We start from the raw sequence: 533098 nt of genomic DNA, 5'->3' as shown, positions 1-533098 counted from the left end.
TTTAAGTAGTGCTCACACAAATGAGGGCCATAGTTGGACCCAGTTTGCATTTTGTTTAGTCAGTATTTCCCACAGAATATTCATATTTTTAAGGGTAGGGTGAGATGACTACTCTTGGTGGCTGGTACACCGCTGATTCAGTGGGTGTGCTGCCTATCTGCGTGTCAGTCAATGCCAGCGAGTGGGTGCGCCGGGAGGAGATTTTAGTGCCTAGCCAATGCAACACTTCCTCTGATGTTGCTTATGGCACCTGCCATAGCGATCAAGCTTAGTATATATATCAGATAAAAATACAAATAATGTTGTAGTCCCAGTCTAGACAGGGTAGATCAACCCCCACACCTAGGAACTGCAGGTTCGATTTGGAATTGCCTTTATTTGCTGTCACCTCTGGGCATTTTGTCCAGTTTTACTTTGCCTGCAGACTTCTACCAGGTGTCACTCGTCCGGATTTCGGCAGCGGCGGTTCCCTTTCACACACCGCCTTTCGGGCTGCTTTTTGGCTGGGCTACGCAGTCCAAGCCCGGAGCTGCTGCTGCAGGAAAACTTCTTGTGACGCGGCCGTCCAGGCTGGAGCAGCGTGCCTGCTAACGGCCCGGGAAACAGGCTTTTGTAAGGGCTCATCCTGAGCACAGGGCAACATCTATTTTTATATTTTTAATAGAAATGGAGCAGCCCTAAAGGGGCATGGCAAATGAGCTTCTCTTTTCACTAAAGGGAATGGCAAAAGGTACAAACACCCGTTTACTGACCACTTCTCTGGTTTTGGTTCCTGAAGCTTTTTTTTTTTAAATAGAAAAGCATGTCAAGTTCACTTACCCTGTTTTGTTTGTGATGGGAGAAGTTTGTTTCTGTCTTTTTGCAAAAAAACAAACATGGACAAGACAAACACTGTCCCTAGCATTTTTCCTGGAAACTGTAGAACCATCTTGGCTGAAGTTAAGGGGGCAAAAAAAAAAAAAAATAACAGGTAATAGTTAATACAGAAGATGAAAACTGTAGCCTGCTCTGAAAAACCTGACAATATTAGAAGCAATGGGAAAGCCAGGGTCTTAAGATCAGCACTTCTCACTGTACACATTGCTAACCTTTGGCAAGGCAGCACACATCTGCAGTCAGAAAACAATAAAGGATCACCTCAAAAGAGTAAACCCTTGGATCCTTACCTGCAGTTCTCTTCACATCTATGCGGCTGGATACAAGATTTTTCATGCTGGTTCTAGAAATCAGTACTTTTTATGTCTTGGTAAGTTTTTTCACAACATTAATGAAATCTTCCAGTCCATTGATAATGCCTATATGAATGGCTGTCTTTTTTTTTTTTTTTTTAATAGCAGAGTCAACGGTGCAGAACTGAATCACAGGTGAAGCAAGAAGCCAGAATTCTTGCTCTTCTCTACTGAAACAGAACAAGGTCTTAAAATAAAAAGATTAGTCAGGATGAGTTTGGTAGAATGCTCTGGATGATGCTCTGTTTGTGTTAGGAAAGGAATGTACTCTGAATAATTAGGAAAGGTTCGACTGAATGTACTCTGAATAATTAGAAAAGTTAAGGCGGGCAGCTGAAGGAGATGAGACCATCAAGTCAGGAAATCGTTGAACAAAGAAAATTGAAAGGTCTGCTCCACCTGGATCCCACCTATTGTGAATGGAATGATTAGGTGTCAAAATCAAATGAGTGTGTATATAAAGATGTTGTGTAACCTCTCACGAAAACTGTATAAAATACCTAACTTTTCACTGAAAACTTTCGAGCTAGTTTGTCCGGTGTGAATTGGATAGCTCCCCAATGTTGCACGAAATAAATACCTTTGCTTCTTAAAGACAAAATTAGTCTCTGAGCAGTTACTCTGTACCATTTTGGCATCACTACTTACGACAATTATTCCCCATTTTAAAGGAGGTGAGCAAATAAAAAGGAGAGAAAAAAATCTGCCCAACAGAGAATTGTACTGGAACTTAAACCTGATATATTTCCTCTTGTGCTGGGAAGTGAAACTCACCTGAAGTAACTGATAAGGAATAATCCAGATGTACTGTATCACTGAAGCTGGGAAGTAACTTTTGGTGGAAAGAACAATGATGACTGGCAAAACTAAGTTACCTACCCAATCAAGTGACCATGGTGTCTTTAAACTTGTAATACAGATCCCACTCCATACCTCAAATGCTGGAAACAACGTGCTCTGCTAGCTTAAAAGAGATAAAATATTGATGAAAAATAATACTCTGCATGTTAAAAAATGACGAGAAATTTTGCTTCATGCCCTCACCCCTTCCAACCCCAGCACTGGCATAAATGACAAAATTCCTAATTCTTAAGTGGTGCAGCTACAATGTGCTATCACACCTTGTTATGTATAGCAATAAATTTTATATGTGGCAACAAAGACTGCATGAGCATACCCAAGAAAAAGTGAACTGGGCTAACCTGGCATTTGGGTTGATAAACATACATGTTCTTGTAGCATCAATGACTGCAAGCTGTCATTTTGCTCTAGTTCCACTGCCCTTGGTCCCACTGGGTATTTGTGTAAAGAGAAAGGCAGAAACACAGAAATTCACTCGTGAAGCTCATTAGCAGCATGCACAGCACCACGCCAGCTGTCGCCCTTACCGGCGCTCTTCTCGGCTGAACCCTCACACTGTCACCTCAACATCTTCATCCCCTGCAAGGAAATATATTCACTGTGTCTCTGTAGGCAGAGGTAGATGTTTCTCTAGGGATACTGGCTGGATTTGGAAAACAGTAACAAAGCTTTCTGCGATTTTTACAATAACTTACGCCAGTATAAAAGAATTTTACAAGCACAATACTAGTTTTGATTTTCAGAGTATTTTTTATTACTGTTTCAGTTGTACAATTTCAAGATTAGGAACAATACATAATGTACAGTACATGGCTTGCGTTGTTCCCAGGGTTTAAAGTCCTGTGTCAAGGTTCAGGCTGCAGAGTAGAGTTTGCCATTCCTAAAATGAAAGCAGGCACATACAATACTATCTTGCTGCAGTACTAGTGCAATCACGTTTTGGCATATGCATCATTAGGAGCACCAGCTGCCATTAGATACTGCATGTACCAAAGGATTACTGACGTGGATCCTTCACACTCTGCACTTCTGCCCCTGTAACATTTGTCGACATCAAAGTGACATCACTAGAAAAACACATTGTTAAGCAGTTCACTCCTTGGTTTTAAAAGTGTTAGCAAAAGAGTACAGCTAGAGAAACACCTCACAAAGTTGAACTACAAATCTGATAAACATTTTGCATAGTTAAATTTACGTCAGGATAGACTTGGGTCTCTCGTTTTTTTTTCCTCTAGCCTTTGAACTGAACAGTTATTCACAACACACTCTCATTCAGTGTTTAGACCACCCAGCCGCTCCAGATACCTTTCAATTTCTTTGGCTACTTTCTTTTCCTTAACACCCCTTAACCTGTTTTTTTATTCCTCCTACAGCAATACACTGTTCCAGACATCCACTCCCTCCCCTTTGGCTACTCCTATTTATTTTCTTCCGCTTTTCCCTCCTCCCTCTTCAGTCACTTCCACTCTCTTCTGTTATCCTTCTCAACACATCTGGGCTCTTTCTCATCTTCAACCATTGTGATTTTCTCTTGATAATGAGAAAATGCCACAGCCTTCTCCTTGTTGCATCCAAATCCAAAATTGCTATTTGCAATACCACTTCTACATCCTTTAAAAGCATTCACCTCTAAGGGCCTGATTCTTTCCATATTTAGACATGGATGTAACCCAAATAATTCCAATGGTTTTACATGCAAAGTGAGAGATTGAAATCCAACCCACTGCCTTGAAAGATAGCTGGAAAGAGGAGAGAGCTAGTAGAGGGAAACAATGAAAAACTAAAATCTCGCTGTAATAGTGCACATTCCCTCTGTTGAACTCCTCAGCACCCCCTGCCCCGTACAGAGCTAAACATCTTCACAGTGTGTCAACTTACTGTCACACTTTAATATTAAACACGTTTGATCACATTTGATTCTTTAATCTGTTGATATGGGTTGTTCTAAATTCCCACTGTTCTCTGCTAAATGCTTTTTAACTAATGCCTAGCATCAGGAAAAATCTGCCTCCTACCTGTTGACGCCAAAATGGGGGAGGGAAAAAATTCTCATGCATCCCATGTAATGCAGAGGCTGCTGAGATAAGCACACTTTAAAAAAATATTATAGGGCAGCCTGGATCACTGATTGCTTATAGCACGAGCAGTTGTGCAAGCAAGTTTTGCACACCTGCTGGGTACAAAATGAAAGCTGTTCTTTCTTCACAGTCTCTTGGACTTTTTATTCGAAGTAAAAAATCAAGTAAGTTATATTTCAGATTGTCTGCAAATCATTTTACACCTGTAATTAAAACTTTCATCTGTGTTACAGGTTTAGGTTTGTTTGGTTTTGGGGTGGTTTTTTTTTTTTTTGGTTGATCAAAACAAGCCCAGTGTTCAGTAGCACAGGGACCCGAGCCACGTTTTGCTCTTTTACCCCAGTCCTGGCATCGGCAGCAGGTGGGAACGTTACTACAAACAGCCAGAGACCTCCTGCTTTCCCACAGCACTGCTGATCACAGGATCCCATTCAGATTTTAACTGCACACAAGCTCATTACTCGCATACATCAAGAACCAATTCAAGTATTTAAGCACATGGATTTTTTCAGTATGGCCTTCGGCTTATTTTTCTGTAAGTTAAAACGCTGCAAAAGAAAATACTTCATCAAAAAACCACTAGACATTTTGAGATAAGCTAGTGCTTGTGAAAAGTGCTATGTTAATAACTTTGGAAAGTGCAGTCCTCCACAGAGCCAAAGAATACAGACAGCAACAGTGTGGGCACCTCTGACCTGCCTGCAGCAGCCGAGGTGCCAGCGCGGGGAAGCACGGGAAGGGTGATGAGCGCCTAGTTTGATTCTCTGCTGACATCTACAAGGGTACCAGCTCTGGAGCTGATGGCTGCTGTCTGAGCACCTGTCAGTCACAGCATGACTGTGAACACTCACTTCACCTGACATATTCTACAAAACAGCTATCGGTTTAAACAACTTTATTTCTCCCCTTCTCAGTCAACTTTGAATCATCATCCTTGAGGTAGACGACCAGATATTCCAACACACTTTCCCTGCACCTTTCAGTATCACATATTTCAAGTAAAAAATAATCTATTTTCAAACACTGTAGCTAGCAATTTCACTTTTGCCTACAACGTCATCTATACTGTATCATGTCTGGAAAGAGCTCTTTTGTATTACATTTGATGCTTTACATTTTCAAAGCACACCCAAAAATCAGCTAAATAAGGATTGCATTAAACCCTACAATTTAATCATAGTACATGATTATATATAGTGTATATATATTATATCTGTATAGTTTTACGGCCAAGTTACAAGCCCCTGAGAACAGAGTTTATGCAGAAACACTGGCACCAGTGACACTAATGGATGCAGCTTTATTTAGACGTAATTAGTATAGAAAGCACCTGAAATTATTTATATTTTCTATTTATAATAGATTAACTCTTTGGATATTTTCATAACTATATTAAGAATACATTTGTTAATCCTAAACATCCATTGTGGAAAGATTATATTTACACAAAAATACATGAAGACTTGATGCTGAAAGACCAAGAAGGGAAGAAAAGAAGGTGCCTGATCCTCTGCCCTTATATACATGGGTAGTGCCTTTAAATCAGCTCACACGAGCTGGGTCCCGTGTCTGAATAAAAGTGACAGGTTCAGGTCCGTAATGCTTTATGCATAGATGATTTTGACAAACTACTATTCAAACCGTTTTTACAAATACATTCTACAGTAACTGTGTCTACGGGCTCAGGCATCCAGCCCTGAGAGAAAGATGAAGTCTGCTCCCTGCTTCTGTAAAATCTACCAGATGGGGCACATGTCTAGAAGTAGTTGCTTTTACAACTCTGCAGTGAAATGCACCCGTCTGCCCAGCACAGGATACAACCCCTCGAGCATCCCGTCACGAAGAGCTGCTCCTCCACTGATCCTAAGATTTGGACAAGTGAGTCTTGGTGAAACAGTAACAGCTTGCTTAAAATGCCAAACAAGCCAATCCCCAATTCAAAACAAAGTAGATTCCAACCTGTTGCCCAACTTGTTTGTATTTTTCTATCTACCTACAGATGTTGCTGTCCAAAAAAAGAAAGAGACCTCAGCTCAAGATAACAGGGTTGTATCACCTGTGAAAATGAAAGCGTACACTTCTCCGGAGTACAGGAACTTCTTGCATTGGCTACATTCTTCATTAAAGTTGTTCTCTCCAATGCTGTGAATACAATCTTGGTTTGCAACATATTTTAGAAGACAAACTGAACATGTTTGCGATACTTCTGACAGGAAAATGGAATTCTTTCCATATGGAAGGAATATGAATTTTGAAAAGTTAATAATGACAAAATTTTTATAGGTAAAAAGTGCAAATTTTTGTATATTACCTCCAAGCATTTTACACTGCTACCTACAGGGAATTTCAAAGCATCCTTCATTTTGTTGTGATTTACCAGTTGAATAGTACGTTTTGACCAAGAGTCATAAAGTATATTTGACTGCTGCCTCCTGACTGTACAGATGCAAAGAACACCTTGGAAGGGGAAAAAAAAAAAAAAAAAAAGAAGCTACTGTCAGTTTACATTTATGAGAATATTTTTACTCATACAAAAAATCTGATAGAATGCCAGTCCCAAATACAAGGATATTTATATCCCAATTCAGTTTTAATCCCATGAGAATCTTTAAAGTGAAACTGTGCTTGTGGTATATATACAACTGGGATATATTTTTTTGGTATATTTCTTTTCCTATTTGGAAAGACACGAGAACATTTTAAATTAATTCATCTAAACAGTTTTGGGGCCCCAGTTTTCTAAATATGTCAGTGGGACTAAGCAGGTTTCACAGAACATGCAAGAACTGCTACATGCAACAAATCATACGTGATTATACACATTCTAGTGTCTGCAATATCTCAAATATTAGAGCACTGGGTTTTTTCCATGATGGCTGCTTTGAACTGCCTGTATTTGTTGTCACCTCTGATACCCGGTAAGGCTGGGTGGAACAGGAGTTATAACAGGGCTGACTAAAGCAGGGTGGTGTGAAAGTGCGGAATATCCATAATGAGTGCTCTGTGGGGTCAGTGACTACGTTTGCTTTGAATAAGGAAGTGATAACTAAGTGATAACCAATGTAAAAATAAAGTTAAAAAATTAAATGGTTTTAGTGCCATAGTCAACTATTGCTCATTTTTGCTAAATCACCACACTGTACTTATCTCTGTACCTTGTCATTTCTTTCACATAGGAATTTTAGCTTCTGTGCTTTCTTGTGCATGAATACTCCTTCCAGATTTCCTGTGTCCACAGAGCGCAGTTCGATCGCCTTCTCTCCCCAGCCCATGACCTGGTTAGACTGAAGGTAAGCTAAAAGGGGGAGAAAAAAAGAAAATATACATTTGATACCATTTAGCAGGTGAAAAGACTGATTCTTGCCTCATTTATGTTAATATGGATCTGAAGCGTTTCTCTTTGATAACAATACATTCTGCATTATTTGTGTTTTAAGTTTACACAAAAAGCCTTGGGAACAGCAACTAAATTTCAGTTTCTCCTCTCAGACTTATTTTGGACTCTAGACATAAATCTTAAGTATGCTGGTATTGCGTATTTTAGAATCACAATAGGTTGGGGGAAACCTCTGAAGGGCATCTTGTTTAATCCCTGTCCCTGAAGCAGGGCCAAATCAGACAAGGCTACCGGGACCTTGTCCAGACATGTTCTGATGGGTATTTCACAACCTCGCTGTGCCCCAGCTGCAATGTGTCACTGCCATAAAGGTTAAAGATTGCTTCCTAATACCTAATGGGAATTTCTCTTGATGCAACTTGTGCCCATTTTTGCCTCTCGTCCTTTCACTGTACACATCCAAGAAAAGCCTCGACTCTGTCTTCTCTATATCCTCCCATTGGGAGTTTGGGTTTGTACGTGCTATGGAGTTCAGCTCAGTCTGAAACCTAAATACTTTTTGACGTGATACTATGGCATGATTAGTTTGGTGTCCTTAGCTATTGTCAACCCATCACTGTGGTTACGTGCCGTATCTCCAAAACCAACAGAAGATACTCCAGCACTGTGGAAGCTTATGGCTACTCCCTTTAAACGTGGCAATTAGATGAGAAATTGGAATAGTTATGAAGGAGTTAGCACCACAGATTTCAAATTAGGCACGGTTTCAATGAAAGCACTCTGATTAGTACATGTATGGGCTTCCAAGGTAGAAACACATTAGTTATGCTCTGTTGATAGTCAATGCTCAGAAATTGTTCTTCTTGCTCAACTATGAACTGCTATTTCATTAGTCTGAGAATTCTGGTGCTCTGAAATGATGTAGAGAGAATGTGTGCATTTGACTGGTTTTTAGCTTCAGTGGACAGTGCTTGGCTGTCCTACATCATTAGTGTGAGCAATGTCTGTTTCTTAAAACCATCCATGTTGGTTCAGGTTTTAGTCTAAAAATTGAACTTTCAGTACACATGGCTATAGGAAGCAATGCCCTGCAATTCTACTTTACAAGGACAGCAGAAAATAAAGGCGATATGCCTGACGGACTGTATATCCTTCTAGCAGTTGATTTAATATTAACTTGGAATCCTCGCTTTGTAATTCTTGTCAGAACAAGTGTATGAATATTATACCTCCTTGGAAACATGCGGTTTGGCTGCGATGTTGTGATTTTAGTTCCCTCAGAGTCTACAAATTTCCCCTAAATCTGTTTAGTATCCTTTCAGTTATTCCTTGTGCGCACTGAAGGCTTCCCTGCCACTAGAGCTGAGAGCAAGAACATTCTTTCCCAGTATCCCAACCATGTAGAAAGTGGAAGAAACCATCCTGTCTGGAAAGCAAAAGAGCAGTGAACATCTGAGTGGAAGAAGAGAAGGGACAAGGGTATTTTCTAAAAATCAAGCACCTGAAATCAATACATTTTACAATCTGTTCTTTACGCTTCAGTTCCGAGGTTGCACGACAGGGCACTGCTGCGGCAGGCTGCAAGGAAGGCGGCCATCAACACTGCTGAGCCACTGTGGCAGCGGCGTGATGCACGCCAGGGCAGCGCCTGTGCAATGTGCAGGCTGTAGCTACAAAGGCAGTCCCAGACCACACAGAAACTGAAGAAGCGATGCAATAGTCAGACATTTGCTATTTTTGGTAACAACTGACATCATATTAACTTTTTCAAACTTCGCTTTTGAACGCAACAGAAAGGGGCACACTGGATTTGGGGGGTGGGACAGCAAGGCAGGTGCATATATACAAACAGCATGAAAGCATTCTGTGGTTATGCCATTTAATTAAAAAAAAAAAAAAAAGGCAACAAAGACCTAATCCACTCGGAAGTCTTCCTATCTTTTCCACTACATGAAATCTGCACTCAAGTTGTCAGTAGGCTGCCTGTATCAGCTGTGCCCGTGCCTTTGGCAGATTTCAGTTTGATAGCATCTTGCAGCTCTCAGTAACAGCTTAATTCAGCTCCGGTACAACCTCTAGGTCATCTGCGATAGAAAGCCCTGGATGACAGGACCACTGCTGCTATGTTCAGAGGAGACCTGATCTCCAAGCAGTACTACACTAGGAACACGATAACACAGATCTGCCAAGTTCAGCCACCGGCGCTCTGCTGGCCAGCCTGTATACTGAGAACTGTCAACTGACAATGGCAAATTTCAGTCAAGTGCAAGTGGCACAAAACCTCATTCTTGTAGCAGAATCGAAACATTCTTTCCCAAATTGCAGCTGTGGAATAACATGCCAACAAAAAGGCCTCATTATACCATTTCTGGGCTTGTCCAGTTACGAGGATTTATCTATACATGGAAATTAATTTGGAGGATAACAGGCTGTGAATTCAAAGGTCAGTACTGAGTCTTGATAATCTTCCCACGCAGGAGCACTGAACGGAGAGCCAATTAGATACTCAGAATAAAGTTGTCATATTCTGGAACAAAAGCTGCTATACCACGAGCAACTTAGGAATACTCATTTTGAGTCCACTTGCCACCTCAACAAGCTTTAGCTAAAAATATCCTATGCTTCCAACTGGCAACATATAAGGGTGTTTATATTACACCCAGTGCAAGACTGTACTGGTTTCTAGCAACCCTAGACTTGGACAGCCACTCTAGTCCTTTGGACAGTAGCTCAGCAGAAAAGGCACATACTGACTCACACTGATGTGCCAATATTGCTTAATGTGCTGGAACAACGTTATTCAGTTAGCTGAAGTTCCCCTGCTTCGCCCCGATTACTGCCTATCTTAAGAGACCTACAGCTGTGCATGAGCTGTGGTTCTTGTTACACCATTTATAGCAGCGTTACCCCCTGGACATCAAAGAATATATGCCATAAAGTTAGTAAGCAAAGTGAGCTCAAAATCAGTTTCTTAGCATCATGAAAGTATTAGGAGCAACACTCTAAACTTGGGGGGGAGACTTGGTATTTCCTGTTTACACTGTGGATTAGCATGAAGTTGAGCAGAGCCCCCACGCAGGGAAGTGACTGCTTCCAAGGGGAAATCGTTGAGGGAGACAGGAAAGGTGAAAGAAATAACTGAGCCATATTGCATCCATTAACTTCTACGAAGTGTCACCGACATGAGCTAATGATCTCAGTCTTACACCAGCAGCAAACTCACACCCTGAATGAGACAAGGACACTGGTACCACAGAAATCAGGTACTGCCACCATCTCATGTTCCTTCTTAACCTTTCTTCTTTTTTTAAAACTGTTTCCCTTCAAAAATCCCCTTCTGATCTCATCTGCTGAATCTGGCTCAGTGCCCTAAGCAGTTATTCCCAATTGACCTCTGCATGAGAGCAGAAGCCAGCCTGCTTTTAGCAAACTATCATAAAATTGGGCTTTTCCGACTAGTGTTACAGAAATAGGGCAGGAAAGGACCTCAGTGCACCTTCCACCCGTATCTCTGTGCCACATCAGTATCACTTCTGACAGTTGTTTGTCTAAGTCGACCTTAAAGACCTCTCTAGTGATGGACACTCCAAAAATTCCCCAGGCAACTGATTCCAGATAAACCAAGAACTTTGAAATGAACAAACGGAACATGAATTAAAAGAGCCTGACCCACTTTTGCATGCCTGAGTCACGGTATCAAACTCTGTTTCACAGGGTAAAAGCGAAGTGTTTGCTGCGTTACTGAATTCCTTTTTTTTTTTTTTGAGACAGTATGTGCGTAGGTGAAATTCAATGCCAAAAAAGCTACTGCATTTTGCTTTTGTGTACACGTTTGAGACAATTGCCTCAGGTAAGTATGCAGCTGGGCACAAACATGAAAACAATATCCACTGATGGCTTTGCTGACAGGAAAAGATAGCAGCTATTGCAGACCACAGAGATCTTAAAACTGAGCACACTTCCACAGAGCCCTGCTTTGGCCCTTCAGTCAAACCCAGTATGCTTTATGAAATCACAACCTTTACTGGTTCTCCACTCTTTGGGGAAAGCATGTTTGATTATTTTTAGACAAATGGAAGGGAATACATGTTGACAATCGGGAATGGAAATAACCTACGGAGATACCAACAGTGTCCTGTAATGTAGCAAGGCTTGTTTCCACTGAAATCCAGCCTTGAGCTCTCCAGGGATGCTGCTGATCACTGATTAGGGATTGATGAGCTATCTGCATGTACTTCTACCTGTTACCCATGCTTTAAAACTTAACTGCCCCCAAGTTAAGCAATTTTGGGTAGGAAAGCTGAGGAAGGAGCTGGTAACTTCTCTAGTGCAATTCTGTTAAACAGTATTACTGCTATTATTTATGTTACCTGGATAAAAGTGGGTATTTTCTTTCTCCAGTCACAGCTGCGGAGAACTTTCACCAAATGAGAGAGGTTAGAGAGTCAAAATCAAGAAGGAAAAAAACCCCCTAAGGCTTAATAAGCTCACAAATGGACAAATTAAGGAATTGGCCATGGAAGGCAGGTGTTCTTCTCCTGTATGTTTTGGTTAGGCTGTACTGGACAAAGGGCTAACACATACAGTTCCCTAACCACCCTAAGCAAGTTAGGAATAAATTTATTATGACTGTCTTTCTTTTTTTCCCCTCCCCCCCTGCCCCCAAACATGCATGTGTCTGTGCACCTCTGTTCCAAAGCTGCTCTGTTCCAAGTTGTTATTCACTCCTTTGTAATTATTCCAGTAGAACTGGTAACCCAACCCGGAAATGTATCTGGGGTGACTGTCTGCTTGTTTGAATGGTTTTTGCTGTTTCCTGAAGAAAAAGCGTGCAGGAGACCTGGCTAACAAGAACCCTTCAGATACGAGCCAGCATTCTCTGTGCACGAGCAGGACACCAACCGCTGCAAGAACCAGTGAGTGTGTTGATAGAGCACTGAGGCAGGGATTCAACCCCCTCTTGGTAATACCGTCTGTTTCTCTACATAACATCCTTTTTGCTTCTAATACATACATGGCAAAGGAAATCAGGACTTCTATTGGTTCCCCACTCTGGGAAAATCCAGTTGTGTGACAACCCTCTAAGATTACATAGATTCATTACTCACACAAAAGGGCAAAAGTGCTCCCCAATCTTATTAACTTAATGTTACTTAAACCCTTTTTAAATCCTGTTTTATAGAAAGAAAATATTACAGCTATATTTGTATTTAGCCCTCCATATGTGAAATATCTTTCAGATTAAACATAGATAAAGTACTTCTACAATTTTAATTTCCCACAGGATTTGAGTTTCCTCTCTCCAATTTCTTATTAACAGATCGGTCACGGAGGTTCTAACTTAAAGACTATGAGAGTAAGCTATATTTAGATACCCTTGCCCTAAATCCATCAATTATAATAATACAAACTATTTTTTATTTTTTGTAGTCAAGATATTCTCACCAACTACAAAAGTTTTCTTTCAAAGTAATTGTTTAAAGAAATCAAGAAGTGAGCAAAGGATGACTAGAGAGCACCCTGAAGTTAACAAAAGACCCTTCTATCTCTGAAACACAGAGTGAAAACTTTAAAATGAGCTCATACAGACTTTAGGAGGTCTGAAATGTGTCTGGAAATTCCAGGAAAAGGGGATGTCTTATGAAACTTTCAAGTTCCGCCCCCCCTAAGTTTGACCGTGCAAACAACACAAGTTATTCACACTTCTGTTACAATAGTTAAAGTTTTTGTCTGAGGCCAAGAATTTCAAAGGATCAAGAAAATTAATAGGAGCTAGTAGGAAACATTAAAATAATAGTTAAGACAGCTCTTTGTTTAAAGTTTGTGTGTTGAATTGGAGGTTGGTTTAATTTGGTTTTAGTGGAAATGGGATTCCAGTCAGAAGTCAAATTAATCTTGTACCACATCTCACAAAGACTGACAGTTTCTGTTCCAAAGAAATCAATTTCTGAGATATCAGGAGTGCTGCAGTAGCAGCAGAAACGCAAGGGTTCTCAAGCTAATGTATTGGAAATTTTTCCAATGACAACTGAGAACTGAGAGGGGCTGTTTGGAGTCTGCCTCCCTTCAGTTCTGGAATCTGCAGAAGTATAAAAAACAAGTGAGACGGATGGATGGAGACAGACACCTTTCCTTCCAGACAAAACTGCAGTCCTGCTTTCTGAGCCCTGGGAGAAGTTCTACAAAGAACTGGCTGTTTAGTCAGCTCCCCTAACCTTACTATCCAAACCATTTCATCTCTCTCCCTCCCTCCCTGCCTCCTGAGCAGGATGTTTCATTATACCTGGATGGGCACCACCTTCCCACGGTGATGCCCATTTCTCTAGACTGACTACAGAGAAAATCTGAACTATTCACATAGACAAAACTCTTCAACTTCTGTACAGTACAATTCACCAGACAGGCTGCCACCCACCCTCAGAAGCATCTTCTCCATCCTCTTCCTATTTTATGCCCTAAAATACTGTAACAAAAACACGTAGGCAATTTTGTACTGATAGCTTTCCATGCAATTGATTATCATCGTGGTGTGCAGAAGAACAGGAGAAACAGCTGTATGAGCACATGGAAAGGCAAACGTCCAAATGGCATTCCTTCTATTAAGATGTAATCAACCTTGAGGAATTGAGAGTATTATGACTAGCCAGAAGTATACCGAAGGCTGTTTTAAATTAATTAACTAGCACAGAAGATCACATATTCACCTGGTCCAAAGTGGTGAAGTTTTATTCACTTAAATGCTAGCTGCATACACGCAAGGGAGTTTTTACTGAAGTCAAGACAGTGTGATTTCCAGGCTACAAGAATGCTTTACAAACCTCTCCCTCGTATCTGTCGGTTTGATGATTCAGTACTTTCAACAGCCCTAGGGAGAAGGACTCAAGCTCTCTCTGCTGTGCTTCTGAGGCACACCTGCAAACTCTGTCTAGAGTAAGTGAAAAAGCTTTGAGACGAATCAGTGCCCAGTGACACAAACTGCAAATTTCCAAGTAGGAGTCATAGATCTGTGACCCTTCTTGCAATATCCCCCCTTTCTAAAGCAGGATGCAAGGAAGCCCCTCGTCCCCTATATATCATCCATCTTTGAAACACTATCTAGTAACAGTGACTCTTTAGGACATAGCTTATAGTAATAATACAACTAGAAAAGCCTGTAATAGTTTAAAATAACATCCATGGTTTAAAAAGTAGTAAACATGGGATTAGGGTTAATCTCTTGCAGGATGCTTATATAAATCCACGGATTTCAAAATTGATTCTTCCCAAGGGAGGGAAAAACGAGTTCTAACTGATGGAAGTACATGTGGGAAAACAAAGGAGAGTTTAAATAGTTATGAAAATCATATACCATCTATGCACATCATCAGATGGATGAGACATTACAGTTTAAAGAAAACATTCACATTAGTAAGCTTGCTACTTTTAGTAATGTCTAAGGAAGCGCGTCCCATAACGCCATGCTTCTTGCAAGCTTCAGTCTCCTTCAGATAGCATCTGTCAGTGCAGCTCCCAGTTATGTTCAGTATTTCTCATTAGAGCTCTTCTTACCTTGGCTGACTAATTGCTTTTTGATTATTGACTATTTCTTACAGTGTTTCTAAGGGGGATGTAAAATTTCAACATATCAAAGACCATTAGATATTCCTATGAAAAATGGAGAATGGGCTTGAAACATTTTAATTATGCTCAGTAGCTCTGAATATGGGCTGAGAATTGGGGATAAGGCTGCTCAGTGAAGGGAAGGAAACACTGTCTAGTTAGCTCATAACTTTCTACCTGCCTGTTGAAACTGAACCCATTTTGCTGCTGAATTTTATTGAAAAAGTGCAAAAGATAAGTTGTCATGTCACGATTTGTGTTCCAGAGGTGGGTTTCTTGCCCTCAATACTGTGGAAACCCTCTACAAATGTTAAACCCAGCATTTACTCAAGGGTGTTATTCTCCTGATTTTAACTTTTCCTAAAACTACCCAGATGGAAGTGAAAGGAGAAAGGTGAGCATCCTTGATTTTGCACTGTGGCATCCAGTTTCTGCCAAGCAAATACTATGCTTTTGTACAACCTAAGCATCTTGGGCTTTGTTTGTTGGTATGTTTGTTTTAAGATGCAGGAGACCAGGAGTGAACCAGGAAAGAAATTAAAAGCAACCAATAGTAAAACCAAAAAAATCTGCCTGTCTTGTTCTTGGTTTTCCCCACACTGTTAACTTGAAGTCCTCTGGGGAAGGTGAAACAAAAAGCTGGCCTGGCTACAATACCATCGGAATCTCCTGCACAGCCACCCGCAAGCATGGAGAGACTGAGAATCTATTAGAAACACGCTGGGCTGGCAGCCCCATGAATCTAAAGTGGTAAAATTAAGGGGCCATTTGACAGCAGTTACAGATCTCTTCAGTAAACTGACCTCTCCACAGCTGTGAATTTTTACATAAAACGCTATGGGCTATGAACAATCGGAGTAGGAAACAAGAACACCTTTCCCCCCCGCCCCTGTAAGTCACACAATTCTCTCTGTGAAAGCTGGTAGTAAGCTGTATCCTCAGTGAATATACACCCTGGCTGTATAGCCAAGGTATGATGCCATAAAGAGTGCGACAAGAATACAAACGCTACGATCCAAATGTGAAGACCCTATTGCAATCATTGGCTGTCTTAACACAAACATACATAAATCTGTTTACACATCTGGTTTGCTCAGAAGCTCCTTTATGTGCCATACCCCTTTCATACGGATACAAACCTCATAAAGAAGTCAGGCTTCACGCAGCAGTCTTATATTTAATAAAGTGCTATTTTTCATACCTACCTACAGATGCTGGCATTTCTCCCCACTGTAAAACCGTCTCCTTTGTGAAATGCCCATATATATCAATGTAGATGCCTTCATCTTCATAGGTGAGTAAAAGCTCCATTCCGCTGGTATTCGGGAGGATGATAATGGCATGTGGGCGAATAGTCCCCTGGATCTAGAATCATATTTTACTAAGATTTATATCAGAAAATGGACTGCAATTTTAGTGACTACATCAATCCAACTAGCTTGGCAGAGCGATAAAAAAAACTAGCTCATGGCTCATGGAAAGTGAAAGAAACGCCTGTTTTCAGGAAGGCTGCGTATTTTGCTAGCTAGCCTCTGAAACAGGCTTTCTCCCCTCCTCCCCCTTTGAATATCACAGTAGGTTTGCAAACAAATCAATGTTCCATATTTCACTATACATTTACCGGTATTAATTGGTTTCAAGAAGCCATGGAGCCGCTGAGACACAATAATATTTACTTACTCACAAAACAATTGCATTCTTTAAGTAGAAGAAAGATGAAACAAATTTGAATTCACAATTATTTCAGAAGATGGAGGAAGGACAAACACTTTCACGTTCCAGGAAATCAGTGCTTTCACTTTCCATGCTATTTCCCTATCCCCACTCACAAGCTATAACAATATTTACAGCCAGTTGAAAAGCTACCTGGACCTTTCAAATACAAGCCATCCTAACCCTAACCCTTCCCACATCCTTCACTAAAAAGAGTTCCCCATTTAAACGCTGTTCTGTACACATTTTCTGCATGCCACAGGAACGCTGCATGTCACTCACACAAATTATTTTAATAGCTGTTCAATGCACTAGAATCTCTCCCAGAAGCCAACATGTCCCAAGTGGAGAAAAAAAAAAAGTCTGAAGTACACAACAGTGAAGATGGGGTTTGATGAAATCATTCTTGAAAGGAAAAGAGGACAGCTTTAAAAAACAATAACAAAACACTTCCCTGTTTAAAGCACTACTCAAAACAGGATGCTAAATAGTAAAGCGCTAGAATTAATATTTTAATAGGAAGCGTATGACTGGAGTTTTACATCATTCGCACAAGCCAGCAACACACAGATTATTTTTTTTTTCCTTCAAGCACATACATTTATGCACACTGTAAGGGCACAAGGAACAGTAAAAGAAGCACTGAAGCTGTACTTGCCAAACTGAGCACACTCAGGCCAACCACTTGACTCCGTGCCTCCGCAACAACTATCCGTAACACTAGAACGGGGATCCAGAGTCGCAGAGCAATTTTAATGCGTTGCCTTGGTACTCGCATGAGCGATCGAAGCAGGTAAGAGATGAAGAAAGAGATGGGGAACCAGGAAAAGAGGCTACCAGAAAGCAAGAGTATCTAGAGTCAGCCTGTTAACGTCGGGTCTGTTGCCACCACAAAGCTCCTTGAGAGAATTACCCAATTCTAACAGATGTTCTTTAAAATAATAAAATACTGAAAAAGATACAGCCACTGTAGCAGCAGATTTATTTCAGGTCTAAGACTCTAAAGGGAAAATATATTTTTAGTACGTTCTAACTTTTGGTTGAAGAGCACACACAAGCGGAGTCAGTCTTAAAGGTGCCCCACATATTCAGGACAGTCACCTGGGAAATCTCTTTCATCAGGTACATAATTATATCTGCAGCCTGTTGAAAAACTAAAGCCTCTGAGAAGGTTCACTTTTGTCTTTGCCTTTCTCATCTTGGGCAATTATGCTAATGATCTTTTTCATAAGTCATTATTCACCTTGCTTAGCAACCAGCTTCCAGGGATGGCATGCGGGCACCATGCTCAGAGTTATAAACTGATGTGACTGTTTCATGTTGCATGGTTAACAAAGCCATTAATTGTCAGATTAAATAAACCCTCTAACAAAACAGATACGAAGTCTCTTACCAAACCCAGCACAGAAACAAACAGTGCAAGCTTTTATCAGGTGATCCAACGGTTTCTTCTGAACCGCTAGAAAAGATTTTGGTTTTGTTTTGTTTTTTTAAATTTTTAATAGTTTTTAATTGAAGAGAAGTTTATAAAGCTTAACAGCCATCCTCAAACACCGTGTCCATGAGGAGCTCAGGCCTGACAGCATCTGAAGACTGTACTTGCCAGGGCAGCAAGGGATCAAGTGGCTTGCACGGGAGGTGTGGGTTTTCACTGGGTTTGAAAACGTGGGGCTGAGAGTGGAGAAGAAGAAGTTAAAAAATAAAAGGGTTCAAGGCACACGCTGCAACATGCAGATCTGGGATGAGACTTCTTCAGATCTCCTGAGCGTAACTTCGCGACATGTTGCCTTGGGATGCAGGGAGGCCATGGCACCCAGATGAGCTAACCCCCTGCCCCTCGGGAGAGCTGTTGACTTCAGGGAGGTTCTCAAGTGTGCACAGAAGTTTCCTTGCCAGGAGCCTCCCATCAAACTGGAGCCCTGGGAACCTGCTGAAAACCGAAGCCCTCAGGTTTCTCTAGCTTTTAGTACTCACAGCTTTGAGAACAACTATCTAGAACAGCTAAAAAATAAGCGAACCAACCAACAAAAAAGATTTAAACCATAGCACAGACTTCATATTGGGCAGCCCCATGACAGTCATTCACTCTGCATGGGAATTTTCCATGATCTGAGTTTAAGCAGGAATTTAGCGATCACCATCACCTCAATGAATGGATGCACAATGCAATATGCATGCATCAACCAGAAATCAACACCTTCATGCCAATTTCTTGACAAATCTAATGGGAAAATCCTGAGGAAAATGTAAAAATTCTTTTGGATTTAAGGACTGATTTCATGGGCAACTGAACGGTAAGACAATCAGCAAATTTATTTAGTCTGGAAGTTGGGTTTCTGCAAAGTTGTGACTGAAAGGCAAATCACATTTTGCACACATAGCCTGGATCTTTAATCACGTGAAAGAAATGCAACTTTGCTCCACGGTGAAGAGACTGGGATTGTTCACGGGTGCACATGTACACCTGGATCCTCTAGCTACAGGCACTCACTGGTGCAAAGGTAACATGCTTGCAGTGGATCGAGACTAAAATATGTGGCAACGGCTTTTGTAACCCAGGCCAAATTCCAGCCCAATTCAGCAATAGGTTAATCAGCTTGTTAGTAAGATTGAAAAGCATGGTGATAGATTGTAAAAGTCACCTAAACTCACACAGATATTGTTGTGTCTTTGATTGCTTAAGGAGTCCTGAATTTCCCGGATAAATCAATTAAAAATAGCACTGTCCATACAACAGGATTTCTGACATCATGCCATTAAAACTGTTATTCTAAATGTGATAAAAGCCTCTTAACAGAGCTTCAGTGTTATAAAAGTATATGAAAAGTGGTTTTCTATTAGCTGATATACGGTAATTTTATCTCCTAACCCTGTCTTCTGAAATATAGCACAACTCTTAACCTGATCATCATACATATACAGGCCAAAGAACAGAGGCATTTACATAACTTTTTGGAGTATCTTACGTGTGTTGGAAGGTACAGGTCATATACAGATCCAGAGTCCACATCAATAGCATGAAAGCCTACTAGGGAGCCATATATGACTTTTAATCTTTGTCCATTTTCAACGGTCAGGTCAACTGACAGCGGTTTGTGATGAAGTGCGGTAAAGGACTGGAAAAGGAAAAATACACTGTAAAACACAATAAAGCTGTTGGTTTACAGATCTACACATACGACCTTAAGAATTTTCAAAACTCCAAAGTTAGACAGCTACTTTTGTTAAATAGTATGTTGCATTTATAGAGCTAAATATCCACCATCCACCAAGTTGCAAGGAGAGTTCAGTTGTATTTTGAAAAAAATCCAGATTATAGAAATGCACTAGGCGAAAATTAGGCTAAGTACCATTCATGTTCAAACCATTCATGTTCAATTTCCTCCTCTTTTGAGGGAAATCAGCATCAACTTTGTGAACTCAAATGTACTTTTTGGCACAGCCCTGAAACAAGTTATTCACAGCTAACAGAATCCTGACTGTGGTGGTTTTATGACTGCCATCTCCAATGTATGTCAAACGTGCTACATTTTATTTGAAAGAATGTTATACAAAGCAACAAAAAACAAAAGCAAAGAGTAGATGAGGGACAGCAATACATCTGAACCAGAGTGAAGTTTCACTTACCTTAAAAGCCATGAATTTGTGATAAGGCTTTGGAGCCCAAGCATAAACCTCCACTGAGTTTTTCAAAGCAATTACAAGGAATTTGATTCTCTCATATTTTACTGTAATACAAGAAGAACAATTCCTTAGGCACCAGACAGACACTGGCAAGACCATCTCATCACATGAAATAATTTCAACGGACTGCTTTTAGAGGTAGACATTACCCAACAAAGGAGACTAATGAATTCTGGATATCAATGTTTAACACTTTGTGTAAGTGACAATACCTTGACTGAAAACATATAGTTCATTTATTCTCAATAAAGCCAGATGACTGTTAAGAACTTTTACATATTGCTTTTCATGTACCTATGAAAACAAATAATACATATCTTACTGGTCAGGAAAAAAGGTCTTGACCCTGCAGCTAAGCCCACCTACCTTATTTTTCAAGTGTGAACACACCCCAGCATAGCTGGTTGTGAATAAGCTGCTGTGGGAGGAATGGTGCTGTTAGCTGAACAATTCTGTTACACTCTGCAGGATTAATTTTCATTTCACTGTTCATGCACAGGGTTAAATCCCCATGTGCTAGCGTGGGCAAAGGACTTCCATGTTTCCGAGATGAGTAAGCATTTAAGAGATGAGTAATTTTTCTAAGATGATTAAGGTCATGTTGGGTCCATCGAGAATAAATGAAGAATCATGCACTGAAAATTAAGGCTTCTTGGTACATTGTGTTTTCACCCTGCCAGAGACAAGCATTTGCTTTGGAAACAGAACACCAGGGTATTGCATCCAAAAGCATTTACCCTTCATTTCATATTCAGCATCTGCTTGGCAGGGATTTTTAAAAGATGCAGGTGTTACACTACTGAAGTGAGGGTTGTTTTCTGTGGGAGGAGGGCTTCATCAGCCCTTGTGGCTTACAAAAGGAGCAGTTCACACCAGCCAAACAGTATAGCAGAGGCATGAAGAGTGGCTAAGGATAAGACACTGGTCAGGAAAATCTCACATAGGCAGAGAAAAAAAACCCCACAAACCCACAAAAATCACCCAACAAACCAAACTCCACTAAAATGTGGAAGAGTTCAACCTTTTCCTCTTCTACCTGGAAAAATGGCTGTAAAACCAAAGGTCAAGATACAAGAAGATTCACCAAGAGAAAAACAACAGCAGCTGTTTAGTCAAGGAAGTAAGAGTGGCTTGTCGTATGTAAACACGGAAGCTCCTGTCAAATGTTTGCCTAATTTTAGGATGACTATTTCTATTTATTTTATTTTTTAAAAAAACCACACCAAACCCAAAGATGAGCAACTGAAGTGGAATATGTGGGTGCTCTAGCTATAATCAACCACAAAGTAACAATGCACATCTGTTTCACATTCTTTCTTGGATTTAACCCTTGCCACTTTTAAAACCATGAGATATAAAAGCAGGAAAAAAAAAAGTCAAACAAAATATTTATGAGTCAGCCACCTCTCCGTCTCCTGCATTCCTCTATATCATTTCTCTATTTGACTTTGAAAAAAGTGCCACTTTCACATACCATCTTTCACCAAAGCAAAATTTGTGCTATATATCACACCCCTCACTCAGTTAAATGACAGGAACTACCACAACACTGATGTTGACCTTCAAGAATGAACTGCCTGAAAGCCAAATAAAAGCAAGACGGCTTTTCAGCTGCTACAGTACCATTCCCAGTGTGTAAGTTTAAACAAAGGTATATTTAGTTCTTTTATGATCTCAAGACAGGAATGATCTGTAGCACATCCAATCTGATCTACCTACGGACATCGCACAAATGTGATTTACTAGTACTTTACTAGTCCAGTTTCTTAGCAGTTACTCCGGGCCAGGAGGGAAGCACAGAGGTGGAAAAGATCAGCCTAATTAAAACCTTAAATAACTACAGATTTTCTAAACCACTAACTGAACAACAGACCAGGGCTGGCACTCCCTTCTTTCAGCCATCATAGGGAATACCCGTAACATCACCTGCTAACTGCTGCAAAAAGAGATGCTACCTGGAATGACAGGAGCAAAGCACCTGCCACGTCAAACAAGGAGGTTTGAAAGAACCCGGAGGTATTCAGCCCAATACAATCCTGAAACAGAGCTGAAGAAAAAGGTTGGTGTCCCGAAATGCAAAAGGATGATTAAACAACTCTCTGAGGAAAAAAACCAAAAAGTCCTTACCGACTTTGTAGTGTACGCAGCCTTCCAGGTCACCCACAGACACCCAGCCTTGCCGCTTCTCCACCTCTGGATCATTGCGCAAAATTTTATTTCTCAGCCATGACAAGTAATATACCCTCAACTTATTCTTCTTCCCTAGGATTTGCAAGATAAGACAGACATAACGCTTTAACTCACTGAAGCACAAACGCTCCCACGCTCACAAAAAGCCAGTTTGGTGACTTTGGGTAGAGCGGGTGTTTGTGCCTCGCGGATGGCGACGCGCAGGAGGCACCTGGAACACCAGCAGCCCTATGGCCTGTGGCACACGCAATTACTTCGTGACTCAAGCTGCATGCAAGCTTTTCACACCTGACTAAAATTCTTCCCTCAGGCCAAAGAATAGGTCTCTACAGAGGCATGTGTTATCAGAAATAATCACGTTATCTGGCATTCACTCTTTGATGTGAAGGAAGGAACACAGCCATGGCCTACAATGGCCATTTTGCATGACTCATTTAGTGCTAATTAACTGACTATCTTCATTAAAGGCAGCTATTTTCTTTTGGATGCCTTTCCAGGTGAGAAAGACTTTGTCATCTTTCATCTCAGTCTGTCTTTCTGTCACTTTAGTGCTTAAGTACATATGATTAACATCAGCCTGGGATCACAGGTTGGTCTAAAGAGAAGGACTGTGTCACATAACCAACTGGACCTGGCCACATGGTCCAGCTCTTGCCGTCATCTACCATGGGAAGTCTGGACGGAAGACAAGGAGCTGCAATTCCTTGCTGGACCTACATCTCTGACCTTGTTATGTACTAAGCATCCTTTGAGGCCGCTCTCATCCACGGGGAATACAGGCCCCAGTACCCTGCAGGGCAGAGTCCAAGCTGTTTGTCAGCAGTCGTTGGAGGTGCTACTCCATTTAATGTTACTGATGCTTTCACAGTACAGATCACTCTCATGTTACCACTCGTACATCTTGTTGAACACAGATTGAGGCTACTTAATGATATTTTAATAGAATTGCACTTTGATAAATGCTCACCCATCACAGAAACAAGCAAAAAGAGTGACAAACTGTAACTTGCTGAGAGCCAGTTCATTTTAAGGATATGAAACACTTCGTACTTCCCCCAAACCATTTTAAACATTACCCAGGTAATGAAACATCCCAAAGCCTCTCTGAAATGAGAATGTAAATGTTTAAAAATTCAAGAGAGTTTTCCTATTAACAAGAATAACTGTCCTGTGTTTTTCTGTAAGAGGAAATTCCTCAACCTAGTTTATAACCCAATTCTTCTTTTTAATTGCTTCCAACCCCAGTGCAGGTCAGATACTTTTAGACACTGAACTAACCTGATATAGTAATTAGCACATTGAGTCCTTCCAGAACATCCATTTGCTGGAATCGCCTCCTTGTAATCAGCGAATAAACTCTGCCTTGCCCACTTCTGTCCAGCAGCCACAATCCAGTCTCTGTTCCCACCAGTAAATTTACTCCTGTTGATACATGGAAAAAAAATCCTGCATAAATCACCTAACGATTCAGAGGCCACCAAGTGTTCACTGTTTTGAGAGCTGATTCTTATTTAGTCTCACTTAATGGTACCCGATAATTTCTTTGTTGCTCTGTGGATGACCTCCCAGAAAAATGAATAGAAGAAAAAAGGATTTCACCATTACAGTTTTTACCTAGCAGAACATTTATATGCCCATGTAACTTGAAGGATATTCAAGGATAGTTCCGCTGAGGTCAATGTTGATGTAAACAAAAAGGAAAATGCTTTGTGAACTCCAGCTCCTCAGGTGACCTTGGGAAGTGCCTGTGAGCACTGCAAAAGTCCCAGTCCAGATCCACTCCACTGGCAACACAGGAGATCCAACTAAATGATCTAAAAGTGTCTACCAATTAAGAGACAAAAATAACAATAAAATTTCCCTCTTTCTCCAAATACAACACTCAAAACACTGGAGGACCAAACTTGTGGGAAAAAGGGCTGCTGTTATGAGGAAGCACAGTGCGTGTTTACGAAAAGTCTGTTTTGCAAGAATGTTTTCAAATGCCAAATTCAAGGAGCAAATCCCTCTGAAATCCACCTGCTCCCAAGGAAGTGAAAGCTTTAGTGGATTGCTAACATCAGAGGATGTCAAAAACATGTTCGGCTGGCATGACAGCTATGTTTCCTAATCAGCAGGTTCTAAAGAAACCACATGAGGTACCCCGCTATAACAAGCAACCTCCTCTACTGGCGATGCTCTGACAAGTAGCTGGTGCTCTTCAACCTCAAGGCACATCTACAGTCCTTGCCACACAGCTCCATTCTTAATTTGAAATCCTGGACTCCTACAAACATACATTACACAAAATCTGTGAAGCTGTAAACTGGAAATCTATATTTCCTTCGGATAATGTTGCGTCTGCTTGACTTATTTGCCATTCCAGACTCAAAAACTGAGTAGTAGTAAAAGGCTGGGTGAGCCCCATAGAATACATCTGTTCTTCCAAAGTAGGAAGATGGTTAAAATAAGTCAAGAGCTTAGCCAGAGACTGGGACAAGGACTACATTCATCTTGGTTTTACGCTATATGAAGCCAACCCTGTAAAAGGGGTGATCCAGCGAGGTTCTGAGTAAGCACTGACAGCAGGACCTAAGGAAGCCAAGCTTCGGGGAACACTGGTGCCTGCCCTGCTTCAGAGTCTTGGAATACCTCACACACACGAGAGCAAACAGCTTCAGGTTTGGATTATTTCCACTGGGTCAGGGCTTAGTGTGACCAGCTGTACTGCTCTGCAGCTCAGCCAGGAGTAAGCATCATGAGCTGCATAAGCTACTAAAACATTTGCAACTTCTGGTTCTTTCAACGAACGCAGTTTCAGTTTGGTGCCCAACCAAAACATTTTCTCATTCTGAGGCACAAAATCCTTTGCGACTGTGAGTCATCTGTTTGCCACCTTCTACCAGGAAGGCAGCGCCACGTGAGTGACTCGGGTATCTGCTTGGCGATCCGCTCCAGGGTTTTCTGATGGGAGAAGCTCAATACAACTGTGAAATCCGCCTGGCACATACTGCCAGCCTCTCCAGCTGCTGCCTTCCCTCCACACACATGCCCAAGTACTTCTGAGCTTACCCCACAACGCAGCACAAAGGACCTCCGAGTTGAATTTCTTCTTATATTTACGAATTTCTGGACTGTCGCTCTGCGGGCGGATATTCGTCGGGTTGACATTGACAACGGAGCCCTTCCTGGCATTTTCTCTCCTGCCAGGCTCAGGCTTTGCACTGGATGCTAGAATGAAAGACACAGGCGATCATGAAAAACGTAAGCATTTGGCTACAGCTCACATTTGACCTGTTTATGGCTGAATGAAAGAAACCCCAGAGGCATGAGAAAACACCTTGGGAGCATTATGTAGCCAGAGGGGAAAAAAAAACAAAAACCAAATACACATCTGGAAAATTCCTCAGGCATTCCTGAGTAAGCACTGTGGTAGCACAGCAGCAGAGCAGAGCACATCTGGAAGAAGGGCAGAAGCAGTGCATTGAACATTCATAGCTATGTGCAGGTTCGGTTTCTGGAGATGTTACTGTCAGTCTCCATTTCCAAGCAATAGGCCCTCCCCACTCCCCCCCAAAAAAGAAACCAGGAGTGACGCTTTATGAGAAGGGTGAAGCATACTCACGAGAGCTACAAGAAGGTCCTACTGGACTGGTGGGAGGGGTGATGGGCAGAAGTCTAGGATCTATGAATGAAGTAAACGATGTTGTAGACGAGGTGCTGCTCTTTGACGGCGTGCTTTCAGTGCACGGGGTCTGCAATGAAAAACAAGAGCTGCTTCAGGAGGGCCATTCTAGGGGAGCGGGCAGCGCACAGCAGTGGGGTGCCTCCGAGGTTCAGAAGAATGGGGATGCAGCACACTCAGCCATGATAAAGAGTCTTAAAGCAGCAGACCCACGGTACAAACTCAGTAACAGGTGGCCTGAGCAGTTGTGCTGGGATGCTCAGCCAGGCTGCACTGCACTGAGATCACCGGTTCCTCCGACCAGCCCGCCCGTGACTCCCCGCTGCCCCGTCTGCCCCAACCCCCTTGCAGCAAGGGGATGCTGGTGCCTCAGATAAGGCAGTTCAGGATGTGACCCCCTGACAGAGCTGTCACTCACCTCCAGGGACACACTTCTCCCCCAGAGCTGCCTGTGCCTACAGCAGTGCTGGGGTCCCTTCAGGGCTGCTGCGTCACGCTGCCCCAGCCCCTGCCCACCCCGCCGGGCACCGGGATGGGGAGAGCCAGGGACAACGCACAGAGGCAGGCGAGAGCGCTGCGTTGCTGATGTGACAGGTACAGGAGCTGAGGGTACAAGCCCTTCTAGCTCAGGTAAAAGGGGAGGAAAAAACTGAAGGAAAGAACAGGGAGCAGCAAGGGAGATGGGGGTAAACAAGTGGAACAAGAAAATCTCGTTAGGGATTGCAAGATTTCTTACCCATCCCCTAGATAATTTTTTTCAGGAAAAGAAGGGATGTGGTGAAAAATCTCATAATAAAAAAAGGCAGGATAGATGAAGTTAAAATGCTCTCAGCCTCAGCTCTTAACGGTTGCGGAAAATGATGGTACAAACTCATTCAACCTGTAGTTTACCTCTTACCTTATTCAGAGGTTTGTTTTGAGGTTCCTGGCTAGTCAGTGGCACTTTTGGTGGGTTCACAGGCGAGTCTGAAATTTGGCTTTGCTGGAGGAGATCTGGCAGGAGATAGTTCTGGTTGTTCACGCTCCAGAGGCCTTCTGGGGTGCCAGAGATTTGTTTCCCTAAAATCTGATCCTGCACATGAGAACATAGAGTTAAACTCCCAATTTAGCATACGTCCAATGCACTATGCAACTCCTGTTAGTTAGGACAAGAGATAATGAGCATATGGGGCGGAGTGCTCTGCGTGACGCATCATGTAAAGACAAACCCTATGGAAAGATTAAAATAAATAATTAAACACAAAAAAGCGTGTGGCAAACACCTGAGAAACCAACACTGGCTTCCACTCCTGAAGTGCTCCACAAACGTTCCTCATCCACATTTCCTCAACCACAGGTAAAGAAGCAACTTCAACCTCAGACACACTTGAGACAGAATCAAATGGCTTGTCCTAACGTTACAGATCTGACCTCTGCCCACCACACTCAGAGGCAGGTACCTCTCAGTTCTGCACCCTTAGCATTCATTTCATCGCTACTGTCCATTCAGTGAATTAGGAAAGCTTAGTCTAGAATGATGACATTCAGTAGGATCCAGTATCAGCATTTCCAGTGCAATGATGGCTGGTGACCAGCTTCAAGGAAATACTTGTAAACCACGTAAGGTCTGAGGCATGACACATGCTCTCTCCCTGACAGCAGAAAATACAGTCAGAGGTCACTTTCTGGGAATACACGGTTAGAAGCTTTAAGTAGAAGAAAGATGGGACGTGTAAAGCAAGCGGTGTCCCAGATGGGACGGGCAGTGCAGGGGGATCCACCCCTGGCCATGATCGGTCAGGGTACCTGAAAGCCATCGGCACCAGAATGCAGAATATGATGGGAGCCAACCGCTACACCAGAAAATTCCTCCTGATTTACACCGAAGCAAAAAGCACCACCAAACATGAGCAGCTCCTGGCTGGTTGAATTCAAGGTAAGCCTGTGCATCATACAGACTTTGATAAACAACCAACTGAAATCAGATCAGCTTTTTTCAATGCTGGCCAAAATATGAAAAGAAAAATAAAAAAGGTAGATAATTCTAAATAAAATATATTTGCCTTTTAAAAGACAAGTCATTAACTAGAAGTCAAATGGATGGTCTAAGTATTATACATTTTGATTTATATATAAACCCCCAACCCAACCCAAAACACATGTGCCAGTATAAGATTAGGGAATCAAGCCAGCATGGGGCTTTTTTGTCCAGTTTTGAGTCAGATCTAGCTGAACTCAACCGAACGCCCATTCAAATCATTTGGGCCATTCAAACTACCTCAAACCAGTTCGTGCTGATGGGCCAGGGAAAGGGATGTTGGAACAAGTCATGGAGACTCATGACGGCTGTGGTTGGTGAAGCAGAGGTGGGCAGAAGGGACAGGAGTCTGCGTCAGGAGGAGGGAGAAGACTGGAGGCATCAGGGAAGGTTTGTTAGGAGAGGCGGCAGTGATCTGTCCATTCTCACTCCTGCATCGTCCTCCCCAAACCCATCAGAAAATGTGACCTCCACTCTTCTCCATCCTGCCTCATCCTCAGTCTGGGCCTCAAAGACCTCATCCATCTCCTTTCCCTCAAGCAGCCTATTTCCAAAGCCTGGATATCAGGGGAGAGGCAAAGCACTGGGCTGCTTTACCACAAAAGAAATACTGATTTATGCCCCGTTTGTAATTCCTTCTCTGAAGCAGGGTCTTTCCTCCTCGGAGATGGTGTGACAAAGGCGAAGTGGGACTTCCCATTCTCAGTCAAGAAGGATGCCACTCTGGTTTGAAGCTTAGAAATCACACTAGAGGTAATGAAAACTCCTTTTTCTTCCTAGCCCTGCCACAGCTCATACAAGCAGCTCTGGGGAAAACACCAGTTTCACAGCAATTTATTATCCTGATCTGTGAAACAGAAGTACACTCAGTAATACGTGAGAAGTGTTCTGACGCTGAGTGCCAGTCTTATTACTGTGATTTTTTTTTTTTTTTGTTTTTGACCACAAAGAACATTGTTCTGCTTTTTCTGTCTTCATCTTTTCTGCACTGATGTTTATCACAGGGGAAAATCCACATGACAAAGTCTCTACTAGAAACTACAGCCGGGAAGGAACCACAACATGACATGCGAGAAGACGTGTATTTTTGCTAAGCCAGTAGGGAAAGGTAAGGTGGTTTTCCCCTCTTCTGGTAATAATTTAAGTAGTAAGAGGTAGGTTTCTTTAAATTGGAATAAAAAAATGTCAAGATTTTTAAAAACAGCCACAATGCACACCAACAATAATCAACAGTGTTGCTTTTTGCGACCTGCCCAACGCCTTCAAGAAATACGTTGGCATCAGAAACTACTACCAGGTCAATAACAAGGACAAATAAAGAAGCACAATTCCATACCTAAATGTAAGTATTTTTATAGGAAGCACAAACCCTGAAGGTACACATTTTTTCAAGGCTTAGAGCTATAATTTGCAATGACAGAGCAGGACTTCAGAGAGAAAGTGCTGCCGAGAAGAAACGAATACAGCGTTTATCATGCATGTTAACGATCTGGCTCCCCCCCCAACTGTACCCACCCCCTTACAAATGGCCAAATTACCTTCTGTTCTGTGACAGTGCTTTGGGGTTTCAGTTCAATTCCATCTGGTACTCTCGTCCTTGAGAAATCTGCCACTCTGCTGCTTAGCAGTTGCCTGGTAACAAACTCCAATTAATGAACAGAACTAGTTCAGAGGGGAGGGAGGGAGAGAAAAAAAAAAAAAAAAAAAAGAGCCCCAAACCCCAAAAAGACCCCTCCACACACATACACATGTTCAAAGCATAATTAACATTCACTAGTTACTCTTACAGGTTCTTGCACAAAAGCAAGCTGATTAGTCTGTGGATGTGCCTGAATGGACTCGAGCCTGACGACCACTCGCACACAGCAGGGAGCTCTCCCCACCTCGATGCAGAGCATCCCCACCTTGACGCAGAGCATCCCTTCATCTCCCTGCATTTCACTCATCCTTTTTCCAACAACGCATAGCTCAGGCAAGTGGAAGCTGGTCCCTCAAGCTGTCATTTGAGAACTGCCTGCTCCAAAACTGCTCCTGTCTCAACCTTGTACACTACCCGGCACAGTGCAATGATGAGCTACCCTGCTTTCCAGAGAAAGAACATCACCTGCACTTGCCAGGGGGAGAGCCGGGGCTCCACTGTGTCACAGTATCTTTGCCAGTGCCTAAAGACAGGCTACACTGGGATTTCATACTGTGAATCAGTCCCTGAAACACAGACATCCTCACCTTACGTACAAAGAAAGAGAATGTTGCCCAGTGCACACAGAGACAGAAGAACGCGCTGGACTGGCTGGGGCCAAAAGCCCACCTAGCCCAGTATCCTGCCTTCCACAGTGACCAAAAGCAGACACCTGAACAAAGAGCAAGAACAAGGCAAGCACCTGCTGTGATATTCCCTAGCATACTATTGCCTCCCACGCAACCCGTGGTATCTGCATTTTAAACTTCTTCACCCAAGTGGAGCTGCCTCAGACTTCTGTCAGGGAGGCTCTGGCCCCATTTCTGTGCATTTCCACCCACATTATCTATTCCACTTATTTATTTACATACATTTATTACTGCAATCCATTTAAGCCTATTACATGTCTGCCTTTCCAGTATAAATAAAACTGACTGGATTCAGGATGCTGGTGTGAAGAGCCCTACCAGAGCCACATGAGAACTGGTAGATTGTAAGGGTCTGTTTTTTCAAATGCCCAATGTGGTAACAAAGAAGGTCTGGTGAAAAAGCTACCAACTGAAGATCGCAGTGAAGGAGTAGAAGTTTTTGTGGCTTTTTTTTTGTTGTTGTGGTGGTGGTTTTTTTGGTTTGTTTGTTTTTTGTTTTGTTTTGTTTTGTTTCGGGTCATCATATAAATATTTGCATCCTAAACTTAGAAGGAATGGCAAGATATGGAGTAGGATCAATGGTGAGTGCAAGGACCTGTTCTTATCCGGAAAGCAAGCAGCAGCTGATCTTAAATGATGCCAACCTCCCACTTAGTAGAGGGAGAAACTATTTCCTAGCAAAGCACACACCTGCACCCACCTTGTCCAAATTTTGGTAGGGAACAGTATATATAAAGGCAGAGAGAGGCAACTGAACTCTACAGAATGAGTCCCACGAAACTCAGTGTTTTAGGGGGACTGTGACTGCTGCAGGCACTGCAGGAGGAAGCACTCTCAGCAGAGCAGGAGAAATGAGCATCAATGGAACAGATATGCTACGCAAGCAGGTAAGATGCTGGATTCCTTAAAATAAAAATCTGGTGTGTGTGTGAGGAAGAATTCTGGCTCATCTCACTATAAAGAAAAACAAGACCAGAAGTTGTTTTACTGGTGAAAGACAGCTGCCCTTAGTCGTGGCTTCCTCAGAAATAAGCCTGCTCAGGGTGGTTAACAGGATTCATCCAAGAGAATATGAAGTTTTTTATCTTGCACATATGCATGTTCCAAACCCAGTCCTACTGGGCACCTCCATAAAAGCTGGAGCGTGGACATCAAAAGCCATTCCACAGCCCAGGTAAGAACAAGAAAACACAGACTGTTTTCAATAGCCATCTAAAACTTGGACCAAGGTGTTTCAGCCAAAGCCCACAGAGAAACAGCCCTACAGACTGCAAGGGACGTCAGATCCTACACTCACATGTTTTAGACAGCAAGAGAAAGAAAAACCTTCACTTTATCCTAAATATGCAAAGTTTCAGTGCTGGCTGCTCCTTTCACTTTGATCACTATCTTTTTTGCTATTTACTTGGTAATAATCAGGATGTCTTTCCCAAAGTATCTCTCTTTTAATACAAATGACGTTCAGCCAAGGTGAAGGGACTTTGCTAACAGACGACACTATACTTCTGATTCTGCAGTAGTTCTTGCGGTGGCTGTGTGCACGGGAAGGCAAACCTGACAGGGATCATCGCGCTCATTCCACTTTCTCTAGAGGACTGGTGGATCTCACACACAGAGGAGATGCAAATAACACATGCAGATTTTCAAAGGCAGTGATAACACTCCTTCAAATCATTGCAGCATGCAAGGATCACAGCGACCTAACACTTACACAGCAAAGTCATTGCTACAGGGCAAATCCATATTTTTATGTAGAGTCTTTCTGAGGTCTAGGATAAATTCTATGACCTAGAGTGAACGAAACTTTTTACAGACCAGAATAAGGTGGTTTGGAAGAGTAGCAGCAAGAAAATAAAGGCATTACAGTAAAAAGACAGCTCTTTCAGGTGCGCTGAATAGGCTACAAGGTTTTTCAGCTTTGAAAACTGACGTCAGAAATGCAAATTAGGAGCATATGCAGGCACAAAAACTCTACCTTCCTCAGAGCAGCACAGGGGAAAGGACTGGTACCAGGCCAACACAACAGCGTGCCAACAGTGCTACAAATCTGTGCATCTCTTCCCGAGGACTGACAACACTGCATGTGCAATCATGTCAGAAGAGCAAAAGCCCCATCCCAGAGAGCTCTGTGGCCTCGTGGTGCACTTCCAAGTAAATCCTAGAACTTGAATTAAACCAAAGTCTCTTTGCAAGAAAATTAGAAGTTTCATTCATCGATGCTAAAAAATAATTCCGTTTGCTGTTCCACACAGCAGGGCTGGCCAACTGACCCCCTGACTCTCTCTCACTTGGACTAGCAAGCTATTTGCGCTCTGTTATTTCTCAGCACCATACACATTTTGTATGACATGTAAAACACCACAAGATGTCAGTCACAAAATCAACAAGAGGAACTGGAAAGCTAAAGGGAAACAGTTCAGGTGAGATCAGCTTGGTACGAGCCACAGCATCATCTGGCAACCACAGAAATTGTGCAAAATAAAAATGCTAAAAATACTGCAAATTTTACAAAAACATACCCTGCTTATGCTATTCCCTCTTTATAAATAGCCGTGGTGATGGAATCAGCTTTCCAGTGGTAATTATTTCTCCCACAGCGAAGAGACTCTCTGAATACAAGGGTCATGTTTACCTTGCTTTTTTAACTGTAACCTGTATTTAGCATGAATGCGTGCAGTTTTCTTTCCCTCTCCTTTATTCCTTCAAATATTCCATTTACACGTAGATCAATGTGAAGTTATCTCTATAAAAGCACTACTTACTGATATTCAGTTAAAAGAAGACATTTCTTCATTGTCCCAGAGCAGCAAGTCATCAAAGCTTATTACACTGCATACATCTGATGGAGCAAACACTCACCCCTGGGAGTTCATTACAGTGTGATTAAACTGCTTAATTACAACTGACATAAATGACTGATAGTAACTTCTGAGGGAAAGCAGTATTTATGCATGCCAACCTTTTCCAGGTATTTAAAAGTGTGTAATAAAAAGGAAGAAAATAATAGTAATAATGGAAGAGAAATAAAAATCAAGCAAACCTTGTGTGGTTCGTGTCCTCTTCATCACTACTGCCAACTTCATCACTTGAGGAGGAATAGTCTGCTGCTTTTAAGAATGAGTTGGCACCATCCTTCACCTTGGCAAAGGAGCCTGGACTCTGAGTAAAGAAAACTCAGTCGATTTTTTTTCTCTCATGGCAGAGCCCATCGCTAAAGAGCACATGCAGTATTTTACTGACCCAGCACATATAGTTATTGCAACTTCCACACCAAAAATGCTTTATTAGGAAGTTGATGTCTTTGTGACTCGGTCTTCATGATTCAACCTTCACGCTTTGCAAGAGCAGAGAAGTCCTTCCTCGTTTCGCACGAGGAAAGGAGTGCTCTGCACCAGGACTAGAGGACTGCACCAGCCTGAGTCTCGTTCTAGCCCTGGGCTACCTGGAGGCTTGTGGGGCCATGTCTGAGCACGGGCTGTGCCTGGGCCAAGGGGCGCAAAGCACCTTTGGGCTGGGAAAGCAACACCAGCACAGCCATGGCTCACCCCCCCAGGGCAGCGAGACACCCCAGCCCCACAGCAACTCACACCAGCGGCAATGCCCTAAACACAGAGTCTTCTCCAAAGCTCCGGTCCCTGACAAGCCAGGAGGGGCTGGGGACTCTGGTGAGCTGCAGCCATCCCCTGGAGCCACCCAGGCTTTAAAATGCCAAGCATCCCACAAACTTTTAAAATGCCAAGTGTGCCACACAAGAGCTCCTGCAGAAGGCACTGTGAGCTCCAGTTGTCTGCTAGGCATCCCACCCCCAACCCCCCCCAGAGAAAAGGAATGCCTCAGTAAATGAGGGAAAGCAGTAGCCAGCACCCCGCACGTCAGCGAACGGAGAGGCAGCGCAGCCTTGAGTGTCACAGCCTGGCAGCACACCGCTGGGCACTTCCACACTGGATACTTGCACAAGTCACTGGCATAATTTTGACTTTAGGGCTGCACAACAACTGGACCTCCTGAAATATTAGTTTAATCCTTTCTAAAGATTTATCATCAGGTTCAGGAAAATTGAACTCCCCGCTGACGAGCTGAGCTGGACACAAGTCAGACGTGGACCAAAAGCTGATGGGACGACACTAACAGGGCAGCGAGCTCCAGCCAGCCCCTCCGGCAGGCTCCGGCTCCTCAGCCAGCCAAGCACCAGAGCAGCCCCCTGCACAGACAGACCCGTGGTGGGAACTATGAACAAAGCAAAAATACCAGCGGATGTAAAAGAACCTACCACAACCTGGCCTGGATGAGAAACTTTTTCAGGCTTGTTATGCAGTTGCAAGTGGTTTTGGGACAAAGCGTTCTCCGCCTTGGCTGGTCCTGGATTCCCTGATGGGGGGAAAAAAGAATTTCTTCTTTTAAATGCAGGTGCAGCAGAGAGAGAAAGGACACCAGTAAGACAAGCACACATAGTTACCACCCAAAGCAGATACCAGTGTCTGTTGACATACTTCTTTTTCATCTTTGTTGCAATGGGCAACCTTTTTGCTTGTTTCCCAGTGGTTCTGGAGGCCACAATATTATGGATAAAAATTGATACTGGTGCGGTTTAATGCGTCAAGAGTGAGACAAGCAGACCAAAACCTTGGCAACATGCTCCCACTGCGCACCAGCAACTGCTCCATGGACTGGAAGGCAGCTTGCAAGGGAAAAAGGGTGAGAGCATGCTAATTCCTTCTTCTGATCCTCTTCTGGAGGGGAGACAGCTCATCATATCAGCAACTGCTGGCCCTGTTCCAGCACCAAAGGAGGCACCCAGCTCTACTCCTGTGGCTGCAGGTGGGGGGGTCAGGGTGAGGGTACAGGAGCCTGGGCCCCCAACACACGCTTCTATGAGCAGATGTGTTGCCAAGATTTGTCCTTCATAAAACTATTGCACAAGAACAGTCTAAAGGGTCCGAATTTCTAAACCCAGCTGGACTGTGGGCAAACAGCTGCGCTAAACTCCACTCAGGAGCACGGGGTCAAGCTAAAAGCAGAAGAGGATTCACCGTTTCCCACAGTGGCACCGGGAGAACCATTTTCCAGTCCCTGCTTCCCCTGGGGCACACGGAGCGTCACTTCTCAGCTCCCACTTCCACTTTGTGCCGTGGGGAAGCAGTTAACAGCAGCCCTCACTTTTGCAGAGAGCTGGCCCCTGCTGCGGGCCAACTCCGAGTCAGGTGGCACCTCGTGACACTGCCCAAGGTCAGGCAGTGGTTACAAGGAAGCTGCTTCGCTCCCAAGTGGCATGGGGACCTACATGTGCCACCACGCTTGCACAGCTACTGAATACCCAAGCAAGTAAGACTAGAGGAGCTGGCGTCCGTCCGCACATGCTGATGCCACGTTAGGAGGGATGCTTGCAAGTAATGAAGCGAATCTTCCCTTTCGGTGCCCACACAGCTGCCTGGGGAAGAACAGAAGCAGCCTTGGAGACCTGCTGTCTTCTGCACACAATTCCTGATGGAGGGGAAGGGAGGGACAGAAAGGCGACGTGCCCTCACCCTGCCCCTGGGACACACGAGCCAGCTCAATGTCTACCTTGTTCAGCAGTCTGTCCCATGGCTGTCCCACTGCTACCAACGGGACACCGTGCAAGCTAAGGGGGCAGAATTCAAGTTCACACAAATTGGGATTTGTATTTGGTAATTTAGATAGTTTTACCGAAATGGCTTCACATATTCATGTATTTTGCAAAGCTTTTAAAATGCAGAATCTCTTATTGGTCAACGAGTACCTAAGCAACTCAGTAGAAGTATTAGCTTTAAAGTATTTATAGTCCTTTCCTGCCCAATTCATTATCCCTGTGGGCTTGGGAAAGCAACAAACTCTTTCTGGAACACCATAAGCCAGAACTAGCTGTAATTTAATGACACTTAAGAACCCAAGGAGACAGTTGAAACCACAAGGGAGGCTTTCTATTCTTTCCATTGCTGGTGAGGTTTTCATTTCCCCATGCCAAAATAGCACAGGATGTACACATCATGCAGACATTGCAAAGTTGAGCTGGGCTGCTGCACGTTGTTCATCTCTATGCTGTTATTCGAACATAAAATGACATAAGAGCAAAAAGAAACAAAACTCAAGCAGTTTAAAGTGTGCTTTGGATTTCTCTTGAAGTAAAGCTTCCCATTCTGTGTGGTTAGTGAAAGCAAAACTGGCTTGATTGTGTAAGTGTAATAAATAAGCTATTTGGTCTTCATTTATCGAGGGCTTGCAAACTAACAATGTGAGCCTCAGTTTAAAAATAAATGACCTCAGCAGTTCACTGGTGTGGTTTCAGAGCATTTTTAGCATCCACCCTGCTGCAAATTGGGCATGATTCCCCATCTTTAGTAGTCAACCTGGATGCAAAGTGTTTAACACACCACTGCTTTGCAAGAAACCGCCCTAAAAGTGACCTTAGGAATCACAATAGAGGAACAAAGCTGTCCACTTCTGCCCCATGCCCCCATCTGCCAGATCACAGGTCATGTCTCAGGAACACAAGTCTGCACTGCAAAAAGTCTGCACCATCATGAGCAAGCCCACTGCATTCCTACACTGCTACCCATGATACCAAAGTAGCTTACAACGTTGCACTTTGCTTAAATTGGATGAGATATCTCTACATTTTAACTACTTACCTCTCCTTTTTTTTTTTTTTTCCCAGTTCTCCTATCTTTCTGCAAATCAAAGCATACTGGAGGAATGTTTTATAAGGTGCTGTACAGAGAATCTCACGCTTCCTTCAGCCGGCACATTATTAGTGTGCAGAAATATTAGTGTACAGCAACTGCTCATCTGTATCATCTTTTCAGTGGGCAATGCAAAAAAGCAGCATAGGGCTATACAGAAAATGCCAGCGGGTGAACATTAGTATTGAATTACGTCTGTATGTCTGTAATGTTGGCTCTGCTGAGTTTCAATGGTGTCAGTAAGTGCAACAGAACTGATTTTTTTTCTTAATTGAGGCAATTCAAATTTTCTATATGGAAATATGCTCACAGTCACTTTTTGACTCAAAAGAGGAAGTGTTTCTATTTTAGGAACATGGAACCATAAAATCAGAGTGCTTTCAAAAGCCGACCACCAGAAGACCTCGTTAAAAACAATATGCCATTTGCAAAGCAGCGCTTGACACCCCGCAGAAGCCCATTGCACATGATCAGAATTTTGCACGTTTCAACTGGTAAAACTTGGACTTAAGAATCACCTGAGGTTGACTGGCTGCTCTGATGAGATCCCATCTCCCACTGCCTGTCACCCGGAGTGCTGCTGCTGCTGCTGTTTAGCTTCAGAGCGTGTCCCCTGGGGGATGGCTGATGAGTGTTACTAAACAGAAAGACAAAAAGCAGATCAGACTATCTTGGGTACAGGAACACAGACTGGAATGGACCTCCCAGGCCACTGAATCGAGTTCCCTGCTGTTACTGGATAATATAATACTGATCAACAAAAATTTTATGTTCATTGCTGCTCCAAACAGGGCCACCCAGTAGTGGGAGAAAAAGATGGAGCGTTTCCTTCGGGCAGTCATTCTGGGAGATTACAGAGATTCCCGAGTCATTACAAAATACCCTACTGTATGTACTTCCCCCCTGGCCTCTTCAGATCTGTGTTGTTCCCAATTCCAGAATCTCACAGCTTTTACAGATAACGAAACCTGCTTCAGTACCCTCCTAGAAGATACATCATCACTGGCTTATCAATGGAGAAAGGAATGCACCGGGCAGTAAAACACCCTGCCAGGCTCTGAAGCTGCTCACTTGTAACACTGTGGTTTACTTACACATTTCTCTTCTGCTTTGCCTCCTATAATTCCTAAGTAGAGAGCATTTAGGGCTTGACTTGACTTGAAAGTTATTTCAGATGATGTTTCTGACCCTGGCTCATCAGAAGTGCCACACATTATCCTGCTATGTCAGCTAAAGCTACTTCCCTTTCGGATCTCTCCAACCCTAGTTTCTCACAGCATTATGTTCCCCGATTAGACATCCAGCGGCAGCTACCCTTTACTGCTGAGCTCTCTGCATCCTTGCTCTTTTCTCCTGGGATATGCAAAACTACACTAGACTTAAGGGCAGACTGCCAAAATAGTCAAGATACATCTACAGGCAGCCTGTTCAAGCTACTACCAAGCAAAACAAAGCTACAGGCACAAGCTTCACAAGCTGTAACTGCAAGTGCCTATACAGGGACTTGGGGCTGGACCCCCACCCTGCCAGTATCCAGGCACCTAAGTCCCCTTTGAAACCAATGGCGCAGGTGCTGATGTAGAGCATCTGCATGAGCATCCAGGCAGCCCTGATGATTACTACTGTCACCTGCCACCACCAGTGTCGACAGGCTAAGATCTCAAGTAAGCTGCACCTTCAGCAGCCACTTACTCTAACCGAAGGGAAAGTAGATCATAACCAGATCACAAGAAGTTAAATGACTGCACAACGTGCTGCCCGTTTACTGGGAAACAGATGCACACTTTGCATGCAAGCCACTGGGCGTGCCAAACAAGCTGAACCAAATGAAACAACCCGTTGCAGGAATTATTACAGCTCTAGCAGCCCTTATATATTAAAAATATGGCTTTCCAGCAGAAGACAGAACTAGCTTGCATGAAAAAGAGAAGGAGATCTACAAGAGGCTTGTTTCTCTTTAGTGATTGACATAACTGATTTAAAGGAAGCTGGCTGAGATACTTCCTTCAGGCTTAAGATCAGGAAGTTTGGTTAGTTATTTTTGTGGACAAACTGACTCAAAAGACAAAATAATTGTTACTGCTATTAAATGAGGTATGAACCCCTGTCAGTTTTGGTGTTACTGAGGTTATGGCTTTGTTTTTAATACATTGGCTTTAGTTTTCCTATTGATGGTAAATCAGCATTAGTATAAGCATAAAACACCGAAGAGCTTACCTTGAAAGGCATCTCTGATGGCCAGGCTGATCCCTGCCGTAAAATTTAGAGGTTGTCCTTTCTGGAACCTTAAGGATTTAATCAAATGCTTTAAGGTTGCTAGTGATATTTTAGATTCAGTTAATAAACCTAATGCTTACCCTGTATTAATGCAAAAATAAGGCTAACCACCACAAATGACTAATGCTTCAGCAGGACCTCTGGAGAGGTCTTCCATGATAGCAACACTGGAAGCTGCAAGTCAGCAGCAGGTACTTCCAGTTTGCTCCAAGCCTGTGCAATCTATCAGGGTGCAGACCACAAGACATTGCACCCTTCCGTAGAGTTGGCGTTATTCTTGGTCAGTATTTAAGGCAGACAGGGAAATATATCTGCGGTCATTTAATGCAGCTTTCCCTGCGTGGTGCATTACCTTACGTTGCTACCAAAGGGCTGGGGGAAGAGACAGACACACACCCCCAGCTGCAAAGCAATGAAATGAATACACGCACACATGCATGTAAACAGCCCCACACAAACATTCTTCTACTTATTCTTAGAAATTAAGTTAAAAAGAAATACACCATCACCTCAATTACACAAACTAATGAGCTCTTCCACAACAAAACACATTTTTCAGAGAAAGGGCATCTACAAATACTTGGTCTAACAAAAGAAGTGTATCGGCATAGGGTCGTAGAATCATTTAGGCTGGAAAAGACCTGCATTCGCAGATCCTGCAGGTATTATATACATACACATATGTATATAATATATGTACATACATATCCCAGCACTGGCCTGCTTATAAATTTCCATCTTCTTTCTAAATTACCGAGACCCAGTTAGTGTACAAGCAATGAGATTTTCACTGAGTTTCATGAAGTCCAGAGGACTGATACTACACAGCGCAGGGGAACTGAGTGGAGTGCTATTAACTACTGATAGTGCCAAACACCCCAAATTTCACGTACCTTTGGGGGTTGTTCTTCGTTTTGACTCATGCTCCAGAATACGTCATCCTGCACAGGGCTGAGTGGTGTCGTCACCATATCTGACAGTGAACTGCTGTGGTACACGTCCTTACTAGCCCGGAAATTTTCACACTTAAAATAAATGAAATACATGTTAATTGTACTTCCCCACCCATGTAACAGGTCCCAGTCTAAACAGACATCAATGGTTCCACTCGTGAGAAAATTTTTAGTAAATGTGCAAGGAGTATGGTGTTTGGATACAGCCCTATTAATCTTGTTCTCTGTGAAGTTATCCATTCTAGCACGTTAGCATATTAGGCACAAATATTTCCAGACAAAGGGCACACTAAAAAGAAACAGCAAAACCATCTCTGCTGTACATATATCTCCCCTTCTTAAATCTATGGAGAAGCTATAGGCCATAGGCAACAAGCAGCGAACTAGTTAACTGGATGATGCAAAAAATACTGTTGAGTAAGTATATTTCATTTCAAACCTGACCAATGCTTCCATTTCAGGATTTAGACAGTATCAGCACTGGGGGAACCCACCTTCCCTAAGTTAGATGCTGACTTCCAAAAGAGACTTAGCAAGCCCACCACCAACCTAGAGTCAATGGAGACAAACTGCCAGCTGGAGGAAGCACTTTCAACTCTCCAGTGGTTATGAGGGTGCCCTGGCCCTCCCCTGGACCAGATTTTCCAATTACTTGAAAAAAAAAATAAAAATCAAGCTTGAGAATGCAGTAAGAAAGAAGTAAGAAACTATGCTCAGATATCACGGGTAGTCATGTCCAGGTGCTCCCATTGCAACTGCCCACGTGTAAAAGGTATCTTCCAAGGTATCAAATGAGAGCATTGGGATTGCAAATGCCCTCATCATGGTGGGGGGCAGCGGGAGGGGAAGAAATCAGATCACTGCCTTACACAGTCTTCACTGTAAGGGACAAATAAGCAGTGTAAAACTCAAGCTCAAACACTCAGTATTTGGTCCTCTGACTCTTTCTGTAATTAAGAGGAGAGGGGTGGGGGGGAAAGAGAGAGACAAGAAGGAAAGGTCCCTTAAATTCTACATCCTAATGATCTATTACACTGGCATCTTCCAAAGGGGAAGAAAGGCAGAAAGCTAAAAATGTCAACTGAATGTACTGATCCTCCCTGAAATGACAAATCCTCTTGGACACAAGACTGAGACAGAACCCGGGAACCGCTGTGTAAGCTGTGCCTGTCTCGAGGGATTGCAATGCTAGAGCCAATCTGACGTTTCAGAAACAGAAAAAAAAAAAAACCCAACCAAACCACATTTGAAAAACGCCTGAAGCTACACCACTCTGTGCTTTATCTTGTCAGACCTCCCATGCAAAGCAAGACCCGGGCTCTCTGGGAGGCACCTCATCCTCAAAGGCACCGCAAGATCAGCACCCCCCCCACCTGCAGGGGTCCGAGAGAGGCCAGCAGGTTTGGGCTTGAGCCAAAGTTCAAACTCTTGTGTCCTGCCTGAGTTACTGCAACTCAGCTCAGAGGCGGCTGCAGCTTGGTTTCCCCAAAGAATGACTCAGATGACTATTTTAACCATTTACAAGCCCAAGTCTATAAAAATTCTCCAGTTCCCCAGTCTTACGAAGTAAAACACAGTGAGAACTGCAGCTTTTCAATAATGTAACACGATTATAAACTCCCTGTAACTCGACATGACTAATTATTTCATGGGAACAATGTTCACAATCATTTAAATACTAACAAGTAATAATTCTAAAACTAGTTAAAGATGCCAAACATCCATCCATATGTCCCATCACAACCTCCCAGACCAGCACAGCACAGTCAGCTCTTAAAAACAGTTCTGTGAGTTTCACCTAGTTAAATATTCAGGTGCTTTTTCTGCCTTTTGTCTGTTGCCTCCCTTTACAGAAAAACAACTTTTTCAGCAGTTATAACATCTCATAATCCATGCCCTTTCTTTTTGTCACAGTAACTTTTGTGTCCAACATGACTGTCACTAATAATAGTTTTCAGTTAACCATAATTATTTCAACAGCAAAGTGCTCCCCTGAAACGAATCACCATGGCTATAGGAATAGGTTTTACAGCAAGTGTATTATTACCAGAGCATAGAGGATTTTTTTCTCCTTGCCACTTTTTCAACAAGATACTTACGTTTCTTCCTAAATTCTAACTTTTGAGCCCTGCAGACTACCAGAAAACTATTTGTGCTTAAAAGCATGGAGGAGCTTTGCTGAATCATGATATAAGTGACTGGGTGAATCCGAACTCTGCAGATGGTGCCCACATACCTTCCCTGGGCAGAGAGAGACCAGTACAGTGGCTCCACGTAAAGCCAAGAAGTGACAACCTGCTTTTGGGATGATTTCTGTATGACCTACAAGACCTTGCAATTCCACAGCAAGCCAAAAATGTCTCAGGGAGACACAGTGTTTAATATTCCCCTTCAGTTTTACAGATACAATAATTTGTGTGTGTGGAAAAAAAATTAAATAAACAAATAACAATGATTCTAAACTACTGAGACTTGAGCCTTAAACAGTTTTTGTTGTAAGTAATACTGAAAGAACAGCAGCTCCTCTCATGCACAGAAAGCACTGGTAGACAAAGTGTTACCTACTACGTGTCTTCAAACCATACAGGCACACCTAACAGAGCTAAGGAAAAGGAACCTTTGCTCCCTGGAATTATAAGATGATAGATACAGTACAAATGGCTGATTACTGGAGTTTTTTAAAAAATATTTAGGAGCACAAAGTTTTAAAAAGACAGGCTGCACTGCTTTTTGGAAGATGCCTGTTCCTACTTTGAACTCGGTCTGCATACAGGGAGTAGAGAAATGCAGCTGTTGTTACAAAACAGCATAAGGAGAAGGATTTTCTTAAACTGCTGAGCAGATCCGCTCTGGGATACTGGGTCAGTCCACGACCTAGTGCATAATCAGCTCTAATAGTGTTAGCTTCTTGTTCTGTTCCAGCCACATCACTCCAGATGATAGAGGAGATCTAGCTAGCAAATCCTACAGGAAAACCCCAGAGTCAATTACAAAATGGAGTTCGTTTCAGATGTGAGCTGAATTCCTCCACAAGTCAGGTGGCAGGTGATGCTGGGCAGAGAAACAGAGTCAGTGACTTTGTTCTGGAAGTCTCTGTGAGATCCTGCATGTATCCCAGAACGGCTTGCCCCGCAGCACCACAACCAGAGCCAGATCTGCTACGGCGCTGCGGCCAGCACAAGGCAGGTGGAGATGGTACACTGATCTGGTATATCTCACGTTTCTTACCAGACAGACAGGCTACAAGACCCTAAGAAATCATGCTCCCTGCCCCTCAGGGGCTGTGTTGAGATTTCCAGTGAAGTAATTTTGAGAGGGATCTGGGCAACCAGCATGTGCCACAAAACCGCACAGAACACAGCCATTTAAAACAAGAAGTCGATTTTGCCTGAGCAGAGCAGTGATGACAGATGATCCTTCTCTGACAAACCTGGCTAGAAGTTCTTCAGCACAGACATCTGTGATGAATTCAGCTTGCATTCTAACTCTGTAGCTCACTTTTATTTTAAATCAACAAGGCACCCACGTACCGAACTTCAGAAGTATATTGCTGTGAGTCTTTCAATCTCCAGGTGACTAACTGGCCCATCACTCATGTTGCCTTAACACTTCCACTTGATACAGTTAATGCAGGCAGCATATCCAAACATCCTACTATTAGCATCAACAGCTACTGCCAACCAGCACAAGGAAACCCGGCCCTTCAGAGGATTTATACATTACCCATTGAAGTTCATCTGGTCTCCATGCTCACACAGCAGGTACCAGTACAGACTGGCTTCTCCCTGTCCACACAGACTCTTACCAGCCGGAGCACTGGTGAGTAGGTAACAGGGCAGCTACCAGCAGGGAGTGAGATCGCACGGTAACAGCTGTGTATCACTTGCTGCTATTACCCTTAAGTAACACCATCGCTTTAAGGAGCATAAAATTTTTACAGCGTAGTTTCGATGAAGGAATGTGAAAGAGGTTGGTAAATACTGCTACATTCCTCACCACTCCCCTCAGCAGCTGGGAGAGGTACTACCCCACAGGGAAGCACTGACAGGGTGCAAAGGAATGAAGCGACTTGTCCTAGGCGATGCAGCCAGCCTAGCACATAGCTCCTTTCATCCTGGAAATGGCATTTTAGCAGGGCAGCGTTACCCTCTGTACAGCCACCGTGCTCCTGCAGAATGCCAAATGCCCTGCAATAAACTACGGACTCTCCTACTGCAAGGCTGAAATATTTGCCTCAAGGCAGCAGCCAGCCTCTGCCCAAGGCTAAGATACAAATGTCCTTCTTGTAGACCTTGCAACAGCTCTCCAGTGATTTGATGCTACAAGCCAGGCCATCAGCTCAGCCCGGTTACAATACTCGTGACCTGAAATGACAAACAGGCTCTGGAAAAAGAGGATTGTGAGAAGACAGACAAATATTTTCCTGGTAAAAGCTATCGGATGAAATGGAGCCATTCCTCTGCCAGCAGCTGTCTGCGGTGATTTTTCCACCATCACCAAGCAGCAACCTAAACAGGAGAGGCACAGGGAGGCTTCGACTTAATGATGCCACCAGCCAGCCTTGACCTGCCCCCCACTGACCCACTGCAGGGCACGAACAGGAGAGGGGAGGGCTGAGCCAGGGAGCCTGATCCCTGAGGACCCTGGCTATGGGGAAGGAGCAGCTGGGGAGCGCTTTGCAAAGCACAGCCTGAGAAAAAGGCAGAACATGAGAACGATGCTATGAGGAGGGCTGCTTCAGGACATGCTGACATGGTTGGTAAACGGAGCTGCTGCTGAGGACATGATTTTTAAGGCACTTCTATATCTTGTTTTTTAAGGCACTATCCAGATCCTGCTGGGGCACTTCAACCACGCCAACACCTGCTGGAAAAGTAGCATGGTGAGCTGCAGGCAAGCCAGGAGACTCCTGGAATGCATCGAGGATAACTTCTTAGAGGCAGGTAACAGACAGCCCTACCAGAGGGGATGCGACACTGGACCTGCTCATCACCAGTGCAAGCAAGCTAACTGGTGACATCACAACTGGAGGCAGCCTGGGCTGCAGGATCGTGCCCTGGGGGAGTTTGCAGTCCTGAGGGATACAGGTCAGGTAAAGAGTAAAGTCAGGACCCTGAATTTTAGGAAAGCAAACTTCCAGCTGCTCAAGGAGTTAGTCAATAGGGTACCCGGGAAACTGCTCTCAGGGACAAGAGAACAACACAGAGCTGGCAGATCTTCTAGGACACTTTACCATAGAGCAGAAGAGCTCCTGATCGCCAGGTATAAAAAATCAGGAAAGGCAAGAGACTGGCATGGCTGACTTGAGACCTGCTGGTCAAACTAAAGGGCAAGAAGGAAATGCACAGGCAGTGGAAGCAGGGACAGGTATCCTGCGAGGAGTACAGGGACACTGCCTGGTTGCGCAGGGATGGGGTCAGGAAGGTCAAGGCAGAGATGGAGCTGAACTTGGCAAGGGGTGCAAAAAAGTAACAAGAAGGGCTTCTATAGGGATGTCAGCCAGAAAAGGAAGGTCAAGGAAAGGGTACCCCTGCTGATGAATGTGACTGGCAAACTGGTAACAATGGACAAGGAGACTATTTGACAGCATTTTTGCCTCAGTCTTCACTGGCAACCTCTCTTCCCACACCTCTTGAGTGGATGGACCTCAAGATTGGGATGGGGGGAGCAAAGTCCTTCCCACTGTAAGAGACGATGAAGTTCAAGACCACCTGAGGCACCTAACAGACATAAATCTACGGGACTTCATGAGCTGCATCCCAGAGTGCTGAGGTACACGCCAAGCCACTCTCCATGACATTTGAAAAGCCACAGCAGTCAGGTGAAGACCCCAGTGACTAAAAAAAAGGGAAACATTGCACCCATTTTTAAAAAGGGTAGATAGTACCCTGGCAACTACCGACCTGTCAGTCTCACCTCTGTGCCTGGGAAGATCATGAAACAGAGCCTCCTAAGAAGCTACATTAAGGCACATGGAGGACAGGGAGGTGATCTGAGGCAGCCAGCACAGCTTCACTAAGGATGAGTCTTGCCTGACCAAACTAGTAGCCTTCTGTGATGGAGTGACTGCATCGGTGGACAGGGGAAGAGCTATGGATGTCATCTGTCTGGAGTTCTGTAAGGCCTTTCACACAGTCCCCCATAACATCCTTGTCTCTAAATTGGGGAGATATGTATTTGATGGGTGGACTGTTCAGTGGATGAAGAATTGGCTGGATGGTCACATCCAGAAAGTAAGTGGTCAATGGCCCAATGTCCAGCTGGAGATCAGTGACATGTGGTGTCCCCCAGGGGTCTGTAGTGGGGACCAGTACTGTTTAATATCTTCATCGATGATGTGATGGAATCAAATGCACCCTCATCAAATTTGCAGATGACACCAAGCTGAGTGGTGCAGTGGACACGCCTGAGGGAAGGGATGCCACCCAGAGGGACTTGGACAAGCTTTTCAAGTGGGACCATGTGAACCTCACGAAGTTCAACAAGGCCAAGTGCAAGGTCCTGCACAAGGGGCAGGGCAACCCTTGGTATCAATACAGGCTGGGGGATGGTGGGTTTGAGAGCAGCCCCGAGGAGAATGACTTGGGCTACTGGTGAATGAAAAACTGCCCATGAGCCAGAAATGTGTAGTCAAAGCCCAGAAAGCCAGCCGTATCCTGGGCTGCATCAAAAGAAATATGGCCAGCAGGCTGAGGGAGTGACTCTGCCCCGCTGCTCTGCTCTTGTGAGACCCCACCTGGAGTGCTGCGTTCAGCTCTGGAGTCCTCAGCACAGGAAAGGCATAGACCTGTTGAACTGAGTCCAGAGCAGGGCCATGAAGATGATCAGACGCTGGAGCACCTCTGCTGTGAAAAAAGGCTGAGAGAGTTGGGGTTGTTCAGCCTGGAGAAGAGAAGGCTCCAGGGAGACCTTATTGTGGCTGTTCAGTACTTAAAGGGGGCTTAAAAGAAAGATGAGGACAAACCTTTTAGCAGGGCCTGTTGCTATAGGACAAGGGGTAATGGTTTTAAACTGAAAGAGGGTAGATTTAGACGAGGTGTAAGGAAGAAGTTTTTTATAATGAGGGTGGTGAAACAGTGGAACAGGGTGCCCAGAGAGGTGGTAAGTGCCCCATCCCTGGAAACATTCAAGGTCAGGTTGGATGGGGCTCCGAGTGACCTGAGGTAGTTGAAAATGTCCCTGCTCATTGCAAGAGGGTTGGACTAGATGGTGTTAAAGGTCCCTTCCAACCCAAGCCATTCTGTGACGCTATGATCTTCCATGTGGGCGTTCACCAGAAGCTCACGCCAAACAAAATTTCAGCAGCCATCAATGAGCTTAAGAAAAGCTTGGGATAATACAACCTAACCTCACAGTAATAACCCATAATTGCAGGTAGCTTCAAAGAAGTCCACAGGCCCACCCTGCTGCCAGGGCTCAGCAGTGAAGCAGCACGACATGCTCTGAAAGCAGCCGAGCTGAAACTAATAATGCATCCTCCTCTGTGGTCCAACCTTCCCCCTTGGATCCAAGATCCAACACACAAGCAAAAGAGGCCACAAGACACCACAGCAGCACACAAACAACGCCCAAGCCTGATCCGAATGCCATTCTGCTGTGAGTACCACCAGCTAAATCCCACAGAAGCAACTGGAGAGATGGATCAGAAGGCGTACATCCATCCATCCAGGAGTCCAGCACAAAGCAGGCTGCCAAGAACACAAGTGCTATGACCTTATATCCTTGTTGAGGGAAGGAATGAACACACAAACAAAGTGCTGTGGGGAACTGTAAAGGCAATAAGATTATTCCAGCCACTGCATGTTTTTAAAGCAAGTGGAGATTTCCAGCTTGAATGAGCTATGCTCACGCTTACAGGAATTTATTCCATTTCTTCTGGCTGTCTTGGTTTTCTTTTGCTCACACATGCTTACAGTCCCTTCACAAGAGGCTGGAGAAAAAAGCAACTGCAGACTAAGCTACTTATTTCACACACTGTCAAAGAGTGGGATGTTGAAAGGGAGCCAAGTTTTTGGGCACACTGTAGGAAGCCTGAATCACCTGTCCCAGAGCTGGCAGAAATAGCAGGAGCTAAAATGTTTTGTGCGAAGGTTTCCAATGCAGAACTTTTATCAGAGTGCTTTTATTGTACAGGTACCACTGCTACCTCCAATACTGAAATTTTTCAAGTCGCAGACCTTCTGGGCTCTTTCCACAGGCAACATCTAGCTCTGCATTGGTCCTTAGTGCATCTCCATATACTTGTAGTTTATTTCGTAAAATCACTAACAGTCTTGCTTGTTTATATGGTCTTCAGGGATAAAAATTCTGGCTTTGGACTTGTTTTTTAAAGTGCCACATGTATTTATGGCGCTATGGAAGTAATACATCATTCAGGGACTGCAACGGCACAGTCCTTCAGGCTTTCTGCGAAACATCTAAAAGGAGTATCATGGAATCGACAATCAAGCATCAAGTACGTAAAAATAACTATTATCTAATCCTGATCTGCAATGCCTAAGTATAATTCCACATATAATTTAGCAGCACGTGGTGGCACTAAAAAAGCCCCTGAGCTGGTTTGCACAGTCCTCATTTGTGCCAGGAGGGAAGCAATCAGATTTCCGATGGACTGTTCTGCTTAGGGACCACCCGTGCGCTCCCCGTTGGGGCAGCAGTACCGTACCTGTACCAACACGGCTCTCTGTGGCGCAGGGGTGCAAGGGCTGGAACTGCTGCCCGAGCCCATCCTGGCGTGCAGCGCGGCATCGTGCCCCAGTGCCGCTGGCCACTGCAGGGAAGGCTGGATGCTGTCACTTTTCTTTTTTCGGTCCTCGGCCTGAGAAGGAGAAAAGCAGCAGCGTGTTGCACACCGAGCCTCAGGCTCTGCAGCCTGGGTGCTCTCCACCAGCAGCACGGTGTGTGTCGGCTCCGACAGACCTCTCCATCAGGGAGCAGACAGCCCTGGCACAACGCAAACCATTACTGCCTCCCCATTTGCAACTTTCCCTTTCCCACCAAGTTTCCATACTGCAGCAAGGAAAAGGGCCTGAATTGCTCCGTTTGCTGCAGGCTGGGATTTTAGCTGGGAGGAATCACCTGTCTGCATCTACTGATCGTTGACAACATGCTGCCTGTTTTGCTGTGCATTTATTACCCCCTTCTACAACGCTGACATTACTGCATGTTGCTTTCTCCTTTAAAACGCTTTTAACACTGTCTTTTGGTATGTTACTTGTATTGGGGAAAGGGCTAAGGAACATGATCTAGAAGGAATAAAAGTCCTTTTATTTCCTGAGGGCATTGCTCATTACAAAAATCTTTATCCTGCGGTTTTGATCCCACTACTTGTTCCAGTTCCATTCAACATGACTAATTGCAATTCTCTAGCGTAAAGCCTTTAGCGTATCCTCTGATTCAGCAGCCCAGAAACAGCTTGGCACAGAAAACTAGAGATTAATGCCATAAACCCACATGGTTATCTGTGTCTGGGTGGGCATTCTTAATGGTATCTCTCACTATATCTGGATGCTTTTGCCTACGTCAGGAAGGTAAGTGTGTTCTTAACACAGCTTAGGAAACTGCTGAAGAGATGGAAGATTATTCCACTTAGTCTCACAGATCTCAACTGGGGGAAAAAAAGAACACCAGAAAAAAACTCCACACACACACCCTCTTATTAAAACAAGCGACCACAGCCAAATACCATGATGTTCTAGCCCCAGTGAACTTGACTGTTTTACTACTCTTGAGGCCAGATTTTTATTACTTGCAACTCCTACTAATGAAAGGCAAATTTCACCATAAGCAAGCAAGAAAATGCAAAAGCTAGATAAGATAATTTACATACTGCCTCTGTGCCCAAAGGGTGCTTGCATGCAATTTGTCATGATCCACACGGAAACCCATGCAGCCGACACTTTGGGCTCCCAGAACCGATACCAGCCCCAACCAGGTGCTGCCCGAGGTAGGAGTTCTTGCCTCTCAGCTCATGAGCTCCGGTGCAGGTGGGACCAGACACAGCCCAGAGCAAGCTCCCATCTGCAGGCACCAGAGGAAACCCACCCTGACCTGCCTGCCACAGGACGAGTGCAATGGCAAAGTCAAGGAACTCCCAAAGAAAGGGTTCTGTGGCCCCAAATACTAAACTTGAGGCTTTGGAGGGCTTTAGGGTTTTTTTGTTTCTTTTTAATGCCTCAATCCAACAGTAATTCTGGGGAGTTTTGGTATATCAATAATTGGTTCTCCAAATGCCAATGAGCCCTAAAAAGTGTGCAATCTCACTCTTGAGCAGGCTATCCCTACCCCCGGTAGATCTCTCCCAACAGAGAAACTAGCATCTCTTTGGCTAATAAACTGGGAAAGACCACTATCAACAAGTTCACTGAATTATCACTGTTAAAAACAGTCAAAACTTGAAAGCATTTTAAAATTGTTGTGAACAATTATGATTGCTGACAAAACTATGAAGTCTCAAACTTCAACCAAAAAATGCAATCCTGTAACACCAATTATGATCTTAGCGGAAGGATCCGTGACTTCCAAGAAGTTCTGAGATTACATAAATTACATTTATGTATGATAAAATAATTTATCCTTTAAAACTGGAGTATATTATGGTGGCCATAATGACAACAGCCTCGTGCTATGAACCTAAAATGCAGGCAGCACTTTACCTGCAACTAGTGTTATTTAATTTCACCACTATGTTAAGCTACCAGGGACTGCACACTGAATTCCATAATACATTTCACTTGCTACAGAGGGGCCATTTACAAACACATGCCAAACCCAGAGATGAGTACTTAAGCTGACATTCTGCAGTTCTTTTGACTTCTAACTACAATGAAGTAGAAAAGAAAGTGAAATTATCTCAATTGAGTTGAATTTTCTTCCCATCCACCGAAAGCCTAGCAAAGGCAAAGCGTTTCTATTGACTTTGATGTTGTGTATTTAGCAAAAGCAGTTTACTTCTCTGTCCATACCCAGTTTACTCCCCAGCTGGAATAAGACCCAGTCCTCCACCATCAAACAAATACTGATTTCAAGAGGAGTTCATTCAGATTTCCTAACAATTTGTTTAATGAGTCAAAGCAATGAAGCCTTTGGAGCTAGGGCATTCGGGTTTTTGACAATGAAGTTGTACTTCAAACAGATTTATTCTTGTTTTTACAAACTGCTGCTCTAACAAGGAGCTTAATATCTTTTGTTTCCCTGATTTCATATTGCTGCTTACCTGCATGCAGACACTATTCAGTTATTAAAATTCATCATTCCAACAATCCTAGCAGTTGCATTTAACTGTTTATCAAAACCGAAAACTTCAGCTAAGGGACCCAGGTGCAACGCGCATGCACACATACACACACAGAGAGGTGACAAAGAGGGCTTTTGCTTAAAGACTGCAGCACAATGCTAAACAGCAGCACTCTGCATTCCTCCTACATACATGTGCATGAGCTCTCCTCACACCTTTCTTTGGGTATTTTGGGAAGATGCTTTGCCATGAATGCAGAGAGTAGTGCACGCACTGGTCTGCTTAAAACGCAGCCACCCAAGGAGGCACCTGTGAGTTGCTGAGATTTTTTAAGTTGACCCAGACTTTAGGAACACAACACAGCACCAGCTGTAGAACAGGGCTCACATGCTGGGATTAACATAAAAAAAAAAGTGTGCTAGGAATGATGAGATAATATATGTGAAACGGATCTGTAGATTTTCACAATATGATAACAGTAAGCATAGCAAGTTGGTGGGCAGAAAAACTTTCAGAGTTAGCAAGAGTGAAATGGATTACAACGCTTAATCAAGGACTGTATGTGCTACCCCGATCCATCATATCTTACCTACCTAAAAGCCTGGGGGACAAAGAACAAGAAAAAGCATCACAGCCTGACATTGGGGTACAGAGATCTGTGCTTGGGAGACACGATGCCATTCTGTATCTGGGTCAATTATGTGAACCCTAACATCAAAGACATCTGTTAAACTGCAGAAAAGTTAGAAACTTCTCTGAACTCCAGTAGAAGTGACAGAGCAACCTTTCCTTTCCCTTATACTCTACATTAATGGAAACCAAGGGCTTTACCATAGTGTAACCGTGTAGTAAAACATAGGTCAAGCTCCAGATTTAGGTTTAAAGATCAGCCTGTCCTCTGCTTCTGTATTACCACAGCATCACAAACTGCAAAGCACCAAAACGCTGCATTGGCCAAGACAGTACCTCTTCGCTTGTGCTGCTTGATGGAGGATGCACTGCTGAATTTGAACTTTTAAAAGGCTCCTTCTTCTTCTGCTTGTGGTCATGCTGGAGAGAGAGCAGCTGTGTCTGATCTTTGGGGAGAGTTCGATGCACCTTCCTGTGTTGCACATCCTCCACCTTCTGAAAGCAGAGTGATGAACCGCAGAGAGAACAGTGCTTTGGAGGACCACTCAGGTGACCACTGGAACTTTGTTTTCAAGGAACAAAGCAAGCATAGTTCCAGCAGGGCTGACAGAAAAGCCACAACTCCAAGCAACAGGAAGCATAAAGTGACCCTAAACACTCTGTGTTTGGCTTTTGAGACAGCACATCAGGAAATCTTAGGTTTTCTTTTTACTTTTCCTAAAACTTGACAATGAGACTTCAGCATTAAAATTAACCTCTGCTCCACTTTTTATTTGTGAAAAAGAAACGGTCCTGGTCACAACCCAAACAGAAACTGGAGATTTAAGCTTAGGTTGAGCTGATGGAGGAAGCTTTCAGGATAAAGATATTTCCAATCTGATTTAAGTGACTGAAGACCATTTCAGTATGGAGAGGTGGCAGGGACAGAAGCGGGAGAGGCAGTGTCATTGCTGTAGATAAGGAGGATGACTCAGTAACATGTAAGTTAACTCAAAAGAAGGCCAAATCTGAGGACAAGAGGCAGTGAATGCATTAAAAAAGTCCCTCTCTGGTCTCTGACTCAGAGGATGGGAACACGCTCAGGGAACAGAGAAAGGCATCAGCTACAGGAATGGGGTGCTGCAAACTGCTGTCAGTAAGCACTTTTCATACCTGCTTCTTTTCTGATTTCGTCTGTCCATCGGCTGTGAACCGTTCATCTTCCACAGCCCTTTTGTCTTCTCTACACCTCTCCTCTTTCCTCTGAAGAGCCTTAGCCTCTGCCCACCTCTGCTCACACTCCTGCTGCCTTCGCAGCTCCTGCTCTCGCCTCTGGTGCTGGAAGAGAGCCAGGGAATAATGTTGCTTATTTTACTCGGGTACCCACCAATTACTTAGGCAGCGCTGGTTAATCACAAGGCCCATTCCGTGCCAGGCACTCACTGACCGGGGATCCCCAACACCGCACAGCAGCAGAGAGCCACAAGCTGCCACCAAAACGACTGCCAAACCTGAAGTGAAACCTTTCCCCTTTCAGGAGCCGAGGGCAGATTTGCCATTTATTTAAGCAAGCATGTGAGATCTCTGTGACAGCTGAGCTAACCTAATAACAAATGTCTTCCTGTCATTTAGAGAAGGAAGGGGGTTTTTTTCAGAGTCCCCCTGTTTTGCTGGAGCAGCACTACGCTTCACAAATGCCAGCTCCGGAGTGTTTGCACAATGCTTGAATTTTGTCAGATGCTCATGAGAAGGAACACTGGTGATTAAGGAATGCCTGCAACACCACAGCGTGCCAGACAGCTGGAAAGGCAGCAGCTATCTTGTAACATCTTAAAGAGAAGCAGGGCCAGGACTGCGGATCAGACAGAGACTCCAAACTGGGCAACGCACATGAGAAAGAATTCAGGATCTCCCATCCCATCTGCCTGGGCTTCCACCACCGAACAAGCAAAATGCCCTTCCTCTTCCACTCCCAAAGCTCCGGGCAGGTTGTCAGCAGGAAAAGGGCAGAGCCCATTTCATAAGTGACACAGTTCTCCAAAGGTGAAAGACTAAATCCAGGTTGTGCCCACAATTTAACACAGCCCCTTCTCGCCTTTCAAAGCCTACTCTACAGGCACATTTTTTATTTGGGATAAGACATGGAACAACGATACAAGGCAGTCCTTACATCCTCCAGCCTCCTCCTCTGCTCTTTCTGTTGCTCGATCCGTTTCTGTCGCTCTGTCTGCAGCTGCTTCTTGTATTTCTCCTGGTCCTTCAGCTGCTGCTGCTGGCGATGCGGGTCAGAACGGTTTTTGTTCTCCTGCTGCAGCCTCAGGAATTCACGGCGGAGAGTTGACTCCCCGGGGAGGTTGACTATGGAGCTGAAACAAAGGGGAGGTTTCTACATGACTAAACATAACATTAAAGAGAGAACACAAGGTGCACTGGGAATTGCTTGTTGTCCCCTGTTAGCAAATGAAGATGTTTTGACAAATCTCCAGCACGTTGACTATACATCCACATTTACTGTGCTACAAAACAGCCTGAAGCTGACTGTCGGGTCCTTCATTTGAGAGTTTCCTCCCTACTGCAGGGAACTAAGCAGCAGCTTATTACAAACATCTTACACTCAGCAGTTACGTTTGATAGCTACAAAACAGGTAAAGCTGCCAGAGGGGACACAGGGAACAGGGGATTCACAGCAAGCTAAAAAGGCCATTCTAGCTGGCGAGGGCTGCCTTCAATCAGAACAGCTGGGGCAGTCACATTTTCTATTCCAGTAATAAAATTAACCTTGGTTCTCCTTCATCTTCATTCAGCTCGTCATCTTCCTCCTCACTTCCACTGTAATCATAGTCCGTTTCTTCTAAAAAAAACCCCAAACAACAAAGAGAACAATAAACAAACCCCAGTGGAGGATGCTGTTATTTAAGATACGATCTTGAACTTCATTTCTGAGCACTCAACCTAAACTGGAGGAATTTAAAAGCCACAGGTTGCACTGGGAGGCTGAGGGGAGACAAGATATCCACGTACATAATTCAAAATCTAGTTCAGCTAATGTTTCAGGGCAGCCCCTTTACACACTCCCACCTTTTCCCTTGACTGACTGTATTGGTTTTGCAAAACTAACCTATTTCCATAATGTGAAATAAATTAGGCTAAACCCACAGAGAAATCTAAGCCCCATAACCACACCAGCAGAGGGGTTCTTCAGAAAGAAATTTAGACAGGACATAAAAGGCTTGGACTGCCCTGCTCTGCTGTTGTATACCTGCTGCACGCTAAAGCTGCAGCCTCCAGTAAATCCAGGTTTCCTTTGGTATTAAAGTGAATAATTAAAAAAAAAAAGAAACAGGGATAATGAATAAATGCTAGTTTTAGCACAGCGATTCAGAAGAAGCTGACCCATACTTTTCCAGTTCTCTTCAAGATAACCTGAAGACAGCTTTTAAGGGATAATTTCAAACTGGTCCCAATCTGCGATGTTGGCTATACGGCACGCTGAAGGGGGACTTCAGGTTTTTTGAAGTCACTATTTTGAAGTGTATAATCTGGCAATTTCACATTGTTCTCCCTTTCAGGGCAGCTTTGATTAAAAACAGCACTTTTCATGTCAAAATATAACTATCTGTCAAGAAGTGATTGTTATCATTGCATCCCCCACCCCCCCACCCTCCCCACGGGCATTTCTGAGAAACCCTGTCCTGCCATTCCAACGTGCTTTGAGATTCTGAGCTGGAAGAGGTGGTGGAATGCGCAGCTACTACTGGGAGTCAGTAAATCTACACCGCAACAGCAATTTCATTTAGACACAAATACTCCTGTTGTCAAATCAATACTTGGAGTTTGTAAGTCACTTTCCAGCTGTACAGTGCTTTCAGAGTTTGCCCTCGCAGTCATTGATCTTCACAGTGCCACGGCCAGGATAAAATACACAGGAAAGGAAGAGGGGAGAGAGGGCAGGGAAAATCCGTGCTCGACAGGCTGCACCTCGTCCCGCACCGTGCACAGCCCTCAGCCTGCTGTGCGCAGGCATTTACACCAACACCATCCCCACTCCAGCACTGCTCCTGCCAGGTTTTGCTCTGGAGAGCAAGGCTAGCGTTTGGATCAAACCCAGATTCCCTCTTCCTCTTCAGCCACCCTGTGAAGCAGATGATTCATTGTACCCATCTGTGTTTTGCAGGAGCTTGGAGGCCTTCTCGAGGTCTCTTCTGTGCACTCCACCGCAAAATGCTTAAAGAGCACTGCTGCCCCCAAAGAACTCACAAGCTAAAATGCTATGGAGATGCAACAGGAAATTAAATGGATCGGGGACAGACAGAGGAACTAGAAGACTGGGAAACACTCGCTGAGCATTACCCGGACCTAGACTTGACTTGGACTCTTTGCTCACGTTAGCATTAGGGTCGCTCTCAGTGAGCCAGGGTCAGTCAGGCTCCAAAGAGTTTAGCACTTAAACACCATTAAGGACCTGGGCTTTGGCAAAGAGACCTTCAAAACAGCCCCACTACAATCAAGGACAAGACTTTTCTCACAGTTCTCTTGGTATTCCTCTAGTACTTCAGTTGCATCTGCTTTGCAAGCTGCTGCCCAAATCTGAAGAGGACCTACTCCCTACCGTGCCTTTTCTTTTGCTATTTTCACGTTACCCTTTTCTCCTTTTTTCTTCCTGGTCCTGTCCAGGTGGTCTTTCAGCATGATGCGTACTTGCCGTTCATTCTGCATGTCTCGGATGAAAGAATGCTTAAGCAAGGTTTCAGTGGATGGACGATGCAAATAATTTTTTACGAGGCAGCTTTCAACAAAGTTTAGGAATTTCTTTGACCTGAAAAAGAAAAGTGGAGAAAACCAATAATCCTTTTCAACTCATGCACCAAACGCTACCCAAGTGGTGGAAACCACTCACTTTGCAAAGTTTCCTTTTACACTGGAACGGCACGAGACAACTTGAGTTTTGCCACTGTTGTGCCTCCTGAGACCAGCACAGCGCTGAGGACGCATGATGGGGACCTCCACCCCGACCACCCTCTCTCAGTGGAGTTATTCTGGATTTACATCCAGATCTACCAAAACACAATGTCACCAACGCAACTCTTTCTTTAGCCTTTTGATATAGTGAAGATTTTCTTTATGCACTTCATTTAAAAGACAAAATAATTCTCTGTAGGCAACAGTGACTGCCGTTAGCCCCACACCGCCTTCGGATGAAGCACTGACCCCATCAGCCCATCTAAGCCTTGCAGCAACTGCAATGTCAGCCACCCACACTGAATTTTAGCAACTGCAATGACTGCTGCAGTCCAAAAGAAAGGTGTTGCTTCCCAAAGGCCTGCACCTCTGTCTTAACCCAGCACTAGAAAGAGCCTAGGAAAGACCTTGTAGATCACTGTAGGATTTAACAAGATCACTGTCTCCAGACAAGAGAGCTCAAAATCCTTCTAAGCCCAGTGCAGCAAAAATACAGTTTTCACACATCTCTTTACCATTTTCTGGATTTCAGCTTTGGGGGTGGGTTCCGTGGGATGAGGAAGAGCGCTCTCATGGGGTGCATGTCACACAGGGCTGCAAAGAAAACCACAGGCTATTGAAGGGTGCATGTCCCCCCGCGTCCCCCCCACAGCCTGGCCGTGCTGACCCAGCCTGGCTCTCCTGACAGAGAGGAGCAGTCCTCCACAAACACTGCCACTTCCAACAGCACAGCATCTGCCACAGATTCACGCCGTTAGTCAACCAAATTCACGCTACAGCCAAGAAATAAAGTCTCTGAGCACACAGAAATCTTTCACAACAATATGCTGTTATTGCCAGTTAGAGAGATTTGTAAGAAGGGCTACATGGCAGGAACAAGTATAACTTTCTTCATGTTTTTTATATATAAGGCTTCAGGAGGATGTGAAAAAAGCTTACCTCTCTAATTCACCAAAGCGCGTTTTTGTATGAACAGAAGTTAAAGTTGGGATTGAAATACTTACCTGTCTGGTTTACGGCTCGGATAAATGATAAACTAAATTTTAAACAAACTCTTAGCTACTTTGTTCATGGCATAAGAGAAAATGCAGGATGAAAGAAATCTGATGCAAAAGGGAGAGCTCCCGAACTGCACCACTGGCACAGAGCGTAATGACTGAGCACACATTTCATCTATCCTGTGTTTCAGGAGTATGAGCACCAGGATTAGACAATCTGCAACAGATTCTAGTCATGCATTCACATGCTGATTTCTCTCCAGCCCAATGTATTTCTCTTCAGTGTTACTGCTGTGGGAAGTTGAAGCTACAACGAACTCTGCAGAAAATAAATACCGTCACATCTCATCTGCCCCAGGCCTTTTGTACGGAATTACGAGTGTGCTCCATCTGTCATGGAGAAATATCGAGGGTCAGAGGTCTTCCTTCACAAAACAGAGCTACTGAATGACAACTGATAGGAACTACATGGAGGCTGATTTCATATGATACACAGATGCTCAGCAGTGATTCTCTTTACAGGAATGGACTTGCAGCATTACAGAACTCGTAAAAGTGAGAAGACTGGTGTCTGGTAAAGCCTTCACTGCTTTCTATTAATTTCTCTGCCCCTGAATCCACCTGCTATAGTTTCTCACATCTGGGTTCTGTTTTTGACTTTTTCCTTTGTATTTTCAATAGCATGATGCAGTGGGGACAGGGGATTGTGTGTGTGTGTGCGTGCGTGCGTGCAGAAGTGCAGTTTCCAGCTATGGGTCCCAAGCACTGTTGCACTACAGTAAACAAAACACAATGCAACAGAACATAAACCATGGCATTTTCCTGAAAAAAGCTAGTGAAATCATCAAATACAGGTTGTCACGAGGAATCAGCATGCAAAGCTACGAAGTCTCTCTCTAAGGAAGCTCCCCATGGACTCGTGTCTCAGGACTCAGCTTCAGCCAGGCTGAAGCACCGTGTCTGAAAGTGCTGCTGAACTCCAGCTGGCTCCTCAGCGCTGCTAAAAACCAAGTCTGATGGGAGAACAGCCAAGAGTGTTTTGTTTGGTTTTTTTTTTTTTTAAATACAGCCTACATGCTCCCAAGCTTAGGCCACACTATAATTTATTTCACCTCCCGTGCTCTCAGCCGTGTCCAGATACCCCATCACACCACATCTGCTCCGTGGGGGCTGGGGTAAGGCAGCCAGTGCTTTGCAGACACCACAAGCACGAGGTCTTTGCATCCAGGCTGCAGCCACCGGTCGCTGCCCGATGGCTATGAGAGGCTGCCCGGGGGGGCAGGGGGCAGCTGGCAGCCGAGGGCAGGCTGTGAAACGATGGCAACCTGCTGCTAGGTTGGGAATGTGGCCAGGGACCGAAGCCATTACACCAGCAAATAGAGCGCTCATCCCAAAACCTGTGAGAATCAAGTCAGTCCCAGAGTAAAAAAACCCCACAAACAAACCAACAACCTTTAGGCCTAGTTTTTCCCACTGCCATTTTTTTTATTTATTTTTTTTTTTAGTGACCTAAACCCAAAGCCACTTTTGTCAATTTTTTCTGCTAACGTGTCAATCACTTTTGCTTAGCTGTACCCACAGGCTGCGATCAAAGTGATGCTAACAAGAGCTCTAAGAATTATTTTTTTTTTCCCTAGGAAATAAAGGCAAGAAAACAAAATATAGACTTAAAGGGTCTGGAAGGAAGAAGAAAGCAAAAAAAGTACAAATGAGGAAAAGTCTAATTATTTTTAAAGATACAGCTGGACCAACAATTTTGCACATCTGTGCATCAGCCAAGCATGAGTTATTTTAACACAGAACATGTTCACAAAGCATAGACACCCCCACCTTTACACTGAATCACTTACGAGGAGCTCCTTCAGCCATTTCAATAGCAGTGATTCCCAGAGACCATAGGTCACTCTGCAGGAAAAGAAACATTGCACATTGCAACTCGCAGCATTCAAGCTTTTTCCTTTATTATTTTCTTTTGGGGTTTTGGTTGGGGTTTTTCTTTGTTTTTACAGTTTCCCTAGATTTCTCCTGGATCAGGTCATTTCAGTTGGACTGACATACATTCTGCTCCCTCCCATTCCCCACTGAGCTTTTAGGAAATGTGCCAAGAGCCAGAAGCTTCCCATTTCCCATGCAACTCTGAACAGCTGATTCATCATTTAAGCAGCCAGCCCCCAAATGCAGACCTTCTGCATTCACAAAACAAGAGCCAGAATATAGCAGGCACCATTTAAATATATGTCTTGAATCTTTTAAAATGTTTCTGTGCGGCAGCGAGACTCAGCAGTGCTTCACCCCCCTGCTCCTGGCCAAAAAACCCTCTTGGTCTTAATGCTTACTTCAGGAGCGTTCATCGCTGAGTTTCTACACTGATGGAACAGAAATTGTAGCCAGAACTTGGGGTCTGACTTTTTCTCTTTACAAAGTCTCCAGTCACATGGTTTTGGGCACACGAAAGGAGACCACATCATGCAGTCAGATTTATGCCACAGTACGTCTTCAGCTCAGTTAATTTCAAGTGGGGTTTCCTTTATCTGCTTACCTGGACGCTCAAGGGACAGGTTTTGATCACGGAAGGTAAGTTGGAGACACTACCAGTGAACCTAAAATCTTCATGGGTTTCCACTTGATTAATCATGTGCATTATTTTACTGTATTTTCTGTCTAAATGTAGCCAAATAAGAGGCACACGACCAAACCGACTTGTAAGGCCTCTCTAAAACTGTCTTTTAAGAAGAGAGCAACAGGAGACAAGCCTTCAGAGATGAGAAGCAATATACCATTACACAAATAGCAGCTCATACCCAGCCTGGCACTCAAAATTTGATTTTATCAATACAGCCAGCTGCTCTGAACTGCTTACACAAGCTGTGGACCAGTTCATATCATCATTGTGGAGGGATTTGACAATAAAACTGGTGGGAACGTAATAAATTCACAATCCTGACCTGTTATTTAAGTAAATGACTGAAAATTAGAAGGGGTCCTAGGGATAGTCCTGCAGGTTTTGGGGACAATGGGAGAAACCACCAGGGTACAAAGAATTTTGGTTTGGAGTTTCCAAGAATGACAGGCAGACAGCTGAAAGGGAGGATGACAGCAATGTCTGGAAAGGTCAATGTGTACATATACCTACTTTTATGCATTTTTTATATTTTCTTTTTTCTTCTTTTTTTTTTTTTTTTAACAGCAAGAAGTTATGGACTGGCTTCCTGCTTCCTGCTGCATTACTCTTCCTATCAGCTATAAATCTCTATAAAAGACCGTCTCCATGCCACCTTCTGAGTCACAGCACTGCTTGTGCAAGTGCTTCCAAAGCCTTCCGCTGACCAGTTCTAAACTACCATCTGCAGAACCTATTCAGAAGCAGACGTAAATGCACACAGATGAACTGTGACTACTACTGAAGGCAAAGAAACCTCAAGAATTAGAGCTGCACGTTCCTAATGCCTGTATCTTCTGAAAAGTACATTCTGAAAAGGAAATCAGCTGGGGACAGGGAATGAAGACAAGAGATTAATTTCTTGAGGTTTCAGTAGAAGATTTCTGTGGTATGAAAAATAAAATCAAGAATATTCTTTGGTCATGACTGACACTCACACAACGTGACCTCACTCTGCCGGTGCAGCACAGAAGGTCCCAACAAGGGAGAATCACAGTCTCTGCATCACTAGAAAAGAGAAGCAGTAACTGGTTCTTCTATTAAGTATTTCTGAAGCCACAATTAGAATGACAGGTGCAAAGTGACAACCAAGAAAGCAGCTGAACCAAGAGAGTGACCAGAGGGTCACTCAGAAGATGGGTGCTCACAAACCATCCCTGGAAAATAGCCTGCATGGTTAAGTGTAGACAGACAAACGACAACACTGCTGGAAACAGGCTGGAGGAGAAAGAATAAGCTTTGTAAGTGTCTAGAACTGCATCAACATATTGTAAGAGTTAGGAGGAGAACCAGAAAAACCGCTTGGTAGCTGTTCTTGGGCTCCCCAGCACAAGGAAGTCATGGACGTGCTGGAGTGGGTGCAGCGAAGGGCCACAAAGATGTTTAAGGGACTGGAGCTGGGAGGCTCTGGGCTGAGAGCGGTGGAACTGTTCAGCCTGGAGAAGGGAAGGCTCAGGGGACCTCATGCATGCATACAAACACCTAATGGGAGGGGAGTAAAGAAGACCAAGTCAAGACTCCTGAGTGGTGCCCAGTGACAGGACAAGAGGCAATGGGCACAGACTGAAATACAAGAAATTCTGTGCCTTCTCACCTCAGCCAGCCTGCGAATGACCAGAAATGATTTTGCAATGGGAAACCTCTTGCATGCTCATAAATGGGTGAAGTAATACTAATTATTGCCAATTAACTGAGGATTTGCAGTTAAGTACACTGTAAAACAGCTCCGTCACAGAGGAGAGCAGTAACTTGTCATATTAGTATCACACTACTTCAAGTGTTCCTTCCAAATTTACCTCTTCCTTTCTTTTCTACCCTGACCTGCAACTTCCATGTATCAGTATTTTTTTATGCAGAAGTTCATGAAAGTGTATTTCATGTATTGAAAATTCACAAAAAGATATTCATAATGAAACCCCACTCTGAAAAAGAGCCACCACCCACGTCACAAACACTCCTACTTGTACAGTTCTAGTATTATTGCGGTTTAAAAGGAGGGAAGTTTGAACTTTTCAAATGCAGTACTTGAGCAAGACTTCAGCAACAACCTGCACATTTTGCTATCTTGTGCAGCCGCAACACTTACTCTGTAATCGTACGTAGAGTCTGGGTTCTCCTCACACGCAATGACCTCAGGCGCCATCCAGTACGGTGTGCCGATAAATGTGTTTCTTCGCCCAATGGTCCTATCCAGTTGAGCGCTTACACCAAAATCCACTGAAAAGCCAAGCAGAAGTAAAGAAATAAAGACTTGTACCCACGTGGCAGAGTGTTTGCTTGGTTACTTTCACACTATTTAGAAAGTCAAACCTTTGGGCTACACTACGTCTGTCAAATTTGAGTTCCTCCAGTACACCTTGGCCAAGAGCTGGAATTTAACTACTTTTTTATTTTCCTTTTTGACAGAAGGATCAAATAAAGAGCATGCTAAATCTGCCAGGCAGGTTACGGCAGACATGAATTGCTCTAGAAAGACATTACAGAATAATTTATGCTTAATCTCAGTGCCACATCGAGTAGGACTTGAGATCTTTAACTAGTATCTGCAAGGAAAAATAGTATCTCCACACAAAGCAAATCTGGATGTGTCAAATATTGCCATTTGCAAAAGCTGGGAAGAACTATCACCTCACTTCACTCTGAGGTGCTCAGAATCACTCCTTCTCCACATTCATAGACTAACTTAGAACAAGCTGGAGAGTCAGACTCATTTATTCTGATCTTAGGCTCATTATAATGAGAGAACCATGTGGTGCTCTTTGTGCTGCAAAGGGTGTTACTTTCATCAGGATTGTATAGCAAAAGGGTTTTGTTCAGAGATGAAGGCAGGCCCACACAACCAATAATTATGTGATTGTACTCTTCTTTGAACAAAGCTCTAAGACACACTAATTGGATCCACTGGGCATAGCAACTGAGTGCTATTCACCAAGAAGACAAAATAAGAGGGAAAAGAAAGGACTGAAAGGAGACAGCCCTATGGTTACCATCAAGGAGCAGATTTTCTCACTTGTGTTACCTCATTGCAGATCATCTGCAAACCACACCCATTTGTACTATATATATTTTGGTGTATATTTGTACTACACATAATTTAACGTGCCAGTTTAGCAAAACTTCTCCAACAAGAAGTTGGACCTGACCTTTTGGGATCATCACGCATCCTGTGCTTCCGATGGGAAGTGAGCACACTTAACACCGAAGTGGAATGGCACTGGACTGAGGACCAGCTTTCTAGCTTCTTCAAAACACATGAGCTAAATCTCTCTGGAAATAACTTTTTTTTTTTTTTTAAATTGTTGTACCTAGTAAATCTGTTTCATCTTTAGCCAGAGCTAGAAAGGTTTAACTTTCTTGTCAATCATATGAAGACTGGTGGGACTAGTAACTATACAAGGCCGTAAACACACACAAATCCCCAACCTTGCCAGTTTTAAGAGGGAACAATTGAAAACTAGTACGTATCTTCTGGGGACAGCAAGCAACATCCTGCCTTCGTTTAACAGAACAGCAAAACTACCTTTGACTTCAGTGAAGCCAGGATTTTGCAATAAAGTTAAACCATAATGAGATGTAAAGTACTGTCACTTGCTCCAGCCAAACATTCCACCCCACATCCAGAGGCTGTGTTTATTATTTTTTGTTCTCCAGCTCTACAGTCAGTTCTTTCAATTAAAGAGAGCGGGAGCGTAAAGATCATCCCAAATAAGAGAAGTGCTCTCCTTAGACTGCTCCTTTAATTTATCGCTATGTGTTCTCTGCGATGTCTTCCCAAAACATGACAGACATCCCCTCCTCAAGAGAGAGATGTACTTAAGTTCATTTTTAGAAAGTCAGAAGTTGTCAACTCTGACAGCTAGAAAAGCAAATAAGCAAACTCTCCAAGACCTTTGGGAGATGACTATTAGGAAGAGCTACTCTTCGGTGGTAGCCCTTACAGATGTGTATACTTCACCTACTGTCAGATTCATGAAAATCTCTAAGACCACTCCCTTAAGGAAATCAAATAGCATAATTTATTCCCCCAAATTTTTCACTTTGAAGTCTTTACACGCTGGGATCTGCTGTGATGGTGTTGTGACTGACTCGACAGGTTCTGTGTGTGGCTGCCCAGAAGTAGCTGTATTCCCCTCAGGCTGTGAGTGACATCCTTGCAGAACATGTCATGTTTTCAGCTCCTTCTATATGACAGCACCTTATAAACATAAGCATGAATGCTACTTGACATATCTGTTGCTCTTAGGTTACTGAGGGTTCTTTCCAAAACAAGATGGAGATCTTAAATTCTTACAGACAGGTTTCGAGCACACATTTCAGGAAACTTACCCAGTTTTACTTCTGCATTTTCTGTCAGAAGAACATTCTGTCCTTTAATATCTCGATGGATGACATGGTGAGCATGAAGATGCGCCAAGCCCTAGAAAGAAAACCAGACTGTCCTTATTCTTTCTTCCTATCACCATGAGTGTGGCACTGCTGCCTTTTTACACTTTTACCCTTCTCAGACTTTATCACAAAGAAAGTCCTTTGGATGTTGTTAGCTGCACGAAGACCCCTGTTTCAGGGAGGAGAGAGGACAGCAACCACAAATTTGATTGTCATCTTCATCCACAGCCCTAATGGCAGCAGAGCATCTCTGAAGCCAAATGTGATGAGAACAACACAGCAGTATTTAAAACTTCTGTCTCAGAATCAAGGGAGCCTCCTTATACCATGTGTTAAAAGCAAGCAAAAGAAGGAAAGAGCAATGCAGGATGCTCTGTATGAGGACCAGAGACAGCAGTTGGCTGCCCACAGCCCCTTAAATTCTGCATTCAGCAAAACCATGTTCAGTGGTATATGGACCACAGAAAGTTGAAAATACCATGTCAGACCTCTTTTTGAATACAGCAAATATTGTTTCCATTCAGCTAACATTTGCAATATTCTGTCTCCTCCTTTGTTCCAAAATTGTCCATGGTTAAACTAGTGTAGATAAAAAGGAACACGCTGAAATAATAGGTTATAGTAAACCAGGGGATGCTTCACTCGAAATGCTTAGCCTCTGTAATATTAATGGCTTCAAATAGAGCTTCCACCCAGCTTCTAAATTTTCTAGAAGGAAACATTGTCAATCCATGTGCAACTGGGCCCCTCTGTTTTGAAACAAGCACAATTAAATCCAATCTTTTGTTTTCCACAGAACGCTGTTATGGTTTTCAGTTGCACGAGCGTAAACCAGATGTTTTAACATCGCTTTAATAGAGAGCATAGCCACACAAAGAGCGACCTGACCAGCTCACCATTAAGATTTTTTTTCTTTTCAGAGAAGAGCTCCCCCCCCCCCCCTGCTGTAGATACTACAATCTGCAGCCTAATACCAAATCCTTGTAAGATGGCCAATGTTCTCTACTGAGCGCACTTCTCAACCCCTCTACTCCAGAAGCAGATTTACTCCTATTCAAGCATTACTTCGGCATGCCATTTGAATTCCAGCTCCCAGAATGCACATTTATCTTACCATTATTTAGGAAAGAAGTAAAACTCCATTACAAGGAAGACGGATCAGTAACTCTGCAATGGGTTTTGAATTTAGAAGAACAGTTTCCAACTTTTTTTTTTCCAGGCTAGTTCACTAGATTACACTTGGGAATTGTTTTATCCTCTGTACTTTCCAGGAACAAAAGAAAAGTAATTTAAAAGGGGAAAAAAAAAAAAAAGCCCTTAGCCTGCATAGAAAGAAGTATAGCCCCAAGAATTGTCATGGGGAATAACGCCCCAGCAGGGCCACCTTTAAGATTTCAGAATGCTGTTTAGTCAACATTGCTTCTAGTAGTGCAGAAAAGAAACCCCTGAGTGCGTGCAGGTAAAGGAATTACGAACAGAAAGATCTTACACAGTGTGAACAGCTGAAGCACTGTGCAGTAAGACCTCCTGATGCAACGGACAGAATTACTGAAAAAAGAAAATGTATTTACTTTTCTAGATACCCAGAATCTGGACTTTCAGAAGACAGCTATTTGCTGGAGGAAACAGGAATTTTCTGTTCTTTATATAGAAAATGAGATTAACTGCTATAATATAGGATGTCAAGTGTATTTACTTTTCTAGATGCCCAGAATCTGGACTTTCAGAAGACGGCTATTTGCTGGAGGGAACAGGAATTTTCTGTTCTTTATATAGAAAATGAGATTAACTGCTATAATACAGCCATCACACTGGCTCTTTGGGCTCTTCCCAACTCAAGGACCACAGCCCACGAGCCCCACGGATAAAAACCTTTAAACAATGATGCTCATTAGCAACCTGTGTTAGTGACCAAAGGCTTGAAAGGCCTTTTTGTTTCAAAGGAGCGACAAAGCTCTGTTGGCCTGACTCACCCTGAGAACCTCTCTGCAGATATATGCAATCCAGTCTTCCTTGAAACAGTTCCCTTTCGTCTTCTTTACCAGGTCGGTGACGGAACCCGCGCCGCAGTACTCCATCACCAGCTGCAGGAAGACAAACGCGATACACCTTCACCACAGCCCTGGCGGGGTGCCAGCAGAGATACCACATGCCAACACCCAGGCCACCACCGCCGAGGGGTGGCAAATAGACACCACCTTCCCAGATGCCACCCAACATCAAATCTAATTTCCTGAATCACACACAATGCTGAATAAATTAAAAAAAAAAACCTCAATAGTGCTCCTCTCCTTCTGCAGGTTATGGGTACTTTTTTTAATATATTTTATTTTTAGAAACTACAAAATAAAATGAGCTAGTAACATTGAAAACCACAGGAATTTCTTCAAAATTTGAAATTTCTCATTTTGCTGCACAGCTTCAAAAATCCTGCGGCAGAAAAAAACGGGAGGATTCATTTTTCTTATTTGCTTTATTGCCAATTCCTCTGTTCCCTTTTTTTATTTTCCAACTGAAAAAAAGGAGAAGAAAAGAACAAGAAAAAGGAGAGGAGGAGAGGAGAATGAGTTCTCTTTCAATTAAAAAAAATAATACAGAAAGGTTTCATTTGGGAAGAAAACCTCAAACAACAAATCAGAATGACAGCATGAGTCACAAATATCCTAACATACTTCATGCCCACCCTCAAAGGCAATCACAGGGGATGGAAGATGTCTAGGGAGGAGCAATTTTTCTCTTTTATGTGTTTTTCTTCAGAACAATGACTTCAGAGCTTCACTGAGACAGAGTCCAAGCCAAGCATACCGGAGCTCTGAAGAAAGGAGCCGTAAATCCGATGGACAGAAATGACACTAAACGCTTACCCAGAGCTGATCATCTTGGCCTGCAGGACTTTTCTTTACAAATGCACCGTAATACGTAGCAATATTCCGGTGATGGGAGTACTTTTTTAGCATGTTTATCTCCAGCTTGATTTCCTCCTCTTCATTCTGCAGCAAGAGAGCAGAGGGCCCCTTAGATGACCAGACATCACCGATCTCCAGAGCTACCCAGAGCTGCAGGGCAACCTCAGTCTTTGGAGGCTTCCAACACCCAGCTGGAACCAGCCCTGAGCAGCCCGGCTTGACCCCATGGCTGACCCTGCTTTGAGCAGGATGCTGGACCAGAGACATCCTCAGGCTCCCTCCAACCCGAGTTACCCTGGGAGATGTGACGGAAGGACAGGCTCTTCAACCGATGACGGAATAAATCCATAGGTCTCAAACAACGGATTGTTACAGTTTGACCCGAGGAATCAAAAAAATCCTGAGTTGGCTATAACAATCACATATTTTTATATATATAAAACATATATATTACATATATAACAATTTCCTCAGGGGGGTTAGACAGGACCTATTTATTACTCCCCCATCTGTGGTTTCTGTATGCAGTAATTTAGTCCTGGAGAAATTAACCAGACTCAAACAAAAACAAAAATATTCCTAACACTCCATTACTTAAATACTTGGAAAAGTACCCGGTGCTCACAGCAGCCACTCTGTCTTCTCAGTTCCGTGGAGGGTCTTGCTGGGAGGAAATCAAAGCCAAGAAGGAGGCGACTTGCCACAAATCAAACGCCACAGCCAGCACAGGGTTAGGATCTGCTCCTTCCTTAAACTTGTGAGGCTACCCCGCCTGGACCATGGAATTTTTTGCCCCCCTCCCAACACCACGCCATTACTTACATCCCTGGCGTGCTGGGAGTAAGCACACCCCTAGATGCCTCCCTCCAGGCACTAGCTCTGTCCCCCCACTATCTTTGTTTCAGTCTCCTCAGGGCAGACATCCTCCTCTGCCCAGCATGGCACCACACGCAACAAGACAACTAACGGGAACACAAGTTTTAATAACCACATTGGGAGGAAATGCCCTTTTTCAGGAAGAACTGCCTGATACGAAGAGGTCCTCTCAGAGCTGGCCCGTCTGCTCTGCTGCCACCAAAAGAAATGGTGCACAATACCCAGTGAAACGCACCAAGATTTTGCTGCCTCTTTTGCTTTAACAGGAGATGAGTGGTGCTGCAAGGTATCCGAGTATCGGTTAAAAGGAGTATGACAAAGCTGAAAATTAATTTACCTTGCTGCAAACCATCCCAGTCAGCACTTACTAGCTGAAGGGAAAAAAAAAAAAAATCAGGCAGCAAGAACAGCTCAGCCCCACAGGACATTTTTATGCGCTTTTCCACTATTTTCCAGTAGCTTTGCCATCGAAGCGTTCCTTCAACCATCACAACAGACTGCTTACAACACCAGCTGCATTGTCCTTTCTACCTGTAGCAAAACATTAAAGCCTGACAGGCTGAAGCCAAACTCCCTCAAGCATGTGAATATGATGTGTCTTATTAAACCCAACCACACAAAAATCATTCCAAACAACAGAAGGGACTGATATGTTTTCCCCAGCAACATCAATCCACAGGAGACACGTTACCAGACCAAAGCCTAATTGTCTTAAGCTTTAGGAAATGGGAAATGTAAAATAACTCCACTTGAAGCAAAATGAGCTATTTCAGGTTTCAGAACAGCCCCTTTGTTGAACACAAGCTCTCAAGCTGCACACATTACATTAGGTATTTAATTTATCTTTTGTTTGCAGCTAAGGAGAAAGGAGGACCCTTAATCCTTGGCTTGATACAGCCCTGGATGTTGTATGGCTTAGATTAGCAAGGGCGAGGAGGAGCCCGGCGCAGCACCTAGAGTCTCCAAGAGAAATCAGAGCTGACTCCCAGACAGCGTGCAGAAAATCCTCCGTGAGCCAGGTCCGGTCCTCCTTCTCTCTGCACGTGGCCAAGGCACAGTCAAAGGGAGCTGAGACCTTGTGCTATGTTTTCTGGGAGTGGAAGCCAGGTCTGGTCCCTTTGGGACTCTAGATCGTGCATGTGAAAGGGTAGAAACAAGGCAGGTGAGGAGGAGGAGGCAGAGAATGACAGGGGAACAGCCATCCTGGACCTGACCACAAAGGTCCTGTCAGTGGTAGGAGTTTCTGCAAGGGCCCTTTAGGGAAGAAGAGCAGAACGCAGGACAAACAGGGAGGACTCCTCTCCTCCCCTTGCTGTCCCTTCTGCATTCTGCCCACTCCTCCTGCCAGGGAGGGGCAGCGTTCACCCTTGGGAAATGCCTTCCTCAAATTACTTCAGGTCTCATCAGATCTTAAAGTTTGGGGTTTTTTTTAACTCTGCCCATCTGCATGAACTTTGCACTGGTGAAGCCCAACTGCAGAAGCTTCCCTGCTGCGCCCTCAGCACCAGCGCAGCTCGCACGGCTCCTCAGGGAGCTGGCAGGTCTCAGCCACTTCCTCGGAGCTGCTGTCTCTTTTTCAGCTCTTCCTTTGCCCAATTAGTTTGCTAGCTGTCGGAACAGTGCTGGCACAGCTCTCATCCAAGCACTTTCTATTCCTCTGCAGTCTCTCCTCCCAAGTTTTTAAAACAAAGATAAGCACGTGCCTGTTTGTGAACACAGCTGGGATGTCAGGTAGGCTCCTTCACAGCCCCTGGCAAGAACAAAGGATAGCTGGACATGTGTAATGCTCCTTTCCCATTACCAGCAAGATGATCCAGTTCCTGCTTTACCTCGTGTCCTTATCTATTTACCCAGAAGGCCGGGACCTGCTCCCTCCCTGCACCTGCCTCTTCTCCCCTTGCCCATCCTTGCCCACAGAGGTGGCTGCCCGTGCACGCTGCTGTGTGTGTCCTGAGGTGCAGGATGAGTGCCTGGGGAAGAAACTGCTTAGACAGGACAGTGAGCTTCACTGTGGTGCAGGAACCCTCTGAGCTAAGCTCTTGCATCCTCCAAAGACAGAGATGTAACTTCAAATACCAGTCAGTCTGTAAGGTAAAGGGCTATACAGGACAGCAGGTGGGCATTTCACAGGCAAGAAGTATACCATCTTCTCAGTGCCTGAGTGAGTTTTGGAAAAATTACTCTATTTTACACACAGAAACCAAGGCAGAAGGGTAAATGTGAGCGATTCTGTCCCAAGGGCCATGTCTGAGGCTCAGCCAGGAACTGAACCTGGACTTGCTAAGTCTCAGGGCTACACACATCCTTCAAGCAGGGCGAGTGGGGCAAAAGCACCCTCAACTTTTCAGTGCATGCACGTGCTCAGGATTTTCACTTTCCACAATCACCCTTTATCAGTGTTACAATCAACCACATCTCCCAGGGGTCTAGAAACCTGTGCATGAATCATGCTGCTTAAGGAAAGGAAACCAGCTCGCAGATGTGCAGGTGCAAAAAGCTGCTTGCTTTCACAAACCAATGTGTTTTTGGGCACAGATGGCTGCACGCACAAAGATGACAGGTTCATGATCAAAGGCTATTTTTGAAGATGTGAGTCTATCTGCAATGACATTAAGAAGCAAAGAACTAGAAAGCACACGCTGCTGACCTCAAACGGAAACAAGATTATCAGCTGATAAATACTTCACCAAGAGACCCCTTAGCACTAGGGTATTTCTAATGACAAGTTTCTCATTTAAGTGTTATTTTGCTATCCAGAAAGACTGAAAGCAAGGGCAGAGAGAGAATGGCCTGCTGCAGAAGAGCTCTTTGATTACCTGCACCGATAGCTGAAGAGAAAAGCAGCAAGAACCCAACCTCTTTGCAAGCACTCTGCTTGCTTGGCACCGTCAGATAAGAGGAAGCAGAGCCTGCATGGATGGAGAGGCACATGAGCACACATTGCCACCAGCTCCCCTTCACCCATTTCAAAGGGCTTCTCCCCGCTCCATGACATGGCAGCACTTCCCAACAGATGTCTCGAGGATCCCGCAATGACCACAGCATGCTGCTGCTGCTGCTCTCAAGAAACCGGCCGGGGGCTGCAGCTCATGACAGCGAAGGGCAGGTTTGGTTAGCTCTTGGCATGCCCCAGACCTTAGAGCTGAACAATCACAGCTGGGGCTGGTCAGGGAATTTCTGATTAAATGGTTTCTTGATGCAAAGAAAACACAGATTTGGTGAAACAGAATCTTTTGGCAGAAATATACTGGTTATGACAAAATGTTAGCTGAAAGACTTCTTAGACTGGATTTTCCAGTGGTGAACACATGATGCTGGGGGAGAGAAACCCACTGCAGAATATCCAAGTAGCAAAGAAGCAGCTCAGACCCTTGGGATATGAGATATCCTTGTTCAATCCTATCCTCTCCCAAGTCAGACAACACTGACCAGTTACTGAGCAGGTTAGTGACCAAGCCACCACCAGCCTGCCCTGGTGTGAGGCTCTGCCACAGCCAGCCACTGGAATCACCCCACTTTGGAAGAGAGATCTACTGGAGGCTTGAACTGGGGAGTCCTCTAAGCAGGTACACAGATCACCAGGCATTCAGCTCTTCTCTGCTTCATTTGGAGACAGGTGAAAGGAAGAAGACCGCATCTGTCTTGATTTTATTTATTTTTTTAACCTTCCTGTTTTCTACCACGTGAAATTTTCACTCCCTAAAAGAAAATTGTTCCCTGTGCAGCACTATCAGATCACATAACCACCTGGAGCTGGAAATGGCCACAGGGGCTACGAGCCTCCTGCCTCACTCAGGCAGGTTTACTGTGACAGCTTCCATTTCTCACAAGCCAAACTCCATGTGAGATGTTGCTCTCAGGTGCAATTTACAGGCAGGACACTGGAGACGAGGATTTCAATATTTTAAAGACTTTATTTAATGCCTCAAGCTGGCTTTTCAAGACCAAAGGATCAGAAAATAACTTAAACCTGAGCAGACTAGCAATGCAAGAGAAATACTGAATCCTTGACAGGCTCTGAATTTATGGCACTGAAATTCTGGAGATTGAAAGGATTTCCGCATCACAGTTAGGACGCACTACAGCTGTGAGAGGCTTCAGTAACCAAATGCTATGAAGAGAGAAAAGGTACTATTTTACAGCAGAACTGAGCTTCAGAGATGTCCTGGACTTGTAGAGCATCAGCCTCAGCCGTACCCGTGCTTGTACCCCCTGCAGCTGCAGGGCAGGAATGCATTGGCTTCAACCAGCCCACCCACCCTGCGCTGCAAGACACCAGCTCGCGGCCCCTGGCCAGGCAGCGCGCTCGGGAGGCCAGCAGTAGCCCATTTCTTGCAGCCACGTGGCTCCCCCCAGGCGCTCTGGGGTTCGCACCAAGGTGTCCGAATGGCTCCAGATGGCATCTGCCCAGCCCACCCTGCCGCTGCACCCAGCCACCCACCGCCCGCTGTGCCGAACGCAGCGGGGATTCACCGCAACGCAGCGAGCTGTGAGAGGGGGCTGGGGGGAGGACAACCCCTGGGCAGAGCAGACAGCCGCAGGAGGAGCCAGCAGCTACTGGCAGCAGCCACCTGAATCACTCCTGCGCTGGTGTCCCAACACCTCGCAGAGGCACCGGAGGAAACCGGTGATAAAGCGGAGCATTGCATCCAGGGCTGCCAGTCTGTGCCCAGCAGCGGGAACGCAGCCAACCCCTCATTAAGAAAGTAGGAGTAACAGCAGAAAGCCTTGCACTCACCCTGCACCAAGGTCAGACAGCAGAAATACTCAAGTACAGCTGAACTGGATTTGTTCAGCGTTTAGGGGGGGGGGAAGGCACCAGGGAAAACCCCTCCAGGTGGCTGCACCAACACGCTCAGCACTCGGCTCTCCAGCTTTCACATAAGTGACTCAGCATGAAACCAGCATGATCTGTTATCACGGCCCCGAGCAATGGGACAGGCTCCCTGGTATGATGCTGGCTCCCTAGCCTGCAAGGAGGCAGAAAATCAGACCTAAACAGCTGGGGTTTGTTCCCAGAATCATGCACGCCTATCAACATGAATTCCTGGAGCTGGACCGCAAGGCTGTCCTCCATTTAGATTTTGTTGCCAAGCGAGCAGGCATTACTGGGCGCTACAGATTGTCGGTTGCATACAAAGCAGACTGTATTATGTATAGCAAAGGGAAGGAAACCTTTCCAAGGTTCCCTTCCTGCAGTTTTTGCTTCAATTGTTTCAAGGCAGGGACTGTCACTGGTACTAACATGACAGCTCACAAGTGACATCTTCGGCCAGCCCTCACGCACTGCTGACCGACCCAGCAAAGCACAAAGCAGTTCAGACTGAAGTGCTGGACAACTTCTGAGCCTGTGCCGGGATCTGTCCTGTCCGCTTCTCTGTCAAAGCATGGAGGTGCTCTGATCTCAGGGGTCTGTCTGCGACCCAGACCCTGCTCCTCTCCATTCCAAGATCCAGCAGCCTCACATTGGGTGACTGCCATTTTTTAAAGCCAAAGCACCTGATGATACACGTACCTACAGAGCTAAAAGAAAGAAACCCATCAATCTAATGTTGCACTCCTTTAAAAAAAGCACTCTCCTCTGTGCACAGAGAAGAGCAAAACTGGCAATTCAACTGCACATGCACATTTGGCAAGGTAGCAGCCACAGCCAAAGCAGCCCTTAGGTATGCTTTCTAAAAGTATTACAGTAGCACCTCAGTCCAAAAACCCAACGTGCAATTCAGACCACGTGCTGCTCCGGCTGGATTCCTGCACCATCAGCGGAGAACTGCCCCGGACCTGCTCTCCATGATGAGACTCACGCAGACACTGCCTTGCTCTGCTGTCTGCCAAGACGATTAGAAGACATACAAACACGCAGGCAAGGCTCGCCTGTGCTTGCCAGAGCACCACGTGTAGACGTGCCACTAGCAGACTTGGCCGAGAGGACTTGGCTCTGGTTTTTATTTCAGGCGATAACCCTTCCACAACATCGCAAGAGGAACCTGTCCTGGAGTTCTGTTCTCCACATCGACACTGCCAGAGCGACAGGATGGGAGGCTGGTCTTCAGTGGTACTAGGTGCATCCTACCAAACCGTGGACTTCCAGCAAACTCTAGGAGGGGAGGCAGGCTGTCTCCCCAACCTGTCTGGGGCTCAGGCTAACACGGTCTCAAGGAGGCAAGCTGCTTCTCTGCCGGCTGCACTCTTAACAGGAGAAACAAAACCCAATACTTAGCAACTTCTTCCGACACCCTATTCCAGCACTGACACCACTTTATAAATGTGATAGCGCCAATTAAACTGTCTCCCTTCTCTCATCTGTCAAACAACAATAAAAAAGTGCTACATTTGCATTTCTAACATGTGCCTGCTTGCTAGCTGTCAGGGTAGCTGCTCTGAGGAATAGCTGGCACGCGAGGGGAGAGGATGTGATGAAACACAGCAGGGGCAGCACAGAGCTACAGGAAATCTTTCTTTTGCTATCTCCGGAGACAGATAATCAACTAGAAATAAGCAGGAGGAGAGTTCTCCTCTTTGTTATTATAGACCTTCAAAATACATGGCAATGCATTCCCTTACCGCTTCGTCACCATGGTCAGGTACAATTGAAAAATCCATCTGTATTGACACCTCTCAATACTTTATAGAACAGAAACCGGTGCTCAGCAACCATAGTTTATACCACTGGATTGTCTTTTATAAGCTATCCACCTTCTCATCATCTGCTTATTTATTTTTCCTTGCACCTTGATAACAACTTTTTTATTTTTGATTTTGCACTCACCTCAGTAACATTCATCACTTTGATGGCTGCTAGCTGCCCAGTCTTCACATGGCGACCCTGTTAAAATGAAAAGGACTGTAAGTAAAACACGTATGCAAACTGCGTGTACAGTAACAAATCAAGCATGTAACAACTGGGCTTGAGTACTTGCTTTCAAACATGTACCAACAACGTAGTGATACATAACTGCCATGGTGCAGTTGGTGATGTGTTATCAGACCCATGCCCTTGCCATGCTGTGAAGTCAACCGAGTTACCTTTGCAGGGTTCAATTTCCCCCTTTAGCACCCAGCAAACAGCAATCCTGGGAGACCTCCGCTGCCAGAACACAACATGGCACGAGTTTATGGGTCTCCATCCAACTCCTGTTCGACAGCTGTTGCCACCCCTAAAGCTTCTCCTTCGAGGAACTCTCAGCACAGACCCAGGATGACCTACCCAGACCAACCTTCTCGCCCTGCGAGCCAGGCTGAGGTGCGCTGGGGAAGCAAGGCGCTGGGTAGCTGGCACTGTCCCCACCTCCCCACCCCACATGTCCTGGCTCACCTCAGTGTAAAGAGAAAACTCTGGGTTTCAGTACATCAATCTGGCAACCTGTATGTGGCTGCCAAGAAACTAAAGTTGTATGTACTTTCTTACCTTTTTTTTTTTTTTTAAAGGCTTTTTAACTGTGAAATGCTTAGTTTTAAAAATCCTTACTGCAGCTGAGTTAACTGCATCTCTGCTACCTCCCTATAAGCATGCAGAGGCTTTGTATTATAAAGAGGTAATTGGGAGGGGGGGGGGGGGGAAGAACTCTCCCAGGGTCTTTGACTCCGTGTGTGTATACGTACGTACACACGCTCCACTAGTGAAATCCCCACACCCCTCAACCATTATTAAGCAACAGATAACTGGTAATTCTGGACTAGGTCAGGAGCCAGTTCTTGAAAACAAAGCTAGGAAAAGGGAGGTAATAAGGTAATAGGGAATAAAGCTATTAAAAGAGCAAACTTGATATCGAGACTGATAAAAAATGGTTCACAAGAACGTGTATTAGAAACACAACCAGGAATCTTGCTGTAAATGGCACAGTTTCTTGGCTTGGTTAGATCAGGTTTCTCAAAAGATGCCACAGATGCAGCCTTTCACCATGATAACCCACACTAATCTCATAGTGGAGGACACTATCAAAACATTTGTATGGACAGTGGATTGGCTACACATCCCAACTTCTCACCTCTATCAAATGTTCAGAAATGGGTCTGAAGCTTTGAGACTGCAATTTTGTTCCTGAAATAGTAGTGCCTGCAAAGCTATATATTGAAATAACTAACTGACATCGGTTAAGTAAGCCATAGGAAATCAGGAAATCAAATATGAAATGCTGCAGTTTGCAGACAAAATGATTTGCAGGTGCAATTTACACCTTCAAAATTAAAAGCTGAATTGATGTCATTTTAAAACCTAGGTCCTATCTGCACAAAATTGCATACGAGTGTTATTTCTAAGACTAAGCAATTCTGCATCAAAGAAAAATGATACCACGTTCTCAGGCGATATGTCACAGTCATGTTTTCTTTTACAGAAAACTAAATCCTGCTGAGTTTTTGTATATTTATAAGTGTCCTCTTTCCGTGGCAGCACTCCTGGGATTGCAAAGCTTTTTCTCATCAACTAGAACGATGGGATTTATGCATTATCACAGCCCTCAGGGGGAAGACAAAGGGGACACACCCTCACCAGGCCCAGAACACACATCCCACCACAGCTGAGCGCAGATGGGCAGTGACCAGTGCTAGCCCAACAGATGCCGGTGTTTGGTCAGCATCCATCCCAGCTGACGTCAATCCCAGCCAGCGAGCTTCCTCTGCACAGCCACAGCTCCTTTGTTGGAGGCCATTGTCTGCAAATGTTTCCAGGCATTGAATGTCTTGGCAGTATAGGGAGAGGGCCTTCCACAAAACACGGTCATGCTAGACATGTTGGCACCCTGACTTAACTCCAGAGTTTGTCTGGAGGCAAGTACGCAGGTAATGCCACGGCTCCAGGCACCACACACAGCAGGCGGCCATCCCATCCCATCCCATTGGAACGATGAGTCTCCCCTGGGCTGTGCACATTCTGCAAAGGATGATGTCAAGAATCAACACCGACTTTCGTAACTACAGTGAAGCACGGAGACATGCTTCTTTACTGAAAAAACACATCAATAAATGCTAGGCTAGCATCACACTTGATACTGAATATTCATCAGAGTAAGGAAGGGGGAAAGGCCTGGCATTCAGTTTTGATTTCAAAGCACATGACTTTGTCCAACTGTCCCTCCGTGTAACAAACACCCATTATTCCTCAGCCACAGCTATTCCTGCTGCACGCAAACCTGCCACTCTCATTCACTTATATTGTTACAAATAAGATTATAAAATCCCCCCCCCAAAGGTATGAAAAATTAGCATTTACAGGAAAGAAAACAGCAAGCCCCTTTGTTTTGGGGTAGTGATTCATCTTTGCACAACAAATGTGCCCCTGTTAACCGAGATGTGCAACTTGATCCAGGCTCTAGCATGCTCCCGTGTCTGCAGCTGGGCTGGCTGCTGGAGGAGAGGAGCCTGGTGTGTGCAGAGGGCAGGATTGTGCCCTGTGACTTGTCTCGCTGCCCCATCGTCCTCACACTGCACAAAGTTACTGCCAGCCTGACGGAAACACACAGGGTTGCATCCAACCATCCCTTCTGCACAGGCTCACCTGCAATAAATACTCTCTCACTGGGCAAAGCAGCCCTTATGTGGAAGTAAATACTGTTAACCACATGCACTTCACACCCTCAGCTTCTTTTAGACCCCTTTAACCTGGAACAAAAGTGCAGTTCAATCCACCAGAGATTCCGAACCCTTCTGGAGAAAGGATCGGTAAAAGCTCATTCCTGTTGGTCTGCTCTAATTCTCTACTCACAATGATTCATTTTCCACAACTGTCATCCCACCTTTTGAAGACTCTTCCATGTTTCTTAGTTGCATGAAACTGAAGCAGCTCATCCTCTCCCACCAGCACAAGCTGGTGCAGGGTAATGCGGAGGGCTGCAGGTTAACCTCGTGAAAAGGTAAACATAGCTATATATTAACATCTGCCTTTCATCAATTATCTAAAAGGGATGAATTAGTTTAAAAGTGCGTATAAAAAAAACCAAACAAACCTTGGAGAGTGTAACTAAATATGTATCTACAGCTATATATCTATGGGAAAACATTTCATTATGAGATACTAATTTTACTGCCATCTTGGCAGATTTATTTTTTATTACAGTTGTACATTTTCCCAAAGTAAAGGACTGATCGTTATCGTAGAGCAATACATCTCAAAAGCCTCTGCACCTGCTAATGTATGCAACAAACAATGTGCCAGAATTACACAGCACACCCCATCATTTCTCCCCACCTCTGACATCATCCCAATACACACAAATAAAAAACCTTTCCTTTAAATATTGCCAAAGGAAAAGGTTCGGTCAGCGGAGACAAAATAATCCAAGAACCCTGGGGACATCCCAAATTTTATCCTTCCTCTTCCCCAGAACATTGCTGTCTATTTAGTTAGTTATGAACAAAAATTGGGCTGAAGCGAGGCCACCCAGCAGCTCACCCGCACACCAGCTGCCCTGTCAGCAGTGGCTGCACACGGGCACCCACGGAACCCAGCACCCGCCCCCCCAAAAGCAAGCGTGCTAGTGCCAGCCCCCACACCGAGAGGGCTGAGGCTTTCAGAGGACAAACGTTCCTGCGAAGACCCACCGATGCCCGTGCAGCTCATCTGAGCAGCGCGACACGCTCCACATCACACCTGCTTTACCGCACAGGCTGTGACTGCGCTGGCAGTTCAGGAAAAAACAAAATCAACCCACAGGTTTCTCTTCTTTACACTGGTTTTTCAAACTGTTTCATTTTCCTGGACATCGCTAAAAGCAGCAAACATCCTGAACCCAGCCCTGGGCTTCTTGTTAAACACTGAGACTAGTGCCTAAGTAAGGAAAGGTTTCAGGGCCTGGCCCCTTGTTTTTTCATTTATCAATAAATCTCAGAGGTGAGCCAGAGCTCATGGGGAACTCACACATTGCTACTTCTGTTGAAGCCACAAGGTCGAGCTTCTTTGAATTGCTTTGAGAAATGTGGTGATGTGATTTTTGTTTAAAGCTTCTAGGAGCAACTGGCTTTTAACTTCTTCCCAGCTAAATGATATCAAAAAAATCCACTTACTTTCAGTGGTGAGACATGCAAAAGTTAATAATTTTTGATTTAATCCAAAATGGGAGGAAGAACACAGGACGTGGCTCTCCCAGCCCTCTGCAATCCACCGCTGCCCATCCTCTGCAGATCTTTGCAGGGAATCAGCCTGCTCTGCAATGGAGGATCTTGAATAACATTTCCCCAGAAACTGGGCAGAGGGCAGGAATGGTCAATGGGCCCGTTTCCCTAATAAAACGTTTCATCTTTCACTCAAATGCTCCATTTGGGAGCAGGTTTCCACTCTGGAGAATGCAGCCACACATCCCACAGCCATCTGGAAGTCACCGATGTTCCTACCCAAGAACACAGCACTCAACACCATCAAGCTCATACAGAGCTTAGACACGAACGATTCTGAAGCTCAATGACTCTCTAAAACTGAATTTCCCTGCCTACATTTTGATGAAGTATCCAAGCTGGAAGAAATTCTCGTATTAGCTTTGAGTCCAGCTAAATTCCTTGTCTCCACCAGAAAATATTTCCGCATACAGTCTGCCGCAGTTGCCAGTCAGTCACTACAGCAACAGCCAGCAAACCTGGAGCCAGCACACACATTTTTCAAATCTGCACAGCGCTCACTGCAGCCACATTTATGCATGATGCTTTATGCCAAAGATCTGGTTCTGATGAGCTCCAAGCATGCATTATCTCTGCAGGGAGATATACATGGAATAGGACAGATTGCTCAGTGTTATGTCCACTGGATGTGTATTTACCTTTTTAGATCACTTAGATAAAGGCATCGCTTATCTATGCCCTCTTGACTGAGGGTCAAGACACGTATTATTTTTCTATTTACATCAAACAAGAGTATCAGCATTAGCGGTCAAGCTATTGGTTGATAAAGGGGTTTTACATGAATTAAGTAAATTTATAAAGCGATGCATTCAGTCACGTACAAAACCTTTCCCAACAAAAACTCCGGGCAGTCCCTGGCTTGGGCCACAATTACAACCAGAGAGCCAAGGTCCCAGTGACACACACCTGGGATGGTAAGGCTGTGAGCCACGTGCAGAGAGCTTGGCTGGACAGCTTCCCTCCCAGATCCTGCAAAGACCTCTCCTCCTGGGGGTGGCAAACAGCTGCCGTCAGCTTCTCTCCCCACTCGTGAACCGACAGATTTGATGTGCATGATTGCAAGTCCAGGCAACATGACCCTGCTGTCCCGTTACAGCGCCGCGCACCAAGCCAAGCCAGCCCACGGCAGTCCCACCACACGCTTCCTTTTTGGCAACAGGCGCTCGTTAACGTCCATGTGTTTCTGGGTCTGTCTGATGTAGCTGTCCCCATTTAACCGCAGCAGGAAAAAGTGCATGTGAAGGGCAGGGACTGCCGTGCTGCAGGATACCCAGGCAGCATGAAGCTGGTGGTTTTGACCATGCAAAAGTCCCTTTTTGTGTCCACGTTCCACCTGCAACCAGAAGCACGACCTCACTTTTCTCTCCCTTAAAAAGCAGCATTTTTGGCGAGGCTGCGATGCCTATGTGCAGGGCTACCCCCCAGATGCTAGACGCCTTGGACACTTGCCAGTTTGCACCTTTGTACCCACAGCAGAGGGCAATTTCACATCGAACACACCCTGCCACCAGGCACGCACACGTGCAGCACACTTATGCTGTGCACAGCCACAAGCAGCTCACAACACCTGCACGAGGCTGAGGGGCTCCTGGGTGCCCCTTCCCATCACTGCCTGCTCGTGGGACCCAGAAAGCTGGTAGCTACCACACACTTCAGTTCTTGGGACTTTCTCTGGATATTGAAGGTTTGTATTTGAAAGCAAGACCTGGCTGTTGGAGGTGGAGACCTTTCAAGGCCAGAGGACTTTCCCACCCAGATGCATTTATTACGGGATAACGGAGGCGTGCTGCCATCTGGGAGCGAGGTGAGCGCACAGCTATTTTTGCTGCAAGCTCTTACCGAAAGCAAACTGCAGCGAGCAGGTTTCCTGTTCAAAACCTACTTATGAAATTTGAAGTTTGAGGCCACCACGGGTAGATCTGTACAGCCCCTGTGGTTGTGGGTAGGCTGCCAGCTCAGCCTTCGGCACCCTGAAGGATGGGACCCCACCCTTTCGCCCCTCTCCTCTCCACCCTTTCCATCCTGGTAACACAAGGAAAGCCTTTACGAGATGATGCATCAAACGAACAATGCTCTGCATAGGGATCCAGGAAGCCCTATGTCCTATTCCACATGACCTTAACAAAGTCATGATCCTTCTGTTTCCCCTTCCACCTACACAGGGATTTTCTGCTTAAGAACCAGTTCTTTAGAAGAGATGAGCAACGTGTGCTATCACCAGCCCGTGAACACCAGCTGTGCCGGCTCATGCTGCCCGTGCAGCTGCAGGGTGCTCCCCGATGGGTGAGCACGGCCGGGAGGAGGACCCCAAGAACATCAAACCTGCAGATGGGCTGCTCTCGCTCTGCAGTTTCGCCACAGCCGCTGTTTCACAGCATATGGCTGCTCACAACAGACATCCTGCTGTCCCTCGGGGTCTTGACTAACGTAAACAAGCGGTCAGGGTTCACACATCTGGGGCTGTAGCGGTTTGGTGCCAAGAAGTGCCACCTGAGAAGATAGTTTACCGGACAGCTCTATCAGGAAGCCCAATCTTGTAAACCTTGTCTCAGCAACCATGTGAGAAAACCCACTGTACTCGTGGTTGGAGCTCTTCAGCTAAAAATACAGCAGTAATGCAAAACTTGAAATGGGACAGGAATGAATTCCAAGTTACTAAGAGTTTGGAAGTTTCTAGCTTGTTTTTGTTAGTTAACGGTCTAAGGCAGAGCTCAGGGTCAGTCATGCACTGAGTACTAGCACTGGATTTCAGAAATGATCCCTTTCATTTAAACTATGACATGCAATCCACACCAATTCTGGTAGTTTAAAAAAAGAAGAAAAAAACCCCACAGAAAACACAAAACCTCCAAACCACCACAAGACAGATACCAGCCTTGGGCAGATAATTACTAGTTTCAGAAAGTTTTTGTTTTTTTTTTTAAAGCCTCCATGAAAAATTCAGGACACCAGCCAGGTGGGAATGCAGCTATAATTTTGATTACAGCTTCATCCTTTTAATCACGCAACTCAGGCTGCAGAAAGCCTACTTTGATTGACATCATAAAGTTTGGTGGCACTTCCGGCATAACGTCCCTGGACATCTGTTGTATTTCGGGGCTGTAAATCACAGAATTGTATTTCCCTAGAGCATTCCTTCTTTGTGATACTGGGAGACGCTGAGATTTGGAAGCCTGGGCCTTGATCCAGGTCACCCCCAGGGTTGCCCTCGGCTCCCTCTCCCAGCTGGAGCACACCCTCCTTCCCTCGTGGCTGCTTTCACGCCAGCAGCGCAGGATGCAGGAACTTCCTAAAACCACAGCCCAGCTGTGCTGCCTGAATGCTGACCGTGTGGATGCAACACGCTCGCCCTTTCACCTCCACATTTGGCACCCAATTTCCAGAGAGTCCTAGGTCTCACCCAAAAACACTTGGCCAGCCCAGCCAAATGTCACGTTTCCCCTTCCCTCCATCAACACCCTCTTTCGACAGCAGCTGGGCAGCTTCCTCTGCTATCGAGGGGAAGAACACACAGCAGGCTGCAGCATCCGAACGAGCTCAGCATCACTGCTTCAGCAACATAAAGGCTTTCCGTTGCTCCCTGACTATCCATCATTAGGGACCGCCAGCCAGTCCCGTAGGTTGTGATGGGACTGTTTGACCTGACTTAGACTTGACACTGCCCTCAGAACTGACCATAGCTGCTTTCCTACCAGGGAAGGCAAAGCATGCCACCTAAACGCTATAAAATATGACCACCCTTGTCCACAGCTGGTCAAAGTAATGCACAACATAAATATTAATACACTTCTACAATTAATTAATAAGCAAGACATGTTCTTTAAGGTTTATGTTTTGGTTTGCGTTTCTTCCCCCCCCCCATGCCAATTCCCACTCTACTTTATGATTAGGTATGTTCCAAGAAGTTAGCTGAGATTTATTACATTCAGTATAGACCATACCATGAAGTCGAACGCGATTTAGCGTGCCCCAGAACTCAGGTTGTAAAACATTAACAGTAAAATCTAACGTGTCTCCACACAGATATAAAAAGAACAAAAGTTAATTTATAACACTCAGTGCACAAAGCATGCAACCTTAATGAAGAAATATTAGAGATATATACTATTTATAAGGAAATGAAAAATATTTTTTAAAAAGTGTTACACTGCATTCCAAATGAAAAAGGATAATTTTGTAGAGGTTAGCACATTTATATAGGAAAAATGACTTGAACATTCAGCAAAAACCAAGTTCCTTTCCTAGCAAACACCACTGCCCTATTCCTGTGCAGAACAGGCCATTCCACTCCTCTCGTTACTTCTTTCTCTCCCCTCCTCATCTTCGAAGTGGGTATTTTGCACTCACTCAGAGTGAAAGTATTGGTTTTATGAGTTTGTTTTGTTTTTTTGGGGAGGTTGTTGTTTTTTTTTAATGAAGTTTTAGTAGTTTCAGGGGCAACATGTTAAAAAAAAAATAATCAGGAATTTCTCTCAGGGACCCTATTTGTGTCACATGCTTAAGCAAACAAGAATATCACTGTAACTCGTAACACTACAGAAGACGACTAAGTTGGCAGCAGTATAGCAGGACTTCCCATATACTAAAATAGCAACACATTAGCCAAGAGAAGAGATTAGAGTGTGTAACTTCTATCACTCACTCAGAATTCTACCCAAGCCCGCACTGTCTAGAAGGCAGGGATGGATAGGGGTCATTTCAATGGTACCAGATCAAACAACCTTGATGTCTGGGGGAAAAGGACAGTTTTGCACCTCTACTGCGAGTGTCTGTACCACAGCCCTCATGAACTGTAAAACCCAAGAGGCACCAGAAGCAGCTTTTCTGTCCAGGTTTTTTTTATCCTTTCAGTTCCTATTTCCTCCCATTGTACAAGTGGAAACGCAGATTGTTTGCTTTGCCTGATGTTTGTCTGTATCTGACTGGAGACCAGTGGGAAAAGAAAATGGAAATAAAAGAAACAAATCCAAGCCCCTTTGCAAACACATGCTTGAGTATCTATGTTTTTGCAATAACAGTATGTGCAGTTGATCAGATTACCACCCAAGGCTACTGCATACTTTAAGACCGGACCTACAGATTGATCTTTTGGGCTTTTGAAACCTGCTCCCAAAAAGGTCATTCACATTGCAATTAGCAAGATCAAGCAAAACACTAAACACTCCTGAAAATGCCATGCTAGTCATAATACAAAGAAAGGAGTTTTGTCAACTATTTATTTGAAATGGGTGGTGTCTGCTGCAGAATATCCCGTGCAATCTTCTGTAGCCCGATGCTTAATGGAGGGAAGTGCCAAACCTGCAGCTTCTCCATATTCAGCTAACTGGCACGCTTGATGCTTTAGATATCCCAGTTATCAATTTGAAGCTTCTGAAAGAGTGGCAGCATTCCTCCTGGGGCAGGTCAAACCAGGGTAGCCCTTGGTGGGCCACAGCGGGTGATGGAGAGCCGCAGCACGGCATGGCGCTCGGAAAGCTAACCTCACCGAGTGCCATGGCTGCCCCGGGACACACGGGGCTCCCGAAGGCCCAACTGCTCTTGGGGAAGGACCAGACTCCCACCAGCTTCGAGCTGGCCTGTTTTGTATCTGGATTTTTGTATTGGTTTTCTATCTGGAGATACTTCAGGAGGTCTGAGGGGAAGACAAACACTGAAGCTCTGGCTTTCCTCTGCTCAGAAAGTCATCCAGGTGCTTTAGAGGTAACCACAAGGCTCCTGAACGGGTGCTGCTACCAGCAAGGAAAGAAAAGCAAAATTTTGGGGCCATATGAGGGTCTGGAGAGCAACTCGGAGAGCAGCACAGTGAATGTGAGGAGAGGTCTGAAAAGCAGAGCAGGCTGGGCACTCTTTTCCTCAACACTCCATTTCTTGCGACGCAAAACCCGATTTCTGCGAGCTTCACTTCAGTATGTGCACAAACAACAGTTTCAACAGCCTTGCCATTCATCCTGGGCTTTGCCATTTGTCACGCCTCTTAACGTCTGTTATGAGCCCCACCACGGCCTGCCGCCCCTGCCAGGTGCACGCAGGCTTCGCAGGACACTGCCAGCCTTCTTCCAGTGGAAGTTCTGCCTTGGGGGTGCCTGGGGGTGCAGGCAGCCCAGAGCAGCAGGGACCCTGCTGCCCAGCGCGGGGCGGCGGGGACGAGGGGCGGTGGGGATGCGGGGATGCGGGGATGCAGGCTGTTTGCAGCCCCACGGCTCCTCTTGCTGCAGGCAGGAGGGTTGCAACAGCCCTGGCACGGAGCCAGTCCCGCTCAGCACCCGGGGAGCCCAGCAGTGATTTATAGCAGCAAAGGTCCGCCGTGCCGAAAGTCTATTCATCCAGAAAAATAAACAGTTTAGGAAAAAAGCCTCAGCCTCTGGAAGGCTCTCACTCTGCAGACCAGGGGCTGTCGAGATGCTAAGTCTAGGGAGAGGTACGAATCCCTCCACCCCGCTGAATTTTCGCTGCCTGACTCATGTGCATCTGTTAAAAGAAATACAGGGCACTGGGGAAAATCTATACGCAGCACATCTCTGCTGGATGAAGTCACAAGCAGTTAAACGTGTCCCACCAGCCCCATCCTGCCGAAAGGACGTCAGGGCTGAACGGCAGGAGGTCAGCTGATGGGTGGCCAGACTTTCAGAGCAGGAATCCCTCAAAGGAAGGTTTTTTGGCTCACCACCACTATGAAGCTCTGAAGGTCAAGCTGCACACAGCATTTACAAACCTCATGTTCAAGAGTCACACTTTAACTTTTTCAGTGACGCAGCCTTCCCAGACACATGCTGATGAAGGAAGGCTTCATTAGCCTGCTATCCCCCATAAACTTAACTGTGTGCACATTAAGCCCCCAGCAATGGTATCACTGAATTTTAGAAAAAAATCCTTCAGCATTCCTATGGACAATAAGTGTAACACAGACTAATTTTCCCTTGCATATAATGCAGAACATAGACAATGTGCCACATGGGTTAAAATTGTGTTGCTGGGTTTTTTTTAAAAAGGCTTTAAGGCAGGCAGGGTACACAGCTCAGACTGCAAGTTCCAGTCTAGATGATAAGAGCTACGAAACCTTAAAGGGGATGGACTTTTTCATTCCAGTTCTGCTGGTGTTTTTCTCACGCAGATTGCAATACCATGCGGGTACGCATCTCTCCACAGATGACTGTGTGACAGGGCACCCCAACACTGACAACTGGCACTAAATGGGGTTCTCCTGAGGTCTCTGAGCCTCTCCTTCAGTACTTCATGGCAAATACCCTCCCTGCAACTCTCTTCACCTGAGGTGAATCCTGAAGTCAAAAACTCCACCGAGTACTGCTGTCGAGTTCAGAAGATCTGAGGTTTGCCTAGGGAAAGGTCATATTTTTCACACACATACAAAAGCCTTCACAGAGCATTTAACCGAGGAAAAAAAGAGAACTCCTCTCAGTGCCTTTTCATTTGGCTCCATTTGACACATCCTCTCTAAAAATTATAAGGGAGTTAATGGACACGATTAGTCTCTGAGAAAATACATCAGTCTCCAGATTTCTGAATGAGCTCTGTAAGAGACGAACTACATGGCACTGATCTCGCAGCAGCAGTCAATTCCTATTTCCTTCCAAAATCCTACTGGCCAGATGGTCCACAAAGCTCAAGGGAAAATTACTTAAATGTTTGGAAAGGCTTTCGGTATTAAGTTGGTCTCCAAAATGAAACCAGACTACGCTTCTAATTATTCTTAAAAGTAAAGTCTACCTTGCTTTTCTAATGAAATTAAGAAGGAGCAGTGTTTCCAAGTTTGCTTTTCTAAAGAAAAAAAAATAAATATCTGAATTCCAGAAGAGCCCTGGTGTTATTTTTTTCTAAACTGATCTAATCAGCTTTGTGCAGCAGAAGCCTGGCTGGCAAAGGTTCTCCTCTCGAGCAAACTACAGGTCAGATGATGTGCAGTAATAGTTCCTGAACAGCTACAAGCAGTTGCTGTTCAGTGCTGGATCTTCCAATTTTCTGTATTATTTGTAGGGATCAAAGTCAATCATGGCAGAGAGACAGAAAGGAACAGTGAACTCTTGAGAAGAAAAAAAGACAAACAACAAACCATCCTTGCAGAGTAACTTCAAGAAAATGGCTAAACACATTACAGCTAAAGAACTGCAGAACCTTAAGCAACGTGGACTAGCATAACTGCCAGCGTTTAAGATGCAAACTAGCAGCTGACTTGGGAAGAACTGGTCACAAAAGGTACCAAGAGTTTCCTGCAATTAACAACTGAACAGCTTTACCAGATTTTGAAATGCTCATCTCTTTGCCTTGCCCTGTTCAAACAAGCCAAGTTCACTTAGTACAGCGTAAGACGAAGCAGTGCACTATACAGGGAACCCTGCATCTGGGCAGCACAAACACAGCGCTGCAGCCCAGGCTGGGGACCCCCTGCCCCCCCACAGCCCAGGCTGGGGACCCCCCAACCCCCTTCCCCCTGTCCCCTATGCTTCTGAGGGGCTCCCTGCAGGGCTTCCCACCGACAGCTTCTCCTAATGCTTGTGTTCCTGCATGCAACTCCGGCTCCACTGATGCCCACAGGAATTTCTGCTGTTGAATTTACTGGATCTGAATTTGCCCTATAAAAGGTCAGATTTCTCAAACAAAACAAATCCCACTTTGCACCAAGTTCTCCACTGAAAAAGTGTGCATATCTAGTGCTTTCTCTGTTGGAGAATCTGCGTTCACACTGATCCCCTCACAGGTTTGGGCCAGAGTCTGTGAAGGAAGAAATTAACCTATGGCTTTGCTGCAGTGTGTCCATTTGTGTAAAATACCTGACAGCCAACGGCACTTCTACTGCCCAAACTTTGCTGCCTGTTGGAAATCAGCCTCTTCACAAAGCTACAGATGAAGGCCAGATGGAAACTGAGAACACTTGCTATTCTGATTGATCACACGTACATTTACATTCACAGGCATATAGATTTAACGGGATTCCTCTCACTCCTGATTTGTTAGTCAGTATGTCACACTCAGCTTTCCCAGGCAGCAATGCCACCTCTGTAAGCTTGTACAACACCAAATACAACGGGGACCACGGGACTATGGACAAAAGTGCATGCACACGTACACAAACACTTATATAAATGTTCAGAACTCTAAGACTGAAATCCACTGGCCCAGCCTATGAAACCGCAGGTGTCAATGAAGGCCCTTCTTCACCAGAGCACCAGAACCCTTCTTGTGATGGTCTCAAACACACTTCTCATTTTCCAAGCCCTGAACCCTGTCTGCTTCCTTTACCTTTGTAATGGCAATAGCTTGTCCAGCCAGCTGCATCACATCACAAAGCAGCTGTCAAGAAAGAAAAAGACACCCAACGAAACAACCTAAACTTCCACAAGGCACCCAGCTAATGCCAGCAGCTTGCTGGAGAAACGTGGAGTAGAAAGCATCTGAAGTCTCGTTTACATGCATAATACAAGTTTTAAAAGTGAGCATCTCTGCTTTAACATCATCTTCTAACTGTATTCACTTCAAAATTTACTCTAAAAGTTTAGCCATCCACAAGTTTCAATATAACTTCCTTTTGCTTCCTTGCATGTTCCGTCATCCACATCCAGATGCCAAAATACACCACCAACAGTTCATTGCTTCTTAGGATAAATCTGGTAATACATCCCAGAGAAAAATTTCGCAGGGTCAGCTAAAACTCCACAACATTGCCAACCCACATATTTAAATAACAGGAATGTATACAACTAGGCCTCTATTTACAACAATAGCATCTTAAAAAAGAAATAATAATCAAAGAGCATATGAAAACACCACACCAGAAAACATGCTTCCCAAGTATTGCCTTCTAGTTTCTGAACGTTTAGGTTCAGGGAGGCACATGGGATTACAGGGAATTTCAAGATTTCCTCCACTATCCAAGACAGAAGCTTAGCCAGGTTGCCTAAGAAAACAAGGTGTATGTGATTGTGCCGCCCTTGCATCCAACCATGTTGTAACCTGTCAGCCCATTCCAACCGAACCGGACAGACAGATATGCCATCATCTCCGAGATGATTCAATCCCCGTGTGCTTTGCGAAAAATCGGGGCTGGAGACAAAGTCCCTCCCTGCAGAAAAGAGGGCTCCAGCCTGGCACCGCCTGCCAGGGCGCAGGTCACACTCCGCAGCCAGCCGAGAGCCGCAGGCAGCAGCCGCTGCTCCAGGGGGTGGCTACAGAGCAAGCAGGGGCCATGGATGTATGCACAAGCAGAGATCCTAAAGGACTCAACGCAGGAATTGGCACTGCAGAGGTCAGAGGTGGAGACAGGATAAGAAAGGACAAATTTGCAAGTGCATTTTGCTAGCTTTACTACTTAGGTTTTCCTCAAAACCCAGGAAAGTTTAAACAACTGCAGAATTTACCTTGACATAGAAACCCATCTCTCATCAGTGCTTGTAGGCTACTTTTCTCTAGTCTTAACATTAACATTGCAGAAATATTTTTATGTTTGCACCACTGAGGCTTACAGAAAATACGTATTTTTGACATGTTTGCACAAGAAAATAACTATATTCAATAACAGAAGGGTAACAGAAAACCAAATGCCTACCAAGAAGGGCTTCTGAAATTAGTCACTGAGCCACCTTTAGAAACTGGCTCCCCAGCCCCAATTCTTGTTTGCTATTTACTCTGTAATCAAATGAGTGCAAGGTGAGCATAAAGCACCAGCATGCCACTGTTAGCATTTTACACCCACTTTGAATAGGTAAAACAGATTACATCATGTGGAAAGGACTGGAAAAAACAAGGATCCCAACCGTGATTTTTAAAGACCTGGTTTGCACACATGGTTTGACCCAGTTTAATTAGAAACGTATTTCCAGCTCGATTTTGTTAGGTGTGGACGTGCTCACTGGCCTGCATTGGTTTTGTTCATCATTTTCTTTTCATTGACCCTACCATGTCGGACATCACTCCCCCAAGCACTCATCTTTTGTGAAAATCCATCTCTGTCCATGCGGTTTCAGGGTGGCTTTGATAGAAGAGGGAGATTAACACAGACTCCTTCGGAAATTCCCATTTATTTCTGTTACCAGCTTTTTCTTCCTTTTAAAAGAATTTGGTTTAGGAAAGTCAGCAATTAACGCTGATTAAAAAGCTGACTGGTGTAAGCTTAATAATCATGTGTCTCATGATCCAGTGAGAACGGGGGTTTTATCACTAACTGGGACAGCAAATGTTGGCCACAGCCAGGGGTGGATCCAGCTAGTGGTTTTGCCTTCGCAGCAGTCATACGCGAGAACATGTTTCTGTGGCAAGGCAACAACCTCCTACCTGCTAAAGCTTCCTTTTGTTTTTGGAAAAAAAAAAAAAAAAGTCAAGAATAATAACGTAAGAAACTATTTTCTGCCAAACCTCAAGAGAGCTGCTGTTCTGCTTCATCACCAGCTGCAGCACACACCCCGTTACCCAAGGGCACCAGCACCCCTGCAACCCCGTCCAGAGCAGCGGGTGAGAAATGTTTGCAGAAACAAATGGCTATGCTGATGGCAAACATGGATATGGCAAACACAATACAGGAGGGGAAAAAAAAACAACCAACACCCCCCCCCCCCAAAAAAAAAAAAAAAAGATGTAAAGCCCTCTGCGTCATCTTACATGTTGAACTGCTGGCTAATGAAGGTTCTTTCAGCAGTGCTGATGCAGACACGTGGACGTCCTCCTTGGCAGCCAGGACACGAGCCAGACATGGCTTATCAGATCCCAACCGTCTCCTGGAAATACACCTAGAGAACCGCACAGTCAGCAGCCTGCTCTGGGGTGGGGAAAAATGCAGAAGCAGCAACCTCCCCGTTTCTCTTTCTGATCACGCTCCCGGTTTTATAAGGGGATCCCTGCAAATGAAAGTGCATCACACAGTCTCTGGGGACATTTCATATCACGCAACAACTATCGACAGTGAATGGCTTACACAACAGGACACCGTATAATGCCATTCATGCTACTTGCTGGGCAATAAAGGAAGGAAAACCCACTCTTGGCGCATACTCTTGCAACCTGAGAACAACCCCTCTGGAAGTCCAGGCAGCGTTTACACACAATAGGATTCAACCAGCCAGGCTCCCCATCCAGCATTTTATCCAGCACAGTGTCATCTCCATCCTGAGCTCCACTGCAGCCACAATCCTCGCCCAGCTCCCACGGGAAGGCTCAGCACTGGCTCTGTCCCAAGGGCAGCAGAGATGCCTGGAGCCCCACAGCCAAGCCTGTCAGACTCAAACTAGAAAACAATCTCTGCAATATAAAGAACTACGCTATTTTAATATTAATAACATCAAAAGGGAAAGGTCTGCCAGAACTCCATAATGTAAACAATGCAGGATACAGCAAAGCCAAGCTGTCTTTAATCTACTCACTATGACATTCAAAACCCATCTGCGTGACAGATAGGGCAAGTGCCACGCAGGCTCTAAGCATCACCACAGCTGATAAGGTCATTTTCTTTCATTCCTGGTCAGAGAACCGTGAATTCGGCAGAAGCAAGACGACAAATGCCATTACACGACCTAAACAGGAATTTGTTGTGACTATTTGAACAGCCCCATGAAGGCACAAGGTGCCTCACAAACATACACGGAAGCCTGAGTGCTCATGCATGTCTGTACACGCTGACCCCTGTACCAACATGAAAATACCCTTAACTCCAACATGCAAGCCAGGCAATACAGGCCATGCAAAGTCTTCCACCAGGTGGGTACCTCCAAATGAACACAATGCAAAGAAAGGAAGAGAGGAACATAGGAAAGGGTGAATCCTAAACCCCTCTAACCTTTACTCTCCAGCCTGTGGGATCAGAGACCTGAGTTTCCAGCCTTTGTTGTATGACTTCCTCTATTCAAAACAGCTCTGACTTAAATCTTTCAAGTGCCCAAAAGAAAGGAAAGCTAGTGCATCTCTTTGCCTCTTCATCCTCTCTCCATTTTCAGGCATATTTATGGAGAGCAGGCAACAATACACGTAGCTCCTCCAGATGCAGCCTCTGTTCTGCCAAGGAGGCTGTTCCAACCAGGCACCCAGCAATCTGCTCTGCCCTATGCGCGCACACACCGACTCCGCTGCATCTGAGCCGAGAGCCCAACACATTTGGGAAATGTCAGACCCGCTTAGGCTGATCTGCACATGCACAAAAAGCCCAATGCATTGCCGGTGCCCCACATTTTCCTGGCACACACCACCTCTGCGATGTCCAAGCTGTCCCAAACCTCAGAACTGCTGGGTTCACTGGGCGCACCCTACGCCTCAAGTGTTGATGTGTCTGCCTGCGAATTTTGGCAGTCTTCCACCCCGAGAGGTGACAAAACACATTCTAACGTCCCCGAAAACAAATCATCCTTCATCAAAAAGGAATCCCACCAGGGGAATAGTCTGGTACACCCAAACCGTGCACCGGTACTGCTTGTTCTCTTCTGCAGGTCCCAATGCACACACGGGACCAGTTCCTGCTGTCAGCCACTGATGAAAAACTGGAAGACTTCACCACAGCAATTTGATTTTCAGAGCAGCAGGGATATGCTGGTCCACAATACCTAACTGTACGCTCGGATATTAACAAAGGGCAACCAGGGAGCTGCTGATATAATCTGGCTTCTGGGGGCAAAACTTTTGGAAGAAGCCTCTTATATATTTCATATTAGCCTGGAAAAAGTAAATATTAAAGAAAAAAACCATTTTTTTCCTGGCTCTTCTCTTTTCCCATATAACAAGACAACATCACAGACAATCTGTGTAAATAAAACATTTGAGAGTCCATTATCTAAACCATATGCATATTTGTTTTATGTTGGTTTTGTTGCATATTTTAGTATAATTGTTCATAGATTTAAATCCAAGAGTAAAACAAGAGTAGACCAATCTACTACAGCAGAAATAATCAGTAAAATGGTTTTCTTTTAAGTACTAGTGAAAATCCATGCTAAAATTTAGCATAACAAAATTCCTCAGGTTCAGTAAAACAAGTATTTTCAGAAGGCCACCACACATTTCTTTTCTGCCCTCTCCCTCAAATTGTTCCCACTTCTAACAACAGAAATACAAGAAAAAAATGCATCAAAAATGCAGATATCAGATGTAGCAACTGCACAACTGTAGAGTCTGAAAATGGGATTTGACTAGTCAGTAAACCTCAAAAAATGTCAGTATTTTGCCAGCTGGTCTCACCTTCAGTTGTAAACACTCCTCGCGAAATGGAAAGTCAGAAGAATTCACATTAATATTCACATATACACTGTGAATGCTGAATTATTTCAGTGTGATAAGTACATTTTTTTTTTGAGTATGCAGTCCTAAAGACAATCTACAAAATATTAAACATCCTGCTAAATTAAAACGTGTGTTCAAACAAGGCAAATGAAATGTGATGTTCTGACGTTTCTGAAACAAAGTTTCAAAATGAAAGCCAAAAGAACAAAGTAATTTCTTGAAATTTTCCCACTAACGTTTCTGTTGCGCTCAACAGGTTTTGATTGGAGTGGAACTGTTGCCAAACAGCATGTTGTTCAGTCAGTGGCTGCTACTCAATTCTCACAAATCACCTCTGTAAGTCACTAATTGCTCTTAACCAGAATCCCAAAGCGCTTTGCAAAAACCAAGGACTGCCTCCACTGTAACAGCTACAGCCATAAGGAAAGCTCCATTTCCAGTGAATTCACGTGGGTTTGAGTAATGACCAGAGCAGAGGCAAGAAGAAAAACTGCATCTCCTGGACTGCAGCTGCCCACATCAACCCCTCTCTCACATTTACAAATGAAGTGGATTTCTTACATGATGGGACCCCCTAAAAGCAGTGCTACCAACCGCACGCTATTACCTATTAGTAATAACACCGCTTGTGCGGGGCACTGGAATAGCTACAGTTTGCTGCAAAGCACGTCCTTAGCATTGTTTGCCCCCTAAAATCTCAGAAGTTACTAAAGTTTCATGTTTTCACAGGGAGAATGAAGGGGATGGGGAAGAAATGACATTTGAAAAGGTGCTTCTAAAGCAAACCTTAAAAACCCTTTGGGAATCCCACAAACTCAGCAGGTTACAAGGGCAGGCTTATAAGATGCAGGGCTTAAAAATTTTTTTTTTAAAAAGTATACTATGAACAGCTGAAAAATAGCTTGTTCTTTAATTTTATTCCCAAGATGGTTACTTACAGATCTATGCGGGCCAAGAAAATTACTGCTGGCCAACAGCCTGAGAACAGCTGAACACCAGGCAGGAGAAGCACAATTTTATCACATTTATGGATTTTACAATTGAAATTGGACATTACAATTTAAAACTACTTATTGGAAATTTCATTATGATGGGACAAGGGGCTGACCTGCACCTCCACCGCCTGACCGAGCCAATTGTTTGACCCCAGCTGACAATAAAAAAATCGGTTTTTAAATTCCATTTCCCCACAAATGCCTTGGAAGGGCAGGATCAACAATTGTCCCACCGGATCCTGCTGCTGTCCACCCAGGCAGCTGCAGTCGGAATAGCTGTGCTACAACCAGGCCCAGCCACGCTCAGCTTTCAAGCCAGTGGGAAGATCATGGCTGGGCCAAACGCCGCTTCCCACTGGAGCTGCCACAGCAGGATGGTTGGGGTTGGAAGGGATGTCCTTTCCAACGTCTCTGGAGCGATGTCCCCCAAGAAAAATCACAGCAGGACTGTCACAGAGCCCTGCGTGAATCCACGTGGCACTGGGAGACACCACAAGACGTGCCCCCTGGAGATGCTCCTCCCGGCAGTAAGCACAGGGACCATGCTGCTGGTGGCACCGGTTCTGCTGCCAGTTGTCCCCACCACCCCTCTCCCAGTGCCCCACACCTCACGCAGCCTCCGATGCTTGTGGGGCGATTCGGAAAGCGTGGAAGAGGAGCTGTGGCAGTGGTCCATGGCAGCCGACAGTGCCAGCGCAGAGCTGTGGGAACATCCCTCGTGTTTCAGCATTCCCAGCCCCAGCGCTGGAAGCCTCACCGCCTGACTCGGCAGATTTCCATGCAACCTTTACACGGGCACAAATCAGTGTGTGGTTTGCAGGACAGCAAAGCTACCAGGCTCATGACTTCAGCGGAATAACAAACCAACCCAATTCTTTAATGCTATTTATTGCAGTTGCTCCAGAAGAGCAACACTACAAAGGGCTCGCGGCTGCCCCATCCCAAGCACTGACCCACGCTCCAGCACTGAGCACACCCAGGACCCCCCTCGCGAGCTTCTAACTGCTCCCAGGTGGCCTTCACAGGGCAGAGGTTACAGCTCTACAGCGACCACTCCGCGGTGGCTGCTACAACGGCTTCTCGCGGTGTTACTTCACCACGTGCCTGCCCCCACGCAAATCGGGCTGACGAGGAGAAGCTAAGGCAAGGTCACCCCTGCCGCAGAATGAACTACAGAGGCATTTCGCAGTTCAAGCAAAGCAATGCCTGTTCTACGTGGAGGAGAAAAACCCACCAGAGAGAGACCCCTCAGGTCCCGGGGAAGACAACAGAAGGTGATGGTGGGGACACTAGGGGTGGGATGGAGCTCAGCCAGGCCTGAGCTCACGCTCCCGGTGCCGACGCACAGGCATCCTGCAGGAGCTTTCACAGCCCAGGTCGCTGAAGGGAACAGGAGCTAAAGCAAACAGCTTTGCAGCAGTCCCACTATGCACGCTGGAAATGCTGTGCTACGTCCAACCCGTGGAAAATACCGATCCATTGCTGACCTCGGCAGAACCGGCCTCCTTGCAGACAGACACTCCTGCTGCTGGATTTTCCAGTGATGCCTGCAACAAAGCATTACTGCTACAGGGGTACTGGAGACCCCACTGAACACACAGGTAAAAAAGCTTCCTTCAGAACAGGATCACAATTTACATTTCTAAAAGATACCCCAGAAACTGTCTTTTGGTCCCCAAGATCTCATCCTGCAGGACTTCACTATCTGGCTCAGCAGAATGAACCTGTCGAAACCTCAAAGAGCACACTATAAAGCATTAGTACGGATTATTCTTGTACAAAATATGGGTTCCTCAGGCATAAACAAGTTCAAACACACTCTTCTGAAAAAACACCTGAAGACCAGACATGAAGCTTAAGAGAATATTTACTGCTGGTGAAGAGAATGGTGACGTCTTGTCTATGCAGCCCATGGGAAAGGACAGAAGAGCAGTACACGCTCCACACAGTTCTTTAGATCATTTCATCACAATGTCAAGTTTAAAGCACCGAATGCTGGATAAGTCTCTGAAATACATATAGCAATAATATTGAGAATAATAATAAAAAAAGACAAGCAGGCTATCAATATTTTTAGGAAACCAACTGATAAGTTCCTTTTATTATGCTCTACTAGCTATAGCCCAGAGGTACCAAAGAGGGACTTTCAAAAAATGTGCATGCATCCCTCAGGTCATTAAAGCAGACCTGGTAAGTACCATTCACTACATATAAAAAAGAACCAGAGCATGGAGATAAGGTGATGTGTGCTTGCAAGACACTGAATTCAGAAAAAGGCACAGTTACTAAAGCTAACATGCAATGGGAATCATCTCAAACATCTGTCAACAACAAGCTAAATTTTCTGCTGTGTAAAATTAAGTAATATCCTATCATTCATTCATCAACCCGATCAGCTCATTACAGGTCTGCGAGGTTTTTTGGACTGCAAACTGACAATTTCTTACAAGTTTTTCCCCCAACTCCATTGATTTATTTTGAAGAAGAAATAACATACACAATGAAGTACTTCTGAGTAGGTCAGATATTGTAAAACTCAGGCGTGCAAAGCGCTGGTCACTCTGAGGCTTATCTTCACGTAGGCATGATTCTGGATGCCACTGAGCAGTCAGGAGTATTGAAATCAATGTCACTAGTGAGGTGCTTAAAGGTAGCAAAGTGCTTGAGTGCGGAATTAAGAGCTTGAACCATTTCCTACTGTGCTCATATTATCACCACTGCATTTTTAGCATGTTCTCTTACCTTCAAATAGCACATCCCAGTGCCAACATCTGAAGTGTTATGCAACATGAGCTCAAAATGCCACCAGTTTAGGATGAAAATGCATTGCACACTCCCATATGAACGTTCAGGTCCAAAACACAGAGGACCTGGGAGCGGCAGGCCTGCCAACAAATTATTTGCAAGGATTTTACTACTCTCTAATGGCTGATATGGCACATCTAATTATTGTACATTGCTCTGCTGAGTCAAAGAGCTTTATTGTATAGAAATGCTCCACAGCTGAGAGTTTTTTTTCACATCCTTACTCTTCTATTTTTGATAAACTAGTGCTACACTGAAGAATCTTAATTGAATTCCTCTGAAATATTCACCAACTAGAACCAGGACTTCAAAATTTGCTAATTAATTTCACATGTATGATCCACTATTTCAAATTTGAGAGCTGAATAGAGTTTTGCATTGCCGTGCAAATGAGCAGGGAAACCAAGATTAAAAAACAACCTCAACAAAACAACCAAACACCAAACCCATAAACCCCACACACACTATGGAAAAAAAAGTGCTCCTGGCTCTGACAACTAAATGCACATGATACACTACCTATTTTATATCTCTCTCTCAAATAAAAGGCATTCCTCCTACTTTTTTTATATTCTCCAAGTCAATCATTCACAATCCAGTAGGCCGGACTGACAGTAGGTATGTCCTGCCCACTGAGATTCATGTGTCCTGTAGTCAATCAAAGTCCTGTATTCAAATCAAGATTGGAAAAGACCCTGGAAACACATGGTCCCACCTTCTGCTGAAAGCAGGGCCTTAAGTTAGGTTACCCAAAACAATGTCAAACAGCCTCGGATATTTCCAGCAAGGGTGACTCCCACCACCCCCCTGGGAAACCTATTCCAATGTGGACTTGCTCTCACCGTAAAGAACTTTTTCCCTACATCCAGATGGAATTTCCCCTGAGAGACCTGTCCCTGGTTCCTCTTGTCCCGTGCATCCCTGTACACGCATCTATCTTGTCCCGTGCATCCCTGTACACGCATCTATCTTGTCCCGTGCATCCCTGTACACGCATCTATCTTGTCCCGTGCATCCCTGTACATGCATCTTCCATACAAACCACCATCGAAGCACACGAAGACTGTGCCTAGACTGCCCCCAGCCTTCTCTTCCCTAGGCTGAAAAAAAACCCAATTCCTTCAGCCTTTCCTTCCTCGTGCATAAAGTTCTTCAGCCCTCTACATGTTTTTGGTGGCCCTCTGTTGGACTCTCTTCAGTTTCCCAGTGTCTCTCTGGAACTGGGGGAACAAAGATGGGCCACAGTATTCCAGGTGTGGCTTAACAAGAGCAGGGGAAGTAATTTTGCTTGCTATTGCTATGCTCGTGCTGCAGCAGCCCGAGGCACGGTCTGCCCTCACTGCTGCAAGGGTGCACTGCCAACTCCACTCCTTTCTGATGGAGGAGGAACAGGACCAACACAGTGGTGTGGAAGCTTTAAGAAAAGCGTGCAGGCGTGTATGAGAGTGTATTTAGGAGCTGCGGGCAACTGAGAGAAGAAACACATGTAGTAGTATGCGGATTTCACAGGTGTCAGTAAAAATCAGTGGCATGAAGTTAAATACTGAAACACCAAATGACACCGCTCTGGCGCATTAATGGTATTACAGTCATCCACACCAAACTTTCCAGGCTTCCCATTCATAAGCACCACGACATTTCAGACTGTACCACAAGGGCAGTAGCACATATTGAGCTCATGCTTATTCCTAAGAATAAGTCCTGTTGCCAGAACTAGCAGAAAAACATTATTTGTTTGCACTACTGATCCAAAGAGCTACGCGATGAGTTGCTGGCTCCATCCAGTCCACTGCAGCAATACTTCTTTATACACTGCTGCCTACAATAATTAACTATTTTTTCATGTGGACAAGATAATCAGCTGTGCTAATAAAAACCCAAATAAAGAAAATTAACAGACAAACAAGCACACATCTACCAACTACTAGTCAAACAGAAATTAGCATCTTGTAATTTCCATAAAGAACAACTGATCTCCCTACTTGACTCATCAAAATCTCAGTGCCTTGAAGGCTACAACTGGCTTGAAAACTGTAACCGACCATAAATGATACCTGAGATAACAAAACATTTTAACATCTCTGCAGCCAGTCTGAAGACTCTGAAATTGCATTTCAGCCCCGAGACACGTTCTTCAGAAGGTGGCTACTTCTGACCCACCCCAGAGGGACGGGTTTTAAGTTTTCAGCTTAGACCTGTTCACCTTCTGGATTGCACTGAACATAAAACTGTGATGTTTCTTACATATAACCTAGTAACTGCCAGAGGTGCTACCATCAATTAAGCTTTTCAATACAATCCACAGACTTTAACGCTTCATAACTTTGCACGGTCTTGTGATTCTGTCCTCCCAGTACCAAGTCTCAAAAAAACCCACGTTGCTTCCCCCTGCTCCTCCCACGATGGTCTCAATTACTTCAGCCAGTTAGTCAATAAAAGGAATTATGAAGAACTTAGAAGACTTTCAAATTGTTTAAGATAAACTGAGAAGTCATATTTACGCTTCACTACGCTCCTGCAAGTGTACATCAACAGCAGAGTAACTCAGAACTCGCATCAACAACTGAAGTACGATTAAATGCCAAGAAACAGCTGCATTTAAAAAAAAAAAAAAAAAAACACCAAAAAACAAAAAAAACCCCAAAAGACCCAAAACACTTCCTTACTCAGATCTGCTTCCTTTTTGTATCCAGAGTCTTATGTGACTACACAGAAATAAAAATATTAGCTGTGCAGAGCCACTGCAGGAAGGCAGGACTGCTTCCACCCTCTACTAAGCCTCAGCCAGAGCACTGCTTGGTCTTCACCGCTTGCATTACCAGGAAGCCACTGCTTCTCTTTTGATTCTTGTAGTCCCAAACCAGAGCATGCATCTCAAGCTCCCTGTGCCCTCAGACTCCACTAACAACACGACCATTTCACACACACGGCAGCTGCAAATCTTTCAAAGTCTATCACCAGCCTGCAAGATCGTACCCCTAAAAACCAGCAGCCCCTGGAACTCACCAAAGACACTGACCTCCCATTCCCTAGGCCACTCAAAAATGCCAGGTGAGGGTAATCCACATCATTAAGACAAAAGAAGTCAAAAGCCCCCAGTCAGGTGCCTCCTGACATCAGAAAACAAGCAGATTGCACAGATGCTGCTGACGACCTCATTTGGTCTGTGAAAACTTTTTTAGAAGGGTGAGGACTCTCAGAGTTGAACGAATAGGATTAGGAGCAATTCCTCTTTAACCTGATAACTCGAAAACCAAAGCAGCTATAAACTCAGAGTCCCACAGCCCCTTCCAAAGCTCAAGAGCAATTGTCTGACCCAAACACTTCAAAAACCACTTCAGTTGCCTCATGTCTCCTTCTTCCCCATTTATCCATTAGAAGAATGACTCTGCACTGAAAATTAAGAGAGAAAATGCATTAACAGGCTCCTACTGGGGACGCACCACTCAGAATACGAAACTAACAGCTGAAGCCTTCAAAAAAAAAAAAAAAATTCTTCACCCACCCCAACCTTACAGTTTAGCTATTAGTAAATGCACCAGCACAAAGATACAACCGTTCTACATCAAGGGGGATCCACGATCGCTGTCCAGCTCTACACAGCAATAGAGTCCAACCATGGAAGGAAAACAAGGCATCCATATAATTACACTTCTAGAGGTAATGGGAGCAGGCAAAGAATTATTCAAATCAGCACTGTCGGGTCTCGACAGCCATACCCACATTGCAAGATACAGCCTCCAGCACGCCAAGAGCAGCCCACTCAGCCACAGACAAAAGCTTCTTCAACGCTTTCAAAGGTATCACCTTTAATGGTACCCCACGTCACAATACAGCGACTCTCAGCAAATAAAAAAAGATGGTGTTTATAAATCCCCTAGATTGTTTTCTGCCATTTTACTACCATCCCTAAGACCACCCAGTTCCAGGTTCCCCAGTCAGCCTGCAAGAGGGGGTTCCAGGGCACCGCAGCAGCCCCGGGAGGAAGCAAAACCCAAGAACTTGCGGATGACACCTCCAGCAGTCTTGCTTCCTCCCAGATGCCACAGATAGTTATGCAATGCAAAACACTGTTCTGCCCTGTCTGAAGGTCCTTACTGATCAGCAGACCTACAAAACTCCCAAAACGCTGGCCCTCACGCTTCAGACAGCAACCCCACGTCCCTCACGCAGCCTTTGTGGTCCCTGGCCTCAAGGATTCCCAGGAAGACGGACAGCCCTTCCAAAAAGCCGTGCATGGGGAGTTCAGAACCTTCTCTTTCTGATATGCATTAAATGCAGATGATGCAGCAACTGGACACAGTCTGACCTTTAGCACTCCAAAGTTCAGGAAACAAAGGCACAGAAGAGCAAATACTCGTACTTCTCCAACCACTGGCAAATGCACAGCTTCCAGCTGCTTTCAGAGACGAGTCTCTGCTACCACCTTCCACCGCGTTATTCAGAATCGCCTCTTCCATAGTATTGTTCTTCAGGTTTCAGCTCCCAGAAGCCAGCAATTAACTTAAAAACTCATCTGTCATTTCAAGAAATAATGAAGCCCAAGTCTCATGGCTTCTGGGTACCATCTGATTTTTAATGTCTAATTCATTCTTTCCAAAAGGCTGAAGTTGCCAATACTGGCATATTTACATCCTACTACCTCGTAAGTTGTCAAAAACTCCGCTAGCTTTTAGTCAGTTATTACATGCAAATCCCAACTTCATAACATTTCTAGACAGCTGCAGCATTACCACGGGTACAATTTATACCTCTTCCATTTCATTTCAAAAGACACTGAACTGGAACTGGTCTGGAATAATTCAGTATGAACAATACTCTCCTTCAGTTATTTTCTTAAACATTGTTTTCCACATCTAATGATGAATCCTCTAAATTTTATTTTCGTTTTTATGGAGCAGCATATAATAAAACATATAGCCCTATGAATCATCTTCACAGCCAACCAAGCAATTTAGTAATCTTGGACATAGTTTATTTAGCCTGAAATAAGGTTTGCTTTGATTATTTGCAAACTACTATGTGTAGTTTCTGAATGTATGGAAGATTCTGACACCTCTGCAAAATAAAAAAATAAAAAGTACTGTAATGACAGGAGTACATTAGTGTATATCTGAGAATACTTTAAATATTTATGACCACTAGCCTAAACTAGACAAACTACAAAACAATTCCAGCATTCCCTAATTCACTCCACCAGTCCTAGCATTGCATAGATCGAAGAATGTATTACACAGCAGTGAAAAAGAAAAGTGAATACTACAGCCTAGCTTTTTGTGGTCACTTCAGAGGCAGCTGTTCCGTTGCAGCTGCCCTCCTCCAGAGGGAAGAACCATTTGCTCTGGTCGCAAGGCCAGCGCCAGAGAGATGCCACCCCAGTACATTCAGCTGGCACTCAGCATCTGCTGCAGATGTACTTCCCCAAACACACTGGAGCTTTGGACCATGTGCAAACTATTCACAACAGACACCAAGCTGACTGCCTGCAGTTTGGAGCACACACTTTGTATCTGCCCACCACTCTGGATCTGTCATCATCTGTCTTCTTCAGCTGCACAGTTCGCTGTCATCCTCCCGCAAAGAGCAGCTCCATCCCCTAAGCAAGCCTCAGCAAAACACCCTACATCCAGTAATCACATGTATTTATACGAACAAAGCCCTTGCTACAGGTGTGCTTGCGCAGAGCCAGGGTTACACACAGTCTACCTTCTCTCCATCGTGTGATGGATGTGCACAGAGCTTCCCCTCAGCACCCTCAGCCTTGCCAGACCCTGTCCCTCTGAGTGTAGAATGAGGCCAGATTCAAATCACCCATCATCCACAGTTGTCGACCCCGGTCTCTTGCATTGTCAGTGGAGAGCAGCCTTTGGGTACAATTTTTAACTGTTATAGTCAATATTTCTTATGCATTTTGGCAACTAACATTCTACTGAACCACACGACAGCTCAAAACATGTTATTTTGCAGCACAGCAGCAAACTATGTCACTCCTTCCTGTTTCTGCCATGACTAAGCAGCTGATTCACTCTCAGCATCCTTAAAGGATGACTAGGCTGAAATTTTTTCTCTCCCAATATAAAATAAATCCAGGCTGGAAAAGAAAGGCAACTATTTCTAAGGCCATTTTGGATCTTCATGATATTTTTACAGCTAGAAAACCCTGTGATTACACTGACAACAGCACCCCGAATATCTCCTGGATTCTATTCTTAATTTAGTAGTGTTGACCTCTGTATCTGAATGACAATCTCAGAAACAACACAGACTTAATCACAGCAACAGTTACATGAGAAACGTCCTGCTTCTGACATAAAAAATAAATTTAAAAAGTGTAGTACGGGAAAGCAGACACTCCCCAAAACTGCTTCAGCAGAGGATTTTCCAGAATCCTTGAAAGAGCACCTATAGCTTCAAGGGGAAACCAAAACGCGATCCCAGCAGATCTGCCACCAGAGGATGGACACCGAAACGTAACATACATTCAACATGCTGAAATCAGAGAAAGAGGAACAGCCCTGCGTTCCTGCAGTGGCCCCCTCGGCAATCCTCCTGCAACACAGATGACGGCAGAGAGCACCTGCACCCACACGGAGCCGTGTGGCACTGGAGCCTGTCGGCAGCAGGATCTGAGGGAGAAGCCAGACCAGACAGCTTCCCCCAGCACAGTTACCTTCCAACGCACCTCCAAGAGTCCAGCAGCACGGCCTTTTCCTTCCTCTGTCTTCTTTCTCCAAATGGGAACAACACAGACTCGGTTCCCGATTTTATCAGGTCTACTTTCTCTTCTTACATCACGCTTAGGAAAGGCTTTACAGTGAAAAACCACTTTTCTAGGCTAGTTCTTACAACTAAACAATGGTGTGCATCGCCCAGCGTACACAGCATGTTATGGCAGACAACATTTAATTGCTGTTGTTCCTTGATGGGTAGTTCTGCTTTGGTATTATGGCGACAAAGGTAATAATGGGCATCACAAAGTTCCCAGCCTGCCTGCAGAGCAGGGTTAATTGGCACCTCTGTCTGGAGAGCACTGCTTTAGTCTCGGCTGAGCTCCCCACTCAATCCAGGCCAAATTCAGCCATCACTGATGTTAATGTGTGCCAGCCACTTATTAAATAATCTTGAAAAAGAGAATATAACCAACAGGACAGAAAAAACAGGGCAGACAGAAGTCAGTACAAAAGCCAGCACGCTCCTCTGACCTGCGGCAGCAGGGACATGGGAACGGGACAGAAGGAAGGGGCACAGAGTTCCACTGGTGACACCATTTTGCGTTATGCAGAAAAGACAGCAAGATAAAGCAGGCTATCACTGGAACAATATTATCCATCTTCTCAAATGGTGTTCATCTCTGTTTTAGGAAAAACAGCTCTATCAAAAACAGCTTCATAAATTAAAGAGGCATCCAAACCTTGTAGACTTGTCCGTATGTCCCATTTCCAACAACCTGCACCAGTTCAAATATTCCCGCAGGGTCCTGCAAAAAGCAGAAGAAATAACATTATTCAGAGCAAAGCAATCACTTCGTAAGGGAGGGTAACCATACACAATCAAAATGAAAACACCTGTGGCACATGTCCTAATGATTGGCATAACACACTGGAAACAGCCAAATGACAATATAAGAAATACATTATTATTAGAGTTTTCAGTCAAGTTGCTGAAAACTCTATACACAAAGCAAGCCAGTGAAGATTTGTAGCACGGCAACATGACAGATACAAAAAATAATGGAGACGCGTGAAGAACACAAGAATTCATCTGATTCAGCTCAGCAGCAGAATAAACTTCAGGCTCCCTAAGCCTTAAAACACTGAGCTAGCCTGGAGGCTGAGCTGCTGTCTTCTGCTATGAAACACTTTGCACTAGCAATGTAACAAAGGAAAGAACCTAAATAATGGAACTGAAAAAATGCTATATAAAGCATCTGAGCCCAATTACCTTACAGAAGGGAAATGTACCATCCCAGGCAATCTTAACACTACAGGGAGCCTGAGAACGCTCAGCCGTCCTGCTCTGCATATGTCACAAGGTGAATTGGACTGATGGATTGAAGTCTTGGCTTTGAACGCCAGCTAGATTGCTGTTCATTTACATGAGAGATTCACGTGTCAGGTGATCAGTGTACCACACCACAAGAACCAACTTTCCCTCTACTGGTTTAGCACCACTTGCTGTAAACCCAACCACGGCAGTAGATGCCCTCCAATAACGAGATGCTGCAGCCTTTCAGATAGAGCAAGGCCATCTTGCTGCAAGGCACGGGCCAGCACATGCTCGCTCCTGCATGACTGAGCGTGTTAAGAAATCTGTTCCTGCAGTTAAAACTCACTTGAGAGATTTATATAAAACCATTAAGAGCCCTAGAGACCAGTTTCTTGGTTTCTGGCTGAGCCATTTATCAGTCCGCTCATTTCTTGGGATGATATCATCGAGAGATTTATATAAAATATTATTAACTCCATGTGTCAGTTTTACATCTGTTTCAGCAATCTGTCATATCAGTTGATGCCTCACACACATCTACGACCCTGGTTGCAAAACATCCCTTTTCTTAATGTATCAAGCTACTTCTCCACTCCACTTATATGTTATGCTTTTAATATATATAAACAATGCTTACTTTATATCTGATATGGAAATGTTTACATCAGCAAAATCCCAGAGGAAACATGCAGGCTTTTTTGTGGGCAGATTCTGCCTTTACTGGCACAACTGTCAGGACAAATGGCAATACCTTTCAGTGTCAGAGCAATACAGCACTGACTTCCACCAACAAGAGTACTCATGGGTTAATTTGGTTTTTGCCTTTAAGTTAAATGAATTTTAATCTTGTACTTCCTGGATTGTCAACCTCACAAGACTTTTTTTTTTAAAAAAACTGATTAACAATGCATAAACCAGATCAAATCACTTTTGACCCATGCACAGGCCACTCTGTCATTTCTTTTCTATCTCATTTTTAAAGACCAGGCAATAAGGCATGGCTTTTTAGATTTAAACCCCAATTCTAAAAGCCCTCACACAAAAGGAAATCAGCAGGGCCACTCGTGTACGGAGCTAAGTGCAGGCATAGGAAAGCTGGCAACACTGGGGTCTTTGTAAGGTGCTTTGCTTCCTCCTCATTTCTTCATTTTGCATTTCTACTCCTCTTGGATATAAACGAGCCTTACCATACACTTCGCTTCAGCACAGCTAAAGCCAGCAGCAATCCGCTGCTGCTGCTAAAGCAACAGGTGAGTGGTGCAAACCTCTGCTTGGCGCACGCCCTTCCCACAGAGCCGTGCTGTCGGTGCACGCAGCCCATGCACTGCTGGACACGGCAGCACCCCGAGGAGCCCTGCCAGAGCCAGGTCCCCGTGCACAGCGCCTGCCGTGCCCCTCCGCAGCAAGCGCGACCAGTGCCCCGCTCCCACGCTTCCCCTGCAGAAAGCAGCGCGGCGGAGTTCAGAGGGATTCATAGCGCGCAGAAACCTAGAGGAACATAAACCGCACTTTCAACTCGGAGTTTGCAACTGTGCCTCTGACTTAAACTCATGCTCTGTCCCCCTTCTTCTTCTCCAAGCTTATTTATTATGGAAATATAATAATGTGCCTCAAAATCAGCTCCTCTCTCTCCCTCCAATCAATTTCATGCCAATTTAGCATACTAACAGCTTCCTTCTAAAGGCTTCACTCTAGGAAAAAAACCCAAACAATTATCTAAATAAATGTTAGCATTAACTTTAATACAGCGAAAATCCTACCCTGTCCTTGCTAGCCAACTGAGCATTTAACGTCTACAGCCCCCACAGCTCTGAGTGCAGCCAAAATACTTGGCCACCTCTCTTCTTTTAATCAGGACACCGTAGTGAACCGAGCCTCATTAAGAGTCATAAAAGATATTAATCTGGGCTCTGACTTCGGTCCTTGGATTGCCCTTGTTTGCTTGGATATCAGCACTGCATTGTTCGCTGGCATTCTTCACAATAGGCCACCTTCTTAATTACCTTGGAGTTGGGTATCATCTTTGATGTAGTGCTTCCTCTCAGCTACCGTGTAAGCCTCGTGGTCCATCCACCCCTTTACCAGCCAGCACCTGCCAAACTGCAAGGTTTGCTTTGACAGATGCCAAAATCCTGGCCTGAACATTCATCACTTTAAGGTTAATTACTGTAATGCACCGTACCATATGGTGGCCTTCTTGCCTTCCTGCAAGTCATGTGCAGAGTACCCAAAAGGCAAGAGCAAGACCACTGACACAGAGGCTCCCAGGGCACATCCATCTCCTCTGCGAGGCAGAATGAAAAACCAGGCATGCTGGAAGAGCCTGACTGAACCACGCTTTTCACAGTCTCTGCAGCTAAACAAAGTACAGGTGTCTGAAGCTCAGGTTCTTCTATAGGGCCTCAGTAACGCAGAAATAGAGGCTTCTAAACCATCTGACTCCCCTGATGAACCCAGGGCAGAAGCATCCCAACAAGATCCTCTGGCCACATCTGGAGACTACAGCCCAAACCACCTCTTTCCAGGAAAAGGGGAAAGCCCTGCTGAGCACCCATGTGGAGGGGAGCAAGGCCAGCCGGTGCAGTTTGGGTACGGCCCCCATCACAGCCGTACCTCCCCGCTGAACCTCCCCGGGGCAGCGAGGCTGGTGGGAGCACAGCACCGGGCACCCGGGACAAGGCAGAGGTACAGCACCCATCTTCCACAGGATTCCTACAGCCCAGCCTCGCCCGCCTCCCGTTTCCCACTAAGCACAAACCCCAAACTAAGGCTGCTGATGTGCCGAAAAGGTCTCCTCTGAGAAGATGTCTGTCCCTTCCCCCGCCAAGGCTGGAACCCACAGCACTTACAGCCCCGGCGAGGTTTCTGCATGGACAGGTTTTGACACAAAACCTGCTCTCGGGTTTGCAGCACTACTCTTTTTCAAACTTAACCTGGTTTCTTATCGTATATTTAAGGAGATAAGGTTCATCTACTAAAGCACTAAAGAAGAACTTCCACTGTTTTGCCTTACTCCCCCCTACAGGGACAAGTTAAATCTGTTTGCCTAGCCAGGAGCTTTGTGCCATCTTCACAAACCTCAGCGTCTCTGCTGCTTTTCTTCTTTCTGGCTCTGGTCTGCAACACCCTCCTCACCATGTGATTATTGCAAAGGCTTCTCCTAGCCCTCTTTTTTGGTTTGTGTGATTTTTGGGTTTGGTTGATTTTTTGTTTTGTTTTTTTTTGTTGTTGTTGTTTGGTTGTTTTGTTGTTTGTTTTTTTTTTTTTCTCTGATATTTTTAGCAAGTAGCTTGCCTTGGTTTCACTGTCTAGGGCTGACTGCTTTTTGCCACAATTGAACTCTTCCCTCTTCTTCTGTGGGGAGTGCTCCAGAAACAAACTGTCTTGGCTGGGCTGGGTATGGGAAGCCACGGGTCTACGGGCATCCTTCACTGCCCGGTTAACTGTCTGTGGACGCAAAACACTAACAGCGTAGCTTTAACCTGGCGAAAAGTTTGGATTGTGTTAAAAACCTAAAACCACAAGAGGATAATGATAAAAATTCACAGGAAACTAGGTGAACGCTTTTTTAGGTTGGGGTGGTTTCTTTTTTAATTGGGGGGGGGGGGGAGCCCAAACCTCAGCAAAACGCACAAAAGCCAAAACTCCCCGCACGTATTTTCTTCTAGAAAATCCTCATTTCTCACGTGTTTTCTCCCCGCAGCGTTCGCGTCACCCTGGAGCACCCCGGGGGGAGCTGTCTGTCAGCCGGGGGGGAGCGCACCTCCGCGGCGGGGAGCGACGTGGGGCCCGGGCCCGGCTCCGCTCACGCCGAACGCGCCTGCCCGGCCCCCCCGCCCCGCAGCCCGCTGAGACACCACACGCACGGCATCGCCCCGCTCCCCCCGGTCCCTCCCTCCCGCACGGCATCGCCCCGCTCCAACACCCGCACGCACGGCATCGCCCCGCTTGCTCCCTCCCTCCCTCCCGCACGGCATCGCCCCGCTCCGACACCCTCCCGGCACGGCATCGCCCCGCTCCCCCCGCTCCGACACCCTCCCGGCACGGCATCGCCCCGCACCCCCCGCTCCGACACCCTCCCGGCACGGCATCGCCCCGCACCCCCCCGCTCCGACACCCGCACGCACGGCATCGCCCCGCACCCCCCGCCCGGCGCGGGTGTCCCAGCCGCGGAGGCAGCCCGCAGCGCCGGCGCCTCTCCACGCACAGCGGCCCCCCCAGACAAGGGGGAGCCCCGGGGTGAAGCCTTCGCACAGCCCTGCGGCGGGGCTGCAGCGGCGGGGAGGGGGCGCGGGCAGCCCCATGCCCGGAGGAAGGGGGGTCTCACCGCCCGCAGGACGGCGGGGAGGAAGGGGGCCCGCCCCCGCCCCTCCTTACCCGCAGGGCCGCCAGGTCGATGCCGTCCAGGCTGCGGGCGGCGCAGTCCCGGGCCATGGCGCTCCGCACCGCGGGCAGCGCTGCGCTGCGCTCCGCCGGCCCCAGCTAACGGTCCCGCGGGCGGCCCGCGGCGGCCCGGCCGTGCCCCGGCGGGCGCAGGGAGGCGGGCATGCCCGCCCGCCCCACGGCCCTCCCCGCCCGCGGAGGCAGCCCCGGGCCGCGCCGCCGCCGGCAACTTTCGCCCAGACGGTTCCTCGGGAAAAAGTTTGCGAGGAAGTGACGTGCCGCGCCGCGCCGGGGGCCGGGGCCACCTGCTGCCGGCGGGGGCGGCCCCCGAGCGGTGAGGGGGGATCCGCGGGTGCTGCCCGGCCCCGCACACCGGCCCCGCCGCGCCTGCCCACGCGCCGCCCCACGCGTGTCCCCGTCCCGCCCCTCCCCCCCTCCCGCCGCCGGAGCCCCGCGGCCGCCTCAGCCTCAGCCCGGGGTGTCGCCGCGGGGCCCCGCAGGCTGGCGCCGGCCCGGGGCAGCACCGGGGGGAGAGCCCGGGGGTCCCCGGGGTGCGGTCGGTGCCACGGGGCTGGCGGAAGGTGCACCAGCCGCTTAAAAAAAAACACCCAAAAAGCCAAAACAAAAACTTTACACCCCCCAACTATATAAAAAAAACCCTTAAACTAACCCCCACCTCCCAAACTACATTAACAAATAATAAAAATAAAGCTAGCGGCCACAAGCACTTCAAGACCCTGTCCCCAAGGGGATGAGCGTGGCACAGACGAGCCCCCCAAGGTGACGGTGACGCTGCCCGCAGCACAGCACTCGCTCCGAGCCATCGTGGTGGCCCCCGCAGCCCCGGCTACGCTGCCCACAAGCCGCTGGGCAAGCCCGGCCCCAGGCCCGCAGCCAGCTCCCCAAAGGCAGCATGCTGCTGTCGGCTCCGCTGCCCCGTACAGCCTCCTTCACCCTGTAATTATGAGTGGGAAAAAGAACATCGCCTGCAACTATTGTAGTGGGGTGGAAGGACATGGATATTTTTGAGTCTGATATTTAGAGAGAGGAAAAAAAAATAAATAAATTGGTGGACATACACATTTCTGAGATGAAGTCCTTAAACATCCCTGAAGGATGCTTAGGGCTGGGACATTGCCGCCTTGCAGGGAGCGAGCAAAGGGGCCCAAATTCTGAAGCGGTATCAAACACAGGCGTGAAATTAAGACAAAGTGGTCTGAGCATCTTTGGTGCCTGTTGGCACAGCATGGCAGACGCGATGCCAGCAGCAGAGTGGCGGTGTTGTAATAAAGGCATTTGGCAATTTCCTTGACAGAAATGCTGATGCATCATTCAGCTTCAGAGTGTTCTTTTAAAGCAGCCCACGCTGGGTACGTTATCTGCTAAAGCGACCCTGGCTTTTGCTCTCCGTCTGCCTGTAGGCCAGCGTAGTGATGCACCGCTAACAGATTTGAGGCCAATTCCTGCAGTAAAGCGTAAGTCTGTTGTAAATGGGCCTAACGCAGCTATGCACGACGGACAGAAATCCACACACAGCAACAGCCCAGCCCAAGCCCCTCTCCATGCCCAGCCCAGCCCCTGCTCTCCCCTGGGCAGTGTTCGGAAAATTCTGGCCCTCACACCACCTTTGAGAAGCTACAGTTTTGCTCCTCATTATAGCCTTCCTGCCTTACATAAATCCATCATTAGCCTTTTTGCTTGCGTTATTTCTCACAATCCCTCTTTATCTCTTCCCTAACCTTTGGGCTGTCCTTTGTCTCCTGCCACTTTCCACTTCCTTCCTGCTTCCCTGGTGAGAACTGGTGTGAAACTCCCGGCTGCTGCCTGCCAAACGCCCTCTCTCTTGCTCCATCTTTTAGATTCTTTGCTGAAATTAATCTTGCTCGCCTCTGGTGAGTGCTCCAACCTGAGGATTAATTTCCACTTGACACAGCTCTATCCAAAAACGATAGGAAAATCTGGTTTTAGAAGTATAATATGGCTTGCAGTACTTCTGCAGGCATGTCTCAGTATCTCTTTGCTATGTGCTTTTACGCCCACCTTTCACCGTCTTGCCTACGCTGGTAGAGCTTCCGTGGATGCTCCAGTCCCACTCGCACCATCATGGGCAGAAGTTTTAAGCGATTCTCCCCTGGCTGCAGAGGCAGGCAGCACATCTTTTCCCCATAAAGGCCTTGCAGATATAACAGAAGCAACAGCTGTTTTGTCACTGATATCCGCAGCAGACCCGTTGAGGGTGACAATGCCACCAGGACAAGGTTACTTATCAGAGTAGAACCAGATTTACAAGCCCCACGTTCCTCATCACCAGCCTGATGTTTGGTCCCTCTTAGAAACTGTGCTCCTTGTGCCCCCTGCGGCCCCGTGCCCTGCTTCTGCTACTGCTGGTTTGCAAGTGGGCTGTCCCACCTTGCTCTTCTGCACGAAGCCACATGGCAGAATAACTCCAGGAATCAGAAAATTCAATGCCTTAGTGCAACCTGGCTGTTTACAAATTAATAAGCTATGCTCATCTTATCAATAATGAAAGTGAACAGGATCCCTTAAGAATAAATTAAATTTTTTTAAAAAAAAACACAACAAACACAAGAAACAATCAAATGCCATCAGTACAGCTTTGCTCTCCAATGGCGTAGTCACACCCCTGCAGCCAAATTCAGCAACCACAGACCTGAACATAAAACCCGTTCAAATGTCTATGTGCATGCAAAGGATGTTTTGTGTTAAAAGGGAAGTGCAAGCACGAAGGGGGAAGAACTTCCTTTGTTTCAGCAAAGGAAATGCCATTGTACCCCAGAAGTACAGGGCTAATCCAGAGCTCCTCTGTCCGCACCCTTACCCCCCACCCCAAACTCAGGTTTGGGTCCATAATAATATTGCTAATAGTAATTGCCCCTGCCAGACGTGACACTCAGCAAAGGAAGGGAGTGTTTAAAGCTGAGGCTCAAATTCACATGCTGCCCTGTTTCCTTTAGCTTTGTTTACGCTGGGGTCTCAGCTACAGGTGTGAAGCTGGCAGAGAAAAAAAACCCAGCAGATAACTCGGACCAGAACAGGATTTCCTGTCTGCGGGAAATAAACAGCTTCTTACAACGTGGTTTCAGTCTGAACTGGAAAAGCTGAGTCTTTTCAGCCTCTCTTAGTTTTCTGAACTGTAAATTCAGAGAAAATACCACTCAGAATAACTCAGTCTTCTCCCTGAAATACCCCCCCCGCCCCACACATCCCCAACAGTGCCCAGGGAATGGACACCCCTGCTGCTTCCACGGCTGCAGGGCCAGCAGCTCACGCCACATCTGCAGCTCCAGAGCCAACCCTCTGCACAGACTTCCCAGCGTTTTCAGGACCCAAGTCCTAGCTCTACAACCCTGAGCCTAGAAATCCCACAGCTCAAGTTCGGTGCTCTGCTGCAGAGGGAGGAGGCAAATCCCTCTGGGAGCTTCGTGGTCCCCTGCTCGCAGCTTCATGGCAGGGAGCCCGAGCCTGACCCCTGTGTGCCAGCCCTCCCCAGGACTCCTCTCTGCAGCAGCTCCCCAGCACTTGCTCCAGAGTCACGCAGGATGCCTGTGAACACCAGCTTTCCTTGGCGCTAAAGCACTCCCCGAGAGATGTATTTTGCTGGAATTTTTCTTACCTCCTGTAAGAGAGCTGCATTCTGCCATTACCAGAGGTGCCTGATCAGACTATCGCCCAGACACGAGCACCTTTCTCCCAGAATAAGAATCCTTTACAAAATTCCCCATGATGTTTGCTTCTTATTCGAACTAGAGATTTTAGACATATCTTTAGAGTTTCTCTAGGGCACAACCCTTAGCCAAGAGGCAGCAAAGTGATACAAAAGCCCATGAAATCTTCTTATGACTACAGACTTCACCCTCCCTTCCAGAAGCTCTCTCTGGATTGCTGGCAGAGGAGGGCCAATCTTTTTGCCTGATGCTTTCAGAAACCATTTTGTCCTCGTTTGGTTGCACCAGAACCAGAAGATTACCAGCTGTTTAACGCTGACTACAGGAGAGTCAACGGGTGGCCAACAGCCTGCATGGTATTAACCCCAACACGCATCCATGAGCAGGGTCTCTTGGCCGCTGCTTGAATTCATTACCATTTACAGCATCATTCTGGAAGTGATTTATTGTTACTAATGCTTTTTATGAAGTCCTGGAGTAGAAAAAAAAAAAACCAACAAAAAAACAACCCTTGATTTATTAAGCCAGCCACTAACTTTAAAGTTGTCCCCTTCCGTTTCAAATTACGGCATGGTTTAGTACCGTGGGTGGCTTTGCTAGACTGTCAGGAACAAAGTTACACATTAAAAAACTGTCTAGGATTGTATACAGCCTGGTGGCAGTCACACAAAGCCATGAGTACTATGTGATGAATACAGAAAAGTCGGGAATACTTTCATCAGGTCACACCTTGGAAAACATCGGTATAACTTAGCACAGCTGCTGCAAAAATTCTTTGGATTACAGGGGAAAGATTTAAGTTTCAGGCCATGGACACCCAGTTACTTAGACTCCAGTTTAGTTAAAAGATGCTAAAGGAGACGAACCACCCAATCCACTTCATAGCTTCAGTATTTCTGTGACCCATCCCTGCAGTGCTTGGAAATCACAGAAAGATGTTTTTGTTTTCAATGGATTGTTGGATCAGGCTCTAAATATTTCTCATGCTTTCTCCTATTTAAACCAAAGAAGATTTCACTTCATTCCAAACACATTAAGGCTGGGCCCAAAAGTCATATTTAAACCTGAACGTCTTCAGATTTGCACTTTGCAGAGGCTGCTGCATTGGGATCGAGAGACAGTTACTACCTCAAGTAAACTGGCAACACCAGAAATCCAGACAAACCAACCAAAACAGTCATTTCCCATACAATACTCGGGAGCACATACAGTAGTTTTCGGCTCTTTAAAAATCAAATAACTTCTTCCAGCTCCTGGCAGCCGTGCTAGTTCAGTTTCACAGGATATCCAAAACGAGACCAAACAGCCTCCTTCCCAAAGGATTCCTGAGCGGACAGGCAAGCTGGAAAAAGCGCCTCTCACTACTGTAATCACAGCCAGGATGTCCACCTCGTTTCCCAGGGTAAAGCTTAAAATACAGGTCTCCCACAAGGCTTGTGTCCAAACGCCGCTCACCGTGACTCTTGCAGAAATTCATCTTCTTCTCAATTGCGCACAAAGCAGCCTGCCGGAGGGAAGCGTGTCCCTACGCATGGCACGTAGAGAGCATGAGGAACCCTCTCCCAGCAGGACTGATAACCCTCCTTCACTGCCTGACCCATGACTTCACAGCATTGTTTCAGCGCGGCACTTTGGATTTCTCAAGCAGGAACGCCGCTGGCAGGGTCCCATTTCCCGTCAGCCCAGCACACAGCCCGGCCAGCCCTGACAGCACCACACAAACGCTTGCAGGGAGAAGAGTCCTATTTTCTGGAATGATGATATTTTGCACTTCTGGCTCTCGGACTCTCAGTTCCAGTGCCAAAGGAACGCTCAATTGTGATTTTATGCAGTAACACACAAACCACACAGATAACTGTTTCCCTGCGTGAAAGCCATTTCTGTTACACCGTCTCCCCATTAAAGTTTTAAAGTTTTTCCTACTGATTTTCTTTTCTTTCCTACGTCACCAGGAATTTCACTGTATGCCTGCTATCAGAACACCAACACGTTATCTGCATGCTACAGCAACACCAGTGCACGAAGGCTGGCTGGCAATTTGGCAAAATTAAAGAGCAAGATGATTTATTGAAACAAACTGAACTCATACATTTGAGATGACCATCGTATATCACTGGTGTGCAACCATCTGCCTAGCTGTGAGTTTTTCTCTTCCCTCCCATCTTCTGCAAAGTGATTTCTTCATTCAAAGCGGCAACCATTTTAAACGCTGTGCAAGGAACAGTAGCTATATGTTACTAGGTCATCAGATCCCAATGGGGTTTGTGAATACCATAAAGAATTTCAGCCCAACATCTGTCTGCTCCCTGAAACAGATGCAATTATGGGAAAAAATAACTGCTGCTTCTTCAGACAGATTTCTCAGTAAAAAGAAACCAAAGAAAACTGACATAGCACAGTTTAATCACTTAATCACATTAAATTTATCAGTCAAAATATCATGTGGCATATGTTGGTTTTTTTTTTTTTTGTGAAAGCAAGTCAAGTTGTGGTAACTTTTCTGGCAGACAGGCAGAGGGTTTTTTTGACTTTTAAAAAATCTTGCAGGCATGGTTTTGGTTTTGCCAACCTAATGCTAACCTTGGATGACTCAGACCACAGTTCCCTTTTATCCAAACCACTGAAGTTTGGTGGTTAGCTAAGAAGGAACTGGTATCTGAATCACCCTTGGCTTAGAGGAATTGTCAGATAAAAGTCTTGGGCACGGGGTTTTGGGGGCAGGGTGTTGGCTGGGTTTCCACACACCCCCCTTCCCCAAAGGAAAGAAAAAAACCCCAGTAACTTTAAAAGCAGGGACACCGTTCAATGTAATTTAAAAAATGAAAAAAAACCCAACCAACCAAACAACTTTATCCTATCTTTTTAACCTTTCCAATGTCACGTGTCAGTCTGTGTATATTCTTAGTAAATGAAACAGATTTTTTTAGTCGTGTTGCAAGCCTAACCTGTGCCTCACAAAATGACACAATTTTAACCTTTTCTTCAGCTACAAAAAAACCACAACATCATTGCTCAAGTCCCAGTTACACATTTGCAGTTCCCAGACCCCCTGCTTCTCCTTTTCTTAGAGGGGGAAAAAAAAAAAAAAAAGTAAAAAAAAATTAAAAAAACCCCAACCACAAAAATTGTCATTTATCCCCCATCCAGCCCACTGGAACAAAACCTGCCCTCTGTGACCTACTAAACATCTTCAGGGAAGCCTCCTCTATTCTCACTCCAATTTCTATTTAGTTCCAAGTTGCTTTTCATCTCAGTAGTTTGTCAACTTTGAACATTTCAAACACACTCGGGCACACACAGTGCCAGAGCCTTTTAAATCCTCTTTTCCTCAAGGGAAATGTATCCCGTCTTTGGGAGGTTGCTTAATGTGTGTGTGTGTGTGTGTGTGTGTGTGTGACTGCAGGATGGGAAAAGCAAGGGGAAGCTCATCTGAGCCTTGAGCAATCGAGTCCTCTTCCAACACTAACTCATGAATAAGTCCTGTATATCCTTGCCAGCCCTGTCTAAACATTCTCTATCTTTGTATATTAATAACCAGCGTATAACTTCCAGCCAAGTTTCAATGATGTCTGTAACACCGTGTTCAGTCTGCTAACCAGCAGCACAGCTCCCGTGAGGGTCTGTCGGGATACTGGCCACGCTGGGAAAGCAGTGGGTAGGGGCGCCCGCCTTGCTGCTGCTGCACAGCGCAGCTGTCAGCTGAGGCTGTAAACATTTTAAAAATTAAATCTGACAAGTTGTTTAGCGGCTTGGGAAGAACGGGAAGTCTCTGCGCAGTCATTCACCGATATGTAGTCTCACTACAGCCTCTGCCAGTTATTCACTGATATTTAGCCATGGAAGTTCTGTGGGCGAGGGATGTGTCTGCGCAGCTCTGAGGCCGGGTGTATTCCCTGCTTTTATTGATAACCTGGAAACAAATCCCAAATCATTGCTGCATAGTTCAGAGAGGGCACAAAGCCGCAGCGTAGCAAGAGGCACAGGGCTACACCTGTATGCGCACATGGCTCAGTGACCTAAACCCATTTAAACATTCACCTCTGCAGCTTGTTCCCGGTTCGTGCAAGCCCAGCTTGTGTGCAGCGGGGTGGAAGGGCCATGGCACAGACCTTTCTCCCCGTGCCAGCCTGGCGCAGCTGGGACACTGCCCACAGCACTGCATCCTGGAGGCAATCACAAACCATGCCAAACACCGCAGATCCGCGGGAACGCCTTGGTGCAGCGCTGTGCCAAAAGGGCTGATGGGCTCACGGCTGCAGCAGCAGAGCAGACCGGGAAAGGGACTTTACATCCCATACGGCTTTGCTGAGGTGGATGCTGGAGCTGCTGTTCCAGCGTCTTTCTAATAATGGGCAGAGCAGAAATGAAGGCTGGGATTCAGCACAAGGAAGCGGCACAAAACCGAATAACTGTGGACAAAATGCCTTACTGTGCCCACCTTGAATAGCTAAAGCTCTTACCTTGCTAAAAAGAGAAGTGACTTTATATTTTCTCCCAAGGAAATAACAGTGGGTATTTTAATAATAAAAGCCCTAATGAGAGCCAGCAGCTGAAGCAGAAACCAGACAAAACCCAAAACAACCCCCAGCCCAACAAAGTAGAAATCAAGGCACCATGTGTTAACAGACCTGTTGGTTTCCATTTCTCATGGATCTCTCACTTTCCAGTTCCCAGGGTAAGTGAAAGAGCGCTCAGACCTCCCCAAACAGCAGCTGCTTTCAGCAGCCTCCCAGACTGTTTCACTAGTCCAAAGCAGCGGGCGAACAAGATGTCCTGACCATGACACCTCCTGTGCCACCCAGGAATCCCATCCCCTCCGAGGGCTGCCTGGCTGCTTTACAGTAGCCAAGCCACAGCCCAGCCCTGACACCCTGTAGCACACTAGGGCTTAGCCTTCCAGCAGGGAGACCCGGGGATTTAAACCAGCTTCCCTTTTTGCAGCAGCTTAAGTTCTTTAAGGAGTTTAGCTCCATAAACCAATTAAACGTCTTTAAGTCCTTGAGCTCTCATACCTTCTCCAAGCAGCCTGCATGCTTACGTTGCTTGAAAGGGTGAAAGCTCATTTCATCTAGGCGAGACCTGAGCATCTCACAAGGTCACGGGGCGAGCAATCCCAAGCAGAGCTGGTGAGGCTGGAATCCTCTGCAGAGCAATTCTGGGGTGCCGCACTCCTGCGGCACCCTTTCTGCAAGCAAATTCTTCCGGGTTTGGAAAAGGCCGACTTTACCTTTAATTCTTTGCTTTCTAGAAGCCCCAGTTCTAGGTTATAAAGTAATAGGCGGCCCACGAGCTCATAAACTTCATGCGCTAAGAGTGGGAGTAAAACAGCCATTATGTGCATTTACACATCCACTGTGGCAGCGCGGGCAGGCGTAACTGTGTCACCCCCTCGAGTCCCATCCCAATGCCTTATCTGCCCTTGCTGCCTTTTTCCTTTGGATTAGTTAACACTAAAAGGAGGAGGAGGCTAATACAGTCATTTGATATTTAAACATGAAAGCTTACAACCAAGTCTCTGAAGTACTGTTTCAGGCTTTTTTGTTTTGTCTTTAAATAGACAAATCAGCAATATCTTGAAAGCCAGAAAACCACATCATAAAGTTTTATGTGAATCTATCACCAGCCTCCTTTGTTTCCTGTAGGACATATCCCACATAGCTAGATGTATTTATATATAAAGTATCTAGATTTCCATTATATATACATAAATAAAATTACTGCATAGCCTCTAAAAGCTGTAATTTTCACAGACGCTCTGTTTTTTTATATATATATATATATATGTCAGTTAATAACCATACATCATTATGTTGTATTAAAATAGACTCTTTAACTCCTGCACAGGAAAAACAACATGCTGTGGTAACAATACGATTCTGTAAACAGTTGTGGATTAACATTCAGTGACCACTGAATCTTTTCTGTGATTGAAAATCCCCACCAGCTGCCTGATCTGCTTTTGTCAGTAAACGCTGCATCATTTTATAGCAATAAAAAACACAGCTCGCCCACTCGCTTGAGGTCAGTCATGTGTTTATGCCTGAAAAGGAGCATTTATACAAGCATTGCGCGAAGGGCAGACCTGCTCCATTGCTCTGGAGCTGCTGCTGTTGCTCACCTACAAGGTCACCATCTCTGTTTCTTCTAAAACAGGACAACTCACCCAGGGAATGCCCCATCCAGCAGCTCTGCTGGCTCAGCACCCAGGTGGTACCCCCTGCATCAGGCTCAGCCGAGGAGCACGTGGTGCTGAGCCCCCGGACCCTGAAGCAGATCCAGGGGTGCTGGATTTTGGCATGGGCTTTCCAAGATGAGCCCTGTCCCAGTAAGGCACTTGGTGCAAGTCACTACCTGAACCCAACTCATCAGCAGGTCCAACTGGAACTCTATCTGTGGAACTTCCCGGCCTACCCCCCCAACCAGGAGGCATCTCGGCGGTTCCTGCCTCCCTGCAAACACCAGCATTTCTTGCAAACACAGATGGCATTTCAAAAAACTTACCTTTGACTCAAAATTTCTCAAGGCCACACAGCTCCTACTGAAGCCTTTCCAGCACAACTGCACCCACCAGCTCGGACCCTGCCTCCCCCATCCCCTGGCCAGCAGCGCTGTCCCAGCGCCTCCAGCTCTCCGCGGGGCAGGGGAGCACACGCCGCCTGCCCAGGGCTGAGCTCCCTCCTCAGGCAGGGAGCCAGGTGCCAGCAGTCCTGGCTGGTAGGGAAGGTGAACACAAGTGTGGGCAGTTTGCCCTGGTTTTATACTCTGTCTCTGATGATACTTCTACATGGGCCCCTTCCTCGCAGGGCCAAAGCGGGGGTGTCTGTACAACTTGGGGATCTGCAGCAGTTGCTTGCATTTTGTGGCGTACCTGGCCTGCTGCGGCGCAACAGGAGTCACAGCCTCGCACAGTGACACCCTCCACCGTGGTCCATCACACTTCCTCCAGAGCTTTCCGCTCCGATAATTTTAGGGCACCCCAGCTGTAACTCAGAGGACAGCCCTTGCCAGATGGTTTCTCTTCCTCCACGTGAGCACGCAGCTCCTGCACCCTGGCCACCCTGTGCAGGCGGCTTGTGCTCACCCTGAGCAACCGGCACAGGATACGGTCCCCAGCAGAGCCTGCCCGATGCCAGGGGCTGTCCGCCTTTCACCTCCGGCCGCCAGCGCAGCTCCCATGGCCCTGTATGTGGCACCTGTCCCCTGCACAGCCCTGGCAGAACCACCCCTTTCACCCACTCGCGTCTCCGAGCAGAGCACCGGCCAGCAGCCCGCACCATCGCCTGCTGCGCTCCCACCCCACGTGGCAAGTTACTTTGCGGTATCAGCCAGCCCAGCACTGCTCCCCTCTGGCCCCGGCCCTAGCCATGCTGAGCTTTGGGATGTGGCGGAGGGTGGCTCAGCAGCCTGGCTGTGCCGGGGGCTTCCCCGGCACAGACCCACACCCGTGCACTGTGCACTTTCTCCTCTTTAATCGGCCCTCCGAACCCAGAGATGTTCCTTGTGGTGACTGAACACACACGCGTGCCCTCACACACCTCTTCTGAGCTGCACGTTCTGCGCCGCCTCCTGCTTTGAAACAGCAACAGTACTTACATTTTTTCCTAGATGTTTTGTTATTGAATTAAAAAAAAAAGACCCAACAACAAAACCCAGAACTTTCAGTTTAACGTGACATACTTGAACCTTTTTGTTCTTTTTGCTGGATTTAGGTTACCCACAGGGATCGATTGTTTTCTTTCTTGTCCAGACATGTCGTCCTGCTTGGCCAGATAACAATTCGCTTTACTTTTGTGTGGCTGGACGGGTTTGTGTTTTCCCTTGACATTTCTGTGAACAATGTAGCGAAGGCTGTTGTTGTGTATCCCCATTCCCTTTCTCTTTCTGGCTTATTTTGATGATTCTCCCGTAACTGATGCTAGCTGTTTTTCCAGTTATATTTAATCCCCTTCGTGGCCACTTCCACTTTTCCAATGCATATACTGGCATTACATTGCCTGGTATCCTGTCCTAATTTCCATGTTACAGTTGCTGGGAGGATAATCACAATTTATCTATTTTTTTTTTTCTCTCTCTTTGCCGTGTCCCTTTGTATTGTTTATTCTTCATCTAGATTGGGAGGGCCTGCAAGTCCTTTCATGACTATTATTTTTTCCACATGTCCAAGCTCAAACTGAGAATTAGAAAGCTTCCAATGCTGATCTTTACTTGGCCAGCATTTCTATCGCATTTTTCTTTTTTAACCTTTTGAGAGCATGTTCTGCAGTTTTGCCTTCCCAGCTGCTCAGGCAGGGCAGCAGAGGCAGCGGGGGGGGGCTCACGGGGGCCAGCCCCCAGGGTGACTCTGCACTGGGGCCCTTGGCAGAGGTGCAGGCTAGGAGAAAGGTAACTGCATTTTAGTCGAGCTGGAACCTGATGGACGTGGGGGTCAGGAGGGACGATTCTGGCCTCTGGGCAATGTTAACTCCACGCTGTGACTGCTGTGGTCTTCTACAGTGCGGCTGACCAGGAGGGTTTGGCTGGTTTGAGTGGGGAGCACGGTTTCAGCTCACTTCTTAAAATCTGGTGCGGTATTTGATGCCTTACCCATGTAAAACTGGGAAGGGGAGAGCATAGTTTTTTACTTCAGATGGCAAACTGAAAATACATCTGGTAACTCGCCTCCACGTTAGGAGGAATCACAAGTTCTGCCAAGCCACATCACGTTAACTAGCCTAGTTACAAAAATGCAGACCCTGTAACTCACAGCTCTTTTTTTGTCCTCGGTAGAAGCCGTTGGATCGATGGAAGCCAAATGCTCAGCGTTATTACAATCTTCCTTTTAAGCCCCTCAGATGAACGGAACAAATTCTCACTTGGAGAAATCAGGTACAGATCCCTAGCAACTGCACTGGTCTGACTGGCTTTTGAGCAGCACAACTTGCAGCAGAATATCATTATTCACTTCAGCTGTCCCCTGTTCTGGCAAATTATCTTTCCTCTCCCAAAATGGATCTCTCAGCTGGAGACCTTTATTTTATCATCTTTGTGTAAAAAATCCCCACTGCTTCCTCCCTCCAAGTTAGCAATCTATGATTTCCATGGGGAAGTCCGCCCTAGGTGTAGAGCTATGACTTATGCTTGACTAATACCACCAAGACTAGACAGGGCACCAGCACATTTTTAGCTTCCAACACCTACCTGAAATCTCTCACCGGGTCCGTGACTGCCTGCTCAGGGGTTAGTCACTTCCTCCACAGCCTGTAGGGAAGACAGCAAAGTTAAGGAAATGTTGCTCTGTTCTAACAAAGCTTGTCGTCCCTGGCTCACCGCTCACACATACACCGAATTCATCGTATTCTGTAAGAAAACTGCCCAGGCTGCAGGCTACGGTCTGATGGAGGTGTCGCTAGAGCCTTCACCCAGTCTCTTGGTGTCACCTGGTAAGCTCCTAAATTAACCAAGCACCACAAGATGTGGTTTCTCAATGTTACAGTGAGCCTCGCTGCCCCAGCGCTGCGCTGCAGGCTGCCCACGAGGAGCTTTTCCCTTCCCGCAGCCTGGGAACTGACGGCGCGGCTCAGTGCAAAGTGCAAGTTAAAAGTGAAATCATCAGCAAGGGTGGCTGGGGTCAGCAGTGATACCCCCAGCACACGCAAACCTGGGGAAAAGCAGAGCAGGCTGGGGCGAGGGAGGTCAGCCCAGCGGGAGGCTTCATTCCCAGAGATGCCAGGCAAAGCTGTAGGGACACGCTGAGGCTGATGATTATCTGAGCTTGTTCTGCTTCAGCTACTTTGTGAAAACATGGCTTCCACATCACAATTTTAAAGCACTATTTAAGAAGCTAATAACTTGCTACCGGTTAAATTGGGTCCTGAGCAGGTTACCTGGTGATACTTCAGTCTTACTCTGACATCGTAGTTCTGCCACCAGCGCTGTTCCTGCGGGTTTTGCTGGCTCTGGTGGACTCGGTATCAGAAATCAGATACCAGCAGGGCCTGGTGGATATGTGTACTCAAGTGCTGTTGCTGAGGAAGTGACAGCACTTGAACCCCTTTGCCCTGGGTGCTGGCCCCAGATGGGCATCCCTGCGCCACCCCTTGCATACCGTATCCCTGTCCTGCTGACACCGAGCAATAATTCGGTCTTTGGGCTTGCTCCGGCCTCAGCCTCTTTGCCCAGCAAAGGGAGAAGCTGCCAAAGGAGAGGTCTAGGCCTGTCCACTAGAAACAGCCCCATGATCAGCAATTAGCATCACTGAGAAGTGACAGTGGGATGGCAGCAGCTGTGGGTGGCAGGGTGATGGGTGCTGCGTCCCCCCATGATAAGGAGGCTGCTGGCTCCACCCCTGCGTGAGATGAGTGTCAGCCATCTCACATGGATACTGATCCCTGCCCTTCTGCACACTCCCACCCCAACTTCTGTCAACGCCCTGCGCAAACCACCACGCTTTTCCCTGGCTCTTTGGGGGAGAGTTTGTGCTTTACAGTCTTACTGTAAAATAACAAGTCAGGCTTTTAAAATCAGGAAGTTTCTCTAACAGGCTTCTGTGCTTTTGCTATAATCGCTCCACATGCTCCTCTGACAATTTCTGTGACCTTATTTCTCAAAAAAAAAAAAAAAAAAAAAAGAAGAAGAAGAAAAGACAACTCCCATCATCCCTCAAGCCTCAGTAAAGCTCTCCACACACTAACAGAGAAGCAGAGGCTGCTAGCTCTCTATCTGGAGCTCTTCTTACACATGTTTGTTAACCCTCAGGGTACAATGGATGCTGAGAATTACTCTTTTGTAACATTTGTTTGGCTGCCAAAAAGGAAAAATGATTAGCAGCTCAAAGGTTACATTGCTGTGTTTTGCAAGAGAAGCCCTTGTCATGGGCTGCCTCTGTTTTGCTGACTGTGGACGTGACACGGCGATGCTCGGCTGCCCGCGGGGTGCCGGGGTACCCTGCTCGTCGGGCTGTGCTGCTCCAGCTCTCTGTCCCAGTGCTTGTGGTGCAGTGCAGGTGATATCCACCGCTGTCCTCTTCTCCTCCCAGGGATGGCAGTGCTCAGACCTCACGGGTGGTACCCAGACCTCGCAAGTGGCCACTTAAGGCCTCATGTCCCACCTAATCCACAAGATCACAACCAGCTTTATACTGCACAGAAAACACTCCCTGCTACCCTCAGTGCTACCTCGATACTCTCTCCAGGGACTTCAATATGTTAAAGACAAGTAAGATGAGTTTACAAGACATAGTCGACGGTTTAAGAAAGGGATTTAAAACAGGTTCCTGAATTAATGACTATTGTTTCCTTTATTAGCCCCTTATCAGCCTGTTTCCTGGAGACAGAGCTGTTTGGACAGGATTTACCTCTCTTTGGACCCTGGGGAGCTCAGGATTTGGGTACCTTAAATAGTTCTGGAAGCCTTCTTGTGGGTCTCAGAGCAGGCTGCAGTGACCACGAGATGTTGACACGCTTGCATCCAAGCAGTGCCCATGCCCTACACACCAGCTGCCAGCACGGGCATGGCTTCAGCGCAGGCCATGGTGGGCTCCAGCCCCTCACCCGCTCAGCTCCTGCCCCTCTCTACCCCACATCGCTGCTCCGAGGCACTTCTCAGATACACTCGCCCAGCTCGGCTGTCCCTGCCACATCACTCTTCTCACTGGGCACTCGTGTTGCTCGCATTTCACAGCCGGGGCAGTCTGCCAAGGACAGGCTAGGTCCATCAAGTTCATGAATGTCCTCCTTTATTTTGCTGTCTCAGGCCCCTCTCCCTTGTTCCCCGATAAAGGGGTTGCTTTGAATTGTCCGTACACTAAGGTACACCCGTACCTGCATTGCATTAGGCATTTTGCAAGGAGAAATTGTTAGGAAAACTTCTGACTGAAGCCTTCCTCACAGTCTGGCACCGTCGTATCACAGATGCTTTCTCTGTTCATTACGTTGATGGGTGTTAGCAATGAAGTTTGAACTTTGTTCAGATTTTCCCTCAGTTTGGCAGTATAAGAGCCAGAGCTCTGACATGGGTTCAGCCTGGTTGTTAGGTACAAATTATCCACAGTCTTATTTTTTCCCCCGCTGTCTCCTTTTGCCAGTAATTTGCTACAGAGCAGAGATCTCCTGCCATCTCATCTTGTCGGTCTGCATCCTTCCAAAGTCGCTTCGCTGCTGCTGATTAGCTTCTGCCTTTTCACCTCTCCGCAGGAGAGCTGCTGATCCATCCCACGAGGAAGCATCACGACTCACTCCGGGAGAGCCCTCCCATGGCCCCCAGGACAGCCGTGGTGTGACCCATGGAGGGCACAGAGGCTGTCCACACAAACTGGAACAATCTTGTTCTGTTGGTTGAGATGATGCGGCCACAGAGCCAGGACAAGGCCATCTGCTGTGAGGTGGCCAGTCTGGTCCAGGGAGCTCTGGAGTGGGAGGCTGTGGGCACGGCCCCAGTTCTGCCTTTGGATTTTGGTAGGATCTTGAGCAAAATGGATCCTAACCCTGTTTTTCATTTGCTAAAGGGAGGATGAAAACATGTCCCCGGTGGAGTTACGTGTTAGATTAATCGTTTCATGATCATAAAGCCTTTGATATCCTTTAATCAAAGAGCCGTTAAGGGTTTTAAAGGTTGTTATAATTCGTGGAATAGATGTTAATTTTCTGTGCAGAGCCTACACAGAATACGGAGCCTCTAATGTTTTTTGGGGACTAAGTATTAAATGCTCCCTTTCAGGTGCTGACAGAAGTTACCTTTAAGCCACATACACACACTGATTAGAGTATATTGTACTTTAAAAGCTTCTTCACATCTCATTAGACCTTCTCTTCTTGAGTCACCTCATAAGAGGCCAATTTACATTGAGTCTAGGCCACGTCAGGGTCTGCATTTCTCATGAAAATATGTCCTGATAGTAAAAGCAAAGCCCCTTGTGCTCTCTGCATGAGAATCACTAATTCTCTCCTTCACATCATAAATCCCAGGGCGTGCTCTGAATCCCAAATAAATTTGATTTAGAAAGAAATGAGGAACACAGTTCTTCCTTTGACAATTTTCATTTCCACCTTGACTTGCCTACATTTCTCCATGAAAAGAGGGCACCAGAGACCTTGCAAACCCTCTGTGCAATAGGAGCACAGCCAGAACTGGTGCTATATTCTCTAGGTGTTGTTCAGCCAAATACGTGAGCCCACCCTGCCATGCATGAGCACGGTGGGCGCCCCACCGCACGCAAACGTAGCCCTGTTGATCTACAACCTCCAACGTGTTCAGCAGTAGCTGTCGGTGCTCTCACTTCAGCAAAATACTTTGTATGCCCATAGTGGAAACTTGCAGGCAGGAAAACATTTGCCACCCACTGCTTTGTACAAAGGAATTATTTTACAGTCCTAAAAGAAATTGCAAAACTCATCTAGTATAAAATACATTGTTTTGTCTTTGTGTTCGTCCTGATGAGAAGAAAGCTCTTAAAACCTTGTAAAGCCAATTATGTTCTATCAAAATGAATTAGAGCAGTTGTTTATAGAATACCTACCGTGAGAATCTGGCTCAGCCTGACAAACTATATTTTTATTATTTTTATTTATTTGCTTTACTGCTTGGTCTGTAGCTGTACAATGATATTGCAATGAAGAGAAAATGCTGACAGGTCATGTTCTGCTTCTATTGGCCGGGCTTCTCTTTTACACTTACATGACAAATATCCTGGCAAAGCTCAGTAACTTTTACTTCATGTTTCCTTTTTCACAGACATTGTTTTATACCTCTTTGGAGCAGCCTTATTAACCTCTGAACTTCTGCAGTGGCATTGAAATGATCAAATGGCTCCTTGCGGTAAGCGTGGCAAAGCTGCCCTTCCTTCACCATCACAAACACTTCATGCCATTTCTTCAGGGAAGCGAAGTACATTTCAGAACATTGTTCTTTGTGTTTGCAAGAATGTGACGTGCCAGTACTTTCCATTTTCACATTTTGCTTCCTACCTGTAACAAAGTATTTCAAAATCCCCTATTTTTAACATTTGCTGTGCTAACTAGTGCAGAAACAGAACAGAACTGTTAATCACTATCCTTTATTAAATTTTAAAACCTTATATACTCTCAAGACCGTGGAGGAAGGTACTTTTATGTATTTTTCATTATTTTATAAGCAAATAGACCAATATTGATTATATTAAATGAAGGTCATTGCAATGTTCAGGTACTCGTTTTCCTCCTGACCTGAACAAGGAAGGGCTCCTTGGTTCACTGCCACCTTGGCGCGGCTCTTCCAGCTTCGCCACCCAGAGCAGTTGTCATTTCTCACAGTCCCAACTAACTAATGCTGCTAATGTAAGAACTGAAGACCAGGACTAATTACCGTGGACTTTTGATAAGATCTGACTCCTGTGTGGCTTAATTGCTTTGGAAAAACAGGCTCTGGCTGTGATTGCACTGCTCAGCAGACTGCAAGACTGAGACCCCCGGGGATGGTACTGATGCAAACTGATACAGCACCCAGCAACTACATGTTGCAAGAGCTGCAGAACTGCTGTTGGGGCAGTTCTAAACAGTGGTATTAACTTTCTTCCTGACTGGACCATGCTTACTGGAAACATACATCTGGTAGAACAGGGCAACGGCAAAAGCAAGCAGTTGGGTTTGCTGGAATGCCAGAGCCAGAAGTCATACCTCCAGCGATGGGATCCACTGTGCTGCAGAAACTGGTCACCTCACCCATCTCACCAGAGGTGATCTAGTAACACTTCTGGCATTAACATGAAAATTTCAAACCCACAGAACCAGCAGAAAATGTGAGTTTTTACCTTGTGGGGAATTTCCACACACGTAAAGAAGCTGTTTTTTCTTTTTCCCCTTTGGAAGAAACCAAGAAAGTTTCCCTACCAACAGAAAACTGAATTTTAATTTTAAAATTATCAAGACAAGGGTTCAGAATCAAGTGAGCTGCAAGAAATGGTATTTTTCTGAGGAACTTTGCACAGCATCCGTTGAATAGTGGACAAACATGACGTGTTCATGCAAGAGCTGTCATTGTGCTATATTGAATCAGTGTTTCTGCTTGGAAGACCCTGGACCCTGACTGCTCTCTTCCTCCTCTCTCTTCTTCTCACTCTCCATATATTTCTTACTGTCCCAGTAACTTTGCAGCCCCCAGCACGAACCTCAAAGCCTGCACAAGAGAAGAGGCATGAAATGCTGCATGGACATAGGGGTTTCTTGCAGATGGTATTTCTAACCTAGCTGTCCTACTGCCCATGGGGTAAGCTACCAGTTGCCCAACTGGGACACAATGAAAAAAGCTACGGTTCTTCTGTCTCTCTCTGAGACAGTTCTCTCACTGAGTTCCCAGGGAGCTGTCACTGCCAGGCTAACAAGCACTGAACATTTATTTCTTGTAACCAGGGCTGTGAGACCTGACAGCTGTTCTGCCATAGTACTCGCATCTATTCAGAGACTGAAATCGGAAAAGCTGCTCAGAGGCTCTCCGTAAGGGCACAGTTCTAACGGCTGCTAAATACTGTGATTTCTGGCACTGAACTACTCTTCCAGGCCCCTGCTCAGTAAAGTATTTCTCACTGAATTAAGAGGAATTTAAGTATGTGCTTACGTGTTTGGATGAACAGAGAAAGCCTGTTGAATTAAAGGAGCTACTGAAAGCAGAGTAGAAGCCCTTAAAAATCACTATTTTTTTTCCCTTAAAAGTATCTGTTATTTATTCCCAAGTCCTTATCTTGTTTATAACAAAGAATGAACAAAATTCCTTTCCCAAGGCTGGACAGTCCTGGAGCATATCCACACCAAACAGGGACAAAAATAAGCTTGATTTTAGGCAGATTAAATAAGCAAATACTTCTTAGTCTGTTGACTTCTTTCTCTCTCTTTTGTCTTTTTTATTCCTCTGTACACAGGAAACCTAAGGTTTTATGGCCTTATCCAAAGTTCTGCTGAATTTGATGGAACTCCTGTTGGCTTGAATGGGTTTTGGAGCAGACCTGTAGGCTGGGTATGGCAATATCTTTATACAGGGTTCTCATCCACTGTCTAGCAAAAGGAATATTAATCATTAAAACACTGGTCCAGCACACAGCCCCCAAGAACCGCCAAGATTCACTCTACTGTTACTCTGTTAATTTAAAATTGCACGGTTTTCTCTCTGAACTTCCTTTAGCAACATAAAATCTGAATAGTTTTCCAATTTCTAGCTCATTTTATATACAACCTACAAACCATAATTGCTTCCGAAGCACATCACACACAAAGGTAAGTACACAAACAGTAGCTTCCAAACCTTGTAACGAACTGCCCTTAAAACGAACATGCCCTGGACCAGAAGCCTCATGTGGCTGCAGTAGGGATGTTTGCTGCTGGGGATGCTGCTGCTGAGGATGCTGCTGCTGGGGATGCTGCTGCTGGGGAAGGCACAGCCGGACCAGCCGGCGGTGCCGAAGGCTGCAGCCGCACAGCGAGATGCAGCACCAAGCACCGTCAGGGCAGTGCCTCTTCCCCGACAAATCCAGCTCAATAAGGACACAGCTTGCGTGAGACAGTGGAAAGCAAACTGGCCTTATGCCCTTCTATTTCACCTAATGAGGTTCACCTGAATGAGCTAGAACGTTTTTGCCACCGAAGCCCTGACCCAGCTGCCACCACGAGGGACCCCGCTGGAGGGTGGCTATGGAGGTAATTTCCACAGTGGGACAAGCTCCCGGTCCCTGTGCCACCCATGTCCCACCGATGGACACGTTGCAGTGTTTGACAGCATTTTTGCAGACCCTTAAGTGCTACCTATGGCAACACTTGGCCTCCAGCATGTCATACTGCTGTCACATGAAAGTGAGCCAACGAGAGGCCTCCTGAGCTCAGGTCCCCACCCCCATCCTAAAAGCAGAGGGGTACAGGCGGTTCCGATTCACGTATATATTGTCGCAGTACTCAATACACACTTTGAAATCTTAAAGCAGATTGTGACTTGTCATCTATAACTAAAAGATACTGATACACAGACACACAATGTGCTTTTGCAAAATGACAGAAAAACTGTTCTTTTCATGTTACCTCAATGCAAACATGACTGCATTTTGCTTTTGAATAGCTACTGCTCTACGAGACATATTATCAACAGGTAAATGAATTTGCTACCCATTGGGAATAAAAAGAAGCAGACCAACCTGCGTATGGGTTATTTTTCTTTTGTTTTTGGAGTTTGCATGCTTAATACAGAACTAGTAGGTTTAAAATCTCACTGAACATTCTATGTGAATTAACCAGATTCTAGAGTAATCCTAGAGTGGAAAGGAAAAATAATGAAAAGTACAGCTTTTCATTTGAACATATGCAGCTCTTTTCATGCAGGGTTTTCTTTTAGGTTTTTTTCCTTTTTTTAAATTACACTTTGCATTAAAGAACATAGCCGGTGTAAACACAGTCTGTAACACTTATAAAACAGTGCAAATTTTGTAAATTTCTGGGAGGAGCTTGAAATACATATATTTATAATGGAGTAAAATCACTTTCTTTCTCAGTAGAAAAATATGTATATTAAACACCTATATGTTTGGAACTTAACTTCACGAAAGAGCAATTTATAATCCTATACTGTGTAATAAATTAATATCTGTTCTAGATTTCCATTTACGGTGTGTGTCAAATGCATAATGATGCTAAAAAAACCCAAGAGAAACATGTATTAGTTAGAACCCAATGAAAATCTTACAGATAATAACTGGTGTAAGAGGGCACAGAATAAAGAACGGGGGAAAGAAGCAATGGAAAAATACTGACCTCTATGAATTATTGCACATTTGAGATCATTCTCATGGCCTTTGGGCCAATTCTGGATACTTTTAAGTCTTAGGTCAGTGTTTGTTTCCATTTAACTGTAGGGTACAATTTAGGAACCACTGCAAAATGTCAAGGAACTTGTTTGCTGATGAAACCACAGGCAGCTGAGTGCAGAGTGCTAACTTTTATTCATGCAATCAAAGAGAACAACACTAAAAACATACGGAAATACAGGCAAGGTTGCCTGCCCTAAAAATGTTTTTTGGAACTTGCTCCAGCAGATCTTACTGAGACAAAACTCTCATGTCCACTGTGTTTCCATTAAAGCTGTGCCAAAACCTGCAAAACTGGCTTCTGCCTTCAATACTTAGAGCTTTTTCCTTGAATACTGTTGTCTCCATGGTCTGACTCTGCAACCCTTAATCAACTGAGTATGGAAATCTCCACGAAATATACTGGTCCGAAGAAAACTCAGCTCACTGAGTAGTAATGCTTGATGCCGAGCACCTGTATAACACATCTCATCCACGAGCAGCAAGAATGCCTTCCATGAAAGATAAACGACAGTATCCTATTTGACTGATGGGAGCACTCATGTAAGTGAGAAATGCAAGACCTTGCCAGCTGCTCAGAAATATCACTTTTCACTAGTTGCACTGACAGCAGAAATATTCCTGCTTCAACTGTATTTAAAAGGTACATAAACTGACAGGTAGGTAAGCAGAGAGAGAACTGTCTCAGGTGATTATCACTGCAATTGAAGTCAGACTACTAGTAAATCTGAATAATTTAGCACTTTGCCTCTGAATATTGCTGTAGTAATTAGTTTCTATTGCTGATGTTCTCACAAAAAGGTTAATTTCAAATTGTAATTACTGATTTTGGGAAAAAAATCCTATGTAAAATGACATTGCCTGTACTACAAATCTTAAAAGAGCTCAAGAGATCTTAAGAAATTTCAAACTAATGAATTGACTAACAGATAGACTTAAATTGTTTAAAAAAAGTCATTAAAAATCTGCAAAAAATTGTGAAATAACCTACAATTGACAGAAAAAGTGTTTAAAATCCTCCTAAACGTCTTCCAGTATTCTAGTAAGTTGTTTAATAAAACCACGTTGCTAACCATTGACTAGGAATACAACATGCCTCAATAATAAAATGAAGAGATGCGGATGTGAGCAGGTGATTTATTCTGCGGTAACTGTTACTATGCACTTTATTGACAAAGCTTCCTCTGCATTGTTTCAGCTGGTCATCTTCTAAAATGTTTTTGCAAGACTATGTTACTGGGAAGGTTTCCTCCTCCTTCCTTTTGAGAATGATTCACCCCTTGTGGTCTATGCAGGAGATAATCATTTTTGTAGCATGATTAGAATTTCAAACCGTACTGAAGTCTATATGAAAAACCCAACAACTTCCATGTATTTCAAATACTATTACTTAAATATGTAAGGATGTTGGAGATCATATACAGTCACCTTTTATCCATCCCAGATTGTAAACCTACTGTAAAAGGATGGGATATGTTTTTTCTATCCCCCCTCCATTTTAAAGAAGCAATAAAACTGTACATTAAAAGACAGGAAGGACATTACTGAGTTACAAAAGAATGCCCCCTTTGTCAATAATTTGTAAATGTAAACAAAAAAGTTCAAGTAGAAAAGCAAACAAGTGTGCCGCCACTTCGAGTACGTTTTCTCACCCCATGGGGTTAGGGCAATGTTCGTTAAAAATGTCTTCATGACGGTCATGAAGCATCTCAAGAGTCCTGATCTTCACTACCAAATATCACTGGTGAAGCTAAGCTCCTTCGCTGATAAAGGTAGCAATGGGTTGTTCCTGTGGAACTCCTGGGGATCCTTCATGGCATTGTTAAGAGGTAGCTGTCCGTTTAGTAGTGTCAAAGGTATGTTACAGTATGTGTGATGGTTGCTTATGGAAGCTACCGGCAACGTTGCTGCTGACACATCGTATTCATATCCTCTGCAATAATGTCTCATATGCACAGAGTCTGCTTGATGGTAATCAGTTAAACCAGCCCGCGATTCTACCAACGTGGCAGAAGTGCCCGTGACAGCAAGCGAGGGTACAGTCTGGAGGTCTCCGAAAAGGCCCTGCTCTGCAGAATCCAGGACCTGATGTCGAGACACCACCTCCTTTTTCTTCCCTGGCATTTCAAAGACTAGGCGCTTCCAAAATTTAGAATTCAGTTTGCTGCTTTTTGGTCCTTTCCACTTGACCACTGAGAGAAGTTTGATGGTGTGCTTTAAAGATTCCACTTCATGATAATTCACTTTCCCTTTTAATTCAGTACACTCAATCAAAATAACTTTGATTTCTCCACTGACTAGCATGTTATGGAGTCTGTTTTCCATCTCAAAAATACTCCATCCTCTCCTGAGAACATAGTCTGGAGTTAACACGATAATGAGTCTTCTGCTTTGTTCAACACATCTTGTGAGATCTTCAATGTAGGCTACAAATTACAGAAAGAGAGAAAGAGTAAAGAATAAAGAAGTCTATTGTATGAAAACATCAGGCTTGCAATCAAGTATAACAAAATCCTACAGCTTACTGATCCACACCATTTAAGATAAGGGGCATTTCACAATATACTCCAACAAAAATAGGATTGTGTACCACACCATATTTCTATTGATGGAGTACATATAGAAAACTCCATAATAATATCCTCTTCCTTTACTGTTTTCCCCTGTTATCTCAACAGAATGCCATTTATATAGTAATCTCACTGTGCAGATGAAGTAGTGACTAAAAAATACACGGTTCACTTACTGAAAAAATATCGGCCAAGATCAATGTAATGTTCGTGTAATTTTTAACATTAACGCTGGTTATGATTAACATCAAATTAAGGGAAGCACACTCTGGGAAGCAGTTCTTGTGTTTTGGATGCAGGGACATGAGGGTGCTGCAGGGTGTGTGAACTGTAACTTGCAAGAGCTCAAAACCAAATCAGCCTTCATCACATGCAGAACTTGTGCTATTGCATAGAAGCATCATGGTAGCTCCTTCTTCTTTATCTATTGACCACAAAGCACAATAACATTCTTTGTGGCCCAAGGGTCTGTTTTAATATCACAAACCTGTGCTTCTATGTACCCCGAAGTATTAACAGAAACTTCACAAGTGACAGGAACAAATGAAAAATTTAAACATATTGGAGGTGTTTATTTGTTGAGACATCAGTGACAAAGAAAATAGTATTCTTCTTTTATTCATGCATGCCAAGTAGTTGCAAATGGTCAGCGTAAGCAGAAATGCCAGCCCCATCGTTAGCTCCATGATGTCAGCTCACAAAATATTCTTGAAGTTGGGCTTGGATCCCTGAGTTTCACTTGTCCCAGGGATGGCAGGGAAGAGAGGACAATTACACTGGTCTGACATGGAACAGGATGGGAAAGAGATCCACTTACAAACCTGATCCAAAACCCATCCAAATGAACAGACTTCAACAAATTTCAATGGGTTTTGGGTCAAGACCAGAAAAATAAAATCACTTGGAAAAAAACCCACTAAGGTCAGAAAACTGTTCATTGGTTGCATAGCATTACGAGTGCAAGCTTAGAGACAGCATATATATATATATATATATATGTATAATCTTTTTTTTTTAAACTACATGAACCTCTTGACCATGCTACTTGGAACGTGCCGCCTGACAACAGAGGAGAAGCATGTGTTATAAATGAAGACTTGGACACAAGAGCTGCACAGAACATATCTTTACTCAGCACAGGGCAGGGCCTCTCTTACACACACTGCCCTCTAGCAGGAACAACAATTACAAATAACATCATTAATCAACAGCTGTTACTGCAAGACTCATTTTTATAGTCCCAGGCACCATACCACAGCATGCTTGTTCACACCACTTCCAGTAAAGTAAATAGCTACAAAATAGGCCAACAGGAACATTCTAAAATAGCTTATTTTCAAGAGATTGAAGGCATAGTTAGCATCAAATCTGCCTTTACTGATGTTTTATTTCACCACTTAGCAGCAAGAAGAATTTCTTTCACAAATGGAAAAAAGAGGCAATTGCAAACATCCCACAGACACACAAAAATTTAAGACATACACATACATTACAAATGTCTATGCAACAATCCTGACTTTTAGTTAATGTCTTATGACTCTTTAATCATGCAGCATTTACAGTTTGCTTTGCTTGGGTTTTTTTCTTCCTTAAAATATTTTATGAGGAAACCCCCCACATTGCTCTGTGTAAAACAGTTACTCATTAATGAAAAAAATTCAACACTAAAATCCATGGGAGAGGCAGCGGAGAGGGGAGAGAGTCAGCAACAATGAGAAAATGATAAGCAGAACTGGTGAAACAAAACTTAAGGAAAGGTAGAAATGTTCAATACAATGGAAAGAGATTATCCCAATGTATCAACAGCTCAGACTCTTCATTTTCTTCCTTTCTTTCTGCTCCCAAAAAGAAAGAATTTAGGTGGGAAGCTTCATCATTAGAGGTTGAATCTGCAAGATACAGTAAAACAACAAACTATCATGCATCTTTCCTGAGACATATTCATCCCTCCTTCAAACAACTCAGAACACTGCTATGTACAGACAGTTCTCTGCAGGACACAATACCGGTCAGTACCAATATCCGGGTTAGTGCTCAGCACAGCCATGCATATCCTATATGAATCCAATTAAAAACAAAACAAAACAGAAACCAACAAAACAAACAAATATTCACTCCACTTTCATCCCTTCAAAGATCCAGCGGCAATAATTTCAATAGCGCCAACCCAGCAATAATCCATTATACCATCTCAATCAAACCCCCCAGACTTTGCTTTAATCAAACAGGGAAGGAGGTGGGAAGACAGGAAGAATTCCCTATTTTCTCAGGTGGATACTTCTCCCCTCCGTGCCTCTCCCATACTTTGGCATGCCCACCTTACTGGATACTGCAGTAAGTTAGAGCTCTGTCTACAGAAGCTAACCAGACACCGTCACAAAATGACACACTAGGTCGCTCCTTCAGATTCCAAATTTGCAGCTGGTTTACTGAGAGACATGGCCAATGTACAGGGTGCCTGTTGGTGCACTGAGGATAAAATACACCATATTATAGGAAAGTGGAAACCCAAATGAAAAGGCAAATGCATTTTCCAGCCATGTGGTCCAGAAGTACTTAGTACTCCCCGTAACTTCAGCTTCAGACTGCTAATAAAGGTAGGTGACAAACTCCCTGGAGCATGTGGATTTCTGTGAGCAAAAGCATGGGATTCCTGTCTTTGGAAATTCAAGTTTTATTTTTCCCAGTGGTACCAGGCTGACTGCATAAACTTGTGAGTTGCTAAATCACCCGCTGTTCTTTCTCTTCTGAATTTGAGACTGCTCAAAATATGGCAGGTTTGGTTGTCTGTCTTATTCAGCCCATTAGAAGGTATTAAATCCGAGCAATCTATATTGCAGTGTAGAATGGAGAAAGGGTTGTTTTCACCTTTCTGGTGAGTTAAGAAGTGATTGTCAGGCATTGACTCTGTTCCACTTTCAAGAAAAAAACTGAGCAGGGATTTCACAAATGGCATCACCAACTAGGATGAACTGTAAGATTCCAGCCCAACGTATTTCCATCAGGTAAACATAATTTTGCTGAAACTTCACTTTTTCTGCAGGAGATGTCAACTTCAATGATGTTTCATTTGGCGGGGGGGCAGGGAAATTGTCTTGACAAGATCAGTATGGAATTATTCATTTTTAATTCCCAAGACTGTGTTTTATCATAAACTCAAATGTAAATATGAAATGTCAGCATTAGAATTAACTGACTTGATTTTATTGAAAACAAAACAAAACAAAACACCATTTTAAATTTTGACCCTTTTTTCCTCCCTTGAAACACCACTTTGCAATATGGCACAAAAACTGTTTGCAAAACATTAGCATTTCCCATAGGTCAAAAAAAATAGAATTTGGGTAGCTCTGTCATTGACTTACTTACATCATGTCCAATGCAATGCCCAAGGAGGTATGCACAGCAAGAACTTTTCAACCCATAAACAAACATAGTTTTTGCATGGTTACCCTTTATAATGAAGACAAATCACCTGACAGCAAATACGTGCTCACCAAACACCGTCAACATGTAACGATGCCGAACTATAGTTTGAAGCACTGAAGAAGAGAAGTCCAAGTTGTGCATCCCACTTGCAATTAAATCAAGCATAACTGCCTATTGAATCTTGAATGAGCTGCACTAACCACAAGCTGGAAGGAAACCCAGACAATCTAATATGTAAGCAGACTAAGAGCAAGGAAATTAATGAACACCATGGACACAGAGTTGCTTACACAAAGAAATGACTGACTAAAGCAGATTCAGATGATTTGCAGAAACAGTTGAGGGAGAGGGAAAGAACACCAGAAATCATATAAAGTCCCGCAGATGTTTTTGGGAACCATGGTCTGCAGCACCACAAGAACCAACGAGCATCTACCATCAACCCCATACTGGCTGGTTCCTGGCACTCTGAAAATAACCAGCCTTTCTGCGTTTGGCAATGTGACCATCACTTGACAAAGTTATTCATAGAAGAGTAACTCAGTCCTGGTTTCCTAACTGAATAGTTCCCAAACCCTAACTGATTACTTTAGTATAACAAAAATGATTGCATGTCTTGTTTTTTCTATTTGTTAAATATCTGTTGGTTCTGTTAGCTCAGACCAGAACGGCAATGTAGCCAGAACTGCCAAAACACCAAGTGGAGTGACGGCCCCTCCCCAGAGAGCTCCCAGTCCCAGTATAAGCTAAGGGACAGCTGAGAAGTTCAACATAAAGAAACAAAGCAGATGAGCTAGGCACACTGCCCTCTCAGCATGGCACTCCCTTGGCCATCACCAGACTTTCTGTATTTGACATCACAAAGGAAGGAGGGATTAAGGAGAAGGAAAAGATGCCAGCTCTGGGGATGTCTCCTAATGGCAGCTCTAGGGATGTCTTGCAGATCAAAGTGTCTGAAGTGGGTGATTTTGGTGAAATTGTTTTAGCAATAGATTTTGGAATAAAAATTCTAAATAGCTAGAAACAAAGATTCAGACTCATACAGGTTAGAAGGGGGCTCTGGTGGTCTCCAGGTCAACACCTCACCCAAAGCAGGACGAGCTAAGATTGCTCAGGGCCTTGCTGAGTTCAGTTTTGAGGACCTCCAAGGTTGGTTGGAAGCTTCTTGTCAGTGTCTCTGGGTTCTGTTCCAGTGTCTGACCACCCTCCCGATGAAGAAAATTTTCCGAATGTTTAAATGGAATTTTCAGTGTTGCAAGTCATACCTGTGGCCTCTTGTTCAACGACTGTGCATCTCTGAGACAAGTCTGTCTCCATCTTTGTGCTTTCCACTGGAAAGACAACAATAAGATTCCTCCCTGGGCTTTGTTCTTGTTGGCCTTTTCTTCAAGAAATATAGTTCTTTTGGGCCCTCCTCTTATACTGTGTGGTCCAGTTCCCTGTTCACCTTGGTGGCCTTCAGCAGGCTGTTACAAGGTAGCCAGCCTTTCTAGCTTTCGTTCATATTTATTCCGCTTTCAACTGCCATTCCTCTGTATCCTTGCTACTCCTGCCAATGCCTGGGATTAAGTCTCAGATTCCTATAGAGTACACAACCAGGGACTTCTGAAAGGAATTTGTGGAGCTGAGTATTGCTGTTCCACATAAATGGTGTCCCATCCCTAACTAATGCTCCTTGGGAACTGCAGGCACACAGTCCAACTGGGTTTTCTTCATCCAGGAACCCAGGGAGCTGGAATTCACCAGGCAAAACCCACACAGATGGGCAGACAAAACTACAAAGTGCCAGAGCTGCAATATTGACTGTTGGGTGCTTTTTATCACATGCCTTAGGTGCTCTCCTGTCGTGCTGACAATCTCTCATTTTTCAGGTAAAAGCAAAGATTTTTATTCCATCGCTGTTGTGACTGATCTCTATAGCCTGGGCTGAGCTGAACTGTTGGTGTTTTTTCAATCCTGTCAAGATCAAATCCACATATGCTTAGAGAGCAACTAGATGATGCTCTAATAGATTTGTATTACTGGTATTAAAAATCCAACTTGACAGTTTTGACCTCTTCACTTTCAGGGTTTAAAATAATTTGCAGTAACCATGTGCAAAAAATATCTTCCTCTGATGTAGTCCCAATTTTAGAAGGGTCAAGTGCAAATAGATCTTTCTCTCTGTAGACACATTGTCCTTAGCAAGACAGAAAGTGGCTCAGGTAAAAACATAACTATTCCTGTTTCCCCCCTACCCCCCGCAACTACTTGGTCTCCTCAGGTGAATCAGAAAGCTCACAGGGCTTGAGCGTGCTTGCTGTGGGAAAGGGCTTGTTAAAAAAGCCCTGGAAACTAATAGGGTGTAAAAAATTCTAACTGCTAAAGAACTTCACTAACAACTGCAACCACGTCTTAGGCATCACAGCTTCATACAGGCTAACATGCTCAATTATGCCTCTAGTTACCTAGGCAGGAAGGTATACGTGCTGTCAGCTTCGATAGAATGAAGAATACTCACTCTGTTAAGACCAAAGAATATTCTTTTAAGAAAGAAGAGCTGCTGTAGCACTTCCTACAACGTGCGACTCAAATCCTGGGTTACAAACTTGGTATTCCTGCTTACCCAGCACACCGCATGACACGTCTCCCTGCTGTGTCGCCCCTCGTCTTCCAGCCTGCATGGCGGCAGGGGCTTCTGCATGAGCAAGAACACAGAAGCGGTGGCTGCTTGAGCCACGTTTCCACCTTGCCATTTCAGGGACCCGGCTCCATCTGTGCTGCTCTCAGGCAGCACCAAGAGAGTCACTTCACGGTGGTTCTCCCACTAGGACAAAACGCTCCACTGGGATAACAGTTCTATCCTGGCAGAGCACAGAAACTACTGCAAAACGTGACTCAGCCCCATCTGACCTGAGCTCTGGATGCCAGGGATCTGTTTCCCAATGGTGAAGAGGTGGCCTCAGTCCCCACAGCCATCACCCCTGTCCTCCTGGGGACAGCAACAATCACTCCATGGGCATCCCTGAATCAGACGGCCCTCAGCGCAGAGCTGGAATGCAGGGCTTGGATGTGCAGTAGGAAGGAGTTCCTCACTGGGTGCGCACGTCCCAGCTAAGGTGCATCTGGCTGCAATCTCTCAGCTGCACAGGACATGCAAAGCCTATCACAGTTTTTCCCCAGATGTTAGAGATGAATCAGCTGGGCAAAACCACAATCAAACCTGCCCCTGAGTTTTTCTGAAATCAGCTTTTTAGTTTGTTCAGAGGCGTGTGCGAGAAAGTTAAAGAAATACTATTTAACAAATCTATTTTTTGCTTGCTCTCAAATCCAAGTAGCAGCTGTACGTACTGCTTCATGCCAGGAAGGAAGCACAATAATACACACCCTCCTGTGGCAGCACCTTAAAATTGCAGAGATTATATAAAACAACCAGCCTTACAACACGCACCTTCTTTGCTGCCCTAGTGGAATGGCACACATTTAAGTACACAAGACACAGAAGAAAACACACGAGAATGGAGAGTGGGAAAGCATTACATTACACCCAGTTATTTACATCAAAAGATGAAGAAATACAGTACGTGTGAGAATAAATATTTCCTACAACAAAAAATAACTGATCAAACCCCCATTTTTCTATAGAAATCTACCTTGAAGAGCCATGTATTTTGTCATATCTGCCGCATTTTGAGAGAGTCACTCTAAAATACATTATGTTTAGCTCTGAAGTTTCTAGCAGGTCCATACCACATCGCACTGCCTGCTCTCTTCAGTAGGCACTGCAAGTCTTTGTAAGACTGGTGAGCATTAGCAGAACACAGCCACTTCTCCAGAGCACACCGAGATATTACAAATACAGAGCCTGAGTCTTCCCTGCTTCCCCATCACCTCTCCCTCCCTCTTGCCCCTCGAAATAAAGTGCCTTCACCCCCATCTTTTTCAAAGCTAAAGCATGAAAATCACATTCATTCCAGTTCCACGTTTTATTCTGCATTGTCATTATGTCTGATTAAGCGTTCTTGAAGCGCCATGTGTTAGCATCAGGCCCTTTCATAATACTGAAGAAGTGAGTTTGAGAGGAAAAAAAAAAAAGCTATTAAATCTGTGAATGTTCATAAATGACAACTGACATTTTCAGGTACCCTACATTTTCAGGAGAGGCTTAATGAATACCCAAAGTGATGACAAGTATTTGCTGAGCGTCTGACTGACAAAAATAGACAAAAATTAAATACCATGATGGCTGGTACAGCAATTGGGAAGAAAAATCTCATTTCAGATTAATCTGTGCTTCAGTATAGTTATCACTGAAGGACTAGCTTTATACTCTTCAATTCACTGGTATAATTGCTATGTATAAGCACTATATTGCTGGATATGAAACAACTATTTACAACAGTTCTGTGATTTTTACTACAAAAAAAAGATGTATTTTCTCCTAACAATATCTAAAAAATCAGTACTACTTGCTTGTACTGTCAGAAATAAGAAGACTGTGAGCCATGTCCCCTTTCTGGAATATGTCACTAAGGGAGTAAAACTCATATCTTGCCGGGGCAGGGCAAAAGGAAGAGGGAAGCAGCTCTAACACAGGAGCTGCAAATGCACATGATAAATTCAAGCCACTACATGGGACTTTGCATGATCTCTGACTCCAGGATTCAGAGCTCTGTTTCCAGCTCCCTTGAATGTCAGAGAAGTAGGCTCCAGCTCCCGGGGCAGGCACGGGGGTTTGGCAGCAGCAAGGCAGCAGTTTCAATTCTTTTGGCAGGCAGGTTGCTAATGCAGCCATGTTCTAGCTGTTTCATGTTTAGGGACATCTGTTCCAGCACAGGCATTGCTTCATTTTCGTGTTCGTATTTCCTATGCAGTAGCATATACAGAGAGAAGTTCATATTCCCTTCTAATGTTTTTCATGGAGGTGATTTGCAGACAGAATTGGTAAAAAAAGCCTATTTTATACAAGGGTAGCATTTCAAATAAATGTGATATTAAAGCAAACATACTGTGCATTCAAAATTCATAAACATGTTGCATATGATTCCTGGTCTCGTTTGACTTCTCCAAAAATAAATCTGGAAGAAGAGATACCATAACTACAGCTAGGAAGGCATTAACTATCGGTACAGACATCCAAAGGTGCTGCTAAATCTTCAGGCATGGCAGCAAAACTGATTTGAAATGGACAACTGTATTTCACCATCAGCATGGAAACCAGCATCAGCTTACTGGGCTGTACATAGTCCTCTGAAGAATTAGTATTACTTACACAATACCAACACTGCTCAGAAATGCAATACTTGATCAAAACTCTAATGAAAAAAATTGCACTTATACCATTAACTGGGAAACTATTGTAGCTGATTTATGAAACTACAAGGTCAGGGAAAAAAACCCCCAAAAGACAAGGGAAAGATGACATTTACTTGTAAAGCTGCTGTGGACAAACATATAATTACCGGGGAAAAAAATAACAATCCCATTTTCAATGTTAAAACAAACACTATAAAATCTGTTTGGGAAGTTTCCTACTTAGCTACCTGTGTCTGACGTAGAGATTTTGGACTACAGTGTTGCTTGCAGTGCTGCAGCATTCCCTGTAGGAAGGTCCAGCTCCTGCCTCCACTGAAATCAATGGCAATTCCCTCTGATTTCAGTGGTGCAGGAACAAGCTCTAACCTAGAGCTCAAATTTGCAGTACTGAGAAAACTTTTCCAGTCCTCACAACCACTTTACAATGACAGGTTTCCCGTATCTACTACTTATCGCACAGTCCAGGTCTTCATGACATATCAGAGGGAATTAAAACTGAAAGGTCAGAAATACTTACTTCCACTAGGGATCAGGTCCCTATCTGGAATGAAGAGCTTATATCCATAGTGCTTTTCTAGAACATCTGGCAGAATTTCAAGTGCAAACTGCTCCTCTTCGTTATTATCACAATCTAACGCATCAGGATCTACTTTGGTGTATGAAAGATATGCATCATACTCCTTGTTGTCTGTAAGAAAACAAATTCACGTTCAGCCTGCTGTTTGCAAGACCATTATAAAGAATACAGGAAAGTACTAGGAAATCGTATTATTCCTTGAAATGATCAAGCATTTCCCAACAAAACTGGGATTTTTCACAGGAACATATAATCTGGCTTCCACAGAGAAATTTTTCAGATCCAGACAAAGGACATCCTTTTAGTTTTCTTCTGCATGTTGAGCTAGTTAGTAGCTCCGCTTCATGTGGTCACTGTATACATTTCACATCTGAAAAGATCGCGGGAAAAATTTTGATACAAATACTAAAGCTGGAACTTTTTATTTTAATCCTTTACATATGGCTAATGGAAATCTTTCAACTCCTATGCCTCGAGAGTGCTATGATTATGTGGAAGTTCTGAGCTTGGAACAGATTTTGACCCTGGAAAGTTTTAAGCAGGGAAAACTTTCTTGCACTAATAATTGTGAGAAAATACATGACTTAACCCAAATTAAAATCAATTACGCAGAAAGCAATGACAAAACAAACAGTCCAAAGCATTTTTTTCCAAAAATCTTGCAGTTTTTTAAACCAATATCTTAATTTCAGAGGTCGCTTGATCCAGGACATTTTTAATACTTGGGGCGCACAGAATGACAAGAGAGAAATAACTCCAAGAGCAAACGGGGCACAGGGGGAGACTTGCCCTGCTTTCTGCCTGCAGCTCAGGGGTGGAGGCGAAGCCTCATCGAAAGGTGGGGGCAGGCGGTGGGTGACAGAGGGTCCCAGGCAACACCACGTGAGGACAGCAGGGCTGCAACACAGTGGTTTAGCTAGAAAGGGCATCACACCTCCTGCTCCCCCTGCACAGCACTGGGGCTTGTCTCCAGCTCTCTGCATCTGAAACATGGAGCGAAGAGCTGGTGACTGTGCCAGGAACAGAAGTGACACCACTATCAAGCTTGGGATCCATGCTGGGATCAGACTTCGTGACATTTCTCTTTACTATTCCTCTACAGTAATGAAAAATAGTATATTGAAAAAGTCAATCTTCAGCAATTCCGTCTCTAGGGAAGAGCACAGCAGCCATAATTTACAGAAAATGAAAAATAAAATAGTTAATGCTGTGAGTTAATAGTTAATGTGCAAAACTGCATGAATGGAGGATTGCTGGGTACCAATTATCTGTAAAGAATAGCACACATGAAAGATAATTAAAGCAGTTAAAAATAATCAATGTAGTCTGATAAAAAGAAAAAATAGCTAATCACAATACAATACATTCCTTGATGACCTTGAAACGATGGTTACTTTCTTTAATTCTTGACACAAAGCCAGGCCCATGAGGGTCAGAGCTACAGACAAAACACATGAATAATTACACGTTTCTAAAAGGCAATTTGCCTAGTGTCACCATAGCTGTATGGGAGGATGTCCACCTGGCTTGCAGATATTTCTCTGAAATCAACAACACACAAAAAATAGTAGTTACTGATAGAAAGATGACAGAAGAACAAACAGCAAGGAAATAAAGGCCAGCCAGCTTTGAAGGCTTGTCCAAAACCTGCTACCCTGTCCGTAATGAAGCCTGCTAAAACCTTTTAAGAGAAGCCAGCTACCAAGCGATCCGGGAGGCAAATATCCCTGCAAACATTTGAGAACTCTGCAAAGGCAGCAGAGCAAAGCCCAGAGCACTGACATGCCTGCTTACGAAGCAGGCTGTGTGCAAGCAGTCCCCGAGCCTCCTGCCCCTTCCAGCTGCCTGCCCACAACGGCCCTCTCCAGTCACCTCTACTCACAGCACGAGCAAGCAAGACACAGGCAGAACCAGTTCCCCTGGGCTCCCCTGAGTCCGTACGCTTGCGTTACATCTCTGCGCTCTCAACTGCCTCTTCGCAAGTTTCACATACACAGAATGAAGCAGAAGGACCTACCCATGCCTGCCCACCGCTTGCTCTGTCTGCTTGGGATGCAGCGCTGTTTGCGGCCATTGTCTAGATGGCTTCCCTTAATCCGCAGTATCATTTTCTCTTGAAAACAATGCTACGCACAACACAGGAAGGGAATGCATCCAACGTTGCTTACACAGGGTATTTTTAGAAATAGGAATACAGCAAATGTGCTGAGTACCAAATCTATTTTAAAGAAATACATGTATAAATGGAAAATGACCCTGCAATTGCATCTATACAGTTAACTGCTCATGGGAGCTCTGTATGTTCCCACTATAGCCTACATAAGTAGAAAGAAACGTCCCTGTATATGCTTTCCCTTCAGCAATATTCTGCCTCCATCTTTCATTCTGCAGGATCAGAATGAGACACGCAGCTGCAATAGTTCTAAAATCATGCACTGGAAAAATAAAAGGTTGTTTTCAGAATTAACAAGCACATAAAATCCCCTATGTACTCATGGGCCTTCATCTAAAGAACTACAAAATAATATTGTTTCATAAATTAAAAAGTGACTGAACCAAGGAATTTACATGAATAAAAATGCAGCAGCTTCACACTGAAAATGCAAGATAAATGAATCAAAGCGATCTGGAGGAAGTTACCCCTTTGGGTCACTTTTTGTTGGTGTGAACAAGGGAGGTTATGTTGCTATAACCCCAAGGTGTTACGAGGTAAATTACTTCCAAAAGCACAACATCTCCCCCTTCACTTTCTCCTAGGTATCAGTATAAATATTGTGCAGTACTGTATAGAATGAAAAAAGCATCATTTTAGGTTTTCCCACTCACAGATGAAGACTGAGAAAAAGGAAGTGCCCTGCCTCCGTTCCTGCCATTTATCATTCCTCATTCTAAAATCCCCTGGATATCGTTCCGCCCATTCTCCAAAACTCCTATGGCTTTCATTGTGGTGAGACATTTTCACACCATATCTCCCCCGTGTTAAACAGAAACATTTTATTATTTTGATAACAGGAATGCTAACTGCCCAAAGTAACATGTCTGTGCAACTGCACACTGTTTTGGCACAGTAGGGGAAATGTGCTCCCTGCTCTTTTTTTTTCAATTACGTTATTTTTTCTAGATGTAATACCATTCCAGACTGCCTACATGACTCATAAGTGTTGCAGTGGGCTACGAAAAGTACCTGTACTCAAACACTGAACTTTAGATCTTTAGCAGATATTAGTTATATGCATACTAATAACATGTTAATTATGCTATAATAGAAGTGTTAAGGATATAATAATGGGATTTAAAGCACTTGGATTTAGTTTAGCAGGGCTTACTCCAGTTTCATAGGAGCAGGAATGTTCTATATTCAGGAGAATTAAAGTTTCAATTTAAAAATACATGTTTAGCTTTAGGCACCAAAAAGAATATATACTAGTGAGGGGGGAAGTGGCGGGGAAGAATGATGAAAACCAGCCTATTTTATTCCGAAACGTTCTCTCCAGGCAAACCGTAAGTTTCCACTAAGTTGTTTACAGTCTGTGAATTAGCTGAGATAACTAGTTAGCCTCAATAATCGCCTCTCACTAGTTACTGGAGTTAGTTGGCAGCCTGAAGACAATTAAATGGAAATATTTAATGAAAAATATCTGGTGAAAGGGCTACCCACATACTGTATGGCTCTCAGGAGAAGTGATCCTGGGCACATGTGGCACCGGGACATGTGAACATGAAGAGTTCTCTCGGGGCATCAACTCACAAATGACATTCGAGCCTTTATAACAGACTCATGAATAATTCTTCCACTCCCATTTGCTTATCACACAGCCCAGTGACATTTCAGTGAAAACAAATCATTGGTTTCAGGCTGCTTTGGGAGGTCTTAGGGCTTTAGACTGTTGGGTACTGTGCTGGTTTTGGCTGGGACAGAGTTAGTTCCCTTCACTGTGGCTGGTACTGGGCTGTGGTTGGATCCTGCTGGAGCAGCGCTGCTGACACAGGGGTGTCTTCGCTATTGCTGAGCAGGGCTGGCACAGAGCCAGCCAGTGGGCTGGGGGGCTCAAGGAGCTGGGAGGGGGCACAGCCGGGGCAGGTGACCCCAGCTGGGGGAAAAAGGAAGAGGAAGGGGGGGGGGACACATTCAGAGTGATGGCTTTTATCTTCCCAAGGCACTATCATGGGTGCTGGAGCCCTGCCTTCCTGGGCATGGCTGAGCACCTGCCTGCCCATGGGAAGTGCTGAATGAACGCCTGGCTTGGCTTTGCTTGCACACACGGCTCTGGCTTTACCTGTTAAACTCTCTTTATCTCAACCCACGAGTTTTCTCACTTTTACTCTTCTGATTCTCTCCCCCATCCCACTGGGGCAGGGGAAGGAGTGAGTGGCTGTGTGGGGCCAGCTGGGGTTAAACCACACCAGATGCTTAGTAGTTTGAACTTAAACTAGCAGCAGGTAACTTTTGGGATTCATTTCAATCTAGAGGCTTCATCACTTCAGGTCTCTGAAATATTTCCATTGCATATATTGAGTTTCCTGAGCAACTGCTTACCATCAGCTGCTTCGTCTCCTCCAAAGTTCTGTCTGTAGAACAGCATTAACTCTATGTTGTAGCACTTATAGATGGTCACAAGTAAAATAAGCAGAAGAAGGATGGCTCCCAGTCCTCCAGCAAGCTCTATTTTGTAGATCAAATCTAAAATTAGCAAGGAAAGACAAAAAGGTTATGATCTTTCCGAGCTTTATTTGCTCTAATCCACTGTACAATTCCACATAAGATTGTGCAGCTTCCAGTTATAACCACTGTTACATTAAGGATGCCTATTTTTTTTGTTGATTACCTATTACTTAACTTTACCCATTTACTCCATCTACTGCTCATCTGAAATAACCATCCAGAATGCATTTGAGGCTATAATCATAATTCTTCTACAAGGGAAATATGTAGTGATTTTACACTCAGGATTAATCAACTTGTAATGAGCTTGTGGAGTTTGAAACTTCTGTATTAGCAGAGTGCATCAAATGCTGTATGAAGCATGTGAGAATAGATATACTAGACATGTCGTACACCATTTGGGAGGCTCTAGTCCCCTCAAAATTATTAAACTTTGGTTTTATATTTGTGAAACCAGTGCATCAGATTTTGTGAGTTGCCAAGCCAGGACTTCAGCTGAATCACTGGAGAGTGAATTGAGCATCTGGAATGCCCAAGATAGTGTGAGGTGCCAGAAGCACAGATCAGGCTGCTAAGAGCCACTTTGTTTGAGTTGTGATGGCTACTAACGGAGTTCTCACATGTTTGTTTAGTACACATTATACTTTAATGGGAACTAGCGCTAGTTAAAATTTCCTACTGGGATGCTTTTGTTAGGAAACATCACAAGCAGTTTGTTTCAAAGAACTTCAGAAATTCATCCAAAGGCGATTATCCATCTTTTACAGCTGGGGAAATAGAGGCGTAGAAAAGTGAAGCAACATGTTCAAGGTCATTCAGCGAACCAGCAACAGAATGGGATAAAACCCCCTGAATACCAGTCCAATGCTCTACCTGATGTAAGACACTAACTTTAACAGCATTGCTCTGTAGCCTGAAATGTCCTCTGAACACAATATTGCTTGCCACACCACTTGGCATATTGCTTAGCCATAAAAGACAAAAGATGACAATTTGACAATAGTTACCTCTAACAGCCTATATTAGTTTAGATAAGACGTCACGAAGATATTTGCTGCTGTTATAAATGCAATGTGAAGATGTAAAAACTGTAATAGAGGCAAGACAGTTTTTGTGATCTTTACGCTTCTAAAACTTAGGTCAGAAAAAATTACTGGTATGTCATTTGCGTCATTTTTCAAGATAAAAGGCAAATTAGTTGTGTATCTTTTGGGGTTATTCTTGCCTTGCCATGCCTTGTGTTTCAGTAATTAACATCAGATGTCAAACTATTCTCAGTTTACAGTATCTCTGATGTCTGTGTGGTAAGAAGTCACGGACTAATAGATGGAAAAAGTCTATCATAATAGCTATTTCATCTCTCTGAGAACCCAGGGAATTCATGGGACTTTTATTACACTGAACAATAAAGTTAGCATATGCTCGGGGGATAAATCTTGTCAAAAGGAGAATAGAGTTGGTTAAAATCACTTTTCAAGGAAAAAAAACTTTTTTTTTTTTTGGTATGAATCTTTTTTTTGCTAGGAAAGTGAGATGATGGCAAAGCTGCCAGCTTGCAAGGACAGAAAATGCTAAGCCTTGATCATCATCATCTGCAGCCCACAAAGGACTTCTGTTCACTTGTACAGTATCGAGCAAAACCATAAAATCCAGCTCAAAAGGCAGAATCAATCTGCTTTTGCATGTCCAGTATTTGTCCTACTGCCCCACAAACTCTCCTAGCATCCAGACATAAGGATGCAGAAAGCCAAGTCTTTTGGGCCCCTTATTTCCATTCCAAGGTAAAGGCAATGAAAAAAAATCCAGAATGTTCAGGTTTTTTGCCTCTTCCAGCTCTTAGTCTCTGCCTCTGATTAATGCCTTACTCCTCATGTGTCCTCGCTGTGGTAAGTAGGGAAGGCAGCACACCCAAGGAAAGGGGTTAAGTCTGGGCTTTATGCTATAATAGTGACAAAAAAGCAGTAAATAGTAATATTCTGATAGTTTCTAATGTAAAATAATATAAAAGGACTTAGCTACAATGCATCACATAGGATTATGGTCTTTAAAATACTAGAAGTCTCATAACACCTAATAAATGAGAGACAAATATATTTTAAAAGGTTCCTCATCATTTAGTACTGTACCAGTATCAACAAAACCCCACAAAAAATTAGTTTCCTGCATGTCTTCAATAAAGGCAGCCTCCTTGAAATAAATGGTGAGGAAACATCATTATAATATTTACTTTTACCTAAATTCTTTCCACTAAAAGCACAGCTTGATTTTATTCTGCAGTTCCTGACGAGTTATTAATGTTCCAGGACAGTTATATTATAGACTGTACAGACTTCAGTCACTAAAATACTGGACTGTTTCCAAATTAATCTGAAGGCAATCCAGAAGTATTTCCACAACTAAGGGACAAGTAGGTGTATGTTGTGCTTCCACGTAATCTGAGCACCAAGCATGCTAGGACAGAATGGAGGAAAAAAACAAAAGCAAATGCAGGATCATCCGGAACTTATTTCTGAACTGCTTGAAAGCAAGTAACAATGTGGTCCTGCATGAAGTCAGTGAGGAAGATAGCAGGCAGTGGTATTCAGATCTCAGGGACATGCCCGATTCTGTCTTTGCATTGGTAGCTTTTGGTGTTCAAAACTGGATTTGGTTCTTTTTCAGTCAAAAAAAACCTTAAAAAAAAAAATCCTAAATGATGATGCGTGCTCTGGGGCTACCAGTACACTGGCACTGTGCAAACTGCACTTCTGTATTCTCCAAAAGCATGTGTAAGGACCATACCACTAATTACAGTAAAAGACTTCAACATATTTTACCTTAATTTTACCTTAAATATTTGAACAGATCCTTTTTCTTCCTTAAAGCAAAGTACGTGCTTAAAAATAACCTCCTGATGTCAAGAACTAACTCTAGAAACTCTTATACAACAGCTATAACTTGGATTTGGGGTTTATTCCTTGGTTTTTTATCCAAGCCTTCCTAGCTTAGCAGACTCATGACTCATGCTGGGTTGTGTAGACCTGATATGCTGCAATCACACCTTTGAAGAGAGGGCAGACATGACCTACAGCACTGTGACAACCTGGAGCCAAACTGGAGCTACAAGCGCCTCTGGCTGAGCAGGGGTAAGGCAGCCCTCTGGAAGGCTTTGGAGGGAGGGAGAGTTCTCTGGCCCAGAGACCCGTGATTCCTCTTTGCCAGGAGCCTCGGCATTTCGAAAGCTGCAGCACATTACAACAGGAATCCACGATCCCTTCTTTGACAGGCACCAAAGATGCTGGTCAACAGCTGTCTATCAGTTCTGCCCTAAAACTTGTCACAGGTCAGTAAAACCAGCAGTATTTCCTGGCTCATAATGCTCCACAGTCAAATCCAAGCTGGAGAAAGCTAGGATGAGAAGTAATTATATCAAGCTGCAGAAAGGAAAGGTTTGGTCAAGTATTTGTAAAAACTTAATAAATAACAAACAGGACAATGGGACAGGCAGTCAAAGGACACAGTAAAAATACTGTGGTTATTTTAAATGACACTTTAATAGTTGAAAATCAACTGTTGAGAATGCCTGAGGGAAATATAAGCTTTCTACAGCCACAGTGCAGAGAGAAATGAAATAGTAGCTGAGAAGTGATCCTTTCCACCTCCAGATTCTGTATTCAGCAGTGCTTCTTCCATAATTTCAGCAGAGCTCTGAAATATCTGCATTTTCTTGTTATAAAACCCCCTAGCTTGTTATTATAATATATGCAACACAGCTGAACATTTAACAGCGTCAACATAGAAACACTATCAGTTGTATATTTATGAGGTTCAGTGGATGGAAAGGTAGAATGCTTTTGCAGTGAAGAGGCTAATCCTTCACCATGATGACCAGATTCCTTAATTAAAGTTGTGACATCCTGTCAGTTTCAATGTTAAATATACGTTTGTGTGTGTTCCACACCACACCTCCAGGCCCTTGTTTCTCAGAGTGGTTTGCACCTTCCGTATTGTGTTTTATCCCATCACTTAGTGTAAAACATAACCTATGCTACGCCCTTCTTTCTGGGAGGATGTAAAACTCTCACATACATAGCAAAGTGTGTAAGTAGGACTTGGTTCCACTGATTTTGACAGGACTGCATACTGTACTTTCACACATATAACCTGTGGGTCACATGAAAGAAGAGCAAAAAGCTCTTCTTTGTCCCGATACCGCCCCTCCCTCACCTTTCGTTTTATACAGATTATAGCCATGAAACGCAGCATTTAGCGTCCAGCATGCCTTTAGGTGAACCGATGACTATAGCTGTTTCCTAGAACGGCGGTGCCCCATCCAGAGGGGCCTTGGCTGGTTCTCCTGTTCCTCTGCCTGGCCCTTAGTTCACTTGTCCCACGGTGATGTCTACCCTAGGCTCAGAGGTCAATCTCAGCAGGCTCAGGTACTAACATTATGTTTAAACCTTCTCCAAATGGTGACGCTTCTGTGGGCTTTGGCTGCAGCTGTGATAATGGAAAACCCTGGCTTTGTTAACCGACACTAACGCTGCAACCCACTACCTGCTGAGAATCACGTCCTTTGCCTTAGTGCTCTGAAAGTACACAAAGGACTGGAGCAGCACCTGCAGGTGTGCCTCATGAAAGCATTTCTTCTTCTCCTCTTTTGGTAAATTAATTTACAGCCAACAATAATGGCAGAGATCTGGGACAGTGGATTAACTCTTCAGTCAGTCTCCTGGGATGAGGGCTCTGTGGTTTCCCCTTACCTCTTTATCCCCAGTGTGTAGCCTTTGTTTTCCCAACAGTTGCTTTTGTACTACTTAACACATGCTATCTTAGAGAGATCACCATCAAACTTAAATGTCACCCTACTTATGAATAGCACAGGTGACTGAACAAATATAAGAACTGTAATGAGATAGTTACACTCCTTATGATAATGACTTCTACAACCAGCAGAGCAGAGTAGCACCTTTTAATCTGGAACATTCAAACCCAAATGGTTTCCTTTCTCCTACAGATAACTTGTCAGTAGTGGTATTCCCAATTCCAGATACAGTACCAAGCAACGCAACCACGACGGAGTAATTTTCCACTGATTTATAGCTCCCATTGCAACATTTTCACTCCCAATGCAGTTAGAAATTAAAATGCATGGCAACTGTTCAAAGATTGCTGTTTAAACAGCAAAGCCAGGAAGTAGAGAAATATGTGAACATCTGACCTCACTGCTGAGGTACCTATTCTAAGAAATGCACATCTTAATTCACACAATTATTTCTGATTTAGTCAGCCAACTCTGGGTCAGACTCATAGGTTGTTCAGACCAGAATACTTCCACTGATTATATTGGTGCTTTGTGGGTGACTGTATTCCAGACAAGTGCATCACCTGCAAGGCTGATTCACTAGAACCTGAAGAAAAAGTCGTGATTTTTTTTCACAAATAGTAAACTGAACCTGTAACAAACATCCTTCAGCTCCAAATAGGCACACAGAAGTCCAGCCTGGCTCAGAGAGGTCTGCAGGACCTTTGCCACTGGCTGACTTGCTGCTGCTCAGGCAGGCGAGAGTACATATGATTAAATAAAGAGAATTACCTTTCTTGCGCAGAAGAACACTGGCGTGTTTCCGTCCATTTCTGTTTTCCACATGACATGTATAGTTAGCCAGGTCTGCCTCCTCTACAGCATCAAAGATCAATGTCAGTTCAACTTCTTTTTCACCGAGATGTTCTCTGAGGAGCCTGAAAGGAAGGAAATAGTCTTTGCTTAACTGAATTTAAACAGCTGGAAGATTCCCAAAAGAACTATGTTTTCTCAGGACAAGATACACGGTGTTCCTGGCCTCCCCCACTCCTGGAGAAGGACTTAGAAGGAGACTCGAGCTGGCTGAAGAAGACTTCACAGAGGTGTCTTCCATGACAACCCAAAGCTTTTTTCTCTGCCACGTTCGTAGTGATGAGCTGAAACAAGTGCAGGAAGAGGGGCTACCAGCACAACCACAGCATGTGGCTTGCTCACCGCCTGCACCAAAATTAGATGCTAAAAACAATGTTTCCTTTAAAAGCAGCAATAAATAGTCACTTTCCAGATAAGTAAATATGCACTACTAAGCTATAGATGAGCAAATCATAAGGCAGTATTTTAAAGGCTGGGTATTGTGATACATTTTAATGCAGTCTGGAAAACCAAAGAAAGGAGCTGTGCTACTCTGGAATTTTCTTCTATTTTTGGGGGCTAGATCCTGACTTTAAAAGGCAATGGTGTCAAGAACAAGAGCTCTCTGCTCCTTTGAGAGGACAGAGACATGCAAAATCCCCACAAAGGGAACAGAAAGTTCTAGCTGACTTTCAGGCCAGAGGTACAGTCTTTTGATGTCATTGTTCCAATGTGAACATTAAAAAGAATGCAAAATAAATGCAAGTGTTTTCTGATGCTGACATTAAGTCTAAAAATACAATGCCCTAGTCTCTCAAAAGGCTTCTTATCAGTTGCTCAAGGAAAAGTTGCTGGTCGTTTGAACAAGGAAATGTAGCATCAAGTAAAATCTACCAGATTCATTTGATGCTGTTAGCGCACTGCTGCACGATGTGTAAGGGGTAAACAGAAAATGTGGGATGCCCTCGCAGTTGCCTGTGAATTCACCACTGCCCAGAGTGCTTCAGTGAGTCTTCTCTCTGAAAAGATAGTGTATGGTACTAAAAAGTAAAGGTATAAATAAGATCCGGGTTCACAAAAAACATAGTTCCTTGGGAGGCTGAAGGGAGGCAATTGGCCACAAAGTAATTAACCAAAGCTCTGTTTGTGCTTGATGGAAACTGGTTCTGGAGAGCTTAAATTTTTAAATAACAACAGCCCCCAAAGTTCTGTATTATGAAGTTGTTTTGGGGTTTCCAATACGCACACACATTTTCTTATGTACATCATTTCCTGTAACAAACACGGAACTCCAAACATGAAAACGCAACAGAAGTGAAGTACAAGGGCGTTGTACTAGACAATCAAGAATGCAAGCCTGACTGCTACAAACCACATATTGCCAGTAAGGCTTCATACAGCCTTTAAAGGCTTGTGTGATCTGACAGAACCCAGATGATGTATCACAGCATCCACCAACAGTTCAGCCTCTTTCCCTATGGCTGCATAACTTGCCGAAAACCAAGTGGAAACATTGGTTTAAGAACTGGCATGTGTGTTGCATTTGGAAACTTGGAATGCATCTTTTTTGCAAATTCACTCTCATTTATTGGTGGGGGTTTTATGATTCTGGCCTTGAGTCCAAGTGCTGAAAATAATGCAAGAAAGACTGTATTTTTGCATTATTTCTGGCCAGAAAAGAAACCTCCCAAGAAAGCCTGATCTGTCTGTAGACACAAATTAGTATACATCATTGCTGGTCAGATAAATAAATTCTCATTTACCTATTAATATTCCATATCTATATATAGTGATATATTTTAAACTCGGGAAAGTATTTTTTCTCTGTTGGTATACAGTATGATCCACAAATTTTGGCCTACAAATGCTGTAAGGAACAAATAAAATCATTAGCAGAGAAGATATCTGGGACACTAACCTGGAGCACGCTGAATGCTCAAATTGTCTTGTGTTTACTATAATTTGTGTATTTTACACAGAAAAATTGAAGACAGATTGCAATTAAGATAAAATAAACTATTATTCTGAATCTATTTAAAATAAAATAATTGATTGACCCTTAACCTAAATTTAAATAATACGTGATCAGCTGAAAAGGAGCTTTCGCAAAAAAAAGAATATGCATATGGACTAAGAATTTTTTTCCACTTATTTTCATGCTAATTGAAATCTTTAGGAAGAAAACTCTTCAGAATGGGATCTATCATGAAAGTGCTGACAGTCACTTAAGCATTATGCTAGTAACAAAGTGTAAAAAGCTCTTAGGGGTCTGAAACCCTTCATTCCTGCTTTTTTTTTTTTCCTTTCTTTTTTTTTTTCTTTTTAACCAGTACTCTACAGCTAATGATTCATTGCTGCCACAGTAATACACAGTTGGCACCTACATTTTTTAATGTGTGTGCGGCCTTTAATTGATTGCATTTTGTGGTTGGTTCAGAGAACCCTGAGCACAATATTTTTGCCTTAGAAAAGGAACACAGTATCAACATGTAAGACCTTAAAGCCACAGCAGTATATGCTGCACACCCAGAAGATGAAGCTCTGTCCCTACCTGAGCTGGGGGAAACTTTGCCAGCAACACTGCCAACAGGTGCCAGCTCCCACAAGCTGAGAAAATAATAGCTCTTTTTTCTGGTTTGATGAACACACTGTAGCAGTAATTACATCATTTAATACATAGGTAAATCAATGGCGCTTGACAACTCACAACAAACAAGATGGAGGGAGACAGAGAAGAGGTGGGTGTAGTAAAAAAACCCCACCAGCTTCTTTTTGTTCAAGCCGAAGCATTTTATTTGATCTGAAACAACACAATTTGTCTACTGATTATTTTTCAGGTAAGATATGAATAAAAAACAAAAGCATAATTTAGAATACAAATGTTTTCTTTGAAAAATATCCAACGTTTCAGATTTTTCAAATCTTTTGTCGTATTTTCCTAATGTATTTATGCACTAAGTTGAATCTGAAGTTAAAATACTTTTCCCTTGAAACCACATTTTCCGGCTTGGTAGGATCACAGATGTAAAGGCCGTGAGAAAGCTTCACTTGTTCTCTTTGCAAGACCAAAGCATTAATTCCAAACCTTTACTAATTTACATGTGAGCTGAAACTTACCAAAAAGGAAATTTTTATTCTTTATATAGTTCAGGTTCTGGACTGTGAACAGGAATAGGAACCGCAGTCCCTTCTTTCCAGTCCTTAACAATAGCCTGCAGATGAAAGGGCAGACCTGCGTGTACATAAGTACCTCTCCAACGAAAAGTAGTTCAACTAACAACATGGCACAGTGATCTTCCCTCTCACTTTCCTGCATCGTGTTTCTCATTCTCTGCTCAGGCACTGCCTACCTGAATAGTGCAAGCTTTTCAGAAGAGGGCTGTCATTGCCATAGTTCTCTGCAAAATGCCCAGCACATTAGCTAGGCAGTGATGGTAATTCTGCCTCGATCCCTCATCATCCCCTCCTAACAGAATACATCATCTTCATCTTTTCTGAGCATTCTGCAACCATGAGTCGACTTTTGTGGGGGATGATCAGTAGGAAGAAACAAGGTTGTAGTTCAAAATGTCTCTGTTCACTTCTTTTCATGTCTCTAGAATGAATTAAACTATTTCCATTTTAAAAATGGAGAGTGAAAAAAAGACAAACATGCTCTACAAGTTGAGCATTATGAAGCACCTGCAAACTGTTCTGCAATGTTGCATGAAGAAGAAAAAGAAATGACTCGTAGGTGGCTGGGAGAGTAATGCCTGAAAATACGTCTTTGCCATGGCAGAGGGACAGTGTTGAAATTTGCTGTGGGCTCCTTTGATAATTAGGTACAACTGACAACTCTGCAGGCAGGCTTAAAGACTCCGATTCCTTCTTTAATAGCCCTGGTTCAATTTAAATGACATGTTTATTACTGCTGTGATAAACCCACCTGGCAAGCAAAGCCTCTTTCTCCTTTTCCCCCTACGTATGTCTTACATTTGGGGATCTTAATTCAAGGGAAGGCAAGGAGGCAGGTTACAGAAGGGGTTCATAGCCTCTAGGTCCTGCAGTGCTGATTAGTTACCTTTTATTATAAGGCTCTGTAACAAGGTCTAATAAATAACGAGAAGCCCAGAGCTACATACATATTACTCATGGTGAAATCTGCTTACCAAAAGAAAACGTTCCACGGGTTTGATTTTAACAGAAATGTTCAAGTCATGTGCATTCTTATTTTAGTGCTTTCATAACAGCACACTAATTGACTGGTAACTATGCATGCTAGAAGATGCAAACTAGGGATGGATGTTTCGTACACCCACACTGCACTGATCTGCAAACCTGAACTCTCATCACATACAGCAAATCCAGTGACGCAATGGATGGGTACAGTCCAGGGTAAAGACAGCACCAAAAATTCGGAGTGCTGCTACATTTATGAACTAATTTAACATAGGGGATGCAGAGTTAAAATGTTACAGTATTTGCCAAAGGAACAATTCATGACATATCTTGGTCTGGTTGTAACAATTCCCCATTACTTGTAGTTTATCAACATCAGCAGAAATGTGCTGATAATACCATATAGAAGCAAACTGATGAGAAAAGCATCTAACCAGAAAGTTCACCATGGCTCATCAAATTTGAAACATACATGACATTTTTTTGAAATACATCAATAAACATGACTGGGTGGAAGGTGTGGGCTGGCTCTGGGCACTGACAGAGAACAGTTGGTGCTGCTTAGTTTCCCTGAAGCAGCATACCTGCAATGGTACACATAAACAAGAGCTGTTACTGTGAAAAAAACATTTGCAAAAAGTTACTACTGTAGTTGCCATAGCTACTTCTAAATGAAAAAAGGTATGGACTGTGGCTCTGCTGGCAATGATGCAGTAGGGTTCGGTAAATGCTGTGTTTTTAACGCTGGGTGTGATGCACAGGATTAGGTACATGTTAAGTAGCTTTGCTGAAAAGAAGATTCACTGAATTGCGTTAAGTCTGTAAACTGAATCAAAGAATTTTAATGGAGTGAGAAAAGGGAGTTGTCACAAAATTAATTTGAAACATGAACGTGTAATGATATGGCACAATGAAGGACAAATAGAGCTTTTTCAAACTCAGTTTCACTAACAAATGCACATAAAAGAAAAGTTTTGAACTGTGCTATAGCTGGAGAGCTCTTTAAATACGAACCTCAAATTGTCCTTCTGATGTAGAGGAAGAACATGGCCAAAAGCACTCTGTTCATATATATATACCAGAGAGGACACAATGTTGTTAAATGCCAATTGCTTGCAGTGGCAGAAGTTTCCAATAATTGTATTTTGTGGTCAGAAGCCCAAAAGAGGATTGCACACTTAAAGCCATTCTAGCAATATATAAATTGAATCTGTATGCAATTAAGGTGCAATGTTAGGTCAGTTATTTTAGTACATCTTAATAACTAGTGGCTAAATGGCTGAACTTCAAATTATTGATCAGGTAATAAAGCAAAGGAGTCTCTCTCTCTGCCTGCGGTCCAAAATCACTTTCACAAGAAACAAACAACTCAGAAATGAAACCAAAAAATTGTGCAATGAAAGGTGCAAAGACCTTGCCTTTCTTTATAATCTATATTCATTGTACCTATAGGAGCTGGGGCAACCTTGTCCGTAGCATAACCATAGCTCAGTCTTTGCTCAAAGAGCTATTAATCAGGTAATTATTAAACAAGGAAGACAAGATGATGCTGTTAGGTGCAAATTCCATGAATGTTCATGGGGATACAAGTGTCTTTTTTCTTTACAACTGGTACAGCAAATGATAACCAGCATCTGGAATCGGCCAAGCACAAGTTGGATATTGAACATTCTCACACAGAGACTTCCTCCTCTTCCTTAAGTGTTAAGAATGGAGGAAAAAATGCTGCTCTTTGAGAGCCCTAGTTAAGGCATACTGAGAGCTGCATCACAAGCAGACATTCAGTAGAAGAGAAAAAGTATGGTGTCTTCCACAGGAGACCATTCATCTTTAAGATTAACACTGATGCTGAAATGAATGTCATCTTGCCAAGGACTGCCACAAGGGGCAGCTGCAGTGGACAGCATCATTTCCACATGGGGCTAAAATCAACCCCCAAACCACTCCAGAGATGCTTCAGCTACCATCAGGGGAATTTCATAACAGATTCTCAGGCACATAGATAGCTGCTATGTCTTTTAAGTTGATTTGCTAGAAGGGAGAAGGAGTAACTCACACTGGCCTGGTTCCAAGTCATTCATCACTCTTCAGACAGAAAACTATTTCCACTTCCAATTAAAAAAACTCTTTCAAAAAACCCCAACGGGATTTTGGGACATACCATGTTTTCAACAGTAAATACTCCAAAAAGTACCTGACTTCGCCTTCTCTAATGTGACCTTCTAATTCTTCTATGAATTTTTCCCCTTTCATCCAGTAGATCATGGGGCCCGATTCTCCACTGAATCCAAAGAAAGCTTTGCAGGCCACGGTCAGCGGGTTTCCTGAGGACAAGAAGAAAAGAGGGGGTGTTAGACACTTTGTCATGGCTACTAGTGAAAGAATGATTAAAAGAAATCTAAACACCTCAGATAAATCTTCCCACTTAAAATCAGAGGGGAAAAAAAAAAAAAAAAAGAGGAGTAACTATAAACCATAGGAAAAAAGGTGATGTTGACTGGTACCTTAGGAAATAGCTGTGAAATGAAACTCTGAGGTTATCGATAATTTCATTTTTCCCTGAAAGATACTACATGAACAATGAGAAGGTATGGAAAAGGTGGCAACATAAGGGGATGTCAGATTGGTTGTTAAAAAGAAAGAGATGACTTCTTTGTCAGACTCCCGGGATCTCTACCAGGACTGGGGAGCGTGCCCTAAGAGGCCAGTAAATCACTGAACTTGCTTACTGCTGCTGATCCACCTGTAAAAAAGACAGAGTAATTTCTTCCTCACTTAGACAGAAATCAAATGTTAATGAAGTCTTGGTAAGCTGTTCAGTGAGCTTTTAAAGATCCCCAAGTAATACATGATGCCAGCGAGCACCAACAACACTCATGTTACTGTCAACAGGCTTTTGGCAAAAGACCAAACTTCAAAGCATTATTCAAGCAATAAATAACTCTTCCTTTCAGCTCTGCACAAATACATCCAAAAGAAAGAAAATAAACCTTGGAAACTAATCAGATTTCTTTTCTCTCCAAGAATTCAACATTTAGATGGGCTTTTGTTTGGCTACAGCTCTAGTTGCACTAGCTAGTTCAGGACTGTGCTTACACTGCCATGACAGATGGTTGTCTGCCTGCAGAAGAAAAAAAAAAAAAAAAGAATAAAAAAACCCCAATCAAGCCAGGAAATTCAGGAAAACCATGCTTGTTCTCTTAGTATGCAAATACAGCTGCTGCAACCACTTCTTTTTCCCTATTTTACCCAGCATAGCCCAGGTTACAAAGCAGCTACAGAGTCACTAACTCACATGGGAGGACAGACCTCATTTAATGTCAAAGGAGACTCCTGCTGAGTCTTCCAGGACTTGGGTCGAGCATGAAAAATCCAAATAATGCATTTTACCATATTTAGAAGAAATGTTTTATTATGCCAGCCATTCTCAGTGCCAGCAGGAGACTCCTTTGATGCTGAAATAGAACAGGCCTACACTTCTCAAAAACAGCTAGTCATTTGGAGCACATTGGTTGCTTGGGCATGGTTTAATAGTTTCACATCAGTTACTCCTTGTCCACTCAGCAGTGATAACTCACTGTGTGCATGCTTGGAGCATATGAGAGCTGTGTGTTAAAGCATCTTTGCCTAAACCCCCAAAGAGCTGTCCTAAGTCAACTGCTTGCAGTTGTCTATCCATTATTTCAGTGCCCAATTTAAGACACATCAAAAGAGTCTGATTAGTCAGGAAGTGCAGCACTCCCAGCCACTGAAAATCAGCCGCCTTTAAATTGTTTCCAAGTCAAGATCCAAAATTACAAGTCCTTTTGAAACATTAGGATACAGCAAGAAAAGGTTTAAAGACTGCACTTCAGTCTGTTTCTCAAATAGCAAAAGACAAAAATAGAAAATGTTTATCCTGAAAATGTTTTACAGACTCTTTGATTATCTCCACATTCGCTATGAACTCTGGTACCACAGCTGGCCACTGAACACGTGCTGACGCTGACAGATTGTATACAACCAGCTCAAACGTCCAAAATACAAGAAGAGGTGGATATTCATCCCACAACACTGACCACCATCATAAGAAAGTTCCAAACTTTATTAACTAATGAAGTCAAAAACACATCTAGGCAGACACTTAACCCCATTACAAGACAATATTGGAGAAGTCTGTTCCCTTCTGCTCCTAACCCGTTCACCCAGCCCTGCGAGGTGCTGTGTGCCCTCCACGGGTGGAGGGGAGGATTGGAGTCCCTGGCTGTATCCATCTCCTGTTTCCCTAACGTGCTGGATGCCTATGAGGTGTGAGGTCTTTTGTGCCGCTTGCCTCGGAGTCATGATACACATCTATTTAAATACCACTTAGTGATTCCTAGCATGTGGCTGTTCAGTCCGTGTTTGATTTTAATAGAGAAAGACAATTGTATCAATGTGAAAAAGAAAAGGGTATCAGCACTGACAGTATATGCCCTTTTCCTGGCACACCATGCCAAGCATTAAGTGTTACAAGGAAAATATATTACAGGGTGTGCTTTTCCTCAAACCAGCAAATTTTTACTTAAAAACAAACCCTGAAGAAAGGAAAATATTCCAAGGTGAGTCTAAGATTTCTATACATGCAGAGTAAATATCCTGAGGTAACACATCTGATCTGAAGAAATAAGACGTTTTCTATACAAATAGGAAAACCTGAAAAACCTAGTGGTTGTTACACAGCTTCTGTAATAAACAAACCCAATATAAAGCATCAGTAGCCTTTACTGTGACAGCCTGCATGCTCTGAACATGCCCAGGCAGATCTATTTCCCAGCTTTGCCATGAGGGAAAACCAGCAGAATAAACTAATACTGTCAACAGCAAACTTTAGAGTGAATTAGTGTTTTCAGCTCCAAGTCTAGGACTGGCCACACCTGAAAAAAACCAGCCCATCTCATCTGCAAACCCATCACCGATGAGAAGGAACTGTAAGCAATGGGTTTCTCATGGAACAACTGATTTTTATCTCAGTAGCAGAATGATGCACATCTAGGTTGAGCTGATCTGTCCTGGGTAGAAAGAGCTTGGAATTTGATGACACTTGAAGGTCCCATCCAAACACAAACTCTCACACACTGTTCTTCTACTCCTCCAGCTGGTAAGGACATCATCTCACTCTTCTCTAGCTATCTGAAGCAGCTTCTGCTTTTTAAGTCTCATCACACCTTTGTGAACTCTGGAAGCAGGACAAAGTCAGAAAAGGTAACAACAGCTCTTCCTTGCAGAAAGTTTATCTACTCAAATAAGCTTCCATAAGGAACGTAAGGGAGGTTTCCCCTCTCCTGCTATGTTAAGGCACAGCTGGCCACAGCAGCAACCTGTTACTACTGGTTTTCAGGGAACTCCAACCAATTCCCACCCAGAAAAGAACATAGCATGTCTCACTGCATTTCTCTCCCAAGTACTGAGATACTAAAATACCCGAATTCCCTGGTTCCTAAATGTACCCTTGAATATGGGGAGAAATGTGCTGAGCATGGAAAGTGCCCTTTGCAGGTCCTGATCTTGGGGCTGGCTTTAAGCCATGTGGTGTCACACTGAGACACAGTTCCAGGCAGAAGGAACTAACAGGCAGTCTGCAACTCCAACAACTCATCTTGTGTAAGGCCCAAACTTTTGCATATCATTACTGCTATTCTGCATGACACTGAGTAGTTCCACAACTAACTGTTCTTATTAAGAAAAAAATCACCTTGCATCACTTAATTAACAACATCAAAGTTCCTAGAATGAATGCTATCCTAAGTTTTCCATTTATAAATGATTTCTGTTTAAATCAGACACATCAGTTGCAATTTTAATTAATAATTTGCTCAGAAACAGAGAAAATTATTAGTAAGATTTTTAAGACTCAACAGTTGAGATAGTATTTTAAGAAACAAGGGAAGAAACTAGAAAATCCTGCTTGTAGACATCACTGAGTCTACTGCTTTGCTGGGGTCACCTTGTTACAGTAAAGCCTCAGGTTCCAGCAGAAGTCTCTGCTTTTGCTTTTTTTCCCTCCTCTGTCAATCAGGCAGGCTTGTTGCAAACTCCCAGCTGATAAGACACAACCACTGGCAATAGAAATTACATTTTTTTCTAAATCTTATTGTACATTTTTCACCTGACCATTTGCATAACAAATCTGCATGAACTCTACCATACATTGTAGCATTTTTTTCTGAAAATAAGAATCCCACAGAAATGCAATTATTCAAGCAAAATAGCTGCCTGATGGCAGTAGGAATACTGGTTAAGGATGGAAAAAGAGTCTGCAAAAGAATGTAGCCAGGCATGATTCTGGATGTGCTTACTGCAGGTCCTACATGCTTTGAAAGAGAATGAAAAATCCTTCAGTACAGTCCCTCTTGAACGAGGAATGCTCCAAGTAACAAGTAAATGAAGCTTAAAATACCTAGAAGTTCTTCAGTCTTTTAAAAATGTAAGTGCCAAGATGAGATGACTGACCAGCATGGAAGACAAAAGCTGTTCACAGATCGTAAGATCTGGCTTATACCAAGGACCTTTTCAGGGATTTTTTTTTAAAACACAGATTGATTGTTTCTTTTTCTTTCACTCGTTTTGCACAAGTAGTTGTATTTTGTGGCTTATTTGTGAGCATCTACTCAAGGCTGCAACACAGAGTTTGTATTCTCCGATGTCCACATTCTGCTGGTTCTTTGTTCTTCCAGCAACTCAGGCTTTCACTCATGGAGCAAATCATCCCAGAGCAACCCCATCAAACTGCCAAAGCCATCTATGAATCCTTAGGTGCATTTTTTGTTTGTTTTGTTTTTCCCCATAGTTTGAAACAGTAGCATTTTTTCCAATTCTTTCACATTTTTGTGCCAGATACACCACTCTCAACAAGCCTGAACTGAAGCAGATGATCCTTCCAAGCTAGTGGCAGAACTGACTAAAAGTGTCAAAGGAAGACCTCCTTGTGTACCAAGGAACATCACAAGTCAATCCTGAACGTGTCGCTAGCTGGATTTACATCTTCAGCTCCAGCTGGGTGTTAATATTATTGACTGTAACATCATTGCTTTTACCTATTTCAGGGCTGGATGCTGTATACACGTCGAAGGGAAAACAAGTGCACTGCTGCCACCAAAAAATTCCATCACTCCAAGTCTCTTATTGATGCATATGCATCATGTAGCTCCTCTCTGATAATGGTGCTTGTGTCTCTTTCCCTACAAGTCTGACAGAGAGAAGTGTTTGCAAAGGAGCAGCTTCCCACTCTTGACACATGCAGATGTTATGCAGGCACTTCACAGGCTTTGTTTCTTCAGTTTGCTGAGACAGAGGACAAGAAAGGCAGGTGACATCACATCTCAGTAACTGTATTCTAGAGGCTGTCTGCAGAATCAGATCTGACTTTGCAGGCTGTGAGGTTTGCAAAGCAAATCTCCATGTCACTGACAAGAACATTATTGTTCTAATGTGCTTTACAAGTGCTAGAAACTGGCCAAATAGCAGCAGAGTGATTTAAATTGCCCTGGCAAGGCAGGCTGGGTTGTATACTACTGTGAAGAACACATTTCCTTTTCCTTCAGAAGGACATCCTGGATAAAAAGATACGGGAGGCAAAGCTTATGCCTGCAATTTATCCACAAAACAAATGCCAGGGGCAACAGAGACCTTGACTCATGAAAAACAATCTCTGTGTGTGGTAGCTTCTATCTAGTTAGCAGAGAATGTCAATTTTATCTAAGTCCCTTGCAAGGACATCTTCTTAGCTGTTCCCTTATGCTCGGCAGTAAGAGGCAGAACCCAGCAGCACACTGAGGTGGTGCAGCCTGAGCCAAACCATGGGTTTTGCTTTGCTGGCTGATGCTGAACGTCAGGCTGAGCTGCCACCAGGGGTGCAAGGATGGCAACAGCAGCAAATGGTGCCCACTCAAGTTGACTCTTGCAATCTGAGTGCCAGACCCTGCGGCTGAGCTGCTGAGCCCTAGACCTCTGCCCAGGGCTCATCCGCAATGGGATGACTTCCTAAAGAAGTCAGGAGGCATTCAGCAAAGGTAGCTGAGGATATGCTTGGGTTTTTCTCCTGTCACCCAGCACAGCTGATCACCTGTGTTTCCCAGTCCCCCTCAGCAGAGATCAAGGCGCTGCTGTACCACTCCATAACATCAGGGTCTTCAGCATCTGTTCTATACCTGGCTAAGGTGGCACCGAAATTGTTCACAGATTTATCTGCTACTGAATTTAGACAAAGCTACAAAAACCCACAAAAACCTCAGGTACATTATCACTTCCCTCCTTTATTTTTTTCCTGGACATCTCCCAGCATTGCTTAATCAAAGATTCCATGTTTTGTTTAGTACAACAAGATTTACCAAGTCAGTGCTAATTACTCTACCTGGGCTTCTTTTACTTGGCTATTCTACAGAATGCAAGCCTAGCTGTGTGCTAAATCACATTAACCCATTTAGGTAAAAGTCTCATGGAGTTCAGTGAGTAGTTTGAGCATTAGTGGATCCAGTGAAAATAAAACATACTCAAACCAAATTATTTTCCCTGACTGAGGAAAAAAAATTAATTACAGAAAGTTCTATAATGTTTCAGCAGCCAGTAGGTTCATGACTGGACATGATCCTTCCAAACATTTGCATAATTAAAGATCAACCAGGAATTAATGAACTGAATGCATTAGGGGAAAAAAAAAAAAAAAAAAAAGAAAGAAAAATAGGGAAATCCAACCTCACTAGCCTCCAGAAATTCAGTTAAAGAACATGTAAAACCACACACACACGTACAGATATATACTTTACTAAGATTGATTTATTCTCCAAGTTTCTACAAAGAAATGGGCTAAAGGAGGTGTTCTTCCCCTAAGTAAGCCCCTGTGTTGTGAACAGCCTATGCTAGCCATACAATGATATTCTGGTAGCTGTATTGATACGTAGGAAAAATGAAAGGTGGCAGTACATGACATACATTAAGTGGGCTCTTCAGTCATGTAAGAACTTTTTGACTAAGGCAAGTCTGGCAATAACAAAGAGCCCAGTAAAAACTTTGACAAGAAAAATGCAAGAGATCTTTAGGTCTTGTTTTGTCCTCTGTAGTTTATGATCTTAATTCTAACCTTCTCTCTTGCTCTGCTCTTATTTCTTATGCCCTGAGACAACACAAAACACATGGCCATGAGATATTTGTGCTTTTCTGTCTCACTCAAGTGAGCAAATGGCATATATAAAAAGTAGCATAAAAATAACACTGACTAACAGCAAGCAGCAAAACTCCAAACATGAAACAAAGCAACTAAGTCTCTAGACAGTTTGTTGCCAAAACCAGAAGTCAACGTGTTTGCTGGCATTCCAGACAGCCCCAAAGCCTTCTAATTTAAACACCACAATCATGACCCACTGCAAGTGCTGCTTGTAGGCTGGGTTATTGACCGTGGCTCTCACAAAAAGGGAAAAAACTAAAACACCCACAAGGCTGAAATGTTGCCGATAAAAAGTTATCGGATGTTCTAAAAATTAATCAATAAAGGCAAAATCTCCTAGAGCAACTTTCTTCCAAAAGCATCCCAGAAAAAAATCCCAAACCCCACCCCTACCAAAGCAAACCTCACCTAAATCCTGCAAAATCCTTTATCCCATTTTCAGAACTGCCTTTGGGTCATAATTTGAAATCTTAGTCATTGAGAGCTCAGGTGTAACTGAGAGTCAAGGATTTCAGTGTTCCAGTTATTCACCTACAATGAAGACAGATGCTTTGTGGGATTTCCAGAAGCAGCTTGACAGCTGCCTTGTGCTGACTATAATTCATGCTCATTGCTGAGGGTCTGAAAATCTCATTTATGTGCATTTTGAGGCACAGAAATATTATTTAAGAGAAACGCCCTGTAGGTACTTAAAAAGCATTCCCTTGGTGGTAGAGTTCCTAGGGCCGGGGGAGCCCACTGGCAACAGAACAGTGACATCCAGACTAAGGTGAAGTAAGCAGGGAGCGAGATGGAACAAACCATCTCACTATGACCAGGGCATGGGTATGGCTTCATGCTGTCACAGCAATCATTTCCCTCTATTCTGGTATCACCTTTTAACATGGCCAAAATAGATGGTGACACACAGGTGGGTTGCTCTAAGAGAAGAGTAGGAAAGGAAAAAATTATTCAGAGGGACACTTGCTTCCTTATATCATTGTCCCATAGCAAGAAGGAGAAACAGCCAACTGTTGGTTTGAGCTACAAAGAGATGGACCACAAAGAGATGCTCCTGTCTCCTCCCAGCAACCTGCTGGTTCAAGGGGAAGGTAGGGTCCTATGCCACAAATGGCTGCTTCTTGCCAGCTTCAGGACTTTCCAACTCTCCAACTTGCCCTGCATAAAATTTTCTATGAACATTCGTGTCTTACGTTCCAGTTTCCTGAGCAAGTACATCTTTGATCTTTTCTCTCAGGGGCAAAAGAGGATGAAATCCAGCATCTCTTTCCAGAGAACAATCTGGCTTCACGCAAAGGAAGTGCATGGAGGAAACAACCTAATCAAGGTCTGCCACCATCAGTGTGGCCAAATGCCAAACCTTACCCACATGAGCATGTAATGGGTATCCAGCTGTACGTCTTAGTGAGTTCCCATTTAGTAGGCAGAGGGTACATTCAAGGTTGCTAAAGAAACCAGCTGCAGGCTGCAAGAGACTGAAGAAATTATGCTAAACTTCTTCCAACTTTCGTGTTAATTTTTAAATAGATGATAAAACTTCTTAAGACAATGACTAAAGAATGGATAATTCTTCTTCGCTTAGAAAGGACAAAGCAAACATGAACTCATGCTTCATGTTATGGATGTCCTGCCCTATAAACAAAGTGACACCCTTTGAAATCAATGCATGCTTCAAACTAGGGAGTCAGCCGGGGTGTTTTAGTACTTAGTTTGTGACTGGTCACTCAACTCCTGCTTAGATTTTGGCTAACCCAGCTCATGCTAAGGCTTGATGTAAGCTGGGAGCAGTGCCACTGGCTCAATGCGAGAGCACCATGTGGGCAGGACAGGCAGCCAGACAGAGCTAAAGGACCACTATGCACCATGATCCCCTGCAAACTGCTGTCTCCAGCAGCCATTACCTTTTGCCTGGAAGTTTCCTCAGAATGCACTAACTTATGGAAATGGTATAGATCAAACCTCCAAGGTGGAGGGTATAAAACATCAGTTTACCCAAAAAACCTTGTGAAGCGAATCGAATAGCAGCTGGACTGCTGAGGCTTTCATGCGTCCTGGTATGATACAAGGGGACACCCACAAGTTGATGGAGGAGGAAGGATGAGCACTCTCACTGTCAGCTAGGTAACTAATTCTTTTCTTTTGCTCATAGGTGCACGATATTGAGAGTTATGGGCTATAACTACTGAAACCTTATGACTTGAGCAGTGAATAAGTGAATCCACATGATACACTAATCTGGGCAAAAGGGGACTGAGCCCCTGTTTGTCATGTTTGTTCATTATATTTCTTCATTAGCTCATGAAATAAAGTTTAAATCACAGAGTACATTGCCCTGTAAATCTGAACGGACTGTGACATCAGCTTTGTACAAGGGCATTAATGGAAAAACTAACTCGCCCTGAACAGCTTGCTAATATCTCCATAGTGCCCTGAGCAGGCATGTAGAGCCAGAAACGTTAATGCGGTTAACAAGGTCCAGAACATCACCTTGATAGACTTATTTAGTCCTTTCCTTTCTCTGCTGTCACGGTCCTGACAGTGCACAGGAATGGGGTAGAAGGGCTAAGAAAAGGGGCCAGACACAAAAGGCAATAACTGCTGCAACCTTCTTACTTCTCCAGCTTTCCTAGCCTTCCTATAATAAATCAAACACAGTGCTGGGTTGTCCTGGTCAGGGGGATGAAGAGAGAGATGCCAATCACCTCTGAAAATGAATGTAACCACAACTGTCACCTCATTTGGCCTCAGTTATGCAGGTGGCCTCTCATCCCCGGGAACAGGGCTTGCTAGAGCCTGTGATAAGATGACACAAGTTCTCACTTCCCCTGCACAATGGGACCAACAGGGACACAGCTACTGAGATCAGCTTGTACTCAGATGAGAATCTACAACTGACTGATGTGCTTAAAGCTCAGCAAATAAACATTTTGCTGAACAGGGAGAGGGTTCCCCGTTGATTAAATTTAGGCACGTGTTTAAGTGCTCTGCTGAGTAAGGGCAACAGTGAGTTCTAAATAGAGGCTGTAGTTATGAAAAAGATTTAAAAAGGAAAACAACAGCCACAGAGCAAAATTTTAACCAAGCTAACTCCAGTAAGTAACTACCATTTATTATTTACTTAAATTTAGAGAAAACATTTAGGGTGTGCAGGAAAATAAAACACAGTTCAATAAATACAACCTGTATTTTCCTTATTGAATGAATCACTATTGTTCATCAGTTGTCCAATAAAGAATTTACAGGGAAGTTTAATCTCTTCTAATTTCTAAAAATTAAAGGACACATTTTTCTTTTCCCTTCTTTTTGTTAAAAAAACCAAAAGTAATGATAAAAAAACCCCAAGTAACATTAAGGTGGATAGTATTTTAATAAAAAGTCAATCACACAGAAAACTCTCACTGGTTTACATCTTTTCTTTCTCTTTTATTTCTTTTTTCCCCAAAACCTTGGGGTAAGAATCTTTTAACCAAGACACAAGACCTAAGCCAGACATTTGTATCTTGGGTGCAACAATTTAGCAAGCATTTAAGAATGAAAGGGTCATGAGAAATTTTATAAATTCGGACAATTTCTCAGAGTTAAAACTACTCCTTCCTAAAGAGAAACAGTGGCAGCCCTTGTGCTCAGTAATTTGAGCCATAACCTATCAGTTCAGGTAAGTGCCAGTTGAAAATGACCTGGGTTTGTTTTGTTGGTTTGTTGTTTTTTTTTTTCTGACAGATGTGATTTACAGAAGTCAATAGACTAATTGCCCTAAACCTATTAGCAGTGCGGACTCAGATTTACCCTAAGCCTCCTGCTTTGCATTCAGTTGACAGCATTCACATTAACCACACAATAAATGTAATTTTAGTTGCACAGGAGTCTAATAATCTAATTTTTCCCTAGGTGAGTGCCAAACAATGAAGTCTGTAACTTAGAACTCCTAAATTCTGTCCCATCACTTTCCCCCCCCTGGATCTTTATACAGTGAATGCACAGCCCGTGGTTTCACCTTACCCAAATCTACTTCACCCTCATTCTCAACATTGCTGATTACTGATGATTAAAAACACTCCAAAAATGAAAAAAAATCCACTTTGCCGGCTCAAGCAGAAACTCCTGCAAAGGGGTTTACATTCATGGTGATGAGACATCACATGCTTGCAGAAAAGAGTGGGAATTTCAAGACATAGCAAGGCAATCATCCCAGGATTGCAAAACTCGATGAACAGGGAAGGGAAGATGTCTCTGCAAGGACTAACTCTGGCCTTCTCTAGATCACAGCAGAGCACCCCTGAAGGAGGATAATACTGTCTTTGGCTCACAGCACCAGAGGAGCAGGGCCCAGCTTTTATAAACTCCTGTTCCAGGTTTGAAAGGAGGCAAAACTGTCAGACTAAGCTATAGACACAGACTGGATGGTACCAGCTTTACCATACTTGCCACCAGCATGGGATGCCGCAAAGCCCACATCTCATGTGCTCATGGGACTACACTGGGAAACAGGAGCATGAATTCACTCTCAGGTGGTCCCATTGTCTTGGGGATTTCCCAGGTGGCCACATCGCCTGGCTGTGGATTCCCCACAGCTAAGGCAAATGGCACAAACAGGTCATACTCTGAGAGGAAAGTGGGCTCAGAGCAAGAGATCCTCTGACCAGGTGTGGCATGCAAAGCAAAGACAAGGATAAGAAACCTTTTTGAAAGAATAAACCCCCCAATAAATAAAAAACCTTTACCTCCACCCAGTCTCCCCACCCCTCTTGGAGAGAGGGATGTCCCGTCTTCTTGAGACTTACAAGAAGATATTATGAATTTGAATCTGAATTATATTGAGAAGAGGGAACCTTTATTACCCTGCTGTGGAGAATTCAGCGTGAACTCTCCATTTAGGAGAGCCATGTTATGAGTGAATTCAGAGCAACCTCCTGAGAATTTAGCATGAACTTAGGCGGCTGATTTTAAAAAGACTATTTGCTATTAAAGAATGAAGGGGAATCAGGAAATACGAGCTCTTCTACACTGTGGTCAGGGCTCTCAGCCCTGTTATGCACAGCAGGCAAAGCACCAGTGAGCTACTGTCTGGCCCAGGTAGGAGTCCAAGCCTGCCCTTCGCTCTGGCAGGCTGTGAGCAGCTGTGCAAAAGCACTGAGCACACAAAGCTGGCTCCCACAGAGAGCAACTTTGATTTCATACAGTCCTGGAGCTTCAGAATACCCCTCCTTGTGTCTTGTCCAGGGTGGTGTTTGGATGTAAGGCAGTATCTTAGGAGCTCAGGATCTCAGAGCAGGATCTTAAAAAAACCCTCCTGAGAGAAAAGCTTTGCTCTTCTTTATTGCTTATCTCTTTTCTTAGCTGTGCTGGTGCTGAGAAGGAAATTAAGCCGCTCCCTGTAAGATCTCATGTGAAACCATGGTCACTTCAGTGCCAAGATTGTTATTTGAGCTTTTTTCTAGTGTCAGAAATCTTTGTGTGGCCTTCACCCGAATTAACCAGAGAAGGTTACAGACTTGCTTTTTCCTCCCTTGGGAAAGCTCCTGCCACCATCCGAAAACTAAGCAAGGACCCAGGTAATTGTGATCATCTGGAAGTGTAACGGTCTAATCACACACAGATGTGTAGGAGCAAGACCAAAGGACTGGCCTTTAGAGATGTGCATCTGCTACCTGGCAGAGCACTAAATGAAGCTGTGTCTGCAGCTGATAACAGGCTAAGGCAAATGCCTGCCCCCAAAGTCTTGTGAATGTTTATTTTAAGGATTTTTTAAAGGGATGCTGCACATGTTCTCAAAAACCTCATGTAACAACACAAAACAGAAACAAATACAACAGAAAAAAACCTTCTGTAGTCCAGAGTGGATTTTCCAACACAGGAAAGTCACCATTGCTCCATGCACAGGGAGTCATAAACATGGCCACGGTTCACTGTTATCCTCCTCCAATGCCCAGAGGAATACGGGGAAATGGTACCTAGCGCTGGGGCATACCTGTGAAGAGTTGTTAGCTGCCCTGAGGGGCTGTTCTGCTTTGCAGTCAGAGAGGTTTTTCTTCAGGTCTTTTTCTGTTGACTCTGCTGAGTATTAGAGACAGAAAAGGCCAGGTGAAATTTCTCCTCTGTTTGGATAATGATCTTCTGTGCTACCTTGTTGAGAACCAATGTGTCTGAACTAATTTCTTTCATTTTTCTGTCAAAACCATAATTATTTCCTTAATCAATCCATTCTTCCTTGGGCTAGGGGTCACAAAAAGACAGTAACTCAAGTCAGTTTGTCAGGAATTGTCTTCACTGAACTTTCCTCAACCCTCAGCTCGAGAGTCAGCCTTCCTTAAAGCTGTCCACCCTGACATCTGTGCCGACTCCGTGATGGATAGAAAGCTTCTTTTCTTGGGTATGGTTGATGTACTCTGGGGATTGCACTGGAGGCCTCTAATATTTTGCCTTATATGCTACCGCTGCTGCATTTCAGCCCAGTATTTCTCAGCAACATTCCCCTCTGCTGCGCTGTGCAGGTAATGGGCAACATGTGCTTCTTTTGCTCTGCCAGGTGGAGTCATCTCCAACAGAAAGCCTGCCTGGAGGGAGATGGGGCTGGGTGTGTGCAGCATCTGAAAAATCTTTCCCACACTGCAAAACTCTAATGGTGGGGGGTGCTGCCTAAAGAGTGGGGCAGTTGGGGCAGTGAGGAAAGAGGCTGAATCTTCACAGGCAAAGGATGCTGTTAGAGGAAAGAGGCTGAATCTTCACAGGCAAAGGATGCTGTCAGCTCTGGTCACGGGGAACAGGGCCCACTGGAGGCTCGTTGAGGGGAGCCTGGAAGCAGCACTCCGTGGGGAAGGCTAGGACAGATTTGTGCTCTGTGCTACCTATACCTGTGTCATTTCTCATTTCCCACTAAGGATAAGCTCACAGCCTGGCTCAGAGAATGAGCACAGACCCCTGCAGAACACTGTACTTTATGCCTCACAGTGTGCTGAAAAACAGGATCCCTTGGGTAATTATCAGTCAGACAGACCAAATAATACTCACTATCCCCAAATGCCTAACAAATCAGCCACACAGACACTCCCACCACTCCCCCTCCAGTCCCCCTATAATGAAACCCACTTTAAAAGTCCATTTTTATGGACATTTAGAAATCCATTTAAAAAAAACCCCAAATACACACACAGAGAAACATAGTCTTGTTTGCTAACAAGTTGGGGTTTTTTCTTTCTTTTCCGATGAATATTTCTCATTTTCCCAACAGACAGAAAATACATTAAATACTTCTGTACTGATTCCTGTAGCACTAGTTTTTCAGCCTTTTTAGATTTATTAACCTCTACAAATTTTCTGTTGGAGCTGTTGACTTTCCCAGAGACCCCCTTGCCCCCAGTGACACGAAGGTACAGCCTAACTCCCTTCCCGAGCCCTAAGGAGCAATCTGCCACACTCCAGTTACCACCCCCTCCCCTGGGAAGTTACCTGGCAGCAGCACACACGTAGTGCTGTGTGTGCTGAGATTACGGAGTGTATGGAGCAGTTGACTGGGGATAGCTGTGGAAGGCAAAGAGCAACCTCCCTTTCAGAAGACTGCTACAGAGAGATGGCTTCAAAGGGGAGAGCAGTAAAAGGGCACGTCAACAAAAGCAGAAACAAAACCTCAGCATAGGCCAACATTTCTTTTGTGTATGGCACAGATATGGAGGGGACAAGGAGTGAGCCTTTTGGGCAGTGAAAGACCCAGCTGGGAGAATACAAGGGACAAGTTGTGGCCTCCCTGAAGATGTGACAGGAGGGCTCCTAGTGCAGCCACCCCGGCACGATGCCTGCCGTGCCTGAGCAGCATTATTGCTGTTCCCAAGGTGTGGGGCTGCTGCAGTGGAGATCCATCCCTGTGCTTTGCCAAAAGCAAAAAAAGCTCAAGTTCAGTTTCAGCAGTGCAAGGGGTAGTATTAATTGAGGCCAAGGTTCTCCAAAGATGCTCCAGGGAAGTTTCCTCAGCTGCTGGGAAAAGGTGACAGCAAGGTGTAGTTACATAGGAGAAAAAGACATGTAAAATCTGCCCTTCTGGCCAATGGGGATGCAAACGCATGGCTGGCAGCGCACTCTCTCTGTGCTGGGCCTGCAGGGGAAGGTACAGCCAGGGGAGCCCAGCTGTCGCTGCCTGGCAGCATGAACCATGCAATGGCAGCAGCGTGTTTGCCCCCACAGGGCTGGCACCCCGGTCTCTGCTGCCCGCAAGCTCAGAGCAGCCTGGGGTGATGGATGGTCCTCAGTCCAGCCAGCACCTCCTGCCTGTCACCCTCACAGCCAGCACTGCCCAGCGCAGGGACACTGGGCCACATGCGCTGCTGCCATGCTCTGCAAGCCCTCAAGCTAGTGCATCTTTTCTTCCAGGGTTAAAGAAACTTCAGTCCCACTGTGAACAACCGCTGCTAAAGTAGGCCTGCCCCACTGGGAGAAGGGGCATGCAGGACCCATGGGGTCCCAGCCAGCCTCACTCCCTGATACTGCCTGGCCCACTTTTTTGGTTGGCTTTTAGATGCAAAGGAGAGGACAATGTGACAGGCAGTTTATGGAAGCTACTGATTGCTGGCACCCTGCACTTTGCTTTTGTCATGTTGAGTCATCTGCAAGCTGCTCAGAGCCTTCGTGGTGGTGCTTTTTGCTTGCTCAAATGGAAATGAAGTAAAAGCCAGGGTGACATGCACTACTGTGCAGAGAAACAAATGCAGAGCCACAGACTAGCACTTCCACCTAATTTGAGGCCCTGAGCTTCACCAGTGCCTGGGGAAAGTCTATTTCACAGAATGGAATTTCATTTTGGACTAAATGAAGACAAGGTTTATGTAACCTAAAATCCAAAAGCAATCAAAGGAGTCTGAATGGTCCCACAGAAGGTTGCTGGCCTGTTTTTTTCTGTGGTTTTCCTTCTTCAGTTCCTGGCCCCCCTGAAGTGTTTCAGGGGGTTGTTTATTACACAGAGTTTACCAACCCTGACGGTCACCTGCCTTTTGTGCGAGCCAGCCCTGGTTTAGAGGCTCTGATCACGGGCAATGAAACCTGAGCATCTGGCAGGGTACAAGCAGGGCTTATCTGCTGGGCTGGCAGCTTTGCCAACCACTGGTGGGCTGCATGAAGCTGCAGCAGGTACCACAGGCACCTGGTGGTGTGTATCCAGCCACACAGACATGCCCAGCCTCTGTCCCTCGGTCTCTGTCTACCCCTGTGAAAAGGGAAGGTGACTTTTTGCATAGTTGTTCTAATACATCCCTCAACCTATGAAATATGGGCTGGGGTAACAGAGAAATGCCAGAAGCACAAGGATACTACAAGTCGTTCCAGAGCATGACGTGATCCATTTTAGCTCAAGCAAAAATATCTTAACACCCCCTCAGCCTCATAATCTTTTGATTTTTAATATGCTAAATTTCTGGAAAAGTCTAGTTTTTCAGTGATTTCATAATGAAATTAAAATATATATTTAGTCCCAAACAGCAAAATACATTGTTTGCACTTCAGGACCACAGCTGAACAGAAAGGAAGAGAAGCCTTATGAGGATGGTTGAGGCAACAAAGCTTTTGGTTGCAAACAGGCTGAATGGTAAGATCTCAAAAGCATGATCACACTTTCAGTGGATTCAACTCCACATAAAAAACTGACTAGTGAGACCTGCTGTGATCACAGGTGACAGATGGAACCACTGTGAGTCACGCTAGTAGTTCACTTCCCATGCACAGATACATAGATGCAGCCAACAGCTGATATTGGGTCCCTCCCAAATGAAAACATGCTCAGACGTCTCCATCTTGAAAAAGAATAATAATAATAATCTCCCAAATACACTCATTTAAAACAGAAATGATTCAATTTTCTTTTGTTTTACACCAGATGTGCTCCAGACATACCAGTTTGGTCTCTAAAGACTTCCCTGCCTACTATAGTCTTCTCTTCGAACTACTCATCAAAGCACACAGGGTAAAAATTTCCTTCCTCCACATCACTAGTCATCAACGTGACCCTGTCATTTCAATTTCTCACACTTCTTCTTTTCCCCTGCCCTATATCTCTGCAAAGTCTCATCACTACAGCTTATTGCCATTGGCTACTGATGTTGAACAAAGTGCTCCCAATTTCAAACATAATGAAAAGAAAAATCAGTAACACAAAAGTGAAAATTAACCATGGAAAGCACTCTCCCAGGGCTGGCCAGGTTCTTTAGGTTCAACATGTGAATCTGCTTTACAGAAGTAGACAGACTCCTCTGCTGCTGCTGTTCTTCATTTTCTCTGGAGTTTGTTCCACTGAACAATCTGCTCCCAGGGAGAGAAGAAAGAGCGTTGGGGTGGGTGCCCACCTGAGAGAGCCTCAGCACCCTCCTGAACATCACAAAGGCACCATTCTGCCCCCAAGATCTTCCTCAGGTATACACACAGGCACAACTCCACACCCCACCAAGCAGCCCAAGATCTGTTTTACAACATGCAATGATTAGGAGACATGAATCTTTCCCTCAATTTTTTTTCTGTTACATGCACATTAGATGCACCTCTTTCCCCTGTTCCTGTTGGAACTCCAGCAAGTGGCTCTCATACCAGATTTTCACTTTAAAAAGCAATTTGTCAGTACAAGTGATGCTTAAATTTTAAAAGGTAGTGACTAGTGCTGGGATTTGCAATCTCAGTCCTTGAGCCAGGCGGAACAAATCGGGCTGCTGCCTTCTCAAATTGAGGGTTGTTAGCCAAAACTCCATTTTGTGCTCATTGCTAGTATTTAAAATTTTAAAGTGTTAAAAATGGCATCTCAGGATGTTGGTCTAAAGACACAGCTTGTGTTCAAGGGCACTTATGAGAAGCACCAAAGCACACAATGTCTGATTCATCCCTACAGCCATTTGGCTATGGGACAGAGAAGGAAGACAAAAGCAAGCTGGCTTTCCTGTGGGACATACTTTACCCAATGTTTCTACATCTCCTCATTTTTCACCAGAGACCTTCCTCCTTCATACTGTTTTGGAAGGGTTCCCCACAGTGTTTCAGCAGACAGGCATGGATTTGCTTACAAGCCACAGCCTGAGGAAATGATTCTTGGAGAGGATTTTGGGGAGGCATCCTAAAGCTGTGAAACAACCAGTCTCCAGGGACAGGACATAACCAGGCTTGGAAGCACATGGAAAATGCTCTTAACCATAAAGCAAGAGGTGACAAAGAGACTTAGGATCAACGACTCTTGTTTAACAATTCTATCAAGAAAGAACAAAGGCAGCCAAGGTACCACAGAAAACAGTGACTAAAAAAGCTATGGAAACAGCTCTTTAAGTCAATGGAAACCAGAGCACATCAAGTAAACTACTGAAGCACCAGTGCAACATCACCACTGCTGGTTCATCTTGTCATATCCTTGATGCCCAAGAAATGATCTGGCGTGCATGTGCATGGCCCACTGTATCAGCAGTCTCACCACGCTGCTCCTTACCCCTCATCCATGCAGGAGAGCAAAGAAGGGGAAACCTCTGGGCTCTGCTTCAGAGACAGAAGTAATTGCCTAGCTCTGTTGGTCCATGGACTGCTTCTGACAGCAGCTTTAAAAGGCAATGCGGAAAAGCAAGCAGCACTGTGGGAGGTTTTGCAACTACTGTCTTTCCAAAGGAACATCCACCTAGTCTGTGAAATGTACTCTCTCCTTAGAGGAGAGGTCCAGGCTCAGAGGACCTAGCCTTGTACTTCTGTCTTAATTTTGCAGAACAATGCACCATTTCTTACTTCTGGTCCCAAGTAAACTCACACTTTTATCCCAGAGTAGTACACACTTAATAGATTCAGCTAGTAAATCCCTCAATTCTTTAAATGATGTCTTGCAGAAAATTATCGTTTCATAAAAAAAAAAAAAATTACATGAGAAAAGTCTCTCCCTGCTGACACTCATAAAGTAGATGCTACTTGCTTCAGAAGATTTGAAGATTACCTTCAAAGACATGCATTTGCCAGATTAGGCTGCTAGATACTATAGTGCTTTATGACTGAAAAAGCAGTGATTTATTTATTCACCTTACATCTTGCAAGAAACACAACTTTGAGCTTTATTCCCCTGAATACTGGATTATTCTGCACATTCCCAATGTCAACAGTGCTAGGACACTCACTGATGTTGCACACTGCCCTTTTTTATTTCCTTGAACAACTACAGATAGAGCAAGCTTGTTACTGCTGCACTTTCTAAGACGTTGACCTGAATTTTCCCCCTTTTTTTTTTTTTTTTTTTTTTTTGTGTGTGTGTGTGGTATAAAGCAGGAACAGCAGCGACAGTCTGTGAAATTACATAGTGGGTAGAGAACAAGAATTCAGCATACTGATGCTCAGGCTGATTCAAGAAAAGAGCTCTTAGAAATCTGCAAGAGTCTACCACATAGTATGCTGCCTCTCTAAAGCCGATATGATTCAAGCTGAAAATTGAACCTCTCTTCTGCTATTCTGTGTTGTTTTACTAACAACCAGAAGTTCACTTATCTAATGCTGGTTTTGCTCTCTGTTAGCTGCACTGGGCTTTCTGCAAGCATCAGATTTTTAAAGGCCAGAATAGGTCATCAAGACCATCTCTCCCTACCCCTGCTGATAATGGTGTTCTTACTGATCCTTACACTGTCCCTATTAATTTGTACTTTGGTGAGAGTGCATTTGGAAAGAGGGTGAGTATCTGTGTGTCTGGGAATGGGAAATGCTCTGTTATCTCTGATCCAGCTCAGAAAAGCTGTGGTGTAAAACTGAAGACACAAAGGGAGAAAAGCGCGCCCTCAGGAGCTCTCCCTCCTCCTCCTCTGTGGACGGGTTTGATAAGCCTTGTGCGGCCCTTGCACCACTGCAGAGATCAGGACCTATTTCCAGCCCCGTGACAACTCATTTCAGGAAGCTTGCAAGTAACGCACCTGTGCCATCCTGTCCAGGCTTTACAGATTTTTTAAGCGCTAGCTGCGTATACACTGAATTTTTTAAGAGAGGAACACCACCCCCACATTACTAAGGTAACAAAGGGCAAGCCTTCTAGCTTATTTTATCTGTTCCTGGACAAAATACTTCTCTGAGAAATTTTTATTTTTGAAGTAGTGATTAGGAAGGTATATGCTATCTGCAGTCCCTGTATTCAACTGTAAATATACTTTGGAAGAGAGGTACAGCTACATATGCGAACACCTAATATCACAAAGACCCTGTCCAGTCCCCAGCAGAGATTTGTAAATCTGGAAAATCTCAGCACAGCTGGCAGGCTTTGCTCAAGAGAGAACACAGTGGTGACAGGAAGGCTTCTGTCAGGATCAATTTACTTTGGCAAAATGTATTTAAGAAGCCTTGCAGAAAATACTGTTCTGTTACAGATAGCTCTGGCTATGCCAGAAAGTCTCTTGCATGGACTTCCCCCAAGGCAAGAAGGGTTTATGGCTTCTTTGTCCTCAGCAAGATACAAATCGTACCAAACATCCTTCTCTTCTCTCCTTTAACACACCGTCCTTCTGTACACTACCCCAACTCACCTTAAAAATAAAACTTTGGCAGAGTCATCTATCACTTCGAATATAAGAGCAGATATTTCATGAAACTTAATAAAAGTAATACCCATATTCTTCACCAAAACATAAAACATGATAGATATGGATTGGTTGCCATTTTTTATGAATCTGCTTAGAGCACTAGTGGATATAAATTATGGTAAAGGGCAAACTGCAAGTTCTACATGACTTGGCTTGTAGTAATGAGAAACCAAACCTGCACATAGCGTGTCACCAGATGACATACCATTTTTCTTAGTTATTGTTAGTATCCATTCACTTCTTCCTGGGGGAATTTTCCATGTATTTAGCTGTTTCTGTTTGTCACAGCCCTTGTTAACAGTTCAAGCAGTTACCACTGTTGAGTCAAAATCAAAGGCCAGCAACCAGTTATAATGATCCTTGGGTTTTTTTAAAACCTAATGTGCTTTTAAGGAAAGAAGAAAAGGAGAAAAGAAAAGGATTTTACTGCTTTTGCAGCATGTGTAATTTCTGTCATTCTAGCACTTCCCAGAGGTAGGTCTTTAAGTTCAGGTGAGCTAGCTTTGTCCTTCTTGATGCATTCATGCCTTCTGTTATATATGGCAGCAACGCTTCTATCATAATGAGGACTCAGAATGCCAGGCTCTGATTCTGTAACTGAGGGCTGGTGTGGGATGTGCAGAAGCCTAATATAGCCTCATCTAGGACTTTAAAAGGCAAGCAGAAAAAATATTCTCATTTAGAGAAAACATGGCCTTATCTGCAAATCACCACTGCTTTGAGAGTTCTTCCTTTTTGCATGAGGTTGTGGAAAACAAGCTATTTCAATAGGTTTTGTCCCATTTTAGCCTTGCCTCCCTATCATGAACACATGGCTGTTACTTAACCACTTCAGGAAGCTAGCAGAGGGTCAATGCACCGCTACCATGTTCTGCATGGCTGGTGCAAAATTTTCACATACACTTTTCTCAGCAAGGACCTTCCACCTAGGGGCAGGTGGGGGTCATTTCTCATACAGGGATTTCAACTTCTGTGATATGGGATTCTTTTTTGGACCCAGATCTCCACTGTGCTGACCCCAAGGGGACAACTGCAAGCAGTATGCTGAGGTAAACTAGACATGATTATTAAATCTGTTGGCTTCAGCAAGGTTATTCAAATGACAGAAGGGATTAAAAAGGATAGCGGCCGTCAGTCAACCAGGCAGTGGTAGTGAAGCGTAGGCTGCTGCTAAGGTTGCTTTGTGACCTCAGGGAGCAGGAGGCTGCTCAGCATACAACTGCCTATTGCTTATCTTAATGATCAGCCAAAATACCCACACTGGCTTCTGATATTTACCGCAAGAAAGACACAAGGCAGTAGAACTTCAAAGGGGACTGAAAAAACCGTGGAGACCAAGAGCCAGGACGCTGTCCTCAGCACAGCCCAAAGCTTGCTTCTCAAACCAGAAGAACTTTCTGCTACAGGAACAGTGTCTGATTGAGTTTATACTATAGTTTTTGATTAATAAGCGCACACAGGGCAGGCTGGAGTCATTATTCAATGGGTGCAAATCTTACGGAACTTTTCTCCCATTAGTTGAAAACCAAACTGTTGCGTCCAAAGCAGAGAACAATGGGAAGAGGCAGGCTGGGACAGCACCGTGCCTAGATCCTCCCTCAGCACTCTTGGGTACCTCAGACATGCACCCCTTCCCTCACTCACCTTACCAACCCAGCCAGAGCTGGGGACAAGCTCAAGCTGAAGGGCAGAAACAATTCTGCTTTAAATCATATTCCCTGCTGAGCAGCTGATGACACTGAAGCTTCAGAAGATGGAAAAGTGCCAATGCCCACTCCTGCAATTCTGTTGTGGAACCCTTCTGTATATGGTGCATAGACTGGTGCTCTAATCCTTTGCCTCCTTGTGGCGTGGATCTAGAGCAGAATGCTAGGGTTTATCCTGATGGTTATAGAGAAAATTGAAGTTCAGTGATCTGATTTAATTATGATGAAATGCCCAACAATGCCTGAAGACCATTCTGGCATTTATATATATTTTAAAACTATCTCATTTATTTTTGGAACCTGACATTCGTTTTCTTTTAACTCTTTGTGTTGGCAATAGAAAAGAATAATACATGTTTCAGCTCTGTTCAAGGAAGTACAGCTGGCAGAGAATCAGATCAGGTACTCTCAACTTGGGGTTGGGGAATGGGTCTAAGGAAGGAATCATGACTGATCCCTCCCTCTTCATTGCCAGAGTGGATGGCTGAGGATGAGGAAGTCCGAGTAGGATTCATGTAAAGACAGCGCTGGTTGGGAAAATTACCACAAACAACCCCCACTGAAGTGTAATGTAATTTAATATCTAAACTGAAATATGTGTTTCTTTGAACATACTTCATTAGAATTCCCAGGAAGCTGTTTTCCAAAAAGACTCTAGTTCTTAAATACAAGAACTGCATTTCTTACAGACCCAGGGAAAAGCAGCAACTCCACAGGGACCAGACGGATACACGTGAGGGTCAGAGAAGGAACAGAGGTCTTTTCTTTCTGCGTTTCAGAAAAGCTCCTGCAGTGCACATAGCTCCTATGAGACATACAGCTTCTTCCAAGAGATATCACTAAAGCCCTATTTGGTAACGTATCGATCAATGGACGTTTGCAATGTTGTCAGTTCCAGACAAGCTGACCTAAGATCAATTATTATACTGGGTACTGCTTACAAACGTCAGAGGCATTACTCAGGAAATTGATCTTGACTTTATGCAATTTAAAGATCAATAGAAACCAGCAAACAATTAGCAGGCTATTAGTAAGGGTGCACTGACACTCTTATTGACAGTTCCCTTGGAATTTATGCACTCACAGATACACATACTGTGTTTACATACCTATCGTCTATGGGCTATCTGTATCCTCAACAGACGCACAAAGCTTGCACTGACTTGCACAGCTGCTCCAGAGTCTCATCCCTTCTGTGATCTGGACCCATCATTACTATTATTATCTCAGTACCATCATAAGCTTGTACATATTCTCCTTGGGATACACCAGCAGCACTCAGCAGCTGCCTTTCTTAACAAGTGCTTCAGCAACCAATTTGTTAAGAAAATCGATGAAGTCAATCACTAGGGCATAGAAGAAAAAGAGAATTCTGAATTACTGTCTTCCAAAACATAAAATAACATCAAATATGTTTGTGTTAGTGTTCTGAATTAATCCTTCTGAAGTATAACACCACCTAGGAAAGCACAGCCTTTCTCATGCAATTGTGTTTGCCTCTTCAGAACTGACCTCTGTGATCAGAACCCTACTACAACCTGTATGAAGGAAAATAGGAGATTTTTGTCACACGACTTGCAAGGGTAATTTTAAACCCCTGTGGCTTCCCTGGCAGGAAGGGTTTGAGTAAGCACAAAGCTGTCCATGAGATTACCTGTATTTTCTTTCAATCTGACTACTTGTTAGATCGTAACTGCTTTCCTATTTCTAAACTACCAGTGCTTTGAAAATTCTGTATTTCATCAGGGTCTTACTCTAAGAACAGAATCCTCAAAAGGATTTAAGAATGTAGAAAATGCAGCTTGATTTCTTTTTCTTCTCTTAAATAAAGAGACTCATTAGCTAGCTTAGCTGCCAGTGTTTTGAAAGCAGATAGTGCCCGTCCAGTTGCAGGTGAACAGAAACCTGATAAGCAAACCCCTCAACTATCTTTAGAACCCGTTGCTTCCATTTTGGTTGTCAAAACTCCACAAGTCCCAAGAGTGATGAATAAGATGAAAGGTTTCCTATGATTATTATAGTTGTGTAAGTCACACCTGCTGTCACCTCATTCCCTCCCTATCTTCTTCCATGTAAGTGCTTCAGTTTTAGTCTGAATAGCCAGGAGGAGATTTGCAAAATAGTGAATGCCCATGGATACTGAAGATCATAAAAAATACTGCCTGGGGTTTAATTGCAAGTGCTCTGCATTGCTAGCTTGAGAGTGGCTTGAAGTGACAGAGATAAGAAGGGATTTACAAAATCTTATTTATTCCCTTTCAGATCCAAAGCAGGATCACAGACAAGCAACTCTTCCATTAGGCCTATTCTCACTTTCAGAGTGATGCTTTAGAGGTATCAAAGAAAGCAAACAGAAAAACAGGTGAGAAGCTCTAGCTGGAGTCAAAACAGGCTAAGGGGAAGAGCAGAGGTGCTTTTTTTGGACAAAGTCTCTGAAAAACAAATGTCAAATCAAGTGACTGAAGCAAAAATACCACTGTTGCCTTACAGGGTATAGAATCTTCCCTTTTCCTTACCGATCTGTCAGCAAAGCACTAATGTTGTAGGAGAGAAGATGATCCTCTAATGTACATGACCCAAATACACAAAGTCATTTTGGGGGTAGAACCTCATTTCCTGGGGTAGAATTGAGAGCTGAAGATTCAAAACTCAACAAGGACTTTCACTTCCTCACTTTCAACTTATTTTTGCAAACCTACAGCCACTTACGCTCTATCCTTGTCATTGACATGGCAACTGTCAAATGAATAAATAGCAAAGTTTCAAAGGAACATCACACATTGGGAAGAGGGCATCAAGGAAATTAGAACGCCGAGCAGGAACCCGACTGTCACAGGAGGCACGTCAAGAAATGACTTTGTAACTTTGCCTGTGAATGCAGCTGTGCGGTCAGTAAATACTGGCACAGCCTTTTCATTTTATTCCTACTGGCACAGCTGCCAAAGGAAGAGCTGTTAATTTAACAGATTCCTGCCAAGTACAGTAAGGGGAGCAGTCTCATTTGTGGTGTCTGAGGACTTTGTTAGCTGGCACCATGTTTTAAAGCCCCCAAAGATCTGTCTAATAATGAAGCCTACACACTCAGATGTTGGTATTGGCAAGTTCTTTGATTTAAGTGTACTTGCCCCTTTGTTGAGCTACAGTAAACAAGCTGTGCTTTTGCATTTTTGATGTGTTTGTAAAAGCAACGTGGTATGACATCAAAGCAGCTCCCATAGCGCTGCCCAAAATCTCTCCTGCAAGAGGAGCAGAAGGCATCATCAGCACCTGGGAATAAATAAGAAAGAATCCTGCTGATGTGATCTACCCTGTGCCGAAAAAGTTAACTTTCCTAGAGATTAAGCACTCAATGACGTGACTCAGTGATTAAATTTCAGCAAGTTGTGCGCAATTTCTTTGTATGCCAAATGTGGACTGGCTGACTGCAGCAAATTTAACTAAACTACTTGGCAGCATCCAGTGCTGAACAACACTTCTCTTTATGCCTGTGTAAAGGCACAGTCCGGCTCCTATCGTATCCGATAGGAATTCACAGTCAATGCTATTTTACCTACTTAGCCAAATCCTTGATTTACCATCTTTGGTCACAATTCTATGAAGATTTCCTTAATTTGCAAGCTAGTTCTGTTACAATCACTGAGTCTTGAGATGTTGGTCTTGCCACCAGCTGAGAAAGGGATGGCAGGCAGAACATCTGGGAGAACCAAGAAGAGGCCTTAAAGGAAGAATTCAAGTACCAGTATATTCAGTTTGTCAATAAGAGGACTGAAAAGTACCTACATTACAGTGTACAAGGATTTCCCTGGGAAGAAATGCAAGACAGCGGAGGATTATTTAGCACAGCAGAAAAGGCATTTCAAGAACTGAAAGGAGAAGCCAGAAAAGTTTTAATTGCAAATAAAACACCAATTTGAAACAGTGAATCTAAACAGCAATCGGAAGAGGAGAGTCTGTGAAACAGTGAATTCTCCAGCTCTCAACACCTTGAGATCAAGGCAAGCTGTCTTCCTGAAATACACAATTTTGTACAATACACTGTGTTGGGCTCAACACAGGGAGTGACTAAAAATTTAATTGCCCATAATGCACACGAGATGAAGTCAGGTGAATTAACAATCCTGTCTCTTGAAGCTCCGTGACTCTGTGGGCTGATGTTGATGGGATTACTTGCATTAAAAACACCCAAATAAATGAGAATTTGCACAACTGGGTCAATTTCTAGTGAAAACTGCTCCCAACAGATAGCATCTATGCCATATACTCATCTCAACAATACAAAATGACCTACATCTTAATTTAGAGGGAAACAGCAAAACTCAGGGGACCTACAAAGACTTTTAGCAAAAAGTTTATTGTCCTCCTCCCCCAGTAATTTCTTAGTTGTTCAGTACCGTTGTTTTTTTGTTTTGTTTTGTTTTCTGTAAACTTGACTACTGAAGTGCTGTTGTCCAAATCTAATCTCAGCACATTTTTCACCTTCAGAATTTCACACGTCTAATGAAATATTCTTTCTCATGACTCTGCAGACTTTGTTTGATTTTGTTCCTGTTTTATGGATAGGAAGAAACCTTATTAGCCCTTAAATGCAGAGGTCACTAATAGGATTTAGGGAAAGGTCATTTAAGCAATTTATCTGCAAAAGAAATGTTATTCAAAATACAAAACATGAAATGCCTTAAATTAGTTTTAGGTTAAGAAGAAAAACAAACAAATACATAAACGGTCCCCAGGCTTGAATGAAAACCTGCTTATCTGTAAATTGGCTCTTTTTCAGAGTTCTCTTGGCAGCTTTGGCCTGAGGGAAGGTCTAGAATGATATGGTTGCTTTCTTAGTAGAGCAATAAGATTAATGGGACAGATATTCATTCACTGTATATAGACAGTTCTCTGGGACTTACACTCTCTAAGGATCTAGCCCAATATAATTTCAGAAATCTGGATTTCACATAGATGAACCAATTCTTAAAGGGAGGGTTACATTTTAAAAGGCTGTCCAAATATTAAAGCACCATTTTGGCTGGTAATTCTAAAAATGGACATTTCCCCATCCTCCTCCTAGCAGCAGAAGGTTGTGGACATTTTGTGATTAATTTCTAATTCTGTAGTTGATCTGAGTCTGCTGTACTGCTCTGAGAATGTCAGCCCAACTTACACTGGCAATTATTCTGAACTGAGAGGACATCTTTAACGAGCCAGGACTCCATTGCTGACCTGTTTCCAACTCATTAATGCTTTTAAATTCTTTGTCATCTTTCAGTTCCACATCAGCTTCTTCACAGATGCACTTGCTAGTACACACGGCACTTTGCTAACAAATGATAATGGCGCACAGCGCTCAGCCTGGAGAGGTCTTACTCTAAAATTAAAGCTACACTTTAAAAGTGTGCTTGGAGTGACAGTGAACTCTGTCAGGTCTTGACTGCTTATTAAGTTAGCAGCACCTCAGTCAAAACCTGTGCAGTTGTCCAAGTCTATTACCATTTTTCACTGATGCCATACTATTCTAAAGACTTTTGTCTTTGCTCTTGAATAATTAACACTATCCTTGCAACGTAAAAACAGCCATACTGGATCAGGCCAGAAGTTCATCTATCCTCCTATCTTATCTCTGACAGTGACTGGGATGAATGCCAAAGGAAAAGGACCTTTTCCCTGAAACTGGTTTCATCCTTTCTGCAATCAGCATTATAAGGACTTCCTGAGCTGCAGGCTGTATTGCCTTTCACAGCTGCTGATGGTCATACCTACCCGCCTCTGTCCCAACCCGTTCCGACATGCTGAGCCTCTCCATTATAGTGTCCAGGAACAGAATACTTCTGTCATTTGTGATTGTGACCAGTCCAATTGCACATAAATGCCAATAACAGCATGTATTATCACACAACTGAAACTGGCTTTGACAATGATCGTTCTCCCTGCTTATATAACGGATGCATAATAATTACCACAATATATTTCTGATCTTGTCACACACGAAACTCAGCTTGTGACAAGACAGAAATAAACTTTTCCTGGTGGTTTAAAATTCATTTACGTGCTAATCTCCCTTGTTATCATCTATTTAATTGTGCTAAAATTTATTAGACTGTAATTATTTGGACAGAGACTAGAAGTCATTCTTTCTCCAGAGCCCCAATCCAGGTATCTTTGATATGTGTTTTGCAGCCTGAAAGAATAGTAAGCTTTGTTTTGTGTTTTTCTTATATTTCATAAACCGGGTATCTCAAGCCTTCTGTAGGACAGGGACTCCTGTAGTTGTGGGCTATTACACAGCTAATTGCTCCTGGACTGAGTAAATGGTGACATACCAGCGGCACTGTTACACTGATGGGGCTGCTGAATTCCTGCCGTGCTGAGCCGAGGCTGCCACAGCTCTGCCTCAGCGTGAACTTGGGGGCTGGGTGGCAACTGCTTAGGCTTCATCCTCTGTAAATGTAGCTTTACAACTAAAGGGTTGTGTCCTGCCTGAACAGACAGTAGTGCTCTAGAAAAACACATCTCTCTTGAGGAATAGTTGGGATGGACACAGCGTCTCTTGCTGGGAGCTCCGTTGCACAAAGTGCCTCCTCAGAGCCTGCCCCAGCGCTGGGGAAGGATGAAGCATCCCAGGCAGCCTCGAATGGGAAAGAACGGCTTGAGGCAAAACCCTGAGATGAAGGGGGGTCAGGTAACCCTGTGCAGTTTATGTGGTTCCTCTAAGTCGTGCCATGAATCTAGGACAACTTCCCCAACAAACCATGGATGAGGGAAGTGAGTGCTGCTTCCCCTCGCCTCCCCTCCTGCTTCCTGCATGCCTGCTCGGGGGAGGGCGAGAGACACGGGGGGCATGCTGAGTGGTGGGGGAATGAGAGGCAGTTCTTCCTTACGGCCTGAACAGATTATATGTAATCAGGGTGCTAAAGGTGTCACAAAGCAAATGTGCTGCATTGGTTAAGATGTAAATTGTCTGCAGAGAGTTACTTACAAACACGATAACAATAACTCACCAAGTAGGCGGGTGCAGCTGAAGGTGGAAACATGCTAGCACCAAAGCTTGCCTGTCTCTCGGAGCTTTTACTGCCTGGATTTTGATGGTATTGTTACACTGACGTGGCTGGTGCTCTACAATAGAGATGTGCTTTGTGGGAAGATAAATAGCATATTTATCCAAGAAGCGTCCTAGTCGCCATCAGTGCGAGTCTCTCATTCATCATGCTGTCCCCTGTCACAAGGGGAAGTTCATCTATCCCACAATATATTCCAATAACCTAGCGGTACTTTAAGCATGCACTCTACCTATTGGAAATAATCAGCAAAAGATAGGTTTGTTGCCCGTTACCTCCATCAGCTGGATCACTTACATCCAAGTTAATCTGCATGTCATTTGCAATACTCGGAGCCTAAGCAACCAAGGACAGAGCAGTGCCCACAGAGAAACACGCTCCCGCTGCTCTCTCTGCAGGCTGACAGCTGCTATGTGTTTAGCTCTGCGTTCTTGACACAGGACGCACTGCTGTGCTAAAGTGGCATCTGTGGAGAGCCCATACAGTCCCAGGTGCTGTTCTTCATTTTCTCCCTTAAATGTAGGCAATTTATTATGTCTATGCTAACACCTAAAATCCTTAAATGTTGTGGCATCCCTAAATGAAGCCCTCCTACCATCAGATAGCAAAAAGTCAGATATACAAAAAGTGTGTCAATTTAAGTGCAAACACCAATGGAGTACCTGCACGCTCATAAGCTCTGCTAGATAGAAGTCTTGCAAGAACAGGTGTCTTTCTACAAGACTTCTGTGTCAGGCCAGTTGCTTCAACATGAATGCTGCTGGTGATATGGTACAGGAATTCTTTCACTACTGTAATGAACTGAGGTCACCTTATTTCTGGACACGGCTATAGCACAACTCTCTGGACTGAGGTAAAAGAAAGCACCAACTCTGGTGGGATTTTGCAGGGACACAACTACAAGTTCCCAACTGCAGCAGGGTTGTGGAGCATCATTCTTTCTTTTTGTGGTGAGAAAGCCCCTCACCAGAGAAACCAGACTGAGTAGCTAAAAATGTCTGTCACTGATTCAACAAGGGAAGGAATGTGCCACAATCAAAAATCTGTCAAAAAGTTTCTCCTCCAGAAATAAAAAATAGGAAATTACTTCTGTAGGGAATGTCACAGATCCTCTCTGTATTATAATAGGATAACAGACAAATATAAAGCAAAGCAAAACAGCAATAAGAAAGAGAAAACAGGGTAAGAAAGTTGGAAGTTCCTGCCTTCCAATCAGAATTAAAATCTTCCCTTAAAATGTAGGTAGAGACGGATGCATTTTCCCCAAGGGAAAAATAAAGCTGAAACTATTAATGAAACCCACCTGAAGTTACCAGTTAGTCATCAGTTGAAATCTAAATAAACCTTATTTTCCTTGGAATCCTGTAGGAGAGAAGTCTTTTTACCAAACAGCAAGGAATGCACATGAGGAGGAAGCACACCATTCACCCTGCAAATCAGTACGGGAGCGAGCCACGGATGCTCGCGGAGGTTTCTGCCATCTTTTATGGACACAAATCCTGAAGCTGCACCCAGCCACCCTGGCTGCTTCACTAACGAGGCCGTGCCTGTGCATCCACCTCCTCCTCACTGCCACTTCTGTAACAGTAAATAGTCTTGTCTGCTGTGCCCCTTCCTTCTCTGTGTACAAACATCTTATTGTCCAAAATAAGATCTCTCATTTAGCCTTTAATATAGCTGCCTGTCAAAGAAGGCTTTCCAAGGGTTTCCTTTTCCCTTCCTTCATGAATCTAAAAAAAAAAATAAATACAGTGACTGAATTTGAGCAGAAACTGTCTTTTGCTTTGACTACTAACCTTAAAAAAAGATTACATTTATTTGGTCAATTCTTTGTGATGGATAGCATCTTCTTATAAAGAAATGTGGACAATTTCTTTTGTAATTGGATCTTGATTCGTTATAGCAGAGCTTCCAGATACTCGCACAACACATACTAAACAATGTCACAGAAAGCATCATCAAGAAGCAAAGGGTACAAAGTCAAGCGCTTGAAAGCGGGGAATCACCTGTGACCTTAACACAGCTGCCTCGTGCAGCGGCAGCACCAGACAGCGTAACCACACGTACACCTATTTTTCCCACAGAGCCGTTGGCTCATGCACTGTGCAGGATGAATGAATGCTGTCCACAGAAAGAGCAGCTATTCAATATTTTGTTTTTTTCCCCTTTGTTTGTTGTGTGGTCCCATGCTTTATTTACTTCACATCATTCAAACACTACTCTGAAGACAGAATTACTAATTTCCTCCTCATCTTTTCTATGGAGTTAATCTCTCTAGTTTCTAATGGCTTCAGAAACAGTAAGAAATCTAATTTTCACAGCAACTCTGAGAAGCAGGGTGTGCGCGCACAGAATCTGGCCCACATAAAACTACCATGCGTTATGCAGAAGATCACTGCATATTGGACTGAAAACTGCCTTGGGCAGTGAATTTTCCTTCCCATGGTAAAGTGCCATGTTTATCAATAAATCCATAAAGAACAGTTGTAACGTTACAACATGTCTTAGTTTTTCTGAACATCATGCCACAAAACCCTGCCTTCATGCTATTTAAAAGACACCTCCTAAAAATGAGAAACTATTTCCTGCTACTTAACGTGGGTACGAACAAGTCGATGGAGACAGGCTAGGTAGTAATGTGCAGCCAAGAAAGGCCAGGGCCAGATCCAAATTCCACTGAAGTGCAAGGAATGCCTACTCTCTGGAGGACTGACTGATCAGGCCCTAAAAGCTAATGGCGCAGTTTTTGCTGAAAACAGACAAACTCTTTTTCAGAAGTATGTTTTCTGCTAGTGGAGGGGTCTAGAGGCTTCTTTATGCAGGCTAGCCTGGTGTTCTCTGTTCTAAAATCTTTTGTGCAAGCCACATAGAAATGATGCTATAGATTGCCAGGGATTTAGAAATATCAGCGGTGTTAGCACAGTTTTAATCACAGGATAAATGTGGTGCAAAATAGGATTTTTAGGTAACAGCCTCTATTCTGGGTGAATGTTACAGCCAAACGTCTCAGCAGGGTGATTTTGTAACCTCTTTGGAGAAAGCATTTACAGTGATATATTTATATATGGTACCTCAGAGAATATTTTTTAGTGTCAAAGGAGAAAATCTTTTGCAGAGGGCTTCAGATACTGGTCAAACCTTGTTAATTAGTCAGGCTGTCAGCTTGTCAGATGAATTATATGGATTTGCAGGTAATAGCTCATTAACAAGAAATAGCTACTGCTAATTATAACAAGGTCATGAAAGCAATATCATTCCAAATTTATGAACGAATTAAAAATAATAAGGCAAGTGTCTTTTCATCTGAATGCAGATTAAATGAGTAGTAAATGTCTTTTCTCAGTATAAAGTAGTTGGTTCTGGTAGTTGAAGTTATAGCTAGGTATCTCTTTTACTGGAAGATGAGATTAAATTAGAAAGGCCCCACTAATTTAACTTTACCCATTATTTAACCATGCATACTGATTCACAACAAGTACTACTCAGCCCTTACCAGTTATCCTCTTCTATGCTAAGATCTTTCTTAAACAACCATGTGTGCAATTACAGAATTTTGTTTTCTAGATTAGCTGGTAAATGGGTTTAAGTGCCACAAAATATCACGTTTGTAATAAATTACGCTGCTCTGCAATGTGGTTTAGCCTAAGGTAATAACAAATGTAACTTCTTTTGAACTAACAATTTACAATTTGCACAAAGGCAAATGTTTGTGTATTTAAATGCTCCTGGAAGTTTCTGTTTGACATTCTGAAACTGGCAATATTGACATAGAACATAAAGGATTAAGCACTAGTATGGGGATGCTCTGCTTTTTGGGGGATGGAAACAAAAGTCATTCCAGTCCCCTTTTCCCCTTGTATGACATACTACTTCTGAATAATATTGAAGCCCACTGCCTAACCACTGTTCCCTTTTGCAGTACAAAATTGTGGGTGACATTAAATCCCATAGGAAATTTACTACTGATTTCGGGAGGGCACAAAACTGTAATTGCATAAACACATTTAATATCTTGCTGAGGCCAGAATCTTAGATAGCCTTCTAAAATCCACAACTCCTGGGCAGTTTAAAAGGTTACAGTACCTAAATGTCTGCCTGGCCATCAGGCAGATTTTATTACCCTGGTAGCAGAGATGATGGAATAGGTGGCAAGTCTGTGAACCTCCATCACATTTTACAGCCTGGCATATATAACTTCCACTTGCCACCAGCTTCCCTTTAATAATACAGGCTGTAAAATGCACGGGCTGTTCTGTCTCATCTTGCTGTGGGCTCTGTCTCCAGCACTGGGGAGCCTTGATTGTCCAGCATCAACAGCCAAAACCACAATTTGACAAACAGAGCTCCAATTCTCACTCTTGAAACAAGAAGCCAGTCATGCCCTGAACCTGCCTGTTGGGAGAAGCAGGGCAGTGAATCAGAAAGACTGATACATAGCATAGAAAATTCTGGTCCCCAAAACAGTCACTAGCTTGCTTTCTTTTCTTTTATTCACAGACCCAGCTGTGGACAGTGGTTTCTTCCTGGTGACTAGTGTGGGAAGAGAGGAAGTTGCTAAAGCATTTTCAGGAGTAGTTTGTAATAATGTCTCAGTGACAAATTCCAGCAGAATTAGCAAAAAAGGCAGTTGTTATACATATTTTCACTACTGAACGTAATACAATGTGAAGCAGCAAATTGGGACTTTCATTTTGCCTCATGGTGAAGGAAATTTCACTGCAATCTCCCATACCTGAAGGTCTTCCGCTATATTGCCAAAACCCAAAGACAACATTTCCTCTATGAAATGTAAACATAAAGCAGTTCAAAATCTGGCCTGAAGTTCCTATCTACAATATTTTTAACTATCCCTACTGAACACAGAATGGTTTCCCTGCCAAGGAATTCTGCAAGGCAAAAAAGGAAAAGAATAGCTTGTTTTGTATAAAAATGGTAACATTTTTGGAATATGGAACCCTACTGGATAGTTTTCCATGAGGATTAAAATTTCTGTTTGGAACATATAAGCCTCTAATATGTTTCTCACAGTAGCTGAGATAATGGTTCATTTCTGTTTCTTTGGTGGGAAGTATTCCCGTTGAATAGAGTCTTAAATGCTAAAACAAAGAAAGCTCATAAGCGCAATAGAAAAACAAGCAGTGTGTGGATTTAAAAACAGAAACAAAACTCATTTTACCTCTTAGGAAAAGCTTTGTAGAAATGTGCTTAGTACAATTGCAAAAAATTACAACTACACCAGCATTACCAGCCAAGAAAGCCTCATTAATTTTAAAGATGAAAAGGCAGAGCCAATTCCAAATTACACTTGTTGCAGTATAACATATATAACATATGAAAAAGCAAGGGATTGAAGTCATCCCTAGACACCACACATGGTTCAAATTTCCAAAGTGCTTTTGTGTGTACAGTAAAACATTCTCCTATTACACATTTGCATTTCAGTTGTTTGAAAGGCTACCTGTTTTTTAAAGTAAATAAAATGGACAACAAGCACTGATGTTCTCTGCCAGTGATGATGATCTCCAGTGCAACTGAGCTCCCAAAGCAAAATGGGAAATGATTGATCCTCCTGGTTAGTACCACGATTCTTAAAGAAAGCCGGTTCTTTACTTAAAAAACTTTGTTACATTTGAAGAATTATTCTCTGGTTAACTTCTTCCATCACTGCCTACCAAAAGTAGTTATATAATCTGAAGCAGTATCAATAAAATAAAAAGACATTCTTTCCCTCTGCACTGCAGACCTACCACGGGGCATACCTTGTCAAAGTTGCACAAACTTCACAAAGCCTTATCACTTATTCTGCTTAAGGATATATCTGCATCATAACTAACAGACGACCACCGCTGCGCTCTAAATGTTCACCAGGGCCTAACTGCCTTTTCTGTAAGTATCCTGAAAGCTGAGGAGCTCAGCTTAAAGGATTTCACCCCAAACTGCTGAGTGCTGGAATCCCACTTTAGGCAAAACACTGTGTGTTTTGGGTTGTGCAACCAACAGCCAAAAGGTAAAAAGAAATACGGAACAATTTCTTTCAACATAAATATTTGAGGCTTTTCCATTTCCTTGAGTACCAGCTTCTTGAGAGTGTACCACTTCTGCCAACCAGCAGTTCACAACCACCCTCCTGCACCCCTCAATGCCCACCCCTCTGCCCCTGCCCTGGGAGGAGCTTGCAATTTATCTATAAGAGGCAGAATTCTGCTCCCAGCCAGAATCCCCCCAAAAGAGGCTTAACAGAGACAGGCTTTCTATATTAGAAGTCACACTAGGACAATGCTCTTGGTTTTTTTATCTAGTCAGTTTTACAGTATAAATAGCAACATTTATCACTGCTTTTATCTCAATCTGTCAAACTACCCCGTACCTACTAAAAACTGCTGTAGCACTATGAAATGGAATGAGTAGAAATAATTCTAGGTTTATTACTGAAGTGAGGGTTTTGTTTACACCTAAAGGCTCTGTCTCAATTTCACCGTAGTCAGAAGCCTGAAGCCATCAAACATGTGGCAATTAAACATTTGGGGGAAAAAAGGCAAATGTAAATCAGAGATTGAAGGAGACATTTGTAGATAACATAGTGAGTTCCTAGGGATTTCTATCTGCTCTGGAATTTTTCATCTTAGCAGGACTATAAGCACCGAAAGTTTTAATGAACATTAACAAACTATAATTCATGTCTCTATTTCGTCTGCACAGCCCTACTTCACATGAGATTTGGCAACTGAGTCCCAGTCTTGGCACCAATCTATCGTGTGCTCTCTGCTCCGTACGCTGCTCACCATCTGCCCAAGCAACAGCCGGGAAAGCTCCCCCGTCACAGCCCTCCAGCCCTCTGAATTATACATGCCGCTTTCAGCTGCCCCCGACATGCTGGGATGAGGCGAGCCAGGCCAGTGCTGACCTGAACCAAATCGCGGGCTGATCCATCTCGCATGTTTCCTACAAGAGTGTGGCTGGACCAAACGGCTGCTGCGTTATTGCTGAGAAGCCGTGACATATTGTTTAACGGCTGATTACTTAAAACATTAAATGTGATGAAAGGAGGACCCGTGCACCCCAAAAGGGAAGTGGGACATAGGACTTTCCATGAAGTTCTAACGAACAACGAGGACCATCTTGCCAATTTTAAGAAACCCCTCACACAGCATTTTTTTTTTCTGGAAAATGCAGCTCCAGTAAAGATTTGTCATTTTCTTTAATTTATAACTATTTTGTACAGATAAATGTATAGATTGTGCTGGTATACCCAAATAAATAGATGTACAATAGATTATGTGGGTACACACTGATACTTAAGGGGCAGGGAGAAGGAAGGGAAACTCAGTCACAAGAGTTACAACCAGTTGCCAAAAGGACCACCAACATATAAATGCAGACTAAATTAGTGGTAAGGATTTATCTAAAATCGCTCTGCCTGTGAAAGGCAGTAATCAGTAACACAAACACCTAAATGTGTGTGTGTGTATGTTTTACCTGGGAAATTCACAATCCACAAACACTGGTGATTCTTTTTCCCACTTAAGAAATGACACAAGCAAAGCACAGAAGGATGATCAATGTTTCTCATGGCCTAATGGATAAAGCAAGACAGAGTGATGGAAATCTGGGTTTTACTCCTAGCTCTGCCACCAGCCTGCTGCGTGTCCTTGGACAAGTCTGTGGGTGCCAGTTTCCCCATCTGTAGAGCACTGGGCCCCTTGGTATCAAGCTTTGAGCTGGAGACACTGTAGCAGATTTACCTTGAGCCAACCTACCTCTAGCGCAGCTGGTGCTGAGCTGGAACTATGACATCCATCTGGATTCTTCTTGCCCTTGCAGAATTGCCTGACTATCCCTGTGCCCTGCTCTGCAAGGCTCCCAGCAGAAGGTGTAGTATTTTGGGCTGAGCCAATACAGAATTGCAGGACCAGCTTGGATTTGGTGCTGCTCCCAAGCTAGAAAGCTCTTCTGAAGCCTGGATGGCTGGGGAGCAAATACATTTACATCCAGATGGGCTTATTAGCTCTAACTCTGCATGGACCTTCCCACAATCTGCAACTACTCCCAGAAGAAGCATTCAGTGCGTCCACCCTAGACCTCCCCAAGCTCTTCCTGAAGGATCACAGCACAGAAAAGCCCCAGGCTGGCTCAGCACATGCTTCAGCTCCATGCTGCACGAAAGCAGAGACTGCACAGGCCAACTAGAGACCCAGCTCCATTCCTCTGCCTTCCTGCCACACAGCTCGATGGCAAGGAGCGCGTTATTATTTACCTCTTCCTGCTGAGCCCTACAAATGCCGTCAGAGAGAAGGTGTGTAGGTTTGAATTATTATGTTGGAGGAAGGAATCTTCCAGTGTCTCAGAACCTGAGTGCTGTACACTACATCTAAATGTGCTCTGTCAAAGCCTTCCTGCTCATTCATACCAGTGGTCCCACTGAAATCAATAAGGCAGGCAAGATTTGGCCTGCTGTTACTAAGCTAGAAGCAAAGAGAACCTAATTTTTCAAGGACTGTATTAACTGATTACAACAAATTAGTCTCTGGTGAACCTGCTTACAATTCGGGTATTTTGTTTTATTGATGGCTTTAGAAGTTGTTAAACACCTGGCTCTTGCTACCGAAAAAGATTTAAACCAGAATATTTATGGAGAAAAATAAATGATCATATGGATGAGTGGGGCCTTTGTGTGCTAGCTAAGTAAAAGTCTGAGCACTTACAGAACTTAGCTGCAAACCTCCTACTAACTTCAGAGCTGAAATCTGCAGGGATATGGCACAGAAACTCAGCATGGCTTTACCAACCGAGTTTTTAATCTCTTAATTTCTTCTTCCTGCCCGTATAGTTTATACCTTGTAGGTGCTGAGTTCCCACTCTGTCTCAATCCTTAATGAACACCACTAACAAAAATAACTACTATACCAATAAAAATGGAGATTTTAAAAAAGATTGTTACATATTCTCATTAATCAATTGATTTTTAAATGACTTTTATTTGGTTTATATTTAGGTGGACTCTCAAAACACATAAAGGGTAGTCAAACCTTCCTTAAAGATCACCATGATTTAGCATCACGTAGAATCATAGAATCATTTAGGTTGGAAAAGACCTTTGAGATCAAGCTCAACTTTAACCCAGGACTGCCAAATCCAACACTAAACCATATCCCTAAGCACAACATCTACACATTTTTTTAAACACTTCCAGGGATGGTGATCCCAATACCACATCTTTTAGATGCATTAAAAGCCACGCTTAATTCTGCATTTTAAATATTCAATAGTATGTCTCTAGGAACATTTTTCACTTTAGTTATATTAACATGTTCTGACAAGTGAACATAATAATGAGATTAACAGCCCAGCTGTGAAACAAAACTCCTGAATACTGTAACTTCTGCCACATGAGCAGTTATGTTTTGACAGGTTTGGTGAGCTGCTTTGACTTGCCCTTTATCCAGTCAGCCTCCTGCAAAAGGAATATGAGGACTCTTCAAAAACCACAATATGTCTGTCTATTCATGTCACTGTGAAGAGCCTGTGCCCCAAACTCATGAGCCTCTGAAGATCTGGACTTTGACTATTTCCTCTCTTCCAGTAAAATGCAAAAGATAAGCACAAATCTTTGATTATGAACAAACTCTTTACTGGTTTACAACATGTAGATAGAGTTGTACAAATCACAAGGCGAGGGGACGCCAACTATGGGCATGAATGCTTTGTCAGCTAGGACTGAACCTTAAAAGTAGGTGCTCCATAGGAAGGGCTGCAAAGTTGAATACTTCTGCTAATCTATATTTTCATCAGTCACCTGCAAATAAACACAAGATCACGTGCTGACATATGTGCAGGTGACAAACTGGCTCAGTGATGCATCATGAGGAGGACAAGCCAGTGAAAATCGTGGGTATCACTGGCAAGCTGTACCCAGTCAAATTAAGTACATTTTAATTTAGTCAAAAGCAAGGCCTTTAGAAATAAGAAATGCAAATCTACTTGGAAGAAAGAGGATGCTTCTGCAACTCCAGAAAGGATCTGCATTGTGAAGAACTATACACAGATATATCTACACATACACATCAGCTCCCAGTATTACCTTAATTTTACAGAAATGCTAATTTATTCCTTAAATTTGAATACTGAAGGGCAACAAGAAGAAGTAGGGAAGTGTATACAGTGCTTGTGAGACTTTGTGTTAGCACACAGGGTGTTCACATCTTGTCTCAGAAAAAAATGGAGAGAATACAGAAAGCAGCCCCAAAACCTTGAGTACACGGACTCTATGGAAAAACCCATACAGTGAGACTGCAGAACTCTCAATACATTTAGTTTATAAAAAAGAAGACTGACAAGTGACTAGTTTATACACTGTAAGCACCTTGCCAGGGAGAAAACAAACACTGGGTACACTTACAGTCTCTCCTGTCTAGCAGGGAAATTACACAAGAACAACTAATGGCTGGGAACTGAAGTCAGACAAATTCATTTGGGAAACAAGGCATTACTTTTGCATGCTGAGCCAAGCAATGTAGTGAGTTCTCCATTTCTTTACTTTTCAGCTGGAAGATGCCTTTGGACAATAAGCATTGCACAGGCACAAGTTCTTGGGCTCAATCTGGGAGTACCAGGGTAAGCTCACATACAGGGGATCAAATACAATGATCTTCCATTTTATTCTGACTTTAAAGTAAATAAATTTACCCATGTACCCAGACCTTTTGCAACTGCCAAAAAGATCTAACACTTTCCTTTAATTATAAAACACTGCAGGGCAGCACTGGGGACCTATTAGCACTAGTGACAAATTTGCAAATAACAGGTAGCAACACCATTCTCAACAACCAGACGTGAAAATGGTCTGCCATCACTGCTGATGAGGGGACAGGCTATGTTAAGGTACTGGGTTTGCATGGCAAATTTTTGGTAGAGAGGGTTCTACAGGGGTGGTTTCCACAAGAAGATTCTAGAAGCTTCCCCTGCATCTGATAGAGCCAAGGCCAGCTGGCTCCAAGAGGGACCTGCCACTGGCCAAGGCCATCAGCGATGGTGGTAGAGCCTCTAAGATAAAGTATTTAAGAAGGGGGAAAAGTTACTGTGCAGCAGCCATTGCAGCTGGAGAGAAGAGTGAGAATATGTGAGAGCAACAACTCTGCAGCCCCCCAGGCCAGGGCAGAAGGAGGTCGGGGGGGGGGGGGGGGGGGGGGGGCTCCGCGCACCAGAGCAGAGATTCCCTGGCAGCCCATGGTGAAGCCGCCAGTGGGACAGGCTGTGCCCCCAGCCCATGGAGGTCCATGGTGGAGCAGACCCCTTCTACAGCCCAGGCAGGGCCCCTCTGGGTCAGAGGGTGCCCACAGGAGGCCATGACCTGTGGAAAGCCCGCACTGGGGCAGCTCCTGGCAGGGCCTGTGGCCCCGTGGGGAGGAGCCCGGGCTGGGGACCCTGCGGGGACCTCCTGGGGCTGTCCTTGTGGCGGGGACTCAGGTTGGAGAAGTTCATGGAGATCTGTCTCCCATGGGAGGGACCCCACGCTGGAGCTGGGAAGAGTGTGAGGAGCCTCCTGCTGAGGAGGATGGAGCAGCAGAGACAAGGTGTGATGAACTGACCGCAGCCCCCATTCCCCATCCCCCTGTGCCACTGATGGGGGAGGAAGCAGAGAACTCTGGAGTGAAGTTGAGCCCAGGAAGAAGGGGGGGGGGGGGGGGTAGGGAAGGTGGTTTTAAGTTTTAGTTTTATTTCTCATTATCTGACTCCAATTTGATTGGTAATAAATTAAACTCGTTTCCCCAAGTTGAGTCTGTTGCCCGTGATGGTAATCAGCGAGTGATCCCTCCCTGTCCTTATCTCAAACCATGAGCTTTTTGTTATGTTTTCTTCCCCCTGTTCGGCTGAGGAGGGGAGTGATCAAGTGTTTTTTGTGGGCACCTGGTATCCAGCCAGGGTCAACTCACCACAATCAGTAAACTTTAATATTATGCGGTGAAGGGAGCTCATTTAGTATTGTTAGTTCCTCCCTGGTGATATTTCCCACAATATCTCATTGGCAGCTTGATGCTCTTCTTTGAACTGGATCTAGTTCTGCCCGTAAGGGGCTTCCCAAGTCTGTTCAGTTCACTTTTAGCATGCCAGAAGACTTACAATACACTTAGATTGGCTCCATTGTCAATCAGCAACAGACACGATACTGCCAAGTGTGGAGAAAATCAACAGCATGCCACCGTAGAAAAGAAGGAAATCCCAAGCCTAAAAGCTCAGCAAATTATATTGGGAAAACCTGCTTCAGCACTTCAGGCTATTTGGGTAGCCTTTCTGCACCAAACATCACAAACGATCCAAAAAAGAAAGACTTGTGTCTGCATGTATATTAGGTAGCACCTCACTGTGCTGGGAGCCCCTTTAGCTTGTATCCATGTTGCTTTTGTAAATGGTTAGAGGTGTCCCTAAATTACCCCTCTTGAACAATGTTAATTTCTCCAATGAAACCCTTATGGACTTAAAGGTGATTTTACATGAGTGAAAAATCCAAGCAGATTTTGGAACAGATCTTGAAATAGGAAACATCCACTCATTTTTAAATGAGGTACTGCAAACAGAGAAAATAAATTAAATGAAACAGCATTGTCTCTGCAACATAAAGCATGGTCTAATGTTCTTGCTCTGGTCATGTCTCCAAAGGCTTGTTAGCTGATTTCACTTGAATTAGCTTCATTTGGAGACAAAAAAAAAAGAAAAAAAAAAAAAAAGAGAGAAAATTAAAAAGAAAGAGAAAAAAGGAATCTTAACAAGCTGGCATGAGAGATCTGTACAACAAACTGAGAGTTTGCTTACTCATTTTGTCTTATTATTATGTATAAAAGCTGAAGAGGGGAGCTGCTCAAACATGTCTTAGACATTTCTCTGTCTACTATGCCCTTACCAGTGCTGGTAAGCAGTCACTGCAGTAATAGCAGTGCGGCATACTTCCCCATCCCGGGATTACTGCAGCATATATTTTGCCATGAAATTCCAGAGGAGTGCCTATGTTCCCCACCTGGGTGAAGTGCCTGAATGAAGCTTAACATGTCACATGTCAACTCCCCAAGCTGCATTTCAGTGATGCATGGGCTCTGGCAGGTCCACAGCATGGGCCAGGTGGAGATCCCTCACACCTTAGTGCATAGGAAGGGTGTCACTGAGGACACCACCGTAGGGCCTGTGACACCATAGGGTTTAGTGTCTCACATCAAGCTTGTCATTGCAGCACCTGCAAAAGATACTGAAGAATTTCCCTATGCCCTGCAGCTCCTGAATCATAAACTCTCCTGATCCTGGTCCTAACTACTACTGGGACAACTGAATCAGATGACAAGAACCAGAACGATGGCGCTCTGTACTAATTTAGCATTTCTTCTTCTCTCCCTCAAGCAGAGCAGAATTAGCCTTTTGTTACAGAAGCCAAAGCTGTAGTTTATTTAACTAAAGAAAGATGACGAGCACTCTACATCAGCCTTGACCTAGCACTCTAAATGGAAAGGCACTCCTTCAATACAAAGTATTATAGGCATCTGCAGACTCTCTCTGTCAAAGAAAATTTTTGCATATGAGTTTTTGGAAAGCAGAAGGCTATTTATTTAAAAAGATAGGTTTCTAGTGAAAGTGTATTTCAAAAATAAAGCCAAGTTTATTAATTTATATACAAATGAATTTCCAAACGAGGTTAGCCTGCAGTTCATTACATGAATTAATAGATTTTTAAGTGCTGAAGCTAGCCATCATTAACATCACCCAGCCTGGCCTCTGGTGTAACATAATGGTGGGATTTGGAAATAGAAAACACATGATCATTAAAGAAACTGCAACAAGGAAAGAGCTACTACATATTTTGGGGACTAAAGCACAAGCAATAGAAGCTCCTCTTGTATCAGGAGAAGGTTGCAGCCCTGAAACTTCCACGCAGTTAATACAGGATTGCCAGGCCAGACTCTTCTGCAGAAAGTTCCTTCCATGTGGGTGCACACGTGTCTCAGTTCCCACCCAGACCTCAAAGATTACAGGCCACTGAAGAATTAGTAGCAGTAGGTGAAATCCTTATGGTTTCTCAAAGCACTGGCCGGAGATGACCATATTTTGTATTTGAGGCCTCAGATTAGCTCTCCAGCTCTATCTGGCAAAGCACAAATGCACAGGTTGGAATAAAAAGAAGCCCCAGATTTGATGCCTACCAGGGGACATAAGCATATGCTCAAGTATTTCACAATGGCCTTCAAGCACAACCTTTGCCAAACTAAGCCCTAAAATTTCAATTTTTTACTGACTGTCATTACAGCAAAAAGCTAACAGATTGCCTAATGCATCTCACACAACCAGCAGTCTGCTTGCTGTCCCGCCTTAGCTCTGTACGCTCTCCCTGTAAATCCGCACAACTGTGATTTCTAGGTGACTGGAAATTATCGGCGCACGGTACTTAAGGTGAAGGGGGGGGGGGGAAAAGGCGGTGGTAGGGGAAGGATTGGTTTTGAAAATAGATGATAATCAGAATTAACATTCCAAGCTAGTTTAACTAGAAGAGGATTTGACCTGAGCTGTCTCACTGGCAGTAACTCTCAGAGCCAGGAGATAAAACAACAGATGTCCCTGCAGAGCTACTAAATGATCGGTACTTCCACCAGCCCCGAGCAACGGTGGGAGGTTATTTTCCCTCTGGAGGAATTAGGGTGGCAAACCAGCATTCAGATGGTTAAAAAGGAGATGGACTAAAGAAAGTGAGTTTCAGAAATTCCTCGAGTAGGCAGATAAATTTAGCAACTACAATTCAAACAGCCATTGATTTCAGCAGGATGAGAATTGAACTCCCTGGTCACTACCATCATATTTTCCTTGTAATTTTCACTGCCCTTTAAAAGCTGAATTTTGCCATGTGTGCAATGGCCAGGACAATAGTGAAAAGTGGTTCAGTGCTGTGACCTCAGATGATCCATTTTGGCAGTGGCAAGAAGGTAGAGCAGATATTCCTCTGACTTCCTTTTAAAACACGTCCCTAAAGCCAAAGAAATTATACTGCTTTAGAGGTAGCAAAGGAAAACTATTTGTTAGATTGACTGCTGCTATTTCATCTATTTAATGTTGCTGGTGTAATGTCTCTACCCATTTTGTGACTTGAGTTCTTATTTATGCTTGTAAATCTGTGCTTAACATTTTACATTATTACAGAAATAAGCTTCTTTTAAATGTTCTGCTATTTTTTATTTATTTTTATTAGAACATGCAAATCCTCACTGGCTTAGCTTCCAAGTGAACACATCAACTCCCAAACCCTTTTTGCTTCTGAAATAATCGTTTTATTGTCTGTGGCATTTTGCAAGTTGTTTTTTTATTACAGTCTGGTCTTTTGGGGTTACTTGTAATGTGCCATCTCGAACTGCCTTACTGGTCACTCAGGAAGATTAATTCGGTAATTACAGGAATCGTCATTAGTGGGCTGAGGCACTTCTGAACCACCTCTTTAATCACATACCAGAGTTACCAGGGCTCTGTCCTCTGCTAAGGTAGAATGTTTGTGCAGAAGATCACAAACAGCACCTGAATTCCTGTTCCTGCATCCTCCTGCAGGGAAAGTCTTACTTGACTTTACCTCATCAGCCCTGATCACATAAGCACGGCACATCGTTCTCCAGCACGCTCTGGTCTGGAGTACACACAAAGGCATCAGAAAAGCATAACCTGGCCCAACAGAATAATTGGTTTAAAATGGATGTGAGTTCCTCTCTAGCAGAGGGAAGCAAACAGAGAATGACTAATCACTCTGGCTGCAGGATTGTGTTCCTGCACCATGTAAAACCAGGGAAAGTTTATTTTAACTGCCATTAGGATCAGATCAAGCCCGCCATGGTCTGTTTTCAGGTCACTTGCTGCTTTTACTTATGCCAAGGCAGCATCAGTGCCTTATTTCCCAAGAACAGTAGGATCTTAATAAACAAGTTCTTGAAAAGACCCTGCATCCAAAGCTACTCTTTTTCTTCTTTTCAGCAACTTCTGAATTAAACATGAGATTTTCAGTCCTCCCTTAAACTCTGGCAACAGGCTACATCCCTCTGTCTCTGAGGAAATGACTTTTGTGTAGCCTTAGCTCCCTTTCTCCTTCTAGCCCTTTGAATAGCAAACCATAGTTAGTGTCTATATAAGAAACATTCTTTCTAGCTGTTGAAGGCTGCAGCTCACCGTTTCTCTTTCTTAGGACTACTTATTTAGCACCTCTCTTCCACCTACACATTTCTTCTTTAAGATTATTCATATTTTTTCTCTAGGGGGAATTATTTCAGAGGAGCTGTTCTTGACAGGAGAACAAATGTTTAAGACCTGAACCCATTGCTTTTACATTCCTGGCAAGAATAAAAATTCATAGTCACCTTTTGTAAAGTAAGAACTTAAATCTGACTTCAAAAAGCAGAAAAGATGTTAGAAAAGACGAAAAAGCCAGGAAGGATGCTTTTTCCTCTTTAGTCTCCTTATTTAACTACAGTGCATCTCAACACTTTCGAGATAAATTTTGGCAGTACCAATACTCAAGCTCCCAGAATCCCCAATTTGCACAACAGTGACGCACTACATGGACAGACTGGAAATATGGAGTGCCACCAGCTAGCATGGTAGGAATTAATTTACATTACTTTAACATGAATTTAAATTAAGCAACACCTGATTATGCACATCCCAGTACACAATATTAATGCCATGCTATTAATAACACTTCTAAAGGTTTGGGCCACCTAATTCTAAGATCCATCATAACAAACCAGAGCATATTGAACAACTCCAGAGTACATTTGTTAAAGTATCCAAGTGAATTAGTACTTGGTGTTCCATTGATTTTTCTCACAGATGTCTAAATCACTAATGTATATTGCCAAACACCATGGGGCTAACACATCCCAACACAGAGTAAAACACCAGGCACCCAGTTAGTCCTTTCAGTTCAAGCAGCTGGGAGTGCCCAATTTTAGAACTGTTCAAGGAGAGAAGTTAAACATGTACTAACAACCATTGCTGAGCAGGGAAGTACATTCCCGCTGTCAGGGAGTTCCTCTGGATATGTTAGAACGAACACATAAAGCAGGAGGGAAGCCAGGTCACACATGCAATCCCAGAGGTGAAACAGTTCATTTGAGGGCAAGGCGGTTTATGGCAAGTTGTTATTTTAATGATATTTTTGTGTATCAATGCATACTCACTTGAGATTGCCTATGTTCTTACCCCCAAAATATGAACTGTGCAAGAATGATAGTGGGTCAAGCACCTGGCTTGATATCTGAAGGTCTTCCAAAACGACAAACGAGGTGCCTGGTGCCTTCCCCTCTGATTCTGTACTGGACAGTAGAGACAAGGGATGCTCCACTATCTTCTCCAAGCTGTCCTGTCTTCTAGGAGCCTGAGCTGAGCGATGGGGTCTGCCCTGGGCGTCGTTTGTGACCGCTGTCAGTCTCTTGTGATTACTGCTTCCCTGCTGACAGGGTATAATGGCAAATGCTTCTAGAGAAGATGCAACTTTTATTTGCAAGAACCCAGTAGTATAAGTACCCAGTATTTTCACATTAAAACCATCCAAAACTGATAAGCTACTCCATAACAGTAAAGGATACTTTTCAGAATAATCAGACCTAGTTTAGGGCTTCCACTAGTACAAAAACACATTGCAGCGCAGTAACCAATCAGTCACTGCTTCACCTCTTCTTCTACCAACATCTTTTCGACCATCAAAATTTTTAGCACGTCTGACTTATTCTGGGCAGCTTTTTTACATAGTATAAATCTGCTACAAGAGATCTTGGACTCAGTACGTCTTTATTTTATTACAGCAGTGGAGAAAGAGCCATCTAAAGTCTCTTCATATCAGCAGTTGTGTCAGTCTGTGTAGTTTTTATCACCCCAGACAACTGCCACCATGAGCAAAAGAGGCTCAGGAAAGATGACATTCATTCTTTAAAGCTGATAGCTGTAAAACAAGGTTCTTAGGACTGCAAAGAGAAAAACATCTCAAAGCTTGGTGCACCCTAGTAATCAAGCGAGTTGCATGTTTCTTTTTAATTCTCAGATGTCTGTAGGCTTTTCCCTTTCACAGCATTGCCTCTGACAGCTGACAGATTAGGTGCCACTCACAATTAAAGCTGCAGGAAAACTAAAAAGATCATGTTTCTTTTGATGTCTATCTCTACACTCTGAGCTTGTAATCGAAAGCTCATTTAGCAGGTTACAAATACCTAGTCAATGATGATAGCTTACCATTGTTGGGATTTAGCATGAGATGAAAGCCTGCAAGTAAGAAGGTTCAGATCTACCTCTATTGTAATTTAGAAAATGCTGGTGTCCTCTGTGTACATGCGCCTCTTGACTCAGAGTCCACCTGGCCCATTTGCTGTACGTTCTCTGTGTCCTTGCCCTTTAAACGGTGACAAGGTATCAGGAACACTGGGCAAAGAGATCCACAATGCCAGGCACCAGCCAGTGACTAAGATGATGGGCAAAGCCTGGACAGGCCTGATGAAACATCCTCCCAGCAAGCTGACCACTGGCTGCCTTTCACTTCACCTTGAAACTTCAAGAGAAGGGAACTGGGAGTCTGCAGACAGGCTGGGGAATGTCAGTGTGGCAGAAAAATGGGGCACTTCAGGGACCTGGTGTGTGGAGGCTGAGCTGTGGGGAAGGAAGATCAAATCAGGACTGGAGTTAACGTTAAAGAGTGGAACAAAACCACTCTGGAGAACTGCAAGGGTATGGAAAGGTACGGCTGTGTGCTCGCTCTAGCTGCTAGGTACACATTTAAGACAGTGGTGGTTGTGCCGTTTCTGGTTTTTTTCCCCCAAGCCCTACAGCTCTCATTTTGAGAGATTCTGACCTCCCCCAAACCCCCACTGCAGCAGCTCCTGCCTCAGCATGCTCATGGGAAAGTACAATCTGCACTTCAAAGTGAAGAGGCTCTGGGAGGCTTAGATGCTCCACAAGCTATTGCAGACTTGGAGACAGCCCCAAGGAGGGAATGAAGAGGAGCAAGGAAAAAGCAGAGACCTAGTCCAGACCCATGTAAACCAAAGGGAGCTTTTTCCATCAGCTTCCTCAAGAGCAGGCTCTGGCGGGGGGAGATGAAGGACAGAGTTGCGAAATTGTTTTGAAAAAATCCTACTTGCACTATTTTCCTAGTTGTGCTGTTTTCAACTACTTTTTTATTAGTCACTCTTGGATGACACATCCAAGTCTATTTTGTTTTATCATTCTCTTGGGATGACCTAATCGCATAAGAAATAGGGAGGTTGTTCATGTCTAATCAGATGGCTGTGTGATTAACTCATTCACAGGCATTTTAAAGGCAATTTTATAAATGCATGTAAAGGCCTTTGTCTCCAAACTTGAAAAGTCTATTTCAGTGTGTGTACACAGTCAGGCTGAGTCACTCCCTTTCTGCTAGTCAGCGAAAAGACATCCTATTATAGGACACTGAACTCTTATCTATTTGCTGGTTACATTTATAGTTCAGAAAGACTCTGATTATTTATTTATTTTTGCCCGCTGCACAGATTTAGTGCCTGGGGACAAACGAGCTAGGTGACACCAGTGTCAGGCCTGCCCAGAAACTATTTTTAAAAAACAACGCTTTTAAACCCAACTTCCTCCTGTATAGAGGAGGCAGCATTGCACAGCAGTACCAAGAACTGGGGAGCCCTTGTTCCAAAGCGGAGGAGCTCGGGAAGAACAGATGCAGAGCCCAGTCATGCCTCGCATCAGAAAATTCTGTGCCTCTCCTACAAAATGGAGAGGGCAGCAGCTTCTCTGCCCTCATCCATGAGTATGTGCCGTACCCTGCATGCTGGCATCCTAGTCCTGCGTGAGCTTTCAGGATATTGGGAGCACGGAAATGATTATTTCCACTGTGGCAGCACTTAGGGGTCCCAATCCACTGTAGAACAGTGAAATATTAAGAATACTGCTTTAACACAGACGTGCCCTTTTTTAAAAAACTAGTAACATAATTCTTCCTCCAGAAGGAAAATGCACGTAGCTATTCACAGCTTTACACTAGGTTTTTCCCCTGGGTTTTATAACATGGCTGAGACCGTGGGTGAATAGCAGCATGCAGATTCCAAAGGGAAAGCTTATAAATCTTAGCAAAAAAAAATTTCCATTATTAGCAGAATGAAAGTACTTCTTCAGTCAATAGCTCTGAGAAGAGCAAAGGTATAATTCTCCCCCAGGTTATGATTAATTTTGTTGTAAGAACAAAGACAAAACTTACAGCCAGTGAGTGAAAGTACTATAACAAAACTTGACACTTAGCAGATTTAATTAAAGTACAGATTTCTTAAATCCATTTCCCATTATTATTCTTCTTTAGAAGCTCATTAGGCAATAGCAGATGTCACCGCTGTACAAATCTAGATACACATGCACAGATATCATAATTAGAAGATTTCTTAGGTCTCAGTAAAAGTTGTCTATTGATGAATGAAAAAGAAGATTTGCTCCAAATACTTTTCAACATTTAAACCTAAACCAAATCAACTTACTACCAGAATTAAATGGTAGCTCTCCACCACAGGGATTACCTGTAGTGAAAAATTCAAAAAGGTCTTGACTTGCAAACATTTTTGGGTGCACGGGAAGCATGCGTACCCTGTGCAGCGCAGTAGCATGCAGAGATCAGCGAAGCACCACTCAGATCAGAACTGAAGGTGGCACAGCTGTCAGCACATGGTTTAATAACTTAGCTAAAGCTGCTTCCCAAATTCATCCTCACTTCTCTAGGTGGTGTTGCTATGACTCTGCCAGACTGCTCAGTACTATCACAGAGGTAGCTTTGCTCTGTGTGGTGGCCGCAGTTACAGCACTAGGCATACTTCTGCACGGTGAAGTACAACGTATGGGACTGACTTGCAGTCCCAGGGTCCCAGGTCCCCCTTTAGGCTGGGCAGAGGAGAGGTGGCCTTCACCTCTCACTCTGGTGAGTTGCTCTCTGTAGGCATTTCCAGGGTACTCCTAGAGAAGACCAATTTTTAGATGAGCTGGGAGGAGACACAACACTGAAAACACCACAGTTCAGGCTTTCTATTAACAACTCACAAGAGCTTGCTAAGGAAAATTAATCTTGACCCATTCTTTCCTCTCCATACTTACATTTCCTTGCAGCTCACTATCCCCCCATGCATACCCAGCTGAACCAATAAGGTCCTACAAAAAGCATCTGCTAACCAGACAGCTCACTTCTTGTACTAACTGTTCTTAACTTATGCTCAGCAAACAGTGCTGTTGAGATCATACAGGGCAGCTCTGTGCTTCAAGTGAAGCATGGGGGCCTAAATAAATAGGGCTTTACCATTAACTCTTCAAAAAGGCCAAGTCTGAAACCCACTGAAGTAAAAAACAAGATCTTATGATTTTAACAGGCTTTGAGTGAGTCACCAAAAGTCTTCGGCCATGTTAGCTACTGTCTCAGCACTTGTACACTGGGGTATGCACAGCAGTAATAATAATATATATTTCAGCTGTATTTGCATTAGCAGCATATCTATTTTGCAATAAAGGAACCTTCAATGTGTAAAAAGACATTAGTAGAAAAGTCAAAGTGTCCCTCTAATAAATGTAAATTTATTTAGCACTGGCAAAATGCAGTTTGTACTATCAATCTTCATGTTGAAGACCAAAGAACGAATTTAAGACCTTTCCTTACATTATTACATTGCAATAAATAAAAAATACAGTATGCAGGGAAGATGCTATTGTGCTCCATGTAAATGGCTTGTGAGAGGATTTTCAAAAAGCACCTATACAATCTGAAGACTCTCTGGTTTCCATTGAAAAATCAGGGATATCTGTACTTCTACAGCATTTGGATTTGCATTGAAAATCCCATCCCTCTGTGAGTTTCTCTGGTAACAGTACCTGATAATTCTTTTTCCACTCTACAACTCCTGTCTTTCCTTTTACTAACATTAGCAAAAACCTAATTCCTGCCGAGTAGTGTACTGTTGCTGACTTCTGATACACAAGCTGAATCAGCTCCTGGATATCTACAGCTATTTTCTTTTTTAATCCATATCTCTTTTTGCTGAGCTGCTTCATGCTGTTATTGTTATTCCTTGCAACAATGGGGGCAGAACTGTCTGTATCAATGCATAATAGATTAGTTGCAATAATAAGTCTTTTCAAGGCATCCCAGCTTCATTCAAATGAAAAGCACCCACTTTGGAAAGATAAAACCCAAAGGTGATTATTACCTGACTTGAAAACAACAAAAAGATGAGAAGCAAACTGCTCACATGGGATTCAACTAATATTTAAAAGGTAAAAATGCAGGAAAGATTGATGCCATTTAACGTTTTACCGGTTGTAAATGAAGTCTTAGACATTTAAATTAAATGATGCATTTGTACACAGGAAATATCTAAGATTAATAACACTATGAAGACATCAGTTCTTGCCACAGCAATAAAAGGAAGTTTCAAATGCAAACCACTGAATGATATTTAGTTACTGTGGAACTGATTTCAGTTTAAAAAGCTGGAGGAAGTATAGCTGCATAGAAGATCTCAACCTGGAGTTTACAGGCAACTCTGACCCAGGATAATGATCAGCATTTACCAGGAAGTGAAAATGGACCACTCTGCTCCAGCCTGCCAGACAGTCTCCTTCCTGCCCTGGGAGGTGTTTCTAAACCAGGCGAGCCTGTGGCACTGCGGTACCCACAGGGGAGTGGAGCCAGGTTCACGATGCAACTGTGAGCAGCAGGCACAAGAGGAATGCTTTTGAAAAAACAGACAATCCAGCTCAGGATTAACAACTACTATGTAGCTGTGGAATTTATTCAACTAAATACAAGGCTTTCTGCCCTCAATCCAGCTTTTAAGCAGTTTTTGGCTTTTGGCCCATTCCCACTTCAAGGCTCCTCTTAAGATGATTTATCTCTCCTTTAATGAAGACAAGCCCATTTCCTCATCACGAAAATTTCATAGCCAGTGGGAACCCTCCACATACTTTCTTAGCACTACCAAAACGTCTCAGAGACTAGTGGGCTTTGGCAAATTCAAAGCGGCAAAGAAGGCAACATCCCCAGGTTTGTCCTTAAAAAAAAAACCCTGATGATCCCAGGTAAGAGGTAACTTGATTTGGCTTAAGACAACAGATCCACCAGCAAAATAAATCACAACTAGCGCTAGCTGTTTTTTATCCTCTTTCCTCTTCATAGGTCAGATGCTAGGAAGAAGTACTTTTCTATAGACAGAGTGAAAGCAAAAGTTGAAACCTGTTCTCTCCTACAGGTGACCTGGACCGGACTAACAGAGCTGTCTGTGCCCCAAACCACAGCTGGTCTCTGCCTGTCCAGATGGATCAGAGAGGCTGGATCCAACTGTTTTGTCCATGTAGGCAAGCCCCAAATAATGACAGCAAACACAACACCTGTGAGAGGCTGGATGTTCATCTGACTGTGAAGGCTTATCATTTGGTCAAATTGAACAGATTTTCTATGGAATGCCAAACGACACATTCCTCTCCATTCCTCTCCATTAACTTTCCTCTCCAAACTAGGAAGTTTTTGTTTACAAAGCCCTAGTTAAACAGAATATTTTATTTTGCTTTGCTCCCAGATACACCTGAGTTGCTTGGATTTAAATTGATTGATTGTCTGGAGCACACTCCCACAGAATGGGAAATATGAGTTCAAAGGTTAAATTTTACCCAAATTAAATGAAAACAAATGAAAACAGTGTTTTATAGTGGAGAGTGTCTGACTATCTTAATTAGACAACAATATGAGAACTGCTTATAAAGCAGAAAGTCTACTACCACTTCTTAGCAACATTTAGTGAACATCCACAAAGCGTATGCCAAATATGCTAGAGTTGGAAAGAACTAGAAACAAAAGTATAAGATTTCATGTTGTTCATTCACGTATTAAAAAACCAAACCAAACCAAACCAAACAAACCCCCACACAGTCCAGGACTTACTCCAGCTCTGGGGTAGGAGGGTGGGATGATATTCATCACTTTGTCAGGTCATGCTGGACAGTCCTTGTTCTGTCAAATGAGCCAGGATACACTCTTGCTCCCAAGGCTGAGAGCTGAGTAAATGAGCCATGTTCCGTAAAACTGGTTGTGCTGCCCTCATAGATTGTAAACAAGTTTAACAAATTTAAAGTAATGAATTTGTCCTGGTTTTCAAATGCCAAATGTGGACTTTAAATCAGACAGCTATGAATGTATGATATGCATTCCTCACTATCAGTGCAAATGGGTTGATAACATCAATTTTACACCAACTGTCCATACCACAGTTGTAGATACCAGAAAAAAAAACCCAAACCCAACAAACTCAAACCATAGAACACGAGGGAAAGCTGTGAAGTGATTGTCATTTCCATTAACAAATTCTGAACCTGGACCGCAGGAGCCACATAGAAGTGGGTTTTAGCATACACAAAAAAGTAGTTCTGAGAGGGGTAAGACATGTTTTGGACTGTTACCTGACAGCACAAGCTATATTCCATTTGCAGTTTTCAGATAAAGGCAGATAGTAAGTGATATAACACTGTATTCATGTGAACATGAACTGAGCTAGTGTTCTGTGAGTAGAAATTAGGGCTCTATGTCAGGCACCCTCAGTATTTCTGAACAGTGTCTTTGTCTTAAATCTTCAAGGCCTGAAGATATTCTTCAGCTATAGTGTTCCCAGTGGTGTCGCAATATATGGAAATAATGTGCCTCTGTGGCATGGAGGTGTTTCAAAATGGAATTTTTAAATGCTTTTAGGCTTTGAAAGTTCTGCCTGAACAAAGTATACCAGTGTTTTCTGTAACAGTCTTGGCATTACCCACAAGGTACAAGGGATACAGAAGAGGAACTTCTGCCGTTGTGAAAAGTAGCAATATGTGAACGTGGAAATACTGATTTCAGTGGACCCTAAGTTAGATCAGCTTTCTGAAATATCTACCCAGAGGCTTGATTTACCTACAGGACTCAGTCCTTAGGCACGCTTTCTGACATCAACCATACATACCTCAGGGGTTTCTTTTGATTGAGAGTAAGCTCACATACATACTGGTCGGATAACTATTGGTTCATCTATAAGCAGTCATTAGATTTACAAATCTAACTTGCAGCATCTAAATCACTAGGGTAAACGATTTGAAAAACAAGCAGACAGTGCCGTAAACCACTGAGCTGACTGGCACATTCTGAAAGCATTTTGCATAACTCTAATTCTTTGAAAGCAGTGACTCCTACAAGAAGCTGCCACTTGGCACAACGTTAAACCCTTCTGCTTTGCCTTGGGCTGTTAGCTGACTAAATGATCATTAATTCTTCGGAAATAACAAATACCTCTGAGATTACCACTTTAAGGTTGAAGGGAACCTATTTTGGTACAAGCAATGCAGAGAAATATGATATGAGGTTTCTGCAGTGTATTAATACTTCTAATTATCTTGGACACACATTTTAATGTGGTGGATATAGCCAGGATTTAAAAAAAAAAAACAAAAATCAGTAATATCTATTTGGGTTGCAATATACTTATTCAAGCATTCGCTGTGGCTAAGGCAGTCTCCAAGCTCAGGTCATTAGTTCTCACAATGTGCCAAGGATCCAACGTGCCAGAGCTCACCCATAAAATTCCATCAATGTGTTCATAAGTTAGGATGTTGGACCTTAGGTCTTCCGTATGCTAGCTATAACCATTACCAGAAAATCAAAGTTGACACCTGCCCACTCCACGAGGACATGAGAAGCACGGAAGCAGGAGAATCCCTCTGACAGAGAAGGCAAAGGTTCTACATGGGGAGGATGGTCCAGGCAGGCTAGGGGTGGTTGATATGCTCCACAGTGCATCATGCTGACTATTTGAAGAGAAGCACTTCCTCTCACACACACGTGTAGGACTGCTTTCATGGTTTCAAGCAGCCAGACTTTACTTCTTGGGTGTAGGATGCTATCTTAACTTGGAGGCTTTGCACAGGGGTGATGGCATGGCAGAGTGCATAGGAAAACTGTCTTTCTCTCAGCCCCTCGTTACAAGGAAGGTCAGGATTTGGCCTCTCCATTTAAATATAGTTCTCAAATACCTAAAAATCAAAATCCCTTTCTGGACTAGATAATTAGAAATCTCTAGCTTTCTCAACTGATGGTACTGATGACTTCCATAATTTTACATTAAAATAAATACTTAAAGACACAATGATTTGTCCAATCTGCAAGCATTTTGCACCCTGTTAAAATGAGATCAAAGTGACACATCAGTAGTTTGCCTTTGTCTTTTCTCATTATAGCCAACATTTTTTGTTACTTGTCACATCAGTTTGCTGGAACATTGATGTCGTCAGTAGCTAATGGTTGATATAGTTGATTCCTTGAAAGTCATTCAGCATTCGTCAGTCTCCTTTGTTCCTTCAGACTAATATAATATGGCAGCTTAGACACAGGCATAATTATCCCATGAGTTGGCTGCGCTTCTATATTCACATAGTCTTTTCTTGCCTTTTCCAAGAAGTCTTTGTCAGACATTGCAGATGATTCAAAGACAGCTTGAGAAAACTATCATCCCCTTCCCCAAGGAATTTCATCATCTTTGGATAAGGCTGTACCAAGTCAGAGCTCTGGGCCCAGGTCCTTAGCAGGAACCTCAGCTCTACCACACTACCCTTGGCAGCAAGGGCACAGCAACCGTGTAGTGGTTAAGTCCTAGTTCCAGTGAAACGCTATGAATAAGTCTGTGTTCAAAGGTTTCCTCATCTTACAGGCATCAAAAGTAACTCTGAGTGAAGGAAACCACCACAACAGGATGTGTTCTTTTGCTACTTGGAGCAACTGCTGAGCTGCAGGTGTTTTGCAACTGACTGAAACTGGAGCTTGTTTCATCAGAGCGGCCTCATCTCACTTATGCTGACACCTTCAGTGCTACTCTGTGATCTTAATGTGTATTTAGCATAAAAAAGAAAATAATCAGAGCCATGAAGCAATTGTTCCCTCCCCCAAAACAACTCCTTAGAGTTTGCAAAGGACTGTTAGAAATTCAACGCTTACATGAAACCTGCAGCAATGTGCTATGAAAGCATAACAAAGATTTTTACCAATGTCATAATCTATTCAAAACAATACGGATTACCACCAAATCGCTTTACAACTCTGCTCTCTGAAGTGCCAAATCTCCAAGGAGACACACATACCATATTATCTACCACTTTAACACAACACACTGGAAAATAGATGCCAGAGAAGAGAACAGGAACTATGTAATTAACAGTCACTGTGAAGTAAATGGGAGAAGTAGTTAAATGGGGCTGGCAGCTGCGCACACTCAAAGTTTCCACTTGATTTTGAAATAATGAGCTTTTTATTTATAGGACATAATTCTGACTCATGTTGCAATAACCTGAGGGCAGACCTTAGCCCCACTGATGTCAAAGGGACTGTCTTGTCTTCAGTAAGTGGCCTGATTTGCAGAAGTAGAGAGGTGCCCAGTGGGAAATCATGTCTGAGCAGGCAAGGCACCTAGCAGGCACCAAAAAAATGCTAACAGTTGGCAGCCTCTTCCATATAGCCACGTATGCTGCATCCATCCACCCTCGAACCTATCTGCATTTTTTGGCACATGCATGACCTTTGTAAGCGTAGCACTGTAGGATTCTGCCAGTGGCAGAATACTGACAGAATCTGACTTACTACACAGTAAAGTAGGGAACTGTGCTGTTTACAAAAGAATGATGCAAACTAGGGTATTGACAAATGACTAACACCCAGGATTTTCCCTAATAATTCTGTGTATTACCAAACACACTAAACAGAAGCAAAACTTCATGAGTTCAACACCACCTCTCCATTAGTGTCCAGAAAAATAATTTAGAAATGCAGTTTACTCTGAATGATGAAGATACAAGAAATATGCCTCTCTCATGATCTGTTCTTGTGTAATATACATGACAAATGATATTGTGTTCATTTATAAAGGGCTTAGAAAAGAGTTAGTGGCTAAGATTATACTGAGGGATTCCAACTTCTGCCTTTATGGAGCATAACAGGGTTAGACACAGTGGCATCTCAGCCAGTCAGAACTATGACAGTAACACAATGTATGGGATGACATCAAACTGGAAGATTTTCAGACAGAATCAAATTGGGACAACTGAAACAAAAGCAAAAAATCAGCAAGTACCTGCAGAAAAGCTGTCTAACTATTCTAAACCGCATGAAACAGATGTGATGAGATTAGATTTTTAAACTATTTGCAGGGAAGACTTCTACATTTAAAAACAATCAAAGTCTTTCATGCAGCAGCCTATAATAATTCCTCTTAGGCACGGAGCAGAATATCTGCAGTAAGTATGAGTATTCACTAGTCCAGAAGAAGAAGTAGTATATAACAATTTTCCAACCATTACCTATAGCAAAGCCTTATTTTAAAAGACAACTATTTTTCTCATGCTGCTATAGCATTAAAATCAGTAATGCAGAGTTATGTAATGAGGGATTGAACAAAACGTAAGTCTCTATTTAGAAATACAGATAATCTATTTAATACACATAATTTAAGGAGTAATAGCCCAATGCTCTAAATCTACATCTCAGAAATATTTAAAAACTTGCAAGAAAATAAAGCCAGTACCACTTTCTTCACCCAGGAGCTGTTCAAAGCACACTCAGAAGGAGATGGCATTCAGAGCAGAGTGCAATGACTTTGCAAATTCCTCTCCTTTCTTCTTCTTCTTCTTCTGTGTATTGATGTGCTGTGGTACAGATCATATGCCAATACTTTTCCAATGCGTTTTTTTTTTATAGTCAGACATTTACTTTTAAAACTCCCTGTCTTTACAGCTGAGAATTGTGTCCTTGTCCAGCTCTGCCTCTGATGTGATGCCTGCAGGGCATGGGAAAGCGGGCGGGCAGGGGGGTCTGTGACCTGAGTTTGCCGCAAGCTTCCCCTGGGGTGCACAGGTGGACTACAGCTTTTGGTTTAAATGAAACAATAGCCTCTGGTTAAAGGCTGAGTCTGGGCTAGGAGTCACCAACACTGAAGGTCAAAAATGAGCAGGCCAGACTCCGCAGGCTCTCCTCCTCCTTTCCCTTAGGCTCTTCTCTGGACTATGAGCTGCTTGGAATTACCTCTTTCTCAAACAAACCTACCCATACAGGAAAAACCAACCAACCAAATATCCCCTTCCCCAAGACTTTTGAAATCTCACAGCTCAAAGCAGAACAGCAACCAGACATCCCCAATGGACCTCTTTTCCCCAGAGCATCACATTTACAAAAGAAATTTAAGAATCCTTCCCCAGCAAAGCTTGTGCAGCAGCAGCCCAGCCCACTTCCAGCTTTGTTACTACAGAACTGAAACGGGGTGAACAGTCCCCAGAAATTTTCATTTCACTGAATATTAATATAATTTGAGAATACCCATGCACTCCTATTGCATGATCCCTGCCCCTTATCTGAGTTGAAGTTAAAGCATTTGCACTTTCCACTTTAAAGAACATGCAAGATGGCTGGGGGAAAGCATGAAGGGGAACTTTCCGATTACTTCTGAGTAAGGATTACACAGATGAGACCATAAATAATATCAAAGCTATTGAAATGACCTGACAGGACAGTACGATTTATTTCATAGTTTATCTGAACGTTTTGTGAGACGATGGAGTGAAGCTTGAGCGTTCAATTTAATCCCTTCCTCCTTTTTTTATTGAGTCAGGAGATGTTTAAAGAAATTTATGTAGCTGTTAGAAAGTCAGAATTTTTAATAAGTGGCAGAGAAAAAGAGATTACAGCGAGGAAAAGACGCAGAGAACACAATACTGTACATAAGAAAAAAAAAGCTTTGTAGTGACTTTTCCTGTGAAGGCAGAGGGACACAAGTTATTTTTCGGGATTTATCCATACAGTTTCCTCAATGACTATCTGCAACCGACTAAAGGAGGAAAAAAATTAATGAAAAAATATAAAAGGACAGGTTGGGAACCTTGCTGTAGAAATGCAATACATGGATGCAGAACCTTCCAGGGGCACAGTGTACGTATGTGAATAATTGCGTGTGAGATAGTGATCAAGTACAGTCAGGCTCTGTATGTTGACTTACTATCTGCCCAAAAGCAGAATTCTGTTCCTCAGCTGTCCATATGCATGGACAGTGGAGTAAAATTTTATTTCCACTAGTACCGGCTTTATCCTTGACTTCTCCAGGGCCAGCATTTCACCTTTAACACTGAATTCTCAGCCTAAATTAAGGTGAGGATAGCAGCTGAGAGAGTTTCATTAACTCTTATGCAAAATGTTTTCAGGGTTGTGGGCATGCCCACTTAGAAAGACATTTCTCTGAATCTTTACCTTTTTTTCTCCAGTTAAGGGATGCTTTTGAAATGGTTAAAAAGCCAAATTCATAGTATCGCCCTCATTCACTTCAGATTTACTGTCGATAGCTAATTAAAAATTCATCTCAGATTTAAACAAATGGAGAATAATTTAGATTTAAATCTCATGTAACTGTAGTTTTAAACACTTTCTTGCAAGCAAAATATCATATATATGCAGAAATCTGTTTCCAAGCTTCTGCATGAAGTATAAACAGCAATAATTCATCTCTAAAGGACAGCTGAAATATGCACTGCTTTGAATTCTTTCAATATTGTGCACAAGGGATTGGTGAAGAGAATCAAGTGCCTTATGCTGCCTGGCTGTATGTATCAGATGGATAACAATAAAACAGAAAACAAAATCATTTAGAACCCTTTTAGGCCCATATGCTCAACTTCACAGGCAATAATCAACAATAACCATAATACTGTGTGATTCAAGGCAAGGAACTGGAGAGAGAATCTGGGCTCATTAGGAGGAGAGTTACGTAACCCAAGTGTACAACCGCTTGCTGCCCTACTTGTGGCACAGCTTTGTGCAATCCTGAAGATACACACGTATGTACAGACCCATCCCTTTACACACACCCAATACAGATTAACTGGAAGACACACATACTTGCCGATAAATAAGTAAGAGAAGAAAAGTCAGGATCTGCGATGAGTTTCAAAGTAACTCTGCCAGTTTTCAGGGAGTGGCAAGCATAGATGCCAGTATTTGAATGTAATTGTAGGAAAATTATTCAGACTTTAATAAAATGTATACATCTGAGTAAATGGTCAGGAGAAGTGATGTAACCTACTTATGCACCTCACTTTTAAGACAGCTCTCCTGGGTTGGATGCTAGGTAGAGCCATTTCTTAATTCTCTCCTTGTTCTTTGCTCTTATTTTTTTTTTCTTTTTTTTAATATCCTCCGTTCCTCACCAGGACCCTTCCATTTTGTTTTTCTTCTCATGATAGGTGATAACCCTTTCTGTAGCTTTCTGTTTCTCTCCTCCTGTCCTTCTGCCATTTCTTTTTTGTCTTTTCTTTTTCTCCCAAACAGCTTTTCCTTTCCTTCCCTCCACCCCCTGCCCCACTTCTTATCGTATCTCCTCATGTCTCTCCCTTTCTCTCCTGCTGTTACATTATTCTCATTTCACTGCCTTTCATAGGCTGTGCATCTCAGAATGGTTAAATTATACCAGAGACCCTGTGCAGGATCCTTGTTGGACTCCCAAGAAAAGGACAAATCTCCCAACCCCATCATTTTCACAATATTTTTTTTTTGAGACATTTAATTTTTTTTAATGCCAGCATTATGAATTCTTCATGCCAATCAAAGCCTACTTACTCTCAGAGTAGCACGTGAAAACATTGACAACTAAGATAGGGAAATGGAGAGTGGCCCTAAAAGAAGTAAACAGAACAGTTCTGAAGGTCGCTGAAGAACATATGGCTGACTAGCCATAGTCTTTATGGTTGGAGCTGCAGGTTATATTTAAATGAAATCCCTTTCATGACTGTTAAACACTTTATTGTACATAATTATTAAGCTTTAATTCCTCGTCACTGGTTCTTCCTTTTTTGGGCTGGGAGAATTCTATTAAGTCATACAATCCATGGCAAATACAGCAATGGATGTAAGATGTTCTGGGTCTATATTACAGCATAATTGCTCTAATTTATTTTTAATAACAATAACTAGGTCATAATTAATTACCCCTTTTGTCTGACTACCCAACAGCAGCATACTGCAGGCAAAGGGACAAGTTATTTGAATAAGGCGATGGCTCTGCTAAAGTTTGCATCATTTTCTCCAACGGATGGGAATGTTGGGAAGCAGTAGAGGGCTGGTTGGAAAAGCAGCAACTCAACTTGGGCAAAGTTCATTTGCAGCCAATGAAACCGGGTCATTAACAGCCCTGTATAAAATGCTAGGTCCAGATTTAACGATTTCTCTGGCAGTTTGCCATACCTTTGAAAATTTGGCTCTTTACCCCTGAGAAATGGGGAAAAAGCATATTGCCTCCAGAGATGTGCAAAACTGATAGCACTACTGTATGTTAAAAAAAGCCACGGCCTAAAATGCAACAACTAAAAGTCAAGGAACTAAATGAAAAAAAAGCAGGTAAAAATCTAAGAGCATCTGTTTTCATTTTATCAGGGTATCTCAGCACCTGAAGTTGCAGACAACTGTAAAACCATCAGGTACACCCATTCCTAGTACAGCTATTTATGAACTCATCTTTCAGGTAATACAGACCAAACTTGAGATTTACTAAATAGGATAAGGCTTTATAGGCCCCTAGGCAAACCACAAAATTTATATATTACTTTTTTTCTTATGAGAAGCAGAATCAGACTATGCTTTTCCATTTCCTTGGGAATAGCTCAAAAATCTTTCTTTTTAGACTCCTTCCTTCATAAAATACCAAATGGAGGAAAAAGGCAGGTTACTCTGAACTCCAGGAACAGCTAACTCCACAGTCTATTTTCCTCTCCTACATTAAAATGATTCAAAATGGAATTTGCTAGCAGAAAATCAGATCTAACTGCATTACAACAACAACTTTTGGAATCAAATCCCTCTTTGCAGGCATTTAGGCATATGTAACTAGAGCTTAGCCCTTATTTATAGAGAAATAAAAACAGAAATAGAGTCGGCACATAAAAAGCAAGCATAATCTGATATTTGTTTTGTGTAAACTCAGACCATCAGAGGAGGTTATTAAAACTATATATTACCTCAGAATCTTCACATACAAGTACAGACAGTCAACACTAAGAACAAGAAACTATCTTGGAATATAAGATACCTTTATATTAGCATAACTACATAGCAGGGAGTGCACTGGCATATCTATTTCCATTTTTTAAAAACCCACTTAATAAATCACATCTTTGCCATGCAGGTGCATCTCCCAGATTTGCAGCTGTTACAAGTTAGCAAGTTTGCAGCAAGCAAACCTGGAGGCCTAGGAGATGTTTTGGGGTGGGAGTCCTATGGTACACGAGCCACCTTTGATTCTGGAGTAAGACAATCATTCGGTCCCTGGGGTCTACATCTCAAAAATACTCTAGTTTGCACAGTTAGTAGAAACAGGACATTTTAGCCTGAATTAGGCCATTTTCTCTCATATACTGTTCCCCTACAGAGTGTACTTGAAAATAACGGAGCATTCCCACAGAATTAACAATTTTAGACCAGAATTTCACTCTGGCTGTGCACCAAGGCCTAGATGCTGTTGATTTTAAGGGGCTACGACCACTCAAAACATTTTGAAATTAAGTCACTTCTATAACTGCAGGCTCAAGAGGTTAACACTGGGCATCCAGCTTCTCTGGAGATGACAGAGGCAGAAGGGCCCACTGATCTCCCACTGGGACCTATCTCATTACACAACTCACAGGATGAGTTCAGGCTGCAGCATATCCTGAATCACGCAAAGCCCAATTCCTGGCTTAAGAATCAACACTAACGGAGAGCCACAGGCTGATGACTTGCTGTACTGCTTTATTATCTTCCCTGGTAAAAGTATGTGCTGTAAGTCTAGCGTACACTCATCTAGTGTCAACACACAGTAATCAGATCTTGTTATACACTTCAGCTTAATAGACACAAGAGCTCTCCATCACCAAATTTCAATTCCCTCTATGTGTAATTCACAGACTAAGGTATGTGGCACTGTGTTAAACACGGCAGAGTTCCTAGACCTTTTACACTTCCCCATTCTTTAGCCTTTCTTACGGGTCTCCCTTGATTTCCCTCCATGTACTCAGCTTCTCTGAAGCGCTAACAACCAGACCTGGAAACTGTATTGCTCTAAGGACCCCATCAAGATGCCAGACACTGAAATATCTCCGGTCCTACATGTGCATACTCCCTAGGGACTGTATTAGTCCTTCTGGTCACAGTAGCACTCCTAAAGTGCTTCCCAAGCAGGCTCCCTCAGTCTGTACTCTTAGAGGCATGACTAATTTAGCTGTACTGAAATGCCTGTTGAATGGTAACTCATAAGCAAAGCCTTCTTCACTATTGGCTTCTGACTTTTTCACTAAAGTGTCCTCTAACTTTTCCCAATTCTTAGCCACAATTTTTATGTCCTACAAATTCATTTGCCACATCATTTCTGTCGACACTGACTGTGGCTCCTTTAAAGCCGCTGTTAGTCATCTGCATTTTGTCACAGGCAATACAACTGAAACTTTTCAACAAAATTGATATAAAAAAAGAATTTCTCAATATAACAAAGCATCCCACCACTAATAACTGTTCAGATGACTACAGATTTGGAAGAGCAGGGACTGGGAGCTCTCTCTTCTATCTTTCTTGCCGCCCTCCTGCCCCTGCCAATCTAATTTCTCTTGGCAGAGCAGCCAGAGTAAGCACAAAATACCACTGGATGCTTCTGTGGAGCTGAGATCCACAGGGAAGGGGAACAGAAGCTACTGAAACAGCGCTGGTGGTTGCTGACACCATCCAAATGTTGCATGACAATCAGACCAAACAACACTATGGAGACTTACTGTAAATTAAGCTCTCTGGGAAATGGGAGTAGAGGGATGGGTACATCAGCAGAGACTGTGGCATAAGATGAAGCATAAGCACCACAACGTTATGATAGTATCAGTGACAAATAAAGCTGATACCATGCAGTATTACTCATATTTAGAAGGGTTTTTTCACCCATTTGGGCATTATAAATATAATGTAGAAACAAAATTGCCAAATCGTAGGCCTTTTACATCTACTTAAACTCAAATAGCTTTTAGCACTCTGGTCTATTCCTCTTTGCCACTCAGGACGAAGCTATCGCATAAATCCCCCGCTAAGGATATAGTACTTTAAGGGAATGCTTTATTGCTGACAAAGTGTGATTTCCAGCTTGCCACAATGGGAATGAGATGCAACATGATGGATCAGCTCCCCCAGCCCTTAACTAACAGGGAAGGGCTTCACAACAGGTCATCCTGTTGCCCAATGCAAAACCATGGTCTGCAGACACCAACCCATTCCCCACCCTGCTCTTTCACGGCTACAGCACCAACTGATATGCATCCATCAGAAAATGCTTCTAGGTTCTCAGAAACAGCAAATGCCACTTCTGACAGATGGCTCCTCCTCCCGTCATATGCTCTTAAATAGGATATAAACATAGATTTTAACACTCCCATCATGCAAATCATTCCCATCAGATTTCTATTCTATCAACTAGGTTGAATTTAAGCCCATAAATGTGCCATTCTCTTTCTTGTTGTTTATTATCCAGGTTTCTTGCATGGGCGTGTAAACATTAAACAACCACAAAAAAATCTTTACATCCCCTGATGGCTTGATTAATTTTATTCTTGACATCTTGATTTTTTGCTAAATGACTGCTCATTTGTTCTCTTTCCACCTTCCTTGTTTGTTGCTATTTAAATGCCTGCTAGACTACTTCATTCATTCATCTTTGACGGGTGCTTATGAAGTCTCTGGATATGAGAAACCCTCAGAGTCTCACATTTCTACTGTTGTGGGTCTGCACTTTGAAAAGAGGTCCCTGGAATTTGTTTTCACAAGGAAAATGCACATCTTTAGAACACAGTTACCACAGGGAACACGTAAGAGCTGCAGAGACAGCTTTTCCCAATGTGCTCAAAGGAATTATGCCAGGACATAACCTCAGAATTAGGCTGCTTGTAATCCAAAAGGCTGCAAGTTAGCATGCCTTAGAAAGTTACACAAATTACTGGAACATGATAACTGACAATATATGCAGTTTCAGCTGTTTACAAATGTGATCGTTTATTTAAACTATCCTAAAGGGAAAAAACCCAAATAAAGAACACCCACACCCCCCAAAAAATACCACCAACGAAACTCAACATTGCAAGAGGAAAACCAAAGGTTTCTACTTACTAAAATTCACTGTCTCTAGAAATGGCCCAGTAAGTCCCCATGCACATAAAAAGGAAAAGGCCAAACACAGAGTTGTGTGGTCCCTTTTTAAAAAACATACAGAATCACAAGACAGGCTGTGGACTTCAAACACCCTTGCTGCACTGAAATCTGCCAGAGACAAGTAATACTAGAAGACACAGAGTTGGGAGGGGGGGAGGGGGGCAGGGGGTGGGGGAATCCAGACTGGGGAATATACAGGGATCATATCATGAAGGAATACTTGCAATTAAGGCCTGACTCTCTGGGCATCAGTCAATGTTTTATTAATGTGCATGTGTCTCTGTTCTCATTTAAAACACAACTGGACAACAAAAATACGTGAGGCTTTACACATCATATCAAAGGGTTTTATTTTCCCAGGGTTAAATGAACTGAGACTGGTTGATTCACAGAACAAGAATGAACAAAACTCAAGGAAAAATGTAAAAAGAAAAATCACTGAGTTTCTGCTGGTGCAATTGTGTTTTCTCTTTTTGAACATATGAGAGGAGCGTTCATTCATATTCTGAATGGAAAAAGGCAACTGAAACAGGTGGTCTATTACTAGATCCATTAAACAAGAGATTTATGCATTACATATCCATCTTGAGGCAATTAGGCTGATCATTTTTTTTCCTCTTTTATGGCTTCATTGAAAACTTCTGGCAATAAAGCAATTAAAAAGTAACTATCCAAGCATTTATCTATGATATCAAAGACAACCAGCCTTTCTTTTATCAGAAAAAAGCTGATTCCCTTTCCATCCTTAGAACGTACAAATATACAGGCAACATTCACCGTTAAGACAGTGACATAATGCTGCCATTGTCCAAAGTCTGAATGGTGAATGATGGGGTACGGACTTGCTAAACCATTGTTTTCTTTCTATTTTGGAAAATGATCCTTTTAAGTTTGACTTTAATCTCAGAAGGCACGGGAACAGCAAGCAAAGAAATGAAGGTGCCAGAGAAGTAATCTTGAAGTAACCTCCTTGCTGCATGTGTTGCAAGGGCACTTGCAGCTTTGGGTTTCTACAGATGCTGTCCTTGTAGGTGAGCACAAAATCTGCAAGGAATAATGACTTTCAAAACTCAGGTTGATGTGACATATGGAGTCAGCCAGACAGTAAAGCATAAAAGTTTGGCTCCAGCAATAAGATGCAGGTGCTACAATGCTGTCTTTTTGGAGGTGTTTCACATGAATGGTGGAAGCCAGTCTGTGATGCAGGTCAAAAGGCCCCACAGCCTCTTCTCTCCCAAGAAGAGTTGACAGTAAAGGGATTTATGGACTGCAGTCCTCATAGTCCTCCCTCCCAAAAATTCAATTTGTAGATTCTTTCCTAAATGTAACCACTGAGTGAATGGAAGTTAGTTCGTCTGTCAATAATTTAGATAATCCAGACACTGGGCACATGCCAATTGAGAGCAGACTACAGAGACCGATACAGTTGCTTCAGCTCTAAGTGCCTGCTGCGGATGCAAGATTGTACCTGAGCATGGCCTGGAAGCAGCTCTTTGGAAGTCACAGGACAAAATATTTCCTCATTCTTTGTAGCAACAACTCTGCCTACTTTACGAAAGATAGAAGGAGACCCTAGTGCACACGATGACTGTGGTGATTCAGGTGCTTGGTCAGGGCAGAGTGGGATCCAGGGTGCCAAGTGGCTGTGTGAAGTCCTCTCCTCCTCCTCTGCAGGAAAGATCTACAACTCAGTGACTTTTCTCCGAAAGTGGCAAGTAAAGAAGGAAAGACTGAAACAAACAGAAGCTTGTTTAAGTGAGATTTTGCTGTTCCTAGGAGCTACCCTTCCCCTGTCCTCTTGCATTACAACAAAAAGAAATGCTCTTTAATGCAGGAGCTCTGAAAAGCAGGCCAGAAACAGTCTGAGGTGAACAGTCCAAATATCACAGTGACAGAAAGGTAAATCTATTTCAGGTAAATCTGGTTCAGTGCGGTTAAAAGCAACATCAACAGTGTTCATTGGGCTTAAGAAACAAATATGAACACCCAAACCAATGAACCCAACCTGCCCCATGTGCCAGTAAGCCTCGCTTGTGCACAGGCATGTGCCACTGAACAGCAGCTTTCTTCAGTTTGCTTTGTCCATCTCCTGTGGATGATTGGAACTGCAATGATGGAAATCCCAAGCATGTGAAAGGTTTTAAGCTCAAAACCCTAGTCTCTAAAGCCCCTATGAGACCAGAAACTATACTTGCCACTTCCTCCAGAGTGGCTTATTCACTAGTAGAAGACAACGCAAAATCACTTAAATCACCCAAAAGGTTGGAAAGTTTCCAGCCATACCTACATGTTTCATGATTTCCTTACATTCCTTATGGATCATAAATCTTTAAGGGACCTGAGGATGGAAATCAAAAAGGCTTCAACTGAACCTGTTAGAGCACGTCCAGAGGAGGCAAGATGATCAGAGGGCTGGAGCACCTTTCCTATGAGGAAAGGCTGAGAGAGTTGGGGTTGCTCAGCCTGGAGAAGAGAAGGCTCCAGGGAGACCTTATTGTGGCTGTTCAGTACTTAAAGGGGGCTTAAAAGAAAGATGAGGACAAACCTTTTAGCAGGGCCTGTTGCTATAGGACAAGGGGTAATGGTTTTAAACTGAAAGAGGGTAGATTTAGACGAGGTGTAAGGAAGAAGTTTTTTATAATGAGGGTGGTGAAACAGTGGAACAGGGTGCCCAGAGTGGTGGTAAGTGCCCCATCCCTGGAAACATTCAAGGTCGGGTTGGATGGGGCTCTGAGCGACCTGATGCAGTTGAAGATGTCCCTGCTCATTGCAGGGCAATTGGACGAGATGACACTTAAGGTCCCTTTAAACCCAAACTGGTCTACAATTCTATGACCTTTGGTGCTACAGATGATAACATCTCTCTAACCACACACATTAATACATGCCAACAGCAAAGATCAGAAGTGAACTTTAGAAGCAGACAAAAGAAAACCATTTTAATAATTGGATTATGGAGTACAAATTAACTGCAATTAAATGGTCCACAGGAAATAGGGAGATAGAAGGTTATGTATACTGCCAAATTCATCAACATCTTAAGATTTTAACATGAGTCTCAATCTTTTTAAAATATCTGGTTTCTTAAATCATAACACAGCGAATACTGAACAAGGAAGGGCCTAGAGAGATCAGCTCCTCCATCCCTAGCTCCCAAGGCTGGTCAAGCCAGCAACACCCAGCTTCATTTTCCTGCTGCCACTCTTGAGTAAACGATTATACAGTCTGTTCTCTATTGTGTGGATAGCGAGGTGTGGGATGACCTGGAAAGCCAAAAATCCATTAACATGGGTACTATGGGATATACTACGGGAAACTGAGAAGCTGGATAGTATTTTTCAAAGCACATTCTAACAATGCTCCTACAGGTAGAGTGCAATCTACAGTCACAAGAAACAAAAGGCAAACCTCCCCTTGAATCTGACAACTCAGTCTTGCGATTTATAGATACCCAACTAATGACTTCTGAAAGCTGGTAATTCTGTGTATCTTAAAAAGCAGCATGCACAGCTACAAAATATTCTATAGGATTAACCCCTCTACTAAATCCAGCAATTACAAACCACCTTACCATATTCAGTTCAGAGGCAGAGTGACAGCAGAGCACACATTGCAAACAGAGCTCTTGGTCTTGTTCCACCCTACATTAGGTAAGTTCAATAAGTTCTGGAAGTACTGCAGCACGTTGTGAATGATGGATGAAATGAAAAATCTCTGTTCAGTGCTCAGCAAGTAGCCAACTCCCTTCTGTGCTGCATCACTTGCTTTCAAGGTACTTAATATGCAACTTTGGTGAGAAACATTCAGAAAATCCCAGTGAGCCCAGATGTCTCAAAAATATAAATAGAACATTGCAATTTTTGTCCCAGGGCCTCAGCTGTTTTTACTCAATTTTACTTTTATTTTTGCCTACCTCTATCCAGTGGCCTCCCTTGTCACAGTACACAGTGCATTATGGACTCAAAACATAAACATCTACCACTGGTAGGTTGCTTCATCTCCCACTCAGTATGCAGAGTTTTCACTGCATGAATACTACTTCTTGAAAATGTACTGTAAGAATGAATAAGTAGTGAATAATCAGCTCCATCCCATTTTTCAATCAGGGTCTGCAGAACCTCATTGTTTTCCTAGCACTTTGTTTCTATGAAACATAAATTAATCCACAAGCAGTTTGGATTGACTGATCTGACTTACCATCAAATATAATCTGCTGGGCAGTATTACCATTGAGGATGAAAGATTTAGGAATTGCATATAGTTAACAAGCAGCACAGGTTGGCTTACAAAAAAATTACAGCAAGGTTTAAGTCACAGCTTCACTTTTGCTGGGTGAGAGGTTTGCTTCTCCCTGGCTATGTTATTATGCCATTTCAGGTTATTGGATTGGGTAGATGGTCAGCTGCTTAACTGCTCCTGAAAGGTCAAAATTGCAAAAATCATACTATTTTATTGCTTTGTCTCTCCAGTCCCTCATTCCTGCCTGCTTGTCTGTATCATCAATTTATTATTACTTGTAATAACTGCATAGCAGACAACATATTACATGTGTGGGCAGAGGTCAGAAGAAGTTGCTTTATTCTTAAGTACAACAGCCTCTAGTTGTAAACCCATTAGGAATGTTTAATAAGAAAAGCAATAAACCAGTTCAATAACTGAATCCACTTCTACTGTACCTCTATAGTTAGTAGTGGAAGGAAGAGAAAAGGATTAGCTCCATCACCACTATTTCTCCCACTAGGCTGTTTCCTTCAAAGGAAAAGGCGGATATTATTTAGAGATTACATAGTGTAATAGCTTTATTTACTCCTTTATTGTCACTGTAAGGCTGTACACACAGCAACAGGCCTTTATACACAGAATTTATTACTAAATCTGGAATTTCAGTGTAAAGATACAAAATTTTCATGAGGAAGAACTGTGAGTGCAGTAAGTCCTAAATGTTGCCCATATGCCAGGCTCTCTTCAAAGCCCATATGCCAACAGTGCAAGGCACACATTTAGTACACTGGAAACACATGGTGCAAGTTTGCATGGATCAGCTGTCCTGGTTCCTTTTAGCTGACAAGGTGGTGCTGACTGCTAGGTGTCAGGAAGGTGTTTGTTTCTCTGTCACCAGCATCCAACTCCACTAAAAACTTTGGGTGCTTTTCTGGGGCTAATATTAAAGCAATATCCACTGTGGGAATGCCCTTGGCGCTACACTGATCCATCACTATTTACCATTCAGCCAATATGGTATTTCACTAACACCTAGCTCTAAAAATGTATTTATTTTTATGTACACATCAAAACCCCAACTGCTTTATTTGCTTGGAAGGCAGTGTGGAACTGTTCCAGCAGGCTTTCTATTTTCCACCAATTCCCTCAAGAAGGATATTAAGGGTAGAGAGCAGAGCGGGTAATTCCCATCTCTGGATGGAAAATGAGGCAGACTAGTTATTCAATAGAGACTTTCACTGATTAAGAAAGATGCTATATTCAGGTAGACAACTGGCCAGAAACAGATGCTGTTTGTGGGCATAACTGAGCATTAGCAAATTGGCTGTTTATTAAAACAGGTGTTTGTGGAGACTCACGTGTCTGACACTGCAGATGTGGCATTCTGCTGAGATCATGTTAGAGAACATCGGATTCCTTCCCCGTTACACTTACGCTTCAACTGAGTTGATGCAGGAACTAAATCAGATTCAACAGAGTCAGCATCAGCTTTGAAAACTAGTGATTTCAATCAGGGATATAGCAAGAAAATACAATATTTTACTCATGCCAGCTGTTCTGTTGCTCACTTTTGATCTCATAATCATTCATTATTGTCTGGTCAAAAAAATCCCACAAACCTGTTTAAAAAGTTTCTCTGGCTTCCATTAAAACAACAACAACAAAAAACCACCAAACAACTTTCCCCCTCTTCCAGAATTGCTAAAGATCTAGACAAAAAATACCCTAATCATACCATCAGAAACAGGAACACAAGGAGAGCAATGGCTTTACAGACTGAAATTTAGCTACAGACTGAAACTCAGAGCAGGAACACTACATTGTCACCATAAGAGCATGCATCCTTTCCTACAGGAGACATCATGCTTATTGATACTTGAGTGCCAGGTCTGCTTAAAGTTTTCATCATTTTATTGACATTGGCAGCAGGCTATGTCGATCAGATATTCTGAGTTTAAATTATGTTCTGACAATTGTTTTCTATTCCAAGTCAAAATGAAAAAAAAAATCTTTAACTTCCAGTGACAAGAAGATGTCATGCTCTTTTCCTGACCTGCCTCTACCTCAAATAAGTCTAAAAAAATAAAATTTTAAAAAAATCTTCTTTTTGGAGGTTTACATCCTTGCATTATTCATTTATTTAAAAGACACGCCACAGTGGCAATAGTGTATCATACCGTGCCAAACATATCGGGTCACGTCATTATTTGACATCACTAAAGACAACAATTATTCCCCATTTTTTGTAAACATTAATGATGGGTGCTTCTTCGCACAACCAACAAAACCTTCTCTAGATAGAAGTACCTTTAGCTCATCTTAGAACACTGTGAACTACACTGGGCCTGGGTTCTCAATGCTGTTTTCGCACTTCTGTTCATAGTTTAGACTCTCAGCTACTCCCATTTGTCACTTAATCTTTGCTGTACCAAAAAGTTGACATACACCAAACTTCTGATAACAGAGCTCCCTAAACATTTAAAGTGATGTTTCTGAATATTATGCACTTTTCAGATCATTATGTAGGATCACAATATCTCTATAACTACTAATTGCAGCGGAAATTCCCCAGAGCTCTCTCAGTCAAGAGATTTTTAAAATTTTAATTAACGTGGTCTTAGAAACAATATGAATGGAAATTCGCTGAAGGGATTTCAGTGTATAAGACTGTAAGGTCTGTGGAACAGGAAACAAGAAAATGATACACACCCATATTTACAAGTTAGTTATAAAGGAGCCTTACATCACACAGGAAAAATGAATCTGCAAGGTCAGCTTGCAGAAACATTGGTAAAACACCTTACTACATAGTTGGCACAGTCTATTGTACAAGACAGGTATGAACCAAGGACCTGATACAAAATTAGCACAGAAACAAGATGCTGGCAAATTCCCAGAAGGGACTTATTGGTATCCCTTCTTAAAAAAGCTATTCTAAAATAATCTAAGACAACCACGCCTGTTATTATACACTTCACATTGTAATTCGCCTGTGGATTTCCTGTATTATTTTTTTTACAGGCAAAACTACAGCTAATAACGCCCAAACGCTTGCTGAAAATTTAGGTGCTTGAAATCACGAGTTTGTTTAAGAGTCCTCTGACTGAAGAGGTATTTCATAAAAGAAAGGTCAGGCTGTGAAGGGATGTACTAGATTGTGAGAAGCTGGGGTTTGATATCCTGAAACTAAGAGTAGTAGGCTTGTCTGCATCTGAGTAACTGCTCAAATGCAACGGATACCTTCTCAGACATGACCACAGTGTGAATAACAATTTGATATCTACACACCGCTCGCTTTGCCAGATGATATTTAGAAAAGCTAAACTGCAATCCTAAATAAAAGCGCTTGGTCAATGATCCTTAGTAAAGCAGAATTCTTACTGCATACAGCACAGTCTCTACAACTTAGTTTCCAAAGTGAGTAAAGCATGAAAGGCAGATAAATTCAGATGAAATTAAGCTACAAATATCCACTGAACTTACAAATGAAACCCTCTGCTTACTCTGTATGCATTCACTTCATTGGGGCAAACAATTTTCCAGAAATGCAGTTTTCTGTCTGCAATGTTTATTAATATAAACAATTTGAATGATACACTGCAGAATATTATCTATAAATTTGATTTCAAATTCATCAATGCATATCAGGAAATCATTAAAAAGAGTTAACACTAATGTAATCAGGAAACAGAAAGCTTGATTTGATCAGTCTGCCCAATCAAAGCAGCTTTACTTTTCAAATCCTGCATATTCAGGGCTTAGCAACAAACTATTCAAAATAGCGTGTCAAGTCCAGAAGCATTTAGAGACTGTATCTGAGGAAGGATCCATATGGACAGTCTTTTCCTTCATAAAAAAAGACAAAATTCACAAAATACGTTACTTGCTATTATTTACCCAGCCTACTAGCAGTGAAAAAGCACACTTATCAGACCAGTTTTAAAAATAAATAAAAACCTGCTGCATCTTAAGTATTTAAATTCTCAACTCAAACCACCGAGCTTGGTCAGAGGAATGTGGAAAATGCTTTGAATTTTAAAAGAATTATGGAACTCTTGGCCAGTAAAGCATGTAGCAGCATTTGTAAACCTCAGCACTGAGATTATAGCGGTGGCATATGCTATCTATAAGCTACATATTAGACTCCGCTAGTTCTAAAACAAAATTTACTTATGCCTTTTAATTAATGCAGTGTGCAAGACCATCACTGAAATTTGTGAGCAATATAAAGCATTGCTCAAAAAATTAGGTGTTTAATCCTATGCCCCTCTGAGCTAAAGTAACTACACACCTGACTGTGCACCAAAGAGATCTCAGTGGGTTTTCATTACTATCATATTCATTTGTTCATGCGACTAGGGCCAAGCATGTTAAAATTAATAAGCCTCCCATATATTATAAGCAGATAACAAAAACTTACTCAGTACTAGAAATTTACAGTAATCATTTACTGTGAGGCTGGTTTGTTAAAATAAAAATGTGTGGTAGAAAACTGTGCCTCTGCTGCCTTTCTACCAATTACTGCTTTCTATACTTTCACTTTCCAGCTGATTAGGGGTACTGAGAAGTCATGTAACATGTGTCTTCAGTAGGTAATAAAGGTATCTCTCTATTTCAAGAGGAGTCTTGCTTTGATTCTCTTTCATTTGGTCTTCATTGGACTGAAATGTCTAACAAGGGTACAGTAAATCAACCTAGTTTTAATGGTCAAAGTTCAATTACCTAATACAAGCTATTTGTTTCTGTAGGATACAGACAAACACAAGGGTATTGAGGATGAAGTTAAGAGCAACATTTATCAAACATGGATTAAATGAAGCAAAGATTTGGCGAGCAGAATTCCATCTCATTTCTTTTGAAGGAGTATGACAGTTTTCATTTTCATGGCCTCTAAGATCATGACATTACGATATTGAAATTTTAAGAAATAAAAATTATACCATCACTCTTCATTTTCTACACTGCTGCCTTTGGAACAGATTACAAAGTAGAATTCTCTATTATTTTTCAGCAAAGAAAGAAAAATCATGAGAACTGTTAGTCTAGATTTTAATCTTCACTGGCCACTGAACAGCAGCACTGTGATGCATGACCCTGACCTTTCGCAGCCCGATATATTTCGACTGTTTGCCCACTCGGCTCCATCCCTACATTTCAGTGAGGCCGTAAACAAGAGATGTGGAATGGCATGCCCAGCAAATCACAGAATGCTGAAAAGGTCAAAATAGTAGTGCCGAATGTTTCTACTCTGTAATTTACAGAATATATGAGGCATTCACAGCCTAATAACTCATTCATATGACAAACACTATAGAGAGAATGTAAAATGGCAGAACATGAATTCCTTCCAGTGACAGTGTTTCTAACAAGCACGGAAAATGGTGCAAACTTTGCCCTGTGGTTCTCTTTTCTGGAACATTAATATTGCCTGACTTTCGATGCACAATAGCATATGTCTGTGGACTGTGCAGTAGAATGTCTCTGTGTTTGCAGTCTGGCTTAGAACCCAAAAGACAAGGTCCCCGAGGAAAAAATCCTGGTCAAGGTCAGGAGAACTATAGCAGAACAAAAAAACCCCCCAGCTCTTATCAACAGCCCTAATCCCTTGCTCTCCACTTAAGATCATCTTTTCTACGTTCTGTCCCATGGGCTGAACTTTATTTCTGCGGAAACAAACTTGTGCCCGTTTCTCAGACACAAGTCAAATGCAGCAAATCTAGAAACCAAGCAAGAGATCCTTTAGCCAAGTTCAGCATAGATGTCTGGCCTTGTATTTCCAAGTCCATTAAAATAAAAGAAAGAAGTGTGCCAATAAACTGTTCTCTACTTCACAGATGTAAATCTGGATTAACCACACAAAAGGCAAAACAACTATGGATTTACACCAGCTCAACAACAGATCCCAGCCACAAGTCTCTCAAGTACAGCATTTTACCATTATCCCTGAGAAAAGCAGGGATATTAACAACGTACCAAATTAGCATCAAAGCATTAGCGGTAATACACTTAAGGTATTTAGGGAACTACTTCTAAACCTAAATGTCAGACAATTTGTCTCTAATATTCCCTGCAGATTAGTACAAAATGATTGTAATAGATGCAAATCCTGCCTCCTTTCATACAGGCACGTATGGCTGAAATAGCTGTGGAGCTGCATCCCTTGCGTTGCAGAGGAAGGCAGGTCCTAAAGAATATACCCCTGGATTCTCTTTATTTCCTAGTGAAAAATGCTCCTTCATGTGTACTTCTGTGCAGGAACATGAAGCTTTTGGTATTACAGCCTGCACTGCTGGGAGAAAATGATTTTCCAGCATCGAGGCCGGGGTTATTTATGCAGTGAGTCTGTAACCTCTTGAAGGAAAGGGAATAGTGTATGAGGTTTGGTCTCCTGTGGGAAGAAAGGGGAACTCCGTGGGTGCAGGGGAAAGCCCTGGATGGCTGGAAGAAGGTGTGGAGCAGACAACAGCGAAGGTACCAGCTTGCTCCTCCAGACAACAGTGCACAGGGGACATCGTTGTGAGAGGAAGGTGCAGTGTGGGGAGAACCGGGGATGGAGAGGATCGAGTTTTTGCTGGCATTGGGGTGGAGAGGACACTAACCACATGCCTTCTCCACCTTTAGTCCCACCTCCCTCTGCTCTGCTATTCAGTGCACACAGACCTAGATCCCTGGTATGGGGGTAGGGGTTCTTCCACCCAGAGAAGGCAGGTCTGGGGCAAGACTGTCACTCATCCCACACTCAGGCCTGGCACAGGGAAAGACCAACTACGTCTCTGTGGACAGCTTTCAGTCTCCTCTCTGCAGGGCACTCCGTGCACAATTTAACCTTGGATGGGGCACCATAAGCCACTACTCAAAGTACTGTCACTTTTAATAATATTTACAGAGCCTTCTGACAGGAAAAGGAGTCGCATCCTGAAAAGTTGGATTCAACAGAAAAAAAAAGTGGTATTGCTGACTCTTATTGTATTTCTCAACCAAAAGAAACACAGCGTACTTACAGGTAATATCACCTCCTGTCGAGGCTGTTCTTCATAAGGCTCTGGTTTCATGTGCTTATAATTTTGTACTGATTGATCTGTTAGGTGAAATCAAAGCTGAGATATTAGTTAATTATCTTAATTAGAGCTTTTTAATTTTGGAAGGCAGGAAGGGGGATCTACATCAAAAATGTCAGACATTCTCACAGAATGACTGAAGAGAATGGGGGGGGGGGGGGGGGGGGGGGAAAGATATTTCCTTCCTTCTGTCTCCTCCTTTTCACCCTAAGAGAAGCAATGTCCCATTTGATGGCAAATAGTCTCTATACAAGACACCCCCAGGAAAATCCTCTAGAGTCTGATCAGGCTATAAGCTTTCAGAAGAGTCAGTCTGAACATATTCTGTGGCCACTCGGACATCAGCTGCCGAAGCCCAGCGCACTGCTTTGCCCACGTCTCGTTCCCACTGGGCTCTGAGAACTCCTTGCAAATGTGTATGTAGTCTGTCACCACATTTCACACAGAGTGACAAGAGCTCCAAATCTCAACGCAAAAAGCAGGGAAGGGAAAATTTTTATTTTTATTTTTTTCAAAAGTATCTGCAGCCCTGTCTCCTCCTTACCCTCTAAGCTTTAATTTTGTCCTCCTCAGACATCACTTCTGGGTCTCAGATCCATCTTTCTCCCAATTCAACCTCTTTGCTTGCTCAGGGGCCATTTGGATCAGGTCACCTCTGATTCCTCAAGCTCTGCCTCTTCTGTGCTGCCCCAGCTGAGCAGAGAGCAGGAGTAGCACAGGGAAAGAGGCGCAGAGTTCTGGATTTGGCCAAGGTCACAGAAACCCAGATCTCCATCTGGGACCCCCTGCTAAGCCCTAGGCTGGAGAATACCTGGTGGGAGCTAAGGCAGGCAGGAGGGCAGCATGTAGCTACCAACATCTAAGATACCTGCTTTGCATATGTACCTGCTACATTCCTCGGTAGTCATCATATGTGACCATTTAATGAAAGAGCAAATCAAAAGGCACATGCACAATAGTCAGAGGCCTGACCATGGGAGAGTATCAGTGTGCTTTTCACTTCCCAAATGACTCCTTCCAGCCAGTGCTTCAAACAAAAAGGCTTTTTTAAAAACTATTTTTATTCTATTCCCATACCTGTCAGCAGATGTAACTTTGTATATTCCCTTGCACTTGTTTTACAGTAGCTCTATTGATCTGCTTAATAACTAGTCCCAAGGAATTGCACTGTTAAATCTTCTAGAAACAAAATCTTTCTGAAGAGGTCAGCTATTAGGAAATATGACAATTCTCATAAACTATGTGCTTCCTTTTCTCAGCATCTTTAGAAGCAGAGAAACTACTATGACAAAAGTGAGTTAAGCCCCTTGACATTTTTCCTGTTCAGTAAATGAATTAACATAGATGTTTCTTGTTTTGTTTTCTAAGACTCCTGCTACATTTCTTATGCAAATGCCTGAAAACAAAACCAGTACTTAGTCGAAAAGCAAATGATACATAAATTATATATTCAATTAATATAGACACAAACATGCAAACATTCATTCCAGTCTCAACTAACTCATTCATAAGGAAAAGACAAACTTAACATTGCAGTCACTGTAATACATGGTACAGAATTAACAGACAGCTACTATTTTGATATTGTATTTTTAGCTTTTTTGATACTCTGTGGAACACACAACTGTAAAATAGCAGCCATGGTGCAAGCTAGACAACTCAGAGCTGCATATACGTAGACTAGGTAGATATAGCTCCTACAAGATCCTTACAGGTCACTGTCCAGCCAAGAATCAGCTGAGCACAACCGTGCTTCCTTTCTTCCGCAAATGCTTATGTTCCTGTCATGCTGCTTTTACATCAGCTAAGAGATGGCAGTGCAGTAACTCACAGTACTGATGTATCAGTCAGATTTTGGCTCGTTGATGCTACCAGAATTGTGTAAAGGAGCTAGTTCAGAGAAGAAACCTACTCTGTAATTATGTAATCAAAACACAAAGGATCAGTTATCTTCCTTTCCATGGTCTCAAAGCACTAAGAGTGAACAAAGTTAGCCAGAGAAGTATTTTAAAAATAAATTAAGAAATCAGCAGAGTGATGTACCAACATGTCATCTTAAAACTTACAGCACAGCATGCTCCACTTACTGTCAGAAGAGCTGTATGTGAAAACAGATAATAGATTTTTAAAACTTACTGCACTACAGCCTCAAGAATTCTGACTAAGGTTTTGATCTTTACTTTTCTAAATCATGGAAGGAGTTCTCTAACTTCAGGGATTTGATATGAACAATCCATATACATGCTTAGGTTTATACGGTCAATGAAGGCAACAGCAAATTCCTGCTCTAAAAAAAAAAAGGGGGTCTTTGAACAACTACTTTGAATGACAGGGGCATAACCTTTAATAAATTCATGTTCAGAGCTTTACGTGGAGACAGTCACATTTTACAAACCGAGTTTGTCATAGTACAGAATTATGGCATAAAATTCTTCAAATGCAATCTTAAAGGCCTCCTGCTAAAGCCACGTCATCTCCTGGGCAGAAGATCTGTATGTATTTTGGCTTATACTATCAGACATGATTTTAATGTCATGAAGACAACTCAGGGATATCTTTTTCCAGGAAGAACATTATCAGATTAATGTCATATATTTGCAAAAACATATACTATATAGTATAAATAAGCATTATTTTTTAAAATCAAGATATAATAAGATTAAATGTGCTGCATTGAAGAACTGTTATTACACTGACCCCAATGCAAAGAGCTACAAAACCAAATTAAAAGGGTGTTTTTTGTTTAGGTTTTTTTTTTTTTTTTTTTTTTATGCTGTGGGTTCTTGTTTCTTTTTCTTTTTTTTTTTTTTTTCTCCATGAAAAGGGAGCAGCAAATGAACAATAAAAAAATCTGTCATCTTCTAGGTAGGCCCAGAGATGAAGTGACTATCTGACTTGGTAAGGCTTCTGAGACAGTGAAATTGTTTTGGACTATTTTTCTAGTCCTCTGGGATGCTCTTTTGTCCTCCTGTCAACCCTCCTCTCTCTGGTTCTGTTTCTCCAGCACAAGCAAATACAGAAAACAAGAAAGAAGCAAATTCCAGTTTCTGCTTCTCTCTAACCTTGACAGGGTTGGTTTTGATCTGTGTCACATTCCAAACAAAAATGGAAAAAGCAAAAAGTACATTCATGCTCCTTGAGAAGAACAAGGCAGGCTCTGGACCATGTTTGAAGCCTGAAGGAACTCTTTTATCTACTGTCAATAAGAACTGTGCATACCTATTTTCATGTGAATCTTCTTATAAAAGCTGAAAGCCAAAAGGTGAATACTGAAGTCTGCAATCAGGTCAAATAAGCTGCTAAACAGTTAGGCCACTGCCTAGTGTTCTAGGAAGATTTTGCATTGCATTGTGCTAATCATTAAGGATAAAGACAGTAAATAATTATTAATCTCCTCTGCTTATAAAGCAAAGACAGCTATTTCTTTAAAGATTAGTTTTCCAATAGAAATCTAGAATAATCTCTGCAGAACAAGTAGATGGATTAAACTCTGTTTCTTTTGTAGTTTAATGGCATGTTCATACTTGCACAACCACTGAAAAAGCATGCATATTGGGTGATTTGAGTCCCTGGGCTAAAGGCCCTGTAAAACACCAAAACTGTGCCTTGATTTCTAATGAAATACTGAAGCATGTCACTTGTTCAAAACTCCTATGAGCTTAGCAAGATTTCAGAAAAGTACTTCAGCAGATGACTTCACATATAACTTTCTCCTCCTTTACTTTGCTGCGATCAAGTGATTCCCTTTCTTGCACAGTGAGGGTCTGCAGCACATTGCAGAGGTCAGCAGAGTCTCCCAGCCCAAAGCTGCAGGTGGCCTCCACAAGATGAAGGCACTCCCTAAGAATTTTCTAGCTCTATTTGCCATTTAAATTGAAGAGGGAAATCAATGAACTTCATTGTACGTTAAAGAAATAAGTTCAGGTTCTTTCATATGCATTAATCTTTTATGCATAATATGAGTATGGTTTAGTGGCAATAACCAAACTCACTAAATAACAGAAAAAAAAAAAAAAGTATCATATGTAAATTCCCTGATCTTAGGGGACAACTAATGGATTACATTCCAGCATATAAAGATGCAAGATTTGTATTTCTCTCTAGAGATATTCCAAAATCCTATTACTGAGCCATACCTCCAAGGAGAAGAGGGGGTTGGTTTGTTTTCATTTTTTTAAAATCAAACCTCTTTTAAATCAGTCAGAACAAAATGTTTTCACACAGAAAAAAGAAGAAATTCAGTGCAAAACCAACAGAGTCCTGATGGAACAGGGGAACTTGGAAGAGAAAATGAAGATGGAATAAAAATTCAGTAAACAAAGACGCGTAGTCTTTGTGTGCCTTTATTACATAGATGTATGCAGGGATAGATTGCTCCCAAAGGAAACCATTAGAAAGTTGAATTTTAAGAAGCTGGACCAGGAGACTGAATTCAGCCTTTTGGGCTGATCCAAACTTCAATGACTGTGTTTTGCTGTTAATTCTGGTGAGCTTTTGACTACAGCTTCAGACCCATTTTGTGTTTCCCCCTTTTACAGCCAGTTTCTGCTCAGCTACAGACATGAGTCCTGTGAAGGGGAACCTGAATACACACATATGCCCCTGTTTGCAGAATTCACCTGGCACTGGCTGCCTCCCAGATCCACTCCCGTCTTCCTTCACACAAGCCCTTACAGACTCCTGAGTCAATTCAGGTATATGAGAGAAAGCTAATCTTTTTGATTAGGTAAGGTCACAAATGATTCCTATTCTCATCACGATCCAATAACCACATTCAAGGATTCAAGCCCCATTTTTGAATACTTCATAGCATCTTAAGTGCTCCACTGAAATTGTTAGGCACCTGGTTTAAGAACAAGGATGTGCCTTTGTACTCAGCTCAAGCAGGACCCTGTAGGCTTTCACAAAACCAAACAGCTTTACCACAATATTATCAGCCCACTTAAAATGCTTCATTCTGAGCCTCCTTGCCTTTAAACACCACTCCGCCACTGAACCCTAGCCAGCTTTGGTATAAAAGGAAGAGAGCGAGGCTCGAGGAGGAGAACGCCACCACTTCAGCACAAAGCAAATAATCCACATCTGCAACATATCTCTTCTAATTTAAGCTCATGGCACCAGAGTCCTCAACAAGAACTCCAATTCTCCCTCTCCAAATTAGAAATCTGTTTCCAAATCATGGAAAAAACCACCTCTGGGACTTCAAAGCCAAAGACTTCTTTCAGCACCAAGATGCCCCACAGTTCCCCAGAGTTAGAAGAACTCTCTAACATTAGTGTTTCTTGACATGAGAGAAAATACAGGCTGCCAGCTGAGATTTGGAGATGTGCATTCACAGAAGAATATATAATAGGAGTGAGAAAAGCATACAAGCATTTTAGTCAAAAACCATTTCCGGTAAACATTCAAAACAACCTGAAAATGCACTGATTTACATTAACTTTTAAATGAATCAGCACTTTATTATGAGAATATTTGTCTTAGATAGGATGAACATCAATTGATCAATACAGCACCCATCTAAACAAATATTAATCTATCAATCATATATTAAAAAGAGCAGCAGTGCTTTTTATCTAACACCCAATCTAACCAATTAGTACTGCCATCCCCTGATGTTACACAAGTTCATTCCTTTAAATTGCCACGGCAGTAAATTCTACAGTTATAAATGAGAAGTTGCAGGTTGATTTGCATGTAATGACAGTACCACTAAACCTTTCTTACCATTTTCAATTTTTCCCATCTGCTACCAGAATGGAAGTTTAGGATCTGTTATTCCCAGAAGGGGACTTACCCAGCTGGACATCGATAACTGTTGGCTGGTTCTCCATGGGGAACAATGGCTTTGGAGGTTTGTCTGTGAGTAAAGCTAGAAAAGAAAATGAGAAAATGTAATGGAAAAATTGAGACCAATGACTGCAAAAGAAAAGCTTTGTAATGTAAGCAATCAAATGTTTGTATACTTGGTGGCATGTAAACATTTATTAGATAAGGTGGCTGTGCACTGCCAATGCATTACCACTTCCTAGTGACTGTGGTGGCCCACTCATTCAAAAGAAGCTATTTCAGGAATTACATTTGTAATACAAAGCAGCAAAACAAACTCCATGTCTCACTTTTTATCTACATATAATAACTAGATCAAGCATTTTAGATTCTCACCTTGCAAAGCTAGTGTACTTAATTAATTTGAAATGCCAACCAAATCATTTCAGTGTGACCAGTCTCAACACATCTTTATGTCTGCCCAAAACAGTATTTAGATGCTCAAAGAAAACTTGTGCATAATTTTATCTAATGAACCCCAGCAGCCTCACACCCAGCTTACACTCCCACCCAACCACGTGGGGCACCTGGACCATTTTCCCGAAGCCTGAGTGGGGACCCTGCCACCGAGTCACAGATAATACTACTACAAAAGCACAGCTACAGATGCAGGCTTCATCACCCAGTTTAAGAGCCGAGTACCAGACAGCATAAAAAGGTTTTGTAAATTGCTTGAAATAAATGACTGAGTATTCCTGGAGATGGGGAGAACTGTTTTTTGATCAAATATATCATCTTGCACTACATGGAATTAAACATTTCAGAATTACTTCAAAACTTTTCCAGTTAAAATTCATCTCCTGAAATTATTTGATCGGAGTTTGCAAAATTAATTTGCATTTTTCAAGAAAAGACTATAGGCAAAATTGCCCTGATCGCCTCAGAAGCCTCAGCACTAACTGATGTGATAGGAAACAAGTCTACCCAGAGGTTTGGTAGCTCAAGCTGAAAGTTGCCCATGGCTGGCGCAGCAGGTCTCCCTGAACCAAGTAGAGAAAGCTTGAGCTCTGCAAGCTCCCAGCCTCTGCTCCCAACTCAGCCTGAGCCATTGGTGTGCTAGGAAGACATCTCTCCCTCAGTCTGCTCCAGCATGAATCAATGTTCAACACACCTTCCATGGGACTTTAAAACAATCTGGCTGAGCAGCTGAAGCAGAGCTGCAGGACTTACATGTTTCACTAATGTAGCTCTGATAACTAGCTATCAAATGACAGCTGCATGAAATTGGAGGCAGCTGAATTATTCTGCTACAAAAATAATAATAAAAAAAAGAAGAGTCAACCTACAAAACATTTTTACATCTACAGAAAATGAAAGCTTGTCTTAAAGAAATACCTACTTGATTTTGCTTTACAGTTGACACCAGTTTTTAAACTCCTTAAGTGATTGTCAGCACAATCCAATTCCCCAGCTCCACTGAAATGAAAATGTCGTTCCTTCCACTGGTGCTACAGCCATGCTTTGCTTATCATTAAACAGGCATTTCAGTAACAAGCCAGCAGTCAATATTTCAGATCAAAATCATGTGTATTTGTAAGAACTCCTTGCACAGTTTACCCACAAGGACAATGCAGGAATCTCCAAAGTGATTGAAACAGCATGCTATTAAATAATAACAGTTTTTATATAAATTTATATATAAATATATTAAAATATATAACAAAAATCACATTAATAAATAATAAATAAACATTAAATATTAAAATACTAAATATAAAAATAAAACCAGAAGCACGGCTCAGAATGAAAGATAAATGGGAAATTCTGTTAATGAGAATTCAGCAGTTCAAAAATGCTCGTCCAATACAAAGTCACAAGATTGACCCAGAAACAACATCAAGACTACCTACCTGTACAATCGCATTATTTGCAGATTAGCCTGTAAGTAGAAAATTTCTGACAGAAACAAATAATTAATTTGCTGTGCTAAGGTACCTAAGTCATCTGAATGTCATTAGAGAATAAGACTAAAATACTGCCAAGCCTATGTGTGTAAGTACAGTCTAACTACTTGCATTTTAAGGAATTTCAATCCTAACTGAAGTTGAAAACTTCTAAGTAGTTTTGGGCATCAAATGCAAGGGACTTTGGAACACATTCCACTGGTGATTTCTTAAGCAACATATGCTTTTAAATTGCTAAAAGCTTTTGAGATGCTCTTCCTTATAAAATCCCACTGCAAGGGGAGACGGATAAGTATTTATCCAGCTTCTCCACAGATTCCACCCTAATTCAAACAGTAAATTTCTCACTTGAAGGTCACACCTTCTTTGAGCAAGGCTCATTCCCAACACTCCAGGAAAAAAGAACATTCCCCAGGAAGTCCCAATATGTTGATAGCCAGAACATTTGGTAAGGTGGAACATGAGAGTGAAAGTACATTTTCAGTACTGACATTTTTCTGTTTAACATGTATAAGGGCTCTGCTTTTCTTAGACTCTTAATTCCTCACATGAAAAACCCCTGTCAATAAATAATAAGTTAGCAAGAAGCAAGAGCCACTAGACTAGAATTACATTAGTTGAACTGTAACCCACTGCCAGCTATAACAACGACCTCTTCATAGGTATTGCTTGCCATTTTCCCTCAACTCATCACAGAAAATTAGAGGTAGTGATGTCTGGCCCTGGCATCTGCTGAGAGGGAACCTCATCACTAGAGTCACAACCTGACAATATTGCTTTTCTGCAGTATTGGTTTTTATACTGCCTAGGCAGACTCCCTCAGAATGCCTGCTGGAAGGAGAGAGGAAAAGGAAGTACTACAAGGGTATTAAAAATTCAACAATGTACTTAACTGCCTCTGTGCAACTGAGGTCAGTAACTTCTTACAAGAATGAGCCAAAAATCTCCAGAAAATGCATTTTGGCCTAGGAAGTGCACAATTCAGATTTCTTAGGAAGGCAAGATGTTGGCCTGTATATCTAATTGCAGAAGTACCCTGGCTGCTCAGCACAGAGAGAAGAGAATGGCTACGGCCAGAGACGTGCAACTATTTGCTGCAGCTTCCACACAGGCCTGCTGCAAAACCTGCTGGTGGCTACAAAGGGGTTTTGGGATTTAACCCCGGTATTAACAGAATCACACCCTTTTTCCAGACTAGGTCAGGACAAGCAACACTCACCAACTCCTTCAGGTTGTTATCAGGTGTTTAAAGCCCAGCACACACACTAAACCTCCTAAGTAAGGGCTGAAAGGAATAAAGTTGAAAGGAAAAAGAATTGCATTCTCAGGCTGATCTCTAAACAACTTGATAAACCAGGTACATTTTGTTCTAGGTGGAAATTTAATGCATCAGGGGGAAGGAAAAAGCCCAAACACTCCAAAACCTTGCATCCCAGTTGAGTGTGGTCTCTTGTACTTTGTGGAGAGCCTCAACAAAGTTTCACTTTCTGGTATACTAGCAACTCTTCTTTTTCTTAGTTTTTCAAACTTTTGTTGCTACCTTTAGGCTTTTCTTGTATTACTATTTTTCACCTCTGGTACTGAATTGTACTCTGTGTGCACTGTAGGATGTGGAGAAAACTTGCTGGGGTAGCTGCATCAGTTCTGTGCCAGTGGGCTCAGAGTTTCCTTGCTTAATGTTCTTTTCATATCTCATTCCCACCTGCACCCCTCACAACCCAGTCTGACCAGGGCTCCCCACTGCTTCCCTTAGCTTTACTTGCAGTCTTCGGATGTTTTCTAAATGTGCTCCTGTATGTCACATTTTAAATGGTTATTATTTTGCCATATTGTTCTTGGAGAATAATCATTATAATGAACTGGCAGACTGTCAAAGCTCTTTACATAAGAACTGAAATGGCCCAAAGGGATTTTGAGTCTAGAAGAGAATAAACTGCTGGCTCTTCAATGTCATATGTGTTTAAAGAAGACAACAGCCATTCTTATTTTAGAGGTCAGACATCAGATCTCTTATTGACCTTATGAAATTCACTTTTGGTCCTTAAACAGTAAGGCAATATAACTACATACAATATTCTCAGCTATAAGGGATTCTAATATTTCATGATCTCTGTACACGACAGAAAAATCCACAAACAACCTTTATTCAAATGCCCATTCCTCTAAGACAAGCTTCTTTAATTCTCAAAATAGTTTTTTTATAGGTGTGCAACACTCTTGATTTCCAGCCTTGATAGAAAGGCACACAAGAAGCCGACATCATCAGTCTGCATCACAAGACAGAGGCTCCCCTACCTACTTGCCACCAGGCATATGGAGGGGTCCTGAGTGACAGGGAGGAATAGAAACAGGTCCCTACTCAGGGAAGCAGGCACATCACCCTCCAACCTACTTCACCTTCCCAGGTCCCCTACACAATAGATGCACAGCTCTGGAACCTGAAGGCCAAGAAAATGATAACAGACAAAAGCTAATCCAGGCTGGAGGCGTTGCCTAGAGAGAGGGGAGAGTCAGCCAGCCCCAGGCATCATGACCAGCTCTGCTAGGAAGAAAAGAAAGGTGGCTGTCATCAGCAACTCTACTCTAGAGGAACAGAGGGCCAGACAGACTGACCAGATCCAACCTATAGGGAAGTCTGCTGCATCCCTGCAGCATGGGTCAGGGATGTTACCAGCAAACACCCTTGTCTGGTATGGTCTCTGATTACTACTCATTACTGGTCTTCCAAGTCCTCACAGTCCAAGAGGAAAAGGTTAGTGACCTGCTGCTCCACTCAGATGTGACAGGACAAGAAGGAACGGCCTCAAGCTGTGCCAGGGGAGGTTTACATTGGATATTAGGATTTATTTTTTTTTCACTGAAAGGGTGGTCAAGCATTGGAACAGGCTGCCCAGGGAAGTGGTGGAATCACCATCCCTGGAAGTATTTAAAAGACACATAGATGTGGTGTTTAGGGACATGGTTTAGTGATGGATTTGGCAATCCTGGGTTAATGGTTGGATTTATGATCTCAAAGGTCTTTTGCAACCTAAATGACTCTGTGATTCTAAGGGGAAGTAGAGCAAAGTTACTGCTGTTACTGTATTATCAACATGCCTTTAATGAAGTTAACAGTATTATGCATTCTCATGTAACACTTCACCTCCCACAAAACCACAACTAAATGCACTGCAAACACTCTTCCTATTATTAAAAGTGCAGAGTACTTCTCAAAAGAAATATGAATATACCTCATTAACTGTCACAGAAAGAGCTGGGATACAGCAGCTGTCTACATTTTTTTTTTTTTTTTGACCCCCGGAAAACACCATGCCCCTGGGCTGCTCTGAGCAGCAATAGTTATATGGTGAAGCCGCTAGAACAAAGACAGTATTAGTTCCCCAAAGCAACAATTCCTGTGGCCTCACAGATAGACCTACCTTTGCAAGACACCAGATCTGACAATGTGGCACACTAAGGGTTTTGCCTTTACTCACTGTTCTAGGATTTCATCCCACGAACAGGCTGGGACAGCTTTGGCTGCATTTGGTTATGCAAGTATCAGCTGATATCACTGCATTACTGAATTAAGATTGAAAGGAAGGTTCACACAGGGCTTCTATGCTTTGTCCCAGGGTAACACTAGGCATGCTACCTGGGGCATCACTTGAAGTCACATGTGCTGGACGGTAAGTTGGAAAGACATTTCTTCACCCAGAGGCACCTGGCAATGCACTTGCCATCCATAAGAGCCTGGGGACATGGCCAGAGGCTGTTTAGCAGCCAGACTGCTAGGAGACTGCTTAAAGTGCTGTTTCCTTCTATGCTTATGTTCACGCTATTAGAAAGTAATAAACTTTAAGACAACAACCAAATTGCTGTGATTCCAACACTCGTCATGGGGTTCTTCCATAAGAGATTTAAAGGCACAGCATTGTACAAATCAATACACTAATCTGATCCTCTGCCACTGTTCATCTAGGTGCATTCTCTTTCCCAAAACACATGATACTTTTATTCTCTCTTTTTCCTAAGTGCAAGGAATATGCTGCCCCAGGAGAAATGCCTCAGAAAAGCAAAGAGACCTGCAAAAGATTTGGTCTCTCCAATTAGATACACACTGACCTTTAGCAGACAAGGGAGAGCACGACTTGCTGCACAGAACAGTGTCTAGCTACCCACAGGACCAACTGAAGAAGAAAACAGTCTTGAAGGAGCAGCTCCTGCTTCTAAGTGCCAACACAGCATAAGAGCTTAGAGGCTCATTTTTTCTCACAACAGTCTATTTCAAAAATCTCTCATTCCATATTCAAACATACATCCAACACACTGATGACTTCTCTTGAAGAAGTACAAAGCAGCTGAAAACATACAGCCTTAGGATATTGTTATTTAGGGATAAGCAATGATAACCAGTTAGAAAAACCACCAGGCATCTCATAAGCACCACTTCCTTCACAGTTTATTATTTGACACAGCCCTCTTTCCCTGCACTGTTTCCTACCTTCCTTCTGCAGCAGCCTTGCAGTACTCTCCCCACTCCAGTCAGACTCACTTTAAAGCAACCATGGTGAGAGACAGACAGCCCAAGCTGTTGCTACAATGAACACAAGTCTCTTACTGCAATTTTTGAGTAGCTCACTAAACAAAACTTTCGAATTTAATGCAGATCACCTTCCCCTTATGCCATGCAAAGGCATGCTCTAAGCCAACAGGCATCACCTGAGCTCCAAGGACCCAAATTGCTGCCAGTGTGAAGTCAGTCAGCACCAGGGTCATGCACTGAAATCCAGCTGCATGTGATTTGATGGGCGCCTTTCTTCTGACTCAGCACAGCTGGAGTGTTTTCCAGACCAGATAACTCTTCGAAGGGAGATGAAGGCAGAAAGCTGAAAATGTTAACACCTGTGGCTAAGAACTGGTCAAATGCTGGGGAAGGGTTTTCTTCTTCCTCAGGATGGATAATGACTTTTCCCCTTCTTGTTACAGGCACCCAAAGTACATTTGCTGTTCTATAATTTTGCTGTTGATGTACCTCCTGGACATTTGTTCATGTAATTCTCAATGATGAAAGGACAAATTATCCAAATATGAATCAGAATACAGGGAATTAACAAAATTGTTTCAAATCTTCTGTGAGACAATTACATGCCAACCTACTTCCTTCAATCAAAGGATCTGGCATTTTCCCACCATTAATTAACACAGAGCCTCTAGTATCATTCAATCAAGAATCTGGCTAACCTTTTGACAGCAGAACCGATCTGTTTGAATAGCATCCTCTGGGGCAAAGAACAGCATGCCAAATCTTTAATCTGAAACTAGCTCACACCCAAAGTTAAGCTTTTGTTCACTCCTAGTTCAAATACGCATGCTTCCAGGCATGGCTGAGATCTACTTTGGCATCTAAAAATCTTGGCAGCGACATTGCAACTTTCACACCATAGATGAAGATGGAACTAACTGTGTGCAAAACGCTACATCAGTATGTTAACCAGAGGGCACATGTTGCTAAGACAAGCTCAGCATTATACCTTTTAAATAATATGCACCTAACTCCCTTTGGCTCATCTGAAATCCCAGCTTGTGCCAACAGATTTCTCCATGGCTGACAGTAAAATGCTTCAGGCCTGACCTGCTACTGCCTTATCTTTTATGTTGCTGCTTACACCTAAGCAAATGTGTGAGCCAATTGTGCAGATGTAAATGTAAATGTAACAGCTAGAGTCTTGGCTGCCAGGACCAAACTGTGCACTTACAGAGTTAAAAGCTTGTCTAAAGAGCCAAGGGCTCCCACCTGGACTTACGTAGCAAGTCTACTTTGTGGACTGAGCCTCTAACACACGTTCCTCAGCAAGTCTTGCTACCAGATCAGAGCGATTGCTTTTCATTTTCTTGGCACAGCAGTAAACTACCACACAAGGTGAAAAGCAGTGGAAAACCACATGAAGCAACTCATTCATAAAAATGTGACTTTGTGAGGCTGTGTTTATATGGGGACGCTGTTCTCCCATTAGCTGTATGTTCTATCAGCCAGTCAAAACAGTTTTTCAGCATTCAGCTGTTGAGGTGCCTTTCCTTCACCAAAGTATCAAGCTGACAAAATTATTGCACCTCCATCCGTCATCTGCTGTAACAGAAATAAAGCCACTGCAACAAAATGTTGTCAAAGGATAAACGTCTCCATCTTTGAAAATAAACACTGAACACTTATTCTCAATAAACTCAGAAACTGTGTGGAAGCCAGGAGTCATTAACCAGTGACAAAGAGTTTTTCTCTATGTATTACTATTTGAGCAGGAAATGCATCTTTTGGGACAATGGGGTGAAATGATACAGCAACCAGATCCCTCCCCCTCTGCCACCACCACCATGAATATCACTTTTTGCAAACTCTACCTAGGATCAAGAGTGCCTTAATGCACTATAGTCTGCCTCTGTGAGACTATTTTCTGCCAGAAGGAGTTTAGCATTTTTATATTAGCAGTAAATAATTGGAATTCATCACATGAATTCTTTTTATGACACAGAAAGAAGGACAACACAATCACAGTTTTAAGGAAGATGCTGTGTCCATGCTGAAACGCAGCTCACAAGGGAAATGAATTTTGAGGCACTGAAATGCTCTTGGATCATTACTGGTGGTTTTGATTCTAACCCATTAAGTCCTCAATGACTTGGAACAGACCCGTGCCTGACAGGTCATACTACTGGCACCAAGAAGCTGGCCATGACTGTAGCCTCCTTGACTTTGAGAGCAGTCAAAATCCTAAACAACTAGCTGTGTCTATACTGTTCTTGCCAGCTGTTCCAACAACTTCTGCTGCAGGCATGACCTTGCAGCCCATGGTAACTGTTTAGAACTAGTGACAGCAGCTGGAAATTCCAGGTGCAAAATCATCTCTGAACAAGAACTCTTGCTGCCAGTCTTCTCACCTAAGCTACTGCACACAGGATGCTATCACAGTACATGGAGGTGGTCAAACTGCTTTGGAGAGAAGAGCAGGAGCATCAGGTACCAGATTAACTCTGTTGAATTCATTGAAATGTTAAGAAAAATGAACTACATTTTGGGTTTGGGATCTTGTAATCTTCAGATTTGTGCAGGACCTTTTCCCCCCTTCTTATAAGGCAATGAAGTCATGTAGGGCTGTAGAAAATGAAATGGTGAGATTCTGGTGGAATTATGCAACGGAATATGACATAGGAGGACTCTGGTGAAGTGGAATAGAAACAATAGCACAGATTGCACATTACTGAAGCACAGATGGCAAAATCCCACAAGGTGCCCATCACAAAGTAATTACAACGGGGCTGAACACTTAACACTACTGCAGTATACATGTTAAATGCCAGTGGCAGCTGACTGTTATGCATCTCCTGATGTGAAACATTCAGTGACACTGATGGTATGGATCACTATCAGCACTATCACTAGAGTCATTGCAAGGTGGGTGCTGGAAAGTAGAAGAAATCTGTGCTAGCAGGGCTCTCACTGTACTCATGCTATCAAGTTTCCTCACTCCTGTGGTTGCCAACATACCTTCCTTTTCACTGCATTTCTAAATTTCACAGATCGGATTAGATTATGTACAATCATTTCATTCCTTTCCTAGATGTGGACCGTGCAGCTTTCTTTTATGAAGCAAGCATGAGTTTCGTCTGAAGTAGAGAAAAAAGTGTAATAAATTGTTACAAAATGTAAATTACATTTCTCTGCAATATAATTCATGAAAATCTCAAATGGAGTGTGCTTTATTTAATGAACAGGGTGTATGTAACACAAAGGACACATCATTTCATCTGCACTCAAAATGTTTCTCTTGGACTCTGAGCAGAAATAAGATGCTTGAAATTACCCTCTATTTCAAGGAGATCTGCAAAGAACATTTTATGACATTTTAACTTTTGGCTTTTTAAATTCTTTTTTCTTTCTGTCTTATAAGAAAGTAAAGAAGTGGTGACGGATGAAGCCAGAACCTATCATCCATCTTGAAGGGACAGCCGGAGACTTTACATGCAAATGAAAGCTATCCTTCTTGTCAACCTGAAGCCAAAGTACCAAAAGCCTGCAGTCCACAATCAATTAATATTCCATGATCAATGTGACCACTCGTGTGCAGTGAACTACTGCACCGCAGCACAACCCCAGCTACATGAATTATCATGGAGTGGGTTTTATGCATCATTTTAATAAAACTCTGTGCAATCCATTATCCTCTGAAACTAAAAAACCCTCATATTAAATATAGATAGTGTATCAAAAGATAATTATTGTAGATGATGAATGCCAGCTGAACTAAGTATTAAGCATGTATGGTACTATCTAGGCAAAACAATGGATGCTCTTTTGGGGGCTGGGAAAAGCCATCTCTAAGCTCAACAGCAGCCTTCAGCCAGCGCACACCATGCTCTGGGGAAGGAGGAGCCGGTGCCATTTTGCCACCTCTCCTAGGCTGCTGTTTTGGGCAACTGGATGGCATGTGCCCTGAGACAGCCCTAAGTCAAAACCTTCGTTACAGACCAAACACTCCAGTTTTTCAAAGAAGAGGACGGAGCTACTGAAGACCAACATTAAAAATGTATTTCACTTGAAGTCTCAAAGGCAGTAGAAACACATTTGTACTCTGGACATGATTAGATGTTGCACAGTGTAACAGCTCAGCCTGCTTTAGTGTTCAGCAGGACCATTACAATTTCAAAGCTGCCATACCGCAAACAATTTTTAGATGGAATTTCAATTTTAAGTTTTTTAGATTAATGACATTCAGAAGTAAGAAACACAAAACTTCTGTTAAGTCATCTCTTGCCAATTGATTTGGCTCCATAGGGAGTTAATGACTAGGTTTCACCCTGCTCCATCCAGCCTATTAATTCAGATGCATTCTTTGGATTAGCACCCTGGCTTCCAGAGCTTGCTACAATGATGAAAAATGTTACTGTACTTGACAAGGAAAACCTTTTCATAAAATGTTTATGCAATATTTATGCAAGCTCTTTGTCTCTAATTTGCCTTCAAAAGCTGAAAAATATATTCCACCAGGTTTTGCTATTACTTTTTTTCATTTTACCACTGAAGAAGTTTTGAATTGTATTATTCACTAAGCATATGTAGTGTCGTTAAAATAAAAATTGGGCCGAAACATGTCATTATTGGTTGGATGAACAGGAAAATGAATAAAACCAGGCATAATATAGGCACGTAAAGAAATCATAGATACACCCGCTACTGTTTATCCTGCCTCATGACCGAAGATCAAGAAAATGTAAATCTTCTGATGAAAGACAACGCTTTAAGAAATGAAGGAGATAGTTATCCCATGAAATTTGTCTTCTCATTTGAGGCAAAGGATTTAAAAGAATTAACAAAAAAAGTAGCATCCATAGAAATCTCTGGCGGGACGACCCATTTTCAGAGTCAGCACTGCTGCCTTTCACCACTTTCATCAGAGTTTATACCAGCTGATAGGAAGCAGAATAGCCCCCAGTAATCAGTGTGGGACCTGAGCCTTTCAGCATCAGCTGCTATCAAACACATGGAAATTTTCTGATCTAAGAATGCAATTTCTTTTTCACCAAAACACACCAAACATGCACAAACCACTACCTCAAAGAAAGATACTACGGGAAACTTCATAGCTTTGATAACACAAGTTCCAGATAAATTATTCACGTTCTAAGTCAGTGGGCACGCTCACCCCTATGCATCAGCTACTCAACAATAAACATGTAATATTTTGAGACAAACATATGACTTGAAAATGTTTAATGGTCAGTGGAGATGCAAAAGAATGGCAAGCAAACCTCCAAGGGGAATGTGATTAAAGGCTGCATAGAGAGCTATACATACAAAAAGCACGAGGACAAATGTCATTCCAGTGCCCACTGGTGCATCTCTGTGCAACCCCATTAACAAGCCCAGTGACATGCAGCACAGTTTACAGGAACAAATTAACTTCCCAGGGAAACAATTCAAAGACCTTGTGGAAACACTAAAAGCAATGGAAAAGAGTGAAGACATGGCCAAAAAATCTGTCTTTGGGACTACACTCATTTTGAATCTATGCGACCATTGCTAAGCAGGCTGCCAAGACACCAGACGTTTATATCAGAGGAGCACGAAATAAACTTGACAGCAGAGTAAGCAATGGATTGTACCTATCCCACATGTCAATTTGGGCACAGGTTATACCGTATGCAGCAGAAACTGCAGGAGGGCCTGGCTTCCAAATCCCCTGAAATGAGAGATTAAACAGTCCCACAGGCTGCAGGTAAGGATTTAATCCTTCAGTGTATTTCCGCCATCCTTTATTAAAAGATGAAGATAATCTTTAAATCAAGGAAAAAATAGGGAAAAAAAAACCCCAACCCACAATGCAAAGAGCCAAAAACATCAAGCAGAAAAAGAGAGGAGAGGGAGAGGGGGAGAGGGAGGGGGAGAAGGGGAAGGAAAGACAAGGTGAGGCGAGGCACCCACCCTATTTTCATTAACAAATCAGTGCTGAGTTCCATCTCAGCCAGGGCCATAAACCCGAGGTGTGTGGGAAGGGGAACTCGTTCCACCCAGCCCTGGTGGACAAGTCCATACAAGCTCTCTGTGAACGGAGCATGGATGTGATAGTGATGGGCTGCCCAAATACACACACACTCTGCCTGCTTCTGCCTGAACTACCTGCGCATACACAGGCTCCCGAGAGGGGTCTTCTGTGTTCCTGCAATTCCTCCATCCAGCTGCCAGGTCAGAAATTGGCACTGCTCCTATCCGTCAGCCACCATGACACTGCTGGTGAAGCAGCTCAAAACACAGATCACCTTCCTCAGCTTCTAAATTTCTCTGCTGTGCTCAGAAGACCATTCATCACCCAGCTTTTACATTTTCTGCTGCTTTTTTTCCAGCAGCCAGATATAAGTTTTGCACCGGGAATGTAATTTCTGAGAAATTTTTCATGAAATTGTGTCAGGTTGTTGTAACGAACCTGCTTGACACTTCATTTTCCTGTTGAAAGTGTCTTCTGTTTGTCGTGTTGAAGCAATTCAAGATTTTGCTTTGACATTTTCAACAAGAGAACAAGATGATTCAATCTGCTCTACGTAGTAACTGCCATTACATTTAAACTACATCATTCAAATGAAACTCAACATACTATTTTGACTGTCGTTTTATATCTTATCTATGATTATGTAGTACTATAGCCCCAGCTCATGGAACCATGTTCAAGCCACAAAGAAAGTAATTTAAAGAAGATCCTTCCCAAAATTTTGCAATAATGCCATCATGAAACTTCCATTTCTTTCTGAAACACTATTTTCAAGTGGCATTCTTCAGATGTGCCTTTATGAGGGGATTTTTGAGAATTTTGGCTTTTGTTCCAATGTAAAATGAAAGCAAAATCCGAGAAAAAAACAAAAACAAAAAACCAAGACAAATTCCCTCCCATATAAAAATTATAATTTCCTGACCATCTAGAATACATCAGTCCCAAAGGATAGGATGACTGGCTGATGGAGAAGCTGAGCAGAACTCAGCAGTGGCAGCATAGGAAACAGTAAAGGCTGCATTACCTGTCATGTTCATCATGCGGTGAGTGTGATAACCTGCCCTGGGTACATGTGATCGTTCTACCTACCACCTACCCCCATTTGAAAATCCTTCTCCGTTTTGTTGTCTGCTTTAAAATTTATTATGCACCACACTCAGTTCTCTCTAATTATCACGTACACGTCCATCAACTCCTTCTGATGTACAAAAGGTATCAATCACGTTTTATTTATTACAGAATAAAAAAGATTATGTCTTGTTCATCAAGTCTTTTACTTCAGTTCTAAGGTCTGTTTTCTAAAAATGTAAGGGAACATTTTAAATTGAAAGATGTGAGATGCATAGCTAAAAAGCACGACAGTTTCTCAGGAGGTGAACAGTATTTGGACTAGCAATTAAGGAATAAAGTATTTTAACAGGGTAATATGGGGATAATCTAAATACGGGATTACAGGTGGGAAATATTATCACTTTCTCTCCTAGATTTTAATTAATAAATAAAGAAAATCTTTGTGTGTTAGCACGCTTGTAAAATAGGCACTATATAAAGATCTCTCACTTATCTACAAACTATATGATACCACTGCTTTTCACAGAACCAGTGGATTAAATAGAGAAAGGAAGGGCTGGGGTTTGTTTAGTTGTTGTCTGGGGGTTTTTTAGTAGCAAAAGCATAGCAGCATCATAAACGGGTTGGATCACAGAAGCAAAACCACAGTGCAGCAGTAATATTAGATACACTTTTAAGGCAGAACGTCTGTCTTAATCTGTTACTATTCTCAGATTGTGTCTAATGACCATTTTGTGTACCACGCTTTTGTTGACTATTACCCATCCAGAGATGGGTCCCTATATGTGTATTACTGGTATCACAACAAAAGGGAGTATTCAAATGCAACTGCAGGATTGGGCTCCATTTCAGCTAATACACCAAAGTAAAAGTCAGAGACCTCTCCCAGCCCTTGGTTTTATTCTGCAAAGACATGCTTCCTTACCAAGGTGCCGTAAAGGGATCTAACAAAATGCACTGTAAATAGGCAATTTTGGCTGAACGCATTGTAACACTATTTTTTAACTGCTCTAGAGCTGACATTTAGGGGATTCTGAGTTGTTTCTGGAATGCTTCTTTTCTCCTCCTACATACTCTCAAGTTGGTGTATCTCTTTCTGTTGGTAAATAAGCACCTCTGTGTTCAAAAGCAGCCTAATCTGGAGCTGCATAAACCAGTTAAATTATCATTAACACCAGAGTTGAAAACTCCAACACAATTTCATATCAAAGCAATGGAGCCTTAAGCTTTTGTGTCTATGAATGATGAGCAACATTACTTCAAATGACATCTTTTGTCAGAGTTGCTTGAGCTAAAGACAGAGTGAATCCATTTGTATAAATTGTGGCTTCGCTGCTGAAAGATTACAAAAATATATGGTGCTATCCTTAAGTCTCAAACCATTAATATAGTTAAAATATGCCATCTTTTCCCACGAAGAACTAGCAGGTCCTTAAAACACTATCATCAATCACGACTAATTCACTAAATATACAATTCCAACAGCAATAGAAAAAGAAAATACAGTATAGTATATCATCTGTCACTACATCAAACATCTCTATTTTTCAGAGGAAACTGCAAGTCAAGATTTCCAAGGTCTGTGATATAGATGGTTCATAACTGAATTCCTGATCCACTGGGGTTAGCCCTTTGTTTTGATTTTGTCTGATAGATCCAAAGCTAGATATTTTTATTTGGAAAAGCAAACAAACATTAATTTCCCCCTCGAGAAAATATATATCTGTACGCCACAGTTTAGTCATTGAAGTACTTTAAAAAGGATCAGCAATCAAATGGATTCTTATAAAAGATAATTTGATTCCTCAAACCTACACACTAACTGATTTATTAGAATTATACAGATTTTATACTGCCAGGGTGTCCAAAACCACTACAAGATATGGGCCAGGAGTCCACTGTACTGTACAAAAACTTCCTGCCCACTGGCACTACCTTGTTTGATTCAGATCATTGCCTTATCAGTTGTATTCCCATCATGTTATGTCATGGTTTGGAGCAATGAGCATTTCACTATGTAAGACTGAAGGTCACACTAACGAAAAGAAACACTAATGGGGTGAAAATGAATATCGTGGGGACAATAAATCATTCTTGGATTCCTATTTAATTGATCATTTTGCAGCTGACCTTGCTTCTGCAGAAGTCAATGGCAAAGCTTCCACTTCTGTGGATATGAACAGGATTGGGTCCTTTAAAGTATGACATGTTTTATGAATGTTGAAGGCAGCGTTTTTTACACTAGACTTTATTACTTCTCAATACAAAACTTCACCAAGAGTGCCAAATTGCTGTATAAACACACCCAATAATACGGTACATTAATTTAATATATGAAACATTTTCCTGCTAGTACTGTTAAATATTGTCACTTTCAATATACAGACATCTAAGCAAATTTTCTCCCCCCTTCTTCCTCCCCAAGATTTTCCTCCCAGTTTTACAAACGTGTATCATAAACTACCATCTCACCATCTTTGGCTGGCAGTCTAATATTTTCTTTAATAATATGAGAACTACCTCCAAGGCAACCAGATTTCTGCCTGAACCCAGCCCCCAGCAGCACAATGCCCACAGCACTATAACAGAGGACTGAGCAATAGAATTTATGCTTACTTGAAATGGAAACGCACAAGGATTATTCTGCAGCCGTATTTTTTAGGTTAAAGAACCTGACTTAACAGAGTCTGATGCGAGTCATGAGAGAAGCAGGCAGCTCGGGGTCAGGAGTCTCTGTGATCGCCTTGACCGTGGTGACTGAGGCAGATGCTCTTTACCATGACTGAGCTGAGCTGGCCAGGGCAAGGCAAACTGGCTTGGTAGGAGCTTAGGCTACATCTGAGGAAACTTGCTCATTCTCCCTTTTTTTTCATGTTACCTTAACTCAAGAAATCTCACTGTCTCTTTTGTACACTGATTGTTGTTAGTCATAACACCAGGATTTGATGAAGTGTTTTCAGAGGAACACTTCTTTCTCTCTGGTGCTCATTTCTGCTGTGTCAGCATACTTGGAAAATCTGGATCAGGGTGAGTGGCATCCACTGCTGAATGCTCAAAATCTCCAAATCGACACTACTGTGGAAGCAACCAGCACAGCACAGTGTGATCCTTCCATCCTAATGGCATGCAAGCCCACTTCCTCCTTTTTCCCATTTCCCTCTACTTCTTAGAAAGATGGTTTACCAATACTTACCAATAACGCACACTGAAATTCCCCCTTTTGGGAAACAAGTATGAGGGATCCTAGGTGGTAACAGAACAGGCATTTACAGTACAAGTACAAGCCATGGGGACTGTCAGAGATGCACTGAGATAAGCATCCAGATTTGGGGATGGAGCACTTCCTTGAGGGACCCTCTGTACAGGAATCTGAGACAGGAGATGTGAGCTTTGACAAGACCCCCTAATGGAAGCAAGCTTTCCACCACCAATGAAACAGTGCTTTCCTCGTGCCCTAGGTAAAGACCTAGTCTTGTGTTAATGAGTCCATTTTGGACTGGTGCAGGGGGAGCACAGTTTTAAGAGCTGGGAAGACCCTTCAGATCAGAAAACTTTCCAGTCTGAATCCCTCTAATGAAGTAAATTTCATCTGGAGATGTTTCCTTTGAGAGATGAGGCTGCAGTTTCACAAGCAAGCATATTCAGGGTAAGCAGAAGCTTTGGGCTGATTATCATCATGCTGCCTATTTATCCTGACCCTTTATAGTTTCATACTCTTGACTTTTGGTAGTGTGAGTGGGATGACTCTGAATGCTGGCACAGTAGTCTGTCATAGAGGACAGTAAATTTGGCACCTGAGTTCCAAGCTCCCAAATTTTGAGCATAATAGCTTGGCAGTAAAGTATCTGATTCTTAGTGTTCATTTTCGCTGGTATTCTTGGTATGCACATTTTTTAATTCATAAATTTCATTGTAAGTTTTGGGTGTATTACATCCATTCCCATATCTTACCCCTCTCAGGATTTAATTCCTTTCTTTTTTCACTTCTACATAATGTTTGTTCTATTTAAAATATGGATAGTGAGAAGCAGCAGAAACTAGGAGAATCCAATTATATTTTCACACTGTTTGAACACTGAGCAGTTCTCAAATATTCAAGGTAGGAGCCCAGATAATTTTTTCAGACAAATGGTTTATGAAGGAAAAGAAATGTGTTATTGGCTGACTGAAACTGTTTGTAAATTAATGTCAAATTCAGGTTTAGATAAAAAAAAAAAAAAAAGAAAAAAGAAAGGAAGAGTAATATACCACTTCTCCCCAAATAGGAACACCCTGGTGTGACATTTATCCTATGTGAAAAATAGTTACATTTCTTTGTTCAGCAAATCAAGACAGTATCTTTGAAGCATATTTAACTTCCTCCAATCTAAAACAAACACGTTCAGGTTTGTAGGAAAAAAAAAATAAATCACATCATGCCTTTTCCCCCAAATATTATATTTAACTATTGTACTCAGAAAATTGTCATACAGCACTTAGCAAAGGCTCATCTTCCCTTTCCAAGACTCTTAAAACCCTACACAGCTGAATTTCTACATAATCTTCCAAATGTGTCCTTTTATACCTAGTCATTAATTTGATTAATCTGGGTGTAGGGTTTCAGGATATTGAATTTCCCCTGGTTTTGCATAATTTCATATGATGCTTTCATTATTTAATTAAGCAACTGAATTGACTGAAATGACTCTTACATTTTCAAGCTTCAGATTCAGGCAGATAAAACTTCCTAATTTAAACTCATGCTAGCTTTGAAAGCTTCTTTCACAGCTGCAGCAGCTACAGCCTTAACTTTTGCTTTTGTTTATTTTTTAAAAACTGTGAAATCCGGGAGGAATCTGGAAAAAGAAAAACAAACTACTATCTGTATCTCCCATGTCACAACTTTCAAAGGAGGAATAACTCAGCTGTAGGTATTCTTTCTTGCACGAACTGTCTGCTCCTGCACAAGTCTGCTTCCTTTGCGTTAGCAGACTAAGGCCTCTAAGAGAATGGAGGAGCTGTTCAAGACTGGGTGTCTTGCAAGATATGATACTTATGCGAATGAGGCTCAAGAAAACCCTACGGTGAAATCCAAACCTATACAACAGACAAACAGATTTGAGGTATTGCCTAAACTGAAAGAGAAGATGGAAAAAATGCACAGAGATGCAGTTTGAGAGTTCCCTGTTCATTTATCCAAATGGTTTATTGGATTATTTATTGGTTTATTTATAACCAGGTTTATACTAACATTTAAGGTAAATGGGTGAACTTCTACACTACTACGCATTAAAGCTGTGTCCAGGGGAAGTGTAAGACAACTGCAGCGGTATTTTGAGACTGGAACAAATGGGAGCACCTCCTGTCTCTACTTAGTGACACCACTCCTGCACGCCATGCACAGGTTGTTCCATACTCATACCTGCTCGAACAAAATTACAGCTGCAACTGCAGCCTCCATGGACTTGGTATAGAAAATAAGCAACAAAATCAGCTTGTGAGCCAATGCCAGCTGAGACTGCCTGCCATCACACAGCCTCTGTGAGAAAGCAGCCATCAGCACACACTGAAGGACACTGCTCCAGCTCTGGCAAGAAAGATTCTGACGGAAGCTCCAGAAGAATGGTCTGTTTTCTTTTGGCAGCCCCTCCTCATCCCCACTCCAACTAGAGCATTAGGCTTTGTCTCTGTTCTAACCCTATCCAAATCCTAAGCCCAGTCTTTGGTTGAGTCTTAGCTCAAAGACCTACCCCCATTGCATATGCTTGACATTTATCATGCGCGCGTAAATCACTTGCTGGGCTGAACACACACTTTACATACTGCTGAAATGTGTGGGCTACCCAAATTGTGACTCTTAGTTTCCTTTAATTCTTTTGTACATTTGAAATTTATAAATCACCAGCTTCCAAAACATAGGCAAGGAAATGATTGCTCCCAGGCTGAAATATGCATGTGCCAAATCTCAGGTCAAGCTATTCTAAGTAGCACATTTATAATAAACCCATACGCAGCAGGAGTTTGACTCTGCCACTAGCATGTCATACTAGCTATACTAGCATGACATACTAGCATAGCATGACTAAAGAAAAACAGACATGTCATTTTCCTCTTAATCAGTGTTATTTCCCTTACGAGATCACACAAAAGGCATATAGCCTATTTCTATGGGGTAAAGGAGGCCACTACTTTGAACAGAACTAGACCCAACAATGCTGTACAACAGTCTGTCAAAGGATCTGGGGACAGGTAGGAAATTAACCCATCCTGGCTCTGCTGTAAATCTGGGTGACAGGCAGGAACACACAAGACAGGGTCATCTGAAAAGATCCACGATCTCTCCCCAGTGTAAGCTATTACTTTCTGTTTGTTGGTTCATCTGTGGACCAAACGGAATGAGCAGAAGCAGAATGAAACGTCAGCTTGTGTCATTCATGAGCTATGAGTGTGTCATAAACCAACTGTCCCTCTCTCACACAGAACTGTAAGGTCACAAGGATGGTCCAAATCATGTTCACCTTCACTAGGACAGGGATCTCAGCATTTTGTTTAAATGTCTATGCCTACTTCCTAAAAGGACACACCTGTGGAACCCTTTTCCACATGGATCTTGACAGAGGGATCCAAAATTCATCAGGGTGCCTGTCATCTCCAGCCTGCACTGGTTTGAATGCTTCCTGAGAAGTGGTATCCAGCCTTGGTGCTAGAAAAGATGGCAGGCAGGTACAAGACCCACACAGCTGAGTGCATTTGCTCTGATGAAAGCCGCATAAATGCCTTCCCTACTGAAAGCTCTGGTCAGCAGCTCTCTATAGTCATCCCAAACACTGAAATACTGCAGGCTGGTTGGGGAATATTTTCAGTGCAATGTTCTTGACTCTGGTGTGCACCAGCTATAATCAATGACATTGGCTTCGGTGCCTGGGGGCTGTGATACTCCAAGTGGTAAATAACGATGATGGACAGGCTCACAAGTGATAAGTAAATACAATCCCACAGTCAGATGAAACTTTTTCAGATGTCCCTTGTATGTCATGCATGCACAGAACACAATATGCCCTTAAACCGTTAACATCTCAAGCCTGGGCTTCGGATGTAGTGGATCTTCATTCTGAAGCCCGGTGCTTCTGGTTGAGCAGCATGGTATGATGCTTGGCTCCTAAATAATCCAAGTTGGCCAGTTTGTATCATGTACTTCCATTCCCCATTCTTTACAATGACTTTGGATGTGAATTTTTCTCCTCCTGCTGCTTTTTTCTTTACAAACAAGGCCTTCTATTCTTCCACTTTCCAGTTAGTCTGACACAATAGCTCATTCTCAATCTCATCAGTACACACTGCCCACTCGTCAAGATCTTGCCCAACATTAAGCCCACTCCTCCAAGTCTCTATAGCATTTTTAATGAAGTGTTACTACACAACTGAAAATTAGCACATTTTCTAGCTATTCAAAACCCACACATCAACACATTGCTAGCTGCTAGGGAAGCCTGGCTAAAAGGTTTCCCTGGTGCCAATTATTGCTGCCTCAATGATCACTGATTCTTTGAAAAAATCATTACATATACACAAAGTCAACAGTCTGTTAGCACAGCAGAGTCAAAGAGCAGCAGCTGGCAAACACCAGTTACTTTGCACTCTTATACTAACAACATTCCTCTTGTGTAAATGATTCCTCTTGTGTAAATGATCCACAATGAAGTCACATTACATGCCTCTAATTTTGCTTCCTGAATGCAGACAAATCAAACAAGTACATCTTAGGACACAATTGCCAGCTTTGTAGGTCAAAATCCTGAGCCAAAGTAAGATGAATTTGGGTTGAATTGAGTTGTTCAGGTGGTACTTTTCAGCTATTTCAAATGAAAATGACAGTTTTGTCTGTGGGAATTCAGGGTACCTCCCTGTGTTTACAATCTAACAGAACATATATAAAACCCAACAACCTGTAAAAATCTTCTTTAAAATGAGTAATTTTGAAAATTGGACAAAATTGATATCGCTGAATAGCAGAATGGGCAAAGATATCACCATTTTCTGAAATTCTCAAAATGAACATACAATATGGTCTAACTTCTATTATTAGTATTATCATTAATTAACAATATCTTCATCATCATTATCATTATTAAACAACTCAAACCATTTAACTTTGCAACTTTGGTTCAAGATCGTCCTGTATTCAAATTTCTGATTCTTCAGGACATCAGCTTTGTAGACCTTGCTCTCAATAAAAGAATATAATTAACTTTGGGCACAGTGAAATCACACAAGCCCCGATGACCTGCTGTTCTGACACTCACGCTGAGCTGCTCTCATACAGCAGATGGAGGTTTCCGTCTTTTAACACAGCCTCATCAGATACCTGTGTGCAAGATCTAACATGTTCCCTAAGTACACCATTACTCAACCGATTTACAAGAAAGATGTAGCTTTCTATCAACTGGTCTTCCAGTCCGCATAGTAAAAAGCCAACGCACTCACACTATCGCCATGTAAGTGCACGTTGCAGATGCCACACCTTGCCAGATCTCTGGGGTTGGCCGTGCTGATTCTTGTCTTCCCCATCCAGCCAGGAAAGGCCAGGGGATGGAGACAACACCGTCACTATCACGTGGACACTTTGCTCCAGTGTTAGAACTACCTACTGTGTCCTGTACGAACCTGTCTGGGTTCACTTGGCACCTTCCAGCTTCTCTTTTGTCTTTTTCAGTGACTGTCAGTGAGCGTTTCTATGTGAAAACACCAAATACACCATCAGAAAGAAACTATGCCAGTACTTCTATTGATAGAGAGATTAATTTCTCTCAATATTAAGCCCTTTTGACAGGTTCTCATCACCAGCCTCCTCCTGCCAACAACTGCCCTTGGAACACACCAAGGAACCACTGTGGCTCCATCAGCACAGCACCACAATGTGCTCTCACCCCTGGGCCCCTGAGAATGCTTTGGGGTTTTGGGTGTGCCTGGCCTCCCTTCTTGCTGGGCACGTCACTTTGTACCTGCTAGTGTTAAAACATATTCTGGTTTAATATATACAGCTTGACAACTGATCCAGATAATGCTCTGAATTCTTCATAAGGCAAGGCCTATTTTGATCAATAGGTGTCTTCTAAGAAAACAGGACCATAAATAACACAAATTTAATTTTTAATAATAGAACTAACATCTAATGGAAACTCTAGAAAGGCAGGAGCAAAACTATTATTATAACCCTTCCTTTGAATTCTTTATTGTCTTGGGAACTTTTAATAAATAATTCCTGCCTGTATAACAAATCTACTGCTTGCCCTTCGATTTTCACATATGTCAACCTCCACTATTTTGGGAGGGTGTCAGAAAGACCCTGCAGTACCTTCGGAGAGGTTACAGTACATTTAGCACAAAATGCCTTGACCCACTTTCAGATCCCCACTAAGGAAAGGACTCCCCCTACAGTGTCACACACTGGAGACATTTTTAAGAAAGAGGCATGTCAACAAAAACCTATTTAGAAAGTCATCTTCACTTAAAAGAACAATGTTTCAGCTAAAGGACATTATTGGCACTGGAACAAGTGGGTGTAATTGACCGTGAATTCACTTAAGCTACGAAGAGATATTTTAACCATCAGAAAAGTGAGCATTTTGAATAGGCTTTGACTAAAGAAAGTAGGGGCGAAAAACCTCAATTTCATTCAAAACAAGACTGACTAGCTTATAATGTAAAATAATTGATGTGGTTGTAAAGGAAATGACTGAAACAGATGACCTTCGAAGTCCCTGCCAAATGGTGCTCTTATTTATATCAATAAAGAGAAATGAGTCTGGCTGTAGGAAAAGAAGAAATTTGCAAACACTGGAAAGCAGCATTTCATACCTTTACCATGCTGCCATTTGAAAGCAGACAAAACTTCTTTCTAAGTAGTAGAATCTCTTTTTCCATTAAAATGCTAATAGGAAGGTTAACTTCAGCTTAAACCACTGCAAAAAAAGCAGCATAAGCAAAAGAGTTTAGCTTGAGGTAATACTTTGGAAAAAAACCCAAGTTTAAGCTAAATGGGATTTCCACTGAGAAAGAAAACTCACTCAAACAGGAAAAAAAACCCCCACAACAAAGTGGGGAACAAATCTAATGCATTTGCTTACATGACACAGACACGGACTAATGTTTTCCTTTAAGAAACACAAATTCTGTGGCAAAAATTAATGCCTCCTGAGTGGAAGTGTATCACATGGTATCCTTGCCTTTTGGATACTGTAATATTTATAAAAACATGTCACGCACATGCATGGCGCAGTCCCTGTGCTGATTTATGTGGGCTTGCAGAGGATGAGTCCTTAAGGTCTGTGCAGGAATCAGCAACACAACAGTATGCAGAAGCTTTTGTACATATTCTGCATATCTCAGAGATAAGGATCAAACTCCGTAATGATATGCGGGTGCGGGTGATGAATGCAAATCTGTCTTCACTCTTTCATCTGAGAATTGGGGCTCTTTCATGCTTGATTATGCTGATGTTTTCACCGGCATATGGGGAACATGCAGGCAAGCAAACATTTTAACTTAGCCAAAATTCAGCTGCGACTACCAAACAACCTCAGCCTTCACTGGTGCACAGACTCAGAAGCTCCCTTCATACAGACAGCTTCATCCATATTAAGCACATGCCCCTTCTTGCCCTTTTGACAATGAACATTGAATGCAATATAATGAGTATCAGGCTATGGAGTTCAGAATCACTAATTGCACACAAGCTGCTGCAATATTCCAAATTAAGTAAGAATTTCAGGCCTGAATACAGTCAAGGGATAGAAGAAGGTAAAGGTGAAAGGAGGAAACACCTTAGCCCCAACAAATTTCCAATGCACAGCTCTGAACTGCACAGCTTTGAACTGCACATCCATACTGGTCAGTAGACAGTGGCTTCCATTTTCATTTCATGAGCAATTACATCAAAGCTATGTGAAAACTTCTTTTTTTTAAGTAAAGCCCAGCCAGCAGCCTCCAACATTCTTGGATTTGCACAAAATTTGAAACCTGCTTGTAATGTGGCCTAAGTTCATTTCCATTTTACATTGAGGTCCCTTTTACAATCCAGCTTTTATTCTGACTAATAAAATGAGTGGAGAAAGGATTTCTTCTGAGTACCGTACCCAGTATTTTCACTGTTTTCTACATCTTTCCAGGAACAGAGGCATCTGCATTCACTGATGTTAATTCTAGTCTGAGGAATCCAAATGGTAAAAGTTTTCTCAAGTTAGAAGATAAGATACATTGATCTACACCGGAGTTGTATAAGCCCAAACCATGAGGAATTTCTTATTTCAAGGATCTACCACAAAAGTGGGTGAGATAACTATGCCATGTTCAGATCTTAGAAAGAGAACAACTGAATCTAGCGTTGAGCAAATATTTTCCATAGCACAAGGAGTGTCATTGTAAAGATGGAACTCATCTTCTTGAGTTCAAAGTATTCCACACGTAGGAGGGAGGAAAACTGGCATATTGTCAATATGAAGGCTACAAAACTAAACTGCATGTCCTGCTTTTGTTCCCATTTTTGTGCAATTGCTGTGTGAGAGGCTGCCTCTTCAACTTGGTTTCTCACCATCATTGTGAGACTCCACAAACACCATCATCCACGAGGGAGGCATTCTCTCAGGCCGTTTAAAATCGCAAGGTTCACGTGCACATTGCAGTATGACAGCTAACCTCCCTGGAGACCAATGGAGTACACAGCTATGTAAGGCAGAGTAAAACTATCCCATGAAAACAGTTTGAGGAGTGGAGCCCACCTTTTCTGGCAGGCTCTTAGGCACACCACAGTAAGTATTAGAGCATGATAAGTAAGCACAAATACAAGATGGGTGGAGAAAGGTTTGAGAGCATCCCTGAAGAGAAGGACTTGGGGTATTCATGGATGACAAGCTCAACATGACCTGGCAATGTGCACTTGCAGCCCAGAAATCCAATCGTATCCCGAGCTGCGTTAAAAGAACCATGACCAGCAGGTCAAGGGAGGTGATTCTCCCCCTCTGCTCCGCTCTTGTGAGACCCCACCTGCAACTCTGTGTTCAGCTCTGGGGTCCCCAACATAAGGAGGACATGGGCCTGTTGGAGCGAGTCCAGAGGAGGCCACGAAGATGGTCAGAGGCTGGAGCATCTCCGCTGTAAAGACAGGCTGGGAGAGCTGGGGTGGTTCAGCCTGGAGAAGAGAAGGCTCCAGGGAGACCTTAGAGCAGCCTGCCAGTACATGAAGGGGGCGACGAGAGAGCTGGGGAGGGGCTGTTTACAAGGACATGCAGCGATAGGACAAGGGGCAATGGCTTTAAAGTTGAAAGAGGGTAGATTTAGATTAGATATAAGGAAGAAATTATTTACTGTGAGGGCAGTGAGGCACTGGCACAGGTTGCCCAGAGAAGTTGTGGGTGCCCCATCCCTGGCAGTGTTCAAGGCCAGGCTGGATGGGGCTGTGAGCAACCTGGGCTAGTGGAAAGGGAACTGGAACTACATGATCTTTACGGTTCCTTCCAATCCAAACCATTCTATGATATGTACCTAATTTGTAGGTGGCTTAGATGCTCTTCAACCCCACAGATGAGAGATGTCACTTGCTGAACTGAGGAGACTTACTTCATACAAATGTATATATTTTAACTTGAAGCATAAGGTGAACATGAATTTCCTCCTTGGCTTTAGTTTAGAATAGCAGAATAGGTGGAAGAATGAAGAAATGTAATACCCAGTAACAGCTGCCTTATTGGCTGTGATAGTGTGCAACTTTATGCCAGTCTATAAAGTGATCTTCCCAACGGCTGGTGAAGTACAACATTACAAACCAGCATAAGACTACAAATATCCAGAAGGCATCATTCTGCTATCTCCAACCATTTCTCACAGACACACGACACATCTCACATTGAAAAAATGCCAGTTTCAGAAGTGCCTTCTTTAAGTGTTGCCTCCTCTAGTGAAACGTCAAATAAATAAATCCCTCTTTAGATATATTTGACTTAAATTCTAAGAAACTATCCTGCACACTACTGTTAAACAATAGCTTCCAAAAGATGATTAATGTATTATCCAGACAAACTCAGACTCATAATCCTTTTGGTTTTGTTTTGAAGGTTCACACAGAGCCTGTCTATTTCCATGAACTTTTTAATATATCATGATTGTCTGAAGGAGAACTGCAGCTGTAAATTTCATAAAATAGTTTCACAGAGTCTGGAATCCAGACATTGATGTAACAATGTTTTTGATTTTCTGCAATACTTTGGGTGCAGGGTCTTTCATACATTTTAAAATCTAATATTTCAAAATGTCATTTGCTTGCCTGAGGACAGCATGGAGAATGACATTATTGACTCTCAAACAAACTGTGCATTGCATTGGGATGTTATTCCTGTTAGTAAAATATTTACAATAAAAAGGTACATTCATCTGCAACTTTTTCCAAAGATTCCATGCTAAACAACTTACAGGATGTCCAAATTCCTAAAAAAACGTACATTAAAATCAGTAGTACAACTGTTGGTCACAATTCTAACTGCCAAATAGTTGGGTAACTCAGTGCACTGAGTACTATGAAGAATTAAATGAGACTGATGTGATCACAGATCGCACACACACACTGCTAAATCTTCAGATACGGTGGAGTTCTTGTGCTTCAGGGTCCTTTAGTGCTCAAAAGAGTCTCAGAACTAATGACAGAGAAATAAAAGCAGCTTGATATATTATCATTGATACATTTTACTGAGGGTTGACAAATCTCTTCAACAGAAAAAGGCAAGGTACCTGTAGAGACCATCTTTACCATTTTCCCAATCCAAGGGAGGATCTGCTCCACCTTCAACAATCCTCTACTACCACTGCTTTCCTGACAAGTGTGGATCAAACCTGTTCTTCAGTGTTACAATGAGACATTCAAGGTGACATGGAGTCACCGTTTGAAATGTGCTTTGAAAGCCTGTTCTTTAATACTTCACGCATTTTATACAAGCAAAGCTCAAGTATTCTCAAACTGAACTCAGATATTTAGCTGAAACTAAAATACCCCAAGTGAGCTAATGCAAGTAAATATACCCAGAATCAGACAGTACACATATTGTTGATCAAAACCAAAAATCCTTAGGTCCGCATTGATTCTCCCACAAGAACAAAGTTGGAATGAACGTGCCTTGACTTCTTCCCTTATCTTCCGACTTTACCCCGGCCAGGGTATCTCGGTGTGTGGTTTGCCTTATTTGCAATCGAACACACTGTTGTCTCATTTTCAACTTGGCATCCACTGTTACCACCAGGCCCTTTCCAGCAGCCTTCTGTGCAGGAGTAAATTGCAATCCCTGAGATTGTTCACACAAGGCTAAGCACTTTCAGCTCCCACTGGCACACAACTACCTAAGTTTTTAGTGAGATGAGCGTCTGGGATGCCTGCAAGTTTGGGTTCACTGCGCGTCAAGTGTTCCCTACCTTCCCTTAGGCACCTCACTGAAATGTCTTAATACTCTAAAATCTGTTTTCCCCTTCACATGTCACTACCGAACAACTGGGAATGGGAGGTTCCCAATTAAGTGCCTTTCTTCACTAGAAATGCTCGAGAAAGTATTTTAACTATTTTTCCAACCATTTAGCCACGATGGGAAATAGCTAAAACTTTTCCCATTATTGAACTTCTAAAAAGTTATCTGGGGGATGCAAACACATAGCTACTACCTCAATTCAGTGATTAAGTACAATAGTTGGGTCAAATTAAAATGGCAAAAAAGAAAGTTGGCTCAAGGCTTTCAAATCTCTGTTCTGTGGTATTATGCCCAAGGCATATTTTTCAGGTCTTATTAAAAAAAAATCCCCTGAAGTATTTCTTGGAGGGCTGCATGCTTATCTTATTCATGACAGTCTCCAGTTCAGAATTCATCATTTTTTAAATGACAGGTGCTAATGTATTCTTTTATCATCTTTTTTTATTATTATTTTACAAGACTGTGGCTTTGCCCTGCACCATGCTTAATTCTTTACTTTCACTGTAAAAAATGTTCTTGTTAAGATAGGCAATCATTAAGATTAGGAGTCTTCCTTTGATAAGATTTGTCCCTTGATGACACCTTTGCTTCAAATGTTAGACTATAACGTTCAGTTTATGCACATACTTCCATGTCCAGAACAGAAAAGAGACTCAGAAGGGATACAGAGGACCAGCTGTCTGTCTATTCTGAAGTTCACCTACTAACTCCTGGATTAAGAGGATTTTCTGGTGACATTTTCTGTTAAACTCTGCAGCAAGATACACAGCAAGACTCAGGAAAAGAACATGCTAAGAATGGAGGCAGGACCCTATTCCAACCACTGCTTGGTTTGCCTTCACAGCATTTTCCATGTTCAGCTGAAGCTGCTTGGTACCAGATGTTTATCTCACTTTGAAAACCAGGTTACTGAAGGCGTCTCACAGAAAATTTCAAAGGAAAGCTTAAAAAGCACAGGTAACATGTACATTTACCCAAGATACTAGGTACCCCACACTGATTGCCCCCTTTTTTTTCCTCTCTTTTTTTTCATTTTATTTGAAATTCTGTGCTCCAACAGCGACAGCACTCACTAGAGCACACGCAATTGGAATATTCAGCACTGGAAAGAGTCAGTATGCCCACACCGGGTTGTATCTTCACTCAGGAACTTCCAACTTACAGCACAGAAATAATCTTTGAGAAACTGTCACAAATTATCCTGTTAATACAAAATTCAAGACCATAAGATTCCCGACTTATTTATCACTATGGGCTAGAGAGTCAGCTGGAGCTAAGCAACTTATCTCACTACACTAACGGGAGCTACAATGATTTTCACCAGCATGGTTTAAGACAATGAACTAAACACAACTATTCAGTTGAGAGTAGGAAGAGTACATGCATCTGCATACAGGTGAGCATTTGTGAACATCATATCTAGACACTCTGATTTATGAGTTCTTTTGCACTAATGGGAATAAATGCATTATTCTCACTCTACTGAGGATAAAGCTCATAACTCACAAACATTCAGTGTATGTCTTAAAAAATATTTCATTGTCAAAATACCTTATGCACTATTTAAATCTGCATCACTCTACATGTAGCATCTCAAAAGCAAAAAATACTTTTTATGTGTACTGTAATTCTTCAGTAATTCAAATACCAAAACTATTTTAGACGTTGGTACATATATTTGAGAAATAAGACAGCATTATTTTGCAGATGAGTTCCAACCACCACACAGTAAAACAGAATGTCCAGAGGTTAGCCTGCTTATAAGCATTTGATTTCTTGTATTACTATTTTTTAAAACCTGTTTGTTGTGACATTATATCGCTTGAAAGAAATGGTAAAACTTATAAACTGTGATGTAAAGCTCCATGACCAGGCCATGGTTAACACAGTATATTAGAGAGATTAGAGATGAAAAGGTAAGATGAAAGACTGATAAATTGGTACAAGCCACGTTATGTACTGTGCAGTGAAAGATTATAATTTTATGATTAAAGTTAGAATGGATTTTGTATCACGAGGCTCTAAAGATTTGTACACAACATGATACAGGTACAGTGGATGCTTTTAAAAACGCCTTGCCATATGAACTAATTGCAAAGGTATTACACAGCCCATACTGCTGCCAACACGCTTGTCTGTGGAAAGGTGTCAGCATCTGGCCGGTATGTGTCCTCCCTCATGAGGATGCACACCAGAAAAATGAGTAGAGTTCAGCATGGCATAGGAATACTGCAGCAACTGTACTGAGGCAAGCACATCCCATGGATGCCAAGATTGATTCCCACACGCCTGTCTTTGAATTTCAATATTTACTTAGATAAATCCTACTATTTAGAGAACAAGCAGCTAGGGGCAATATGGAGAACTGAAGCTGCAGCCCCTTGAAGGTAAAAGTACCACAGGATTTTAGCGAGAGATCTGACCTTTCTGCAAAATTGTAAAGTCCAACTATATAACTTTATAAAGTTAACCTGCTTCAGAATGCCTCTCCACCTTTTCAAAGCAATCTTCAAAATAAATGTGATTCTGGGGAGAGTCACAATAATAATTTTTCTATGGGTGTTATTTGAACAGAAGAATTTTTCTGGTAGCTTTATAAAATTAATGTAGGGCTGGACAATAAAAAGCAAATAATAAAGTATGTATTTGGGGGCATCTCTAGGCTCCATCCATAATGTAAGGAAATAAAAAACAAGCAGTAAGCTAGCTAAACTACCTCAAAATTTATCATTGGGACTGAAATAATTGACTGACTGTTCTGCTCTGCAAAATGTATGTTAATGATATGCAAAACATTACAGTACTTGAGAGGAACATATAACCCAAGGATTTCTTAACCAAGTATAGCTCAAACTGGCACTTCTCTCTCTTACTTTTTTCAGGCTTTTTGCCCCACTTCTCTTTCACGCAGCAAACTACCCTTAATATGTAAGACTACTCATACTATGCTCTGTCTGCTTCTTCTTGGGAAAAGATTCACGCTAAATCAAAGCTCTCACCAAGATATGAGTATCTCCCAGATCAGAATATGCGTATCAAGAATATCCCCAACCCTTCTGCAAAGCAGTAATCTACATAATTATGAGGAGTCCTGCTGAAATGAATGCACTACGGCAAGGCAGAGCGCTGCAAGAGGCTGTGCCTGGCTCCACCAGGGAGATGCACTCAGGGAAATCCCACATTTCCACACAACCCTGCTGACCATGACACAGCAGCAGGGACATCGGGCATCTCACCAAGCCCTGCATGTTACCAAAACAAACAGATAAAAGCTGAAAACTAAATTAGAGGTTACACATACATTCTCCCCTTTTGCTTGTTCCTGTTGCTCGGTTTAATGAGCATACAACAGTTACCTTTCTCTATACAAACCTCCCAGGACAGTGAAGCTCTCTGCAGAGGTGCCCAGTTTTGCCTGAGATGATTCTCCACTAGCAGTGGCTGAAAAACACTCAACTCCTCTACAATTCAGTTCATCACTATATTCCCCAAGGGTGTCTATATTCCCATTTTACAGAGGAGAAAGCGGCACTGCCCAGGTCAATGCATCGGAGCTGTAGCAAAGCAGGGCTGGAACACAGGTCTCAAAACACTCGGTCTCCCAAGGTTTTCTTTGCTTTGATGTGGATCAATGCTGTAAAGCATATCTTCTTTTTCCTCCCAGGAAAAGCACTGTGTCATACTAGAAAGTCAGGCAAAAGGCTTGGTTTGGGTTCAGCCTCATTTCTGGGGGTATGTCCCAGAACTAAGCAAGCACTGAGGGGGTTTACTCCTTACTCTCATTTCCCACGGATACTACCACCTGAGCCAGGAGCAGCAGCTGAGCTAAGCTGTGAGTGATACCACAACACGGGACCTTGGTCATCACCAGCGGGACCAGGTACAGAGCAAGGACTTGGATTTTTGGTGAAAGACAGGAGCATCCCCACTGATTTAAAGTAGTGCTACAACCTTATGTCCCGTTTCCTATTACCAGTTCTCCAGAAAACATTTCAGGTGTTAATGCTCTCCAAAGACCTTATAATATCCAATCCTATGACACAGCAAAACCCAGGACAGAATAAAGACAAGTGTGAAAAGCAATAAAAGTACTTCCTGCCATTTACAGAAGACAATTTTCTGAATAAATAGGTCTCTAGCAACAAAGTAATGAAATCATAGAATGTAATATGGAAAGAAATCTCTTGGAAAGGTAAGCTATGTTCAAACTGGTAACAACTGCAGGACAAAAAAAGAAGTCTTGGGAACAGCAGCTGGAAGGAGTACTGTAGTAAACATATACAAAACCACATAAAATATTAAAGTATCATCACTTATACTGACACGATTTCTTGTTAAGAATTCCTTAGCAGCCAATTATTTATCATCAGAGATACAGCTCGCTTCTTGTGCTACAAATTTCAATTGACTCTAATAAGGAACTAATTAACAAAGATTAGCACTCTTTTTGTGTAACGAGCCACAAAGCCAATCAAGACAAGATGATAACAAGATGCAATCAAGAGGTATTAAAGACAACAAAATAGTGCCTAAGACTAGGGAGAAATATGCTGCAAAAAAAGAAATACACAGCCATAGAGGAGTCTTCTTCCTAATTAATTGCTTCACATGTTTAAATATTCACTCAAAAATGTCGAAGGGAGGGCAAGGTTTGCTCTGATAATTGAGAGCTGTGTGGAGTTACTGAGATTTCTGAACTCTAGTGAAATCTTTGTCCTGTTGTCATGCAACACCAATAAGGGACTTGCTAATTCATTTGCCAGGGGTCATAATACACCTGCCCTGCACTACCAAACACCCAATCTACAGGACATACACAACAGGCTCCTGTATCGGTTCCCAGGGCTACACTGCAATGCACAGCAGAAGGCATTTGCCCCTTTCCACACATCCCTGAGCTGTGCGGGGAGCAGTCAGCTCAGCCATGCAGTGCACTCAAAGATGCACCCAACCCAGAGCAGGGGTGGCATGAAACAATTCCCCTTCCACTGCTGAGAGGCAATAATGAAACACTGCAATGGGAAGATCCTCATGATGTTAATCACTTGTGACAACAGCATTAAATGGAATGATTCTCAGACCTTGAAATGATTTAGGCTATGACACCAAGGGATACCCTAAGGGCTGATCTGTGTACAGTGTGCAAGCCAAGACTGAGAGTTTGGGTCAAACATGATTCATGTCCATTTTCCATTCTTTACAGTTGCAATGATTTAAGGATAATCAGGAAACAGCAATTTAATTTGGCAGGAAAGTAGGAAGAAACAGGTTTTTTCCCAAAACTGCTTCTAATCTGCAAGCAAATCCTGATCTTTCTGTCCCTAAATCCTGAATAAACATCAGAATAGGAGACACTGGAATAGAAGCAGCAGTGGTCTGGTAGAAAGGGCAAATAGCTAATATAACTAATTGCAGATGAGAACTTCAGTCTCCCCGAGGTGGCTGCATGAACAATCAGCCTCCTGGCTGTTCCTGTAACGCACTCACTTTTGCCAGTAGCCTGGCATTTCCACGAATATCCGTGCATTTGCACAGGTCCATGTTGGTGAAACAGCATTTCACAAACCAAAAATAAAAGTTTTACTTAAAAGATTTTGATACATTTTTTTTTTTCTCAATTGTGTATTTTTTTAAAAATTAACTCTGTCTTTTAATCATGTGTAATTGTATGAGGCTGGGTTAAAACACAGATGCTATTGTTAGGAGCTAAACCAATCCCAAGTGTAAAGAGTTCTTGAGTAATACCTAAAGCTTCTATAAAAAGCAACATTTATATTTTATTATAAATGTTAAAATGTAGATGCAATAAAAAAATGGGATAATTTCATGCCTTGTCTGTATGAAAATCTAAATCACCACAAAATAATTCATATTTGAATCTGAAAGTCATTAAATTACTTCTAAATGGAAATAAGATAGGGGGTAAAAGGCACTGTATTGACTTAAAAGCCTGTGATCAGATCTGCTCTCACCAGAACATCTCAATCCTTCAAGTAGTTGCCCTGTAATAGTGTTAACATTCAATTCACAGGACATACTGTATCAGCTTCCTTTGTTTCAATGAAAAGATGCTTCACATTTCCATTCCCCTATCAAAACATGAATGCAGTAAAAGCATGGCTTCTGTAATAAATTCTACAGTAATCTGCTTGCTAAACCTGCATTAAGGCCCAAGTGAGGAAAGATGTCAGATTTGAGATAAACCGTACTGATTGGTAGAAAAATGCAGTGATCACTGACCACTGCCGTACCCTCTTTGCTGTCCTACCTGAGCTTGGTGGGGCAGAAGCAGGCAGCACGGAAGGCAACCTTCACGCACCAAAGATGCAATACTGCTGGAAGGGTCAGGCCAGCGACCGACCGGCATGCAGGAGTGCAAGGTGCCCATGCACGGGTAGGTCGCACACTGGCTATGCACATCACACCCCCTAGCTAGAAAGAATTGCCCCAGTCTCTGTGCCACCCATGCCGTCTGCCCAGGAGCCACCTGCTCTGGCCTCCTGTGCCCCAGCACAGTGTGACCTGCACTCTTGCCAGGCAAACGCAGCCCTTATCTGCTTTGTGGAACCTCCCGCTCAACCTTTAAAGTTAAAAAAAGGGCTTCCTCAAGAAAGAGGCAGCTGTGGATTTTATCATAGGTCTGTCTCAAAATGAATTAATTATACACTATAATTTCATAATTATGCATACACCAAATTGCATAATGAGAGATCACTTCAGTAGTTCTGTAACTACAGAGACAGCCAACGGTCAATGCAAGGTAATGAAAATAAACGCACAGGATAAAAAATAAAAAAATACCTGAAGGGACCATACTGCTAACGGGAACACAGAGCCGCTTACAGTCTAGAACACCTGTAGACCAGAACGAGAGCACAGCAGCCTTTCCAGGCGTGCCACTGCATGCAAGAGCTCATTTTAAAAAGGCTTATACCTGGGCTCAAAAGCCTCTATCCTTATGGCAAATAATGAAGCATTCTGTCCGAGTAAAGTTAGGCAGGTGCCAGAACACGTGTAGGCTGACAGCTTGTATCTGTTGAAATAGTTCCACTGTGGATGCCCGTTTCTGAGCCTGAAGTATTTAGCCACCATTTTTTGCACGCCTATGTCTATGTGTCTGTCTGTACATGTACGCGAAGCTTCCCTCTAGGTAAATACTGGGGATGTGAAGAAATTATGCATGTATTCTCCTTGCTCACACAATCGTAGGAACATCTGGGGAAACTGAAAATGCAAACCACAATCCAGAATTCTGAAAAATACCTGAAAACTATGGGTGGATGATATTGGGTGAGCTCACTCATAAAGACAGTAAAGAAAGTACGCCCTCCTCCTTCTCTTTGCCTTGCCTCCCCATGCCTGAGGCTGTGTGAAGACCCCCCTGCCTGAGATGTTGTTACGCATTTTCACTTCAGAGCTAGAAGTAGATTTGGTGGGATTTGCAGGCAAGCCAGCCTTCTCCAGCTACTGCCAAAACCTGCTGCCACTCCCAATTCCACACTTCTCCTGTTCCTCATCCCCCTCCCAGTTGCAGGAAAGCTCTGTGACAGCTCTAGGCAGACAAAGCTGCTGCTGCAATAAGGCAGGATTGTCTGAGGGTAAGAAGATTTCTGGCACTATAAATGAGCAGCAGCTCTGGTGAGCTGCTGCAGCTACCAATACTCATATTGCCAGGCATCTCATCCTTGGTCTGTTTGACTAGACCAGCCTGTGTACGAAGCAAGAAGAGGCTTCCATGTCTTATTCCCAAGAAAATCAGGTATACGATTTAGTCCTGCATGCACCTGTGACACTGTACCCTGCAAGCAGACAGAAAGCATTACCTCTGTGCATACAACTAGATGACAGGAACACCCCAAAACACAGCACGTGGCACTGCAGAGAATAACAACTTCTTGCATGTTACGGACAGACTGTCAGGACTGACAGGAACTCTCTGGTTGAGCTACACTGTGACGAAGAAAAAACAATCTCACAGTAATCAGAGAAGTGCTGATGGGGAGGCTGCAAAATGGCAGGACCACACTGCTGCCACTTCCAGCACTGAGGAGAGAACAGCAAGAAAAAGAATTTTCTTTGCTAAAGACTGAAAAATAGCTTAATATAAAGTCTAAAGGGCCAGAGGCAAATTTCATATTTCTTGCGGGTTGGGGAGGTAAGTATGCTCTGTCCGGGCAACAGCAAATAACAGTGAGTAAACAGTAGATATTACCTGGGAATGTCTCACCAAATGCAACAGCACTTTCATCAGGAACAGAGAAAAAAAAATGGACTTCACTGAGTGCTTCATTGAGTCCGTACAAGCTTTGGCCTCTTAACTGCGTCAAAGCAAGGCAAAAGCTTTAATTTCACACATCGCCTTTAAGGAAACTATTCTAAATTCCAGTAAATGAAATTAATACAAAAGTAACTCTGGGGCAGGGGGACTCTGCAGAGGTTTGGGATGGCTCTCTTTCATTTTGTGCAATCATGATTAACATCAGATGTTCCCAAAACCAAGATCAAGAGATATGCTAGCTACAGTGCATGTCTCCAAGTCCTCTACAGTTCATTTGTGGCAATTGGGTTAAGCCCATTTTTCACACAGTCTGATTTTCTTGCATTTTCTTATAAATTGCATTTTAAAACAGTTTTAAAAGCACTCAATCTGCAATCTGAAGCAAGCAGGCACAAACGGGGCTTTAACACTGTCTCTTCCATTGAAAAGACAATAATCCAAATGGCTAAAAATCCACAAATATAAAAGGAATTCTTGAAAAGTGGCAATTTCTCCTAGCAGTTACATTCCTCATTCCTCTTCTATTACTTGAACCAGACTTCTTGAAGTTAACAAGAAATAATCACAAAAACAGATAAAGGGCAAACCAATACATTCCCCTCTAGTACACTGCTGACCAGGGGTTTTTAGTAGCTAGAGTATCACGTTATCTCTGAGTTCTTTTAGAAGAGTGGCAAGCTCTACACTAACTAAAGAATGAGCTCAGCAGAAGCACAGTAGCCTTCATAGCTCTTCAGTGTTTCTAGCAAACTGTAAAAGTAACCCCACACCACCCCTTCCACCCCTCAATGTACCACTCTCTACACATCTACTGAGTAATGGATACACAAGCAGTAGGCAGCATTGTACATAAAAAAATAAACCACACCAGACAAACTGATTGCTCTTTGGCAGAAATAAAACAGTAAGGGCAGGCAGCAACACAGGAGATAAATATAGATGTTAGCAAAGTAACTGATATTGCACCTTATAAATGAATTATGAAAATGTATAGAAACATCCCAAGAATTGCATGCTGGCCTGTAAGCAGAAATCCGGCTGCTAAGTGGGACATGAAAGGGGAGTTACAAACTCTTCCCCCTGCCAGAATGAAGAACAGCCCTTACAGATACGGTGTGTGCAGCAGGGCATACAGCACCAGGGAGGCAGGGCTCCTCCAAAGAGAAAAGTAGGGTTGTTTCTGTATTGATTTTGTACTTCCTCTTCTCTAAGTAATTTTAAAAACGACAGCTCAGTCTGTCAGAGGATTGCCTGCAACCTAGTTACTCAGGAAGGGCTTTCAGGGGGTAAACACAAAGGGCAGGATTCTGCAGTCATGCTCGTCCATCCCCACGCACCATTCAGGGAAGGCGAATGAGCCTCCATCAGGGTGAATGTATGCCCAAGTGAAACTGCCAGAGGAAAGAGCTCACTGAGCTAATCCCAAAAAACATCACATTGCTGTGTCCTGAGCAAAACATACTTCTCGCTTAGGAAGTTATTATGCCTTGAAAAGTATGGATACACAAATCATTGGGATTGGATTTGCAAACTCTTACCAGGTGAAGTAAGGTTGAAAGCTTCTAAAAATGAGAAACCTGAGCCATATAAAATCTCCTCAAAAGACCCATTTTTAAAGTATTTCCTATAAATTAATATTTTAACTCAGGAACTGCTTATGTGAGAATTATTTCTTATCTCAAGGCCCTTCAGCATGTCCAAACGGACAAATCCCTTTTGTCAGCTGAGCTCCATTACTCTCTTCTGAATGAACGCCTCTGGGATGAATATAATAGATATAATTTTTAACAGCATATCTAGTCTGATAATAAAATGATGCCAGACACTGTCTGCACAGAGATTTAACACCAGTAGGACTCTCCAGCAAATTTTTGCTCCTGTTGTGGTGGATAACCTCTGAGTAGGTTTGAATCATATGGGGTTTATCCAGATCTTTTTATTCCCTAGGAAGAAAATAGCTAATACAGAAATATCTGAATAGAGCTGCATTTCTAATAAGACTGCTAATGGCACAGACACCATGATGAATGGACTCCTTGCTGTTATTTACCACAGTATACAGCCCTGGGTTTTGTGTTACCAGCTGAGAAGCTGGGGGAGCCCAAGATCAGATGCTTTTCAGCACTGTACCCTTCATTTCTGAACTTGAAGTGACAGGTCAAAACTGGAAGGTCTGCACCAGTCTTCCTCACGCTCTCTCACGCTCAGAGATCTAATGTCTCTGAATCCATTATCATGTTTCTGATTTCAGGAGAGACCTGAATTTGGTACAATCGGTCTTAAAAGTGTTTGGATGCAGGACAAATACTGTAACACTTTACAGCAGTATATGGCCACTGTTCTTCCCCAGCTTCCATTTCCTAGGACTGGCTTGAATCTAAGCTAGTTAATGCCGTCCTGCTGGCATATTACCAATTATATAAGAGTTATTTGCTGGGGCATGGGTTTTCTTGCAATCACCTCCACATTCCCAGCTAAAATACCCTCTGAGATTACATGATGACTTACCCAAACACGTGAAAAGTTTTTAGCTAAAGCCAAGTGCAGGAAGAATTAGGAGTTACAGCCCCAGTAGATAATAACAACTATTATTTTTACTTCTATCTTCTACCTACAGAATATTGCAAGCATGAATTCACCAGTTATCCTACACTCTGCACAAACAGTATATATGCTTGAGCTTTTGTTTGGACAGGAAAAGGACACACTCTGAATTTAATAACTTGTTCAAAGCCATGAGTTGAATAGGGCAAGCAGCAGAGCTGAAACCCTGAAAGTTTAAGTTTTGGTGGCTTCAGATCTCCATGCAGTCACATATCAGCCATGGTAAGAGAGTACTTGCAACCAGCTGTGATATATTTTTACCATCCTGGGTCAACCACTAGTGGGGGACAAAGCCTCATTCTCTACCAGTGTGGATTGCATCTGTTCTAACGTACTGATCACATGTCCACTAAAACCAGAAGCACTTGCACCCGCAGGGAATGTTCATACTCTGGTTTTCATCTTGCTTTTATATTTAAAGTTATTCAAAGAATATTTAGGTAGAAGCAGTGCAGGATTTGTTACTGAAACAGGCCCTTGCATGGAAACTCAGTATGTTTTTTCAAGCTCTGTTTTACAGCACCAAGTGTGTAAACCCTTCACAGCTTTCTGTAGAGTCTGGAATGCAGACTCCCAGCAAAGAAAAAATGTAATAAAATACACAACTGCTGCTATTTCTATGTGAAAAAGCAAAGCTGGCAAGCTTGTATGTTAATTATAGGCTAAAAAGCTATATGATTTTCTTCAGATCAACTAGAATCTTACATAATTATTTTGAACAGACGATTATGGGTCTGCTGTTAAAGGAACTCAGTAAATGACATTGTTATTTAGCAGTCAGCGAATTCACAGGAAGTTGCATGTGTTCTAAGAATGCAACCAATATGGCATGGGAGCAGTGACAGATATTATGTACATATTTACATTAAATTTCTTTCTGCACTAATGCCAGAACTGAGTGATTTAAATTTCAATGACCACTAGAAAAGTTTTATATTTCATTAAGCTTCTTTGTATTTCACTAAAATTATCCCTCTTTAATTAAAGGCCATTGTTTTTCAAGAGCCACAGAACTAAAAATTTTCTTCCTTCTCAATTTGAATGTGAGCTGAGTTATAGCAGCTAGAAAGATTTTTGTTTGAAAGGAATTCTGTTCAGATCATAATGGAAATAATCCCCAAATTATACCAGTGAACATGCAATTTTAATAAAAGTGAACAAAATATTTAACCTGGGTTCTTTCCTTTGCAAAGAGATACTGTGATTTTCCAGATTGAATTCTCCACTACTTGTTCACATCAACACGTAATGGTTTCTATGATGACCTGGACTATTGCCTCCTCCTCTTCTGAACGTATTCTTGGACAGAACTGGTGGGGAGCTTTACAGATAACTGCACTTCCTCCTCTGAGCTCTCACAGGCACTCCTGCAAATTAATAAACTTCTCACTCTTCTTTTCCTACCGAGGAAGTGTGGAATTGCTCCATCCTTCAACCAAGATCTACTTGTGTAAAATCTCCAAAACCTGTAAATGTGAACCGATTTTAGGTACTCACCCTAACCATCTCTTCCTCCCTCCTTCACCTCACACCAAATGACATAGCATCATACAACACTGAGGAACACACTGGTGCTAAGAGAACCATCTCAGGTGATGGAGCCCAAGATCCAAAGGCCCTTTTAACCTCACTTTGCATAATTACAAATGTCATTTATAGTCTGAAAATTATTTCCTCCTCTTATTAACCTTGGGATTATTTTTAACTGGAGTGCACTTAAGTTTCTCATAAATCTTGTACCTAATGCTTCCAAGACATCTCCCATACTCACAATGTGTTGTGTTTTACTTTCAATACAGAAAAGAGACTAATCCCAGGGATCTTGATTTTTACAATTGTCTTCTGAAAGCCATTAGCTCCATGTCTTGTACAGAATTATGCAGTGCCCTATTGCTCCCTTATTTTTTCAAAACCAAAAAAGCTAGCAAATAAACTTTACTTTTTAACAGAAAGCTATTGATTGCAGAAAACAAGTGAAGAACTGCAGGAAGATGCACAGGAGTGTGGGTTATGCTAGGGCATGCTCTGTATCTAATGCAACATTATTTTGCTCCCAAATTGTTGTCAGAGGATATTACCGTACTGGACTGCCACTTCCATGCAGTTTTACGGCACTGCATTTGGCAAGCAGCTTTAAAAAAATTATTTTTAAAAAGAAGAGATACAGTAACCCCAATGCATGTCTGTGCCAGAAGGATGGAAGAGAAGTGCATGAAGTCACAGCCAGATTTTCAATTGGTCTCACTTTTAAAAACCTGACAATTTGAAGAAGAGAACAAGTATTGGAAATCAGAAATAATTTACACCAGATCTGAGCAACGATTTACTCATGTGTACTGTTTTGTTAAGATATCACATTTTCCTTCGAATCCAAGATCATATGCCTTACAATGACAGGAAACTTTCCCGAAATCTTTAGCTATTACATACTCTCAGTGAAGAAAGTGTCTCAGTAGAAAGCAGAATTGAAACTCATTTCATAGCCTTCACATTTCATTGACAGTTGTGGGGCTTATTTCTCCCTTCTCCTTACCCTTGCAGAATTAATTTCTGACAAACTGAACCCAGACTGCATCCACATTACTAAGCAACACTTTGTTCAGGCTGTAGAGTTTTATTCTCAGGTGTCCAAATTAGGCACAACAAGTTAAAGGGCCGAGTATGTAACTGAATTTTATTGTTCTGTTCCTGTGTTTTGTTCCTGCTTTTCTGCTTTTTGAATCAACGGAGAAGTTCTGAGATAAGCATGTTGTAGAAGTGATGGATGCCACCACTGTTAATTATTCCACCCATTACAAGACACAGTATAAATCACTTTTTGTCTGGTAACTGTCGCACCGCATTTGTAGAGCACAAAAGACACTGCAGATCTGTGATATGGCTCTGTTCTTCTCATTACATAAGAGATAAAGATATGCATACTTAATAAATACATTTATTTTAACGAGATGAAGACAGGCCTAATTCAAGTACTAGCACTTTCTGAACAGCTTTTTTTATTATCATTATTACTTGGTACATGAGTACAAGACAAGTTTTATTTTCAATATGGCCTTCATAACAGAGCATGGTTTTTTGCCATTTATGTTTCTAGTAGCTGCAGCTAAAAATGCCATTCAGAGATGAAACTGCTGCACAAGTACACTTTGTTCAATACAAGAGCCAAACATTCTTTTCTGTCATCAGCTCTGTAACAAAAGCTTCCTTATTCATAAGGTATTGAATCAGCATAAGTTTCCCATATACTTTCAAGTGTTTGGGATTAGAGGGCATTAGAGAACGGGAATGGATGTTTTACAACAACAGTGGGAGCCGCAGTGCTGTCACAGCTGGAAAAGCTGCGCTCTGACATGTGCCTGCCTCACCACATAGTCAAGCTGGAGGTGAACAGAGGCAGCCTTGGGAGACAGAAGGGCCCTGCAAAGGTTTCCACATGCACCGCTTCTCTGAAAATCCGTTTCTGTTCTGCCAAAGTCTTATACTATGTGATTGCCCTTAAGCATTGCGCCTAAACCTCATCAGCTTCAAGGAGAATAAAACATCTACGTTTTGCTGAACAGCATCAGACAGCTGGTTACGAGATGGGCAATAGTCTCATGCTTAACCGTGGTCCCACAGAAATAAATTAAGGCCCATGAGTACCCTCCTGACATTTCTAAGGGACTTCGGAGTCAGAGTTGAGACTGGACAGCTCAAGCAGCTCACAAAGTGTTTCTCCACACATGCAGCTAAACCATCAGGATGAGGAGGAGGTAGAGAACGAGGAACTCTGAACAAACTCATGTATGTAGCATCATTTCCACAATATACAGCAAGACATATGTGCATGCCTTTTCCTGGTATCAATGTGTTCCTACCTCTACCTTTATTTTTCTGCAGAGGTGAGAAGACAATCCAAAAGCCAAGTGAATAAATTATTTTGCTGTCAAGAAATAACTGTTTCCTCCTTCCTCCTCTTTGTTTACCTTTTGAATGAACTGTTTAACATAAAATAAGTTTTTTCATCTGTTATATTCTTCAGGGGCGTTTTTAAATGCTTGGGGATTTCACAACTGACTTCAATTTCAAAACTCAAGACTTGATTTGAACTTAGTCCTGGATGAAGGCCTTTGTTGTGATATGCTTCCAAAATTATAACTGTGAAATGAAGCAGCAAAGTCATTTGAGACTAGTTTACCACATGATAATTTTCACAGCTGGAACTGCATATGTTTCTCTTTAGATGGAAACAAAACATGGCTTGAAAAGCTTACTCTCCATGTCAAAGCAAACAACACCCACCAAAAATTCACTCTCTTCCATAGAAATTGAAGCTTTTTTGTTGTTGTTGTTTCCCTCACCTCTTTCTTTTCTAACTCTTTAGCGTATGCATCTGAACAGCTGTTCTCTGGCACTGCCTGGAGCATGTCTCCAACAGACCAAATGCTCAAATCTAAACTGGCAGAAGACCACTGAGTACAACACAAGTTACTTTGATTAACAATAATAGAAGCCAGAGTTTAATTCAGATGGTTTGCCCCTACAGTGACACAGGGAGTGAGCCTAGGAATGGCACACCCATCTAATTACTATTAGAACAAAAAGACTACCCTAGATAAAAACCAGCTTAATATACATGTTTGCTTTTGCATCCTCAGTTTTTGTTAGTGATGCTGTCTAGAGCACAATCACCTTCATCTCAGGAAGCTGGCAAATACTTTCCCTTCAGTTTCATGCTGCAATGGATTTCTTGCAAACCACGTATTATTTACTCTCTTGGTTACTTTTTTTATCTCCTACACTTCTCACCTTAGTTTTGTCATTTTGAGTTTTCCTTGGTAGGCGCACATTAGCCCTTATTACAATAGTTACAGCTATACATGCAAGTATGCAGACAAGGTTGCACTTTCGTGTCAAGTCACTGACTTACAAATCTTCCCCTGACAGGCTGAAATTTCTCAGGCTTGATCAGAGGCCAGAGTTGATTCTGCTGTTGCCATTTTTTTTGCAAGTAAAATATCTGTTCAGATGCTCTTTTTCTCTTTTGAAGGTCAGAAACTCAAAACCAAGGTCAAATTCAGAAAAAATGCTTTGAAAATATTCAAAGCCCAGCACCAGTTTCCCATGAATTTTACACCAATGCAACTATCAATTTAATTGACTTTGTTCTTCAAACAAACCAGCATAAAGGATACCACAGGCCCCTTGCAGATCAGGGCTCCCACGTCAGGCTCCCACCTCTGACAGAGATGACTGCCTTGAGAAAATCAAAATGAGGCTGTAAAATACAACCTGCACTAATATGTTTAATTTTAGCAGCTGCTCAGACAATAAGCACACTGTACGTGTGTCTACACAATGCGATGGACGCAGCACAGAGAGCCTCCAGCAAGCAGTGCCTGCGTTAGCAGGGGAGAAGTGCCCAGGCAGCCAGGCCATGGGAGCTGGGCCAGCCAGCCCACTGCACAGCGCGGCAAGGAGGTGGCACCACGTCAGTATGGTGACATCTGCCCTGTCCCTTGGGACAGTCATCATGCCCTCCAACAGAGATGGAACAGAGCTACGGTTCTCCACCGCTTTACATTACGTGTGCATCTTGCCTCCAGGACAACCCCCCGCGTGATAGAGCACACACGCCATCAGCCCCATCACTACAGCAGTGCAGCTGTTATCTTGACAAATCCACAGAAGAAACCGCAGCCACATACTTTCAAGTGACTCCAGTTCCCCCCCGATCCTTGCTCTGGCTAAAAGGAAAATAGCATTTAATATTTCAAAAGTGCTTCTGCTACAAAAGGGTTTATGACAAACACTTTAAATAATGATTTAAAATAGTAATTGGTACACTAGGTCTTCAGATGAAAGGAGAACAATTGCTCTTGTTGTTACTTGCAATGCCCTCTCCAGTGGCAAGGTCCTCGGCATATATGACAAGCTGCAAGCTGAATCTAAATCAACAGGAGCAACTTTTCAAACCCATCTCCGTAATAAGCAACTGAGAATTAAAATATAAAGGCCTTCGTTCTGTAAAAAACCACACTGTTCTAGATTTTTTTTCTGCTGATTTGTGTCAGTTGAGCCTCTGGATTGCTTTTTGGCACCTGTTTTAGCCTTCTCCTTCCACCTCCCCACCAAGCCTGGACTGATTTGGACTGCTGGTGCTGGGTCACTGATTGCAGCTGCCCTTTGGAGACTCCCTCTTTCTCCCTCCATGACAATATAGCACAGCCTGGTTGTAAGTCCTCAGCTAGACATGAAAGCATGCATTAGAATGAAGGAGAACCTCAAATGCAAACATGGAAACAATCTCCGTTTGGGTTTAACTTTTATTTGATTCAGGTTTAATAGGCAGGGCTATGTCACGGGCTTGAGAATTCAAATTGCCAGTTCCATACTGCAGATGTTTCTCATGTCAGCTTCTGGGATTTGACTACGCCTTATATTTAGCAAACATAAGAACAACAAAAAGATTTGCTCTAATTTAGGCATCTTCAATCGATGATAAGGATCTGCATTTTCATTTCCTTTTCTTATTTTCATAATGTAAACCCAGCAAGCTGTTATGCACCAAGCATGCTACCAACAGCGAAAGCAGAGAAACACAAATGTCTGAATTAAAGCAGAATCAGAGCAGTACAAGAACACTAAGCCAAAACAAATCATATTTAAAGGACAGAAACATGCCATGAGGTGTCCAAATATAATTGATAATATTCTTGAAATGTAGTATTTTTACCAAAATAAGCACTCATCTGTTTTTCTTCATCACCCAGAAAATTCAAACAAAAGAACAGCCTGCAATGTTTAGATGAAAATACATGCATTGCACAGTAACTTATTTTTTAACCCAGACTTTATTATCAATTTTCTAAAATGTCATGTTTTAGCAACACTTTTCTACCCCGCAGCTCAGCTCTTTTCACCCCACATACTTCAAAAGAAATCCTAACAAAAGAAGTTGGTCTTTTGGTAATGTTAGGGGGGGAGGAAAATAAAATCACTCTGATTTTATTTATCATGAGAATGATTCAGTATCAAAGGAAGAAGATGTCATCAAAGGTTCTGGGAGATGATGAATAGCTTCAGGAAGGAAATGGGCTTTTTAATGCACAGTTTAACATTGAGAATGAAAATAAATATCTAGCCTGGTTGTGCAGAAGGATGGAAGAGTTTTGGGGAAGGAGAACAGGAGGAGATATAATGTGCACAGGAGGGTATACAGCAGTACACTGCAGATTTGGGGATGAGTGTTTTCTTCCATGTTTTTTCTTGAATATTGTCTGTCTGTCAAAGTAAACAGCCCCAATTATATTCAGCTCAATTGACACAAACAGAGCTTAAGGCTGGGGAGAAAATATTTCAATAAGCAGTTGAGTTACTGTAGGCATGAGGACATCAAGTTTTAGTCTCCTTTTCTCCTCCCCCTGACATTTTAAAATGTCAAGCTACTGTCCACATTGCTGACTTATTTCCTACCTCGTCTGCAAGCGAGCACAGGAAAGTTACCTGTTTGCTGCATAAAAGGAACCACAGTATCACTGGTGATTTTAAAATGAGAAATACATGACCACAAAGTTGGAGTAATAGCACAACTATAGGTCAGGAACTATAATGTGGTCAATTTAAAATTCTTACTTGAAATACGTTAAGTTTGTGTATACCACAGTCCCAGGACAAATCGGTGAGGACTCAGCACTGGATGGGGACTATCACACAGAACGGCAAGCTCCTAGCTCCATTGATGGCTGCATGACGGTGTCAGGCAGCACTTGCACCGGAGGGAGCTTCACATGCATACCAGGGCAAGTTACAAGTTCCTGTCACCTTCAGCTGAAACCCACGTGTCAGAGGCAGTAAGGAACACCTCACCTTAATGAGCAAAGCTTTTTTCTTATGTCAAAGAAAAGCCGGTGCAGCAATGCAATATTTAAACTCTACAAAGTCCTTATTAAATGTGACAGCAACAGCTGTAGCAGCTAGAGCACTGGCAGAACAAGGAAAAGAATTACAGCCCTTTTGAGGGCTAGAAAAAGAAAACAGGTACCATTTTAAATATTAAAATGAGGTCTGGGCTGATGGGGAATATGGATACAGTGGCACATAGCCAGAGATCTTGGAGGTGCTGAAAGCTGTTGCTCTGATCCTCCCACAACTTAATGAAAAGGAACCATCTTTAATTCTTTCCAGTCAATATCCTCCACATTAAACTAATATATATAATTCCCACTCCTTATCTTCAAAAGTATGATGGATCACATTAACCTCTCCCCCACGTCATGAGCTCCAGCTGAAACAAATCTCTGTATTTGCTTGTGAAATACACAATTCCAGTTGCGATGACAGAACAGTGGATAGTGGGGAACAAAATTATTCATGTTTGGAAGTTGGAGAAAAAGCAGAAATCAAAAATAAAACCCCAAAAAGGGGCATTTTTCCCTACAAGTAGAACAATACAACATGGATATTTTAGATGTGCCCAGCTTCTGTGACTGCTTTTCTGGAATGAATGCATTGATAATTACCCTTGAGGGAATGGCTGGAAATATTTCCATGCTTTACTATACTGCTTCAGTCCTGTTGGCATCATCTATAGGAACCTGAACTGTCTAGTACGGGAAGCCACTAACATGGAAGAGAAATTTCTCTCTAATCCAAGTGAGTTAAGTTTAGTCTATGAGTAAACTATGAAACATTTATTTGCACAGGCTGTATGAAACCTGTTAAAGATGAGGACATAATAGGCTTTGTCATTGCTGGAGGTGTAGGCACCCCAATACTAACCTTTGAGCACCACCATCTTTCCAGACTCAGCTCTCTACCATCTTTTCTTTCCACCTCCAGACTGTGATCACAGTATTTCCTCTGAATGCAGCATTGCCCAAGGCTTCTTTGTCAATTGACAGAAAAAGTCTTTTAATACTAAAGTTCCTCTTTGACAAAACTCATTATTTTTTCCGAAAACAGATTTTTTAATCAACCTGATGCTTTGGTTAGTGTTTTTTTACAAGTTTCAAACAGACTTTTAAATCAGAAAACTTACCCAAGTACCAAAGGTCTTCCTCTCTGCCCATCCAATCCTTCCCAGTGTTTCTGAGGCCCCTTCCTCTCATATTGTCATCCATGCTGAAAAATTTACTGTGTACCTCTCATTCCTATTTTATTTACAATTTAAGTTGCCTGTATTTCTGCAACATCCTGTGTCCCAAGAGAAGCACAAATGAAATGACATCTCTAAATCAGATCACTTTACTGCACAGTCACATGTACATAGACATATTCAGATAACAATATTCTCCTTAAAAACATCTGGCTAAATGTAGTTGTTACAGCCACTTAGAGGTTACAGAGCTGTCGGAGTGCTGGCAGGGTCACACCTCCTTTGTTCCAGACATAATTCTTTTTCCATTTAGGAAGAAAAAGAAGCACGTTAGTGTGTTTCAGAGAAGTTGTAAGGGCATATATAGCTTATGGCAAATTGGTTCCTCCACTGTCAGAAACTATAACCACTCCTGGTCCAGGATGGGCAACGCAACTATCCACAACTGGATTGCTAATGTGATATGTACTCTATACAGATGAAAAACCATCTGGTGCTTGAGTCTAGTCTGCTTTGATATAACCAAAGGCCTTTTATCATCTCAAGCCGTTATGAAATTATCTCAGACCAATTCCTGGCAGACAGGTACCCACACAAGAAAACTGGCACCAGCCAAGACAAAATCAGAGACCACATGGAACACACCGCCCTTTACTAGTTGAAACAGTCCTTTAGGTCCATAGCTGGCTATACCAAAAAAAAAATAGAGGATAAGAACCCAAAGCTGCCTTACAAATTTACAACTATATTGTTTATTAATTTTACTGTTTATTAATTTTGGTTTGCAAATCTGTGCTTTATATTTCCTGCACTTTCTCAAGGTACTCCAGCCCATAGGGCTTGTCATAAACAATACCTTTGAGAGCTTTTCATTTTAACCTAAGAAAAAGATGAAATGCTAAACGACTTACTGTTCCCTTCCCACTGGTTGCAAATTACTAAAACACGCTTGAATTGCAAAAACCACTCAACACATACACTAAATAAGTCAGTACATGAAAGTCTAATGTAACCTAGCAGCTACCTGTCCCTTTGAAATAGTCTGAAGTCATAAACACATAAACACAAATTTAGTTGAATGCTTATTTTTCTCCTGCTTACAAGAGGTCATCAATACTATCAAGACAAAAAATAGCTTGGTTGGTCCTGATAAAAATTAAGAACATATATTCCATGATGCTCCATGGTATTAAAGACAGGCAGGGTACTTAACACAGCTACCATATTTTTGTATGTTCTTTCAACTTTAAAACTGCGAAGCACAGAACAAACATCGGCAAGTTATTAGCTTCAGTCTTCTGGTGAACTTCATATGAGTAACATCAGAGCCTGAAGCAATACTACTACTGTCAGATCTCATAAGCTAAACAGGGTCAGGCCAAACAGGCACTTCAATAAGGCACCTTTGAGGATCACATAAGTGCAGCAAGAAATAATGCTGACAATTCAGTAGTGAGCACTGTTCCTTCCACAGCAGAACTTTTCATCTCAGATACTCACAAGTGCTATGCAGCACAAACCAGCTCTGAAAGGCATCACCATTGTGCTGAGGAAACGTAACACTAATCCCCAGCTAAAGTTACTACAGTTCACCTATTAAAATTCTCGCAGTCATTTCAAAGGAACTAGATAGCCACTGCTTCCTATTCTCACACTCTTCTTAGGAGACAAAACATTAGTCAAGATTTGCAGTGTTTCTCTGGGAGAGTGGGAAGGCTGCATTTTTAGTGGGTAAAGCAATCTGCTCACTCATGTGTATCTATTTTACCATTTGCAAAATAGTTTCAGGGGCAGTGTTACTCTGTGTCTGCGCATCTATCTGCCTATCTATTATTAATAAAGAACAATGAGCATCCAGCCTCCACTTTCATGATGAAGGAAGCCTCTTTTATATAGGAAATGAAAATGTACAGGTTTATTCCAGTGGCTGTGCTTTACCTCACTGTTGTGGGCAAAAAACCCACAATGCTATCATTTATACTAAATCATCTCTACTACTGAAAGCACAATACACTTCGAGAATATGGCTCAGCAGCTCCCAGAATAAAAGGCAATTCTTAAAGTGGGAGCTCATATCTGACATTTACAGTATATAGTAAGTGATTCAGCAAGCTACAGTTGCTGTGCACAATGACAGATCATTGGATAAATGAGTAACTGATAACAAGTGTGGAAGCCTTGGCTGTCCACATCAATAAATTAGACAATACCAAATAATCAATGCTACAAACTGCAAACTGCTGATTTAAGGTTGAAGTAGAAAAACCTAGATGATGTTCAAGAACATGACAGAGAACTAGAGGGCATCACAGGTCAATAAAAGCTAACGCTATTTGCCATTCTAATTACTTTGCACCTTCATGAGCTAGGAAGGCAGTTTGTGAAGCTGTAAGTAAAGCGCCAAGAGTACTGACACTATATATAATTCATAGACAGCAGCATATTGCTACATTTCTCATTGTCCTTAGAACTTGTACTTTCTCCAGGAAATATGGAGGTAATACTTAATGTTTATCTTCCAAACTCATTTTTCACGAGCCCTATATTAACAGGTCACTCTGGTGAATGGAAAAGTCATCCATCTGGATCATTTAAGGGACTGAAAATGAAGGAGCTTTTATCCTTCTGGATATATTGCGTTGTCACTTCAACAGCAACACTGTTCACACAGGAACCATGAATGGGCACGTGCATCCTTCAGATACTGTCCAGATCCTCAGCTTACTGACTTTGATGAGGTGCTCTTGAAACCAGCAGAGTTGGGTCAATTTATTAGGAACTTTCTGGGTGTCAGGTGAAAGGGGGATGTTAAAAGACAGAACGTGACCGGCTGTGTCACTTCTTCCAGGTGAACGGGTACCTGCATTGTATTGATACCTTGCTCTGGACTGAATTTTCCTGTTGACTCTTCGCAGACACAGAAATTGCTGCAGATTTATGCTGGGGATTTTGTGTGGTTGAACAAGGCACAATCTGAAAGAGGCACAGAAATTGCTCAATTTTCCAAATGTGGTCAAAAGCAAATGGCCACATTTCTCTTTCTGGATCACACTGGGTTTGCCTGAGGTAGCTAGAAAAATTGAAGTCACTACAGAAATTAGTGGCTATTAAGTGTGCTTTGACCATAGAAACACACTTAGTTGTCTACAGTTAATGGGATGCTGCTGGCCAGACACATAACAAGTCACAAATTAAAGATTTAAGATAAATACTTTACTGTATGAAACAGAAACCTAATATTTACAAAACAAGGACCTTGATAAAAATTAATACAAATCACATAAAATACAGCAAAATAAATGCCTAATTTTTGGCACTTCCTATATGTAGCTTTAAATAGACAGTTATTTCAGCAATGGTTTGAAACCCAGCTGTGAAATTCATTTCCTGGTCTTTTAGCACTGTATTTGTCAGCACTTAACCCATTTCTGCCTTGGTTGCTGTCATAAAAAGGAAGGTTTCCATTAGAAATTCAAACTACTAGAAGATTCAATGAATCATTTATATGAAAATGCAGCAGAGGAAATGCTAATAACAATATCTCCTACTAAAGGTATTTCAAAGTTTGGGACTCTCAATAAAAACCTAATTTGTAAAAGTAAAAATCTCAATCCATTGCATTTAATGAAAAAATGATTCTCTGGCTGTGCCAAGATATTGCAAAAAAGGAAAAGAGATGAAGTCTTGCTATGGCAATGCGTAAGTTATAGCAGCAAGAAAATGTCAGTTCATATATGACATAACTGTTACATATTTTTTAACATGTCAACATTAGAAGGGAACAGGAAGGATTTTCTGTTCCCAAACAATCTGTAGTATCTTCCCAGAAGTATAGAATTTTTGCAGATTTAACTTGCTCACTTTAAGATTTCTCTTCTGAATTAAAGAAATACATCCTATTCACAGTTATTAGAACCGCAGTCACAAGCAAGCTGCTTTTATCTTTGCCTTTTGTTTTTGTAAATATCTTTCCCCTAATAATAGGTTTCTTGAGATTTTTTTCATTTATTCTCTTTTAGACTCAAATAGTGGTAAAAGTTCTGCTAGAAAAAAAAAATGTTACAAGGTGTTTTCCAGAAGAAAAGAAGGCTCTGCTTCCTCTACCACTATAGATACAGTGCATCGGCTGATGACATGTACTAACAGCACAAATCTAAAAGGAAATGTAAGTCACTACGAAAATCTTACCAGCTTATTATCCACCTTAACTGCTTACGCTATTTTTGATGAAAATATAACAATGCATACTTTATGTATTAATATGAAGAATATGAGCATCCTGGTTGGTACCCAAAACAGTGTGGCCAGCAGGGCCAGGGCAGTGCCCGTCCCCCTGTGCTGGGCCCTGGTGCGGCCGCCCCTCGAGCCCTGGGGGCAGGTTTGGGCCCCTCAGCCCCAGGCAGACCCTGAGGGGCTGGAGCGTGTCCAGAGCTGGGCAGGGGCTGGGGCACAAGGCTCACGGGGGGGGCTGGGGGGGCTGGGGGGCTCAGCCTGGAGAAAAGGAGGCTCAGGGGGAGCCTGATCAATCTCCACAGACACCTGAAAGGAGGGTGTAGCAAGGTGGGCATCAGTCCCAAGTAAGAAGCGATAGGACAAGAGGAAACGACCTCAAGCTGTGCCAGGGGAGGTTTAGATTGGATATTTGGAAAAATTTCTTCACTGAAAGCATTGTCAAGCATTGGAACAGGCTGGAACCTGTTGAACCAGGGAAGTGGTTGAGTCACCAGCCCCGGAGGTGTTTAAAAGACATGTAGATATGGTGCTTAGGGACATGGTTTAGTGGTGGACTTGGCAGTGCTGGGTTAATGGTTGGACTGGATGACCTTAAAGGCCTTTTCCAACCTAAACAATTCCATGATTTTGAGCTCAGCAGCTCTGGTCAGTTAATCTTTATATCTTACCTTCTGACACTATTAAGAGAATGATACTTAAAGGCCAATGCAGCACACAGGAAGATGGAAGCCACAGTGTTAGCCCTCTTCTACCTGCATCCCTCCTGAGGCTGAGATACGACCTCACATCAGCCAAGGAAACAGGGTGCAAACATCTATCACCCCCTTATTCCAGAAGCATTTTGCACAGCGATTTGCTGTCCATATTACTAAGCATGGGAGGGTGTTAGGGCTTACAGATAAAAATAGCTTGTTAAGTACAGAATTGGTCTCTAAATTGGTGCTTTCTACAAAGCACCGATGTTCTCTGACTGTACTCCAGCAGCTCCCCATGAAGTTATGGAGAGCAGAAGTTGGGCTTTCAGCTGGAAACAGTACATTTCCTGCCAAGAGTGAGCTCTAGCTAGAGCACTCCCATGGGATATGGCAGGGGACAGGCACCTTAGGCCATATGTCAAGAGTGGAGAGGACTGCCAAGCCCTGAGAGCGAACTGAACATTGTTCATGCCAGAGAAAGAAGGGCTAAAGATGCCAAACCAGGAGAAAAGGGAAAGAAGGAAAAGCATATATGTTGCTGGTTCCAACAGCTGCTGACAGCTTCAACACCACTTCAGATGCGATACAATTCTGGTGAACCCTAAATAGGGGAAATTTTTCATTTGGAGATGTGGAGCTAAAAAAAAACCTCTCTAGAAGGAGCAGCTGTTTCCAAGAAAAGGAATTCCAAATTGAGCAAACACTTCCCATCCCTGTCAGCAGTGGCCACGCAAGTATGAGATGAGGAGTAAACCCTGAAGGCCAGGCTAACTCCCACCATGCACATGTCACCATGTTTTACCCTGGAGAGCTTTTCAGTCTGTTTCATCAGGAAAATTCACAGGCTGCTTTAGGCTTTCATGGAATCATAAAATTGTTTAGGCTGGAAAAGACCTTTAAGATCATCAAGACCAACTATTAACCCAGCACTGCCAAGTCCACCACTCAACCACGTCCCTAAGCGCCACGTCTGTATGTCTTTTAAGTACTTCCAGAGTCGGTGACTTTACTTGAAATGTTTTCTGCTTTATTTGAGACAACAGACACTGAAAAATGTTTGAAAATACAAATAAATAAGAGAGAGCGGAGCTACCAGCTCTCACCAGATCCACTGGTCAAAATCAGGAATGAAAATATCCCTGCACTCCAATCAACTCACAGATCCCAGGGATTAGGTAAGATGTCTAGTGCTGCCAGGAAGTAGCGTCTGCATCTGGTGAAAATTTTGGCATGTTGTAAGAAAATCCCTGTGAAATATCAATTTAATTTTTTTTAAAAGAAAATCAATTCCAAGAAACTTTTTAATAGGGACTATCAAAACATCTAACTTCAGGAATGCTGGAAGATTCCAGTAATATACATTAGAAGCTATACGTATGATTAAAAATGATACACTCACAAATCAAATTAAAATCTCTTGGCTCGTGAAAAATAAGTAATTTGATGAAACAAAATAACAAATGCAAAATGTTGCAATATGATCTTTGGTGTTACAATCACGTAAACTGAAATGGATGTTATTTCCACACAGTGCTCTAATTGACATGTTACTATCTTATTTGATAAAATGGTGGTAACAACAGCTATTTCATCCTATTCCCCCAAAAAAGGTTCTGGAGTTTAGGCTATGAAGCAATAACGTGAGGGTGAGAGCCATCCAGCTTCCACCAGGAGCCAGAGGCTCTGCCCTCTCTACAGAGCGCAACGCCAGACAGTGCTGTCAGAGTTACTCTGGCTACCAAAAGCCACACAAACATGTTAACTACCTCTGCTGAAAGACTCCAGTTAACTCAGGAATCCCTACAGACCAGAGTTTTGTGCAGCAGGCATGTCCTTAACATAGTACATCTTAATGCAGAAAACTCTGCTGAATATGATCTACTTTTGTTCCTTAGCCACCTGCTTTTTTAACCTGTGTCTTATGTTGGCCCTTCTTTTATGTATATCCAATTCCCGTCTACACAATGACATTCAGAGCTCAGTGACCTTTTAGAGCTAAACTGTTTTTTCAGATAAGTAACTTCTTAGGCAATCCTGAAGCATTTCATAAATTCACTGAAGATTACGAAACTGCTTGTGCCAAAATATAATGCCATTTGCATAGAATCACAATGAAATTTTTTCAGATTTTTGAGCAAATAACAATTCTTATTTTCCATTATAAAAGTAAATCCCTTATAACAGTCTGAATTCCAAAGGACACGTTTCAGTTGAGTTCAAACAAGCTTTTAATTTATCTTAACACTTTTAGCTGTGGTGGTTTGGGAAACTGTCAACAGCCAAAAACGTTGTCAGTCAACATGTCATTTGTATGATTGTGTTGATAATACTTTATCTTCTGTAAACTCATAAGGCTTAGAGTGCACTTACAGATTGCTGCAGGTGTAAATCTGTAATGATCAGCGCCCACTGATTCCTGCCAATGGGCCACTAGACTCCACTACAAATAATGTAAAATAACATACCCAGCTTACAGGATTAAAAATGTGCAGAAAAGCAACTACCACCAAATAGTGGACACACTTTTATCTCATATTCTCACTTACTGTGTGGTAGCTTGTCTCTGTGTGTCCCTAGACCTGCTGCAGACTATGAGTAATCATTTGCATTTTTAAATCTATTTAACCCCTTTGACTTAACAATATCGAATCACCATGAACCACTTGTGCTAATAAAGGGGTCCCAAACACACAAACAAAATCTAGCAACAGCAGCAGGTGTAATTTGAAAAGTGAGCAATGTAATGAGATTTGAAAGAATTTAATTGAAAAACTATGAGCAAAGAGTGAATTCAGGCAGAATCATTCAATTCATGTAGCCATGTGGAATAATTTGTCATTTACGATGGTCAAAACAAATACTGCTGCATAAATGACGTTTAGGAACAGCCAGGCATTTTAGCAGTCTGTGAAGAATATGACAAAGTAGAGGTTGAAGGAAACTTGGAGGACAGGGCTGCTGGACAGAGTGGTTCAGTAACTCCTGCCTGTCACTCCAATCCATCACCAGCAGTTTATGAAGTTGGTCAGATGGCCACCTTCTGCTGTCACACTGGAAAATAATTCACCATTACAAATTCACAAATCACCTCTTTTCGCAGGGAAGAGAAAAAACAATGCAACCTCTCCCACTAGCATAGCTGTCTATGGAAAAGCAGATCCCTACAAGATCGCCCCATCTGCCAGGGGGCACCTGGGCCACCCTACAAGAGCAGGTCTTGCTCCTTTCTCAGGGGGGTTGCCCCTTCCCTAATGTCCAACGTACATCTGCTTACATCTTCTTCTAAGCCTGTCTTCTTACAGACCAGTGTCCCAAAACAACAATGACAATAGAAAAGAGTGCTGAAGCAGCAGGAAAACACAGCAGGTATTTTTCTCAATTGCATCTTTTCATCCCCAAAATTACTGAAACATTGCTATGTATCAAGACAGAGTAAACTGGCTGGTAGGATTCGGGAAAGCAGGAGGTTGTGTAAATTGCCTTTTAAAAACAATATGATTTTATATGTTTGGGTTTTTCTTTTTATCTGGATAGTATAATTGTTCTTCAATAAACACTGGCATTTAACAATACTCATCAAAATGTTTATGATTTCTGATATTCCTGACTATCTGTAATTTTATTAAAAACTAATACATTCTGATACTGTTGATTATCTGTAAATTTACATTACTATGTTCATTTTTTCTATGTGCGTGCACTCTAATTTATTATCTAATTAAAACCTGAGTTTCTGTTATATTATTAGGCTTTAGAACCCTGGATCACAGTTGCTAATCTCACTTGTTTGTCTACAACAAAACTACTAAGAAGCAAAAAGTGCATTTTTATTTTATTTTATTTTTTACATAGACTGAAGGGTGACATGTTACTTGCTAAGATAACGCTGTTGTCACGTTTCTTCAGCAAAAAAGGCTGACAAGACTTGTTTCACATCTGCCTGCATAATATAACAAACCCATGAAGAACTAGTGATGAAAAAGCTGTTTTGTTGACAACTTATGATTGTTAAATGCACCCAAACACCACAATTTAGGCACTGCTCATTAGTGCTGTATTGTAGCTCAGGATTTTGTCCCTATAAATACTTCACATCAAAACATTTTTTTAATATATGCTAGGCTGCAAGCCTTTTCCTTACAACCCCAGAGAGCTATAGCCTTTGAAGCCTTTGATCACCTTAATTGCCCATCTGTACATTACCATCGAAGTCGTACGATAGTGTTGCCCGCCACGTACAGTACTCCATATATAGTCCAAGTACCCCTTTCTACAAATGCCATTTTACCTGTTTGTTTTGTGCTCTGCTCATCTACTAATACTAATAATAACTGAGATCTCTACACCTTTCTTACTTTGGCTGGGCATTACGTTGATGGCTTTCAGTTTCCATCTACGACTCCAGAGATTTTTTTCTTACAAATTACTTCATAGTAGCTAATATCATGACTTAGTCACAGGAAGAAGAAAGGGAGTAGGAACTCCCCTTCTACCTCTAACGGACCCACTGAGATCTTCTGTTTGGACCTGCAATAGTGAGAAGGCAAGGCTGGACCTGAGGAAAGCAGTGCCTGAGGACCAGCACGTGCTGTCCTTGCAGCTCCCTTGCACAGCCACAGCCACTCCGGCAGTTGCCCTGACACTGGCACAGGATGTTAAGGCAGCACCTTCTAATAGCTCTAATGACTTCACTGAAAGTTCACTTAAATAATCACTGGATAACTAACTAATAAGAGCAGGGCTTTGCCCCTAATTAAAAGTCTCACCTAGCAGACTCTACTTGAAATAAATGCTTAAGCAACAGTAATATGAATACCAAATACACAGTCATTCTTCATGCAGTCCACCCCTGCTCTCTTGTCTGCAATTAACTTTGATCAGGCTGCCTTGTGGGATCACGTCTTCAGTAAAGCTGCTGCATTAGTCTCGGATATCATTAACTCTTCTGATTACCTTTACTAACAGCAAGTTAAAATGGTGCTACTGGCTCCTGTCCTTTCAAATTTTCCTGAAGCTGATACATCAGCACTGCATTTATTCTGATTTCAAGTTTCATTCTTCAGATGCTCATACTTCATTTACTATGAATATCAGTTATTTCATATTGCTACTTCCATACCTACCACAATCTCCAAAAAGGACTAAAATCTCAGGTACCAGATTTGATACAACTTTTAAAAAGGAAAGATCCTTGTCTTACAATCAAGTTATAGAGTAAATATGACTTAACTGGCATTTCAAGTATTGTGTACTTTAGCAAATGCCTGAAAGACTAGAGGAAATATAACCCAGCCTCCTCTCCCTCCATGGCAGGGCAGCTCTCTTTGCTTGAGGGAGTTGTGGGGTTGCCCACTTCACTTTCAGAATAACTCTTTCCTCTAATAACAATTTCAGGTTACCATGGCTGCTAGCAGTGGCCAACAGAGTCTTGCTGTTCAAAATCTGTACTGTTAGAGGAACTCAGACACTCGCCAATAAATGTCAATTCAGGCACATAAGTAAGAGAAATAGAAACAGCATTACAAAGTTCCTGCAGAAGAAAACAGTATGCAAGATCCTTTCCTCCACATCTACATTGCAGGCTCTCACAGACGATTCTACCACAGCTTTGCTGGTATGCCTTCATCAGTATTTCCTAACAGTGATTTTAAAGACCAGCTGTCTGTCTTTAAAAGGTTCAGCTGTTGGAGCTCTGGTCTCACCCTAGCTCCTCCTGGTACAGTATTTTGATGAGAACTCAGTTTTCAGACAGGTGAACAATGTGGCCCAGTGCAACACCAATCCCACTACAAGACAGACATGGGCATACTGGAACAAGTCTGTGAAGGGCCACAGATGATTAAGGGACTGAAGTATCCATCATATGAGGAGAGGCTGAGAGGGCTGGGGTGGCTTGGTCGGCAGAAAAGGCGGCTCATGCAAATCTTATCCACATGTGTAAACACCTGGTGGGAAGGTATAAAGAAGGTGGATCCAGGCTGTTCTCAGTGGTATCCAGTGAAAGACAAAGAGGGAACAGGCACACAAACTGAAATAAAAGAAATTCTGTTTAAACCTAAGAATTATTTTTTTTTACTGTGAGGGTGGTTGAACACTGTGACAGCCTTGTCCAGAGGTGTTGTGTAGTCTGTATTCTCAAAGATAATCAAAACGCAACTGGACACAACCCTAGGCAGTCTTCTGTAGCTGATTCTGCTTAAGCTGGGATTTGGATGGGATGATCTCCAGAGACGCATCCATCCTAGACCTGCACTAGCCCCAAGGAAACCAAACTCAGGGCGTGTGTTAACAACTAAACCAGTATGTAGTTTTCTTTCTGCCTCCCACAAGACATATTCTTCAATGAAGTCCCTGAGTACATCATGTACCTGCTCCTACCCTGAGATCTGATCTACCTCAGAACCTTCCACCTGACGCAGCCAGCCACACAACACAAATAATCCTCGGTTGTTTGTTTGACCTCTCCCCCATAAAGATCTAAACCCACATGCATATAATATTCACAAACTGAAACAAAACAGAAACAGGAGAAAGAAACTTTGTCAAGCACCAAGCTATAAGATAATATGCTTAAATGGTTCTATCTATTACATTGGTTGCTCTAATCCATATTTTCAGGCCATCATCTACATAAATTTACTAGCCTATACCAGCCTATTCTCTCTCTAAAGAGATCAAACCAGCAAAATGTAACATCAGATGTCTCCCAACACTTAAATGTGGAAATCGTGTTTACTAACATATGTGCTTTATTAATAAACTAAAGGAAATTTAATGTAATATGGATTTCATACCAAATTACAAGGGGAACAATCTTCTGGTTCTCAAGTATTTTCCAAAAAGAACACTTGCGTATTCCATACGTAATTTTTAATAATTCAGGTCATAAACATTTCAATAAAACAAATAAATTTAATACATACTACAGTTAGTTTAGGGCAAATTAATTAAATTGTGAAGTATGAATATACCACACTGTTCAAACAATGATGAGAACACCTGAATTCTAGCAAGGTCATGATGAGACAGAGAGAACAGAGTATCTGTTACTTAAAGAATATCCATCGTGGGAATTGAATTAAATGCATCTTATTTTCACTTTGTCAGACTTAGTTCATATTCTGGTTGAAGACCAGCATACTACCTAGGATAGCAACTACCCATAAAGCAGGTATTACATCTTCATTTGACAGGTCTGGGATCAGGTAGGTCAAATCAATACTTCAAAGATCTGTTCATGGTCAAAAATGGACAATGAAGAGTCACGATACATGAATCTGGCACACAGGGAAAAGAACTCATTTAAAATGAGGAGCAATGATAAGAATAGAAAAATGGATTTCACTCAAAATAAAGGGAAGAATTGTATTTCAAGAACCTATTAAAAATATCACATGGACTAATTCAGTCTGAAATAAGAAAGTAGAATTCTACTTATCACCACTTCAAGTAGGGCCTCATTTTAATCAGTGTGTTAAAACACAGACAGGAAAATACCTAAACATTTGTTTATAAGGCTTAGTGTGAAAGGCTGAAAAAACTCAACTGTTTTCAGATGCTTGCAAAGTTCCACAGACACAGAACGCAAAACAATAATTATAGATGTCATACTGTACAGTGGAATGGAAAGGGAAAAGGAATATATTGGTAGGAAATACTTTTCCGCTCATTCATTTCTGTTACCGGACAAAAAGGGACAGAAAGTACTGTTGTCTAGTAAGATTACTACATGGACTGAGAACCATGCAACGACCTCCTGATAAGCAGGTTACTATCCCCCTGAAAGTCCAATGTTCTAACTTCATTTTTGGAATATGTTGTGCCACACTTTTTGCTAAAGACAAGCCCCAGACTAGAGAAGTTGATCATCACAAACTAAACCAAAGCTTAAAAATATGAAACTATCACTCGGAGGAAAAAAAAAAAAAAGACTCAAGATGTCTCTTTTGACTGCACAAGCCTGTTTTACAGCTTCAGTCAACCTTTCCTCTGTTCAGCATTGAATACAAAACTGCAGTTTGAATTACTTCCAGTGTATAGGGAGGACACAGGTCTGCTCTACCTTTTGCCTTATAACCAGTATTTCCAGAGAGCAAAAGGTAGAAGTATTCTTCCATGGAATTTTATAAGATCTTGATATAAATCTTCCCTACTTTGGCACTGCTCAGCTACTGAGATTTGGTTTGGACTTAGCTCCCTAAAGGTGGAAAACACTTTTTCTTATTATTTCAAAGCTTTATTTTTTCCATTGGTATAGAACAAAGATTCTTACCAGTAACCTTCAATTCAACTGTTCTTCGTATAAGCTTGCCTTCAAACTTCAGTTCACAGGTATAATTTCCTCCATCTTCTTCCTGGACCTCTTGTATTAAGAGAGTATTTCCCTTCTGAATTACAATGCTTCTCCACATTTTTGGCTTACATTCCTGCAGAAAAAAACCCATTGCCAAAATTACCCAGCTTGTATGAGATAAGACAGTGTTTCCTGATCAGATTTTCAGTATTATACGTAAGTAAACAACCAGCTCAATGTATTTTGCAATTCAAATTCAAACATAATTTCAGAAAGCACAGAGATCTGAAACTGGAATTAAATTGAAGACAGAAATTAAACAGAAATGTTTTTACGGTTCAGTAATTCCTACTGTATCACATGGGCCGTGTTTAATACGTGGTACCCTGAAGCAATGGTGAAGTATCTTCTCTTTTTCATGATAAACAACTGCCAAGACCTCTGCTGTAGGATGGACTATTAAAATGCATATCTGTTTGAAGGGAGTAAGAGCAACATCTGTTAAAAGTTAGCCTGAAGGCAAACTTTACACACAGTCTCAGGCTAGAACTGTTTACCAACAGAATAAAACAGGAAGAACAACAGAACTTTTGGGAGCAAGAGAATTCAGGAAGCCTGGTTTCTCATCACTGGCTTCTCCAGCACCTGATGAGCTTTGATTCAGCCGTCTCCCATCACTGGGCTCTTTGTAGCATCACCCCCATGTTCATGCTCTGATGGAGTACATGGCACTGATGGCCTGCAATTCTCAGTGATTTTGCCAGGCAGACCTTGGCTGTTACTTGGCAGACTTAGGTTCATCACCATGAATTGCGGTCCTACTGGAACAGCATTTGAGTCCCATATGGTGTGTGATAGTGCAGGAAGAGGCTCTGGCTTTTCTAACATACCGTATCCTTGCAGCCAGATCAGTCACCTTCCATGCTAACAGTACTCACCGACTGAATACCTCTTGGAATGCTCTGAACTAAAAGCACAGCACAATCTGATGACTGTCTCTTTAAAATGGTACCTTAAGATTATATATTTATTGTCTCAATAACTTTAATGTCAAGCCTGTTCTGCCTGCAAACAAAATCACGCTTTTCCCAGTTCTCTAAAACGCTCAGTACTCCTGACAGTTCTGGAGGCTCCGGCTACTTCTGTACCCAGAGCACACAAAGCAGCATAGGGCCTGAGTACCTTTAATGCCCCTCTCTCGAGGTGGCAACACAGAATAAGCTCTTGGACTGCAACTAACAATCTCACATCAGTTAGACCAGGTTCAGCAACTTCAGTGGTTTGTGTAAATAGTCCAAACCTATGCCCCATCTTCTGCTCATCTGCAACAGCAGTGTCAGAAACGTAGCAAATAGAACAGAACACTCTCTTAAGAAAACAGTCAAGCAAGAAAATACATTGACATGCAAATATATGGGATAACAGCAAGAGATCAGAATGACACAAACATGATTTTTCCATGGGACTCCATACACATTCCAAATCCATGATGTCAGATTCCAAATTAAAGGATAATAATAAAGAAATAAAAAGATGGGCCTGTGACCTTCTGACCTTGCATGTGAAAACAGAGCACTGAAGCATTCAGCCCTATCCTTAGGAAGCCAAATTCAGTTAAAATGTGGTCAGTTTTCAAATTCTGAAACTGCAGTACAATTGCAGGTAACAGGTGTTCAGGTTATCTTTCTTAACTACAGCTCTAAGGAAAGTGTAATCTTGTCTTGCATGTGAACTTTAGTTAACACTGATAACAGAGACCGATCAGAATCCAGATCCTATCTGCTGTGCTAAGAAGAATCAGAACTTTTTTTTGTTAATAAATTGCACTGACATCGCTTGAGACTCATGCAGGACAGATCTGAGCTGGAAAATGCTATTAAAACCTTTCTGATTTGCACTCAATTTGTTAGTCCTAAGGTACATCGACCACCTACTTGGAATAACTAAATCTGATCACTGGGCAAAGAGTATGATTCAGTTCAATTCTAATTTAGAAGGAATATAATTCCCAGAATACACAAAGTAAGCATATTTCAGATATGCACCCTTTCAGTGTAGCACTGAAAGACTCTATTGTATGTTACCAGTTTAATATTGTCTATTTAATTTTTTACAGTATGGGAACAAAGAGGTCAAACATATATTTTCATATTCTTTTTATGTTTTCATGTATTACGTGATTGTAATAAGAAGGGTGACACCTTTACTACTATAGAGATTAATGATTTAGCACAAATATTGTTTGTGGTTTATGTAGTTTATTGTATATATAATATGGTTTACAGAGAGGAATTGTTCTGTTGGAATTGTACCACTAATTTCCTAATTGTTTCTTTTTCTATCTATTTAAAACACTTCATATTAAGAATGATTTATACGCTTTTCTTTTGCACATCTTAGCTAATTAATTTTTCTTCTACTGACTGTGCAAGCTTTCTAAACATATGTTGCAAATGCTTGTTTTATTCTGCCTGGTTTTCGCAGACCAATTCAACATGGAAAATTGAAAGCAAAAGAAGGGAGATGCTGGAATATCATAACAATTTGTATCTTAAGCAACAAAAATGGCCAAGAAACAAACCAATAAAAAAAAAATCAAACTAGTTTTCATATTGTGAAAAAAATCTAGATTTTACTGTCAGAGGTCTGCTAATTTCTCTAAAAAGGTAAATGGTCAATTGTATGACTGTTGCTATTTTAATCAATTAATTGCTCTTTTCTGCTTTTGCACCATGTTTACCTGCTAGAAGAATCTGCAAGTTTCTTCTTCTAGCCTATTCATTCTCCTTAGGCCTCATAAACGTTTGGGGTTTTTTTCCCTCAGTAATTATTTGTGCACTATTAAGCTTCTATTTCTCGTCTTTAAAATTTAAGTGGCAGCACCTCAACAATTCTGGTTTTTGTGGGGTAGATAACAACCACCTGACACTTTGATTGTTTTCACAACCCTTCCTTCAACCCCGTATTAGAAAAGAGATGGTGGAAATGGATTAAGACTCAGCGTTCTAGACGTAATATACCTTTTTCCTCTGCCAGTTGATTTTTCATGAAACCGTTCTTACTCTTAAATCCCGTTCATTCAATCATGCCTTGACACATACATTTATTTTAAAAAAATCCTTATACTTCTTGTCAAAACATGTGTAACAGAGCTGTGTGTACATCACTGGCATTTAGTTGTGGAAATCTTCAAAAATAAGTATTTCATGCAGTGTAATTTTACCCAGAAGTGAAGTTCATACTACTGTTAAAACAAATCCTCACAGCAAATGTTTTATTACTTATTGGGCATGCATGTGGAAATCTATTCAGGCATAATTGTTTTAAGAGCATGTTTAAATTACAGTTAACTCCCTGTAAACTGATGCAATTATTGCCTCAGATTCATTAATCCCTACACATAGAGAAGCCTTTTGGAAGGCAGGGCACATCCTACACAGGGTGGGCTTCCACCGTTCCTGTCCCATCTGATGGTATTTCATCGGTCTTAAGTCCAAACTCTCCAACTACCAGTAAACTGGCAGGTTCTAGTAAACACAAGGATTTCTCTTTCCAGTCAAAGGTATAAAAAAGGACCCTCCAGGACTCCCTCACATTTATTTAACTATTTTTCTATTTTGTACAACTTATGCTGTCCCCCTGAATGAAAATCTTCTCTAAATATTTCACCATAATGAAAAGGAATTGCCCCCAGTGCCTCTGGAACAGATTTGCACAAGAAGATGGCTGATTACAACTTCATGTACACATCAAACTCAGCCACAAAAGCAGCAGGGAAAAACTTGAGGATCCAGTGTGCTATTACCGAAACAGATGCCTTCTTCAGAAAGCGAGGGTCAGATCCTAAAGTGGAATACCACTTTACACTGTTCTTTGGGAGAATGGACCTGCTTTTTGTTACATACATTGCCCCACACAGCATTATCTTAAGTCCCAGACTGAGGTTTCTAGGATTACCCCAGTACTCATCATATTGTTTTGAAATCCAAGCAATTATACATTTTCTAGAAACTGGACTTAGGCTCTTTTGCATAGGCAGATTTCCATTAACAGTTAGTACCATAATATCCTCTAGAATATTTTTCCAAAACCCTGTTTCAGGAATAAGTTTCAAGTGATATCCTGACATATATACCTTCTGCATAACGTTAATATTGACATTTCACATTACTGAGCTTCCTAACTTGGTGCAGATAACACAGGTGTTGTCTAAGAACTGAACTGATAGCACCTTATTGTTACTTATGGATAAGGAGGTATATGTTGTAGGTTATACTGATAATGTTTCTTCACTATCAAGCCAGACTAAAGGTTGTCAACTTCGATTGTCTCACTGTTACCATCCAACCACATCAATTCTGTTCAATTTCACCATGCTGATGACTTGTCAGTCAGCTGTCACACTCCAGCCTGGTGTCACCCAACCTGTGTGTACAACCCAGATAACACATGGGGGTACATGGAACAAAGACACTTCTGTTCCCTTTCTTGGTCAGCACAAAGCATCATTGATGTGGGGTTGCACATTCATCTTCCTTAGACTGATTTCTGTTCCATGACAGCTGAAGATTATTCCTGCCAGACTATTTTTGCAGTCTGTTCTTGCAAAAAAAAATGAGATCTTCAGTGATCTGTTGTTCAGTAATACCTACATCGATAGGGCAAGAAACAGCTTCTCTATGGTACCCTCTTTTCTCCAAGATCTCAGACTTAACTGAATACATCTATTTTATATATGAACAGCACTGAAGATAACCACTCATATGCTGAGAGAAACAGCTTTAATGGCTGAAGGAGAAACTTTGTTTAATACCAACAGTGGGTTATGGCACACATTTTGTTACTATAAGAAAGAACGTGTGAGATTTCTGTAAAAAATAGAAATAGATGGCAACTTTTATAATTGCTCTTTTCTGATGCAACCTGCTAAGGAGGAAAAAAATCTGCAGCTCTGCACATATTACTTATTTCACACAAAATAACTATCTTTAAAGAATTTTATTAAGGTTGGAAATGAAGCATGCAAAATTCAGGATTTAACTAGATTGTATGTTTCTGTCTTAATTACCTGAACCAAGTTTGTCCTAAACTCATTCTGCCTTTATCCCTACAATCCAAACTCTATTTTCCATGGACCCCACTGAGCTCTTCTTCGTGCCCAGCTATCTCTTCTTCCCTCTGATTCTCAGCCTTTCATTCTTCTCCACTGTTTCTTGCAGCAACTCATATCCAAGGGCTTTTCAAATATCAGTTTGGTCCAAGTCCAGACAACAGGTAAAATTTACCAGACTTTGCTATGGTCTTGGTACCTGATGTCTGCCTAAAAAACCACATTTTAGTCATTATCTTGTTTTCTTGGGGATCTATAGAAATGCAACACCAATACAACTGCTGCTGAAAGTGGTGTGTGATACCTGACCAGCACTGGAGAAGGTACAGCCAGTCAAGTTCCCTGCCAAGCAGTAGAAGTATCTAACAGACCTCAGTTAAAATCAACAGACCTCAGTAAAATCATTCAATGAACGTCAGCAAAAGTAAATGCATCTCTGTGAAATTGTCCAGCAGACTTTGGTAAAAATGAGCAAGTCTTGGTGAAATTACCCAACAGACTTAATAAAAAGTCATTGGAAAGCACTGCTGAAGCTGGCGGTGCTGGTACACCTCTGGTTCCATTGTAGGTTGCCTCCCTTTGTTTCTACTACAGTATCAGGTAGGGAGACATCCCACCAAGGTAGAGACTGGTACAGAGGCACAGTGGCTTGGGAACGTACTGCTGTTAGAGAAGTCATGCGATCCCTTGCACAGAACATCCTCATTAATGCTGATTTCTGTCGGATAATGACTATACTGGGTAGTTTTGCCAGCACTTCAGTAGTACTTTTCTAATACTGGGAGAGCATCCTCCAGACCAGCCACAAACCACTGCAGGCTCAGAAAACCCCATCTCTAAGCCTCACACTCAAAACAGTGGAAGTTTTGTATAGTTTCAGCACAACAGTGATAAGACAGCAATAGTTACCTTGTACCACACCACATCTGGCTCTTGACTGGCTGTTTTGTAATCCTCAATATCAGGACAGAAGATTGTCTTTCTCTTACTGACTTCTGATTTTTCCAGATATCTGATCTTGCTGTTGTAGCACAGACCAGATTCATTCTCAGCTACCGTCAAGGACATGGACACCTTCATGCAATATGTTGAGTTTCTGCAGGGACAGAAAGATATTTTCATTTATCCTACCTCCTTTTCACCATGTTTGTTTCAGCACTGTAAGTTTGTTAGGCTCTTATCTTCACAAACACCTCAGCAACACATCCAAATAGTGACTGTCACGCTGCGTATTTCCAACATAGAGGAATTACTAGAAAAAGTAAAGGCTTGTTTCTGATTTACTATGAAGAACCTTGTAGAAATTTTGTTGACAAGTGATCTGACCCAGCACAGCAGCTTTTTTGAGCTTGCAAGTCTACGAACACAGGAATCTGTTGGCATCTCAAATGTTGGTCAGGATATACTGTCCCGTTTCCTCTGCGTGTCACACGTGCTCCCCGTCTCCCTCTTTCTTTCCCACCTTCAGAAGGTATCACTCCAGTATGCAGCGCTATACATTTGAGAAGAAGGGTTATGTGCTGGATGTTAAAGCACATCATGCATGAAGAATTCCTCCCCCTGACTGAACTGCTATTTAAAAATCTACAGCATGTGATATTGTGGTGGGTTGACCCGGACCGGCTGCCAGCCGCCCACCCAGCTGCTCTCTCACTCCCACTCAACAGGATGGGAAGGAGAAAATAAGATGAAAAAGCTGGTGGGTCAAGCTAAAGAGAAGGAGATCACCTGCCAATTAGTCACAAGCAAAACAGACTTGACTTGGAAAAAATTATTTTGATTAATTGAAAATTAAAATAGTCTGGGATGGTGAGAAAGGCAAAAAAAGCTAAAACACGTTACTCTCACCTCCTTTTTTGACTCCTCTGCCTCTCCCTCCCCAGCTGGTGCAGGGGGTGGGGAATGAGGGGCTGTGGTCAGCCAGTAGCGGCTCCTGCCTGTCACCACCTCACACATGGGCCCCCCAAGGCTGCAGCTGCTGTCAGGGGACCCAGCTCCCCAGGGTCCCCCCATGGCGGCAGGGGGGTCCCTGCTCCCCAGCCCGGTTGTTCCTCACAGGTTTCCCCTCAGCACTTCCCCGAGGCACCGCCAGCCCGGTGGGGCTTGGCTGTGCCCTGAGCTGGGGCCGCTGGAACCGGCTGGAACCGGCCGGCACTGGCCGTGCCTGGCATGGGGCAGCCCCTCCGCTCCCCTCAGAGGGGCCTGGCGACCCCACACACACACAAGAGGTCAGACTGGTAGTTGCACAGATATATTTTGGCCTTAAAAATCTTGGAAAATGTAATTCCTTAGCAATTCAAACCGTTGGCTGTTCTAGCACCAAAAAGCCTTGACAGAGGCAAATCCCGGCAAGCGGATTGCGAGCTACACCTAGTTTCTCTCAATATCAGCGTAGAATAGACATAACCAGCCCAGCTCCTGTGCCTTGCAATTGTGCAAACAGGATTAAATTAAATTCCCTTGGACTTATACCTCAGAGCTATCAGGCATACGCTAAAAAAAAAAAAAAAAAAAAGCAAAAAAAAAAAAACCCAAACTGGTGCCTGCCATGGCATTCCTGTGAGGCGCTCACACTTCACACAGGGTCATTGCAACCCTAAGTGCCAGCTTCTGCCCTTTGCGCAGTGCAGGTGGCAACATAATGGGGCTCTTCCTCCTGTTGTGCATAATTTTGTCATTTTAATTGACTGCGCCACAACCAAAGATTGCCTCAGGTAACACTGCCGTGCCGGCTGGTTGCTCCCGTCAAAGGGAGCTGTAGGGAGCTCTTGCGGGAGACATTGCCACCCTGCCACCGCTCCCCTGGCAGTAAGGGAAGCAAGAGGGTGGCATGGGGCACAAAAAACACCCTATGCACCTGGAAAGTGACCCATCAGCCAAACCCTGACACTAACACTACTGGCTGCTTATTGCCTCCAATTAGACTCACGCCAATGCTTCTAATTTAAAATAAAAAAGCTAAAAAATTCAACGGATTCCATAATGAATCTTTTCTTACTCAATGTTTCAACATGCCACTCTGCCAAGTGAGCTTGCAGTTAGGGAGGAAATAAAAAGGTCTGCAGGGACACTTCATCCTAAACAAGCTTCATGCTAAACAAGCACTGACAAAACTCTGTGCAAATGGCTGTTCGTCGAAGGTGTGCCATGAGCAGGCATTTACATAAAGAAATATTTGCAAGGCAAGTCAACACGCAATCTTCAGAATTGTCCCATTTTCAGCATCATTAGTGTTACACATTCAGTCGAACCACAGACTTCCCCCTCCCTAATCCCTTCTTTTCAAAATGCCACCTGTACCTTTATGTAATAAAATTGGTGGGCATTTTCTCCATCCCTTACCGCAGAGTGGAAAGGCTCACTTTGCACACTGCCATGATGTTTTTCAGTTCAGAGGTTATAAAAAAGTCTCATCCTCAAAACCTGCGCAAAACATCTTATTTTATATGAAACAAAAATTCTCTGGACTGAAAAAAATGCATAATTTTGGGTGAGCTCACCAAAAATTCTTACATGATTTAAGGAACATAAGTCAACTTTCTCCCAAACTACTTGCTTTTGAAAAGGATTACCTTTTTTGTAGGAAGAAAACAGAACATATTTGGGAAGTTTCAGTGCTCCTAATACAGCACAGAAAAGCCACAAAATATGGACACAAACACTCAGTATAATCCATAGTAATTAATCAGTAATGATTGTTTAACTTTCCTGAATGACTACAAGTATTACTGAGTGCAAATAAGGTCACATGTGCTCAGTAACAATGATCCAGGCTAATCAGGAACAGTGACTTTGAACAGTTGTCCATTACTTGGCGTTATTTAATAGTGCTGTATTTTCTGCTAACAATCTTGCATTATTTAGACTGTATTTTGAACAGCGCTGGAGGCTACTTCTATTTAAAATGCTTCCTGGAACCACGACCTAAAAATGTAGTATTCTTTTCATTAGTTACAATTAGAATTGAGTAGATAGAATTCAGAAAACTAAGTGCCTGGTGAGCACTATCACTTTTGTTCACACTCCATGACCAAGACAATAAATCTATTCAGGCTCATGATGAAGAAAGCCCTCACTAAGCCAACAGCAAGAGACTTGAAAGCTTCATGAATGCTTCTTCACCAGCCATTCACGTTAGCGCTACTGCTGGTAATTCAGAAAAGGGCAACTTCTGCAGGAATGCGCATGAATGAAGCAGCAGCCTTCTCTTAGTGTAGTCAGTTTGGAATAACAATCCTATTTCAGGCATGTGCAAAAGGAAACAGCAGTTTGATCAGCCTCACTGTTTTTCTCAGGTTTGAGGCAGAAGACTGCGAGCCGAAGTTTGTACAAGGCGTGAGCCATTCCTCCGTGTGCTAGGCAAGCTGTGCCCCTGTGGGAATGGATTTCATCGCTCAGTCCTCTGAGCTGCTGATGGATCTGTACTGACTTTTTCTTGGAGACTCCCATGGCTACCAGTTTTCTGTGAGCTCAGATGCTATGAGACAGAACTTCCTAAGAAGATACATTCCCTTTGTTTTAACCAGAGTATTGACATGGAATTGACCATGTTCATACTATGCGGGAATTAGTAAATGAACCTGTTAATTTTCCTACACATAAAACGCCCTTGTAATTTGAAATGGAATTTCCAGAAGACCATGCTCTTGTTTCACTGGTACAAGACAACACGCTGTCTTTCCTCCCTTGTGGGGCCTGGCACATAATGGGGCTCTCTAGAAGGTGACAGCTCAAGGGAGAACTCAGGAAGTGGGTCACAAAGCAAACGATGGTCACGACAGCGCTGTTTTTACCACCTGGGTGAACAGACAGGAATATTATGGTGCTGGCCACCACACAGGTCATTGAGTTGATGGGAACTCACCTACAGAGGTCCCTCAGGAAGCCCATATTGCTGCAGTCTGGCAAGGATCCAGTTCTTTCCTTACAATTGTTTTCAGGACCTCTGTGTCCACAAGGGTTCTCCTTGATGAGCTGCATTTAAACTATGTAGCGTAAGGGTCTTTTTTGATTTTTTAGGGTTTTTGTAAAGGTGTGGAGACTGACTACCATGAATCCTTCATTCATTACTTTTCTTCTTTTAAAAGCTAATCAGATGGCCTATGAATTATAAAAAGGAGGATCTACCTTTGTTTTCAGTACATGGTCATGGAGTTTGGTGGGGCAGGTCAGTACTCCCAGCAGTTTGCAGACTGGCAGGAAAGGTTATATGACCACATTTAATGAGGAAGGGTGGAACACAAGAAGAACAGTAGATAACAACAGCAAAGCTGGTAACCTGGGTTTTGCTGTCAGAATTGGTGGCTAAAGGGAATCATCTTCCAGGAGGAAGATGCTGGAGGGCTTCCAGTGGTGATCTCAGTACTGCAAGGCCAGGTAAGAAGAGCTGTGTATAAGCAGAGAATATTGGGACCAAATGAACCTGGCAGACTGCAGACAGCCCACTTTCCACATATAAGGGAAATAAGCTTACGAGTCTGAAAGTGAGTCTTTTAATAATTTGTCTTTTCTGAAAGGTTTCCAAACCATTTATTTTTCGGGGCAGCTGATTTCCAGTAGATTCCATTTCTACAGGAGGTAGCAGTGGTCATATGGGGAGCAGGAAGAGGGAAGAAAAGAATCGCTTCGTCGTACAAAGAAAGAAAGAAGTCTTATATTTTCACACTTAAACTAAGATTTGTAATTCCCTATTTCAAGGGACTAGTTATACAGTGGGCCTACTCTCTCGACTGGAAATGTGAAGAAGGGTTTAGCTTTGCCAGAGTTCACAAAGCACTTTCCTTTGTTCTGGTGGCAAGTCATCTGTAAACCCCAGGCCACCTGGAACTTGCTCTGAACCACAAACTGAAGCCAGCTTCGAGTCCAATAGAAAACCACAGGGAAAACCAAGGGAGTTTAACAGGTCTCAAAACAAAAGCAAGAAAAATTATGAGTTTGGCTTGACTTCGAAGCAAGGACCAGAGGGAAAAAGGGAGGATATAAAGAAACGGATAAGAGGGATGTTTGAAATTGAAGTGTCAATTGTTAAATTATTTTTCATCTTGTTTTGGATTCAAGACAATTCATCAGCCCTAAGGATGAATTCAAATTAGAGGAAATATTCACAACTTTGGAAAAAACTTACTTGGCATTTGTGTTCTTGCTATGTGAGGGTGGTTTGTTAAGAGTCAAGTAAAACAATCTTGTCTCCAGTATGCATAGAACCTTCCTCCTCCATTTACTGATTTTCTTATACAGAGGAAGGAGGCAGCAAAATGGTTGGGTATTTTATATCTACTAGATTTAAAAAAATCCCTAAATTTGAATTGCATATTTATACAAGAGGATTTGCACTTTTTCTTATTTATTTTTCTCTTGCAGGCTCATTTTTCATTAAGTGTTGGGGTTTTTATTACATTCTAAGACTTTGATCTCAGAACTGAGACTGTGTTGGTAGATCCAAGAGCTGAGAAGTGTATTTATCAAAGCAGTGCTCAGGGAACAGCCCAACTCAGACTTAGATCTCTGCCAACACACCTAAACACTCTGGCTGTTTTAATGACATTTTTATTGCCTCACTGAAATACTGATTGCCCAACTGTATAGGTCAACCCTTACATTCACCTTTGCTTGTTCTGAGTTAAAGCAGTAACAGCAATAACTACACCACCAACCGTCTTTGTCCATCTGAAGGTCCACAGCAATTAATGCACTACCAGAGTCACTGCCAGCTGCTATAAAAATGTGCTATGTTATCCTCTTTCAGACTTAATTGAGCATTTGATTGTTTTCCCCTCTCTTCATGAGAATTTTATAGATTTATTCCTGTCTAAATTTTGAACTTCACAGAATGGTTACCAGGCCGTTTCATTGGTATCTGAGTTTGTTTCGCTCAGATCAATAAGATCATGGTCTGGTGATCTAGTTAAAGAAAAATGATTTATTACTTACCATTATGTTTTTTTTTTTTATATTACACAAATGTAACAGCTTTCCTAAAAACAAATGTATTATTCACCTGCTCTAGGTGAACCTGCTTTAAGAGTGGGTTGGATTAAATGACCTCCAGAGATCCCTTCTAACCCTGACCATTCCGTGATTACTTACTCTTCCAAGGTTTCATTCAAGTACTAACTTACATCTCGGTGACTACCACTGCTACATGTTTGGCGTCATCGTCTGGAAAAGATCAGTTTCCCATTTATGATGAGTATCACACTCAGAAGTTACAACAGAGATCCTTCAAAGTTTTTGGATTTTTTTTTTTATCGATTTGTCAAGCGAGAGAGCAATGCCTGAAGAGGAATAATTCAACAGATGGCTGGCACTGCTGTAGTTGGTCCCTGAACCACAGGCCAAGAGGTGCAGCGATTCCATGGCTTGTGTGTGTGGTACCTGCCCTTGGCACAACTTCAAACATTCCTGCCTTGTATTTTCCTTGCTTGTTGCTGTTATAATTGCAATTCTAATACCGATTCCTATGCATGATAAGGAGAAATTCTAACTACATGTTACTTCTCCGTTAATGTCTGAGTGGTTTTCAAGATCTACTAGTAGAAGAAAACAACATCATGGAAATATGATACCAGAAAACGAAGTGCTAAAACAGTACGACGTTACAAATCTAATATGCTTGCATTAGCTCTGCTTCCTTTGATCCTCCAACAGACAACTGCATTGTGAATCCAGACCAAGGTACCATTCAAGTCCCCATTCCCTTCAAGCAGAAAAAGTATTTGTGCTGAGCTAACCTTACATCACTCTGAGAATTTTTATTCTTTCTGTACTTTTTTTCTGCTAAGGTTCAATCACTACACAAGACTCACTGGAAACAAGACAACAATTTGAGCTTGACTAAAACATACTACATGTCCCAGAGGCCCATGTTTTACAATGATGAAAGGCTATACCATCCCTGTTCAAAAGAAACAACTTCTGAGCAAAGTCACTGAAAGGCAGTTTTGAAAGGCTCACATTGATGACAGCTTGAAAAACAGATATTGAGGGATGTCTCCTCAAGTTAATCAGGAATATAGTTCTCACCAGAGGCACTTAAAAGCAAGACCTGTACTCTCTGCTGTGAGTTTAGGCCTATTTAGGGAATTTTCAGGCTTCCTGGATACTGGGACAGAGAAAGAAAAGATGTTTGGATCTGGCAGTTGGGTAGTTTCTCACAGTTGGGTATCCCTCACCAAAGCTTAGATTAAGTTTAATTTAAAGTTGGACTTCACCTACCATCCTTAGGAAGTGGAAAATGTGACACAAAAATGTCAGGATGTGCCTAGTACGGTCACTGATACAGCCCGTAACAGCAAGGCCATGATTTGAAAATTCAGGGATAATCTCAGTATCATGTTTCTTAAGTCTCTCTGAGAATAGTAAGTGACAGCGAGCCTGATTTGCACATGGTGAAGGGTCAGAAGCTATTTCTTTTCTGGTTGCCTTCACACACACATGCACTGGTCCAGCTGACCTCTGCATCATGACAGAAGCAACTGAAAAACAAACAAATCACCAGTCATTCCAACAGGGACTACTCAGGCACAGAGAGAAAATCTCCAAGCATTTAAGTTGAATCATGCAGGTCACCAGTGTTCCTTGGGTTTGTGGGTTGTTTGTTTTTAAGTCTTCAAAAATGTTGGTTATTAGAAGTGAACATATGAAAATATAACGCAGAACACAGAAGAAATGCAGAAACTGAAAGAACACCAAGTTATCTCAGTGTATCACACCTAAGTTCATGAACTATCTGGTCTCCCAGCTTCAGCACATCCTGTGCCAGTAGTAGTCCTGTAATTGGCTGGGTTTGCTCACAGGGAAAATTTATTCCTTGCCCTTAAGAATTACAAAGTAGCAAGTTGCCCTAAAGTTTGCTACTGCAAATGACTAAGCCCTTTTCATTCATTTGCTAATGATTTTCTATTAGAACTCTGGATATTACTGTTAAATTATATTGTCTTACTGAAAAGTCCATTACAAATGACATAAATCTGAGGCACAGGGACGACTGCTCCCTAGAAAGTATTAAGAAATCACCTTCCAATAATCTTGTATTTGCAATACCCTCCTTCTGACAGCACTGAACGCTTTCTCCTTTATTTCTTCCTACCCACACAGTATGTGAATTAGTGTATCTACTCCTCTACACTTTTTATTAGACAGCATGCAAAACGAAAGTTGCATTCAGGACACCCATCAGACTTGTCTGCATTGCTAAACCTCACCAATATTACTGCCTTGGGGAATAAAACCTGTGGAGCACATCCTTCTTCATGCAGATGCAATGAGGAAAGGCAAGCCCCTCCCAGTTTGTATGTGGGCAAGTGAGCATGTAAAACAGTGGATAGTTACCATCTCATAGGGTATTACAAGGAAGGCTATCATGAAGAATCCTGAAGTGAATGTCCTTATGCTGATTTGCAATGAGAGCTGTTTGGGTTCTGCAGCTGAGTCCTCTTGGCTGTGTCTTCCCTTAAAGTGCTTGCCAGAAAAGAAGAAATCAACCTCCAGGATCACTTATCAAATACCAATTTAACTCCCTCTGGTTCTGTCACCTTGTACTTCAGGCATGATGGATTTTCTGAGGAAACCCATTTGTCTGTCCACTCACAGGACACGTAGAACATTGCCTACTGACAATGACATGGTACAGTTACAGCTGGCTTGATGCGGGTTTCCACAGGATGGTACCTGGGGGAGCACATTCTCCTCTATTGTTAAGTGGGGAACCGAAGGGAAATGAAAACTTCCTGACACGTTGGAGAGGAGATGGGGAAGGAGGCCTGAACAGCATCTCAGCTGTAGGTCTCCTGCATGCAGAAGCTGTCACTCCACTTTGCAGCCTTTCTCTCCACCACACAAGGTTTGAAGCCCACTGGGGAAGGCACCTCTTTCACAAGCAACCAGTGACAGTGAGCTAAAAAGTTACTGAGGCACAGCAGCACATGGAGCTTTCGCTATGACTGGCTGTAGGGGCTAGAAAGTAATGCCAGTCATTTAAAGGTCTGGGATTTTACTATTAGGAAAACTGAAGGATACACAATGTTCTCATTCTTGTGCGTGCTGCTGCAACAGGGGAGTCGCTGGATGCTCTCCAGCCACAGAGCAGCACAGCATTTCTGCTCGAAGCCCTGATGGTTCCTGCAGCTTCTCACCAACAGTAAACACTGGCTTTCAGAAAGACAGGGGATGGATATTTCCTCTTTAAAGCTTTAGAGGGTGGTGAGTGAGCAGAAATATACATATCACCAGGGAAAGGAAACAAATCTTTGTTCTTCTGCAAGTGTAAGTGTTCAAAAGAACAGATAGAACTGATTTCTCTCAATAAAGACAATGTCATCAAAATTATTTGCAGGAGCATCATGAGTTTTTACACAGTTTCAGATAGAAAAGTAGAAGCATTCTGATTCCACTTTCTCTTGCATTTTGATAATGCCAAAACCTCAGTAAGTTAAATTTTATTTTATCATGAATCATACTGACTTTATATTGTATCTGCTCTAACAGTGTATTTAAGTATTGAACACTATATATCACAGAGATTTTGTTTATACAGAACCAGTCATTTCTGATGTGGGAAATGTCACACACTTTTAATGCATGACATTTAATGTTAGTGTCATACAGAGCTTGGGAAGCATATGCCATGCTGAATCCATGCACTTGCCCCAAATGTGAAATTCAGCTGGCTTCTACAGACATGCCTGGGACAGTACAGCCACGAAAGGCGATCACATGCCAGTGTGCAAGTCTGAGAGGTAACTATGAGATAACCTAATCCATCAGCTACTTAGATGTGCTCCTCTTGGACATCTTATGATCAAAGACACTGGCCCACTAGAAAGTATCATCTTTGGATCTTTTCAGAGTAAGTCTATGGGAAAAGAAAGCACTTGCCAGTGAAGCATATGGAAGGAGGTATCCCATGACTAAAATGGAATTACAACACTGTATTCAGAGGGATTTGAGATACAAAATCACCTTTGTCATGAGCAGCTGAGCACTGAATAAAGCCAAAACACCTGAAAATGAAACATTCTGTAATGAGAAGATATTGCCACCAACAGAATGAATGACTGTATTAAAACACATATTGTAAGAAACATGAGAGATGCCTGCAGAGAAAGTGGCCTTACCCCTGCACATTTTTGTGTCACAGTTTAGTCCAGTTTTCCTATTTGGCCTCTGTTTGGACCTGAAAAAACCCTCTTCTTTCCTTTCACTTCAAAGCCAGACTTTCAGGGCACAGAAAAGTGGTGCAACTTTTCCTGGGATGATGAGTGCATACCGCAGTCCAGGTTGCAGGCATTTGAAACAAGTTTCTCAGCTCTGCCTCAGACCCACTGAAGTGAGAGCAGAAAGGTTATGCTGCAAATTAAGTTTTACTGGCAGCCCCTCCAGGCTGTCTAAATCTGATTTTGATTTGCTGGTCATGCGCTCCACAGAAATTCAGAAGCTGGAAGGCTTAAAAATCTATTATCGGTCTATTTTATTACTGCTTAGAAAGTAATATCTCAATATTTCACCAGTGGCTCAGCAAAGGCTTGATTCCTCTGTGCATGTCCATAGCAATGCTACTCTCCATTAAGAACTGTGCAGATAGGGACAAAGTAAGGGAAAAAGGATACGCAGATTTCCTAACTTGATTTGTTAGCAGTCCTCTGGCATCAAATGCTGGTATTAAAGATCTGCAGGTTTATTGCCTCATAGGCATTCAAAGCCTTTATTCCTTTGTTATTCTGCATCCTGTACAAAATCTGAGGTTTGGCTCCGTCACCCAGTCTGGCAACAACAAACCTCCACTCCTGCTTTCCCTGCACCCCCTCAAGGCCCAGACTGTCTACCCTCCTGATTCACATTATGGAAATTGAGTCATTTTATTTCACCAACAGTTAATTAACAGCAAAAACGCACTAATGTTTTGCTCTTACTGATCTTGCTTATAAAGCATTTATTCAGTACTTCTTCAGTTTATGTCAAAGCTGGGCCCAGTCTGAGGAAAGGGCTTCAGGAGTGGTCCCTTGCTGAGGGCAAAGGTGCAGCTAAGCTTAGAATCATAGAATCATTTAGGTTGGAAAAGACCTTTAATCTTTGCTGAGTTTTTTTTTTCCCTAGCTCATCTTCTCTTCTTTTACCAGGTTAAAAATATCCAAGTAGGCCCAGTTCTTGTTCCCTCTTCAAAAAACAGAGGCTTTTAACACAGAAAAACAAATGTATTTGTTCAGAGAGCAAAAGCAGTGCATGATATGGCCAATGACTGTCTTATGTAAGCAGAACTTTAGGGCCACCCTATGCATTTAGATCTGTTTTCATTTCCATGTTTGGCTTTGATGTTCTCATCTCTGAATCCTTCAGTGAAGATGCTTCAATCCAGCGTGCTGATGCAAAAATCCCAGAACATCAAACCTCTGTAACAGAAATGCTGACAGCTTGATCTGAAAGTAGCACTGGTGGGTGCTGGAAGATTAATGGCATATCCAGGGCCTGCAGCACATACAGACCTCCAGAACACAGCATTTCCATACTGGGTGGTGAAGTCACAATACAAGTGTCCCAGCATTTATCTGGGAATTGTAAAGAAACATACATCTATCCATTAGTCAGGACCCCTTTTGGTTGTCACTGGATCTTGCTGTAGTAATATCCCTGATTTGGCACAGAAAAGGCATCTAAGAACAAAGCAAATCCATGGAATTCATATGGATTAGATGACACAGCTCAGTTCTGTGTTTTTTTTAAAGTCCCTGCAGAATCAGCACCCCTTAATATGTTACAGCCATGCTTAACACAGGAGAAGAAAAACCACAGTTCCTTTTGCATCTGAATGTCAGTGCAATGTATTGTGAGAAGAGAGAAGTAAGTTTAAACGCAACAATAATTTCTTCCTATTATACACACCACCCCCCCCCCCCATGGAACAATGTCTAATTGGTTAATAAAGGAGAGACAATATTTAAATTATGGTATCCGACCTCTTCAGCCTGAAGAAGCAATCTCTTTCATTAAGGCTGCTCTAATATTCCTTAATTGTATTCAGTATTACGGGTTCATTTATAAAACAGACATTATGATTATTGAAATGACAACTCTGTACAAGAAAGAACTCACTGACACATTTAATTTTTACCCATCTCCAAATAACTGTCATATTAGCCTATCCTTCACCTGCTCACACCCACCCCTTTCAGTCAGCTTCTGAAAAGTTCTTCCCAATTTTTCAAAGATACTTATGCCTCAGTCCTACAAGCACCCATAAGCAACCAGAAAATGCAGCTTCTTGAGAAATGGGGTCTTTTTTAGAATTGTGAAGAACCTTTTCAACAAATAGGAAATCTAGTGAAATGTGCAGTTGCCATTTTTCCCCATACCGTTTTCTTATTTCTCATGTTGTTTTGACTTGGAAAAAAAGAGGTAAGTTGGGGGAGAGTGAATTAGCATAGCTCTCACTATTGCCTGTGACAACCTTTATGTACAACGTGCTAACACCCTTGGTGTTCAATTCCCTTATGTCAGAGAAGATCTTCCCATCCTGAGAATGTGTCCTTCCTTTCAAGCCATAAACTTCTGAGACAGGGACCTCTTGTCCCCACTCAGCCTCAGCCCTGCACCCAAGCATCTCATTCCCTTGCAGCCTTTTGCATAGACAAATACAAGTTTCAGACACAACAGTTCTAAGGCAAGAGACTTCACGTGGTTGAATGCAGCACACCCTAGCCCCTGGGGCACACAAATGTGGGTTTCCATCCTTCGGGCAGCAAAGGGAATTGCACCAGAGCTTCCCACCTCCTTGGTGAGTGGCCCGCAGTTCAGAACGAAATTACTTTTGAATTTCTCTCAGAGAAGGTAAATGAAAACTTCATTGAGAAAAACTTCAGAAGTTTTACATTTATCTTGAATCAAAAGCATTTTCCTCCCCAGTTTTATTCATTCAGCTACCAAACCAAAACAATCGGTTACGCACACAACCCTAAACTCACTGCTGCACACTGACGGACACAGTCACCTCTTCATTTCCACTGCACTGAGTTTTCTCTACCAGTTTCCATTCAGTCTACAAAAGATGACGTTTGTAGCAGAAATTGTTAATGTTTCTAGGAAATAAAAATATATTCTAGAATTTCTGCTCTTATTTGGGACCTCTTAGTTCTCACAAAGCAGAAGATCCTGGTTAATGACTAAAACGCAAAAATTTGCTTATCCCCCTCCAAAAAAATGGATTAATAAAGCTGAAATTACACAGTTAATGGTGTGGACAGTCTACCACAAAAGTGTGATCATATTTCAGAAGGTTACATCTAGCACAATTTTAATTAAATTGAAATAAATTAATATTGCTATTTCTTCAGCTATTTTAAGCCACCTATGATTTCATAAAAAATAACAACAAGGATACATTACCAAATCTTTGGAAGAAAAAGATAATTCAATAAAGTAAGATATATGATCTTTTATGTGTAACCACTATATATAATATTCTGCACTCCACCATAAATTTGAAAAAAGCAAAAATATCGGTAATTATATAAGAAAGTTCTAGCCAAAGCAGGAAAACTGCGTAACTGACAAGGAAGATCTTATTGCTGTGCAATGCCTTCCAAGAAGTATGCCATATAGTTTTTATCTGAAAATGAGGAGAATGCATGAATTATTTAAGAACTTGCCCATTTGTTACCAATACTTTGTCATGTTAATGAGCAGAGAGTTTTGCAATTTCATGCAAAAAATAATACGACCCAGAATTTGATCCAAGATCAGTTCTTCATTGTTCACATAGGATGCAGATTAAAATTTCCAGAGTATTAAACTAGTAACCTGATTATCACAACAGTGACTTCTTATGAAAAAAGTATAGCTCCCTTGAAACATGTAAATCACTATCTTCCCATAACATTTCAAAATTACAAAGTTCACATTACACCAAATCTGTGACAGAGCTGCTAATACAAGAATAACAGACCTAATATTGAGTTTGGCAAATGCAACTGGTATTTAAACTGGATGATGGTCCCCAGTACAAACCACCACGTGCCACAGCACAATCTTTGATTTTAATAGCGCTCTTTAGGATCAGAATCAAGACTTAGCAGAGATGGAGAGACAGACAATTCTGGGCTCTGAACAGTGCTGTTATTTTGCTGCAAATATTTGATAATAAATTCACGAAACTTGTGTATAATTTCAGCATAGAACAGCAGACAAGGATGAAGCAATATTCATTCTCTGAAACGAAATAGTTTAAAACCAAATCATATAATGCATCTGTAAACTTTTCATTTAAAACTGAACCACTTAAGCAATATTTATTCATTCATTCTTGAAGAGTCCTCCTTTTTTATCTTCTCATTTTAGGCATAGAGCTGACATTAACATCCACATGATGGAAATCACAAGCTGCAGCCCATGCTTAATTTAAGGCTCATCCAACAGTTCCAAAATAATTCTGAGACATACATTCCAGTGCCTTACCAAACAAGGTCTGCTTAAACTTATGAGAAATCATAACTGTATATTAAAATAAACATTTCTTCAAAACTAGACAGAACTGTAACTCCCCATGGCCAGCCCCATCAGAATAATTTGAACTGTGTCTAACTCTTGAATAACTCAAAGGATCTGAAAACAGCATTACTTAACCATACTTTATGATTTAAGAGATATCTAGTTTTGAAGGTTTATGGCAAAATGAGAATTTGCAAATGTTGGACTTAAAAAAAAGTGAAAGCACACGTTTAATTACAGCTGTTGCAAGAGGTAACTATAATTACAAGGGAAACAAATTTTGAGACAAAGCATTATGTGACATATATAATCATGAGAATAAAAATAATGAGTATATATTAATGGGAAGAATATCTCAATCCTGAGAGCTAAATCTAAACATATTTTTTTTTAACCAAGACAATCTATACATTCTTAGTTACATTTTAACACAATACCCACCTTAGAACACATGTGTAGAAACCACTGTCTTGCAACTCAACCGAGTGAAACCATATTGAATCTTCATCCTTGCTCATCCTAACTTCAGAAAATATAATGGGTTCTTCTAAATCTCCTTTGTTTTTGTACCACATAAGCCTAAGACCTGTGCTTTGGGCCATGCTATAATTAGTTCTGATATAGCTGTAGAAAAGGGCACATTTCACTCGGACTGGTTCACCTGCCAAAGCCATGTATGTCTTGAGATCCACTGACCAGTCAATGCAACCATCAACTGAAAGCAAAACAATAATAAAGAAATATTAGATACAGATATATTTTTTCAAGATAGTGAAAGGCAGCTTGTGAAATGCAATGCAATTAATTAAAAGAAAAGAACCTTTGTTTTATAGCAATGTGAAAAACCTGAAGCAGCTATTGGCAAATAAAGGAGTTTATGCACCTTTTTTAGTTACATGTAAATGTGAATATGCAGATACTAAATAGAGCGCACTAGGCCTGCTCAACTCCATTTCTTTAGCATATCATTCTTTTAATCCCCAGAACACTAATTCTTTAAAAAATAAACCAAGTGTTTGTTTTAACATTACCTACTTGTCCCCATAAACTAGTTTTGAATTTTTTTAATTCCTTGTTGGAGGAAAAAATACATTGGCATCTGATCCAAATCTCATCCTTAAAAACTTTTCCATCCACCTCTGCTAATTATGCTATGTAAAAATAAAAAATAAACAACAGATGTGACTTTTATCATTTTCTTTTCCAGGCAGTTCCACACAGCTGCTTTTTTTTTTTTTTCCTACAGCCTACTCAAACTGTAGAGATATGTTTTATATACAACAGGATACAACTACAACATGCTACCTATGCAATCAAGCTTAACACAGGAATTGTACAAATACAAAAAGGCATCCTTTGATGTTCTGTTCAATGAAAAATTTTGAAACAGTTTTCTGATATTCTGCTTTAAAAATGAAGATGTCAGCCATAATGACATAATAAAACATTACCTCTCCCTACATTTTTTTCTTCCATTATTTTAAATCATCTTAGTTACAGTATAATCCTAGAATATTCACACATATCAGCACGTACCTCCTTCCTCACATATCAGAGACCTTTTAATACAATCCTTTTTATTTCTGGAAAAAATGAAGCCTGAAAGTCAACCAAGATTATAACCAAAGAAAAACACTGCAAAGGCAGATCATCAATAGGCAAATACATTATCTAAAATTAATAGATTTGATTGAATGTGTAATTTTTAGAATTTATTGATCATATCCAGCTACATGTAAGTGGAACATCTTTACTCTTGATGTAGCTCCCTCAAATTCAACCAAGTAAGGTTAAAGGTTCCTCTTCTGCATTTACACTATCAGTTCTCAAACACTTAAGTGTTACACATTCTCATACATTCTTCATCTCATATACATCTTCAATAGTATTCACTCATTAAGTGTTTTTTTTTATTTATTTCCTAAACAAACGTAGTGAGTCAAAATTTCTACATAAGGTGGAATATCAGTCTAGTCCTTTTTTTTCAGTGTTTTTTACTGACTTTAAATTATGTTTACCATTTTTTCAGGCTTCTCTTTAATCCTTCAAAACTAACCCTGATAAATGGAAGGTTTTAATTTTCCCATTATAGTAAATCAGCTTTAATTGCACTGTGACCACATGAACCATGCAACTGAACCATATTTTAAGCCTGTTGACACTGACTGCTTTCATCCATCTCTAATACATAAACTTCCACGTAACATCTTGTTGTGAAACAAACGTTACTTATAAAACAAACCAACATAGCTCAAGAGAGAAGGGAAACTCATTACTCAAAACTATACTTTTAATGTATCTACTCTCATGACGGCATTGACAGGCGAAGGGAAACCGTTCCATACCCTCACCCCACGTGGTGTGGATCAGACTACCTGCTCCTGCCACCCACCCCCCAGGCCAATGCAAACGCAGCAGCTGGTTGTGCCAACTGACTTCTTACTTCAACAAAAGCCCCAAAACCAAAAACATTCAGCTGAAGTTACGTACACAAAGTTTCAGTTAACTTCAATTTTCATTTCCATTCTCATTTTGCTGAAAACATCCTGATGATTTAAAATGCATTGCTTTTTGCTTTTAGAAGCTCCTGCTAATGACATAAAATAAAAGGCCAGTAGCAACTTACTGACTTTCCTTTTCCTCACTGCTGCAGCGTCACTTCTTCCTCTGTGTTCTCCCTCTCATAGCTTAGTGCCACACAAAACAGGACGAGTTTGGATAACCCTTACTTGAAAATCAGGTACTGAAGTATTTGTTCTCAGTGCAAACCCTCCAGGTTTATAACATCCTTCATCCTGACCAAAGCCAGACACTGTCACTCAAACATTCTCTTGCCAGGACCCCGTGAAACACTGCATTCACCTCTTTCTGTGATGGTGTTATACAGGCACCAGCAACTAGCAGCAGAGCTGGGAACAGAACCCAACTCTCCCAGTCCTACAAACCCATCCAATCCACTATGACATTAAAGCCTGGTTCTGCCATTGTAAGCTGCCAAGCAGGTAACAATGTACTCCATACAGAGCTTCCTCACAAAAGCCATGTACTTTTTTTAAGCCCTGCTGTTCAGGCTGATGCGATTTTACAATTAAAGAGCAGCACAGAGCTCGCAGCCGCCTTTTCTCAGCAAGGGATGTGAAAGGCAGTGCTGAGCTCTCCAGGTGGCTCATCCCCGTTCTCCAGGGCGCACGGGTACTCTCAAAGGCACCCTTCCTCCTGTGCTTTAGCAAAGTCACAAAAGTCTAAGTAGGAGTGTAAACTGAAATGAATAGGGGTGCCCAGAACTGGAATTTAGATCCAAACTAATTCAGCTGATCTAACTAATTCTGTCAATCTAATCCTGTCATGTCATCTAATGCTTTCAAACCTGTGCTGGTTCAACAAAGTTAAACCACAGTGAAGAATAACTGGCATTCAAGCACACATGGAAAGCTTGTGGGTCAAACAGAAAGGTGCCAGTTTTTCATTTATTTCACAGAGCAGAGTCACAATTAGGAAGACTTACGGAGTTACTTACTGACCCAATATGGAAATCCAGCTTTGGAAGCTGAAAACGCCTCTGCTTCCAGTAGAATTTCTCCCACATCCACACCAAACAACTTTTCAAAGTACAGCTCAAACAAACACTGAGCATCCTTCACTGTCATTAGATCTGCCACATCTTCCACTTTCATTTGAAAATTTTTTCTCCTTTCTAGCGTGCACTACTGTACTATTTCATTTTCAAAACTACAACTGCTGGAGTATATAAAGCACAGTGGAGGAAATACATTTGAATGGTCATTTACAACCAGGTCATTAGAGTGCCTAAAAGCCACCTCCAGCTGCCCCCAGTGCAGGGCAAGATGGGCTGGTGCACCGACAGCCATTGCCAGCAAGGCACCGGACACAGTGACCTGACCCCAGCCCAGCACCTGCACCTCAAAAGAAGAAAATGAGATTTACACTAAAGACCTTTTTCCCATTAGCAGTACCCAAATGGAAGAATTTCAGCAGCCGGCAGCAAAGCTGACCCCACCACAGCAGCGCAGCGGAGGGGGAAGGTGCAGGCAGGCTGCCTGCCCATGGCCCCTGCCTGCACCGGCTGCTCCCCTGCAGCAGCTCGCTCCCCGCAGCATGCCAGGAGGTGGTAATTACAGAGAGCAGAGCACACAGGGAACGGAGCAACCGTTCATTATAGGGTTGATGACATCTGCAGAGGGGAGAAGTCTCACAGAGCGCCTTGACTAAATCTTAATTATTGAAGAAAGACTAATCAGACAGGAGACGACTTTTTCCCCTTGGTCTTTTTTTTTTTTTTTTTCTTGTTAAATACACAGTCAAGAATGTTTTCTCTTACAAAGCTGCAGAGGCTAAAATCTAGGTCAGGCTCCCCGCACTCACGTGGAAGCTGGAATTTTTCCTCTTGCTGCACTGTCAGTCATTGGAGCGTGAGCATTGTTATATTCATTTGGAGTATTCTCCGAGCTGTCATTACAAATGACTGGAGCTGCTTAGGTGGAGTTTAGCACTCCATTATCCAGAACAAAGTTTGCTGTCATTTTTGTTGGGCTGGCTCTCAATAAGTAATATAATCAGGGTGGTAAGATGAGAAAAACAATGGCATTAGAGAGAGACATTTATTATATAATAAATGTATATACATCTTTTCTCTGCTACCCAATAATCAGCTGATCCTTAATAAGCGCCTGACTGAAAGCCCATTCAAATTAAATCCTATCTATTGTGGGTGTACTTTAGAAACTTTCAATAAAGACAATGATTTGAAATATTTTGTAAAATTTGGAGCATTGACAGGATATGGAGAATATTGTCCCATTTTTAGCCCAGCTTCCTATGGAAAGAGGCTTGCCCATCTATCTGTCAGTCACCCCCCCCATCCTGTTGGAATAACTTCTGACCCTATTGACAAAACTCAATCCTTTTTTGTAGAGCACGAAAGTGTTCAGGTACACAAGTGCCCTACATGGCTGCAGGAGAGAGTCCCAATGTGTCCCCCATGGGCAAGGGAACACAGCAGCATTTAAACACAGCGGGGCCCCACTTCCCAGTTATTTATCCAAGCTAATGCAACTTGAGGAGACGGTGAATTAAAAATGAAGGTTTCAAAATTACTAAGCAAATTATAGATTAAGTTGGCTGACAATAAGTTAACCTACTTTTATGTTAGCAAACACCCAAAGTATGCACTGCATCTCCTTCCCCAACATTTCCCGGTAATTTCCCATTATTCTTATTTTAAATAAACCTAGTTGTCTAGGGAGTCTAGATGCATTTTAACATGAACCATAATAATTTATGAGCAATTATAGAAGAGCATGTACATAGTCTCTGAGTAATTTGTCTTTCTGCTTGCTGTCATATAAATAATTTTTTGCATTGCGAATCTGCCTGTAATAATTCTTGTAGGGATCTGTCACCTACAGCAATTTATATGATGGCATTGTTACCCATGTTTGCCTGCCTTGTTACCTGAAAATCTCATTTTAAATTGAAATAATCTACAAATAAAAAATTAAAATACTAGCTAATGTATTACATCTATTGCTCCACAAAGCAAGCAAGGCTTGTGACTGTAAATACAGTCAGACAAAACAAAACAAAACAAAACAAAACCCAAAAAAAACCCCACCCCAAAACAAAAAACACCATTCTTCTGATACGGGAGTTCTATTTTTATTTTTATATTACCCATAGAACAGCAGACTAAGAATTTATATTCATCATGCTCAGGGTTTGCAGACATGAAGCAATAATAGATGCACTCCATTAAGGAGGTCCAAGAAAGAATGCCAATTTTTAAAATCTTAAAGGGGTGAAATCAGTTACAGCACATGAATTTTAGGCAACTTGGTATTGTCCGGTCTTAATTCTGGAGAAAAGGGAACACAGCTTACACTTGAGCAGTAATGCCTTTAATAGCTTTGGCTGGATGTGATCTTCACAAAGGGTCAGGGGTTAGATCAGGCTCACCACACATAACTGGTTTCACATCTCTGGCTTTCTGTCTGTGCTATGCTAATTCTGCTAATGGTGTTCGCAGACCCCTTCCAGCATCTCAGCACAGCCCAGTGCTGCCATATGGGACCTGTCTGTGAGCAGAGCCCAGCGTGTGGTCCCCTGCCACCCTGCCGCCTCCCAGAGCTCTTCCTGTTCCTCACACCATGTCGAGCCAAGTCAGGGAGCTGAGCTGCCTAAAAACTGACAGCAAGCATCACCCCCTACCCCTACCCGTGATTCTTTAAATACTCCAGTGTTCAGAGATACATTCGGTGGCCAAAGAACACATTTCAGACAGAAGAGTGTATTGCCACTTTGCGCACTCCTCAGAATCATGGATGTCACCTGCAAAGCAAGGTAACATCTTGCCTGTAGAGCTCCCTCACCTTAGCTGCCCTACCAAACTGCGTGGTCGAAGGCAGACTGTCATAACAAGTAATGAAAAGCCACTCTACCGAAAGACATCTGACCTGGTATCTCTGACAGGAGAGTTAAGTTACCCAGTTCTACACGGAAGAAGGAGCAGGCTACGCTGGCAGTACTTCAGAAGGGAGCGGAGGGTGCCCTTCTCCAGCAGCAAGGGTGTCGATCTCAAACATCAAGCAGGGAGGAAAGCAGAAGGAGGTTCAGGTAAAGAGTCTGTGATGATTCTTTTCTGTGAGTTACAGTTTCACCTTTCTTTGAGTCAAGTGAACACTTTGTTTTTGACTCTGACTATACTCGTATTTCAAACTGCATTTTAGGAAAAAAAATCAAATAGTTGTCCCCTGAGGCATATAGTAAATGAAAAAAAAATCTACCTGTTAGAGACGAAGACCACTTAGAAAACCACCTTTGACGATTTATCATGATTCAAACTGGGTGAATTTTGCAATGTTTCTCCTACTACCCTGTTAACAACTTTAACTAAATAATTCATTTCTATCACAGAAACATCTAGATTCAGCAATGATCAACCAAGCCTACTTTGCCGTAGAAATACCTCATCTAAGAAAAGGATCACTCACAGACTTTGCAGTTTCTCTACTGTGATCTCTGTTTTCTGAATGTCTCCTAGCAAGATTCAGACCATTCAACCTTGAACTTTGCTGGTGAAAACGTTTGGGAATTTCAAGACGCATAAAAGTGCAAATATTCCAAAATCCCTAAACCAATTAATGATGAGTGCAAAAAAAATCTTCATTAGGTTTAGCAACATGCAAATATTTCTCAAAATCTGGCTCATAAATAAGAAAAAATGCATTTACTTATCCTTATACACTGGCTGAATTTTTTCCAAATTTTGATCAAAGCTTCAAATTTCTATAAGATGGGCTAAAAGGTTTTTAAGACTTGTGTATGCTTCATTTTTTTGACCAGATTTTCTTATGAGCCACAGCTAAACAACCCAACTCAAATGTCAAATATTCCAGCTGACCACTCATAATTTCCTTTCAGGTCAAGGAAACTGAATGTATACTGCCAGAGGTCCAAATAACAACGGACTGCTCTGTCCTGACTTACATATTTATAGGGAGCTAGAAGCATTTTAGTCTTGTATTGAAAATGCAAAAGAAAGAACATACTAGTAGATCACCAATCTGTAAAATTCTCCAGGGAGAGAAAAAACAGCTTGAACCCTTAACAAATTCTCAGCTTCCAGAGTGATGGCATATTAATGAGGCTGAGACTTAGAAATTATACTTGAAGAACAAAAACTCTAAAGTCGTGTCAGTAGAAGTTACTGGACAGGGACATTTAATCCTGTAGCATTTGCCAGAGCCAGCTTTTCAGGTGACATCTTATCATGGGGATTTTGGGGAACGCTTGCTGATGGAGAGAAGAGCAAATCACAGCTGGCAGGTCAGATTTTGCCGGAGACAGGGAGCTCTGAAACACATTCTGTGATGGACAGGAAATCTCTGGTCTCATTGTACTCTTTGCTGCTTCTTCCAGGTCTGATGATACTGGAGACAGACGGACCTGAATTGAAGACCCTTCCAAAGCTGTGCTCTTTGCTTCAAGCAGATTGCTCTGCTGAGCGCAAAGAAAAAGGAGGGCACTAGAGCAACTGTTTAAAATGCATCATATTTACCCCCAAAATGAGTGTTTGGTGACTTTGATCTTCTAATGACTTCAGTATCTGGCAGGTTTTTAAGGAGTCTGTGTGGAAGTAAACAGTACAGAAATTGGAACTTACAAAGTGGTTTGGTTTTAAGTATTCAGTGTAATGCCTTGATTCTCCGTGGCTGTCATCACATTAGAAAAAGTAAAAGGCACCTTGAAAATCAACAGCAGTAGAGACAGGACAGCAACAACAAAGAAATCACACTTCATGGCTTTATGCTTTTGTGTATTTTGTGAAGTCCTAGACATGGGTTCAAGCAATGTGCCCCAGCCTGTCCTGCCTTCTCAGCCCCTTCTGCCCTGCCTGGCCCCTGCCCTTCCCAGTGCGGTTCCCTTCCCACACTGGGGCAGGCAGATTTGGAAGAGTTGAGGGGAAAGTTCATTTACAAAGCTCCTGCCTCTGCCCAGCCTGTGCCTTTCCTCCCACAGAAGTAAAGCCAAGGCAGTGATCTGCAGTGAACAAGTTATCCAAACAACTAAACTTCTCTTCTTGTTCGTGGATTTATAACTGAATCCCCATTTCTTTAGAGTCAGCCACAAAATTACCATCATTAAATCAGCAAATATCCCCTTTTTCCTTATCCCACTAGCAAGGGAATTTTATTTTAAGCAAAAGGTATGTTGGTCTAGATTGGAGTGGCCATATCAGTTACATGACATTACACCTGCTTCTTAGACTGAACAAGTAACAAAACTTTCCTGTTAAATACTAAAATTTAAATTCTATAAACAAACATCTCAGGTACCCAACAACTCACTGCAAACATAGGTATGACCTCAGGGCTGTAAACTAGTTTTTCACCCAGCTTTGAAACCCATCTGAACCCAATTTTTTTTTTTCTCATAATGCCCACAAAATCTAGTAAATAAAAAATCCTTCCAGTTTCTAAGCTCCAGAAGGGGGTGGGGGTGGGGGGTGGCATTTGTCTAAAATCTTCCACAATGAATATTGCCATTTTTATTAGCTCTTTGGATTCCTGGGGAAGTCAATGAACGATGGAAAAGCACAGAGATTTGTCACCACCTCTGATACTGTTCTGATGCACAGAACTGCCTTTAGACAAATCAGGTAGAAAACAAGAAGAATCAGTATCTAAAGGAAAGGGAGAATAATAACAGATTTAAGTAATGTGTAAAACAGACTGAAAAAATTTCATTGCATTTGTAAATAAAAAATTTATCTTAAGAAGATTTCGGCTAAGGTGCAACACACTGGAATATGCTTTATACCTGACAGTATATGCAGTTAATATTTTAACCGGTGTTGACTATACATGAGTTCTTTAAGGACACTCTCCGAGATGGTTTTAATATTCTCCAGCCAACCACATTAACCCACGGAGACTGTCACACACTTCTGTTTTCAAGTCTTCAGCACCATGCCAACTTTGGGAACAAAGCTGAATTAATTTCAATAATTGATGAGTCCCTTTTCATTAGTCCCTTTGAATAAAGTTACTGAAGGTAAAGTAAATGGAAACTAGATCCCAGATCAGGTAGTTGCAGCCTCAAGTAATCACACAATTAGGAAACTCTGTATCTACTGCTTGTTATTCCCAGCAGGGAATTGTAGGAAACAGCCGTGAATAATAAGAATTTAAAATTAAAGAGAATGAAACTCTATTAACTTTCTGGTCCCTGTGGGGCAGAGGGACTGGTGTACATTCACAAGATTACTTTATTTTTCATCTGTTATTCAAGCATGTGGACAGTATGAGTTGGATTATCTGCTTTGAGTGGACAGTCCTCTGGAGTGTGGATTAGGTTAGGAGGATGGATTCCCGGTTGAATACGCTGGGCTAAACTTACTTCTTCTGCAGAGGAGAATCCCTGAGTGACACAGGTCTGCTGCAAGGGCTCTTACTGCCTCTCACTTGTAGCAGAGGAAGACTGCTCAACAGAAGAAAGCAAGGAGACCATCAGAAGAGCCTAGGGATAGTATCACACCCCACCACAAGAGGAAAGTAGGACTGTTATTCCTGAGGGTGATCCACATGGTATTTGTGCAAGGTTTAAGCCCTTACGCCCTGGGACACCTCAGCAGGGGCATTTCTCATCGTCCAAATTCCCCATTTACCATGGGCATCTCACACCTGACCGATGGGCCTGCCTCGCCCGCACAGCCAACCATGCCATCGTGCCAGGCTTTGAGCAGGAGCCCAGGTGCCAGAGGCCTCTTCCAGCCTACCTGAGCCCAGTGACTTGGTCCTGCCGCCCCCACAGCCCTTGCTGCTCACAGTCCACAGACACATAAGGGGGCCTTTTGCACAAATGCCCATATCTGGGTGCACACACTCTCTACCCTGCTCATTAATCATTTATTTTCTAGCTTAGAAAGATGTGGTCAGTCCATCAGATTACCAAATGCTTTACAGAACTGGTTGCCCATCATAAACACACTAGGTAGAATGAATGTTTTGGGCCTTGGACATTTGCAAACTACTTTATGAACACATTGCAATGCTAAAAAAAAAAAAGAGAGAGAGAGAATGCACAACTTTTGATCAGGACATGCTCATAAACAGAAAAAAACAAGTCAAGTTCATCTGAATTTACTTGCAAAAATAACCAGCTTTGGTCATTTGCTTTGTCTTTACACATTTACCTTTGGATATCTAGACATACTTACCATTTTACAATTGCTATGCCATTCCTCCTGCTATCTGGCACAGATAATTTCAGCTGCAATGAGCCAATTACCATTTCCACTTGCATGACAGGTGGACCTCCATTTCAAAAGGTTGTGACCCACACTCTAACCTAGGTTGTAATTCCTCCTCTCATTTTAATTCATTAGCTGCATGTATGCAGCATTATTTAAATAGGAAATTCTCCTGACTGCAGAACACTCTGGATTCCCTTTCAGTAAAATGAACACTCACAAATCAAAACAATATTTGCTTTTATAGGACAACCATGAACAGAAGCATTAGAGGGTTATTTGATTAAAACGTGTCTGTAACTGATGAATTATGAAGTGTTTTCAAAGTGAGATATTTTTAAACAGTAAACATTGTTCTTAAGACTTGTTTCTATTTAAATAAACAAACACAGAGCTATCCTCATTGCAAGCTACTACAATTACATGTAAGGAACAAAAATGAAGGATGATTGAAAAATGAACTATTACAAGAGCTACCTGTGTTACAGACGTGTCTCTCTAGGTAAAGCAGCAAGCGGTAACGCAGGGCTGTGCGCTGTAGCACAGCATTGCACATTTGTTTAGGTTCACCTTTACCATTTACACACACATTTTCTAAAACCTGCCTATTGCAACATCCTGCAGCACTGCATCCACCGGCAGCTCCACGCACCCCAGTAATGTATTTGCAGGACCACACGCACTTTCATCGCTCAAACACAGACTGTGAAAAGAGAGCTACAATGGCAGCCCCCCACCCCGACCCCCCCACCACCCCTGTCTGCCAGATCCCCCAAAATCTCAGCCCGCTTCCAGATCAGTTATGCGTGGCAGCCCTGTCACCAGCACCACGACTCCTCTCGGTCCCCTCTTGGCCTCCCATTCCCAGGGCCTCGCTCCTCCCCGGCCCCAGCGCTGGTGCCAGCCCCTCGGTGGGGGAGAGGGGCCATCACTGGGGCTGCACCTCCCCACATGGGCACATTCCTGGGGACTTCATGAGCTTTCTGGGCATTTTCCCAAGTCTTGGCTCAAGACACCCAGACCAGGGCTGACGGCTGATTGAAACCCCACAGAAACCAGCACCACTTCAAGCCGTCCAGAGCACCTACTATTTATCTTTAAATAAGAACTGTCATAAAGCAGACAGAGCCCAAACAGCCTCTTCCTCAAGCTTCCCTGGAACTTCACAAGCCAGAAAAAAAAAACTGGCAGTGGGAACATTTCATATATTAGTAAGCAAAAGCGACTAACTGCAAATACTTCATTACTAATACATTATTTGCTCAGAACGGCACAAAACAAACAGGTCTGTGTTTTATTCATGGGCCTCCTGTCATCCTTGACAGCCCCAACTCACTCTGCAAAACACGCAGCTGCCGTGTGTTTCACCGAGCAGCGCCCAAGAGCGGGACGGGAAGATGGAGAGATGTTGGAGCTCCAGGCTGAGGTCAGGCAAAGATGGGAGCTGGGATCTGGGATGCAGGTGGGGAGCCAGGGAGCCCTTGGCACCTCAGCTCTTTCTTTGGCCAACACCATGTCCTCCACCTGGGACACTGTCCCGCAGCCCCACCATCCATCACCATGTCTTTATTAAATCATCATAGCTCAATGTTAAAGGATGATCCTGAAAAATCATCATAAAAGCCTTCACCTGAGCTACTTGATAAACCAGAAAAATTATCTAACCGGAGTAACACTTTTGATTAATGTCTCTCCACTGGTACTGCCTGGTTACTCAGCATTCAGTAAGCAGTGTAGAGACTGCTCATGTTCTATCCTGCTTCCCTTTCACTCCTCGTTTTTTGACCTAAGCCCCAGCCTTTGTTTACTTTCCCAGCCTCGGGAACTGACTGCCATAACAGCTTGAGGACAAGTGCTTAAGTAGTGTTTTGAAATTACTAATACAACTAAGTGTTGAGGTGACTCCACCTGGATTGGCTTCTGTAGGGATCACCCCAAAGAAAGCCAATATGTTTTCCATTTAGGAAACCATGTTTTAAAATACAGAAAATCAGTACTTAAATTCTTAAACAGAAAAACCTCAAGTGATTAAGGAAGAGAGGACAGAAATCCAAAGCTGGGTAGCTTTTTCTTCCATGTGTCCTCTTCACAGAGAGGGTGCTCGTTTCCAAGCCTGGCTGCAGTTATCTCAATGAGTTTGAGGGGCTCCAGCTGCTCAGTGTCCTGGGGACTCCCTTCCCTGCTTGGCACAGGCAGGCTGTTCCCACTCCTCCAGGCAGGCTTGGGGCGGGCTCCTGGCTCCCAGCTCTGGGCTGGGGGCTCTCCTGCCTCCCTGTCCCCCATCCCTCATTCATCACCTCTGCTAAATGCAAGTTGAAACCAGAAATGGTGTTCAGTGAGGAAGCTGGGTTTGGGGGGGAGGACTAATTCTGACAGTGTTGTGAGTGGATGCATTCCTGATTAAAAATGTTCTATTTAATTCAACCCCGGCAATTTTATTATTATTGTGACTTTATTATTTTTTCAGCTCACAATGACATGCTTCTCAGTTCAGAGGACAGAGCTGTCATCTGTCCAGCTCTACATCTGAAGGAAGAGGAAAACGACTGTTCCCAGCCTGAGGGGAAAAAGCACACAGGAGGCATGTGACCACAGGCTATGGATTTTGGGCTACAGACAGGGAAGTGAAGTGAGCGGTCTCTGACAGTGTAACACGTGTTCCTGGGGCACAAAAAAAAAGCACTTTGAATCGGCTCTCATCAAGGTTAAAGCAGAATTTGATGGCAACAAATGAGTCATGTTTTCATAAGATACAAGGTCCAGCCTCGGAGGTGTTGATGGTGTTCAGCTCCCATGGGGGTCGGCGCGCCCTACACAGCCTCCGCACCCTGCAGCAGTGGGTGCCGATACGACCACATCCCTACAGCAAACCCTCTTTGTGAAAAGGGAGAGAGAATAAAAAAGACTGTGTTAGAACCAGGGGTACGAATCAGATATAGAGGTGTGGATGTCATACAAACTATGCCAAGGGAATCGCTGATAAAGAGAAGTTCTTCAAAGATGAAGACACTTACTGTTGTACTTCTATTAAATATAACAATCACAAACGCAATCGTATTTTTTCATGTGTCACTAGTGAAATAAATGATATTTCACTGTGAGGCTGACAGTGTAAGAAATGCAATTAGAATGATTTGCATATTAAAGACATTATTATGACTTCATTGTAAATATTTCCATCATGATGACTTTGAATAGAATCTTTGCAAACAGAAATATAAATACCCTCATGCCAGATTTCACATAATCTGAAAGCATGCTGTGTCAAGTTGTCAATTTCAAGAATTCTCCTAAGCCATTACAAATCTCATTTTAATCTCTCTAAAGACTCGTCTGATTTTAGGTAATTGAAAATAACCACTGCTTGTAATTTGTTAATTTTGATGTGCAGTAAATAACAGGGTGCCAGAACCCTTCCAGCCAACCACTGTTTAGAAAAGCTGTGCTGAGTTTTCAACCTCCAGACTGCCCAGGGCTGCAAAAACCTCTACAATGCAACTTTTTGCTATTGTTCAATACTGAATAATCCAAAGAACAGCATCAAAATTATGAGAATGGAATTTTTTTTCCTCTTCCCTGGGACTGATCACTGTGTCTTTAGTGAAAAAGATAAGCAAAAACAACCTCATTAATGAGCCACCAACTTGAGATAACAAAAAGCGTCACTAATAGCTCAGTTGCTACTGGACTGCTTCTCTGTGTAGTAGCCTCCTGTTAGAAGAGATGAATCTACTCAGCAGGCATAAAGGACCCTGCACTTCTTTGCCTCTATTTGCATATATTCAAAAAATAGTCTTGGCGCTCTAGAGAGCACAGATAACAAACACACTTGAAGGATGAGAGGAGTGACAGCAGCGTCCCACTAGACCCAAACCAACAGATGTGCAAACACAGGCATGGACAGAGGGGACTCAGGTTACAACTCTGAGTCTCAAGAATACTCACAAACTTTCACTGCACCTACATGTGCATAAATCAAAAAAATATGGTGCTGGAAAGAGTGACTTTCAACCTCTTTTTGCAAACTTTACATTAATTAGGAAAGGATTTCTCAAACGCCCATGCATCTCTAGACTCTGCTGGGAAGACCATTTACTTCTAAATGACAAGCGTAGGCTGCATGCAAAATAATCTGAATTTCTGGTTCTCTAAATTACTGTTAACCCATCATTATTCCTGACTACCTTGGGTTTTTAAATGGAATTACATGTAGCCTGCAGCTTCAAATCTAAATGAAAAATGTATCTCCAATTGAACCTTAGGAAAAAAAAAATGCAAAAGTTAATGAGATTTAAATTAGTAACAGCCAAAACCTTCCCTTAAAGAAAACATTATTGATTTTAAAGAGCTACCTAATGAAAAAGAATGGCGCTCATTTAAGATTTTGCATGAGCTACACTAGAGATTCATTTATAATAATAAATAAGAATGTGCTTTACAGTGCAATGAATCAGCAAAATTTATGTACATATTTTTATGAGTTAACTACACATTCCTTAAGCCTTTAATCACAGTTTTGGGTGAATTGTTTACGGTAGTAAAGAAATTACAGTTTCTAAGGCCCAGACCATCAAAGATAATTAAGTATCCATTCCATGTAAGAGTTCAACACCTACACTGCTCTGGGGTTTAAATCTATCCTTCATTTGTAAAATGGAAATGGATATTGTTTCCCTTTATCCCTTATTAAAAAATGTTTCTATTTTAAGTTCAAGTAGCTAATTATTGGAAAAATTCTCCTCCTATGAGTGCTCTGCAGTTTTTATACAGTAAGTAACAAAAATGAGTATTGCCAGGAGAGGGTGTATATATATGCATTCTTTGTGAATTCCTTAAATAGGTAGGAAATCTGTCAAGCTGCTGGTTTTCATATATTTTCATTCAAACACAATTTTGTACAATCACAAGATACTTCATCATATCAGTACAATTCAGGAATATAATATTGTAACCCTATAACATTTAAATACGGAACACCGGTGACTGTGCACAGGTAATTATCTGGTTGCATTTCCTCAGCTTACCAAATCCGGTTGTTTTCTCTGAGAACTGCTAGGAAAACAGATGAAGTCCAAGGTCCTCCAAGATAGTTTCAAATGACTTTTAAAACTAAACTACTCATACAAAAAGTAAGCATAGCTGGACCCAGTCCAAACAGAATTTCATCTCATAATTAATTAATGCTCCAGACAAAACCCGTAGGAACAAAAGGGACATTCAGCTCATTTGCTGAGATACCTGAAAGTGCTAAAACTTTAAAATCCGTAAGTGGTCGCATTCCCTCTATTTCAGTTGCCGAAACACCAAGCTTGCTTGGGGGAACCCCGAGCCCCCAGCCTTGTTCTCCAGCTCCCATCCTGGTGGGTATCTGCTCAGATTCACTGCCTAAGCTGGAGAGCCGCTTGGAAGCACCTCAGTGGGCTGTCACGGTGCTACATACCTGCAGACTGGCCTTCACGTAGTACTGATGACAAAGACCAGTGTTTGACTCCTCACAAACTCTAAAGACAAAATTTCTCCCACATACAGCAAAACCAGGCAGCAAGATAACTACAGCTCTCTCGATAAAGTAAGCAACACAATCTTATGTCTCGAACTAAGCTTGTCCATGTCAGGATAACAAAGAACATGAAAAGATCCCCCATACAGTACCAACAATACCACAATCCCACTACAGCACCATTTTTGCAATGCAGTTCACCAATACATCATTTCACAGGGGAGACAGTACTTATCAAAGTATGTCTGAACTGCTGGACTTCGTTTTTGCTTTTTTAAAGCAAAAGATAGATTTGCAAAGAGATGCATTTATTTTTAATAAAAAAAAAAACAAAACCACAATAATTTCACCTGCTGCAAGACTGAGCTTTGAAGAGGTTCTTTAAAGTAACTGAATAAAACTTAATTCATCTGTTTAACAGAACTAAGCATTACACCTGACTAATTGTGAGCTGATTTACAGATCCCTGGCAGACCACCTCCCCTACCTGCCGTTGTCCACCTTAACAAGACTTTGGTCATCTTATTCACATTATCGTTACAATTCAGAACAGTAGTGCAGCTTTGAATCAAATCCTACTGCTGTCCTCCCTTCCCTCTCACAGTTCAAGCCACAAGATGGGTTTTGGTGGTGTATAAAAATGACATTTCCTCAGGTGGGTGTTACCCCAGAGGCTCTGCTGCAGGTACCCACACACACGCTCTCCTGCCCCAAATGGAGACAAACAGCTCCAAGGCAATAGCCGATCCTCAGACACCCCGAAGCAGACACGAGGTTGGGAGACACTCAATCCCAGGGATCAGCCGAATCCCAGGATTCAATTCTGGTTTGAATCAAACCCCCACCAACCACATCCCTTTTAGATGTGGATGCCTCTGCCCCAAATCCTTTGTTCTAACGATCTGCTCTTGCTGCACCAAATTATGTGCTAAAATAGATCTAGCCCAGGGTGCCTTAAGATGGGACTTTCTATTCATTTTGAAAGCGATATGCTTCAGACTTCATGCATTAAAAGAAGAGCTCCCAGAGGCAAGGCAACTCCCAAAGATGTAATCTTTGGGAAGAACTTTCGGTAGAAAGAAGAAAATTGTAATTGAAGTGCGCTAGGCTGGTTTTGCACTTTACCCTTCCCTTTCTTTAATTATAAAGTAAATTAATAATTGTGAGTGTTGTGTTTGTTTTAAACTGTGGCATTCCCTAAGGCATAGCACACAAAAAATGAAACCACAGGAACTGCATCCCTGAATGGATCTTAAGGGAAATAATTCACAAAGTCTACCCTATCATTGCTTGTTTCTCTAAACTATATATTTTGGTAATGTTCAATAGAATTCCTTGGAGATCAACATAAGCCAGTCCTTTTCACCCCATGCAAAATGTGACTGGAGTATATTGTACATCAGCAAGATTCACCACAGGAGAACCATGATGGCTTAGGAGAGCGGAGCAGGTGGGAAGTCACTTACAGTCAGAGCTGTAACCCCAGCTCTGGTTTATATCTAAACTGAAGGGACTAAGAATTACCAGTGGACAGAGGGCATCAGCTGGCAGTTGAAACAGTCCTAAATTGAAGAATACCCTAAGCTAGATCTGAGGGAAGCAATAAACAGATGTTACTCACCCTGCTGCTGTAGTGATTTTCACATCAAAATAAGCCTCAACTTTAAAATGTTTCTCTTGCTTTTGTTTGATTCCATTTTATACCACACTGTTTCTTTTCCGTCTTTTCATAGCTGATGCAGGGGTCACTTTCTGATGTGTTATGGAATGACAGCTCAAAAAACCCTGATTTAAAACCTGCTCCCCAGCAAAACCGTTTGTATGCAGCTCAGCCTCCTTTGACAGCATGCAGCCTTGTACTTTTTGTTAAATCCTCTAGATTTTAATTACCATTGCTCACATTCAATGAAGAAAACTTAGCACATCATCTCTGACTTCCAAACCTTTCACAAATAACAGGCTTCCATGAGCTTTTTTTTTTCCCCAGCTTTTTCTTTATTTTTCTTGTGTCTCCTACAGATTGGGGGTTTTTTTTGCATTGTTCCAACCCACAGAGTTTAACTAGGTTCATATTCACCCTGCACGCAAGTAAAAACTTCAAAATTTGGACATTTAAAGTTCGCCTTCCTCCCCAAGAGCCTTCAGATGAGTGTTTGCTCTGCTTTACACATTGTAGTGGGAATTCCTACAAGCACCTTGCCCTTTCCCTTCTGCCTGCAGGAGGATTGCCACTTTCACTGCAGGGAGACAACAATGAAAAATATTCTGGCCATATACACCCAAGCTTCCCTAGTGGAATGGTGTACAAGAGTGATGGTATTTATTTCGGGATGGAAAAGACCGTGTTCACAAGAAGGTGGCTGAATCACTCAAGCATTTATAATGTCTGTAACTTTACCAAGTCTCTTTTGAGCTTTGACAAAAGTTTCGTAGTCAGGTGAGACCAAGCATTATGCTCTTTAAGCTTCAAGCTGCAAATGAACCTACAAAAAATGTCTGAAGAGCATTTCTTCCAGCATTGCTACAGCCAGGCTTTCTCCAGCCTTACATCCCCCCAAATGGCGAAGGCTATCCTAGGATGGTCTTCTCGAGGAGACAAAGTCTGCTCACCACTCAGAGGCAAGATTAGTATGCTAACAAAATCCCTTGACTGTTAAAGATGCAGTTTTAACTCTGGTTTTCCTTTGTTGGAAAAAAATGATCTAGTGCGGAACTTGTCAAAAGAGCTTTGTTAACACTAACACTTGGAAAACAACTATGCTAATATGACATTTTCCATCTGCTTGTTCTGTACTTTTATGCCACTTAGCAATGAACTATAGCAATTCCCTCCCAGCCTCTAATATCTGACCATGTGAGTAGGTGGGAGGCCAGTTTTTTATTATTTTTACTGTGCTAATTTATTATCATTTATTATTTACATAGAGTACACTTGCACTTTAAACCTGACTAAATGTGCCATCTGACCAATAGCCTTGTTGACACAATGTTGGTTTATTAAAAATGGTTATTATACTAGTAAACTAGTACATTAGAGAAAAACACCTGAGGAAAGTTCATTTCTACACATGCAATGCCTCCATGCTTTATACAAAATACGCCCTGGCAGTCATTTGAGCACACAGAGGAACTGTACCTCTTACTCCCAGCGACAGCTTAGAAACCTGAATGATGCTGAAAAGGGTAAGTCTTGGGGAACTCTGACAATTAAAGAAGTATCTTGCTGTGACACTAGAACCACATTTAGAAAGCAAACAAAATGGCCATCCTTTCCTAACTAGCATCTTTAAAATGCACAAGAGTTTTCAAAAAGCCTCAGTTCTGGAATTCAAGCATGCAGGTAAATTGGCACTTGTATGGCCACCAAGGTTTAGCCACACAGCACTCGGTCACCTACTCTGTGTGATTATTATGCACATTCACCACTTAGTGTGCTGAATAAAAATCACAAGCCATGCCTAGATGTTTATCAAACAGACAAAAACAGGCTTATCCCCAGGAATATAAAAGCTTGATAAGAAGAGTAGATAAGAGGAAATACTAACTATCCCCATTTCTTAAAGAAAACAGAAATATTGATGCTTCAAGGCAAGAAAACATTTTCATACACAGTAACTCTTCAAAAAAGACACTATTCAGGCAGTAATGGTAGTGAAGGGATCTGAACACAAATCTGCAGTCCACAGCTTTCACTGCATGAGCATCCTGCTCATGGCTTGCTTGGTCTCCAAGTTAAAAATAGAATAATAATCAAAATTAAACCCAGACTGAAATCACTGAAACCAGCCTTCCACATTATTTTCACTTCAGAGTTGTCAGAGTCCAAGAGCAGAGGTCACGACGTAGACTTACCTCACAGGCATCTCTGCGAAGCCCTAAGCACTGATGGACCCCCAGATTGTGAGAGTCCCCTGCTAGAGCCCTCCTCGGAGCCGTGGGCACCTCGCACCACGCACGGGGCACCTCTCCCCATCAGCATCCCACACGCACCGCCCTCGCGCTCGGAGGTTGGGGGGTTGTGCGGCCGCCCCTCGAGCCCTGGGGGCAGGTTTGGGCCCCTCAGCCCCAGGCAGACCCTGAGGGGCTGGAGCGTGTCCAGAGCCGGGCAGGGGCTGGGGCAGGGGCTGGGGCACAAGGCTCACGGGGGGGCTGGGGGGCTCAGCCTGGAGAAAAGGAGGCTCAGGGGGCACCTGATGGCTCCCCACAGCTCCCTGACAGGGGGGTGTAGTGAGGTGAGGGTCGGTCTCTGCTTCAAGGTAACAAGCAATAGGACATAAAGGAAACGGCCTCAAGCTGTGCCAAAGGAGGTTTAGATTAGATATTAGGAAAATTTCTTCACTGAAAGGGTGGCCAAGCATTGGAACAGGCTGCCCAGGGACGTGGTGGAATCTCCATCCCTGAAGGTGTTTAAAAAACACGTAGATGTGGTGCTTAGGGATGTGGTTTAGTGGTGGGCCTGGCAGTCCTGGGTTAACGGTTGGACTTTATGATCTTAAATGTCTTTTCCAACCTAAATGATTCCATGATCTTATTCTATTGTATATGATGCCCTTGCCATAACCCCTTATAGGGTCAGGGGGGTTTGGCTCCCCACTTTTTCCTCACCAGGTTTTCCTTTTCAGTCTACAAACAAGAATATGCTAGCTGACCTTTCAACACCTCAGTTTGCTTCTGCAGACAGCTGGCTACAAAGTCTGCCTATTTATAACTATTTTTAAAATACAGATTAAAAGAGAATCATTTGGATGTCAGGGGCTGGCTAAGGACTTAAAGTACACTGTTTAACAAAAAAAAAAAACCAAAAACATGAAGCTATAGCTAATCACCTGTGCATCATTTATCTATTTGATTTTGTTAACATCTATTGTGGTTTCTGAATTTATTTTTCCTTTTCGTTTATAAAAGCCTGCTCCTGACTCTATTCAAATGAACATTATTTTCTCCCTGCAAAGACCCAGCGTTGCCTTTCTTGACTTGTAAGTTCCTTTCCACTCAGCCCCAGTATTTACGCAATACCTGCCCCAACAGCTCAGCTGGGAGACCTTGAGCATTTGTATTTCTAAGGAGATAAGGTGGGGACCGCATCAGGAAGTGATGTGACTCAAATACATGGCTCCACACCATTCTGCAGGGTCAGATGTCCGTAACATCATCACCCGAAGAGACACTATGCTGTGGGCTGGACTTCAGCTTCAGCGGCGAGCCAGCCCATACCGAGCTAACGGTGCTGTCACCCACGCGTGAGCCAGCAAGGAACACTCAGTGCCAGATGGCCACATCACGTTGGGAATGATGCTCATTAAGGCGACAGTGTGGCACTTGCTTTTATTCTCTGAACAGACAGAGCCCTAAAATCTCCAGGCTGCCAGTTCAGTAGGAAAGAAGAAACTTAATTATTCGGCCAATTTCTTTGCACTATGTTTTTTATTTGTATTTTAAGGCTTTCATCCCCAAATCACATCAAAGGCCAAGCATCACTGCCTGTCCCTTAAAAAAACAGTAACTGAATTCCACCTGCACCTGCAGCACATTATAGCCATGAAGCTACAGTTCAAAAAAGGTGATGTTTTTCTACAATTGCTATAAAAGAGCCTTCATGCTACCAGTGGAAAATCAGTGATCTGCACATTTCATGCAGCTACTGGGTGAGCCAGCTGAGGTACAAACCTTCCACAGAGCTGGGACACTTTGCAGGACTCCAGACAACTGAGCGTAGATCCCACAGTTTATGGCTCAGGGCAAAGGTTGCCAAAAATTTTACTTGTGGCCACACTGAATGGGTGGCTTCTTCCAAACAGGCTGCTGTAGCTCCACATTTACCATGGTGGAGTTCAAGGGCTGCAAGCCAGGTCTTCACATGTCACAGCAAGCTATTTGCAACACTTTGCTTTCATTTGAGAGTAGAAGGAAACCTAATAACCATCACCAATTGCTCTCACTATCCTATTAGACCGCAGCATCAGCGAGCGTGAAGCGGCGGCTGGGCTGAGCTGGCAGCGGTTCTGGGCCATGCCTGCAGGTTCACCGCTGCCCCTGCAGCTTGCTTCTCCTCCGACCTGGACTGCCCTCCCTCTGCTTCAGGGCAGGCGGGGGGGGGGGGGGAATTAAAAAACCAATCACTTTTTAAAAGGCAATGTATACCTGAAGTGAACTGTAACTCTGATTAAAGTTTAATTGCCCTTTTCCTCACCTTGGCTCAGTTGAATCATACGACAGTGGTCATGCAGTGCCAGGAGCCACTGTAAAGGGACACATAAAAATGGATTCCAGAATATCACAGCAGAATCCTTACTCTTACTCCTACTGTTCCCACTCTTTGTCCTTTACTTCCTGCAAGAATTCGCGAAGAGCAGGAACTCTTGAGATCGCTCCGTCCCAGGATGGGCAGTTGAGCGGCAAGGACCCAGGGGGTCCGGGGCAAGGTCCACTGCAACAGGTTTGGGGGGAATGTGCATCTCCGAGTTGTGCAGGCGGTGAACCCCACTTGGCAGAGTGCCCCAGCTGTGCTGTGTCGGCCTCCACAGCGGGGCACCACGGGGGCAAAAATCCTCCTCTGGAGGACCCGTTCTCCCTAAAGGCACTTCAGAGGACCAGCGCTGGGAAACAACCCATGCAGACAGCCCTCTCTTTAATTGTCTTTTTTTCCAGCACCAGGGTGCATGTATGAGTAGGAGGGCACTCAGCAGGATCTCAAAGCAGCATGGACACACTCCAAATGCATGCTGCCTCTTAGCTGAGCCACCCAGGTCCCGCTGCAGGGCCCTGGCAGCCTGTGGGCACACACAGCAGCAAGGAAGCTGCATGCCCCTGAGCAACGTCCCGAGGGAAGGAGCAGTCTCAAGAGAGACAGGCAGATACTGCGCCTTATAGGAGAGCACCAGACGGCACACAGGCGTTTCAGACCTGCACTGCAAGCTGACAAACCCGCCACAGCTCTGGCTCAACATGCCCGTGCTGCGCTTATGAAGAGCTGAGCCTGGGACTGCTGCCAAGGCACTGTCTGCCCCACGTCCCCGTGCACCTCATCACCATGGGCCCCACTAAGCAAGTGGGAAGGCTGAGGCTTCCCCTCCCCAGGTGCAGAGCCATCTCTTTGCACGGGCTTGATGATTCACAGCTCCAGCACCGTTCAAGGCTGGTCTTGCATAGCGGCACTGACCCATGAGCAGCCAGTGGTTACATGGGCTCCTTCTGCTCACTCAAGCAGAGAAAAGCCTACAGGGACCCTGCTCACTAACCTCCCACAAAGGCCATCACACGGTCCCTCCTGCATGGTCTGATCAATATTTAAATGACAGTGACAGCATTTTAGAGGCCTTCCCCCACACACTGATACGGTGCCTCCAGCCATCCCATCTGGCCAAAGTCTGAACGAAAAAGAAAAGATGAGCCTTGTACTGTATCTTGAAGGTCAGTATGTTCAGGCATGTTTGAAAGTTTAGCTAAGGCTTCGTGGCAGGTCATCTCCCTATTTCCTGATGTGGAAACAATTTTATTTAATACTTCATTGAAATAACAGACCGTTGCATAATACCCCCGACAACAGTCTTCAGTGCAAACCTGCTGCCCCAGACAGGTAAAGCTCCGCTGCAGCGTAATTAACAGACTGTGAATTAAAAGCTTTGTAACATCCACCCCAAGCATCCATCCCTTCCTTATCCACAACAATCCCGAAGCAAAAGCAGACGGACACTGCACCAAGGCACTGCCCTGCTGTCACCAGCCTGTGACCACTCAGCCCTGCAGCCTCCCCCAGAAAGCCTCAGCAGGTCACCCCAGGCACGCACTTCTGCTCACTCCTGCTCACGCCGCTTCATTTGTAGTTACTTAAGAGGTGCAGTACATTACCGATGACACTGCTAATGCAGTTTCCACTGTGAGGCACAATATGGCTTTTCCAAGAGCGGAGGTGGGAAATTGTGTTATGATAAAGTGTTACACTAGCTGCTCCGAGACGCCATGGCTCCAAGGCTCCCCGAGTCATGACAGCAGGGGTAAGGTGCCTTTCCCCTCTCAGCACACAACAAAAGGCAGTGCCAAAAGCGTACCACATCCTGCACATCGCCCTGCCGCAGCAGGAGTGCCACACACCTGTATCCCCTGTGCCAGTGACACCCAGCAGGCAGGCAAGCAGAGAGGAGACCCCCCTCTGGTATTTAAAACAGGAACATGTGAGCAGGTTCCTCACTCCTAATTCTGACTTTCTTGCTGGTCTTTACTCACTGTCTTCTAATTTGCCTGATTTTTGAGGTAGCACACATTTACACACAGAGAATCTCTGTCACCTCTTAAAGAATAAGACCATTTGGGCTGACGAGAAGGTCCCTGCCATGCACCAGAGAGAGCACAGATGCTTTGCGATACGGCAGAGAAGCACAGACTTTGGGATAAAGCCCTCAGAAGAGAGAGCAGGAAAAGCAGAAAACACAAATGAAAAATGTTTCCCAAAGATAGTTTTGTCTAGTAAATCACACCAGAAGTTGAAAAAAACCCCAAAAAAACAACAAAAAAAAAATCCAACTGACCATGCTTCATTCAAATTACATTGCCCAAATTTCACCTTGGAACTGCTCTCAGCTTGAACAAAGCCTTTGGTAAAAGCCCACAGTGTGCAGTGACTTGAAACATCCAACATCAAGCTGCTGACGACTTTGGGAAAAATTCCTCTCTGAGGTGGCAACAGCGGTGACAGGCAGGGAACAGCCTGAGTCACTGCGGCTGTCCCGGCCAGCCGTCCCACAGCCAGCCGCCCCTCTCTCCAGCAAAACCACTGGGACTGGGATACAGCGTAAAAGGCAACGCCAGAGGAATACTGACAGGCAGCAGGGAGGGGAGGACACTCCAGGAAGGCTCAGGTTAAAGACAACTCCTGTTTTAAAAAAGACTTTGAAATAAGGCAGGTGCTAAAAATCTGTGGACGGCTGTTTCTAGGAGAATGGCAACTTCCCGGGATTCTCTGCCCACCAGGCACAGGGGCAGAACCACCAGCCAGACAGGCAACACACAATTAACAGAGTATTCTCAACCACATATATATTTTCACTCTGCTCATCAGATAGAGTCAGAAATCAGATTTTTCCATCAAAGTATTCAGCTACTACTTTTCTTATTGCAGGCCAGCAGAGAGCATACATAAGGAGTTGCATTAGGCTTGTCTATCCTGATCAGTTTTCAGTGATGACAAAGAAGAGTTTGGCAAGCCTTTTCTGTTTCATGGGATTGCAGAAATTGGAGCCAGTCACTACCTACAGAGCGAGACTCCCATTTCTGAGGTGGATGGCTCTACCTTTAAGGAACTGGAGGGCAGGCAGCTTGTGGGAAGCCCTGCTGATTGCCATCAGCTCGAGGCACACCGGCATGGCCAGATATGAAGTCCAGACATGGATCTAAATGTCTCCAAAGACTGGATGTTTGCCTCCAGCTTTAATGCACGGGGTGGGTTTTGAGGTTCCCAGCAGCCTGACTATGCAGATGGAATTATTTTTCCCTCATCAGAAAGTCTAACCTCTTGCCACTGGCAAGCAGGTCCTGCTACCCTTCTGCAGGAATGATTATGACCTTCCAGATACTGCGCTGATTCCAGCACTAACATTTTTCACACTTTGCTGTCACAACAACAACTAAATGCCCGCATTATCTGAATACAGGCACTTGTGGGAGCAAGCATTAAGCAGACTTTCACAAGGTAACGCAGATTCAAACAGATGGACAGACCCTGGTTTTTAAGCTGTACCATTCCACGGGGTTTCCTTTAGCCAATTTGATCACCTCCGAGGAGAGGAAGCTTTATACCTGATGCATCTGTGCTGATCACCTCCGAGGAGAGGAAGCTTTATACCTGATGCATCTGTGCTGAAAGACCCCCTGCCTTTAAAACGACTTTTCTGAGTGTTATTGGAAACAACAACATTAAGATAATGGCAAGACTGGCAGTGAGAAATTCACAGGGGATGCAAAATAAATGAAATCAATTAGTATTATAAATACAGGCTGAGTTTCACGTGTCTCACATGTCAATTATTCATATTGAACTTTTGAGAGTTTATTATTAACAGGTTTGTTTTGGCAAAAGCTATAAAAAATGAACTGAAAACCCAACAGTGCTATTTTAAACTTGTGCTGTCACACTGGAGTTTACATGGCTGCAAATAAAATGGAAGAATATTTTTATGAGCCATCAAATGGCTCAGCTAATACCAAGAGGAATTTACTGAAACAAAAATGTTGAACAAGCCTGCTTCACAGCAAGCCCAATTTTGATTTTTCCAATTAAACAAAGAACAATTTGTACCCATACATGAAAGTGGATGAGCTCCGTTGAAGTCTCACCTCTGGTGGAACGCACATTAACTGAATGCATCAGTTTTGAGGTCAGCTGTCATTCTTTCCAAATTACTCCCTGAGCAGATCACAGAGCAGATGGAAAAGGCCAGTTTGACATGACTCTTTGGCTTAATTATAGCATTACTATGACAGCATATGGAGTTGGTATGTACTGTAGAATTTTATCCAATAACTTTATTTCTCATAAATTCAGTGATCTGCTTCATTTGCTTTTACTTGATCTTCATATGTATATTCACTGTGATTGAATTATTTATACCTGTGCATTACTAGGTCAAGCTTTCTTAGCAAGTACAGGAGCTGTAAATCCACATTAATGTTCAAAGAATCACAGAATTTGAATTTTATATCAAGTACAAGATCCTTTCCAAAACATCAGTATTTAAACCGATTCACTGTTTTCAGCACTAATTGTGTCAGATCCCTTGAGTTATCCTGTGATCGCTCAAAGATGAGATGCCAGACTGGTCTAGTGACAGAAAAAGCTTTGTATTACATAGGCAAACACACCCCAACGACAGCAAAAATAGGTCCAGTTGGAAGAGCAGAACAGATAAAATCCCTAACACACTACCTGGAACCATGGATGTTCAGCATCTTAGCACAGCATCACTCCATTATGATATCCTTCATTTACAGAAATCACTGCAGGGTTCAAATCTGCAAAGTAGCCACCTACCAACAAGAAAATTAAATTCTTGACACTGATCTTCCGCTGGAAATTTTTTAGGAAAGGTGAATACCAAATAAAATTAAAAACAGTTGTTCTGGTCCTCTGCATACTGCAGTTATGTAGGTTTTTGTAACACCTGTGCCAACAGTTCCATTTGCAACACTGATAAATTGTTCATGGTTCAGACAGGGTATCAGGGTATGTTGTAGGTGCTGACATAATAAAATAGGAGAACCACCTGCCATCGCGGAAGGGCATACTTTAACTGGACTGCAACCATCACTAAAATTCCTCCAAGGTCTATGCTCGCATAGACAGTGTTTTGCAGCACCGGGCTGCGCAGAATCCCATATCCCCGCCAAAAGTATAAAAACCAGTAAGCACAAAAAGCCAGTTCCTACTCGATTACTTTAATACCCTTTGCCTGTTTTCCTAAAAGAAGGAAATAGGAAAAGGACAAGGCTGTCAAATTGTGGAAGTGGTTCATTTCCACTGTCCTCTTTCTAAGCAGTTTCTAAGCAGGAATGGAAGGAAGCAGCTGTTTGAAATTAGGAAGCGATAAAAAATCCCTACACCATCAACAAAGAAAACTGTTGGGTTTCTATGATTTCTAAATAGATCTTTCAGGAAAAAGCTTCATTTTGAAATTTCATCATGAAATTAAAAAGAAACCAAGACTTTCTTGTAAAGATGTCACCTTTGAAAACTAATTTTCACACAAAATCACATCATTTTTAAACACCTCTCAGTTCTTAGCTGTAATACAAAAGACTCCTAATGTAGCAACTTGCCCTGACAAGGCAGACCGTCAAACCTCCCACTGAAAACATCTTTCCAAAGCTGACTTAGGACCCCCATAACATCCCTGACACCTTTTGTTCTTCACTTTACCTTTCTTAAAGATAAATCCAACTCAAATTAAAAAGCATGGAGATGGAAAGACAGAACATAGCACCAAAATGTAACAGTTTTAAAAAATTCTCACTGCCTAAAACGTTAAGATGCCTGATTTAAGAGGCTGCTTTCTCACATTAACTGCCACATTAACAAATGATCTCCATCAACCCGCAGTTTAACTACTTGCATTTATAATCTTAGTAAAAATGGATGGATGATGGTTAATGGTTCTTCATTTGTTTCCTGGGCAAGAAACAGACCCTATTTCACCAACTCGCAGGGAGGTACAAGCTCTCTGAGTGCCATAGAGTCTCTCTGCAGATGCCCTCAATTCCTTCTCGGTGTTTTCAGTGCACCTCACCTCTGGGATCCACTGCTGACCAGACAGCGTGTGGCAAGTGATGGGCTCTGAATCCACAGCAAGCACAGCCCTGCTGCAAAGAGCAACCAGGATCAGGCAGCACTGACAGAAGAATATCAAGCAGGGAAATAAAATGAGGAACAAGCGCGGAGGAATAAAAAGGAATCAAATAAGTGCTTATGGATGCTCCTCACAAGGCACTCTGTCTCACTTGATTCTTTCCGCACTGAGCCTCAAATGCAGGTAAGCCTGCAATTTAATATTTTCACCGACCCTGGTAAGAAAAAATAAATTCATCCTGGATGATTAGAATTCAGAAACACAGAAATGTCCCCTCTTAATATTTTTGACAAAGCAGAGGTCGATTTTTTCTGTTCCCTCTGTATCTGCTCTGGTCTCCATGGCATCCATGCATAATGCTGGAGTTACTATCCCACACAACGCAAGCTGGAATTCTTTAAAAGTGTAACAACCAAGGCTAACAGTTACTCCTGGAAATCACAAACACCACGAACTCTGACTTTCATCCTGACACAACCCAAAACTGTAGTTTCAAAACATGTTTTTGTTAGAGAGGGGATGTGGAGCTCCTATCTTCTGGGTCCCCACAGGAGTAGCCTTTGGATTCAGGATGACTGGTATGACTGGTCCTATCTTAGCCACCATCTCAACCCCCAAATCTCGTGACAACAACAAATTCTCTTTAACTCCAGCCAAGCGTGACCGGGTTTTGAAACTCAAATCCAAAGTAGTTCCAACTTTTGAAGGTGCCACCTACTCAGTGTTGTAACTTTGGTGCATTTTTATATTTCCACTAAGATTTACTTGACTTTAACATAGTTAAGATTGACTTACATTGGGGGGGGGCGGGGCAGAGAAATTGAGATATTTATGGCCGGGGTTTTAAAAAGATTAATCAACCAAATGCCACTGGGAATTCTGAGCCTACAAAATCCAGTGCTATATACAGAGAGCTGCACTCCACCCTCACCAAATCATGCATTTCAGCACCCTTACTACATGCATAATTTAGTGATATTTTTAACACTCAGTATTTAATATTATAATATTACTTTATTCTGTAATGCTTGTTGACATAAAAATTGCAATGTTCATGTGAGGATTATCAAACTTTCATATACAAAACTTACAAGGTTTCTCATTCACATTAGTCTTGGAATAATTTTAAATCAGCCTGTTTCTATCCAAACGGCTTTGCACAATGAAGTGGCCGTCTGAAAGACAAATAACAGCCATGCGTTAACACAACAGCAGTAAACCTTTAGTTAGCGGCAAGCACCTCGGGTTAGGAACACACCTTCCAGAAGTAATCCCCCACACTGTTACTCCCCAGGGGCAAATGGAAACTTGAACGAGGTCTCCTAAGAGATGCTTTTACAATCACAGCACAAAAGCACAGGTGAAAGGCAATTTTTCCTGCAGGCGCATCTCCCAAGAAAAAATAATTCCTCCTTCATCTTGGGAACACAGATCAGACTTTTAGATAACCTAAAATAGAAATTATTTGCGGCTATTTAAGCAAGAAAAATATATTGCTCCTACCTAACATCTAGCTGTTACAACTAGAAGCCAGACAGCGTTTTCACTACAACGAAATTTCAAGTCAAAATTGGAATGTTTCAACTTGACAAATATAAAAAGAAATAGGGCAAAAAACCACCCACCTGGGTTTTTAATGATGTTTTAGGTAACTCAGTTTGACACTTTAAAAAACAGAATTTAGTTTGTGCTGCATCCTTCACAACAAGGAAGACAGGCCACACAGGATATAAAAAATGAGGTTATCTGCTCTGCTGCTACAGACAGGACCTGGGTGCTGTTACCGTCTGATGTACGGTCTAAATTGAACTGTCCTACAAGAACTTGGTTATTGGTACAAAAGGCAATGCTGACCCTTACCCCTCAATAGAAATCTCCACACAAGAACTGGGGTCAGCTCTTCCAACCAGGCTGCTGTTTTATGTGGAGCAGCGCGGAGTGGAGTCCCTGGCAGAGGTCAGTGCCTGGTCTGCGGAGGGGTCCTCTCTTGGGGGTGACCTGGGCAGCAGGCAAAAGCAACCTGTAATACCCAGGGTCCACCTTATGGATGCAAGAATAAAGATGTTGCAACTCAGATACTATAGGGTGAAGACCATGCAAAAAAGACACAGGAAAAGATGCCAACACGATGGAACGTGCAGCCGGTGGAGTCACAGCAAGATTCTCCTATGAATCATTGAATGCAATATTCCTGAGGTCTGCAACATTGTCTATTTGAAATAATGTCTATTTGAAAAGTGAATACACAAATAAAGTAACAAAATAGCACCAAGGTGGATTTAATTGACATATAACTGAAGAGACACTTTGTTCAGGTAGAAAAATTTCCAAAGTAATATCCTCAATACGGAAAACTGCACACAGTTCAATAAAACCAAAAGGTGTATTTTTAATGAGATGAAATGTGTAGTCAATAGCCTCATCTTAAGAATCTTTTCTGGGGTGGGGAGAGGGGGGAAAAAAGAAACTTTTTCATCTCTGGCATTTGTCATAGAACCAGTTTAAACATAATAAATGGTTTTCCTGCAGGCAGAGACTCCTGCAGTTATACCATCCACAAACTAATTGACCCTGCTCCAGACTCCAAGAATAACAGAATCCTTGGGTAAAATGCAAAAAGAATTCTGTAACTGTAACATTATCATTCATAAAGAAAAGTTCACGTATACAGTAACTGTATTTCAGATATTTCTTTCTTGTCATAAGCTCTGGCTCACAGGCACTGGAAGTCTACAAAGCAGCATTACCAGCAGGAACCAAGTCTCACACTCCTGGGGAATTCAGAGAAATGGGGTTTCTGAAACTCTCTCTTCCTCTTTAGATACGACGCAATATTCTCAGAGACTACCCACTAATCTATGCAGCTGGGAAAGTAGTGAGCAGAGAAGCATAATGAATAAATAACTCTCTTCAACTTCTTCCACGCTTTCAACAGAGATAAAAATCTTTCTAACTTCAGTTTCTCAGTAAAAAAATGCAGTTTCTTTTGAAGAGTTGTTAGGATAAAAATTTATTTCTGGATTATATTTCAGTCTTTGTTGGGAACAGGAAAAATCTGAACAGTACAACAGTATTACTGCTAGTTAAAATAACAGTCCAAATGTTAAACTTATCCCAAATACAGGCTCAGCGACTCCTTTGGAGTGACTCGACCTGATGCATGTGAACATAGAGATGCCATCAGCTCAGCTCACTCAACATCCATTGAACAAACACTTAATACATCTCCCAGCTGTTCTTTAGAAAAAAGATCATAGTCAAAGCCTCCTAGTAAAAAAGATAAATATCTAGATAACTTCTTACTTAAATGTCTGTCATCAGCTCTCTCGGTTTTCTACTCTTCTCCTGTGGAAGCCAAGGGGAATTTGCTATTGCCACCAAGATGAGGCTTTGCCCAGGCCGAGTGCTTGGGAGCTGCCAGCCCACACGCTCACTCTCAGCTCCCTGTAGTTTATGCAGAAGACAAGCACGTTATTGAGCTCAATATTAGCAAAAAAACCTTCCCAGCTAAAAAAGTTTATTAGGACCTCACATGGCCATTACGTGAATTTTTTAGATAAAGTTTAATTTCCCCCATTTTTATATTATGCAGATTATAGTCTGTGTAGATCTTAAACGATGATAAACAAAGACCAATAATAACTTATAAACCTATCCTAATTAAAATTATATGCCATCTGATTTCTGTCCGTACTAAAGGGTTAAAAAATGCATAGATGTGGTGCTTAGGGACACAGTTTAGTGGATTTGGCATTGTTTGGTTATGGTTGGACTGGATGATCTTTTCCAACCTAAACAATTCCATGACTCCATGATGAGTACCGCTCTGCAAAACTCTAGAATTTTCTATCCATTTTCTTTACAGGTATATTGCCATTTATTGTTGTTTTTAATCAAGCACGGAAAGTCTTCATCTTACACAGTGCAGCCAAATAAAACCATCATTAACTGGAGGAATTCATTCACTTGGGCGGATCTTCAGCATTAACGTTAGACTAACACTAATTGCCTAATTATCATGAAAGGATCACAAGGAAAAAAATCTGTAACAAAATTTATAATAGCTCATGTTAATAGGAACACTGTTGGAGATAACACTCACGTTTCAGGATTTTATATAGTCTGCAATGTTTACGGACCAGGGAGGGAGGAGAGGATAAGCCGTGCTGCCGCCTATAAGATTTTTTGCTTGATCCTTCAAAAGATCTAATGCTGCTCCTTGGGTCTCCAGTTTGAGATGTTGTACCCAAATGTTAATCCAACCTTTCTAAAACTACTGCAGTATTTAGATGCACAGCATAAGTTCATCCAGAGATTTGCCTGGTGAGGACAAGGATGGTCTGCACCTGCCAGCTATTACTCATCTACGACCAGTCTGACTGGGAACTCAGCTCTCCCAGAGCCTTACACACATTTTCACCATCAAAACCCTATTCAGTGGCTTAAAAAAAAAAACAAAAAAAAAAAAAACCCCACCCAAAAAAAAACCCCCACAAACATAAATACCTTTGCTCAAGTTTTGGAAACCCTAACCCAAAACAAAACCAGGACTTCACTTTGGCAGAGTGAGCTGATACAGTGCTGATGAGTAAAGGGTGGGATGTGAAGTGTGAGGAGCAAAATCACAGGCGGATACTCATGCTTGGAAAGGCTGGAAAGCCAAGGTGGAAGAGGACCATCCCAGGGGACTCTCAGGACCACAGTCAGAGCATCCCCATTTCAGACCAAAACCAACTACACCTGAACTACCGAGTTCAAAGTACTCAAGGTTCATTTTCACAAGTAACTACCATGATTTAAAGTGAATAATTTGATCATTGGAGATGTTCTGAAGTTAAGGAGCTACCCAACATCCATTACTTTTACTACGGTGTAGGGAACACAGTGCCTGAAGCTAAAATAATTTTTCTCCACAGCAGCTGGAGTTCAGGGCAGAAAGGCTCGTTACTGATGTGCGGCTTCCATCATTCTGGACTACTTCCAATTTTCAGCTCCTGCTCCAATACCTTCATTCACACTGAATTACTGACAACTGCACGATAATTAGTCCATCATTGCTTGGAGAAACTAGAAGGTTTTCTATATTTCTTTCCAATCACTTAAGCTGGCATACAGTAGTACCTTATACCACAATTTTGCACTTTACTCTTATTAAGGTCTTTCACCTCCTGTTTTTTAACATTGAGATACTGAGCAATTCCTTGGCTTCATTCTGAAATAAAAGTTACACCACAGTTGAGCTGATGCCTTCCAGCCAACCTCTGCCAAATACAATTTGCTTAAAAACCTAAACCTATCTAGCTGAGGTTGGATATGAAACTTGCGGCAAAAGCTGCTTTATAAATAAACCTTGTACTCTTGCACTTGGGGGGGGGGGGCGGGGAATTTCACACAGGAACCAGAGAAAACCTGTTTCTCCACATAGCCAGAGGAGACACTCCACTGTATCAATACACTTATCCAAAAGGTTCTGCCAATTAAAGCCAAATAACTCCTTACAAATGGAGCAGCAGTTTAGCTGGGTTTGAGTAGGCAGCATGTGACTCTCTGCTTTCAGCTCCTGACAATGTGACAGACGTAAGAGGCAGACATTGAGTAAGAACCCACTGCCTCCACAACACGCTGAGGGCCAACCTTCAACTCCCTTGTTAATGCCACTAGGATTCCCAACCAGAGTACAATGGGTTGGAGTTTTTTCTCCTTGAACGTACTTATAGCCACGTTAGAATTATTCTGGTGGCCATCAACTGCAGTCTTGTGATGGAGGAAGCCCTCCATTAGGCTTCTTTCAAAAGCTGCATTTGGACTGTTTTAGCAAAAACTGCAGGTTTTAAACCACAGATCTATCTTAACACGGTCAGGAAGTTCTGAATGTGTTTAGAAGTCTTTCAGAATATTTATCATATGCACAAGGTATTCTTTTTGATGCCGTGAATTGTAAAGAAAAATCAGATCTCCCTCACACATGCTAATCTTACCTGTGAAACCACCTTTGTTTTACCTAAAGCACTGGTCACTAAAATACCGCAAGGATGGCAATCACATGAACTAGTACAGACAGACTTAAAGTGAGGGCAATAACAACACCAGGTACTTACTAGGGTTACATTTTCATAAAAAAATATTGAAATTTCCATATAAATACAATTAACTTCTTAGACATAAGGGAAACTGTTTCCAATCAAAATCATTCTCAAATAATTACACCTCACTAGTGACCATCCCTGGCATATATTCCAGGTATTTGGTGCCTCTCAATATTTGACCTTTAATAAAGATGAGCTCTTGGTGTGCCCTGAAAGCTGTATCGGAAAACATATTAATAGTGATGCAAATAGGAAATAAATCCCCTATTCTCTAAGGTTTAAAAGAGAAAAAGGGAAGAAAGCCAGTTTTAAAAGCAAGCAAACTGAAAAACACTTGAAAATTTAGGAGTTAGGATGGAGAAAATTAAAACTGCCTTTCATAAAGTAATTTTTAATGAAAATTCCAGAGTCATTTAATTTTCTACAAATCCTGACACTATAACAACTGGTTGTTTAAAAAAAATACCAACAAAAAAACCAACCAAAAAAACCCTAACAACAACAACAATTCAAAGCACACCATTCAATTGCACATGCTAATTTATAAAGCTCCAGGTGATCATCACCAGTTCACTTCAGATCCTTACTAAACACTCAGCGTGTTAGATGGAGAGTGCTTTTGTCCTGCCTACTATCAAGTAAAAAGCATAGTTATTTGTTATCATTAGAGGCCTGGCAGAGATGCTTTGAGAGGCTCTTTTCTGTTGATGGAAGCCAATTTGTTAGAAAGAAGGGAAATCTGGGTTCTTGAAGTTCATTGAGATTTTTAAGTAGGCATCTATCTCACTAACTGATGTATTTACAAAATGAGTTCATTAATCTATCATGTATAATTAGTCTGTTGTGTGACTACAGAAAGGAAACAGGATAGCAAGGACAGGAGCACCAGAAGCTTGATGACAAGCTAGTAGTTGCTTTGCCTTCAGGAGTCTCTGGAGAGCGCACACCACCAGCTCTCCTCCCAGAGAAGGGAGTAAAAAGCCTGGAGGTGACCCTGAGGAATAACTCCCATGTCGGTCTAGTTGAAAGTAGGCCAGACTACACGTGTATTTTGGGATGGTGGTGGGTGACTACGCATGAGCGTACGCGCTGAAGAGACCCTGTTTCCCAGGAATGACATCTGAGTCCCAGGGAGAACTGAAGAGATGAGAACCTGCCGACTAGAGCAGGTTTCCAGCAGTAAGGACCTGGCATTGCTGGCCCCCTGGCAGCTCCTTCAGCCCATGACGTGGAGATGTGTGGTACTAGGGGACTATGCAGACCAGAGGCAAGTCACACCAGGCAACACAGAGCATGCATGGGGCAACGCTGGTGGAAAGAGGGCAGAGAGCCTCTATGCGATATGAACTAACCTGCTGCCAACCTGGGGGGCCAGCAAGCAGGGGACCGCTACCCATCACAGCCTGTGGCATCACCCCTGCAGACCCACAGCACCAATCAAGTCTTCTCAAGGGCTACAGTAACTAATTAACTTCTGAATTCAGAGAGGAAAATGGAGATGAGCACAAAGGACACCAAAGCTGCAGATCTGGGTCAGCCTCTTGCACTGTGACACACTGAAAAGGAAGGACTCTTCTGCATGAGCCCAGCATACAGCACACCTCCTCGCCAACAGGTTCTGCTGGGTGCTGAGCTCAACTGCCTCCTTCCCATGACAAGCAAGTTTGCACAGTGTGATTTTCGATCTGCCAGTCCTTCATTCTGGTCCCAACAAATTTCAAAAAAAAAAGCAGAAAACATACCAACAACAAAGACCAAGCTATAATTGAAAAACTGACAACTTCCCAAATCAGACGTGACTGTGACGCCAATCAGGAGGGGAAGAAACAGTAATTCATCCTGGCACGCTAATTAATTATCACACAGATTGCTTATTGATTTTCTTGTGTTCACTCTGACAACTTACAAAGTACACTCATTTCATGCAAACTTCTCATAGAACGGCAGATGCTAGCAGATCAAAAGCAGATGCAAATGCGCAGGTAGGTCAGGTCTCCGCTTCTGCAGAGGGGCAGGGCCGGGGGCAAATCCATCTATCCTCTACAGCACGGAATCTCAGCATCAAGAGGCTCATCTCTAGTCCCACTCATAAAGGCTAAATTTTTCAGTAATGATCTCCCAGTGAAGCGAACCACCCCTCGCTGATGAAAGTAGTCAAATTGCCAAGGTCATCCCCGAGTCACTTCAGCTCCTTAAAGGCCTCCTGCATTGGACAACAGGCTGAGTTCCCAGCGAAGTTATCTAACAGAACATTTTCTAATTATAGAATTAATTACTGCCACAGAATAAACAGCAGAGGCACGTCAGGCTGGAGGTAATGATTTGTACAATTAGCTCTTTCACTTCAAATACACGTTCTTGAACTGGGAATATGTAATATTAGGACACCCAACTGTCATTATCCCTGGAATATCCTGCCACTAAAACCACCAAATGAAAACTGTTTACACCTTATCTCTAAAACAGTACAAGCGCATGCCATTTAAGTTGCATGATTTTCTTTAACATGTTCTGGGTAGTAAGGAAGCATCCTCACTGCAAAGGTTTTATTTAGTCTCCTTGTTCTGTTTTGATTGTGTAACAAAAACCAGTTTCCAATGCATGATCACAGAGAAACTGCCTGTTCTTAAGCCGTGCCTACAGCAGATGTGTTGTAGTGATCAAGGAAAATTCTTGTGGACAGCATCTTGTTTGCTTGTGCACAGGGAAACAGCTACGGTCTCATTTCCAGCTCTTTGTGCAGCCAGTACAACCATCATCATTACAGTGATAAAAGGAGCCTCTGAAGATGTTTCTGTCTAGTGAAAGACCTGTGGCAGGGGAAGTGCGAACAACCTCAGAAAGGGGCTAAGCATATCAAAGGGCTTAATTTTGTAGTCTAAAAAACAATGTGAATGAGCCAGCACAAGCATTTCCAAAGTTGCATATCTTTGAGCACATCACTGCTTGCTGGATTCAGCTACAATTCAACAAAAGATTAACAAAACCTAAGATCAGGATATCCCCCTGGTCTCTCACCATCCCTTGGAAACTGCCAGCACCCTATGCCATGCCACACTTCCCTCCAGATGCTCCAGATTCCCCTTAGGGCCAGGAAAGCCAGTGTCTGGCAGAGCCTGCCAGGTCTGTACACAGTCACAGGCTGGGGCATCCTGTGATGGGCCATGTTCTGGGTAGCTCATATGAAGGGCTCAAACAGCACCAAAGTAAGGCCATTTCCAGTTTAACACGGAACCTGACCAATCTACAAACTGTTGAGGCCTTTGAGCTACAATAAAACTGTGGATATGTGTGAACTTCTCTGTACAAATGAATCAGTACAGACACATGCAAATTCTAGCCATTCGTGCAACAACTTGCTTCAGAAGTTCCCTTGACAAGCTTATTGTCTCTGATGTTACCTTGCTGGCTGCTATAGGAGGGATGTCTCACCTTTGAATTGCTCACTTAGACTGGCTTGTTGAGGCAACATTCCTATTTAAAGCTTACAGAACACGCACCGCTCTGCTGAGGACACCTGACAGGTATTTACAGCTCTATCTCTGATGCTGATACAACGGCGTCTGTAATGAGTGCAATTATAAAACAGGTTTCTTTTGTCAAAAAACCCCACATTAGTCAAAGAAACAAACTGTTTTGGGACCAGCACATCTAACAAATTCTGCTTGCTCCTGAATTTATTTCTGGTGGTTGGACTCCCTCATGTTCCAGAAGGAACAAGCTTGAATCAAAGCTTTTCATGCGGCTGGTGCATCCATAACCTCTCTCTCATTCCAGTTCCCAGAAATCCAATTAACAAGCTTGTTCTCCTCCATATCAGCCATTCATACCTGTACCTGGTACTCATTCTCATAAAATTGTAATTGCCTGTAACACCTCTCTTGTCAAAACGGGGCAACAGTTTATAAGTTGTTTGGCACAGGGGAAGACAGAGCAGCGCGCACACACAGAAGGTGATCATATTATCCTCATTTCTTTGAGCAAGCAGGGTAAAAATGATCAAACAAGCTAAAAATACATTAGCTCATACTTTGTGGCTGAGGTGTTCTGCACCGCGGCAGGGGCAGAAAACCAAGTCAAATCCCCCGTGAAGACAGAATATCTTATGTGAAACACTCTGGTGGAGAGCACAAGTTTTTGAGCCCAGCCCAAAGCCCTCAGGAAGAACCTCTCAACAAGTGAAAAATACAGACACGCTCTGAGCCCAAACCACTCAGACCACAGGGAAGTCACCTATTCACTGGAGACAACCTAAAACCCCTGTGATGAGCCAATGCAAACCCTGGTGCCGAGCCCTGAGGAGCTTGCAGCGCAGTGCTAAGCTCCCACAGAGAACCTACAACCGCTGAACTGCTTACTTGCTGCAAGCCTGGGAACAGCACCTTACCCCAAATCACTTCCACAAACGGATTCTCTAGGGAAGAAGAATTAAATCAGATATCCTAAATTAACATACCAATCAACCATCAAAACGGGAATAACTAAGGTCTCCTGTCTCCTTTTTCTTTTAAATTATTTTGGACGCAATGCCCTCGGATGCAAAGATACGGGTTTCAGGGAGGTTTGAGGTTTACTTGGAGAGAGTGGCTCAGTGCATCTCACAATGGATATCTGGATCAGACTAGTAGGTCTACTTGTGAAAAGCGATGACTATTGGAGTGTGCTTTCCCTGTTCCAGAGGAAAACATAAGTAATCTACTTAAATGAAAATCAATTTTAGATGTTCCTTTATTACACTTTATGGTCTGCAAAGTTCCTTTCTTTTCACGCTGTTATGTGAATGGTATGTAATTCCTACACTGGCGATAGATTTTCCTTTAGAAAAGTAGTGAAGGTCTTAACTTTTTAATACAAATTATTCCCCGGGAATCCTTAGCTGCTATTCAAACAGTTTAATTCAAAGAGTTATATCTCTCATTGAGAAAACTTTAACTGACACTAATCAGACCCAGCTATTTTTATTATTAATGTACAACAATGCTAATCTGGTGTGACTGGAGTCTTTAGCCAGAGTATTAAGGGCTGCTTCTCCCTAAAGTGGTATTTAATAATAAAAAATTAACATTTTTGCATAATCTGCTTACATGTGCTGCAACTGCTGAAGATTAGCTCCAGCATTTTACTCTCTTTTCTGATCCTCAGCGCAGACACGCACATGAGCTGATGGGAATCTGGTTTGGTGTGCTTGTCGCAGATGCATCATGCATGACACGATAACACACAGCCCCTGTGACAATCCATGCACAAGCCTCAGCAGTTACACAATCATAAACCAGCCAACAAGTGACAATTATCACGTCACTTTATAGTTTGAAGGATCCAACAAGGCCTGCACATGACAGGTATGATTCTTTCAAACCATGCTGGTTTCACATCACCTCGCACAGGTCAGGCTGCCAAAATACAGAATCTGGCCTCAGTCCGTAACAGTTTAAGCAGAGGAGGCAGCCAGTCCCGTAGGTAGATGCTTGTACAGAAGGCTGACATAGCAATGCATTGAATTAACCTAGGTATTTATTTTATCACTGACCAAAGCATCACAAATGGTAAACTTTAAACAGACACTCAATACAAATTACAGTCCAAGCATATGCAAGATCCTGTAGGGGCCCAGCCACAAAACCACTGAATTAGGTTGTGGAATACCCTTATTCATCTTAACTGGGCCTTGTTGCTGAAATATAACCAGACTTCTACAGTATCACCCACTCTAATCAGAAATAAGGCACTCCCTTTGCTGTTGATTTTGACTAGTCAAATGTACGAAGCAGGCAACAGAGCTCTTGCGACGTCTACAGGAAATTATGCTTTTTGTACATAAGTTGTTCGCCCCCTACAAGAAGCCCTGATGTCTCTTTTTGTTTCTGATACCTTTTTAGCAGAGTTCAGAGCCACTCACTTCCAAGGGCAGTGAGCAATGCAGCCACCCGTCGTCCGCCCCCCGAGCCACGGCGAAGCACACAGCGAGTCCTCTCTGTAGCTCTTGGAAACCAGCTGAATTGAAAGACAGACAAATTCATCACAGACCAGAAAGAGATCGTGGTCTCTGACACGTGGCTTGACCTCAAATGAACTACATCAAGACCTGTACTACAAAACTATTTAGAAAGCTCCTGGAAACGTATGTTTTCAAGTCTTTTTCCAGATCCTCACTTCAGAGAGGTGCATGCCCTCACCGCAGCACCGCATGCCTGAGGGCTAAGAGAAGCCTCCTTCCCCTGGTCCTTCCCACAGGCTCACTGTGGGTAACGTGGCACAGCTGATGTGGGGAGCTTTCCTCGCATTGGCATTCCAAAAGAAATTACCATTTTGCAAAATAACCACCTCCTCCAGGAAAAAGCAAAACAAAAGAAAAAAAACCACCCCATGGTAACAGCTTTCCTGTAACAGCAGAGGCAGAGCTGGAGCAGGAGCAGGGCCAGCCAGGGGCTTGGCTCATGCAGAGCCGTGTGGGGCAGCTGAGGGATGTCAGGGAGCTACTGGTTCCCCAGTGGGAGAAAAATGCAGATCCCAGTCCCCAGTCCCAGCAATTGGCTCACAGGAGTTTCCATGCAGCAGATTAAGCAGCTTGTAAATTCTTTTCTACTTCACCTGAACCCAGTTCTTACCTAGAAATCTTTCTGCCTTGGGTTTTAAGCCCCCTGACCCCCACCCTCTTTAATTTCAACCTTTTTCTTTTGGTTTTTGTCCAGCTTTGAAATGTGTTTCATTAATACAGTGCATTTCAGGGAAAAGTTTCTGAGCTAAAAACAAACAAGATTTCAGGTCACTGCATTAACATCGATAGCTTCAAAACAATAACTGTGCATCAGGTACAGGACAGGATATTTTGCTGTGCTGCTAATACAGAATAATACTATGTCATTACCACAAAACCTAATTCAAGTTTATAGGATAAACCCAGTTAATGTCATCCAAAGAGGCATGAGATTTCTATGTATAAAACATTTTGGTATTTATTGGCGCATTGCCAAGTGCTGGACAGCTGGCATCCCCAGCCAGGCAGGGAGCGGCAACTGCATTTGAAGTTGCAGTTTCCCTTCTCCAAGCTAGCTTTTAAAAAAGTGGGGTGAAAGGCCAGATATGCTACATAACCACAAGCAGTTTTCTGAGTTTAATTCAGCTCTGGCTTATACTACCCCAGGATGGTTGAAGGGTTTCGTTATTCCCAGCTGTCCCCCTTGCTGTGCCTTAGTCCCCATGTAAGACCCGCTGAACGTCTGCAAACTACAGCATGAAAAAAAAAATTGATGCTGCCCTACATTTAACAAGTCAGGCTGTAAACTGACATGTCAGAAGCTGTAAATGGTAACTACATTCCTACCTTGCATCTTATAAAGTTAAGGTGAACAGCAGTCCAAATCCTGACCGGGCTCCGAAGCCTACTGTCACTTGAGCTCCTCTGGTCAAGTCCTTTCTGCACAGCATTATTAGCATCCTGTGTAAATGGAGCATGGCATTTCATCTCACATCAACAAGCAGGGCAGAGGGAGGAAACACTGGCTTTATGAGAAGAAAGCTTCCCATACTAATAAGATACAACATTTGAAGCACTTACACTTTTTTATCATATTCTTTCAGCATTAATTTTGTTTAATATGGTGTGACAGTCTCTAATATAATCAGTCTTTCACACCCTACTGGTAACAACTAACACTAATTCAATACGATTCTTATATAGCAGGATGGGTGGAAAACTGTTGATGTGGTAAAAGAGCAGAAAGCCTTCTAGTAGACTTTTCAAGGACCAGATTCAGGTCTACTAGCAATTTTCAAATAATGGGATAATATCTCCTCAAATAAATGAATACATGGCCTGATCAAGACACACCTATGTTTTGGGTTGTTGTTTTTCTTGTGCCAAATAAATGCATCAAGATCCTTTAATAACCTTGTCAAAGGCAGCTTTATTCATTTGAAATTATTTTGATAATTCTTCCCAGTTCTTTTCAACCACCAGAATGGGACATATTGCAGTAACTGCTAGTACTGGATACAACAAATAAACTGCTTCTCTCCACTTGGTATTTTAGCGCCTACATATTCATGCTATTTCTCTTAACCACAGCTCTGCTACATCTTGGGATCACATTTAATAGGTTCTGCAACGTGAGCTGTACAGCCTGTTCAGAGCCGCTGCTCCCCAGACGTAGCTCTCCATCCAGTTAAGCACAAGCTACATTCTCATTCCGAGATGCATCACCTCATCTCCAAACTAGTTTAAAAGAAATGAATCCAGTTTACTACATTGACTGACTTCACATCAATCTTTTATTTATCACTTTGCCAACATCTAATCCTTCTAAAAACTCTATCAGAAGATTTTTTTACTTTACTTTCACTGAAAAAACAAGAGTGGTAGGAAAAGCACAGATCTCTGCAGAATATCCCAGCTGATCGTTACTCCCCATTAACTTTTGGTCCATTTGGAGAAAAGCAAAACATTAATACTTTTCTTCATCTCTAAATCATTTCACATAGCCTGTGATCTGAAACCTAGTCCTCCATTAATCTAAAGAATATATTCAAAAGAATTTGAACTTTGCAAATTAACCACAGCGAAGACTCCTCCACTCAGGAAATCACATTGACAAAGATATCATGTTACATTTAATTCAGCGAATACACTGAAGCAAGAGTTCAATATTTTATATATATTCATGGTTTCATCAGAGCAGGATCATTTGTGAAGGTATTGATGTAATATTATTAATCGTGGGAGCATACAGAGCACCAAATTAATAGGCACAAGTATGCAACACTTCACATTTCTAACACTATCAAAACAATTAGCTGGCGTTGATACCTTATTTAGACAAAACACATGAGCATCATAGTAACATCCTTCGTATTCCTTTAGTTTGTTTGTTTGCTTTATGCCATTGCAAAGAAACAGAAAAAAAACCCCACCTAATAGTGGCTATTCTCATAACTTGTTCACAGCTTGGGAAGACAGTAAATACTTATTAGCAATGGGAATAATGTTACTAAAGTAACAGGACCCTTCACTTCAGCAGCTTACAGAATGTTATTTGATTATTTTTTTTGCTGAATAGAGCCCTTGCTGCATGAACAGGATCATTGTTTAGAAATCAACCGGACAAAACTTACATTGTCCGTAATGAGCTTTGGCTCAAATCCTGTGTTGATCTGCTTTAGCCCACAATAAAATTGAGAAAGACAAAGAACTTTTATATCTGTACATGCAACACTGAAGTCAGATTCGAAGCCTCAAGTTTGACTGCTAAATCTGATGTATGCCCCAGTGCTGGGGAGAGATCTACTCGCTGGCACAAACACTGACGAGCTCTTTTTGAAAAGACGCTACTGATTTCTGCCATAGATGAAAATGAGCCGTGCCTTGATAATACAGTTATTAGGAAAGCTGCGAATCACAGCCATGTTTGCCTTGCTCTTCGGGGAATAAAATCATACAACTATTGTGTTTACTTATGAAATATATACATCTCTGCCTGACAGCAGAGAAAGATATTTCCCCTTTGCCTACCAGCCCCCCCAGCGCAGACGGCATGGCCAGGACTGTATTTTTAAATATTTGCAGTAATTAACCAATTACACTGTCCACATGGCCCTCTGTCTGTACATATATGTACATATATATATATGTAGTTTCCATTCTCAAATCTGACAGGCCATCACTCACCGTGGTCGGTCTTATACTGAAACTTACTTCTCCACATCAGTGCCTTCATGTGAATTTATTTAATTCTACCTTGTACTTTCCCCCCCGACAGACAGAGACTTCACATTTGTCTCCATTCCTTGGCCTTGCAGAGCTGTGTATGCCATTTAAAAATTCTTACATGAATTTAACCGATTGTGATCCATGGCAGAAGAACAACAGGAGGTTCAGATAACTAACTGATCAGGCAGGGGATGGCAGCCAGCAAAACAGAACTATTTTTATTATGAAAGCACACAAACACCATGCAGGCACAGCCCAGCTGTTCTAGATGCTACACAGCTGAGAATCTGAATGCATAACCGTGTTCCTCTGGTGGGATGAAATCTAAACCCATCATAGAGACCTTCAGCACAGGCATATGTGAGGAGGGGGGGAAGAAAAAGCAGAGGTGCAGAGAATGAAATCAGATAGGAAAGCAGCACGTACAGACGATCTCGCCAGTCTCCAAACCAGACGTGTCTCCAGGTCCCCTGCTACTCGACAAGGGAAGTCTCTGAGCAATGTCAGATTCTGCATTTTCCTAAATTAACCGCAAAAAGCCAAGTTACATAATTTTTCAGGAGATCCTTTCAATGACACACCTGGGAACCAAGCAGTCCCCTGCTCTAGTCTTCTGGCTCTCTCCTCCAAAGTTATTAGCAGGAGCGAATAGGTTTTTAGGGCAAAAAGCCTTCCATCCCAACGCCTGTTTGGCCACAGCACAGGTAGGAGACTCACCCAGCATGACTACCCCTGACGGCCCTGGGAAGTAAAGGAAATAGTATAAACCAGTAGGGAAAAAATGCCTTTAAAACATTCATTAAGCATAAAAGCCTACAAAAGAAAAGAGCTGAGACTGTCTGGGCATGTTTTTTCACCATAAATTAATGTTAAAATATTGAATGTTCTGAAAAGCAACAAGAAGTTTTCACTCTTGACTTGATTTAACTGAATGTAACAACACATTAGTCACTCGAACACCCACTCTCAGAAATGCTTTTTCACCCTCTGAAAAAAGGTAATGAGAGAAAGTTCCATCTTTTCTTTTCTTTTCTTTTTTTTTTTTTTATTTGTGCAGTTTCACTTAATTGCAATTTTTATTTGTCAACTCTAATCAGTGGGCTTACCGAGTATCTCTCTTGGTATTCTCCAACATTTGGTCCCTTTTCAAAGAATGTTCCAGTGGCATCCTGAGTTGAAGATGGCCCTTCAAGGGGCATCTACAGAGAAGCGTATCCAGCTTCAGAAGATGCTTGCTTTTCTTCACTTCAGTAGGAAACCTCAGACACAATTAAAGGAGGGCAGAACACCATGGTATGCTGGATATGAATTTACACCTGGTCAAGCAGCTGAGAACAGGCACAGGTTGAAATCCGAAGGATTTCAGAACAGACTTTTGCAGCCCAAACAAGCACAACACACCCAGAAGCTCTGGATGGTAGGAAGCCACTCCTGGAAGCACAAAATAAACTTTCTGGGAATACGATATGCTCTGCAACAATAAAGATAAGGGCTCCAAGACAGACGCATCTGAAAACAGTGACAGCTTTCACATTTTGGGGTAGCATCTTTATGTTGTCTATTTTAGCAGATGGCTGCATTCCTGAGCCAAGCTGAAGGTAGTAAGCAAAGCCCACTTCTTAAGGCTTACCAAGACTGAAGAGTAGATGTGTAATTAAGGATATAATTTCCCAAATCTTACAAGCCTGAAAAGATGAAATCATCCATAAGCATGGGCAGATTGGCCTTTCCTACCATTTCTAGAAGGCCTATAATTTGCTTGACAAGAAGATCATGTCTTTAGTAAGACTTGTTGAAACAAGCTGGGAGATGAGCAACTGAAAGCAGGTCATCGTGTGAATTACTGACAGCTTGGAAGTCACTGCGTAGAGTTTAGCCAGTTGTACCCTTCTGTGCTCTACAGGCAGCAAAGGTCAAACTACAGGGGCCTTGGTCCACCTCTGGCTGGCAATGGCTCCTGGCAGAGCAGGTTTCAGGTACTCCACAGAGGTCTAAGAGGGACTGAGCAGCCCCTAATTCTTCTCCTTGAAACTATTTCTACGTACAAGAGCATGCACAGCTGGAGCTCAGCCCTCTCCTACAAAGACGCATTTCAAAGCTGTCCCAGCCAGCGGGCAGGCCCCCGCTGGGGTGAGAGGGCTCTGGATGAGGCCCCACAGGAGAAGGGGCATCTTTGCACAAAAACAGGGAAGAGCTCTGCAAGGGCTAAAGCCAGGTGGCCTCTGGTGAAGACCTCTTCTGCGTTCATAAACTGGCTTTAAAAGTAGGCATCTCCTGGCACTGCCAAGCAGCAGCTACTGCCAGCAGAGCACGTGTCCGTAAGCGCCGCAGCCTCCAAAAAGTCCATTTGACATCGCCTTCCAAAGCCTGTCTGTCCGTGAGTGTTTACAGCAGGTGGTCTTCAGAATTAACAGAATGAAACATAATGGCCTTCCCACAATGTATTTACAAATATTTGTTTCACCATTCTAAAAAGTGTTTTCAGTCACCACCACCAAGACCATAATCTCAGCCTTTAAAGATCAATAAAATATTTACTTCCTTAAGTTAATATATTTTCTATGCAGACTGGCAGTGCTTCATTTACAAGAGTTTCATGTGAATATTGATATTTGAACTATATAGACGTAACTTTATTTACTACAGAAGAGTATATTAATACTGATTTATTTAAACACTTAACCAAAGTGGCAGTTCAATTTAATCAAATACTGAAGTAACTGGGTTATGTTTGATTTTAAACTTTGAAAACCCAACTCCAAGATTTATCAAGGGCTGAATTTAGCACAATTATCATCATTAAAAATTGATATTATGTAGTGGGGCTACGCCGGCTTCACTGGCACATTGCCAAGTGGCAGACCTTTTAAAAGACTAATTGTCCATGCCTGCGTAATTCCCCGAGCACTCAGCACAGCAGGCCACCAGCTCACGAACGCCAAGTCAAACAGTGCCAAAAGCACCAGGAGGGAAATATTCTTCTATTGCTGAAATGGGGAAACACGCTGCTCTTTCACGGTACAGAACCTACGTGCACCCCAGACATTACGGCGATGTCAGCGAGCGCTGTGCCTTCCCTGCTCCTTCCACTCTTCACCCCAAAGGCCAATTCCTTCCTGACAGGGGGAAGGAGAGGGGCAGCCAAATCCCTGCACTGAAGTGCCTGCAGAGAGATGCGGGGATAACCCATCACTCCAAGCAGCTTGCCAAGTCCCTGGTGCATTTACCAGCTCTGATTGCTGTGGGATACAGCAAGGCTATAGCAAGGGGTGCTCCCGCTGCCTCCCTCCAGGAAAAGCTGCAGCGGTCAGTCATTTAAATACTCCAACCTCATGCATCTCAGCTTGACTGCTATGAGGTAGGCAAGCTGCTGGGAGCAGCCCCTAGGGCAGGGACCAGCCGGGAGCCAGGCAGCCCCCCCCCCCCCCCCCCAAGGTGCATCGCCAGCCCCAGCAGCAGGGTCCAAGCACCCCTGCCCATCCATGTGGATGGCCCCAGGAAAGCCAAAGCATGGCAGAGCGTTGCAGTGCAGCTCAGGATCAGTATCAGGGGTGCCATCTCACTGGGGCTGACCACCTCTCGGCTGCGGGCTGCGTGAAGATGGGAACAGAGAAGATGTGCCACCACCCACACACTCCCCAGGAGGCCAGGAGTTCTCGGGGGAACAGCAGCAAAGTTCCATCACAGAGGGGGGAAAGGGTGGATAAAACGATTCCTGAGAATTTAAAGGAAATACTTCTCAACTTATGATACCGCCACTGAAATTTCTGTATTTTTTGCCCTTTGATTTCTGTTTTCCAAATCAGGAAACAGTGAGGAAATCACCTCCATGCTAAGCCCCTACGTTCACCACTGCAGATCCTCTTCCCTGTTGCCTTACAACTCCAAGCCCACGCAGATATTTTTGGTATGAAACACCACACCTCGATAGCTATTAGCTACCCCAAGGAGCAGGTGCCCCCTGTGTGAATTATCAGCCTAAATCCACTATCTTCATGAGGGCCATGGGTGACTCCCCTACGGCCTTGCTGTTGGACACCAGGTCAGGATTTATCCTTACATTTCCAGCACCGCCAGGGAGACAGTTTGCACTACTCATCTGACAATCCCATACGTAGCACTGAAGACTTCATGGTCTGTCTCTAATTATCAGCCCTCCTCTTTGCCTCTCCAAGGCATGCCCCAAGGGTGAGGACTGAATAATAATCCTCCAGCCCATGACCCATGGGGCACAACGTAGTGCAGAGTCTGCGGTTCAGCATGAGGAGCTGCCAAATTTAAATAAACAAAAGCTCTTGCTAGGAAAGGCTGATACAGACGCACTCACACTTAATTATTTTTAAAATCTTTTCTCAAGAGCGTAGGAACAAGAAAGCAGTGACAGCTGGAGGAAAACCACTACATCTAACTAAACATTCAAAATTATCTTCTGGAAGGAAATCTGTCCCATTGAACTGAATTTTTCTCATGTTAAAAAAAAATAAAATCCTCTTGACAGAAGCAACCGAAATAGAAGACATCTAAAAAAGCTGAAATCCTTCTGACAGCTTGTCAAATTATTCTTCACCAATAAATGATCAGATTATTTGGGTTTGTACAGAGAGGTAAGTTTCTACACCTATAAAGCTAATTGTTCCAGAATATGCATTTTAAGTGATACACTGTCCAAAAATAATTTTTTCCCAGAACGTCAACATTTTTTGTAAGTGAAAACCTTTGAAAAACATTAGTAAGGACATGTGGAAATTAAAAAATGCCTACTGTCTTAGCTGAAGCTGAACATATCATTTCACAACATCAATTCAAAATGAAACACTCCCTCCCAATCACCCCCTGGAAGCGAGGAGCTGTGTTCGCACTGCCGGCCCGGCAAGCACACCCACTGTGGGCACCCATGGCTGCGGTACGAGGGCTGCTGAAGACATGATCTGAAATTACATGGTCACCTCTTGCACCTGTGACTTGAGCTTTGCAGTACTCGGACACCCCACAGGAGGAACGTGCTGCCAGCTCGCCGGTCCCCCTTGCTCAGGACCTTGCTCTGCCAGGGACCAGGGGTGGGGGCACAAAGATTGATGCCGTCTACTCCATTTCAGAAATAAGTAGCCTGGGACTCCCTGAAGTGACAGCTTGATTCAGAGTACCATATTTAACAGATTTTGACAGGCTTATCCTCCATTAACTTAGCCAGGGAATCTGTAACCTTTCTATACATTTGGTCTTCATAACACAGTGGCAATGAGTTACACAATTTAATTTCAGGTCTCGTCTAAAACATACTGCTTTTATTTATTTTAAATCTGTTGTCTCAGTCCTCACCAAGTGCCTTCTAGGTTTTGCATCATGGGGAACGATAAATACTTGCTCATGTCACCTTCCCAAGTCTGTTATTCCTAGTGTCAAAGTTACTAGATCTAGAAAAATAATTTAAAGCAAGTAATATTTATAGTTTTTTAGTGTATGAACTACAGATTGCATGCTCATGACAGTGAAGCTAATGAGAATTTTGCTTGAGGAACTACAGATAAGACTACGAGATTTCTTGGCAGAATCAGTTTTGCCTTACTGAAACTTAATTTTAACGAAAAAGCCACATAAGCCCTGGGGAGGTTGTTAGATTTTGACCTGAAGTCCACGATTTTTGCCTACCTTTAATTAAAACTAATTAGCTTTCCTCTTGCAATACGGGTTCCACACCCTACCTTCTTACGAGCTGCCTGTGCTATCCAAGGGCACTGCAAATTTCATGAATCACTGGTATCACAAAACAGATTCCAACTATTAATTTGCAAATGATAATAGTAAGACAAATATGCAAAACGCTTGCTTAAAAATGTGGTCAGCTGAGTCTGTCAAATAGCTGAAGCCAAAAGTTTAAGATTACTAAATGTTTTTGTAAATCTCATATGACAGTTTTAATGAATTTTTTAAATTGTATACATTTTGCTTTCAGTAAGTTTCCTACAGTTTAGGGAACCCACTTCACACTGGCCTGTTTGTACCGGCAAGCTAAATGAGCAATCTTTAGTTATTATTCAGGAAAAATACTTAAAACTTTATGTAGGAAAGGATGATTTCATTTTCCACAAAGTTTCAGTAAAGAAACCTAAACTTACACAAATTTCTTCCTTTATTCTCCTGGCAAACCCAGGACAAAACTGCAACGAGGCTCTGAGATAACCCATTTGCAGAGTTCTCCATCGCTTCTTTTAGCAACACTATCTTGTATTTTATCCAACAGCATCCATCTGCTGCCTGAGACTAACCCAGCAGCGATCCCTCCCAGCCCATCCAGGCCCTCGGTGCTGTACTACCCCAAAGAAATCAGGGTATTTGCACTGTATTTCCCTAACGAAGGCTTAGAGTGGGAGGTGAGGGCTTTGCACACTTCCTCTGTGTCAAGGTGAATTTCAGCACACACAATTAGCCTGACAGTTCACATTTAAGACATATTATTGACCTCGGCAATGCTCGTCTCCCCACAGGAATCATGGCCATTAATGCAGTAACTAAAACGAAGAAGAAGAAAAAAGACTTCTGAAAATCATGCCTCATCTTGTAAACATGAATGGATTTCAGGAGCTTTTAAAGGGTGTAAGTATGAAAGATCAGTTCCAACAGCTTCAAATGATCCAACATAATGTATTTCACAAAAACCTTTCAAGACCTTTTTAAAGTTCCTCCTCTTCCATTGTTATAGCCCGTTGCTCTGAGAGCGCTTTTGACATAAAGTCGAAAACTTTTTATGACCACCTATAGAGGCGTTCAAAAGCAAGTAAAATAGCATTCTTTGAAAGCAGTTATCAATGGTGCCCTGCCCCATACAGGCTGGATGTACTCAGTGTGCTCTGCAGGAGTCTTGTTTTGGAGCCAGTTTTATTCCCTAATCCATTTTTTCTCTCTCTCACACACACCCCCAAAGAAAAAGCAAAAAAAATCCCAGAAAACCCAGAGAAATCAGGATGATAAGCCCTCCCAAACATCTCTGCACAGCAGAGGCTCATCCAACCCCACAGCTGTGAGGGTATGAGCCATGTTGGGGCTGCCCATGTGGCATCTCCACATTCTCTTCCCATCTATGGTTACCAGTCCCCAGCTCCTTCTTCTACCACCCTGCAAGTGTCAGCAGCCACATTTTGGCTTTAAGCACCAGATCGCTGGCAGAAGAGAAGGAAAAGGGCATGGACCAAGCCCAGGGCTCACAGCTGAGTTTACACAGCTCTGACACATGAAACACAACATGTGGGTTCATGGCCTGGGTTATGGACCAGGAGCTCTCTCAATCTCACTGTGCATCTTTGCATCTTTGGACAAATGACTTTGTCTCTCCACATTTGTATCCCAACATTTCCCCTCTCCATGAGACACTGAGCGCTGATGACCCGTTGTGGAATGCTGCAATGCATTAACTTTGAGTGTAACAGTGCCATGTATTAACTTCAAGTATGAAAAGGAAAGTGTAAAATCCTTGCAAATTACTCCTTTTCCCTTGGAAGCGTGAAATTACAGGAATGGGAAATCCTTTCCCAAAAGATCTCTGCACTCTGTTTGCTTTAACGATTCAGTCTTCTGACCACCTTATGGTCCCCAAATAAAATAAAAATAAATGGCCTTAAACTAAGTGCTGTGGGCTTTTTGTGCTAAGTTTCAAAATTATTTTAGCTGTTACAAAGAAGGAAATCCCTCCTTAGATGGGGGGATGATTTAAAAAAATGCTGAAAGCACATCGATGATAATGACACAACTGCTCTAATGGACAATTTATGAGGATTATGGAAAGGTATGTGTTCATAGCTCGCTCTTTTTATGTCTATTTCCTGCTCAAGCAGATTCTGAAGTGCCATGATACCTGCAAGCTGCATTCTTACTGGCACTGGAAAACAAGGAAAGCACCAAAATACAGGCAGGTATAGGCATGGTACTAAAACAGCAAGAGAATTTGTTGCACAGTTCTTCATAGTTTCTTGATTTGGCAGCAATCTTGGAAGTCTTGGCTCTACTGAACACACACTAACACCACTCACATTGAATGATATTCAACATGCACAAAACTCATTAAATTTGGGTGGGAATTTCAAAAACATTTAATATTTCCTAGAACCAGTCTGCAATGACGCCAGGACCCTGAATACTGCCCAGTCACTTCAAAAGCCAAAGGAGCTGGGCAGTGGAGCACTGCTAAAACTTGTCTTCTTCCTTCCCTAGGCTAAAAATTTTCTACCATCCTACAAAGGCTCAGTCCTGCTTCCAGAAAGTATTTTCAACAACCTGACAATGCAGTAACTCCATAAGAATGCACTCAGCAACAAACAGCTTGCTTACAATTAAACAAAATCTGCTGTAAATGCTTTGCACTCGCATGCAAGAATCTCCCAGTGCTTTACAAACAGCACTGCAGACTGTAACTTCTGTACCCTTTGTTTTGCTTTGTTCTCCTTAGGCATCTATCACCGGGATAGTTAAACATCCAACAGTTACAGAAAACACTCAACAAGTCATAAAAGGGAAAACTGAGATAAGAAAAACCAACAATTTGCTTGAGATCTCATAACAAAGATGAAAAATAAAAATCAGCAAGGCAATACTGTGTGACTAGCTCTGCGAAGCATCTCATGTCGCGGTGCTGCTAAGCTGCTGGTACCTGCCTCATGCCTCCAGGATGTCTCCACTGCAAGACAAGGCAGTAATACAGCTAACAGTCCAAAGCAGATCTGTGTGGCTTTAAAGCGGGTCCTCTTGACTTGCTTTTAAAAGTCACCATGTTTTTCCATTTCCAAGACATAAAACCATAAAACTTCTCTGGGTCAGAGAAGTCCACCCTGCCCATGCTGTTGCCCTGGCTTGGGGAAGCTGCACAGCCCCAGCCTTGGCACCGAGCAGGACCAGAGCAGCCCCCGGTGCCACAGCCCTGCCCCTCCAATGTCCCACCAGCTCTGCCCCTCCAGTGTCCCACCAGCTCTGTTTGGCCTTTCTCTCCAGCTTAATGCAGCTACACTGAGAGCTCAAGAGCTCAGGTAAGGCATCTTTAAACAGCTGTAACCAAGATGCAGTTGTGAGCTCCTGGGCTGCCCCTCCTGTGAGCTCTCATTCCAGTTGACAGGTCCAGGCAGCCCTTCCTTAGAGCCGTGCTTCATCAGCGCCTTCTCTGCTAGTATCAACTGCAGCCCCTCCGGCAGCAAAACACAACTGCACAAGTGCATCAAAGCACCTCGTTCTGCAAGTAGCGGGACACACAAACCTACTGGAAAAAAGAGGGGAAAAAAATAAAACCCAAAATGTAGAAAACTTTAGAGCTAATGCTTGGAAAAACCAAACAGCCCTGAACTGCATCTTAATAAATCCCACAAAGCTGATGGGAACAGCTCACCGAGTCTTTTAACACTGTCATCAGGGACAGATTTCCCTGACAGGGGAGGAAACCCTCAGGATCCAAACAAGCGAATCGACAAGGCCACGTTCTCTGCTGCAGACAGCCAGTTTCTCAGAAAAGGCGCTATAAGAGGTGCTTTATATTTGATGCCAGTGACTTGGCACAGTGTGTGCTCAACTGCCAGCTGACCAGCAGAAAGAGGGGTTTTCTAACCACCTCTCCTGCAGACCCAGACCTTGCTCTTCCCCATGCACGTACCAACATCAGGGATGAAGCTTCTGCAGCCTGCCTTACTTAGACTGAGGGATACTCTTAAATGGAAGTAGCAACAAGACACCCCTGGCTCAGCGTAAATACCATGAAGGTTTTTAAAAACAGAACAGTGGTTTTCAATTTTTTTTTTAAGTTTCACATTTTTTTTAGGCTCTAAGCTCTTAATACTTTCCAAGCATAGACTTCCCCACACAATATATGGAAACGGATCATCATTCACAGATCCTTTCCCAAGCTGCCTGTAAGATTACCCCATTGTGCTGAAAACAACGGATCAAAAAAGCATCAACTGTCCCTAGCAATCCTGTACGTGCTGAGCATGAGACCCCATGCCTCAGGCCATGCGGCAGGATGGGGAGACGGCTGGCCGCTGGGATGTGCGGACAGCAGCACCAGAGATGTGTGCCCCCATGAAGGCTCCTCGGTGGCCGTCAGCCCCACAGACCCACTGCCGTGGCCGCCAGGAGCCAGATGTGCCCCCTCCGCAGCATCTGGGCAGCGCCTCCCAGACCCACCCTGGCACAGGATGGGTAAGGCTGACCATGAGGCTGCTCTGTGGCAACCCACAAGCAAAAAGTCCTCATCAGATGGTGGAGCTTGCATGGCACCAACAGTTTAGCTTTCTGTGAAAGGCTACGTGTCGGGGGGCTGGACTGGCACACCTCTCCCCAGCGCTGCCACAGCCCCAGGCTGCCGTTCGCTTCACTCCTCCCTCTTCCCTTCACTTGCAGCAAGATACTTGGCTGATGCTCCTAAATCAAATTTTAAATGGGGAAGACTGGGAGACTGACGGTGGTTCGTAAGAGGAACGTGCAATTAAAACATTCAGAAATAGCGTTATTAAAAGTGCCTAGGAAATTATTCATATTCATTGACTACTTTGATCATTTAGACTTTGGTCAGCCTTATGAATATGCACTTGATTTTAACACTACTATCAGTAGTTTTTAAAACTATGGTTTCCTAAATTGCTAAGAATAAATGAAAAGCTTGGAATGAAAAGCTTGTAAATTAAACATACAGCCATCTAACCCTCCCAGCAAATGTATATAATTTAATATAATAGCACTGAAATAGCATTTCCTTCGCTCAAGTTGGTACTTACAAATCTAGATGGGTATAAAGGTTTCATTATCTAAATGATACGCTAACACTTTTTGAATTTCACAAATTATAAGTTAGCGGTAGCTTCTATTGTACTGCAACTCATTTCAGTATGAAATCACCTTGTACAGAAACCAGTAGTGGGATTTTAAATTATTTCTGGGAAACATTATGTATTTCCTAGAGTATGATTAAGTTTAATTTGACGCATTAAAAATAATCGATATTTAATTTTTGCCTACTAATTCATAAGTGTTCTTCCTGGGGGTTTCCCAAAGAACTTTCATTAGGTAACGAGGCAATTCTACCATAAGCACGTTAGTCATTAAAGCAGTTTAACTAGTAAAGAAGCATCTAAATTCCTACTGATCTCAATAGTCATTTCTGTCAAACAGATCTTCTATTGTTCATGTCTACACTACCCTGACTTTTTAATTGCTAACGTACATGCTACTACTAATTGTACAGTACTACTAACCTCTGTACAGTAATAAATAGGTCAAAGCTTCTTTCAGACCTTAAGAGTTTTGGTTCTTATGGTTTAAGCTTAATGAATCATCTACCAACCACAGCACAGCTTTGTATTACACAACAGACCACAGCAAGCGGAGAAGTAATTTCTTTGTCCTAGCATACAAAAAGGCACAACACTCAGCTCTGCCAGGAGGGAGGCTCTGAATGGGGTCAGGGCCGGGGGGACAGCAGGAGGCTGTCAGTATGCCACTTCAGCTGAACTTTGGGTTTTTCAGGTCCTACACCTTGTTCCTTTGCTCTTCCATGGTGGCAGCGAGGGCTCGTGGCCGTGCATGTCTTCTCCCGCTCCGTTACAGGGGCTGACTGGCCATCTTCGCTTCTCACGACAGAAAGAAAATGAGTTTGTTGGACATGAAGGACTCATCCTTGAGAATAGCGTTGAGCTAGTACTTCACTTTAAACATGTAACATTTGTGAACCAAGCCTCAGAAGAAAAAGCAGTTAAAAAGCTTCCTTGAGAAGACCAAGGAGAGAAACAGAAGAAGCAAGAGAAATAGATGCTAAAAGCAACAAGCCTAATAAGGGTACTCCAGCACACGGGCACCTCATCAGAGATGCCCTTCGCAGGGAACTGTCCTACCTGAGCCACACTGGGCTGCAGAGCGCAGGGCTCCACAACTGCACGCAGTCAGCCACCAGCATCGGGCTGCTGCCAGAACAACTCAGTGGAGTCATTGTTTGCATGGTGCCGGAGCAGCAGTGCTACGTTTAAAAATGTGAGGTACTTTTCAGAGACACATACATTTGCAATTCATGACTTCTTTTCACAGGCCTGGCTGCTTTTCAAAGAGGTTTAAAAACCAGATGTGGAAAATAAGATTGCTAAAATCATTTGGCAACTTAATAAAGGGGTGCTGCATGTTCCCAGGGTAGATTTTCAACAACAGAGCACAACAAACACATGAGAAAATGCTTTCAGGGCAAGGGGGAAAGGCTTTGAAAATTTAGCATTGCAGGAGAATGGAATATAATGTTTCATTTATGTGATTTGGGTTTTCCATAAAGTATTTTTGTCTATCTTCATGTAAACAATTTTGAGAAGTTTAAATTCTTATTTTCAGGGGGGGAAGCATCAATCTCAATTGCATGTGATTTCAATTCTAAGTCCTGTTTACGTTGTCTTGCTCCTAAATGATTAGGTGCCATAATATACATTCATAGTACTACTATATTCTACTACTATAAGAACAATACGAAAAACAATTATTATTAATATAAAATTAATTTGTAAACTGGGAGTAAAATGGGAACAATGCAAATATCAAGAACAGAAATAAAATAGACAGCACTTTAACGCAAAATCCTACTTGGCCAGGCCACCAGTGCTTCAGGTACCGTGAGATCCACCCTTGATTCAACCGTTTGTCTGGACACGCCATGCCACGTTTCTCTGCCTCTATTAGCCACCTCAATACTTTGTCTTATTTTTCTTTCTCCAGATGTTTTTTTCCTGAAACATCAAACACAATGTGGAAACACATTCTACAACATAAAGCAAAAAATAATGGTAAGATATCTGCTGAAGAGCCTGCAAGGTTCCCGAGAGGTAGGCAATCTCCTGACGTATGCAACTACAAAGCACGGTCAGCCCAGGGCAGCAGCTAAGAACAGGTCCCACTTCAGTTCTGGGGATGGGAAAGGCAGAGAGGTGAGAGCTGCACCCATACGCTGCTCGAGCCCGTGGGAAGCTGCATTCCTGCAGCTCTCAGCCGAGGAGAGAGGTGACAACAGTGGAGCCACCGCTTGGGCTCTCCTCCTCTTGGGAAGGGATCCAGCTGAGTGCAAGGAGGGACCCAGGGAAGGGTGCAGGAGCTGCCTGCTCCCTGCTCGGAGCCAGCAGGGATGCTGAGCATCCTCTGTAGGCACAGCTGCTTTCCAGTGCCCTTCGCGAGATGGAAGAGAAAGAGCAGTGGCTCCTTTGAGCAGTTCCCAGCCCACGGCTGAATACAGTGACTCTAAAAAAGAAATTATTACAGGTGACATTTGGGACAAAAGAAGAACACTGGGAAAGATGAAAGCAAACCCAAACCCAAGCTGTAGCTCATAGCCGAGCTACAAAGCCTGCTCTCCCAGACAGCAGTGCAGGTCCCATTACCTGTGTTATGTATGAGAACAGAAGTCACACGCAGAAATGCAGCGTGTGAAATAGTCAAACCCGCTTGGCAAAATAAAGGGTTCAGCCCTCAGAGGGTATAAATTGGCAGGGCATCACCACCACCTCCGTGGCCCCATCTCTTCACGCAGAACCGAAGGCAGAAAACCGCGAAAGCAAACAGACACACGCAAAACGCAAGACGGATAAAATGAAATCCACGTACCGCGGGAGAAGTGCTGTGGTGACCCCGTCAGAGAGCGGGCTTGCCTTGAACTTCGTGGGCAAGGTATAAACACTTGGTATTTAGACACCAGCCTGTAATGCTCATACTCTCCAGAGGTATTTTGCATGCCAATTAAATACTTTAAGTTTATATCAAGATTATTGTCACCTATTTAATGGCTCATTGATTTTTAGAAGCCATAGCAATTTTCTCTTTCCCTTCTGTTGAGTTAGTTACAGTAATGACTAACCATAAAAATTAGATAACATGCTGAAATGTGATTTTAAAACATCTGTGCATTTGATATTCCTACTTTTAAGTAAGAGATGAGTTAATATCCCGCTGTCTCACCCCACGTCACTGCCTTTGGCCTATGTGGCTCTAAAGACAGAGCAAGACAAACTGAATTACACTGAGCATGATTGAAAAAAAAAAAATCCTAGAAACTGTCAGCCATTTCTCCCATGATCCTTTGAAACACCATATAAATACACAATCAAAGAGTCCAGTGTTTTTTGTAGTTGTAGAACTGGTTCCCAGGGAAAGGCTCCAGCGTTCTCTAGAACCATTGCTGAAAGATGCCTCAGGAACATGCATGCTCCAAATCATCTCTGTACCTGTCTCCACACCACTACTTCAGAAAAGGTCAAAAATCACTCCACCATAACATTTTCACGGCATCAGATCCACTCTCACATTTTTATTTATAAAAAAATGGAAAATATCTGGAAAATGCAAACAAAGTACCACTTCTCTGCATTTATCTAGCTGTAGGTTTCAATTTTTCATGTCAAGTAGACATTATTCAATCCACTCCTAAATGAAATATTTTAAAGAAAAATGACAAGTAAATATCTGAACACCACACTGGAAGTTTTTGGAAACCAATTATTCCAATAGAGAAAAAAAATAATTTTATTTAGCAAAGAAAGTTCTTACTGGTTTTTAATTTTATACAGGGCACGAAAAAGTTGAAAATCATAAAAACTTATGCCCCCATAATAGAAAAAATGTCTTTTCAAACCAGGTTAGCAAATTTCACCCCCTTGATCCCAATTTCCCCTTGATCTTGCTGTTGCTTCTACTTGCCTTACAGCATCAGCACTGACTGAAAACTATCAGCCACTGACAACACAAACCCTTCACAACATAACACACAGCCCACCACAGACTTGCACAAAACCCATTTACAAATGAACTACAGGCCAAAACCTACTCATTAAAATAATTTGGTGAATGCTCTTGAACGAAACTTAGAAGAATATGGCTTCATGCTGTCAAGCATTTCACATGCCCTCCAACCAAATCCATTTGATAAATGACTAATTATCCTAAGCTGCATTAAAATTCAATCTTGATTGTGATTATTACTGATTAAGTACTACTCAAAGTCTACACTTCAATTCAGTACAATATCTGTGATTCAGATGACGAGCAAAGTGTCCGCTGCCCATGGCAGCATTAACTCCAGCCACAGCAACAAAAATAGGTTCTAACCTGACACGTAGTTTTTCAAGCAACTGGGATTCATTACTTTCATAAAATTGTTCAGCTATACTCACAATTTCAATGTTATTTTTGAGCCTTTCTCAACCACTCTTTGGTTCTATCCCTTCTACAGCGGTGAGCCAGCTCCTACCCTGTTTTTATGTTCTCCATACACAAACCTCAGTTGTCCTGTTTGACCCTAAACCTCAGTTGTCCTGTTTGACCCTTTCTTTACCCTTCCTTTATCCTTCTGCTGTGACTGGTATGTTCTAACTCCTGGAACTAATATGAGCTTTGAAGCTCTGGAGCCATCCACAGGGAAACCTATGACTTACAATCTCCAAAACGTCTGGAAGGTCAAGGACTGACAACTCCATGTAACCAAGGAACTTCACTGCAGCCAAAAGAGCCAACACAAACGCAAAAGAGCACTTATAAAACATAAAAAAAAAAAACAATGACAAAATTTACAGCAAATAAAACCAGAGGATGTGGTCCCCAGCCCTGCACACATGCCCATGCTCCATGAGGGTGAGCCAGCCCTGCACACATGCCCATGCTCCATGAGGGTGAGGGCCCACAAGAGACACAATTACAGAACAGTTGGGATTGGAAGGGATCTCTGGATCTTATCTGCTCCAAATCCCTGCTCAAGCAGGACCACCTAGAGCAGATTGCCCAGGACAAAGTTTTTGAGCACGTCCAAGGATGGAGACTCCACCACCTCTCTGGGAAGCCTGCGCCGGTGCTCAGTCACCCTCACACTAAAAAAGTGTTTCTTGATGTTCAGAAGGAACCTCCTGTGTCCCAGTTTGTGCCTGTTGCCTCTGGGCACCACTGGAAAGCTCTGTTCTCTTCGCACCTTCCCTTCAGGTATTTATATACATTGATAACATCTCCCTGAGCTTGCTCTCCTCTAGGCTAAACAGTCCCAGCTCCCTCAGACTATCCTCTTGCAAGATGCTCCAGACCCTTCAACATCTTTGTGGCCCTTTGTTTGACTCTCTCCAGTATGTCCATGCCTCTCTCACACTGGGACCAGGACTCTGTTGTGGCCTGACCAGCGCTAAGCAGAGGAGAATGACCACCCCCCTCACCCTGCTGGCAATGCTTATCCTAACGCAGCCCAGAATACCACGGGCCTTCTTTGTGGCAAGGCCACATTTGCTGGCTCGTGGTCAAGTGTCCCACCAGGACCTCCAGGTCCTTTTCTGCAAGGCTGCTTTCCAGCTGGGCAGCACAAAGTGATGGATGATTAAAGCTGGGCTCAAGGCTTTCACACATGAAAGGGTACATACTCTGCACGCTGCAAAGCGTTTAGTTCAAAAGCAAATATTTCATTTTACTCACCGCCCCTGACCCAGATGGTCTGCGTAAGAACAGTCCCAAGTTTACTCAATCACCTGTAACTTTGGTAAGACTTGTAGTAAGCTCTTCATCAGCCACTGTTTGCCTGCCTTTAAAATGTATATGTGGCTGAAATACGTGTTCATGTTGAAGAATGAATACACCTACTGTATTTGGTGGGTATTGGTCTTTATTACCTGTTGTACATCACGTAGATAAAATTTAATCCTCTGTGAACAAACTTCTTTGCAAATGTGAAATCAAAGCAAACAACATTAAGTTGAACCACAGCTGATAATGCAACATTAATTTCATTGCAAGGAAGAGTTTCAATTCTTGGTATTTGATTTTCTCTGTATAACAGATAGTACCTATTTACTAGACGTAGGAGTAAATAATTTTTCCAGTTCTCTACTGGTAAAATACATAATAGCATGATTTTGCTGCATTATTAAAAAGAGGGTCAGTATTTCAGTAACATTCTTGTTATCAATAAGGTTACTCAGCAGTCATGAAGCATAAGCTGAACATCCTGTGACACCAGAATGTTAAAATGTATCATTCCAATCATTTTTCCACTCCTTGCTAAGTACCACTGCAACTCAGATTGCAGTGTCAGCTGCCTAGATAAGGTTTATATAACCCAGGGAAAAAATAGCGTGAACATCTAACTGCAAGTCAGCATGAAAATAAATGACTCAAACATGGAAGAATTCAGATTTTGAGACAGGGACCACAGGTCACATCTGGGTCCATTTCTGTGCAAGAAACACGCATTTATTGCCAAATGAAAAAAATACTGGCATTAGCTTCTGCAAAGAACGGATATATTTCATTGAAATATTCAGCTCCCAGATTGTGGTGTCATCCAAGAAATAGTAGGAATATTATCACCAGAGAATAGAGTTTTGGTAGCTCATAACAAAATTACAGTGCTTACAATTTGTCCAAAAAACAACTGTGACAGGAAAGCAGTCGAGGGACAACCAACACAAGAAATAAAAACTGGAAATCCTGCAGCATGAAGTTTAAAAAAAATGCAGATAAATTTGTTTTGAGAGGAAATTGTTCACAAATGATGAGACATACTCAAGCCACAGTACAGAAAAGACAACAAACGTGGTTGTTTCCTCAGTCATAAAATACTGGACTTTTTCAAACGCATATAAAAAGCAAATTTTAGAGTGAGACAAGGAAGATGATTAAAAAACTCCAAACCGTTAGGATTAACCTGTGAAGCTGGTTATCGATATTGTTGAAAGGTCCAGAATAAAACTTAGGGTAGGGTAGTTACTTGTACTGAAAATAAGACCTCAGGCTCCACAGAGCAATTAAGTGCCACTGTCACAAACAAGTTCAATGCTGAATCATTGACTCATCAAAAAACATTTTGATTTTGCCTCCTCAGTAAATAGATCACTTTCGAGAAGGGAAGGTAGAGTTCCTTGAAAATGTTAGCATTTGTCCCAATATGGTTACCACCAGCACTCAATAAGATTTCTTCCTCAGGGAAACTATGCCATTAAGCAACATGTTTGTCAGTCAAAGTACCACTAATGTTTACATGTTTTCAGAACTGGAGGTTCTAGAGACCAACTGTATCTATAAATAGTTTATTCTGAGCCAGGTGGGCATCACTGCTGAACCTTCCCAACAGCAGTAGAGTAGCCCAAAGCAACAAATCGGCTAGCAACGGAGATCCACAGGAAGGCTGAAAGAGGGAGAGAAGAGAGCCTCAAAACCTCTTTGTCAGGAGCGGAGTAAAAGAAAAAAAAAATGGGACAAGGAAGATGAGATTAAGGTACTGGAATTTAAACAGAGGTGCAGATGGACGGAGAGACAGAGAAGTGTCACCTTTCTGTGGCAATATTTTTTCAGGGAAACAAAGTGTTTACAAAAATTCTAATGGCTTCATTGAGTATTTTGATTAAGCTTCTTCCCCAGAACAGTTTGACACTATCATTTATAGGCTGGTAGTGTTCCTATCCAGACCCACTGAGTCAGACTAAGCTATGCTAAGCTGTAAGCTGGATGGGTAAGCAGGGGTTAACAGGCAGGGTGGGAGAGCAAGGTGAGAAGCAGAGACTTGAGGTAGACCCCGAAGACCAGAGAGCCAGTAAATGGATTTGAGCAAGTCCTCAACTTTGTTATGAGCTAATGAAAATCTAATGTTGGGTTGCTCACTGACAGCAATGTAAATCCTTCCAAGAATGAGGCAGAAACAGAGAAAGAATACTTTGCTCTGAGCTTTAATCAGTGGGGAGTTGTATTTTTCATCTACTGGTATACTGGGAAATCTCCTGCTCTTCTGATCACTGCAGTTGCGTGACAGCTCTCTCAGAGGGCATTAGGGACCTGGGGACTTCCCAACTAGATGTAGGTGGACTAGTCTTTTCAAGACCTTTGGGAGCATATGTGTATGGAGATGCAAAAAAGGCAAAGGCATATTTAGGGAGCATCAATAAATGATGCTTCACCTGAGTGAAGCCAAAACTACTAGACTTTAGAGGCCTAAATGACACGTAATGCTAAATATCTTAAGAGCCTCTCAGAGAGCTGGTAGGTAGGATCTTATCAGACACTGCTCTGAGGGGCTAATAGGAGCTCAAAAGCTAGCTGATCTTCAGGGATTACCTCCTTCGAGTACAAGCACAGCCCATCCCAAAGTGCAGAAGCCAGCACAGCTGAAGAGAAAACTCCAAACTGAGCTGGAAAGCAAAATCCAGCAAGGGCAGGGGAGACACGGGCTGTCCAGGAGCACAGAGGCATTGCTCCAGCAGGCACGGAGGGAATTAGAAAAGCTGGTCTCATGTTCCTTCCTAAACTCTGGGATTGCTTCCCACAGCAGCGTGCCGCAAGTCTAAAAAAATTCGAAAAGAAACTGGACAAATTCATAGAAGAAGAGGTGGTGTAAGGACTGTTACATACAAACTCATCCCTTCTGTTGGGAAGTCCCTAATGCACAAGTTTCCCGTGTCTAGGAGAATGCTCTGGAAAGGCTGTCACACATGACATCTGCCTTCTCACCCTCTTTCACATCCATCCATCACTGGCCATTGTCATGGGCAGGATACTGGGCAAGTCTGACCTGTGCTCTGGCATGGTATAGTCATCCTTATGTTCTCTGGGTTGTGCTCCACTGTGCTCTATCTGTGCATTCCGGATCTGCATTTACTCACATTTGGAGGTCAGCCCCAAATTCCAGCATGAGTATTTTTTACAAAAAAAATGACAGGAATTAGCACAGAAGGGAAAACATCTCTGTTCTCATGTTAAAAAAAATCAAGATCTCCTAAGATAGAGTAGCATGCCATCTGAAACAGTTTTTCCTCTGAAGCTGTTGACCTACTTTGTTAGCTATACAATTTCTTACAAATTTACTATATTATAACAGCTGTGTTCATGCTGTTCTAGTGTCAGCACTTCTATTCTAAACCCCATTTTTTACACACTTCCGTAATAACTCAATTATAAAACTTGGGTAAAACGCGGCTCTCCACCAGCATTTTCTTCTCCAAAGTATACTTGGCCATCCACAAAAACGCACCATTGCAAAATGCCAAATTGCCCACTTGGGGTCTGATTTTTTTTCCCCCAGAAGTGGCAGGACTCTGCCTGGGGGTAGCTAGTGCAGACATCTGAGCCCATCTGTGCCGTCTGAACGCAAAGATCTGCTCTGGTCACGGACAAGCTGATGGCAGACGTGCAGCGTGTGGCCCTGCACTGCTTTTTTTGTGTTCCCTGGGTGGGTTTACCTGGAGCCCCGGGACCCCAGGGTGCAGCACCATGCCGGCGAGGAGTGCTGCTCTACAGCAGGTACCCAGAGTGGCCTGCCAAAATCCTGGTAAAAAGGGAGATCTTGGAAGCGCATAGCACTGAACGAAGGGGAGGGCTGGGCAGGAAAAGAGCCGCAGAGGACAAACCCGTGTGGGAAGGGAAAGAAAAAAAGAAGGGCAGTTTGGTTCCCTGCAAAGAGCCAGTGTGCTGGCAGCAGCATCCTTGCAGCGCAGGAGCTGTGAAGGAGGGAGGAGGACCTGACTTCTACACAGACAAAACAAGAAGAAATCCAGCTCCCAGTTCAGCTACAGCCAAGCTTTGGCTTTTCTGACTCCCTCCCTGCCTGCCCTGTGTTGCCTCTGGGCTCCTCCGGGACAGCCCACCCCTGCCCCAAGCTCACCCATGGCCCTTCTGTAAGTTTTCCCTATTCCGTTCTTTCTGATAAAAGGGCACCAAAACCACATGAGATATTGAAGGTTCTGGAGCAGCACAGATCTATTGACACAATGATGTTTCTCCAGTTTGTTCCCTATTTCTCTCCTAATACCCTGCTTTTCTGCCTGCTACCGAGTCCAACACCTGTTTTCGCGTATCTGTCTGCTACAGACCCAAGTCTCACTCCTGTACAGTAACTGTTTGCTTAGACATGTCACGACAGGTAGCACAGACTCTCAGATGCTACATCCACACAGCCACAGCAGCGATGTCGTGGAAGCAACGCTCCTGTAAATGAGTATCTGCTTTCTCTTTGAGGAGGGCTGTCAGAGCTGCTCACATCCCTGCCCTAAAGCATGGCTGCTGCAGGTTCCCCACGGGTCACAACCCTCCCTAGCTCAGTCCATGGCACTGGCTGGACACATCCTGAACAGGACACAACCACTGGGCAATGGCTTCACATGTGCTTTTTCCCCAGAGCGCTTCCTCTAGCAATTCCCCCACCCGCCAGCACCGAACCCCAAAGGTGCCAAGCTCCAAAACTTCACCAAGGCTGAAATAAAATCTTCCCTCAATACATCCATGACGACTCATCTTCTTGCCCCCCTTGAGTGTAACAGACAAGGCAGTCCCCACACTGGAGAGCCTCTTCTAGACACAGGACTGCTGCCGCTGTTAAAGACTTAGGACTTTTCAGCCCAGACTGTATTTTTCCCTTTCTGGGCTCACTTCTGGAAGTCTCCAAACAGCAGCAGACTGTTTTTAGTAAAACCATCAGAAAATCTTAATTCAGGAAGTGGACAAATACAAAGTAATCACCATCTTTCATATCAAATCCATCTTTAATAGTTTTTCTGTAAAAAGATTGAGTTTTATGCACAAGTGACGTCCTACTGAAATAAATTAAATTCTGTGTCTGCAAAATTAGGCACGACCATGGCATTATGGTCATTGTGCATTACAGTGATTCTCTTTGACTTCTTACAGTAGAAAACCTTGCTATATGTTAATGTTTATAAATTACAGTAGTTAGATTAAATTCTACAGTTCATTGTAAAATGCCAAAGAGAACCTTTTATCTGTTCCTACCTTCTTCAGATGCAATGACCAAGTGAAAGAATTCAAATTTAGTCCATCAGTGAATCTTCCCAACTGCCCACTTGCTACCTAAGCACGTATATGACAGCTGTCAATTCAGAAATCATTCATCACAACAGAAAGATGACAGGAAAACACTGAGTTGATATGACAGCAATGGCAAAAATGTGTTAAAGCAGGCATCCCTGTAGGAAATCTTTCCGCACTACAACAGATGGCCAGTAGTTAGAGGAAACCATTAAAGCTTGAATTGAGGAAATTGGTTAAATTTTTCACAGCAAAGGGTAGCAGATAAAAATAAACAAACTTCACTGACCTTCTGGGGAGAGCCAGTCGTTTTATAGAGTGCAGGTACCTATCAATAGCGCAGGAAAGGCACTAGATTTTACAAGCACGCTGCTACGTTGTATAATGATTTTATAATCATCCTATGATTTCCATATACCGCACAGACAATACAGTCACACAAGTGTCATAATTGCATAATTACTACGTTAATACACACAGGCAGCAATTACGCAAATACGACAGCTCTGAGCTCCAGGAGGGGAAGCTGCTGAGGGTGCAGCCTGCGGGGCTGGCAGCTGGTGCCCCCCAGCCCCTGAGCACTGCCCAGCCCACAGCCCACCCCTGTGCCAGCACGTCGGCCACGGGTCTGCCAGGGAGCCCGGGAGGGTGATGGGGGTGTGAAGGGTCAGGTTTTCCTCCTCTAATGCTTTAACAGGAACTGGAGAGACATTGTACTTTCAGCTGTTCTGGAACACACCGATTCACCTGAGATGAGGTGTGACCCATGTGAAGATAGAGACTTTATATTTTAGAATTTTCTATGTCTCAAGAGAGATATTGGCAATATATACAAATATTGTATTTGTAGAAATAAAATATCAGCAAAGACTCACTCTTAAATTGACCATCTCCAAAGTTTCTATCCTTTCAGACCAGTCCTTTATAAAGATAGCATTCATCAGGTCTGCTTTTTCACATTACTGAAATACATTCTAGCACTGGGCAAAGAAAATGGAGATTTCTTAAGAAAACCTGAAACAAGGAGAAATTCAAGGTGCACAAGCATTGTAGCTCATGTGGGATGTATTCCAAACAACAAGGGCTAAGGCAGGGATTGGGGAACTTTCAAAAGGTAAAACCTCACTGAGCTTTCCTTATGGGACACATTTAAATGTGAAACTCGGGGACTATAAACCTGTGGGAACCAGGAAGCAGATGCCCAAGTCATTCCCGCTTCTGAAGGCCTTTTTTTAAAAGAAAAAATAATAATCCCTTAGGAATCCACAGCAATAGTTGTTTGAGAGCATCTCAACAGCTGCATGTCTGAGCGCTTGCACAAGGCTGACTTGAGCACAGCTTGCCTTACTCACACAGTCCAGGGGATATGGTTGTTATAATAAATGCTGTCAGTCTATGTATATTAAAGTTTTCCTGTCTTTAAGCAGAAAACAGAAGAAGGGATGAAGTAGCAATAGTCCTCATCACCCTAGTGCATACAGCACCCAAGCGGTGGGCATCATGAGCTGACAGCACTGAAAAGCTAACTCGGCATCGGCTCTGAATTTGAACTAAGAAGTCATTTTGATCACTGATAAGAAATAAGGAAACTCTTCAGCCCCTGAAACACAATTTCTACTCTTTGCCTCACAATACAATTCCTATTTTAAGACTGAATTGATTTTTAAAAAGCACAAAAGCTGTTTCCTTAACCTGAACATACATCCCTGTGAAGTGCGTATGATAAGCAAGAGCAACTAAATTAACTTCTTAACACTGCAATGGGATTTCAAGGGAAAGAAAAAACAAACAAACAAACATTGTTATGTGAAGATACATAGTTTTTCATAAGATCTCTGCCCTCTGGGTGCGGATAACCATGCTTCCAGCATACAGTTCTCACTCATTTAATAACAGGATACAATTTTGGATCGTGTATATGCTGACAGAAAGCAGAAGTGACAGAAAGCTCGGGAAGCTCTGCTTTTAGTATTTGCCCGTTGGAATGGAAACACTTGAAGAGAACCTCTAGGCTGATAAAATATGTCACTTGAATATCAAATAAAAAATAAATCAAATCAACTTTATCAGCCACTAGGAAAAAAACATGTATTTCCGTGGTGAATTGCAATAATACCTGGTTTAGGCCTTTTCTGTTTCAGACACTTCATGAGTTCGCTTCTGCTTTGGGGATCCAAATATTCTGAACCTGCCAAGTAGTATAGCAGCATTACCTCAAAGTTGTGTCAAACCACCTGCACAGCTGCAGTTTGAATTCCACAGCCTGACAACAGGGCATGAGCAGGGTTCGATGCCGAGAGTCATGAAAACCCCAGCTAAAGACCATCCCACCAAGAGCGGAGAGCAGGGTCAACACGGGCCCTCCTGACCACGGGCTGTGCTATGGCAATACTCAGCTGGTCTGGAGACAGTTCTGCTGTTTCTCCTATAAAACACGTTTTAGCTCCAAGACCAGCACCAACCCTTAAATCTGCAGGAAGATCTACCCATCTGATGAAACACAATGGATTAATAAGGGTTACAAACTAAACTCCTTACGCGCTGAAACATGCTCTCTTTTTTAAAACCCTACAATCACTAATAGTTACTTTTGACAAACACAGGCTATTTAGGCACTTAACTTTGATCATCTTGACTTTATAAACTTAATTCCATAAATACACAAATGTGTACGTACCTTTTAGACAGAGGTAGTAATTACAGCTGACAGCTGTGAGAGCATTTTATATGTTCCAGTAATAAACCTATCTAACCCTATTAAATATTAATACACAATCTCTCCCTATTACCTATTATGTCATCAGTCACATCAGTTTTAGCAGGAAGGTCAGCAAAAACAAAATAAGAAGAATTTTGTCATTTTTTTAAATATAGACTGAGCAGTTTATAGATGTTAATGAAACCCCTGACAAGTGAAGCACTATTTATTAACAGGATGATATACAAGCAGGAAAAAAATAAATAGAACATTTTCCTGCCTTAAATTTGTTGATCTATTGTATAAATATCAGAGGTCGTATTTCAGCCAGGATAGGAAGGACATGGAAAGGAAGGTGAAATGAAAATATATTGAAAATACATGAAAGGACAATGGTCCTTCTCCATGCTGCTACCTCCCAGCCCCTCCATGGGGACTCGGAGAAGCCTGCACTGAAAGTCAGTGCCGCTCTGCAAGGCAGGACACTGGGGACCCAGGTAGGGCTGCTTGTGTAGGAGAGGGTCGAGATAAGGACTTAGGTACAAACCACAATGCCACTGGTTCCCCCCATCTGTGGTGAGAAGATACGTAACAGGTAGTGTTCCAAATCTGCCATAAGCCTGAGTACCTTCAGCTGTCATGTTTCTCTTAACCTCACCAATTATTTTCATGTTTTCCTAATGAAGAAGGATGACTCTGGCAAGTGTAAGCACATACAATACCCACAGACATTGCGGATGATTTGCAATTATTATTTCCATTTTCTGACTTAATAATACAGTCTGGCACACAGCTCAGAAGGTGACTCACTTGACATTCAGACTTTTCTAAGGAAAAAAAAATGCTGATTTGATAAAAATTGAAACATTTCTTCCCACAGATTATTTCTAAACTTAAACTGAAATGTGTTTTTTTATGTTTGAAAATTGTGAATTATCTACACAAATTTCAAGAAAACTCATACTATTAAGGACACTTCAGTTTCCTTTTCACCATTTGTTTTTACCCAAATAACCTTTGTATTGTTCTTTTGAAAGGTTAAAGCAAGATATGTTTTCAAGTTTCTTTTTGTGGGAATTTTAGTGAACAACTTTTGCATTCCAATTTAGTTGAAAACAAGAAGTTGGGAAACTTGGAATTGTTACTGGAATCTGAATTTTTTTGTTAAAAACTAATCACTGAAGAAACAACCGTTAATTTTTGGTTGCCTAATTTTATTGCTAGTCACAATTTTTTGCTCCAGTTCAGCCTCTCCTCTGCCTCCCTGCCTGCCCCAATAGCCCTTGGAATGTTGGGAAAGGGCAGGCAGTGGGATTATTTTAGGTGCTAGACAGAGAATATGGAAGGCTGAAATTCTCCAGTTGTCTGTGAAACATTTTTGATCTGGTGAAGAGGAAAAACAAATGCATCAACAGGTACTGCTTAAAACCAGAACTTCACCACTACTATCCATAAACACACCAGCTAATCTTTTTCATTAGCTGATTAGGCTCAGCCTTACCTGTTGCTTTCTACTTTCACTGCTTCTGGTAGAAAACTCCTCCAGAACCTCCCACCCAACTAATTACACATTTTCTTTCAGTTTGTGCATAACCAAGTTACCAAGTGCAATAACCAACCTGTTATTCTTACAGCAACCCTACCCTTTTTTCCAAAATAGCATCGAGCACTCCACATTTTTCAGACTGCTCCATTAACTCCAGCTTTTCTTCAGCCAGAATTAACATGCAGCCCACAGTCTTAGAATCATAGAATCACGTAATAGTTTGTGTTGGAAAGGACCTTGAAGATCACCTAGTTCCAGCTCCCTGCCATGGGCAGGGACACCTCCCCCCAGCCCAGGTTGCCCAAAGCCCCATCCAGCCTGGCCTTGGACACTGCCAGGGATGGGGCACCCACAGCTGCTCTGGGCAACCTGTGCCAGTCACACACTGCCCCCACAGTGAGGAATTTCTTCCTAATATTTCATCAAAATCTAACCTCTGTCATTTAAATTCATCGCCCCTTGTCCTATCACTGCATGTCCTTGTAAACAGCCCCTCCCCAGCTGTCTCATCGCCCCCTTCATGTACTGGCAGGCTGCTCTAAGGTCTCCCTGGAGCCTTCTCTCCTCCAGGCTGAATCGCCCCAGGTCTCTCAGCCTGCCTTGACAGCAGAGATGCTCCAGCCTCTGACCATCTTCATGGCCTCCCCTGGACTCCCTCCAACAGGCCCATGTCCTTCTTATGTTGGGGACCCCAGAGCTGAAAGCAGCACTGCAGGTGGGGTCTCATGATGGCAGAGCAGAGGGGGAAAACCACCTCCCTCAGCCTGCTGATCATGCTTCTTCTGATGCAGCCCAGGATTCGGTTGGCTTTCTGGGCTGAAAGTGCACATTGCCAGGTCACGTTGAGCTTCTCCTCCACTAACACCCCAAGTCCTCCTCCTTAGGGCTGCTCTCAATCCATTCTCCACCCATCCTGTATTTGTGCTTGAGATTGCCCTAACCATGTGCAGGACCTTACACTTGGCTTTGTTGAGCTTCATGAGGTTTGCATGGACCCACCTCTCAAGCTTACCAAGGTCCCTCCGGGTGGCGTCCCTTCCTTCCAGCGGGTCAACTGCACCACACAGCTTGGTATCAACATAAAAATTGCTGAGGGTGCACCCAAACCCACTGTCCATGTCACTGACAAAGATGTTAAACAGCACCAGTACCAGGCCCTGAGGAACAGCCCTCATCACTGGTCTCCACTCTGACACCGAGCCATTGACCACAACTCTTTGAGTGAGGCCATCCAGCAAATTCTTTATCCACTAAGTGGTCCATCCATCAGCTCCATGTCTCTCCAGTTTAGAGGCAAGGATGTCATACCGGACAGCGTCAAATGCTTTGCACAAGTCCAGGTAGATGACGTCAGTTGCTCTCATTCCCAGACCTGCAGAACTCAAGCAACAGTACTTATTACATACACTATATCATCCCTTATTTTTTAGGGCTTTCTCAGATCACACCTAAATTTGTCTGCTTTCTCTGCATAATGCTCTGAAGTTCCCTTAGCCCTTCCAAAGCCTCTTAAGCAATCTTCAGATTTCTTCCATATCTCCTTTAAACTCCAGAGACAAACAAACAGGGTTTCACCTTCAACCCCACCATTTCAGGCACATGGTACATGCCATATCTTCCACTAATTGATTAGTAAGTTAGAACTGCAGGAGCTACTTATTTTGGTGCTTATCAGTTGCTTTCTGGGTTTTTTTCCCCTCCTGTGATAACTCCTGCAAGGCACAAAAGAATCCTCTAAATCATAAAAGCCAAAATATAGGGGAAAGTTCACACAGGCACACATATGTATTGTCTACACCATTTTCTTTTTTAGTAATTCAAAAACAGTGTTGACAACAAATTTGAGTCAGCTTCAGTGCTTATTACTGGCTTCAATTCTCTTTTACTAGGGGATACAGTTCCATTAAATCAGTGTCTGCAAGATTGGAGTCCAGGCGAATTCCATCCTATTTCATGCTTCATTATGAAAGATTCATACAGCCCTATTTATCATGTTTCAACAGTCATCTACATCAACTTTAGAGTACTAAAATGTTGTATGTTACAAAGCGACACGTTGAAATGATCAGCCAAGTTCACTGGGCTTAACCACTCTGACAATGATACCTAATCTGACTGGTTAGGGATAAAAAGACATCTTAATCAGCATATAAGAATAATCTTTATTGTGGTAATTGGCATTTACCAAATTGCAACATTAAGCTCAAAATCTTGAAAAGTGCCCTAGAGGCAGAGGTACAGGAGAGAGATCACCTGCAGGCCACAGGGAATGGAATCTGCCTTTGTGCTGGAAGAAGCCCTGCAGTGATGTGAGCACACGTGCCTGAGCTTGTTTTCTACAGGGAATTAGTTTCTACAACATGGCATGTTAATAAACTGTCTCTCACAAACACACACACCCTCCTCAAGAAAAAAAGCCACAAGCCATTCCTGTACAAGATAGACTGAATTATTTAATTCAGCCAATTTCTGAGCTAACTGGAAAGCAACTCTGAAAAGCAAGTTAAACATTTGAACTTCTTGATCAAGTATAAGCTGGTATTTTGGTTCACTTTGGGTTTCCACTGCATGTAAGATACCAAGCAAGAAACACAAAACAGGACTGGAACTAGGAGATAACCAGGGTCTGTCAAACCAGGGTTGTGTCATCAAATTCTTGATCTTCATTTAACATTGTACAGCTGAATGATCTATGTGTGAATATGTGGATATGCACAGGGCAGGTTCAGATTGGATATTAGGAAAAATCTGAAAGGGTGGCCAAGCATTGGAACAGGCTGCCCAAGGAGGTGGTTGAGCCATCATCCCCAGATGTATTTAAAAGACACGAAGATGTGGTGCTTGGGGACATGGATTAGTGGTGGGCTTGGCAGTCCTGGGTTAACGGTTGGACTTAATGATCTTAAGGGTCTCTTCCAACCTAAATGATTCTATGATTCTGTATGTGTGTGTATTAATGTTTTAATCAAGTCTGAGTCAGAAATCATTAGTCTGATGGAAGGGCAGGTGCTACAGAGTTCAAGTCCCACAGCCAGTGTAAATTCCTTCAGCTGCTTTCCATGACACAGACCAGTGAAGACTGGTGAGAAAACCACTCGCAAGACACAAACTGCATAACAGCATGGGATCCTACAGCTTTGGTCTGGCTGCTTTTTTGAAATCTTCATTCTGTCATCTTGTCTGCTACCTGGGGTGGCGCCTACAGCAGAGAAGTCTATACAGAAATGGCATTGGATACCAAAATATTCAAGCATTCTAGGGATGTTCTTACTAGGCTGATACCATCAGAGAAAGCAGATCATTTACCTACCATGACTACTATTTTTATCACTCATACTATTTCTGATTCCTGGTTTTGCTACGTTCCAGCGATCTACATTTTCATTTATACATTTGTGCCATTATTTTACTAGGTGAAAAACTTCAAGAGACTTTACTGGGGCTTCATTTGCATTTGATGGTTACATTTAATAGCCCTGTGGGCTAAAAGCCAACTGATGAACCTTTCTAATTCATGATGGCAGAAGAGAATGTTAACCCCATTAGCATCAAAAAGAAATGACCAAGTGTCAAGACAGTTTTCACAGTTCCATTCCTGTCCTTTCAGACCAGTTAAAGCTCCCAGAATTAGGTTAGTCAATGGTGCAGACTATTTCCTCAGTTAACATGTCCAACAGCGATGTGGGATGCTGCTGAACAGCAGAACTCAGAGAGTTGTGAACAATGGTGCTGTCTAGCTGGAGGCCTGTAGCTACCAGCGTTTCCCTGGGGTCAGTACTAGTACTGGTTCCAGTCCTGTTCAACATCAATGACCTGGATGAAGGGATGGAGCATACCCTCAGCAAGTCTGCAGATGAAACAAAACTGGGAGGAGTAGCTGATACCCCAGAGGCTGCGCTGCCATTCAACAAGGCCGGGACAGGCTGGAGAGGAACCTCATAAAATTCCATAAAGGCCAGTGTAAGGTCCCACACCTGGGGAGGAACAGCCCCATGCACCAGTAAGGCCAGGTGTTGACCTGCTGGGAGGCAGCTCTGCTGAGAAGGACCTGGGAGTCCCGGTGGACAGCAAGTTGCCCATGGGCCAGCAGTGTGCCTGTGTGGCCAAGAAGGCCAGTGGGATCCTGGGGAACGTTGGGAGGCGCAGGGCCAGCAGGTCCAGGGAGGTGGTCCTCCCCCTCTGCTCTGCCCTGGTGAGGCCACATCTGGAGTGCTGGGCCCGGTGCTGGGCTCCCCAGTTCAAGAGGGCCAGGGAACTGCTGGAGAGGGTCCAGTGGAGGGCTGCAAAGACGATGAGGGGGCTGGAGCATCTCCCTTGTGAGGGGCGGCTGAGGGAGCTGGGCCTACATAGCCTGGAGAAGGGAAGGCTGAGAGGGGTCTCATCAGTGCCTACAAACATCTTCAGGGCGAGTGTCAAGAGGATGGGGCTGGGCTCTTCCCAGTGGAGCCCAGCGACAGGACGAGGGGCAGTGGGCACAAACCGCAGCACAGCCGGTTCCAGCTGAACGGGAGGAAGGAGTTCTTCACCCCGAGGGTGGCAGAGCCCTGGGACAGGCTGCCCAGAGAGGGTCTGGGGGCTCCTGCTCTGGAGACGTTCCCAGCCCGCCTGGCCGTGACTGTGCAACCTGCTGTAGGTGACCCTGCTGTAGCAGGGGGCTGCACTGGGTGGTCTCCAGGGGTCTCTCCCAACCCTGACCATTCTGTGATTCTGTGACACTATGCACTGACTGCACCAGTCACGCTGCTGCATCCAGTTACTGGAAATTTAAAAAACAAGCCAACCAAAAGACACACAATTAATTCTTTACACTTAAAAGCTCTTATCGAAAAAAGATAAATTCCCTATCTTTCTTCCATTTAAAAACAAGTGCAACCAAATAAAATGGATGAGATGGGGAGAATACGTATTTTCTGTACTGTATCATTTGTCCTTCTCACTATCAGGAAAATTAAAGCATCTTTGCAATATCCTCAAATTTGACTAGATAAATCACAGGGTAAGCACAGAGTTTTATGATACTCCTCAGAGATCAGTCCCATAAGTTTGGCTGGATCCTCATCTCCTCCTCTGTCTCATTTCGACAAAGACTCTCTGCTGAACAAGAAGTTGTTCCAGGCTGACAGACTCACTGTTGCTGGTCTTAGCAAGACTACTTCAACCTTTTCAGCTCTTCCTAAGTACCTACTCCTCTTCACTTTTCTCTATTAATTTCAATGATATGATTAACCTCCACAAATAGTACAGCCAACCAGCATTGAAAAAAGGTCAACTGAGGACCTCCACAGAACATGCTTCAACATGAAGTGCAGGCCAATATCTAGAAACACAGCAAAATCAGGTACATTTTGCAAGATTGATCTTGCAAGGCATTGCCTGTCCAGTTCTACAAGGTTTCCATTCTGCAGGGGACACAAACTTTTACCTCACGTGGTGGACATTCTTGTGTTGGAAAGAGAGAAAGCCATGTCAGTGGCCAGCCATGGCTAGTTCCAAACACAAAACACAGAGGAAGCACAGAGAATTCTAACTCTGACTTATTCTTTTGTTCATTAAGAAACTAGAACAGTACTTTTGCCAGTCCTCTTGTACGCACTTGCTGTGGCCAATGAGGACATTTAGACTCTAAAAGAAAAAGGAAAGAGAAGAGAAATTATGAACAGTCCTCCTTCACTCCCCAAAATAACTGAAATTCATTTCAGAACAACAACAGAATCCTCAATAATGTGGGTCAAAGAAAATGCACTAAAAAAGTTTCACTCAACAAAAACATTTTCCCTTCCAACCAAATTCCCAACACTCGTCTTAGGCAATCTTAGACTCTTCACTCTATTAATAGCTTAATGCATGAGAAATAATACATTATTCAAAAGGAAGTTGTACTTTCACATTTGGTACAATACTTGCAAGCTACTGGCACTGTCTTCCACTTGATTTCAAGTGACATGCCCAAAGTCTTTGCAAGGAAAAATAAATCTGCCCATTCAAAACGGATACTATCTCTGCCCAGCTGAATGCATCTTTTTCTTGCAACCAAAGAAGGAAGTAATACTAAGTTCAAAATGTACTTCAAAGGGGAGGAGAGCACATGAAAAAGGGTGAGGTGTCCTATTTAATTTGGGTCACATCACTTCCAAAAGGATGCAGCAGAATTATAAAAGTTTCAAAGTTGGACAATAAATGTGATTAAAGTCACACTGAGTCTTCCGTATCAGTAGAGACTGAAGATGTTGGGACTTCTTAGATCAGAGAAGCAAAAGAAAAGGTAGAGACGACATGAAAATAAAGAAGACAATATGATAAAAGGTACAGCAAAGATAAATCAAGGTCTACCATTCAGTTTCTTTCATAAAGAAGATCAAGGATATATTCAACACTATCTGAAGGTTGCAAACTTGACACAATGCATTATCCATCTGTGGAACATAAGAGTACATGATATCATCAATGTCAAGGGTTCAGGCTGAATAAAAAAGCCAGACAGGTTATGCATGCTCAGGTTCCAATGGCATTTTAAGATTTTTTTAATTAATGTTCTAATCTTTCCAAATGAAACTCTTTTCTTAGACTTTTAGAAGTCCCCTGAACTTTAGTGTTGATAGTGTCAAGAATACTTCATTTTCAGTTTATCAGGTGGCCAAAACACATCACTTTTTACACAACAAACTGAAAGAAAACATTCTGATTTTACTGCTGTCAGTAATTCCATGACAAAGTATATGTATCTCATACTGAACTTTTAAACGTCTTCTGACCTACATTGAAAGAAAACAAATTTATAAATATCCAAATTTCAGAAGTGAAGCTTCCCATTTCAGCTGGCACCTTTCCATAAATATTGTAAATACCAATACTTTCAACATGTCTTCAGTATGAAAACAACCCACCTTGCCAAGAACATAGACTGAAATAGTATCAAACATGAATAACCTGCAAACACAAACAAGAAAACAAGAAGGGGCATACTAACAGCACCTGTTTTGGCAGTGTATCTCTATTACAAAGCTAACAAGGCCTCTCTGAGATCACAGCATCATGGAATATCTCATGTCGGAATGGACCGGTAAGGATCAAGATTCGTTCCTTAAGTGAACACAATGCACTCGAAGGTGCAAGCCAATTTTAAACAACATATGGGAGTAAACTTGTCCTATCTTCCACTCTTCTCAGTTTACTGGGGAGTTCAGCACAGTTGTCACCAGGAAAAGAAAGTGCCTCACGCCCACGGTGGCAGGGAAAGACTCATCCTCAGCCTGCAGCTACTTAAACACCGTGTTGTGCGAGCTCCTCTCGGCTCTGGGAACAACGGCTTGTTCCCTTGGTGAGGCTGCAGATACCACCTCACAGTAAAGCAGCTTCAGAAACCAGAGGCACACAGAAACGTGTGACTATCCTGCATCAGCTCTGAGCTAGAGAGGCTTTGAACAGGACAGAAGATACTCGACAGCAGCAGAGAGGAAGAGAAAGTCTCTCCGCAGGGGAAGATAGCGGGAGCGTCACTGATATATCATCACTTTACATCTGTGTTACTATTTTCTCATTGCTATGGGAATACTAGAGAAAGTCGTTATCATTTTGTATTCAAAGACCCATGTAAAGTCTAGGTGTGAACAGTATCATTTGTTTGCAGCCTATAATTTTCTCTTCCAAGCAGTGTTAAATAGTTTTGTTTGGGGGGAGGGTATTAATAATATTCTCTTCTCTATTCACGTGTTAAAATTAGCTAACCTTCTACCTGCTCTGGAGAACATCCAAGAAAATCCAAAGCAATGACAAGCACTAACTTATCAGGGTAAAACAGATCTTTTTTTCCATATAATTAAAATTAACGTACTAACTGGAATACTATTCATAGAGCTGATGTTATCTTGCTTTTTATGACAAGGCCATCCACAAAATTAATTCCATCATATTTGAGTGTCAAGAACCAGGCTTCAAAGCACTTTAGAGGAAACAGCTTTGAAAATTTTAGTAATGATGACAGGGGCAGTCTAGAAGTCCTTCCTTATCCTAATTAAACAACATTGCCTGCATTCTTTGAGACAGGATCAACAATGGAGGTCAAGAGAAGTAAATACTAGATATTTATTATTATTTTTTTTAAGTTGTATCAACAGAGGAGAAGAAAACACACAGGATACACTGGGCTGTGTTTGTATACTTATGTGACGACTCCTCATTTCAACCTGAAAGAAAACACAGTTCCTCACATTTACTCAATCACTGGCAGGAACAAGCAGGTCTTGAAAACAGGCTGAGCACCATGGAATTGCTACCAATACTTTATTTTTGTATTTCAATAAATTGTTTGATGTTCTGTTTGAAGACTTAAGTTGTGCAGGAGTCAGTGTGCATACCTAGCCAGAGACTGCACTCCTGCTCACTTATCTTCAGGATTTAAGCTCCTCCTCATTTTTCTGAGAGCTACCTGTTCAGAGCGTTTTCCACAATTTATGTACAAGGATGACATAACAGACAAAGTAACATACAAAACAAAGAAAATGCCAATTTTCAGTCTTTAGCTTTCCAGCTATTTTCACTGAGCTGTGAATAGAAGTTTGAAACTCAAGCTAAGCATCAACTGGAGATAGTTCCATGGCATCAGGGAAGAGCCGTACAGAAAGGTTCATACTAGCAGGTTTCCCCAAGTAACTACTTAGTTACAAATCCTGAATTATTCCACCCAAAGTACCGTTTCAGTAATTTCTGCTAGATATTGACTGGGTTCAACTGTATTCAGAGAGAGTTAGCATTCCAACTGGCCGGAGTGTGGACAGGGAGTTACTTAGCGTGCTCCCACTGCTATTAATCTTACCCAAGGCTCACAGAGATCAACTGAAAGAGTCCACCTGACCTCAGAAATTTCTGAATCAGTCCTTTAGTGCCTGTTAACAATGCTCCAAAGATGCAGTTTATGTTGAGAATTGATTACTTAGAAGTAAATATATAAAACTGTAAGTAGGCATATAAATATATTGAAGGGATGCTAAAGGGAAAGGCTATTTCCCCAGAAAACCAGAGAAAGAAGACCTCAACAAAAGGCCAGTTCAAAAACAAAAATATTTTACCTCAGCACCATATTCTCTTAGCAAAGATCATTAAATATTATTTCAGATGAGTGAAACGGAGAGGAAAAAAAAAAAAAACCACGTCCTAGATTTAGATGAAGACTGATTCTACTTGTAGAAGGAACTGGAGGTATTTGATGCAGCACCAAAACCTGCAGCAGCAGTTAGAAAGGGCTGATTAAAATTCAGATGCTGTAACCAGAGTGTGTGAAATGTACAGCTACATAATTCATAAATAGAAAGCTACATTAAATAGCATTAAAGATCCTGCATATGCAAAAGCAAAGCCATACAGAAGGAGTGCTAGCATGCTCCATGTACATACCAAGTCCTGGCTTCCCCTCGCAGGCACAGGTACGCATTTCCAGCACACAGAGCACACCATCACCACAAACATTACTTCACTGCTTCAGTAGCACAAGGAGGAGAGGAGCTCTCTTACAGCAACAGTAACAAGGAAGCATCAGCTGGAGGATACCATGCAATTAACCATTGCACATTGTTGGGTGCCTGGAGCTGCTACGGGTGGTGAGAAATTAATTCTTCAGGTATAGCAGCAGATTCCTCTCTGCAGAGACGGCATCCCTTCTGAAGGCTGCATACACCCAAGAGCACAGGGGGCAGCTCGGCACTAAGACAGCTGGTGTTGTACACACTTTTGAACTTGGCAAATCATCCATTGCCATATAATCATTATTGCCAGGCATTTAATTTGGGATTAATGGGGAAAAAAATGGGTGCTAAATCAGAGCCAATACTGTATTATAAAGAAATAACAGGCCAAGTTCTTTATTGCAGTGACTCACCTTCCCTGAGGTCAATGAAACTACATCAGCAGGAAATTTTGTCCCATTACAAGGATCTAAGCAAATAATTCATACTGAATCATTTATCTAATTAATCTCAATTTGCCAGCATGAACACTAACAGGCTCCAAATTCCTCTCTTACTTTTATTTGCAGTTATTCACTGAACAATTCAGGCCCGTGACACTGCTGTGAGGTGCCCAAAGAAGGATGCGAGAATTTCTGACCTGTCCTCAAGGTTACATAGCATGTTTCTGTCCACCAGAAATACACGGTTTGGAAAGCAGAAGTTGTTTCCCATCATTGTTCCATGCCATTTGCTGGAAGGTATAAAAATTTTTGCCAGTGAACTGACTTAGTGAAGTACTCTAAAAACACAGCACTACAAATTCTGTGAAAGAACACAAAACAAAGATCATTTACCACCGTTCATCTGCTGCTTATATTAAAAAACAACTAGGAGAAATAATCCCTTTTAGTTTTCCCTCTCTTAAAATAAATGCAAGGGTTTTGCATGGATATGAATAATTGAATAACCCAGTGATTTATAGCTATTATATATTTATATGTTCTCTCTGGGTTTTTTTAAATGAAAAGAGTCTGCAGAGATGAACTATTCAATGGATCTCCCTGCCCTGCCAAAGGCTCATTTTTTGCCCAACACGCCGTATATGAGCAGCTTATTCATTGTTTCAAAGATGCCCTATCAGTGCTTCCTTTGTTTCCTGGCAGGTCCCTTGTTAAAAATCTTAAGAGCAGGTTCTCTTCATTTCCCCAGACGTCCAATCCCTTATGCTACTACATATTCGTATTTAACATTTGTACAGAGTTAATGTTTAAAGACCAGCTATGGCTGACACCATTCTGCCAGAAACTACACAGATTAGAAAGCTCATCCCTGTCCCAGCTGTGATCGCCACGTGGCAGAGACACAGTAAACAATGCACGACACAGTCAAGGATGGCGCATGCAGCAGCCAAAACAGAATGGGGCAAGCCTTACCCTCGCAGGAGCATTTTGCCACACAGGGCATTTATCAAAGGTACTGCTCAATAGCTGCTGGGTGGCTTGCCCTGGGTAAGCAGAGTAACTGCACTCTCCTCCCGCACGGTCATTAACACAGGAAGGTGCTTCAATCCTTTTAAATTAAAAGGTTCAACAAAACCACAATGTCATTAGGGAGGGCTGAATCAAGAAATGAAAAACATCTCGCCATTTTTGCTGGCTGCCAGTTGCCTGCAAAAGCATTTCGAGAGTTGTTGCTAAAAGCTTCTGAAAACATGAATGTCACTACCAAAAATCACTTAGAGTCAAGCACACGGTCACAAGTGTGCACTATCTGTCATTTGCTCATTTTCAAACCATCATTATTTACACTCTGCAATACTCTAAGCACTTCTGGTTTGTCACAACTGTCCTCTCCCAGTCAATTATCCCACATTCACTGGAGCCGAGGCAGTAGGAGCTGAAGGATCTCTTTGCAAACATTTTGTGCTCTGAAAAAGCAAAGCCCTTCTCTCTCTTTAACAACAATTTGTTGGCTGGAGGAAAACAAAAGAATTAACGGCTCTCATGCTTCCAATTAAATGCTTTGGCCTTCTCTACCTTGCTTTTTAATCAGTGGCTCAGAGGCCCATTCCTTGTATACACTAGCGAATTTAATATTAGCTCTTAATGAACCAGTTACTGACAGCCAGGAATGAAAGCTGCAGAGAATAGAGGAAATTACTATAGAAACATAATTTGCCTTTCAAATTGCACGTAAAAATAATGACAATGGCACAACAGTTTGTTTATTTATGTATGTTTTACCTGTTTTCACCGATTATTACGTAAACCCCTGCTATGTGTTACAAGGCCTGCTGTTTCTAAAGCATAAAGATCACTCTGCTGGGGTCAAACATCTTATTTTAAGCTGCTGAAGTTCCTCTATTTAGCCCCAGAAGCCCTGCTTCCTACCTCCTACTTACTGACCCAAGAGGTCATCAACCAAAAATGTCACGCCCAGCAATGAAAAAATCCCCTCAGCCGTGCCAAGTCCACTCAAAGACAGCTAACGTTTGCATTTTCCTTCAGCATCAGAAGCCAACCAGTGATGGTTTCTTGCTTCACCATTTTCTGGGGCTTTGAAGGCTGTCATCAGGACTGACATAGAATCTCCAGAGTTCCTCATCACCTAACAACTTTGCTTGACAGAGCACTGAGCCCCACACTCTTGAACTGGAAGAATTATTGAGCGTTAAGGAACAGAGCTATCCCAGAGTAACCTTCATCAGCAGCCATGGCATTTGAATTACTCTGGACACTTATTAAATGAAGAAGTGTGTAAGGAAGACAAAGCCATCAAGAACTAACTTACTTTTCTCTTTTTCTCTCCCCTCCCTTTATTGACAGAGAGGAATTCCAACAGCACTACATCAGACACATCTTACAATGCTTCCTTAATTGGCATTAACCAGTATTTCAGGAGGTAACATTTCACTAATTAAAAGAAAATCAGACGCAACTTATTATAGTCAGCTTACAGTAATAGTACCCTTCAGATTTTGGCAGTAATAAAGATAAAGCAATAATGCACTCAAGGTTCCCCACAATTTTGAATCACTTGGATAGCTATTAGCCTAAAGCACAATCATGGCTCATTAGGAGTCTCTGAATAACTTAGAACAAAAAAAGAAAAAGACTCCTCATACACAAACTCACACAGTTTGTCCAAATCACTGAACTACTTGAATGAGATCAGAGTTGTGGCAAGCATCATAGGTTTAAATGATTTAATCCAAAAAGAAACTTTCAGATTCTGTTCATGCTGTGTCTTACTGCATCTCCTCTCTCCCTTCTACAACCTCTCCTTTTCCCCCAGCCTCTGCTTCCAGTTTTGCTTTTTATTTACTCCAACACTCCCATTATTCTTTCAGTGCCCTCTCAGAGGGAAAGTAACAGAGGAAGATGGATATGAAACAAATCTCAAACAGCTCCAGACAAAAGGATGAAGCAAGCAGGTGAGGGAGGCATGGGCAAGGAGCACAGTAAGGCTGTACGAGGGCGAGAAAGCCTCGCCTCATTACTCCCCTTCCTTTCCAAGAAACAGCCTATCTAAGCAAGTAGACAGATACCTTCTTGCAGGCAGAGCAGCAGCATTACTGTTGCTAGTGGGACAAAACCCTTCAACGTGCTGCACAAGCCCAAAGCAGAGAGCAGGATCATTAGCCTGATTATTCCCAGTGCTAAAGATTGAGTACTGCAGCATACAACAGTCGCTGGAAGCAAATTGAAAAGGTAAAGCGAATGTCCAGCTTCATCAAGTCAGGCAACAACCATTAACTCCCAGGACCTAACAGAGATTATACCGATGGGTATCTCTATAAACCTACAAGAAACAGATAGCCTTCCCAGTGGATCAGCAGTAAACGCTCCAAGGGTGACCATCCCACATCATGCACAATTTGCCTGCATCCCACCTTCGGAAACTGCTGTCCTTTCTCTTTATTTGGTGGACAGACAGAGCCTCAGACAGATTAACTCCTTCCACTGAGTATGCAAAAAATTAGAGACACTGGTTGTCCCAGAGGGACAATATAAAAGAAACTCTGAATGGACTAAAAAGAGTAAAATGAGAAAAGTACCCTTAACACCAAATCTGGCTGGGCCATATCATCCAACAACTCATCCACACATCTTTTTCAGCCAGCTCTAATAGAAACAAAGGCAGGAAACTATTGGCTTACAGTGGCAGAAAAGCTGGCAGCGGCGAACACCAGAACAACTTAAAAAATTTAATAGACCCTTTCGTAACCAAAATCAGAATGATGCCTGGGGGGGTCTGTGAAATCAGAAGGGTTGAGCAAAGAACAAAAGCAGTACTGTGGGCTGAAAGTCAGAGACCTGCATGTCACTCCCAGCTCTGATACAGTCTTCCTATGTGATCATGAGCAAAAAAACTTGACCTGTCTGGGTCTCTGGGTCTTGGCTGCTCTTTCTCTACTTGCCCTGCAAGGACCACAGCAGGGGTTCTCTCTGTTTGCCCAGCACATGGCCCAGCTCATGATCTCAGTCAGGGTATTTGCACCGGAATGTAAAAACAATTAACAAGTGACTGACTAATGCCAGCATTTGAATAAATTAGTCAACTAGTGTATAAGGAAATGAAACCTTCCTTTTCAGAAAACACTGGGACCTTCAGCCACCAAGAAAGAGAATTCATGTGAAAGGGCTCACACACAGACAACTCCAGAACAAGTACTGTGATTAAGATTCTCCCAGTCTGGTCTCGGCAAAAATTGATAAAAATAACAGATACACATGTCAAAAAAGATGAAGAATTGCTACACAAAAATCCACACCAGTTAATGTGCCAGAGCAAACAAAACTACCTGGAGTCATATTAGATAAAGACACAGATAAAACACTGTCAACAATAAAAACAGTAATACAAAAATGTTTGGCTGGTGAACAAAAAACATACTTGGATTTGGAAAACATCAGTAGTAAAAACTGACTCGTAAAGACACATATGCCACACCACCTCTGCTCTGGATACCCAACTTGTCCCCCATCACCTCGCAAAGAAGGGCTGCAGCAAAACCCCTTCCACAGCAGGATTTCTCCGCTCGTGCTTGGATCACTCAACATTAGACTACTGGAAGAGGGACGGTAAACTGTAAAGTGCAGTAACCTGACTGATGTGACTGAAGCTATCCCGTAGACATCTTTTCTCCTGGCCTTTGTGGTAACAAAAAGACACATTAACTGATGAATTTTTGGAGAACCTTCCTCCACTACGGTGGAACCAATTGCCACCAACTGCAGCCCCCAACAGAGGACAGATGCAAAACAGTGCCACCTTGCCCACCTCTTCTATCAAGAGAAGATGAAGCCACTAATAACAATTTTAAGGCCACTGCTTTATTCTCCTATATGTCAGACCGATGGCTGTAAGTAATTTTTATGTCTACAGTGGGAGACCTAGATGATCCCTATGTCTGCTACTACACTAAGATAAAGAAGAACACATGGGTGTAGACAGCAAAATCAGCCTTCTGCAGGGTTCAAATTCAGGGGAGATACCAAAGGGATAGGGCGCAGTATGGGGCAGCGCTGCTGAACAACAGAAATGAGTATGGATGGAAGACTGTCAATTACCGTAGCACACTGAAAATTTGTTTACAAGTTACATTTCTGCAAAAATACTTGTGAATATGTACAGGAATATTTTAAAGCAGCCACCACTTTTAGCATGATTTTACATTCCCATTTCCCCCAACTATCAGGGACAAGGAACCCAAACCCTGGTTATTACTCAAACAAAAAAAAAGTGTGGAGGCTGACACATTTCTCTTTCTGGTCAAAAGATGAAACCTTACTGGCTGTTTTGAAAGCCTGGTTGTCAACCCAAATATTTTAGTCTTCTGAGAAACACGAAATTAAATGTAGGGTTTTTTTTTCAGGTACAACTTCTGCAAAACACTCTCTCCTTGCAGGGAAAGATGCAATGGAAACGAAAATTAAAAAGGTCACATAAGCAAAATAAACATGTGTCCCTGTGGAGGACTACAGAAGAGATCGTCTTGTACCTCTCGCTGAGAGCCGGTTTGTGGAAAACGAAGAGCTGAGTTTTGCTGCATTCTTCCTTGCCAAAGGCTATGTTGTATACTTATCTTTGACTATCTCCTTCGCATGACCTTACAGGCAAGAAAAAAGGCCACCTAATACATCTGCCTCGTTTGCTTTAAATCTGTTTACACACAGGACTTGTGTTTTAATGAATCCATTTTGACATTCTGGCCATCAGAGAGAGCACTAGTGGCAATAAAAGGGGTGCGGAAGTGTTACAGACTGTTAAAGGAGTTAATATTCAGGATGATAATAAGACATTTGACCCCTACCAAGAAGCAGCTAACTCCCATCATGTATCAATGAGTAACATACTTGCTCTTTACTTTGCTGCAATAGTAATTGAGTCAAATGGTCTCCCTACTACTAATAAAAAGGAAACGGTACAGATTCATAATTCATACAGATTATTTTTTTGCCTGTGACCCGGCATTTCTGGTGGAAGCACTTGATACACTGAAAATCAATGAGGTACTCAGTGCTGAAGCGCAGGCTTCATCCTGACAGTGTAATTAGCTTGATGCAGTCACTTCCTAACAGCAGAACTCTTTTCCATTGAAAAATAATAAATTCCTTACAGCAACTTGGACTTTAATTAAAATCGGCTACCAAGATATGTCTTACTTTGGGTCCTGTTTCCACGTTAAGTGCAAAACAGACCAGACACCCTCTCTTTATGGGAGGTCAAGCACAGGGACCCATCCAGTATGCCCCACTCCTTGGGTTTACTTCCAAAAAATAAAGGTGGTTGTTTCAAAATAAAAAAGCAACATGAAAACTGCTTAAAACACATGCACACACCCTAAGCTCCAAAGGCAGCTGCAGGGTTCACACCTACGCTCCCACCTGAGCCTGCTAGAGGCAAAATTGAAACGGAGGAACCAACTCACAGCCCCGGTCCCCCACCCGCCTGTGCAAAGAGTAAATTTAAAGCCAGATTTGTGAAGCTTTACAGGCGCCTGATGCCCATTGATTTTATTGGACTGAGAATTCAATGGGAGTTAGACATGTAAATAGCTCTCAGAAGAGATCTGAGAGATTTCTCAACATATTCTGCTCTTAGAAATCAAGTAAGGAAATCAAGTAAGTAATGCATTTAGTTTCCTTAACCTGACACAGAAAGTGTCTTCAAGGAAAACATATTCTATTTAGAGAAATCTATAGTCTGGTTATCAGTCCTAAGGAAGCGATCCATGTTTGATCTAGAAAAGGAGCTGCTGCACCTTGTAGCTTTCTCCTTGGTAGCATTTCCCGAAACACTTAATTAAAAAATTACTCTCAAGAGTTTATTTCTTTGTAAGAATTAATAATCTCTCAGGAATATATATTTTTTGTACTCATTTTCTTATCCTATATCTTATTTCTATGGACTCTTTCAAAATGAAAACAGAATTTTAGCTAAATATTAAAACACTAAGAAAGTGCAGTTTTATGTGTGACAACAAAAGCTTTACAGGCTTTTTTATTTCATGAAAGTATCTCCATCAACTCACATAGTGGAGCAGGTGTCTGTGTACAAGGAAAACAAACTTTAAAGAAATACAGAAGAAAAAAGGCAGGGTGGGAGAGAAAAGAACTATTTTACAGCTACTTCTGTCACAAAGAAGAAAGTTGATTATCGCTCTTTGATAAGGAAGAAGAAAGCTGTCTAATGCTTCTAAAGCTAAGCTGGTATATAATTTCCCTTTAAGTTCTTTGACTTTCCCCTACGAGCTTTTCTTGTGCAAGGTTACCTGCGTAAACAGCAAGTAACTGGGTTTCTGGCTCTTTTCAAAGCACGTATTAAGATCCCTAAACTCCTGCGAGTGTCCTAAAGCACACGTCCTATGAGAAAGCTTGCTAACCACCAGTGTTTCCTTGTAAAGGAGAAAATGGTCAAAGCAAACAACAACGCAGAGGGAAGCCTTGAACAAAACAGGCCAGTTTGGGCAGGCACACCAGTTCTAACGGAGGCGGCATCACCTCCTATGTATTTTCAAAATGCTCCATATAGGCTAACACAATCATTCTCAATTCCAGCGGAACATTTACAAACATACCATTCCCAGCAAGATACCCAGAGAGCTGTTTACAGGAGCGACGATGCGCATGTGTAAAGATTGAAAATGCTGCATTATGGCAGGATCCGATCATTTTCGTCTCAAATTCCCATTCTGTCCTTATTTTACATGTAATTAGTAAATGTTGTGCAAAACAAATTCCCCTTTCCTCTGAAACTCAAGCTTTACATTGCCCAGCTGGTTTTGTGAGTAATCTTTCCCTTAACAATATGCCAGAGCACTGATACACTGACAGGTTATGTTCCACAGCTCATGGTTTTCTGTTTTTCCAGGAACTCCGTGCCAGGTTCAGTGCTGTAGCACAATCACTAATCTTCAATGACCTTCTACCCCCCTAGCCCTCTACTTCTGCGATTAAAATTGATTTTTCTCCTTCTCACCATATTACAATCTCACATGCTGTCCTTGCTTTACTATTAGACAATGTAAAGTTGAACCCGGAGCAGAACATGTGAAACTAGTCTTTTGTATAGCCCTGAAAGCAATTAGTCTCAGCAGCCAGCAAGGACGCAATATGAAAACAGCATACGACTATCTCCTTCTGTCGAAAATGCCCCAAAACAGGCTCCTTTCCATTTACAGCAGCATACAAAGCATGAGGACCTGCCCAGTGGCTGGATGAAACATAAAGGCAATAACTTGTATTAACTGGAGTCAGGAGCATGAAGTGAGTTTTAATAATTGATCCTGCAAGTAGCGAAGATTAAAGAACTATTAAGAACAGAACAAGCTATTAGTAGACTATTGAAGGTACATTTTGTACACCCAAATACCCTGATGATGAGAAGGGACATGGGTCCTTTTCCTTAGATGAAGAAGAAATCACAAACAAGTACTTTCCAAGACCTACATGACTTCATACAGCATGTTCTACAGCCAGCAGCACCAAGAGAGAGCAACAGCAAATGCAGCCATTTCACCTGTGCAGAGGAGATGGTGTTCAAGCAGACCTTGATGGACACAGACAAGAAGGAACTGCTGTCCTCAGCATTCAGCCTGCAAACAGCAAGCTTCTTTGGTCACCTCCAAGGAGGTCCCGCAACACAGGCGTGAAGAACCCCCCCAGCTCTCATGTCTGACCACCTCTCCAGACCCTTCCAACTGGCCACCGCCCAGATGCAAAGCTTTTCCCATTTTCCAGATGTTTCATTAACTGTCTGAGGCTCATCAGCTCTGCCCTTAAGCCGCTCTCCATGCCTGGACAGGCAGTCTCCTGCCTCTGAGACAAAGCATTAACCTCTCTTCTCCACAGCACAAGATTTTATATTCTTGTTACAGTAATGTTTTTTGCTTTGTTTTAAGATAATTAGATGTACAAATCAATACAGTCCTCTGCAAGCAGCAATTACTACCAAAGAAAAATGGCTATCAGTAACGTGGAAAGCCATTCCAGTAGCGGCTGTTACCTTGAAGGCACTTTGTCACTTTTTCAAGCACAGATATTAAATAACGCTGGTTTTGCTTGCCTTGTTAGAAGGCCCCGTTTCCACTCAGAGGAAACACAGTTCAATACTCTGCCACACAAAGAGGTAACAGGCTCAGGAGCAGAGAGCCTTGGAAGCAAGTAATGCTTGTGAGAGAAGCGTGGCACAGGGAGCAAGGAACAGAGGTTAAACTGAAATAAGAGGATTGGCCAGCCTACCAAAGTCATTCGGCTTCTTCCTGCAGACCAGTTAAGAGTGTTATGATAGCTGCTGCATAGATCTGTATTAGGGAAATAAATTAATTCCTTCATCATAATCCATGTTTCTCACATCCTCATAGCCCTGGCTGACAATACGAAGAGATGGGTATAAAAGAACTGAAATACAAACAACGTTCATAATATACTATTTTTTTAAAAGCCTGAAAAAAGTCATCATCTGTGTTTTGGAAGCACTAAGCCATGTGTCTGGAGGGCTTATATTTCAACTGGAAGCAAAAATTAAACATGGTAGGAGTTGAGAATTTTCAATCTTCTTAATATAATACAAAATAATAATAATAGAAAAGAAATGGAAAGCAAGATATACTAAATATATCTTACTATAGTAAAGCAGGAGGGATTAAGGGGGATTCTACCTGTGACCAAGATGTTTCTAAGCACATGCAGTCTAGTTTCACCCAGGGATGGTATCCCTTCTGTGTGTGCAGCGCTCTACAGTTCCTACATCACATCTATTAACTCATGCTTGACCTAAAAAGTCTTTAAAAGAAGACATCTCAATTTGGAAATTCTGGCTGTTGGAACACCGCTCTTCTTATGGTAATGTTTTAACGGTGAATTATCCCACCACCTTTCCCCAGAAAAGTTTCAGCACAGTTGAAGTAACCAACATCAGATAAGACTGTAGGATTCATTACTGGCCTTTGCTGGTCATCAACAAACTGCATAGAAGCCCTCATTGGAGAGCATGAAATTCCAATACAAAATTCACATTTTCAAATGTTCTGTGAATCTTGCATTGAACAAACTCGAATATACGGTCAATGCCCCCAGAACTTTAGAGATTTCTGATGGGTGCTTTACAAACAACTGAATTACCTCTGCAAAGAAAATAATTAGATGAGAACAAAATATCCTCAGGGATAAGAGATAATTTTGTTCACATATTCGTGTACCTGAAGTTAGAGCTTATTTTAACAATGGTTACCAAACAGAAACTATTTTTGGGAAAAAAAAAAAAGAAATCAATTGCAAAACTGTGCTTTTTGTTTTGACAAAAAAAGAGGGGAGCCTTCAAACTACTTTTTTCACTGCCTATTTTGTTCCTGATTTAATAGAAAACCCTTCTTTGGATCTGGGAACTCACTTCCACACTGTCTTGCTCTGCTTTTATGACTCCATTAAGGTCACAACTACCTCTGCTTCACTCACGGAATTATATGATCTCTGCTCCCCTTGGCTAAAATGTCACTCCAGTGGGGCTGACCTTCAAAGCTTTCAGCTTTAAAATACTTGCTCAAGTGGCAGTTTCATTCCCAGTTCATTTCCTATTGACTGACTAAAAGAAGCATCTGGGAGCAGGTTCTCAGATCCGTTACCTTCCTTCATAAACGGTGAATTCAGACTCCAAAGATCAAAGCCTGGTGCCTGTTACAGTCGCACATACACTGTCTACCCACGTTCACCCCACTACACCCCTTTTTTTTTTTTTTTTTTTTTTCCTTCACCCACTCCTTCCAGGAGCTCAGAGGCTCATTTACCTTCAGGCAGGGCTATGTGGATAAATGAGTGAAAAGCCCAGAAGCACTATATATCACAAGACTTTTTAAACCTCTTTTCACAGTATCGGCAACGTTTTTTTCCCCCGAAGTTTTACACTTGAGCTGAAAATTAAGATGGCTCATGCCACAACACACAGAGATGATGATTTTTGGATGCACTGACCATGCTGGTGTCCTCCCACGGGCATCAGATCCTGACTGTTAGTAAGACAAGAGCTACTGGGAGACTCTGACTTTGGCATTGGGCTGCAGAGACCCAACTCCATCCACGGCTCACAGAGACCTTCGCTTTCTGCTCAAGCCTCTCAGCCTGCCAATCTCCCCAACAGATGCCACTGCCCTTATGTAATTATCATAGTTACAAGAGAAACAGCATACAAGAACAAAGACTTCATTACTAGCTCTAATTAGCTTTAAGCTAAAGGGGATTTAACACAATTTTCTCCTCCGATATGGATGTCAAAGGGGAAAAAAATCTTTTTGTAACCATCCACCTAGTTTCAAGACAAGAACATTTTGTAAATAGCCAGGGGTTAGGGGAAAAGAGAGGCCTCTCAGATCAGAAGATAGCTAAAGCTATTTTTAAGTTTATTGGTAAACACTTCTTCAAATAGTTTACGTTAGTTAAGATTTCTTTTTGAACAAAGAGCTTTATGACAGGTTTCAGCATCTGCCAGAGCGCCTCACAGCATCTCACGACTGTCTCTCCCCTAACAAAAGAGGTGGCAGCAGATGCTTCAAAAATAACTCATGCTTCTTCCTTCCTGATATTTTGGGGTTTCACGGTTTAAGGTTGGTTTTGTGTCACTTTGTTTTACTGTTCAAGGGTGTGAAAATGTGAGTGCGCCTAGGCTTGAACTTGAAGATGCTGAATGAATCGGTGAGGAGGGCAGCGAAGGCATGACGCAGCTGGCTGTAGGGTTATGACTTCGGCAGACTGAAGCATGAAGGTTTCTCCCCTGCAGGCCTGCCAAGACTGGTCATGCCATGACTCAACTGAAACCACCAGGGAAGGTCAGTTAAGTATTCCAAGTTCTTAAAAATCCACCATACCTTCCAACTTCTCAAGCACTTCCATGACTTTGAGGGGTAAATGATGATAAACTATGTAAGGAAAAAAAAATCCAAGGGAAGATTATAGCATTGATCAGATTGTAATTCTTTGGGCAGGTATTACAAATTACATTCTCTTTAAACTGAACAGATTGAGCTACTTGAATTTGACTGTTTATTTTCATGACTGATTTTTAGGCTATGTTGTATGTATGCACATAGTGAGTTTGTGTCGCCCGTGTTTTCCTGGAAAAAAGGGAAACAGCAGTTTTTCTAGTAGATCTATATATTTAGAATACTCAGTACTAAGCATTATTTTTATATCAGATTTCTTTTTATAAAATTATTTTGATATTCCTTCAAGGAAAATGGAATGGACTCAGACACCCTTCCAATGTGTGAAGAATACAGATTTTCAGTGTTACTTCATATAAATGTTTATGTTTGCTGTCAACATATGGACATGTGTAAAATGTGTAGTTTGCTAAATATCAAGTATTTCGCCCATGAAAACAGTAAAAAGCTAAATTTCTAGACCACAGCTTTGAAAAGTGACTTGACTCATTTAAGAACAAATTGATTTTCAGATCATAGTGGGTCCACAGACTGTGAACCAGCTCCTCTGAATCAATCTACGCTTAGCACCTGCAAAATGAAGCACCTCCCTCAAAAATCAGTAACAGGTTGCTCCAAAATAGATTGCTCCCAGGACTACAAACTGGCCTGAGATTAAATGGGCATTTGTCACTAATATTTTCTTTATTTTACACCGTCCAAGACTTGTGTAAAACTGCTGGCTCAAAATACTCCCCCTTCTCCAGCATGGCAGATTCCCATATACCCAACATATAATCAAGGAAGATAGAATGAGGTTTGCTGACTTCCAGAACATTGATAATATCCCTTCATAATGTAGACTTCACATTATAATGTCACCAAAAAACACCCTAGCCAGGAGCTGCTCAAAATTTCAGTCAGCATTTAAATCCCCAATTCCCGCACTAAACACCTCTGTGTACACGCAGCACACCAATTAGCATCATTGCGGATGCTTGCGGAGATGCTCGGTTCTTTTTTGTCAGCACCTTAAGCAAAGCCACGCACAAAATATGACCTGCTTTCCAGGTCGGCCCCGGGTTTGAACAGCCCAACTTGAAATCACTTCATTTTTGGCAGCGCTGTGCACACTTGCAACCTAGTAAAAGTCAAAAGGAGCTTTCAAAGTCAGAATGAGAGCATTTCTCAGAGCTTCTCTTGCCCCTTCCTCTCTCCCTACACTTTGTAACGGGACACTGCTTTTCTTTGAGGGCACAGGGAAGTCTTTGCAAAGTCTCCTGCAAAATCACCTTTATCCATACAAAGCTTACTTTGCGCAACTCGCTCTGTGTTCTTCTTTTTCCCCTCTTTCTCTCACTGCTTCTCTTGATAAAGAGTCAAATTAAAGTTCACTTGAGCAAAGATGTGGCAGAGATGGCTGCTAGCCTGAGGCCAGTTTCCACTCCTGAGATTTACAAGGCAGCCACTTGGAGCCGATTATACATTTTCAACAACACATTTCTGACTTGACATGGGGTCGCATAAGAGTTCTAAATTTAAATTCCACTGCGTTATAGTGCAAGCGACGTCTGCCTTGCATGGACCTGCTGTCCCTTCCCTGCCTACAGCCACCTCTGTCCTTCCCACATTGTCCTGAGCATCTCCACAGCCGCGGCACTCCATCCCTTTGTCCCCAGAGCCATGCAGGTATCTCTGAGATCTATGCCATGTATGTAACGCACTATAATTAAAACTCACTTGCCTAAAGAAAAGCACGCTGTGGGTATAAATACAATATATTAATTCATACTATTACCTTACATTTCCTCCCGGCAGGCCACACTATTTTTAAACCCTCTATAGCTCTGATTATAGCTCAGCTAACAATAGTACATAAATACTCCATGCTCAGCATTTCCATAGCAGACACATACAGGTTCCTCTTTACTAATGCCCGAAGTCCATTAGAAAGCCAACCTCAGTTAGGATGCCAAAGAGTTACCAAAGTATAAGCACTCGAGCCTTTCCGTAAGTCATTTCTTCCGATCTATACAGACAGCCCAAACGTTAACCACCCAGAGCAGAGCCCAGCCTTTAACACTGCCCCAACTCCTCACTTACACAGACGGCCCCAGTGTGCCCATGTCACAGCCCTGGCCACCAGGCAGCCCTGCACAGCCCAGCCCGCAGCCGCGGGGGAGCCCTGCGACACAGCAGCCCCGCGATTCCCACCAAGCCCTGCTTGCCTGGTTTGATGCCTGGGGCACCACAAGCTGCTGGAGATTCTTGGCCAATACAGCAGGAAGGAAGGTCCACCTGCCATGTACCCTACTGTATCGCCAGTTCCTCTGGCTACTGCTACAGGCTGCAGCAACACCTGCGACAGTATTAATCAATATTCATTATCTCCTATTAAAATGGAGTGCAATCGTCTGGCCAAGTTCATTCCGGTATGAAGAGACACAGCTTCAGTGAATCCAACACCGATTACATCTGTTGATTGAAATTGGCATAGCATGTCTGATCCTGCTTTACCTCACATCAGCCTTCTCTTTCTTTTTAAAAGACCTGGCAAAACACACGTTGCATGCTCACCTTTATTTTGGAGTTTGGTTTGGTTTGGGTCTTTATTGGGTTTTTTGGTGATTTTGGGGGGGGTTGAAGAGGGCACTGTTTGGTTTTTTTAAACCATGCACATAGAAAAGTTTGAAGAAATTGTGGGCTCTAAACCCAAACCAATTACAGAGGACCGTTCCCTGTCTTGTTTTCATCATGGCAGCTGACTGATCATTCAGTAATGTGGCTTCTCTTTTACAAACAAGCTGACTTGTTTGAAGTTAAGCATCAAATTCAATGGTAGCTTTGAAAGACATTTGTCTTCTCAGCAGTCTGAAATTCTGTAGAAAAATGAGGTCTTTACTATTGGGTCAATTAAATTGTGTTAAACTTGAAAAATAAATTGCTCCTACTGCACTCACCTGTACCTGTGGAACCGAAGTGTGAATGCATTTAAGCCACAGAAGAGACACCAAAAACCCATGGCATATGTACTTATGCCCTAGTCACCTAACAGTTAAGTGCTTTTTGGAACTCAGGTGTCAATGTCAAACCTGAGTTAAACTGAACTCAAATAGGAGCATACCTGTAAATCACCCAGAGGATTTGAGTTTGTTCATAATCAACTTAAATTACTGGTTGTTTATCCTGCAAATATTAACTATATATAACCTCCAGTTCACTTGCATATTGAGCTCTAAGAAATATTTTAAATTACCTAGTTAACCAAGCCAGTTGAGATTTACCACATTCTTTACTTCAAAGAATATGTTTCATCAGAAGCAAATACCTTTTCATCATTACTTTTGGTGACTCCACTAAACATGATGGCATTTTAATTTTTAAAGTTCTTTGGTACGGTTTTGCAGGCTGCCAGGCTGTTGTTTGCACAGTCAATTTTTAAACATCCTAGTCCCCAGCTTTACTGATTTAGTTTACTGCAGTCAAAGATTTTTGCAAATTTAAGCGCACAGCATCCACTTCAACCTTCCTCCCCACTGCTGCAAACCTGCTACCTTGAAATGCCTATCTAGCAACGTGTGTGTTGAACAGGCACCACCTACAAGCTGGGTCTCCAGCCGGCACTGCTTTGTTGAGTTCCTGCAGAACAACGTCAGACTACACAGCAAATTACAAAGCAACACATTTTCAGATCCCTGGGGTGGTTTCCTTGGCTGCTCCATTGCCAAGGGCTCACTTTCAGGTTGTGCAGAGGGCGTGAGCAGAGGGCTTGCAGGGCCTCCCTCCCTGGCGCAGGCACAGGCAGTGCAGGCTGGTGGGACACGAGGACAGAGGCAGCACGCGCTCACACTGCTGGGTGGCACGTCTGGGGCTAGGGGGGATGGGCTCTGAGCCGAGGCCCCAGACCCCATTCTCAGCACAGATCCCCCCTCCTGGTCTGAGTAGGACCTGCCTGCAAACACCCTTCTCCCACGTGCATGAGCCCAGCAGGCTCAGGAACAGAAGGGGACAGGGCTCAGCAGAGCTGACCATTTGCGTATGAAGCTGAAACACAGAAGGCTGCCAAGGGCGCGAAGGTGCAGCCACAGACGGTACGCTGTGTTTGGCCCCTCTGCCATGAGAGCTGACCAGCGCAGTTTAAAATCCAAAGACAAAAAAAGAACAGCTTTTGCTTGATGGCACACGGAGCTTACTTGTGGCCGGCAACATGGGAGGTACAAAAACCGAATCCTGCTCCAGCTTCCTTAGGATTTCTGACCTTGCCATCACAGCCTGATGAGCCCGACAGTTCATCCCCACCAGGAACTGGTTTTCCTTTCCAAGCCCTTGTGCCTGAGCTGCACAGAAATCAAAGCTCAGGTTCAACTTGCTGCTGCGCTCACAGGCTCACCACGTGGGGCTGAGAGACCAGGGATGTGCAGGGCTCAGGTCAGAAAAGCAGATCATGGTGGAAGAAGGGGCCTGGGGAAGTGGGTTAAGGGCGAGCAGCACAGATGGTGGGGCAGGGCGTTGATGCACTGCCTGGTCACACCGCTCCTGGCCTGCTGAACTCCTCTTCCAAGCACCCACCCAACCCCTTCCACAGAGAAGAAAATAACGATTTGGACATCTCTTTGTCACTTAGTCCTAAGCTGATGCTGCAGGACACCTGCATTTTCGTAACTGTAAGTTACACTGAACATACCCAGTGCTACAGGCTCCCTGGGATAAACCCCACTGTCATCACCAAACCACAGCAGGCAAAAAACAGGCACCTCAAATTTCCAGCATGTCATGTCCTGCACAACCTGGGCCAGCACACACTTGATCATCTAATGACTACCAAGCTGGGCTAGGTTGAAACAACCCAAAAGCTGGCACTGTACCTTTGCGGTGTAAGACAGTATGTTTTACAAGTGACCTGCCAGGGGTTAACTCTGCTGAAATCCTGACACACAGCACCTGTGTCACACAGGTCAACGCACATCTTTTTGGCACTGTCACCACTCCCCAAAGCGATAGGAATCTCACTGTAAAACCACTCATTTTTTCACCAGGCGTGAGAAGTCAGTTCTTCATTGCAATACTCTGTGCTCTGTACTTAAATGGAGAAGTGGATGATTAATGCCTGTGCAAGAAATAGCAGGGTGAAAAATTGAAGAACATTTTCAAAACGTGTGTTTGTTTTTAAGCTGTGATTACAGGAAATATATTAAAGATAAGTTTTCTGAAGGGATTGCAGCCCACTCCTGAACTAGGCAATTTCCATTTTGGTAAACAGACAAAAATCTCCTCTGGAGTTAATACCCCAGAGGTCGACCCCGCAAACACTAAAACAAACAGACAGGATGGCTCAACGGGCTGAATCCAGACACACCGCGCTGAGCATAACTCTGATCAGACCCAAGTTCTTTACACCAGCTCTCAGCTGGGCACTCCAGCCTCTGAATCACTGTGCATAAGCTGAGGAGTGAGCTCTGCCCCACCACCCCGATGTCACCTACAATACCCCCTTCACAAGGGCACTCCTCCCACGCTGCCTGCCAATCTCCAGCTATATAAAAACTCTACTACAACACCAACGGGAGGGACAGAGGCAGCAGCAATCTCCCAGGGTAATGAAAATGTGAGTTTACCCTCAAGCCATAGAGAACCTAACTCTTGTGAGCCAAGACCAGCACAGCCAAGCATAAAGTAACCTTGTTCACACATGCCAACAATGAAAAGCAAGAGTGGTAACTTTACGTGCATTACCATAAATCCAGGCAGAAAGCTCCTTGTTTCACACCTGGGATCCCAATCTGCACCTCCTCTACCCAGGGACAAGCTGAACCCTCTGCAGCAAAATCTCACAAATTCCAGCTTGCTGCATTAGTGCTTCATTTAAAAATTAGTAACTTAATTTTTAACCTTTTTTTTTTTTTTTAACTGAATTTAACCTGAAACGCAACAGGGCAATCAGCATGGTTCCTCTTTACTTTTATTTGCAATAATTGCAAGGAAGAGCTGAACAGGAAGACACGTGATGGACCGTCAGAGTCCAGCAGCATCTCTGCTCAAGTGTAGCTTCTGCAGATGAAGGAGGCCAGGGCCAGGTCCTCCTTGGGAGCTGGGTCTCCAAACAGCCACCTTGCTGTCCTGTGTACTTGCATCAGTCCCCACACCTGGCACAGCTCAGCCTCCTGGTACTAGAAAAAGCTGTGGGTCAGCCAGTTTCCCAGCTGAAGGGCCTGAAGCAGTGATGTGCTGGGTGAGTAGCCGCTCAGTCAAACATAATGTCCCTTTTCGCCTTTGCTTGCGCAGTCCCAGCACGTGGAATTCCCTCATCCCCTTTAAAAAGCATTTAGCTGCCAGAACTGCATGTTTTCTACTACCAGGGAGCACCTTGGGGCTGCCCCACACAGCTTTATAGGGTGGACACTTGCTAAGTACTGACATCCCCAAGCCAAAAGCAGGTTAATACAAGTCCCTGCACTGCTGGCACCGAGGACAGGACAGCCCAGACCTGCAGGAGCAACACAAGGACTCTCAACCTCAAGCCTCCAAAGCTAAGGGGTCTGTGCAATTAGCAGTTTTGGTCTGAAGTGGCCCCAAAGGGCCCAGTTTGAGGGCTGGAAGCATCTAAGCCAGTTCGTATTTCGTGACCCAGGCTGGCTGATTACCCTGGCATGTCAAGGAGGAGCTGAAGGGGGCCACTCAGGCAATAACAATTTACATTTTCTCCACATAAGCGCACCGCCGCCTTGCGCATGAGTCAGGCTTGTGGAGGATGCTTCAGAATTGGTCTAACGAACAAGCTGCTGTGCAGAGGATATCAAAACCGAGGGCAACCTCCTGAATATGCAGCCTTTGACAGAGAGCCATAAGAAAAATATTCAGTAGCAATAAACTGCATGTTAAATAAATACCAGTAAAGCTTATAACAGAATTACAGACAAGCAATTCAACTTCTCTCACGAGTCTTGCATATTTCAAGGAAAATATCTCCCAATTATCATAAAAAGCTATCTCCAGTTTTCACAGTTCATCTATAATATGCTGATTGAGAACGTAAAATGTATGGCTCAGGTATTTTTGTATAATCAGCTGTAACCATATCCTCAAGTGTAATGACGAGCAACTGGAGTAGCAAGACTAATACTTTTGCTATTTAAATTCAGATTGCCTGGTGTTTATACTAGTATTCCCAACAGAGAAAGGAAACAAAATATTTGAAACAAACAAGTACCTTCTCTGTAATATTAATCTTCTCTCATAACAGAGTCCTAGTGGAAAAACAGATTAATCAACAACAGAACAGAAACAGACAGCAATGCAATTTTCCACATTGCGTTTTCAAGAACAAGCAAAGGCCAGCGTGTGCAGGGAACAAATATTTCACATCTGGAAAACGTAGCCCTAACCTCCTTAAAGGGTCACTACAGATGCAAGGATATAAGAAGGATTTGGTCAATGAGCGAACACAATCATTGGGGAAGATGCTGTGAGCAAAAGAGAAGTGCCGGTTGGAAGGGCCCAGAGCAGCACCCGTAGCCAGCCATGCCTCAGGGGACCCGCCGTGCCCCGGGGACACCTCCATGCCTGCACAAATCTGACAGCTCCACAGAATGCCGCGGGATGCATGTTTGCTTACACATGTTAATGTGTCTTTATAACAGAGCTGCCCCAGGAGCAAAAAAGGAACAACACTTTCCAGACTACGGTGCTTTCAGGTCTGCACCAAAAAATAGCTAGGGATAGGCAAAGAACCGGCAGTGCATGTGGGATCAGCTGCGTTTCAACACACGGTCCTAAAAACCCAAATGACCTCAACATGCTAAAGCCATCTCCTATATAAGCAGGCACTTTTATTCGTGGAGATTATATGGATGCTTAATAGAGTAGAAAATCTGGCAGAAGAGTGCCGCATTCCCTAGTAACCACGTCTGTGAAAAGATCAGGCTGCAATCAGCTGCTCTGGTGACAAGGAGGTTGTACAAGTGTAAATGACCATTACAAAACAGTAACATTTAAAAAAGAGAGTATCAGCAAATAACAAATGACCGTTTAAACACCAACATGCCTCAGCAACTGCACAACAGTTTTGGGAGCAACCTCATATTCACACACTGCAGCTCTGCGGAAAACCAAGGGTATTCCTCTGTTTCAGCTCTCTGCTACTTAACTGTAAGACAGTGAAGACCCGAAAGACATGCAAGGCTGCAAACAAGTATCATGTAAAAGTGAAAATACATCAACGTAAATTAACCGCTGATGTCAGGAGGTTTTATAGTTCAGCAGGCCCCCAGATGTTCTGTGTGCACACAGCTGTCTTCAGTAACATCAAAAAGCAAATAATGTTGAAAAGCACACAAATAGAGATGTTAAGGAGGCCTGCTCCCAAATACAGTGATGTTCCATGGTGGAATGAACCAAATAACAGCAATATGAACAAGCTGGGAGCTGGGCAGCTTACTGGGTCAAGGCTCAAATCCTCCTCTAAAATTTAAACTGCTTCAGGAGAAGAAAAACCTGGTTTAAAGGGAGAGGATATCATATGTCTGCTTGATTATGCATTTCATTGCTTGGATGCTTTAATTTCTTGCTGGGAAGTCATTTCTTGTTTGATTTTCTGCATGTTTCCACGTGCTTGTACAAGAGGTAAAATAATCTTTCTCTTCTTCCACCCATCGTATCTGTCCCTTTGGGTTGTACTACCTCTCCTCTCAGACTCACACAGTACCAGCCTGTACATGAACTCTGGAAAAGGCAACAATTTTGTTTCTGGAGTAAGCACAAACAAGTGACCACATTTCATCCTGTTCAAAAGTCCAATGTCTCAGTAGTGCAATACTACTTTTAAATGGAAAAAAAGCAGCATTCAAACACTGCCAAAAATTGGTGTTTTATGCCAACGTATTCAGAAAGAAACCATTTTCCAAAGAGAAATTCTAGAGAGAAAAAAGTTGGAGTTTATTTGCACTTGTGCAATGACTTTGCTCCATCCTGTGTCTCTCTAAATACGCAAGTCAAGGAAAAGAAAAGAAAAACTACATCATTTTTTCATGAAGTGAAGAATTTTTCCCTAGAGCTGAAGCTTCTTCCTACTTCTTTGTGTTTTGTCAGCTGGCGTGGGAGGCATATTATCCAGGAGTTAGGCACACATTTCCAAAAAGGAGAGAAAACAGACAGGGTAGACAGTCCATCAAGGAAGGAGATACTTAAAAGTTTCAAATGTATAAGACATGCCAGGTAGAAAAAACACTTTCCTTTACTCCTGCTGAGTGTTGCTCGCCCTGCCCCTCCTCAATAGCCTCATTTCATATTTGTTTATTTGTGAGAGAACGATTACCTCAGAAATCAGAGAGAGTAATTATAATCCTAAAGTTAAACCTGTGCTTAACTATTTCCCTAAGCCAGCCCTTCGGCAGTGAGGGGGGCGAGAGGGCTCCTTGCACCCTGCGTGGAAGAATTGCTGGGGCACAAGGGAAAGTATCTGCCCAGCACAGATACTCCCATCACAGACTCGCAGAATTTGAGAATGTGCACATGGCAGAACCACCTAACGCTAACACACACACACATGTAAACTGCCTTTGGATACGCAGTTTCTGTGCAACCTGAAGTCTAACAATATTAAAAACTTGTAATAAATTGTCAGCCTGATCCTTACATTCCACTACGTAAAAAAACCAAAACATGCAGTACTGTACCAAGCTGCAGAAAGGCAAAGTAAGAACTACAGAAAATACTTCTCTTTGTTCCCTACACAAGAGCATTAATTCAATATTTAATTCTTCAAAAATGGAACATAGCTGGCATAATCAAATAAATTATTAGAAGGCATATAAATCATTACCACCTAATATGACTGCAACAAGACTCAATGCAATTTACAGATAAGTATGAGGAATGACTATTGCATTTTACTGAATTAAAACTGGCAAAAGTTCTAAGAAGACAAATGATGTAAGATGACCCTACATTCATTTGCAAACTAAAAAGGCAGAAGGAAAGCAGCAGACAGATAAGTCTTACTTTTTTCAACTATTTTGCAGCTTGCCCTGAAAACAAGGATTAATCATGAAGTGGCAATTCTTTCATTTAATTAGAAATTGAGTGGGTGGGAATCTGAAGACAGACTAAAGCTGTATGGGAGTTCTTAACACTTTCGAAAATGAGGTGTCCTGAACTGAGACAGGGATGCAGCCTTTCAGAAAGCCCAGATCCAGACTGCTGTCTGGACTGCTTGTGCTGGGTTTCATAAAGTACTGTTTACTCCCAGGACATTTCCTTACCAAACACACCTTCTCTGTTCCCACAGTTGGTCTAGATATCAAAGACTTGTTTGTGTGAGCCCTGCTTTGCTTCCTGCAGGGGCTGGAAGAAAACACAAACAAAAGCTGGTGCTGAAGCAAGGAACCGCAGCAAGCAAGCTGCTCACCCCTTAACCAATGCAGGCAGCTGAGCATGGCCTGGGAGAACTGGCTTCTACCCTCTTCATTGCCCCTAGGTTTCTTCATGATGCTATTTAAGATCCTTAAACCAAGACTTTCACAGACACCCACTCACCTTCTGGGTGTTCCTAATGCACAAGCTCCGTTTGGGACCGCAGGGCCCTGTCTGCCATCTCCAATGATCCCGCACCACCTGCAGGAACGTCACAACAGCTCCTCTGGGACTCAACGTCCCCAGTCTGCTTCCCCCGTTAGGATGGGAAGGGGGCAACTGCAGTAGAGTTTTCTCAGGCTACCAAAGAGCTAAGGAGAAATTAATTACCACTTACGCAGCATTACCCCAGTTACTGGGATTAACACCTTGGAAAAATCTTTGAGAAAATTGTTAATTCTGCCTAAAAGCACACACTGAACAGTGTGCACAGTCCCACACCAAGAAATAAGAATCCATTAACACCCAGAAACTGCTTGTTACATCCAGAATGGTGCACTTTGCATCTATGGGATCTGTTTCTCTGCTCCTCCCCACCTCTGACATGCCCTTTGTTATAGTTCAGATCTTGGAAGGCCTTCTGCATAACTAAGCAGGGATTCAAAATCAATGCAAATCCCAATGCTCTTCTGCAAGTCACTGGCCATTATTTCCTGCTCATCTCACCAAAACATTAATCCTTTGCACTGGAAATCTGAATAGCCTTGAGCACTTTCCTCTTTTTGCTTCAGCTCCATAGTCAAAAAGAGTAGGACAAGAGCAGAGGACGTGTGGGATGAGAGTCTTCAGTTTTCTTCAGTTCCTATCTCTTCTTTTGAGTTTATTATTGCTTTTTAGTTCATTTTGACACTATCAAAAAGCTATCTCCGCTTCTAATCCAGGTTCAATATGGAGTATTTGCATGCTTAAAAGCAAAGCACACCTTTACCTGCTAGGGCAGGTGACAGCATTTCTCATCAGCAGATATGAGGAACGAATTCCCCCAGAAACTGTGACCTTACTGTAAACCCTAATCCCTTCTACTTCAAAGTCCCCTTGTATCCAGCCTTCTCTAATAACAGATACACCTGCAGTGATGCTGCCACACCAAAACAGAGCAGCAACGCCAACCAAAGCGCTCTGCTCCAACCCTCCTCCTCCAGAAGGAATTGAAGGAAAACAGACTAACATAAAACTGGTAGTGGCCATAGTGCTTGCTACAGAAATAAAAGGCACTCCTACATCCTGGCAATGAGCTGTCTGTAAAACCTACACAGAACAGAGGAGATCAATACTTGTTTTAGGGACGATGAATGGCACACAGACTGCCTATCTATTTTAAGGACGTGCATACATACACATACAAACACATGCAACATCTTGTACAAAGAGGACGAGGACATGTACTCTTCTCTTGAATGCGAAAAAGATATATAACCCATCAGCATGGCTTGTTGCCCGCACAGTGTGTAGTAAACTGTCATGATACGCATGATCCACACTTACTGGAGCTTTGCCATTCTCTTCTCAGAGTCCTCCAGCCCTGTTCATATTCAAAGGCCTTAAAAGTTTTATACAATTTTGTGTGCTCTAATCACAAGTTTGCAAACACTGCCAAAGATTTGGCAGTTACCATCACCACCTTTAACTGAAGGGCTGTCTTTTTGGCTTCATTGGTTTAGTTTTACAGGTTATTTCCAGTTCTTTGACTTTATGCCTTACCTGCCATCCCCAATTAAAATATGGGGGAAGACTACCAAGAGACAAGCATGTAATTTCAAACAAAGTTTAAAGTCAAGAGCTGACATGGGCTGGAGGTAGGGGGCTGGAAGAGGCAAAGAGTGGAGATAATTGTTTCCTTTCCCCTGGTTTCAGTCCCTCCGTTTCAAAAGCCCCTTGGTTTCAAAGCAGGGATGCAATCTTTTTAAGCGCCTGTGCTGCTGTGCCGCTTTCCTGTTTGTGACATGTGCAGTCACAGTATTTTAATGGAGCCCAAAGCCCAGATTTTAATGCAGACACTTGTGCTGGGGTCTGGATTTCTGCAGCTGACATGACTCTAGGGAACAGCTCTCATTTCAAATAAAAGCCAGAAAGACGTTTCTTCCCTGCAAAGGATTTTAAGCAAGTATAATCCATTGTAACACAGCACATGCAAATAACTAAGACATAGTTATGAACTAGAAATCATAACAGGTTGATTACAGATTAGTGTGATGTACAGACACCTGCAGTAGGCTCTCTCTCCTGCTAGTGCTTCACAGATTACAACAAACATTTATTGGTAGCGGAATTAACTTCACCTTGACAGCTCTTTGGGGAGAAAGGGATTTATGTACATCTATAACCTGAGCTCCTAAATAACCAAGCTCCAGAGTGTGCCGCTTGCTGCTACTCCACGTCACTGAAGCCCTGGATTAAGCATTTCAGAAAGCAGAATCCAAATCACTGTCAATCCTCTGCCATCCCACAAGAACAAAATTGACAGAGAGAACAGCAGCAATTTGTGATGCCTTTCATGAAAACTTAAGGCACTGGCACAAACATACATCTTGGGGCACAGCATATACCAGCTGCTGGGAGAAAGGTGGTATCTGAGGAGCAAAGTCCTCCCCAGATCATGATCCTCATGTGCAGGCAGAGTTTGTATTCATACTTCCTCCAAACAAGCCCCAAAAATGAGCAGAGAAGACGGACCCATTTCCATTTGCCTTTGTTGAGGCCAGGGAAGGATCAACCAACTATGTATTATTCATCTGTATTTTTATAGCACTTGCTATGTGCGCTTCTTAAACAGAGAGTAAAACTGAAAAGTCTTTCAGTTTATATGTACCTTCTTCCTTACCATTTGCTCACTCGATCGTTGGTTTTGTTCAGTCTTCATCTGTGTGGAACTGACATGCCCCCCTTGCTGCTCACTCACATGCTCCAATAGCAAATTCCCAGGGGGGAGGCTAGTGCAGCCAGCACTGCTGCATCAGCCAAACCAGGAGTAGAAGGATGGATTCCCATCTCAGTGGATAAAAAAAGGTTTAAAAAAAAAAAAAAAAAGAGTCTGGCCAACTCATCCTAGCTAGCCATGGAGAACTTCCAGATAAACATTTTGACATGGTAAGCTACAAGCAGCATGGCAAATCACTGTTAGCAAAGGCAGCAACTTCTCGCAAACTGTGTGCTTTACCAACTCCTGGTTCCATTTGAATGCTCTACCTTCTTCAGGGCCCACATAAACAGCAGCCAGTAGGCTGTCTTAATGTCTAGGGAGCAAAACAACATTTTTGAGCAGCTAGACTCCTGAAGACTGAATTGAAAAACCAGGTGTTCAGTGATACTGTGTCTCATCCTCCCTTCCCATACTGCCAACGGAGACAGAGGCTCCCAGCTAGGTGAGTGGCAGCAAACGACAGTGAAGAACTGTGAGCTAGAAACGGCTCAGATCCACTAGGTTAACAGACCCAGTAAAAGTCATCCTTTTCCAAAGGTTCCAAAAGCCAACTTGGAAACATTCAGTCCAACGTATCCTTCCCAAAGCCTGCAGTGCTCCACCGGGAGCCAAAAAGAGTAATTCAGACCTGACACTGAATGACAAACGTTCCCAGCACAGTTTGCCTGCTTTCACTTCGGAGTATTCAACATAATATCTCAACAACTAATTCCCAAACAGAATGTTTTTAAAATGTGGGTGATCTCAAGCGTGTGGAATCTTCCAAGAACTTCACAACATCCATATGTCAGATTTTTATATATAGGGGCTCCATACGGCATATGGATTGCATCACTCTTCACAGCTGCTGATAATAGTATAAGAAAAGAAGTAAAGAGAGCCTGGCTTTCCTACAGCTGAAGTACCAGGGCTAATTTTTAAATGTTCATCAAGAGCCTACACACCAATATCACAAACAAATTATCCTCTAAGGAACCCAGCTCACAAAATGACTGAAGTGCTTCGGCCACTTGGGAACATGTATAAATTTTCTCCGAAGTCCCCAAGACAAAACCCTGGACTACAGTACAGGGCAGTGATTCCCACCGCCACACTGAGCAGGCCAGGGAAGCAATCCAGAATTTACCACCAGTCACAGTCTCTTCTCTGCATCCTCTTCCACCACAGCTGCACTTCAGTGGGATGTCAGGCATATAGCCCTGTTCTTTAGTCTGCCGTTCCTGAACAGCCTCGAGGAAAGAGCGAGTAAGTCCTTACACCTCCTTGCACTTTCTCACCCTGGCAAACAGGGTCTTCTCTCAGAACTACGACAAAGACCCTGGCCTCTCCCACATGGCCGGGCACATTCTCCTAGCACCGTCTTCTTAGATGTTTCTCCTGACAGATCCCTAACCTGGCACCAGCATCCCTGGCTCACTCCCTTACTGTTTTAAGCTCAGAACTATTTAATCAACAGGAATTGAACATACGTAGGGTTCTGTGCCTGGAGAGAATTTTATTTTTATTATAGACCAAAAGGCATGTTTCTGGTTTGTCAGGCAGGTTTCATTTACACAGGCTTGCAGCACTTGCACACAGCTCATTTTATTCTCAGCTTGCCTCCAGAGTGGCTGTAGGAGTACATCCATATGGTCAGGGCTTTACAGCTAAACTGGAAGTACCAAAACAGAGATGCAACTTTCATGCAATTATATGCACTGCTTCACTTTCTACATTGGGAAGCACACACCATCTCACTCCCACTGCATCCGCAGAGAAGCACATGGTAGCAAAGATGTCTGTGGCAAAGCGGCTCCTCTGCCTGGGAGAGCCAGGAGCTGCCGCTGCTCTGCTGCTCACGCCACACCGGCCTTGTGGGGCTCTTCTGGTGACACAACCTTAACAGAGCTCCCTCAGCCATCACACCCAGAACGGCCACAGAAATACTACCCCCTTCTTTCAGCAACCTAAGTTACATGAGGCAAAATTAAAAATACTGAGCCCTTATGATTTTCTGTCTCTTGAATCTCAGTAAGTGGGCATTTAAACTCTGCTGACCATCCCCCTCCGGTGATGGGTCCTGGGGGAGAAGGAAGAGACCCTGGTGCAGTCATCAGGGTCACCTGTGCAGATGCCCACAGTCCCCAGCTGTGAGGCTCTCCCAGACCAGCATCGATAGGACTCTGCTATAAGCAGATAATGGGACCAGGCACAAACGATGCTAGAAATTTCCTGCACTGAAATGGCAGGAATACATCAGTCTAGCTCCAGCCTCTGTGCTGGATTCCACCTGCAGAGCTCGATTTCTCCAAGTGCTCTGAAAGCAATAAAAGCTTTCCTATTTTTTAATAAGCCTGCACTTTAAATCACTTCATACATATGTGTGTGTGTGTGTATACATCTCAAAACATAAAACCAATTGAGTTTCTCAGCGAAGATTAAAAAATGGAAATACCTAAGTCTATATACCCACATCACAAGTCAGTTCATCTCCTCAGAACTTGAAGTTCAAAAATTCACAGGAAGGAGTTTGATAAGCAAATTTAATGACTTTGCACAGACGCATGCACCTCCTTTTATACCACTTGTGATCAGATGACAGGCACTCACTCCTTGCTAGACTTTTTATGTACTTGCTCATTTGCATGCACTCCAGAATTACCCATTAAAAGCTGCCTTTTCTCAACAAATTTTTGCCTCTGATAAATGGCCAACTCCGCTGGCCTGACTTCATGACAGTCCTTGGTCCTGACAGCTTAACTTAATTAATCTATTTAATTTATTGATCAAGCCCATGGCAAAGGAATATTCCCTATTAAATAGGATTTTTATCATCCTGAGTTATATGACTAAAGGCCTTCCTAAAATCTGAAATTTAGTTAGCAGCTGACATGCTGTCCATCCGAAAAGCCACACATGAAGAGGAAGAGTTGAAGACTAAAAATTACTTGATGATTTTAAATAATGAACAGCAGGTTAGGCTATAAGTTGAACTATAGCTCAGCTGCCTATTTCACAAAAAAAAAAAAAAATGCATTGCAAAGCAATAATAAATCCTTGAAAACCTATTCTGAAGACTGCCTCTACCATTGAACTATGCTCCATTACATTTGTGTCACTTGTGGCAAACCAGACAGTTCTATTTGTGCAAATTGTGACAATTATTTCACTGGGAGAGTGCAGGTTATTTAGTGCTACGATACTTCTTGGATGACTTATTAATATGGGTGTAAAACCTTGCAGTTAAAAATAAAACATACAAGGAAGCAAACTATAGACCTAAGGAGATAAATAAAAGACCAGTATAGTCTTCAAATCTTAAAATGAACAAATCAGTTCCAGATGAAGGACGTTCAGGTAAGTAATTCCCCTGCTGCTGAAGCCCCAAAGTGCTTGCCTTCCCCTTTACAATCAAATAACCAGAGGCCATGATAAACTGGCAGAAAATTATAAGCCTAACGAGCCAGATCAGAAAGCTGACATATCACACACCCTACACGTTAGCCTTACTATCTGTTATACAACAGCTCTCTGTACATCTACATCCGTTTGCAGAAAGATGCAAATGAGGCTTAACTCTTGCAGTAGCCTAGCCACTGGAGGATAATTAGAATAAATACTGTTTCTGTGCTAATTACTATTTGTGGTTTTGCTATAAAACTAATTTGTTCAGGGAAGCTTGGCTGAACAGGTAGGGACAGCTAGACTGGACAAAGGATAAATGGTCTCATAGCTGTATACAGTTTAATTTCTAGATAGGAAATAGAAATCTTTTTATGGGATGCCAGTCGTATCATTTTACCATTAATACGCTGGACACTTTACAACTGTTGCTTCATTTCCTTGCTAATATATTTTTAAACTGGTGACAAGCAGGATGAAAACCTTTTATATAGATCTGTCCAGCATCTGAAATCACTTTAGTTCTGTGGGCAGCAAGTTGGGGGAGAGACAATAATTGGTCAATGTGCGTATTTTCAGGATGTTTTCCACCAGCATGCTTGGATCTACATCTCTGTTTGCTCCAGAAGGGCATCTGTACTCCCACAGGACCCCTTTCCAGTGGCCATGCCTCCTCCTGTGAGGCAGGGAGCACGGCAGCAGTCGCTCCTCTTCGGCCCCCAGAGACAGAGTCTGCAGGCGAACTGAGCAGTCTCATCCAGATGGAAAAATCAGATGACAATCTTTTTTTATCCCAGTCTTGAGTCTGTCTAACGCTGGCAGGTAGCAGTCTAGGCTAACACATTATTATGCTTAATTCCTCTCGCAGAGCAGAAACCAACTGTTTCTATTTACCCTCACTGTGCAAATTTTTTGAAGGACGGGCCCAGAGCCACGCGGCGTTTCATCTCCCACCGCTCAGACATCCTCCAGCCCTTGGGCTGCTGCGCACACGCCTGGTGCACGGGGAGAGCACGGCTTCCCCACCAGAAGGGCTCACCAGTGCCACGGCCCTCAGCTCTGCAATTTTCATCACAAACAGCAGCAGTGGCCTTGCCCGCCCCAGCTGTATCACCCATCCTGGTCCCCAGCATCAGCAGCAATGCGAGGGGATCCTTGGTCCTGCACCTTCAGCCACCCCTACCCCCAGCCCTTGGTGCTGAGGCTCCACAGCTCCTCCAAGCACCAGCACCACAGACAGAGCCAGAGCTGGAGCTCCTGCTCACCATGAGTGAGTCAAGTGTGCTCACAAGCACGTTTAAGAAAAAGGAATGCACACGCAGATTGCAAGCAGTTCTCTTTTCAGTTTTTTGTCTCTGAACAGTTTTCACTTTATCTCCTAATTAAAACCCACACTGTTTTTAGTCTACAGATTCAGATAAAGAGAGAGAGGGTCTGGAAGCGGTCTGTTGCTTTGCAATGAGGTTTTAACACATTGCAAATCACATCACAAACGTCAAAAAGTGCATTTGATTGTCCAGGGGTGGGGGATTCAGGCCACTAAATTACTTCTGACAACAAAGAATATTCTGAAATTAACTTTGAAAGGTGTCTCTGTTTTATTATGACAGAGAAAGCAAAAGGGACAGGTCATGCTTCTTGGCAACATTTCTGTACCTGAGCAATGCGGGATGGATTCCTGCAGGACATTTGCACAGCTCCAGCACGATGCAGCAGTCTGGAATTGGAGACTGCCTCTTTTAAAGTAATTACATGTAAAGGTATAGGTAGCAGGGTGTGATCCGTGACAAATGCAGGAGCAGAAAAACTGGGCGTGACCACATCAGAATCCACGGGAGCTGCTTTTCTGAAGAGAAAATTAATTGCTCCTCTCCACCCCTCCCCATTTCCCCCAACCTCTGCTGAAGCAGCTCTGCATGGACACAAATTATATGGCAGAGAGTGCATCTATATTTGCACACAGCTAACAACAGCCATCAAAATACTGCACTGCACTGTTATTCCAGTGGAACCACAATACATATGCAGTGACAGGCCCTGGCCCACATCTATATTGAAAAAACCTGCCCTGCTCCTCCTCTCAGCACACACTTTACGTTCCCGTGCCTGCTTTCTTTAGATACTCCTGCCCAGCAGCAAGAGGTTGGTATGAGATGCAGAGGGCACTTTGTCTTTCACTACAGGCTCCCTCCTCAGAGCCAGGAGGAAGTTTGCTTGCCTCGTGGCAATGTAGCAAAGTGGGAAAACAGCATCTCTGTTATCACAGCACATACAAAGCACAAGTCACTAATTGGCTCTACTCACACTGCTGTAAACATTGACAATAACCCAGAACTCAAAGGCCACACTGTTAGATGGAGCACAAAGTGATTTGCAAGACCTGAAGCTGTCCCACGGCCAAGGCTTCAGCTTCAACCACAGCCTGCAAGTGCTCCTGTACCAGAACCGATTTCTTGTACCAGCTGAAACATGGGCACAAGTTCATGTCTGTGAGGGGGGAGGGTTGGATGAATCTGCTATTGCAAGTTTCTTCTGCAGTATACAAAGCTCACTTATGCACAAGAGAACATAAAATAACCCAGACCCAGAAATCAGGGAGACATGTCACTTCTTTGATGCTAATAAATGAGATATAAAAATAAAAAGCCGTAAGCAGCTGTAGTCCTGATTCTGCCTCACTGTGTCAAGGGCAAGCCTGGGGCAAAGACTTCATTCCATCGCCACCTGCATCACATACTAACATGGGGGGGACTTCTCCTGTATGAAAACTTCTAACCCAAGGAAAAGGACAGAGGTGCCATCCTTGCAGCATTATTTCAACACCTTCTCATTCATAGTCCGAGCTGCCCAAATATAGATGGTCTTGTTAAGCCGTTTGTTGTGGTTTAACACCTTCTGGCAACTAAGCCCCACACAGCTACTCACTCGCTCCCCATCCCTCGCTGCAGTGGGATGGGGGAAGAGAATTGGGGCTGGGGGGTAAAATACATGGGCTGAGATAAAGACAGTTTAATAGGACAGAAATGGAAGATAATAACAATAACAACAACAACAATAATAATAATAATGAGTGTACAAAACAAGTGATGCACAGTGCAATTTTTCACCACTCGCTGAACAATGCCCAGCCAGTTCCCAAGCAGCAGCCCCTGGCCAGCTTTGCCTTTAGTTTATATGCTGAGCATGACATCGTGCGATGTGGAATAGCCCTCTGGTCACTTGGGATCAGCTGTCTCAGCCATGTCCCCCCCCCCAGACTTCTTGGGTACCCCCAGCCTACTCACTGGTGGGGTGAGGTGAGGAGCTGAAAACTCTTTGACTTAGTGTAAGCCCTGCTCAGCAGCATCTAACACATCAGTGTGTCATCAACATTATTCTCATACTAAATCCAAACTACAGCACTGTACCAGCCACTAGAAGAAAATTAACTCTATCCTCGCTGAAACCAGGACACAGTTCAAAGCTTGGTTCCTCTCCAGTTCTCACAATGAAGTCTCTTTTCTGCACCCAGGCAGCATAAAGAATACTTTTTTACCCCAGGGGTATTTAAAAGCCACCTAGATCCCTACATAAATTAAGTATATGCTAAGTCAGCCAGGTGCTGCTCAGCTGTCAGAAAATCCCCCAGTATTTCATCTACTCAAGATACTTTTGCAAGAGTATTATGAGTTGTTCAAACTTTTGTTATCCTGAATTCACAGCACTGCAGTGTACATAAAATTATTATTTTTAATTAAGATGATAAAACATTCTGAAGCAAGAGAAACATCCAATTTTTGTAATTAAAGTGATGCAGAAAAAACTGCCTAAATTATTCCAAAATTAAATTTCACAATAGTTATGCCATTTAAAAGTTACAGAGCTTGGAAACTAGGTTGCACTTTTAAGAGACTCTTTAATAATTCAAGATCTTTCAAGGTCAGAGAGAAAGCAGTGATACAGTGATTTCTCTTCTTGAAATTTAAGAGCTCTGCTCAGTCCTCTCATATACATGCATATATATTCCAACAGTTACCAGGGGATCTGCAGTGTCAGGGTCAACATGTCAAGTCAGTGTATACAACCCACTACTGCGTACCCACCACTTGACTTCAAAGCATAATCTTTTTTAATACCCAGTTTGGTGCACCCTTGGCAACAGCACCAGGCAAGCTCTTTCCCCTCAAATTCAAGGCAACACACTATCCTGACGTAGTTGGGATGACCAAAATTTTTTGTCCTGGCTCCTCTGAAATGGGTATTCAGTACCACCTTTCTCAAGATTTCTTTTTCACTGTAGAAGTGTAACTTAGCTCTAAAGTCTATGGAACAGGAATCCTCTTTTTCAGTATGTCCAGATGTCATTTAGTGTAGAAGGGACCCAATCTCTAACTGAAGCCTTTAAGTGCTACTCTAAGAAAAATAGTAATAGTACCTACTGACTGTAGAAAAACAGAAATAACACCAAATTAACTGCCACTGAAGCACAGCTCCAGTTTGAGATTTGGTGGATTGAGTACTTGCATGGGAGTGTTCAACTCCCAAGCAATCAATCAGACCATTGCAAAAGTCATTCAGAACAAGTAAAAAACTTTTGAGAATTAGAGAGCAAAAAACTCCACTAGTAAATATGAGCATGAAAAAAAGCTTCTAATACTTCAAGGAGAGATACAGAACAAAGTATTGTTTCTTATAATAGTGGGCAAAAATAAAATGCACAGGTGGGCCACAGATATTAAAATTAACATTCTGACACTTTCACACAAGTGTTGGGCAATGAGACGGGTAAGTGAAACCCTTTTTATCTTGCCACACATTGCAATGTTTGCTTTGACAACTGGGTTTTGATGAAATCTTCCTTCCTTCTGCGCTAATGTACGCTAGCTGATCCCTGTTAGAAAAGGATCATTTTGAGAACAGTTTCTTAAAGTCCAGACATTCAAGCTGATTTTTATGCAATCAAAAACCAGTCCTTCAACTGTGTAGGGACACAGGCAAGAAAAAATGCTGGCATGCCCAAAAACAAGTTCATATTCAAATTTAGACACATACTGATGGCCAATTATTGACACACCACCTTGCTCAATAAGGGAGATCACTCTCTGCTTTCAAGCAGTTCCCTGCATAGTTGGATTCTCTGTTCTGCCTCCAAAGAGCTAAAACCCAGGTTCTCCCCTGCATCCACCTGAGGTTAGGAAAAGCCCACTACCTTTAAGGAGAGAACTACTACAAAGCAATAGCACCAGGTATGTAAAATCAGTGCAAATACAAAAGCACAATTCCAGCAGCTCCCTCTTTCCTGTCTTTTACCACTGAATTAAGAATACTGTTTGCTTGCTGTTAGTTAATTCGGTGTCTTTATAAATTTTTAAAATGTAATTTCTGGTAGGTTTGTTTTTGCACTGATCTGTCACTGTGTTGTGCATAAAATGACAATTCAAGTCTCAAGCTATGAGCCTCTTTCTGCCAAGTAAAAAATTGCAGATTTTTAAAAAAAGTCTCATGGCATTCCAGAGAGCTAAAGAATAATTGATCACCATCTCAGAAAAACATAATATTCTTTTTCTTTCCCCACTTTTTTCTTCTCCCACCCTCCCCCTGGTCGCTCACCAGAGGAGCCTAGGTCACTGGGCTCAAGAAAAGAGAATTTTAATTTTTGAGTTTTAGCGTAGGGTTTTCAAGCACCAGGAAAACCTCATTTTCACTCTGCACATTACATGGGGCTTTGTCATTATTTTGGACAAGATGTCAAAAGACTAGAAAACAGTTAACACCCTCTCCCAAGCTACTTTTTGCTGTTAGATTGAAAAGGCCAGGTTAATAAAGGTGTTAATAAAATGTTAGTGGTGTTTCCCTTCTCTGTGTAAAACAAACTTGCTAGTGTTTAAGAAAAAGAATTCAGTTTTTAGAAGAATTACATCAAACCTACATGTTAAGCTTTATTCTTTGTTTTTAATTGCTTCCTTTGCCACATTCGTTTTTAAAAGGTCTTTTTCAATTTAGGAGTCCTCTCCAATGCTTAGGACAATACAATCTTAGTAAATCCTGCTATAACCACACCTTGAGAAAACAAGTAGCATGTTACACATTTGGGTAATCTCTAGAAGAGCAGAAAGAGAATGAAGCATCTGGCAGCTGTTTATCACATCTCCAAGGCACAGAAGTCTCAAGTACTAAGACTATGCAGATTAATACTGGAACAAAAAAGCAAACCAAATACAGCACAGCAATCTCCCACATGTTAATAAAAATTTAAAAAAAAAATCATCCTTGTCATTCTGTCCTGGCACCTATTTTTACTGCCGTTGTACTCATCACCAATGCACCCACATTAAACAAAAAGTTAGGTAGCATCTTTCATGGGATTTCACCACAGAGCATTTCCAAACCACAGCCTTCCCCATGCTTCACCAAATCTCTCATACTTTACGACAGGAGCATCTTCAGCTGGGACAGAACTCCTAAGTGCTCCAGCTCCATCCCTTCTCCAGCACCCAGCCAGCCCTGGGGGTCTCATCTGCCTTCCTTGGTCAGCCTACATGGGGGACAGGCAGGAGGGCCCACAAAGAAGCCTGAAGTTTCTCAATAGACTGAGTCTACTAAAGCAATAGATGTCTTTCCACTTGTGGTAACACATTTTAAATCCAGCCCTGTATTTTCATCTTTCTGACCTTGCCAGAACAAATAATATATCCAGTTACTGAGACGGGACATCTTCGTCTTCTGAAGTCTGTGCACAATTACATCCAGCTCTTAGAGCCCAGTTCAAGAAAAAAAAAAATCCTTAATTGGGACTGAACATAAACATCAACTTATCAGTCAAATTTGTCCTAAAAAAGAGTACATGTAATCAGATGTTTAAGTGATTCTTTCATCAGGCTCACAAGACCAAAAAACATGTGATGAAGACTGACGACAGACAAGCCACAGAAGTGTTGGAAATACCTGGGATATTGCCTCACTCCATAAATGAAGGCAGTCAGCTATTATCTGGCACCTCTAATGGCTGAAGAAGCAGTCTGGAGAGGAAATGTTTGTAAGTCTCATTTTAGCAAATTCCTGACAGACACGAGAAGGTAAATGTCATGCTGGCAGCCAGACTGCTAAAGGCCCCTTCCCTCGGTGCTTTGAATAAATACATCCTCACTGCTATTGCAGTTCCATAGGAAGGATATAAGATGCTGAAGCAGGGGAAGCCGGCACGGCTAGGACAGGTGAGCAGGCAGGCAGCTTGCTGCAGATGTGGGAGGAGATGGGGGCCCCGCGGCCATGGGGGCTGAGAGCATCTCAAAGCAGACTTAACCTACTGGCATGCGGGGTCACTTGCCCCATCGCTTCAGCACAGAGCCAGCTACTGAGCCAGCTCAGGCACTGGTTTCCAAAGAAGCTGCTGAGCTGGTAAGGAAACAACACAAGAAAGGCTGAAACTGCCACGGGAAGGACAGGAACAGTAATTTCTATTTTTGTTTGAATCACCAACTTCATCAGTGGCACAAGTGCTCCGGGCTGGATGGAGCATATTTAAGTGCCAGCTCACGCAGGTGTCAAACGGAATGAGAGAGAAAGTAACAGAAAAGGAAATGCCCGGGGTGCATGTGCTGGGTGGGGGGGCGGCCGCAGTGAAGCAGGCTCCTGGCCCCTCACCCGCATAATGCGTATCAGCACATACATGGGGACATGTGCAGTCAGCCAGGGAGCCACACACAAGCAGTGACCAACCAGCAGGCACTTCTAGGAGGAAAATAAAACCTGGCCCACAGAAAACAGTTTTTTAACACACTGTTGCTTGCAAGCATGCTGGTAGTTAACCGTAAAGGTCTAGCATCAGGTGGACCAAGACTGAAAAGGGAAAGCTCACCTTTCCTTCAGCACTTGTGTACTCCTCCAGTGCGCTTCTCATACTGCCTGAGCTTTCCCTGATGTTGCTCAGTCTCCCATGTTAATGAAAGACTCTGTATATGAATTAAAGCTACCTTATAAGAACAGGGTCCTGGTGTATACATTCAGTCAGGGAAGTTATAGGTGAGGATAAAAACCACTTGGCATTTCCCAACTAACCAAGCGTGTAACAAGTGGTCAGCACAGCACTTCTGTCACTCAGCTAACAGCTTAATATCGACAGTCTTGCTTTTAAGGCACTTCACCTCAAGAGGTTTGACAGCACAGAAAAGCAGCGTGGTAGTATGCAGTTCCCTACAGGCTTTTGCCCTTCACATTACAACAGCATGAAACGGAGCACTAAAAACAACAAAGAAAGGAAAGAACATGCAGATCACGCTGCAGCTTGGTTTAGAAAAAAAAAAACAGGTGTTGTACAATAAAACCTCTGAAATGGCAAATAATTCAGATGTGATCAAAAAAAAGTACTCCATGTGCCTGTGCCAATATGGGTGAGCACTATTAGCAGCAGCAAAGGAACATGAGCATCTACTCACAGCAGGATCTGTACTACTCCGAGAGGGAGCCCAGCTGCACCAAGGTCCCTGCCTACAGCACAAGCAATTTTTGCCACGAGCTCTATAAGACTGCGTGCGCTCCATGTAAGAACTTCAAACTCTAGGGTGAAGGGCAGATATTTCACAGAAATTGCCTTTCCTAAAAGAACAACAAAAATTATCCTTCACCTCCCACTGATGACTCTGAAGGGTGACTTGCAAAGCTCCTCTGCAGATTTTGCCAGTCATCTTCCAGGAGAGTGGGAAAACCTGAAGTGAAACGGAGAGATCTCACCCTTGTGTAAGCTGACATGTGTTTTCTGTTTTAAACTTCCTAATTCATAGAATCACAGAGCACTGATTCAAGACTACACCTTAGCCACCATGAATGACCGCAGCATCTTAAGCAAAGACCCAAGAGCAGCCCTGTCTGTGCCATCACAGCCTCCCAGGAGAGACCCAGTTCTGCCAGTGGGAATTCCCAGCCTGCCAGACCCCAGCCCACAGGGCTGAGCCACACCTGCCCGGAGCCCAGGGGCTTCCCACCTTCACCTCCAAGCCAGGATTTAGGTCTCTCCTACATCCAACTCAGAAAGAAAAAAAGTGACTGAAGCAGTGAGATGACAGAGTGCCTGGATACAGGGAAGAAAAGCGCTGAGGGAATTCAAGAGGGAAAAGAAATCAGATCAAGGGAAGGGGAGAAGAAGAGAAAAAAGGTTATTGCTGGCAATTTCATTGCAAATGTAGAGGTCAAAAAATGTTTTCTTCACCATTTCAAAAAGCATCAAACTCTGTTGTACTTGAACTTCATGATGAATAAAATATTAGCAGTTAACGGGTGAATCTGTTTGGGAGGCAAGAGCAACCTAAGCATTCTTACAATAATAAATTACTGTGATGGCTTCACATTTTCTGTGACATGGTTCCACTAAATGAACAGCCCGTATGCACATGTACTCAGCAGAGAAAGCAAATCCCTAATCTTTTGAAAATTGAAGTTCTAAATGGAAATAGTTTTTACTAGTTAGATAAAAACAAAAAAGGGAGACAATGAAAATTTCAAGGGAGTCAAATTAACCTTTTTTGATCAATGACTCGTTTGTAGGGATAGGCACATTTTTAAGTTGTGAAACTTCTGATCTATGCAAGCCACCAAGGTTAGAATCAATAAAAAGTGAAAATGAAGTGGGTTTGTGTAGTCTGATATTTAAAGCAAAACCATGCATTATTCATACAGAAATCTGTCTATAATGACTGGAAGGGAGATTGAAAAATCTAAAGGTTTAGACCCAGTTGAAAATTTAAGACAAATCACATTATTAAAATGAGCTTTGATTAGTTCTGCAGAATACAGAAATCAAATCTTGCTCATCTATAGATGAATTTCTAATGTGCGCATTTCTAGCTCGCAGCATACATACAAGAAACAAGATGCTCTTAAAGCAAGATAGAGCAAAGTTTCAGAGAAAGAAAAAACAACCTCACAGGAAAAACAACAAAATAATTCCACAAGTAATTGAGATGTTAAACATTTACAGCACCCATTTTTTCATACAAGGCACCTTCTGAGACATTCATAACAGCTGCTTTTAATAACCAGACCCCTACTTGTCAAAACCTGTAGGATGCTGCAAGTGGTTATACGACTTTTCTGAGCAGAGCACTCTCTATGTCTGGGATGCAATTTCCAGAAGGTACGGAAACACTGGTTCTCTATTTATCCCATGTCAAAGCAAAGTCCATGCCTTCAATGGAACACATTACCCAACTGCAGCTTGGTCTTCATTACCAAGCAGTACAGCTCAACAGGGCAGGTCTGCAGAGTGAAACCAATGGTGCTGAGGACCAAACCCCCACCTTTTGTGCATTCTGACCAACATTATCATTCCGATCAGCAAGAATCTGGTCATGCAGACTGAATACCTGCCAGCAGTTAGTGTGAATCAAGCGATCAATGGGAGCCCATCTTCACCTTTACCTTCACTGGAAAGGAATTCAGCCTGTGCACTGAGACCACCCTACAGGGCAGATGAAGCCTGGCAAGCAGGATCATGCAAGATTCACTTAAAAATACACTCCAGATCCAAACTAAAAATGCTGACGGAAGGAATGTGTTTTTATTAAACACTAGTTTCTAAAGATTACTTCACTGTAACAACCAGGCCGTGTCCAACATTACCCCATAAGCTTAAATATAAAGCATTTATTACTCTTTCCTCTTGACCTGTACTTTGCCAGAAGACCAGCTGATGCAGCTCCACACAACAAAGTCAACTCACTTCACTCATAATTTGGTTGTCAATTACTACTCTCACATTTTCTCAATCTCTATTTAAGGAGCAAAACAAAAAAAGCAACACAGATTAGAAAAAAAAAGTCTTCAAAACCTGCAGATAATACAAGATTTCATAGGGAAGAGGAAAAGAGCAAGAGGAAACCGAAATATAAAAAATGTCAAGAAGAGAGCTTGTACAATTTCAACAACATCCAGCTGCAATTCAACCCCTGCTTCAGCTGTAATCTCTAAATCGAAACAGATCTGCCTAGAAATGTTTGATTAGCTCTATGGGCCTATAGTTATATATGACAAGTACAGAAAATAGCAGTTTCTATCTTTTTACAATACCATTACTGTGGTTCAACTTATAAAACTTACTTACCTTGAAAGTACTTCAGGGATTGCAGTATTAATTATTTTTAAAGGACACTCAATGCAATTGGTGGCCCAAAATTGATGAGTATATAAAAAACATAATAAGAAGGAGAATTAATTGGGGATCTTGGGACCTTATTAAAATCCAGTCTTGATTGAAAATTCTTTGACTTTTTATTGCTACACTTCTCGTGATGAGGTAACTGCACTTTTACTTTAAGATTACCATTTGGTAGAGGAAAATAACCAAAATCTAAAATAGTATGCAAACACATCTACAATACAAATCAGCAGTTTTCCAAGGAAAAAAATTAGCAATACTGAAAAACTTTCCACCAAATGCTGAAAACAGGGTCTGGTTCTAGCATGTCTTAGAGGCAAACCTCTCAAAGTGCCACACTTTAGCAGAGAATCTCAGGAGACAAAGAATACATTCTCAAGGCTGCATTCGCAAAAGAAGCATCAAATTTTCCAGGACAATGGAAACCTGCACCCTTGCAGGTAATTTTGCAGTACTACCCATCTCTCCTGCACGTCCTGTGCATGGCCTGAAAGGAGGAAAACCTCACTAGTCCAAACAGCCTCGTCCCCACAGATAAAGGACTGCTCCCACGCTGGATGAAAGATACAGGCAGGCTTAATGGGACGCCAGAGCTCAGCTTTTTCTCCTACAATGAGCAGAGATGGACACAAGTAGAGCCATGCTGGACAGGACATTCCTCCCAGAGACAGATGCAGGGGCTATACCGGTGCAGGGCCATCCATACAGGTGATGTCTTGCACTAGCTGCCTTAAATCTGAGCAAGCTTCTTAAAAGCCTGCGCCAACCCTACATCTTCAAATAGCAAAACTCAATGGGCAAAAGAAATGGGTAAATCTTCAACAGCATTGAGGAAAAATGGCTTTGACCGCAAACAATAGCAAGAGCTGTCTTTTTATCTCATCACCAGCCAACTTCAACAGTTGTTTGGCCACAAAGTCCCAAGTACCTTCTCAGTTTCTTGACATTAAAGCCCCTGTTCATATTTCATTCAAGGTTTAGGTTTATTGGGGCTTTTTCCTCCCCACTGGTGCCACACAATGAACTTCACAAGTTTCACAGCACAGCAAAACATTTATCAAACCCACCCCTTACTACCATTTTGTCTGTCCTCTGTGTTATTTCCAAGGCCTCTGCCTTTGACTACACCAAATCACTTTGCTCCTTTGTGGAAATCTCAATTACACCGCTCACACCGAGTGAATTAAGCAGAAGACCAAAGAACTGGGAAGGGCTAACAGCCACGCCTGCCAGTGAGGGAGAAGGGCAGGCTTCATTGCGGCACCACAGGCTTTTTGATGCTATTGCTGGTTTTTACAGCTTCTTTGAACAAACTTCTGGTCTTTTAAGGGAGTGAGAAAGCACCCCCTTTCACAGCTACACTCCAATCTCCCCAGTATTTGCATTTTTATTAGGAAACTTTGGCCATTTTCCTTGCTTCAACTACAGGCACTACTTTATAGTAGTTAAGATAGCATCTCTTTTAACAGTAAACATCTCAAATTAAATCAAAAGTCTAGAGCCCTGCTGCTTACTAGAAACTCCTCAGACCCACATCACAGGTCAGAGCTCCCATCTCTCGCAACATTCACACAGCTTTGTTTATTGCAGGGTTTTTTTGAGTCTCTCTGCTCCAGGACCTCTCTACTTCCCTGAGGAAACACTTCAGACATTCCCCAGTATTTCTTCCTCACAGTGTTTTTCCCTAGTATACATTTATCTCCCTTGAACATCCACTAAGTCTGACCTCCATGCCAGCAGCCACCTGTTTGTCCTCTCCTCCATCCCCAGTGCAAATGCAGGACACATGGCATCAGCTTCTTATGGCCTTCCACATCCTGGTGCCTGGGCAGACAGAAACGCAGGAAATCTCAATTTCCTCAAGGCATTTGTCTGTTCCTGCCATTCCCTAGTAACAGCTGACTAGACTTTTCACAGCCTTCATTCAAACCCTTCATACATTCCCCAGCAATTTGTCCCTTTCGCTCTCCATGCAGATTCTTCTCTTAAGTGAACAACCTATCTTCACCACATCTTTATCTTCTCTTCTTTTAACCTTTCCTTCCAAATACAGGCAATATGTTTGCTGTCATTTTACACAGTGCATATCCTTCAATATCTTCAGAGATAATACTCTTTTGGAAGTCTCCCTGCATTTCCCACCTATCACTAGAAAGAGAGGGAAGAGTGGGTCCCTAACCTATAAAAGGTGCAAGGATCTTTTTTTCCTTTCACTGTATTCGTAACGGGAATAAAACACTTATATCTGAAAGCAGAATATACATTTCATAAGCAAAATATTTCTGCTCTGGATTAATGCCAGAGTTGATAACGGGGGAAGCTGAATAATTTACCCTCAGCAGCTCAAAAAAATGATTTTTTTCTAACAAAAGATTTAACTGAATTCTTTCTCCAGGTCGATCTTCAAATCTGTTTCAAGTTTTCACCCATCCCAACAGCTTTTTTTTATTGTTGTTTTTTAAATAAGACTCTTACAGACAGCAAAGGTAGATAATTCATGATGAGACACACTGGACAAGCGTGTGTGTTTGCTTGTTTGTTTTTTAATAAAGAGATATAAGACGGGGCTGTGTTGATGGAGAACCCTACACCTCTAGGCCAGGTTTTAAGCTAGTTTCTATAGCAGACAACAGCTGGAAGCCATTCCCCACCAGGGACTCTGCTGATGCTTCACATAGAGTTGCCCTTCTTAAGTGCACTGAATAAACTCTTCCCTTTCAGCTGCTGCTGAGGAGCTTGTCCTTCATCCTGTTGCTTATCTTCTGCCAAGGAGGAAAGGCTACATGGCAAGGCAAGAGGTACCCTTCCACAAAATTTTCCTGAATGTTTTAATAGAAAAACAAAGCAAAGTCCTTGAAATACCTGGGGTTAAAAAGCGGGGGGGGGGGGAAGGGACAACACAACACCCACACTTTCATTTTGATGGGGGGGGGGGGCGGGGACCCACACTTTCATTTTGATCAAAAAACGAAGTTTAAGTTTTGCCTAGATTCTACATGGGAAACAGACCAAAAACCCAATCATTTTCTTACAGCACCTGAGAGTCTACCAGAGCTGAATAGCTTTAATAAACACACATTGTATATGGTTAGAATAAGATCATCTTCCAGCAGGCTTCTTCCCCTGAGACCAGCCTTGTATTTTCACTTGAGCTAGAGTTATATTTCAAACCATGAAGGAAGCAAGCAGAGACCATCCTCCAAAACCCCTGCTAAGGGAAAGCGGGGGCAAATGGAGATAAATCAGGATGAAAATAAAGAGGGAAATAAGAAACTGAGTTGCCCTCTGGGAAATGCATAATTATGTCTCTGAGCCCCTCTCTAAGCATAAACCCAAGGGAGACAGTTCAGGCAAAGCATTTGTAGCTTCCACACAAGGCAGCTAACCCTAAAGTTTTCAGATTTAGCATTGGCAAGAAAAAAATCAGGCATGTGGGGTGGATAAAAAAAAGAAGCCAATCCTGCTGCAGCAGCACTCCCCTCAGGATCTCCATGCAGCCAAAGGTTTCAGCAGCATTTATAGTGGAGCTCAGAGAACAATGACTGCACTGCTCCCTCAGACCAGGTGTAGCAACGGAGGAAGGATGGGATGGCAGCAGAATTGACATCATGCCAGACTTCAGCCTGAATGGTTACCAAGAGCAGTAGGAGGAGAACCTGCTCAGAGAGAAGACAAATCTCCTTGGGCTTGCAGGGGCAGGAACTGCTAAAATCGAAGATACGTCCCAGAGAAGCTGCACCTGAGACTGACGAAGTAACTGAAGAAGGGACAGAAGTACGACTAAAGCACACACATTGCAGCCAAGCAAAGGCAACAATCCTTCCAGCCCTGGGCCTTTGCCAGTCTGGCACAAGGCTTCACCTCGGGGTATGCTCAGCCCACAGCTTTCACAGCAAAGGGAGAAGACCTGCGAATAACACCAACTACGTGCCGCTGAGTCTAGCTGGCACATCCCTGACAGATCCGTAACCAGCTCCACAGCTTGTTCATGTCAGTCACTGGCTATTCACCCATCCCGAACAAGTAGGTGACGCTGGCTTGGCCAGGATGCTCAGGCAATGGATACAGCCCAGCTCCTCAGGTTGGCTCCACCAGCTCCCATCATGGCAGCACCTGACTAAATAAAAGCAACCTGACGCAGGAAAAGAGTTCCTCCAGAACACAACCGCCAAAATACTATGGGAGGGCCAACAGGGCAGACATGAATCTATATGGCGATATGAATCCTGGCCAACAGCAGAGTCCCAGGACGACTGAGGCTGGAGGGATTTGTACAGCCATGCCCCAGGCAGCACCATTTGCCTTGGAGTGCTGAGAATATCACAGCGGTAAGTAAAATCAGAGCAAGCAAAGGAGTTTGTCATGCTTTAACTTCAGATCCTCATTTTAACCTGAGAAAATTCAATTAGTTTCTACCCAGAAGCAGTTTAGCTGCCATTGTTGGCAATCAATGGTCCCTAAATGCTGAGAAACTGGCAACTGTTCAATGTGCTGGCAGAGAGGCTTTCCTAATTAAAGATGTCACTTTTCCAGCTAATTTAAGTCTGCCATCTCTTTAAAGTACCAATTGCCACAACAAAATACGAATAGGAAATTGACTTTCTGTGCATCTGTTTTTGCAAAATACTTCCTCCAAGTCATATGTTTCAGCTTAAATGGTTTAGGTCACTTGCTGGGAGGCGATAGCAGAGCTTTGTTCTGCCTCCTGAATACATCTTAAATAAAGAAAAATAAGCAGAAGTTCAGTCATGTACAGAAATGAAAAAGGTATTTGTTGGCTTTCCCATCGTCAGTGAGTTGTACTGTATTCCAATACTGATTTTGTTAGGATAAAAGAACAACAAAGAAATCCTTACTGAATCAGTCTGCTTATCTAAAGGGCTTCCACTGCATTACATACTTATCCCCACAACCCTGGGGATAGGGAAGTGCTGTTATTCTTGCTGGAAGGAAATGTGGAGGTATAAGGCTGAGGCACAAAGATTTTAGATGTCTAACTTGCACCAAAGTCAAAGTTCCAATTCATGCTATTTAGCTCCTTTCCACAATAGCTAAATAAAATACCATTTTTTTCTGAATCCAGCTATGCCAAGACCTTAGCCAACAGCACAATGTTAAGACCATTCATGCTCTTTGGCAACAAATGGAAAGCAACTGCTATGCACCTGTGAACAGAATTCCAAAGTTCAATAAAGAAGCAGTTTCATAATTTCAGCACAGAATCTAATGCAGTCCCAGCTATGCTCACACCAGTCCTTTCTGCCACGGCCCCAAACTCCACAGCCCCTCAATCTGTGCCATTCTGGGGCAGCCAAGGGAGGGGGCATGAGTCATAGCAGAGCTGCCTTCATCAGAATGGCTTTTGCCCTCCCTCACTCCTCCTAAGCTCTTCTTATTTTATGGTCCATTTCTGATTCTCCATGGAGCGAACCATATTACATACACTGCTAATTCGGATAGCATTAACAGAGCCCATGTCAAAACTAGATTCCTTTATTCTCCAAGCTTCCGAGCAATGAAGCAGTTAAAAGCAGGATTTGAAATCTTCCCCTTCCCTCCCATCCAAAGAATGGAAAGGTCACTGAATTTGGGGTTTGCAGAATGCCTGATACAGCTAGATAAGAGCCATCATCTGCTGAGTACCAAGAACATAAAACCCTGATCTTCAACTGGGACTTTAGGTCTTATTGTTGTACACTAAAGTTGAGTTCAACATGGATGAGATACATTCAACAATCACTGTAGCTACTCACATGAGTATTACTGACACGATGCTGCGTTTCATAAGTTTGGAAATACTGGCTGGCTAGATACAGTTGGTTAAACAGAAGCAAGTCATACATTATTTATAATTTATTAAAATTTATTTTAAACAGTTCCTCTCCCACACCATCATTTGATCAGCTCTGTTTACAGTCTACAACTGGAGCAGAGGCGTGTAGCATTAATTAAGCCACCAGGCTCTCCCACCCCCAGGTATGACAGAGCCGACCCACATTTCCTTCCTGAAATGGAAACCTCCTAATCTTGGGTAGGAAAGGGGGAACATTTTATACTTAGACGTTTTTTCTCTGCCAATGCAAGTTCAGCTGTTCCCAATGCAGTATGCCCCTCCGTCTCTTCCTAGAGCTCAGGAAGGATTTCTGGCAGTGACAAAGTGTCTGGGAGCTGAAATAAGGAAATACATGCCACACTAAGGAAAAAGCATGGATATATCCTTTCCTCATATCTAGTTGCCAAGAAGGGAATTTCCTGGGACTCTACCTCCTCTTCTAACCTCAAAATCTGTTGGTTAAATTCTGTAACATCAGGAGAGAACCACAGAATGGGCCGGGTTGGAAAGGACCTTTAAAGATCATTCAGTCCCAAACCCCCTGCCATGGGCAGGGACACGTTCCAGTAGATCAGGTTGCTCATCCAACCTGGCCTTGAACACTTGCAGAGCGCAACTGCAAAGCCAACCCCAAATTATTTGCAAATAGTTCCTCCCAACTGTAAGAACAGTGAGATTTTCCAAGCCTGGTTCAGCAATGTTGCCATTGTGCCCAGCTCCAGCCCCGGGGCTGGATGTGAACTCCATACCACACAACCCAAGGTCAATGAGGCTTTCTTTTTTTCAAGTTAAGTCACAGAGCACTGGAATGAACACTATGCAGAACTAATTTGTAAGCCCAGTTACAGTGTCTATCTGTCTGCATATTTGTTGGTGAATTCCCTCCCCCACCCCCCCGTCCGCATCCTCCCATCCTGCATGGGCACACCATGGCTGGAGTCAATACACGGACTGTCTGCCCCTGCTCTGCTCCTCCCGAAGGAACAGTGCACTTTCCACTTTCAGCTCTCCCTCCAGAAACACATAATTATTCTTATGAGCCACTGTGTAATTGCAATGTCATGCTGAGGAAGGAAAAGTTACCAGCACACTGGGGCACCTCCAGCCCTCACCCGCAGTACCTACAGCTGCTGCTCAAGCCAGCATCCCCTGGTTACCTTCCCAGGTGAGGCGAAGGGCAGAGCTCACATGCACCCTTTCAGCTGGCACAGACCCGATGTGGGACACACACAGCAGCTCTAAGGGTGCCTCACCAATCATGTGGGGGGCTGCAGTGCAGGAAGGATAAATCAGAGGGTGGCCCATAGCTCCTGCAGCCTCTGCCTTCCCTGGCACCACACACCACAGCAGTCACAGCCCACGCACACCCGTCAGATGATACTAGTATCTGCAGGCATCCAAACTCACAAACAAAAACGATCCCATCAACAGTTTACTGCAGGACAACATCCAAAGGCAAAGCCTTTCCCAAGCTCTCCGAGAAGGTTGTTGTGCAGACGAGGAGCCCAAAAGCCCCACTCAGCCCACGGCTCCAGGGCAGAGCACTAAGGTACTCAAGCTGCACAGGAAAAGGTGTGCTAGAAATCAGGAATACAGCTATAAAAAATAGAAAATCAGGAATCTCAGCTCCTTATCAGACCTCCTAATTCTAGTAACACAAATGCACTATGGAAACACCTCCAAGAAAACAAAAACAACAAAAAAAATGTTTACAACTTTATATACATATGTGCACATACAGTTTACAAAAATAACACGGTTAACTGTATATTTTACATAACTACATTTCATTATAACTCAAGGATATATCATACTTACTCTGGGTCATTTGATGTACATAGCAGCTGCGCACCAACACCTCCACCAGGAAACACGTGGGGTACTGCTGCCTCCATCTACCTAAGCACTAATGGAAAAATAGCCTGCACAAATACATCTGTCAACAGGAAAAAAGCTTTATCCCTTGGGGCAATAACCACATTGCATTTGGCTTTCCATGAATACATACAACCCTCTTCCATTAGACAGATTCCTTCTGTGTAGGTCCACACTTGAGACAGTAACACATCCAAACACATGTGCATCCATGTCTGTTCCTCTCTTCAGTGGCAAAGCAATGCGTGCTTACTGGTTCTCATTATTCCCTTCCATCTCTTTCCACACACCAGCACAGGTCTTCCGCTCACAAATCTGCTCTCCTAGTTCCCATCAGGTGGAAAAAGTCTGAGCTGTGTCTTTTTTTAATGCTACCTTATGCCTTGTGCCATGACAACAGCCTTTGGGGAAGGAGAGGGGGTCTATGCAGTCTCTGGAAAGATTAAGGTAACCTCCGCACTTTTATACTTGCCAGGCTATAAATTACAACAACAATAAAAAGCAGCAAGAACAACATCCACAGCTATACGGAAAACCCCAAAGGACCTGACATGCCATTGCTCAGGACAGAGCTGCTCCCTGTTCTCTGGATACAGGGAAAAACCAGAGTATCCCTCCTTTGACAAAACACCGCCCGGCTTTGCTGCTGTACCCAGGGAGCACACGCACCTGCAGACCCCTGGAAGCAACCAGAGGGACCAGATTACTTCAGTTTAAACTATTCCTTGTTTACAAGTGTGATTTGAAAACAAACAAACAAAAAAAAAGAAAACAAAACCCAAACCAAAACAAACAACAAAACCCCAAAACTAACAACAATAAACCAAAACCCACAAAACAAAACAAACACAAAACCCTCAGCATGGCTGCAGAGGGTGGCTTGTTCTCCAACCATCTGTGCTCCTGGCAGGAGCTATTCTGCTCCTACACACCCTCCAGCACCTTCTGCTCCCTGAAGTGTTACACAACTGTACAGTGAAAGAAAATCAACAGAATTAACAAGTGGCCAAGTACAGAATTACCAGTGGAGCAGAGTATGCCCGCTGGTCTCTCGTGACTCCTGCCCGGCGCAGGGTGTTTGCTCCTTAATACGATGCAGGAGAACCCCAACGCACATCTCCCTTCTTCCACCTCTCTCTCCCATCCAAATTGCAGTTCACCTTCCAGAGCCATGAACGACTCATTCTCATGACCAGAATAAGTGAGCTGCAGCTCCAGAGACTCCAGCAGCAGCACGGCACTCCTGCCCTCCCGCTGGCTCTGCCGCAGCTCTCCTCCATCCCACCGCGCTGGCTGCCCAGCTGCACTCAGTCGCCCATGTGCTGCACCACCTCAGGCAAAAGACTTCGCATTTTTTTATCTTCCTTGCTCCTTCACCTTTTCATCATAAGACTGCAAACTCTAGGAAAAAATAGTTGATCTCAGCTGTAGCCTGTGGCTACTAATCTAATAAATAATTACTAATTAATTAGGACAGCAGCGAAGACCAACAGCATAAAGTGATACTGTTGCTCCTAGCTCCCTCTCATTTCTACAGCTTATTTTCTGCAGTTGCACACTGTTTTCCACTACCACCAGTGACCATCATTTCAGCCATTCTCCATTCTTGTGGATGAGCTTCTCTCCATCATTGCCTTTGGTATTTTTGTTGTGCGAAGCTCATTGTAAGCCCAAGTCTGGATCCATAACTTCCATATGTTCCATCATTTGGATTCAGGATTTAAAATTACCTTGGTTGCCACAAAAATAGGAGCTTACAATTCCCCTTTGCCTTGCAATTAAGTCTCTAAATCACTTAATTGTGGGAGCCAGATTTTCTAGCAGAGCTCATTCACAAGCAGAGTGAGCCAGCTGCAAAATATTTATCACTGTCCAAATTCTCACAAATTTTCAGCATTTGGATCACAGGATTCTGTTCTGATCCAGGTCTAGGAGTAATCACAGAAAAATCATAGGAAGCCAGATAAATCAGAAATAATTTTAATCGGAAAGCTCAGTTTCTCCTTCAGGAAGTATTACACTCTGCCAATTCTTGCACTGAAACTGTAATTTAATCTTTTGAGCCTCTTCCCCTTCTGCAAATTGCAAGACTTTATTTGAATGATGCTGAACAATTATTCTAACAATGATTTATGCTTTTTTTGCCAATTAGCTAGCTGAAAATTTCATTAGCATGAAATTTATCTGTTTGATTATTTAAGCACCTTCTTTGAAAGCTGAAAATTAGGACCACCTTCTGCAGAAACCCTCTAATATACCAATTACATCAGTTCTAGCAAAAAATGCATGTACACAGTTGCCGAGTAAAAAAGCCTCAAAATACTGTAGAACAAGGAATATTTGATGTAAATTACTTTCCCCCTCCAATATTCACCAATCAATAGTAATCTACATTAATTAAAATTACAAACCAACAAAGCATTACCAGGAGTACATACCTCATGAAAGGTGCTCAACAAGTAGTAAAATAAGCAGTTCTGTATTCATACTAAGTGCTTATATTGTCAACAGTGCTCTTTTAATAAATGGTTGCATTTGTTATGCTTTTGAAATAATTATTTTCTAGATGATTATAATCATCTAATAAAAATGTGTTTGTTTTTGAACTGGACCTAATTATCAGTTTTAATAGTGACAATATATGTACTGGAATCCCTTAGCAAGTTCTGCATTGAAAAGGTGACAGAGTAAAATATCAAAAATTACTTCAGTGATTTATGAGATCATGTTCCACAGGAAATCAATGGGATTTAACTGCTTGAAACCTAACTCTATTTTCAAAATGAGATTCATATAATTATCTTTTTTAATTATTGGGATACTGCAAAGAACACTGCAATCATCCCAACAAATCCCTCTTGCACTCGTGCCAAAGCTTTTTTTCCTCTTCCATATGCAGAAGATACAAGTTAATATTCTGAAATACATTCCAAATTTCAGCAGCTCCAAATGCTACAGTGAATTTCTGGGCAGGTGCAGAAATCAAACCATGCACAATGCACTGCAGGGCTGAGAAAGAGAACTATTATTTACTCACAGATCACTATCTTCTAGTCTACCTGGGAAGATCAAGGATTTTTAGGATCAACTCTTAGTCATCAGCACTAACTTCTCTTTTGTCGATGTGTGCCAAAGATTTAACATCTTTTAAACATCAATTCTTCATATTTATGACTGAATTACAGTTCATAAGGCACCCCACTGAATTATCACACCGCTTCAGGATAAAAATTCTACAGGTTAACAGCATTTCCCTCCCCAAACGTCCTTCAGGCAGCAGTGAAAAATGAAGATGGCTGCAGTGTGCTTATCGTGGTGACACGAACTACCTCTCTGAATAGTTCTCAGTGCAAAGCAGGACAAGAGTCGCACAGAAAAGAAAAAAAAAAAAAAGGAAAAAACATGTCAATTACTGTGTAATGCACAGTAATGACTTGCTTGGCTGTGTCAAAGAAATCATCTGAGTTTCCAAGTATCAATATCCATAGCAATAAGAAATAAAACTTCAGTAGACAAGGGAAACCTTGATTCACAAGACAGTATTTGGAGACTTTCAAAGACTTTCTGTGTGTAACTGAACATTCACTTTAAATTAATAATCCTTTTTCAACTGCACAGCAGATCGGTTTCTGGCTACACAACACAGCTTTCCAAAAATGCTGGTTATTGTAGTAATGCTTCAAGAAATGAATATGCTAACTGGTATTAGAAATTATAGAGGCATTATTTACCTCTATTGAATACTGATCTAGATGCTTAGCAAATAGAATGCAGCTTAATTAAGTGATTTTATCTAAGGAACTTTGATTTGATAATAAGTAGTTTAAGTATCAGCTAGTGTTTTCTTATTTCAAGCATTTCAATTATTATTAACAATAGAATGGGTGTTATTGCAATAGCAATTTCTCATGCCAGTGGAAAGGACTTTTAATATAAATTCATAACACCACCATTGTATGGACCTGATTCTAATCTGGAAAGCACACCGTGCATCTGAAATTGGTGTTCATGAATCACAACCTGGCTTCCTACTGCGGATACTGCTCCCATTTCTGACATTTCTTCCAAAAGCAACCAGTAGTGCTAACTGCACGCTGCCAGCAGAGCTAGCGGTACACAAGTGCAAGCAAGGGCTGAAGTTTAAGCACTTTCATTTGTTGCATTAAGAGGTGAATCTATTTATTCATTTGTTTTGCTAGATCAAAGTCCATCTTTCCAGCAATCAAAATCACACATTTTCCGTGAGTTACATGAAAGGCAAATGTAGGGTACTGGCAGTATATGTGGATAACCCACTGCTAGCCTGTCCTGCAAAGCCAGACCCTTACGGGGTACGGGCACCTCCTATGCACACTGTTTTCACTTGCTGGTATGTGACTGGAGCAAGGCAGGACACAACTACAGCTTAACTCAGAATAGTAACAGCTACACTTTGGACGCATGCTTTGAACACAGGCTGGGCAAATTCCTCAAGAGGTATTTAGCCAAAAGTACAGAGTGGTATGTCCTATATCCACACCACAGCTGATGGGGGAAACACAGATGGTTGCTCAAAACATAGCGGAGCTGGAGGAAGAACATCTGAATTCACAGTTCCACCACTGGAGATGGCAAGCAAGAGAGGAACTCCGGCCAGCACCACTCTCTTGGATTTTCTGGTGAAGCTTCACAAATAGCTCCTCTCCTAGAAGAGTCAAGCACAGCCCCGGCCAGTGGTGCCTACAGGACTTCTAGACCTCCCCGGAGTTCAATACTTTGCAGAAAAGGTGTCTGCATGCAGGAGGCAGGAGCAGGTTGCGTAGGTGCTGGATGCTGTAGAATAGAGCCTTTGCACATGACTCACAAAGCAGTTCTTCACAGCTATTTCCAAATCACAGATCTGCAGGGCAGACCCCCTTTGGCTAACAACCCAGCTAACTGGGAAAAAAGAAATTCCACACCTCTCATCTTGAGTGTTGAAGTAGCAAATGCTCTCTGAGCATTATTTGCAGAAACGGGACAATTATGGCAGTTCTTCTACTTTTAGAACAAAATCTCCATATAAAAATACCATGGCAAATCACTATTGTAGTACTTCTGCTTTCTCAGACACAGAGCTGTCCGAGAGCACCTGCCTAAAGAGCTGTCCTGGCATGTTCCAGGGTTTAGCCCATAGTCTGCAAATAAGAATTATTCTGCATGTTGAATATATACACTCTGCACATGCGTGTGTGTGTGTCTAGGCACATGCGTATTTCCATGCTGATACATCTGTATAATCCATCCTTTCTACATGAATTAAGCCAAACTGTGATCACAACATTTTATTCAAATATCACCAGGGATTAGAAGGTTCAGAAAGACTCCAAACCCCACAAAGTGATGCTAAGCAGGATTACTTCCTGGCAGCGTGTGGATACAAGTGTAAGCTGATTATACATTTTCATGACCTACATCGGCACATAAGGAAGAGCCATGGTCCTCCCCCCTCCTCAGACAGAATCAAATCAAATTGTATACTTTGCAGTGACGGATTCCAACTCACCTTCTTCCTTCCTTTCCCTTTAATGAACAAAACAGGAGAGAAAGATGAGAGAGAAAGATGCAGCTGAAACAAGGTGGAACTGCTGAGCTATAGAAATAACCACAGTGTTGAGTCAATGGCATTCAAAGTGCTAACAGTGGGGATCAACTGGAAAAAAAAGGTAATAAGAAGTGGGAATTTCAAGGTAGATACAAGGTCAAAGCAGCTGGTGGGAGAAAGCCGAGCAATGCGGGGCTGGGGGTGGGAGAAAAAACCCACCAGGGACTAGTCACATTCACCACATTCCTAGAATACTTGTTACCTACCTACTTACTGGTAATTTATATTATACTGCTTACAACTGAAGAACGAAGAAACACTGCTAATTATAACAAGGTGCTACACACAGAGAGTAATGCCATTGCTATTCCTTACAGGTCAAGGGCAGCATCCTGTGTTATGCTGCTCAAAAGAGGCTAAATAATGCAGTAACTCTGTTTGCAAAATCATACAAGCAAAACAAATGTCATTTTTCATGCACAGAGCAGTTACATTTCTTCACGCGTATAATCTTCAATTATTAAAGAAACTGTGATGTCAAAAATAAAGCTGCCAAAACAATAAGGGGCTGAAGACAGCTTCTATCTTCAGACGCACAACTCTTGTTCTACATGAAGGCTGTAATACAGGAATGCAGCAGAAGAGCTGAAAGCAATATTAAGTGCCCTGTGTACTATACCCAGACAAAGACCTTCAATTAATGCCAGTGCTAGTTTTCATTCAGACTCAGGTATGCTTGGGAGTGACAGAAACCGCTACCTCCAGCATTTACAGGGTTGGGGGGGGGGGTGGTGTGTTAGAGACAGAACTGGTGTTGGAGTATTTGTAACACAATGTCCAACCCTGCCAAAAGAGTTCTAACACTAAAGGCAAAGGATAAAACGTGCTGGTTGCAGCATGTTTTCCTCTGCCCAGATTAACTGTTCAATAGAAGCATAATAGAATCTGTAAATCTACTCTGACTCAAGAGCAGCGTATCTGACATTGAAGATACAGAGCTGTCATAGTGGAGATAACCTACACAGTGAACAGTAGGCATCTAGGTATGTATAATAAATCATCTGACAGCATTAAAGTTTAAAAAATAAATAAATACAAATTAAACCAATATAAAATAAAAACAGGTGATACCACAGACTACCTTAAGCTTTGCACTAAATAGGCACTGGTGTGTATTATCTGCTCCTTCAAAAGCACGCTGTAAGCAATTTGTTTTAAAAATCTAATGTGTAATTAACACTCTCAGCCAGTGCCTAGCCCTGCCCTGGCAGACAAGCCCATTGCCTCGGCACTCACACCGATATACGCAGGGGATGGCTCCGGCTGCGGCCATGCCAGCAGAGACCATGCACTCACTGTGCAGTGAGTATCTGCAGTGCACAGCGCTGCATCTGTGAAGAGCCACATGCTGCTGTTCCGGCTGGACGAGATGCAGTAACTGCTAGAATCCTGTATTTTTCAAGGTTTTTTTCTTTTCTTCAGTGAGTCTGCGAAAACATCCCAGGAGCATGATTTGGGGGCTTTAGATCTTTTCTCTCTAGAAAAGCCTCCAAGACTGTTCTGTACATCCTCCCACCTTTAGCCCTCTTAGCCCTGATACTTCCCACTGAAACGCAATCCCCTGCACCTCATCAGGGGCCTTCACCCTATTTCTTCTGCTAAAAGAGCTGACCTTCCTCCAAAGCTGAAGGCCCCAAGGAAGTAACACACCCCTGGATTTGAGCAGCTACTATATATTTCCACAACATCAAACGATTTCCCCCCCTCTACAGCCTTGGGCTACCATTGCAGTTGAATATCCCAAGATGTTTTAGGGCCAGATCCTGCAATCCTAAATGCAGGCAAGACTCCTGCTACTGTTTAGGCAAGTTTTACATTACTAAGAAATGAGCCTCAAAGCGGTTTGAATTTCAACAATGCAGATGGACCGCAGATCCCTGCCCTCAGGTACCTCCTTATGGTACTGATGATTTGTAAGCTCAGACAAGTCTAGCACTAGTCTAGCTCTAGCACAAAGCATGGCAACACTGAACCAGACCCAGTCCTGCAGCTCCTTCCAAATTCAGGCAGCATGCTGAGAAAATCAACAGAAGAAACCAGCCAGAAAATGCAACACACCGATACAGGAAGAGGCTAAAATTTCAGTGCACCAGTAGTCCAGACCCAAAACCAAAAACCTATAGCTGGATTTTATCATTAAATAGGATGTAAATGCATGCAATTACTACCTCAATTTTTATAGCTCCTTTAGCAGTCCAGTCCTATTCAGCATTAGCTGCAGGTTCATTAAAACAGACTAATGTTACAGGTCTAACTTTCGCAGTGCCTTGTAGAAGGAAAAGGTAGAGATTGAGCTGATTAAGATAGCATTTAACCCAGTAAGTAGCATAAAAAGGGACTGAAGGTTTGATAAACTGAATTAACGACTTCACTTTTGATCTAGCAGACAGAAAACCACAAACATCAAAAGCCGGTTTTACTCAGCCCCTTAGTATCTGCAACTTGCCTTAAGACATCAGCTCTTCTCACATATATTGGACATGAATCACAAATCCTATGATTACACCTGCCAAGACTCCTCTGAAGAGGAAGATGATTTCCTCCCCCCCACACCTCTTTTCTAGGGAAAGGTGGTTCCTGCTGAATACACTTAACAGAACAAATCAGCAAGGTATTGACCTGTTTGGATGTCAAGTCATTAGTACAAATAGATGACTTCAGAAACATTGGAGGAAAGAAAGAACAAGATGCTTTGTAATAAGGGCAAGAATGATCTGCATCTTAAAAGGTCACGCTGTTGTCAGAACAAGAAAATTTATGGAATATATGTAAGTGACAGGATATTCAGATGCATCTCAAGAACAAACAGGATAAAAGGTTTTCAAACAACGTTTGAAGTGGCAGGGGAAAATGCCAAGGGTCTCACCAAGCGCCAGGGCCACACCGGCAGCCCGACTGCTCACACAACGCTAGTGCAGAGGCAAAGCCGACCCACGCGCTCACCTGCTCGGGCCAACCTCTGGTGACAGGGCACCATCGCTGCCGTGCCTCAATACCGGCTGAAAAAGCCACAAAAAAACAACGATTGCCGAGGCGTCAGCAACAGCACAGCACTGCCAGCCATGGCGGTGGCTTGACAGCATTGGCGGAGGTAGTAATTGGCAACCGTGGGGCCTGCCGGATGGCCAGAGAGCTCTCGCAGGGAGCCAAACCCTCAGCTAGCTAATTTAGAAGACAGGCAGGTGGACTCACAAATACCTCCCCCACCACAAGCATAAGCACACACACTCCACGGATCTCAAGATGTGCATGCAAGAGACTGCTTCTCCCAGGATTTCTATTATTTTAGCTTTATAAAATTATTGCTTTAAGTTAGTTTACGGCCTGCCAGTTGGCTGCATTTCAGAGCTCTTTCAGCTCACACAGCTAGATTTTTTTTTTAAAAGCACAAAAAAGAGTGGGAGGGGGGGGAAAGCCTAAACAATGCCATAATCTTGATGAAATTTAAATAATCCTAATCCTTTTCTATTAGGAAAGAACTGGTGTGCTAGTCCCATCATTCTAAGAGGTGGCAAATTTTGAAGGGAGACTTCAAGATGCCTTTATCTACCTCTCACCCTTAATTGATTTTATGCAACTTGAACATCTGCTAGACTGGCACCAGCAGACAGTCACTACCCTTCTTTTCATCGCGAAGCTCGTTTCCCCAAACCACCTTTCCCTCTCTAGCCCTTCAGCTACAACTTTGACCCTCTGTTGACTAAACTGAAGGTTGATCCATTTTTTGTACTTGAGGTATGGGCAGAGGATACAACGACAAGCACTTTGCAAGGAAGGGAATTGCAGTTCAGAACAGTAACACTGACGTTACTTAGAAATGGCAGACCCCAGTCCTCTCCTGTGGAAAGAATAGAATACACAAAAGCGCTACACACTTGAATGTGGCCATCAAACACCAAACACCTGCACACACACTGCACATGCCGTTTTTCAGTCAACACCACTGCCCCAGAAGGTTACAAAATACACAAGGCAAAAGTTACCTCGTCTTAAAAATAGCCCAGTGTCGACATGCGTGCTCTTTGTTGCAGATGAAAAGCATGTGTGCTGCATCTTCATCACCAGAGTAGCCTGACCATGGCCCAGCTGACAGATGCAATCCGCAGAGTGCCCAGTGGGGTTGAGACTTTTCCCTGCATCTGACTTATGCTGAGATCAGTCACGAAACCCAGGGCACAGCGGCAGCCCCAGCCCCTCTTCTAACACAACTTGCCCCACCTTACCTGATCTCTTCCATTTAATGACATTCCTCTCACTACATAGAGAAAATTGGATTAAATCTTCACCCCACCCCCTAGTTTTCTCCTTCCTGAACACCTCAATATTTTTCAGGACTGAGGTACGTTCTTCCAGCCACCCCCTCAGACCCAATACTTGCTGCTCCCCAACACACACCTTGGCTCTGACACCTAACGGGATCTGTCCTCTCCCCTCTTGGCTCAAGGCAATCCCAGACTCCCATGTTCCTACCACCACACACCTCCGTGTTACAGTTTGATGTTCAGTGCCTGCCTTGCTTAAAACCCTATTTCCAAGCCAAGCTAATTGAAAATAGAAGCAAACAAGCAGAAACGGTGTTCAAATAGGCAGCCTGTACAGAGCGTCACTGTCATCCTCCTCCTGAGTCTAAGCACGTCACTTCCCCTGGATCTGCACTGGATCTGCTCACTGAAATCTGTGCCATGCAAAGCCCTCCTGGTAACTCTGGCATCTCTTGGAGGCAATCCACAGTCCCCTGAGCCCACTTGGTCCCAACTTAGCTAACTGCTGGCAGATCTTAGCCCTCATGTGCACCTAGAGATGAACCACCTCCAGCTGTGACTGAGTTCTGTCCGTTAAGCATTGCAAAGCAGCAGGCAAAGGCTCGCCCCACCACCTTCATCCTTCGTTCCTTCCCATCCTTCTCGACAACACATCTGATACTCTAAGCGCTGGCTCTCATTAGCCCAGCCAAGAGTTCTACACATAAACCTTGCAGCCCACACTGCCAGACTGCAGCTCCCAGCCCGCCCCTCTTCCCGGCACGATAGCCGGCATGGCACAGCAGGCTCACCGTGATGCTCAGCGAGCGCAGCTCTCCGTGCCTGTTCCTCTCCACTGAGCGTCAAGGCCGTATCACAGGGGCTTGAGATAACATCATCAAAACTGCATCTTCATATATGCAATGAAGTGCAGGCTCTTACCTCTCTTTTTATTAGATAAAAATCCTTTCAAAATTGGTAAAGTAATGGCTATTTGCCAGCCGTAGGACTCTACCAACAGGAGTAGAAATCCTAACAGGGTTTATTCCAAATTTGTTTTGCCAGTAATAACCCTAAAGAAACAGCCAAATGGACACGAATGTCATACTATATTCCTACTGTGGATTTTTACTTCTCGTTTTCATTTTATTGTAGGATATTTAGTTTCTAAAGAAATATGAAATTCAGTGACAGGGAAGATTTTTAAAACATATAGTAGTAACAGTTCTTAAACTTTATTTTTATGGAGTAATTTTAGAATCCTCTTCAAAACAACAGATCTCCAGCTCCCATGGTTGCCATTAAATGTTAGCATTTGACAGTTTCCATACAGTTATCCCTCAGACTACAGTTTCTGTCTGTAATTAGGACAATAACTGTTGTAAATCTGAGGTGGCTGTTGGTAAACAGTGATATTTTAAAGGCTGATTACTGAAGAGACCAAGATCTGGAAGAGCAAGGTTTCAGAGTGGCCTCCCAGGTCTGCTCAAAACCAGAACACTGCGGCCAAGTCCAGCCTCTTTTGGTTTTTTTTTTTTTTTAACAGAAATAGGAAATCAGTGAAATAGAAATGACTGTGAATCAGTTAACTGATTCACGATCAAAATCAGATTTTTATTTGTATTGTTCACACAAGGCAAATTTTGCCAAAAAATTATTTACCCATTTAAGTTACTTTTGTGCAAAGGAATCTCACAGAGCCAAATGAAGATACTTCCCTCTTACTGCAGAATTTGGCAGTTGGTCACATATTTCCTCAGCAACATTCATGGAGGAGCAAAGTCAGAGGAATCATGGTTTTTTCCCTGCTCCATCCTTTCTCCTTTTCTGGTCAGAATAATCCCAGTAAATTCTCACCAGCAGACATTTTTCTTAGCCTGCAAAATCAGTGTGCTACCATTTCTCATTAGAACAAAAAGAAACACTTTTTTTCTGTCTCAGCAAGGAATGAACATACATCCACATACGAGCATGAGCCAGCAGACAAGACAACTGATATGGGATGTGTGGGAAAAGGACATATAGCCCTTGATCTTACCACTGCCTTGCAGCTCTCCAACATCCCAGGGAAGTTGCCAGTCATCTCTAGTAGGGAAAACTGTCTCAGTATATTCATGTAGACCTGCATACACAGTCATATGTAAACCTGAAACTGTATGCCCCTCACATTTTGTTCTTTTTTCCTCACATGCAGCCTTCACCCAGGTAGCCAGATTGCAGTGTAGGCTGGCTCTGTTGTTATTCAGAAGTGGCAAGGTGCTAGAAATCAAATGCTGGTAAACTTTAAAGGGCAATGCAAATTGTTTTCCATACCCTATGAAATCCTACCTAAAGTTTAACACATAAACATCCTCCATCATCCACCTATAAGCTTCTCAAGCCCTGCCTGAAAGACAAATTGAGGGCTGACATTTGTCCTTTGGTATAAGCTCCTAGTCTCAAGAGCTTTGCAGAGGTATCTTTAAAGTTTTTGGTGTACTTCAATAGGATTTTGAACTTGCACTTGTGACACCACAACTGAATTCAAATATACCAACAGAGCAGCAGCTGGGGCAAGCAATTTCTTCTGATGCTCAGAAAGCAAAGGTATTCTACAATATCAGAAGCAAGTCCCAATTTAATGACTCGTCGGTGTTCCTAAAAGAATTGCAATTTTGAGAATGTATAAAAGAAAATATGCTGGACATGCTAATTGCATCTTCTGTCCTCAAAGACCAAAAGGGAAACCAATTATCACATACACTCAACAGGCTACAGCACCAAAATATCCATCAGCATAAGGCAGCAGCTCCAGCAGCACATTAGCTTATGTCTGTTCTCTTTGTGCAATCAGCAGCTGAAAAAAGTTCACTTGAAGAGATAGCACAGGAGGGAAAATACAAGTGAATACAGCTGGCATTTCAACCAGAGTTCATCATACACTGCAGCTGATGACAGGAAAAAGAAAAAAAAATTAAGAAATACAGAAGAGGGAAAAGAAAGTTGTCTTTTCCTGAGCTACACCCACTCCCTACAGACCACAAACCCATTCAAGAACTTCTCCAAGTCATGGCCTGAATCTGCACTTTCCCTGAGCAAAGGCACCCAGAGCAATCACATTAAAGTGGAGGCAGAAGAAAGAACTAGCTTTTTCACATGCTTCAATGGCTGACAGCACTTTCATTTCCATTTGGCCACCCGGTATTCAGCCCAACTCCTCTCCTGAAACTGTCTAGAAAAATTAAAATGGAGGAACAGTATACTTTTGTGAGAAAGCGAGGACAAGGGATTGCAGTCTTGCATAGATTCTAATGAAGTTCCTTTTGAATGTGGTTGTGCTTCACAAGACATCACAATTAAGCAGCACTTGCAAAGCGCCTCCTTTTCCAGCCCACACCAGCACCGGGGAAAGCAGCATCTGCCACATCACCCCTACTCAAGGTCTCCAGTCGTGCAGGCAAAATTGAATTTTGCTGCCCATGGATCAAGTCTGGGTTGCTCCAGCTGGTGGGAGACACATGAGGAGTCAGACTTGCTGTTCCTGCTACCAGGGACGGGATAGCCCAGAGACAGTCAACAACAGCTGGTGCTGGGACCAAGCCATCTCTTCCATCAGACGTGTGCCTTGCCCCATCCCTCAGACGCAGCCTGGCTCTCCAGGGCTCTGGCACCAACAAGGAGGCAGCAGAGCAGCAGCTGCCAGGACTGCCCCTGCCTGAGCACCCTTCTGCTTTGCCCAGAGCTGCTCTGGTTTTCACACCTTAATCTCACAGACATGTAACTCCGAAGAGGTACAGGAGATGTGGAAAACAAAGGTGGAAAAGAAAACAAGAGGATCTCTCGTGTCAAGTTAGGAATGTTCTCAAAGCAGTATTTTACTAGCCTTCCTAAAAAAATGAGAAATAATTGCTATTAATACAGTGTAAGCAAAGCAGGCAGAAGCTGGATCTGTTACAAGTAGGAGCTTAAAAAATTACAGCCAGCTCTTTAGGTCAAGAAACATAGCTAATTTTGGGGAGGAAAATGAAGTGTCCAGCTTGCTTTTGGATAAATCATGTCTTTCATGAGAAGCATTACAGTCCATTTGCTTTTAACTTATTCCAATGACTTGTAAAAACATATTTGGGGTTTTTTTATACTAAAAACTGAAAGATCTTGCCAGTGACAAACACATACAGAAGAAAATCTATGAGAGCTGGTAAAGGGAGGAAGATACAGAAATAATCGTATGAAGAACCAAGCACAACAGAAGTTAGTCGCCATGCAAACCAGCTACCCCAGTTTCAGAAAACATACCCAAAGGAGGAAGCAAAGGGATGCAAAGTTGCCCTGGCCTGACAGGACACGCATCCCTTGGGCACACTTCGCAAACCCTGCCTGAGGGAAGGCTGTGGAGAACCAAGCAAGGGGCATTCTGCTCCTGCGGACAGCTACATGCACATGGACTTCAAGCTAAATTCCGCACCAGCATCTCTGAGTTCAGACAAGTTAATAGGTGGGCAGATTTTGTCCTGCTGACATTAATGTTAACATTTTTCTTAAGCTAAAGTTTCCAGAGACTCCTGTACCGCTCTGCTTACATGCTACCTAATGGATGCAACAACCCAGTCGAGGTGCCAGCACCACTATGCTTTGTTCACAGGGAGGCAGATCTCAACATATTCCACCCACTTATAAAATCTTCCAAAGGCAATGCTTTTTCTTTTTTTTTTTCTTCCTTTTTTTTTTCCAAATCTGTCATCACAGAGGGACACTTGCAGAGCAGATGTGCTTAGAAAGCATCAGCATGCAAAGCAATTTTTCACTACTACTGTGCCACTTTTGGACAGTGCAATGAATTCTGTAACTTCCACGTCAAGCTGAGTTTCTCTTCTTTCAGAGATTTAAACTACCTGCTACTTGCAACCACGTGAAGACTTAGCAGTCTCAAGCAACTTAGATTAGCTGACTCATTGAAGTACAATTTTATTTTCTAGAAACCAATAGACCCAAACATCCTTCATCCTTAAATCTAACACAGGGCTTAAAAGATTATAACATCTCCAGAACATATAAAAACATGAGAGGCAGCCCACTGCCTGGAGTGAAAAGGCTCATTTCAGTGGGTTTCTTATCAGATAGCCACTGAAGTCCTGAAGCTGGCTGGCAGTGACCGAGCCTGCCATACAAGGCAGCTACCTGACAAAGCTGGTGCAGAGCTCACCTAGGCAGGACATACTGGCTCATCCCCAGCACAGTCCCCTGCACCCTTGCCAGCAGTGAGATCTGGTCTTGAGATTTTACCCCCAAGTCACCCACCTCTTGTAGGGTCCAGATTTCTCTCTCTCTCTCTCTTTCCTGGAGGTGAGCTATTCAGTATCTGGCTGGAGATTGTTTTAAAACCTGCAGTACCTGAAGCTCTGTTACATAAAGCAAAACATTTCCTGTAAAATTGGCACAAAAAGCACAAGCATAAGCTAGGTCTTTTTCTGCCAGGATGGATCCCATCACCTGTTTTATGATCAGAAATAACACAGCAATAGCTTTCTCTCTAATGAGCACCTTCTGGATTCCTATCAGTGCTACAACTACCTGGAACGACAGTTACCCCAAGCACACATCTGCTGTCCTCGGTTAACTCAGACACATCCATATTTTGAACGCTTGCCAGAGTATGGTCTAAGCAAATTAAAACATGAGAGGCTTCTCAGTTGAGTCCAACCGGTTCTGACACAGATCACCTTTGCAACCAGGTGGTACTTCTCAGAAAAAGCATCTTTATTTAGGTCCTAATACAAGAAGTTTCATCAAAATTAATAGGTTTCTCTTTAAGAACAGTAAAAGCAGTTTCACATTAGAGAAAGAGCCCTGGGTAGGAGAAAAACGTGAAGGTTTACACTTTCCTATCTGGCAGCCAGGTTTAAAGGATTACCTTTTACCTTGAGGGTAATTTTTCAAGACAAAGCTGCCTCTCATTTTTTTTGATCACAGAAGAGATGCTAAATTGCCACAGATGGTCATTTGTTTTCATTTTGTGTGTTTTACAGAGTACACTTTATAGATTATAATAGTTAATTAAATGTAACAAATAAAATTAATTTCAAATTCAAATGCTGAGCCTGCTTAATCTTCACAATATGCCATTACTGTCAGGGTAGCACAGTTTGAATATAATGGGGGGAAGAAGGTCCTTTGGCAGTCCTGTCACAGACCAGCTGCTGACTGGCAAGTCGCTTTATAACTTGAAATTCAGAGGAGCTGACTGCCACCAATGTACAGGGTGCTCAACATCCGATAATATCAGGCCCCTGGCTTCTTTCTAGTAAGAATAGTATTGCCTATTTATTTTGCAAGGGCTTTTTCAGAATTGTTCATATTCATATATTGTTCTCGTCTTCCTAAGCTGTATTTGCAGATTGTGTTATTCAGATGCACTTTCATGAAGGTGAAAGATAACAAATAGAGCCAGGCATGTGGTACTTCACAGGATAGAAATACAATTCACCTCACTATGAGAGGACTGCAATAGCATTTTAAAATGCCCGATTTGCAGAGCCAGCAAAACTGCAGTTCTAAAGAAAACTTTTTTTAAAAAAAAAGAGCGCTTAACCCACTCTCCCCACAAGAGTGTTACTTGAGGGAAATAATGGAAATAAATGGAAAATAGAAGCGCTGGCCATAATGTACTGCACGACGTATTTCAGTTAGTGCTCTTCATATGTGCATCTCTGATCTCTTTAAGCTCACAACCCAGTAATATTTCCAAGCACTATTCCAACAACTAAATTGGGTTGCAGACCTGCCACAATACCTTTTGTAGAGGCTGTGGCAGGGGTGGAATATAGGACATTAGGAGTGACAAAAGTGGGGGGAAATACAACTGCCATATCTATTGCTCCTGGACAGCTGTGCAAGCCCAGGCTGCTACAGCACTACCTAAGATCCAAGATTGCAACAACTCACAAACTTATTCCCCCTCCCCAAGTGGGAGAAGATAAAAAACACCATATAGGGAAGGGTTTTTTAAATGTTAAGAAAGCAGTTTGCACATTATTAGAAAGCAAGAAGTAACAAAAAAACACTAAAAAAAACCCCCAAAAAACAACAGGTTAGCTGACATACTTGTCTTTGTCTGTCTCCCCACTGTGAATAAATACATTTCAAGATGAACATGCATTAAGTAGGAAAGAAATGTTGAAGGCACCACCCCTCAAGCCAATTGGAAAGAACCTTGCCTTTTGCATTTTCCCAGAAACTAACGAGGACTGATGGAAGGTGATGAGAAACACCCTATCTTCAGTAATGCACAGAGGTTTCTCTACCAGGCTAAGATGAAATCATTTATCATCCAAGATTTAACATCCATACTTGCCCATTCCTTGCTAACATGCCCTTTTTCCCTTAATACAATCATAACTGGTGTGACCTTTCAAGTTCCCCATACAATCTGTTCTTAGTTCTTCTCTTAATGTTATCTTTTTCAAAACGTCCTACAGTTAAATCTTTTGCTATAGAGCTGCTTTGCCTATACATTAAAATAAAACTACACTTTTCATTGGTGTTATTACTACATACATGAACTGTTAGCAAGGTTTATAAAACACAATGGGTTTCTCTTGGAGAAGGCTAGAAAGGCTTTTGTAAATTGATGGATTGCTGGAAACTGGAAGCTGGTATTTGGAAAAAATAGCTTGGTTGAACTGGGGAGGCAATCTGTGCTTGTTTGCTTTTGTCTGTTGTATAATTTTTCCATTAGACTAAAAGCTCAGTAGCCCACAGGTTTTAAGGTACTATTTTGTTTTCAACAGGACCAGAGCAAACAGTGAAGTGTTTAATGAAACTAAACCTATTCATCTGCCCAGGCATTCCAGTACTTCACTTTCATTGCAGATCCTGATCTTGAAACATCTCAACAGAGACTAACTTTCAGAAAAAACAAGCCCAAGCACCTTAGCACCAGCTGCTTTTAAAAAGCTTCAAGACAGAAGCTTCCCCCTCCCAGAAAAACTGCATTCAATGGTGACTGAAACAGTCCCAGGCTCCACCAGTACCTGGACAGACAAACATTAAGATGAACATGTTTGTAGAGAAGAGAGGAGCACCATCAAAGCAAGATTCGGTCTGGATTGTGTTCAAATTCTGGAGCAAAAGGGGAGTGAGCACTTTAACTACACCATTATGACCTTCCATGGATATAGCATCACCACAACCTTACATTTTTCTCTTTCTTGACAGAAAGAAGATGCATACATGCAGAAAGCCAACCTTCTTGAAACAGTAGTATGTACAACACCACCGGTGGAGTGCTACAAAGGCAACCATGAGCTCCTCGCATGTGCCTTTCCCAAGACCATCCAATAGCTATTGAGGCATGTGGGACAATCACCTTGCTTCTGAAACACCCCTCACCAATTTTATCACACCTTACTCATTCCTGCAACCTCTGCATTCAGCTGGACTTTCCAAATAACCTGTTGTGAATTTATTTTCCACTGAACAAATACATAATATTTGATGACTATTTTTTCCTTATTCATTAATTGTGATGAAACATCATAAAATTCTCTAACGTATTCATTATTCAATATTATTCAAACATTTTGTCAGCAAATAATTCTCAGTTTATAGGTCATTCAAATTGCAAATTATAACTATTATTGTCATGGTTTGCCATTTATTTTTTAACATATGTAATTTATTTAAGTAATGCATACAGCCAATTTAATCAATGTGCAATGAATTTCAATTGTGCATTTGGCTTTAATATTCCTGCATACATAAATCATGCACTCAGGAAACTGAAAATAATAATATGGGACTTAAGTGAATAATTGGAACCACATGAACTAGTTCCACAGAAAACATGAAAATAGTCACATACACAAGCAAATCTAAATTCACTTTCCAAATCATATGAACATTTGCAACTCTTTTTTTTCCCTTTCTAATTCACACTGATACAGTTAATTTGTAACAAAACCATGCCAGCAACTACAGCAGACATTGCCAGATTGCTTTCCACTTCCTCCTCTGTATCCTTATTTAGGATATTAAATAACCCTGGTCGCCATTAACTTTTCTTCATGCAATATCTCAGAAAATATCTGACCACCACAAACAGCAAAAGACCTTCAACTTCCACAGCATTTGGGAGGCAAACTGCAATTAGTGGTTATCCAGATCGATCATAAATAGCCTAGGACAGCTCTAGTTACTTAATGCTTTTGATTTTATTATAAGACCAGAGATAAAACTATAATGAGGTTCAGTGATAATAGGAAGTTGGTCCTCTGGGACTTAAAATTCAAGTAAGTAGGCAGAAATTAAATGTTTATCTAGCAGATTCCTGTTTGTCCATGCTTTAATGTATACCTCCACCCATGCCTTCCACTGCAATTAGGGAACAGCCTGAATTAGTCTGAACATCCTCCCTCAAGAAGGAGGATTATAAAAAATAATAAAGAAATAGGAAATAAATAAAGAAAAAAAAAAGTTAAGCTGACAGTCAACATCTATTACCAGCACAACTTTTCCTAGTGAAGTGACCTTCCTTGGAATGGGCAATGGACCAAAAACTCCACTACCTCCACAGCTCTGAGACTTCCTCCTATAACTGAATCCAAGGCAGAAAACACAGCACAGCTATGCACAAGCAATCTGGAATAAGCTTACATGTGCTCACCCATATCAATACACTGTATGGTCTACAAACGAGCAGATGATCTGGAAGCAAGAGCAAAGACATTCTGTGTTATATCATTGAAGTCAAGTTCCAACAAAATACACAGTCTTTGCCCTCTCTAGGCAAGTCTAGAAAGGGGTTTCAGACACATAAAATTGGTGCTCAGATTCAAAGAGCAATCAAAGAGATTCAATCATGAGAAAATAATCAGCCACATAAAGTGGCTGATCAAAAAAATTGCATTCCCTCCCCTGTGCAGGGTTTTGCTTCAGGCTGCTCTCCAGTTATTAGAGGATGCATGTTTCACAGATGTCACATCACACCCCAGATAGACCAACAAGTAAAAAGCTGTAACCATCACTGAACTGTTGAACCAGCATTTACATGGACAGAAAGGTGGTTACGCACATGAATCAAAATGGGATTTTTTTGAGTGAAGAGACAAAATAAAAGCAACTTCTGCATTCAGGTTTTGTGTATATTCATAGAGATGCTGTTCTGTCTTGTGATGATGCCAAACAGTAACGACATAAGACTTCCACACTGGTGTAGAATATACAAATGGTAAGCCCCAGAAGCAACATCCATTAGAAAGACTGATCCTCATGGCCAAATTCTTCTGATGGCAATTACAGAAGAGTTTGGGGATTGCCCTGACACTGGGATCTTGAGTCTGAGAAGGCAGAGCAGGGAAGTTGAAGGGCCCTTCCAAGGAATTACAGGGGCAGTCAAGCCTGAAGAAGATTAGATGGGAAATGGCATGATCTGAGTACTCCGCTTATTTGGGTTATAAACTAGAGTTCTTCAAAGAGTTCCAGACCACTACATCCGAGGTGGATTTGCCCAAATGGTAACCCACCCAGGCATTCAGACCTACTGTGTGAATGAGGTACATCATTGCACAGAACTAACTCCGCTTCAAGGGGATACAGAACTCACTAAACTCATACCTAGATTTTAACACCCTAAATTGCTGACCCTTTTCCAGGTGGTAGCATCAATCTGCTTAGCTCATGCAGGTGGGTGAACGCCAAGGTGAGAAACACAGCCTGCACCTATCACTTCCCACCCACAGCACCCTGTTTGCAAAACAGGGAAGGAAGAAGACAATTTTTGTGAGTTGTTTGTACAAGGGGTTTTACACAAGAGCTCAGAAACCCTTCAGCACATGCCATTTCATGCAGCAACGGCCAGTTGTACTGACAAATGCAAACTGGCCCTGCCTAATTCCCTCCACCAAGCTCTCTACTAATATAGCCCCATTTTAAGGGCAGGCAGACAGGCAGGTGGCACAGAGGCAACGCAACCAGAACCACCCTCTCCTCATTCTGTGCAACTGGACTTTAAATTGCAGTCCCTGCAAGCCTCTCCAAGGGTGATAGCAGCCTACTAGCTGTACAGAAAAAACCCGTAACACTCATTGCAAAGCCTTTCTTCCTTTTCCACTTGAATCTTCCCCTCATTCTACATGACAAAATCTGAAATCCTTACTAAACGCCATGACACACTGAATTGTTATTAACAAGCTTATTAGAGCTGTGAAACAGGATTTCCATTACATAAATCTCTTACTTTCCCCACAGTACAACAGGATGCTATCCTAAGTATCTTAAAATGCCCAGTGACCTACCTATTGCCTTGTAACAGAAGCAATCGTATCTGATTTGCCCTTTATGAATTCTCCAGCTGTCTTGATTCATTAACATACTGTTAAGTGTTCCTTGTCTAGCAGTGAAAATGTCCTGCTCTCCCATCTCCTAAGTAGCCTCTCTTCATTCAGCTCCTTTTTTAATCAATGCTAATTACATAGTCCTGTGATCATCTCCTGAAATTAGCTCAAATGGTAACAAGTTCTTTGATTGCCAATGTTTTTGTAAATGTTATATTAAAAAATAGCACTAAAATAAGAGCACAGACAAAATCTGTATTGGAACCACGCGTGCTGTTTCAAAATTCACAAGAATGGCATGCAGAGTGGGAGCCCACTGCCACTCACTTCAACTGATTCAATTAAAGAGTGCACAAAGAAACCCACCTACTCCCAGTTTGGAAAAGTGCTGATGAAGGAAAACACAATCTGCAGTGAGTATTAGCAATAAGAGAATATAACATTACAGCTGCAAATTCTCAATGTGTCACTTTTAAGAAAAAAACCTGATTTAGTTATCAACTCATTAATTTAGCAATATTTGAGGATGGGGAAGGGAAAAAAACAACGCAAACAAATTTCAGAATGTTGTTCAGAGAGTGCTCAAAACCAATGCATGTGATGAAGATTGCTTTACATTCCTAATTGTGCAGCATCATGTAGTGCCAGGCCCTGTAAAATAACTAAGCCATTACCAAACAACTCCCATGAGAACTTACAGAAATACCAGAACACGTCTGTTTGGTACTGAAAGTCAAACCTCTACAAACTCCCATTACCCAACAGCAGCTAAAGAACTAAAAATATATAGGACAGGTCATTTCGATATACAATGAGATGAGAAATACATGACTATCCAAGGTACTAAGAAAAATGAATGAGGAATGAATTGTGTAACTGGGTCAAGCCATTAATTGTGAAACTGGGAGCCTGGTAGATAATTTAGAGTGATTGTCCAAGACAAGAAGCAGCTTATTGGAGAGAGTTTTTATGAAAATGGTGTCTTAAACATTTTATTGTGAAATAATAAAGCAAATTCCTGGAGGATGACCAGCTCCAAAGACAGGGCCATGATCAGATGAGCGATTAACACACCTCAACCATAGGCCCTGCAGGACCCTACACTGATCATGTTTAAAAAAAAAAAAAAAAAAAAAAGGATGAAATCTCAATGCCTCTGAAGTCAGAGGCAAAATCTCAACCAACTTCATCCTAGCATAATTCTCACTCACCAATCACCCAGTCAGATGTTTCCAGCTGAGGACTAGATCTGAGACACAGCACCATTAAGATCATCCCCTGGGATATGGATGGAAATTCATGACAAATTCATTCAGTTTCCTAACTTGACACTGACCACAATTTCTGTATGGTCATTCTTCTGCTCATTGCAGGAGTTAAGAAAATAATATGCCCTTTCTCCCATCAGCTCTTATGCTTCCTTAATTTCTCTGTAAAGCTCTATGAGATATGAAACATCTTAGCAGATATGAGAAAAACCAAACACCATGAACCTTCGATCTAATTTGGGTCCTCCATTTCCTATGACAGCACACTTGCATGTTTCTTACACACAGGGACTTACTTTTGTTGAATTTGCGAAAGGAATACAGAACACTTTTAGAACACAAAAATACTGCAGTACCAGAAAGCAGAACTAAAACCAAGCAATCATCCTCATCTTCACAACATTATTTGTAGCACACGTGCCTGACATTCATCATTAGAAATCCTTCTGCAAAGGCACTTAAACATCAGCGCAGTACAGGTTATCTAAAACTAAGGAATTTGCTCTTAAATTTTTGTAAGAACATGTTGGATTACCTTCTGTTAGGGCTAGTCCAAGTGATACTTGTTCACCACTCAGCTGAGAACCATTCTTTCTACCCTGTGGTGAAGACTCATTACTGTCAACAGAACTTTAGAAGTGTGCTGTTACAAATATATATAATCAATTACTAAAAAACCAACACTGACCAAATGTGCCTTCTGAATCAGGTACAAAGCTTCTTTGTCTCCACATATTATCTAACAGGAAGGCCAATCAATGGTTACTGCCATAGTATCCTATTTCACTTCCATTCACAACATTATTATAGGTGAAAGCAGAAGCCTCAGAAAGGCCCATTGCTCCATCAGCCTGAGTACAGCAAAGAACTTCTGGAAGCTTTGAACTCCTCATTTGTGCTCCAAGCACCTACCAGAGCTTCCAGATGTCCTGGTGAGCCAACCATGCGCAGCAGTGCCAAAAGCACACACAAAGCAGTTGTCATGTGCAAATGACATCCAAGGGCTCTTTCTCCTAGTTACCTATTCTTCCGAAACGTCATGAAGACAGACAGAGGCAAAAAACAACATTTAACTGGAGAAACTGCCAGTGAGCAAGAGGTTATTTGTTGTGCGAGGAAGAACTGTCATGTGAATTTTAAACAGATGTAATAGTCAATTAATGCTCAATATTCCCTCGCAGCATTAGAGATGTGAACTAATAACAATTCTGACTTCTTGTAGAAGACAATTTAGCGTCCGACAATGCAATCATTTTACAAGAAACTCAAATACAAACCACCTTGATGCTTTTGCTAAAGGGAAATGTATCCTTTGCCCCTGGACATGCCCACTGCAAGACTTCATGCATCTGTGAGACATAACAAGCTGATGGGAAGAAGCGTCCACAGAAATGCACAGTTGCAGTCACCCATGACTGAGAAATTCATACTGAAAGGAGTGCTGAGAAGGATAATCTTGGAGACCAGACAAACTGTGATTCAATTTTACAAGACAAAGGTAGCTAAATAATTGACTCCTAAGTACATCAGGGGAAAGCACCAGGGAGGCAGAAAAGCTATTTACACAGCCCCAAGTAACCACGGGTACCTTTCGGGTAGTAATGAGAAGACGGCCTCCAGTCATCAGAGCCCAGCGGTTCTGAGGGAGCAGCAGTACTGGAAGCATGAATCCAACTGCTTTCACAATAAATCTTGATGAAATTAAGGGGAGTATGTGACATGTTTTCCCACTACAGCAGAGGATTTGACCAAAAGCATCCTCATCCCTCCATACACCCAGGCATCTGAGTGTCTAATACTCTGAAACTCCCCATTTTGATCAATTAGTTGCACTTCACTATTTCTGAAAAGTATCAGCCTTTAAAGCCTCAGGAAGTATCCACAGAAACAATTCTGTCATATTCTCAACACATGAATGTTTCTATGGTGACTTTCTAGCACTTCACTGGGTTCCCTTTCCTAAATGTTCAGGGTACTCCCACATCACTCTGCAATCCCAAACCCTAGGTAAACCAAAATGGAAAACTCAGTTTTTCTATACCCACGTGTAAAATCAAGCTCTAAATACACATTTGCTGTATACCCACACATCACACCTCCATGGCCTGAACAATTTCTAGGGCAATGCCAAATGATGCCACGTCATCCAACCAGTGGCAGCGACACAGTCAAAGCTATCTTTTGCTATATATACACATGAGCTCACTTGAGCCTGGAATATCAGAGTATTTTGTCTTGAAATATCACCTTCTCCTGCAGCATTTATACTCACAGGCTGTTTGCAGATACTAGAGCACAGAGTCCACCTAAATATGGAATAACTACAAAAAACAAGCTTTCTCACTGCCTTCTCCCTTTTTTTCCCCCCCCTCACTATATTTTCTCCTCCTTGTCTATTAAGAAACTCCTTCATCCTTCCCAAGGTCTCGTTAGAAAATCATTCTGACACTAGCAAATGCCTTCTGAAAGGGCTGGTGCTGTCAGCGCAACCTGAGACCCCACAAACACTCTCAGAACACTGACCTCTCAGAAGCCTATTCACCTACAACACTTGCGCATCCTCATTTGTCTGCTTTTAAGTCATTTAGTCATTTGTTGATAAGCAATCATCAGATCTTCCAGGGCCTGTGGAACAATTTATCCTTGTCTTCAGCTCAGTATTAGCTCTGAAACCTTGTGGATGGTAGTGCAGGGTAAAACCCTTTCCCGTCTGCCTGATCGAACAAATCTTGGTTGATAACCAAGATTTATCACGGCATTGGTAAAGCCAGCACTGTGCATGATAGTGTATAAACAGGCCAGGTGGATGCTTCACTGTATTATTTTCTTAAGAGTCTAGAACATGAAGATAGTTCTTGGAAACTCAGTACAGCCCCAAGACTCACAAAGCTTTCACAGGTGCTGGTGAGCATTGCCAAACCAGGCCATCCTTTCTTCCTAGGGCTCCTCTTTTTGCACATTAAAGATTAATACCTTATTTGCTACAGAATTTTGTTATTCTGTCTCCTTCCATCCTGGCACCAATGCAGCTTCCTGCTGAACTGAACACACCGCTACAGATACTTTAATTTCAGTTTTGAATATTTCTGGCAAAGGTAATATTAGCAAAACAAACATTCTTGCAAGCAGCAGATGTTGTGAGTAGCATATATCCTGTATATCTGCTTAAAGGAAATAAAATGGACTGTTTCCTCCGGGAAATATGTATAAATGGAGAGGTCTCGGATGCGTAACTTCAAGAATCTGAACCTAAGGTTCCCCCTTACAGTCACTTGGGGATATTCTTATTAAACAAGGGTACGCTCCACCCAGCAAGGCTCCAGTAACAAACCCTCTCCAGTGCACACAGCCTTTGACAAGCACGGAGGTCATTACAGCAAATAACCCCAGCTGCTCCTCCTACACAGCGCTCCACTTCAAGCCTTCCATACAAGACACATTTAAGGAGTTTACCTTTTCAAGGGCTTGATCATTTGTATAAAAAAAAAAAAAACACTCCTCTGTTAAAAACAACATGGGTTAAAGGCCAACCCCACAGTGTCACAGCCACCCAGAGGAAACCCTGATGCTCCGCGATTAACCCAAGCCACAGTGCTGGTCATTCTTCTATCTACTAATCCACAGGACAGATTGTCAACATTAATTTTGAAATTCTGTGATGCTGTCACTTTGTGTCACACAGTTAAGTGTTTTTGATTATTTGATGTCAGCTCAGTTTACTTAAAGCATTCCCACTACTGGCATTTGCTTTCCATCAAAACATGTCAGAAATTTCTTAGTAAGAACCATTCTCAACCCAAAGTTGTCACCAGGACCCAGCTGCAACTGCTGGTGGTGTGTACATACAACGTGTAACGTTTTCTTGGTAGGTTCTCCAAGAACAGCTGTTGTCATCACAGCATCATTCCCACCAGAACGAGTCTGGTCCTCAAGAAAACCATTTTGTATAGCTTTTATGTGGAAGCATTTCCAATGACCAGGATTGCCCACACTATGCTTGAGGCAGGCCAGCTGGCCATGTTGTTGGCTGCCCAGGCCTCCTCGGCCAGGCAGAGGGTTTACTTTCCCAGAACTGTACCCTTTACAAGGGAAATACTTTGCTTCAGTGTGTGATGAAACCTCACTGAAGCGTTGCCAGCTCTTCAGTACAGTAATGGTACCAGGCAGCAATACTTTCCTTTCACTTGCTTCATTATAAAAATGACATGGGGTTTTGTGTGAAGATGGGTACTACAAGGGCTGGAGTCTCCCCTCAGATACATGCCATAAGAATGAGAAGGAAGTGATGGTAATTGACTTTCAGCTTTTCTTCCCATTACTCATTCAGTTCTACAACCTGCATTCACTCTCCTCTGCTCAATGGAACATTAACAGCCTTCTCAGAGCTTCTGGAAGCAAGAAACGTCAGGTAAAACGCACTCCCACTGACATCCAACTTCCCTGGACCATGAAAAACTTCACAGCCAAGTGATATGCTCTAGTACTGAACGTTAACACAAGCTGCAGGGTTAGATGAATGAATCACTGAACACCCACCAAAATCATTATGAAAATGCGTAATAATGCGCTCTTTAAAGCTCTCCTGACTTTAGGTCCTGACCTCCCAGTGCACTGTTAGCATCGATAGTTTCCTTGACATAAAGGAATTTTATGTAAATCATTGTAAACTGATTCACACATGATCAGAATCAATCACCTGTGTTTTCAGAGTGATCCTGGACACAAACTGAATGCCATTAGAACAGGATAGCTAAAGGAAGTCAACAATGAAAAGCTTGCAGAAAGTAGGATTATTTTTTTTTAAATGAAGTCAAAGTTAATTAAAGAATAACAGTGTTCTTAAATTATTGAAAGATTTAATTTACCCCGGAAACACCTGAATCATCATTAACACTATAAAGATCTCCTTTCATTAATTCATACCCAAATTCAAGGCTGCGCATTTTGTTCAGCTTCTTTCTTCCTGTTCATATTTGTACCCGATTAAACTTCAGTACAGGTGCATATGGGTTAGTAATCACATTTTTATATTTTGCATGCAGATTAGTCCTATTCGAATCTGCATAAATTTGTTATGCATCACTGCAAAAGTGAATGCTCAAGCAACTTTTATTTTTATCTAATCAAATCACTGCCTAATGAAAAATGAGCAACTGTGCACAAAGGTGCACTCGGGCAGACTCCAGGGAACCCTGGGAATAGGAACATTTACTACTCAGTAGGGCTACCAGGTACAGGTCACTCCAGCCTCATGGTCCAAGCCTAATCAGGATCAGCCACATCCAAAATGCCAGTTACCTTCTGCAGAACGATTACATCCAAGTTCCCACCACAGGATGGACCCAGAAGGGGTTTCTACAGAACTTCTCACCTAAACCTTACCACACTCAGTTGAGACTTGGTAGACTACAATCAAAATCTTTCCTCCAGTACCAAAATGGACAAGCCTCCTTGCTTCCCTACACCTGAATTTTCTGGCTAGGCAACAAGCACCACATCTTTTCTTCTAAGGTAAGTACTTGCAACAAGAGGAGCTGAACCTCAGGCAGAAAAATAGTTTATTTAATTAAACTGCCAGCAGTCACATTACACAGTGGTAGGTAATACTAAGCAGTTTACTCTGCAAGTAACAAGACAAAGCACACACCTTCCACTGCTGAAATTGTATTAAACCATTTTAAAAGAGACTCTACAATGAAAAAAATATGCACAAACTGTCACAACTTCTTAGTACAATTGGCAGGATCTAGTCCAGAAACAAGTCTGCTGGTGGAGACAAGGGAGTTTTTTAAAGCAAAATGTAAAAGACACAACCACTTGAAAATGTCATCCTGAAGCAGGCAACAGTTTCCTCACGACTTACAATCCATCTACTCCTTCATGTGTGCTCCTGTCCATGCCCTCACCTTTCAGCCAGCACAGACTTCAGAGCAGCTATGGGTACAGCCCCATGTCAAAAAGCATCATGGATAATAGCGAGAAAGTAATAACGGAGGCAAGGAGTTAAAAATTTACGCAAAGTGATTTCAGACCTAAAGTTGAATAGAAAGCTTGATCCCCTCCAGAGTCCACCCCTCCATACAGCAAGGGCCAGTGGCTGAGGGAGGAGATGGATACGGAGCGCTTGAGGAGTGCCTGGAGGGGACAAGGCACTCTACTCACCCATCCCACCCCCAGCTACCATGCCATACCCAGCCATCTCACAGCTCTAGGCAAATCTATCTTGCCTCATCCCAGGAGCTAAAGGAACACATGTACTGGGATCCGCAAAATCTGTGTAAATTACCACGGGGTGGGGTAAAGGAACCGTAGTGCATTCACCTGAACAGCTGCAGCAGAAGCAACAAAGGCTTGAATGGATATGAACACTATACCACATGCAGATCATTTTAACATCTGCTTCACCACGTAAGAGAACATTGTGCACCATCTCATCTTCAGACTCACAAAAACGTTACAAGCATGCTCCCATCTCGGAAGCACGCTCTGCTCCTTTCCTATTATGCAGCACAAACAGCGATGCTGCATGGCTGCACCCTATTTCAAGTTCAAATCAGCAAGAGAGATGCTTAAGTAAAATAACTACAGCAAAATTAACACATAGCTATGCTTTCCATTCAGCTCCACTACTGGTACCTCCTTTCCATGACAGGAAGGGAAAGGAGGTCCCCACAGACCCATCTTCCCACAGCAGCAGCGTGGGGTCCATAGGGCTCCCTACAGGAGCAAAGCCCTGTGGACACCCTGCTAACAGGGCTCTCTCCTCCTCTATACTGCTCCCCCACAGGCAAGTGCCCACCACCCCACCGATCCTTAATTGCCATTTCTCCTTGTTCCACGTTAATTTTTTTAAGCGATTTTGAAAAGGGGAGTTTGAAAGGAATTATATTAAGGCTTAGGAACAAGGAGCAACTGGCAATAAACAAGTTCCCCAAAGTGTGAGAGTGTTTGTCCTCTGCACTCACAGCACATTTCAAGGTCAATTAAACTCCCTAACGAACCACTTAGCCACAGCCAGGCTGCAGGAGTTACACCAGGCTGAAGAAAAGCACAAATAACTTGCATCTGTGCTTCTGCCAGGCTGAAATCAGAACTCATGCCTCTCCAGCAAGGAAGGCTCTGGACCTGCAATGGAAACTAAAACTCTGCACCTCAACCCTTGCCTCAACAGCATAGCCCTAGCCCTCCTGCTTCACCCAACAGATCCTTCCAGAAACACTTTTTTCCTTTAATTTGTATTTTTTTAATTACATGTCTATTTGCAATTTCTTTAAAAAGCATATTATAACCCTATCCTGACTTTCCCATCTGCCACTCTCCTCCTACCCACATCCTCCCAAGAAACACAGACATCGCCACCAACCTTCCTAAAAAATCCATACATTGAGGTAACTGAAAATCAAATACTTCATATTAAAATATTTATGAAATTTGGTCAAAAATAAAAACTGAAAAAGGATTTTAGATACTTCACTGATCTCTTTTCAGAGAATGCATGCACTTTTTCAGCCTAATTTTACTCTCCATAGGTTTGAACAGACACATTGGTAACCTAATTGCTCATTTGTCCATTTGCACACAGTGACAACTTTTTTTCACTTTAATCACAGAAAATAATCTATTTCAGAAATCAAATCCATGAGACTGGATATTTAATAAAATTTTAAAAAGCAGATCTGCATTGCCACCACTGAATAATATGAATTTACTTATTTTTCTGTGGGTCAGATGCTACACCATGCCCATGCTCTGTGGACAGACTGGGGAAATGCAACACATAAGTGGCTATACCCGTCACCCCAGGATACAATTTCTTCCCCCAAACTCTTACAACCTCATCAAGATTTATTTCATGCTGCTGGGCCATTAAAAACAGAGAGCTTTTATCAGAAATCCCCGCATTTAACTGCTATACTTAATCCATTAATCTCTAATACATTTTAGAACAGTTTTCTTGCTGTGTTATTTAAAAGGACTAAAGTGGATAAGAATCAGTTTTAGACCAATGTATTACCTGAATCATTTACCAAGATAAAACGTTTTTACTGATCATCACACTGCTATTCAATAGCAAAATTATTGCTCAAGTTTAAAAGCATTCTGCTTTAGGGAAAATAGACCAGTATTAACATGAATGCATTAAGACTAATTTTCATTATTGTGGTTGAATACAATGCCAAAAATTTATATAAATAACAGCTCTAGTAAGCAATATCTGTCAAAAAAAAAAGTCATTAAAAGGGCATTTATCAACCACAATGAAATTAGTTTTTCCTTTTCTTTTTTTAATAAGGGTATGGCTTTCAAATTATCGGTTTGTCTTCACCTGCAATCTACACAGCACCCAGATGAAGAGTGTCAAGTCTCTAACCACTGGAAACATTAGACACTTATATTTTGTAATTAGCGCCATTGTTTTCAGGTACTGCAAGATCAAAGGTTACTAGAAGCCACCCCTTCCTCCTCACTGACAAACATTTGCATACAAAAATTTGAGAGAAAAAAGCAAAAAAAACCCAAAACACCCCAGACCCCAGAACACAAAGTATGCTGTGAGGCAGCCAGAGCCGGCAAAGTGACAGGGTAAATGTGCTCCAGCACTCCGATCCTGCACCACCAAAGCCAGGGAGAGTTTTGCTGCCGAGGCCAGGATTTCAGCCTACAGTATTTTCTTCTCTAATTTGAGGGATACTCTGATTAACTACAAATAATTAGCTCATTTTAAAATGGCATAATCTTCTTTGTGCATGATGCACATACTAAAAATGGATTAGCACGGGGTCTAATGCCGAAGCCTCTCTAGCATTAAAGGATTACAGGACATCAATCTGAACTCACAGCTAATTGGGATGGCTGCGTCCCCCCAACCAAATCCACTTGTTGCACCTGTGTGGCAGGACCTGCAAGAAGGTGCGTGGAAGGGAACACTCTTGCCCATCCCATGTGCAAATTCAGTGGCTTTTGTTGCAGCTAAAGCAGTCGCTTTCTGCAGTGCTGATTTTTGGAAAGCCAGGCACAAGGGCATTCAACTGGACATCGCTGTTTAATAACCCCGGAGTCACAACTGCAGATGTCTACATTAACACGAGGTTTGAAAGGGTAGCAGATGGTTAGGAAGCTCTTACTGTGAAGGCCCTAACAATTTCCAAAGGTAAAACAGCAAGTAGCTTTTATGTATAAATGATACTCACCATATGGTAAGCATGATGGAAATTTTAAACAAAAAAATTAAATTATTACAGTTAGCTTGAATGGAACCAAAACCGATTAAAAGTAAAGCCAAGCTGTACAATAAAGACTGGAAACAGTTTATATCAATAACACTAATGCTGCCAGAATGGGGAACAGGGCACACACCAGAATAGTAGTGTTCTTAAGTGCTAGGCACAAATTCCATTAAAATTCAGCTTGCTTCTTTGAAGATACACCCAAAGATAAGGCTGGCATTTCCAGGCACTGAAATCAATAAACAGACCTACAATCAATAGAAAAATCATATTTCATTGACGTTAATTTATTAATTAACCTATTAATTTATTGATTGTGATTACAGGCCATGATTACAGCCTGATTACAGACTGTGAGAAGGTATTTTTTTATATACGTAAGCATCCCACAAAAATAAGTAACAAATGACATGTTCACTTCTCCACTTGATCAGAGCACCTATACCCGCATATGAAGGCAGGAAATTACCAAGTGTTCTTAATAAAAATCACAGTCGTCGGTTTTCAGTAAGAAACTTGGGCACATCACCACCATCACTTTTGCTAAAATAGGGACCTCTTGGTCACAAAAATTAAGATCCCTGGAAGCCAGAGGCTGCCCCGTCCCAACAGGCATCCACAGCACCCCACCAGCCAGCCAAGAGCTGGAAAGGGTCCTGCCAGCACCCCACCACTGCCACCCCCCACTTCTGCATGTGGGAGGGGGCTACCAGGCAAACCCCTGGTCCTGCCCCCTCCAAGAAGGGCCTCACCGCTAATGTGATGGCTCAAAATGAGTTTTCCTACATCATGCGTGGTCAGGCCAAAAGACTAAATGCTTCTGACTGGTGAGGTAACATCTACTGCTCTGTACCACTTCTAGCACTGAAATAAGCACTGCTCGGTTTGGTAGAGTTAAGCATGTATTTAACTTCACACAGTTAAATCAAAATAGCCACCTGTGGATCATTAGATTATCTGCTGCCTCTTAACATAATAAGCAGTTAGATCAAATGGCATCCCTCAGTTCATTAAATTAAGCACACTCAGCGGTATGCAGTCCGTGTCTCAGGAATCTTGTGGTTTACTGAATCCTGTCAGTCATTCTTTACTTTGTCAGAGGCCTGTGAGGAGAAACCACCTAAAACTCTGGTTTTACCGAAGTCAATCTCAAATTTCCATAGACTTTAAGGTAGCTGGACTTTTGCTGGATGTTACATGACAGCCACAGCAAAAAAACAAAGCTAAGCACAATTGTGGTCCAGTAACTGTTTCAAGCTCCCAGGTCTGCTGAGGATTGTCAACAAATATTCATGTCTTCAGCAGGTCCAGCGTGAGTTGCAAACAAACCTTGTGCATGTGATATGGAACCTTTGTGGATAAATTCTGCTTTGTCCTTTCAGGTTCACTGGAAACCAAAGTGAAACTCAAGGGCTGCATATTAAATCCAGGGCAAAAGATGTTTGCATGCACACACACACAAACAGCATCCCAGCCTTTCTTCTCCTCCTTGTTTTCCCCCCACGCCAACTCCCCGAACGCCAAACCCCAGCTCACATGGGTACACTGCCCAGTGATAGCAGAGGGTTTAGAGGAAGACTCTGTAAGGTCCTACTGGGCTGTTCATTATACTGTGAAACATGGTCCCACTCCATGCAACACCAGCCCTGGAGAGGCTCTTTGCTATGGATCCACACTACTTTCTGGGTCATAATTTCACTAGTCCCGTGCTCAGAAACAGGGTCTCCAGGCAGTGCTGGAGACTTGAGCCCAAGCAGGCAGCCCAGTACTGACAGGCAGTGTATCTTCCCTCTCCCAGTACCAGAGCAGATCATCCATTCGCTCCCCTGTTCTGCACTGCCTGGTAGGGAGGCAGGACCATGCAGCTGGCCAGGTGAGATCCATGGCACAAGTATCCAGGGAGGCTGCAGCACCTGCATTTGGCACGGGCAGCTGGAGGAGCTTCGGTGCCTCCAAAATACTTCCTCCGTCAGGTTTGCAGGGCGCAGAAACAGAACTCGCTGTCTTGCTGTAAATGGGAGAGGGAATGGGATTATAAACCATCCTCTGGGGAAGACGGGGAGAAACCAAAGTATGTTTTATTGATTCTTTCATTTTTGAATGTAAGTGGATAAGTGATTTCAGCCTGGAGACATTTCTTGACTTTTACATATTCTTTCAGAGATTGTTTCCTTCTTTCTCCATGATGCACAAGGATAATGAGAGATAAGGAGCACTCAGAGGGCAAGCATCTAGAAACAAACTGCGGTCAGGCCCAGGGCTGCTCTAAGAAATTTTTGTTGTAGTCCACACTCCATTCATGGGAGAAGCTATTCCCACAGAAGTACAGGTCACTGGGATAAATACTTTGCAGCAGCTTAGGGCTGAAACAGAACATTAGGAAGACAAGCATGTATATCTCTGGGGTGTGAGAGATGGGGCATGCTCAGTGTTACTAAATCCCATTCCCTTCCTTTCAAACAACCTACAATGAGTCACTGTTCCACTATGCCATCCCATCACATTGTAAAAAACCTCTCTGTAGTAACACTAGTTACAATTCACACATCCTTCTCTCCATGTAAGCGCTGCATGGCAGGAGTATGCAGACAAACATTAAACCAGCTTTCTTTGCCTGGTACGAAGCCATTGTCCTTCGCTGCAAAGTCACTGTGGTAACCCAGAAGCAACTCTGACACCTGAAGTGCTTCGTTCTGATGGGGACAAGCCTAAGACAAGTCACCACCGCTCAGGCTGCTCGTAATACTCCCAAAGAATTTCTAGGTTCTCCCAAATTACCTCATTTGAAAGACTCAATACATTTTAGAGGCTTTCCCATCAGCTCAGTTACAAACCTCCCAGCCACTCCACTGTCCCCAAATTGTTAATTACTAGTCCATACTTTTCTAAAGACTGTGCTATTCCCCACCAGCAGATAGCTACATCATGGCAAAACACAGGATGCTCCCAACAGCAGCCTCAGACCTCTGCATCGGACTGAGCAGACCTGAGCCACCACACCTGCTAATTGTCACCCCACTACTGAGGGAAAACACCCACTATTACAGCCCAGCACAAGATGCTGCTGTTCTTAACCCTCCCTGATTTATACAGCAGAGATGAGTACTAAAGAAAACACACCATGAGGATCTTACACTTTTAATTATTTTATCACAGCCTTCACGTACCCTTTTTTGGATATTATTACCCTGGAGAGTATGCTAACAACCTTAAGTTGCTGACTAATTAAGTTTTGGTATACTCCAAAGCCAGTTTTTGCACACTAATTAAATTTACAGGCAGTTAGATTTGACAGGTACTATGGTATCTGCCAACGTGCCTTCATAATCACTTAAATTATTAATTCTGAGGCAGCAGGCCATCCCCGGGCAGGCAGGGAAGCACTCCGGCAGCAGAGCTGTCCCTGGAGAGCAGCAGCCAGCAACCCCGCGCAAGCTGCTGGGGACGCCAGGGTGCTCTCTCCCTAGGCAAAGGCAATGGGCTGCAGCGAGGGGCACTGCCAGCCCCCCACATCTGTTGGGGAGCAGTCTGAATTTCTGCCCAGACCGGGCCCTTAAGGGCTGGGTGGCAGAGGCCAGGCAGCCGGCAGGCATGGGTGCCTCCTCAACCCTCCTGCTACCCCAGCAACGGGCAGCTAAACCCCCCAGGGCCACAACCAGCTTGGGATGCTGATGGCATCCCTCGCCCCGGCCCTGGAGACTTGCACCTTGGGGTCATGTCACAAGGCAGCGCAAGCAGCAGGGCCCCCGTCAGATACCTGTCCCCAAAAGCCCTCTGCAGAGCCCTAGGAGCTGCCATTGTCACACTGCTGGTTGCAATCACAGCAGCCAGACAAATCCCCAGACTCCACTCCCACGCTATCACACCTCAGGCCCTCTATAGACAAAACATTCATTTAGCAATCTATATGATTCGCAATGTCAAGTGCCTGTCTCAGAGTTCCCTTAGGACAGCTGCTCTTGCTATTTCATCTGTTAAATATTTCCAGAACCCAAAATCCTCAGGGAGAAAAGCAGTTATTTTGACTAACTGCTCCTCCTCCTCAACTAGTTACTGCGTTAGCTTCCTCCCACTCAAACACCAGGAGTTGATTAAGACATATGGATTATCTCAACACTACCAAGAATTTCAATTTAGAAAGTGAAATATTGACATTCTTAATATCACTTCCCTCTTTCACTTGAGAGCCCTTCCTCGCATTGACACTGATCCCCACTGAAACACGGCAGCATCACACAGACTGTGATTCAAGGGCTAGGCAGATGGGGTTTTTACATGGTTTTTGGTTGAAGTTGCTGATGGAGTCAACCCATCATGCTTTTTTTCATTCCATTGAGAAGACTACTTGCAAGAGACTCATTTAAGGAAATTTTTGGGTCATAAAAATAATTATTCATTTCCACATTAGAGTTTTATTTTATGGTCTTCCTCCTTGTTTAAAAAATTATCTTCTAGCATATTGGGCCTCTTTTCAATATAACACAAAAACAACACACACAAAAGAAAAGCCATAAAGGAAAATTCTGCATTTGGAAATCCCTCATTTTGAAATCCTTCAGGACCCCATCAGTCTTTGAAGTAAAATCTTATTTCCTACATGCAAAAGCTTTGATGTGTTGTTCCAAGTAGAGGAAAGGTGAGGTTTTGAACTGGAACAGAAACTAAATTTCAAGTGGGCAAAGTCTCCTACTAAACAGAAACCCTGAGTTTGGACTGGCTCTGCTGGGATCCTACGAGCTCCCATAAAAGCAGAATCACCAGTAATCCCATTCACTCTTGTTGGCATCTCATCTCACTGAGTTTCTATTTAATATTGATGGCCTTACACCGCAGTTATGTATTTAACCAAGAGAAGAAAAAAATTAGAATGAACCTCCCTCACCAACCTTTTATATCTCAAAGTACTAGGCAGATGTATTTAAGTTAACAAAGTGTGAACTCGGGTGAAACATCTCAAAAACCTCAGATGCTACCCCACATTTAGATGAGCATTCCATGACAAAGAGGCACTTTCAAAGGAAAAACATGGGAATTGCAGTTGTGCCATTGTGCACTTAATACAGCACAACGTGCATTTACCAGTATCTGTAAAACTCAAAATTTCAGGACTTCTAAGAGGTGTAGGACAGGGGACAGGCTCTCTGGCTGACCTGGTAAAAGAACTCACATAAACCACAAGGAGGTGGAAGGAAATGGAATATATTTTCTTCTTTTGACAAATCATAAACAAGTAATCACTAGCCAAAAGTATTATTTCAGGCAAGAGACAACTGGGGTTTGAAAACCTCTGAAAACATGTGATCTCACCCAGGATGTTAACAGATGGGGGAAGACTGCTGTCCTTACTGGTAACCCTCAGAATGGCAGACTTACTGTCTTTGGAGACAGGAAGAAAGAAAAAAAAAAAAAAAAAAGATATGACAGCTACAGAATTTTGGAACAGAAAAGTTCTGACCAAGCACTAATTTCAATACACTAACACATAAAACAAGCCATAGCCTGAAAATGGGTTGTGCAATAGCCACTCCTGAATAGTCCACATGATTCAAGAGGATCATTAAGGGCATTACTTCGGGTGGAGGAGCATGTATAATTCCAGAGACTCTCCATTCATTAGTGATCTCCCTTACTCCTCAATATTTTGAGAGCTTCTCAAAGCAATGCTAACCTCATCTTTGTTTTTAATCAAACCTGTGTGAAGAACCCTCTATTTATTCTAGACAAATATCCCCAAAACCCAAGGAATATACACCTGTTCTTCAGAAAACAGAGTGACAGACAGCAAAAGGATCAAGTCAAGGAGATAACCTTATTTCAAAACAGCTGTAGCTACCACCACAGTCTCCTGCACCCAGGAGAACACACTCTCCTACCACCAAAGCTTTTTTACAGCTCCACCCAAACAACGAGAGCTGTAGACCCCAGAACTGCTTGAAGATGACATTGCTAGTGCTCTGAGCCACCGTTTCTGAGGCAGTTACACATGGAACAAGCAAAAGTGATTGTGAGGCTTTATGTATTGATGCCAGCCATTGGTTTGGAGTCAGTGAACCAGGAGACATACACATTGAGATGTAGTGAAACAAACAAACTAGAAACAAGCCTGAGGCAAAGAAAAGAGGCTTTTATATATTAATTATGCTCTGGTTTTGGTTTCTGCCTTGAATAGCAGCTGTATAATGAAATTCAGCAAGCACTCATCTCAGGTATTGCAGAAATGTGCAAGTCAGTCAAATGACCTCCCAGCATCATGCTCAAAGTCTTCAAACATGAGGGAAGCTCGCTCGAGGCAAAGAACCAGCACTCATCCTTACTTTGCTGATGCAAATCCTCTTTACCTTGAAAGCAGTCCCTTGGCTTCAGCAGTGCTGCCTGTGAGAGCAATGTGGCAAGACCTTCGCTCTCAAGTGCTGCCCACACACCTCTGCCATAGCTCTGCCTGGCACCCATCACAGGATGATGATCAGACACCTCCAGCAGCACGTTACACCTGTCTCTGGCCAGCAGCAAAATGACCCTTCTTCAAGGGCAGGTGGCAAAGACTCGGGGCCAGAGCTGCCAACTCAAACTTGAGGAGTTCAGCCCTGCTTTGAGGCAAGTTGAAGATGACAGAGAGCAAAGCCCAACAAAGCTGCACTCCAGAAAGGGCTTTGCTTTTCCTATTCCATACATTTCGCTGCAGTGAAACTGGCACTAGGTTGACAGGAGTACAAGCCAGAGAGCCTCTTTAGCTACATTACAACGACCCTGTGCATTTTTAATTGTAATCTGCCCCTTATTTGTGTTTGCTAACAGCCTGAGGGGGGCATACAACACTGCTCATGAAGCCAGGTGGGGATTCTGGAGCATCCTAAGCTCTGCAGGCACTACAGTGTCTTTCAGTTGGAGTTCTGCCCTGATGCTCCCTGCAGCCTACATGCACATCGCAAAGCCTGCAGCCTGAGGTTTCCCCTTGAACATGCTGAGCCAAGTCCCTGCTTTTGCAGAGGTTTTTTTCTTAAAAAAAAAAAAAAAAGGTTCTGAATGTAGGCTGGAAACACAGGAGGAATTCAGTTGCTTTCCCAGCCTTTTCGTATTTAGAAAAGAGCTTCCTGTGCCCAACTGCTTGACATTTTAACTTTTAATCTCCTTGGTATCTCTTTGCTCTTCACTGAGTAAGCCTAATTCTCTGGCACAATTCCCCTCCCTTGGTCCACCAAGCCCAGCTTTTCCCTCCACCTCTCAACAGTACAGAGTGTGGAAGGACAAGTATTTTACAAGTCCCGCTGGGGGCCAAATTCACAGGAGCTCCCAGGTGTTACACGGCCTGTTGTAAGCCCCAAAAGCTGCCAGAGACCCCCAGTAAAAGCCAGAGCCCTGTATACAGTGGGAGGAAAACTGGGGCAGCCTCAGGTTGCTGCACCCAGATGAAGAGAAGCTGGCTCTGCAGCCATCAAGGCCTCCATAAGTTTCAGAATTTGGTCATCACTTCACAATTTTGTCAATGCCAACTCTACTTATTTTCCTTGTTCTGCAGTTCTCCACATAATTTTTCAAGGGGAAAAAAAAAATGTCAGGCCAGGCTCCAGGCTAGCTGGGAGCTGTTTGTTCACCTTGGTTTGTTAGCATTGTCTTAGTCAAAGCTCCCGTGTTCCCAGAGGCAAGCTCCCCTCCTCTCGCAAGGCATCATGAGGACACAGCCCAAGATTCAAACACAGGCTGTGAGGAACAGCACACTGAATGAACAACCCACTCTCCAGAAACACAGCAGCCTCTTCTATCCAGCTTCTGAGTCCTGGAAAAGCTAGTGGCTCTGCAAAACTTTTTACTTTCCTCTCCTCCTCCTTCCTTCCCCCATCTATCATGCAAAGACACTCTCACAACGAACCTCACTTCCATTCTTTTATATAGTTTATAACATGCCTATTTATTTGTTTTTCTTATGCATTGGTTAATCTTCTCAATAGTTGCAGTGAAGTTAATCTACACTCCCAAAACTCAGCGTGTTTGTGCGGAAGCCCAGGAAACCCTGTTTCCTGAGAAAGAGCTTACAGCATGGAGATGGCACAGGCTGTGAATGAGCCAGGTGCAGCTCTAAGCACGCACATAGGTCCTGCAAAGCTCTTACATTCCACTTCTTATAGTATCAGCCTTTCAGCATATGCAATGTGTACCAGGATGTAACACTGTATTCTTTTTTTCCCTATTAGCACTGCAAGTAAAGAAGAAACCCACCTCGTTAAAAGTTTAAACCACTAATTCTGAACACACACATTCCACCATCTCTTTTAAAGAAGTTATTCTACTGATTTTTTTTATTTAGTTACTTCAATACACAAAGTATTAGCATCCTCCAGCACAGAGAAGCCACAATAGTTTAATAAATCCCTATCTATACACTAGGGTGCATTTATATTGTTCAAAGCCTTATGAACACAGATCAGCAAGAGGAGATACAGCCTGCTAATTCAATGAGGACAAGACCTTCCATCCTGGGTAATTCTTATTGCCCAGAAAAACAGCACATTTGTTTCCTCCCCAGAGAAAAAAAAATAATTCCTCTTGTTAACAATAAGCTACAGCAATCAGTAAGCAACTCTGAGCTGGCCGCAGCAGCAGCTATCAGTGCAGTATAAACAGTGCTCACTTTCTAAGCTGCCCATCACATCACAAGATGGGGAGAGGGGGCACGGATGGGTTCAGGGACCATGAAAAGGCTTCCAGGCAATCCTGCAGCACCCTGCTCCCACAGGAGAGCCCCAGCTCTGCTCTCAGTAGGTGACACCACCAGAAGCAGAGAGATTAACAAGCCTCTCTTCATTTTAGGTGGTGTAATTTCAAGTAAAGCTCCCAAAATTCCCCAAGGTATGTTGTCCCTTCCATCATAGGAAGCCAGTGAGCAAGACTGGTAGTTTGATTTTCAGCGGTGCTTAAGCTCTGCAGCTCTCAACTGCAGTGCAAGTTGTAGCTACTCAAGGCCAAATTTTTTTTAAAGGGTAGGTATATTAAAATTTATTGCAGTCAACAAGAATCGGAAGCTACAGCTCTTTGAAGGGTACGAAAGCCTTCAGCACTTCTCAGAAGCTACACTGCAATTTTTTGTTCTCCTTTTCTCCCTGATGTTTTGCTTTCTGGTTCAGAAAAGATGACAGACCACTGGAGACCCTTGTTTCATTACAGAAATTAGAAAGAGAAGATCCAACAAAATACATCCTCAGAGAGGAACTCCAGTAGTGCAGGGAGCCTCCAAAAAATATACAGAACACTAGAAAAATGCACAGGAACACAGGGAAAACCTCTCTGGAATGTTCAATTATTTGCTTCTGTTTCCCAGAGGAGAGGGGAACCCACACGATTTCAAAACCCAAATTTATTCCCTTTTTCAGGAATCCGTTTAGTTCAAAGCAGATGACTTTTTTCGTACAGCTAGAGAGATCTCACAATGAAGTCCCTCTCTGTCAGCACTGCAGAAATTAAATAGAAAAACTGCATTATCCATTAAGAGGTTTTGAAGTTTATTTGTTTACACAATGAGAGTAACTTTTACATTTCTAATTAGGTAGCTATTAACTAACATAAAGGGATATCACACCAGCACACGAAGTTTTGTTATTAGCACAATCTTATTGAAAGGAGAGCTTAAGATTTTAGCAAGAACAACAAATTAATCATGATAATGTGTTTTTAAATCATCAAATTCAGAAGCCAAGGGGGACTTTTTAAAAGTTCTTTGAAACAATATGTTTTCTTTGTTGATGTCAGACTTTTAACACAGGCTTCAGTAAGAGAAAAGCTTTTTCAAATTCTTCTGGCATTATTCTATATATGAAAATCTGTGAGGTGCACGGAATTAAATTAAAATTAGATTATGCATAGTCATTCTTCCACTGTTACACAGGGAAAATAACTGCTGTAGTAGTCAGAAGCTGCCAGATAGTCTTTAACCCTTTCTGAGCTAACACAGCAGAGTAGATGCTTGCTGACGCATAACAGGTCAAAGACCCCCACCACGTGCAAGGAGACTTCAAGTGCTTTATCATCATTCTGTGATCCCCTGCAGGAGGGATTTTCTCATACCGTTTTCCAATACAGTGCACCACCAGAGAATTCAACTTTGACATTTTTTTAAATCAGCTGCATTAAACGTACACACTTTTTTTTGACCTTTCTTTTTTTTCTGGCTTAGAATTGTGGCTTGAAGAACTGTTGTCAGTATGAAGAGACATAGAAGTTAACAGACCAAAGGAATGCATTAGTGGTGCTTTTGGAATAGCACTGACAGCAGTAATCTGTGACTGTGCCATCACAGACTATGGCAGAAAGCCATAATTTACAGTTGCACCCAGGTAATTAATCCTTCCTGATATTGGGTTCCTTTACCATCTCCAGGAGGATGCCATATTATTTTTTTTCTGCCAGCTAGCAACACAAACTACATGGACTTGGAGCCAAACTGGGACAGTTGTAAGCAAATGCAGACTAGATGACTAAAGGCAAGAAGATAATTTATAACCAAAAATAACAGAAATAATGTTTCTGTAATTCCCAAAAGCATGAACCTGAATTTCCCACATCCTATTACAAACCCTCTGCTCCAATGACTATTTCATTTAGATCACACAAAACAAAGTAATGGAATTGGCTTCTAGAAGACTGTTCTGCATCCTCAGACTCAGGAAGATACTTGGCAAAGAGCTGCTGGTGGCCTTCACTGGTTCTTCATAGCCACAATGATGATGAGAAACAACACAGATCTTCACCCTGTTACACCTCCCAACAACTCAGACTAAGAACTTTTGTTTGTAGAGGTATCCTTCACAGACACTCCTGTTTGAGCACAATGAATTTGTTCAAAACAACACTAATTTGTTCCAGCTGCTGCAGAGTATTCCTGCTTTATACAGGGAGATGGAGATGCAGCTACCATTTTAGTGGCATCCAACCATAATGCTCCAAGAACTAATGCATACTCAATACAGCGCACAGCACTGAGTCCTTCCATCCCAACAAACTATTTATCTCAAAGAAGTACCTTTAAATATATAGTCTATATATTTGCTGCTGCAAACTTAACAGGACAAGACTAAGATGGACACTAAACAGGTGGCCAGGCAACCCCATGTATTTTCTTACAGAAAAATGTGGATTTGTGCCTTCAGTCGGGCAAGTGCTGGAGAATGGTACCCAACTCAGAGCAGAATTATTAAGCAATCCTGATTCGTGGTGTAGTTCTTAGCCATGCAGATCACTCAAGTCCATGAGAAGTTAATCACAAATAATATCAGTAAAATAGTAGTTTCTGAATTTAAAAAAAAATAGCTCTGCCAGTAATTGCAGCATTTCTGCTCTTCAGTACAAAGTGATCCCAATGTCTCGAAGTAATCTTAATAAATGTTCCAAGAGATTAATATTTTATCATTATCACTGTAAGTTCAAACAAGCTCTTTAGGACAGGCTATGGCCCTCTAATGAGCACTACTAAAGTATTCCTGGTCCTTCATAAAGCTGAAACACTCAAGAGCTCCAGTCAAACACAGAAGAGACACAACACCAGTTCATGAGAACTTAGCAGTTTAAATGAGTCAACAATTCCAGCCTCAGAGGTAATTTTATCACCACACGTACTTAACAAAAGATAGCTGCTTACTGATACAGTCAAGTTCCGATTTACAATTTCATTTAGCTTTCCAGTTGCAAAGGCAGTTTCACGGGCAAAGCTCAGCTGGAGACCGTCACAGCTTTGTTTCTTTATATCATATCTAATTGAGAAGGTTTCCAAGGATAATCATTGTTGAGAAATGTATTGATTTGCTTCTGAGAATCTTAAAGATGCTTGAAGAATTTCAACTGGGAGTCGTGTGTCCGTCCCCCCCCCAAAGGATTTGTCTTTGAAATAATAGTAGTGATGTATTACTTTTCTCTTGTGGGCTAGAAAGCTTCAATTAAAATTCAGATTTTGTATTTGGAAACAATACTGTGGTATCCAAATGGATTAGCATTAAAGGGCCTTTTCAAGTGGATGCACTGAAGCAATCTGCACAGCATGCCTGATTTCAGCCTGCACTGAACTATTGGTTGATTGTTTTGTCAAAGTACAGCCAAGGTGTCATTTTAGGGGAATTCCTCCTGCTACACCTACCACATTGACAGGCTTGACTTTTATTTTAATGGTCAGGTCCCTACAAAATCCACTGCAGTGCAATTTTCATCACAATACTACCTCAAAAAGGCCAAGATTCTTCCTGTGGATTTACTGAGATACATTTATACTTCTTTTCCCACTTATCCATTGCAATGCCTGAGGTAGAAGCAGGGGAAGGAGCTGTCAGAGTCCACTTCTTGGTTTCCTCCTGCTTATGTTCTCACCTCAGCAATTTGTGGCACACATCAAAATACACCAGCAGGGAAATTTCCGCTGCAAAATGCTTCGAATTTACAGAGTACAAACATCCATTAACTAGTCATTACTTAAATGGTAATTGCTGTCCATTTGCATGCACAATAGTCACAATCTAGAGGCAGGATACGTGCGTGGGGACCTGCTCTGCAGCCATCTCGCAAGCAGGGTCAATGGGAGGTTCACTGCAGCCAGTGCCAACACAACTAGGCACCATAATAAGAACTGTGTTGTTATAGGCTAAATAAGCAGCTCCGCTGCTTGATCCTGTGGGTTACGAGGTAATTAGCTTCTGAATAACTGAAATCAATGGATGTTTTTGCAGAATGACACCAAATAAGCAGAAGCTTGGCACACAGAAGGGACAAACATTCCCATCACTACAGTCATGTTTGTTAACTCCTGGTTTAATTCCACCAACTTCAATAGCTTTACAGCAGGAGAAAAAAAACACAGCCTAGTGTTACTAGCAAACCCTACCAAATTACCCTGCAATTTGAAAGCTAAAATGAAGTATTTATCTTCCTTCTTAAAGGCTTTCACTTAAAAGCCATCTTTGCTTCCAGGACTGCGTACACTGCCACCTTTGAACAGTTTATGGAATTCCACTGCCACCAAAGTGTCCTTGGAAGTCATGTCACTTGGCGATTTCCTGTCCTTGTAAATCCCCAAACCCTTCCGACTTCCCCATCAAGCCAAATCTATAATCAAGTAAACATTTTAATGAGTTTTCTTCTAAAGCTTTAGTCTTTTACACATACCCTTGCAAAAAGCCTGTCCTTGTAAACCCCAAACCCTTCCCACTTCCCCATCAAGCCAAATCTATAATCAAGTAAATATTTTAATCAGTTTTCTTCTAAATCCTTAGCCTTTTACACATACCCTTGCAAAAAGCCTTCCCAGTTGCCCCCGTATGACATCTATCCCATCCTCTCATCTCTCAATACACCATTAAACTGCACTTCTACTTGCAGACATCCTTACATGACCTTGGAAACATTGAATCCCATTGTCCCAGAGCCATAAGTACATTCCACTGTTTCTTCAAATCTTTCAGGTTCAAATATTTGAGTTGCACAAAACAAACCAACAAACCTTGTTTTGTGATAGTAGTTCTCCCTCCAGTGCAGGCTGTGGACTGAACCTAAGCCCAAAGCAGGATTTTAACTGAATAGTAGTATTCTACCTCAGTGAGGATCAGCATCATTCAAAACACTGGTTTATCACCAAAGCAACATCAAAACTATTAAAATATTCCTCAAAAACTATATCTGTTCCCGAGTTAAATAGTCCAGGCTAGTATTTTTAAAATACACGCCACAAAACCCAATGTTAACTCAAAAAGATCTACCAAAATGGCACTGTAACTTGCACATACACAGCAGTGTAAAGGTTAATCAAGCTGAAGTGGCACCATTCTTTTCAACAACCACATATGCTCAAATTAACAGATATCCAATCTATTAGAAATTAAAAACATCAAGTGAAGCAACAATGTAAATTATACCCACTGAAAATGCAACAAACAGCTCTGTTGAGGGCTTGGTGAAAAAACATGTACCAGAAGGGTTAACTAGCAGCTCTATTTAAACCCCACCAAGGAAGGCCTGAAAGGCACTGAGTTTGCAGAGAATCAACAAGGGAAACATTAAATTCTTTCATTAGAAATAATTTATGACAGTTCATGACAAAGACATGCAGGCACTGATGGGGAAAGTAGCTCTAAACAAAGCGTAACTACATAGGAGACCAAATTCTGACTGTTTTGGGAAGAACAATTATCTGAGGGAGCCCATTTCTTCCCCAGCCCAGTCTTTATGGAAAAAGTCTCTTAAAAACAAAGTCAGTATGCTTATGAATTCACAGATGGGGCGAGGAAAGACTCTCACTGCTCACAGTGAAGTGCACTAATGGACAACAGTCATTTTAAGATGGGCTCGGACCCTGCTCAGGCAAAAAAGACTGCCCAAAGGAGGGATGGAGCAGTTTTCCTTTCACTGGGACATGTGGGATGAGGGGCAGAGGGTGAGTCTGTCATTTGGAAATGAAGCCATGATCATTAACACCTCTGAATTTACCCTACAGCTTTGAAGTCAGGAGACCCAGGGCAGTACCCCTGCAGGGCTGTGTGCGCCGGCAGGTGTGTTAGGAAGGATGCCAGCAGTGTCCCTGCTCGCCCTCAGCAGGGTGGCTCCTTCCCCCAGCCGTGCTGGGGGCTCCAGGCTCTGCACTTTCAGTCTTCCCTGGTGAGTGATCTCTCATTTTGCTATCCACTAACATTTGCAGAAGGGACTCAGAAAAAAATCTTATTTTGAATAAACTGTTAACAAACTGCATACAGAAAAACAACATAAGGAAGAACAAAAAGCAAAAACCTACATGTATTCCAAATAAAAATTAGGCTCTGAATACATCTCTCCCTCTAGGCAATTACAAGGGTAAATTAGGTACTGAACAAATGAAGTAGTTATTGTAAGTCCATTCCTGCAATATAATTTTTCCAGAAACAGTAAATTACTTTGACTATTTATCATAATCTGTTATCTGCAGAAAAATGTGAAAACTAAATAAATTTATGGAAATGCATTTACCTAATAATATTTACCAAATGACACAGTTCCCTCTGTTGCTTGTAGCCAACTCAGTCACAGAGACTAAGGACAGGTTTGCCTTATTAATACAGCTCTCCGACTGTGTATTTTAAATACCTTAGAGCACAGTACCATCTGTGTGTATTCTACTAATGAGCTACTTCTTAGAGTGAGGAAGGCCAGTCAGCCAACTCCGATTACTCAGATGGAGACTGCCTAATTTTTAAGCAATTAATGAGCTCCTCTCTAACTCTACATAGAAGCTTCCTCTGATTAATTCTCCTGGCATATCATGGCCTATCCTATTTTAAAGAAAGTTTCTCAAAGAAGAAAATATAAAAAAGAGGAACACAACACAGCCCAGTCTGGTTCCTCAGAGCAGAGCCCAAACCCCGTGTGTGGGACACAGGCTTGAGAAGTCCCTGCTGGGAACCCCCTGAGCAGGGGCTGCACCCCTGCTTCCCAACACAGCTGAGACGGGGAACAGCATCCTGCAAAGGGGGTGGCTCAGCCCCCTCCCTTGCTCTAGCCTGTTTGGGGCACTTATATATACATACCTTTAATAACACCTCAAAGGACAGACTGGAAGAGCCAGCACCATGCTTTCAGAAGACCTTCAACAGTTCTATTCCCTCTCATCTCCCAGTCATTTGGAAAAATTTGGCACTATCACCAAACACTGCACAGCTCCGCAGCTGGGGACTGCCAGCCATGGATGCTGCATGCTCAAGAATCACTGAACACTTAGCGAGGTGACTGACTGTTCCCATCTCATCATCTGACTGATGCGATTTTAAAAGGGGAGCCTTAAGGGGCTATTAGATTATGAAAAAAGAGTATTCCCTCTTCTGCCACTAAAAAATATTTCTTAATAACCTAAACAAAGTTTAAGGAGATCAAAATTACCTCTTACAGCTCCCCATTGGAAAGCTCTGTAGTAAAGCACAGAATGAGTATTAAATTATCCCAGTAATTACATTGATAATGCACAACTTTCATGTGCACAATAAAACCATTAAAGGAGATCTGATTTTTACAAGTATATTACACATCATAATTCTGAAAGAGCAACCCTACGTGCAGGAAAGGGTGCACTTGTCTTGCACAAACCTGGAAAACATGCCAATCATAGCAGTGAAACTATTATCGAGGAGAGCTTTTACTCAGCAGCCTCCAGAAAAAAGAAAGAAAAAAAACCCCCAAAACCTAACACATTTGCCTTACTTGAGGATGCTTACATTTACACATCAATAAGAGACTTAATGTAACATTTCAACTCGGTTTGATATTACCAAGCCATTCCACAATCACATTGTAGAACTTGTATTTTTAATGTTCTTACAACCAAGGTGCCCAGCATGCTCTGAAACACAACAACTAATTACTATAGCACATCAAGGGTCTTCCTTGCTACAACATGAAGCAAGTTGGTGACACATTCTGCAAGAAACACCACACAAGAGCTTACCAGACAACCAACTGTTCACATAGGATCTGTGTCCTTCAAAAAAGGATGAAAAGGGTGAACACCATCAATTACAGCTCTTTAAGACAGCAAAAGGAACATTCATTTGTAGACGTTTCTAGAACAGGATTTTAAAAAGATCCTTTCTTCATCAGCTGAGCTTTACACTGTCCCTGTGTAAGGTCTACAACAGTTGTAGCCAGACATCCCAGGTGGCTAGATTTAGGTTTCAGCTCTCACGTACTAAGTCAGAGGCATGTTTTGCAGTTGGAACAAAACCATTTGCAATAAACACTGAATGGTAAAGAGCAAATTTAATCACCCAATCCAGATGAAAAAAAATCATAATGCTGTAAATAATATGATGTAAAGTCACAGTGAATAGGAATTATGTTGACCTACATCAGAAGCCAGCCAAAAAGCTTCAGCTTTCAATCTGCTCCAATAAAGCCAAGACACTCTACTCCTAAGTGCAGTTTCCACTGTAGTCCCCTGATTTGCCTAAAATTACAGATGTTGTTTTGAATGGAAATATTATATCCAAAATGTCATTAGTGATACATATCCTAATTTCTTTTCTTATTTTTGATTGTCTAAAACCTCACCATTATTCACACTTCTCTGGCTTTATACAATGGGACAAAATTTTCAAGGTCACATGAAAAATAAGTAATAGATTCAAGGGTTCAAATCTACAATAATTATTTTCTTGGCTTGAGTTTCAAATTTGCTTTCCTAAACCACAAGTACCAGAACAAACGAGTTTCAGAAATACTTTAAAATTGGTTTATTTTCTCAACAAAACCTACTCTGCAATAGGAGCCTGCAACTAGAGAGGAAGAAGCAGGTCCAGAAGGTGGTCCCCCTTCACCAGGGAGGCATGCCAGAGACCAGTGCTGATGGCCACAGATACACCTCCAACCTAGGAGCCAAGGAAGCCTGCAGGGTGACCTGGCTCTATTAAAACGCTCCCGCTTTCTCAGTTTTCAGATCTCCTCTGCAGGCAGCCTGAGAGATTTACATAGCCACCTGCTCCCCAGCAGGGAATCCCAGGAGCAGAAGGGTTCTGACCACTGTTCGCTCAAAGTCGTCCAGCTTCTTCATCCAACATCCGTATCAAGGACCCCAGAAGTCCTAGTGTTCAGCTGCAACTCCTGAATGCCCCAGAGGAACAGAGCCTGGGAATAACCCTGCCTTTGTGACTGATGTTCTAGCTGTTTTCCATTGCTTATGAAATGTATCCATCTCAGGGAATTTACTGCTCAAAATGAAATTGTATCACTGAAAAAAAAAAATCTGACCAATGCAATTCATAGAATCATTCAAAGAAGTTTTGTGGAATGTGATTATATTTTTGCATTTTACCGTTAGCTCAAAGGCATCAAAATGATTATATCTCGCATTACTCTTCCCCTTCAAGGCCCACCCACATGTATATCTTGCTGAACATGTAAGACAGCAAAAGCATGCATGAAGTGGCTGTGCACATTGATCCAAATAACCTTCGGATCACAGAGTGCACAGCAAAACAAAAACATAATGCTTAAATCCAAGAACAAACAATTCCTGTTTTCCTGTGAAAAATCTGCTATATTACCATCAGTCTTCACAAACACTAAGTTAATTCTATCATCAACACACCAGACAAAATCCATTAACTCTCAGATAATAAAAAATAAATTTAAAAAAAAATATCTGTGAAACAACTTTGCACTCAAATTTTATATGTATTTGTACAACGGGATGAAAGGATCAGCATTTCTTTAAACAAACACGAACATCTGGTTAGACTATACGCTGAGGTGTCCTTGGATAAAGCTGTTTGAAGCTATTCACACACCTGATGACAGAACGTAAGTTCCTGGTATTGCTAAAAATCTAAAGGTGGCTACCAGGGAAGCACAGATGGAGGCCAGGGTGGCTCAAATGCAGCTTGCTGCCTGCAGAGTCACTGCAGTTTATGATCAACAATTGTTCTTTAGGTCAGGGGAGTAAGTATATATACAGGTTTGTATAAACCTGGTTACTCAAGAGACTTAATTGGCGTCTTGAATGCTCATGGTCCCTTAGGTATTCCATATGCCAATTTACAGTTGTGGTTTTTTGCTCCAGCGTCCTCCACTATACACTGGAAGCACGGTTTGTTTATAGCCAATACACACAACAGGCTTGTAACTACTTAAAGGCAAAAGCTCTTAGCCTAAAACTAGTGCACAAAACCTGGTATAGCAGAACCTCTCTCATCTTCCTCCTCTATTTCTATTAGACACATCTTACCGTCTTCTACTGAAAATTAACAGAAATTACAAATGTTTTTTCCCTAGCACATATATACAAGGACACAAAAGCACATTCTATATAGATGCTTACCTAGCCTCAAAACTTCTCTAGGGGATAGCACTAGTTTCCCAGTTCTTGCCTGAAGTGCTAGCAACCCAACAGAACAGAGGGAAACATTTATTTCTGTTATTCCCCCCCATCACCTCCAGTATGCTGGGCAACCTTCACATCACTTTGTCTCTGGATGATTTTCTACCATCTGTAAAATGGGAATAACTATGATGCAAAGATTAGAGACAAAAAGCACTTGTATTAAATATCACAGTAGCAGACGTTTATGAAAAACACCAAGTAGTCCCATGAGACTTTTAAAAAACCCCTGCCAAGCTAAGAAAGCACAATCAGAATACCAAAAGTCCAAAAAATAATACCACCGTCATGTTTCAAGGCCTCTGCTACACAGCTCTAACAAATGTTTAAACTGTACGCATGGTTACTGGATGCCTAAACATCAGTACATCCCCCCTGACACACGCAGGAGTCACATACAAAATACTGTACTTTAAACATTAGAAAGGAACTTGGGAACTTCAGGCTTTCTCTTCTGCCCTGTTTCAGGCCTGTTCGCTGAAAGGGGAGCTGAATCCCACAGGGGCTTGCCCTGACACGTACCGCTTTACCTGATGCCTCCTGCCCCACAGGGGCTGGTAGGTCAGGTTAGCAGTCAGGGTCTCACGCAGGTCCCTGTTCCTCCCACTTCATTACAACATCACACATGAGATAGCCAGATACGAAAAGCTCATGCCAGGTACTGCTGTTGGCTCCAGTTTCTTTATTAAAAGCCACTGAACAACGCTTACAGCTGCCTGGACCAAAGTCTCCTACTTATTCAATTACTATTTCGGTTCCCATCTGGAATAACGGATGTAGAAATCTCAGCAGATACCTTTTTAAATCAATACTGATCCCTCAAACGTGCAAAGAATTGCATCCGTCTCATACTGAAGTGTCAAAATACCTTCCTTAAAAAAAAAAAAAAAAAAAGTGACCCAGAATGTGTTTCAATAGGTCATACACTGCAAAACAAAGCTACAGGTTTGTGAATCTCAAAGGTGGAGGGTATTTCAAACGAGTCAAACTAACAGAAATACCCTCATGCTGCCTCTGTTCCTGCCTTGCAGGAGGAACCACAAGGGGAGGGTAAACAAGAAGGAACTGATGGCAGAGGCTGGAAGGCACAGGCAGCCTGGCACCCTGTCACGGAAAAGCATAGTACTCAGGTCAGAAGCTTAACTTTAATCTAAGTCTCTGTCTCCAGCAGCAAAGCAATGTATGTTTTCATATCAGTATTATAAGTGTTAATCATGCTTCTTGTAGGAATGAATCAATTGGATTTGAAAGATAGATTAATAAATTGATAAAATGTACACTCTAGAGGTGACACTGCAGTTCAGATCAATTTTGCTTTCAAGTCATAGACAGGCAATCATTTCTACTTCAGCAAGTTATAACAGTACCACAACAATCTCACACAGGTCTATATACTAACATTTGCACATACATGCATTGCACTGAAAAGAATTCCTTCCTTCTCCACAGGTCAACAACTGGAAATATTTAACCCTGCACCTCCTGAAAGAGGCAACCTCTGATGTTTCCTTTAGTATTTGTAAAGCCAACTTCTCCAAACTTAAATGCCAAAACCCAACCAAAAATGTATCTTAATTTTCCTTTCTCCCATTATTTCCCATAGTGATCCCAATATCTCCTACCCCACAATTCTACTGCTTACCACTTTCACAGCTACATTCAGGGCAAAACCAAGTAAATACATATTAGAAATTTCTTTTCTATTATGTGTCACAGGCACTAGTCATTCAAAACTGAAATGCACTTCAAACAACAAGCAAGGTTCCAAAAGTAAAGTAGAAAAAGTTTTCTTAAATTCAGTGGACAGAGATACAAGAATGCGTATTAATATTCATACCTAGTTCAACATAAGGAGCCTTATTTACGTTCCTTCAAATATATACAGCAGTCTGTAAAACCTGCCTTAAACATGTATTCAGATTACAAGAACCCAAGCACACTTCAAAACTGTTCTTGGTCAGGAATTAACCCAAAGCCAAACCATTACATCACAGGTTCCCTATAGCTCCCATAGGTTCACATCCCCCTAAGTTACCTCCAAGCCTCTGCATCACCAATAGGTGTCCCAAACGGAGCAGACATTCATCTCTAGGACTAATGAACATGCTGAGCTTGAAGACAGTGTTCTGGGTAAGTTTGTAGCTGTATTATTTATACTTTCATTTGAACGTAACAGGAGGCAGGCCTTCCAAAACTATTTGCATGAACAAGATGAAAAACAAAACATGCCAGAACAACTTTCCCTCTCAGGACAGTCAGAGTAAGGACACAGACCTAGGACACACACCCGCAAAGTGAGCATAGCAGAAATACAAATACGAAGATCTCTCTTATAATTTCTATTTAAGATCTGAAGGAAAACAAAGCAAAGATACCTTGATGCATCTGGTTTTTTTCATTCAAAAACATCGCGTTGGGGGGGGAAGCATTATCTGGTTAAATGCATAGAGCTGGAAAATTTCTCAGTCATGACATTATGTCTGCTAGAGGTTCAGATATTATTAATAAACTCTTAAATGCTGCAGCTACACGTAGAACAGATATCCAAACAGCTGACATGATGCCCATCGCAGAAGTGGAAGATTATAGATTTTTAACTGAGGAAACAACATTTCTTTCATGCTTTGCTTACTTCCTCCTATCCCTAAAGATCCTACCTTTGTGATTTACTGTGGTTTGGAACAATTTAATTGCATTCATTTATTTTATTCAGATACAGCTGCGGTTTCCCTTTTGGGAAAGGAGTCTAGCTTTAATATTTAAGTATCAACTCAATATTTTAATTGTTTTAATTATACATGAACTCGTTTTAAGCAAGTGTAATAGCTAAAAATTTGAGTGTTTAAGTAAGTCCAATATTTAAACCCTGTCAGGCTGAGGTCACTAAAAAAACCCCAAGCCTCTAGCAGATTATTTCCTTTCTTGTTCTTCCCTCCCTCCCACCCCACCAGCAAAAAGAATGTCTAAACACTGCCAGCTGTCTCCCAGATAGGCCTGTCTAGCTGCAATGCTGCTTTCTGCCTCGAGGAGAGGAAACCAAGGCTGAGACTCCAGTAAGGAGGTGCACAGATTACCGGTGCTTCACACCGCACTGGCTGGTAGCCTCCCCGAGACCTAACTGAGCACAGGAGCCTGGCTCCTCGCTTCCCACTGAGCCAAACTGAACAGATGGAGAGCAGCCATGAACCCGTGAGCAGACACGACCATATGCAAGAGGGACTGGACATTCCTGCACTGATGACATCTTAGAACAACAGTGATTCTGACTTTTTTGGTCTTCTGGAGCTCTGAGTAACTTAACATCTTCTGGGAAAAGAGATTGGCGTGTGCTGATTAGTGTTACCAAGCTCCCATTTCCTCTATGTCTGTACATTATTTGCAGGAAGTAAAAGCTGAAAGCCTCTTTTGCATCTCTTCTATCTCAGAAACTGGGAGGGCTCATAGCTATGCATTTCACAACAGGGCCAGAAGTCAGCTCCTCAGGCAGATGCAATTGCAAACAAAAAGCAAATGGCAACTGCGAATGCTCATCCTGCAGCTCCTCTAGGGGCCTGCTCCAGCAGGAGCAATGGACTTGTAAGAATTAGGCTCCTCCGGGATATCCCACACCAAGGAAAAATCCATGAGTCTCCTGTGAAGTACAAACACCTCCACTTCCTTGTACATCATGGTTTTCATGGCCAAAGTGATCAGGCAACAATACAGAGACTGGGCTTCACAGAAGGGAGCAGAGGGAAATCCTAGGCTAGAGCTGTGGCAGCTATTAGGAAAGTGAAGGTCTCCTGAAACAGACCACTGTAAGCTGATGCATGGCATTTAAAAGGCACAAAGCATCAAGCCAACCGGTTTCAAATAAACGTGTTGATTTTAATCCTTTATCATAATATTAATATTATCAATATGTATATGTATATCAATATATAAAAATATGTCTATGAAAATATATTCACATAAATAAAAACTCATATATAAAATATATGAACATATAGACACGTAATATAAATATATAAGGTATATATAGAGAGAAATATGTCAAAATATTATATCGAAAAAAGCACTATGTCCCAACCACTGCAATGTCAACGAAACAAGTTAAGACACTGGCTATGCCCATACACAGCAAGGCATGATGCTAAGTCAAGCCCTCTCTCTCCCAGGCCATTGGTGACAAAGTTGGATGCAGCTGGAGGGATGAGAGAGACACTTGATCTTCTGGCACATGACTGCCTTTTGGGTGGTCCCAAGATAAAGAGGTGGAAAAGGAAGGCCAGAATCCTAGAGCACATCCATCTGACGCTACAGAGAAGACACGAAGCTGGCTCTCTAGCTTGTAGAACATACTGGTACAAGACCCGAGCCAATTAAGCCCTGTTAACCTGCAGAAAGACACTGCCAGCTCTGCAGCCTGCAGCCTTGTAGAAATCTTGGGGATGTCTGGCCATGCTCCTCCGCACAAGGTTGGCATGCCCTCTGGAGCTCTAGCATGCTGAGACAGGGTATTTCAGCTCAGCAAATAAATACAGCAACAATAAATGGCATCAATTATTCACTAATGGAATTATGTCTCGTAAGTCAAACAGAATCTATAACCTGAAAAATCTTTTGCTTAAAAAATACCATGATTTTTTAATTGGTTTTATATTCCCTGCTAAGATTACTCAAAGCACCGTACACAAAGGGCTTGGGAAAAGAAGTCACTTAATCAGATTAAAAGGAAATCACCTACCGGCTGGGAACCTAGCAGCTCCCACATCCTCAATTTATTTGTATAACCTCCACCTGTAAAATACCCTTTCTAGGGCATTGCTAAGGCTGCAGTCCCAGCATTAGCTATTTGCTCAGCTTTACTTCTTAAAGCAGACAAAAAGGATGACCTGCAGCTTTCAGAAAAGCTTCTTAATATTAAGAAATGCTTGTGAAACTTAAATCAACATCACATTCATACAGATGCTCGAGGCAAACGGTTCTGTTCCCACCACAAACAGCAATCGTTGCTCTGTAGACGTGACAGATTTTTTCTGGAGCATCTGGAAGTTGCTGCTTGTAAAGAAGAATCTGACTACCATAATTAAATTAGCTCACCCTTTTTAATTATTTTGGCACCACATCTCAAGTGAGAAGCAGCCAAACAATTCAACTTGCTACAAGTTTCTGTATCATTTTTGCAGCATTGCAAGGTACTCAACCTGTGACACTCACATGCATTCCTGTTTGTCTTCTCCAAATGGAAATATGGACACCTGAATCTATAACAAAGGGCAAGTAAAGGACATGAGACAAATCTCTTTCAGTTCAGCTTTTCTCTTCCCTTCTATAAGGACTGTTTCTTCAGCAAACTAATTCTATGCTTGCAACTGCAGCACCATTTCATCACCCTGGTTGACATCTTAGATCCTCCACTCCTGACCTCTTTAATGACTCCTGCCTGTTGTCCAGCCCCTGTGTACTGTCTGCATTTGCTGTCTGGAGTTGTCATCCTCAACTTTCCTCCCTTCAGCTGCCATTCCTTGGTTTCAAAGGATTATTTTCCTATCAGCCTCTGAAGATGCCTTCCTAGCCAAACCCCTGTTCTCTTTAAGGCAACTTCAGTTTCACTGCTAATGTCCTTTGCCTCAGTGATGCCTTTGTATTATCTGAAGACACTACCACATCTCATTGCTCCACCCCCAAGTCCTCTTCAACTCTGCTCTCTTTAGATACTCTCTACCCCTTAAACAAGACATATTTTATCATGCAATGTTACACACATGCTAGTCAACTTCATAATTGCTCTGGTACTTAACACAAACCACAATTCTGGCCATTTGTGCAATAATTCTATGTGTTGCTTGGAAAAATGCCAATCTACATAAGCCAGCAGACACCAATACCCTGATTTTGCTGGTTTATTGCCCTAGTGGCCCAAATCTGTCTTTATCATCAGTGTCAGAACTTTCCATGCACTGCTTCAAACAGCTCTACATAACTGTCTGCACAATTTCCCTTCCCCTTTTCAGGATGCTCACCAGCTTAGACATCCCCATACCAACAGCTGGCAAGACCCAAGACTACAATATCCATCCAGAACACCGCTGCACAGATCCTGTCTACCGGGTGTCATCTGAACACCCCACGCCAGCTCTCCTCTGCAGCTAAAGCAGTCTTCCTGCTTTCAGACATCCTGCTGCTTACACCGCAGTGCAGCTGCCCACAAATAACCATTAAATTACTTTCCCCTTCCCATTCTCCTTTATCAAGACACCAATAAAAAAACCAAACTGCACTACAGCACCAGCACACTACAGCTTCTGTCACCCTATTCAGCAACATGGTCCTACTGTTTCTTTACACATTTGCCTGGCTGCTTCCATCCACTGTCTCTGATCTTCTACTTAAACAACAATACAAATAGTTATTTGGAAGCCTCTGGAGCGTCTGTCCCTTCACAATATGTAACATTTAGTGAAGCCCCAAGCAACACAACAGTCCTTCTTATCTAAAGACCCCTTTCAGAAAGGGGAGTCAAATTAGCAATTTTGTTCCAAGTGCTGAAATCACACAAACAGAAAATGTATTTCACACACAATATCGTAGAAAAAGAAAAAATCAATAGTTTGCTCTACACAGCAACCTAAAAATCAGCACGCATGACAGAATGAATACTGAAGGTGAAAACCAACTACATGATCATATACTTGCAAAGAAACTGTAATTTTACTTTACGTGCATTTTTCCCCTTCATCTTATACTCAATGTATACCAATTCAATCAAATGAAAAGAAAAAGAACCAGCTATTCACTACTGGATTATATTTAGCAATGGGTAGTCTAACATATTAAAGCATTTTTCCCACCAGTACTCAGCCTGAATTGATACTGTCAACAGCTGCCAATAACACAAGACATTCTGCAGAATGAAAGAAAGCAGATTTAAGGAAAAAAACCCAAAACACTAAAATATAATTAAAGGTAAACTACCAGCCGCATGATGCTATAACCACAGGCATGTTACTTCTACAGATGTGTAGTTCTCATAAAGGAAATGCAAAGGCCCTTCCTTGCAGCCAGGTGGTGTTGCATGGCACCAGTGAATAAAGGCTGCTCAATTATACAGATTATGGATCTCACAGGGGTTCCCATCCAGGCCAGTAATAGCAGTTTTGAAAAACAGGAACACTATCAGCCTTAGCAAAGTTTAGATCAAGCTCCACTGTAGCCAGATCCCAATATCCATGACTTCTCTCACAAGGCAAACAGTGCTCAGGGGACGATAACCGCAAAAAAAAGGCTGGGGACTAGTTTGATTTAGCAACATCCATTTATACTTCCTAGCCCAGCAGAAAGAATTTAGCTTAACATCTGGTGGTTCCCAGAGTAACACTTCCTAGCCTGGGATGTGACATCTAATTCTTAATAATAGATGAACCAATAGCTTTTCTCCTCTGTTCTCAAGAAATGCAGGAATTAAACTTAAAACTGGCCACACCAACTAAAGTCAGTACTCGCAGCTTGAAGTCAAACTCACAGCTTACTCAAAAGGCAAACAGTCTCATGAAGTCATTCCTTTTGAGGCAGGAGACCTGCATGGACTACGAGTCACTTCAGGCTCTAATACAGATGAAATATTATCCAGATGCTTCTTTGAAGTGTTCTGTTATTATTGGTGGGTTTCAAAAGCAGATGTAAAAATAAACCACCTGCCACGCCCTTCCACTGCCAGAATAATCAATGCTTATCTACCCAGGAAATCTCTTCCCAGTTAACCCCCATATATGATCACACATACAGCTGGCACGGCTTTTTGGAAGATGCCCTTCCAACACACAGAAAAATCATCCAGACTTAAAAGTCACCACAAAGCACATACACAGTCAAGAAGATCCTATAGCATGAGTAAAAGATTGGATGTTAAAACAATACCAAAGTCATTATTACCTTTGTGGGTTTTTAATCAGATCAACGTTTGGTTTTGGTTGGTTGGTTTTGGGTTTTTTTTCATAAAAGGAAACATAAGAACACTTTCAAGTAGCTTAAAGTCATATCAAGGGAACATTATAGCAAGAAAATTCATCCTGTAACATCTGGTAAGCAAACCATATTGGTTATGACTTTTTTTTTTTTCAGAAGAGAACAAGAAGTATATATGCAAAACAAAAAGCAGCCATCTAAAACACTTGATTGCATGAGCACTAGGTCCAGATTCAAAAGTAAAGATATTTTTCTGTGACTTACCAGAATTTCTCTTTGACACGAGCTTCAAATTCATGCTGACTACAGTACAGATCACAAGAACCAAGAGAACAAGAGGCTTCATCTTTCACTTTCTGTGACAGCTGAAATGCAAACATAGTATGAAGTCTGAATCACAGCTCTTCACTACAACAAAGCAGCAGCTACAGTTAAACATTTCTCAGAGAACCATTACAGGGCAATGGCTTAATCTAGTGACTTTGGGGTTTATTTTTATGCAGAGGTAGCAAAACATAATAGTTCAAAGTAACTGTCTATGAACTATTTGCATCTAACACACAAAAGGGTTGGTCTTCTAAAATGACACTTTGAAAATATTATTTTGCTTTACAAATCCATAGGATTTAACTGTTTATTTGAAATAGCACAGGTATAATCTGGAAGATTTTTGTAGCTTATTTAAGGGAGAGACTCTGATGGTCAAGCTTAGTTTTATGTCATACAAAGAGGGCATATGCTTAAAAAACCTTCACATTTTTCAGGAAAAGATAAAAGAGTAGGTTATTCATGCAATTTTTCTTAGCAACCTCATTTTCCCACTGGTGACTTTTTAAAAGCTCCTAGAATGAATTAATGCTATTCCAGAGATTTCTCCTATAAAATGAGGTAAAGACAGGTGAACAAAATTCAGAAATCAATGAATGCAGGCCTCGGGATTCTTACCAAAAAGATAAAATAAATCTCTCCTGTGAAATTTACTACCTGCCTTATATTACATACATTTAAAAAAAAAAAAAAAGTAAAAATCTAGTTTAAAATTGTATTTTTAATTTTAAGTTTTGCTGGAACTAATTCTGTTTTCATTTACAAGTATGAGGTCATTCAAGAAAACACAGCAAGAGCAAACTGAGGCTCCTTATCTGCATTTAAAAACAGGTAGAATGAATCTGAACTCAGCAAAGCCCCTCTCTCTCTCTCATTTAATTATAAGCTAGAGTCCTCAAACACATGCTTAGCTTGAAGTCACAGGCCTTTAAGTGGCTTGATATATTTAGACTCCAGGAATTTATCTCCAGATCAGATAAAGACTTTTGATCAGGACCCTTATTCTCAGATAAAGAGGGCAGTCATCTAAATCAGTACACAATTATTATTTGGGACAAAAGAATCAGCATTTTATAGCAGTTTCTTTTAAACAGAAATGCATAAAACTACCAGCATTAGCAGCCAAAACCAAGGCAAATGAAACAGAACTGTTCCTTAAACACTGTACCACATCCACCCGCCCAGCCTGCTCAGAGGCACCCTCAACTCGGGGACCAGCCCAGACCCTGGCAGCTCTGAACGTTTGCTCAGTGTGACAAGCCAGCAAGACAGTGCAATGCCCTGTGGTTCGCTAAAAACTATTCAGCTTAATCTGAGTTTATTACATCAAATATTCTTCCCTTGTAATTTTACTACCAGCTTACTACTGTGTGAAGAAAATGTAAGGAACCCCGTATAATCTTTTACACAATGGCAATTATGCTGCTATTAAATTATTTCAAAATTACTACTTAAAATTGAAGTTTTCCCCTTCTCACCTTACCACACTATAAATTATAAATAGGCAGTGGATTTTTCTTCCCCCCCCTGAATTCTATGTTCCCGTGGGCACTTTATGCCTGTTGATTCCCCACAGTAAAGACACTAAAGGAGTTCTCAAGGAATTATAAGCGCTGAAGGCTGTCTGACAGTGGTTAATGGCAGAATTAGTATTCACTCTTCCTTAACCTCACCTTGGAGTACCAAAATCCTGAAACATGCAAGGCCATCTTGACAAAAGAGCTTAAAAAAAAAAGTAATTGAACTAAATCTAGTGACAGATAATTGTAACGATGATGTTATGCTAGAATGATTTTCAAGTGTAGCTTTACAAATTACTTTCTCCACTTTCCTCCCTTCAGATATTACAGCTGAAGTACGTAACTCCTAGGTCTTTTTTCATATGGGTCCCTCCATCCCCATTCCAAATGAGCTATGCTGTATTAAATACACTTAAAAATTCAAAGCAAGTTCTGCTGGCCGACATTAATGCTAGAGACAGGGAAATTCTTGGTTCTATCAGCATTGCTTTTTGAAGCCCTGGTCTCACCAAGGAAGTCAGTTTCTGTACCTGCAAAAGTCAGGAAAACACAGTAGGGAAAGGGCAAGAAATTACTCCACCACCCTGTCATTCACAGCTGGGCCCAGAGCCTCAGCCTGTCACATCTGACACGACCCCACTAAAGCTGGCATGAAAATACACATCAGTTTGAAGTGCCATCTTCACCATTCGAGACCTCCAACCCGAAGAAGGTAGGATCAGTCACACCGGTGTGACCAAGGGGTTGGCTGGTTATTGTCCTGAGACAGCAGGCAGCCATAGACAACAATGCTGTTCAAACTGGTTTTTAAACATACAGTTTTACAAAGAATGCAAGGTATGGTGTAAGATGTATTTCCTCCAGAAGCATGTCAAGCAGCCAGAACAGGGAAAGTTCTATGTGTCCAAGGCAAAGTCTCTAAATTTGCTCAGGAGATTTCTGGGGCTGAGCCTGCCAAGACTCCCATCGTGTCTCCCAATGGGACCAGTCTCACAGCTCCCTCCTCTGAGCCATTCGCTCACCTATCAGGCAGCAGGACAGACTAGAGACTCCAGACAACCCTGTGCTAGACCTACCAGCACTTCTGGAAATAAATGCATGGGAAAGTGTCTATGATCTGATGAAGAACATGAATAAAACTGTGCTAGCCTGAAGATAAATAAACGGGATAAACCAGTTAACATTTAATACCATTTTTCTGTAATTGAGGCATTTTCCTCCAAGCAGGGCTGATTTTGTCATTTGACAAACTCTCCCCTCACAGGCACTCATCAGCATTTCCCCAAGGAGCTGCTTACTCTGATGCTGCCAACTCCAAGCAGCTGTGAGTAGGGGCTCACAGCTGTAAAAAGAATGTATCTACTGGATACATCTTACAAGAGGGGGACCAAGTTTAGGACCACTCCCAGAAGAGTAGAGATGACATCTTACTTAATAAGGACATAGAAATACCAATTACAGCTAACTTGCCCAAGATCACCAAGAGGAGAGACACAGAATGAAGTGCTTGTTGAGAAAAGAACCGCTTAACATGTTAATCCAGCCCTTGTTGTGACGTGCCAGGTTGCATTTGTATCGAGGTAAGTAAAGGGAGGTTGCTACCATCAGAGGAGAAGCAAGGTGACAACTATATTCTCAATAATCCCACTGCTAACAAGGCTCCCCCTTCCCTCCCCATACCATTTGGTGCTACAGACCACAGACTTCAGGCAGCTTTCCCAGCCTGCCGTAAGCATCCAGCAGCTACAAGGGGACTGGGATGTGGTGTAGCACAAATTCTGTTCTAACAGAAACCCTGACTCCCGTATGCCTCCTAACGCCCTTCACTTGTGCTGACAAACTTAGTTCTTTCTTCTGAGTCCTCAGAAAATAAGGCTTGTGAAATTGCATCCCATTTTCTTCATGTACTGCTCGCTGTCCTGCCAGCACCCACTTTAGCTTGCATAGCTTCCCAGACTCAAAAGAATTTCAAGTTACAAGGTTAGCAGAAAGCACTCAGAAACAAGAAGGAAACTGGAGCATTAATATTCTGCACAAAACCCAGCACTGAGATGCCCAAGTTCCTACTTTAAACATGATTTAGTTTTGCTCTAATTTCTACCACAAGCTTTGTTTACACAGTGTTCCTTTTCAAAAGAAGGCAAGAAAAGTGGTGCATGTGTGCACTCAGGCACACATCTGTGCACAGACTGAGATTTGCTGACACACCATGAGGCTCTGTAGGTTCTGGTTTCTCCACAGAAGCAGTGATGCAAAAGGTGCTCATTAAAAACAGCAGCCCACCTCTTCAGTGGTTTCCAATTGTCAGGTTTTGTTGCTGAGAAGTCTCACCGACATAAATTACGGTTTTCACCCCACACAGAAAGGATGAAATGGCAACAGTAATTCTTCCCTTGTCTTTACAGTATGCTAGATAGTGACTTCTGTTCATTTCTTTTCAAACCTTTTCCCCGCTCCACTTTTTAAGGCTTTGAATTTTAATATGAACTCTCTCTCAGGTCTTCTCTTCTGCCAACACACCACACTTTCAGCTGTTTATTACTGAAAGATTTCCAGTCTATATAAAATGCTGGACAGAAGCAATCCACAATGGGCACCAGTCCCTTTTTGTCGATACCTCAAACACAAACAAAAGAATATGTAAGATCAGAGATGCGTGCTAGTTCAAATAACATATCTTCAGCTCTACTTGATATGGGTCACGCAGCATTCTTCGCTCTGTTGCTCAATAAGCATCAAAGAATATTTCATTTTGCCTAATTCACTGTGCATCTTCACCATCATAACCAGCCACTTAAGTTGTCTAAATATGCAATGAACATTAATTCTACCAGGCAGTGTGCATTCAGCATTTGTCTTGCTGGATTTGAGCCTCCATTGGACTCAGCTCCTTAACTAAATTCACATCTGGCTAATTCTCCTTGTTCAGCTGAAATTCTATGAGAAATTTAAAACCAAGGTAAGCACGGAAGGAACCTGGCAGCGCTTATGTTGTGTGAACTGAAAGTAACCAGCAACAATGAGACATCTAAAATGTCTGGGATTATTACTGGCTCAACAGTGTATCAGCTGCATGACAGCAATACAAAAAGGAAAGACAAAGGTATTGTCCTGAGGAAGCAAAGGGAACCACAACTAAATACACAGAACACCTGACAAGGTTGCAACACCAATCTGTAATGATTCCTCCAAAGGCTGCATGAAAGAAAAGGAACAAACAGTAAAACTCACAGATCTTTTGTGATGTGAAGGGGGTAAACACAGAATCTTACCTGTTATTTGAGAAGAAACAAACAGCACCACCTCTCAGGTGTTAACACTGAGGTTTTGCTTGAAAGATTATAATGCATCCATTAAAAAGTTAAATATCCTCCAGATGGCAACCACAGAAGTTACCAAGAAGAGCACCTTAAAGCTTCAAAAGGCACCTTACAGTGTAACACCAAAACAAAACAATGAGCTTTAGTGGCAGGCACGAAAGAAAAATACCATGGATGGCCTCCACACAGTAACTTCTCCCATTAACATTCCTGGCTGCAAAGAGTAGAAATTATTTTAGTCATGTTAAAGCAGCAAACCGACTCAACACTATGAGCAGGGCTGGTCTGCCCTGTAGAGAGAAAACCCTTCAAGCATTATCACAAGAACTTTCCCATGCAATAGCTGCCTAAAATAGTGCTCATTTATGGCCAAACATGAAGAATAGGCAATGGAAATATCCCCTGAAACACTCCAAATACAGATAAAGATTCCAATGTCTATAGAATCAAAATCCTAACCAGAGACGTTAGCGATGAGCATACAATACAGGCACTATTCTAATTCTCTACTCAGAAAATTCAAAAAAAACCTGAGCAGCCCATCTTAACGATTCGTGAGCCAAAAGAACTAGAACTACTCAGCGCTGATTAGCAGATCGAGTACTATCAGCTCACACCACACACTGACCTCAATTCCCTAAGCAACTCACACAGAATTCAAGTTCATTATATCTTCAAATTGGATTTTAAATCCCTGAATCATACTCCTCCCTTATTATAACAACCCCTGCACTTGGAAATAGAGAAAGCAACAGTAAGGAAGAACAACAAGAACAACAAAGGAGTGGGAAAGTTAGCGATTATTTTTTAAGCCTCATGCCCAGCTGCACCATCAATGATGTACTGATTCAGCACTACCCTGGATTCTACAGAGAACGATTGTTCCAGTCTTAACTTCGCAATATTCTAACTACGCATCCCAGGATATATGGATATGCTTGTCCAGTATCACAGCTTTTAAATTCGAGTAGTCCAGGCCTTTTATAGACATTCAAAGTGAAATACGTGTTGTGGGAGGAGGATTACAGCTGTACTTCAAGCCCTCATGGTTTATGAGGTCAACATAATGGATCTATTAATTTACAGCCTTTTTTCCCCACTAGAGTAGGAGCTATTAATATTCAACATATATTTACTCCTGCAGATTGTGGTTTAATCAATACAGTACTTCAGGCAACATGAAGTACCGTAGGCAATGTAAAGACTGCCAGACCCAGAGAGTTTAAGTCTAGAGAGCGGGGCTTAGCCTCTTACCACTCTGCAGAAGTACTTAGAAGATTATAGAAAAGCCAGCTGGGGGAGAGAAGAAAACATGAAGATGGTTTACACTTGGAAAGCTAAACACGTACGCTAGTACCGGGGAAAGGGGAGTGATTTTAAGAAACAGCTTAAATCAGCCTAAGTCCTAGAACTGACACAGTTACAGCAAAACAGTTCCCAAAGCAGAGTAAGCTGCAGCAGTAATCACAGCCACCCGCGGGGAAAGAGGAGCCCCAGGCCTGGGCGACCACATACACTTCCCAACACTGAGAAGGCCACCGGGCACTGTCCCAGGAGGGCAGACAGCTTCTGGGCTGCGATGAATTTGGAGGTTACTCTCTCAGACCCAACTCAGCCAGCCCACCCTGGGCTGCGGAGAAGCTCTGCTCAGAAAAAAAGGACTCTGAACCCTGCTTTTTAGCTCACCACGGGGAAAAATAGCAAGTTGCTGATGAGAACTCTTAGGCTTCAGAGTTGCTGATAAGCCTTTAAGTTCTGGAAAACCCATGGCTTCACCTGACTCCAGCTCTTCAGTTGCTGACCACTGAGCAAACACCACTGCTCAGGTCATGGCCTTTTTCTCCTAAGTGCTTTAGATGATCTCACCAGTGATCACAGGTTTCCACTACAGAGCCTTAACCACAAAAGGGGAAGACATTTCGGATTAAAAGAGATGATCAAAGTGCATTCTCACCCACACCAATTTCAAAACTCACTCACCGCTCTTACATCAGTAAGGAAGTCTGTCCACTTTGCAGCAGCCTATGCGAAAGCATTAAGCCAAAAGATTAGATGCTTTGCTTCTTTCATACTCATACCAACCTAGCTCCCCAAGCAGCTTTTGTAGAAAAACTATTAAAAACGGAGAGAGAGAGACAGTTCAAAGAAAGGTCTCAATCCTGAAAGATAGCATATCCCTCCTCTTCCCCCCACACTGCTTTTCTTGTTCCCCTTGTGTTCCTCAAGGCTCATTACAGAGGTGCTCAGCACAAAACAGAACTAGATTTTAGACTGGGCTGCCATCTGCATGCTGAAATGTTCCCTGCTTTTATAGAGGAACTGCTTTTACAGCATCTTAAAACAGGCCTCTTTCCAGGACCACATAGAAGATGGACTGCAGTTGTTAGAAGTGTCAGCTGTATTGACTTTATATCTGCTCCTATATACATTCATGCCTCTGCAATATTTACACAATAACAATATTTGCACTATTCATGGCAAACCTGGTCCACATTCACTCCCATACATTAATGAAACAAGCACCAAGAGAACACAACTCCACATGCAATGTGCTTAGAATTTCATACCTTGGTCTCATTCATGGCCACATGCTTCCCTAACTAATACACAATGCTCCAAGACAACAGAATTAACAGAAAAAGATGGCATACTAGCTGTTACACTTCTTATAAAACACTCTTCCACAGTTTTCCACTTCGAAAGCACAGTTCCAGAAAAGCAAGACAGGGCACTTCGCTGTGCTGTCAGCAAAGGCAAGTTGCTTTCACTGTACTCAGCACTATCTCATAGTACCTTAAAGTGATAAACATATTCTTGATAAGGATTTTTTTTTCCTTTACATAACCAGAGGCTAGCCTTTACCTATATGTATTTTTTCAGATTTGTCTGGGTAAAAATAAGAATTAATTAAGCAAGCAAACCCCCCAGAATTTCAGAATCATGAGAAACTGCTTATAGAACATTACTTGCAGATATTTTGTAGAAATCCTGTAAACAATGGGGTTTTGTTCTAATGCAGACCAAAATCAAATTAAAATATATATTTTATGTGCCCTGGAATTGCCCTGCCAAGTAGACATCCTTGTTAATTTAACTGTTACATAAAGCAGTGACAAGAGGGATAGAAGGAACTCTCTTCCTGTAGTGCTTTTGGAGTGGAGAGGGGCTGGAAAGGACAGGATTAGCCAAGCAACCCCTACAAAAGTTTCTAACATGCAGTCTCTCTCCCACCAGCTTTGTCACTGAACTTAACACACCCCTCGGTCCTCCCACCAATTCCATGGGTGGCTTACCTAGATCAAATACCAGATGCCAGAGGAAGCCCTGACCATCAAAGCTAGCAAAAAGGTTCTCATTATTTTCAGCAAGGGTAAGATCTCTTCCCTTTGTCTTCTTTTCAAGGCTGTTCGAAGAGAGGTTTATTTTTAGTTGGACATCCTGGAAAGCAAACAGCCTCTTAAAGTGCCTCTTTATTTTGTGATACAGTTTAAATGTTCACTTCCCTTTCCAGCACTAAAGACCTCCTGATAAATAGCTCAGACTCACATTGTTTGAGGAAGGCTTAGAAACAGAGAGCAGACACTGTTTCCCATACAGCCCTTTAAGGCTGTTTAATAGTTGTTCACGATTTAGCATCCCTTGATATTTTCAGCTTGAGCCTCAGTTTGAAGTGAGAGATTACTTAGAGACAGAATGTTTTGGAGAGTAGGAAAAGTCCATACCTTACACATGCTTGATTTTTATTTCTTACTGTGAGTAAAACTTCTCAGCCCCTTCCCTCACACGCACAGGTGAAGGCCACCAGCCCCAGCCCTCCCTGGCAGCCTCCCCGCTCAGCCAGCAGGGACGGCTGGCTGCACCAGGCACAGATATGCTCCTTGGAACTTTCCCTCCACCTCCAGTCCCACAGGGGCATGTCAACCCAGGACACAAAAAAATTTGGACCAAACAGCCTCGCCCTTCCAAATGCCACAAACAAGACATTGTTTGTAGCTTTAACTGGGTAATTGTAACAGGAGCCCTCCTCTGCCCAGGAAACACCTGCGGGCAGTTAGGAAACAAATTACTCTGCCTATGCAAACAAACCAGATCCCTGTACAGACCCAGCCTGACCAGAGAGCCTCTCCTGGATGCTCCTGTCATCTCCAACCACGCAGAGCATCCCAAGGTGTATGGGCCTCATACGCTGTCCCCGTTTCCTCCCCCTTTCTCTCTCCAGCAGCCTATCTGCATCTCTGCCGGGCTCCTAACTCACACTGCCTCCATATGCAAGCTGCCCATTACTTCCGCAGGGAACTGGAGCCAGCAGCTACCCACACCTCCAGACACGCACTTTTAAACTCTCCATAGCTCGAGCTTATTGTACAGTGGCAAGGCACAACACCTTTGAGATCCTGAGCCCAGCAAGTACGCTCCTACTTGCCTCTGCCTTCTTCACTCCTCTGCAGCCTCCTCTGGGCTTAAGGCTGTAAAGCGCAGCTTCTTCTGAGGCCCTGGCCTCCAGCCTCCATCAAACCAAGAAACCTCAGGCCAGTCCCTGCCTGATCAGGGGTGATCTGTGCCACAAGAACAGACCTTCTGCTGAGCTCACCTTCTCCCCAGCAGCCTGTGAATCCCTCCCGACTCTCTCAGGCTCTTTTTTGATCTGAGTTCTGTTTGGAGAGTGGCCAGTGCCCCCACACTGGTTTCCAACAGCTTCAGCTACTGCACTGCTTCAAAGTGCAGCCACTAGACTGGCAGCCCTGGAGATTAAAAGGCTTTCCATCACTCAGCTCTGCAAGATACAAAGCAGTTCAGACAAAGCTGGCTGGTGCCACATCTGTACAAGGGCTCCAGCAACTGTGTGGCATCCACTAAAACAGCCTAAAGGTGGCCAAGTGCATTAATGTGGCACAACTGGGTTTTTTTCTTACCCCTCGTGCAAGCAAATCTTCCTTCCTTCTCCCTCCCTCCCCTGCCCCCCACTTTACTGCTAAGGCATCAGTCACCAAACAATTTGAAGACAAACTCCTATAAGCTTCCAGGTACTGTTAAATTAAAAGGGTGGTCTGCAGAGAACTCTTGAACAACTGAAGATTTCCCTCTCTCTCCCCTGTGCTCACTTGCAGCCCAAGCAGGGAGGTGAGTATAAGGAAGTCTTGTGATCGGCTAACATCCCTGAACATTCCCAGCTGAACATCCCTGAACATTCCCAGCTGAACATCCCTCCCTGGCACCCAGGAGCAGGCCAGAAGTGTATGCAGGGTATGTGCTTTCCAGCATCCTTGGTCACCAGGTAGAAAGCTTTAGTTCAGTAGAGGAAGGTCTCCCCTTGCAGACTCAGATCTGGAGCAGGCTGGAGGTGCAAGCTGCTGCCTAGCAACATGAGCACTCTGCGGGGAGGTCAGAGCATGCCCCCGTCCTCCCACTGCAAGAGGTCTCCTTTGCACAGAGAAACACCCTCAAAAGGATGTGATCCTTCGTAATTTCTTGGAAAGCCATCCCGCACATCACCAATCACAAGCCCTGCTTAACCACGGACTCGCCAAATCCTGAAGAGCACTGCCTGTGCCTTGGTAAGCTGCCAGAAGTCTTCACCTCTCCCGTTGACTGTATGTGTGTAACACCCCACTGGCTCAGGGAGCCCAAAATCCCAAATCCCAGCCTGTCCCTCCACCTCCTCCTCAGCCACTTGTCCATTATTGCAAAGCAAGAACCTGACTGTCAGCTTCCTCCCCAGACTTACCTTCTGCCTCAGGTCTGGCATGAGCAAAGCTTTTCAGCCACCGTGTCCTCAAAGCTGGCCTGCTGCTGCCTCCGGAGGGAAGCCCCTTCCCACACACTACACAGAAGCAGAGAACCTGCTCTTACAGCCGAGATACCTGACAGATAGCACAGACCACCAGGCAGCTGCACAGTTTAATCTCTGCTAAGAAATAACATCCCCTTTCAAGCAGTGACAGCTGGCGTTTGGGGTGAGTGCCTCTCTTGGGCAGGGATGCAATCACACTCGCACAGCGCCTGGGCACCCTGCAACAGCCCTTCGCTGCTCCCACGCAGGCAGCGCCTCGCCTCGCCACGCACCGACCTCTAACCATTCACTGAAAAACCTCAAGACTACACATACTCTTGACGGTATTACCGTAACAGCCACAAAACCCACACATACTCTAAATTTTATATTTTTTTTTTTTAAATGATCAGGTTAAAAACAAGAGAGTATAAACACTGCACAGGAGCACAGGGAAGTGCCAGTTCCTGCCAGGATGGGTATTTCCTCGCGGTACAAAGCCTATGGGTGGGCATTATCCCAGTGGGAGCAGAGGTTGCCCAAAGCACGCAGCCCTTACCCCAACTTTGAGAAACTGCGGCTTACGGCATCTCCTACCAGAAACTTCAGCTTCTCTGGATCCTTGCAGAGGCAGCCGTCCAGGAGCCTCTTTTAAAACAGCTGCTTAAATCAAGGTCTTGAGAGACGTTTCGTGCCCATGAACGGGTTTCCCTCAGACCCCAAGCAAAACTAAAGCCGTTTTGCCACAAAACTTTGGGAGGCAGCTGGAGATTCCCGAGTCGCCCGACGTTCAGGACGCCGCCACGGTGCCTCCGAGCAGCCAAGAGCCAGCACCTTCTCCACAGGCTGCACCAAGTTGCCGCATCCCCAAAAAAAAGCGACTCCTCGCGCGTTTTTTCTCTTAAATCCCCGGCAGCGACACTTTTATTCCCCGGAAGCCGCAGGCGCGACGGCGTGGCGGGGTGCGAGCCCGGGTGCTGCCCGCGCCCTCCCCTCGCGGGGGACGCGCGTCCGGCGCCGCCGCAGGGCCCGGCACGGGCGGCCACCCCGGGGGAGCGCGGCACCGGAGGGCGCGGGGGGGCCGCCCGCCCGGGACCGAGGGGTCGGTGCCGGCAGCACCCCGGGAGCACGCCGGCTCCCCCGGCTCCCCCGCCGCGGGGCGGAGGAGGGACACGGAGCAGCCGCCCCTCAGCCCCGTCCCGCGCACGGCGGGGGCGGCGCCGAGGGGACAGTCCTTACACCCCAAGTTGGCTGTTTTGTTGGTGGTTTGTTGGGGGTTTTTTGCGAGGGAAAACTGTTTTTTAATTAAAACAGCAACATAAGGGGGGTGAAGGAAATCGCCGCCAGCAGCGCTGCGCGGCAGGGCTTACCTCCGCGGTGGCTCCCCTCTAGGTCTCCATGCCGGCACGGCCCCGTCCGAGGGCGGCGGGCTGCGGGCGGGCCCCGCCGCGGAGGCAGGGCGAGCTGCGGCCGGCGGCGCCGCTGCGGGGGCGGTGCGGGCCGCCCGTGTGCGCGGAGCGCGGCTTGCCGCCGCCGCCGCGGAGGAGCAGGCGCTGCCCCCCGTCGAGTTCCGGCGGGGCGGCCGGGCGGCGGCGCCGCGGTGAGGGGAGGGCCGGCAGCGGAGGGCGGGAGCGAGCGAAGCGGCCCGGCGCTGCCCCCCGCGCCGCCGCCGACGGCCCCGCACGCGGCAGGTGCGGCCGCCCGCCCGCCCCGCGCAGCGAGACGCCGCAGCGCCCCCTGGCGGCCGAGCCGAGCCGTGCCGCTGTGCGCCCGCCGACCCGCACCCGCGGCGAGCGCCGCCGCCGCCGGCCCCGCGCCGCACCGGACAACCGGCGTGGCAAAACGCCGCCGCCGAAGCTCCGACCGCTGCGAGAAGGCCAGACGGGAAAGGGGCTGCCGGCACCAGCGAGGGACCCGTGGGGGAGCGCCCGTGGGCGGCAGAGCCGTGCCGCGGCCGGGGGGCGGCAGCCTGCGGGGCTCCGAGCGGAGGAGGCGCCCCCGGGGCGGGCACCAGCGCGCTGCCGCAGCGCCCCCCCGGCCGGGCACCTCGGGGGGCACCCGCGCCCCCGCCGCCCCCCCTCCGCCCCCCTGTAGCGCCCGGGCGCAGCGCCGGCCGCCCGCGCAACTCGCAGCAGTTGGGCTGCAGCGGGAGCGGCGCAGCTCGTCCCGCAGCGCTGCGCGGCGAGAAGCCGCTTCCAAACCCCTTGCACGCTCTCGTACCACCATCACCGCCAGTTTAACCAGCCTGCCCTGAACCGGGTTAACTTTGGCTTCCCTAACTCTGATTCCGACATGGCACATCTATGCTTTCTACAGCAGGGTAGCGTTATTTTTAGTTTCCCTTGTGCTGCTTTTTATTCGCTTTTAAATATCTTAGAATAGCTCCATGCAGAATATAGTCTACTTCTGCTTTTTTTGCTCGGATTTATCAGAGGACCCAGTTTTGTTAGGCAGCTGCGATACAGGCAGCGAAAAGCATTCGCCAAATTTCTGTAAGTGCACTTCACGCTCATGGAAGCAACGCAACTTCGCAGTGCCGCTGCTTGGGCGGACTCGTGCTGTACCACAGCGCGTGCGACCGTCACTCCTGCAGTGACCCCCTGCGTGGCTGCAAACCCCGGGCCACGCAGCAGCCACAAACTCATAACCTAAACATGCAAGCAGCACCTAGCCAGCTGCAGGAAAACAGCGTCCTTGGTGTCACCGCCATCGGGAATCAAACTTCTTAACACCAACGTAGCATTAAGAAGCGGGCACTCCTTTATTGCAGCGCTGGGCACTCGGTGGCATCTCCACAAATCAAGCACACCTGTGCAGATTTTACCATTCCATTTATACACAAAATTACAAGGTCGTACACTCTCAGTTACAATGATTGGTTAGTAATTTGCATAGAGTTGCAATATTTGCTGTGTCATCCTTTTCTGTTACTATGCTGTGCAGGGGAAGGGTCTTCACCTGGGCAAGGGTCTTCTTGACCTGTGGGAGTGATTTTTAGTGTTATCATGAAGGTAGTTCAGGACACCTTAAAAGGAAGTTTTGTTGCCAAGTTGGACGGCTGGGTATCGGCCTTGCCAAGCTGTCCAATAACTCATCCTATACACAATAGAACCTGGCTGCTCTGGTTATGGTCTAGAGAGTAAAGACTAAGGGTATTATGGTCTATAGCATAGGGACTTCAAGTAACTGTCTCAGATAACAAGCAGCACAGCAATTCATACATCATTGGTTAATAAGTGCTAACCTAATTCTAACACGGAGGTTAACTCCTTAAAATCAAAATGCTCTTATAACTCACTGTTACATAAACACAAAATATAGAAAGATTCAGTAAAATTTTAAGATAATCTGCAACATCAGGAGACTCTCTCCATAGGTTAGTGTCCCCTCAGCATCCTCGCCCCAAGCCAGGGCAGCTGAGAAGAGCCAGACCCTGCTTGGTTGCATACAGCCCACCTCAGCTACACATCGGTGTCAGCATCTTTGCAATTATTGATGTCAAAGGCAAGTAAACACCCAGCTCTGCTTTCAGGTCTTTATCACATCTTGGGAGCTGACCATCAGAAACGTTGTCTTGTTACCTATAAACAAAGCAAATCTGAACTAGATGTCGTATGGGGACAACAAAAGTAGCATTTTCAGTCATTTCTCTGAGTGTATCCATGCTTTACAACCTCGTTTGATGTGAGGAGGTGCTGGGGACGAACGACGGATAGCCGCCTTGTTCTGCAAGGTGAGGCCAAGAGCAAAGACGACTTTTCCCAGTCCCAGTTGTGGGGAGGGAGCAGGCACACACAAGGTATTCTTACGCACAGTAAATGAGCAAAACTATTGTAGTGCAGGGATGTGACAAAAATCGATAAACTAGCCCATTTTTACTGCCTGTATAAATCTTTTAACTAATTAGAAAGAGTCAATATGTTGCCAGGAGACCTTGCTTCTCTGTGTGACACAGACTTCTTCACCAAGATGCTAATACCTTTGCTGCAATTTATAACCTCTGACACTTCAGCTACTCTTTCATTTCTCCTGGCATGATTACAGTGTAAAAGTGCTATTTTTTAAATTATTTATCAAGTAACTTACTAAAGTCACTTTTTAGCTGAATTAAAAGATTAAAAGCCTAGAAATAAAACATCCCATGGACTTTGAAAGATACAGTTAGGTGAAGCTGTATCTAATGATAACTTGGATTTATATTTGAACTTTAAAAGAATAGATAAAGCAGCATCATTAGACATTCTTCAGCATTTTACAATAAGTCAAAAAACCTTAATTATTATGCTACAATATATGAAAGTATACATTATTCATAAAAAAAGAAGGGAATACACCACTGACTGAAGTTTCTTAAAACTAATTTTGTTTCCCTTATTCTGAACTCATCTCAGCCCAGTGTGGAAAATAATCCACTTCACAGACAAGAGTAATATGACATACAGCTGTCAGTCTTTAGGTAGGCTCATAGGAATGAAAAGAGGAATGTGGTATTAATGGACTTGAATACAGAGCAGAAGAGATCAGCCTTCAGATGAACTGTAGGAACAGCCTGCCACGCACCAAGCCTTACATTAATTTCTGATGTACCACTAAAGAAGTAACAACACCTGTTTTGGCCTTTGTTTGACCTTCTTTTTGGTTTTGTTTTTTTAATATGTGTGATAAAGCAGGCTAGGGACCCAGCTAAGACATCCCAGGTGTGCTGTGTGTTGTAGACGCACAGAGAAAGAACAGAGAATAATGCAGCTGACACTGATAAAAATGGAAAGAGAGAATCACTCACACTGTCATACCTGTCCATAGTAGGAAGGGATGTCCAAAGAGACTGAGGAACTTGGGCAATGCAAGCAGTAAGTCTGTGGAAAGCCAGGAACCGAATCTATCACCTTGAATCCCATTTAGTTCTCCAATCCTTGATTTGTTAAATCTCTCCATTCTTTCTGCTAACCAAATTACTTCATGATGGGGTGTCCTAGGGTTTTAATCCAATGCCAGAGAATTCGGTGAAAAAGACTCTTTTGCACTGACTTCAGTTAGCTTTGGAAGAGTCCCCAGATAAAATCAATTTCAATCGATCTGTGTGTGGACTCACCCACATCCCTTACAATTAGTTTGTGGCCAAACAACCTCTTCTGACTGCCACCAGCAGAGGTTGCCCTCCCAGCTGCTCTTTTCTCACGTCCCGTGGATCGATGGATGTGCTAGTTGAGTGCCTTGCACTCTGTCCTGCTTCAGTGAAATAAGATAGGCTTGTTTTGACCTTAAACAGCAGAAATTAGAGAGCTCCCGCTTGAGCAGCTTGCTTGGTGGAGCTGGGGTACAAAGTGAGCAGCCTCCAGCATGAATAGGGTAATTTGAGGAGCATAAATTGCTCCAATAAACCCTACCACTAACACGACTAGTTCTAGAAGGGGTCATCATCCCTGGCTGTGATCAGGAGGCCCCCAGTCTTGCCATGAACCTCTGCTTCTCAATCTACACAATCCTCACATCTTTCTTGCCTGAATGGGAAGATGACAGGATGAGATAATTTACAGCTGTATAAAGTCCCATTTATTGACTTTATGTCTACTTTTTTGTATATAGCAGCACAGATTCAGGTCTGATCTTTGGAAAATATGGCCACACATGCAAATTTGTGTGTGTGTGTGTGTATGTGTGTGCTCCTGCTCAGAAGAGACCCTGCAATGACCACCATAAGCAAGAAGAAATAAGGCTGAAAGCTAAGTCCATCTCTCCAAAAACACCATCAACCCTATCCAGCAATTAATTTCAGCAGACAGCGATGCCAAGCTGGTAGATAACCCCATTGCAGCCAGGTGCCAGAATCCAGCCTCCCTAAGACCGGGTGACAATGACAGACCTGCATGGCTGCACACCTGCAGATGCTGCAGAGCATCACCCACTCCCACGCTGCATCCACCACTTCCAGCCCCGCTGCGTCCTGCAGCCCAGGGCCCCGTGCTCTCCGCCAGCTGCTCTGCCAGCAGCACCCACATGGCTGGAGCAGAGAGGGGCAGAAGCGCTGAGCCACAAGGGTGTGAGATGCTGATGCTGCAACAGCAGAGCATGGAAGGGAGCTCATCACAGAGAGACTTGGCAGGGCTGCGTTTACATGGGACAAAAGCCAAAGCCAAGAGAGCCTGCTGTGAAAGGAACGAGGAGGACACTGGTGCCCAGATAACACCGGATAAAGGATTAGCTACAGGAAGGAATAAACTGACAAGGAGAGAATCCTGCCTGGCTGGTAGCAGCCATGATTCTGATCACTGCTTGTCAGGAGGAAAACACAGACCTGCATAGTAACATATTTCCAGTTCAGCTCTGCAACGAGGGAGTTTTAATAGGGTGCCAATTCCCTTCAGTTGGAGGTACTCGCCAATAATGTCACTGCTGTTGACTGAAGTTGCACACAGACAGTATAAAGCAGCAGTAAATGCCAAGATCTCAAAAATGATTTTGCATCTGACATTCTCCTGGGTTATTTCAAGTGAAAGATAAATGCGCTATCTTCCAAGCAGTAATCTTATTTGATACCAACAACATACACAAGTAGTTAAGTTTGGAATAGGGTAACTTTGTTGCTTTTATGCTTGAAAGCTGAAGATAAAATTATTAAGCATTTTGCATGTACAGAGTGTAAAAGGAGTGACTGCTCTGCATAAGTATATGGATCGGAAAATAAGAATTCCCTTCCCCAAAGAATAACACGGCGGGCTTACAGCACAGGTAATGCCTTCATGCAGTAGTCACCATATTTTTGTAAAAGACTAAAACGATACCGCATATTAACTATTTACCTGTCCCTCTTGACTGGCAAACAGCACAAACGGACACACTGTTTGGGATTAATTAAAATCAGACACAAATCCTAACTTTGCCTTAATCTGGCAAGCAGCTGTGAAGCTTGTTAGGGAAACTGCTCAAATGAAGAGCTTTTTTTCATGTGCAGAATAGTTGTTTGTGGAGCAGGAATGTAAAAGCCACTAGCAAATAGTGGAAATATGCTTCCATCTCCCACTGGGAATTTCTCAGACAAGACTAAGACAAATGCTGCCTTTGACTGTTTATTTCACTTTTTGGTGTGAGAACCAATAATCAGCTAAAAAAAGGGGGGGATGGGGAGGGAAAGGAGTAAAAATAATTCACACATACAAACTCTCATAGCGGTGATTTCTGTCCTCTGGATGGGACGTAGCTACACAAATAATTGATCCAGCAGTTCTGAGACCTCTGGTGAGCACCAACAACATCCTAAAGCAGATCAGCCCCTAACAGTAGAAAAGCCCTCCATCAACCCCTCACTTCTCCTCCCTTCACCCCCATTCAGGTGTGCTGTATCTACCAACAAAGCTGTGGATGGCAGAGACACAGAAACAAAAGATTAAATGCAAGTTGTGCTTCTTCTAACCTCTTGTGGGATTTGGAGAAGCTAATCAACCTTGGACTCACTTCTATTCCACAGATCATTTTTGTTTGGCAGTACCTAATCGTGATTGCAGAAATCCCACTGCAATACAGTTTGGCAAACTCATGTTGGAACCGCTCGTTTGGTGCAAACTTAGATTATATTTTAACTTCAATGATAAGAAATTACTGTGAAAATGACAAGCATAGTTAGTTTTAGATGCCACAAGCTGAGGAAAAAGAGGTAAGTTACCTAAAACGATCTCATCATATTTTGTAACTTTGTCCTCATAAAATGCAAATTTCTGCAAGTGGATGGTTTAAAAAAACTAGTTTAAAAAGTAAAAGGAAATAAAACCTAGAAATCAACAAATAGTGATGTTTTTCTATTACAGAATTCTTTTCCCCTCTCCATTTTTTGCTGGTGCTTCTAAAAAAGCAGAAATTAATGCGGCATTTTCTTTACTTCTTTGTGTTTGTAGCAAACAGTAGGAGTTTTAAATCTGGTTGTAAAAATCATCCTATTTTGCATTTCTGTTCTGCTCAGATTATCATATTTCAGGCCACGGAACAGAGAAAATCATAACAACGAAGGGGAAGGTACAACACGTGGTCTGAAACCTTGGACTGATGGCAAAAAAAATGCAAATTACTTTTCTGGACAGAAGCTATACATATTTGGGGTAGCTTGTATTTAGCTGAATAATGGATTTTCCAGGTCAGCTGGCAAAAGGAAAAGAAAATCGTTGTTTCAGATGAAAACGAAATGGAGTTTCAGTGTAGGGGAGAAATGTGGTAAAAATAACAATAATCAACTTTAAGTCTTGTGTCATATCCTTGTTCACAGATAGATAAATTGTGTATTAAATCTACGTACCTGGATCATACTGTAAACAAGTGTCTCTTTTTCAAGTTGACCAGCAACTTTACCAAAATGTAAAGTTCAAGGTTAAATTGTAGAGTCTGAATTTTTTGCTTCCCGAAATGATAACTGGGCTTCAACTCAAGCAGAAGCACCAGGCTAGCCTGACATGCAGAAAAGGAGAATTTTGCTGTTCCCACTTATCTCTGCGCAAGGGTCCTCCCTGGCTCTGCACACCCACATGCTGCAGTCGCTGAGGAGCTTGCCAGAGAGTACAGAAAGAGCCAAGCATGTTAAATGACCCGTGCTGTGTAGCCGCAGCGGCACAGCTCCCGGCTAGCGCAGCTCATGCCAAGCTCCAGGTGGGGAGAGTTGGAGGGGGAGCTGAGGAGTCTGGCTTGGCTCCTCTGAGCGCAGCCCCCAGGGGCATGGCCAAGAAGCCCACGTGCCAAGACCCTTTCTCAAGCCCTTGCTTCACCTCGGGGGCAAACAAAGGCATAAAGAACCTCTAGCTTTTATGCAACGGAGTATTTGGCAGGATATTTTTGAGGTGCGCATACATGAAATACATTTGGCAAGAAAAAGCTGCTCCACGTTGACACACCTGCACATCCACCCGTTCGCCTGGCGGGCTGCTCCAGCGTGACCTGTTTGAGTAGTCCTCTAATTTGTCACATCAGTAATTCAGTTCTGATGTCAATATTTCAAGGTCTCTTTAAGCATCCGTGACCATACCCTACGAATGAGATGAGGGGGAGAAAAAAAAAGAAAACAGCAGTCAAACATATTTGGTAGCAGTCAGCAAAGCAAAGATATTGTAAAATACTTTTTCCAGCCTTACCTGTTTTAATGCCTGGTAATAAACACTTTTCAGGACATTTGTTTTCGGGCTTTGTCATCCTCTGTTGTCCATGCATTCTAAGGCACTGGATTCCCCTCTCCCGGTACATCTGAGAAGAGAAACATTTAAGGAAATAAATGGATATGGTTTAATCTCAGATTCAAAGACTGAACAGTGGCTTTAGATACAGCATTTGGGGTTTTTTTCACTATGCCTAAGCTAGTCCTGCCCTCCAAGCTGTCAGCGAGTTCATTTCCTCAAAGGCAATGAGAGTTACTGAAGACAAAAAACCAAAACAAGTCGGTGGAACTGGAGCTAACAGCTTCAAAAACACCTTTGATTGCCAATGCTTTTGGCTTGTGATAACACGGTAATATTCTAAAATTGGCTTGATTTTCTGTAAGAAGCTGTTCAGTGTATTTCAGACTTAAAGGTTTCTTACCTATGTAAAAATGCCACTACTTGGAAATATCAAGCACATTAGAGTTATACCCTGTCTTAAAGGAAACAGAACATGCATGCTGAAACTACTTGCCTAATTTCTATTTTGAGTATTAATATTTCCTGGCAGAAAACAGGTGGAAGACAAGTGCAGAGGTATGTCTGCTCCACACAGGTACATACTGCCTGCACTCTCCAGCCTACTCCTCCATCAAACCTCCAGTGTGCAGCTTCCATCAAACTGCTTAGGGCCACAGGCACCTCTTGTACTTCCCAAATAAAGAAACCACAATTTGGAAATAACATACAGCACCAGTCATCTGAGCAGACATGTCAGTTGTTTTGGAATTTAAATAACCACAGCTTTGGAGCGGGCACACCAGACAAAGCCTTAGCTCAAGCAACAGAATCACAGCATTGACTTCAAGCACTTCCTAAGATCCAAAGAAACACCTTTTGCAGTTTAAACCCCATAGTCCGAAACCTTCTGAGAGGGGGACACGTCCCAAGACTCAGGAAAAGGGCAGCGGCTGGGAAACAGGGAGCTCGTTGCTGAGCTAAGGAACAGCATGAACAGGAGCCAAGGCAGCTGTGTGAAATGGTGGGGTGATGGGGACATAATAAAAAAAAATGAAAAGTGGAGCACAGAGCACATCCTGGTGGAGATGTACTCCAGTACATGATAAAAAAAAAAAATGAAAAGTGGAGCACAGAGTACATCCTGGTGGAGATGAACCCCAGTCATCACCTCTTGTGATTCTGAGAGGGAGAGTGGAAGCAGATTAGGTGTAAAATCAGGTGAAAATCCTGCTTTTAGGGAGGATTCTGGTGAGCAGCACAGCTGGAAATCCTCCAAGAAGTTGTTTGTCAAAAGGCTGGAGGTTGCAGGAGCTGCTCGGACGCCCCATTCCATGCAAAAACCCCAACAATGCTTCCCTGGAGGGATGAAGGCAGGTTTGGTCAAACTCTGCAAACACCAAGGGAAACCCAGAGACTGTGTCCAGGGGCAGATGGGAACAGGGGCAGGAAAAGAGTTATAGGAAGCACTATTTTATATTTTTTTTACTAGAGATTTTACTAGATTTTTTTTTTTTTACTAGAGATGCTGTGAGGAAGACTCAGTTTAAAGATTACTGCAACAATACATTCAAGAGCAACAGTCTGACTTGAAAGCTACAGACCATTG

The 533098-nt window shown here is 42.8% G+C and overlaps 2 protein-coding genes across 4 annotated transcripts; both read right to left on the bottom strand.

Moving 5' to 3' along the window:
* Positions 1-2820: 2820 nt before the first annotated feature.
* On the bottom strand, positions 2821-111006 carry NRK (Nik related kinase). Of its 3 annotated transcripts, none has more exons than XM_037408066.1 (31): positions 110738-111006; positions 105786-105851; positions 76027-76083; positions 68340-68465; positions 67449-67559; positions 65416-65506; positions 63176-63306; positions 60281-60335; positions 57948-58026; positions 57114-57289; positions 55252-55324; positions 54644-54839; positions 53647-53811; positions 52831-52986; positions 49294-49446; positions 40569-40700; positions 39616-39683; positions 37917-38035; positions 34971-35068; positions 33741-33859; positions 29911-30004; positions 27254-27427; positions 26296-26425; positions 25743-25901; positions 23970-24113; positions 22629-22763; positions 20445-20545; positions 19784-19933; positions 16310-16469; positions 7324-7463; positions 2821-6625 (listed from the first exon to the last, which is right to left on the bottom strand). In XM_037408066.1, exons 1-31 carry the CDS (start codon positions 110792-110794, stop codon positions 6542-6544), a joined length of 3699 nt encoding a protein of 1232 aa, XP_037263963.1. In that variant the 5' UTR covers positions 110795-111006; the 3' UTR covers positions 2821-6541. The 3 variants fall into 3 exon arrangements, with proteins under 3 accessions (XP_037263963.1, XP_037263962.1, XP_037263964.1); XM_037408065.1 differs by having other exon boundaries at positions 52831-52989; positions 110738-111003; XM_037408067.1 differs by lacking the exon at positions 49294-49446 and having other exon boundaries at positions 52831-52989; positions 110738-111004.
* A 20041-nt stretch (positions 111007-131047) lies between these two features.
* Positions 131048-523995, bottom strand: IL1RAPL2 (interleukin 1 receptor accessory protein like 2). Its single transcript, XM_037408547.1, has 11 exons — positions 523732-523995; positions 511689-511789; positions 325577-325850; positions 310568-310754; positions 304528-304681; positions 243363-243437; positions 160742-160871; positions 154330-154475; positions 148629-148772; positions 144032-144202; positions 131048-134646 (listed from the first exon to the last, which is right to left on the bottom strand). Exons 2-11 carry the CDS (start codon positions 511768-511770, stop codon positions 133949-133951), a joined length of 2061 nt encoding a protein of 686 aa, XP_037264444.1. The 5' UTR covers positions 511771-511789; positions 523732-523995; the 3' UTR covers positions 131048-133948.
* Between the last annotated feature and the right edge of the window lie 9103 nt (positions 523996-533098).

The sequence above is a fragment of the Falco rusticolus genome, chromosome 14, assembly GCF_015220075.1.
Source record: "Falco rusticolus isolate bFalRus1 chromosome 14, bFalRus1.pri, whole genome shotgun sequence".
Lineage (NCBI taxonomy): Eukaryota > Metazoa > Chordata > Aves > Falconiformes > Falconidae > Falco > Falco rusticolus.
Note: the sequence above shows the minus strand (reverse complement) of the source record. Positions and strands in the feature narration are given on the sequence as shown.

Excerpts from the sequence above, each read along its gene's own strand:
- NRK (XM_037408065.1), bottom strand. The coding sequence starts at position 110,794 with ATGGCCCGGGACTGCGCCGCCCGCAGCCTGGACGGCATCGACCTGGCG. Across the intron at positions 27,428-29,910 it reads GCACTGTCACAGAACAGAAG|GATCAGATTTTAGGGAAACA; the intron begins GTAATTTGGCCA and ends TCTCATGTGCAG. Across the intron at positions 6,626-7,323 it reads TATGTGAAAGAAATGACAAG|GTGTTCTTTGCATCTGTACA; the intron begins GTACAGAGATAA and ends TCCCCTTCCAAG.
- IL1RAPL2 (XM_037408547.1), bottom strand. The coding sequence starts at position 511,770 with ATGAAGCCTCTTGTTCTCTTGGTTCTTGTGATCTGTACTGTAGTCAGC. Across the intron at positions 325,851-511,688 it reads CGTGTCAAAGAGAAATTCTG|TTGATGGTTGCATTGACTGG; the intron begins GTAAGTCACAGA and ends TTTTGCTTTCAG. Across the intron at positions 310,755-325,576 it reads TTCTACACATGTGTTCTAAG|AAACTCAACATATTGCATGA; the intron begins GTGGGTATTGTG and ends CTGTCCCTGCAG.